Genomic DNA, 495440 nt, shown 5'->3' with positions numbered 1-495440 from the left:
TATGCATCAGGTAGAATATAATAAGAATTATCATATTTTCTCCTATAATTGATTCAACATTAACATCTGTATTTAAGTTGCCAAATAGGTCATTTTAAACAAAAATCAATTCAGAATAATGCCGCATCTCACCTCAGCAAGCTTCTCCAGGTATTTCTCAAAGTTTCTGAGGTTTAAGTGACCATTCTCATTCAGATAACCTACGTTAAAAAAAAGTGATTGAGTTATTTTCATCGTATGAATATGGCACACGTCACAAAACAAGACGTACTGCTTTACTGAAATACTAGACATGAACAAAGCGGTCTAACCAGCTGGATGAGCACAGATTGAAAGACCAACCCAAAACCATGAGAAACTCATGCACATTTCCTAAAACATACATGATGTAACATTAGTTATGTGTGTGTGTGTGGGTGTGTGTGTCTCACCGCCCACGCTGGGTAGTACACTGATGTAAGTCTTGTACAACAAAGGCAAGGCATCATGATTAATGTGAAGATGAGGAAGGTGAGGGATGAAATCATTTCCCACAAGGAAGCCCATTAGAATCCAGTCGTCTATTATTCGCTCCAGGTCATAATCTGAACCCAAGTGGTTCTAAAAAAAAAAAAAAAAATACAGTCATAAACATAACGATAATACAGGTTACTTGCCACATATGCAAGTAAAACAAGAAACGAAAGCTTCACGACTACACGATGGGCATGTTTGCGCGTGCGAGAGTCTCACCTTTAGCCCCGAGAACTCATAGTCAATGTATTCCCTCATCAGAGATAGATGAAGCAGGTGAAATGTTGTCTCCTCTGGAGCTGTTATCCTAGAGGAGAAGACAAGAGGAGGGCTTACAACACAGGCAGAGCAAAGTCTGACAGAATACGGAGGAAGCAAATGGCAAAATACGTCAAGAAAAAGTAAATAAATCAGAGGAACAGACAACCTTTTCTGAGATTTCTTCCCTCCAAAGCGAACCTCCTCTCTGAGCAGGGAAAAATGTGGTTCGTGGCTGGTTAAACCCAACATAATCTGCAACACAGTGTGAAAGAGAGTGGGAATCCAGACAGGGTTCGAGCAGTAACATACATCCTCATCTTTAAAGACTGAGTCGAAACAGTACCAGGTCAGCATCCAGGCCATACAGGCAGTGTCGTGTGTTGGGATTGTGATTGGGCTTGCTGTTCTCAGAGCGAATAAACTCCATGATCTTATGTTCTCCCTCCCCCGGTGTCTATGAGGAAGGGAATCACAAAGTTAAGGCAAGCAACACGGACTTAAGCTCTCACTGAACTCTACAGTTACCAAACAGGAGTAAAAATTCAAAGCGGAGGATGAAGCCCACCTCGTGACCAGACAAGTAGACATTGACATTCTGCCATAGCTTGTCAGTGGACAGCTTGTTGTGGACAAAGTACTTGAGCTGTTCTTGAAGTCTCGCCATGAAATCAGTGCCTGAAAGAGATATGCAAGGGGGGAAAAAAAAGGTGCCGGCTTTTAAGAGGGACATGCTTATCAATGTGTTGTTACATGTCAATGCTGAACACTATTGAATTCTACTGATAAATAATAGTTATAGTAAACAAGTTCACTGCAGTCGCCCCAAAAGGACTGAGAGTATTTTAGTTTTCCATTTAAACTCAGGTGTGTTTGTCTGTCTGATTGAGCTTTTTGGGGGGGTTTTTTTCTGGTGCAAAGTGACGAAGCACAAACCAGAGACACATGTCAAAAAGAAAGAAAACAATGGGTTGGGGGCATCAGGCTTACCAGGAGTGATACAGTTGGAATCGAAGCGAGCTTCTGTGGGAAGCACCTCTCCTTTATCCAGAGCTTTTTTTATTTTGTCCTCTGCTTCTTTGGCGGACCTAGATACAAAAACGCACCCCCCCCACACACACACAAACAGAACAAGAGGAAAGGAGAGAAGGTCAGACTGACTGCCTGGAGTCTGGTTCCTTCTCTTTGCAACCAAAGCATAAAATGTCACATTTCACTTCTGTTTTGTAGATTATTCAGGGAAGGCATCCCGTACTTGGATGTACAACCATAAATATGACACATTTATAGCAGACATGTCGACATCATCGCAAAACAGTTGATATGCTGATCAGATAACGACAAGAGAATGTGACTACATCAACGCTTTGGATTCAATGTCACGGTGCAGAAAAATAAATATATTAACAAGATAATAAAAATCAAACTGGTCTATACCTGAATCTGCGTCCTCTCTGCTGGTTCATCTTCGCTCTTGGAGCCACACCGTCCACAGCCATGAAGAAGACCTTGCGTGGCTTGATGATCCTGAAGAGCACCTCTAAGTAATGGAAGATGTCTGCGAAAATCTTTTCCTCGGAGATTCGAAAGTGGACATCCTCATCATTTGGGTGGGAGCACTGATGGATGATGCCATTCATGTCCAGATAGAGATTGTCAAATTCTGGAATCTGAAACGAGAGAGAAAGAGAATGTTTTCAAACCACTGAAATGTTTCCGTTCGGTGACCAATTTGTCATATCTGGGTTTTTTTGTTTTCTTCTCGTCCGTGTGCATCACATCCCTAATTGATGAAAACCATCTTGTGTTTTCTGTGTGCGTTTGTGCTCAGTTGAAAAATGCGTGTTTGTCAGCCACCAAATGTTTTCCAGTGCAAACTCTTGGCATCTAGGTTTAGTGTTAACGGCCTCAAATGTCATATTTAAGCCCACATCCAGTGTTATCCACAATAAAGCTGCCAACATAAAACACTTTTGTTAGTTCAATCCACAGGGCAAAGCTGACTGATGCAATGAAAGCGGCACTGAACGGAACTTATGAAACTACAACTCGCGCACTGTAATAAAACTTCCGCACAAGGCAGATAGGTGGCTCACACAAATCATGTTATCAAATTCGCCTACATAACCAAGAAATCTGACGCGTAACAATATCGTACACAAATTGCAACTTATGATTCTCATAGGTAACTAGAAACCATAACTATCTATTTACACAACACATCTCCGGTTAGCGCCATAACATAGAGTTAGCTTGAAAGTTGTATATGAGTAGTTTATTATATGTTCGTACCCAACAATGATACAAACAACCCGGTGGTAACATCTTTATTATATTCACTTTGACTTGTTTTGTGTAAAAGAGTGCAAGCATAAGACCAAACTAGCATGCTAGCTAGCGTTGCAATGTATCTACAAACATTACGTATACTCTGCGTTTCCAGAATTTATTAAGAGATATTTGGTCAAACGAAATCAGTCCACTCGCCGGGAAAATATGGATAAGCTACGTGGAATGAAAGTTCCATTGGCCCGCTGATACCGAACAGCTAGCTATGCTAGCGCTGTGGCTATCGGCAGTAGCGGCAAAAATCGACAATCATCGCTGCTTTCCTACCTGATGTTCTTTGACAACTTCACTGAGACATGGGTAACGCTCAGAAATCCATCGGTAAAATTTCGGTACCCCCATCTTCACCACGTAACTTTCAACCTCTGAATCAGAACAGTAAACAGTTTAAACTGAAATGAGAGGTTCAGCTCTCAACGCAACCGAATGCGGCCAAGGTTTGATTGGATAACATACGAACTTGGGGTCCGGTTTTGTTTCGAACGGTCGGTAACTAGCTAGTTGTCCCTTGTCCCTCAGCTAAAACATTCCCCATCTCTGCTTGGAAAACAGTAGTTCCGTTATTTTTGTATTTGTTTCGTTTACTCTCTGCTTTCGCTTCAGTAGTCTCTGTGGGAAACTGTTCCCATCAGAAACACCGTTTCGTTTTTAACAGAAAGCAGGCTTTATTTTTATTTTTTTTTTGCACAACAGGTAAATCATATTCACCCATTGCTTTTGTTTGCTGTGTCATATTCTAAACAAATGCACACGTGTTAACATACTTTTGATTTACAGAAGGTAGCAGTTGAAAGATTTATTTTTAATTAGCAAATTGTCAATTGTTTTTGTTGTCAAAATACAAATTCCCATTTTGTAGTGGCTAAAAAAGTCAGAAGAGACTTCTGTCTTAGATAAATTAATTTTTTCCCCCGAAGTTTAGCTATGTTACAAATTGGTCTCATTTGAGTCCAGATGCCAAACCAACTCTATTTACTTAAGCAATCGTCCAATAAAAAAGAAGAATCATACAAAATATAAATCATACATAAATATATGCAGTTATGAGTCACATGAAATAGAGTGGTGAAAATATTCGACTTTAGGTGTTGTATGATCATTTCTGGCAGACAAGCTGTTTTTTGTGAAATTGCTGCTTTACTAGAATATTTTTAACCAGAGCCATCTCTACGGGCTACTCTGAATGCTGTGAAAAGCAAAAAAAACATCCAGTGAGTGGCATTTCTGCAGATGGAAACTCCTCGTCGATGAGAGGGGTCAGAGTGTTTGGAGAGGAGAGAGAAGCTGCGGTCACTCGGATAATTTCTTATTTCTTTTTAATGCAGTGAGCAGAATAGGAGCTCAGATCACACAGCATGTCCAACATTTACAGCAGCACAGGAAAACATAATGTTCCACTTCTGTCGGCCAACAAGGCTGCAGCGGGTGCAGACTCACCAAAAGTAGACAGCTTAAGACTGGAAAAACATTGTATGGCTGTGATCTGTGGCTATGCATTAAAAACAGACATGAATCTGTGGTGACAGCTACCGTGTGGGGTCAGGGAAACTTCCAGTGCTGCATCCAGTGGCAGGAGTTAGAACTAATTCGATCTTGCCTCTTTTTTATTATTAGCAAGACAATATCAAACCACACGGTTGCATGTTTTACAACACGGCAACACGGCTCTCCAGCAGAAGCATCCTGGGGCTAAGGCGGCCTGTCTGCGGTCCAGGCCTGTTACCCACTGGAACCCTAAATGCATACTGAAGCGGAAAAAAAAGAAAACACCGCACAGCAATCGGTCTTCTCAGATCCCAAAAGCTTACTGAGTGTTGTTAAGTGATGAAATAACCAGAGTAATTAATGTGCTGTTGTTCCAATTTCCTGAAAACAGCATCAAACTGAAACCATAATAAAATAAATTTGAAAAAAAATCTAACATTTCTCAGTTTCTACATCTGATATTTTGTCTTTGAGCAATTTACAGTTAAACATGGCTTTTATATGAACAATAATCAAGAAACCACCAAATTTAATTCACATTTCACATGTCAAAGTGTGAGTGCCATTTAGCTTGGTACACCTGTTAGGTCATGTCAAGTTTGAGCATAACTCATTTGTGGGTGACATTCTTCAAAATATTGGCATGATTAGATTACTTTTGGGAGTGAATTGAAAAGAATTTAGAGAAGTTAGATACAGCATGTGTCAAATGCCAGAGTAACTTCTATCCATAAAGGGGGTGACCCCACAGACATTAATAATTATAGGCCTATATCAATATTTAATAGCACAGCAAAAAATTTGAAAATTTCATCTTTAATCATTTATCTAAATATCTTAATGATCATAACTTATTATCACCGCACCAATCTGGTTTTAGACCAAACCACTCCACCACCACTGCTTTCCTAAAATTTACCAACGATATACAGTCAGCATCTGACAGCAATATTCCTACAGGTGCTATGTTCATTGACCTTCCTAAAGCATTTGACATGGTTCATCACTATCTCCTTTTAGACAAACTACACACTATTGGTCTCTCTACAGACTCTTTGCTATTTTTCTACTCCTTTCTTCATCATTGAAGTCAATGTGTTTTCTTTCAGGGCAGCCAGTCAGACTTTAAAGGGGAACTCCGGGGCATTTGAAGCGTGTTTCCATTGCTAGAGGTTGTCAAATACTGCTAGTAGGACACAGAGAGGTCCAGATCTGTGCTCCCTGTGTGAAGATCGCTCTGTCCGCACACCCTGTCATGCGAGGCTAATACGTGGTGGCTAAGGGGCAAGCGCTAACCCTTCCACGTAAAACAACAACTTGCACACTGCAGAAACGTCACACCACTTTATAACCCATCCGACAATAAAGTCACAAGCCTTACCATCAAAACCATATGCATGGTTCTCACATTACTGGCATGGGGACGTTACAAAACAACTTTATAAACAGCATGTAACTCACCGGCTGGTTGTAGGCTCGCGCATGTGAAAGCCCAAAAGAGTCGATGGACGATAATCCCATATACAAAACAATTATCTTCTCTAGAAAAACTACGTTCAAGTATTTAAAACATTACAACAATATTACTGGGCATGTATTGTTGTAATGTTTTAAATACTTGAACGCAGTTTTTCTAGAGAATATAATTGTTTTGTATATGGGATTATTCTTCATCGACTCTTTTGGGCTTTCACATGCGCGAGCCTACAACCAGCCGGTGAGTGACATGCTGTTTATAAAGTTGTTTTGTAACGTCCCCATGCCAGTAATGTGAGAACCATGCATATGGTTTTGATGGTAAGGCTTGTGACTTTATTGTCGGATGGGTTATAAAGTGGTGTGACGTTTCTGCTGTGTGCAAGTTGTTGTTTTACGTGGAAGGGTTAGCGCTTGCCCCTTAGCCACCACGTATTAGCCTCGCATGACATGCTGTGCGGACAGAGCGATCTTCACACAGGGAGCGCAGATACGCATCTCTCTGTGTCCTACTGGCAGTATTTGACAACCTCTAGCAATGGAAACACGCTTCAAATGCCCCGGAGTTCCCCTTTAAGATTATTGACAAAGGTGTACCGCAAGATTCATCTTTAGGCCCTTTATTATTTTCTATTTTTATCAATGATCTCCCACAAATCTAACCTGACTCACGTCATCTGGCTGCGTTCACCAACTACACGCGGGGGCGTTCCCTTTCCTCACGCAACCCAGAGGGCGGGAGTCAGGTAACCACAAATCTGTTCTGATTGTCAAATTCACTTATATGCAGATGACACTGTAATATACTCCTTCAGTTTAGACATTTCACAAATTCAATATTCAATACAGTCTGATTTTAATCTAGTCCAAAAATGGCTCTCTGGCAATAAGCTGCTTTTGAATAAGAATAAATCATATCCTATGTTGTTTTGCACTAGACAAACAACTGGAATATCAACTACCTGGATGGTAAAGCACTAGAAAAAGTTGATGATTTAAGGTAAACACAAGAAATTGTGCTAAAGAAAAAATAAAAATGGTCCAGACTCAGTGAATAATTCCCTATACTCCCTATATAGATCAGTGAGCAGTGCTGACCAACATGTCATTGGGGTCATCAGGTGGGAACCTCCTTTCATCAGTGTTTCATCTAGTTGGGCCCACGACACCTCCCAGAGGCTAGACAATGATCACTGGCATCCCAGAGTCACCCCCCTAATGCCAGCCAACACTGCTGCTCACACCACAACAACCATCTTTTTTTTCCCACAGCCACAAGCTACCTCAGCCTCTCACCAACTGCACACCAGTCACACCGGGATGGGGATTCAAACCTTGGTTCGGGTAGGAGGTAATGAAAATATAGAGGATGCCAGAAGTAAGGCAAGACAAGACACACTAGCAGATTCAGCAGACAAACTCAGCTAAACAGTCCTACAATCACTTTAATGCCAGCAAAAACAAAGCCATACAACTCACTCAAAGCCAACTCACCCAAAATGGCCGCCTGGTTTCAAAAGGCTCACATGGGCCACACCATAGACATAATATACGTAGACGCCTCATGGCGTGCTGGAACGTAACAGCGTCGCCATCATATTGGCTGGGTCTCCTTACTCCAGGCTAGCACCAGAACCAATTGGATTCGACGGAGAGTGAGCAACTATGTTCGTATTTAGTGCAGTTTATGGTTGCAATAACCGGCGCAGTATTGATACCAGATCGCGCTGGATTACCTTTCACAAATAAGATTGAATAATGACTTTGGTTATTTTACCATTTATAATATTATGTCATCCTAACTAACGTTACTTATGTGTAACGTTATTACAGCGGGGATTGGTACTTTCTCATTGTCTCTTGCTGTTTTTTGTTTCTTCTTCATATTTTGAAGGTTTCCCAGTGATACAGGCTTGAGCAGGCAATGGGAAGTTGCTATAAGACGGGAGGGTTTTTTGTTGCGACTGAGTCGTCAAAGCTCTGTAGTGAGCACTTCAAGCCTGGTGATTTTGACAGGACGGGTGAGATTGTCAGGCTTAAAGATGATGTTTGTGTCATTTGTGGTGTCTGTATTTCACAAAGTAAGGCTGCACCACATCGCAAAATGAACTACCCTGGAGTTACAGAGTGCCAGTGTACGCGAGAAGCTGTGCAAAACAGTTATTTTTCAAGGGTTTTAGCTCCCCAGCCCCAGTTGCAAGCCTAACAGGGTAGTGTAACGCTGGAATGACCTGGAATTATAACGCTTATTTTTCTAGGCCTTTAAAAAAAAAATGTACTGAGCTGGTACAGTATATATGTGCAATATTATATTACATATACTGCGTCAATAAATGAGTAATAAGTCATGTAGATGAATAATGAATAAAGTATTTTCTATTCTATTCTATTCAATGTTTACTTCCACCATTTTTAGAACTGTATATATCTTTTTCTAATATATTTATAACTGTTTTTATTACTCAACACTTTTTTTTTTATTCACAACACTTAATTTTCTTCATTGTTGTTGTTTTGTCTGTTGTTCTTGAGTGCCAACAAAATTTTGCTGTAGGAATACAAATAAAAAAATCCTTGAATCCTATATGAGAGCTTGTATGTATATGTGTTACAGAAGGGTCGTGTGTGTGTGTGTGTGTGTGTGTGTGAGAAAGAAATAAATTCAAATGAACAATCAAACTTGTTTCTTTATTAAAACATAAAATTTATATTTAAATTCATTTATACATTTATCAATATGCCATAGCCTACCATATATCTTTGTTAATTTTCTTCATTGTTGTTGTTTTGTCTGTTGTTCTTGAGTGCCAACAAAATTTTGCTGTAGGAATACAAATAAAAAAAATCCTTGAATCCTATATGGGAGCTTGTATGTATATGTGTTACAGAAGGGTCGTGTGTGTGTGTGTGTGTGAGAAAGAAATAAATTCAAATGAACAATCAAACTTGTTTCTTTATTAAAACATAAAATTTATATTTAAATTCATTTATACATTTATCAATATGCCATAGCCTACCATATATCTTTGTTAAAGAGCATAATATAAAGTCTTTCAGCATGAAAGCACATATTTTTAATGTGTTACAGCGTCCTGTATCATAACTAAATCTCTGTCGTTTGTAACAAAGCAAACCGTGTGAAAATCCGATAAATATTCGGGAAGTTATGATCATTGTAGTTGGGGATATACACCATCCTCATTCGAAATAAATGTAATGTGGGGGCATTGGAGACCCAGCCAAGATGGCGGCTCCGCTGATACGTCAGCTCCAATAGACAGCGTCAGTCTATGAGGCGTCTAGTATATTATGTCTATGGGCCACACCCTCCACTTAAATATCTTGAACTTCTTCTTTGCTTCTTCCAAAAGTCGGTTTACCCTAAGTGCTCCCCCTGCTGGGCCCCCAGCTGCTATTGCTTCTTCTAATCCAAATCCACTGACTGGACTTTACTGCCTCATCTGACACTTCCTTCACCATTTTCCTCACACTCTGTCCACTTACACCCAGCTCCTTCAACAATGATACAACAGACTTTGCAACAAGTCCTCTACATCCTACTTCCACTGGACATATTCTAACTTTCCATCCTCGCTGCTCTGCTTTTGTCCCCAACTCCACATACATATGCTTTTTCCTTTCAAATGCTTCTGCTACTAATTCCTCCCAAGGAACAGTCAGCTCTATGAAATAGACTCTCATTCTACTCCTAGACCACAAGACTATATCAGGCCTAAGATTTGTAGAGGCTATCTCCTGGGGAACAACAAGCTTATTTCCTATATCTACCCGCATCTCCCAATCACAAGCATCCTCCAAGCTGCCGTGGCTCCTTATCATCTTATTAACTTTCTCCTCCTCCTGAACAAACTGAATTGCAACTCTCTTCACCTTACGCTTACTCTCTTCGCCTTTGCACCCCTTAACATTTCCTCCTGTCTACGAACCTGCTCAACAACTAGCTTTCTCTTCCCCTTGGGACTTGCTCTACTCCACACTGGTTTGCCTGGGCCAAGTCCCAAGCCTCCCCGGCCTATTTGCACATTACCCACAATCTCTGCATGTCTAAGACTTGCTTCTGCCTCCTGAGCTGCCGTTCTTGGATTCCACTTCCTCCCCTTGGTTGGGTTTGGAACCACCTTACTGACTACCACATCTTTACTCCCAGCTAACAGGAGCTCTGTCCTAACTTTAGTACATTTAAACTCCTCTACTAGACTAGATACTGGGAGCTGGAGTATGCCTTTCCCATACAGTACCACAGTACTTAAGCATCTAGGAACACCTAGCCACTTCCTAATATAAAAACTAACTAATATTTCCATTTTTTCTGCAACAGATAATGGAATCTCATACACAGACAGTGGCCACATCAACCTAGGAAACAATCCAAACTGCAGACACCACAGTTTCAATTTTCCTGGAAGCTCTGATTTATCTATTCTATCCGGTCCCTCAGCAACATCTTTCCGAAACTGCACTGCCTGCTCTCCATCATTCATGTCTGCCTGGTACCACCGGCCTAAACTCCTTACAGCCTTTTCCCTAATTATTGGAATGTTTTCTTCATCTATTACAAACTTTCTATCACTCAATTTCCCTCTACTTATTGAGATACTTCTAGATTTAGTAGGTTCGATTTTCATACCAGCCCACTTTAGATTTTTATTAAGTCTCTCAAGTATTCTCTTCATACATGGCACTGTTGTAGTCACCAACGTCATATCATCCATGTATGTCCTAATTGGTGTAAGGCGCATGCCATCCTGACGTCTCTCTCCACCTACAACCCACTTGGAAGCTCTAATAATTATCTCCATCGCCATTGTAAATGCTAATGGAGAGATCGTACACCCTGCCATAATGCCTATTTCTAACCTCTGCCAACGTGTTGTGAAACCTGTTGTACTTAGGCACAGTCTAATATCCTGAAAATATGCTCTTACTAAGTTAACAACTATTACGGGCATTCGAAAATACTCAAACGCTTTCCAAATAAGGTTATGTGGCACTGAACCAAATGCATTTGCTAGATCCAGAAATATAACATGCAAGTCTTTTTTCTCAATCTTGGCTGTCTGAATATGATGCCAAATCATGCTAGTGTGCTCTAAACACCCTGCGAAACCTGGTATTCCTGCCTTTTGCACAGTAGTATCTTTTAAGCTATTCTTTTCTAAATAACTAGCTAATCTCTGTGCAACTAAACTAAAGAAAATCTTCCCCTCTACATTTAGGAGAGAGATCATCCGGAACTGACTCAGGTCTGAGGACTCTTTCTCCTTTGGAATAAGAACGCCTCCTGCCCTACGCCATGCTCTAGGAATAACCTGTTTCTCCCAAACTATTCTAAATTGCCTCCACAAACCTTAGGACATCAGGTGCACTTTTATAAACCCGGTAGAGGACTCCACTTGGCCCTGGGGCCGACGAAGCCTTTGCACGCCTGACTACCTCCTCAACCTCTTTCCACCTAGGTGGTCTAACAATCATCTTATGAGCAATCTCTCCTAATGGTGGCATGTCAGGTGGAAGGCCTACTACTCTACACTGCTCAATATCTGAATATGTATTTCTTAGATACTCTTCCACCTCTGCCTTTATTGCCTTAAGCTGCCCTCCCTTTTCGTGAACAATCCTTTAACAAACTTAAACGGGTCCCTGTAAAACGCAGTCCTTACATATTCTTTCTTCTTTCTCTTTTTCCTAAGATATTCAGCCCTTCTGAGTATTTCTAGCCTGCTTCTCAATTCTTCCTGCAAAACATTAATTCCCTCCCTCTTTTCCTCTTCCTTTTCATTTCTTGTTTCCTTAACCAATTTCTCCATCTCTTTTATCCGTCTAGACTCAACTAAATGTACTCTTTCAACTCTCTTTCTATTTTGTACCCCACATCTTTCTACACCATATAAGTAAATAATTTCTCCCATCTTCTCTAGCCCATTGTTCGCATTTCCTCCTAATCTACCTAATATCATCGACAAATCTTTATTGACTGCCTCCCATTCTTTATTGCTATTTGCCCTAGGCCACTTCTGCTCCATATTTCTCTCTATTACTGGCCAATTCACCTCAGTATCAGCTGCATCCCTTCTTAGAACATCCTCCTCCTCCTCCACCTCCATAGCTGTGTTATTAATATCCTTCGGACTGTGGTTTTCTTCCTGCCGCTGGACTTCATCCGACTTACTCGATTGACTTCTTAAAAAGTACTTATTGATACGGCCACACTGCCCTTCTTTTGAACTTAAATAAGTAGGCCTTTGGCTAGACTCTTCATTATCTTTCAAACTTCACATCAACCTAATCACAAAGAAAATCTATGGTCGTCACTCTACCGTTCTGTTGAATGTTTTTCTTTGCAAGTTCGAAGAAGAATTGTGACACAACTGGTACTGCCAATTCTTGATTATGCTGATGTTATTTATAGCAACACCCCAGAAACAAATCTTCGTCATTTAAACACTTTATATAACAGTCTTTGTAGATTTGTTCTGAGGTGCCCATACAGGACCCACCACTGTCTAATGAATGAGTCCTTGAATTGGCTGGCTCCCAAGGCAAGAAGGAAATTTCATTGGTCATTATTTACTTTTAAGTGTATCTATTTTAATTTCCCTCAGTATTTAAAACAATATCTTATACCTTTCTGTTCACAGTACAGCCTAAGGCATACTGATCATTTATTTTTCTATACACCAAGAATCAGGAAAGAAATTGGTCGCCGCACATTAAAGTTTAAAGCTCCATCAGACTGGAATAAACTACCGCAATCACTCAGATCTATCACCTCTTTTCATATCTTTAAATCATCTTTATTTACTCATTGTCAAACATCCTGCTATTGTTTTTTATTTTGTTTTTCTGTTGGACTCGGTCTGTCTGGACTACTCGCCTGTTCCTTGTACCTTATATTTAGATTTTTCTACTGTGCTTTACGTTATGCCTTGATGTTGTGTACACAATGTGTGTATGTACTGTATTGTATGTAAGAATATTTATGTACATGTGTACATAGGTACTGGTTGGTGGATGGCTAGGTGTGGCGGAGCATTAAGTGTGAGTGATTGTGGGTGTGTATGTGTGTGTGTGTGTGTGTGTGTGTGTGTGTGTGTGTGTGTAGTATGGGTATTTTTGTGTTTAAATGTTTTGTATATTGTTTTGGACTTACCTTTAATTATGATCTCATACTACTGATGATTATATCTATGTTTTTGTAAGGATCCCCTCGAAAATGAGATGACATGGTCCTTGAAATAAACAAATATGATTTAAATCCTGTTTTTAATCAAAAAAATTGCATGTCTTTATCAACTATCAGCAATAAGCTATGAGATAATAGCCACAGATGGTTGATTAACAGTATCTTGGGGTCAGGCCATCATAAACACCGTGGCAACAATTCGTCAACCATTTACGTTTGATGTGTTTCTGCAAAAGTTTCCTGTGGTTTGCCTTTGTGAAGCTTCAAAGCGAAATCCCAGTGAGCCGAAATTGAAGACACTTCTCATACATTTGCCTCAAGTTGTGAAATATTAAACCTTTACTTTACCTTTTGCCTAAATGCTACAACGTTTCGGCCACCTACAACTGCGCTGATCATTTTCATAACTGCAGAGGAGTTGTACAAATGTTCATCTGACATGTGAGCCATGGCGCAGCATTTTACTGCGCACAAGCAGGATCTACAACTGTCAACCTCTGAGGCCTGCAAAGTATCCAGATGAACCGAGCCTTGGCTGGATTACCAAACTGTCAAAGCAGACAGCTGCCCAGACTCTCACAGAGCCCCACAAACCTGATATCATTGTAATCTGATTACCTTAGTAAATTTCTACCATATTAAGTTGTGAGATTTTCTATCAAGCATTATTTTTTCCCCGCGTCATGTTGGCCCTCTCCAAACAGCACAATGTCTGGGTCAACATTTGTGATCAAGGTACAAATTTTCAGTTCAGAATTGGGTATAAATAATTTTACTTGGATTATAGGTCCTATTTTATGGACCATTGCCTCACAGCAAGAAGGTTTCCGGTTTGCAGCTGGGGTCTTTGTGTGTGGAGTTTGCATGTTCTCCCTGAGCATGTAGGGGTTCTCTCCGAGTACTACGGCTTCCTCCCCTCAGTCCAAAAACACACGATACACCATATTGCCAAAAGTATTTGCTCATCTGCCTTTACACGCATATGAATTTAAGTGGCATCCCATTCTTAATCCATAGGGTTTAATGTGACGTTGGACCACCCTTTGCTGCTATAACAGCTTCAACTCTTCTGGGCAAGCTTTCCACATTTTTCCAAAGTGGATTTGCGAGGTCAGAAACTGATGTTGGACGAGGAGGCCTGGCTCACAGTTTCCCCCCTAATTCATCCCAAAGGTGTTCTATCGGGTTGAGGTCAGGACTGTGCAGACCAGTCAAGTTCTTCCACACCAAACTCACTCATCCATGTCTTTATGGATCTTTTCTTTGTGCACTGGTGCGTAGTCATGTTGGAATACGAAGGGGCCATCCCCAAACTGTTTCCACAAAGTTGGCAGCACGAAATTGTCCAAAATCTCTTGGTATGCTGAAGCATTCAGAGTTCCTTTCACTGGAACTAAGGGGCCATGCCCAGCTCCTGAAAAACAACCCCACACCATAATTCCCCCTCCACCAAACTTTACAATTGGCACAATACAGTCAGACAAGTACCGTTGTCCTGGCAACCGCCAAACCCAGACTCTTGCATCAGTTTGCCAGATGGAGAAGCGTGATCCGTCGCCCCAGAGAACGCGTCTCCAATGCTCTAGAGTCCTGTGGCGGCGTGCTTTACACCACTGCATCCGACACTTTGCATTGCGCTTGGTGATGGATGGCTTGGATGCAGCTGCTCGGCCATGAAAACCCATTCCATGAAGCTCTCTGCGCACTGCTCTTGAGCTAATCTGAAGACCACGTGAAATTTGGAGGTCTGTAGCGACTGACTCTGCAGAAAGTTAGCGACCTCTGCACACTATGAGCCTCAGCATCCGCTGACCCCGCTGACTGTCATTTTACGTGGCCTGTCACTTAGTGGCTGAGTTGCTGTCGCTCCCAGTCGCTTCCACTTTGTTATAATACCACTGACAGTTGACTGTGGAATATTTAGAAGCGAGGCAATTTTCACGACTGGACTTATTGCCCAGATGGCATCCTCACGGCACCACGATGGAATTCACCGAGCTCCTGAGAGCGACCCATTCTCTTTCACAAATGTTTGTAGAAGCAGTCTGCATGCCGAGAGGCTTCAATTTATACACCTGTGGCCATGGAAGTGATTGGAACACCTGAATTTCATTATTTGGATGGGTGAGTGAATACTTTTGGCAATATAATGTATATACCCACCCTAACTCTTGCCCCATGGCAGCTGGGATAGGCTTCGCTTGACTTGCTCAGCAAGCTGGACGACCTAGCGTCACTCACTCAGATTTGACTGGAAATGTAACCACTCCCTTAATAAGAAATTCAGCTTGCATTCTCCATCGTGAACTTTATTCGATCTCGACTTTATTGACATACTACACAACTGGGTTTGAAAAATGATAAAGAAAACCATTTTAATTCTAAAAAAAGAAATATGGCAAAACTGTTTGGAAATAATTTATTCAGTAATACAAATACAAAACACCTCTCGTTCAGTTATCATAAAATAGACAGGTCTCGGTGGAGTCTTTGATCCCTTCAATGCGTCACGTCAAGGATCGACACTCCACAAAACTGACAGCAGTTCTCTTTTAGTTACAATGCCGCTCAGTTCAGATAGTACGTTTTTAAGCCTACAGTATGTGTAAAGTAATTCTGTTGCTACTTTAAAAGACCTAAAAATGATTTTGTGAGGTTGTCCATCTCTTCAACAAGCAAGAAAACATCCAAAATACGACCAAACGAAAAATGTCCAGTTAAATGTGGCACCGCAGCCTTAAGTTAGATGACAATCGCTGCGATTACAGACAAACATGGAGCCTTGTTTTGTTCTGATAACACAAAGATAAGCAGAGACGTAACTTCACATTCTGTCTTAAGCCAGAGAAGGAACCGACTTACGCTTGGCAGAATGAAATTCAAGTCAAATTTATTAAAACTGCTGTCTCCCACCCTGAAGAAAGGCAAAAAAACTACACAGAGGGGGGGGGGGAAACCAGGAGGCTGACAAACGAGAGGGGGTAATAAAAGCTTCATGTGAAAACACCACTTTTGCATGTAATTTTTTCTTGTGCTTTGGCCTTTAAAAGAGAAAATGCATTAACAGGTAGCATTTGGCTGGATGTACCATCGATATAAACAACTTGATTTAAAAAAAAAAAAAAAGGTATACGCTTTGATTTGACCTAAAACCAGAGAGAGGTGTTCCATTGTATCCAATACAACATAAACAAAAATGCTGACTCTGAGTCTCTTGTTCCATTCCGAGCAGAAGCTGTCCTCGTTTAGTTACGGTAAAACGGCAGCACGTCTCCCCCTGCAGTGCCGATGCACTGGACCAAAGTCTGTTCCGCTGTCCAAAGAGACGTGTTCGATAAAATAAGTCAGGTTCACTTTATTTCAGCTCATCCGGAGCTCTGCAGGCACGCTGGGATCTCCCTGCACCTGACTGATCCTTCCACCACACAGGGGGGCCGATGGTGGCTCCAATGCCCGCTCAAGGCAGGCAGGTCTTCAGACGAGCTCAAGTACCTGAGGGGAGAAAATAAATTTAAAAAAAAAAAAATCACCGTCATCTTCATCTCTGCCATGTTGTTAGAGCCGAGTTACAAACATTACAAATGAGCAAAGTCAGTGGTGGGATGCTGTATGTAACCATGAAATCTGAGTTTCACTATCCTAATGCAACGATGCAAAATATATTCATCCACATGATACATTTTGGTGGGGTGCTGTATGGATTCTCCACTGCGCTTAAAGCTACCATCCTTCCCAAAGGATGTGAAAAAATAAAAAAAGAAAAGAAAACCGTTATCAAGGACACTGTATGAGCCGGTTTTATGGATACGTTTCAAAACACAAACCTTGATTGTTCCTTGACTGTTTGCAGCGATGAGAACGTTTGATTCCTGGAAAAGCAAAAAAAAAAAAAGCACCGATCACAAACAACAAGATAGTTACTGTCGGGATGAATTATGACCTGTAGAGTCAGAGAAGAATTTGACAAAAACGTTCATGGGTATGAAGAGTTTCCAAAAGCACCGACTGAAAGGTGGTCTGACACGATTTGGTAACTAAGAGCACATACCAGTCGATGCACATGAAAAAAAGAAAGAAATAAAGATGCCATCATGTTGACCAACTCACTCCGTCTGGCAGGGCCCTCCAGCAGACGGCACTGACAAACTCATTGGTGTCATCCTCCTTCTTGTCCTTGTCCAGGACACTCTTCACTGTGTCGAACTTGAATGTTAACAGTGTCTTGGAAAGTCCTTTGTAGTACAGATACAGGGAGTTGTTCTCACTGCCTAAAAACACACACACACACACACAAAATATTGCTGTTCATTTACATTATTTTCACGGCGATGCTTGGGTTCTGGCTTTTTGTCTCAGGTGAAATGCAGCAACGTAGATTACTCTCAACATGGTCTTTAAAGTGAAGGCTTACCACAGGCAACATAGTCTCCATTGGAGGCCAACCCAACAAAGTTCTTCTCATTGATGTGGCCCTTGAAGGAGCGCAGACAGTGAGGTTTGTTGACGTTCCACAACTTCAGCTGACTGTCTGTCGAACTGCAGATCACAACACAGCGTGTAAAGACATCACAGCTTAAGAACTGGACGCCGTTTGGCGATTTGACACGTTAACCCTTTAATGTCTGGGCATGTTTTTAAAATTGTACAAAAAGCTTGGATCTCGTTCCACAAAGATTCCCTCTCCATTTTTCTCAGAAAGCTCTCGCCTGTCTGGCACATTTATTACATTTTTACAACTAAAAGACTAGAATGTGTCTTGGAACTTGAAGCATTTTCTGCTGTTATCCCATTTAATTTCTCATTCAAAATCAGGTTTATTCTCAAAGAACATCAGTAAAGAGAAAAAATAAATAGGCTATGAAAATGTGCCACTCAGCTGTACCTCGTTACATAGCCTGCTTAAGAACAATATTATGAGCATATGACGATCTAATACATAGTAAATACTGTTACGAGTTTCTCTTATTCAAAACTAAAGTGAAACCTTTCTGATATAGATTATTGCCAAAGAAAAGGAAACAAACATTTCTAAATACCATTGCTGAAAGAAAAAAAAATAAAAATCGAAATGGACTTACGCGGATACAATTTCCTCTCCATTTACAAACTTGGCGTAGGACACGGCCTTCCTGTGGCCTTTGAACACCATGATTGGCTGCTTAGTGTTGCGTAGATCATAGTAGTGGACACAGTGGTCTGCGAAAAAAAGGGAAAAAACGTCATGCATTCAGACGGCACGAGAGAATGCTCCAGAGGAGGGGCTGTTGTGTGTCTTTCAACGCTGAAAACAACTTACTGTCGGCTCTACTCACAAACCACAGAGGCATGCAGCCAGGGTGAAAAAAAACCCCCAAAAATATGGCGCAATGTCTCCGTTTGTGCTGAAATGAGTGAAAGTGTTTTTTTCCATCAAAGTTGTTTTCAAATTAATGGACCATTATGTCTGCTTGCTTTGACTTCACCGTCCAAGCTTTGCTACAGAAGTGAACCAACAAGTCTGAGGTCAAGGGAGGCTTTTTTCTTGTCCGAGCTTAGCGGACCTCAGAGACGGGAGCTGTGGGGGTGAAATGTGCCGGGGCAATTCACTGCTGGAGTTCCTGCTCTGATTGCTTTGAGCTGTTATTCAATGCTGGATACAGGGAAGCTTTTTCTGAATATTTAGCACAATTCTTCTTCTCCTTCGGGGGCGTAATAAATGGAGTTTTCAAAATTTCTTCTGGACCACCAGAGTCTGTGAGACCGCAGAAGAAATGTAGTGTTCTCAAGCAGTGGTGTGAGGTGAGCACACTAATACATCAAAATGAGAGGAAAACAAGCTTCAGCTTTGCCAAAAGATTCTGAATAGAGACAGCCGGGTGCACTTAAAAGTATCTCTTCCCTTTCCCGAACCTACGGTGGACTTTAAACATGCAACTGAAGTGAAAGCCGAGCACAGACCTCTTTCTTTGCATCAATGTCAGTTTGATTGAGTGAGGACAAAACCAACTCAGATCTTACCTGCGCAGCCGAAGGCCAGATGATATCTGGAGGTTGGGCTGAATTTAACACAGCAGACATTAGCTTTAGCCTCGATGCTAGCCACTGAGTTGTCAAGATTCGTCGACCACAACTTAACTGAAATCAAAATAACACAAAAAAGCGTAAGTGAAAGAAACAGAGGCTGGGAAGCTAGTAGGTGATGAATTGGTGGGATGTTTTCATGCATCCTCTGCCTCTTTTACCTTTAGCATCATCAGAACCAGAAGCTAAGAGCTTGGGGTCCATCAGATTGAAGTCAACACTCCAACACCTTTTTTCATGCTCCTGAAAAGAAGGGGGAGGAAACCTCATCCAGGTGTCATACTTTTCTTTTTAACTTATTAAGAATAAGTCGCTGAAAAAAATAAGAAATCAAATCGCTTCTGCGAATATGGCATCGCTATGGAGCTATTCCGATTTAGGTGGCAGCCGGTGGTGATGATTTGCAGCCGCCACACGGTGGCAGTCATGCGCAGAGCTGTTTGCCAAGAATGTGAAAGCAGAATGCTTAATTCCCAACAGGTTTCGGTACAACCTATCTGGGACTGTTAGCTCAGATGTTAATGGTGCTCCAACAAGATAGATATGCAAAGCTAAAGACCGCAGCACATCAAACACTTCTGTGTGACACTCCCTTCAAACATAATAAGATAGTAATAATGTACTAAAATGAACCACTTAACCACAAAAGCCATGCCCTGGAAATCTCACCTGGTAGACTTTGGAGCGCTGGCCGGTGAATCCATCCCACAAAATGACAGTACCCTCATAATCGCTGCTGGCCAGGAGGTTCTTGTGATAACTGCTCCAGCTGATACAGCTGCAAACAAGAAGAAAGCTGATATTCCTCTTCATTGCTGCTCACATCTTCGACCAGTGTTATCATTTCATTTTCACCTTTTTCATTAAACGATTAAAAATTTTTAAAAAAATCCATGCCACCGAAAGCTCAACTTGTACTGAACTGTATGACAGCTCATGCTCAATTTTAACGGCAATATTTTTCTTTAGAAGGCGCCGGCGGGGCTGTAAAAATCAATGGATTTTACATATCTATTTCTGAACAAATGTGCAGATTTATTCTCGCACATGGATTACAAGAGGAACCACTACCTCACCTGATTTTGGAATTGCAGGTCATTTCGTTGACAGGGTAGTGAATGTCCACTGCATCCTGGATCACGGTGCCATACTCAAACACTTTGATCTTCTTGGTCACACCAGCGATGGCAAAGTAATCACAGTCACGGTCAAACTCGATACTGAAACAAAGGGTGAGAACGCGGTCAGAGATGGTGAGCAACATTATACTGGTGTTTCATATTTCTTTAACGTGGCTCTGGTGAATCAGTCCTCGTTTCTTTTAAAGCATTAAAAACACTTTTTGGCTCTCGTCCAACAATTTGGCTCCGTTCCTTCATCATGCGCGACCAGAGATGCGTTAAAGAGTCACTTCTGGCCAGTTAGACACCTCCCCTGATATGTTAGTTCAAGTTTTTCCTTTTTTCTACCTGGAGACAATACTGGAGCCGCTGTAGAGGTCACTGGCGTAGGAGAGGGTGGCCAGCGGCCGCACAGTGTTGTAGCGCGTGAACTTTGACAAACACTCCATGAAGTCGTCCAGCTGGTTCAGGTTCCTTCCCTCATCTGAAAACAACCCCAACAGAGTCATTACGTGTTGCGAAAAAGACAGCAATACTGAATGTTGTAGATGCTTCATGTTACAATTAAAATGAATGAATTAAAAGCCCAAAACAGAAGAGTTGACCTTGTCTTTTTTCTGGAAACCTCACTGATTTCTTTGCAGCTAAAAACACAAAGATGGAGTTATTCTACTAATGCTATGAGCTAAGGCTTTTAAGAAATAGTAACACAGGTGGGACAAATGATATCCTATTAAGAGCAAAAGATATTTTCCAGTTTCTCTCACGACGTAGAACATCGAAACAGTGCAATGTAAAGCTGATTGGAGATGTTTGAGCTGACAGCAGGAACAACTTGCTATAACCTGTGATGCGCGACATTTTGTTGGAGAAGTAGCACTGCTCCAGATCCTCAAAGTGAGCCGTCAGCCTCTTTCTTCTTGACGCCAGAGTGCTGTTGTACCAGGTCTGCCGTTTTCCCTGGACAAAATAAGTCCAAAGAGAACAGCGTAGTCAGTGGTGAACTCATGATAACGGAGAAAAGAAATCAGAACGCAATAAAGACAGATGTGACTTTTACGCACCTGGGTGGTTCCACCAAATCCTGGAGGCTGATTGTAATCCGGTGGCTCGATGATACTGCTACAGCTATGCGACAAGAGAGAGCAGACGGGGTGACGTACGAACACAAAACAACAACGTGGCCTGTTTCAAATGGACAGTATTACAGGGAAAAAATAGAAAACATTTGGAAGAGAGAGGAGAGCTATGCACCTGCAACCCGTTGCCTTTATTTTTATTTTTTTTAAATTGTAAAGAAACTAAAATGTTACTGGAATCTATGAGAATGCAGAGCTCAACCGTACCTGGGTGCTGGAGAGGGAGCCTCAACATTAGGCACTGTACACTCTGCCTCCATCATAGGAGAGTAAAGCCCACTCATTTCCTGGTAAAATCAGAAGTAGAAAAAGACTTGTTTGTCCATCCAGAGGGGTAATGATAATGATCAGCAGTATCTATCCCTTTGCCGTCAAAACGAGAATGGAGGTCATAAATACGACAGCAGATTTGAAAAAGTTCTGTTTACTTACCTCAACGCGCTTTATATCTTCTTCAAGGAAGTTGACCTCTTTTTGTAGTTGGTCTAGTTGCTACCCAAAAACACAAATAAATCAGTTTTCACAGGATTTCTTTTTTTCTTACAAATATGTCTTTTTTTTACATACTTGAGCTTTTGTTTGCTTTGCTTATATCTGTGTAACGTACAGCTTTTAACCAGAACACAAAGAGCTCTCCATGGCAAACCTTTGAACTGTATCGGTTAAAAACGGACGCACCTCTCTCTTGTTTCTTCTGGCTTCTTTAAGGAACTCCATGAGGATCTGTCTCTGAGCTGCCTGGGATTCCTAACACAGATAACGACATTAAGCATAATCGCGTAAGAGTACGAATGCGGCCAGGGAAAATCTTTTCCAAAAAGAGAAATAATATGACAAATAATAAAAGTAACGCTAAAGATCACAATTTATTATCTGAAGGGCATGTTCTGAAATTCACATTTGCATACATTTGTCTTCAACTGTGCTCCAAAAATCACACCATGATATCAGAAAATGCTCAAACACGCCAAACACAAGAGATCCTGTGAGCCAGAAAACAGATGATGACAGCCGTGGCCAGAAGTGTATCGGACTGATTGCTCTTCATAACTAAATTAACCATGACGGGAAAATGATGAGAAAACAGAAGAATAAGAAGCTAAAAACGCAGGAGTGCGTTCAAACTAAACATGAAAAACCGGCGGGGTGCAAAACTCGGCTCCTACTGGAGGGAGTTATGAGGCCGCAGATAAGATCTGTTGGCAGTCGAGAAAACTTTGATTATCAGATTCTAGACACGCTGCTTAGAGGGAAAAGACCGTTTGGCTGCACAACATTTCTGTCAATGTAAGAAAACTGAAAATCTGATAAGACTGATTTTCTTCACAGGTGTCAGAAACAGAACCGCACACAGTGACAAGGCACTACGTTAGTTATGGAGGATCCCATTCAACAGGCTGGGTGCGTTTTTTTCCCCACTAGAGACACGAGTAAGAGTTGGTCACCTGGTTTCCTTTTCTAAAAATCACTTCTACAGGGTTCAGTGGCAATCGTAGGCCGTTTTCAGACACAAACACCAGAGAATTAAAGGCGCTAGCATGGTTGACGCGTCTGTCACGGCGGTGGCGGACCGTGACGTCAAAATGACGTTTCAGGCCTGGCGCTTCCCTTGAAAAGACGGCGCAGCGCGTTGTCGTGCACCAGTCGATTTTTGTAACTTGGCGGCGCCACCAACGAAAAACCGGATGGACCGTTGTGAGACCAGGCTCAGTCAGGAGGTGCGTTTGTACAGGCAGCTGTACGAAACTGCAGTGAAACAGCACAGGGAGCACGTAAACTCCCAAAACTGGTGCACAGAGATGGGCAGAACTTTGGGGAAAGAGGGAGAGTTCTGTAAGAAGGTGTGGAAGAAGCTACGGGACAGATGCGTGAAGGCAAAGAAGAGGGCAGAGACTCAAAGTGGTGATGCCGGGGGCTTCAGACCATCACCTCTTTTAACTGAATTAAAAAATTAAAATGATCCGAATACCGCAGCAGTATCATTAATGACAGTGTTCCTGCTCTTCATTGTTTTCTTCTCCACTTTCATGGTTGTAGAGTAGCGGTAACCTTCACGTAGCAGCGCCACCTCTGTGACGGAGAAAATTGCAACTACTGGCGCAACGACTTGCGCCACTATATATGGCGGGCACGAACTCGTGACGTCATCAACACCGCTCGCGCGAGCAGTCGCAGCAACCATGCTAGAGCCTTAAGTCTCAGCTGGAAATAAGTGTGCAGGGGACATGATGACGAGGCAAAAACTAAGCAGAAATTGTTATATGTCATATTTGGACACGAAGCAGCTTCTGTTATCGACACACACACACACGTTGGGTGAAAAACGCTCTGGAGGACTCGATGCAGCATTCACACATGGATGCACTTGCAGGAATCTTAGTGGAGGCTGAGAGATCTCTGCAAGAAGTCAGGAGTGAATGCTTCAAACATTTGTGTTCTCGCATGAAGCCCCCAAGGAGCGTGTCTGGAAAATTTGAAGGCCTGCAGTGCGTATGTGAAAATGATTCTCTTTTGTTCATGTCTGTGTCCGAAGAAGTCCTCTCGCAATCAACATCAGACGAGCGGCCAAAACGACACTCTTGTAATCATCTAAATGCAGCAACTTTTTTTTTTTTTTTTTTTTTTCACTGCAAAAGCTGACAGTGACACCATGACTGTGGAAGTCACCACAGCACTGACCAGCACTACTTTCCAAAAAAACTATTTTGATCACTACAACTGACCCAATAGATTCTTTTATAGAGCTGTTAAAAACCTCTCTACTAAGCAGGACATTTCACAGTTGCAATATAAAGTTTTCAATGCTCTCTTGTGAGCGTACAGCGTAAAGCTGGTGGCGGGTTCTAAACCGTCTTTGACATTTCTGTTTTGTAAGTCACTTAAAGTATTTGCAGAAACTGATAAATACCCAATAGTCCAATCTAAGCCGAGTTATTGGTCTGCGTAAAGCAGAGCAGGGAGAAGAGCCAAAGTAGTCGTCCCTGTGTGCGTTTGAAAGGAGAAGGCTCCGTGTGTTGTGTGGCTTTGTCTTAAATTACTTGAGTGTGAAGCAGCTCGGTTTAGAAAGTGGTGAGGATTTCACAAACTCTGAAACTCCAAGACAGTGCTGATGTGACAGAACACAAGTAAACAGGATAGGCTGCGGCTCCCACTTCTCTTTACATGCAACACAGGCCAAGAAAACAAGAAAAGGGGATGTGTCACACTTTAAATAGTGCTGTGAATCAGGTCTGAGTGCTGCTGCTCGGAGTCGACCTCTGACCTTCCGATAAAAGCAGCACGTTGAACATTACTCAGTAGTGCCATTCATATGACTCAACAACACTTGACTTCTGTGTACACAGCCTGAAGGTGCTGAATACACTCTGTGGTCAATTTATGAGGTACAACTTTACAGCAAACTGGTGCAGAAAAATGAAAACATTTAAACATTCAAAATGTCAAAATAAAAACAGATGGTCCACAACGTATCTTGTTCAGCTAATTTGTGTCCTTCATAGGAGGACCCAATTCCCCCGGTCGCCATAGCATAAACAAATAAATACGACCCAAAACCCAAAGTCCCCATAAGAGTAAAGAGGACCTAAATTAAGCAGATAAACCAAAATATATTATACACACCGATATAATTTGTCTACAGGAGGCAACAATAAGAGATTTGCAGGGATTAGCGGCTAACTTTGGAGTGAAATCAGTGTCAGATGTTTTCAACGAGACTACCGGGTGTTAGCGGGACTCCGTTTTTTTTTGTTTTTAAACAGTCTGATCTTCATAACAAGAAAATGTATCATGGCATGGAATGTTCTGAGGACATTAGGTAGAGAGGTGTTTAATCCAATCCACCAAATCTGTCAGAGACACTGTGTAGAAATAAGGGCTTCCTAAAAAGTGGCTGTACATCAAAGATCACTCCATGAGCAACAAAATGTCATGGACCTGAAGGTCGCAAAGGAACTTCCAAGGAACTAAAGGCCTCTCTCACACATAGGCTGATGTTAATCTTCACAAATCCCCTCTCAGGACAATGAACAACAGCATGCATCACAGGGCAGTGATGAGAAAGGCACTGCTCTCATTTCGGAACACCGCTGCTCGTCTACAGTTGACTTAGGATCATGTTTACAACGTAGCAGGCCGCTGCAAACATGTGCTCTCCTGCATATGAACCTTTCACCAGTGGTGACCTTAATCCAATAGGAATGCTGTGGAAGCCTTGTAGTGTGCAGTGCCAGTTCATGTGAGGAAACTCACCAACATCCAGAGGCGAAACTGTTCCCTACAGAGAAATGAAAGATTCTCTCTGAGGAAACCCATCACTACTACGATGGTAATGGCTCCAGATGACTTAAGTAGAAGTTGAGAGGTTGAGCACATGACTGCAGCACCAGAAACTGCCATCACAAAACCCCAGAATCAACTCTGTCTGTATAAACAACAGCTTTATACTCTAGCCTTAAAATAATTCCAGGATCATGTAATTGTGAGAATGCATGAAGCATTCTCACTATTAAGTTCCTGTTTCCCTTTATTATTATTCCGTATTATTCCGCCGTTTTTCGGCATTCAACTACTTCAGCATACTTTGAGCTATTTCAACAAATTTGGTATCAAAATGTTCAGCTCATTCAGCTCTTGATGGGAATGTATTTTTGGTGTTTGTAACTTTTCAACTTTTTAAGATATTAAGCTTTTTGTTCAACTTTTTTCCCATTGAAACTAATGTTAAATTTTCAAATCTCTTCAAATCCTTTAAAATCCTTTCAAATCTTTCAAATCTTAACTAGTTCAGCATACTTTCAGCTAGAGACACCATTCAAATTTTAAAATGTTCATAAGACATTCAGCTATTACCAATTGTTTCATCTTTTAAAAATATTCAGCCAATTTTGAAATATGACAGTTTCAAAAATATGAAAATTAAGTTCTCCAAATCCTTATCTTCAAATGCTTTCAAATCCTTCAAAATCTTCAAATCTATTCAAATCGTAACTGCTTCAGCATACTTTAACCTAGAGACACCATTCAAATTTTAAAATGTTCATAAGACATTCAGCTGTTACCAATTGTTTCATCTTTTAAAAATATTCAGCCAATTTTGAAATATGACAGTTTAAAAAATATGAAAATGAAGCTCCTTCTTGGATTTTAGAGTGAGACATTCAGCAGTGCTGATAAGTTTCAACTTTTCAAACAAATTACTATAACTTTCATACAGTTTAACTGAGAGAAACGAATTATACCTTAAAATGTAGGAAAACTTGTCCTCTTTCAGCCAATGTAACTCTTAAAGAGCTCACATGGACAGATTTTGAACTATGAGCCTTTAAGCTTGAACAACTTCTCAAATTTTGAGGAAATCTGCCATTTTTGAATCAGCTTCAAGTGTTTCAAACTGCTTGGATTTAAATATAGTTGACTCCACAGATGTAAAACTACTTTGCTAGGTTCCTCTAAGCCTTCTGCTTCTAATGGTGTTAAAATTATTTTTCTAGCTGCTCAACTTTTCTCACAAGATGTATTTGAAGTCAGTGTTCGGTGTCATTTCTCTCCCGCGATCGGCGGGCGGCCGTCTCATCTCTCCATATATGTTGTGTGTGTTCAACCTGCTTCGATTTAAATATAGTTGACTCCACAGATGTAAAACTACTTTGCTAAGTTCCTCTAAGCCTTCTGCTTCTAACGGTGTTAAAATTATCTTTCTAGCTATTCAACTTTTCTCACAAAACGTGTTTGAAGACAGTCAGATTTGTCCCGCGGCTGCAGCAGCTAGCTCTGTGTCTGTCTGTGTAGTCTTTAACTAGGTCAGATGCACTTGCAGTGCAGTACAATGGAATGGCTTAATGGTAACACTACCAGCCTTTCGTGCAGGTGGCCCGGGTTCAATCCCCATCATGTCAGACTTTATCTTTACATATTTTTTTTATATAATTATTTATGCATACTTTCAGCCATTTCAACTGTTTCTAGCTTAATTTTATCTTCAAATCCTTCAAATCCTTCAGATCATTTAAATCCTTTCAAATCCTTCAAATTCTTCAGATCATTTCAATCCTTTCAAATCCTTCAAATTCTTCAGATAATTTTAATCCTTTCAAATCCTTCAAATTCTTCAGATAATTTCAATCCTTTCAAATCCTTCAAGTCCTTCAAATCTTAACTACTTTTGCATATTTTCAGCTAGAGACACCATTCAAATTTTAAAATCTTCAAATCTTTTAGCTTTTTAAGATTTTTCTTTATTAAGGTAATTCAGCTCATGCATTCTCACAGCTGTTTCGCAGGAACAGCTCTTTCTAGTTGCCTCATACAATTCTTGGACATTTTTTCCGTCACAAGTCAACGTGTTCGTCTTGCATTTGGATGGCGTTTCTTCTACCGCCTTCCTTCTTTCACAAGGAATAACCAGTTCTGAGTCATCCGCGGCTGAAGTGATCATCATTATACCCATTATTGTGGAATATGCTCATCTCTTAGTGAAACAATGAGCATGGAGTGCTTTGAGCAGTAAAAATAACAACAATATTATTAACTTACTGCCTCGAGCTGCTTCTTCTTCTGAACAAGAAGCTCCAACATCAGATTGACATTTGCAAGATCCAAGTTCTCCTGATCGGGGCTCAGAACATCCTGGAAGACCTGCCACCTTGACCCGTTCTAGGGTTCACAGGGACAGATCGGTTAGAATGACAAAAATAAAAAGTGGGCAAGTTTGGCTGATTTACAGGGTGAGAAAAATAAACTTACAGGAGGATCCAATTTCAGTCTCTTCTCCTCCGACCTTTGTTTGTGTTTTAGGATCAGTTCATTTACTGGTACATGGCAGAATGGGAATTTGGTTGTGGTGGGTGGGTTGAAAAAGAAAGTGCAGCGTAAACATTTGGCAGAAACAAGGCTGCGGTGTGACAAACCTTTAAAGTAATATCACATTGGCTGAGTCCAAATAGTTCTCAAATACATTTCTCAACCAAACTAAACTAAATCTCTGGAGCAGGACAACATATCAAGCTGAACATATTACGGCTTTCATGAAAATGAGTTCCAACACTACAGCAGGCAGCCACAGTCTTTTGTTCAAATTTGAGCGACTACGTCTCGAGTTGCACGGCGACAGCACCAATCACTGTGGATACAACTTTAGTCCAACGAGTCAAAATACCTACCAAGAAAGTTAGGGTACAGCTGATCCACATTATCAACAATATAGTTACACTTGGGACATCTGTTGCTGTCCTCCAAGCTCTGGCGAATACACTTGTAACTGCAGAAGGAGGAGGAGAAGAGGAAAATTAACAGAAACCACACAAATTGTTTTTGAACAAATAGAGCAACAGCTAAGCTTGCCAGAAAGTAAGTGAAATCATACCACCACTGTCCTGAAAGGACAAAACAAGTTTGAGTTTCACTTTATCCACACACTCGATATGCAAAACTTATGTTGTTTAGTACATGTTCATTCTTGTATTCAAATCATTTCAGAGATTTTTTTTTCCAAGAGCTTTCGCGTTTGACAGGTGTTCACCTGTATGAAGAGTCTGTACATAGAGCTCCTGAGTCAGTCCAAAGAAGCTCAAACACTGCATGATCATTTGCTGGCACGAAATAACCATTTTCAATGACTCACAAGAAAAGGGGTTTTTATGTGGATATACAGATTGTTTTAATTTCATAGTGAAGCCCCCCCCCCCCTTTCTGTCAGCAAGATGGGAGACGTGCATGTCCTCCCATCCAGATAAAAGTTACTGTCGAATGTTAACAGCTGTGCAAGAGGTGAGTCACTGTTACTCAATCATTTCAAACCATTAAGACGAACAACAAGCATCCAACACTCACGTGCAGCTGATCACTTACCAAAAACTGTGTCCACACTTTGTCATGTGTGCCGCCTCAATAATTTCAAAACAAATGGGACTGAAAAACAGACAGAGAAGTCGTGTAAAAATCCAGCTCAACATGTTGACCTTGCAATACCTTGCAACTACAGAATTGATTCCCCCTTTCCCCCAAAGCGGTGTTCGCCGCTAGCTCCAGTGGAAACTAACCAGACAAAGTCGTTGGTTTTATCCTCGTATGAATTCAACAGGCCGTTGTATAAGGGTGCTTGATGGAGGGATTTCTTTCTGCTGCCTGAGGACGCAGAGGGTCTGCTCAGGGAAGCAAAACCTCCCCGGGACGACGGCACCGCGGCCAGAGTTGGCACCGACAAGGTCCCTTCGCTGGCTGCTGGGGGAGTCCGGGAGGGAACAATATTTCCAGAATTGTTCCCATTACTGGTAACGGCGTTGGCTCCACCGCCTCCTGTGCTGCTGCTGTTACTGCTACTGGTACTACTACTACTCGTGCTGGGCACTGAACTCGCCCCACCAGCACTTTGCTGCGGCCGGTTGCTGGACATCATGCAAGGCCGACTAATAATTCCACCAAAATCCTCTGCGTTGCCGTTCAAAGCATTCGGACGACGCAGCTGTTTGGCTGCTCAAGCTGGTTCGAAAGCTAGCTGGCTTGGTTGTGTACTAGCATCCTGGAAGAATGCAACAGGAGCCAAACAACAGGCGTATTTATACCTATCCGTTAGTATCTGCCTCGTGCTTGCAACCTAAAATGTATAACAAAGTCGCTGGATTATAGAGGGCAAATATACACTGATACATAGACGGACAATAAAATATCTGCGACTGCGTCGTCCAGGAGATTAGCCAGCTAGCTGCTGTTAGCAGCGGAGAGTGATCTGTTGAATTTCCTTGATTACCCAGAGAGCCGTTGTGCTGCTGACTTTCAGCTATCGCCCCCTAGCGAGAAGGAGCTCCAGGAGGGCGCCAGTTGTTAAAACGGGGCACCTGTCAGTTATCTCAGCGTCTTTTTTAGTCTACGTTAAAAAGTCCGCGCGGCAGTTTACTTTTTATTCTCATTTATTTTTTGATAAGAAAATAGAATTAGTAAGGAGAAAAGCCGAAACCCCCTGTCGAGAGTAACATAAATCGCCGTTGTTTGCAATGCGTTTAAACACGAGCGTGCAGAAACAAGCTTGCTACCTTTCTCGAATAATCCACTTGAAAAGTCCCGTAATTGTAATTCACCAGGCCTTTCGTTTCTCCATTTATTTAAATGCGCTGTAAAACACAATTCTAAGTCTTCCTTTTCTGCTTTGTCGTGTTTTCTATTTTGAGGAACAATGAGAACGTCTCACTTTCAAACCACATGTCGACTCATGGTACTTAAAAAAAAAAAAATTATAAAAAAATCAAGTGGAATTTTGAGTTGATACATTTCACCAAAATCAAACATCAACCTAGCCAAAAAAATAAAATAAATAAGCGAACACACAAACAACAAAACCACCCGGAGAGAGATGTATGCTACACAAAGCCTCTGGGCATTTTGTTAGGCCCTGAAAAATTCAGACTTGAGATAAACAGCAAAATATCTCATCAACTGTCACACAAAGAAAAAAAATCAATCAAAGGTTACCTGGTATAAGGCAAATACAAGCCAATCAGCTTGAAGCCTACAATATACAAAATAATATGCAATTATCATCTAAGATTAATCTTCATTTGTTTAATTAATTCCTTAAAATTACACAGTTGTGTCACAGGGACTAAATTGACCTCATTACCTACATCATAACCGACACATGGGTTTCCTTTTTGAGATTCTGCTAAGATTTGAATCCTCCATACATACAAGATTTCATCTTTCTATGGCCTTTGCATCAAAAACAAGCAGGTAGGTCACATTCAGAAAGTGCGGTCAGCCATCCAGCCAAAACATACAGCAACGTGTCGTCCAGGCATCCACCTGCAGCTCTGCAAATAAAACTTAAGGAGCTCTAACATATTCAGGCCCACAGTTTATCCAGCCGGCTACTTACTTTTCCATCTTTACCTCCACTTGGACAAATAAGGGGGTTCTCCCGTGTCGGCACGCACAACGTGGATTTTCCCCATGTTTTTGTTTGTGGAAGAAGTTTATATGTATCATTATGGAGCTCAGCTAGGATGTGAAATCGGGTTTTGAGCAAGGGGAAAGTTACAGTAAAGTGAAAAGTCACTTGATTTTCAGCGAAAAAGACCACCGTGTGAAATGTCTTTCCTAAAGGCTTAAAGGAGAGGAGTTGGAATCAAGTACATACTCTTCAAATCTTTGCATGTGGAAACTTTTATTTGCGTTTTTTTTAAGCTGCCTTTCAAATCGTTAAAAGTTGAAGTTTAAGAGTGCAGAGTTTGAAGTTAGATAGGGCATTAAAAAAAAGATGAAAAAGATCATAAGAGTGTGCAACTTGCACAGAAAGAAAGGCAAAAAAACGTTGGTTTTAACTCGTGATGTGGGCACCTTAAATGCTCTTCACATTCAGCAACTGCCTCAGAATCCTTTGAGCCAAACACCTGCAGCGCTGTATAAACACCATGTTGCATTTGTCCCCCCTCTCAGCCCATCTCCCTCCACCCTTTTTCTATTTAACACCAGTCGTAGTGAAAAGCTTGCCCTCTTTCTTTCTCCCCATTTCTTCTTTCTTCCTCTCCCCATTTGTCCTGCACATCAGCCTGGATTTCTCCCATTGGGTCCCCTTCTTTTGCACGAGGGCCTAGGTTGTGTGTGTGTGTGTGTGTGTTTGTCTGTGTGTGTGTGTGTGTGTGTGTGTGAGAGAGAGCATTTGTGGGGAATGTGTGTGGTGGTGCCGATGGGGTGGAGCTGGAGGGTCAGCAGCGTTGGTGTGCTGGATGTTACGGAGGGACAGAGAGGTAAAAGAGGAACAGGGAGGGAGGAGTTGGGGGAGGAAGCGGAGAGGGGGAGCGGAGAAACTTGAGCGAGTGGGAAAAGTGTGTGTGTGTGAAAAAAAAGAGAGGGAGACGAAGACAGAGAGCGGGCCTCAGGGTTGTTGAGGTCAAGACGGACAAGCTCAGATGAAGGATAATCTGTGGAGGTCCCTTACAGTGGGGGGTGAGGCCCCGGTGGGGCACGCCCATTCAAACACTGCACACCCTTCTATTGCTCTCCTTCTCTTCACCTCCATCCTCCATTTTTCTTGCCTTGCTGCCCCCATCTTCTTTTTCTTTTTTCTTTTTTTTTCTATTTTACTCCGAACACACTTGCAGCTGGATTTAAAAGGGCTCTTGGCCAGCAGAAAAAACTGAATGTTTTGCAGGCAGATCCCTCAGTCAGGCAGGCTGGGATTGTGGAATTCCTGCCTCCCACTCTTTAGGAACTGTTTTTTGCCCCTTCGGGGGCCCCTGCCATAACTGCCAGCGGCCTCCTCCTCCATCTCCATCTCCAACCTCCAGCCCTGTTTGCAGATTCAGCCTGACAAAAAAAAAATAGCAGGATTTAGGGGGCAAGAAGAGGCAAAATTTCAGAGGGTGTGGAGCAACAGCTGCCTAAAGTAGCCTGTTTTATCTTGTAAATCATTCAAGTGGCACATAGAGGAAGAGTAATGAGTGAACAGATCAACTTGTTTGCATCTCATAATTATAAAAAAAAACAGCAGCTCAAATATGTGGAGGCTTTAGAATAAACATTTGAACACAAACGGTTTGTGGTTACGTAGACTCGTTGCATTTCAAGATCAGTATAGATTTTTCTTTGCTACGTCTGGAAACATCACGCTAAGTCCACCTGTCTTTTGAGTTAGTGGGTCTGAAATAGTTGCCAAAAGCTATTTTTCCCCATTTGCAAAGCATGTGTCATGAGTCAAAATATTCATCCATGTGTGATAAGCTGCAAAAAACACAGAAGTGGCTGGGAGAGGCAAAAATAAATAAATAAATAATAATAATCAGAATGACACAAACATGTATAATTAGGATATTCAGGGAGAATTCTACATGCATGTGATCTAGCTATATGTATATGTTTTAATTCTGCTGATGCTTGTATCCAAAGAGACTCACAAATGGGCAGGGTCCACAAATACTTCGCCACGTGCACAGATGAAGTTACTGAACCTAACTCATTAGAGCTAAACTCTGTCGGGTACTACTGAAGTTAGACTTTCTGACACTGTGGTCTGCACTGTCACATCTCTAGTTGCCTCTCCTTTTTCAGAGGAAAGTTTAATACAGATTAATACCGATACCATGTGACAATGACTGACAAGCTACTGGAGAGAAACATATTAGTTTCCTTGCATGAAAACACACAAAATCATATGCAGACTCTTAAAAAAGACAGTTTGACCAAAAATGTCCCCCTCCTCATCTCCCTCTGGGGATGTCCTAAGACTATTATCACATACGAGTGTAAAAGAGTCAGAAAACTACAATTGCCTGCCGTCAGAAACCCTATCTGTATGCACAGAGGTGTGTAGATATAAAATGGTGTTTTATTTGCTCATGAAAGCATTTTTTGCACTTTTATTGTATGTCAAACAGAACTTCAGTTATAGTTGGGGTTATTCGTGCCATCAATATATAACAGGCCTCTTCTTCCCCTCTCACACACCGCTCCTTCTTCCCGTTCAGCCCCTTTTCAGTCCTGGCTGGGTCCAAGAAACAGCTTACGCACAAAGCATTTAACATCGTTTGGAAGAACCTTCATGGTGTGCAAGACAGATGTTGTGTCTGTCTATCTTGTACCATGGTGGAGAGCCAGAACTGGAGCGAAGGAGATAGATAGATCAAGAGGAAAAAGGTAGGGGCGGCACTCAAAACCTCAGGTTGACAGCAGTCTCACATTATAATTTGCACTTAAATACAGCTTTTAACACATTTCTTATTTCATTTAAATACAGGCTAATTTGTGAACTTGTGAACTGAGATTTTGCACATAAAATATGTTAAAAAAACAAACTAGAAAAGTGGATTTGCAGTTTCACCTTGACCAACAACAGTAGAAGGTTGCTCACATATAAAAACGCATCAGTACGAGCAATGTGGCATGGTGTAGAACTAAATATTTTTTATCTTAAATCAATTAAAAGTAGACTTGTGTCAATAAAATATATATATACACATGCATGTAGCCCTCTGTGTGTGAAATATACTTATAGTTGTTGAACTTAAGTAATAACTAACATGGAAAAGGTGCGACAGCATTTCAATAAGTGCATTTCTGTGGAGCACAGATCTACTATAGGCTGTACAACTTCATGTTTTTATAAGCTGCATCAAATCTGCATGGTCTCACACTGCTAAACGCTTCTTTCAACAGAGAATATGTTTTACTTTCTTCGCGCTGCCACCTTGACTTCAGTATAATATCTTCCCCCGCTGATGATGGATGGATGAGGTCAGGACATAGAACTGCATAAATAAACTTTACAACCCCTTTTCCTGTCTCCACTCTGGATCAGAGGGATGCACAGACAGCTCTGGACTGGGCAGGGGGAAGAGAGGAGAAGAGGATTTCCCTTGTAAAATTCAAGTGTGAGGCAAGGGCAGGACGCCCCCCCCCCTTCCTACGTCCACCTCCACCACCACACTTCCCCTGCCGGTGATGTCAGGGCGGGCAGGGGCTCCCTGATAAAAACCTTTGGACTCGGGGGAAGGAGAGAAAGAGTGAGAGAGGGATAGATGGAGGAGTGAATGGGAGAGGATTTTTAGTAATACTGCTTGGACCAGTGCAGAGCAGCAGCAGCAGCAGCAGCAGCAGCAGCAGCAGCAGCAGCAGGGAGACGCTCTCTGAAACGCACGCAGACGCACAACAAGACTAAAAAGAGGAGCTGACGCGCAGATGCCGAACAGTGATTTATTGGACTAGGATTTTTTTTCTCTGCCGTCTCCGAAATCATTGGACGGCTTTCGTTCAGCAATTAAAGTAGATATTTTAGGGCTGACACTTTTCACTGCGCTTCATTTTACCTTTTGGAGTTTGTTACTCTTGACTCACCTTGCAGACATATTTTGGAACAGGACGCGCTAAACGATGCCACAATGGTCAGGTAAAAAGATAGAAACAGGAGGTTTTGAGTGACACAGGATGCAAATGTTTATCAGCATCACTCCGCATCCAAATTTCTCCTCAGACATAAAATAATTGTGTGTAGCTGGTGATTTTGGGCACTTTAAATCAGCCTGAATAAATCCAGTGACAGTGTGCCTTTGTTTCTTGGGTTAGCTGAAAGGCTGGCAACTGAATAAAAGGTGTTTTTTACCTGTTAACAGAAACAGCGAGTCAGAGGCTTCAGATATTTTGCAGGCAGTGCACATGAATGGGAGGGAGGTAAAGTGCATGAGTGCAGAGACACACTGAGGCTACAACAAGAAATTATTTGGAGTTGACTTAGTTGATTATATCTTCTTAAAATCTGAATGAATAACCTACCGACTATAGGCTCTTCATCTAAAAGTCTCAACATGGAATAACAAGTCCATGTTAGAAATTTTGAATGTGACATCCTTTAAAAAAAAAAATTAAACTCTTTGGAATGCACTGATAGTTTATTGATCGCTCTCCTAATTTGTTTACAAGAGCGGGTTAATATTGGATTGCACCCCTCCACACTCGCCCCGTCTAATAAACGAAGACATTAAAAAGGCAATCTGAAAAATAGTTCCATAGCTGAGGAAATGTGCGCGTGCATTCTAACAAGAGTCTCGTGTGAAACCTCTTGCTGCTGACCTGGAAATAGGTTTCAATGATATTTTTTTTTCTTTATTAAAAAACAAAACACCTTCGTCAACCCGAGAAAATGTTGTTGATCAGACTACTGACTATTTGCCTCGTCCTCATCACAAACACGTGGCTGCTCAAGTCGGTTCGCTCCGACGCACTCAGCCGGTACAAGCACTCCTTGGCCCTGCGGGCAGACCGTGAGCTCTCCAGGCTAGCAGGTGAACCCTGCACCGTCTCCGGCGTGTTCCTGTCTCGACTGCGGCGCCGCTCCGTTTCCGCGGTCCAACAGCGCCCTCCAGCGGCCCACTCGAGAACGGCGACGAGCCGGAGAGCGCCGCACTCTATCAGGAGCGCTCCTGCGGCTTGTACAGGCGAGTGCAGGTTTGACACCGGGGCGCAAAGGGTCGCTCAGTCTGGAAACGATAAGGGAGGGTGGGGGAACTCCGGGGACGTGGCAGTGAGAGCAGGGGGTAGACATGCTACGTTACTCGGACGGTTTTATGAGGAAAACTATAACAATCACGAGAGAGACTCAAATCATGTCGGTATTGACGCCACCAAACAGCCTGGGATGCTCGTCCCTAAAGACATCCGCCACGGTGTTTCGGAGGGACACACACGGTCCTCACGCGACTCTAGCTCTAGATTTGCTCGCAGCCTCGACGTGAAGGACAACACCGGGTGGGAGAAAGTTCCCTCCGATAGTTCTACAGATTCCAGGGAGCTCCAGGCCCCCCACACACTTCAACAGGGTGATGCAGATAACCAATCCTCGACGATGACCCCGAAGAGCCTCGCGGAGGACTACTCCGGCGAGGTGGAGGAGCCGGATGCGCCCGCGAGCTTGCCCGTTGACAGCTGGGGAAGCCCCGTGCCAAGAGTGCCACCCTCCTGGATGACCGCCCTCTACTTCAACGGGCGTCGAGAGCAGCTTAAGGTGAAACTGTCCGACGGAGAAGAGCTGCCGAGGGCTCGGTTCAGCCTGGAGCTGTGGGTGAAGCCAGAAGGCGGGCAGAGCAACCCTGCGGTCATAGCAGGTGGGTGTAAACTGGTCATTACTGAATCTTAAGCACTGCTGGATCATGTATCTCTTTTGCTCCTTTAGGAGTTATGCAGATGAGAAGTAGTATCTTCACGGCAGCACGCTCTCCAGCCTTGTGTTCAATGACTTGCACTGAGATAAAAAAAAGAAGAAAATACATGTTGAATCTGATGCATGAAACTTTGGGGTCTGAACTTCCCAGGTACACAATGGCCTCAGAGGCAAAGATCAAGCAGTGTTTCACGCTGTTTGCTCAAGAAATGGTGATGTATGGCTGAGATAATGAAATGATGCACTATATTTGACCGAGAAGCATTTAATATGTCAGAAGTTGCCAAGCATGTTTTTGCATCTCAGTTTTGTGTTACAGATTCATTTGGACTTTTAGTTTGAAAGTGATGACACATCAAATAGTATATCAAACGTAAGACAGATCCACTTTCAAGAAGAGTTAGACCAATAAATGAATCAACTGGGGCCGATACCCTGGCTTATATTTGCATGATAACAGATTTATTGGTAGTGCTGTGTTATGTAATGGTTGGCCAGTAACTGCATGATGCCAGACTGGGATTGAGGTAATATAGAAGCAGTGTAACCATTTCAAAGTCGGTCGTATCTTTAAAAAAATAAAAAATACTCTGCTAAGATGACAGTTTGAAACTTACACATTGTTACGCTCTGAAAACCCATTTCGATGTGGTTGCACAAGTTAATACCCCCACCCCCGCACATCCCGAAATGATTACTTATTTTCTATAAGAGGAGGAGAAGATTAGCATTGATTTGGCTCTCTGACGGAGCCTTGTGTGCCAAAATGTGTCAGCGCAAGAAAGTAAATAGGAGGCTATGCATACCTTAGGACTGACATTTTGTGTGTGTGTGTTTTCCCCTCACAGTAAGTCTCATTTGTCCAGGTTTATTTCCATTTTCCACTTGTGACTGACAAAATGGCAACGACTGGTGTTTTTCATCTAATAATTACAGTCCCAAAGAGTGGAAGTGCAATAATCTTGACCAGGACTCCCCAGAAGAAGCAATCTTGTACCTCACTGGGACCTTACCATCTGAATAAAGGAGATAAAGTAATCATCAAATCAAATCACCAAACGAAAGACAAAACAACAAAGATTGCACCTTAGAGGGACAGCCCCACCCTACCCCAACTTAACACCTGTTTTTGGGTCTGGTTTCCCCGCTGCTAAGAACAAATGAATAATAATCATATTGACTATAAGTATAACTGAATAAGTGGCTCAATTATATTCCTGCCAATTTTGTTGTGGTGAAAATGAGGATTTAGATGAAAAACACTTATTAAAGTCAATGGCGATGCGCTTTCATTGAACAGAAAAGTGACACTGAAGTGCAGCTCTGTAGCAAACCAGGTACTGAATATAGGTGATTGCAGCTTAGATTAAAAAAAACCCAACAAGATAATATTGTTTTCAAGGGAAAGAAAACAAACTACTTTCATTTAAGAAACAGACTCCACATTGGCAGGCGTGCGGTTACCTAACCGAGAAATCTCCCAGAGTGTGTTTCTTTCAGCCCCTCTCCTCGTAAGTTTGCTTGAGGGATCTCAGTGATTCTGAGCAGCGGCTGCAGATCCAATGAAAGCCTCACATTCGCAGGCTCTTCACATGACGACAAACATCGCTGTTTCTTTCAACATCAAAACTGTTGCATTTGAGCGGCTGCACACTTGACAGAACAACATCAAACAAATTGAAGAGGATAAATGCGCCAGGGCGCAGCACCACAGCTGTCCAGATAGTGAGGCAGACCACAAACTGTTACGTCCGCTCACATTTACTCTGATCAAAGATCCGCCTGCATTACTCAACTTTTTTTCCCCCCTCATTGCTTCCTTATGTGAGGGAGGCATTTTGTGGCATGGGCTCCTCTCTTTGTAGTGTCTTGCAGGAATTTGACAAATACAGTGAAAAACAAAGTCCTATTGTTTCTGCTAGACATGACACTGACATCGGCTTGACTTCTAATGGTCACTGATGGTCCTCTTTATTTCACTACATTGCCATGTTAGTGTATGCGCTGCAGAATGTTGCAAACAGATCAGAGCAGGTAGCCGTACAAACAGTGTAATGGGGACATTTCTATATTTCAGAGTGTAGCATTTAGGGTGTTCTATTGGCAGAAGTTTATTTTGAATGTATATCCAAAAGGTGCAGAGAGTTGCCCTCTTTTCTCCTCCACTTAATTCACTAGCCCAGAAGGGACATACCAAATACTGCAATTTCCGAGGCTAGCTCGATGGTTGGCTGCTATGTGATATTTATGCCACTAGATGTTACTACAGCCAACACAATGGGCCTTTAACCCAGAAGTGTCGCCATATTTACTTTTGGTTTAAGGTCACCTGTGTATTATATGTGATTGCTGCTGCTTGTGCTTTTTTGTTTGTTTGTTTGTGTGTTTGTTCTCTGCTTGTCTGCTTACAGGTGCTCCTGGTGCTTCTAAGGCTGGATTCCCCACAAAAGTCGTGAATTGTCTTCAGTTTTGTTTTTACAGCTGGTTGTCTGATTTTTCATTGTTTTTTATGTCTGTCTCTTCATGTTTCTGTTCCTTTTTTCTCTTCTTCGCTCTCCCTCTCTCTCTGTCCCCCGGTCCGGTTCGGCACTATCACACTATCACATCATGTTAAATATTGTAACAAAAATAAATAAATAAAAATGAGGAGTTGATGGGCATCAAAGGGAGCTTTACATTCATAAAGCTTCCCTTGGCATAGCAAATGTGTTTAGCATAAATGGTATTCAGATTACAATTCTGCTGCCATAATGCTGGACAGGACAAGGGGTAAAAAAAAAAAGAAGTGTCGCCATATATTGACGATAATCGCAATATTAAAGAAGGGCAATATCGATTATGTTTCGAAAAGTATACTTACTGTATAATATGAGTAAGTCTGATAGCAGTATATATGTATTTGAAAGTTTTCGATTGGTTGCATGATAACACCGTTACAGTAAATACTTCTAGCCACGATAGAAGTGAAAATCAGATGTTGTGACAGCTTGCTTAAACATTTTGGATGCTTGACTGTTGTTATTTGACTGCATTTTGCCAAACATTTCTGGCTACACTGTGAGCTGTTATCTGAAGTTTTTCCAATTAAAATTGGTCCAGTGATGGTTGGGAGTCAACACTGGACTACAGCACAGAAAAAACTGGTGCTAAAGCAGCACCAACGTTTCTCTGGTCCAGGCCAAGGAACCACTTAATGTCAGGGGCAAGGGGCAGAGCTCTGGAGCCCAGCCATCAACTAAATTGTTGTAACTGCCATGTTTAAAAAAACCAGGGTTACCAAGATAAATGTCAAATTTACAACAAAGAAGTGAAGTTGAAGCAGCAGAGGGAGAAAATTATCTCAGCGTTCTTCTTATTTTTCTCTTCTGAAATGTTTTAATATCGACAGCTCTGTCCAGTGCATCACAAACATTGCAGATAAAGTTCGGCTCTGCATATTAAAGAGAGAATTCCATTTTTCTTTTTTTTTTTCCAGTTTGGTCTATGTTATGTATTGATGGGTAGCTAGTACCCGCATTAGGTGGGTACTAGCTACCCATCAAGCAACTCAAACCAAAAATTGCATGGTCATATTGTAGATTTTTTTTTGTTGATTTTTCACGATCAAATCAGACCGTTGTTTATTTTGTCACTATTAGCTCAACCGAACAATGTCCGGGTTGCTCCGCTGTGCGTACAGTGGCTGCGTAGTGTATCCTGCCTGCTGATTGGCTGCCCCGCGAAAATTCCTCTCTGCTTCTCTGAGAGGAGAGAGCTCTGACTGCAGGTCAGGTAGATTTTTTTTTTATCGCCGTTCATAAATACCGGTTGGTATTTGGAAACACCAGTCGACGTTGCAGAGAGCAATCGCAAACACCAGCTTGTTTGAAAAAAAAAAGTAGTTTGCACTAAAGATAAGAGAAAAACTGTGATCTGTTGTTTTTGTAAAGAAAAACTGTCTCCTTGCACTGCGTTCCACTACAGACATTCGGAGTACATCATAGATGGGGGTGAGAAACCCGTTGGAAGAGACATTCAATGTGGCACTATAACGCACATGTTAAAATGAATAGTACTAATATTTATATTTACATTTTCCCTTCTTATTTGTCAAGAAATTGTATTCTGACATTTTTCAAGTGTTGTTTCAGAAGGAATTCTTTTCAGCAAAGATCTGGTGCTGAGTGCTAATGGCCCAGCAAACAGCAGACAGACTGTGTTAGGATCAAGCTGGAGAACAGAGCAGAGCATTTAGCAGCTAAAGAACCAAAGATTTCCCTGCAGAGTTGGAGGAGAGTGAATGCTGGATTTGCTATAAACATGATGCCAAGCTGCAAAACGTGTAAATAGTCAATGGTTTGCTAACATGTTCCCCAGTACTGGGTGGCTGGCATCCAACATAAATACAGCTTTAAAACATCAGCATCTAATTTGATTCAGTACAATAATCATGCTAATGTGTGGTAGTGCAAATGTCTCACAAAATTAAGACCACATTTGCCATAAACTTTGTTGTTTTGCATCGCAAACAAAATGCTCTCCTCTGGTGTTGCACGAACCATGAAAAACAACACCCTCTTCCTGTTGTGTTTCATTAAATAATGTATCCACTCCGTAATGTACACTCTACAGCGATTTTGTGGACTTTTTCAAAGAAATGACCTACAAGTCTGGCAATGCAGTGTTATAAGTGACTCTTCCGTGACATTGAATTTGTTTCTCAAACACAGACTAATGATGATCTGTTTGTATGATTACATTTGCTGTACAGTAGCTTCATACAGTATAAACAAATCCTTTCACAAATCTATAGCCCCCCCAACCGCTGGCTTCTTTGACTGAATTTAAGCCATAACCAAGAATCTGGCACACCTCCATGGGCCTATTTTGCTACAATTTCCCACTTCCCATACACACAGACATGTGTGAGGATATACCCATGCACGCAAACATACAGCGCTGGGGAGGGTGAAGGGGTTCCCTGACCCTTTTCTGTCCCAGTGTTTGACATCTGGGGAGCATATGTGGGTCTGTGTGTGTCTGTTGCAAAGGCAGATGGAAACATGAGGGCTTTGCCTTGGCTTAGTGAAATACCTCTGTCCTCCTTCCCCTCTCTCTCTCTGACTCTGTCTGTTCTCCCCGTCTCTGTCTGCATCAGCCTATGTGCATCTCTCCCTCTCTCAGTCCCTAAGCGCAGTAGTACAATCCACAAGGAAAGATTGCTTGTTTTTTTTTTTACATTAATTTATTAATTTTCCTATCTCAAATGATGCCTCTTTTTCAAAATACATTTTACACTTTTACATTTAATTTCCTTTGTGTTCCAGGTGTGTTTGACAGCTGCTCCCATTCACTAAGTGAGAAGGGCTGGTCAGTAGGCATTCGCACTGTGGAGCCAACAGGTACCAAAGAGGCACGGTTTTACTTCATGCTGCGGACAGACCGAGCTGTGAAATCCACCACTGTCTACAGCCACCACCGCTACCGAGCCAATGTCTGGACTCACCTGATGGCCACTTACAATGGCCACAACATGACCCTGTATGTTGATGGAGCTAAGGTGTGTGGTTTGTCTGCATCGTCACACTAAAGCAATGACACTTTTCCAAGAACCACTAAAGGAAAGCTTGGTAGCATTTTTGAGTTTTTTGTTTTCTTATTCCTGATATTTCTAAAATAAACCACAAAAAGTGTACGGATCTCTGACAGTGACACGGTGCACCTTCAAATTCACTAGGGAGATAGAAAAAGTTCCACTTCTTGCTTTTTACAATGCTTCAAGTTAACATTCTATATTGGAGACCATTACAGAGATAAATAAACTTTGCATTTGTGAACAAAGCTGTGACCAAACTGAAGATGTTGTGCAGATTAAAGGTGCCTCTTATCTGCCTTCTGTGGTGGAAGTTAAAGAGAAACTTGATCTTCCTTTAAGGCAACTGATTTTGAACTACAAATTCGATTGATTGCAAAAAATCGATTCATCTCCCAGCACGGAACAGGCGTCTATCAAAGAGTGATCTCTACAACATGGCCGTGGAAGTGTTTCATAGCATGAACAAAGTAGATCTCTGTGTACCTGAAGTTGCCCAAACAGGAAAATGTTACAAAACCATCTCAAAAGAGTTTGGGCCCCGTCTGTCCACAGTCTGACAGATTGTGTAGAAATAAAGGAAATTCCAAACCGCTGTTTCCCTCCCCAGAAGTGGTCGACTAAAAGTGAGCCAAGTGTGTGATAGTCCACGAGGGCACAATAGAGCACAAGGTAAATTCTGAGCATCTAAAGGCCTCTCTTACGTTGGCTATTGTAAGTGTTCGTGAGCCTACTGTCAGTTGAACGCAGTAAATGGCAGGGCTGTAGTAGAAAGCCACTGCTCTCGAAAAAGATCTTTGCTCCCCATTTACGGTTTATTAAATATCCTGTGGATAAGCAATAAGTTTGTTGGAATAATGTTGGAATAAGATCCATCTCCCATCTGTGAAACACAGTGGTGGTAGTATAATGCTAATCAAAATAACTGACCAAGTATGATCATTTTGTCTTTACTTGTGTTCTCTCTATCTGTTTATGACTTTGAGAATGATATGTTTTCAGTCAAGCATTCAAAAACTCATCTGATTCATTAACATTTTTCTGAATAATTGTTGCTTTTTTTGCACTTTCTCCTGCCTGCACAGCATGCAAAGTACAACTTAATTACATATACCCTGATGGAAAGTTTCCAAAAATCTGGCTTTATCCTATCATGTTTTTCCTAATAAAAAGGATCAAACCATTCATCCCCATTCACATTCATAACACACTGCAATGAAGAGAAGTTTATGCACATCTTCAGTTACTGTTTCCAATCTTCTTGTGTCTCAGGTGGCAGAAAGTACTCTCCAGTCTGGGAATCTCTACAGCCCCTTCATGAAGACCTGCAGAACGTTGTTCCTTGGCAGCAAACAGTCAGATCAAGGACAAGGCTTCAGGGGCCACATTGGAGGTGTGGTCTTGTGGGCCTCTGCCCGTTCCCACGAGGACCTATTGCAACAACCGCTTAAAACTGACATGAGCAAGCCAGTCCTGGCGATGTGGGCTGATTTCACCAATGTAAATGGCTTGATTTCATTTCTTTAGCAGTTATCATGCAAGAAAATATATGAATTTGGTAGATTATATTTGAATTGTGAAAACGTAATGTGACACTGGAAGTGGACTGACATTGTCTGAAACACTGCCTCTGTCTTTAAGGTGGAACGGCTATGGACCCCATATAAATTTGGACGCCATCCGACCGTCATCACCACTCCTGTACCCGATCAAGAACTTGTCTCCTCTTTCCTGCCGCCACCCTGTGGCCTGACACCCTGTGATAACACAGACATAATCCTGGGCTACAACAATAATTGGCAGCTCCGTTTCCCCAAGAGAGTTCGCTACCGGATCGTCAACCTCGCCAACGATGATGGTGGAAACCCCACGGTGACGCCGTCCCAGATCCAGCTCCAGCACGAAGTTCTTAATGAGGCCTTCCGGCCTTACAACATCACCCTGGATCTCAGTGTCTACAATGTCAAAAACTCCAGCCTCCGACAGAGGTTCATCCTCAGCAACTGTCGCATTGGCAAGATTGGGAACCGCCAGTGTGACCCAGAGTGCGACCACCCAAGGACGGGCCATGATGGAGGGGACTGCCTCAGGCTGGGGCCCTGCTACAACTGGAAGAGACAGGACGGGGTCTGTAACATGGAGTGTAACAGCATACACTACGACTACGATGATGGAGATTGCTGTGATCCGGAAGTCACAGATGTCCTCAAGACCTGCTTCGATCCTGAATCTCCTGACAGGTGAGGTCGTTGAACACTGGTGAGGATGTTTGGGTTCATCTGCAGCTGCCTAGTGAAAAAACTAAAGAATAAGTAAAGCCAGTAAGGACAACTCATTTTTCCACAGAGAAGAATTCTTGGGTGTATTTGTCCCAATCTGCGTTGTCAGGCTGCATTTCTTCACCACGGCTGCGTAATGAATAGTTAAGCTAAGTTAGGCTACATGTGCAAATTTGTACTCACTTTCTCCAGCGGTTTTAGAGAGCTCTATGAAGTGGGGACGGTGGGTTATGGGGCCAAAGTATACACTTGTTTTAACTAAACAAGTCGAGCGGCAGCCCGCTGCCTTCCTTTTGGCCTAACAGACAGACCCATGCAGAGTTCCAAATGGCTTACATGAAGTCTCGGCATGAGGTCGTCGGCCCAGGTTTTTAAGGACCTTAATTCAAGTCCTCAATGCAAATTGCAACCCCAGGCCTTACACCACACAATTAGGAAACAGGACATGTGAGTCACACATTTTAAAAATGACATAAATTTAACACAAAGGTAAATTAATGCATTCTAAAAGCGTTTTTTCCCATAATATACTCTGATTATATATTGTAAGACTGGATCTAAATGAAAAATTCATCTCAATGTTTCACTGCATATTTCTGTGGTCTTTAGGCTGAAACAAACAAGTTGTTATCCCCTCAACGTATCCTGCCAGATGAATGTTTGTGAAAACAAAGGCCGTTTCTAAAAGTCTTCTGGAACGATCACATTTTTGTTTGGAGTCCAAAAAACTGATAAATTGATTTCCTCTATAATTTATTCCCAATACAAAGATTGAAATATTTTGTCAGCGTCCTCTCTCCACTGACAGCATTAGATTTAGGTGATTATTGTTTTTAGTGTTGACGTGAGTAATTTCTCTTTTTTTCTTTTCACTAATGTAATAGGATATATTGTATTCCCAGCGTGAATACAGGGAGCATGACCTCACTATTCTCAGAGGTAGCTACAGCTCCGGTAGAAGCCGGTTCTTTCAGATAAACAAACCTTTCTGCAAAGTTTTTTCTTCCTTTTTTTTCTTTTTCTGTTCACATCATCACATTTTTCTTCGAACCGTTGTCGTTTGCATTTTCTTTGCACGATGAGAAAAGGTGGACAAAATTGGTGAGACGTTACAAACATGGCAGAAAGGTTTATTTAACATGAGAAATATGAGTCCAGTTAGGCGTTTGTGTCGTTTGTCACACTTTGGAGCTCCAAAATCTGACGCTTTTCCAGCCGTCTGTGACGCTTCCTCTCCTAAAAGATGCCTCGGCCGCTTTTAGCTTTGTGCTCTGTTGATATCAGTCGTCTGGCTTTTGAGTAGGAAGTTATGCCTTGGTTTCACGGAGTCTCTTGACTTTCCCTGCATAAAAAAAAAAAAAAAAAAAAGATTGAAAAAATGCAACGCGCCCTCGAGCGACTCACTTCTTTCTCAACATTTTAAGCGGCCAACGTATGAAGACAAGTTGAGCCGGACAGCTCCCACAGCAGATGAGAAGGGGAGACTGTGGCTGCACTGTCCAGCTCCCAGGTGTAAATTTCTGCAGCTGTGCGAATGTAAAACAGGCTGACGCTGGAAAATAACAAAGTGCTTACTTTACTTCTCCTGGAAGACGTCGCGTAAAGTTAGGCAGAGCTTGCTGGTGTGTGGTCTCGTAGCGTGGCCATATGCAGGAAGTCCTTCAGGTGTGTCCTAAGTAAATGTTGAATTATGTTGTCCTGTCATGAGCTCGGTGGGATAGAAACAGGGGGACAGAGAGGAAAAAATGTGGTTTGTAGTTGGTATTCAGATGTTCCCTGTCTCGGCTTGAGTTCTCTACCCTGCGGAGGAGGTGGACACTGATGAAAAAGGTTGGACCGATGGACAGGTTGGACAGCGCTGTGCTCCGTTGTTATGAAATGTTCTTAGATTTTTTTTTCTAGGTTTAATTTAGCAAAAGACTTTTCCAAAGAAGACATTGAAAAAACATCTACCACACTTTCCTTTTTGGTAATGATGGGAATGTGTTTTCAGTGTGATCAGTGTAAGGTGTCAAGAGGCTTTTTGAAACCACCATTCTGCATATCAGGCGGCTTTGCTCGAGACACTTTCTGAAACAAAGCTTCTGCTGTTCAGACACCGAGAGCAAAACTCAAAAAGTCACAGTATGTGTGCCCTTCACTGGAGCAGCGAAACCCCAGCAGTAAATCTTGCCTGAGTCCCTGTCTATAAGCTCCTGACCCTCCACTAAAAACAACATCAAGGGCTAATACACAGGAAACTGGTGTGTCATAAAAACTGGGCTCTGTGGGCTAACAGTACTGTAGGTCTCTTGAAAGGTTCTGACCCCGAGCTTGTTGTGTGTGTGCGCGCGCATGTCGCATGCACGTGTGCATCTGTGTTCCTGGATCACGAATCAAACTTTCTCAGGCAGAAGGAGAATTAATGTGAAGATGACATTTCGCTGGCATTTGTGGAGCACTGAAGCATTTTTATGTTTTGGATCTGGGTTTTTTGATATCTCCCTTCCACCCTCTCCTGTCCCTCAGCTCCTGGCCGGCTATTCTGAACGTGGGACCCTATGCAGCTGCTGCTGGCCAGTACAAGGCCAGAGGTTTTGAAAGCCAGCTGCTGTCACGACACAAATTTGTTTGTTGCGAGCCAGTTCTACAGCTATGGCCAGGTACACTGGAGTACTCTGGCAAGACAAGACAAAAAAAAGCGGGTAGGGAGAAAATGAAGGTGGAGAGGGAAAGGCATGAGCAGAGAGAGTGACGGAGTTGTTGGGGACATCATGTTCATTACATTTATGCTCATTATACTGTACATCCAGGGTTGTATACCTGGACAGTGTACTTGTGTGCAAAGCCTGAAAGAGCACTTCTGTTCCAGCCTTGTGCAATGCTGGGGGGGGGGGGGGGGGGTGGGGTGGGTTGGTGTTGCTCACGCACTGTGTTTTGTATACCAAGGTGTTAAATTCACAGGGGAAATGTATGTTACGCTCCCTGTTCAGTCAAGGCCCCCTCATCTTATCTCCATCCAGGAACCCCGTGAGGTGATGGTGCTAACCACCACACCACAAGTAAAATGTCAGTATAAAAATGTATTTATTAGTTTGGTGTGCGATAGCCGGTTTCAGCCAGAGGTTGACAGAAGTCGGCTTCTCGGTTTAAGTTGATCACTTCCAGACACCAGGAAATAAACCAAAGTCTTCTGAGCTCAAATTGTAAATGTGGCTTTTGATAGATTATCTATGAGCGAAGCCATCTCTCCCAATGCACCCATCAAAACCAGAGCAAGTGTTTGGATCACCGGGGCTTTTCACTTACTTATTCCCACATGTTTGAGATTCTAGTGAAGTGCACGGTAAAGTGTGTGACGTGTCAGAATATCTGACTGTAGACTGCGGGACATTTTAAGTCTGCCTCCTGATTCCTGAGGTTTCAAATTGAATCAGTCGTCAACAGTAATATTTAGAATGGACGCACATCTATAGCTTTACATAGCGACCGTGCTAGTGCTGACTCTGCTGTTGATTCACACGGTGTTTGACTTGACTGCACATTCTGTTAATTCATAACAAGGGTTTTCACTTCAATCATGTGGTCCCATTTATTTTTGTGCTACTTTGGCTGTATTCTTCCTTTGAGGCATCCTCTCAGTCTCAAAAGTTGAGGAGTCAACTCTTTAGCGGTCGATTTCTGTCATTTGTAATTGTGCTGCATATGGTGATGGATTCTGCACACAGCCTCAGCTGAACTCTGCTTCAGTAATGTAGAGAGAGGAAGGTTTTCCCCTTAAGTATCTTAAATCTAATACCTTATTTATTCGGGCGGAGTGCCTGAGAAAACACAATCTTATTTACTGTACAACACAGGCACCAAGGGAGGGATAGCATTCGGGGGAGGATTGCCCACAGGCAGGACTCCTGGCTGCTGAGAAATGTCTTTGGATCAGTTTGGAGGTAAAGAGCCTAACATAATTGTACACTGACAGAAGTGTACAATCTGCTTTCTTCTTCCATCTACCTATTTTTTAATATTTTAACGAGCAAACCTGTCTATCCCTCAGGCTGTTAGAACAATGTAAGCAGCACTGTGCCAAAGCTGATGAGCATTTTTAATGAACAACATAAACAATATTTCTGGAAAAAAAACCAACAACATGCACCTTTTAAAACCTTTTTAGGTTTTAGCATAATTAGATAATTCTATTAAACTTAGCCCTTCAGCGGAGCATAATCCCTGACATAAACCCCCGACTTTGTTTTTCGAAAACAACAGAAAACTCAGCATCCAAACACACCTGACTGAGTAAAAAATGAAGTTATGGCTTTGTTATTTGAGCAAAGTTATCCCCACATCTGAAAACGATCACATTAACCTCAGAGTTAATGTGAAGAATACCACATGATACAATAATCCATTACGTTATGATAATCAAACAAGACTTTCCAGTCCAATGCTTTGTCCGTGCAAGATAAAAGAAAACAACACCTAACAAAAAGATGATTCATACATTTACCAGAATGCATTTTATGAATGTGAAGCAATCATACCTAGCGGTGCTCTTGGTCCACTCAGCCAAATAGCTTTTTTTTTTCATCAAGTGGTCACGAACCCCCGGAAAGCATGGGAGACTCGGGGGGGTGGGGGGGTGGGGGGGGGCTGAGCCGTCTGTTGCTCAGGGCATTGGGCAGTTGGTGAGACCCGCTGCACTGCTCCCAAACCCAGAGGGGCCTTCTGGTGATAGGTGCAAAAGCTTTCCAGCTATGAAAGCAAAGGAGAAAAATGACATGTGACATCACCCCGTCGAGGAAAAACAAATTCTGCCTCAAACATCAAAGTTCTTCTGGGGTAATTTATCACTGACACAAAGAGAAAGATGTGGGAACGGTGGGCTGTGTGTAGGCGGGGGGGGGGGGAGAGGGGGGGGGGGGGGGTGCAGCAGTGTGAAGTAACCTGACCAACTCAAACAATTATGACTCAAAGTCACATTCAAGGAAAGACATGGATGTTGACGGATTGAAGCAAACTATCGATTTGTCCTGCACTGAGTATACAGCACAAGTCATTAAACCTGTTCTCTGGAGACTGATTTGCTTTGCCTCGAGCAGGAATGATTCCTGCATGCTTCTGAGAACACTCTCACATTTTGTTGAATAAACACGGTTGGCTTTATTGTCACGAGCCTCTGTAAAGATGTTTTTGTCCTGGGTTAACACAAAAACTAAAAACATTTAATTATCTGGGCTAAAAACAGCCTCTCTACGCTGTAATATTTAGATGCAGCCAATCTTAACACTTTCTATCTGAAATGATAAGCTTTAACGGGTTCAAAAAAACAGATGACAAACAGGGCCAATGATATGTAGCGTAAGTGAGCACTTGTGTGGGTTGACCATGAAGGTATAGGGCCATTTTGCTGGTTGCCTCAGACTACTAGAACATGAACGCATGAACAAACGCCAGGACATGTTTTTGAGAGGACAGTCTCATTACTTCAACATTAAGGTTCTATAATGCTGTTAAGTCAACTAAATATGTGCATATCGACCTCAAAATGCCTCTGTTTTCATTTCTGCAGGGCTTACATGAGTGTGAAAGAGCTAAAGGAGGAATTAAACCTAAGCGGCACGGACACACTCAATGTTTTCTTTGCCAGCAACTCAGTGCGTGAAGAACTGGCAGGAGCAGCAACGTGGCCATGGGCAAAGGAGGCTCTGACACACCAAGGTCAGTTACATAAGTATATCATCAAGCTTCATAAGTGTTGTGTATTTGTCTGTGTTTTTCTTTCTTTTTTCTTCTGTGTTGAAATGTCTGAGTACGGTACCATTTCTTTACTCTTCTCTCTGTCTTTTTCCTTCACTCCTTTCTCACTTGGAATTTTCCATTTTCTCTCTTTGCCTCTTTGACGTTCTCATTTTTTTTCTCTTGAGCCATCCCTTCATCGTCTCTCTGTCCTTTGTTGTCTGGTTTGGACATATTTAAATTAGAAGGCAAAGGCAACTGGAGCTGGCAGAGATTTTCCCGGCACATTGCCTCGTTCCTCTTAAAATCATTGGGCCTCTTTCCACTGGAAAAAGACAATCTACCTAACAACAATCCCCCCCAAAAAACACAGAACCATTGTTGCCACCTTGCCAGCTGTTCTTTATTAATTCATGAACTGTTTATTTTCTTTCCTCATGCCAATGCAAAGTGCTTTGGGAGCTCAAATGTAGACACAGAGAATAGAAATATTCCGTATTCTTTAAAGAAAATCCCTCGTTGGGAGAATCTATTTGTTCCAAATCCATGAAATGCAGCTTGTTCTCAGACTTTATTTCTAACAAGAATAAGAATGTGAAACTTCAGATCAAGAAGAATGACGAACAAGTTGGCAAATACTTCATACCAGTCTCTTTCTTTGTACCAACGTACGTCATCAGCAACAGTAACACAACAATAATAGGCTGTCTCCTTTGTTATTTCCTTTTAAGTTTTACCAGGGAAGCAGACTGCATAGTTGATTCGGAAAGTAATTTGTGGATGTAAGGGTGTTTTAAAAACAGATGCTTACTCAAGATTGATGCTTGATACTTGATTGATATTTGATTCTGCTGCTGTTAGTCAGTAACAAGAAAATGAGAACAGCGGGCTTCTGATGAAAATGAAAGAAAAGTGAAGTGATGACTGCTTTCAGTGAATTCAATTTTTGTTGCATTAGACATCGATCGGACTCACGCGTTTTGAGGAACGTGAAAGCGGTTCGTCTTTATTCTCTGCGTTTTTCACTCAGTACAACATCTGTAAAACTAAGTTTTACAAAGCTTAGATGCGTGAAATTTACTCTGCAATTAATTCTTATCATCAAGTTCGAAGCAGGAGTCTTTACTCTTGTTTTGCTGCTTTCTCTCTCCTTTGTGTGTTTGCCTACTGACTGCGGGACTCCACTCTGCTCTGTGCTGCGGGGTTACATTCATTGTGTATTTTCTCCTGTGACACACGAGGAATCATAACGCCTGCAGTCGACACACAGAGCGTCTCCGTGTGTTTTTCCTCATCGGTGTGACTCCGGTCGCAGTCTCAGAGCATCACTGAGCAGTGCAGACACACAGTGCGGCGTGTGGGGGGGGGGGCAGGAATAGGCGCACTTATTTAAACTGATGACGGGGGGTTGCATTACTGTTGCAATAAAGTGTTAGTACACTCAAACAAGACCCTCACAATTATTTGGGACTTTCAGATGAATTTTTATCATATTTTTGATATAAGAACACACACTTCGGTGGACTTGACCGTTGCTGCAAACACGACCTCCGTGGATCAGAGGAAGAATGGGAAGAGGGGCTTCTCTCCAGTTTTTACTGATCTTTTCCCATCTATGTTTTTATGGGGAACTTCTAAGCCAAAGGATTTTTGTTTGAGGTCACGACGTTGGGTACGGTTTTGCTGGTTTTGTTATACATAGTATTTCACCATAATCAGGCATCTTTTGTTGTTTTTCATTCAACAAAAATGATGTAATTTACCATGTTATGGTTCTACAGATCTGTGGAATTGAGGTAGCTGGTCATTTTAAAACTGTGCTGCCGCTCGTTTTATTGCCAGGCAGCGTTATAAAATCACACTGTTGAATTTAGTTCTCTGCGGAAAGTGTCCGACATCAGATTCATTCCAGTTTCGCAACATCTGCCTCCGTTTACAGTAGAAGTTGTTGCATGAAGAGTTGTCTCCGGAGGCCTTGTTATTCTTTCGTGGCAATGTATTTAATGTCTTAATTGCTCAATCTCTTCACCACTGAACACACTACTTAGATGTAGTGTGCTTAGAGGACCAATAACTCTGGCTGGTTTGTAACTCGGTGAATGAAAAAAAGTAAAAGGAAAGACAACAGACCAAATTAGATTTTTTTTTTCATAGAAGAAATAACATTAACAGAAATCTTCAAAAGTGTAATCTGCAGATCCGGTTGAGAAAACATATAAATAACTTCAATGTGTCTGTTTACGCAGCAAACAGCTTTCTTAGATGCTGTATGATCTACAGGACGTACCAACAAACAGGACTTGAAAACATACCTAAGGGGCATCAAGACTTAAGGAATTAATGCACTCATTGTCTATGTAGACAGACTTAAGAGTCCTTAATAGCTCAGCACAACAAGATAAGATGAATATGTAGTCACAAAAACTTAAATACTTCTTGCAAGTAATGTTTTCATTTCTTTAATAATTTAGTAATTCTTGTTTGTTTGTCTCCTCTGAAATAATAAAAGAAGAGCTGATCGGATTGTTCATCATGGTTTTACATGCTTAATCTAGAAGAAGGTTTAATAGTATTAGTAATCTAAAGGAGTAAGGACGCTAAACCAGTTCATATGTCTCAGTCAGGTGTTGCTCTGTTTTAATCTTAATTTCCTTTTCTTTTTTTTCTATATCTTCGTACAACCCCAATTCTAAAAAAATAACATCGGGATGATGTGTAGAATGTATGGAAACAGAATGAAGTTTTATTGCTGACTGCTGAACCCCGGTCCAACTTTACTTCTGAGAGACTCTGCCTCTCCAAGGTGTTCTTTTTATGCCAAATTAACCTTATCATCATCATCATCATCATCATAGTTTATTTATAGAGCACATTTAAAACAACCTCAGTCGACCAAAGTGCTGTACAGAAGCAAAAGCATAATAAAAATAATCAGAAACAGGACAACAAGAAAAACAACACAAGTGATACTAATCATTCAATATAAAACAAATTAAGACACACTGCTGCCATCAAATTCAAGATGAGCTAATATTTGTCACGTAATATTAAAATTGTTTCCCTTTCAGTATTTAGATGTTTTCTGTGTTCTGGTTGATGACATTTGCAGATCACTGCAGTCTGTTTTTATTGACATTTTACTCAGCGACCCGACATTATTGGAACTGTGGTGTTCACACTATCGACTGGGGCTGATTTTATTAATACTGTAATGTTGCTATGAAACTTGGTCTTGTTTAGGTGGGATGGTCCTGAACCCATCCTACTTTGGTACAATGGGCCACCACAACACAATGATCCATGAGATGGGACACATATTTGGATTGTACCATGTCTTCAAGGGGGTTAGTGAGCGGGACTCCTGTGATGACCCATGTCAGGTAGGATTGATATAAGGTGCTCTCTGTGATGATGTTTTGCATGGGTTTATTTCCTCGTGACAATCTTACAAAGAGCTGTATTTGCAAAACAGAAAAAAAATGAATGTATAAATAAAGATTTCTACCTGATATCATCAGTTCCTTCAAAATGGCATGAAGTCAGTTTAAAGAACTATCAGTGGGCTCTGTTAGTCTTACAGATGCCCGTACAGAACATTTTACTTTGCTGTGCTCATTTGGTGTCATCATACATTCACGCGGGTCTGTCATATGCATTCGCAGGAGATCACCCCATCCATGGAGACAGGGGATCTGTGTGCCGACACCGCACCAACTCCCAAATCCAAAGCCTGCCGAGACCCTGGAGCTGTTAATGATACGTGTGGGTTCACCACCTACCAGGACACCCCCTACAGCAATTACATGAGTTACACAGGTAAAATGGATGAGCATTCTGTTCTCGAGTTGTTGTTGAACAGAATAAATGACCCATCAACCTAACCGGTTACATTGCAATTGCTGTTAAATGTGCTGTTATGTGTTATCCCACCTCTTGACTGTAGATATCAGCAATGCATTTAGTGATTTACAAACATGCTGCATGGTAAAACAGCAGTTACGAAAAGGCCTTTGTTTGAACCCGATGTACAAAGATTAACTGGAGCTCTCCCTCAATTTCACCTCATCAGATGACAACTGCACCAACCACTTCACTCCGAATCAAGTTGCCAGGATGCACTGTTATGTTGACCTGGTCTACCAGAAGTGGCTGATGCACCATCAACCTGCTCCTACCCCTCTCGCCCCCATAGTGACTGACCAGAACACAGATTCTGTCTCGATATATTGGCTCCCACCTGTGAGAGGTCCACTTTATCAAAGGTATGACTTTTTGGGTACCTGATTTGACCTCTTTGTTCTGTCTGTTGTCTCCATTTGCCTTTGTCTTGGAAAGGTGCTGTACTTTTACCATAATGCTGGCAATAACAACAGACAAAGAATTTGAAGCTATGATGTTTCTTAATCAGTGTTCATTTAATAAAACGTTTTTGCAAAGTATCTTTGTTATGATGACTAAGAAGGAAGTAAGTGGTACATAAACTATTCTACACTTGTGCTCTGTTGAGATTACATCTGGCAAAGCCAGCAATTTGTTGCCTGTGTTGCTTTCTTTAGTCTAATGTAAAAATAAAAGGGAATTGTTTGCCCCTCAAGGAACACAATAGGGGATACTAGAATTTATGTACGTTAGTCTTTTGAAGAGCTCAGAGCAGACATGTTTACAAGTAATTTTTTCCAAGTCCAAGTCAAGTCTCAAGTCTTTGAGTACCAATAACAAGTCAAGTCTCAAGTCTTTTGACCCAAGTCAAGTCTCAAGTCTTTGAGGACCAATAACAAGTCAAGTCTCAAGCCTTTTGACCCAAGTCCAAGTCAAGTCTCAAGTCTTTGAGGACCAATAATAAGTCAAGTCTCAAGTCTTTTGACCCAAGTCCAAGTCAAGTCTCAAGTCTTTGAGGACCAATAATAAGTCAAGTCTCAAGTCTTTTGACCCAAGTCCAAGTCAAGTCTCAAGTCTTTGAGGACCAATAATAAGTCAAGTCTCAAGTCTTTTGACCCAAGTCCAAGTCAAGTCTCAAGTCTTTGAGGACCAATAATAAGTCAAGTCTCAAGTCTTTTGACCCAAGTCCAAGTCAAGTCTCAAGTCTTTGAGGACCAATAACAAGTCAAGTCTCAAGTCTATTGGCTGAAATGAACGTTCTATCATTAGACACATGCCATTTGGTCTAGATAAGACTGCATCGCTGTACGTTATGCCATGAAAGCATGTAGGCTACTGTATTATCAATATATGTTATATAATTATACACTGCAGGATCAAAATTGATCAGAACATGGTCACTTAAGGGGGCTATTTCTATCCAGTGTGAAGAAACGCCATGAAAGCTTGTTTGAAGTATATAAATGTATTTATAAATATGTGTGCTTGCTTTGCACCACAGGATACATAAACAGACACATTAATAACTGGCTGTGTAGCCTGAACTTCTCATGCATAACATTTTTCAGCGCAATTTCAGTGCATTTTTCAGTTTTTTTGACAGTGTCAACCTGGAATTTTATCGTAAATTTTATTGTAAAAGTAGGCTATTTTAAAACAGCAATTAGATTAATGTTAAATTACATCCACGTAGACTTGGCTTAGCAATTAATTTGGTAACTGTTAACCTCGGCTACTTAACCAAAGTCCATGGTTAGAGTAGTTTTGATATCAGTGGCTGCGCGCATGCATGAGGCTATGTTGCGCTCAGCCTGCCATCAGCCTTGTCATACATCGGAATTAATGAAATAAAGATCAGAAACAATAATTTCACGAAATGAAGATTGTTTACGAGTCCCAAGCCTCGAGTCCAAGTCAAGTCTTTTGAGTCCCCATCTCTGGCTCAGAGCAGTTAGTGGAGTTAATATTTGGTTAAAAAAAAAAGAAAGTGTGTCCATGTGTAAAAGAATGCAAAGTTCTTAACATGATTCATCTTCAAATTTGCTAGATTTCTTAACAGTATCGTGCTTGAAATGGCGTGCAGTCTCCTCCATAAGCAATCAAACCGATGCTCATTTATTGACAGACGACAGTTAAGATTGGTCCATGTTTACTGCTGCTTTGGTCTGGAAATTTTCCATAATCATTAGTTCTATTTTCTTTTGTCCTAGCTCCTCATTTCATGAGTCTGGCATCAATTGTGGAGACTGTGAGAAGGACGGCGTCTTCCACCAGTACGCTTATGAGGCGTCCTCACCTCGCATCTGTGACACATCAGGCTACTGGACACCCGACGAAGCAATCGGTCAGTAAAATTATTGGTGTGTGTGTATGTTTGTCTGCGCAAATCTGCGGCTAATTGAAGGAATCGCTCTCACGTTCTTTTTTTTCTGAAAACAGTGATTGTGTTTGAGAACCATAGCCCCGTATATGTGCAACAACCATTAACAAAATCAGTTGGAGAATGAACACAGACATCCCAAGTTCCAAAAACTCATTTCAGGGAGATGACACAGTCTCCTCTCCTCTCCACTCCTCCACCCCCGCCGCCGCCGACGCCGCCGCCCTCTGACAAGCAATCGCCCTGGACGCTCGTTGACAGGTTTCACAAGCAACCTCTCCCCACACCACTCTCTCTCTCGTGCCTGCGCAGTCGAAAGGCGCTAGGTGCACGAGTTATTTTATTGCCTGCACGCTCTCACTCGCATTGAAAAAAAAAAAAAACTCCCACGAATAGTCTAAAATCCGGGATATTTTATCCGACTCGCGGGCATCCGTGATTAACTATCAATATCAGGGAGACTCCCGGACCTTCCGGGAGACTTGGGATGTCTGCTGAACAGAACTGACAATGAAACACTGCCAGAGTTGAATCAAAATGGTTCATTTTTCCACTGTTGGTATCCAGTCAAATAAATAATGCAATGTTCAATTGAAAATATTTGGTGGTAACGAAGCATGTGGTCGTTTTTATTCATCTTTCCTCCAGAAATCTACAGTTAAGTACTTCCACTGATGCAATTTTCTTCATTAATAAGTATTGACAGTGAGGAATGCGGCGGTTTCAGGTTTAAGTTCTACTTGTCTCTTGTTTTTGTCAAGCAGATCGACTCCCCCTCACCTTCTCACACACAAACACACAAAGTCTCTTCACTGTAAACTTCAGGTGCGTGCAAGGCTAATGGCCCCTGGAAGAGGAAAAGCAGAAAATCATTAAATGATAATAGCCCTCAGTCTTATTTAGCCAAAGCGAGAACAAAGATTATTAGGGTAAGCATCTACTCTGGCTAATGTTTAGGTGCTGTTCAAACAATGAACCCCCGTCATAAAGCAAAAAGTGGATCCTGTAGCACTGTACTTTTGAACACTACCCTTCATGTAACCACATGGTCCTTGTTATTCCAATTATAATTTCTGTGGAGGCATGGTTTCTTTTGACATGACGTATAGGGTGAGAGGAAAGAAACGAGAAAGAGAAAGGCACACGATAAAATAAACAAGGCACAACATGGGAGAGAGGGAAGAAACGAAACAAAAGAGTTATGCAGAAGAAGAAAAAATGATAGTTCAAACACAACAACACTTTCCTTCTCCTCCATGGAAACTCTATCCTAATATGTGGAAATCCTCTGCTGGAATTTATGCTTTGAAAACAAGCGGCAAAGAGGAACTGGGGGGATTATGGCTCCCTCATTCGCTGTGGGATCATAATGATGATAAAGAGTCAATTACAGTCTTACTCTAAACAGCGGTATGCGAATGAGAGGAGACAGCCAGTCTGCTGGCTTCCCTCACTCCCTTTTCACCATGTCCCACTTGTAAAGACATTGATGTGTGGGTCACTTCATCTGCCAGCAGATATGGGCCATATCACCTTCAGCAAGGAGAGGTAGACGGGAATTGGACAGCATCAGCCCCCTCAGAAAGGCACCTGTGCCATCACTGACTGGCTGATTGACGGATTCGAGTCTGTTTTAGGCTCCTTGTTCCTGTTGTAAGGAATTTAATCAGTTAATCAGTGTGGTGCATCGAGTTTTGGAGAGGCTTTCATTTCAAAATGAGAAGGTTTAAATAAGTTAATGATGCATCAAGCTGTCGAATGTGCTGTAGAGAGCAGAGAAGGGGGATGACATGTTTAAAAGTCTGCAGCTGATAAAATCTCAATTGTCATTCTGAAGCTGACGAATAGACAATACTGAAGTGTGTGACAGGAAGTTTTGCACTAATGCTGATTGTGAATAAACTGCGCTGAAAAACATGTTCTACAACAGTGATTAGGCAAAAGTAACTTCCACCTGGACTTCAGCATCAAGAAGAGGATCAATGTTTCATACTTCACCCATCATCCCACTGCTGTTAACGAATAACCCCGGAGAGCTAAAACAACCTTTATGCAACGGCCTGGCACTGAACCGAGGAAAACCTGGAGGGTAAAAACTGGGGGTGATGATAAAACAAACGAGGATCAGGTGTGGCGATCAGAAACTGAAGACCTGGTGTGACAGAACGAATAAATCTGAAATTTCTTCCCATCTCGGTGTCTGAAGATCATGAATTCATGCAGACTCCTGAAAGAAGGTCATAGTAAAATGCGTGCTTTAATGGCTCAGAGTAACAGCAGGTGTGCGGTATCCTGTTTCACTTTGATGTACAGTATATAGCACCAGATCACAACATAAGTCATCTCCGAGCATTTTACACAGTGCGGCCCAGACCGTACGCTGTCGTTGACGGAGACTCAGCAGTTCCCTCTCAGTAAAGATGTGTTGAGAGAAGAGAAGAAGAAAAAAAATCCCTTTAAATAGGAAGAAACTTCAAGCCAGAGTCAGGGAGAAAGGCCATCTGTCTTGAGGTTAAGTCAGGGAAGACAAACTTATCATAGTTGATCCATTCAGTTTAAAAGCCTGGCTTTATGTGCTTTGGTTTGCCATGCACAAATTCCCACAAGTACGAAAACGCAGACGGTGCTTCAGATGTGCTTTAGCTTTTGTATGTGTTGATTTGGAAAGGATATTTTCTATACCGAGGATAATCCTGATAATTCACAGATGCAGTGAAAGGGATTCATACTACTTTTTTTTTTAATTATTATTGCTGCCTTGTTTGCCAGTGAGACAAGAACTCATGTTTTGGCTTCCCTGTCCAACCACAGTGCCTCAGCACTGGGCATAGAGCTGCTGCACTAAAGAAAGCCAATCATGTGTGAGAAATTTTCATTTTAATGCCCTCATGAATGACAGAAAGGTAACTCAAATTTGAGAAATCAGTTGTCCCTACATTGTGTACTTCTCTATTTTCCCAGATTTATGGTTATAGGATGTATAATGTGTGTGTGTGTGTGCTATACAACCCCAGGGCCGCCTGATGTGGAGCAGCCCTGCGAACCCAGTTTGCAGGCATGGAGTCCTGAGCTCAGTCTCTATGACACCAATGTGACGTCACCATGTCCCGACACGGAGGGCTGCGCCCTCACACTGACATTCCTTCACCCCGTCGTTCCACACGCACTTACACTCTGGGTCACCTATATCTCATCGAGTAAGTGTCAGTCCATAAAAAATGTTTCACCGATACATTAGATATGCTCGATAGAGCAAGATCCTACTTGTTGCAGACATAATAACAGTAATGAATTGACTGGAGTGACTGGAACCATAAAACAATGTGTCGTGAGCCAAGTGAGTTAAATTCTCCGCATCAGACAAGCGTGCAATTGCCCAAACTCATGGAATTTAAAGCTGCTCATATGCAGGCAGATGCTTGGAGCTTCACCTGAGTAGTCTGTCAGGTCCAGCCAATCTCATCAGCAAATATTTATGAATCTAGCAGTAAGTCATTTTTCTCAGTCATGAATCTTAACTTTTCATTTTCTTAGCTAACCCGAATGTTTTCATCTACTTACTGTTCGTATTGATATTTAGCCAACACATACTGAGACCTGAACATGCTTTATTGAAACAGTTTCATACTCCCTGTCACTTCATTTAACTCTGCTGCAGTTTACACGCAATGTAATACGGGAAGCATGAAGTTGTAGCAAAGAAAATACAGTGTTAACAGATATCATATTCAAGCAACCTTCTTTTACCCCCTCTCAGACAACCCGGCCATAGCCAGCATCGAGCTGATCACAGAGGCGGGGCAAAGCATTGATCTCGGACCACAGCACGCCTTCTGCGACATGCCCCTCACCGTGCGCCTCGACACCCACAATGTCGCCGTCGCAGCCATAAAACTCTTCACCTTTGATGAGAAGATGGAGATCGATGCTGCCATGTTGTCTTCAGGCCCTGGCAGCCCTCTGTGCTCCAACTGCCAGCCTCTGCTGTACCGGGTTCAACGTCGGCCACCTTTCAGCAGTAAATCCTCCTCGCCTCAGCCTCAGCAAACGTTCACAGACAGGTAAAGGCTAAATGTTGGAAGGTATTCGTAGACGCAAAAGCATTCATTTGATTGCAATGACCGCAGTTATGCTTACAAAATTACAATCTCATAGTGTAGTGGTGTAGAAATAACCATAATTAGGGAATTAATCCTAATCAAGGGATCTAGATCCAGAACAACCACATGGTCTGACTCTAAAATACACCTTTTTATTGATAGTGTAAGGCAAAAAAAAAGGCACAGCAAATATGCGTGCGTGTCCTCGGATCAACTTACACGCAGATATGTCTCTTAAAAGTGCTGGAATCTGGTTCTGCTTGAAAAGCTCAAAACACAAGTGTTTCCAACATGGGGATGCCGAGTGTAGCCGATCCAAATCTGTTTCAACAACCAAATACTAAATCAAAAGCTTGCTAAGTTGAATCAGTTTGTATCCTGTGTCTTATTGCAGGGTGTCCAGATGATTACTGGAATCCAAATGTTAACCCACAAGCCTTTTTTCCTGTCTCAGCAAATAGCAGCCCTACCCCCAAAAAATCCAACTTGTCTCTACTGTTTTTTATTATTAACCCAAAGATGACAAGTACCTGCCAGGATTTGACAGCTGTGTCCAATGACTGCAGATCATTTGCGGCTGATTTCAAAAGTAGCGCCGCTCGGAGAATTTGTCACTGTTTTACAGAGCAGTGTGGATGTTAGGTGGACGCAGCCTCAGAAACAGTTTATTTTTCAGGGAACATGTTACACAAGCTGTGTCTAAGTGCAAAAAGATGTAAGAACCAGTGGGAATTGAGTTATGTGGGACTGAGGAGGGCAGAGAGAGGTTGATGTAAGGAGAAGAGGGTGTTTGAGAGCAATGAGCTTGGAAATGAAGGCGAGAGTGGGATAGTGGAGATTAGAGGACATGAAAAAGATGAGGAGAAGGGAGGAGGACAGGTAGTAATTGGAGTGATAAAGGTATGCAGAGACACAAAAGAGAAGTGTAGGCAGAGTAGTGATTTGAGAAGAAATTAAAGTTAGAGTCAAGGATACTGTTAGTGCGGCAAGGAGAAGTGAGTTATGAGGACAGCAGAGCAAGCGTGAGGTACAGCAAGGAGAGGCAAATACTTGTTATTCTTTACCTTTTCTTTTTTATGAACGACTGAATGCACAAAGGGATAACAATGAGTGCAGAAGACCAGTATAACTGCTAAGTCAATTAAAATACAAGAGAACATAATGTCAATGTGTGAAGTGATACTGGAAACTAAAGTTTTTTTCACCTGTGTACACTGAAATGAATCCTGATCTTTAAACCCAATAAATTAAGTTTATTCTATTTGAACTTAGCCATAAACAACAACACATGACATTACATTGTTTCAATATTTACTAAACAAAAGCTGAGCTGAAACGTAGTGACAATATCTGAAAGACAAGGTTTTGTCAGGTTTTCTGGCCTTGAGCATTCAGGTTTTTGTTAAGACAATGCGGGAAGGCATCAGCGTTGCTTCCCATCAACCTTGGGAGAGGTTATAAGGCCATTTTCCAATTGCTTTACGAGACCAAAATAGAGATGTGTGGCCTTTGAAAACCAAACACAGCATATCAGCAAAAACAGCAAAAATACCACACCACAACAAAAACACCAACTAAAGTCAAGCATGGTGGTGGAGGGCTGATGATTTGGGCTTGTTTTACAGACACAGGACTTTGGTACCTTGAGTTGACCCTGAACTCCTCTGTACACAAAGTATTCTAGAGTCAAATGCGAGGCCATCTGTCTGACAGTTGAAGCTTGTCTGATATTGGGTTATTCGCAACGATCCCAAAGGCAGCAGTAAAACTTACAACTGAATGACTGAAAAAAACCCAAGTGTTGCAATGACCCAGTCAAAGTCTAGACTTCAACTTTACTCAAATATGAACTGAATGAAGGAACATTGGAATGAAAAGTGGGCTAAAGTTCCTCTAGAACCAAGTGAGAGTCATAAAGAAAACTTCAAATGATTGTAGCGTAACTTGATAAAATATAAGCATTTACAAGAAGTTCTCACTATCTAAATAAACCTTATTTAACCTTGTAGGTATGGGCACCACCTTCAAAGAAGGAAAAAGACTGAATCTTACGATTCTGGTATGTTAAAATGAATGTTTCAGTCTCATAGCGCTACTTCGTGAATTCTCGTTTGGTTTGACCGACATTACGTAAAGAAAACGTACAAAAAAACCTGTTAATTATATATATTTTTATATATATATATATATATATATATATATATATATATATATAATATATATTAATAGTAATATATAGTAATATATATTACTCAAATAGTCTAGATTTGTTTACTATTTGCAGTTAAAGGCTATCTTGGAGTCATTTATCATTTTAACAGTAAATTCTCTCGACACCCATCGTATACCGTTTGAAAGGTAAGAAAAGGGCAGACCTTACTTGGGTTGACACCTTAGCCCTGTTAGTCAGCTCTGAACACACCAGGTGATAGCCAGCGGGGTCCAAGTGGGTTTCTCTCGGTTCCGCGTCTCAAGTAAAAGTAGGTAAGTAAGATTTATTTGTATAGCATCTAGTATAGTATAGTGTATGAGCATCTCCATCTCAGTAGGGGAGACCACACCCCCAAAGTTTACTGACATTGCGCAGATGAAAGAAACATGTTTTCGTCAGTGATTTAATATGACAGTGAGATTTGTCAAATGTCACCCCTAGGTTTCTCAGGCTTGGGCGGACAGCGAGTGACAGGGGCCCAAGGTTTAGCTTAATTATAGGTAGGCTATTGTCGGGAGCTATGATTAACACCTCTGTCTTGTCGGTATTTAACTGTAGAAGGTTTTCTGCCATCCAATCATTTATGGTATCAATGCAGTTGAGGAGCCTTGAAAGACTGGCCATCTCATTTTGTTTAAAAGTCTGACCCAGAGGCAGAATAAAGGAATAAAGGATGAATAGTATTGGGGCTAACACTGAACCCTGCGGAACACCACATGACAGAGGTGAGGATGTGGAGAGAAAGTCCCCATATGAAACTGCAAAGCTCCTATCAGTAAGATATGACGTAAACCAGTCCAGGGCAATACCTGAAATGCCCACCCAGTCGTGTAATCTCGAGGCCTTCCTTAGTTGTGGGTGACTTTCGTGGACTTTCAAGTTGCCTGGACAGGTCGCTCTTATACACCGGAGGGGGGGGCTTCTCCCCAGGAGATGAAACTAGCTGGCATCGAGGACTTCACCGCGAAGAATGACAAAATTGTCCAAGTTGGTTTGAGTTGGTTTGGTTGCTGACCAGCTCTGATAAGGTGAACTTAAATTCACAAAATATTAACAAAAAGTTGACAGAATTAAAGCTGGCTTTCTTGGTAAGAAAACTAACTATGTGATAACGTGTGCAGCAGCGGAGGTTAAAGACATGGACGAGATGACGACGGGCGAACAAAAACAAAAAAACGTATATCTTTTAACTACTTCATTCTGTTTCTTTCTTTGCTCGGATCTTCTTTTTCCTCCTCTTCTTTCTATCCTGTCATCTTTCTATCTGTCTTAGTCTTTCCATCTTCTTTCCTCATTCTTCGTTCTCGTTCTGACTTTGGATCACAGGTTCCGGGGATTGATTCGAGGAGGAGGGGCATGACGTAGGCTTACGCTACACTTTCAGCCAATGATAGGCCTGAAACTGTTGTGACGTCTGCCTGAGCGTGTTTTGTAGGATCTAATTCTAGTGTTAGAGATCTTGGATAAAACAAAGAATCTGACTAAAGTCATTTTTAAGTTCCATGAGGTGTCTGTCTCTCGTCTGGCTGGGTCAGAGCAGATGTCACCTTTGATTTACTTTGTCCAGGTAAGGTAGGGAGTGGGTTAGTCTACAATGTTCTCCTAAGACGGTCCTTTGTTTGTTCAGCTTAGTTAGCACTAAGCTGTTAATGCATCCCCGTAAGTTTATGGCACAGGTCTGTGAAAGAGGAACTCCCAAATACTTTCATAGGGCAAAGGTTGTTGTAAATTAGACAATTTCAGTCTCTTCCTTTGTGTAGAAATCCCCATCTGGTCCCTACACAGAAATATCCCCCACAGGAATGTTGGAGTCTTCCAAAGGTTGAAGTTTGTATTAAATTCAACACTTGAGTTCACTACATGATTGTTGCTGGTTCTAAAAGGTGTATTTAGTTATTGCACATTTCTTCGGCATTTTGGCTTAGTTTGGTTAAAAGAAAAAAAAAGGTCATTATGAAATTGTGGAATATGTCATGTGTCGTTCATTTGAGGTCAATTAAACTTAATTTAAGATCTAGTAAGAACCAGATGATTTTTTATTATGCCCAGTGGTGTAGTCTACGTTGAACGCAGGTATACGGCGTATACCCACCTCTTTTTTGGGGGGATTTCCGTATACCCACCTAAAATGCTCCGTATACCCACTTAAAATTCGTTTTTCAATATTTAGAATAGCACAGCCACGTTTCATCAATTACCACTTCTCATGGAAGCCTTGTTATAATTTAACAATACAACAACAACACTTCAGAATAGCATTCATTCGGAAATTGCGGCAGTCAGTCAATCTCCCAGGGATTCACTATCAGTTGTTTGACAATAACGTCCCATAGAAACTCTTCTTCTTTGTATTAGTTGAAAGCGGTGATTCTCTAACGCACAACAGCGCCCCCTATAGGAGTGGAAGGTGGAAAACTAAAATGGATGTATATGTATATATATATATTTTTTTTATGTATATTACATATATAAACTAATGTAATACACATATATATATATTACAATTAATTAATTCTGACAGCCCTTGTGTATATATATATATATATATATATATATATATATATATATATATATCTATAAAACAACCTGTCTCAAGATGTGATGGTGTTCTTCTGCTTTAAAACAATCACTCTGTTAGGTCTCGCTCTATGAGGGATGAGTACAAAGATTAAGTGCCACAGGGAGTCCCATTGCCACTGAGATACACAGCATATAGTCCACACAATCAAAGTGAGTTTATGCTGTCCCTCATGCATGCAAGGGGCAGGTAAGTGCAAAGCTGCGACCCCACAAACATGTTTGTCCCTTAACACGTTAAGACAGCATTATAAATGTGCTGTTACCAGAATGGCAATGACCAAGTCGTAGTGCGTTATTAAAAGCCCTGTGTTATGTCATAGTATTGTAGTACTATGGTACTTAACTTTTCAATGACTATTTACAGCGCGCCACTGGAGGTACGGCGTGCATTAAGGGGCTACTATTGGTCCCGAGGGTCCTGAGTCCCGACCCCTAGTTTGGTACCACGGGCCTATGACTGGCCAACTATACAGTATACCCACCTCAAAAAGGTAGACTACACCACTGGTTATGCCCTGATACAAAACAAACACTTAAGGGGTTTGCTTGGAAGCGCACTAAGACTAATGAGCAAACTAACAAAATACTGTTCACTAAAAGCATTTGGATGACATGGAAAGTAATTATAGCGGACCTTAGTGGGTATACAGTGTCCTCATAAGCTTACTATCACAAGGATGAGCAGAACTTTGACATAAGAGCTGAGTCACCAATGACTGTTGTTCTTATTATGGAGAAGTGGGCTTGCAGAAAGTATAAATGTATGAATGTAAGATGTAGAAATTATGTGAACATGACCCATAATACACTCAAAGACCAAAACGAAGCTACAACTAATGTGTCAGCACAATTATCAAGTGTCATGCTTATCATGTTAAGATTTGTTGAAATGTAATGTAAAGCCTCTGAGAGCAGAGAGCCAAACCAGGACTTGTTGCAGAAGGGTCAAGGTTGTGTTTCAGTATAGACAATACAGAAAACTGGGGATTATCATATTCCTCATTTTCTTGTCTGATTCATAATTAATAAAGGCATTTTTTTTTAGTCTGGAGAAACTGGACGCACTGCCAGATATTGCGATTGTGTGCTTTTCAGATACAGAAGGATGAGGTTTGTGCAGGGAAAACAGAGACAAGGCTCTTTTTATAGGTACAGAACACTAAAAGCAGATCGATAGTTCTGACACTGGAGCCACTGCAGTGTCGCACACACCCTGAAATGGGGCTTTAAGGTCACTGGATACCACAAGGTTATAGATTAAAAAAAGTTCCAGCTTCCACTTTTTTCGCTGCGTGGCCTCTCCAAATCCATCAGATCTGACACAGAGGTCATTTGTGTGGGGCAGCGGAAAAATACAATACCTCCTATGTACAGAGCAAATATTTAGCTGTAATATTTAAAAGAGAATGAAGTCACCGTTCACCAAACTGGCACCTGTATCCGCAGATTGTCATTTTTGTAAGTACCGAATGAATCACTGAGATTGATCAACAAGCCTATAAAGATTATATGACGCGCATGTACGACAGAGCAGTAAAGAATCTCAAGAAAAGGATAAATGTTTCAGTTATAATTTCACTATGCCAAAAAATACATAATTTCATGCTCTCACAAAACTATTTCTCCCCTCTGTTCTCACCCCCCTCAGAGCCGTAAAGCAGGGTGTCAAGTACGAGTATACAATCCAGGTGGAAGCAGAAGGTCTCCTCAGTGATCCCTCCCCACCTCTTCTCTACACACACGGCCAGTCCTACTGCGGGGATGGTCTCATACAGGGGTGTGTGCAGTCTGGTGGCCAGTCACACATTTACAAAGGAGAAAGCATTGATAATGGAGGCAATGACAATGATGATCTTGTCTCTGCAGGACAGAGGAGTGTGATGATGGTAATCTGTTGGACGGGGATGGCTGCTCTAAGAAATGCCACAAGGAAACTGACTTCAATTGTAATGGTGAGCATCGATCACTGTCGAGGGAAACGAGCTGAGAGCACACCAGACTGTGAAGGTTTTTTTTTTTTTTTCTCAAAGCAGTCGCAACACCTTCTTTAATGTCTCACATCAATCCCCCAACTCTGCCCGCTGTCTCACACGTAAAACACGAGAACCATATAAACTCCCAGCGTAACAGAGCAGTCACTAAACAGCCAGAAATCCCTCATTGGTGCACGCAGCAGCGTTAAGGAAAAAAGAAGAAGAAAAAAAATAAATATCACGCCAATCAAATTGAATTTACAAGACATAAAAGCTTCTGGCTTGACTGGATTCCACAGCCCATTAATGTAACATCACAGCAACATAAGAGAAAACAGATGAGCCGAGGGGTAAAAAGCACGTTTTTGCTTTGTTAAGTCAAAAGTCTTTTTTTTTTGGGAAAACACTTTGACACAAGGCTGGCTAAGAAACCCCAGAAAAACACTTCTCAGCTGTAAGCCATACAGCTCAGTCTCGAAACACGTCAGTCATGTTTCTGTTTTAGTAATTTTGGCCTTTTTAAAAAAAAAGCGATTCGAAGCAATCACTGTAGACTTGGGAATATTAATAAATTAGATTTATTGATTTTTATCAAAGATTCTATTGTGGTTTTGGATTGGGCACTCGCAGAAATCAGCTTAGAATAACAGTTGTGTTTTGAACATAGTTTTGGCTTTGATTAAATTTGATATTCTTTATCCAGAGTAAGATTTTTTGCTCTTATTAGCGCTTGCAACAGCTGGCTAGCTCTCTTCAGTAAAAGATCATAGGCCGATGCGAAAGTTTCGTTGTTTAATGACCCCACAATTAAGCGAATGAGGCCATCTTGTCCTTCCGAGTGCCAAAATGTGCAGGGGTGCTGTTGTATTTAATTATTTCTCATCCTTCCTTGCCAATTTATATTTTACACAAAAAAGAAACTTTAAAATTCGATTAGAGGGCCTCTGTGGTTAATGCTGGGGTAGGTTAACTTTTAGTAAGATTTTGACAGAAATGCGAGATCTGTTTTTTTTGGAATAAACTGCCAAAGTTTTGATGGTGAGAGGAGAAAAATTAAGAAACAGTTAATTTGTGGCAGAGCGAATGAACTGTACAACCACCTTTAACTGAAAGGTTTAACATATCAGAACATTGTTAAGAAAATAGTCTGGTTCTTAGTCTAAAAATGAGGTAAGCACAACCTCAGATAGACAACAAACGCATAACGTCAAGCTAAAAAATGCCGAAGCGGTGTGTTGAAAAACATGTACACCCAATAATTCAACAGCTTGTAGAACCACCTTTAGCAGTAATAACTCGAAGTAATCATTTTCTGTATGAGGTTATCAGTCTCACATCATCATGGAGGAATTTTGGCCCACTCTTCTTTACAATGCGGCTTCAATTAATTGGGGTTCGTTGGCATTAGTTTATGCTCAGCTCTCAGCATTTCAATCAGGCTGAGGGCTGTCTGTGACTGGACCACTGCAGCACCTTGATTCTTTCCTTTTTCAGGCATTCTGTTGTAGGCTTGCTGCTGCCTTTTAGGATCGCTGTCAGTGACCTGGTAGCTGTCAGACAGGTGGCCTCACATTTGACTCTAGAATACTTTGGTATGCAGAGGAGTTCATGGTGACTGCAAAACAAGCCCAAACCATCAGCCCTCCACCACTGTGCTTGACAGCTGGTATGAGGTGTTCTTGCTGATATGCTGTGTTTTCACCAAATGTAGTGCTGTGCTTTATGGCCAAACAGCTCCACTTTTGTCTCATCTGTTCCAGAAGTCTTGTTGTTTGCTCAGATGTAACTTTGCAAACCTAAGCTGTGCTGCCATGTACTTTTTAGTGAGAAGAAGTTTGTTTGTTCAGTCTCTCTCTATTTGTACTGTCACAAACTTTAACATTTATATATATATATATTTTTTTGGGGGGGGGCTTTTTACACCTTTAATGGACAGACAGTTGGAGAAAGAGACAGGAAGCAGAGAGATGGGGAAGACATGCAGCAAAGGGCCGCCCGGTGCGGGACTCGAACCGGGGCCAGCTGCAGCGAGGACTGTAGCCTCTGTACATGGGGCAGCTGCTTAACCCACTACACCACCGACTGCCCCGAACTTTAACATTTATGACGCTAACTGAGTTTTAGAGTCTCAGGTAGCTCTTGGGTCTGAGCTTGGTGGGACGTCCTCTCCTGTGAAGAGTGACAATCGTCCTGAACGTTTTTTTTCTTGTAAATATTCTTTCTCACCGTGGATAAATGAACGATGGACTATAAATTGTTCGGAAATGGCCTTATATTCCTCCCCTGGGAAATATTGTTGATGTCTTTCCTCCTTGGCATTTTGTTAACAAACACCTGAATGCTCCAGAGCAGCAAACTTCCAAAACTTCTTCCTAACGATCAGTTAATCAAGCGCTTTTCATTATCAACAACTGGCTGTTACTTACCTTCTGACTTAAATTCCTTCAGAAGCATTTTGGGTGTACTTGGTTTTTCAAACACTGCTTCCTCATTTTCACTTAGTTTGTGTTCAGTATTAAGAACACATTGGAATATATCATGCGTTCTTATTCGTTGAAGATTGTATTTACCTCATTTTCACACTTGGCTTTTTTTTATGATCTGATGTGTAAAACCTTTTGAACAGAAAGAGGGTGCACTTTTCTTTTCACAGGATTAAATGGACTTCATTTAAAGACAATCCCCGTAAACTCTGGGTCAGGTGGTTGAAAAGCAGGAAAAAAAAAAACAAAAACCAAAAACATGCAGCATAACATGACAAGAGACAAACAAAATGCCACAGAAAGTGCCTCCGTCATTTATGATTCCACCACAGCACAACAATGCTTTGTGACTCGACCCTAACAGTGTCTGAAACACGCAGACAGGCCATAACAAAAGCCTCACTTCACGAAACGGAAGGGAGTTTAACCAAAATACTTCTTTGTAAACAGAAAGCTGAACAATGCCTATGCCTATGTATGTTTCTGGAATTTTTTTATGTTGGGTAATATTGATATACATAGTCCCACAATATTCTCTCATGCAGAGAAAACACTGATCAGCCACTACATTAAAACCACAGAGAGGGGAAGTGAATGACACTCGTACTTGCACTCTTTTGTCTCTCTTTATCAATTAAAGACAGTATTCCAGATGAAAGTAGACATTAACCTGAATGACAGAGGTGGTAAGCTTCACTATTTTGGTGTGTTGTTCCACAAGGACCTCCAAATTCATCCTCGGTATCGTGGTGCATGCTCAAACGCTCCTTTTTTTTTGCCAAAAGCTTTATCTCATAAATAATCCCTAATAATGCTAAGAAGGTGTGACAGCTCAGTTGAGATGAAACAGTATGTTGCTTTCTTTTCAGGCCATATATTGTTTCCACTGGCAGCTGGATGGCAGTTATTCTTGTGTGCTGTGAGGGCTTGTGTTACGAGAGCTTGTTACAGGACAAAAACTTCCATCATCCAGTCAGTTTATTTGTAAGTGGGAAACAAGCTGAGGCCAAACCCCCCCCTTCCAACTTCCATTAGGGCTTGCCATGCCGTGACTGAAGCCATTACATCTCCTTTTACAATAAAACACATCATAACTAGGAAGGAAAACAATTTGGCAAAAATAGGTTTTTACAAATTGCAATACTTAAAACCAATTATTCAGTTTCACTTCTTAGTCATAGACCGATTATTTGTTTGGGTTTTCTAGCCACATTTGCTTGACCCAGTTAACTCTTGCTATGCCTGCTCTTGCTCCGTTTTGTTTTCCTCATAGAATTGACTTTGGTTCTGGAAAAAAACACGCCAAATGCTTTCATTGAACACCCACTGGGTGGACAAGATGCATTTGTTAGGGTCGTTAAAAAGTCTTGGTGTCGTGCCCTTAGTCTTTGTTTTTTTTTGTTGGTTCTTTTGCATTTCTGTTTTTATTGCTTTTACCGGATATATTTCAGTTTTTAGCTGCTTGTTTGAATAATGGTTAGATTGCACAATGTGTTTACAGCACGGAGACCTGAAATAAAAACCAGGTGCCTAGGATATTCTATCAGTTCCTTTTAAGCCTAATAGGTACGAGACCTGGAGTGAAAATGTCTTAATCACTTTCACAGTTGCAGTTAAAGTGGGATGTTTGTTGAGTTCATTTGATGTCATCTTGCCAGTTGAACTCAGAAAGACAGAATGGCGTTGAGTTGTCTCGGGCCAAACTCGCTTTTTCAAACATGTTTCCGTTTACTAATTAAAGCCATTTGTGCAGCACTTGACTATCTGTTTGTCTAAACTCTGCGGCTGTCCAGATGTTAACGAGGCCAAGCGTCTGAAGTGTATGTTTACCGCCCTTTTTATGAATAACTGCAGCATCAGAAGCTGTTTTTCTGGTCATGTTTCCCACTGTTTTTTTTGTGATACACTGCTGTGGAAGATCACGCTTCCCTTCAACTCGATGCACATGTTGTCACTAGATGAGGTAGCCTATTTAGAATTTTGCCTGTAGTAAAGTCTAACAGTCCTTTACACTTTGCCTCCAAAAGCCTGCTAGTGAAGGAGCACATTAGTGTAATCTCTGGGGAAGTTACATATAATCCCAGTATGATGATCAGATTACACTATAATGGATTGCCTTTTTTTGAAAACTTTATTTTCTTTTTCCCTTTTATCAATCTCCCACGGCATATTTGGGCTTAGTTGTTGGAACTAAAGAGTCAGATTGAGGAGGATGCGAGACAGCGTACATTAAATGTAATATTATTAAGCCAAAAAGCACGCAGTTCATTCTTGATTTTGGAAGTACATTTAGTTGTTTGAAAAGACAAAAAGGTCTAAACTGATCTCTATAAGAACTTTCAACCTCATGCGTTTTGGCTTACAGGAAATGTTGGAAGGTGGTTGTTACATTCTTAACTGCCTTAGAGTTAGTCATTCTAGCATTTATATTTCATGCACCTAACTATTGTTGTAGACCAATCACAGACACCATGCAAACCACACTCCAAGATGGCAGCATCTTCCCTTAGTCGCGCAGGAGTAGCTCGATGAACACATTCAAGAGCCTGAGGCATTGACCGGGTCTCCAAACTCTGATCACAATCCTGTTGAGCATCCACAGGATATGCAGGAACAATCTCAGTCAACTAAGGCACCAGCCTTAAGGCCACCAGACCCAAAGAATTCCAGTGATCCTGTTGCCAGGCACCACAGAGAGCCCATTCCTTTCCTAGTCAGGACGCGTTTGGCGATAGAAGGCTACACATTCGTCAACAGCAATTATTGCCATCTTAAGCTTAAACTCATACTGAGCCATTATCAGTCACTGTTCACAAACAAAACTCAAACATGATCCTTTCCCTCTGGTATAGTTAGCAAGTGGTTGATCAGCAGTGGCGTTCCAGCGAGGCGAAGACAGCGAAAGCTAAATGCAGCAGTAGTAACTTAGAAAATAAGTTCTTCCGCAGTGGTTGCATTTTAAACCACAAATTAACATGTCCACACTTCTGTGCGCAAGTTAAGGGGAAGAAGCAGGACTCGTTGATTTTGGAGAGTGCCGAGAGGATGAAGCAAAATAAGAAGAAACTGAGATAAGCATCACCACACATTTCTTAAGATCCATAACAGGCGACTGAGTGGAATGAGTCTGTGTTTAAAAATCAGTTGGCTGTCTAATCAAGCCAGAGGCATCTGCAGCTTTCTGTTACTCTCTACTGCTAGCTGTCCAGCACTGGAGCCATAAAGACTGTTTTAACCTTTATGAACAGTTCAAAGTTCTATTTTCTTATTGCTATTGTTTTTTTGTCTTTCTTTTTTTAAAACCGACAATTGTTTCGTTAAGGAAGAACCTAATTTCTAAATTTAGCCGGAGACGAGAATAATAAAAAGCTGTCTGTGTTTTCCTTTTATACGAGACTTGGAACAAGCTTTGATTATTGCTTTGACAGTTCTTTGTAAAACATAATGTTGCTGTTGTTACTTGGGTTTCCACCAGGCACCTATAAGGTTTCAGCTGAATAGTATCAAAATTATTGTAATCTCCAATAATTAATTGAAGTCAGAGTTCATTTCTTACAAAAATTTACAATGTGTTGACAGCACGGGGAGTCAGATTTGGTTGAGCTGATGTGGCTAACATTAGAAGTTGCCAAAGAAAATACAGAATAGATTTGTGAATTTTTGTTCACTGACAAATAGAACTGGACAATGGTCTATCAGTGGGGAAAGAGAGTGTGCTTTGCCAGATTAAGAAACCTGACTTTAAATTATTTCATAAATCCTCTTCTCTGATTCTTTTCCCTGTCTCCCTAAGGTGAACCGAGTCAGTGTTATGTTTTTGATGGGGATGGCGTGTGTGAGGAGTTTGAGCGGGGCTCCAGCGTTCAAGACTGTGGTTACTTCACACCTTTGGGCTATGCAGATCAGTGGGCATCCACTGCCACCGCATCTCACCAGGACTCCAACCTCTGTCCTGCCCAAGGTGCCACAGGAGAACCATCCCTTACCAAGGTATCACACATGATGCATCGCTTTATATAGTTTTTACACTTCAATCTTCTATTTTTATAATTTTCTAATAGACTACAGCTGTGTTTGAATTGGCCATTCATCTGGAAGTAGGGCACCGTTTAACGAATCAGTCATTTTACGAGCACCATTTGAATTTCAACTAAAACATTCACTACATTGTGCATTATAAACTTGTCATGTGCTATACCAGCAGCATACAGACGTCGTACACTACATTGGTCACAATAGACCACCATGCAGCTAGTTAGTTAATGCTAAAGTTAACAGCTCATTACTGTAATTTTCTTACCTGTTAAGAATCCCTAATGAGCAGATAACACTCATATACACATATATAGATATATCTATTTAATATCATATATATCATATATAAATTGATATATCTATATATACATATATAGATGGAGGAAACGTTGATTCTTTGTGCATAGATTTGCGCATAAAGTTTCTTGTTAGTTTTTTTGAAGAGTCGTGTTAATCACCAAATGTTCTCAACAAAAACAGACCCTGTAGTTTCATCATTCCAAGAATCGTCTGTGGCACATTTCGTGGAATATGCATCACAACTGAACAGTCACTGATGTGGAGGCCATTTACACATAACACCAGAAAACCTTTTGGCAGGTCTCTCTACAATAACACAGCAACTTTAAACACAGCAGAGCTCCCTCTGTTCTTTTGACAACTTTTCTACAATAATACATCAATCGTTTTTCACATCTGACAAATGAAATGTTTGCAGCCTCAAGAAGCCTTGTCTTCAGCCCATAATTATTTGAAAGCCAAATTCTGTCACACCGCTTTTACGTATGAACTCACATCAGCAGCGCTCTTCGACATACAAAACACATGCAAAATAGAGCTCAAGCAAAGCAGATGTAGAGTTAATTAAGTTCTGCTCGTCTGTCATCGTGGGAGGATTGTTGGCGGTAGAGCTGGCAAAGCTGGGATTTTTAATCCAGTATGACAAGTTTTTTGTTAATTTTTTCAATTTTATTTCCACTTTTGTAGTTTTTGGGCATTCATCTGTAAAAAAAACTTTGATCGTGAATAACTTGAACATTTTCCCCAAAACTTTACCAGGTTGCACAGCCTTCTCTTTCAAATTCAAAATGATATGTTCAACTATCATAAACAGAAATACCGCATTTCTGCTCCAGATTATAGGTCAAAAACATTTTATAAAGGTTATAAAGGTGCTTGATGGAAGTGCTGCATTGGAAATGAAAAACGTAGGTCTAGTGCAATCACTTCAATGGCAAAGGCGATGACACTTTTTTTCATCGCAAACTAAAGCATCTCTGACATATCACCAGATGGTCTGTTTGTTATTGTCATTCACGCGATATTTACTTTACTTCCCATTCAAATTGCTAGCTTTGGGTCTTCTTTACGCACAGAGGGAAGCATCTAGGAAATAGAAAAAGTACCTAAAAGTACCTGGTGTCATTACTCATTACTATTTTTATTACCTGATGCCGTTTCACAGTGCTATGTTTACGGTGCATTTACTGAACAATGAATAAATAAGTAAATAGTTGAATGAATAAAGTAAATCAATAAATCGTCAAGCTGATTAAGCTCATAATCAGTTTATTCCTACAACTGGCTGACCAATCAGTGCTTCTCTATAGTTGTGATATTTCCTTAATTTGTCATCTTTTGTGCAAAGTTCTGCAGGTATCAGCACCAGGAGGTGAACGACAGAGCGGTCACAGATGCCTGGTTCCCTTGCACAGCCCAGTCTGACACGAACAATGGCCTGGAACATTCAGTTTGGCTAAAGGTACATGTATGTGTGTGTGCATACTGTATCTGTTTTCTCCTCCGCTGAAAGGCCGCGGCTGGCTGCTCTGTCTTTAACAGCTTCCAGTACTTTCCAGTACTCTTTTAAATAGGGTTGAAGGGCCTCCCAAACAGACTGCTGGCTCAAACCTCCCGACACGCACGCATTCCTTACTTTCTAACAATTACATGATTCATACAAAGCAATGGTACCAATAATGACTTATTTTCCAGGTCAATGGTAAAATGTAATTTCTAATGATCTTTATATGATTACAACTCTGACTAACCTCCTACTAATTCTGTATTTACATTTTGTGCCTTTGTTTTTCACCCAGTGGGCACTAATCATCAAAATCCTTCAATAGCAATAATTGCCAGTGTATTTATAGTAAAAGACCAAGTGTTATATAATTGAATCATCCTTCATAATTAAAGACTTGAAAGGTTCATATGTTGTGAAAATACTGGCAACCGAGAGTCACCGAGAGTTGAATAACAAGTTAAATAAAATACTGTTAAAAATAGATCTCTCAATCTTAATTAGTTCATAACAATGATCTTGATATTTAACAAATAATACAAAAATAGCATAAACTATTAGGTAATTGTTATTTTCTTTAGATTTTTATGGCTATTCTTAAAAATGATGACACTGGATTTGTTGATCACACGCTCAACTCCCTCGCTTATCTCTGCAGCTCCACGTGTAGCCAACAGTGCCTCGCGCAGACGGCCTGATTTGTGGACAGAGCTGAATTTGGATCCAGACCTGTGTCTGGTTCTCATATTTTTTATTCATTCTTTATTTTTTCTCTATTATTTAATGTTTCCACTTCCACAGTTCCCACAGTCATTTCTGCGGGTCCAGTGTAGGCCAGCTGTTGAATTCACTGATGGCTTCACATACTTGTCTGTCGTTTCTGGATTATATGGGCCTTTACAGTTATGAGCTTACCTCCTTTTTTGATTTAAAAAATAATAATAATAATTTTCACTATTTCCACTTCTTTGTTGAATGACTCATCTTTCCATCTCGTGCCTACTTTATCAGACGCATCCCTGCAGCCTCTCTGGAAGGCCGTCTTCTCCCTAAAGGCTCTAAGTGTTTGATGGGCCTTCATTATAACACACCCGTGTCTGCCGGCTCTCTATGAAACATCTCCTTTTCTTTTCTGTGCTCTGTCTCTCAGAGGCTTTCTTAAATATCTAGTCTCACTCTGTATGAAAAGCCCTCTTCAGCTATCCACTCATGATCATGTGTGCCAGCTCTGTTAAAGACAGCTGTCTCATTTAACAGTTGTTTGTTTGGAAGCCCGTTCTCCATTCCACAAGGCTTTTAACATCTCTTTTTAAGTGACACTCTAATTTAATCTTTTTGAGGATGAAACACCTACAGTTGACAGGTGGCTGTAACAACTCTGTAGAGAAGCAGACCAAAGTCAGCTTGGATTCAGCAACCACACAGTATTTTCGTAATCTTTTCTATAATTTATTCAGCAGAAGTCACATTTACTATGTTCTATACTTGTAGATTCATGTATGGTGGTGGACGGGAGTGGTTGAGGTATTAGTTCATAGACAGACAGAAAGCAAAAAACTTCAGCCATAGTTCAAAGATTTCTCTTGTTCTCGTTGTAGAACCAAGTTTAAAGTGACACACGTATACTACAAGGTCCATTATAGTAGAATTTTATTATCAATATGTTACATAAAAGCACCAGGGCAGTAATTCACACATTACACCGACACATTCAGTTGCTAACAAACAAATAGAAAGCCATACACGTGTTAAAGGGGCTCTGCTTTCTATGAACATTTTCACAAATCAGTGATTGCTTTTGTTTCATTACTATAATACACATTCCATACCTATCATTGTTTTTCACACTGTTACAATTGAAACAGGTGGGATTTGTCCATCCTGGAGTGGCAGCCTCTGTAATGGTCTATTTGGCCTCGGATGGTTCGTGGTCCGGGGAGGAGTGTCGGAGGACAGTCACCATCCTCCTGTCTGATGCTGATGGAAGGAACCACTCACTAGGTGCTTTTACTTGTTTTGGCTTTGTATGAAACGGCATTCTGTCTGTATGGCATCGTGGTAAATAGCTATTTAAAACCCTTCAATCCATCCAGGCACACACAACCTCTCATGTCATCGGAACCCATTGGTGGTGAACGTGACCCATGACCTCTCTCAGCCCTTCTTTCTCACGTCCTCCGTAATCGTCCTCTTCTCCTCCCCCTCTGTGGCAGTGAGAGGGGTGGCTCTGAGGACCTTCTGCCACTTCAGCACCTTCGCCCTGACCGGGTGCGCATCAGAGGGTGGGCTCTCCCACAACTACTTACTTAACGCACACACACACACACACACACACACTCCTACACCGAACTGTTTCATGCACTGCTTAGAGAAGAAACTGCAGACACAACAAATCATGATAATGTTCTCATTCAACTGGAAGAAAACATGAATCAGAGGTAAACTAGTAAAAGTTTACCTCTGATTCACGCCAAAATCTTTGGCTTTTTAGACTTTTGGTGTCAGTACTTAGTCCTGTTGGACAGTGGACAGTTAATCTTTATTATTTTAAATATGTAGAGCCCTGATCTAACTCACATTAGCAGTGGCAGAAATAGTGATCAGGATAGGTCGATAGCAGTTTTTCCTTTTTTCGTGTCGCTGCTTCTCATTCCTCGACTTGTCTTTTTTCCTCCCTCCACATCTGCAATAGCTGTTTGCGGCGGCCGTGTCAGATGGACAGCTGCAGTCCTCCGCAGATAAAGCACGCCTCTGTCAGGTAGGCTCTTCAGAATGAAACGTTGAGCCATTAGAGAGTTGAAACAACAAACAAAAGAACTATCTATATATCAGTGTGTCTCTGTAGGTGTACAGAAGGAGGGGAGGCCTCTCACTGCTCTGTTCAGTGTCACCGCGGTTTCAGTATCACTGTCCTCAGTGGCAGAGGGATCGCGCCCCAACAGGTAGACTGGATCTTGTATTATGTGTTACACCTTTGAAATAACACCTCGTGTCTTCAGACTGTTAACTTACCTGTTTATTTATTCATGCAGATACCTGTGAGTATCAGACACTGACCGAAGGGACTATTGTGGTGCAGCAGTTATGTTTCTCCATTGTTTCGGAACCCTTTCTGTATTATGTCATAAGCCACTCATCAGCAATTCTTCTGTCAGCAAACAGCTCCCAGCCTCTGCTCCTCTCGATACTTCATCCTTTTCCCTTCTCACGCAAAATCACACCTTTTTTGCTCTCGTACTTTCCTTTCCACATCCAGAGAGACACAGAGTTGGAGTGTTTTCATGGCTCGTGGGATCGTGAGGTTAGCTGTCAGCCCATGGACTGCGGCCCTCCTGATCACTCTCATGTCTATCACGCTATATTCAATTGTCCCTGGGGAACCACCTTCGGCAAACAGTGCTCCTTCACTTGTGGATCACCGGCCATATTGCAAGGTAAATCATGGATTTGTCTAGTCTTCCATGTTGTAGTGAATTCTAAGAAAAGCTAGTCCAATGCAAACATTTCCTATAGCGATCTTTCAGGAGCTCTATACATTCCTTATGCTACATTTTGACACTATATTCAAATTGAAGAACATTATGATATGAGGTTGGCAGGATCGAGGGAGCTGCTATTGTGGAAGAAAAAGCAGGTGACAAAAAAAAAAAATCTAATTTTGGCCAGTCCCTTGAAGCTCATGCGCTTCTTTAGACACCACATGGAATAGCAAACGGCCTCGGGGGTCTTTTCTCTGGTGATTAATTAGAACCCAATAACAATGGCAAGATGAGACAATAAGGGCTGTCATGGTTTTCACATTTCTTCTGCAATTTTAGTGATTTCCTCAAAACAATACACTTTTCAAATGATTCTTGGTATTCTTTAAAGCTACGCTACGACCCACTCTCTAGGGTTCCAACTTGGACATAAAAACTTGAACTTGAATTTATAAATGAGTTTAGGATTGGAGGCCTGTTTTAATCAGGGTGACTCACAGTGTTTATTCAAAAATGCCAAGACAAAGCAAACTGATCCACTGTTGAATTGAAACTACATTGAACAGCCAGGCTCTTTGCTAATGTTGCTTCTCTCTGCAGTTTCATGATGTTGGTACACGGTCTTCTGTTACTGAAATTTGGGATAAATCCTAATAAAAGTATCTGTGTGGAATATTCCTTTACCTTGCTCATGCTCAGACAAACATGCCCCCACTTTTCTTCCACTCAGATGTCTACAATGTTTTCCAAAAATACCACTTGCTTCAAAACCATTCCAAACAAATACCGCCGGTTGCGCACTTAATTTGGAGTATCACAGTACACACATAAGTGAAAAATCTTCTTTTTCGAACACAATGCCATAGATGCCTCATGAAGGGGAACGTGATGCCCGCACACTAGCGTTAGCGGTTGGAAAGCCACAGTGAAACGTCTCAGTGGAGTCAGCAGTAAGAGCCGTGTATTCCAATCTAAAAATACACAGAAATAATTCTATTTGTGGCTTTTGATTCAGAGGAATCCATTTTAAGGCCATCATGCATCACTCAGCAGTCAAAGCACACTGTGCCGTTCACAAATATGTGCTCTGTACACACAAGTGCAGCTGTAACAGATTTTGATAATCACAACACCAGCACAGTTTTTAAATAGCATATAAAATGAATGATGCCATGCTATTCATTACATTACATTTTACAGACCCAATAAAAATTGTAGAAGGTTTAGGGTCTTCTGATTCTCCGCAGAACAGTCATGCTTCATGTGGGGCCATGCAGGCATGAAAAATATTAGCTCAGGGCAAAAGTGAAGCTCGATTCAAAACGAAGCCATAAAACAAACCAGATTGTTTGCTGGGTCAGAAGTCAATCTCAGATTTGGATCTATTTGTTTCCCATGTAGGTGAGGTTTTCAAAATTTTTAAGTGTACGGTCCAGTGCCAATGTTTTTGATAAACTTCAGACACTTTGGCTGTTTCATGGTTTTACTCAGCAATAAAATTTGAATGTATCATTTCGCTTTCTATGGAGCCCCTCTGGTGGCACCAGTGGTGAAAACATTTTGCAGTCACACTTTACTAAGTCATGGTCAGAGGTTAATGTGACGAAATGAGACATTACTGCAGAGCCACGCTTTACTATTCTGTGGGATTGAGACCATAAGATGTGGCCAGATGTTACTATGAAGTGGTTATGATTTATGAAGTTGTTGCCACGTCTTCATTATTGTGTGGCCACATTTAATCTGAGATAAAACTGCATCAGATCGTACGCCTATAAATCCCAACTTTTTATTTTCTCTGGTGAAGCTTTTGATATACTGTTGAAAGGTTGGAAGTGTAGCGGAGAGGCAAGCAAGGTCCCATACAAATTGCCAGGAATGGATGTTGTGTTTGTAACTTGGTAACAACTGAGCTGATGATGTCACAGGCAGCAGCGACATGCTCAGGACTGCACCATCTGTTGTCAAGAAGTAGCGCAATAACTAATCCTTTGCTTTTGCCGATGCTCTTGATGTCTCTGCCTGTCTGGGTCATCTGAAAGCCGAGTAGAGAGGCGTTGGAGTCTGGTACAAACAGCAAAACACACAACACAAACTCAAATTATGATGGTCCGTTTCACACCCTCTGAGTTCAAGATGCCCAATAAACATTTGGGGGAAAGGTATAGATATTAAATATACCAGTGTTCTGTTTTGACCAGATGTCGTTCCAAAGGCCCGTGTGCAGTTATGGTCTTGTGACTCTCCAAAACTATTTGCCTTTACCAATAAAATGTGAGTCACAGTAAATAACATGCCTGAGGTTACTTTTTCTCATTTCCAGACAGTTTTCATCATCATTATTCAAGATGAGTGAGAACCCAACCATATCAATGAAATAAGCATGAAAACAGATTTTAACCACAGGTAGAACACACAGGTGTACACAGGAGTAGTAAGAGGCAGAGATGAAAAAAACAGAACCCAAATTTGTTTGTGAAGTGTTTTTTTTCCTAAATAAAAATGTTTTCCTCCTCTCTCGCTTCCTCTCCCTCAGGTGACATTGACAGGGTGGTGTGTTTGGAGGATGGGCTGTGGTCTTTCCCAGAGGCCTACTGCAAGATTGAGTGTCCAGAAGTTCCAAGCATGCCCAACACCAAACTGCTAACAGCAAACTGTCTGGCTTCAGGACACGACGTTGGCTCCGTCTGCCGTTACAAATGCAACCCAGGTTTCTATGTATTAGGGAGCCTGAAAAAAAAGACACCAAGGTAGGTGCTGTTGGAAGCTTATTACAGTAGACTTAATAATAGACTAACTGTACCTCTGGAGTTTTGGGGAGCTTGCTTGAGTATTATCACCCATAACAGTGCACCTACTTTATTACTGCTTGTCTCATTTTTGAATAGGAAAACTAATTATTTCTGTCTTACAAGCAGCTTGTGCTGTTTCTTTATCTACTATTCTGCGTAGACAACAGACCAAAGTAAACGCAGTGTTTAATTGCACATGCCTCCCTGCGTAATGGAGGAAATTCCTTCTTTTCCTTAATTTTACAAGATTCCCATTACACACTGCTTAATAGAATAAGGATCTTTGATTTAGATATTTTACGCAGCAGTATAACAATGCGTCACATGAACAACCAAACCCCCGAAAGGCAAAGTCTTAAATATCAATGGGTACTGTTTTAAGAGGTATTTCTCGACCCGTCAGCCGCATAACTGTATTCAGTTTCGGAACAAAATCCCATTAGGGTCCAATAAAATATGTACCGCTGCTGACTTGGCCTCGTCATTGCTTTGCCAGTTGTATTCACCGACTAAATGCTCATTACTGAACACAGTTCACATGTTAGTAATGAGATGTGGGTTTCCAAAAAGGAGACACAGCCTCTGGGGTAAGTTTATATTCTCCTTTAAATGAGTAAACGCTCTCACTCTTCACACATTTTAGTCTGTAATGGTAGCAGAGGAGTTGTTCAGATCATGTGCAATATGCGTATATATAGTGATTCTTTCATTTCCTTGACCGTGCAATACAACTCAAAAATGCCTAACTAGCTGATACCATCATAAAAACCCAGTAACAATATACATTTTATAGATTTATATTAAACTTCCATCCAGTCAGGCGAAAGAGTCTTTATTTAAAGATTCATTTGCAGCTGGGTGTCCCTATGAGTTACACCCTCTCAAACATATGTGTAAACATTTTAATAACCCCTGATGCTTTATTAGTCCAATATGTGAAAGTTAACAACATAAGCTATTATAAACCCTTAAACAGGCTATTTACTCTTAACTCTGACACATGTACCCATATAAATATATGTTATGACACATATTTTTGCTTTTACACACTGCATTCACCACACAGGAGATCTTTTTAGTATAAAATGAGCCCTCAGTATTTTTCTTTTTTTTATATATATTAAAAACGCAATCTTTCCAAAAGTTATGATGAACCTCAGTGCATCTCAACATTGTTTTATTATATAAATGGGTCCTTTTGCATTGAAAGAAAGAACGATAGAACACAGGATTGGTTTAGCCAACAAATATCACATTTTCAGTTTTGGTACGCGTGAAGTCATTCAAATTCTGGTACATCCACGGGGGTAAATGCACAGTTGAGTTTTTGATTAAACTATGGAGAACTTTGTGCAAATCAAGATCACATAGAGCTGAATGTATTTGCTCCTTTTATCTCCAGGAAGTACTTTAAGTTGGAATGCCTGGAGGGTGGACAGTGGGAGGAAAGTGGCTGTGAACCGATATCCTGCCGAGCACTGCCTGATGTTTTCCATGGCATGTACACCTGTACCAATGGCCTGTACTATGACACTCTCTGCACCCTTCAGTGCCCGGATACTACAGAAAATGTGAGATTGCAAAACAGTCGTGAGACTGCCAAGTCGGTTTTTAGATCAGTTGAACAGGGTGTGTTAATTTAGTCCTCTGTTCTTATGTAAAAAAGAAGAAAAACTGTTGCCAATTGTAAAGGGAAGTTCATTTTGTGTTATGGCTGGCATTCATCTTAACTATAAGTATGAAATGCACATGTTAAGACCTACAGTAATGTGAAAAAGACAGAACATCCTTTTGGTTTATTGGTTTATTGATACCATCATATATTTAACAAACACTAAGACAAAATGCAGGAGTACTGTGTGTAAAAGTAAGCACACTCCATGATTTAGTAGCTCGTAGATTTACTTTTAGCAGCAATAACTTCCAGTAAGTGTTTTCTGTATTTTTCACAAACTGCTGCTGCATTTTGGCCTTGTTTTTGTTAAATGAATAACAACACAGAGTAATATATCCTGTGTCGTTGTTCATCTGAGGTCGTACTTAGCCATCTTATTATTTTCTATCATGTCCTGATGTGTAAAAGCTTTGAACCAAAAAAGGGGGGGCTTTCATCTATCCATCCATCCATCATCTGCCGCTTCTCCGAGGGTCGGGGGTCGTAGGAGCAGCAGTTTGAGCAGAGAAGCACAGACGTCCCCGGCCCCGGCCACTTCCTCCAGCTCCTCCCCGGGGCCTCCTCCCAGTGGGACGTGCCTGGAACACCTCACCAGGGAGGCGTCCAGGAGGCATCCTAACCAGATGCCTGAGCCACCTCATCTGGCTCCTCTCGATGCGGAGGAGCAGTGGCTGTACTCTGAGCCCCTCCTTGATGTCAAAGTTTTTGAGAAACTTCAGACACTTTAAATGTTTCATGGTTTTACTCAGCAATGAAAGTAAATGTATCATTTCACTTTCTATGAAGCCCCTCCGGTGGCACCAGTGGGAAAACAATTTAGCAGTCACACGTTACTAAGTCATGGTCAGAGGTTCAGATGTCAAAATGAGACATTATAGTAGAGCCATGCTTTGGTATTCTGTGGGATTGAGACGATCAAGATGTGGCCAGATGTTACTTGTGGTTATGATTTATGAAGTTGTTGCCACGTCTTCCTTATTGTGTGGCCACATTTAATCTGAGATAAAACTGCATTTAACTCATTATATGGCTGTTTGTGCTCAGAACAACAGCCATTTAAAAGAATACTATCCTACATTAGTAGCGGTTGGACTGTAGCGGTCAGACATCTGAAACACTGCGTGTACGTTGTAGAGAAATTCCACAGGCCTTCATGCATTGCAAATAAAGTGGTAGGAAACTTTAACAATGGATGAATAGAAATGTGTTTTTCAAGCGAGATTCCCAAGGTTGGACAACATCATGGTGAAATGGTTTTGACAATATAATCATTTCTATAAAGCCTGTAGAGAACAACACTTAGGATTTATGAGTGTCATATTTTTATTGGTGCTACATTTTGTACGTGTTAAGAAATATGAAATCAGTCATTTTTGACATAATCTGCATCCAATCCATAAAGTTTACAATTCATTCACTCCAGGGTTGAGTTGGGCAGAGCACCTCAAGTTTACCCAAGTACGGTGTAAAACTTTAATAGACTTCGGTTTCTCTTGAATTGTGGATAACAGGTCGTCAAAAGTGCAGACTGTGCATGGTGATTTTGTAACTGTGTTTGTTGCCAGATTGAAATTAGCTGCACCAAGGATGGCAAGTGGACAGCGGAGTTCACTATGTGTTCCACACTTCAGGGATCTTGTTCTGCTCCTCAAGATCTCAACTCGGTGGAGTACAACTGTGACCAGGGGATGGAAATGGGTGAGTGCAAACTAAAGGAACAATCCTGATAATATAATTTACCCTTTGTCAAATACAATCAAGCCATAAATAGTTACCTGATTTCCTTTGGTTTATGTAGATGATATATGTATATGCATTCATACGTAGGGGTAATGGGGGGTTTTAATTGACTTGCTCAAGGTCAAACCACAACCCCAACACTTGCTGAGCCCCTTATTCTCTTTTAAATACTGACTGAGATCTGATACATCCGTCAGCTCATGCTATAGAAAAATGTATCTGAAATAAAAAAAAATCTCTTTTGAAGGATTTGGATATGACAAAGTCTGAACTTAATTTTAAACCAGATCTGACAAAATCTGATTTAGATTGAAAAGGTTTAGTGCTTTTCAAGAATCTGGAAGTTGCTGGTGTCTCATTTACCCAGCCAGCAACAACAGACTACAATGAACTCCTAAATGTGAGAGTGTACTTTAAATAGAAGGGTACAGATACCTCACATTGATGGTGGTATAGCAGAGATTTGACAGAGGAGATCACTTGTGCCACTGAGTTACTGTATTTTTTTTGTTTTTGGAATTTGGAAGATTTTTGCAAAAACAATTCTGTAGTTCAGGGAAAGCATGAACTCAAAAGTGACATCAGTAAGAGCCGGCCAGCATTTCTTCTTAACTGATGTAGACAGTTTGTTAGTTATTGCAGAAACAAAGCCCAAACATTATAACCAATCGGCCATTATATGCTGATGGCGAAAGGAGCCATTTGTTATTTTCCCTTTTCTTTGCAGGAGCCGTGTGCTATCCAACATGCATTGTCGCTCTGCACATGGATCTGCATGACCCGGTGGTCCTGCCCAACGACACTACAGCTGACACTTTGAAACACTGGATGCTGCCCACCACAGTCCAGGTGAGACGCCTTGGCAGACCAATCAAATTACGCATGACTTCGATACCGCGATGGCTTGACTGACTTAGATAACCACAACTGAGGAAATAATTGTGGTTTTACTACCATTTGGAAACTCTTGGGGTGGATTGTCAAACAAAGGTTGTTTTGCTCACATGCTGCCATGCGACTAATCCAGGATGCCATGAAAGTCGATCCACTGACAAACAGCGAGAGTTTCACACCAAAGCACCATCAGAAAGAATAATTCATCCAAACATCTGGTGCTCTGAACAGTGAGTAAACTGAGCTGCTGCTCCAGTCTGACTCATCTCTACGAATAAGCACAAAACGGACAAATAGAAATAAATAAAAATCAAGTATCTGACATTGAGCATATTTACCACGGACATTGCATTAATTTACTTTCTTAATCACATCCAATTTTAGTTTTAAATCAGGCAAATGTGCAGCTATGCGTCTCTTACTTTTTTTTGGTCCACACTGTGTGACTATTGATGGCGGCTTTTCACTTACCAACACATTGACATATGAAAATGTCCAGGATGCAGGTGTCAGTTTCATTCATGTGCTGAAGCGATGGGCCACAGCAATCGTTTCAGACAGGTGTCTTTAACTTTGATCTAAAAAGTCAATATAAATGTAATGAAGCTGATAGATTATGCAGTGAATTTAGTAAGCAAACAAAACACACTAGTAACTATTTACAGAACTGATTTTAAATGTTCAAAAGTCTCAGTAAATAGTTGAGATTGCTTAATATGAATCAACTGAGCAAAATGCATGTGACGTTATTTAATGAATCAGAAAAAGTAAAAACGTGAGGTGAATTAGAAGCTGTACAGGCACCCTATGCGGCGACCTCTTGGGTGGAAGGCCCTGGGGCGCAGCTGGTGGATTCCCCTGGAGAAGTTGAAGGAAGATGCTGAAGGTGCAGCGGTCCACTGAAGGAAGTATGGAAATTATGTGTGTAAATGTGTTTCAAAGCAGATATTTGGTTAAATCACTGGCAAGACAGAATTTTTACAAGTTATTTCGAAAAATGATTCTATTCCCTGTTGCAACAGCTTATCACAACAGATCCACGTTGTGAGTGTGTGTTCGTTATCATTCAAGTGTTTTTGTTGCATTACTGGAAATCACCGGGAGATAGCACGCGTAAAGGTTCCAGTTGACGTCAAGCCTTCTAGGATCTGCACACATCTCTCACACACACAGTGTATACAAGTCAGTGAGAGAAAACTTGCAGGAATGTCAGATACTGAGTCTGAATTACGGTACTGTTGTTTTGCTTTAAAGGTGGGTCATGTTACCCAACATCATATCTTAGGGATCGTGAAAATGTTAATGCTGTTGCAAACACTGCTCCACTTTCACCTCACTTTTGGGTGGTCAGTTAGCAAGCCAGCTTGTTAGTCCACCTTTGCCAAGGCTAAATAGTTGGACTGAGGTCTGATTACTTACACCATATCTCTGACACTTTCTTGTGATTTCAATGCATTGTGTTATCTCAAATGCTTCAGAATCGGGTCTCCCAGGCCGGGTCAGGCTGCACAGGAAAGCCCCAGGGTGGATCCACATTCTCTGACTATGCTTGATAGTCAGTCGGCTGTCTAGTAACCACCTTTTAATTGTCAGAGGGAAACTATTTGACAGAAGAAAACATCAAGTTTTCCTGCATAATTAGATAAGTACAAAAAAGACATCAAGTTGTCATAAAGTCCTACATATGTGGACAAAAGAAACGTGTTGCTTTATTAATTTCTCTGTGATATTTTATGACAATCCAGGTAATCCAGGACCTCTATTCTGTCACAATATCACAAAAAACATATAAATGCTTTGCATACAAAGGAACCTGTGTATTTAGTTTTTATGCAACACTATGTATAGGCACAATTCACACGTGATCCTTCCTGTATTCCACAATATGACATTCTTTTCAAGTCACTTTTGCTACAAACTATCAATTTTGCTCATACAAAGATGAACCAAAGCGTGCCTTAAACCTTGTGTTTTTCCCTTTTCTTTTGCCCATTTTTTGCCATTCTGCTCCAATGATGATTTGTTGCCCCATTATAGCATTTTATAAGCCGCTGATCAGCACGGTATCAGCTTTTCATGCTGACCGGGCCGGTGTGCCCAAGAAAAGGGATCAGTACCAGCTGATCGTTGCCAAACTGCAAACAAGGGAAATGTATTTGAGAATGAAATTATAGATGAAGTCCTTCCGGTGTGTCGTAGTCTGCAATTTCGTCCAAAGATGTCATAGATGTTTGTCAACCTGTGAAAGAAAGGGCACGATGGGTTGTGTGATATGAGACCGAATAAATGATCTAGCTAATCAACTCCACAGTGACACTTTTTTGGGGATTTTAGAACAAAGTTGGTAAGTCTGGTCTTGATTTTTAGCATCAAGCTGACCGAAACTCCGGTAAAAAATGTTTTTGTGACTGTTGGTTATCCATCTTCTTTTACTGCGTAGCTTCACCAAAGGGCTTATGTGCTTTGTTTCTCAGAGCATAGTCTGCACCGGGATGATGAAGTGGTATCCTGACCCTCAAAACATCCATTGCATCCAGTCATGTGAGGTAAGACAGAAAGGTAGCCTAGGAGATTTGAAAAATACTATTTTCTTTTCCTTGTCTTGTGTTGTCCATCATAAGAAAAAAGAGAGAAAATATTGTCAGACTATCGTCCAGATATCAGACTCACCCTGTCAGTGAGTATCTATTTAAGTGGTGACTGATGCTGTATTGGAGTCAAGAGAGCCTTTCTCCATGTCATAGATGGGGTATTTTGAAAAGTGTAAAACACATGTTAAAGTCAAAGACTAGATTTAATTGACCTTTCTAATTACATACTGAATCATACAAAAAGTAAATTCCATCACACAATCTGGGCATAATGGTCTATGGGTAAGTCTTTAACCTCGTGTTTTTAAGGCTTTGAGTACACAGAGATCACAATTCGGCTTTCTTATTTAGTTAAAACTGAGATAGGGAGTACTTAACCTTAACAACAATGACAACATTTCTGAGTATAACCACATTAGATTTACTGCCTTAGCCAGAGTTATCCAGTAATATTAAACATGAAGCAAAACGTGTGTATCCCTGTTGTCATTACCACTCAAAATACCAGAGCCAGTGTGCAATATGCTTCATATTTCATGATGACAAATCTCAGGCAGATACTGATAATCTTGCACTTTGCAGGAATCCTTTTCAAATCTGTCCAAGAAGCCCTTTTTCCAGAGATTCTGCCATTGCCAAATGTCATTATGCCTGCCAAGCCAAATGAGTTATCTGATAAAGGAAAATAAATTAGTCAAAGGATTATGTCAGATTTAGATTAATTATCTTTGCTGACACAAGCCTTTTAAATCTTTCTGCTTAGTGTAAAAGAACAGTCCACCTTTTATGTGCTGGACGTCCTTTGCAATGGAAAAAAGAATAGCTTCCTGTTTTGTGACAAGCTTGCAACATCAATTTGTTGGTGAATTGATGTATACTTGTAGGGATTTTCTTTTGTAGGAAATAATAGCTGAAGACATTTGTAGTTGTACTGAGATAGGTTATATGGTAGGAATTCTATATATTACAAATATTGAGTGCCATTGCGGAAAATAACCCTTTTTTTCTGGTGAAACTGAGCAAGGCACAGACAAACAGCGTCAGTTGATACTATCATTGCCATGCCACCATCAATCAATTCAGTTGAATTGGATCATACTTTATTTTTCCTCCAAAGCAAACAACGTTGTTTCAATATGAATTATTAAAAACAACTAAACGAATACATTGAAAATTAAATAGAAATAAAAAAAACTGTTCACAAACTATAGGAGAGTTGAAGGGTAACAAAGAGAGGTTTGGTCAAAATTTCATGATTACATTGGGATGTTGTGTGTGTAACTTAGCAACAACTGAGCAGATGACATCACATGCATTGATGGAAGTTGGATAGAAACAGTTTGAGTTCAATATCCGGAGGGGCATGTTACTGAGGTGATGCTCCAGGATTGCACTGCAGGGCCTCCTCTTTTACTCGCATTGCTATGTCTGCAGTCTCTGTTTGCCAGTATAGTCTGGAAGCCAGATAGAAAGGGGTTGAAGTCTAGAATATGCTGTGGTACCCATTTTCTTATTGCACAGATTAATAAACATCAGGATGAAATTGTGGCTCATTACTGGACTAAATTCCTGATATTTTCAGGAATATTTTCTAGTGATATCACATTCCCACAGTAATGGTAGAAACTTCCTCCTCCTTGCTCTTCATTTTGCTCGAGCCCCATATTCCACATGTTTCCACATACACGTGTATTTGGTCCCTAACTACATCTGACATATACCCCCCATTGTTTACTGTAAGGTAAATACATTTTTTTTGCATGGTTATATTTAATTTCTGCAACAGAGGATGCTAGTGTTAGCAGTGTTCTCATCCAGCTTTATGGAATATGCGCAGAAAATTACCAAGACACAATCACACTAATGATACAAGGGGAGTTCTCACATCTATTGGAGGATACTGGGGTTCTTATGGGAATGACTGGACTTCTGGCTGACTCACATACAAACACACATATGTGGCACAGTGGTGTTACATTTGTCTAGGTTTGTTGACATTTTCCAGGCATTACTAAAAGTCTTCAAAACGAGTCAAAAGCACATATTTTTAAGGTTCACAAACTTCTTGGATGAATCCTTGAAGTAGTACAGCATCCCAACCAGCATGAAAAATGTTTAAAAAATAATGTCCTGACAGAAAAAAGCTCAGTAAAAAAAACTCAAGAAGCTGAAGAAAACAAAAACACATGACAGTCTGTATATGTATGGCTGCCACTGGTGTGATGCCATTGTAGTAGAACCCTGTAGAATATTACGAGACTGCTTTTCCTGCCCACACGTTGCTCTTCCATGCTTAAATTTTTTTTGTAATTTTCCCTTTTTAGTTAGAGAGGGTAGTGAACAGTTTTTTTTTTAAATCCGAAACTTGTACGCAACAATAAGCATATTGTTGCTCCCTGTCTGTGCCGGACCTGAGAGCCAATGTCCATTTAATTAATATTATTATTTACAGTTTGAGTACTATATACTTTATGATTCAAATCATAAAAGGATTTTTACATTTTTCTTCAGGGTTTTATTTATTGTCATCGTGGAAGACAGAAATATGCAGGTGTAACAAGTTTTGCTCTTATTGTGTGTAATCTTATTGTACTCTTATTGTGTCTTATTTTGTGTAAGCAGGATATGCTTTTTACCTCTACAAACCTGTTGGAATGAATAAATAGTATCCATCCATCCCTTTTCTATACCCGCTTTATCGAATTCAGGGTGATTTTTTTTTTCTCATTTTTTTTCTACAAAAGAATCAGATGTATCCCAAAGCTGGTTTGTCACAGTAGTCCTGTCAGACAGTTCTCACGCAAATTGATTATTTTCAACTGTGCTGCTATGACTTTCCCTATAGTGCCACCTTTTAGAAAAACATTATGTCCCCTAGAGGCACCTCAGCACAGCTGAAGGACTGTTGGATGAATTATATCTTGTGTGCAGAATAAGATATGTCATTTGTTCATGAAAGTTAACTTAATCTGCTGTGAGGTGATATTCCAGCAGTGACAATAAATCAGCTGAAATCATAAAGCCAGATAGTTTTGATCTGGCATTTGTCCGCTGAGTTTAGAAAAGGCTGGAACTACCGATGGAACACATAAACTGTTGATGTCTCACGGCTTTAAAATATTCCCCCTACCTGCCAGCACTACATTTTCCCCTTTCACCTTCCCGTGAATGTTGCTAGGCGAGACAGTTGCTCATAACCCGCTCCTCCATTACAACTCTGTAAATTATCCCAGACCACATGTTTTGCGTGCAATCTGTGCCAGATCTCATCCAGATGCCACCGCTCCCTCTTCTTCTCTCACTGTGCGTGGGTTCCCAGGTTATCGGTGTGAGTCGGCTCAGACATCTTCTCGGCCTCAGTACAGATAGAGGCCACTCTGTGATGTTTTTATCTCCTTTCGAGCCTCACAAAAAGAGTTCCATGAGAGGCAAAGCATCTTTTGTGTTTTTCTAGATGTGTCTTCAATGCACGAATAAGATGGCTCGCTGGACGATAAGAGCAATGAGTAGAGTAAGAGTTTGTGACAGCGAGCCCAATTAAATGCATTGACTTATGCATCACTTCAAAAGAGGCATTTTGGCTGCAAGAGTAGAGTAATTCTCGGGTAATTCTGGTGTCTGTTGTGGTTTTCCAGCTGAAATCAAATAGCAACCAGTGAAGTATTAAATGAATAAGTAAGAAAGACTGAAGCTTTGATTTTCAACTTTGCTGTGCACATCTGACACCTTCGGTTCTGGCTCACTGGACTGACTGCCATTTTGTCTGGGAAACATCTGCTGTGAATTGAGGTGCAAAAGATCAAGGTTTGAGCTTAAGAATACATATGTCTTTCTTTTCGAAATAAACAGTTTTGTTTCTTATGATTTGTTCTGAAAAAAAAACACGTTTCTTTGGAAAAACACAAAAAAAGCAAACTAAGACTAATGTGTTTCTCGTACAAAGGCGAGCAGAACAGTAAATTCTGGCAACTTATTTTCAAGAATTTACATAGGTCTTCTTTTGCAGTCGGACGAGACTAAACAGAGGAGGCAAGTGTGCTCTGCCTTGGCAACTTCTTCCAGTTTTGGGGAGCCACGCTGTAATTGGATTGCTTTTGTTATCCAGTGAATATCTCTCTTGCATGCTCTGGGACTTCATCAGGCTCTGTATTTATCCACCACCCTTCACCTCGCCTGTAGTACTTTGCCGGTAGATAACCAGTAAGCAGAAACCTTTGCTTGACCACTTTGAAGGTGCTCACTGGCTGCTGTTAAAGGTTTGAAAGTGCAGAACTATCGGCTCCTCTCTGTTAGACATGTCCTCCTGCCTGAGAGAACTGTTTGGGAGTTTGAAACAGCAACATTTAACATTAAGAGAACCACAAGTAAGTGAGCTTGGCTGTAAAACCTGATTGCTGGACACACAGTAACCAGGATCTTTCACACGTCTGTGCAAGGACATTGTCACTTTACAGCTTTTACCCCGCTTTTCCCTACACACCATTAACATACATTAAACTCTCCTTTGTACAGTGTTTTTTTAAAAGTTTTCACTGTCAACTTGGAATGTTTTTATATCTTGTTTTATGGACTCAAACAAATAAGTTGCATTGATTAAGGAAAATTAAAAGAATACAAATAGCAAAGAATGTTTTGAAAAAAAGAAAAAAAAAACTGCAAAGTAGTAGTGTATTCGACCCTTTGCCATGGAGCCCTTAATTAAGATCTGGTGCTGTTAATTAACCTGCGTCTCAAGGTAACAGCACCATTCATACAGCATGTGCAGTATAAATGTCAAGTGAGCTGAGTATACGTACTGCAAACCTGTTGTGAAATGTTCCAGAGTGTGCAACAGGACTAATAAAGTGGCACCACAAAGAGAACATACCCTAGCACACTGCTAGAGCAACACTTAAGTGGTTTAAGGGGGAACATTCAAATGTCTCAGAATGATCGAATCAAAGCCCAAACTTCTGTCTAGTTACAAATCTTTAGCATGACCCATTCAGTTTGAAGAAGCCAACATGTAATTCTAATAACATCCAGCATAAAAACAAAAAGTTTCAGTCTTATGGAGGTGAGAGAAGGGAAACTTCACAGCCCCAAAACAGTTTTTTAGACAGGTCTTGGTTAAGAAGGGTAAAGCAACTTTGTGTGGGACGACTTGATAAAATTTCTCTGTAAAGACTGATACTTGGTATGAAGAAATAAATCGCTGTTCGAGAGGTCTGTAGGACTCATATCTGTGTTCCGTATTGTTCTGGCAGGTTCTTCTGACAGTTTCATCTTGAAAGAGTCAGCACCTGGTGGTGGAATATTTATGTTTCTAGGTGTGGGGCTGGCTGCTGCTTCGTCTTGCTGTTTTTTTACTCTGATTTGAGGGGAGTTTCTGTGTAAAGATTATGCACAAACCAGCTGACCTTTTAATTACTGATGTGGGACTAAGGTGTGCAGCCAACTCTGGCTGCTTTACTCTTCATGGGTCTGTGCATTTCTCTGTAGCGTAAGGTATATGCTGCCTGGAGGGGAATAAAATTCTAATTAACCTTAACATGCCCTAAAATTAACCCCATGAGAGAAGGGTATGGGGTCGGCTAATTTAAACAGTTCTAAGGAGTGAAAGCTGAGCAAGTGAAATGCAGATAAACAAATGGAATAAAGGTCAGTTAAAGACATTCTTACAGTCAAATTAAATGTGTCTTTAGGCTAAATAAGTTGCCTGACTTTGGCACTCAAGCTAATTCAGAAATTTACATACAAGCAGTAATTTGGATGAAGCTTGTGGTGCAGCTGCTGGTAAAGTATTTACCCCGAAACGGAACGATTAAATAGATTTATTCATGCCGTGGCCATTTAGCTGGAAAGGCAGGAGGTTTCTTCAAATAGGGACTTCTTTGAAGTGAAGAGAAAACTGCAGAAATCTTCTCAGCAGCTGCGCTCTCCCCCTGCACAGGTTAGGCTTTGAAATGTCTCCATCAGCTCATCAGAGGAAGCCAAAAGCATCTTTGGCATTCTGCATTTATTTTCATATTGTTGGCACTTCAAAGAAACCCTTAAGATTTAGAGGAAAACTTTAAAAGGCTTTCATCATGATACATTTGAGATTCTGTGTAATCCAAATTCCACTTATATACGTGCCACTCCAGAGGGTCTCCCACACTGGCCAAGGCATTAGACAAGGGGGTTTTTCGGAAACGCCATTCACCAGTAACGTGAATCATATCGAAACACTCGTCAAATGATATCCATCTATCCCCTCCGTTTAAACTAAAGTCTGTCAAAGTTCAGCTCGATGAGATGTAAAAAGAAACCTCTCTGGCTGAAATATATGGAGAACATCAGCTTGTGACATTGATCATGATGGAATGTCAAAAGTAACCGTCACTCACTCACTTCACAAACCTGCAGTCAGTTTAAACTTGGGCAGCACATCTCATGTCATTCTTAAGCACACTGGATAATAATCCATTTCAGACTATCAACACATGATGTCTCACTGTTTCAAGAACTGCCACGGAAAGCATCAGGATACACAGTCATCATTCTTAAAAGTTGGCTACAGTCACCTCTTACCGACTCCGGGGCCACATTACTGGATTGTTTTGTCTGTGACTTTCGGCCTCAGCTCTAAGGGGTTCTGGAAGTGAGGCCTGCTGTAGGGATCAGACACTCTCTGGATAAGAGGCCACTCTTATCTTCTGACTGAAGCAGGGTCAGCTGGTTCTGATGGTCTTATCACGAACATCAGCCCTTTAAGTCTAGATTAAGTCCAATTCTTCTGAGATGCTTAAACTATACCCTTGAAGAAATAAATGCTTGTCAGTAATCTGCGAATGAGGCAAAGATAAGAGTGTAGTTTATGTAGGCTAACATCTACTCTATATTCCATTTGTTAGCTAAAATTGATCCAGTCTGCTCTAGATATGTAGTTTACTGGGCACATAGAGGTCCAGCAGAGCCTTTTCATATATTTTGGGTTTGACCGTTACTCATTTCAGCCATTCCTTCCTCACTGATAATCTCAGCTAATCTCACAGCTCAGGATGAAAACATTGAAAAAGGTCATTGGGTTTAGAGCAGGAGAGCCTTCAAATACAGGTATCGTACAGACAACAGCACCTTTAAAAGATGTCAGGTCTGCAGCTGTTACCAAGATATACGATAGATATACAATCCCATATTCTAAACTACCCTAATGCCTATGCCTGTTTTTGTGACAGGTCATTAAAAAAAACCAGACAAATCATTCAGACTAAAAAACATGTTGCTTCTTACATTAGCAGTTTTGTTGCATAACCACAGATGAAGCATGGAAATGTAACAGTCTTTCTATGTTATATTATATTGTACAAAAGGAATATTTTTGATCTTCTTTGAGGTCACTGTCTTTCATAACTTCTGTCACAGCTGCCATTGACCACACAACAGATTTTCTGGTATTACTGATTGTACAACGAGGATCAGACTTGGAAAAGTCTGTTTATTTTCATTCGCCGCACGCACATTTGTTCCAAACTTCATTGTGTGACAAAGTGTACAACTTACTGAAAATCTGTTTTCTGGGAAAATGTTGAGTCATATTTCCTTTTTTCTTTTGGCCCTCCCGGCCTCTCATGCCGCGTGAGGTTGAATTAACATTGGAGGGTTATTATTTCAATGTGACACTGTTTCTTGTTTTCAACTCGTGTCTAGCCTTTTGGAGGGGACGGCTGGTGCGACACCATCAACAACAGGGCCTACTGCCAGTATGACGGAGGGGATTGCTGCCCATCCACTCTCTCCACGAAGAAGGTACACAAACGTTTCCTGTGGAGAAACAGAGATTGATATCTGTCCCTTTGGTACCTTGTGCTCTGTTTTTCATCAGATTTTAGAGTCCCGTCTATAAACATACCTTACAATTACACTCCCCTTTGTTCCTAAAAGTGGCAAAATGTACAGTGCATCGTGTGATCAGGAGCGTAGAGGCTGAAGCTCCATTCAGGGTCACATTCTTCCTATTTACAGTTGTAGGAATCTGTCTCTTTTGGCATTAGCACTGTGCTGCAAACACAGAACCCTGCTACTCCCTCCTCTCTCCTGTTAGCGGCCTATTTAGTCTCCCTCGTCTGAGCAACAGAGGAGACTTGTGGCTTCCAGCTTTTCCAGTCAAATTGTAAATAAGCAGGCTTTCATCACCCCCACACTGCTACACCCTTGCTCACCTTTCAAATTCAGCTGCTGCGCCCCAGCAGAAGTTACCACTCAGGGTCATGTTATCAGAACACTCTCGGATACGTCTCTGAGTAAAAATAAAGCAGGATTTGGTGCCGATATTTAAAAAGAGCACAGGTTCGATTTTAGACCCAATCGGTTTGAGGAATATGTTGACTGTCTGTTTATCCATCCTAACGTACTCTTCTTGGCGACAGCTGGTTTGTGCTCGCAACAAGATGCAAATACATCTCTTAACACTTATTGTGCTAAATGATAGCTGCACGTATTGGGTGGCCAGGAGGAATGGTATGAAAAATAATGAGCAAGCCCAGGTCAGGCAGTGGTGGAAACCAGGGCACTCATTCCCCCAACTGCTTCTGGATAAACACATCTATTTTGCTATTTTCCGTGCTTTCATGAGAACGTCTCTCCCATGTGGACCTTTGGGAAGTGCCCCCGTTCTCCGCCTCCAATATACGCTATTTGGCTACAGTACAGCCACATATTCATGACACTTATTCAGGGGGCCCTGCCTATTAATCCCTTTGGCCTACAGCTGGCCAAGCCTCTGCTGTCTCCTCCATGTCCGCAGCACGCCATGACTCACTGGCAGCTCTTTCCTCAGAGGAGAAGGGGTTCAGCGAGTGTGTAGCTGCCGTCATAATAAATGAGCTGCCAGACTGCCACTTACTGCTCTTTTACGGGGGAAGGGGGCGGTGGAGGGTATGAGTGTGGGAGCAGAGAGGTGTCTGACGGCCTGCGGTTTAGTCGGCCACTATAAAACAGCAGCTCAGTGAGTGGGGGTCGTTTCAAGGAAGTGAACTAAACCGGCGTGAGAGTCAGCACCCTGACGGCTGTCACCGCGGCCCCGGCAGGCTGATGGAGCAGGGGCCATGCCGTTTCTATGCGGCTCCACTCATGCAGGTGTAGGAAATGAGAAGGTTTAACAGAGCTTGGCCCACATCAAATGGTCTCCTGTGAATCAAAAAAGCTGGTGGTGCTTTAGTTTCAGTACATACAGACTTTGAGGTGAGCTAGTTAGGACAATTCACACACATTTGACCTGCAGATATTTGAATCGACACTCAAATCCTGCTGTCTTGATGGGTCTAAAGGGCATCAGCAAGGAGAGATACTCAAGAGATGCTTTGGTGAGACAACAGCCAAAAGGGAAAAGCTCCAAAAGAACAGATCTGATTTGCCATACCATCTTTGGAAACACAGTGTCTTTCCTTGAATTGTTAACAGGAGTATTTGTATGAGTCTGCCAAAGGGACTACTTTGTAAAAGCAGCGAAGACAAACAGAAGGAAGTGGACGTGCTTGGTTTTCATTGCATCCAAAGTCGAATGCGTCACCCTGAAATGTTCTCGTCACACGTTCTATTCGTCAGAGTGTTGCAGTAAACAGCAGGAGGCAACTTCCACACATTCAGAAACACCCTAAACACTTGGCTTTTGTTTCTGTGGACGAGGCAAAAAGAACCTCGTCCAAAGGTTGTTGTAAGGCTTCCAAAGTGGAATATTCTTTGGCTTGCTCTGAGCCGGCATCAATGAATCAAAATGAGGCTGTTAGGGAAACATTGAATGGATGCGCCAATTCATCTTAAATGGGGCTGTTGGCGTTTTCAGGGAAGCTAGGTCTTCTGCAGCTCGTTGAGAGCCCTCAGAGAAGCGATTACGCCGCCATCAACCCTCCAAAAGTGGCTGCAATCAGCAGCGCAGGCTGACAAGCTGCCACCTCCCCCTCGCCTGCTCGCCATGCCTGCCGTCATCCTTATTTTCTTTCTCTGCCTCCCACTCTCCTTTCTCCCTTTCTTTCTCTCGGTCTCCCTCTCACTCCTTTTCTCCGGGAGCGAATGTTTACATTTCTTGCAACAGACTGCTTCGCGGGGCACCAGAGTTTATTTTGCAACCTGTGGTGATGGCTCGCTTCCTAGACAAGAGCTGGCAGCCTCTTGTTGTTGATTCTTAACATGTGTTCATCCGTTCACCTCCACGGTGGTGCGTTCCTCCCTCCTCTCTCCCCTGAAGACCCACAAGATTTTCTTGCCGCTCAAAGGCCACGTTGAAGCATTTGACTCGTGCTTTATCGGCCTCCCGGGGGCCATTGGAGCTCTCTTTGAAACTGTGAGGAAAGGCAACGAGTACTAAGGCGTGCTTACCTTTCAGCACAAACACAATGCTAGTTGGTCAGGTCAAGGAAATTTATTTTTTATTGTCTGTTTTTGCCATTCAAAGTCATTCTCTTTCCTACAGTTGAAATGTAACAGCCCAGCTGGGAGGCCTTCTCACTGACTGTGCTTTTACAGCGACTCCTGATGTAATGTTTCCTTTCATCCACTGCTTGTTATAGCTCTTTTTATTGGTTTTAGTCGACTTACTCACAATGGAAGAGGCTTTATTTTCAGTCCAGTTCCAGACCAAAAGGTCTGCAGAAAGGTCTGGGAGGCCAAACACTGAAGGATGCATTTGTTTGCTGGCAGGTCATCCAGTTTGGGGTGGACTGCAGCGAGGACGAGTGCACTTGCCGTGATCCGGATGCCGAGGAGAACAAGAACAAAGTCAAACACTTGGACAAAGGAGGTGGAGCCGGAGGAGGAATGCAATAAGATGGAGGGATAAAAGAAGCTGAACTTGTAATAAACAAGAGTCAAACCACAGACGATACACCACAACAAACAGAAAAAAAAAATCTGATTTTTAACAATTTGTAATGTGACTGAAGACATAATTTTTATTTCATCATAACAAATTTGATTGTAAAATTGCATCAAATATGAGTCATGCTGATTCAAAACTTTAATTCCTGTGTTCAGTCCAACAAAATAATATCCACACATGGATACAAACATTTTTTTTCCCTGTTAACAAGTTCAAAGTTGTGTTCACTGTAAGAGCAGCGAATGTTTTGAAGATTAGAGCCTAACTGACTGCAGCTCCTCTGCTCCAAAAATCAAGTCATCATAATTAGATCAAATCACTGTTGTGAATGCCCTCAAGTGCTTTTCTGGACTTGATTAGTGTTGGAGCAGAGCAATGGTTGTGCCTGAGAACTGTCCAGTGAATGCACAATCCCCACACTGAGGGCTACTGGGGAAAAATATTTACATCAGCCATATTAATCAGACTGATGCCAAGTCAGAGAGTGGTTGATGTTTCGCTCCCTATATGGCTTCTCATAACCAACGAGGACTGATTTAATTAAATCTAAGTGAAGCTGACTGCATCTTCCACGTCATTAACTGAAAAAAAACCCAAAACCTTCACCAGTTTGTCCTCACGGCGGACCAAACAAATCTTCCCAAACACTGGCGTGAGTTCAGATCCTGATGAAGAGGTGTCGGATCCTTTTACAAACAGATAGCTGTTAGGGATGTAAGAGGCATATCTGTACAGACTAGCACGTATAGATAATATATTTGGGTCACTTAACATATCTACCAGGCCAACTATTAGTCACACAGGTCAATATTCTATATATTTATACACAAATGTCAAGTATTATAGGCAACTTCACCTTAAACTTTGATGGAAAGCCTTTAAGTTCAAATACTGACTTTATGACGTGAACACTGTCAATACCACTGAAGCAAATCTGCACATACAGTAAAGAAATGTTGGAGTTTACACACTAAAAACTGAAATCTGAGAAGACAGACAGTTCCATTATTACCCCTGTCACTACGTATACAGTATCTATGAAAGTATAATCATGTTCTTTGTGATATTTTACTGTACTTTATACTCTATGAAATAAATAGCAACTTTATATGGACCCTGAAAATGTGCTTCTTGATTTATGTTCATTCAAAGAGGACGTGTCGGTTTCTTTGCCCGTAAATAACTGATTCTTCGGTGCATACACACACACACACACACACACAGATTCAGTCATGTTTCCATCACCTTAGAGAACATTTATTTAATTTCCAAGCAGTGAAATTCTTGGTGAACCTGCATGAATGATTGGAATGATTGAAAGGAGACGGGAACATTTTTGTCTGTTGCTGTGAGTCCCAGAACCAGAACGTTTATCAGGTATAGCTTCAGGTGTGAAATGGCAACTAATTATTTATCCGTAATAAAAGAAGACAAAGAAAAATGTAAAAACGTCTGGAACAGTGCAAGAGTGGATATAACCCTATTTGTCAAGAATACTTATGTGAAGGATATGATGACAACAAAAAGAATCTCTTTAGAAGGCTCTGAAAAAGGTCCGTACAGCCATGTTTCAATAATATGCTTTTTATTGTTCTCAGAAGTAGCAAAGATCAAAGTGAAAAAAGTTTGTGATGACACATACAGTACATTATGGACAATTTGTCATGCAGGTAGAACTTTGTTTACATATTTCCCAACTTGTTTCCTTCATCCACGTCATCATAAATTTCCCTCCATGACAAAAATGCACAGGCTGCATCTTAGATGCAACTGAGATAATTCATATTAAGACCGGATCATTGCGTTACCTGCAAAGACTACAACACACTGCAGATATAACGGTACGATACTATCTACTATAGCACACATAAATGTAAAATATCACCAGTTGTAGATTTATCTACATAAGTAACACACTGAAATGCGATGCATTTATGTAATACTTTGCCGCCTATACAAAAATCTACAAGCATTCCTTTTAGTATTCATACATGAGACTTGTTTAAAGCAAAAAAAAAAGCCAATATACATTTGCATTTCTGTGACGTCAGCTGCCAACACGTCCACTGCAAACAAAACAACGTGACAAAAAGCAAAAATATATACTTTAATGGACACGGCAAAGGGAAAGTTATCCTATGAAAACAGGTTGCTTTTGTGTTGCAGGTTCAGTGCAGAATTATCATTTCAGAAGCACCAAAAGCTTTCCCCTAAACTTAGAAACAATAAAGGACAATGCTGTCAAATCATTTTTCGACAGGTTTTATTGATCACATGACGAGTTAACCAGTGTGCCTTGGATTGTTGTTGCTTAGTTCAACTCATTTACAACAACTTCATCTCTAAGTACAAACTATCAACACTACATTCAGCAGGTTATACAATTAAAACTTGCTATGTACAAGGTTTCTTGGATTCTCTAAACTACTGACATTGGCAGATCATCAGTATTGGCCAAAAATCAACGCTGGCATGCAGATAAAGGTTAAATTTGGCCTGGATGTGGCAAATTTCAGGTTTCGTCCCCGGGAGAGGATAATTAAGGTTTGTTGAAGTAGTCAGAAGAATAGAGTTTTCATGAAAAGAAAGGTTGCAAAAAGACAAATACGGCATGTTTTCAAAGTGAATTAGTTTCTTGCCCACAAGGACAAAAGCATATATCAACACCGCTACAGAAGAGGCTCGATGATTGTATATCTGCGACGGCATCGCAAAAACCGAATAAAATTGGAAAGTATCGGCATAAATAATGTGGATGAAGTTGCGGTGTTGTGAATCCATACCTCTGCAACTGCCCTTTGCTGTCTACAGAGATGTTTGCTTTTCAGAAATGCTTAATTTGATCCCATATGTTTTTCTTTATAGACACAGTTCATAAAAAATGTTGTTTTTTTTTCAACGTATGTCTTAACATTATTTTGCACCTGTTAACTTTTCAACGAGCTCAATTGACAAAAAAAAACGCCTTTCTTTTTTGCTACTAGTGAGGCAGATTTCATTCAAAACAGAACAGAGCTGACCACTGCATACATTGATGCAACTGATCAGCAAATACGAGAACTGTTCACAGGTACAGCTCTAAAGCCCAAGTGCCCACCTGCCAGCCGTACTTAGTCTTTAATGAATGTGTATCTGTGAACCAGTAAAATATTTATGGACATATATACCTATATAAATCTTGAGATAATGAAGAATCCTCATTTTTCATGTAAACTTTACAAGTAACTGAGGCTGGCTGCTTCCAGCTGCCATCTCTCAACATCACGAGTAGCATTATGTAATATAAAAAAATATAACACTTAGTTTGGATTTCAACAGGCACAAAGTGTTACGAATAAGCTCCCGCATGTCCCAGATCTTCTCCTGTAATATCTGAATATGTCAAAAGCTGAATGAAAGTGGGTTGTCATGTCAGGATTAACCGGCGGATCAATTTATGTGAGATTAGAATCAAATCAGAGAACCCATGTCTTCAGGACTGCTCTTAAAATGCTAATCGTTAAAAAATATTTCACAAAAACAGAAAATACACAGCACAGTAAAGAGATTTTTGTATCCATGTTCGGTAAAATGTTCAGATTTAGAGAGAAATTGTAGTTAATCAGCAGACAATTGACTCCCAACAGATATCCAGTTAATCAGATTTAGATGTGTGACGTTTCTGTATGTATGTTAGAGAAAATATATTTTATGCTGTCTTAAACAACAATAAAGAATGACCAGAACCAAGGACAGCTTTGACAGTATATCTTCACCTGAATGTCACACAGTTTTATTGATTTTAAGTCTTTTAAGGGAGGAATGGACTTCAACAGCTCAAACACAGCACAGTAAAGAGATGTTAATTAACACAATATCAGGGTATAACGTCATATTAAATCTTCAGAGACTACCAGCTGTCACAGTAATTTGTTAATAAATGTAAATGTTAATAATACATTGGTTCTAAAGCCAGTATGATAAACAGGGTAAATGCCATTTCAAATAATGCTTAGCATTTGAGAATGGTACCAGAGCTCCACATGTTATGAAAATGTATATAAAACCTTCATTTTAAGTACTAATTGTTTTGGCGGGTCGATCAAATCTTTGTGCAGATCCAAACTAAAACTCAAACCTTTAGATCTCCTTGGGCTCGCCGTAGTCGTTATACATGACGGCGAGCGTCTGCTCGTCGCAGGCCTTGTGTACGTCCTGGCCCATGTCTGACCAATTGAGCCCAAAGGCCTTGGTATCAGTGTAACGACAGGACAGGAATTTGAGAGACATCCTGCGAAGACCAATCTTCGGCTCTTGAAGGAGACCTTTACACCAAGGGGAGAGTTCATCCAACTGGGAGAGGATGAGTCCAGCTTTTCTGTTGGAAAACACAAGGTGGATGATTTAGGCACAAACAAAAAATTGTTTTTGCAGCTGATTAATGTCCAATGTCTATTTGAGAGGGTAGACTGTGGACATTTACCAGGCCCTTTTTAATCTGTGCTTTATAGGTAGGCTAACTGAATAAATGCCATATTATTTCTGGAGAGCACACAGTGTTCCTAGTGGGAGAACGGAAAGTACGAAAGTGGAGAAAATAAGATTTAAAATGTCTGATGTGTTCAGATGACTGCAATGATGATGTATGGCATTGAAATGTTATAGCCCATGGTCAAAACAGAAAATGGCAAAAAAAAAAAAAAGAACACTCAACAAAAAGATGGTATCAGACAGTTTGCAGGACTAACTAGCCACAGCATGCTAATTAATGCTAATGGCTGGTTAGCTAGCATATTTAGTTTCTGTCTTCACAATTGAACAGGTTACTAAGTAAACCTTAACACAGGTGGTACTAATAATACTAATGAGAGTTCTGTGCAGAGCTGTAATAAATGTGATTAGTACCACCTGTGTTTACCCGCGTTTTCATGTTTAATGGCTGCTGTGAAAGTGGTCTATTGTCTCTTTTCTTGACAAAAACAGAAAAAAACTCTAAAAACAAACACTGAGAAAAAAAAAACATTGCTCAATTTGAAAGAAAAGTTTTACGTCTTCCTCAAGCCATATTGTTTAAAACACATGACATGACTAGATCAACCTAGCTTCTCAGAAATACTTCAAATAGGCACAACGTTACTTTTTAGACTGTATGATGTGATGAAAGCACTAGCCACAGAAAACCATAGGAATCAGCAAGCTTTTCCAACACTCACTACGGTGAGGAATCCTTCCCCAGGTGATGGGGACAATGCCACCGCCAAAAAGTTTGAGATCTTACATGGATTTCAATTATATTACCACACAGCCCAAGAATTACTGCCATTTTACATAGGAAAGTCGAGCTGGAACAAAAGAAAACAAACAAAAAAGGTTACCTGCACGTAATGCTGGCGGTAATTTAAGGCCCCATCCACACGTAGCCGGGTATCTGCTAAAACGAATATATTTTTCTACGTTTGGACATGTCATCCACATGAAAACGCATAAAAATGCATCGTAAACGAATGTTTTTAAAAACTCCGGGCAAAGTGAAGATTTTTGAAAACTCCGTTTATGCAGCTGCGTGTAGACAGAGATAACCGGAGTTTTGCGTTTTCGAACGTCACAATATGCGCCAAAACAACAACAAATCTGCTTTAAAGTCTAAAGTGCGACCTTTGTTTACTGAAGAAGCATGGATGCCTTGAGAACTGTGGCGGTTATTATTGTGCAGGCGCTGTTTACAGCCTTGATTTTACACGCCCAAGTCGTACTCCTCACTCCTGTCGCTGTCGGAATTATTACGTCCTCATATCGAGGGGCAGTCCACTGTAATGTGATCACCTGTCAGTGTGCTCAAAAAAGTTGCGTGCACACTTTATTATTTAGCTCACGAGGGCAGATTGCGCAAAACAGCAAATGCATTTGGGTTGTCAAGACAGGTGAAAACGCAGATGTTCGGTTATGTGTGGAAGGTGTTTTTTTCGAAAACGAGGTAATGTGGATACAAATTATTTTATAAACGGAGGGGGGGAAACATTCGGTTTTAAAAATACCCGGCTACGTGTGTACATAGCCTAAGATGTTTTCTGAAAGACCAGAATGTGTTTTTAACAAGGTGCTATAGTACAATAAATTCTCTTTAAACAGATCTTCAGTTCAGTTTTATTTATATAGCGCCAAATCACAACAAAAGTCATCTCAAGGCAAGGCAAAGCATCTTTATTTATATAGCACATTTCATCTCAATGTGCTTTCAATATTCAATATTCTCAAGGCACTTCAAAGATACGGCCCAATTCAAGCCAATTACAATCCGATTCATTGTAATACAATCATAATCGATCAATTCCAATTACTTAAATTCCAAATCAGTACAATTTATACAAAGCCAATTTAAAAAGAAGGTGCCCAGCTAAGGAAACCAACAGATGGCACCAAAACTTCTCCTCAATCCAATCTCCCGTCCTGATCATTCACGAGGCAATGGTGGAAAGAAAAAACTCCCTTTTAACAGGAAGAAACCTCTGGCAGAACCAGACTCAGGAAGGGCGACCATCTGCCTTGACCGGCTAGGGGCTGAGAACACTGGAAAGATGGGACAACAAGCACCATAACACCAAGCCAGGGACACCTGCTGAGAAAGAGAAATACACTATGTGGCACTATATCGACCACACTAACTTATTACTGAGTAGTTAATATCACAGAGGTTAGAAACCAGGGAATGCAAAGAGTTGGTGCCATACAGCTGAATAAAGGCAGGATCTCTGCGTAAGGCCATGATATATATTGGACTGTCTGCGGTGCATCAATCACACTGCAGCTCTGCTGATGATTCAGAGTGACACCACTGCATGACAGAACCTAAAACCGACTCATCCTCTACTGCCTCTAGTCTGAAGCAGCTTGGGCACTGTTACTGACACATTCCAACTTTCACCCAAAGCACACAGCGGCTGCTGAAGGTCTGAGTGGGATTGATGACAGTTAAAACAGTGGAAAATTAATGAATGAAGACATGAATGGCCATGGCAAGTGAACAGTTGGTCCTGTGAAAGAAAACAGCTCTAAAACCGCAGAGAGGCAGAAAAGAGACTATGAAATACTTGAACTTGTCGTTTGGCCAAACCAAGCCAGCTGAAAAATCCTCTCTACAGGTAACACGATGCACAGAGTCCACATAAAGACATCTCATAGGGACTCTGAAGACAATAAATAACCATTTAGCCTGATGTAGTCTGCTTGGCTCTTGAGGTGAAACTTTGTCAAGTGTTTGTCTAAAGTCAAGAAATGGCAGCAGGAGAAGATTTCATTCATTCCACAAACAGTTTCTCCCATTCTTCTGCCAAGCCAGCACTTCCACAGCACAGTGTCGCCACTCTGCAAAGCCAAGAGGCTGCTGGATGCACATGAGTTACCATTAGTGCAGCACATTATTAGGGCTCCTACGCTAGAGAGTCATAACATATAAGCTGAAGGAAATCAAAGACCATACTAATAAAGAACCACTTAAAATTTTCCATAGTTCCAACTGTCTTTTCATTATTTACAGGTGAATGTAATCAAAATGAACACTCGCCCAGCTTTTTGTGAGTGAACCCCTCCTTTAGAAGACAGCTGTATTTGTAGCATGGGGTTCGATACCACTTAAGGACGATGAGTTTTTATACCGAATCGTTTGGTTCGAATCAGTGGGATTTAATCACGGCAGTCCGCTACAGCTCTTGACATTTGCGTAATGTACCCGACCTCGAATAAGCAGAAGATCACGGATGGAATGATCCCTGATGCATCGTATCGAGCAAGAAATACAAGATTCTTTTGGTCTAAACACACCATTTGGTCGGTATGCAACCGGCATTCCGACATCCCGTCACTCAGACATCCCGCCATACCGACAGTTTGGTAGCACCATTCCGACACTTTGATACCACCATTCCGACACTTTGATACCACCATTCCGACACCCCGGGACCAGCCCCCCCCCCCCCCCCCCCCCCCCCCAGTATTAACTAGAAATGCACTCAGACCTCCGCCAACCGCCAACCTACCTGTGGATAGCGAGCCATGTATGGACATACGTTCCTGATGTGGGCTACTTGTTCTTTGGCGCTGTCAGCAGAAGAGGCATTCCCTTCTCCTTATTCATTATTGAACAGCAGTGTTCGCCGTTATTAATTATTATTATTATCATAATGTTTTGTCGGGAAGCAGTGTTCGCCGTTATTATTACGCTATATGCAGTTATGCACACTGGCTTGCCGTTGCAATCTTTTGTTGTGCTAATTACAGCAAATCCGCGCAATATGCATTCTGTCTGGCTTTGGCTCTGTTTGGCTTTGGCACCTTGAGGTCGCGCCACCTTGTGGCAGGTCGCAAGATTGCAGCACGAACAGACGAACGAACATCCAGACATCCAGACAAACCAACAGACAAACTTGGGCGATCACATAACCTCCTTGGCGGAGGTAATTAGTATCTCCAATCTAATTAAATAAAAATAAAAAACGAGCACAGACCGCTCAGTCAATGGCATGTACCCATAGAAAAAATACACACACATCACACAACCTGACTATCGACTGCTAACAACCATGATCAGTAACCTACACAAACCCAGACACATAATGGCTCGGCGGCCAGCAATCGGATAAACCATTGAAGTGAATCAATCCTGTGAAAGAATGAAAACAAGTGAATGAAACCTGCACTAACCCATTATGAAGTTAACTCTGCCAGCCCCTCCATAACCTGCTCAGCCAACTCCTTGACGTCGGGTATGGTTGGTAACGTTACGGCGGCTAGCATTAGCAACGAGGCTGCTAGGCTTGCTAAATCGGTAAGCATTAGGCTACTGAAGAAAGCTAGTCTTTTTAGCTACGTTATATTATCATCTTTCTTCTCGGCTATAACCTTTGTTTATGGCCACTGGCCCTAACCTGTCAAATCACTGGAAGTTTTCACCAGAAGTACTCGCGCACACACAAAAGCTCTCTCCAGACATATCTTTCTTTCATTCCGCCCAGATGAAATTTAATGCCGCTGTTATAAATTGGCTTTATTCTTAGACTTTATGTATTCATATTCTGTAGTTCTCTAGATAATCTATTTTCCTAGTTTGTACGTTACACTCTGCTCATACAACGCAATGTATGTCCAACACTTTAAGATGACGTAGCGGGATAAAATAACTGGGTCAGATAAAGCGTCTCTTAGGACAGATAGGTCTGGTGCAGTAGATGCATGCCTGAAACAACACTCACACATCGCTTATCACATCCAAAGAACATGACGAAGACGGTGGATGGCCTGCTCACATCATGAGTAAATATTCAATGATGCGTCGTCAAATGTAGGTACAACCTCTGAGATAAGGGTGAACATAAATATGAAATGTTTCCGGATCTCGGGACTTGGTCGGACGGATTTCATGCGAGAACTCTGTCTCTCCAAGTCCAGCGCTGATACTTGACCTGTGACCTCCAATAAATACTTTGTTAAACTTAAGACTGCTCCAACTGGTTCTTGGGCTTCCAATATAAAGAATCGGGCTAACACCGCCCTGATGAAATTTAATGCCACTCTTCAAAAATTGGCGAAATTTAAGACATTTTAAGACCTTAAAAAACGTATTTTTTATTTAAGACTTTTTAATACTTTTTAAGGATCCGCAATGATCCTGTAATGGCGGTATGGACAGATCCACTTGAGGGATGTGGGCAGGGGGCGCAATCGTAACACGCACCTGCTTCTGAACTTGTCCTGAGTGGGTGCGATCAGTCTTGCTTGACTTGGGTGTTAGAATGTCTCTCTCTCGGGCATTTGTAGCTGGTGCAGCCCTATTATTGCATGGCGAGCTGTCCACGCGTGTGGTGCTGAAATCGCGTGTCGGAATGGTGGTATGTTGAAAAGAAAAAATCATACCGCCATTACGACAAAAGAAAAAATGAAATTCGGAATGACGGGACGTTTCATTTCTTAAAAAAATGTCACCATTCCGACAATTGAACGTCAATGTTGGAATGTCGGTATGTTGGATTGGCAGCATGTACCCCATTTGGTCGAGCACATTTTTCATTGACTATACTGTGTCTAATTAGAATTTTGTCGAGGAAAATCTGCTTGGGCTGTCGCTACCACTCATTTAAAGTACGTAATGCTAACAGTGAGTATTTGTTGTATGCCATTACTTTTTTAAACTGTGATATTTCAAAACATAAATTCTTATCAATACTGGCCCAAGTAAATAAAGAAAATGCACATAAGCATGGGCCTCATGCAAGAACATTTTTGTATTTTTATTCTAAATTTCTCTTACTTTTTTCATAAGGTCTCGTACGAACACGCCACATCATATTCAACAAACGCTCTTAACTTCGGAAAAAGTGTGTAAACGACCTGCGTAAATGATGAATGCCACCCGTGCGTATTTAAGTGCACGTGCACGAGGATGGTAGACTTGCATACTCCATGCCCTAAATTATACCATATGAGGCAGTGCTTCCTCTCTCCTGTGCCAGGAAGTGTTGAGTGTTGAGTCATGAGAATGGAATTAAGGCGCAAAAAGAACAACTTTACGGGCTCTGAGATTAAAGTTCTGCTTTAGAGATTTTTAGCAGTGTCAGCAGTGGAATTACGGGACCTGCTAAAGCGAAGAAATGGGAAGCAATTAGGAGTGCTATTTATTCAATGTCACCTGTAGTTCGTAATGTCACCGAAATAAAAAAGAAATGGTTTGATATGAAAAAGGCTAACAAAAAAAAAACGTCTTGCGATGGCCAGGCGCTCGATGACTGCAACTAAAGCCGTGCAATCAGTTGTTGCCTCATCATGATGGCTCTTTGATGGGGTGGTCCATGAAGGGGGTCTTCTGCCACCACACCTTCTGGTCTGCCTGGGCTGGTTCAGGTGGAGACCCTCGTTCATGGCAATATTGTGCAAATCTGGCATGCCTTCTCTGGGCTATAGAGCAGTTTTTTTTAGTAAGGGGTTTTGGCTTTATACATTTTGCCACTGTAGACACAGATGATATCAGGTTGCTGCACTTAAACAGTTGTATATGTTTAAAGGAGGCAATTTACACAATAGAAACGTAATCACAAAAAATGCGTCACTACATAATGTAATAAGTGCCACATGATCCGGTTTAGGCTGATTTGCAGTTTGCTCTGGATCTGAACTTTGGTCCAGGATAAAAGCAGCCATTAGGAGTAAGCAAGGAAAGATGGTTTTTATTTGTAACTGGTGTGTTCCAGTCACTGTGGCAAGCTAATATCCGCTTATCCGAGTCCCACTCAGATTATAACCCACAAGTCTTGTTTTTCCACTATTGACTTTGGTGATAAGCGGCAGCTCTGTGTTGTTCCGAGCGGACTAAAACACTCGAATAATACAGACACTGCCGCCTGTGGATTCTATTTCATTTCATCTCCACTTTAGCTCTGGAAAACTTTGCCACATTGCCATATTTCCAAGTAAATGTTGAGGCTATTCCTGCAAAAGGAGTGCACACTTCATAGCATCATTTCTGCTAAATTGGTAAGACCCCCTTTATTCCAACGAACGTCTGTAATATTGTTGACATATCTCATTTGAAGATCCTTTAAGCTTGAGATTCATTTGAAGCAAAGAGAAAAATGATGTATCCCATTAAATTGTTTTTGTAATATGATCCTATTTTCAGTGTTGAAATACTGTATGTGCAGACTGATACTCAGCAGGACAACATCCCCTTGCTCGTGCCTATAAACAGAGCAACTATGTTAACAGTCTTGATTATATTTTGTAACTGAGGAGACAGAGAGTGCTGTTAATGACGTCAGTCTCGTCAGATGGCTCGTTAGTAGACAAGAACCCCTGTGTTGTATGCGTACGCTGCTGCCATGCTGCCACTCATTTAATTTTTTCATGAAACCCTTTTTATGTTCCCAAAATTTGGCCACAGATTTCAGCGGTCAGAGGAAATTGGGATATGTATTTGCTTTAAATAAAGAATAAAAAAGTGGTTTGTTATGCTTTCATTTTTCAGGGAAAGCTGGGGAATGGTCCAAGTTGCAAAGGTTGTCACCATAAATCACTGTGCATGTATAGGGGTGGAAAATGGTCTTCATGATACAACGCGGGTGCACAGGATAAGGACACAAACCCCAAATATTTGTGTGGTTTTGACTGTGCCCAGGAGAGCAGACATTTAGGGATTAATTGCATAAGCATACACACATATACATGTATATATAATTACCATATCTAATTACCAATTACTCATAGATTCACTTGCAAATTATTTTGTTTTCCAAAGAAAAACACATTTTCATGCAATTCACAAACAATTTAATCAATTTCACGAACAATTAAAATGTATCAGATGATTTCTGAAGTAAGATTTACATTTTTGCATAGAGGCCTATAATCAGCAACTGTCAGTCCTCTGCATAAATCTCTTGGTATCGCTGCTTACCCAAGTTAATCATTTTATAAGGATTGCTGATTATTAGGAAAGCTGAAAACCGTTGTAGAGCATGGCATTCTTTAGGTTAGTTTAGTATCTGGAGCACCAGCTGTGGTTTGTTAGGTTACGGGCTCAAAATGGCCAGAAAGAAGGAACTTTCTTTGGAGACCAGTCATGCTATTGTTGTGCTTTGAAAGGAAGGCTATTCAATGAGAGAAATTGCGAGGAAACTACTCACTTCAGAGAGCAGCACAAACTGGCTCTGACAAGAACAGAAAAAGGAATGGAAGGTCCCCAATGCACAACTGTGCAAGAAGACAAATATATAAGAGTGTGTAGTTTAAGACAAAGATACCTCATAGGCACCGAACTGGCAGCTGCAATAAATAGTACCTGCCAAACACCAGTGTCGGCATCAACAGTGAAGAGGTGACTTGAGAGTGCTGGACTTCATGGCAGAATGGCCAATAAAAAGTGGAGTACAGAGTGGAAGGGGCCTTGGGGAAGGACAGCTATCACAGGATTTTGCGGCGCCATGCCATAGCCCATGGACAGCACTTGATTGAGGCCAATTTCACCCTACAGCAAGAAAATAACCCAAAACACACCTCCAAAATGTGTCGGTAATATTTAAAGAATAAGCAGTCAGCCGTGATTCAGTCTCCAGATCTGAGCCCTATTGAGCTTGACTGTATGGTACAGAGGAAGACTTCATCAATCCAACCCATCTGGTAGGAGATGCTCCAGGAGGCATGGGGTGAAATCTCATCAGATCACCTTGAAAAATGGACATCTAGAATGCCTAAAGTCTGCCAGGCTGTAATTGCTGTAATTCTAATTGTTTTTTTTTTCTTTTACGAAAGCAAAGTTTGAAGAACACTTTCATCATTTCCATTAAAATCATTATTTCTCTCACAATGTCTGCATGTCATGTTCATTTGCTACATTTCCTATTCACACTAATTTCATGTGTGTTTCTATGGAAAACAGGGACATTTCCCAGTTTTGAGCGGTGGTATATATAAATATATATGAACTGAGACGAGAAGAGAGATACATAAAAACCCTTAATTCTATCTCAGACTATTTCAGAATGGAACAAGATACCTTGAGATTTGAGACAGACCTGACCTGAATTGACCTGATGACAATTAAGAGTTGAGCAGGACTTCAAAGGAAAAGCTGTTCTGAACACACACACGCGCTCAGAAAACACACAAACTGACAAAACACCTTTTTTTTCCCGTCAGAATTTTAGATATTCAACTTTGTCTGACATAAAAAACGAAAAAGGGGTTACTACATGATGAATATGATGAGACTGAATTAAACTTAATCTTATCTTGTAAAAATTAAACAAAACAAAAATAGCACTGTTACAGGCCTCCATGCTGCTTCTTATAGTTTGATAATGTTTTTTAGTGTGTTGGTGACATCAAATGTGACAAATCAAAAAAACTAAAGAAAGTGAAAGCAATTCATCCTTCATTGTCAATCAAGGCAGCATTGAAGGAATGATAAAAACATGATAAATATCAATAACGTAACATAAAAACATAGGGCATTATGAAAAATGGTATATCTACGGTCATATATAAAGTGGCTGTGCATAAAGTGTCAGTGCTTTTAAAGCCCAAATAGGGACATGCTTAAAAACCTATGTTAGAGTTAACTAGAGATATTTTTCTTGGAAAAAAAGGTTCCTGTCTAGAGGCTACAGTATCCCATGCCGGATGCTGTACTTATGATGAATGTCATTGATAGCAGGTAGGTGATCACCAATGGTGCGCTCAGCGGCTCTTACTACCCGTTCTAGAGCCATTTGGTCAGCAATAGTGCAGTTACCATACCGCACTATGATGTTATTCAGCACCAGTCTCTCAAAACATTTAATTATATTTTTGAGAACAATAGGGTGGTAGTCAGGTTAACTCATTGGCTGCCAGCCATTTTCAGTTCAGAGACACCCATACTGCCAAGTGTTTTTCAGTATTTTGACTGATTTTCCAAGACCCACAGAAAAGTGTGTCTTATGACTATGTACACACCGAAATTACCAAAAGAAAGAGTAGACTCTCTTCTTTGATCAGGAAAAAAAAGTTTGTTTCTACCATTTTCAGTCTTTTAGTAATAGACAGTAGAACATAGGTTGGTTTCACCAAAATCAGCTGTTTGACCCAAAAAATGGAGAAAACAAGCTCTTTTTTTTGTGTGTGCATAGTGGCACTGCTGCCACCTAGCGGGTAATTTTGCCAGTATATTCTCTGTTTAGTGTTTACAAGCCTAAGATTTAGTGACGAACTCCGCTAGATTGTCCCCCTGCCCGCTCCGTTAAAAAACGCAATTGACGTCTATAGACGTCTTTGGCAGTGAACGATTTTTTTTAAATTGACGTCTATAGACGTCAATGGCACCGAAAGAGTTAAAGATGATGGTGAGCACTTCAGCCAGTTGATAGGCACATGCTCTGATCACCATTCCTGGAATCAGGTCCGGTGGCTTTGTGAGTCCTCACTCTGTGAAGGGTGGACCTGGCCTCAGCGGTGGCCAACTAACTGCCTGTATGCCTTGTCACAGGTGCTGGAGATCCTTGTTTTGTAGAAAGGTGTCCTCTATATATTGTGTTTAGTTTCACTTTGCAGTCTTGATTCCATTTTTCAGATTTGACCTGGCTGTGCTGTTGGTAGAGATGTCGCCAGCTCTGAATGCAGGGTCATGGGCCTTCATCAGCAGACAAACTAAACTGTTCATCCAGGCTTTCTGGTTTGGGTATATGCGCATGGACTTCTGAGATGTGACTAACTGTGGAACAGTTAAATTAGAGTAGTACTGAGGAGGCATACTTCTCTATGTCTGTGCTGGTACCTTGGGTGCCTTCCCGATGGAAAAGGTCACAGTCTGTGCTGGCAAAACAGTCCTGCAGGACAAACTCACCCCCTCTAGTCAGACAGTAACAGTTTTGGCTGTGGGAGTTAATCTCTGAATGAGTGGCCTGTATTTAGGCAGTAGGAACAGTGAGCAGTGATCTGATGTCCAAGATGTGGGTGGGGTATTGCATATAGTGTATACATGTTCCAGGGTTTTTGCCTGTCGTGGTACCGGACACACGTTGATAGATTTTAGGGGGAACAGACTTGAGGTTTGCGTGGTTAAAAATCACCTCCTACAATAAAAATGCATGCAGGATGCTTTGTTTGTTTTGGTTGACATTATCAGGGTAAGCACAAATTCCCAGTGATCAGCACTGAAAGAAAGTGACAGTCCTTCTTTGCTGAAAATAATCAGATTTCTTTTCATTCTTTCATATTCTAAGATTATAGGACAATCAGAATTATTGCCAGATATGCAACTGTTTTAGATAAACTGACTTTCTATTTTTAAGGCAAAGTAACCACAAATCCCAGAAAAATTGGGAAATCTTTTAAATTACACACAAAAAACTTGAATCTGTAATTTATAAATGTGTTTCAACCTTCGCTTAACAGACAAATCCAAAGAAATAATTTTCTTTGCCCTCACTGACCAGAGTCGACCTTTAGTGTATGCTCCTTTTATACCCAATTCCGACACCCTCACCAGTCAACTATAAATCTATTTAGAAAATATATTTTCTAAAAACTTTTCTGTCTTTCTAAGCTACTTTCCCAACTTTTGCTGCCATCAAATTTGAGATTTGTTTTTATTTTCTAAATATGACGAAGTTGGTCATTGAACACAATGACAATCACTTCTTTGGGCTCCTGTCTGTTAAATAAAGGTTAAAAAATAACAAAACAAATGGCAGGTTAAAATTTTAATGTTGTCAAGAAAATTTCCCATTGTTCCTGGAAATGAGGCGTGCACTTTACATCTACATTAAAAGTATATTTCGGTGATACTGAGAATAAAATCTCCTAAACTGCATGGTTACGCACTGCTAAAAAAGACTGTTTAGTCAAAATGGCACCCAGAATCTCCTTGGGTGATACAGATGATGTATTTCTAATGGTTAAGTAAACTCATAACATTGTGTATTGATATGGATAAGGGAATATTTTTAATAGAAGTTTATATCCAGTATATAAATATTTAGATGATGCTGTCCACTTTTCGATATCACAGAAACTAATAAATCACTCTTGAACTAACAGCTAGAAGAACTGTGTGTATTTTTGTCCTCTCAACTATACAAGTCAGAGAGCAAAGTAAACATTCTGCTGTGATTATGATTTCCTGACAGAAATTCCAACCATAACAATACTCTCTCTCTCTCTCTCTCTCTCTCTCTCTCTCTCTCTCTCTCTCTCTCTCTCTCTCTCTCTCTCTCTCTCTCTCTCTCTCTCTCTCTCTCTCTCTCTCTCTCTCTCTCTCTCTCTCTCTCTCTCTCTCTCTCTCTCTCTCTCTCTCTCTCTAATTAGAGAGATTGTCAACTGAAAATAGAAAGAAAATTACATTCATTCATCCATTTTCTATACCTGCTTAATCCAGCTAAGGGGGCTGAAGCCTATCCAGCTGTCATTGGGCGAGACAGGTCGCCAATCCATCACAAGACCACATAGAGACAAACAACAATGTACGCTCACACTCACTTCTAGGGTCAATTTAGAGACACCTTAACCTAACATGCACGTTTTTGGATGGAACATGCAAACTCCACACAGAAAGGCTCCTCTTGCTGTGAGGCAACCGTGCTAACCACCACACCACCATGCAGCCCAAGTAAATTACAAAAATAATAAAATATTTTGTAGTTCATCAAAGGGCACAGAGTCCAACCAAGGACACAGTCCGGGCTGAAACAGCCAGAATCAAGGATTTTCTTTCACTCCAGCCAAAACATCTTGTGTTTCTAAGTCAACAGCCAAGCTACATGTCGAAATGATGGGTACTCCAATGGCGAAGACAAGGTCTGGCCCTCGGGAGGGGACGCGTCAAGCCTTGGAGAGACAGCCTTCCTGTGTGTTTATGGTTTGAGTTAAAGTGCCACGCGATATTGCCTGAAAAAGGCAACACAATCGTCCTGCGCAGGATGCCCAGTCTCGTCAGTGAGTCTCGTCAGTGAGATTCGATATGTTTCCAAAAAACAGCAAATCTGAATATCTGATGCCACAAGAAAGATAAAGCCACATTTGCTCCTCCATTTATTTCCAGATATTGCTTATTTTGCAGATAGGAGTTTACATTGAGCCAGAGCCTGAGCTGAGCTCTTGTTATCTATATTTTGACTTGCTAATGAAAATCAAGTTCATTCTGTCCTCATTGTTTGTGACAGGGAAACTGGGGAATTCTCCCCACAGCAGATGAGCTGAGGATGAAACTGTGAGTGCGTGCGTGTCTGTGTGTGAGGTCGCACTTCTGTTTGCTGTTAGCAGTACCACAGATGTGTTGTTTGGATGGTACATTTTCTCACAGTGGCCAAAACATGTGATTTAAGAACAAACCACAAACAAAAGAGACTTAAAGAAGACTGTTTAGTAAATAACGAAGACATTTCAAAGACATACCCTCCACTAATTTGGTGTCAATTACAGTGACATGCAAAGTTCGGGCACTCCTGGTCTAAATTTCTGTTACTCTGAGTAGCCAAGCGAGCAAAAGATGACTTGGATTTGAAAAGGCAGAGTTTAACACGGCAAAATTTTTCAAATATTTTCTGCAAGACTCCTATTTTAAGTCCATCTTTTGCGGTTAAAAAGAATAAATAAGGTAAAGGACCAAAGCAAAAGTTTAGAAACCCCCATAGTCAGAGTCAGATGCTTTCTGAAGCCAGATAAAAGCTCTTGTTTGGGGGATTTTCAGCCATTCTTCCTGCAAGGAAAAGACTTTGGCTCTGTGAGAGTTATGGCGGAGCTCGCATGCACCACTCTTGATGTCTTTCCAGTGATTAAAAGATTCTAAACTATATTCAGGCCAGGGTAATGGGAGAACTACAGCAAACCCTTCAGTGTGCCTCTTGGATCTTGTCATTATGAATTTTGAGGTACGCTAAAGATCATTATCCTGTTGCAAAAGCCATCCTTATACCGTCAGAAGCTTTTTTTTACAGATGGTATGATTTTTATTGATTTTTTCCCCAGAATTAGCTGGTGCTTTATCAGTTAAATGTTTCCTGTGACAATGGCTACAACGCCGTTCAAAAGCATGCCTAAAGACATGGTAATATCCTGCCTAGATATTGGCTAATCCTGTGAGTTTCTACCCATGGCATGCTAACAACCACTCCTGGCAATAGATGATCCATTGGGTAGCTGGGTTACTGTGTGTTTGAGTTATTGCACAGGTGGAATGAGTTATTGCCTTATTATTTGCCACCCCAAGCCGCTCTGTTACCAGCACCGGCTTATTAATGGTCATATCGGTAAGTGCCTCCAGCAGGTACTGTTTATACCCTCGAAGTACGAATATATATTCTCTATTCACCACTCAATAGTTGTTTTGTTCTTTTAGGTAGGCGACAGATTGGGTTTAATTGCTGAGTAGCCTAACTTATGTGTCCAAAATGGACAATTATGGCCTGTAAAAAAAAAATAATCAAAGGGGATCTGACCAAAAACTGTGACTGTGACAATTTTTGTAATTTGCATCAACAGGAATATGTAAGAGTTGATCAAACCTGTATCTGTAACACCAATAACACTAAAAATGTGGCATGTGCCTCCGAATCAGCCCTTTTGATAAAATGCCTCAATTTAAAAAAATCTTGTCTCAGCTTCCTTAATACATTGCAAACAAATATTCTGGTACTTGAATGATAGTGAGGTGAGTTATAATTCTGATCCATGTTGGCTGCTTCTGTTCTGAGACTGAAAGGAGGAGAAAAAGAACAAGGTGACCTGTTGGTTTCTCAACAAAACATCTATATAAGGCTCCCGATTAACATTTCAAATCAAATTAAAACAGATGAAAAACCAAAAAAAAAAAAAATCAGTCTTTAACCTAATATATTCATAATGAGTCGAGTCTGGATGAGATTTGTACTCTCCCCCACATTTAAAGTCAGCCTTGGTTCAACTGAATGACAATGATCAAGCTGATCTTTGAAGCTTTTGCAGAAGCAGGCCAACATAAACAGTGGATGCTTGAAAAGCCAGAAACTTTGCATGACCATTATTTTCGTTAGCTAAAAATGATATCAGTAGTATTTTTGTTCTGGCTTCGGTGTAGCAATTTTTCTGCTGCATTTGTTTTTCCCAGTGGTCAAATAATGTCAGAGACACGAACTGCTTGACGCCGTGGGGAAGTTGTCGGCACACTGAGAAACACGGCGGTGGAGCTGCAGGGCCATTAACCTCTTTGCTTGCCTTCGTGCTTGTAACAGTAGATCACGTCCGGCTCAAGTTTGGTATTGAGTCTTTTCTCACACCAAACAAGACATGAAGGTAAGTCCAATGTTCATTTGATAACTTGGCAAAACAAACACAGTTATACTTCCTTCCCCTGCTGCCAGGCTTTACCTTGAATGCACTCCTCTGCTTCTTCTCCAGCTCTGAGGTGCCTTTATTGTAGGTAATCATCCCTCCCTTTAACCAAATTGGGGCACTGTTAATGTAAGTGTATTTTAATGGAACACTTCAGAAGCAACTCCATCAATTACACCAACTCTTTCCAGCATGGTCCCTATTAAAAACAACTTTTCATTTAGGGCAGGCGAACCCACAGACGGGGAGAGAAACACACAGAATTCAGGGAGCCTTGGCTAATCAGTTTCACCTGCCAAAGTGAAAGCATGCTCCACAAACTGCTGTTTATTAGTGAATTTTATATCAGACACATGGCTCTGTTTATAAAACATTAGGGTACAGTTTTACGTTCATCTTTTTTTTGGGGGGGGGCTGTTTGCAAGCTGCTAAATAGTGATGTTACAGATGTTTAGATGTTTAACTCACTCAGCTTCCCAGACATTTTAATACAATTTCCCCAGTGACTTCATTTCACACAAACAACAACCAAAGACAGCGCTGGGAGGAGATTCAGCCCACCACGGAGAAACAGAGAGAGAATCAGAATCAGACATTTCCCAGCTCTGAATGAGCTAATATCACGGAGATCCGACCTTTGGAGGGTATGTTTGCAATAATGCTGGAACAGATTACCACTTGCTGTGGTAAACGTGCAAAGGAACGACTTTAGTTAGATAGGATTACCCCTGTTTGGGTTTTGATTTGACTTTTTTCTTTTTTTCAAAGAAAAAAATAGATTTTCTGTGACTTCGACTTAAGATGACACGAGCGATGATGTTTGACTATGTTTCACAGCTTTAAGTCTTGGTGGGTATCCAGGCTGAGAGAACCATGTGCTGCTATGCACACATACATGGAGACAGTTGTTCTTCTCTGTAACATTTACAGAAGTCTGTTAGCATACATGAAACCTAATATTCAAACTAAGGCTGAAGCTTTTTTGAACTGAATTAACTTTAAGCTTTTTTTTTTTTATATCAGTGACAATCACAATCAAATATGTTCCATTTAGTTAATAAAACTTTGGTTAATTGACCCATAAAAAATGAATGTAACTTCCAGTGATCTTTCAACTTGTATACTCTACCTGGTTGATTATAGCCATAATCATCATCATGATTATTTGGGTCAATATTGTGTTCATGATTATGTAACAATTACTCAGTGATATTTAACATTCATTTATTGTTGTTTTTTCAACATCACATGTTTTTGAACTTTAATTAAGCTAAAGTACACAGTAAAGAACTACTAAAAACAAACAAAATTTAAAAAAATAAAGAGTAATGCCAAGGTGCGGTGGTCGGAAATGCACTTGGTCAGGAGTTGTAAAGACAAAACTAGAGTGTTTGTGGTTGTAAAGCCTGTCTTGCAAACCTGTGGAAGGCTGTGGCTGCAGACAGGAGGCTCAGGGCTACTTGTGCACCTTTTGATACCTACACTAAAGCGGCAGGAAGTAACCTACAATCTGGGAACCAAAAATAGATTCATGTGAAAGTTTCCCTGAGCTGATTTTTCTCTAAGCAGTTCATGAACGAGCTCTCTCTGTCCATCATGTTGGCTCGAGCTGAACTAAGCATCCACACAAGCGGGCGAGATCAGTTGGGCTTTAGGGCCAGAAGTGTGCCGCTGTGAAGGGGATGTGCTGCAGTCATCACAGGAAACCAAACGGAAGCATTGTTGTGAGATCAAATACAGCACAGTAATCGCTTTATGCAGATCATCTTATTTTCATTAACGTCGAAGGCCACAACTGCACACTGAATTGAAATTCAATTAATCACAGAGACTTGTGTGTACACAAACTGCTAACAATTTGCAAACAAAGTGGTAGCTCTGACATACTGTCCATTTGCATTTGCAAGCCTATACAGATTTTACTTGAGTTTGTATTAAACACAATTTTTAATCATTGAATGGCGAATCTCAGGCTCTGAAACCAGCTCACTGTAGTAAATGATTACGCTGCGGTCTAGTTGTTTTGAGGTCACTGACCTGATTATTTCTTACTGAAAGCACAAATTGTTGAAAACAAACCTATAAACATATAGTTTAATAAAAAATAAAAAAAACTCTAAAGTTTTGGATCTAACGCTGCATTCTACAGTCCAAAATATATTTAGCTGGGACTATTAGCAATAGCAAACTGCTTTCAGGACCATTTGAAGATACCATTTTTCATATTTCTATATAAGCTTAGCTTTTCCAAATTGACTAACATCAAAAACTATTTTGTGAGGTCTTCAGAAAGTTTTTATTTTTTTTGTGCCATAAAACACTTCACAAACATGTTGTGAAAATATTAAACTGATGTCCTGTTAGTGGGAATCCTGTTTAGGGAATCCCCAAAACAAGTTTGCCACTTACACTTAATTGTCATCCCATTGACTGAAAACACTTTGGGCCAAACATTATACATTTGTCTTATTAGTTTCATCTGGTTCCCTTGATCTACTTCTAGGGCATGTTAAAAAAATTTACTGTTTTAGGTCATATTAAAGCAGAAATATTGACAATCACTTTTTGTCAGATACCACTGTAGCGTCTGAACTCGCCAGCGTAGGTATTCACCTTTTACATATCATCGCACAAAATAGCATTTCTTAGGAGACCCAATTAAGTGCAAACCGAAGTGTTTGAATGGTATTTGTTGACAATGATAAAAAAAAAGAAGACATTTATGATACACATGCTCGATAGAGAGGAATATTAGTCCTCTACAGTTGGCTTGTGAATGAGGTTAGAGAATCACTGTCAGGATGGTTTGGGCAGCCCGGGGTGCAGGAATCACTAATGAAACAAATCTGATCCAAACCAAGTCCAAATCTGCTCTCTGTTCTACAGTTGAATCAATGTCTGGGTTTTTTAGCTTTACGAAATTATTGGTGGCTATTGACATTTTGGAAAGACCCTGTGTTAAAACTAAAAGTGGTATTCACACCAAACTATGATCCAACCCAGACTTTTGTCCAGTTGCCACTTTTCTTCAATCTAGCAGCCAGGCTGCACTGTTATTTTTCGTAGATGTCAGACTTAATTGCACAAGTTCAGTACGACAGATTGCTATTTGTTAGTGGGAGGGCAAATCATGACTGAAGAACACGCACGCATACACACATTTCTGCAATGTCAGAGACTGATTACAGTGAACGCAGTCTACACATTATTAAGACGGCTCACTCTGTTAGTATTCTGTATCGGTCTGACTCGGGACAGACCTACAGGGATTTGTATATTGTTGAGCTCTTCTGATAGATTGGTGATCAAGCTGAACTTGATGATCAATTTGCTTGAAGGAATGCACATGTCAGATCTGAGGTCACTCATAGGAGATCTGGGCATTTCTTTAAATACTCTAAGGCACTGGCAAATCAATTCTAAAGAAGAGAATACGAGAGAATGCAGCCAGAAAAATGAGACAAATGGTTACCGTACCTCGGTCCGAGCTCATCCTCACACCTCCAGGTGAATTCTCCGAAGCTCTCGTAGCGCTGGTTGTAGTGGTACAGCACGCGGTGCAGTGTGGGAGCGCCCAGGTCCATAAGAGTGTTGTAGGCCGTCTGCTGCTCTTTCCCACTCGTGTAACCGTTGAATAGATTATAGATCTTATCTGCTATTTCTGAAAGGAGACACACCATCAGAGGTAAAGTGAAACTCTCATATCTTCCATGCAGTATGACAGCAGAGTGTTTGGAAAAATGGATACCATATCACTCAGCAGCGAGTGATGTCAGTGATCAGCTCCAAGCATACTAATGTAAATCAGGCAGACAGAGTAATGTTACAGTACTTGATATGAAATGACACACAAATGGAAGAAGATCTGATGTTGGTGAAACAACTTCTTTGTTTTGTGAACATTTATTCACATTAAACCAAACCATCCAGTTGAGGATTTGCAGCTTAGTCCCATCACCCGAGCAAATCCCTATTGCATTTAAATACTATATCATAAAAAGTCTTTCTTTCCCCCACTTCTTTGAGTTTAAGCTGACAGATCACGGTGAAACAGAGCTGTAGCTGAACGTTGACTCGCCCCGACAGCAGGAACCCGAGGTGATGGGCAAGGGGTGGACGTGACTGAGAACCAGAGGATACGAAGTGCACTCATCGGGTAGTGATCATGGAACTCTTCAGTCACACAAAGCACACCCACCAGCAATACTACTTAACTGTAAATCGTGCAAAATAACTGATTTGTTTGCTATAGGGCACAGATCGTAAAGCCTGTTTCTACTGTAAAGTTAGTCATTTTAACACGTGGGTCAGTTCGCACAAATTGTTTTTGGAGCAGGCTCCTGGTGGCCGTTTGAGGGACTGTAGTTTTCAGCACTTTGAGTATGTTTCATTTTTCAGTCCTGCAGAACACCACTTGGTCTCAAACCTAGTTTTCTGGCACTTTGTACTCTAAAATTACTTGATTCATATTCTGATTAGATAATTGCTGTGATACGTTCACTGTCCTCAGGCAGCAAAGCAACTCCACAGCATGATAGACCTCCATCGTGTTTTATGGTAGATCAAGTGTATTTTTCCTTAGTAACTATTCCTGAGTCATTTTTCATTTTGCTCAAGAAATGTATTTAACACGTTAATGCAACACCAGAGAGGGTTGTCAATCTTGAAACTATGTCCGACTCGTTTTGAAGTACACTGACTTTTATTATGTGCATTCATTTTTAAATGTTGATGAGTATAAAGTCAAAGGCAATAATTTCCATAGAAAACCAAAGGCTTTAAGCCCTCAAAGGCTACGTTCACACTGCAGGTCTTAATGCTCAATTCCAATTTTTTGCTGATATTAGATTTTTTTGCATGGTTGTTCATGTTATAATTTAAATGCGACCGCCATCAGACTCCAGTGTGAACAGTGTACAGCCCTGAAGTGGCCCACATGTGCAGAAGAAGACGTGACTTCATATGCAGCACGCTGCGTTTAAGAGTGGATGCTAAACACGTCAGCGTGTGTGTATCAATTCTGAAGCTGTTGTGCTATCGGAGCCAACAAAATTACGAAGATTTTAATTAAGTCCAACACCTCACTTTCTTTCCACTGACTAGCTGCATCATGCTTGTTTCATGCTTACATTTGATCTTACCGCGACCCACCTCCTCCGTCGCAGACTTGCGATGTCTCACTTCAGTGACCTAAAAGTCGGATGAAATGCGGCACGACTATTCAGACTGAGGTCGCTTTGAAAATCATCAGATATGTATCTGATTTAGGATCACATAGGAAAGTGGCCTACGTCTTATTTGAAAAAAATTGTATTTGTGCTGTTCAGATATTCGAATTTGGGCTACTTTTGCCTGCAGTGTGAACGTAGCCAAATTGGTGTTATTAGACGTGTCTGACTGGTTCTACTGTCAAGTTTTCCAGATGTGCTTTTACATGCATATCTCCATATGAATACCATTTTAAAATGAAGAAATCATCGCCAAAGAAGAGGTTTGAGATTTTTTTCAACCGTAAAATGTTAATGAGCTTTTTTATGGGTTGTCAGTTCAGGAAGTTATCCCTTCTGGTCGATAATAAAGTCAGTTTAAAAACTGTGCCAGTGCAATGGAAGTATTGCATTTCACACCATTCATGAATTTCCAGGCTTTAAAATCAACAGCGTAAGCCCAGTAACATCACACTTCAGTGAACGCTGCATTTTTGTAATAGCTGATTCCAAACAGCAGCAGGATCCACGATAACATCTTTACTTTGAAGCTCTCATTGGTGCAGAAGGTAACCAAAGATTTCTTTCATTTTTGACATCGAATGGCGTTTTTTTATAGTCAATATCCTCATGGAATTGTAGCATAAAGTGGTCGTAAACAGTCTCGCTCCAGAGAAGAAAACTATCGGCCTGTGACTATATGACGCACTCTATGAACTCATTTGACATCTGGTTTGGGAGGTTTTGAAAGAAAAATTTGCTCCTGACAAAAACAGCAAATGTCTGCCCTGTAAATTAATTCTTGGAACATTTACCAAATGTAATGATATTTTCTTGTCTTGAAAACAGCTATGACAGACTTTATCATCCTTTTTAACAAACATATCTGTCAAGCAAATGGATGCATTTGACACAATGCGTAAATGAAGCTTTGTGGTCTAGGTTTTCCCGTTATATGCATCTGATGTCTGTGACCCACTTGTGTGCAGAGCAGACTTTAGTCCGTGTCTCTTTCCTCACCCTGTGCTTTGACGTCATCCACAGTTGGACATGGGGTTTTGATGGTGACCTCACTAGGACTGGAGCGGCGTCCTGTATTGTCTACTGCCCACAGCCGGAACCTGAGGGGACACACCAACATACGGACACCCAGAAATATTAACAAAATCCATTTTTATGTTTAGCCAAATTCCAAAATCTTTAATATAACCAAAACTCAGTCACACGGATATGCTGTAATGTGTTTTGATGATGCTTTCCCTGAGGCGCTGTCTGCGTTGAAGTGTGAGAGCTGCAGAACCAGAACACAGAACCTTCTCTTGTGCTCCACTGACCATTTGAACTTCTCTGCAGAGCATATGCATTGTAAGTGGATTAATATCCCCACCTAGTGGCCAAAACTCCACCTTCAGCCACCTGCACGAATAAAGGCTAAAGTTGTTATAAAAATCTGCATCTCATTTTAATCATTAAAGAATGCCAGTTGATGAATCAATATAACTTTTGCTTCTGATGCTGCTATGACGTATGCTTTCTAACATGTACATATTTATCTATATACTATGTATTTTCTCCTAACAAGGGACCTTTATATGGTCTGTACAGAACATATAAAGTGTGCATTGCCCTGAAGGAGATATGAGGTCTTGGCTTGCAAAGATGAATGAGCTGTCAGTTAGGGCAGAGAGAGCAGGAGTCCCGCCGACATTGGAATTAAAAGAACATGTGAAACTGCTTATTCAGCCCACATGCATCCAGGCTCGGGATGTTCGGTCTGTTGGCCTCTTTCCCTTTTTACTTTTGCACATACCCTCTTTTCCTCTGATCTTCATGTGTAATCTTTCTTCATTTTTCTGTTTTAACCTAAAAATGTGCACTCTCTGTCTTGTTCTTCCTCTCCAAAATGTGCGTATGGCTTCCTTTCTGGCAAGCTCTCCATGAGATAAGTGTGAGCATGCCTGTAAGAGCATTAGAGCATCCGGTCTTGATCACGACATCAGATTGCTAAGCCTATTTACTCTGCAGGCACACACACACACACACACACACACACACACACACACACACACACACACACACACACACACACACACACACACACACACACACTCAGTCAGTTTAGAAGACAATTTGAATGAAACTTGTGGAGACATACACACATTTTCTGTGGCCTTATAAATTTGATAATTTAGTTTAAAAAAAAAAAGAAAAAAAGGCTCTTTTCAGACTCAACCTCCAACCAAGCTCGTCTGTATTTTATAAGAATTTAGCAGGGATCATTTGAGTACTTATAGTAACTAAAGACCCATGCATTGTTAATAAACCCTTTCTTAAGTGTTTAGGTTATCAAAGTTGAGCTAAGACAGCTTAAGTTGATTAAAAAGAGCTGTTTTCAGCTTTTGTGCTCCATAAGAAAAGAAAGAATGCTGCTTCCGCTACGCTGCAACTAGAGTAACTTAAGAGATATTTTAATCACATAAAACAAAGCAGACACCATTTATGTTTGACTATAGTGGTGGTGAGTTTGATGTTCAAGGAAGAACTATGAGAAAATGCATCATTATGCGATTTTACACAGAGTTAGAGATATACTTCAGTGAGATGTGTAGCCAAGTTTTTTTTTTTCTTTTTTTCCAACAGCCAGTGTAAGGGTAAAAACTAAATAAAAATGATGGGCAACTCAGCTTTTGTAATATTTAACTAATAAAATTATTCATAATTTGAACATTTCAAACCTCTGCAAATATAGTTAAAGATCACGATCCATCGTCTTCATCAAAATGAGCTCATAGATAAAGCAGTGCCACTGGATTTCTATTGTGTATACTCGTTAGGTCATTTTCAAAGTCTAACCAAAGCAAAAAAAAAAAAAAAGGCCCATGAATCAATGTCAGTGAATTGTACGAGATGACAAAGTTTCTGAGCAGCAGAGACTTCAGAAACTCGCACTCTGCAGAGCGCAGGCAGAGAGGAGTCGTTGGAGCGCAGCCACTGACTGGCACAACTCTGATTAAATTAGCTACACAGTTCCGGCGCTCACAGCTCCAACAGCTGGTGTCAGAATAATCCAGCAAGTGTTTACACCGGATTTTTCTTACCCTCTTCCAGATTGCTCTTAAAGGCTCGCTCGTGCTGTGCAGCCCACTCTGTCCTGTCTGTACTCAATGTCATAGTCAAGGCAGTGCAATGTCATGGGTTAACGGTCATCACTTTTCACTACGAGACATTCGATGTGTGGCATGAGAAAAGTAAGATCGGAGTGAGTCTAAAGCACTATCCTTACTACGAGCTTACATTAGCAAGAAACTTACTGTTTTGCAGTTTGTGCACTGGAAATCAAGCGCTTTAGATCTACAGGAAATGGTGAAAGTTGGCAATGAGAACATCAATCCAACTTCCACTTTGAAATGACGTCGCCAATTAAACCGCGCATGGAGAAAACGAAATGTTTTTCCAAAGATGATTTTCAGTTTATTTTCAATGTCCCCACTGGGGTTGCAATTACTGTAAATTTTTTCCAGCTGTGAGAAATTCCTTTGTAGATTGCATTGAGGAACAACAGTGTACAATAACAGCAAACAACACATGTTTTTAGTATTTCACTAAGCCTTCTAAGCACAGTGGCACAGTTAATAATGTACACTATATACCCCTGTTTAAAATCCGTATTAAGGCAAAGCTTCAGGCAAAACGTTGCACGTCTGAACAGATTCCTGGTGTCGGTTTCAACTTCTATATATAATGTAGATAATGTTTTTAAGTCACCCCTAAATTATCTAGGGTGAATAAAAGTATACCATTACAAAACATTGTTTTGACATAGGAAGCAAACACAAATCTTGTACCAATGTGAAATCAAAAATCCCGATGACATAAAATGAGTACATTTTGAGAAACCTTCTAAATAATTGGAGAGGTGTGTTTTTTTTTAACCGTGTGAGTGTATCAGTTTACATACACTGAAAGAATTAACTTAAAAGAGGGAGTAAACTTACATGTATGTTGTGTCAGGCTCCAGGCAGCGAATGATCATGCTGATGGAAGAGGACAGCAGATTGGGGATGTCTCCTAACATCACACAGGGAGACCTGGCCCCAGACAGAATGTCATCCACAAAGCTCAAAAGGGTTTCTGCAGTGGGGAGGAAAAACAGACACACTTCAAGGATAGGACATTGTGAAAAACTGCTTCTCAGGGTTTGAAATGACCATAATAAATACTAATTTTAGGCTTTGCTAGGGCCAATACATACAGCATGGCAATATACATAGTATATATACAAGTTTATTTTCAATAGGGCAGATAATGCAACCTGACATTAGCTTAGTGCTGCATCAAACAAAAAAATCCCAAAATACAAAACAGAATAACTTCCCTGACCACAAAGCACGGTTGATACGTACTGGTAGGGCTTATTCATAATTGGTCAGGTGCCGTTTCACAGAATGGCAGTTCAGATGAAGAAAACTGAACTGAATTTGATTTATTTTCCGAGGGCAGGAGTGTCCAGCATTTGTAACTGTTAGGATCTGGGTTTTTAGTTATGTTTTTTGGACCGAGTTATTGGTGTTATTTTTATTCAGCACTTAGTGTTTTCTGTGTTTAGATCAGTCTTTGTTTCACCTTAGTTCTGTTTATCAGTATTCAGTTCTGTTTTATTTTCTCCTCGTGTATTCTTTGTTAGTGTGCTCTCTCGCCCCCTGTGCCATCTCTCTCTCTCTCCTCAGTCTGTCTCCTGCCCTCTGCTCTCATTCACTCTCACCTGCAACCCGTTACCAATCAGCCACCAGTTCCTACTCCAGTAATCACCTCCCCAGTATATTTGTCTTTCTAGTTCCACCACTCCTGGCCGGATCCTCGTCTTACACTTTGGTCTAGTCTTGTCCCCTGATCTGAAATCCTAGTCTGCATTCCTCGCCTTTATGTTCTCACTCCTGTCCCTGGCTTTTCCTTGTCAGTCCTTCCGCAAGTATTTAAGTCTGTTTTGTTATTTTCTTAGTTTTATGTTCAGTTTAGTTTTTTTTATAACTCCAGCTTTGCTGTGCCTTTTGTTTATATTTTTGGAAAATAAATCCTTTAACTTTAATCTGCCTCCCATCCGTGTGTGCACCTGGGTTCTCCCTTAACGCACCATGACAGCAACACATTCTTCCTTTAATAGATGAAACGTGTGTGACAAGGAGATTTTATTGACTGAATGATCAGATCCAGGCTTGGTCGGATACGTCTGAGGGCGGTTGGTCAGGATTTGGATCGCACCTGCTTAGAGGCGGGCAAGAAGAGCTGCATATCACACTGATACACATGCTGTCCATGAGCAGCCTGCAACTTTACTGTTGGAGACTGTCCAAGGGAACCTCAAATATTGGATCCTGAGGAAGGAGAGCTGCAGGTGTGCATTGCTTTACATTTTGCTAAATAAAGTTGCATCCAGGCATTCTGCATTCCTTACATAGCGTTAACCACGTTTAAGTGCACCCCTCTGAATACACAAAAGCACAATATTCTCCCTAACTCTTCTGCACATCAGGTAGATATATTGCTTTGATATTTTACAAAAAGCTACAGTTACTAATGACTTTGCAGATAGAGACAGACCGAGATGCAGCCCTGTGACCCCCACCCCCACCCCCTGCACCACCTCCTCTGCAAGGCTCCACTGCTGCTGCCAAGGTTGGCGGCGACACACATTCAGCCGGCTGTGTTTTCCCAGCTGGGAGCTCGTACGTCAAAAGGCCAATTTGGCCCCCGGGGTGTGTATTTCGTTTTAACGAGGAAAAACCCTCTGCTTGGAAAAGCCAAGTCTGTGAGTGTGCAAAGTTGTGTGAAATGATGGGGGCTCCGAGGTGGTCATCTGTGACCCACCTCTACACAAGCAGGGCCTGTCTGTGTGTGTTTATACCACGTGTGTGTGTGTGTGTGTGTGTGTGTGTTAAGTGATGGACGCCCTGAGGTATGCACCTGGTGCCTTTTCTTATACAGCAGCGTTCCTTCTGTGTGTGTGAGACTGCCTGAGAGTGTAAATACATGTATATGTGATGAGTGATGGGGGTCTCTGGGTGGTCACCCTTGTCTTTCCGTCAACCCCCACCTCCCTATGTCATTAACTGGTAAACAAGTGCCATGGAATTTCAGAGAGAGAGCACAGAAATGACAAAAAAGGTATTTAACAGCTGTCAGAGAGAGGCGTTTGCTCAGTGCTGAGACTGACACGCGAGTGAAAGACATAAACATTGCCGGAGATGTAAATGAAAAGTGACATTGTGAAGCTTTGCACCACTTAGCATATTAATTGCGAAGCTGGTTGGAATATCTTCCTCGTGTACAAGGTGGTGTATTTGAACCCTCACTGGAAAATGCGGTTTGGAAATATGTTGAGCAATTCTCTTAATATGTGAGCAAGTAGAGCTCTAAATGGCCAATTGTGCCCAGCATCAATCTTCATAACAGCATTACTGCCTATCTGAGCATCAGGACATCTGTAGTATGGCTGAGATTTATTTTCTGTGTTATGCAGCATACTGCTGGTCTGATGGAGCAAAAGGAAATTCACTTGAAACTATTAAACACAGCCTACATATGACTATAATTGTGAACCATTTGTTGTTCAATTCAATCAGTTCCACACACCAAATTCTGTTTGGTGGTTGGAAAATGGGAGAAAGCAGCATGGAGGCTACTATCTACTTCTTTCAGCTGCAGCAGAGTGAAAGAAAAACACAGGATGGGGAGGGTTGAACACCTTCCGGTGATGGGCTCTGACTGTGTAGTTACAGTGCACTGTTAGCACTGGTTTGCAACTTGATTTTCAATGGCGCCGTAGACAGCAGCCCACATAGTGACACAGCGAGTGAGCTGCCAGCCGTCACGCAGACGGTGTCATTGATTCATCAAATCCTTTTTGTCTGAGTTGTTGCTGTTACTTTCTGAGCCTCCATATGAAACGTAACAGTAGGCATTTTTATAGTCCTCACACCTTCGCGCTGTTTTTGGTTGGTGTCTTCCACCTAATTGGGGGTGATAATAATGTAGGCAATAAACAGAGCAAACAGGAATTTCACTGGGAACTTTTGTTTTCATAGTTTGAATAAAGTTAGACAATAAGTACTTGGTTGGTTTATGAAAAGGTCATGGTTTTTTCTCTTTAAATACACAACCTCATGAAAAAGTTGTGAAAGCATCGGCATCTCATCATTTTAATACTGAAATTGTAAACTGTAGCAAATACACACTGTGTGATATTGGTCTTCAAATAGCCTAACGGTGGATACTTGTCTTTTCTGATGGCAGCATTAAGCAGACACAAAATTTCTTCATGGTGTGGGATTTTTTTCAACTTTTCTGGGACATTTGTTAAGATTTATAACCTGCACACAGAGTGATAGATATGCTGTGCAAAAATTTGGCTGTTCTCTTTTTCACGTTTTGTGCCGGTACGGATTGTGCAGAGTGCAGAGCTCACTGAGCCCAATCTGCAAACACAAGGCAGCAAGTTGTGATAAGTCGGAGTTATGCTACTCTGTCTGAAACATCTATTATATTGCCGCCTTGAACCATTTTGCATATTGATTGAGGCCTCACCTCACTGATCTCAGGTGTGTATTTAGCATTTGGCTGTGTCAAATGGACTGTGATTGGAAAATTGTTAGCAAAGTACAGATGGGTGATCCATTCTCACATCCCTGAGTGCTTGAGCTCTCAAACTGCCGTTCTTACATGTAAAACTGCAGAGACAGGGGGAGGGTGGCTGCAAGCCTCTTATTTGTGATTCTCTGCTCAAACAAAAGTCATATGCTCATTAAAACATAGCAATGGTGCAGATATGAAAATACCCAAGAAACTCAGGCTGTGGTGAACTAAGACACATAAGATGATGACTGTGGGTTGAGCTCAAGCATGACCATCTACTTTTTATCTGTCCAATCTTTCCTGTCTAACCAATCTTCCTGCCAGCTTTCGATGTAAATCACCTAAACCAGCAGAACTGTGGTATATATCCCATTAAAACCAGTTTGAAGGGACCCCAAAGTGCATGTCATAATAGACAAATGCTTGATGTGGGTGGTCTGCTGGCCAAAAGAACAGAAAGTGCACCTTATTTGATCCTTACAAATATCTTAGTCAAAGGAGACCTATAATACTGTGAACACTGTGTGCTGCCATGGCATTTATGGATGTGACTCAACCCGATAGGGAAAAAAATTGGACGCAGAAAAAAACATGCTGCATTGATTGCTGACAGACGAAGATGAAATTGATCCTGGAAGTAAATCAGAGATACACTTCACCCCTGATGGCTGCTGACTTGGCCAGGTTTTGCTGGTTAGCACGAAATACTTAAGAAAACATTGTGAAGAACTCTGCACTTTTATCATTTCTTTGCACTGTTATCACCTGATTATTTAATACGTATGCTTGATTTCGGAGCCATTTCATCATCGTGTCTGTCGTCCAAGGCTGCAAACTCGTCCCCAAAAGAGCTATAATGATTCCACATCCTCCGACGGGTTGCATAACCCCCAAGCTTTAAGAGACCAAGGATATCTATGATTTACTATGAGCCACAGTACATAAAGGAAATCCCATTTCCATTGTGCAAGTTTCCAGAGCAATTGTCAGTCAGAAACTGTGCTTTGCAATGCTCAAAGTTTGGTAAGATAGAAATTGGGCGAGAGCGAAATGTGACCTTAATATAGTGAACAGATCACACTTTCTGCCAAGACAGCATCTGAATCACACTATAGAAAGGCAGCATTCATGACCTTTTTAAGATTTCTTTCAAAACACACTGACATGTATTTGAACAGTTGGTGCAGCAGTCTATACTTCCCACCACCTGAGCAACGTGATCCTGCATTTCATTTCTAGGGCGCAGGCCAGCCAGCTTATCCGAGGATGACATTGGTAGACAGTTAAAGGTTCAGTAGAGAAATGTTGTAAATCTGTCTATTTAGCAAAATCGGTAAATCTGTCTGAAGCAGGAAATTCAATCCTGGTAGTTCCTGAGTGAACAGAGAGGATTTCGAGCAGCCACTGTGGGAGACTCTGATGCTGGCGAATATCACACACACAGATTGGCTTTTTCCAGCAATTTTTTTCTTTCTTTTTAGGTGTAGTGGCGGCATGCATCACGTATGAGACTTTCCCCAGGAGTTGCTTTTTTTTATTCCATTATTATCTTTATTCTATGTTTTCATACTAGTTATATTATTATCTAGTTTGTTATCACCTACTGCATTTTCACTTGCATTTTCTTATGTTGTTTGATACAATTCTGCTGCTATTATTTTCTCCTCTTGATTTTCAACGTTTGTTTAGCTTTTAAGATGCTTGTGACCATGTAATTCTCCTCAAGTTGAGTCACATTCATAAAAGCCCTGGCATCACACAGTGTTCACAGTGTTATAGGCCTCTGTTAACTATCGTTGTCTATTTCTGGTTTTCAGGATTTCCCCTCTGCTGCATATTCAAAATGCACATAAAACGGTACACAAAATCAGTAAACCCAATGAGGACTTTATAACTGGGCACATAAAGGCAGGTCTCACATGATGAAGAAGATAATTGTCTAAACAAACACACCGTGAAGGTTCAGTTTTTACAGGGACTCGGGAACAACGAGTCTGAAAAACTTGTCATTCAGCTGGAATTGTTTACCCTCATACATAAAGTATGACTGGTCGGAAAAATCAACGTTTGCCAGGAGACTGATTTGAGTTATGGGATAACTTTTGAAGTCTTGCCCACTGTCGTCAGTTCAGTTGTGCAGGCCTTTTTGAGTGTGTGTGTTTGTGTGGCCAATCCACTGCTGTTTTTCTCTCCTAAATGGAAATGACAGGTGCTTAAGAGATGATAATGCTTTTGCTGTTGGACCTAAATGTGTATCACACATCTAATACTTATACAAAGGGAAGTTTCATTTGTGGTTTTATTATCACTTAGAAGTGTTTGTTATATCATGCGGCCATTTTCTTAAACTGTCACATCACTTCCAAAGTAAAACTTCCTCTTACGGTGGAGCTCGACAAAGGGGGTCTCAATTCAAAGTCCACACCCATGTCAACAATCATAATGTGCTGATTTTTGTTCCGGTAATGTTAAATATTAGAGGAACAACATAGCTTCTCGGAAAGAGTGAAGGACAAAGAATAAATCAATTTATGGTGCCTAACTTATCAAAATACAGCAGAAAGGGGAATCAGTTTATCAAGCTTTGCCTAACGTTCATGAGATGATGTCAAGCCAAAATAAGATTATTCAAAATAAAAGGGGAAATTTAGAAAGACGTCTGTTGCCAGCTGATTGTAAAATTACATGTCTATCTGTGGGAACATCATCTACCCGCCACAAGTTTTTTTTTTTCTTTTACAATGGTACCAAACCAACCTGTTTTCAGTTAAAATGTCTTCCCTTTCCTGGTTTCTTTTACTGGTTTCACTAATCTTTGTAGAGTACATTATGATTAAAAATATGAGTGCAATGCCAGTCTTCTCATTTCTCTTTTAGATAAGAGCAAATAAGTGTATTTTGCCACAATGCTGGCTCCTTATTAAAGATAACAGGGAAAAAAAAACATATTGGTTGAAGTTTCTTTGAAGAATTCCTGACACATGGGTGCTACTTTCATAAGTCAAAAAAGGTTGTGTGATTTATATGGCATTTCAGAATAGAGGCATGGAGGCTATTTGGATCACACCAAACTACATTCAATTCACTGAAAAAGTCCAACCACTCAACTGTTTAGTAGTATACAACATATAACTGATATCGAATGGAGCGGTTGTATTTCAGTGTAATGATTTGACAGCACTGTTTTACAGTGAAAGCAGTCATGCATTTAAAGAGGAAAACATTTCCTGAACCTGATGAACTGAGTGGCTGAGTAGGGGGTGAGTGGGTGGTGTAACAGGACAACGGCAGAGGGAGGGAAAGAGCAAATGAGGAGTTTACAACGCTGTGCACCAAAGCACAAACACACGTATGCACTAACACACAGATTCTGCCTATAAAGGTAAACTCTTCAGCTTAAATGGACTTTTTGTCCGTCTTACTTCATCCTATAACAGGTTTCACTATGGGCTGCCTGGCAATTCCTCCACTTCTGTTAAAGCAGACAGCTTCCTTATAACTAAGCGTAATTGGAGGCTCCCACACGCACAAACTGGCAGAAAAGCGTTAACTAATAACATCTGGAGCCGGTTGTCTACCTTTCGGCTGAATGGAGGAAAAAAGAGACTGGTATCACAGAAAAAGTCATCACAGCTGTTTCTTGGCACTGAAGCACTGGTCACAACCAATGTTCGACCATCATATTTGGCTACATGGACAGGACTGCAGCATCATTTCTGAGGAAGAACATCCCATTTGATATGAAATGATAGATTGAAAGAAAGGCAAGATAAAAGAGAGTGTGAAGGCTTGAAGGTGTCATTAAAGAATGTAAAACTCTTGCATGATAGAACACGAGGATCCTTCCCTGTGATTAGCATCACAGTGGTGTAATTAATTTCCTCAGAGGGGCGATTAATAATTGTTTGATTTGACAGAGGTGCCTCTGACAAAAGATGGCAGTTACCGTGAGATGCTTTGCACGCAAGGTGTAAATCTAGCCAAATACGTCAATCAAGGCATTTAGCACTTGGGCATTGCTGGATGCTATAAGCGCCAAAACAACATCATCGTTTATTAGACATTGTCAGAAACAACACATTTATAACCACAGATTTGCCAATGCAACTCCCTTCCCTTATGGACACTATTCACAAGAATAATATCCCTAAATGCTCCTGGAGAACTCCGGCCAGGTGTTTTTCTCACACTGCGGTTATGCTTCCACGCGTGCTAATTTGTCAGTTCAGCTCATCTTGCTCCAGATGTTTTACTTCCTCGCGTGCCAACTGAAGCCGAATCCTGCGAGCATCTCATTCTAATCACGAAAATTTCTCTTTCTATGAATTTGTGTTGTAATCTGTAAGGGTCACTCAGCAAATTAAAACGCTGCAGAGAAAACAAAGGTTGCTTTTTGCACCAACTGTTTTTGAGGCCAGTTTTTACATTTAGTGTAACATTGTAGAATTAAAATAAAACATTAAAATGGGCATATAAACCCACGTGGTTATTGTTCCATAATGATATTGAAGTCGGCATTTTTTGCCATGATGACACCGAACACACCACGATTGGGCCACTGCCTCGTGTTTCAATGAAACAAGCTACTGTGTTACCACAAGTAGCTGTTTTACTCACGCAAGGAAAATATGTGCTGTGTGTATATCATCTATGCCTCGGTGAAAAAAAGCTTCTTAAAATGCTTCTGTAACTATATGCAAATTTGCCATGTGCTAATTAACTTACACTGAAAGTTGAGGTCGGGGCTGGCGTCACTACAGACATTTGAGGTGTCTGAGGTGTACCCCAATCAAAACATTATCTTAATCGGGACTCGGATCTGATGTATGAAGTTGGACTGGCACATGCTGAGCAAACTGGAAATTCAAATAAGAGTATCATAGAATCCCATCTCTCTTTTCTGGAAAAAAAACATGTGAAGTTCAGACTTCGTGTTCTTCTATTCGGTAAGGATGGTAATCTTTCCATTCCCTGTTTTGTCCAACATGAGAGGCAACGGTTAGTTCGAGGATACTTGATTGTTCTTTCTATGTAATGTAAAAATATTTACCCTGGAGCAATGGTATGTTCAATTATCTTCTGCAATGCCTACTTCAAAGTGAAAAGCACCATCAGTTTAGGTGCTGAAAATGAGTTCAGAGAGTTCAGCCTCTTTGGAATCTCTGGGCGGGGCTCAAGCTGGAATCCACCCAGGAATCCCTGGGTGAGGATCTCCATAAAACTTAAGCTTGAGGATGAACTTTGCAGTAAACGTTAGGCCTCAAACACTCAGGTACAAAGAGATGCAGTGTTGTCAGTTGAAACAGAAACAGGCCCCTTTTCAGACGCCTGATTCATGCATTTGTTACAACTTTTCCAGGGCAGGTTTGGGACTTACAGTAGCTGGGGTCAGCAAATCAAGTTCGAGGCTAAGGGACACTTTGAAACCTTAAGACTGAATTGCCTCTATGAGTACTTCTCTCTAGTCTTTCATTTTTCACCACAAATGAGAATAAGGCATCACCTTCAAGTGAAAGTGTTCTTGATGTATCCAACATGGAGATCTGAGGCCAAACAAGATCATATATGAGGGTTTAAATGTTTTCTAACGCTTGATTTAGAAATATCTTCATATGGAAATTACATGTGTGCAATTGTATAATTTACTTTTGCTACACAGAAATGAGGGGAGTGACTTTTGACAGTCCTTTTGACAGTCCTGTGATCAGCAGAGTACAGAGAAAGCATGTGAAAAAGGCCAAGCAGTGGCAGCTCTTCGGAAGTGTCTGGTGCTAAGAGGAACTCAGTCTGGTTGAGCTTTGGGGTTAGTGACACATCACCCCGGTTGTATGTGCGTATGTATGCGTATCATGTAAATATCTGCGTAATGTGTTGATGAATTAGATTCTGAGTTCCACTGACCTTTGAGCAAACCTTGCCCTTGTTGGGTGATGAAAGCGGTTACATCACTGAATGGCTTCCAGCTCACGGGATGTTTGCTTTCATGGCGAGACTGGTCAAGCCGAGTGGTGGCCTGACTTAAAGCAGACTTCCTAATCGTCAGCTGTCCACACATCTGCTGGGGACCCTGCGTATCCGTGAGTGAATGTCTGTGCTTAAACTATGATCTCACCTTGTGTGCCTGAAGCTTGTTAAGGGAGAGATTACTGCACAAACAAGCTGTTGTCAGCTTCAGATCCAGCCAAATCCTGGATGCTTTAATCATCAGGTGTATCCTCATAGACTCACCTAACATTACATAACCTCATACACGAAAAAAATATACAAATGCAACCGTGCAGCTGTCAACAAGTACGGTATGCACTCTGTGTATCACAGCTCTAAGCATGTTTTGTAAGGAACATCTGTTTCCTATGAGCCTTCAAAGAAAGTAAAGGATAGATATTTGGTATTTTATTTATTTATATTTTGGTTCTTACACAGACGATCAGTAGTGTCGGCTTCAAGCTTTTCCAGTAAATGGACCCTCTGATTTCACTGTCCTTCTGGATCTTATCATGCAGGCTGTTTGTGGATTTGATTTAAGGAGGAAAAATGAGTGCTTGCATTGAAAAGCATCAAACAGTTTCCAAAAACAGTGGCACTCGTGTAAAACAAACAACTCTACTTGCACTACCATGCCAAATCCTGGCGCAAACCACGAGTTAAGCTTTGAAGTTGAGTAAAAACGTGCCTTCGGTGTGTGATAATCCTTTGTCACAAACTTTGGGCTTTGGAACTCCGCAGACTGTTTGCGTTTATGATGAAGTCATGTGATGATGACAGAAAAAAACAATAGCGTGACCACTGTGGCTTTCTTATTTACTTTCTTTGCCACCCAGTACTAGAGTACTGGAATGAGACAGAGAAAAACAATAAAACACAAACAATCTCAGGATGTCTTCTTCCGTGTATTTAAAAACCTCAAGTCTCATTTCATTCACCTGTAGTATAAACTGTAAGCAAGCAAATAATCGTACGAAACAAGTCCATATATTCGCGTTGATGTATTTCCATTCCAACTTATCTTGAATGGGGACGCGTTAAATTACACAGTCACATCAGTGTCTGTTAAAGTATACAATAAGATGGTGCAAAGATACTGTATTGCATCCATCATTGCTCGTACTTTATTATGTTGTAAAACATAATGTCGTAAATATTGCATGCACACACAGAGCTGAGGCTTTTACTGTGCCTTTTTAAAAAGTAGCTTTGATGAAAATAACTACTTTAATAGCCTTTGAGCTCCTAAGCACCATGTAGTATGATTTTTAACTGGATACGGTTGCCTGGAAATGTGTAGGCGGGTTGTATAGCCTATGAATGTTACATTTAGGAAATGCATTAAGACCCTTGTTTTGCTATACTTTGATGGCTTTTGGAGAAAAACTAAATTGTGGAGAACATGATGATAAAGAGCACACACACACAAAAATAAAGTGTTAAGAAAAGATGGGAAGGAGGCCAGAGAGAGGGGGCGAGGGCTCTTTCCTAGAAGGAAGAGGCGATAGGGAGAAAAGGGAAGGATAAGTGAAAAGGAGTTGGTAAAAAACACAGAAAACAAACACAGATAGGAATTTCATGAGGAGAAAAGCACAGAAAGAGGAGGAACGTGGGATGAAAGATGAAAGATGAGGAGGTGGTGAAGGAGGAGTAAGAAGAGAAAAGACAGCCAGCGGGATTACTGATTCTGGAAATAAATGAACACCAGCTCATGTGAGAGTGATTCTCAGAGATGACAGACGACTGACAGCTAAAATCAAAACCACCATGTGCAGTGGGCTCTGTAGAGCTGTGGCTCCCAAACTCTGAGCCGGGGGCACACCAGTGTCGCCAGGCCCGAGTTCAAGAGTGGCCAGGAATTCTGTGACAACCACACGTTACATGACCTCAAACTAGAGACACGCAAAGACTAACGATTTTCAGTTTACAACACTGGAAGTAGCACATACTAAGTTCACAAGAAACAAATGTAAATTCTTCACCCAGAGAAAAAGATGATGTCTGCAGTTGCTGAATTGTTGGAATTTTTAGAGTGTGACTCATTAATGGCTCTGATTGATAAGCAGGAGGAAACAGACACCTGTGAGGGGCAAATAGATTGTTTTCTTACACCGACCTCACCACCGGCTCAGATGACCTATAGATGAGAAAAACTTTATGTAGACATTTTTCAGAAAGTTACCTATGTTAAACTTTTATTACTGGACAGCTGAAGTCAGCAGCTCTCAGTGGGACTACAGCGGAAGCTAGCAAATGCTGACGTGATGCCAATCAAGCTGAAGGACTATATCTACTTGGAAAACACAACTTCAATGCAGAGAAAAAACTTTGGCTTCTTTTCCAGCTCTTTCAAAAGAGATCTTAACCAGCAGCAGTGAGACTGTCTGATGAGGCAATACGGGCAAGTTACAAGCTGAAAGAATTTATTGCTAAGCTGAAGAAACTCACACAAGAGAGGAGACACAGATTCACAATCAAAAGTGCCTTTGTCTGATGATATAATCAAAGGAAGAACCAATGATGTGCCAGATGGCTTTGCAACAGTGCTCCATGGAAATACCTCCACTGCATTAGATGACACACAGGCAGCCACTTTATACATCAAAACAGAGGTCGGAATGCTATTTTCCATGTGAGGCCATCATCGGGGACTATTGCTGAATTGTAGAGGCATCATATCAGGAACGTATTGCAAGAAAGGAGCAAAAAAAAAGAAGCTCTGGATGGATCACAAGAACCCAACTTTCACACCGCTTCTTATCCCCGCTGTGTAAGTTGGCATTCTTTATTCTGGCGTCCATCAACGGCAGAAGGAGCGCATGCCTCCCGGTTGAACAGGACTTGGAGCAGCCCCACTCTTCAGTACAATCATGGACTGAAAAAATTAATGAAAAAAAACGTTTGTCTTTGAATATATGTTTACTCACCCTCCTTATTCCTTATATATTTCCCTCTTGTTTTCGTTTTATTTCACATATAATTTTACCAGTTTAAATGGGGTTTCTTGCTGACTTGCTGGGATGTGAAACATGGCAAAAGGGCTATTTTGCACAGATTTCAAAATAGGTGTGCCTTGGGCATCAGAAATACTCTAGATCTTAGCTTTTTTCAGTTCCGTACTGCTCCAGTCTTCTTCTCTCCGCTGCTGCCCTCTCTGCTCTCCTTGGTGGTCCCGCTCTTTTCCTCTCAACTTGACGAAAAAATCCATACACCTTCTAATCGATCATCCACTATAAGATGCATAAGGGGGAAGTCGGGATAGAACTCTCCTGCTTTATATGAGTGTTTTTCTATCATTTTTCAAAAACAGCTCAGCCCCCACCGAACACTGCGGTGTAGCTTTCATTCAGTGCAATTAGAGCTGCGCTGTGCAATTTCACACATCAGAGAGTCCAAATGGCAGCGAGAGGGAGCTGCTGAAAGTTTTGACAGCCTCAACACCCTGCAGATATGGAATGTTATTTTTGTAAACTGTGTAATTTTCTGACCTATATATTATCCTATTGGTGTCTAGTGGGTGTGAAGGGAATAACTGGATTTAAATGTATCAGGGAGTCTAGCTTTCTCTGGATGGATCTCTTTGCATCTGAGATTGAGTATATCTTTTCCAGAGGCTGCTGGTGTTTGGACAGCCCGCAGTGAACTTTACTTTGTATCAACAGGATATCTATTCATCATCCTCTGTCTGTGTGAGGGAAGATTTCATTCTTTCTCATCAAGCCATACTTGATGTGATCTTGCATGCGCATTAATGCATGCTTGCCAATGAATGAATTTTTTTCTAAGCTGACGGCTAAAATGATCAAAAGACAACAAGGAAACACTAATGTTAATCACTTTTGAGTAAATTATGTAAAGGAGCTCTTCAGTTGACTGTCATAAGTGCACTTGGTGGTGGTTCTTAAAAAGCCAGCCAGTAATGGAGGTGGATGGACAACAGGTGTGCAGACAGGAGCGGGCCAGACTCCGCCTGAACTTCCTAGATGCCTGCTCCGTCCCGCCTAGAACTCCGAACACAAATAAACAATCATAGCACTGTCACGTTTTTAATCATGGTATCATTGCACACTGGTGCAGATCAGAGATAACTGAAAACTTTTGAGTGCTGGTACCTCGTTCTCCTGGAGTCTGACCTTTCACTGTGTATTGTCATAACTGTTGATGATGTAAACGAATATTTTGCAGCCTTAAAATGCTCATTTATATTGTGCCAGCATATTAACACGCAGCTCATACTTCCCATTTAAAAACTAACTGTGTGTTGTAAAAAAACACCTTCATTCCCCTACGTTTTATGAAACATTTTAGCACAATTTGACTCATTGTTTTAGTTTAGTGGCCAAAACCACTTCTTTTAGCAATAAATGTCAAGCAACTTTAGGAGGTAAGGAGACAGATATTTCCTTACTAAGTTCATGGAAACAAAATAAAAGGAGGGTAAATAGAGATTTGACTCTGACACTGATGGGCTAAAATATCACTCTAAATTAATATTAATGTTCCTCAGTGTTTGGAATGTTCTTAATAAACGTCTCCAGCGACAACAAGAGGCCCCCGTGGTGGGTGTCTATACATCACAAGTGTCTGAAGACAGAAAATAAAGTCGTACAAATGACTTCCACCTGCTGGCAAAGACAAAGACTCTGCGCCTCCTCAAGAAGACGTAGCTTGTCAGTGCAGAAGGTGGCAGTAGCAGGCTTTACAATATGTGAGGTCTGAAGACCATGTGGATTAAAAAAACCGAACAAGCAAACAAAATAAACATAACAGCACTGGCTTTCTGCTTTTCATTAGCGTCAAACTGAGCTGGTCTTTCTTGAGTCATACTTATGGCAATTTAACAGCCAGTCAGAGTAAGCCCTTTCACCAACAACCAGGAAAGCGATTCTACACGTTGAAATGACTTAAAAAAAACAACTCCAACAGAGTCAGATGGTGGCGCACACACAGAAAAACATACAAGAGAGACAAGCGTTCACTGACCCTCCAGGCAACTGACTGCTGAATGTTATCTCGGTGTATAAGGCCCCAAACATTCATGTAAACATGCCCTGCTTACCCATATTAATTCAGTTTTGTATCCTGCAATCTTTCAAGCTAAGAGCCTCCAGTCGTCTGCCTTTCTAAACTAATGTCTACTTAAAGCAGCATTAGTAATGATTTACAAGTCTTCCACTCATTCAGCCTGCCACACTACCTTTTGTGCTGATTTTGCCATCTAGACTCCATGTCCATTTAAAACTGCTCCATGCCAAAGGAAATGCTTGAGGGCTACGAGCATCTTTACTTATTTCTTTCTCAATATGCCCATAACATGACACATCGTGTATGACATTCATTAGGAAAGGCTAAGAATTCATTTAGGATCAGTCAAATGTTTAGAGACTGTTACTGATTTATTCATTTTTTTGACTGAACTTTTATCTGTACTATAGACCAATACAAAAAAACACCAAACCTATTAAATCAAGACATATATGTTGTAAAATAGTGCAACAAAGCACATGTTTCAGTTAATCAAATAAGTACTGGTACATTTTTTCAATTCAATACCTGGAGTTTTTCTAGTCTTTTCCAATAAAAAACACATCAGAAACTGTGATTGCAAATCAGCCCATCAAAGCTACTTAGTCGTGGTCGCTTAAAACATTTCCAGACCGCCGCTCTGCTCTAACAAAATGCTGATTTTATAACCGTCATCTGACAAAATCGCCCCTCAGATCATTTAAAGACGACATCTTTAATGTGCAGTGAATTCAGCGATGCTTTAAGTGAGATGATCTCAAACAGAGAACGTTAGGAGCAACGGGGTGTCTTAAATGGCCTGTATTCTGGCAAGACCACAATGGTCCAATTAAATGCCCGTGTTGAGCTGTAACTCTAGCTCAACTGTGCATGGAACATAGTATTTATCATCGCAAATAAGATACAGGATCCCTGAAAAAGAGATTTTCACATAACTGTTGAACGAAAAGTAAAACTTACGCATGATGCTAATCACACATCTATCACACATCCAAAAGGCAGACGGTAAAGTGCCTTTACTGATAGGAAGACACCGACAAAACTGCTTGATTAGCACAAGTAGAGTAGTTGTCAAGTCAGCTGTTTTAAGTGTGCAGTGCGTGTCTTGAGGCAGAGATGGAACAAAATGGGGCTTGATAGGCAAAAAACAAGTAAAGTGTGAAAATATTTTGTCTACAACAGCTTCACTGTGATGGATTATATCTGTCGGGCTAATGGTTTGCTTGTGACTTTGCTCTGAAGAAGATTATAAAGAAATAAGTACCTCATTCAAATGAGAACATCGCACCTCATCTATTTTAGCAACATGAAATGGTGTCTTTCAATAGGAGTGACAATCATAAACTGCTTTCAGTGGCAGTGAATTTTGATAATACACAACAGTGTTATTCTGCTGTCTTTAAGATTAACTGTGTGGCCAAAGAAAGATGTCTTGCTTTTCAACTTTAAGTAAACCTTTTATCAAGGCACCACAGCTCCGGTATATTCTCTCAAACACAAAAAAAATCTGTTTAATACTTGAGCATGCTATGCTTCCATTTTCAGTGTTTATCACCCTGACAGGAAAGATTAAAGGATGGGACGCACGTCTGCGTCGGAAGGTTTTGGAACTCTAGCTCCAATGGTGAGATGACACAGAATATTTGTTCAAACGGCACAGGAAGAAATTCTGTTCCAAAACAAACTAAAGGGCTCATCGGCCTTAAAAATGATTTTTTTTATAGTTACTCATCAAAATGTTCCCCTTATTACCTCCAAAAGTCACTGTCAGTTCAGTCACAGACACTCTTCTGTCTCTACACTTCCCATTTCTTTACATTACTGCCACAGCAAAGGAACGGAAGTAGAACAGGTTTGATTCTGTTTGGTAATGCAGGGTTGTGTAAAACTAATGCAAAGCTGCGTGTAACACAAGCGTTTATATAAACATCTTGTTTTTAGTGCTTTGCATTAATATCATCAAACATATTTGAGAATTAAATCATGTTTAATCTAATTACTTAACAGGTGTTTTTGAGTTTTTTTTATTAATCTGACAATTAACTTGAACAATATATTAACGATTAATAACGATTAAATAATAGTTTTTCTGTAGAACGGAACACCGTTCACTCAACAAAGTGAAGACACCTTCACTTGCCTATGTTTGGTCACCCAAGCAATGACATATAATCGTTTCTAAAGCATGTTATTCGGTGCAGAAAAACCTATTGCAGTAGTCTGAGGTGCTTTCAAATACATAACTAATAACCGTCAGGCTCAAATAATCAAATTTTTATCTTAAGTTGTTACCAAGCACAGAGGGAATGATTCGTCAAGTCATGCGGTTAATACAGTGCATTCTGCTTACTAATATCAAAAACTTTGTTCATTGGCTCTAATGGTATTATAAAGCTCAATGAACATCTGCACAGAGAAGTATGCTGCAAAGATACTGGGAAGGACAGGAAATGCAGTGTGATCATGGTTCATTATGATTCAGCAATCTGTGACATGTACCATATTATGTACTTGCGATGCAAAAAACAAAAAGATAAAAAAGAGAGACACAAGTACCTTCCCCTAACATTTTGAAAAAGACATGAAATGCTAACGTAAAAAAAAAGATAAAGTCAAAGGATAAATGTGAATTCACGACCTCGTGTGGCACATTAATGTTTGCCTGGAGGCATCCATATGTGCTGCTTTCAGGCTCCAAACAGTGAAGGATTTTGTGAAATTTTTACTTCGACAAAGGCAGACAGATTGTAATGACCAGATCAGAAAACCCGATAATTCAACCAGACACAAGCTTAGTGGTAAAAGGTTTATTGGATCACAGGTGCTGGACAGGAGTTGAATGTAGCTGGAGTCCGGATAATCCTCCAATGGAGATGTGGATCCGTGATGGTCAGAGTCCGCTCCAGGGTACGGAGAACAGGTCCAGAGAAGACAGTCAGGGGTAATCCAAGATTGGGTATGATCCTGAGGATCCAGGGAGGTCTTCTGGAGGTAGAGGGTTATAATCCACAAAGGTGATTCAGGCAACGGTCGGAACAGGAAATCAGGAAGACAAAGTAGAGAGGTGAGGCTGGACATCTGCTGGCTGTGAGGCTTGCGATAATCTGGCAGGGAACTCTGGCAGGAAGGAGTTGATATAGGCGGAGTGCAGAGTGGGAGAGAGCAAACGTTAATCAGGCACAGGTGAATATCATGAAGGCAATTAGTGTCAGAGCAAGGAGCAGACCAGGAAATGAACAGCTTCCAGGCTGCAACATTACAGTACCCCCTCCTCAACGTCCGGCACCCGACGGACCACCAGGTTTATCAGGATGGAGGCGATGGAATTCCTTGATGACCGTCTTATCAATAATGTGTCTAGCAGGAACCCAGGTGCGCTCTTCAGGTCCATATCCCTCCCAGTCAACCAAGTACTGGGTGCCACGACCCCAACGTCTTGACCGAAGGATGCGATTGATGGTGTAGACCGGCCCCCCATCAAGGTTTCGGGTGGGAGGAGGGGGCCTGGAGGGGGGCGAGAGGCAGGAGGAAGCATATGGTTTGATGCAGGAGACGTGGAATGTGGGATGAATGCGTAGAGTGCGAGGAAGCTGTAGACGAACTGCCACTGGGTTAACCACCTTAGAGATAGGAAAGGGTCCGATAAAACGAGGAGCCAATTTTCTACTCTCCACCCTTAGAGGTAGATTCTTGGAAGAGAGCCAAACCTTCTGCCCAATAGTGTACTGGGGTGCGGGGATGCGGTGTCGGTCAGCACCTCTGCAGAAGACACTGACCGCTTTAAGAAGGGCTCTTCTGGCTCTTCTCCAGGTCCGCTGGCAGCGGAGAGCAGCGGCGTGGGCAGATGGGACCCTGGCTTCCTTCTCCTGGATGGAAAACACGGGTGGCTGGAATCCATAAACTGTGTAGAAAGGAGACAGACCAGTGGAGCAGGATGGAAGAGAGTTTAGAGCATGTTCAACCAAAGGTAAATTCTGTGACCAACTGGTAGCATCCTTTTCACAAAGCATCCTAAGCTTCACCTCAACCTCCTGGTTAGCACGTTCCGACTGACCGTCAGTTTGGGGATGAAAGCCAGATGAGAGGCTCACCTTGACCCCCAACAGACCACAGAACTCCTTCCAAAACTGAGACACAAATTGAGGGCCCCGGTCAGAAACAATGTCGGAAGGTAGTCCATGCAAACGGAAAACTTCTCGGACCAAGACTCCACCAAGCTCCTTGGCCGAGGGGAGTTTCTTGAGGGGAACCAGGTGAGTCATCTTGGAAAATCGGTCCACAATAGTGAGAATAACGGTATGGCCATTTGATGCAGGCAGTCCAGTTATGAAGTCCATGGCTATGTGAGACCAAGGTCGATGTGGAATGGGTAAAGGCCTGAGATGTCCGGCTGGCGGTCTGCGGGAAGACTTAGACTGAGAGCAGGTATGACAGGCAGCAACAAAGCCCTTAGTGTCAGAATATAACGTTGGCCACCAAAAGCGTCCCCGGATGACAGACAGGGTTTTACTTAGGCCAGGATGACAAAACAGACGAGAGTTATGACAGAAACAGAGTACCTCAGTTCGGAGATGATTAGGGACAAACAGGCGATCTGGTGGGCAAGTGACTGGGACCGGGTGCAGTCGATGAGAGCTCTTGATAGACTCCTCCAACCCCACCCGAGAGACTGCCAGTCGAACGGAATCAGGTAAAATAAATTCTCCACTCTCACTAGCTTGTTCCTTAGCTGATGGCTCCAGTATTCTGGACAGAGCGTCAGGTTTGATGTTCTTCGTTCCAGGTCTGTAAGAAAGAGTGAAATTGAAACGGCTAAAAAATAATGCCCACCTGGCCTGGCGAGGGTTGAGTCGCTTAGCAGAATTGATGTACTCGAGATTCTTGTGATCGGTCCAAACTAAAAATGGTGTCTCAGCTCCCTCCAGCCAATGGCGCCATTCCTCCAAAGCCAGTTTGACCGCCAGCAGTTCTCGATCTCCCACATCATAATTTTGTTCTGATGAAGATAGACTTCTAGAGAAAAAGGCACAAGGGTGAACCTTATCATCATTGCTGCGTTGACTTAGAACAGCCCCTACACCCACACTGGAAGCATCCACTTCAACAATGAATTGCCTAGCGGCATCTGGGCTACGGAGAACAGGCGCAGAGGTGAACAGATCCTTCAACTTGGTGAAGGCAACATCTGCCCGTTCATTCCACAGGAATCTGGTCTTAGACGAGGTTAGGGCATGTAGAGGGGCTGCAACTTGACTGAAATTGCGAATGAAACGCCTGTAAAAGTTGGCGAACCCCAAAAACCTCTGTAGTTGTTTCCGGGTTTGTGGAATGGGCCAGTCCTTAACTGCAGACAGTTTACAGGGATCCATAGTAATTCTATTAGGAGAAATGACAAAACCAAGGAAGGAAGTAGTGGACTGATGAAATTCGCACTTCTCCGCTTTGATGAACAGGTTGTTTTGGAGAAGGCGAAGCATGACAGATCTAACATGTTGTCTATGAGTCTCTAGGTCTTTGGAAAAAATCAATATGTCATCTAGATAGACAAAGACATACTGTCCGACCACATCTCTGAGGACATCATTGACCAAAGCTTGAAAGATCGCTGGAGCATTCGTAAGGCCAAAAGGCATCACCAAATATTCATAGTGACCAGTTGGGGTATTGAAGGCAGTTTTCCATTCATCCCCCTCCCTTATCCTCACTAAGTGGTATGCATTTCTCAGATCTAATTTGGTAAACATCTTAGCTCCTTGAATGAGATCAAAGGCGGTGTTCATGAGTGGGAGAGGGTATCTGTTTTTCACTGTTATGTCATTTAGTCCCCTATAGTCAATGCAGGGGCGCAAGGAACCGTCTTTCTTGCCAACAAAGAAAAAGCTGGCTCCTGCAGGGGAAGACGAGGGGCGAATAATGCCAGCCTTGAGACCATCACTGATGTACTTTTGCATAGCAGTTCTCTCATTAGCTGACAACGGGTATATGCGGTTCTTAGGAGGAGAGGTCCCAGGAAGAAGATCTATGCCACAATCATACGGTCGATGAGGTGGTAAGGAGGTGGCCTTATGTTTGTTGAATACCTCCCTCAGATCATGGTATTCGATGGGGACCTTAGAAATGTCTGGGTATTTCTCTTCGATTTCCGACACACTGGTGGGAATGGGAGCATTGCGCAAACAGGACATCAAGCAATTCTGAGACCAGCCCCTGATTTCTCCTTTGACCCAATCCACATGGGGGTTGTGCTGCTTAAGCCAGGATGCCCCCAAGATAACTGGCAAGTCGGGCGACTTGATCAACATAAACTTGATTATTTCATGGTGATTACCTCCCATAGTCATATGAATGGGTTCAGTCTCATGGGTAACCTGATGAACTACATGACCATCTATGGCTAGTACCTTCTGAGTCTTTTGAGTTGGAGAGTTTTGTATCCCTAAAGACTTGGCGAGGTCTAAGTCAAGAAACTCAGCATCTGCTCCAGAATCAATAAAAACAGGAAAACTATGAACACGGCCATTTATCTTGAATTCGGCAGGAATAGAAAGGAGTGGGAGGGTCTTGGCGAGAGAATGACTCAGTAGGAACCTCCCACCACCTACTGAGTTTGTCCTTTTAAAGAACAGCGGTTAATGGTATGCTTATTGGAACCGCAGTAGAAGCATAACTTCAGTCTCCTGCGACGTTCCATCTCCTGTGGCGAAAGTTTGGTACGCCCAATCTGCATGGGTTCTTCTGTTTCCTGTGTAGGCATGGTAACCAAGTTGTGTACCTCAGGGGGTGCAGAGGACGAAGGAAATAGTTCCCCAGAAGGAAGGCCTCTGAAGGTGCCAGTCTCTCTTCTCCGTTCCTGCAGCCTTAGATCCATCCTAGTAGCCAGGTCCTCCAGGTCTTTCAGCGTCTCCGGAGTACTATGAGTAGTGAGCTGGTCCTTGATCTGCTCAGACAGCCCTCGGTAAAACACATCGATTAGTGCATCTTCATTCCACTTACTTCCTGCTGCCAGAGTGTGAAATTCAATAATATAATCAGTGACTCTTCGTCTGCCCTGTTTAATTGATAGCAGACCTCTGGCAGCTTCTCGGTCAGGTAATACTGGGCTAAAAACTCGTGCCAGTTCTTTAGCAAAGTTCTTATAAGAATAACAAATCCCTGAGTCTCTTTGCCATTCAGCCGTTCCCCATAACTTAGCGTGGTCAGAAAGCAAGGAAATAACATACGCTACCTTGGATCTCTCGGTAGGGAAGGAAGACGGCTGCAGCTCAAAATGGATCTCACACTGTGTTAGGAAGGCTCTGCACTGTGAGGGTTCGCCTTTAAAAACTTCAGGTGGTGTGAGACGAGGTTCATGAAGTGGTGATGATCTATACTGCACAGCTGGTTGAATGGAAGGTGCGGGTGGAGCTGGAGGAGGGTTAGTAGGGAGAGAAGGATTACGCAACAAAACCATCATGTCAGAAACAGTCTTCTCTAATTTGGAAATGGATCGCTCAACTCCAGTGCACCACTCTTGTGCTGGTGACGGGTTCATCATGGCCAGATTATACTGTAATGACCAGATCAGAAAACCCGATAATTCAACCAGACACAAGCTTAGTGGTAAAAGGTTTATTGGATCACAGGTGCTGGACAGGAGTTGAATGTAGCTGGAGTCCGGATAATCCTCCAATGGAGATGTGGATCCGTGATGGTCAGAGTCCGCTCCAGGGTACGGAGAACAGGTCCAGAGAAGACAGTCAGGGGTAATCCAAGATTGGGTATGATCCTGAGGATCCAGGGAGGTCTTCTGGAGGTAGAGGGTTATAATCCACAAAGGTGATTCAGGCAACGGTCGGAACAGGAAATCAGGAAGACAAAGTAGAGAGGTGAGGCTGGACATCTGCTGGCTGTGAGGCTTGCGATAATCTGGCAGGGAACTCTGGCAGGAAGGAGTTGATATAGGCGGAGTGCAGAGTGGGAGAGAGCAAACGTTAATCAGGCACAGGTGAATATCATGAAGGCAATTAGTGTCAGAGCAAGGAGCAGACCAGGAAATGAACAGCTTCCAGGCTGCAACATTACACAGATATACCAAAAACATAATACTGTGCAGGCTTAGGAGATGACACTATGCTTTTGGTAAGATTCCTGAGCCAAAAGGGACTGATATCAGATTTCTTAAGAAAGAGAATGATGGGCCAAAAATAATAAACCACAAAGAGGCACTGGTGAAGAGCATAAACAACAGCTGCGCTGGGCAATTTCTTATTATTTTAACACTTAGTTTTACTTCATCACATAGTAGCTATTTGTTCTCTTTGACTACTGTCTTTTCCACAGCAGAGCAAAGCTAAAGGACCAACAACAGCGTCGCTTAAAGCCTGCAGCTCACATTTTTTAACGTATTTCTGACAGTGCCCCTAAGTGGCAACAAAACGCCATAACGTATAGACGAGAATTTGAAAAGCCCCAATGCAGAAGCATGTTGAAAGTATTACAACTAAGCTAAACCATAAGTGCTGAGGCCATTGCTCATATTCACCATAACACCACTAATCAAGAAAAGCATCTACTTTTCTCTCCCTCCTGAGCCCACTGTATTGATTAATAACCCTCACAGCTCGGACTACTCTCATTAAGCCACAACAAACTTTGGTAGTCACAGGGAACTGTAACAGTCTCCATTATGGATTGGGTCATTACTGCTAAAATAAACTGACCCTGTTTTGCAAGCTCCGACTCATACAGGGCCAGCCAAACAAGCAGTGCTCTCTGTCATGGGTAGTTACACACACTCCTGCTGGTCCTGTGGCTTGTTATATGACTTCCTCCTAATAGTGCAAACAGGAGGGAAAACATACCTCAATGGGTAAATCCATTTGGAATGAGCAGGGAACGTAGAGAAATCCTTTTTGATGAAGCTGCTCCATTTAATAGCCATATTACTTTTACAGAGAAGCTATTAGCATTTTTGTTAGGTTTCTCTTCAAATGTGTTGCCAATTACTGTGAAAGACACATAGGTATACACACCTATCATGCTGTCATCTAGCTACTATGTCATCACCATAATAACAAATGTTAAAAAAAAAAACTAAAAAAACCTGCGGCAGCTGTGTTATAAAACCTGGCACTGGAGAAAGTCCTGTCCAGAGGTTGTACATTTTTATAACTAGTGAACACCATCTCGTGGTGGTCTTTAAAATTACATATGGAATTGGGTCTTGACCAAGCAGATTCATGGTTAAACCTGGACAAACGGCTTCAAAGGATGAACTTCTTTAACATTTTGATTTAGGAATTGTTCTTTATTTAATTAATTTCGTTTTTTTTTTAAGTTGCATGAAATTTGGAGTGGGGCTCTATTTTAAACAAAGCCCATCGGCAACAGTATCAGGAGGTGGATACGTAGCTTTTTTTTTTTGTGTACTTTTAAACCTGTTGACCAGGAATTCCTCTATTTGGTGGAGTACTTCAAACAAAGCAGGCGCACAAATGTGGCTGACACATTGGAAGGCTTATGGTTTGAAAAAAAGGCGAGAGCTGCTAATAGAAACCGATGCTAATAACCAGCTCAAAGTGGTTCCGCACTGAGCACAACCTCCTCCCTCACTGCTTTTTTGCTTTGTTTGCACGTGAAATTCCCCACACAGCCAGGCACAAAATAGTATTTTATGAATAAATATATCATAATATCAACATACTCATCATAATTGATGTCATAAAAGGTCACATTCAGGAAACTTTAACAACGATCTCTCATTTAAACTTGCTATTGAGTTAAATGTTGCTCTTGTAATTGTGTTGTGTTACAAAACACCAACAGACCCCCTTTGCAGCTCAGTGTCTATTCAAAAGAAGGCAGTAAGTTATGTTTGGGAGAGGTGAATTACGCAAAAGAACCTGCAAATCCCAGCAGGTGGAGGGTGTAACTTTGTATCCATAAACTGACACTGACAAAAATATCTGATTCATAAAGATGTTTTAACTATCATTGGATGCCTGGCAATTTTTCAAAGGGTGGGCCTTATTTATGGCTAAACTCTTGATCTGAACAGACATACCTGTCTCAACTTTAGAGTGGTCGGTCCTCTCTGTCACCTTCTCCTGGCTGATGAGATAATCGACAATCCGCACACCGATTGGCGGCTCTGTGTGGTTCCACTCCATTATGACCAATGAGCTGCTGGGCTCGTAGGTGTAAGACAGCTTCAGCCTGGCAACAGAGTGACAAAGACGTATAGCAATGCCACTGTGAAAGATGCTGTCAACAAGATGGCCTCATTACTGTAATTGGCAGCTTACATCATCCTTTTGCAATATCACAAACACATCTGTCACAGGAAAATATGGTAATTTATCCCTTAAAGTCTGACTCACTCTGGAGCGGTTGTCCTCGGCTATAGCCTATGGCAGCAGCAACTTTCTGTACAGAGGTCTTTATGTCATCCAATCAATTTAAAACAACTCATTTAATTGGTTTTGCGCACCCATAAAAGACAGGAGAAACAAACCATTGATCACTGTAATGTTTGGTCTCATCGAGATAGATTTTGTCGGTAAACTGGTGGATAGAATTTATCACAACCCTACCGAGTGGGCTGAAGAAAGACAAGGTAACAACATTTCACTAACATAGGTTGAGGAAGTGGGGCGCAGGTGGGAAGTCCATCTGAGCCAAAAGCGTTGGAATCACATCGACACCAGTCGTCAATAACATCTCCTTTCCCTGAGCACCACAGCATGCTCATCATTGCCTCCTGAAGAGCCTACAAAGAGGGACAGATGAGGACAGGAAAAACTTAGACATGTTAACATTTGTTCAGTTCATTTGCCCCGTTTTTTTTTTGGTCAATCAGATTGGTCAAAGAGCAGATACGAGGATATCTGTAGGATAAAGATTGGGAAATGGCAACTGTCAGGTTAACATCAATAACCATGCGTCCTATTAGGTGGATTTCCATTCACTCGTGAAGCAAATGTGAAGTGATTACATTCATTTTAATAAACTAACTGTAGAGTGTCACCAGAGGATGGAGGTATGGGCTACATTATGCATGGTCTCAAATCAGTAGAAAAAGTAATTCTACAACAGCGGGACAGTCCTAGAGTGGTTCAGGTCCTACTTGGAGGAGCGGAGTTATTTTGTGACTATTGGAAGTAATCAATCTGATCGAGTGGCTATGACATGTGGAGTTCCTCAGGGGTCAGTTCTTGGACCCCTTCTGTTCACTCTATACATGCTGCCTCTGGGTCAAATTCTGAAGAACTCTAAAGTCAACTACCACAGCTATGCAGATGACACACAGATATATCTCGCACTGTCTCCAGATGACTGCAGTCCTATAGAGTCATTGTGCGACTGCTTAGAGCAAGTCAAAAAGTGGATGAACCAAAATTTCCTTCAGTTAAATCAAGAAAAAACTGAGGTCATTGTGTTTGGCAACAAAGAGAAGAGGTTTGCTGTCAGTAAACATCTTGAGTCACTGTCTCTAGAAACTAAAGACCAAGTCCGGAACCTCGGCGTGCTGATAGACTCAGACCTGACCTTCAACAATCATATCAAATCAGTCAACAAATCAGCCTTTTATCAACTTAAGAACATATCCAGAATTAAGGGTTTCATGTCCCAAACAGATCAGGAGAAGCGGATTCATGCTTTCATCTTCAGTAGACTTGACTACTGTAACGGTCTTCTGACTGGACTCCCCCAAAAGAGTGTCAAACAGCTGCAGCTCATTCAGAACGCTGCAGCCCGAGTTTTAACCAGAACAAAGAGATCACATCACATCACCCCAGTTCTCAAGTCTTTACATTGGCTCCCGGTCAGATACAGAATAGATTTTAAAGTTCTGCTACTCGTCTACAAATCACAGAATGGTTTAGGTCCAGAATACATGAATGACATGCTAGTAGAGTATAAACCCAGCAGAGCTCTGAGATCTGCTGACTCAGGTCAGATAGTGGAGCCCAGAGTTCAAACTAGACACGGTGAAGCAGCTTTTAGCTGTTATGCTGCACACAACTGGAACAAACTACCAGCAGAACTGAAATCAGCCCCAACTGTAAGCACTTTTAAATCCAGGTTAAAAACATTTCTCTTTCGGTGTGCGTATGGTTGAGTTTATATCTTTCTTTTTCCTCTCTTCTTTGATTGCTTTTAACTGTGTTTTTAATTTTTATTCTATTTATTTTCTTTAAATTTCTGCTTTATGCTGTTCTTTTAAATGCCTTGTCTTTATGTAAAGCACATTGAGTTGCCTGTGGTATGAAATGCGCTATATAAATAAAGATGCCTTGCCTTACAAACTAGAAACAAAACTTGAGGAGGAAATAAAAATAAACAACAATGGGTCTGGGTAGAATAGTCTTTTTTTTTTAAACACTAGGGAAGTTCCAAACTGAGTGGAATGATCTGGGAGTATCTGAGTAGCAGCCAAGATGAGAGCTGTTCAAGCTCTCTTAATGCTAAGGAAAGGAGGGGTTGGTGCCTCTGTTATGATCTCCTTTAGCATTGGGAACACTGCTGAGTTAATTATGTCCTACAGTTTCTTGCTGCTGCAACCTTCAAAGCAATGCTCGATTATATTTATCCAGTTGTATTAACTGAGGTTTTGAGTTTTATCACCAAACAAGTTTAGTGTGATATATATGAAACAGCCTCTGTGTAACGACATGATAATTGTATTACATGAAGTAATGAAAGCATTTTTTTAAACCTGTTTACCTTATAAACTGTAAAATGTAAACGTGGCTTATAATAACTTCTGTTTTGGAACTTCTGTTCCGTATCACAGATTTTTTAGCTTGTAGCAGCTGATTCAAACCTGACAGAGCGGCGGATGAATAATAACTCGCTACTTTATTTGTCACGTGACACTGTCATGCAGTATGCATTGCCAATTCTAACTAAAAACTAATACAGAGATATGAGCAGTATCTGAACAGAAGAACAGGAGGAAATAGAGTGGATAACATCTGTGACTAAACCAAAGTGTCTGAGCAGTAAAACCTTTTAACTGCAACATGAAAGAAAGAGCACATTACTCCTGTTTTCTCTCCGCTGCACTGGCTGCACTGGCTGCACTGTCCATTTTAGAGTTAGTTTTAAAACTCATCATTTTTTTTATCTTTAAATGGTCGTGCCCTGGGGCTGCACGATGGTGTGGTGGTTAGCACCATCGCCTCACGGGGGGGGGCAGGGCTTTTGCCAGTGCGGCTCCTAAATTGTGGAATTTGTTGCCGTTACACAATAGAAAAGCTCCTCCTTTGGCCATTTTTAAATCTCCTCTCAAGACTTGAGATGTTGATTTTTTTATATTAATTTTATTGTTTTAATTGATTATTTTTTTTACTCATGCCTTTATTTGTGTTTTGTTCTGTTTGGTCAGTGGTTGCTGTTTTTAAAGTGCTCTATAAATAAAGTTGGCTTGGCTAATTAAAGTGATTCCAGTGCCTATGGAAATATGGCGTCTGAAACAAAGGAGCACAAACTTGTGGAGAGATTGTCACATAAGTCACTCCTGGCTGCCGCTGAGGTAAAAGGTGTGGGAGGTGAGGAAGTGTAGGCGAAGGAATGATGGAATGAGTAGCTGGCTTACAATTGATTAAAAATCCTGATGGATCCATCTGTATAAATAGAAACATATACTTCAACCGGGGGTTGAGAGATTCACACCTCATATCATTATACTGTAGGGACAAATGGAGAAACTAATGAGCACAAAGACGAAAAGCTACGATATGCATTTATTCCAAATGTTGCCTCTGATATGTGTCTACACGAGCATCTGCACGGTCAACTACCAGCAAACTCCAAAACAGCCTCTGTCAATACCAGCAGTGGAGTCTGTCTGACTGAGCTCGAGGATAAAAGGGGTGGACAGCTCCGCATCGACCCTTTCTTCTTGCTGGAGGAGTAGAAGCATCATCGACATACAGTATTGATGGAGTCGAGTAAATCACAGCACAGTGCGGCATTTTATGGCACAGCAAGCAGAGAGAGGCGGGACTCACTGAAAGAGAAAGACTTCTCTGTAAAGTTCTTTGTGTCCATGACCTGGTTTATAATTAAGCCACGAGCTTTGGGATCTCCCACATACACACTCTCTCTCTCTCTCTCTCTCTCTCTCTCTCTCTCTCTCTCTCTCTCTCTCTCTCTCTCTCTCTCTCTCTCTCTCTCTCTCTCTCTCTCTCTCTCTCTCTCTCTCTCTCTCTCTCTCTCTCTCTCTCTCTCTCTCTCTCTCTCTCTCTCACACGCATATATTAAGAGCCTCATTGCAGTGTGCCAGCGAGTAATCAGCGTTGTTTAATGATCTCACAGCTATACGTATGGCTGGATTATTAGCTGCTGTTTTCACGCATAAGTTTCCAGCTTTGATATAAATGAAAAAAGGAGGACAAGAGGAGAAACGTGTGCTTATCTTACATTCTGAAAAGGTGACTGGAATGGTGTAATCTGTTGAAGGATGATGGCAGGATGAAGGCATGAATCTAAATGGTGTCACTGTGGATACCGGTGTTTTTAGACTGAAAACAATAGGTCCAGATAGTTAGTCCACATTTGTAGATTAGGATTAAGCACAAAAAAACAATCCACACACCTGGTAGGTCTCATTGTTGGACACCAGCTCGTAGATGGGTGCGGCCTTTGTAATCTTCAGAAGCACAGGCTCAGACTGCTGGCGCCCTTGTGTCGTCCTTGGGCTCATGTGGCAGAGGTGGCAGGAGCGTGGGCACTGACCCTGGCTGCTGCAGTCCATTCGGACGCCAGCTGCCATCCGTTTAGCCCCTGTGTCCAGTAGGCTGGCGATGTATGCCGGGTAGGTCAACGTTCTGGGCTCTTTGTCGCGCTCCTCGGACTCTTCTGAAGGTGAGTTACCTCAAAGAAAGGATGATACAGAGGTGGCGGACATATTAACTACAAAGAAAACAAAGACATTTCGAAGGTCTTGAAGTGAGGCAAAAAGTACTGAAAAAAGGAACACGTGGATATCTTTTGTGATGTAGCAGCTTGGCAAAACAACAAAGCAATAATGTGTGTCACAAATACCAATATTTTCATCAGGAGACATAGTAGGCTTTTTCCATCACAGGAAGAGTCCACGAGAAGCAGTGTAAATGCTTGTTCCACAGCAACAAATGCTCTATATGTACTGAACAATGAAAAGTTGCTGTTGCTTTAAAAAAAAAAAAAAACTTCATTGACTTTGCTGTTTCTTTTCTGCTCGGCTTATAACGTTGACAAGAAAGCTCCAACAGCATCAGAGAAACATGCGGTTAATACCAATGAGAAAACCTGACTCTCCCTTGCCAGTTTTGTAAGCTGCACTTTACTTAATCTTTTGCAGAAATTTAAAGGGAAACACTTCCTTTCCAACAATTAAGAATTAGTATTGAACCAGAAGGTCAAGCTCCTGTGCAAACTCAGTCAGCTCAAAGCTTGTGTGAGACACTGTTTTGCTGGAGGGTTGCATATTTGATGCCTTGCTAAAAGTCATGTGTTTCATTCAAACATAGAGCAAATCATTACCAAATTTAAACTGGCGAAAGATTAAACGTTTCCTCAGTTTCTGATGAGGCTTTGGTGAACAGTAGCTGGATCAACCAAAGACCAGATGCATCTCTCAGTTTCTGTGTCATCACTTTCAGATACTATTTATCTTTCTAATTTTGTTCTCCATTGTTTTAAGAACCCACTACACCCCGTGCTGAAATATGCCAAGTCATATGTAGACTAAGTCTCATATGTAGACACAACACTGGCTCATCCCTTGAGTTAGGTAGCTTTTGTTATGCTTGAATAATTCTTTAATCAACATGACATCGCTGAAAAAACGAAAAAACACATTCTTCTGAAAATGGTGGGGTACAAGGACTGGACTGAAAATGACTGAAAGAGTCGTCAATGTCTAAAGAAAGACTCTCAGAAAGCCTGGAGAACTATTTCTCAAGACCATTTTTTTAAAGATTACAAGAGACTACGGCTCTTTGGAAGCCACATATAAAGAGAAGTGTCAACACTTGTATAAAGTAACACAAAACAATTACAAGAGCAACATTTAAATCAATAGCAAGTTTAAATGAGAGATCCTTGTTAAAGTTTCCTGAATGCAACCTTTTATGACATCAATTATGATGAGTATGTTGATATTATGATATATTTATTCATAAAATACTATTTTGTGCCTGGCTGTGTGGGGAATTTTACTTGCAAACAAAGCAAAAAAGCAATGAGGGAGGAGGCCGTGCTCAGTGCGGAACTCTGACACTTTTTTTTCTATATTAAAAAGGGAGAATTTTCCAGATAAGCATTTTGGGAGCCTGCCTGTTCCTGCACAAACACAGGCAATTTAAAAGCTCAAGCACCAATTAGGGAATAGACTTGTTGTGCAAGCTACCTTTGATGAAATACAACTCATTTTATGAGCTGTGGGACGAGGGGAGAAATATATGCACATAAGCTCAGGGTTGGGCACAAGAATGAGGGCGAGAAAAAAAGAAAAGAAAAAACTAACGCATGATTTCTGAATGTATAATAGGAGCAAGCACAGGGAATTATTGCTTACTTAAGGAGTCAAACACAAAGGCCAGAATCTGATTGTGTTTGAATGTGTGTGCATACATACTGCTATGTGCATATGCTTATCCGAGAGCTAAGTTAATATTCATAACTGAGAATACAAGTGTTCATATTCAAAGTTTGTGTCAGTGTGGGTGTGCTGGCAGCTCTGCCCTTCTTGATAAAGCATTCTGAAAAATATGTACCTTTATTTGTTTTGACACCATTTGACTCATAAGGCTTCAGAGGTTTCCTTGTTCTATCCACATTGACATGTATTAAGCTACATTTGGCTCAGTGTTACGGCCAGTGGCCTTGTGGGTGTGTGTTTCTCTTTACTTTTCCCCTGCAGTCCCCCTAAGTCGCCAGCAGGCTCCATTGTGGGACGCTGGATGTGCTGGATTGACTCTGATCTAAGCTTTATAGCTTGTTGTGTGACTCTGATTTAAGCTGTGTAGCTTTTTGCTAGGCTTGTTAGCCTTTGGGTATCCTGATTTTGTGTCGCACTTAGATTTTCTCAGTATTAGTTTGTTTTGTGTTCCAGAGCCATTTGGCCTCGCTTTAAGTTGAGTCCCAGTTTTGTTTTGTATGGAGATTGTTTTTCATTAGTTTTGATTATTGTTTCTCATGTGTCACACTCCTGTTTGGATGTCATTATCTTTGTTTTCTGCCCAATTTTAAATCCAACAAAATAAACCCCTTTTCATTATCAACATCAAATCTGTCTGGGATTTTTAATGTCACATCTCTCACCCGCTGGCCGAGCCGGGATGTAACACTCAGTTAAAAAGCAAATATTAAGGATTAGGTCAGGAGATTATCTTACAGTGGAATATATGGCTCTAAAAGCTACCATCTGCATTATTTGTTTGCAGTGCCTTTAAAGTTGTTCAAAACACAAGGGTATACAATCAACGACTTAAAAGCTTTAAAGGGAATGCAATCAATACTTTTAACTGCAAGTCAAACAACAATATTAAAAAAAAAAAGTGATAGCATGAAAGGGGACTGGCCTACAATTCTCATAACACTGTTTCCAGAAACAGCCACTTCAGTGAAAAACACAGCGTACCTGCGCTACACAGAATTAGTCAGATAGATTTCCTTTAAAGCACATTCAGGATCTAAAGAGTCCAGTTTAGCTTTGGTTTAGTGCAGCAATCATCACTGTTGGCAGAGACCAATCAGGGTAGAGACAAAAGACTGAGCTGAAATGAAACTGGAATTGGCCTTACACTTGCCAAGTGCCCAGAAAGCCAATATAATCATAAGATTGTTGCAATAATGGTGGATCCATGAGACAGCAGCTGTTTGCTAACAGGAACGCCATATCCACTTGAGAGGTGTGATCAACTATGTGCTCAGAACTTGTTTCTGCTGCCCTTAAAGTTATTAAAAGTTCAATGATCGAAAGCTTAGCAAAGCACACCTGAGAACAAAGCGCACGTTGGTGAAACGGAGCAGTGCACGTGAGACTACCAAATGACAAGCAGGAAACTGAGACCACAGCAGACTGCTGCCGAGGCAGAAATAAGTCACTCAGACCTGACCTGGGAGGGGAGAGGAAGCACACAGACACCCAGAAATATCTATCAAATACCAGCCCAAGACAAATGACATAAAACATGTGGTGGGGAAGTAAAGTCTATTTTGAGATCATTACTGCCTCCAGATAAGAACGTGCTAGGTCCAATAAAATTGTGAAATGAACATTCTTTTACAAGACTACGTCTGTCTAATTCTGCTCGTGTGGGTGTGTTTCTTAGATGGTTTCGAATGTTAACAGGTTTCTCTGAAGCCTGGGCCATCGAGGCAGACTGAAAGGTAAGGCTGTTCCAGAGGAACGTGTAGATAAAGGATGACTAATTGAAGACTGAATCGCAACAACAGAGGAAAAAAAATGCTTAGAAAATCATTCTCCCCATCATCAACCTTAGAACTGAAGAAGCCTTTCCAAAGAGATATCCAAGAGGAAGTTCAATTGCACTTATTCAAGCTCTAAACCATGACCTGGATGGCTGGGAATCTACATCAACATATGTGCTAACATTATGACCACTGATAGGAATTTCTGCCTGGTATAACAGTTCACCTGACTAATCAATGACAGTACAGAGAAAGATAGGCCTAAATAGAAAAAGAAAGAAAACATCAAGTAGTTTGGAGAAGATGAGATCCCTAACCTTTTCTTTTTGTGAGTAACAGGGGTACAAAACATTTGCATTCACAGACTGAATGCTGCCAAGAATGTCCAGGTCCTTGGACTCCCGATCAACCAAACTTTAATCTGCTGCTGTCAAGCTGGCTCACTTCTGACTAATCAGCCTTCATCATTCTATCTTCAATTGCCACCTTTTGGCAGATGGAAATTAAATGTGGCAGTTATATTAGGCCAAGCGGGAGTCTTTTAGGGGAAAGAAAATTGGCAATGATTAGTTCAGTTTAGTTGTGGTTTAGTTCAGCAGTGATCACTGTCTTCTGGGGGCTTCTGGGGGATATCATAATGGATGAGCAGCCTGACCCGAAGACACCTGATGGCCATACACACATTTTCATTTCAAATCGAGCACAGAGTATATTGCAAAGATTTAGCATATGTAGTGTTTCTAATTACAATGCACTAGCCAAGTCTGTTGCTGCAGACGTGTGAATTTAGAAGTAATCTCCTCTTATACAAGCTTTGTTGTTTTGTTGCTAAGTTGACCAGTATGAACAGTCCTTCAAATGTGTATTTGGATTCACTATCATCCTGTAATCATTGCTTTGTGCCCACTGTACAAACTGTTGGTGATTTTCTCTCTTTTTTATCAGGTTTTTTTGCTTTTATTAAGGTAGAGGGAGGCTCCATCATTTATGGATAAAATAGGTGCAGTACATTCCCTAAACTGTATCCAAAAGAACAACATAGAGGCCTCATGACCTCATCCACTGGTGACACCTAAGGGCACTACAGTACTGGTGCCTACATGGTAGCTTGTCAGTCACAAGCAGTCCTTGATCTAAAACATAAATTATAGCTTTACTGTCTACTTTACTCTAAAGTTGCCACGGGCCAGTGTGAGACAAAAAAACAAAAGCTTTAGAATATTTTCTAAATGTCTGAATGAAAACCATACACCGATCAAACACAGTTGACTAGCTGCCTCTGTGCTGAACATGACCTCAGGGATTCCTTCACTTTCTGTTGTTGACAAGCCATAAAAGAACAGCTTGAACTGTAGGCAGAACATATCTGTAGTTTTCACAACCATGACTTTATGATTAAATAAAAAGACATCCTGCTTCACTGAAACACCAGCGACTGATGATTACTGATTTTTTCTGACTTCTAAACAATGAGACTTTTTTCTGGCACTGGAGACGTCGCCCCTTGTTGGCTTTTCAAGGAACTCTTGTTTAATATAGGCTTACTATAGACCAGAGGTCTTCAACAGGGGGTCCGCGGAGGTACTGCAGGGGGGGTCGCAAAATCTTTGGTTGATTAGACGATTTTTAATTAATTTTTTTTTTTTCAAACTGTTTTTTTTCACAATTTGTGTGCAAACATGTTCCATCCACAGATGGTTTGAGGATTCATTGTCCCATCTACATGCATGTTTAAAGTTAAAATCTGTAGATTATTTGAATAGCTCAGTGTTGAATGTACAATAACAGAGTAGCTATGTTTATACACGGCACTAGGCCCCGTTAAATATAAAACACAATTGTATGCCATATAAATAGTAGGGGGGTCCCTGCTCCCACTCTCCATCAGTTTGGGGGTCCCTGGCCTGAAAACCGTTGAAGACCCCTGCTTTAGACCATAGCAAACACCTTTGGTACAGACAACCATTTTCCCAACAGAATAACTATTTGTTCCAAATAGTTTCAATTCAAATCAACCGTTTCTGAATTTAACTGAGGGATGAATGTAAAAATGAGACTGAATGAATTGCCACAGCATTGGGAAAAGACATTCAGGTAAGCCTTTACTAACTGTCAGGCCCTATTCAGGTTTTTAGAATGCCTGAAGGTGGCTTGAACAAAGCTGAAAATGGGTACTTTTTAAAATCACTTTCAAAAGAAAAATACCAATCTCGCCAAGACAATATGGCATCAGCAGGATATCACTATCTCACTGTGACTTGTGAGTACCATCCTCTATTGGTTCCATATTTGTCCAAATTGGACACATCTGCGTATGTCTTTCACATGAACAATTGCTGCTTCCTTTAACACGGAGGCAAAATGTCCCTCCAGATCCTTCTATGAAAAGCTTTGGTTGTAATTTAGGACACATTAGACTCATCCAGGTCGCTCATCTGGCAGGGAAATCATGGAGAATCACACACTTTGAGCTGATAACTGCAATAAGAGCTGTAACAGGCTGCTTCTGTTTTATGAATTTCAATGTGTGCCATAAGGCTTGTCCAGTGTGATGCACTGAACAGATGCAATACAGCAGAAATGGCCATCATTTTATAAGTTGACTTGTTCTCAACAAGTGATACTTATCACTCTGCTACGTGAGCGTTTTCAATAGGAGAAAATTCAATGTTTGACCTTTAAATTCATATTTCCCGAGGACTACACAAAAGTCTACTTGCACATGAATATGAAAGAGTAGTTTTAATATGTTGAGGGGCAGAGATGAATGAATGATGGGGGACCTTTTATTGCCTTTGTTTGAGTATCTCTGTGTAAACTACTTATCCTCCCACAGTGAGCTATGGGCTGTAGATGTGAGGAATGAATGACTTTCCAACAGGTTTTTTTCAGTCACACAAAAGGAAACAAGACAGCAACAGGCTTTTCTTTGAACATTTCCCAACGTCTTTTTCTTTTGTTGCCGGTCTCAACCTTTTCTGTCTCTTTTGCCACATGTCCTCCTTGTGGTTCCCCCGTCACTCTTACCAAACAATATGCCTCAATCAAATCTTTTCTTCCCCACAGCGCCAACAGATGTGTGTGAAGAGGGAAGCTTGAAGTAGTGTACTTGTGTTTCTATCCTAACATCTTTAAGCTTTTGATTTTTTTCTGGCAACATTAAGCTCTCTATAAAACAATATAATGATCTAAGAAACTAAACTAATGTCAACTTCAGCCCTACATAAGCTAAATACACATGCTTTTAAATGATACTATGCTGGATATTGGTTTGAAGAGTCAAATCATGCACATGCAGAGAAATGTAAGTATACACACACAAACAGCAATTAAAAAGTAATGTGTGTTCGACAGAGTCAGAAGCAAGTGATGGCAAGACAAGGAAAAAAAAAAAAGCACTTTCATATCCTCCTCCTTCGCTTCAAAGTTCCCAAAATACAATTTTGGATCCAATTTTTCTGGGACACTGGCTAATTTGATCTGCTCCTGACCACAGGGGTTGAGCACAGTATCCTCTTTAGAGCCTCTGTGTGTTTTATTAGTCTTTGTGTGTGTGAACATGTGAAGATCTTTAGCTTGTGTATTCATATTTTTCAGCGCGTGTAATTTGTGGTTAAATATAAGGTTTAGCATTGAAGTTAACTTAAGGTTTACATGTAGGTCCGGATAAAACACAATGTAAAAATACTGATAAGATTTTGTGGAATCTTTAAGGGTTTTTAAACCCCCCACAATTCAACTACAGATATCAGCAGAACTGGAAGGAATCTATGATGTTGGCCAATATACAATGCAGCTGACATACACAGATCAGATCTCTTGGGGAGGGACAAAACTGATAAATGAAAAATACAACTTGTCAGGGAAATTTCGGCCCCCTTGTGGTGTCATTTTCGAATATCAAAGCAACAAAATCCACCTTTCCTAAATAACAGCTTTGGAGTTTCTCTCTCTCTTTGTGGCTTTTAAAAAAAATCGATCTGGTTATATTAGGTTTTTTTCTCTAAATGGAAATAATGGACTTAAAGTGAAAGCCGTTATAGTGATTTTTTTCTGGTCTCATAAACCAGTTTTAATCTCATGGCCCAACATTAAAGCTGCCGTCGGCAACTTTTTTTTAGTCATATTAGCTTGAACTGCCATGGGATTCTGGAAGTAGAATATTAAATAGGCTGTTTAGGAAAAGTCCCGAATTCTGTAGCTCCCTCTGAAGCCTGTAATCGTGCTTGCAAAAATCGAGCGCTCCCGGCTGTTTTTAACCAATCACGTTAGGGTGGAGGAATCGCTACCTGTCAATCACAGCTTGTGCACACACTACTGAGCGTGAGTCTGCCCCAGCTTGTGTGCGCGCACACTAGTGTGAACTCACGTGCACAACCTCGTCCACAGAGGGGGAGGGGTTTGGGGGGCGATTCGGAGCTTGGTAGAGGTTGGGGGAGGGACCTGAAAGTTGTATCAGTTTGAATTTTCCGACTTTAGACTCGCAATTTTGAAAACCTGCCGACGGCAGCTTTAAAAAGAAGGCAAAAGAAGTTAGCAAGGAGAAAAAACAACCCTCTCCTCCTCTACTCTTTTAATACTGAAACAAAATACAAAGCAGTGATGTTGCAAACTTACTAAAATTCACTAAAGTGCAGACAGGAGAAAAACACACACAATAAGAAAGTATTTGTGTGTTTATCTGTAGGGTTTGTGTCTGTATGGATGAAGTCGGGAATGTGGAGCTGCTTTGACCCGTGCTGTACCGAATGACTCATCATCTCTATGCTACACAACAGATGGAGCTCGGAGCTGTTCAGACTCATATAATACCACTCTATCCAACCCTTCCTCCCACACTCTCCAATGAGATATATCTCCTGTTCATCCACCACCAACTGACTCAAGTCAGTCCTTCTGTTTACAAAAATAGGCTTTCGAGTCTATATGAATGTTTAGAAGAAAGAGGGATAGACGGCAAAAGAGTTATTTTTTTGTGGCGTGAAAGCCTTCATTTCCTGCCTTTTGCAGGCTCGAAGATCATAATTATAAAGCCTTTCATTAGACCTCTTTGTGAAACACTAACTCATTAAATCACCATTCATCTTTGTGATGAAAGCACCGTGGTTTTCCCCACTGACATTATCAGCCTCATTTTTAAACTAAATACCAAACTTGACACCTCCGTGGCTCCGGTGTTTCCTGGCCTGAGCCCATCTCGCCTCTATCCTGTGTGAAATAACATCATTTACCGTACCATCACTCCACTGAGTTCAGTAATGGAGAGTGCCTACTTTTAGCCACTAGATGATGCTAGTGGATCACTCATGAGTCAAGCTTGGGGAAGAAGGAGACACCTATGTACGTACATGTTCTACTGTTCAACAGACAAAAAGAGGGCAAATCATACCTAACCTTTTAAATGTGCGTGGCTGAGATGAACATTACATGGTTATGGAACATGATCACGAGCCGCCGCAGATCTCAGAGTGTCGGAAAATTAAAGCAGGCAGTGGCTTAGTAAATGGGAAAGCAGTGAGATGGAAAACTGCATTAAAAAGGGGAGAGTTTTGGACAGATCTCACCAATTGTAACTATGAAGAGAAACGATAAACAGAATTAGAAGCAGCGCAGAGGAAACTGAATGAGACACAGATAAACAATACTGTGGGTATGCTGTGTGATACATTCTAAACTCCAAGCCTGCGAAATGGAATACATTAGAGCGCTTAAACAAATCCGTGTGACAGGCAAATCTTCTCAGATGTGCGGTGCAGTTTCGCTCTGCATGTGTGCATAAATGCATTCACACACAAAGACACCTTTCCCAGGCGCCCACAAGCAGCTTGTTCCTGATAATTCATGGCAGCAGGGCCACGCTCTGCCGGAACCCAGCTAAAGCAAATTGTAAATAAAACGCATACCTCTCTGACTGGGCTGCAGGGCTACGCTCAGATCCGGCATGATTGTCTGTGCTCATGAGTGAAAAGGAAGGGGTGGTGGGGGGGAGGCAGAGAGATGGCATTTGTCTGTCAATGTATTTGCACAAAGGGGAGGGGGGGCTCAGAGCAGTGTGAGAAACCGGTGACTTCAAATTACTGACGGAGGAAGCATTATCATTTACATGCTCTGAAGTGGAATAACACTTGAACTCCACTGACGGTGCAGTCGGCCACTTCAACACAACAATTGGCAGCAACTCATAAAACCTATATATATATCCTACAAAATCATAGACAAAATCACACATCTACGTACAAATATATGCAACCACCCAGATTTGACCCTGTTATGAGCAGAGGGAGAGCTGTGGGAGAGATAACAACATCGTTTATAGATTAGACAGGTCATCATTAACCTGAAGACCTCGACCTGAAGTTTGGTCTTTATGTGGCCACGACTACAAAACTAATCCTGAGCAAGGCATTAAATCCCCGCTGCCAAGTGCCTGACCTGCACCTCTACACATTCCCTTGTTGCATCAACTCACAAATTTGTAATGTACTGTGCTAACAGCTCATTAACCTGAAATGTATCACTGCTCCCCCATTAAGGACTTGTTAAAGCAAAAAGAGTCAAGCTGAGGGAACAGATTAAAGTAATTTGCTTGATTATTTATTGGTAATTACTAATCTGTATCCCGATGAAGAACGGATACACTGCATCAAGAAGAAGTTATTCTTGTTCAGCAGTCTATAAGTCTGTTTATTATTTCAAACTATGATGACAGCAATGATTTAGATTATTTTCACTCATAAGATGCAAATTAATTAGTTCCCAGACTCATTCCATTAACAGAGATTGTAATACATCAGAAAAGAGAGTAGAAGACAGGCAGTTCTCATGTAAACACGTTAGAGGATTCTTCAGAATTCCATCAGGCTGGCTCACCAGCATGCACTGAACTTGGCAAAGGGTTTATATGTGAATGGTGCTGACTGATGTGTTGCACACCACCAGGAGGTCCGGTGTGTTTGCTGCAGGCCAGATATGCTAAGTGATCTGAGTTCAGTGCTGTGCCACCTGAACTGATGGCTCAGCACTTAAAGTGAGGGATGGTGCCGTTTGGAAGTTCGTATTTATCCTGCACACACAAATAAAATCAGCCGTAAAAGTTGACTGAGATATTTAAAGGCTTTATGTGCAGTTAAGATCCTGCATAGGTAGCTGCAAAAAACAGAACAGGATTAGGTATTCTGCACAAGATATCTGGGCTCTTTGAAGTGAAAAGTAATTCAGCTCAGCTGGAAAAAATATGTTGTGTTTCCAAGCATCTATCAGTCAGATCTGATCACACTAAGGGGTGTCTTGAAAAACAAGTTTTCAAAGTCTTTTTTCACAGGTGCCATAAAGATAAGATGGTGATTTTTTTTTTTTTTTACTGTGTGTTCTGTACTATTTTACAAAGAAAGCATTGTGGAACCATATGACACAGGGAGGTTCAGCAGGCCCCCAATTCACCTCCACATCCCGCAGTAGCTGTATGGATTTGGCTGCTCTGCTCTGTGTCCGGTCCGACTTCATATAGACCCGAGATTCAAGAACCATTACCTGAAAATGAATTTGTGGAAATAGCTTTTCAAACAGTATTGAATTTAAAATTCGCTTCAGATCTTACCATTTCATTCACACACTGCAAGGCCGGGGTGTGCGCGCGTGTGCAGCGATTCTGCTATCACAGGAAATGTGCCATCTTATTTTCCAAGTGACACTGGCTTTTGGTAGAATTTCACTACGTGGAGGAAAAATAGACTGGCCATGACTCTGAATAATAAATAAAAAAGACTGACTATGATACGTGATATGGTTGAATTCATAAAATATTTTACAAATATTTCAATTAATTGAAAAAAAAAAAAAAAAAAAAACAGGTCAAGGAAATGTATCACAAATTCAGAGGGGGTCGGGAAGTTTGCTTTTCAATGAGACAGATGGGAAGGATTTTTTAAATAAGTGTGTGAGATTTTGTGACCTATTTTGGCCCGCCTGAGTGAACGGATTGCAAAAAAGAAAGGATTCCCTACCAGGCACAGATTAATGGATAAAGAAGATGAGAGATATCTGGCATTACATCATAGCCGGGAAACCACTCAAAGCAAAGCTCTCTTAAAGTTCAGCATTACTTTAATGTGACGACACATTTGCAGCATTGCCTCGCGCCTTTCAGGGTCGAGTCGAGCAGGGTAAGGCCCTTCATTCTGCACATTCAACCCATCAATGTAACCACACATTCACATGCACACACGTGAGCCTTGATGGCAGCCTTATGTTTAAGCAGTATGTGGCACGTGAAGCGCTGTTAACAGAAGCTGTTTGTCTCAGTGCTGATTAGGGCTGCCGACCACAGCCTGTCAGGCCCATTAGTGACATCTCCTTCATGGATAGTGAGGGGCCCAGTAACACTGTCTTTCTGTCTGTCTGCATGTTCTCTGTACAAGTTCATCAGCTTCAATTATTCTGTTAGTCTGCTTTCTCCTCCCTCAAACATGGGGAGTTCTCTGCTGCATTTTTTCCTGGATACGTCTACTGTGAGCACGAAACTGTAACCATTGCGTCCGTTGTTTATTTACTACCACTTGTTCCCTTTTTCACCCTTGAATAGCACTTTGTGAGTTCTTCAAGCGCTCGGAAATAAAAAGTTACCACTTAACTGACATGCGTGAGTGTCAAGATACAAGAGCAACACACCGACTGTGACCTTATTTGAGAGGACGGCAAACACTTGGGTTGTGGAGACACGAGTTTGACCCCAGGGTAAGAACACTGGAGTCATCTTTTTGAATTTTTCTTTCATACACTGATGCCGGATCAAAAGCTCTTCATGTTATTGATTAGTGCATAAGAGACTTCTTTATAGAGCTGGCTTATTGGTAAGTAACATAGATGACCTAAGGATGTCAAAGGGGAGCATGGCTGAGTCGACCCTTTTAAAATGTTCTTCGTTCTATTACTGTACTACCTAAAGTTAAAGTTAGGTTAAACAAAAACAAAACAACACATTTCATTGCAGAAAGCTTTAAGGACATGTACGAACCCTGCACGTTCTTAACTGGCCTTTTTTTTAGCCTCTACATTACAAGGCAATGCAGAAGCCTCCCGACCAATGTTAAAAGAAAGAAAAAGGGCTTTTAAAAAAAGTAGCAAAATTACATGCTCGTACACATTAATCAGAAAATGGCTGTTCAGACTGTGAAGAACATCAAAAATTAAAGGAATTTGTTTAGATCTGTCACTTCTCAGAACAAAGAAACTCTTTGTTACCCTCAAATGACAATCTTTTCCAGTGGAATAAAGGATTTTAAGCATTTAACTCTAATACGGTTGGTGGGAATTAAAACTACATTTTAGATGAGCGCATCTTTATTTCACGAGTTGACACTAATTCCTTGGAATTGTGTGAAGTCATAGATATATGCTTGTGGTATTTGCTCCTGTGTGTAATCATTAATATAGATCTCTGATGTCGGATGCATCACCTCGACCTCCACAAACACACTGTCTGTTGCACTGCATAAACTGGGAACAAGTCTTGTATTAGTACAGAACTCTGGCTCCAGATGAGAGTTGTGTACTTGTAGTAGTGTGATATGAATATAATTATCTGAGTTTGTGGGATGCATGGATCGATGGAAATTCGAAATGGCACATGTGCTCACATTTTACAGTAAGTGCTGAAATATAAACCAGCGCCCACTATACTATAGGAGTGTAAATATCACCAGTGAGTCTAAGGTTACATTTCTATCTGTTTCTCTGTTTAACCTCTTCTTCGTCTGGTCTCTCTTTATTTAGAAAATCTCTTATCTCCCCAATCTGCTGTTCAGCTTATGACACTGTGGGTTTGCTGAGGGATGTTAAGAGCCAAGAGCGATTTATTGCTTTTTCTTCCTGCAGTCTTCACCATCAAATACTACACTGCTGGCTCTTTTTTTTTCCCACAGAACCGTGAATAGTTGGGGCTGTAACTCATTGCAGCGTGAGCTCGCCTGCAACTAAAGACTAGTGTAATGTAGTGTGGCAAAATGACTCTTAGCTGATGGTTGCCTCGTGTCTGTTTCTGTTACATCTCTGTGATGATGACAGTATCCAGCGGGCTTAGATGAAACTCAGATCCAGGAAACAGACAACTGAATAAGGTTTAATGAGGTTTAAAACTGCTGGTGGTTGAAAAACAACATGAAGTAGAACTGAAAAAGACCAGGTTGGCATGAGTAAAGCAGCGCTGCCTGAGATTTTACAAGTCTGAATTTCTGTCACAGGCAGCAAAAGAACTCTTCGAGGACTGATGACCTTTTCCTCATCCTTACTTTTACCCACTGGAACATCATACAATATGTCCTAATTTGGCATTTCATTTACGAATATTTCAGGATTTCAATGGAAACAAGCCTTCCGCCCAACATTTGAGGGATGAAACAAAGTGAAAGCACTTTGCCAATGCCAACCGTGGTCAGTTATTCATTCATTCAACAATTTATCAGTCTCGTTGTGGGAAAATCACTGCTAAAATAGTGTCTCAGGTGATGCAAAAAAGGTCAACGCATGTCTTAAGTACAGCTATGTCTATCACAAAAAAGAAGCAAAGTGTTGCAGTCTTTCTTTAGAGCAGCACATCAGTCTCACAGAGTATTGTTGGCCACACTGCTATATAACACCGTTGGCAGAGACACTTTAAAAAGAGAAAATGCAGTACAGAGCATGCCAAAATGTGAAATCTACAGGCTGACAGTAGCCATAACAGCCTAAGACTCACTGAGTGAGATAATTAAACCTTGAAACCAAAGTAGCTCTTGCAAGACAAATAGTAATGTCCATGGATTAAAGCTTAAGGATGAAGACCAAAAACATTTAAGTTGTACAAATGTGTCATTGTGACATTTTCTCGAGGACGACAGGGAAGATTCTGAGTTTCAAAGCGCTTGGCTTCTTCAAGGTTTTAAAGGTGAATTAGGAAATCTGAGGACTTTATAACATTTTCAGCTCTGACTTAAACCGACACCACAGACTGTTCACAATCATGTTTAAAAGAGATGGAGGTAGTCTCCTGACTTAAGAATCAGGCCAAAGCCTCCATTTCTTAAACCTTCATTCAAGCCAATAGCCCGCAGACTGGGAGCTCTGTGGTAAAAGAAGTCTGCTTCTTATGAAGGTGGTGATGGCTAAATTACCAAACACACAACTGAAAAAAAAGTGAGGGACATCATGATAGCTGTTTTAAACAAAGTCAAAGACATATCATGAGCAAAATTATTTGCAAATGCCATCGCACAGGGTTTCTGCTTCAAATCTGCACAGTACCACCCACAGTCTCAGATAGATGAGGCTATTCAGAACCAATCCTGACAACTTGCTGGAAAAAGCTTTTTGCATGTGCTGTGAGAAACCGATGAAACGTGAATCTAGTGGAAGCTTCTGGAGAAGTGAGCACGAGCAAGAAGGAAAAGACAGTACAAGCAAAGCTGCGTTCGGCTGGGTTAAAGCGCGCCAGAAGCCACCCAATTGGCAAGTGGTAACTTTCTAATTTTGCTGAAAGTGACAGAAAGTTAATTCATTACTATTCTAAAAACTGCACTTGCATGGGAACTTATATAATTTAGCTTCCTCTTCTTTCTGGTCCAAACATTTATGGCTGAACTACCACAGTATCAGGATTAAAACCTGCTGGATATGGACTTTTTTTTTTTTTCTAATGATCTTCCATTATAAATGCCAGAAGAGGCAGAAGATTTTGTGAAGAAAAGTACAGATAAAGTGTGCATGGTCACAACTGGGTGCAGAACAAACTCAGCTTGTGAAAAACAGCTCAACTGAGAATGATTTTCGGAATTGTACCTGGCAACGTGACAACCAAATTATTCTGCTAACCCCAAAGTGGCTAAAAGCATTTCATGCAGCTCTAATTCTTATTAGTTACTAAGCGGTGAGAGTTATGACACAGCTGGATTCCACATTTTTCTGAAAAGTGAGTTGCTGAGATGTTTCTGAGAGACCCAATTGCACCTTAATATTTCAGTTTGACTTCTCTCCAGTGACCTTGGCCAGAACCATTACAACTAAGTCTTTAGGGGAAAAAAATAGCAGTTCTACAGATCTTTGAAGAGAGATTTGGAGATTTAAGGTTACGATGAGCGCATTCTTAAAATATGACTTTGTGGAGAATCTGAACACAAAATGTAAGAATTCTGCAAATGACGCGACAATTGTTCTTGCTCTTTGTGTTCAGCTGAGCTTCAACGTCCCCCCCTTCTTTTTATGAAAATGACAGAATATTCTGAGGGCTTGTAGAGGTGATCTGTCAGCAGTGAAGAACTGTACGCTTCAGCTGGTGAATTAAATATCTCTCCCACTCATCACCATTCCACAAAAAATAATTCCCTGCCAGCAGAAGTACATTTCATTCTCATGAGTGACAAAAGCCAGTGGCAGCGACAACTCATAGATGTTTAAAACAAATTTTAGCCTGATGCTGCTGCAGCAGAAGATCATGGCTCTTTTTTGATAAAAAAAAAAAATTGAATAATAATCTCATTCCCTTCCTATAAAAATATAAATTGAGGGCAATCACATTGGATATGCTTACTGCACAGATAATTCCTCTCCATCAGGCTCATTGGTGTGGCTTCTGGAGCTTCCACTTGTATGTGGCACACTAAGTCCCATATACAACAGTCACGGATGAAAAAAAAATCAACAATGAAAGGTGAAGACCATAAAGGCCGACTGGGCTGTGGGGGATTCCTTTTTTTCACACGATAAAGATCAATTTGAGCGTCTGAGGCTGTTGGTAATAAGATATGAGATGGTTGTTGGGGAACTTGTCTGCCAAAAATCTATAGCAGAGGTCATCCATTTTACCCTGCCAGCTGGGAGTCAGCGTAAAGACTGGTAAGCGAGCACTTGTGCACATGGACACACACACAACACACACACACATGCACATGCACACACACATGCACAAACAATATAATAAAATGGTTTAGAGCAGGTTTTTTTCTTACTGTGGGATCTCCTGATGTTGGGATGTGTGCCAGGGTATTTTCACTCCAAACATTTCCTTTTCTTTTTATCATCTACATATTTATTCTCTATTCTTTGTATTCTGCTGTGGGTGGCCAGACAGGTGCAATTGGGGCTGGGGCCTTATCTCTCCAAATGAGACTGGCAGCTGGCATTTTCCTCGCTCAGAGATTATACAAGAAGTGACGGGGGGAAAGTTTTCTTTGCACTACTTTTACCAGACATGGGGCTGACCTTCACAGCGAGGTTTCACACTGCTCAAACCACTAAACTCTCACCTCATCCAAACAAGCTATGGGAGAAATTGAAAATGGAGAATAAAAGTCGTGTGAAAGGCATCTGAAACTTTTGGCATCATCAGTATATGTGCAGCTGTTATTCACACACAGAGCAAATGTCAAGCTGCTGTTACCGTGTAGAGGAAAAAAAAAGTTTAAAAAAAAAAGGTCAGAAAATCCTACAGTTGGAGAAAATTCACCCAGGCACCCCTCATATTCAAGTCACGTTCCGTACCTTAACTCACATCTTCATTGGGAATATTTTTGGCCAAATATGAGGTTTAATATACTTTATCATCTCCATATGTCTACAATTACCATATAAAAGGTACATCAGAAGCAAAATACGCATTTCAATCCAGTATGTCAGGTGCAAAACCTGCGTAGAGAATATAGTAATGCAAAAGACTGGTGGTTTGACATGATGGAATACCAGTGGCAGGGAGCAGCATTGCCTACAGGGTGCCAACAGAGTTCAATAGTCTTACAGCTTCAGGAAAGAGGCTGTTTCTCATTCCGTTGGTTCTGCTCCTGATGCTCTGCAGTCTCCTGTCTGAGGGGAGAGGAACACAGTATGTGTACTGGATGGGCGAGGTCTCTCCTGATACAGTAAGCCTTTTCCCTGCATCTGCTGATGTAGATGTATAAGGAGGCTGCAGAATGGAGTGCCTCCACAGCTGCTCCTTTGATGAACGTGGGTGGAAAGATGTCTTTGCCCCTCTGGAAATCCACGATCATCTCTTTTATTCTTCACATAGATGCAACAGTTGTTTTTCCTGCACCAACTCTCCAGATGCTTCAACTCATCTCTGCAGTCAGGCTTGTTGTTGGTGATGTGCTCTAACACTGCTGTGTGATCTGCAAACTTCTGAATACGACTTCTCTAATGTTTTTATGGTTAAGAAGTCCAGGATGCAAGTGGGAATATTGTATTGAATCCAGCCTCTCAAAGCACTTCATGACTATTTGGATGAGGGCCACCAGCTGATAATCATTCAGCCCTGTCATTATGGACTTTTTGGAGCTGGGATGATGATGATGATGTCAGCCTTTAGACAGATATGTACTGCGGCCTGTGAGAGAGAGGTGTTGAGAATGTTCTTCAGCTCCACCTAGAGGCGGTGTGCACATTCTCACAGTACTCGCCCCATAATATGCCGTCACGCTGGGACGCAGCTAATCTGGTCTAGGACTGAGTATGGTGCAAGAGGAGGTGTTGGAGTTCTCAAAACTTATTGACCTTCTACATACTTCATGGGTCATTGGTGGAGAAATATTCCAGACTTATGTGGGTATATGACTTCCCGATGTTGCAACTTTATCTTGGCTCTCCCAGGTGCTCTAAGTAAATGTGTTACATTCATTAAAGAACAGCTCATCAACTGTTTCTAGAATCCTGTTAAAGAATACTCACAAACATTTAGGAATTATTACAATGTGCCCATTTGAATAAATTCCTAAAGCCCTCTTTCCATTTTTCTCTCATATTTGGCAAGGCAGCAACAAAACCTCAAAAGTTTGTTTCCAGTTAGCAACAACAACTCACAAATACTTGTTACACATGACGACTTAACTTGGCGAGTACATCAAGCAGCCTCATTTAATTACTCTATACCACATAATAAAAATGATCCGGATGAGCATTTTCTATTAAGTGATATTTCAAATGTTTTTTTGAACTTTGCTTGACATCCAAATGGAACCACTGCTAATGTAGGCTCAAATCATTTGTAACAAATCAAAGGATAAATACCTCAGTTTGCATGGTAGCACTTGTTAGAGAGTGCAATTGAAAACAAGATTTATGTCCCATTAGCAACACATCTTTAGCTGTTTGCTAATGCCATCAAAATAAACAGTCAAGATGGTTTATTCACAGTTGAGGGTGGGCAACTGCCACCAGGGCTGCACATTCACAGATCGTATGTGCATTAAAAAGATAGATTGGTAGATGGATAAATATTTTATTGATGCCAAAGGCAAATTTGTGGTGTTACATTTAAGCAATTTTAAGTCATGAAGGGACTTAAAATCCACCTTCATGTGGGCTCACCACCTGTGGTGAGAAAATTCAAGGTTGGATGCAGTGCGAGCTGGGGCAGGGGTGTGTTGATTCTCAATGTTGCAAATTGGCTCTGGGGATGTCACCTTATTGGTGGGAAAAGAACCTGAGCAGGTAAGTGAGCTGGAATGGAACCAACTACACATAGTTGTCCCAGGCTGAGCACTTTGGTGTTGGAGGTCTCCACTGTGAGTGAGAGCGCTGCCTTCCTGAGGCTGTGAGTCGCAGGAGGGTAGGTTCTGACCGTGGTTTGTTGCTATGCACCAAACAGCTACTTAGATTGCCTGGCTCCTGAAATACTCTGGGTGCCACCTGGGGATTCCATTGTTTTCTTGAGGACTTGTGCCCATGTATGCAATGACAGAGTGGTCTGGAGGCGCCTGATGAGGGGAAACTGCCTCCCTAATCTGAACTGAGCGGCGTTTTGTTTTTGGACTTCTGTGTAAGTCATAAATTGTCCATTCTGACCAAAGGTAGATGATTGGTTTTGTAGTTGTATCATCAAATCTGCAACTCAGGTGAAGAGAGGGACAGAGGTGTCAACTGTTTACCAAGTGGCAGTGAGTTGGATCCTTTGGCAGGAAAGACTGCAAAGTGCAGTTCACAGCAGTGACTTGCTTTATCAAGGCTGTTGACAAGCTATAGGGTTTAACATACAATCTCACTGCTGTGAAGGCAAAATCAAAGCAGTGAGAACATACGTCTCCCGGAGGAGCCCACTTCTCCAGCAATTATCCTCCACCAGTTCCTTGCACTTCACACAGTGAACAAACTCAGAATAATGAATACACTTTTTGTCAATGCTAACTGGTGGATATCTGAATTTCAGTGAGTCAAAATCAATAAGCGAAATGTACATTTAATTTAGAGCTTTGACTTTATACACTAGTGTTGCATAATTGCAAAAAAAAAATCAGTTTGTGATGTTTTATGTGAGAATTGCCAAACATTAGTTCAGTCTTATTTTTCTTTGTCATCCTTTTAATTATGAAAAGCAATTCCTAATGATTTTAAATAGTATCTTGGCTATTGATGCAATACATTAGCACAGTGTGAGTTCTCTGGCACAAGGTTATTGCTGGGAAGTCATTAACATAAAGCCTATTAAATATTTTATAGCGGAAAATATTTTGTATGTTTTTCCCCCTTTTGGATCACTCCCAAAACATTTCATGAATCCAAATAAATGACTGGAGAAAAATCACTAATAGAGAGCAGTTTTATCTAAATGAGCTTTATCAAAATGATGTCAATCATATACATGGCATCACTATCAATCAAAATCTCAGTTATATGTTAAATGTGCTGCTGTCATTTATCAGTAGTAATGATGGGGATTACAAAGTGTTATGCTGTGATGCATGCATTATCACATAGTAGCACGAGGCCTGCTTTCATGTCTTTAATAATTGTTATTAATCCATAATACTTTGCTTGGCTTTACTGATCCAACAAGAAAGAGAGAAGATACGCAAAGAAAGCAGGAGAGCAACATGAAGCAAATCATTTGTTGATCAGAATTGAAGCCACATATTGCTGCACAGGGAATCTGCCTATAATTGGAATGTGCTCAGCCATTCATCCATCAGACTGCCCCATTGTGGACTGCTTTCATGCGAGTATATTTGAAGTTGAACATGAATGGATTTAAAAGAAGCGAATAAGAAGCAAAATGAAGGACAAATGAACAGAGCAAAAGAAATCCATAACATACTGTGGCACTCATAGAGAAGGAAAATAAGGATGAAAGGGAAAAAGGTGAGAAACATAGGTATGATGGTGAAATACTAAGTCATAAATATGAGATATTTGATTTTTCTGTTTTCCGCTGCCCTAGTGCGAAGTAGGCTGAGATGCCCGGAACCTCAGTTTATAAGCGCTCTTTACTCTGGAAAGCATTTTTTTAAAATATCCGTTTTTTCTGACTTAGAACACAGTGAGCACATGGATGGCAGGTGCAAAGGTGCAGAAGAAAAAGTTTATTTTGCTACAATTCTGTGTGAAAGTGAACAGATAATAAATCCAAAAAAAAAAGACAGGGAAACGGATGAAAGAATATGCAGAGGGATGAAAGAATGCAGCAAAGGAGGTAATCGAAAATAAAGCAAAATCAGACTGTGTGGCAATGGCTTTACATCATTATCCCTTCAGAGGTGCACCATGATGTGTCAAACATGTCAGTCAAGTGTACGTATACACCTCACTAAAACCTACTTAAGACCCTGGCTGACCTCTTTGATGCCTCACAAGAAAACTTGTCGGTGAGATTAACAAAGTGGTATTCTCAAAGCTTCTATTCTATCTATATTCTACAAACAAGAGTGTCCATGGAGACGTTTGTTCAGATATTAGACGTTTTAAGGAGGTACTATTGAGCGAGCTGATGTTGGCGGGTCGAATAGTTTCACACCTCATAATCTCACACCTCATAATCTCACACATTGTCTCTGCACTGTAGAGTGTTCTCTCAGCTTCTCCTCTATTTCTGCTTCAGTTCTCTCCCTGTCCAACAAATTCTCTTTCTCCCTCCCCTGCTCCAACTCAGCCTCTCTCTCTAGCACTTCCTGGTGATTATAAATAACCAATGGCAGACATTTTGGAGTGCAGCTTTGCCGCAGGAGCTGTCCCAGCAAATGGAAAATAACAACATAGCCCAGGCCTCCCCCACTTCCAAATTCCCTGCATGCCGCAGATCCAATCGGTGCAGCAGGAAATATCAGTAATTAGGCAGAGAGCACAGTCTCCCCACAATTACCGCCGGGTAGCTGAGACATTCGTTAAGTTTGTTAGTGGGGATTGGTGGCTTCATTAGGAGAGGACTGAGTGGATTCAACAGCAATAAAGTTGTTTTATTCCCACAGCGTTGCTGACCTTTGTCACACACCATCCCCTATTTTCTTATTTGCAGACTTCCAGTTTCTACGTCACCAAATGGAATTATAGCACAAAATACTATGTTAAAGACAGTTTCCAACAATATTTTTTTTGGGGGGGAAAAATAAAATGGCCGACAGGAAATGGCCAGCTTTTTTCATGGCTGGCAGCCAGCGGATATATCACAATGTCCACAGACAAGCAAATGTCTGGATAAAACAAGTTTTCTGGAAGTGATTTTTTTCTAATTGATTTAAATGTAAATGTAAATGTACTTTATTTATACAGCCCTTTACAGACAATCCTTATGATGTACCAAAGTGCTTTACAGCAAATAAGAGAAGAATATGTCAAAACAAATGAGAAAATAAATAATTAAATAAATAAATAAAAATAAAATGTTGGTGTTGATGAAAAATGTGGAAATGGTCTACCTGAAAACACAAGCTGTCCATTTGACAAACTGGTTGTGCGAATCTACCTCTGAATATCGAAAAAAAACAGAACGGAAAACTTTTTAAAGATGCCAAAAGCTAACCTTTTATCAACTAACAATGATGTGATTTGCTCAAGAATGTCATACAAATTCCAGTGAGGAACAAAGTAAACAAAATAATCTGCGTCCAAATAAATATTTGGCCTGATCCTCCTCTACCTTTTGTAAATTTGATCAAATGTATCTGTCAGGGAGACTGGTCCGTACCTCTTGAAAAAGCTTGCCACAGTTCATGTTGTTTTAATACCTGCTCTCCTTTCATGTAATCCCCAACTGACTCTGTGATGTTGGAATCGGGGCTCAGGTCTATACCAGGTCTGCGCCAATGATACACAACATCATTTTAGGCTGGAAAGGGCTCAAAGACTAAAGCTTTTTGTCTCAGAGGGGGATTTGGTCTACAGCCAGCAGTAATACACAACGTACAACAACAACACATCCCAACATCCCATTACACTTAAATATTGTCACTTACAAGACTGATACCAGCAGGAAAAAAATACATTTTGACCCGATTCATTTTGCATCTTGGCACAATGCATATACGCCCTGAAAGAAGGAACACAAACTCACCAACTTTCCATGGCCTGACCTTATACAGGTCATTGAGGTGTCATTGTTCCAGCAATTTTGCTGCACACCTTTACAATACTCTGCAAGCAATTTTTCTGTTTAACAGAAAAGGGATCCTTCCAAGCAGACAAAAGAAAAAGTAAGAATGCATTCAATAAAACAAGAAAAAAATAGCATCAGTGTGAGGCTAAAAGCATAATTTGAGCAACATGTGAGCAGTCAGTTCTTGAAGTTGAGCAATCATGGCTCGAGCCATAAGAGCGTCCAAAATGTAATAGCTAGATGACTATGTAAAATCATCTCTGAGACAAGTTTGTGAGTTGTTCCTGGTGGTTAATGCCTATCAAAAGTTACAGTGAAAGGACAGATGACCTTTGGAATGGCACAAGTCTAATGGGCAATAATGTGTACTGAATAAGATGAATTCCAGGACTTGTATGTCTGCAAAGGGAGTTGGTGAAACCCTCTCTATTCAACTCAAGGCTATATTTTAATCTTAATCAATTGATAAGATACATTTTTTATGCTTTGTACAAAAAGTGTTTAAATGAAAGCTCTGCGGACCCTGTCAGAAATTGAGATGATGATGACATGTTTATTTTTGTTGATATTGTTTTAAGAAGCAGACAAATACTTACCGGTAATAGAAGTTCTGCTTTGAGTCATGTTTTTTTATTGCTTCTAAAAGCACTCGAAAAGGTAAAAAACGAATGGATCAAAGTATGCTGGGAAATCAATATTGGAAAAAAAAAGAAAAGCATTTATTTTCCATCATCCGTGCTAATCATCTATAAATCAAGCCCCGAAGTGAGGAAGAGATGTGGCATAATAATGCAGATATGAAATGTTACAGTTTGAAATGTTACTGATACATTATTTTTCAGAAATATAGTTCCAGTTTGGATTTCCTTGAACTGTTTCCAGTACATTAAATGAAATGAAAATTAATGTGTCTAGCTCATGCCGTGCTGCCAACAACAGACTGTCTCTAAGAGACCAATGGGTCCCTGTCTATTTACAGACTGCAATAGAAAACACTCTATCACTAATGGTGGTCATACATCTATTTATTTGTAAAGCTACAGGACGACATGAATCATGTTCTTAATAATCATCTGCGTTTTAACCTCCTGATTTTATGGTGAAATCTTTAATGGTGTTTTAACATATTCCTGTTTGAAGATAATGGGTCTCTTGAATGATGTGCTGGAGAGATGTGATTCTTATTTGTGCTTACTGCTTCAGACTGCGACATGATGGTTATTTATAGAGGAGTGAATCTCGCTCCGCTCTCTGACTCTTGGTCAGTGCAAAATGCCGGATGACTCCTCTGTGTTCAAGCATTTGTCAAACAGTGCGCTCAGTGACTGCAACAAGAGGCAAACACTGTTTCCAAAGCTCAAATGACACATTTCAAATATTTAGCAGGTAAACATTGCTGCCATACTCTGCGTACAAATACACAAGCTAAATACAGCCACCATATACACACCTTTGACCACGAGCCTGTCTCCTGTTTGCTTGTTCTTACTTCTACGACTCATTTGTGATCATAAACATAACAATATGTGGTGCAAAGTTGGTATCTTTTAAGGGAGACTTCACATTCTAGGTCTATATTTTATTCAAGGACCCAACAGCCCTATTATCTTTGCATGATTTACTTTCAAAAAGTAAATCATGAAAGTTTTTCCTCATCAAAACGTTTTAACATTTATGTTTACGTTAAAAGCACATCTGGAATACATCTGTGGGCAGTGTAAGAAAAATCACTGACCATCCTTCCCGACAAAGCTATAAAGCTCAGTCTGAAGCCGAGACTTTTCACTTGGGTGAACATGCAGCGTCATAATATAAGTACTGGAATCTTGGCCATGCACACTACAACAAACTGGGACTTTACATGGACATTTACATCCTAGTTTTGAGTGTTATCCAGGTTTTCGACATGTTTTGGATTTGGTGTTTCCAAGGAACCTAAAGAACCTGGTCATTCATATCCCTGTGTGTATGGTAATTTCAGCATTCAGGTATCTGATCACCTGTGTGGAGCTGCATCTGATTTTTTTTATCATCTCAGCCACGATTATCATTACCAGCAGACACACTGAGAACCCTGGATAAGCTATTTACATGCACCAGTATCCCAGTTTCTATCTAAGAACCCCCCAGGTATTCTAAAAACCAGGATAAGATTTAAGCAATGTTTCTTAAAGCGGGGCATAATGTTCACATGTGATGCCTATAATCTGGGTACAGAAGCGCGTGTTAACCCAGTAACAATGAGCTGGTATCATCTGGGCTCTTCTTGCAGACGAATGAGATAGATGTGGGATTTGAAGTATTTCCATGCACCAATCAGAATGCAGCAGTATTTGAATAATTCTGATGACAGTGCGCTCATGGTGCTGGGCATCATCAGCAAATATCCCCTGGTTTATTCACATCTGAGCACACCTGTATGGTCAAACTAACTTTCCTCATAAATGATAAATGTTGTGAAGAAATTCTATTTAAAGCCTAGTGATTGAGGGCTTTATTGTATTGCTTAAAGGATATGCAAACAGAAACAAAAAGACATTTTTCCTCAGACGCAAAGACAATTTTGAAGGACGTCCATCTGATGTGGCTAACTCCACTTAAATTTGATTTCAAATTGTATTTCAAATCATATTTGAAAATATGACATGCATTCAATAACTAATGTGTTCCGAATTAAACACGTAACCTTAAAAAGCAGGATGGCTCGTAACACCACATCTATGTATAGGGTTAGGAGGTTAACTGAAATTGGTAGAAGATGCTTTCAGTGCGAATAAAAAAAAGAAACAAAACAAATGAATGCACACACAACACGTCACAGTCATGTAAAACTTCAGACCGATGTCAACAGCAATAAGGATTCCGATTCAAACGAGTTCCGCGGCTTGTACACGGGGCCTTTATTTTCAAACTGCTTAACAACCCAATTTCAGCTGAGTACAACCTTGGCCAAGCCGACACATTAAATTGTCAACATCCCTAAGATGAAAAATCAATTAAAGATTACTGTGAGTTTGACATTTTGCACAAGGTAATATATGAAAAACATATTGGCCATAGAATATATAGAAATACAAATTCCATTTGCTTTCCCACTTTGTAAAGCTAAAATATATCTGTTTGGAACTCGGAGCAGGGCTAAATGCTAATTATTCAGCCTGCATCTTTGCAGGCATGTCATTAGCAGCTATCACACACGGGAGGTGTTTTAAATATTAAGGTGTCAAATAATAAGAAAATAAATTATCCTTAATCACACCTTTTCAAACGTTAATCATTCTAATTCTTCACATAAAATACTTTAATTTTTTCGACCTACATTTTCTCCAATTATTTCACAGAAAAGGCAGATTGACAAGATTCACTTGTTTAAAGAAAATGGATTATTATTACATAATTATGTATTATGTTAATAGCATTTCTTTTTTTAAATATGGTGCTTGTACCGCAGATGGCGGCATAGGTTTCCCTTTTGTTTCCTCCCATCTTACTTAACAGGAGGGCTCATGAGTCATTTATGCAACAAAAAGGGCCCGGCCCCTCACCGACTTCCCACACAGAGACATCGTAAGTTGTTTTAACAGCTTTTGCATGTTTTAACAAAGTTCAAGGCTCTGTTCCAAAAATCAAGCCAGTGATGTTGTTATTTTGCCAGAAATTGCAATAGTACTGATGTGCAGTATCTAAAAGAGGCAGAAAATAAACAGCTGTCAAACTCAACATGGCAAACTTTTCACTACATTTTTGCATCATTGTTCTACCCAGAGATGTGGAGGCCAACCCAGCACAATATTGCTGGCTATGCCGATAATCTATATGTAGACGTGTTCTATATTTGAAATCTTGAACTGGCACATTAATCCCGGCACATGTCATTTGTTATCATCATGTTTATCATCACATATCATCAGTTAGCTGCTAGATTAATGTACTGTGGGGTCCCAGGGCAAAAATGGCCCTGCTGATCCCCTATTAAAGCCTTATTCTCTGCTCTAACTTGACATGACATTTCTATAACAGCACGTCACTCAGTGGATCTGGATGAAAACCTATGTGTGCGGATCCGTGAATTCCCTTTCACCGATGGAAACGCACTGTGCTCTGGTGGACGACAGCCACATGTTCAGCTGTAGCTGGGAGTATAAACTTTGATCCCTGTCACAATGCTCTGATATGATGGGAACAGAGAGCATATGATCACAGTAATGTTTCGCTTTAGGACAGCAGACTGCAAAGGATCAGAAGTTTCCATCCCAGATATAGTTAAACGTGTGCCCTTCTTCTTCCAGGGCCTGGCGCATTTCAGACGGTGATGGTGGATATTAAACGTCTGGATGCAGAGGTTTTCATCCAGTGGGAGCTGCCAAACCTTCAGAATCTTCAGAATGCTTGGGTTGGGCAGCAGCAGAGCATGAATTTCAAAATCTTTCAGACCTGAGAGCCTGTACGCTCTGCACATCAGATTTTACCACTGTTCCCCAGGAGTAACTGTATTCATCACTGACTTTTAAACTTCTGCTGGAACTCAAAGTGCATGCTGGTTTTTTTTGAAAATACCATTTTCACCATGGTATGGTGATACCTATCAAGGATTCCATGATCATGTCAGTCAAATAAGTCCCCTTCTGTGGCCTCACCTGACTTAAATTTATCTGAGCAAAGGTGAAACGTGGTTACACAGAGATGGACTTAAAACTATCTAAGTAGAAAGTTCCTAAATAAACATATAGTTGAATCCTTGTGGAAGGAGGTTAAAAGTGCCAGTGCCACAAATCACAAAAGCTGCTCTGCCAGCAAAAGACTCATATTTCATCACATACTGCAATCTGTACTTATTTTCTGCATTCCTCCAAACTAGTTGTCAAACTTTTATCAGATGCCATGTTGTCCCCTCTGCAGGATATCCGTTTTTCAAGGTGTCCACTTTTGTGATGCGTGAAATTTCCTCATTGTCGCTATCAGCTTTAAACCACTGTTGGCTGGGACTGGAGCAATGCAAGCCTCTAGGGTTATCTTGAGTACACACACACACACACGCACGCACACACACACACACACACACACACACACACACACACACACACACACACACACACACACACACACACACACACACACACACACACACACACACACACACACACACACGCACGCACGGATTTACACACTCGTGGTTGGCAGCCAAACCAGGAGTGAGTGACTATAGCTGTTATCTCAGACATATCTCTAGACAGCGGTTATCCAAATCTGTGCACTCGGCTTGGCAGAGCACACCACAAGCCTTTTAGACACACTAGTCTGGACAGATGGATAGGAGAGAGGGAGGCAGGGAGAAAGAGGGAGAGGAAGAGTCAGTTTACCAAAGAGAGATAGATGGAGCGAAGATGAGGGGCGAGAAATTGTAAAGCTTAGGGGTGAGACAGAGGGAGAGTGAGGGGGACTCAAACCATTTAGATGTGCCATGATGAAGAGAGTGAGAGAGGCAAGATGATTGAAAGAAAACTGACTGATGTGGTTGATGGAGGGGCGGACAAACAGCGAGAAGAGGGTACCGCAGAGATGATGACATGTCTGTATTAAGCTCCTCCATGTCTAGAAATTGGCCCCTGACCCAACGTTGCTGACAAGACTTGGGACTCCCTGTCAAAACACTCATCCCAACTGCTTTGGTAAAGCCGCAGATATGTTTCATCTAACATTTTCTCAGCTAAAGCTGTGGGGGACATGCACAAGAGTGCTTTATCGACCAGCAAAATGATTTGCATTTGGAGGTGTGAGAGGTGATAAGCCATAGGATCTGTCTTCGGGGACTTTGTTCTGACTTGAAAATCTAAGTCCCAGCCTCAAGTGAGTCTTTTTCTTTCCCTCGCTCAATGGTTAGCTTTAGTTAACAAATCTGCCTGGTCTGAAGCTTTTTTTTTGTCTCCATGTAGAAGAAAACCGGATTTATACATTTGTGAAATACAAGGATTTGTAATCCATCTTAAGAATATCCAAGAGTAGAAGTAACCCACCATCCTTTAGTCTTTTTTTCATGACAACAATTATAAATTCGAGTTCCATGAGTCCACAATGAAAAGAAACGTTTTTAATAGAAAAAAATAGAAACTAATCTGATTTCATAAATAGGCATTTGGCTTAGTGTCTACTGCAAATACTAATACCATACACACACACTAAATGTAAAACAGCTTGCTACAAACAGATGTCATATTCAACACGCTAGTTAAATATTGGTAGCTTACAATCAAGTTTGCAAGCACAATGTCTAATAGCCATGACAGACAAATATCACATGGTATGTAGAGACACGTTTGCCAAAAGAACGTGACGCATGCTTTGTATGATTGTAATTTGTGTCCCTTAAATGCAAGTAGGTTTTTACTGCAAAGGGGAACAAATGTGATTCATTAGAAATTAATGAACGTCTGGCTTGAGCCCACAGACAGCTGGTGTGGACAAGGTGTGAGACAGAGGAGGATGGATGATGAAAGACGCTGGCTGAGTTCAGCAGTTGGACCTTCAGAAAGTTTTATGTTGATTAGAACACAAATCAGTTCTGTCTTCTGCTCGAGCAATAACTTTACAGAATAACGTTAACTTGCATGAACATGCGTTGCTCCACCCTACGAGTTGGTGCTTACATTAAGGCTCCGATCAATGCGAAACTGGTTAGTTTCTACCTTTAAAGGCTTCCTTGTTCAGCTGAATAGCTGCCACCTGAACTTGCTCTGTTGGTTATGTCTGCATTAGCTGTTACTAAACACTCGCTTGACCGCTTTCTTAGTTTGTTACATACAGCACCGTCTGATTTTTTTCACCCAGTCATCACCATCAATAAACTTTGTGCACTCAAATTCTATGAAACACCGGGACACGTTGCTAACTAGTTGTTTATTTTGGGTCCCTCACATACAGGAGTCAGCAACATCTTAAAAGCACTTCTGAACATATGGTAACAGCGTGTTTAACCACCGACAACAGCTGGATTTCCATCTAAATGCAACTTTAAAAAGAAAAAAAAGAAACTTGATAAAAATGCAAATATATGCATTTTTTCTTCCACTACTGTCTTGTGATTGATCAGTTTCACTGATACAAGCAGCAGGTGGGGTCAGGGCTGCAGCAGAGGACGGTGCAACAAGATTTCAACAAGAGCTTTCAGGATGCAAACCTCAAATTAAAAGATCTCAAGGATGAAAAAACAAAGGAGAGCACTGCGAACGATGGAAACTGATAAGAGTTGAACATCTAATATTACAACTATGTGCTTCGTGAGTATTGCAGCAACAGCTTTGTGTGCGCTCATTCATCACGCGATTTCTACACGTCTACATTCATCTGATAAACTTTGATTTAACCTGTTATGTTTTTGTTTCCTCCAAACTGTTTTCAAGGACCAGCATACGTGGAAAAACAGCTTTGCTGTGCAAATGTCATAAATGCAACTTAAAAAAAAGGTCTCTCGGGCGGCACCATTCTGAACGACACACACTCCATGACAGTCTCAGTCTCTTGAACTCACATTTCATAACTTTATTACTTTAGGTGTACCTAAATCAACCACTGAATCAGAAGGCAGTGAGTAAAAAATCTATTGGAGCATGAGACTTACTGCAACACTTGTGCATTTCCGACATGTGTGTGCCGTTCTCTGTTACAGATCAGTGGTGTTTGGTTAAATACCAAAAGCTCACTTGATTGAATGGCAATAAGTTGACATGTTCTATTCAATTATACAATACAACACCTCTGAATCAATCAAAACTGACACCTGTGATGAGGACTACTCTGTAAATGCTCGTCTGACAGTGTCTTAACGCACAGTGCTCTGATCTTCCCAGTTCCGATGGGACCGTCTGAGCCTATTTCTGTTGTTTTCAAGTGAGCCAAGAACCCAGACTATCCTTTGCAGGGCTCTATCGGCCTGCCTTGTTAGCAGTACAGTCATCCTCTGAATTGTTCCAATCTATTCACAGGCCAACAACCTCATACATCATCCTCCTTCTCTTACATTTTCTTTCCACCTTATTGTTTATGTTGTCGTCTCTCTGTCATTAGTTTGACTGTCTTCCGTTCCTATTTTCTTCTCCTGTTTACTCCTCTGTCACATCTCCTCTTTTCTGTTCGGTGCTTTTTTTAATCCTTCTGTTTCCATCTCACAATCCCCGCATGGCCTCTCTGTCCCCTCTCTCTTCCACATTTCTTTCTCCATAACATACTGAAAAGTTTCTTTGTCTGCGTGTCAATCTTTCACTCTCTCTTCCACACACACACACCTGTTCAGTCACGGAATCCCTGAGAAAAAAGATCTATAATACATCTGATACACCTGGAGGGGTTGGTCAGAAACTTTCCTTCTTGTCAAGCTAAAACAGATGGACATTGGGATGGTAATGACCATACACACACACACACACACACACACACACACACACACACACTACCCATAGTACCCATGATGCATGATGCAAGGAGAAGAGCTTTGCTGGTTGACAGACATGGTACACAGAACTGTTGGACTTTCTGACACCTGAAGCTTGAGGATATGTGTGTGTGTGTGTGTGTGTGTGTCTGAGAGAGAGAGAATGAGAAAGATAAATTGTCAAGAGAAAAAATAGGAACATTTCTTAAAAAGTAAGAGAAATGTACATGTTCCTGAGAATAATAAATGCATCGTTATAAATCAGTGTATTGTCTTTTTTTGCCTCACATATATCACATATAGTATGCCTGCTGGAAGCTTCCCTGCTATTGCCAGCGTATACAGACCAAAGAGTTCTGATCTGCACAGACTCTGACTCACACACAGACATACACACACACACGCACAATGCAGAAACCACAAGGTGGTATACATCCTTGGACTTCTGAAATCTATTTTCAGTTTTCATCTTCTTCTCCTTCCCCTCATCTATCTATCCTGTCTATCCTGTCACCATCACTCCCCGAAAATCCACTCACTGATTCACTCCAGTCCCAGGGGAGCTCAGCATATGAGTGTACCTGTGAGTATATTTGAAGATGAGAAATGGATGTATGTCTGCACACGTGGGGGGCTTTGTACCAGAGAGACAGAAAATAAATTCCTCTACATGCAAATATTTTGTATGGTGATGCCTCTGTATGCGTGCTTGCATTCAACTGTCTGGATGATTATTACTTTTTTTTCATGACATGTTTTTCCATCAATGTGCGTCGTTCAAGGACTTCGGATGAGAGGTGATCGTCACGTGCATGCAGGGCTGCGGATGTCAAGGATCTGACACGGCATTTCTTTCTGCTGGACAGGGAGGGTATGAAGGATAAAATACATTCTGAGGGGTTTAATGGTCGCTCTCTCTTTATGTTCCACATAACACAGTGACAAAGGTGCAGAAGTAAGTGCATGAGGAGGACATCCACACACTCTGTACAATAGATACAATAAATACAACTCAATGCAAAGACAGAATACAGCTTCAGATGTGTAGATGAGTAAAAAAATACATCAGACATGTTTTTACAAATATCTCATTCATCATCAATTCTATTTAAAGGGGAAAAAAACAAACAAAAAAGTACCTGTAGCCATGGAACCACTCATCTAATATAATGGGAAATATAACGTGCATTGTAAATGCTGCGGAAAAAATGTGAGAGATGTTTTAGTTACACTAAGACTAAATCTTGGATGAATTCACTGCGTTCTGTAGTGGTAGAAAAGTTGATGAAAAAAAAAAAAAAAAAAAACAAGCAAAGAAAAAAATTCTCACCTTAGAGAACTCTGCTATGCTGTATATATAAATATATATATATATATTTATATACATACATGTTTATGTGTGTGTTTGTGCTTTTGTGCCTATGTATAGTTTTTAATGACAGCTCAATGGCAGTCTGGAACAGACTGTACCCCTGGGGCTCAGAGATAAGCTTCTGGGTGTATGAGAGATCATCAGCCTCAAAGGTTAACCAGGAGGGTGATAAAAGCTTTGTTATTTGGGTCATGCAGTGCGCTGGGGGAAACCACCAAAGTGCTGTCAGCCAGAGAGCGGCAGCAGGTTCAAGAATAGCACAAACTCTTGAAAGTTGCGCAATAACAAAGTGCTGTGGTAAGCATTCAGACCATTAAATTAGGCAGAATAACTTTGCAATATGTTAACATAAAGTCTGGTTCATCGGTGTCAGCATATTGCTACTGCACATCCATTAATGTAGAAGTGCTATTTTACTGTTGTTTTTTGTGCAGAACTGCAACAAATTATTATCCTGAGGATGGACCATTGCTGATTATTTTCTTCAATAATCGACTGGCTTGTAAAAATGCTGCAAACAGTCAGGAACACTGTCTTGTTTATTCAAGAAGAAAACGTTAAAATTATGTCCCTTTTCCAGCCAACGAACCAAACTTTAATTAAAGTTTTAGCAGAATTAATAAAATAATTGAAAGGAAAAGCAGCATGTGAAAGAATGATTACATGTTTTTTACATAAAGAATAACTTAAACAATGAGCAAAATGGATGACAACTGATTGCTATCTTTCTGCTGTTCTTATATAAACTGTAGGGGATTTGAATATCTAAGTATTACAGTGTTATGCAAGTGTTATATAATTGACAAAGGAAATCATAAAAGATTCATCTTAAGTACAAGCACCTCAGATTTGAACTTATGTGCAGATATTGAGCAAATGGAATAACACAAAAATGAAGGCATACTATATAATCAAGCTGTAAGACATATATTATCATTATATGTGACATATAATAGGCATATATTGACGTATAATAGGCATCGATGTTACTTGGGTAATTGATGTTAAAAAGTCAGTTTGGCTTTAAATCCACATGAAAAAAGGACAAGAAAGGGTACATAAAGCATCCCATTCTGATGCCAAAGGGTTATGGCAAAGCAGTGCTGTTAAATGGCACTGTACGGTATGGTACACTTTTTCTTACTGCTTTTCATCCCGAAGTATCCCCTTAACGTGGGCGCGATCAGCTGTTTATGGCCACAGCATGTGTGACACAGGGACGAGACCAACAGCTTAGCCTTTTGTGTGTGTTTTATACATTACACAGATTCGTAGACGCTTTTATCCAAAGTGACTCGAAAGTGAGGCGTTTCGAGAGGTGAAGAGCAGTTATTGCACTGACTGAGTTTGCAAAAGGCTTTTAGCTCAGGAGGGTTTGAATATCTTGCGTGAGTGATCATAACAACTGAGCCCCAGAGAATTGGACTGTGGTCAGCTCAGAAAAAGGTCTCATCTGTAAATCCGTACTTACAGTTAATAAACATGCTCATTTGTGTGTTAGTCATGAACACAATATGTGAGCTGTGTGCATAAATTACATATCCAAAATCAATATTTATCATAACATAAACATATATCTATATATGTTTTGATCCCTTGTTAGTTTCTTCAGTGACGGTTCTGATTGGTTTGGATGTTGTGCTGCTGAAATGATTTCTGTTGATCTGTTGTCATAGATCTGTTATGATGCAAAATCATGCCAACGGGAAGTTTCTCTGCAAGTGGGAACAGTTGACTGAGCCTTGGAAAGACATGGTTGTGCCAGGAACAAGACCCAAAATCCACAGGAGTTAGGAGGACACGACTTGGATGCAGGACAGGAGCAAAATACAGAGAAGTGAGGAGGAAGTTTAGACCATGTCCTCCTTTGATTTTCATGGGAAATGGGTGTTCCTTGGGAGATAAATTGGACCAACCTGGAGCACTGACAAGGATGCAGCGTTTCTTACCGCTGCTACCTGGTTTTTAGACTATACAAGCAGAAAAGAAATGCAGACAAAGCTTATAGTGAAGCAGGAGGCTCACAGTGCTTGATGAGAATAGACGGTCTAATCTTGAACTTGTCTCTGCACCCCGGATGTTCAACTGTAGGCTGTGAGTTTCTGTGCAGGTTGACTACAAAGAGAGTTCATTCATGTAACCCAGCCAACACTTTATGACATAAACAGCTAAGTTGTTGCCCAATTTATTCAATTAGATTTCTGAAAATTTTAACCACACCTCTCTGTGCTTTACTTCAGCTTTCCATGTTTGTCACCTGACTTGTATTCATTTTTGTTATGTATTCCTAACAAAATACATGTATAACAATGATTTATGTCACAGCAATATCATTTCCCTTTGGGGATTAAAACGGTACTGTCAAATTGGATGTATTCATATCGTAAACTATGTGCTGAACTTTCAAACAGCTTCCCAGAGTGGAGAATATGATGATGTCGATTCTCTGACAAAGCAATAATTCCACATCGCCGTACGGTTTCGGCTTGGTTCGCTTGGAACCCGCACTGACGTGGTACCAAAAATAGCTAACAGTCACGTGGTAATATCTACAACTGAAAAAAAAAAAATTTACCTTGTGGTACCATATCTTACCATGTTATGGAAAAAAACACCATTTGAGCTGCAGTAGCGAGTCAGTGATTTCATTTGCTGGCCAAAGATTATTAGATTTATTAAAAGCAATTCATTTTATTTAAGTTTAAGGCTGATCCAGGATCAATTTCAGGAAGATTGGACAGTATGATAGTTCTTGAGATAATGTCTTCGTGTTTCTTGCTTATTCTGATAGCTCCTAGCTGTATTTTTTTGTGGAAATATCTCAGCAAACAACTTGGCATTTAAAATCACATATTCATAAAATATTTATATGAGTACAACAGGTTCTAATAAAGGCTCCCAACATATTTCATGTAGTCTGATTTTGGGAGTTTAAGGGGATAGTATGATGGTAAATGGCACTCAAGTTTTACAGCAAAGATGAAGTCTTACATGCAGATAGAACAGGAAAAGATGTAAACGCCATGTGTTTTAAAAAAGTAAGCACGGGCCGATAGTAGAATTTCCCCCAGCCCTTTGTGACATGGTTCATTGCACTAAATCTCAATTTTCATCTCTAAACAAGTGTAAAGGCTATTTATTTCCCTCTAAGCACTCATATACACAATCCCTCTCCCTCTGTAATGAGGAAAGGTCAGTTCCATCCAGCTCAACAGCAGCTACACTTACCAAAGGTCACCTATTTGCTGTGTACATAACAACATAATTAAAAGGTCCCTGATTTGAATGTATTAGAATTTACTTTCGGATAGAAGAGACGACTGAAGGTTATCACCACAGCAACCTTGTCATTCAGCATACATGGCTTCTTTGTAAATGCCAGAGCTAACAGTTCTGACAACTTATTCTGGGCATTTCTATCAGTGGGTGTGAGCTGGTCTCCTTTAACCCTGTGGATCACGCTTTTTGTTCCAGACCTTTTGAAGTGTGAAAATTGACTAACGCCTAATGGTGTCAAAAAGAATCCCCATGCCACCCACTCATGTACTAAATGCTGAACAGATGTGTAGAGGACAGGATACTCTGGAAAACTAATCTTACCTCTGCCTGGGGAAGTTTGACTGAGCACCCTTGCTGTTTTCCAGCAGCCTCTATTCACACTCAGTCAAAGGTGGGAGCTTCGAATTACTGCCCCCTATCCCCTCCCACTGGACAGAACTATCAGAGGGTAATTGTCTCGCTCAGAGTTCCATCAGCATAGTTTTTACAGATAAGGTCACTGCATCAGTTCTGCCATTTCCAATTCATTTCATAGTCCTTAACCTCAGTAACAATACCGGAGTAAAAGCTCGTATCCCAAGACCTCAAGGATACAATTTTCCAAAGCATTCTGCCTTTTCAGGTACTTCAATACATCCTGCGCTGACTAATCAAATTAATTATGTCACTCTTAAGTTTTAATCTAACTGAAACAGAATGGAATTCATATCAATCTGGCCCTGGATACAGATGACATGATAAAACCAACCTGGTTGGCAGGAAAAGGCAGAACTTTTAGGTTCCAAACAAACCAAACACATTCCTCATATGTACGTGCTGCTCTGTTTCAGATGAAGGTGTTTATATTCTCCAATGTATACATACAATATGTACCTATTCCAAGTTTCTTTCCTTACTCTGGAGACGCATGCATTAACGACTTTGAGCTCACACAAAAACATCAGCTTTATGTACCAACACACCAGTAGTTTTTAGAGTGCCGGCAGAGTGACATCTGGTACTAAAACAAGTATGTTCACCTGTCAGAACTTTAGTTTAAGTCCTGTGGGATATTACTTTTACATTCTTTTTTTATTTTTTATTTTGTCCTTTTTCTTTCACATATGTATCGAAGCCACTTGGCCTGCTTTACAAAATTAAATACCTGGTTAAGGTTATGGCAAACCTGTTGAGAGTTTGGGAAAAAACAACAACAACAAATATAAAATATATATGCATGACATGGTTCAAAACCTGCACAGTGCAAGCATTTTTGGTTTCTACAAACATTAAATGTCATCTTTTCCTGGAGAGTGGGGTGGGCGAAAGGTAGTAACTCACAGCTGTCCAGATTTGTCATTACCACAGTAGATCTAAAGCCATTTGAAATATTTTTCACAATTGTCACAGTTCGAGAGAGTAACACAATGATTTCAAAAGCCCTATTATGAATTTAGAAGGCAGATAATTATTGTTCCACATTTGTGAGCTGAGTGCGACTAATTACATACAAACATGTTGTACTTTTAAAAAAAGATGAAAAGTCTTTTAGTTGGTACATTAGATAAAGTTAGAGCTCTTCATGTTTCAGGCTTCCATTCTTCCTCCCTCTTGGCAACAAGGTGTATAATTCACCGCTGGGTAAAGAAAGAGATGAAGCCTGCCAACCCAAGGCATTTCATTCCCTTTCTGATGGCAGGGGCGATATTAGGATCTGGTCTTTAGGGGTGCCCAGCCCCCAGTGCTCACAGAGGCACATTATTTCTCACTAATTGAGGCGAACTAGTACATTTATCAATTTTGGAGCCGTATTAGTTTTGCTTTGAGTAGTGTTTTCCCCTACAACATTCAATTTTGACCTCTTCATTTCAAAAGACTGTGGCTTGACAGAGATAACAGAGAGCCTGAGACAAATATTGAAGATGACTCCACATTTATTTTGGGAGTAAAGAGTTAAAACAAAAACAAATGCTAGAAAATAAATAAAATAGTTACTAAAATAATGCATCCTTGAGTAAAAAAAAATGTGTTTTTGCGTAATATAATATTTTAAAAATGTGCTGAGCCAGGGGGTGCCGAGCTATCTCACGGTGGTGCCTTGGCACCACTAAAAATACCCTAGCCTCGCCCCTGCCTGATGGCTATAGTGAGTGACTAAAGATACTTTATATTTCAAATGCTATAAATCAGAGATGCGAGGATGCTGCTTTTCTTTAATGTACGTTTTTCTCTCACGGTGTGAGGGGATGAAGAGTGAGAGGACCGTGTACCATTGTAGAGAATTTATGAGACATAGGAAGGCAAAAATGAGTGTAATAGAGATGTGGCACGTGCACGAGGAAAGGTGAAAAGAGAGTTAGCTGAGGGAGGGTGATCCAGCTCTCCAAAACAAAACAAGAATGAAAAGGAAAGTCAGATGTTAACAGCAAAGGGAGGAGGAAGAGGAGGAGAGTCTCAAAGAGAAAGATGAGCAGAGAGGAAGGGAGGGGAAGTGAGTGTCTCCCAAAAGCAGGCCAGTGTGTAATGGTGGCAGACTTAGTTACCCCCGGGCTTCCTTTACTCTCAAGCCTCCCCAGAGAAGCAATTAACAAAGAAATTATGGTGGAACAATTCACCCGAAGGCTCCCAGTGTCTCTCGTACCGTTTAAGGGTGCTAATCACTTTTTCCCATATAATAAAGAGACGGAAAGTGAGAGGGATGGCTAGACGGGGGCGGTGTGTGACGGGTAATGGACAGAGTCAAAGACAATGATCATGTAGGAAGAAGACAGATAACACGTGCACGCTGTGTACAGTCCCACGGTGGACCCATAGTGCTGCTATGACCTGCGGACCTGACGCATCAGCTGTTTAAGGTGATCTCAGCAATCAACAGCTCCATGTTGGTTGTTCAGGAATAACCAGGAATAATTGTCTTCCCATCTGTCTAGGTATCTGACTTATCGCACTTACTCTAGCACTAGTTTTGCTCTTAGCCGTTTGGTTTTCGGAAGGAAATGCACTGATTTCAAGTGACCTAAAGTTCTTTTGCCTACCGATGTTGAACACACTTATTGTAAGTCGCTTTGGATAAAAGCGTCTGCAAAATAACCGTAATGTAATGTAATGTGATGTAACCAACTGAGCCTCTGGTCAGTCGTAGTAAGGTAACACCTCCATTTCAGGGCTGCACTGGGATTGTGATCATGTGCCAATTGGCCCAAACATTCTGGGAACTAGTGATTTTCACATTTTCATGGGCTGAAGCAGGCATTCAGAAATGGTACTGTGGGTCACTTCCGTACTTAGCTAGCTTTAAGCACAGCGATGACACTAACAGAGAAGTTGAGAGGAAGTTAAAAGCAGCACAAACACAAAGCTATGTAAGTATATAAGAAAGACCAAGGCCGGAATGAATGTTGGGTTCAGTTATGTGTTACACGCACTGAGACTTTCATATTTTCATCCTGTTAATGGCAATGACAGAAAGTACGTAATGTAAGGTGTTCATTTTTCCTTGTAGCCCACTTAGTTGTGCCCCACGATTTTTTATTGCTCTTACTTGTGATTTAGTGAGCCAACAACATTTTTATTGCTCTCTAATTGTGGGTTCATGCTATTTCTATGCTATGGTGTCAGAGGACTGATATACAAACAGTCCACTCGCAGGTTTCAACATTGCAATCATAATTGTATTTTAAGCTATAATTAACAAAATAATGAGCTGCAAACAAAGTAATTTGTCAATTATCAGCAGTCTTATCACAGCTAAACAGAGTTGTTCAGACATTTGTCAGTCTCTGTTTAAATATGTTCATCATATACACTGTTTACAAACTCTGAAGAGAGGTTAAAAGACTGCTCGTATTTTAAATTAAACAAGTAAATTAACAGCTAAAAGAGTCAGTGGAGGTGTCGATTGCTTCCAGCCAAATAGTGTCTCAAATGAATGATAAAACAATTTTGATTTGAATATATACACAGAAACATTAAATTAAAAGATTAAAGAATACTTTGTACATAAAAAAAAGCTTTTCTTTTACACCTCAACAGAATGCAGAATTGATTCGGATGAACAGACCTGCAGGGCTTAATTAGAATACTCAGCTCACGTCTTCATCTTTATTTGGGTACATCTTTGGCGATGCTGTCAGAGTGAAAGGCTGTTCATGCGATCTGGGAATGAACTTTTACCACTCGTGCAGAGCACAACAAAGCAGCACAAATACCTCGCAGCTACGGTCCCAGATTACAACTTCCCTGTGTTACCTGAGGAAGCAGCCCTCCAACCACACTTCTCCAGAACAAATATCTGAATTTTAATTCAGCCCAATCAAACCAAGCACATCTAACATTTACACTAAATGGGGCTCTATAAATAAAATGGATGTCTTCTAATTTGGGTACTGGGGATAAAAGGCTTTGCAGCAGCGCCTGAGCTCTTTTCCAACTTGCTGGGAGAAACAAACATTTTAGCCAGCTTATATTAAAGCCGGCCCGCTGTGCACGACAGGTAGCTATTTTCAGGTTTAATTTTTGTCTCAGATCTGAAGCTGTTGATGGCATCTCTCCATGAAGTCTGACTATTAAAAAGTTGTTGTTCTTTTTTTTGTAACTCACAGAACGCCTTTAAAAATATTCAAGATTTTGGTTTCAAAATCAGAATATTAGTGACAAAGGACCAACCAAGCCGGAACAGATAAGGAACAGAAATGAGGGATAATGCTGTCTTCTGGTGTCTGCAGTGGCATTTATTTTCCTTCTTTAAAACAAAACAACAACACAATAGTTATCTTCCGGGGTGGCTGGCGCACCGTCACAGTGTGTCATGGCATTTGTGATGAAACTTAAGAACTTTGTGTAGTGTGTAAATACAGTATCCATCGTGCATACCTCACTGCAGAAGACTTGTGGAGTGTGAACTCCAGAGAACTTCAACTCAAGAGAGACGCTTGAAGATGGACGCAAAATAGTGTTCAAAAGTTTGTTTGAAGAGAAAGAAGGGTCCGCATTGTTGGGAAAGAGGTGCACTTTTCCTTAAAGTTAGCTGCCTTTGGTGTCATAATTATTAAAAAAACACGGATAAAGCCTTCCTTCTTCAAATGTAATGCATACAAACTGATGTTTTACTCACCCTATTTATATCAGTTGGAGCACATAATGTCTTTTAAACCTCTTAAACTGAGATGATGCAGTACAACTGAGCCTCAATAATGTCCATTCAGTTGAATAATATCTCTCTATGGAAACAAAAACAGTATCGTAATGCTAATGAAGTCAAACTTTACAACATGCTTAGGGGTTTTTTCGTCTAAAGCTGTCTTTTGTAGTTTAGGTAGGAATACAATTAACAGCATACAAAGCCAAATTTGGACTCGGTATCGCAAACTTATACGTTTTCAACACACTAACAGTGACAGAAATGGTCAAAATGAACCTAAATGAAAGCCCACAGATTGAATTATGCTTTCAGAATCAATAAGCACAACTACTTTCCCTTGTGTTATTGGGTAATTTGTTTAAATGGATACAACTATTAAGTATATTTGTCTTGTGCAAAGGTCTATTTGACATTTAGTTCTTTTTTCATCTGTCTTCATCTTAATGCACGTTTAGAAATGAAGGTCTAAGAAGCCTCATACTTCATCTTACTTTGTCTCTGAAAGAAGTCACTGCTTCAGATTTGTTTTGTATTTTATAAGTCCTGAATTGGAAAACGACCCGACTCCCCTCAAGGGCATAACAATCTGGAAACCTTTGAGCACAGTTCCATTGTAAATGTGCCACCCCTTCCAAAGCTTAATTCTAATCTAAGCTAGGGATTGAACAGTTGAATCACAAGTCTGTAAACCGTGGCGTCTTTTGATTGAAGCGGGTTGTTTCCAAATGAGAGCGGAGACCAGTTTTGCCTCCATCGGTCTTGTCCATCCATCCTAGTTACAAAAAAAAAACACCTCTTGCTTCCAAAGCGTCGCACGCCTCAACATTACTCCAGTCCTGAAACCAGCTGGTATTAAGACTGACTGTTCAATCCCAGACGATCGATGCCGTCACTTACCAGCTGAGTCACACCGCTGATTACAGCATTCCTCAATTTTCAATGCTTTTGGAAGAAGTGGAGGAAGAATTATAAGAGGATGAAGGGGAAAGGGTGAACTGCTCCATGAGGTGGACTCCCTGCTGGGCTGGTGCGGGCATCGTAATCTTCAGCTGCCTTCAGGTGCAGATGGTTGCAAGCAAATCATTTTATGGCTTACAGTAAACGCTTTGGATGTTTTTTAAGATATTTTTTTCCTTAGATTAATTGGAAAATAACGCAACTAGAGGGGCTTCACATAAAAGGCAGAAAAAAAAAATCATTCTGCACACTGCCTGACATGCCAACATGAAAGATCTGAAGAAGGCATCCATCCATCCATCCATCCATCCATCCATCCATCCATCCATCCATCCATCCATCCATCCATCCATCCATCCATCCACATCCCCCTCATGCTCTGTTATTGTCTGGGCCCATCTTCATTAGCCATCTTAATGAGTTCCACTGGAGCTCATTTGAGGCTGTGATTAGATTCCTGCTAATAAATTATGTGTTCACAGCAGGTTGCTATCTTGTGCAGACCCACCACTCAGTGTGTGTCTTTTTGTGTGCTTGTGTGCGTGCTGAAATTGGATGGAAAAGAGAAGATTAAAAACATGCTTTAATGTAATTTTCAGTGCCTAGCTTTCCGCTTCATGTGAGCTGAGCATGTTTGTGTGTGTGTGTGTGTGTGTGTGTGTGTGTGTGTGTGTGTGTGATGTGAACACGCCTGAGAGCACATCTGCTGTTTTTGTGGTAAGATGATAGTAACCACTGTCTAAATATCACTTAAAATGAAGCACTTTTGTTGTGGCAGCTGATGATGAGCTTAATGTCCAGATGTCAGATGACTTTGCAGAATGTTATTGCAACAAATTATGTTCATATTGGGGTGATTTTTCACCCCGTGATTTGCATCCGGAGCAGACAGAGGTGTGGCCTTCATGTAGTGAGGTGTAAAGTAAGGATTAGGAAATGAAGTTGGTGGATGGCCGTGTTGAAGCATTTACGAGATAATTCTATGCAGAAAACAGGAGGCTAAGCATGAATCATTTTCTTTTCCTTAGCATATGATTACTCGACCCTTAAAGCAGCAGGGGTCAGCTACGATGTGAATAGATAGCAGTGTAAAGATGTTCTCATCAGCAAACTCATTCACTTTCCTTTTTTTTACTTGAAGCCTGAGACAAACTCTTAATGAAAAAAAAAAAAAGTAAAATACAACAATAGCAGTAATGTCACAGAACATGTGTAAAAAAAGGCACCAACCCACATGAGTTAAACTAATACGATTCACCTTTTCTTTTTCATAATGAGAAGATTTCTCTGGGATTATGCCTTATCCCTCCACCTCGATGGTAAGGAATTAGTTAAGTACAGCCAAATTAAACAAGAATTGGTAAGATCAAACACAGTTGACTTTTTGTTGGTATTAGACAGGATAAGAACTGTTCCAAATCTGAATAGCAACAATCGACCCAGAACACTTGCCTTAGAGATCTCTGTGGTACTGTGACAATTTCACATTCTTCTACATTTACTTTAAAAAGGGGGCAGTTGCATGACTACAAAAAAGCCTGCCAAACATCTAAACCATGGCCGGGTTTTAGGAATGATAGGTGCAAGTCCACTTTCATGGCAAAACTACTTTATAGCTATAACAGAAACAATGAGATTTTAAAAAAGGGTTCATTTAAATTAAAACTCCATTTATCTTCCAAAATCCCCACGTGGTTCGAACAAACATGACAGTATGCACAAACAAACAAACCTGCTTTTCTCATAAAGGCTTCAAGAATGCATGTCACTGTACTGAAAAAGTGCACAGGAATGTGCCTCTGGGACCCGGATGCTCTAGACTGGGACTCAAAGCATCAAAGAGACATTAAAGAAAGAGAGGGAGAGACATACACACTCTCTCTGTATCCTACTGAGATGCTGAATTCAATCACGCATCACTCAACTTGAGAATCCTTACTTAGCGTACAATACTGCAAAAACTCAAAAGACGTGACAGTGATGCCCGGTCTGCGCTTCTGCCTGCCTGAGGTACTGACAAAGAAGAGATTTCAAATGTCTGCTGATCACAGGCAGAGAAAGGAAAGTATTAAACAACTACAGAGTCTCTGTTTATGCCTGGACAATGAGAGGGATAATAAGCACTGCTCCACGAAAATATGCACGAATTGTGGGGATGTCACTGCTGTGACAGGTAAGCAAACAGTCTGATATGTACTCCTTTGAGTCAATATGGGTGAGAGATGGAAACGGAAAAGTGATGCACATTCAATATAGAGCTGGTTGACACTGAATGACACTGCAGCAGCGACACAACTGTGACCAACTATTAAGCTGAACTAACACAAGTTGACAGCGAACGCAACTGCACAAACAGTCTTTGTTTCATGAGCTGCTGGAAGTTCTTCTGAAATTCAGAAGCTTTAGAGACTTTAGAGCACTTTACCTGCACTTGGTTTCTGTTTTGTGTGGTCAACAGCTTTGATCAGCTGAGGCTCAACATAAATATTTCATCATGGTTGAAGCTACAGTTGAACTGTATTGCAAATAATAATCTAAGGCAGTTTGTACTATAGATTAGATAGATAGATAGATAGATAGATAGATAGATAGATAGATAGATAGATAGATAGATAGATAGATAGATCTGAAATGTAAAAATGATACTGATTGGACTACTTAATTCTTAAGGACCTCTCGAGTCATTTGAATTTATAAAGTAATTATTGTATTAAACTTCTATTTTCACAAATGATTTAAAGTGGGATCCTACCTTTCCTGTCAGCAGTCAGATTCTTGATGACACATTTTTGGGGGTCTGCATTGTTCTATAGCAGGGGACTGGCACAGGGGACAGTCGATAATCTGCTGCTCCAAACAACTTGTTTTTTCCTGTTCCGATCTGCTCTGTTAACAGATCATACCAGTCCAACTCGGGAAAAGGGGCTATACCTCTTCTAAACCATTTTCCTGACAGTGGTGACACCGACATCTTTCTGAAAAAGTCAGCCATTTCTCAACTCAAAAGCAATGGAGCGGTGGTGTTAAAAACAGTGGAGCATTCTGAAAAAAGGATGGGTGTACTTCTTATTCTCAAGGCATCTGCAAATGCTCTACTTATTTGCAACAAAGTGAAAAAGCCCCTGGCGCTATAAAAAAGAGATGCAGTAGGAAAAAGAAAAACAACAACCATTGGACACAAGATATTTATTCCTTTTCCATCAGAACACCGGCTCAGCTGTTGAGCAGCCCGCTGGGAGGACTCCGAAGCCCCCGAATGGACATTCTGGCAATCATATCAGAACCAATATCCCTCTGAGGCAGCTTCAACAAAAGCTGAGCATCATACCCTCCGTTATGTTAGAAATAATTGCACTCTATTAGACGACATAGACTTTAACCTAGCATACATAAACTGGTGAATTAGTTCAAATTAAAATGTCTGTATTAATTAAGAGTTCTTATGTACAGTGATACAGTGATGGAAGAACTTGTTGGCATAAACTTCCTTTTCAACATGCGTGGATTGGCTTGGGGAAATTTTGAATTTGATGGTGACGCCATGCCTCATGAAAAGTAGGACAGCAGCAGCATAAGGCTGCAAATGTTAGTGGCACTAAACAGCTGGCATGACCCACGCATCCTCTCTGGGCCAAAGCTCATCTAAAATGGGCTGAGCCAACGTGAGAAAACTGTTCTGTGGTCAGACGAATCGAAAATTGAAACTTCTCAATGGACGATCTTGCTTGCCGTCAGCTCTCCGTTCAGAATCCTGAATCCGGTATGGGGAGGCATTTGTGCCTATGGAACAAATGCCTTTCTGAGATGTGTTGCTGCCATCAAACGTACACTCTCAGCATTTGATATGTTTTCCATGTTCAACTGAGAGGAAAATATTGGTTCATGAGATTTGCAAATCAGTGCATTTGTTTTTTCTTTTGTCCATTTTACACATTGTCCCGACTATTTTTGCAATTAGGCTTGTGCATCTTAGTACTAAAGTGGGAAGGAGCACATAGAAGCTTTCCACCCTCACACCCATCCACCAAATCCTTTAATAGGATCCAGCAGACGCCAGCAGTTGTTAATTCTATTACTTACTGTGTGAGGAGAGAAGACAGTGACCATTAAGCATCGTCTTAGATCCATTATAGAACAACAGCGGTTGGCCAGAGCTGCTGTTATTACTTTGCAGTGGGTTTGTTTTGGAAGCTATCAAATTAATATTAAAAAGAGCTCACACTGGGTATTTGCCCAGACTCATATCTCCCATTTCCCAAATGTCCGGGCAACCCTTGTGGTGATAAGCATACTGTATTCATGTGCACATCGCCATTATCAATATTTAATACCTACAGAGACCGCTGCACAGCTGGTAAGGCAGACCCATATGTGGCTCTGCAGGGTTTGAAACAGCAGGGGCTTTTCAGTGGAGTTCTTATTTATTTATTTCAATATGACTCGAATTTTCTTTTTGTTTCGAACAGCTTGCAATAGTTTGTTCCCAGCGAGTGACTCAAGAAATTAGATAGTGCGCTGTGTGCAATATGAATGTGAGCCATGTTCCTATCAGTGGTGTCACCACAAAATAATGAAGCTTATTCTTTGAAGCCACAGAGAAGCTCCAGATATCATTTTCAAGCTAACAGAAACATAAAGCTCTTGATATGGGCTATGGTAGATAGTGCGTCTTTGCTCAGTATCTAACCTTTTGCAATATGATATGATCTGTGTCGTGCTTCGTTGTAATGAACAAATGTTTCTTTTGTTGTTTACTATCAACCCGTGTCAACGCACAAAAGAGACTTTACAGTAAAGTCATGCTTTGAAATCATTTGTCATTTACATACTACTTTTGTTAGCACCTAAAGAGAGTTTTATGGCAACAAACTCACCCTGAAGTTTAAAAGGCACGACGTGCAGATTTCTGTCATTCGCACGATTGGAGACTGATCTGAAAATGATTTTCAAACGTATGTCTTGGAAACTTGATACAAAGCTTACATAACTATAAACCAGGCTGTCCTCATCATAAACTCCTTGATATAGATACTGTTCTTGGTTTAAAGGGCCGTGTATACTCTCGCAGCAGTGTGTCGCAGTGAGCTTGTCGCAGACATGATGCAGTTATTTTTGATTTATGCCCACTTTTGAAGCGCGGTCTGCGCTATGTTAATTCCACGCCACAACGCAAGAGGGACAATCACGAACAAGCTAGGATTGTGGGTGTGGTGGATGGCGTGTTTCTCTTCCGGTTACGGAGGTCATTCAACAACAATGGCGACTGGACGAATGCGCACTTTGATTGAGATGCAGCTGATCGATCTAGAAATAGAATAAATATTGCTACTACTGGAGCTGGCAGAGAGGCGAAAGAATCGTCACGGTTAGCACGGTTAGCGTCACCATTAGCTGGTTAGCAAACCGGAAATACGCATAGTGTACAGCGGATGTAGAGTTGACCAATCAGAGGCCTCCTTTCTCTCCTCCCTGCGGCGATATCTGCGGCACTGTCTGCGGTGAGTTACAATTTTGGGGAGGTGCACCAGAGTGTCTGCGTAAGGGGGGGGGCATGTCTGCGTTATCTGCGACACACACGCAGACAACCTGGTTTCCGACCATAAACCGCCCTTAAGACTTAACTTCAGGCCTACATGTAAAAGAGACCTTACATTGACATCACATGACCAGCCAGAGAGAAGATGCCTTATTCTGTTCAATGTGTTCGTTCACAGAGGACCCCTGTATGAGTGCTGTCACCAACTTCGAAGATTACACAAATAACTTGGCTTGTTAGGACATTTTTCATGGAATTAGGAGCAGCTGTGGCAGCATATTACCTGGTCGGTCATTCTGATACCGTTTTCAGCTGATGAGAAAGAACTGGGAACTCAACAGCCAGCAACAGTAATTGTTGGCATTTAGATACTTTCCTTTCTCCCGTGCTCATACTTTGACTAGAAGAGTCTACTTCTCTGCTCTTTTTTCTTCTTGAGCCTTCATTGCGCTTGCTTACTTGCTGCTGGGGTCCAAGAATAATTCAACAAGACAAAGTACAGCTCAAATTTGGAGCAATCTAAAGCACTGAATAAGAGACAGTTTTTTTGAAAAACTTTTCATCACTTAATATCGTATGAACTGTGTCCACAGCTTATTTAACCCAAATGAAACAAACACAAATACAATGTTGCACAGCTAGAACATGTTTAAACACACACTATGAATAGTTTAAACACAAATCAAATGATCTATTGACCAAAATAACATGTACATATTATCTCAATGTGCATCATCACTCTATCATGACTATCACATGGCAGACCGCGGCATATATAGCTTAAATAAATGCTTCAAGTAAGTTGTTGCACTGTTTTAATAAATAATTTCATACTGTAGCTTAATTCAAGTTGTGGTAGTAGTGGGTGACAGGCATAATAATGTTTCACGTTTTAAGCTGTGTTCATCTTTGGAACAGGAACATGGCTGTTTGTCCTCTGTGGCTTGGAAGTGGTTTTGTTGGCTACATATATAAGCATCCCTCCAGCTTTTTCCCATCACGTATCAGTATAGTGGTGAAGTTGCATTCATGTAAGGGCTTATTTTACACCCCCGCGGCTCACATTATGTTTGGAGCACAGCAGAATATCCACTATGCCGAGGATTATTAAATGTTTAGAAAAAAACATTATTTGTGTGGCTGCTACAGTAGTACCTAAATAAAGCAAGGAAAAAAAAAAAAGAAGGAAAAGCTCCCCAATTAAAAAAACTTCGAGCAATGCTTCTGCTTAACACTGGAACGATTTATGTAAACGCAACTGCACCTCCATACAAATCTTAATTTGCTGTTCTGTCGACAGCTTTTTACTCGCTAATCACTCACTGCTGTGACCTTTGAGATGTCACAACAGACAACTGATCAAAGTGTGCATCAGAATGTGCAACACTTTCCCACATGCAAACAAGCAGAATTACAGTCTCTCTCTGCTAGTTTTCAAGAAGCTTTCAAAATCATTAATCAAGATGTGCTAATCAGGTCTGTTTGTGTTGGTATGCGTCTCCCTCTGAGAATCACGCTGTTTAATCCCCCCCCAAACGGTGCACACGTTTGTTTGTGTGTGTGTGTGTGAGAGGGAGTGAGTGTAAATAAACTAAATGAAAGTTGCTGCTCGGCATGATTTCTCAACACAAGCCCACATTCTTCTGAATTACTACCGTGGAAACACAAAGAAACAGAGCTCTGTCCATTACTGCTTACTGTGTGTTTCAAGCTTCCTCCCACTTGCACATTCTGTTTGCAGAGGATGAAGAACTGATGCCCTTTTTAATTCCAGCCTGTGTAAAGATGCACCATTGTAATCTGGTGACCACAGCTGACAACACAAGGTAAAAGGAAATGTGTTGTTAAGCCCAGGAGAACTGTTGCAGCTTGGGACTGAACCCGATGTGGAACTATCTAAAGTTCTAAACCACTGAAAGCAGCACGGAACTAGAATCTAAACATAAAAATTACATGATTATTTTCAACGGAGTATTCTTGAGTCAATAGAATAAATCAGATTGTGGTTGTTTGGGAAACAATAAGAATGCAAGGACTTGTAAAATATACTGTACGATTATTTTGTTGTGTGGCTACTGAGTGGCAGCTTCCACGCCTGCTGCTCCTTCTGGTTGCCTCTTAGATCTCTGGAGTTTGGTTTGAAAGGAGAGAGGTTTTTTATCCAGTTTTTTTACTCGGTGCAGTATTTCACTAAGTTTACTGTCTGTATTTGATAGCGGTCAGTTTAGCTCAGTTAGACAATGCACTGTAGTTACAGAAATAATACAATTCTCCTTTGGGATTACTAAAATACTTTTAAAACTTTAAACTTTTATACCTTCATTTCGAGCAGTGATGATGCTGTCATAAAGAGACTGTATCATTGCTCAGTAGCCAAGCAACTACCATCAAAACAGAAAGAAACTATCTTTAGTTTAGTCTAAAGCATAGTGAATATCTGAGAGAGGATGGAGGAAGGAACAAGAAAAAGAGTGAGTTCATTCATTCACTTCGTCTATAAGGAAGACAGAAATTCTTAATATGTCTGGAAAATTCAAACATGGTGACGGTACAGTTAAATCAATGATATAAGTCATCAGATAGAAAACACGCTTTCATGTTTGTCTGCCCAATTGCTGACACACATCCTATGGGCTGTAAATCAAGTTGAATTTTCCAACAAAATGTTATACCTCGTGGCTGGCAAAATGACACACTTAAAGGGAAAATTATCAGGAGCCACTCTTAATGCTGGTGGTGTCAGATGTCTCTAGTCCTCACATTGTCCAAATAACACTTATTTCATATTTTACTATGAAACTGGTTTGATGTATAACGACTTGTAGGAGTCAAATCATCCATGAAAATACACTAATGGGGTTTTTGCTGTTGCCTATGCTTCTCTACTTTCCTGCAGATAATATGCTATGCAGACTTTTGCCTTGAAAATGCTTTCAGATGCAAAATGGCCGTGACTCACTTCTATAAACGTTTCCTATTTTATGTCAGCAAATAAACTACACAAAATGTACATGCACACTATCCAAGATGAGAACTACACCCTTTTATCATCTGCAATCCTGCAAAGCACAAAGAGAAATGACATAAAATCAATCAATAATTTCCATTGGAAAAAATCCTAGCATCACATGTATTATATAACAGCAGGTCTTAAAATTGGCAGTTGCAGTTGTGTTTAAAGGTGGGGTAGGGGTTCATTTTCTGGAGCATTTTTTTACATATTGCTTGAAATACTCTTCACACCCCCATTGCAACCAATTAATTAAAAGTTTTGACACAAAAATTAAAAGTTTTTTTATGGCCTCTAGAACGAACAATCCAGGAAAAACGCTATCCAATCATACTGAACGGACCATTAACAATGATTGGATAACTGATGCGTCTATAAAACTGCAATCTGCTCCTCCCTCCCCTCTTTCCCCCTGTGTGCGTACCCTGCTCTGTGAACGAATTACGCGTCCAGAAGCTTGGCAGGAAGCTAAACTAGAGCCAGCTTGGCTAGCACCTAGCATTATTAAACATATAGTTAGCATATACTAAATATTAAATACTAAATATGGCAACGATCGATGCTTGCTGTCAGAACAGCGCTCGTGCACCTTCGTGCTCGTGAACAAGCATTGCGCGTTCATGTACTCTAGACGTGTGGCTTCGGGGGGAAAGTCTGAAGAAAGAGGTTGGGACTTTTGACCTGTGTATTTTCAAAATGCAGCTTCGTTGGACTCAAGATCCAGGATCTCCTACCCTACCCTAAGTAGAAAATAAGTTTTACAAAGAAAGTTGCTGCATAAATGAGCCATCTCACAGACAACAGACATCTCATCCAACAGCTGAAAGCACATTTCTCTGTACATTGCCCACACCGACCTCCACCTTCAGGTTCCATCCAAGCCACTGCAGACTTATGTAACACAAGGTCAACCTCATCATTCTCTTGATTTATAAAATCCATAAACTTTGGGGCGTATAACCTAAAATCATCTAAGGATCTAACATGAGATCAGGCAAAAATGTTGCACTGAAGTAAATAGCAGAGGTCACAGAGATTTTCTGATTTTAAGCTTGAGATTTGTGCTGTATGTAGAGCCAGACATGGAAGAGAAACTGGGGGATTCTTTTTTTTCTTTGTGTATTCTAACTTTAGTTTCAGTTCTTTCTACTTGTCAACATATTAACAAGTTTAAAGTTGTTCTTGAGCAAATCTCTTGAAGTCTTATTGAAATATCTGTGACGTGCTTTGGTCAAAATACAGTATAACAGCTCCCTCTTTCATCATAAATTTTCCTCTCAATTCACATTGACTTCTTTTAAGGCTCTGAGTGAACCACTGGACTCCACTTCTCCTATCTCTACCACATCTCCCACACCTCACATCATTCTCAAATACATTTCTCTACACATCTCTGCAGTTCAGCCACGAGCAGCTGGTACTGATGGCTCTTTTAGGCACAGTCTTGAACTATCCCAGGGGGTTAAAAACTGCAATGTGAAGGCACAGCATGCTGGTTTTTACTGCAGCTAAAACTCATGGAGAACTTCCTCTGTCGCATATCAGCTTCATAAGACCAGTTGTTGATTTTTTTTCTCTGCGCTGGTCTCCTTCTCTGCGTAGGCTACAGAGAGACACACCAGCACAGAGAACGGGATTTATGTACAATACCTAATACCTTTAATATAATTAAACCGTTTATATTTCTGAGCCATTTCAGATCTTTTTTAAAAGAAATCCCACACTAATGTTTTCATATCTGATGTGTTTGTCTGCAACATTATATCAATTCTCGGGTTAAAGCTACGGATAAAGTTTCATAAGATTTCAACTGAAACTTTCCTTGTTTGTGATCATTTCTACAGTTTATTTATCCTTTTTATAGGCGATGCTGCTAAATTGACGATTGCCGTCAAAATCAACTTCAACGAGTAGAAATAGGCAATGACAATATAGAATCTATTCGTCTACAAAGATCAGAGAACTGAAAAAGTCTCTGCGACCGAGAGATCTTTGTTGCCATGGTTACGATAATAACCGATTGGTTAAGCTGCTACTGTGTGTTTGCAGCACGTTTTTACCATAGTACCTTCTTTTTTTCTTTTGTGCCTGAGTAATCAGGAGCAACGTGGGGCTCGTGGCTGTACTCAAAGACACAAACCTAAAGAGCTCAAATAGGAGCCAGGGATCAAATCTCCAACTACATAATCAGCGGACAAGCGGCTCCACCATCCAAGGCACAGCGAGGAGTTGATGAAAATCAAAGGTATTGGTGGGACAAACAGCAGTAGTCAAAGATTTCTTTCAAAGAGAGCAATCAATTTCATAGCTGACAAAGAGGGTGACATAGATAAAAAGTCACAGGGTCAGCAGTTTCTCTTGGAAATGACTGATATGTCGAGCATAAAGAATTTCAGTTTGGAGCCAAAGAAGTGGCTTGAGTATTGTAATGACTCCTTCAAGAGTCCATATCATGCTTATTTTCAAATATTATAGTCGTCTACAAAGAGAGTTTTATGTTTAGTGTTCAGCGGACACATATTTTTCTCAGAAATGCTCTGATTTAGCTCCTGTTTCTTGAAGACGTCCTCTCGCAAGGCCCAGTTTGCTCTGATCAGTCATCCGATAACCAGTGTAGAAAAGTTTAGTGTAAGACAGCTGCTTGTTCTTTGTAGAGGCATGCCAAAATAGCCACCAGGCGGGCATTATTCAAAATTGTGTCACTAATTGGAGGAAGTAAAAGCTAAAGAAGATGCATTTCACTGAGATCAGGACCAGTCTTCTGTCTTTTTGGGTGTTTTTGGATGTTTTGGGTGTGTGACTCTACAGACCTTTTAACTGCACATAAGAAAGGAGGAAAAAATATGCCCCATTCAATCTTCAAGCTTGTTTATCCATGTTACTGGAGACTAAATGAAGCATTCAGGGTCAGAGCAAAAGCTAATTTTTTACATCTGTTCGTAATATGTGTTGGGAGTTCCAGAAGTCATGGCAATACACTAGATTCTTAATGGTTGAATTCAAAGCCCACCCTTCTGAGGCAGGACGCTGCGAACTGAGATATAATTAGGTGCGAGCGACAGCGTCTTGAGGTAATTAAGCAGTAAAAGCGGATGAATTTCCCCCAGGTGGGCAGAGAGGAAGAAGTGGCAGGAAGGAAGAGCTTTCTCACCTGGGATTATAAATGATTATTGCTGGCTGATGTGTGAGAGCGCAGAGTGAGAGACATGTGACGCAAACAGAGTCAGAGTAGGACATGAGGCCTGCGTGTTCGTCGCTGCCTTATTTGTCATACCAATTTGCTCCCATCCAATGTCAGTATTGCTTATGCAACCTCAGAGGAATGCCACCCTCTTCAACTCAGATACTTTATGATGCTATAATAGTTAGCCTTGACAATATGCATCCAATTAACAGGCTTTATGCGATTAGTAAGCCTATCCATTCATCTAATGTGATTCGCATCATTACCGGGTGACTTCATAGCGAATATGATCTGACTGCAGGAACACATAAGAGGGAGGGGAGTGTGAGAGATGATGAAAGCTCATTTAATCAGAGAGCCAATTCCATATGATGAAAGAACCAATGCTTCCTTCTCCTGATGATAATGATCTGAGAGGATAAAACTGTCTGGACTGATGATGCTGAATGTGAAAAGCCCATTTCCATGTATGGGATATACGATACTGTTAGTTCATGTGAGGGTGGTATGTAAAGGCTGTTAACAGAGAGCCCCTGAGCAGAAAAAGCACATGAATCATGATTTATTTCAGCTTTTAAGTAGCTTTTAAGATTGGCATGCTAAGTGAGACAGTGGCTTCTTAAGTATTACAGAACTGGGATTTTGAATAAAGCAGTGAAGCTTAAAAAAAAAAAGAAAAGTCACACGGTTTGATATAATTTGTCTACAGTACCCAGATGGATGGTTATGAATAGTATGCCTCGCTGCATGCACCCTCTGTCAACCCTACTCAAATAAAATAAACAAATACTTTAAGGTAAAAACATCTTTCAAATGGCTATGAAATCCTGATTGATAACCTAATACGGTGTCAAATCACCAGAAATAAGTTGTAATGTCCACCACTTTGGGCCCGTCTGACATGAGATGTATGGATGCATCCATGTGCCGTGTCCCAAGAGCAGGAATCCTTCCTGGGGAGCTCGCTGATCCCCCAGTGCCACCAGCAAGTTGACACAGGGGAATTAAAACCCATGAATGTTTGACTGTTTTATATATAGGTTATCCTAAGATGTTTACATCAACATCAGAAACAGAAATTGCTAAGTGGTGGAAGAGGTAATTAGATCCCATATTTAAATATGCAGTGTGGAACTACTGTCTCTGCCTTCTGGCAGTGTGAGCAATTAAAGAACACAAACACTGTCACCGTGTAATTTTGATGTATACATAGCGTGGCACGTGAAGTTGCTTTTTTAATCTGGCATAAAAAGCAATAGGAAATGTGGGGAGATTAAGTGGAGCTGATAGGCTTAGTCAGCACTCAATGTGTTGACATGAAAAGAAAATCTGATCAATGTGTTAGACTGAAACTTTTAAAATACGCATAGGTGTGTAAGTGTGATTGAAACTGTACTAAATTGGATTAGTAAAAGTTGAACCAACACTTCGATCATGCAGTTAGGAGAGATGTTTCTCCTGAGTGTGTGTGATCAGTCAGACAGAAGCCTCAGTTCTGTGACCAGCAAGTAACACACGCTGGTGCTAAGTTTATTCCTCAGATTCACAGATATTTGCATGGTAGTTTCGAATCCACATGCTCCATCAGCACATTGGAATACACAAGGAAGACAGGCCAATAGAATGTGAGGACATTGAAGACAGTGACACAGCGTCCATAGGCAGCTTGCACATTCATTACCAAGCAGACAGTTAATATGCTGAAATGAGCTGCAGATGGTAACGATGGCTCAGTAAACCACCATAACACAAAGGAAAATAACAATAAACTGAGGTTAGAAACAAATTTACGAACCTCTTCAAGTACCACATGAAACGACGTTGCAATTAGTGTTTTTAGTGATGCAGATCTGACATTTCTACATCGCAGATGTCTATCCTGCATCCAAACAAAAAGCAGCACACTTGCGTGTCAAAATGGTGTTAGGGTAATGAAAAACATGATGGTAACACTTAGATAAAATTAGTTCTGAACTTTCTATGTGCACTGCTGAATGTGGATTTCATTTTAGTGCTAAAAGGCAAAACTAAACTCCAACAGATCATCAAAGAAAATTTAAATATCTGATGGAGGTTTCTCAGAGTGGATCCATCTAAGACTGAAGTTATCTTTAAAGAGTAAATAAATAAACTTATAAATATATAAAGTCATCAGTACTGGGTGCGACCACACACACTGTCTGTCATGATCCATGTTGTCTTGATGCGTGTTTGTCCGTTCTGTTTCTTGTTTGGGTTCTGTTACTTCCTCACTTGTTTCCTCAGTCTCTCTTTACTATCAGTCATCAGCTCCACTCCCTTCACCTGTGTCCACTTCTCCTCAGCTGCACTCATTCACCAATCAGCCTCCTCTGTATCTAAACTCCCGGTTTCCTTCACTCTTGGCCAGATCCTGCTGTCGCGTGTCGGCGTGGACGGGGGACCCAGGTGCAGACACAGAGCCAAGAGGCAAAAAAACTATTTATTCTTAAACAAAGGCGCAGCAGAGCTGGAAATACAAAAAACTAACCAGGGGAAACGAAACCAAAACGCTGTGAAAACTTGAATTGACTAGACTGACCAAAGTAGAAACAAGGAGGAGCACCATAGAGCGTAACGGTGAGGATCTGGCAAAGAGTGAAGGACACCGGGAGTTTACAACAAACCAAACCATTCCTCTGTGCTCTAGCATCCTTTTTTTTTTAAGCGCATAGATTGCTTCAACAGCATTTTCTTCTGTAGATTTAGAGGGTGTAGTACACAGCAGGACTTCATCTGCCTCTTCTCTTTTTTATGACTGTGGCTGTAGTTGTGATGCAGAACATGGGACCAGCCAGACACCTCCCTGATGGAGCTGCATTATGCATAAGAACCCAAACAAGAGGCTTTGATGCTCACTTAGAAATAGTCTTTGTAATGCAAGTTGATTGCCAACATATAACATGTTTCACCTCTAAGTCAGTTTAGTTACTAAACACGGTGCATTATTACTTTGAAATAAAGACCAATTTAGCAAATGCATATGACAAAGGGGGAGTGATTTATTCAATGGTAATTGCAATGTATCGTAGTTTGAAAATGGTATATCTCTCTTTATTTTATCATGATCAAAGAAAATATTAATTATACCTTTAACAGCTTTGACATCCAAACTGATGTGAGTGCAAATGCAGAGCACATATGTTGGACTAAAAGGCAGGAATAGAAGAATACCGCAGCTTTTATTGTTGCCAAGAAATATGCCTTTCCAAGGTTTTCAAAAGCATCCAAAAAATCTCATGCTCATTGGAAAAATGAATGGTCCTTTTTCGCCAATTGATAAAACTTCACCATTTTACAGCTGGATTTTTATTTTTTTCATACATCGTTTATGAAATGTCTTAAAAATGTATGTACAGAAGACGAACTGGATCTGAAAGTTCCATTGGGAAGGGTGGTTGTCAGGAGGCTATTCTTAAAGAAGGTAAACAGAGAGCTGCATTTTCTTCTGGTTAAACAATAAGCACAACTTTTGGGAAACTGATAATCTCAAACTTCGGGGGCAGCATTGTCTTTTGTTTATCCTAAGTATTAAATGCCAAATATTGAAATGATAAAAAAGTGTTTTAAAATTTCTGAAACAGACGACTCAGATAAATAGAGCAGAGATGGAAAACTGCTTTTTGTTGCCATCTACGCATAAGCAGCTGAATCCTGCTAATTAATGCAAGGCCACATCCCACCGCGGAGGAAAAATACAAGAAAACATCCCTGGGCAAGGAGACAGTAATAAACACACACACATCAACAGTGCTGTGAGACGTTCTATGCGATCAAGTCAGTTACAGCCTCTATCTGTTCACCTAGCGCGGTACAGCCTGTGGACGCGTTAACAGAGCACAGCCCTCGGCTGTACCCTTCACTCTGTGTCAGTCACTCGGCTCCCTTCTCTGTGTCTAACAACTGTCTTTTCCTCTCAGCATCTCCATCCCTCTGTGCTGCTGGAGCTTTGTCCTGCTGTTTTAGCCTCGGTAACTTTTCCATCTGTGCGGGTATCCTTCTATCCCCCCTTCTCACAGGAGCCTTTGGGAGTGTCAATGTGCAAGCTGTTGAAAGACATTTTCTGATAAATATTCATCCATCCCCCCCAAAAAAAAAAACACGCATCGCCAACCCCTACCCCCCTCCACAGTGTACTATGCCTGTTTGAATGCTAATCAATTTCTCTGAAATTTCCACTGGCCTACTTCTGGTTTTAGAGCAACTGCTCCATCCTCTAAACTCTTCTGACTCTTTACCAGCCTTTTCTTGGCTCTCTTCATTTCTCCTTTCCTCTACCTCAGCTCAAACTTCTTCCACTTATCTGTCCCTATCCTACATCCTCTCTCCTTCCCTTTTCTAGACTCGTCCTCTTCGCTGTTTTGCATCATACTCTTTCTTCACTCATGCTACAATCTTCTTGAATTTTCTTCTCTTTGTTTACATTTTTCTCCTTCTGGGCTACACCTTCATTTCTCTTCCCCACCATCCTTCCATTTCTCGTTCACCGTTTCCTCAACCCACTCCCCTCCTCTTATCTTTTCTCATTTCTCCACACTAACACATTTGTCTCCCTCTTGCTGTCTGCTCTGTCCATTCTCTCTATTTCTGTGAGCGTGCATCCATGCAGGTGAAAGAAGAAATAATCCTCTACCTTTCTCACACTCATTTTCTCTCTCAAGCCTTCGGCATACAGATGTAATCACTCAGTGGACAGGAGCAGGGAATATGGAGAGCGTGCGGAGGTTTGAACAACTCTGAGAGCTTCTGTAGGAGTTTAGCTGAAGAAAAGATGGTAGGTGAAGGTACACGTGAGTAATGGTTTGAATCATTATTGTGGGATTCCCCCCACCCCCCGACTGTGAGTGGGATCTGCTAGTCACATCTCATCGTCTTTACCAGGCTCCAAAGGCCCAGAGATATGGCCATTTGGGAAATAGCAACATATGGAGGATGTATACATGAGAAGATGAAGTAAGGGAGAGAGGCAGAAAAGGAATCCTTTTAAAGCAAAGGGGCAACTTGGTAAAGTTTTTTTTTTTTTTAAAAAGAAACTCAAGGCGATGGAAACAAGGAAGGGAAGTCAGATGCTGCATTAATGTCCTCTTGAAACATTAACAGCTGACAGTGTCCCGCTGGGAAAAAAAGAATTCATGTATACTATAGATTTGGAAAAGAGCAGGGCTATCAGATGAGTAAATACACCTGGGATAAGGAGGAAGAAGGTATTAAATGAGAGGGGGAAGCATGCAGTTCGGAGAAAGTATTAATACTGTGGATGGAATCAGCTCGACTGAGGTGTGTGTAGAGAGAAACGGTTGATGTTTTACGTATACACAGATGGCATCTGTTTGGCAACGTAAGTCCTCCAGAAAAGCGCAGATGCACAAGAAAACTGTTCTGAGGTGTGTTTGTTCACATGCTGTAGTATCAATGTCAAAAAATGGTGCAGAAACTAATGAGAAAACATTTTCCCCCTCAAAACCTCATCTCTGTTGTTGTTTACGCATGTTATCTTTCTATCCTCCGAGTCTTTGGTTGAGTCTGCTCAACGATACCGGTTTTGTCCGTCAATGTTAGGCAAATAACCACAAATATATGGTTTGGTGCATTTAATTTGGACTTCACGAAGAAGATTGTTGTCTGTGCCATATAATAAGTATAATACTCACTGTCAAGTACAAACACGTGGGGCACCTTTATATTAAAATATTTAAAGGTTCAAATGTCTATTTGTAACAACTGACCTTGTAAAAATCCTCCCACATAAAGTTACATCCCTTCGTCTCACTTCATGCAACACACGGTGAAAAATGAAGTATTAATGAGGGCTCATTTCCATACCTTATCCTTTAGCTCAATTATTTAACATCCAGTGCCCCTCGACTCTCTATGTACCTCACTGCAGCCTTTTTATAGGTCATTACACAGCGGCTCGGCCCCTGGTTATCTCGCTATTAATGCAAATCACATCACAATGCAAATAGGATCATATTAAAGTGTGACAATTAATAGGAAAGGCAAAACAAAGGTCAATATAGGAGCTGGTGCTACGGTTTTTAAAGAAAAAGAAAGAAAGTTTGTACCTGTGGAACTCATTGAACCAGCAAAACCATCAGACGGATCAGACGGAGAACAAGTTAATACCAAAAATGTGAAAAAGAGAATGTTTTTTTTTCCAATTTGGAGACAAAATAACTCAACTCGAGTCCTGAACGAAGCATGATCTCGTCTCTGTGCACCAAACTGCAAGCAATTTACCAGATATTTACACAGCTGAATGTATATAAAGCTGGGTGATATTGCCTTTATTTGCCCTATTCTCCATTTCCTTTTCATTCCCCACTTAAGTAGGCAGGTAGCAAGGCTGTCTGGTGCGCCTCTCATTAACATTCCAGTCTATCCTCCTCAAGTGTTCGTCCAATCCGTGGCCCTGTAGCTGTGATCTGACTCAGAGGCTGGCACATTGGTGCGAGGAGGTAATTAATCACACTCCTTAATAGATGAGATGTGGTAGATGAGCTCAAGGTGCAAGTTTCCATGTTACACCAACAGATGATTAGATAGTTTAAGAATTTGATGTGCTGCCTTGTGTTGGGCTGAGATTCGCACATGTGAGGCAATGTTGCTGACTTTATTCCCAAAAGAGTATTCTGATTCCATCACAGATATGTTTCATTAGTAATACCAATGTCTTAATGATGTTGATTTTGTTCAGAACTGACTTATTACAGAGAAAAATATGGGGAATTATTCGCTCATGACTTTGTTAAAATAAAAAGATGAGCTCCGCAGAGTTTGCCAGGTGGCATGAGATCTCTGACAAATTCACTTTTGGGTTCACAACTAACTTATTTGTCTGATAATCAGACAATAATCAGAGATCTACATGCATATTCCGCGATCTAGCTGTCGTCATTCACCTCTTCCTTTTTTTTTTTATTGAACTTTAAAACTTCAACAATCTTGAGTAACTGTTACAAAACACTGTCCCTGGCGGGGTTTAGAAAGTTTGATTCTAACGATCAGTGACAACATCGTCTGGGCAACGAGCATCCTGCTAAAGTTTTCAGACATTTTCCCTATAAAACGGAGCGTGGTGTCTCTCAGAGGCCAATTTTGGGTGAAGGGGTTGACAGCAACCACAGCTTCATAATCCGCTGTGCGCCGGCTCGACAGTCATGAGGGGGACAACTGGGGCCTGTGTGCTAAAAGGATATCTGAATGTTTTAACATCCACATATTAAGTATGTTAACACATGCCCCGGTTTTTTTGTTTTTGGTCTAAATTGAGGGATCGTACAGAATTTCATTAATGCTAGCCTCTGTCTTCTAGCTCGTGGTGACCTCTGACTTCGGTACTGTCATGGCAACACAGAGGAAACGATGGACTGCACATTTTGCCGTTACGTGTCACTCAGCCATAGCCTACAGCTTGGAGCTTTTCCCAAATGCTCAAAATGGATTGAAAAAGCTATTATGAGTGGAAATCGAGGTTACCTCAGGTCCAGTACTATACAATATGGCCTGCCGACATCACATGACCACAGGAAGGCGTGCAGAGCTGACATATGCTACGCAGATCTTTCAGCTTTCACAATGAGATCTTGGTAAAAGTGCAGAGGGCCCAGTCAGACGATGAAAGCTGGCAGAGTAAATAAATAAATAAATAACTAACTTTATGAATAAAACATTGATCACAGTGATATCTTGTTCTTAAGCACCAGACAGGGTGAAGCGTACGGCCTTGTACAGCTCATCAGAACTTCCTACTCGGCTGTCACTTCTCATGAAAACTAGAACAAGGAAGAAGGGCTAAAGTCGAAAAAAAAAAACTACGCAAGTGGATTAAGAAGTGAGGAAAGATTTCAGATTCTCAGTGTCAGATCAAAACCTCTACCGCAGGTGCTGCTTCATGACAGGTGAAAAGAACAAGAGGGAGCACGGTAAGGCTGAAAGAGGCAGATATCTAAGCTCTCCATGCAGAGCTATTGCTTGACTTACCGCCATGTTTAGAGCAAACAAAGAAATGCATATCAAAGTGCACCACATTCTTTGTCATTTTGACCAAACTAATACGAACATTGTTGAGAGACTGTGTTAATAAGACGGAACATTTCAATTCAGAGTTAGTGTCTATGCTTGTTTGTTTATAAGGCCATGTTTCCAGTCCATTCAGAAATCCGCCCATACATTTCTGATTTGCTTGCATTTTCAACTCAGGGGACGGCCGCCCAGATCAGATGCGGGCAATTTCAAGAAGTTGAAATCATGGATATTTTCTTCCCAACTTCTTTTTTTCCCCAAGCGCTTTGATGCATGCGCCAGTTTCTTTTAATTACACTTCCATGTTTGGTCAGTCGATCTGACTGCGATTCAGATCAAGGCTTAGGGAACTGCTCGCGGGAGTTGGCATGTTTTCTGTTGTATGACCAACTGGTGAGACGGGCATCTGCTGTGGTGAAAGACTGCAACTATAGCAGTTCCTTTCCGTCTGCTCCTCCTGAGTGTAACACAGTTTCATCCTACAGAACCCTTCTGCTCACAAACACAGAAATGAACCCACAGAACATCATTTGTAGATGACAATGGCAGCTCAGGTCAAATTGAAACGCAAAGTGGAGAGCCTTACCAGGCACTGGGTATCACATAGCACTCCTGCTGTTTTTGTTTATGGAAGAGACGTGTTGAAGGGAGGTTTGAAGATGAATATAAATTGGACTGTTTAATGACTGATACATTTTAGATATTCACTTTTACATCAGAAACAGCAGTGCTCGTCACAGTGGGACACGGTGAACAAATTGTCAAAAAGAAAACATGAAATTTCTTTTTAACCGAAGCTGAACGGTAAGCAGCGACAGCTATTTTAGTATTCTAATTTTCACCTTTTTAATAACGGCAGCAGACTGCAACACTGAGGCGTCGACACATTTTCGAACTAAATCTCCATGAACTCACTTTGCACTGCTTCGTTTGAATCAGCCTCCCACATGTGCTGCTGGGGGCTCTGCACCGGGGAACAAAATATCCCATATGCATAAAGGGAATGTCAAAGTCAGGAAATAACCAAAAGTGTGTTGGTTATTGCACCACCCACAGTCATAATGCGTACAAGTTTACAGACAGTGTGACTTACACTGCCCGATGAAATTTTTATGTCTATCTATTAAAAGTAAAAGTTAATTAAATTACAAAAAGATGCTCCTTATTGTTATTTATTTGAATTTAGCCATGAGTGACCACACTTATGTGAGAGCTGTGAACAGAATTTATTTATTTTATTTACGCTGCCGTTTCCTGTTTTTGCCAGAATTGACCATGTTGCTTTTCGTAATGCTTTCATTCCAGTGAAGTCCAAAAGTTTCCCAGATTGCACACAGGGAGAGGTTTGATCTTTAAAGTGGAACTGAACACTGTGGACCTCCAGCGCTCATCGCAATTCCAGTCATGGGAATGAAATGCATTAAATATGCATGCCGCCGTTGTTGGTGTTGCACAGAAACCTGCTGAAATATCAAACAGTCAGAGTTCTGCTGTCAAACAAATCAGCGTACTGATACGGACTCTGTTCCTGCAGGCAGGTGCACTCCGCGTACGTTTATCTCTTATCGTCTTGGCTGCTGACAATGAATACATATACTGTGACTCTTTTTCTGCTATTAACCCCGGATTCTTCACTCCTATTCATTAAATCTGTTGTTGTGTATTCCACTTTTCTAATGAACTGCCTTATGACTCTCTGTGGCAGTATTGTGCATTCCTTTAGCTGAAGGATTGAAACTTACAGTGCTCTGCGAATGTCTTGAGCCCACCCTCATTTCTTTATGTTTTGCTCTCAAACAAACAGACTCAATTGTGATCATTTAAAGTTCTCCAGGCTATCAGAATGTGTTTCAAAGTTTGTCTTTGGACAGTGGCTGTTTTTTCACTTAATTTGAGTCGTCCTTGTACCTGATCATTTTGAAAATAATGTGTTTTTTTTTGTTGTTCAGCCCGGTAACACTGACCTATGAATCATCCATGCATAACAAAAATCTGAACTAGTGTTCACACAATTCAGAAAACAATTTTAAATAGAAACTTTTGGTACTTTGTTACTAGCAGTCTGTAGCAAAGACATATGCTTTGCTCACATTTAAAAATGCCAATGATGGCACAGTTTGACAGAATAGTACATTTTGCACCAACAAGGTGACTCTTAAAGAGCTATTAGCTGTAAACTTGACATATTCCAGCATGTCGTGCTGTGTGTTCTTAAAAAAAACTGAAGAAATTGGACGAGTGGAAACTAAAATAAAAAAAATAGCATGTCCAATAAAAGCAGATGAACAGCATCTGATAGTTATGTCTTTAAAAGAGGAACAACAATCAGCAAAGACCTGACACAGGACCCGAGAGATGTAACTGGACCCTCAGTTGATCCATCAACTGTTCACCAAAGCCTTATCAGAAATGGACTCCATGGAAGGGTGGCTGTCAAGAAGCCATTCTTAAGAGAGGGAAACAGGGAGAAAAGGCTGAGCTATGTCTGACTGTGGACTGAAAATCAGTGGCAACAGGTCTTATGGAGGGATGAATCCTCCCCAGAGCCGTGGGCAGTGTGGAATCATCTCTGAACAGAAAGCAGCCATTATCCAAAGAGGAGCTTTGAGATGTCCGTCAAGAAGCCTGGAGAACTATTCCTGAAGACTACTAAATTAGTTTCAGACTTGAAAGAATAGTCAAAGAATAGAAAGTTGAAGAATAAAGGTGCTCAGACCACATATTGACTTTGAATCTTAGAATTGTACAAGCTCTGTATTTGTCATATATTCATCACGTTTTAATAAATAGCTACACACATTTCTTCTTTTCTTTATAATATAAAAAATAAATGAAGGGTGGTTGAAGACTTTTGCACATTACTGTACAGGTGGCAGAATATTTCCATTAAGAACATACAATTAAACAGTGGGAACTGTAACTTGATACAATGTGCCTCAGTTGGATTGGCTGCACTGCATAGGTTTTTAAGGAAGCCATAAACTGGCGTTTTGTTGTTTTTTTACTTTTCTTATGTGTGACTGTTGGATGTTGGTCTAAGAAATTGTGTCCTTATTCTTTCTTTTATATTACAGAGAAATGACAAATGACTTACCAAGAAACGTCTTTTGCCAAAGAATACAAAACAAATGGAATATAAAAACTATAAGCCTCTCAGGAACCATCGCCTCAAAGACTAAAATACCACAACAAAGAAGATTTTTTCCTTCACTTATCCTTGTAGGTCATATAACCATCAAACAGATTTAACCAGGGAAGCATACATATTTTACTTCAATGGAAGAAAACGTAGCTTTGCAGTATACATAGAGTATGATGTTTCAGAGACATACAAAACTGTTTGTGTAAAAGCCTTTGATGAATGTACATTTTGTAACAAGGACAAACTCAAATTGACAAGAATAATCTGATATTGTCAATATTGCAACTTCACAAAAAAACAAAACACAGCACTTTATGCCTCACAAGGTTGGCGTGTGTGAAAAGAAAACATGATTCTACACAACATGATTGAGAACTGATTCACTTTTCTTATTTGTTACGTAAAATCTTTCTGTCCACTAGGAGAAAAGGCTTCTTTTGTTAGAGTTTTGAATCTTTAGCTCCAGCTTTTTGTTCAAACAACTGCAGGCAGATGCTTTGTCTAAGCATTTAATTGTGTTGATCGCCGCCACATAATGGAAGCTTGAGACACGTGTCTAAGTCAATGACAAACTTCAGATTTGAGGGGGGAAAAAATGACTTACGCTTACATTCAACAAGCCGCTCCCTTAAGCAGACACATACATACACACACGCATGCATAAACCTACATCTCGGCCGCCATCGCTGAGCTCAGCGTTTGAGTATTCTGTCCAAGGCCAGACAGCTAGTTGGGATTCAGTATGGGGGATTCTTATCTAAAAGAGATTGAAAACATGGCACGGACAGCCTGGCTTTGGAAGAAAACATTTTAGATTGTCATAAGTCATGTGAAAAGACGTATACATGGTGCCAGAAGGTCTTCTTAATGTTTACCACAAATAAAAAAAATACGAGAATGGAAAATATTTCACATACCACTGCTGTAGAATGTAACTGCAGTACATGTCTATAGGCTATGTACTAGAAACTACAAGCTTGTAAATCTTATACATTTCGCTTTCCATGATTAAGAAGCCCGTTCCTTGTACTAAACACCTCCGTCACTGTAGCTTACTTTTAGTAAGAACACATAATGACTGACTGTTTTCACATCTGCTTTAAAATACTCAGGAGGTTTTTTAAAGAAGAAGTGTCTGCCATAGCTTCATGACTTCTATCATGACTGCTCGTCATGCTTGAGTGTACGTTCATGGGTATTCCTCGTAGAAAATCACTGCATCGATTCCTTTTTTGCAGGCAGCTGATTTTAGCCGTACAGCTGTCGGTCCGTTAGCCGTGGATTTATAAAGAGGTGAACTACCATAAGCTCATGGCTGCTCAAATTATCGAATGCAAAAGCTAGCTTTCACAACATGAAAGCTTTGGATTGAGCCCCTGTCATGTGATACATTTGGATAAATCCAATTGTGGCCAAAGGCATTCGAAAATACCAATATCATAGTATTATCTTCAGAAAACTTGAAACTACAACACGTTTGTGTTTTTTTTTTTGGACAATTAAATTACACACAAATAGATGAAAGCAACACAGCAGTATGATCAGGGGTGTTTTCATTTTATCTGTCGAGTTCAAGCTATTATCTTGAGATCATGATATTACACGTATATTATCGACATGACGTTGATATTTGCATTTTTAATGAACCCATTAATTTCTATATGTCAGAACAATCTTTCTGGTCCCCTGATTAATTCTTATCTTCTGTTCTTTTAACCCCAACAAAAGGTCCTTAACATTCTTAATACAATGGAGTTATTGGAATTAATATGAAGAATTGGATCTGGATAAAGCAAGTCTTTGCTTGATATTCAAACGTTATTTGTAATATACATAAAGAAAGAGGGTAAAGTAGCATAAGTAGTGGCTTGGTTGTTTGTAAGAAGATGATGGGAAATAGAAATAAAAAAAGGAGCTCATTTGTGCAGTTGAAAAATCATTTCATATTTTCTTTTATCTTCCCGAATGTCGGTCTCTTATTTTTCACACACCGGGTGCTTATTTATGAACTGGAACTGTACTCGTACAGTCCAGGTAATTGTTTGTCGGACTGGAAAAACTGTTGGGTTTTATGCTCCTACAGTCTCATTGCTTTCATCATTTCCCCAAAGTGCAGCCTGCACTTCCCCTCACTTCTGCTTATTATCTATTGTGATGGCTCGCTGTGAAGCACAGTGGAAAGAACATCATGAAATTTCTGGCAAGGCTCTTTGCTTGTCGCACACAGCAGGGAGGAGACTGCAAAAGAAAAGCCAGTTTGATTGGTAACAAGAGTGCACAAGTCCCAGACCCAGCCAGTGATAAAGTGTGAAAATTATTTCCTTCCAGCCTCAAAAACACCTGAACTGCTCCACCATTTCCCTCAATGACCATGATTTATTATAATAAAGGTTTCCAAACACATTTCAAAATGGTTTTCACACATAAACTTATCAGGGTCATTGTCAGTGGTTAAAAGTAATCTTAAACCTGCCGTTTCTCCCTTTTTCTCTAATTTCTCTAATCTTTCATTTTCAGGCTCATCTACAATACATTATTGCGTTGAATAGTGGCACCATACGTATACCTGTATTTTACAAACAGTCAGTATGAGGATCAAAGCTGCACGGAAATTAAAAAGCCCTGGAAAGTCAAAAGCCCTCTTCTGTAGATGAAAATAATCTAGGAGGGCTGATAAGACTTGCTTAGCAAACAAAAGCAGGAAGGAAGGGAGTGGAGAGGTCTCAGGCTGCTACAGTATTTAATATTTATAAATCCACTGGAATGGATTTGGCCGGCCCCTTCCAGGCTCTGTGGTGGTACATACACTCAAACAGCAGGGACTCCCACTTCCTCTTCACTGAAAGATGCATTAGTTTATTTGGCCTGTAGAGGGCAATTTAGCTGCATGACACCACTTGTGGCACTTAGCTGTGCGCATGTGTGCCACGGTGACAGAGGTGTGGGTGATTTTGGGAGCTTCTGTGTTGAACTAAGAATCAGTTCTGGTAAAGTTGATTTCCTGCAAAATACAGATGCTGAACAGCATTTGGCAAGATGGACTAGATAGAGCCAGCCAAACAAGAACTAATTAAAATTGAATGGTTTTTCATCAACAAATTAATTGCTGCCTCAATTTACATTTGAAAGTGACAGTTAATTTACCAGTGTGTGTGTGTGTGTGTGTGTGTGTGTGTGTGTGTGTGCCTTTTTTTCCCCTCTTCTCAGTGCCTCCATGTGGTTAGGATTAATGGTGGTGGTTTTATTTGGTATTTTAATTGAAAGGCCCGTGGAAATCGAAGTGCTCTATATCCTAATCACACATTTTTAACCCCACAAAATGAAATTCAGGGCTCAGTTGGGAATGTGTTTGCTTTCATGAAAAAGAAATATGGGTGGGAGTTACTGTAAGGCAGCGCAACATCTCAATGGCAATGCTGGCGCAGCTGCAGGAACAAAGACATGATGATGAAATGTAACCAGTTAAAGAGATTTTACCATCAGGCTTGCACGCCTCCCGCTAGAAAGCTCTGGGATTTTTTTCTTGCACGCCTATGTGTGGCAAAGATGAACTAACAGAATTATGTATACACTTTACCTAAAAAATATACCCTCAGCGTGGGACCTTGAGTTTGCTAAGATATGTTAATCAACATGTTTTGCTACCACGTGCAGCATGAATTAGCCGCCCCCGACAGAGTGCTGATAAGTGAAAGTGGGGAGAAATGGTTTTGTGCTGGTTTGAGCAAAGTTATCTCCTTACCATGATCTTCTGCTTGCATCACATTTACCTGAGGCTCATGCAAAGCACTCACCTGATCTCCCACTTGTTCCCACGTACCTCCGTTTGTCAGGAAGATATGAAGCGCCACAAGCTGCGCTTTTCGTATGATGACGAATGATCTGTCACAACTTATCATCAGCAGGCGCAGAGGAAACTGTAACTGTGACTCATTTAAGTGATCAGCTGTTAACACATTCACACTTCATCGCGTTTAGTAAATCTAATGCGCACAGCTATAAAAAGAAAGGAATTAGTAACGCATAACAACAGCTTATAACAAGTAATTCATTATTTTTTGTGACAAACATTCCACAAAATGAACTACTTCTGATCACTTGAACAAAATAATATAGATTAAAAAAAGTGTATAAGAATGTATAAAGTTTACATAATTTTGAGATTGGGATGTTAATGCTGCTTTGACTGATTAATGCAGAGATGAAGTCTGACATCTGTTTAACCGGCACCGTGGAACACTTCAGTTTCTAAACAACAGTATGAGACACAGCTGTCACTTTAAAAAAAAAAAAAAAGAAAAGTTTGAACAAACAAAAAATCATCTCATATTTCAAACAAACACATTTCTTTGCATGTATTTATAGGTCACGGCATCTTAACGACCCTTTGGCATGGAACCTGGTGCAGCTGAATGTGCTGAACAATAGGTAGCGAGATGACGGTAGACCCCCCCCCCCCCCCCACGTTGATGCGCTCATATATGATGCCACAAGGTAGTAGATAAATCTGTAGTTTCAAATTTTCTGCAGGTGTCAGAGCAGGACAGCTGCATGGTTTAAGGTACAGAAACAGTCTTATATTTATCTGAAACAATGCGGTTTACAGTGTGAAATCCAAAATGCTTCAAAACAGTCCTTCCCGCAGGTGCATTCGACAACAGTCAGAGGACCATCAGATGAAAGGAGGAAGCAACAAGCTTTGGAAAACAGTATTTAAAGGGATAGTTCGGGATATTTGACATGGATCTGTATGGCATCACCATAACCAGTGTCGTGCATTCAAACTGACTTACCCCCGACAGTGTCCTGTGAGCCGAGTTTTTGTCCAGTGTTGGTCAAGGCGAAAGTAGTCCGGCTTGTTTGCTGGGGTCAAGAAATTAGCGCGTTTTTCTTCCCAAAACAGTACGTGTGCTAAAGAGTGATTTATTTCATCACAAAAACCGAAGCCGGCAAAAGTCATTCCTCGTTATCACTTGGGCCCTATACTGTCTCATTGTGTATCAGTGCGCACGTCATTCTGACCGCGAGCTGTGCGCACGAGTCTTTCTGTTCTTTGGCAGTGCTCAACACTGTCTTACTCTGCAGACAACTGGCCATCGGGTCCAGCTGGTCTGGGACGCCTCTTCCAGTTGATCTTGGGAACATGGAAAAAAGTTCTCAAGACGCCTGCATTCAGGAGTGCAGGGAAGTCACCGTTATTTGTGATGCAGGCAGCAGCTGTCCCGCTGCCGCCGACATCCTCATCTATTGAAAGGTTTTGTATCTGGGGCATAACTAAATCCCACTCGTGGCAGCAGTAACATTCCACCTCTGTCTGCATTACTTCGCACTTCAAACAAGTGCACCAGGATTTGTCGGCCACCCTGGGTATCGCAGCTCCAGCAGTGGCTCCAGCTTCTGTTTCCATCACTTCTCTGTCCACCCTCTCTCTTTCTGCCCGATCTAAGTCCATTTGGCGAACTTCCTCCTCAGTATAAACGGGTTCATAAAGATACCCCCTTGGCTCTGAACGGAAGTCAATATGTTCCTCGTCGCTCTCGTTGTCAGACATCTTCCCGAGCAGTAAACAAAGTGAACTCGTGCGCACAGCTCGCGGTCAGAATGACGTGCGCACTGATACACAATGAGAGACAGTATAGGGCCCAAGTGATAACGAGGAGTGACTTTTGCCGGCTTCGGTTTTTGTGATGAAATAAATCACTCTTTAGCACACGTACTGTTTTGGGAAGAAAAACGCGCTAATTTCTTGACCCCAGCAAACAAGCCGGACTACTTTCGCCTTGACCAACACTGGACAAAAACTCGGCTCACAGGACACTGTTGGGGGTAAGTCAGTTTGAATGCACGACACTGGTTATGGTGATGCCATACAGATCCATGTCAAATATCCCGAACTATCCCTTTAAGTGTCGCAGTTTCATCCCCAACCATTCTGCATAAGTTAAGTTTTCTCCAATGAGAGTATGGGGATTATTCTAGTTCATTTGATCATAAAACATGATTTGGTCGAGCATGTTTTTTGGTTTACTTTTAGTAAAGATCAAAGAGCTGGAGGTGTGCTGATGCAGCGTTAAACTGTGTTAAAGCTGCAGTCTGCAGGATTTGTTGTTGTCATACGTAAAGTCCTAATTTTTGGCATTTTAAGAGTTTACATGATCTATCAGAACGCTTAAAGTTGAAAACGGTGACCTCCGTAGTCGCAAAATGCAAGAAATGCTTATTTTTTAACCGAAAAATTAAAAGTTATTCAACTTCCTGTCCCACCCCTTCAAAACACATGAGAACTCGTGCACGTCTACGTGCACGCCAGATGCGCGTACACGACTCTTCAATCATCAACTCACCTGTCATTTGCGATCATGGAAGACACAGTAAGTAGACTAGCCCGTAATGAAGTTCAATAGTCTAGATAAATAAGCGTGAGGACGAGCCTACCTTGTATCGCGCGTGCACAATCGGTGATTGACAGGCAGCAGAGCCCAGCTCGTAACCTGATTGGTTACCTTTTACCGGTCCGGTCTGCAATTTTGTAAACAAACCTGCTGGCTTTGGAGGGACCTAGCGGGACATATAGGGGACCTAGAGAACTCATTTTTATTTAATGTACTACTTTCAGAATCCCCGGACAGTTCCAGGCATTATGCTTGAAAAAGAGTTGCAGACTGCAGCTTTAAGGTGAAACTGAGCAGATGGTCTGTCAGAGAGTTGGAGGGTCGATTGTTGGATTAGCATATAAATTCATTTCAAACTTAATGTAACATGGTATGGCAGACAGTCTGTGCAAAATTAGGCTTCCTCCTTAAGTTGGATAGGAAACATATTAGCCTTGATGCAATCAGATCTAAATATCCCTTGATACGCTCACATATTCACTACTCTGTCAGGGCTGTCTGACTGGCCTGCAGTGTGAATCAAAAGATGAAAAGACAGAAGGAGGAGGATCAGATGTAAAACAAATTGAGAGAAATCAAAAAGAAAGGCTGTAAAGAGGGAGTTATAAAGAGACTGATTAATGGAGGAAGACAGATAATTCTGCAAGGTTTTTTCTTATCATCTATGTTTATAGTTCATTTACAGTTTGCCAATTAAAACTAAACAAATTTCTGGCATAATCTAAAAAATCGGTACTATAAGATTGGAGTGAGATATTTGATTGGCTTTATTGGGTTTAACCTGGATGCAAGCTCAAACCATCTTGCTCTATAGGCAATTATGAGTAAACAAAAACAAAACAAAAGTCAGTATTCGTCTTGACTGCTGCTCATTTCCCATTCTTTTGTTTTTAAAAGATGAAACTCCAGCCCACTCTCACAGGAATATGTGTGATAGATATGATTGTCCACATGTCCAAATCACCATATTAGTGTTAGATGTGTGAGATGGATCGAATGGGACTCTTCTACATGACAGCCATAAAGCCTTAAAAAGGTAGTAATTTTACCATTTTCAGGCCATGGTGTGAAACTGCTTTCTTTTGCACTGTGGGCAAATTGTACAATTTAGTACAATTCCGAGGCATAGCTTGAATATTCCCAGTGATTTTCTTAGTGGTATAATCCTGTTCAGTATTGCGTATGGATGTTAGTGAACCATTTTCCTGCACGACATAACAAAATATTTCAGCTATTTTTAAGGATACGTACAGTGACATGACCTGATCGGTGGTGCAGTGACAATAGTATTGTTTTCGGTCATTAAGAAAGTTGGGAATGTAACAACTGTGTGACAATAAATATTGTAAAATGATATCTGCTTGCTGTTAGCTAAAGTCATGGAAGGGCACCCTCACATTTTGCCAAACATATCATCATAGCTTTTCATGGGGATAAGGCTCGCAACGCCAACCGCCGGTTTTAATCTTTCGTCTTTGTCTCACAGGCTTATTCTGGTGCCAAGAGGCAGCTGATTGAAGCAATGGTGCTAATCTGTTATTAAAAAATCACAAACGTGTGATCAATTTTCCAAATTTAGCAATATTTCATGGCTAGCGGCTGTTGTGAGCTTACACGGTCCATCTTTAAATGTAACCAAAAAAGAGGAACAGGTCATCACGCTTGAGAAATAGCCAAAACCAACTTATCATCTAAAATCGTCTGCGTTATCTTCAGCCAAAGTGGTGTTAACATGTACAAATTTAACAAGAGTCTCACTGAAGTGTCAAAGCATGAAGATGTGACACACTTATGAGTCCTGTTACTTTCCGATAGGTGTCAGATCCATTGCTCTTGATGCATGATGGCAAACTTCCCCCCCATCATCCACCACAGGTATGATGGAGAAAATGCCAAGGTGGGTTAAACAAGGATTAATCAAAGCAGGCCCCTGTTCTGCATTCTTCTTGGATTGATGTTTTACACACACACACACACACACACACACACACAGCAGCGGGGAAACGTGTTCATTTTATGAATATATTTGAATACATTTGCTGAATGTGTGCGTTGCATGTGAAGGGCTACCGCCTCACTTCCATCTGGACTATAAGCACACACCTGACACTTTCGTGCTCAGTTTACAACTCAGCATGGAATGGGATAAAACCGGGTGAGCGTACTCGTGCGTATGCTGTGAAACATATAAAATCACCCAGTGGTCACAGTCATGCACGCACATATGCAGTCAGGAATAAATTTTGGCCCGCTCAAGCTACAGCGAATTCGAAGCTCTGGGATTTTCTTCCTGTAACACAGATACACAAACTCAATCAGTCAGTCCCCAGGGCGGAAAGCTAATTCTCCCACTTTATTTAATAATGCAGAAGGAGACAGAGTTGGTTCCTTATTTTATGGAAACAGGAAACTATCGACGAGCAGCAGCAGCGAAAGGGAGAAAAACACAATTAGACTGAGGGCAATTTCAAATAAAGTTTATATTTATTCCATTGCAACAATTCCTCTGCTCAAGCTCAAGTGTGAGCAAAGGAAGAGGAGAGCTCTTTAAGTGAAGAGCAACACTCTTGTGTTCAATATTGTCCCAATGAGGTGGGAATGGCAGCCACACACACACACACTGCGATCGCTCAGCAGATCCTCCTCAGCATCATTGTCATCAGTCTTCATTTACTCGCCACCGCGACCAGCAACACACACACACACACACACACACACACACATACACAAAACTGCAAACACATATCATCATAATCTACTATCTCAACCTATTTCCACGTGACTCATCCATTGTACCGCGCACTATATCTTCAGCAGTTTGTCATCCGTGACCATCTCCATCTTCGGCAACAAAACCGCTGTTGGAGCGTGAAGCTGTGCCCTATGAGCGGTAATTAAAATACTTCAAAGTTCTGGTCCGAAGTCCCACACTTTCTCAAAAAGAGGGCGAAAAGGTTTCACTCCTAGTTTAATTAGACAGGTCTCCTGGAACAAGGTTTAAGTTCTGACAGTTCGAGTAAAGTTTTAAGTTTTAAATCTATTCAGCTGCTGTCAAGAGTCTGTTAAGATCAGCGAGAATTGAAAGACCTGAGGAGTAAAAGAAACGAAAAAAGACATAAATGAGAAGCAAAATATCCGACTTTGTTGCCGTCTGGGCCATTGAGCAACTGATAAATTGGCTTGAAAAGACTGTTGCAAAAAATTAACAAAATATGCACTCTTCCAATTGTTTCTAAAGAGAAATGAAGCTTGGGGGAGTGTTGAGTTTGTCATTGGGCAAAATTTTAATCTTTAACCTCAGCTCCAGTTTTGAAAGTTCTTTTTACACGTGTTCACAATAACATGGAGAGTTTTTTTACTCATAAAGGAAATCATTGTACTTCCAAGTTTGTTCAGCAGCGTGCGGAGGACCTGCGACACAACAGCTTTACAGTAAACAGAGCAGATGGAGTTCCTTGATGTGTGGGTAGTGTGTTTATTAACTAACAGGTGTAAATCAACATCTGCTGCATTCAGGTAACACGACATTTTGAAATCTGCAACACTGATGTAAAAAAAAAAAATTAAATAAGTAAATTTAAAATGTAACACAATCCACAGTAACTCAGACAGAGAGATCTTTGATGCACTTGGCAATGGAAGTTCTGGAAAATGATATCTTTTTCTTTTCTCTTCCCAAACAGCAACTTGAATTCCCTAAATCTGCCAGGGTTAGTGTTGTGAACTTCCTGTACTTTTGTGTACTGTAAACAATTTTGCAGCTTTTTATCTATATTTGAGAGCTGTTTCTTATTTCCGTCAGGCTGGTAAAGGCAGTTTTGACAGGTTCATGTCTTTTATCTGACCCCGGCAGTTAAATCATGACAGATAAATTCTAAATGAGCTCCTCTGCAAATTTTTTTGTTCTCTTTTCAGTCGTCTGCTGCAGCAGTGTAATTACATTCTGTCCAGATAGCAAATCTTTAGGTGTTTTACGTAAAGTGATGTATAGAAATGCAGTAATGAGCATTAAGTTATCACAATTTATCCTAACTCACTGTGTTATTTTATTATGTCTGAACCGAATCTTGTGGCAGTATAGCTTGTGTCTTGCAGTGCCACATGGAGGCAAAATGAGTGTCTGCAGAGAGGATCAACGGCCACTTCATGGACTTCAGTACCCAGGCTCCGCCCTCGCAGTGACGCAACACCTTCGGCTCTGCTACACTTACTCAGGCAAACTGCTCATTCAGGTGGATTCGAGTTCCCGAAAAAATGGGAACTCCACCCACTTTGTCGGGAAGCAATCAACTTTGAGCAGCGCCAAAGGCCCATGGTAGAGGCGTGTTCAAGGTAGTGACGTGGTTGAACTGCCACTCAACCCATGGATTGTACACGGAAGCGCTTCATTCAATATCAACATGGAGCAGCGTCAAGCTTTTGACACTGCTGTAGATGCTGTAATGAAAGTGTTCGACGGGAGATTCTCGTTAAAAATCGAGCAAAGAACAGCCCTTGAATCATTTCTTGACAGGAAAGACGTTTTCACCTTGCTCCCTACTGGCTTTGGTAAGAGTTTAATCTACCAGTTAGCCCCGCTGGTAGCTAAATCATACGTCAGAGGAAAGAGTGGTGTGATTGGCTTAAGCTTAGGCACAGCCTTTTCTGGCCACAACCAGTAGCAACCCGAGGGAGGCGGGTTGACCAGGCCATTTCGAATCGTATTCGTTATGGTCTTGGTCAGACCAGAATCTCGAAGAGATTTGAAAGTCTATGTTAATCAGGCTAGGACTTCAGGGACACGCGACGCATGTTGCAGGGAATTCTCATCATCACTGACTACAAGCCAACACCTCAGGCCTGCAGCAGTGACCCCTCCCGGATGCACCGAACAACTTCTTGCATGTTTCTGCATGTTTTGAGGCACAAAACAAGGAAGCAAGGAAGACCACCTTCTCCCCAAAATGACTTAGTCTTTCCACCGCCGACGCCAGGAAGACTCTGCAGAGTCAATCTGAGCAAGGTGTCGGGCCCCGACAACATACCTGGCTGTGTACTCAGGGAATGTGCCGACCAACTGGCAGATATTTCAGATATCTTCAACACATCCCTGAGCACAACGGTGGTACCTGCATGCCTCAAAACCACCAACAAAGAAATCAATTGTGTCCTGTCTCAATGACTTCCGGCCTATAGCACTCACACCCATCATGATGAAGAGCTTTGGGGGGCTGGTAATGAGGCACATGAAAGCACAGCTCCCCAAGTAAGTGGACCCTCTTCAGTTTGCTTACTGCACAAACCGGACCACAGACGACGCCATCTCCACTACCCTCCACCTGCCGTCAGAATGCTGTTCACCAACTTTGTTTCAGCATTCAACACAGTCACCCCCTTAGAAGTTGGAAAGGAAGCTGAACTTTCTAGCCATGAACACTTCCTCCCATAACTGGATCCTGGACTTCCGGATGGACAGGCCTCATTCTGTCTCCATAGGGCGCAACACCTCCAGGGTTCTCAAACCTAGCATAGGCACCCGCCAGACATGTGTGCTCAGCCCACTGCTGTTCACTATGCTGACTCATGACTGGGCTGCCCGACACAGTTCAAAACACATCTTCAAGTTTGCAGATGATACAACAGTGGTGGGTCACAGCAGTAATAATGATGAGTCGTCACGCTTGGTGGATTGGTGTCAGGACAACAACCCTCCTGCCGACTGCCAGAAGGCTTCATAAGAGCACCCAAACCATCACCTTCAGATACTGCAACAGCTTCTTCCTTCAGGAAGTCAGGCTCCTCAACACCCTGCCGCCCCCCTAAGGACTGAAGTTGAGTAAGATACAAATAACATCAAATGTATTTTACTCTGGATTAAATGGCTGACAACCAACACGATCATAATAACTTCCTTCCATAAAACCCACAGCTGCAGCACGGCTTATAAGAGTATTCATTAAATGAAATCACATTGTGAATTATCAAAGGAAATAACTGATTTATTTGATTTAGTTTTGCAATAGACTAATTTCTTTTTGTTCAACACAATCTGTGTACATGGGTGCCCGCATCCATGTCAGAAGTGTCTGTGAATACAAAACACGGTCTAAGATGCCATGGCTTTAGTCAAAAAGCTATAAAAATCAACACCTGAATTATATTTTTACATTTTGTTTTGCAGTCACTGGAAATGGCAAAAACTCGACCAATGCACTCACCCTCCTAAAGTCTATTATTGCCACTATTTCTAATCCTTTTAAAAACCCTACGGTCCAAGTCTGAAACTTGAAGGGTGCCATTAACTTCACTTTTCAAATGTGATGAAAGAAGCTGACAGATTGGAGTTTAAGCACAGCGCCAGACTGGATGTGCTGGATGGCAAGAATGTATGCTCAGAGCTCTGACTTGGCAATCCATTCTTCTATGAAACAGACCAAGTATGCTGGTTATGAACGAAAGAAAAGGCCAAACAAAAATCACTATTTATAGTATGCAAAATAGATAGAAAATGTGCAATTTATTTTGGGTAAGACAGTCGATGAATTAGCCTAAAAATGCTCTGATACAAATGTTCATGTTTCATGGGGCATAGAATATTTTCCCTGAGGGACGTCCAGGAAGCAGTTCTTCGTCCAGCTCCATTTGTTTAGGACCTTGTTCAAAAACCTTTAGATGGTCATGTTTACACAACTCAGTCCCCAGCTTTCAAACCAGATGGACGAGAGCTCCTACTGGCAACCTATCTGTTAAGCAATGCCTCCAATCAACATACAGGACATGGAACAGAGTAATTAATACCAGCTGCCAAATGGCTTGTATTTCAGTAGAAATGTGAAGTTCTCTGTTTGATCGCATGCCAGCAGCTGTTAACACTGTGCAGGAATGTATTTTGTTTGTTTTTGTTGCTGTTCTGTGCCGATTTCTAATAAATAAATCACATTTTGTGGATTCTGTTGTTGATACAATTCAGTCTCTACAGTGTGAACACATGCAGAGCTGCCTTCTCAACTAATGCTCACATACAAGTAACACACACTCTTTTTCTGCGCTCCCATCCTTTGATGTCCCTACGTATAATATTTAAAGGGATTTCAGCAGCTCAGTGTGATGCATTTACCAATGTAGCAGTGGCTTATTAGTTAATCTCGTTACAGTGCACAGTGTAAGACTTTATTTTTCGATATCTTGAATAAAAGTGTCAGACTCCTCCACACAGTGAAGGTGACAGAGACGCCACACTTTGCTTTCGTGGAATCTTCTCACATCCCATTTTTCTTTGTATTGAATTTGTGGCATTTTTATCACACTTCTGACATGTGAGAAAACTGAATGTTGGGGGTTTTTAAGAATGCATTTTACAAGTTAACACCATTCTTTCAACATTACTGCCCACACATAAATCTGGTCGGCTTGTCTTTGAATAGCATACAATTCCCACTATCTTTTGTTTGAAGTGAAAATTAAAGTTACCTGGAATCACAAAACCGATCTGTCCTATTTGCTTCGGGATATCCAATTGTCCACATGTGATTTGTTACCTGGCCCACTGTTTGCGGGATTAATACTGTCAGACACCTGTGAAATCCCAACTACTCATCAGTTTTTGCTGGCTACGGCCAGAGGGTTGGGTTCAAATCACACTGATGGCGATGGTGATACCCAGTTAATCTGTGTTTGGTTTCTTTGCAAACCATGTGTGATTTTAGGATTTATTTTCCGGCGGTTTTCATTTAAACCTACAACAAATAAAGTGAACAACAGCAATTCTTGAAGTCCTGTGTTCGGTTTATGCTTGCCATTCTCCTCACAAATGGCGGTTTAAGTCACAATAGCTGGTGCGTCGGGGGGGCTTTGGTGTTCTTTCAGTTGTTTTTTCCAGTGTGGCCGCGAGAGGCATGTTTGAGTAATCAGAAGAGTTGCATAGAAAAGCGCAAACAGGGCGTCGCTACAAGTGTTTGTACGAGCCATCAAAACATAAGAAGGTTACTATTGTAAATGTTACAAAAACCGTCTAAAGTGAAAAAGAGAAGTTGATACTGTGTAGTTACATTTGTGTTTGCATCTTCGAGAGCCTTTCCTGCAGTGTTGAGGTGCCAATTTCTAAACATTGACACCTACTGTTAAAACAAAGAAAACTGTAGTGAGTCCAGGGGGCCTGAAGTGTACAGTGAACAATTTGCCCAATACAAGCATAATAGCAGCTTTAAAGCCCCCTCTGCTTGTAATAATAATAAAAGAAATAATCTAGTTTTTACCTTTCAAAGATGTCGGTTTTTATTTGTTACAAGACAAATGAGGGAAATCAGCTATTAGTGCTGAGGCTGAAGATATGTGCTTTGAGTCTGTAGAGCACCACACAAAACTTTAGAGAGGCGAGGTCAGGCAGGTCAGGACAGAATACCGGAGAGACTAATCCTGACTGTTGGGAGGGGCTGTACAGCTATTTTGCATGCAAAGCACAAGCTACAAGGAGAACTTATCTGCGGGTTATCAGGCACTAGCCACAAGCCAATGGGGCTGGGCCCTGGCCCCAGCCCAAGCATAAGGCTGCTAGTGTCTGCCTCTTCAACTTTGGGAGCGGCCCCTGGCGAACTCCTCCTCAAAGCTTGATATCTTCGCATTTCTTGGCGTTTGGTGATGAGAGTGGGGATAGGATAATATATTCGTAGATCCCCGTTCACTGCATGAGAAAAAAAGCAGTCATGTCTAAGCTATTTTAATGTTGAGAGAGGTTTTTGGTCCTTTCCCATGGCCAAACACAAAACAACTTTGAGGAAAATGGATGAGTTTTTAAGGGATTAGTAACTGCTTGACAGCGACTTTAAGGTCAGTAGTGGAGAAATATCTGTCTGAAGTTTGCTTATATTGGTTATCATGAGCCCAGAGGATATTACTGCTTATTGATCGACCTTTCCATTTTAACAAGAAGTGTGTTTTATTACTCTTATGAAAGTGGTCCTTGGCTGTGTAGTTATGTTAGCAGTTGACTTTGATGGTGGATTGTAATGAGTGAAAAAAATAAAGGAAGCAGAGATTCATTTGTTCACCCCCCCCACACACACACACACATACACACACAAATCCCAAACAGAAAGATGAATCCTGCAGACACACAGATCTCTGAAAAGTGCCTTGATTGGAAACAGAAAATGATCTCATGCAGGCAGCAGATTACAAAGCTGGCAAAGCTGCTGCTTTTAGACATTTGTGAAGACACTGGGGGATGGTCGTGGATTTACCACAAAGACGTCCCAGCTGACTTTACAGATATCTCTCCAAATGTCCTTGATATCTTCCTCTCTTTCTCCCACACTCTTTGCTTCTCGCCTCCTGTCTCTCTATAGAAAGGATATTTTTGTCACACGTCCTCATTAAATCATAGACCAGCACGACTTTGTAAGTTGAGAAAATGCCTACAAAGAACACGCGTACACACTATTGTAAATGAACAAGCACAGTACACAGGGAGGGCTTGCTTAATCCCTAGTTAATGAAAAGAAGATGGCTGGGTCCAGCAAACTCTTACAGCTTGCCAGTTGGTACAAATCCCCTGAGAAATTAAAGCTACTTGCAGAAAACGCCATTTTTTTCTCTCATCAATATCCAATAAAAAACACAATTATGGTGATGAAAAAGTAAACTTGATGAACTGTATTTAAAGTTGAAATAATCTGTTTCCAGCTGTCATAGAACCCATGAAATAAAGAAACAACAACATGTGTTTCTTATCCTTTGCACATGAGAAAGAGTCTGAAGTGTCAACTTTAATTACACACAATTAAGCAAAGTCACACAGAGAGAGAGAGAGAGATAATAGATGCGAAAAGAATTCTGAGCGCTAGACCGGCCATGCTGTCAGGACAAATGGCCCACTTTCTTGTCAGTGTCAACAAATGGTGGTCGAGAGAATTGGACTGACTAATAGGAAGAGGTCTATTACTGTATTCTCTTTGCCTGAGACGGCACAGTCTCAGGCAAAGAGTTTAATACGTTTTATATAGATGAGTGCTAAAACTTTAGAAAAGATATGTCATTATCTTTTTTTGTATGGATACATGTGCAGAGTCCTTTGTACATTCTGTTTATACGCTGCATCATTCAGTACTCATTATCTCAGAGCGTGAAGTGCATCCTGAACCTTAATACTTTAGTGGGTGTCAGCACAGAGGCTGAAAGGAAGCTGGAACGATATGCCAGTGGCAAACTCTTAGTCAATGATGCATATATGATTTCAGTGTTTGAGAGCATTTGATGTAAACTGCTCCCTTGACTTTTTTGTAAAGTGAATGGAGTTCCTTGTATTGAAAAAAGCTTTAGAAAATCTATTACACTTTAGTCTATTTGGAAGCCTTTGTTTTGTTTTCATGACACAGCTGCTGTTTGATTCTGTTTCAGTGCTCGTATCAACCTCTTTCAAAGCCATGGAAGACATCTGTGGAACATGTTCACCTAAAAAAACAAACAAAAAAATAAATAAAAAGTCAAACTTATTGGCTATTCTATAATCAATAATTCTGTATTTTTGTTAGTGGCTTCAATGTACTGCTCTGTATTCGGGTACTAACGGTACTCGGGAAATAAACCCTTGGCCTGGGCAAGGCCTGTGATGTGGTTGTGCAGGTGCTACACAGAAGGCTACAAAAACACTGGCTGCTGGCCCCAGGCAAAGTTAGCAGATGACAGTATCCAGATTGGTGGAGATCAACTCAGAGGTGCAAATGATGGGTGGAGTTAAACAGTGTATTCATGAGAATACACTAGCAAAAGCTGCAATAATGTTGCTGGAAATATAAATAGGAAATTATCTTGAACCAAAGTTTAAAATATGGAGAGCATCTTTATTAACTGACTGTTTCTAAACTATGAATTACTGGATTGATAAACATTATATTGAAAGATTTAAGAATAACACAGGTTGACCTGTCCAGGGTGTAGCCTGCCTCTCACACACTGACAGCTGGAATAGGTTCCAGCCCCCGAGACCCTGAATTGGATTAAGCAGCTACAGAAAATGGATGGATGAACGGTAACATGGTTTATGTACTTAGAACCATTGGGAGGAATGTCTAGCATGTAGGAGTGCATTTAATAGATGATTCCCTGAAGAGAGAGAAACTTACAAGGAGCACTCCGTGGGAAAGAAAAACAGTGCGGGCAGGTCAGAATGCTCTTTTTCTGACATGAGCAAAACCAGGAGGAGAAGAGGGAGGGGAAGGGATGAAAAGAAGTAAGAGCGGGGAAGATACCAGACCGACTAACCCTCTGCTCCTCCATCTCCCCCTGCACGTGGGTCCCACCAAGGAGAATAAAATGTTTAAATTTCATCTGCAGGATGACCTTGACTCTCTGAGAGCGGAATTACATTTCTGTGGAGAAGGGCAGGTATTCGAGTGGCAAGACTGAATGAGATCATGTGGGACATGATTAGAAAATACAGAGCAGCACAGGGAGGTCTACAATACATAATGGATTACAACTGGCTTACTTCAGGGGATGTCAGTCTTTGTCCTGGTGGGTAATTCAATGGGAAACTCTAAACGCATATAAAACAACAACAAAATAAACCCAACATATCAAATTAAACCCCGCTGAGGTCTGACAGCTCGGTTTATCATGTCAACGTTACCTGGAAGTCAATTTAAATACCATTTCCTCATGAGTCTTATCTGCAGGCATCGGTTCAACAATAACTGTTGAATAGATAGCATAACACAGAGCCATGCTGATAACTGTTCTGAAACTTTTTTGTTTTTTTCTCATCATGCTGAAATCAGTGATCACCAGTGTTGTGCAAGTGTCGCCCGTCAGGAAAACACTACTGCATGCAGCTCGGCCAAAATCATTTCTATTTCACAATCTCCTCTCACGTCCTAATTCCCTTTGGAGACAGAAAATAGTACACAAAGGCTCATCCTGCTGCAGCGCTTTTAACATACAGTACTTGTTTGTTTTGTTCGTTGCAAATGAGGAAAAAGGCAATTCCATTGACCTTGTCCTTTCTCTCAAAACAGTTGTCAAACACGAAGCTGGCTCACACAGACTGCTCCCAGCCTACGGTAGCCTGTAGGCTTTTACTTTGGGTGAAATAAACCCGTCTACGATGACTGTTTAGCCGAAGAAGGGGAATAACTCACAGCCGCATCCACCTGTTTCGTGTGAATGTGTTTGTTTGAATGTATCAATGTCTCAGTGTAAGCACACAGGCATGTCTATCCACAGTTTCCCTGAGTGAACATCTAAATTATGCTAATTGAGCAATCTGACGGAAACTCGGTTACTAGTGTGACTTTAAAGATTCATTTGATGGGTGTTGAGCTCTCAAAGAAATGGCTGACACGTTTGACTAAAAATAGTAGTTTTTACCTGAATTGACATAAATAAGAGACAAAGGAGCATTTTGGAGATTATCTCGCTTGTCCATTAAGTCACATCAATGGCATTTCAGAAAACTCTTTCATTGGAGAATAAGCACACTGTAATAGATCTGTTTTTTTTGCAATGTACTAAGGAGACTCATTATCCAAAGAAAACATCCAGTTTTTTCTTTACTCCTTGTTTTGCACTCATCTTTCCAATAATTGCTCCGTGCATGTCGATGCTTCTAATATGTATCTTCTCCACTGTTTTGCATTTAATTCACTTTTGTACAAAAAGAAAAGAAAAGAAAAGAAAAGGAACTGTTATCGTTATAAATTGGTTTGTAGACTGAGTGGAATAAAAACCACTCCACAATCCCACGGCTAAACACCAGCTGGATCTCAGATTATGCCACGCATGATTGTCACCAGCAAATTATTTCATGATTTATGTAACATAAAAATGCTCAGACGCAGATATGAACTGCTCACAGTGAGTAATATACATGCCAGGGATACGGGATAGGTTAATGCAGTGGCTGTTTAAATCATTTTGCTGACTGCTGTAGGTAGTCCAAACTTAAGTCTGCTAAATTGGGATGGGTATGATCTTTGTTTCCTGCTTCTAATCTCATGCCCAGATGGGACAAAGTCCTATTTATCTCTAACTGCTTCAACTGCAGATGCAAGGGAAACTTTTCTTTGACGAACGTAAACAAATGATTGTAAATTCTCAAAGTTCCCACTGGCTCTTACAGCATCGTCATTATCCACTGCAGCTGTTAATTAACTGATAGCGTATCCTGCTATGACATGTGTTTGGACTCTCTGTAAAGACTCTGTTAAGGCTGACTGCTCTTTTGACTAGGACTAATCATCTATGGTTGTATTTGAATTGCTTAACATATGCATATCTGGTTTGGGTAGTTAGTATATGGGTGTAACATAGTGTCCCTCATGAGGACCTCTACTTTCTACACCCAACTCCCTTTCCTACTGCTTTGGGTGTGGTAGAAAATCACATTTAGTCGTAGTAATTCTATGGGTGATAATCTTTAAACTGTCATCATGATATTGTTAAGGTATTAGAATGCACACAGTACAGTCTGGGTTTTGCCTTTCCAAAGAGAGGACAGAAGGTGAAGCTTTCTTTTACTCACTGCCTTTTTGAAATGTTCATGCTCCCCTGCTTCTTATCATCTGTAAAAGTATGGGAAATCGGATTTATAGTCTCTTCACACCAGAAGTGTCTCCTTGTCTTTATTTTCACATAATCATGTGCTAATCTGATTTGTGTAATCTTGCGGCCTGGAACCTGATACACCCTTGGCTCTGTCTTTTCTGATGAGGTAAGATGTATGTGATTGTGCTGACAAGGCTCCATATCAACCAGTTTTGTGGCAGAGCAACCGGACAATCTGTTTCTCATCTTCGACTTAAGCTGCTGGAGCAGTTCCTCTTCGTTAGACCTGATAAGTTGGAGGAGACTTTTTTTTATCCCTTTGCTGCAGATTCTCACTCTCTCATACAAACACACGTATACATACGCACACACGAATGGATGCATGCATAAAGAGATGTGCGGGGAAGGATTTTTACGCCTGTGGTAGAAAAGAGATTTCAGCATTCATGAAAACAGGCACCTGCAGAAAAGACATCTTTGAGTTAGGAGACATCTGCTCCACATCTATCTGTAATTGTCTGGTGATGGAACAGGCAGAGTCCATTTATCACCCAGCCTCCACTGCAGAGGAGATGACATATCCTCCAACACCTCCACCCACACCTCCACGGATCTCCTCTGATGCCTCTGTAGCACAGCTTCTCCAGTGTTCACCTCTTCTCCGAAGAACCTTCGCTGTTTGTCCTCCTCCTTGTCATACTCATTCTTTGCTATTTATAATCTGTTCCTCTCACCTCTCCCTGCAGGTCTCACCACTCTTCTATTCCTCCCTTTTTGGAAAGCCTGCACTTCCTTTATCCGGCCCTACTGTCCATATTTTCTCTAATGACTCTCTCATCTGCCACTCTGCCCTTCCTGACCTCCTCTCCTCCTTTAAATCTAACATGCCATTTGTCCAACTGCAAAAAGCTGTCACCCAAACCTCAGTGTTCTAAAATTACAACTATCAATTATTTAATCATCACTATATTTCATCTCAACACTCACGCAGTAGTTGTTTTAACCCAATAATCCCTCATTTACTATTCTATTTACTATTAGTGTCCGCATCTCAACCAATACAGGATTAGTGCTTGGATCTGTGGTGGTAGATTCTCCGAATAGCAAATTACATTTTTTTCATGTGAAGTGCCACACATTTAATCTGACACACAGACCCTGCAAATATGTCAATATGTGAGCAAAAGTGATAAACAGCTAGTTCCTGCCTTCCACTGTTGGTTGGCTATTGTTAAGATAGACAGGCTATCACTTTTCAAACGGCATTTGTTTCCATTCCACTTCAAAGAAAAAGTCAATTGTTACCAAATGGGTAGTTCCTGAAACAGAATGCACTGTTTTTCTCTGGGACTCATTTAAGATGGACTCTAGTAACGAGGAAAAAATCTGAAATTCCTTTTGGACTCATGGACAAGTTGGACCCCCAGCTAAAATAGAGAGGAAACACCTTTATAATCAGTACACAATTCTACAGCATCTGTAAAAGGGTGAGTTAGTGAACATGGCATCGCACATCTGTGAATGCACCATTAATGCTGAATGATAAAAGGGTTTTGGAGCAAAGTGTGCTCCCATACAGTCAGAATCATATTCAGTGAGGGCCTTGCTTACAGTTTATCAGCAAGATAATGGCAAACCACATGCTGCACATATTACAGCGGTTTGCTCTGGAGCAAAAGATTCCTGCTGCTAAGCTAGAATGCAGTCACGGCTTATCACCCACCGAAAACATTTAGCACACAGGTTGTTTTTTAGGTTCATTTCAATTCAGGATTTAAAACATTTGAAAATGATTGCATTTAAATTTTACACAGTACTACCTAGAGTATTCAACACTATAAAATATGAAACCCTAAAAACCAGGCAGAACAGCAGCAGACCAGTAAGTCCTTAGACACCAGGACCTAAACATGAAGAATATTTATAGCAAAGCTTATAGCCTGAGGCTAAAGGTGCACTGGATGACATTTCACTGGAAAGCATTTCACATTTTCTGACTGTTATTTTTGGCTTAACGGGGACAAGGCAGCAGCCAAGGAAGCACACAATACTGCTGATAAATGTGCTGCAAATAAAACAACAAGCTAATCATCAGAAGACTAGCTTGATGAAGTTTCCACACATCTGCGTATGATTCTTATCTTAGCAGGGTAGAAAATAGACTAACTCTTAAACTTCCTATCCTTAAGTTGTTGCAAGCTTAAAAATGATTCATTGTGCGTTGTTAAAAGCAGTTATAAGTCAGAAGTTTCACTCATAAGATTTCTTTCTCCAATCTACCAAATGTCCATCATCTTTTACAAATACTTAAGTGTTACCGTACATCAACCAAAAAGTTGAAATGCCTGTTATCAAAAGTTCATTAAGTTGAAAATCCTCAGTGTGGTTTCAAGATTTTTGGATCTATATCCACCGCTTAAATCGCACTCACTGAGAGCTGTTTCCACTGTTAGACAAAAAAAAAAAAAACCTAATCAGAGTGTAGGTGTGATAACGTATGGGGATGTCAGCTTCCAGTGTCAAAAACATTTCAATCATCTCACTCAATCAATATGACAAACATTCAGTTTATTACTTCCAGCAAATGTTCCTGTGGCTTCTCCTCTGAAAAAAAATGACAGTTTTATGAGTCACTGATTCATTAAAGCAAAGCCCAAAGAAAACAACTGCCATGAACCCAATCATCTTGGCCACATTTAATTACCCTACCCTGCACATACCGTTCAATGTTATACTGTATATTACATTTGTAGGCCAATCATTTGTTACATAACTAACATATTACTTTTCATAAAGAACGCCACCGTTTTGTTTAAATAACACTTATTTTATGTTTTATGGAATGATTATATTTGCCTTCCTGTGATCTTATGTAGCTGTAAAGCACTTCAAATTGCCTTGTGTACGAATTGTGCTCTACAAATAAACTTGCCTGGCCTTGCCTAATGCATTTTCATTTTTTCTTAATTTTTCTTCCTGCTCCTGATTTTAATCTGCAGCTCGTAGCTCATTCATTCTAAAATGACCACTGTTTAAAAAGTACATGTGCACAAAGCCAAAGGAGAGAACGAAGTACAGATAGGTAAGTATGCTGTCAGAAATCGACAGAAAGTGTTGTGTAATTCCCAGCTGGTAACCTGCAGGACAGGTGGTGTTTATCAGAGATGCACGTGTGTTTGTGTGTGGGTGTAGAGCGGTCACATAGGTCAGGGCCGGTTGTGAAGAACTTCTCCCTCGTCTTTCCTACTATTCTTCGCCACTTTTCTCAACCTGCACCTGTGCTCTCTCATTCTTTCCCTGAAGCAAGACTTTGTCGACTGCCTCCATATTAAAATGGCAGGCCCGAATAGGATAAATCAGGCACCTATTTTTACCTGGCTTCAGGCGGGGTGATCACACCTACAATTCATAACAGCACCCAACAAGCTTCCGGAGGCATATTAAGAGCTGACACCTGGCTCGATGGGGGAGGACGCTGAGGCTGAGCAGGGAGGTCATTGGGATTTCATTGAGAAAGAAGCAAGGAAATATAAGAAAGGAAAGAAAAATAGGAAGCACTAATTCTGTTCTTGAATTTGGAGAAGCCAAATTTATATTTGATGATATAAATCAGTCTTTTTTTTTCAGTTGTATGAAAGCCTCCAACCTTGCAAGAGTGATAGACAATTTTGTTGATACAGTTTTATCCAATAAATTCAGCAATGGTTATTTCAGGAAAAAAAGAAAATACTGATAAAAAATGGTAGAAAATTTCATGAAGCCATCTCTCTGAAACAAGTCCATTTATTTATCCATGTATTTGTAGTCTTATCTATAACTTTCAAACTGGACAAATAATTACAACAATTGAATTGAATCTGTGTGTAGATCTAAAACGGTTTATTTTACCAACATCAAGATACATATTTTTATTTATCGGCCATACCAGGGCAGCTACAACTCTAAATACATGACTTATATAAGTTAGCTTGTATTATAGCTAACATGTTTTCTATCTTCATATCCAGCACAGAAAAGGCTATAAGAATTCATTTGAAACTGCCTTCACCACCTGCTGAGACAAAATCAAATATTTGCTCTCATTTTTGCTCTCCTTGTGTATCGAGCCCCTCTTACTTTGCTCTTTAGCTGCTAAGCTTCTGTTGCTAGCTACATGCTAGCTTTGTGTCTAAAATGTGGTGCTCAGCTGTCATCGTTTGGATTTGTTTCCTTTTTAAAAATTTTTCTCATTGTAGTCAACTTTTCGTTCACTTATGGTTTTATTTCAAAGTTTCGTCCCTGCTAATTTCTGTTACTTTTGCTTCCTCTGCTCGTTTCATCAGCTGTTTTGCGTTTAGCCGATTACTTCACTGCTCCCTACCTCCTGCCATCAACACCTGGTTGCAGTCATGACAAACTGTTTATGCGTACTCCCCTGTTTCTGCCATTCTTTGCCAGATTGCCTATGTTCTTTGTGACTCGCATTATAGCCTTGATATTTCATGTTAATTCTAGAAGGGGCACGGCCTAAGATTGTTTCCTGTTGGAAATAAGTTGCTACCATGTTGCATTTGGGTCCTCATTCTGTCACCCTTCACATAAGTAAGTACTTTACTCTGAGTTTGCGTTCTGTAAATAATAAAATAACTTTTTTATTTCTAGCTTGTCACAGTAAATAGTGACACGCACAAGCCCGTGAATTATCAAAAGCCCATTTCGAAAAGGAGAGGTGATATTAACAGCACTTCTAGAGTCACTTCAAAACACAGGTGATGGTTCCTTTTGGGTTTATCAAAACAGCGATTCAACTCGAGGTGATTTAAAAAAAAAAAAAAAGGTGCAGCATGATATCAGAGTATCATTGGTAGTCAGAAGACAGAGTTGAATTTCTATAAGAACTAAGTCTCTGAATGTACCAGTTAAAGCAAATAAGAATAGTCCAAGCACATTCCATTAACTGAACTTCCTCAGAAACTGCTTCGAGCTGAAATAACTTTCATATCAAATGCATTTTACTGATGTAATAAATGGTTGCAACATGACCAGTGCAGCAGCTGCTTTCATGCCGTTCGTGTCTGATCTCTGGTGTGGTAATTGAGGTCATGTGTCTGACAATAGGAAACTCACATCAAAAACTAGTACAGGGAAGAAAGTGCTATTAATCACACAGACAAGCCGTCACCACCAACACACACAGGCACACACGCTGACCATGGTTAATGAGCTTTAGCAGTGTCTCCACAAACATGACTGATAGAGTAACGGAAGGCTGGCTATGTGTACATATATATTTAGAGGGTTGTTTTCAGGACCTTGGGTCGTTAGGAAACAACCGATGTTAGTCTTCAATTAACTATCCAGGCCATGGTGAACCGGGACATTACTTCACCAACACAATGTCCCAGTTTTTGGAGAACTCCGTTTTATTGATTTAGTATTAATGTGAGAATCCACTCTGCCAGGGTTACTGCTTTATGTAAGTTTTGTGTGTATGGGATTTGTCGTGTTTTTTTAAGCTGCATAGGCAGTGTTTGATTATGTGAGAGATTTGGTTTTCCCAAATCTGAAAGATTCAAATGAGATGTCAGGTCATGAGGATGAGGAGCTCACAGCTACACTCACACACTGCTATATTCAACAGGGTGACGCTGTTTTCTTTCGTGATGCAGTCCAAGGTTATTTAAAGAAAAATCTGAAAAAGTAATCCTGTCTTCAATTGTGTTTTACACAAATATTTGAGGCATACACAGCTAAGTCTAAAAACAACTGGTGGCAGCTGTGGCCCAATCAGGAGGGAAGCAGAAATGATCAGCCTGGCTTCTCCCGGAATATGGAGGAAAGCAGCAGTCAGGCAAATGGTGAGGACATGGATCATCAAACTCTCCTGTGAGCTCATTACTCCCTGCAAAAGGGCAGGATGTTTCCATGAGCCCAGGAAGAGATTAAGAAAGATGACTCTGATTTCAAGTTTTTGCCAATGGAATCAATTTCTTTCCCTAAAAACTGATGGTCCTGGGCCAAGCTGAAACAATTACCCGATGCAATTGAATCACTTTAGATCTTCACAGCCCGATGTAATCACTGTGCTCCCATTTGAAAGGGAGAGGGAAAAAAAAGATGGGGGATGGATTTTGAACAAGTTCAGACAATCAGATTTTTAGTCCCACATGGAGCGAATCAGATGTTTTACTGTCGTTTCAACATGTGAACCAACAGAAAAAGCAGCAGTAGCTCTAAAGAAATTACAAATTAAGATAAGAAATTATTATTGATTCACTATAAGAAGTAGTGACAATATGTTATGACTGTAGTTATCTAAATAGTGAGCTCATCATTTATGAGACTTAGAAAAAATACAAACATGAGCAGGATGGCTCTTTCATTTAAGCATATGAAGCAGGGCTTAAAGGAAAAAGTCCTGTATAGACCTGTGTTTCTGCTGGATTTTAGGTAAAACATGTTGAATGACAACCCATTTTACAAACAGCAGCACCCTCTGGTCAAAATTAAAGTTACTTGAAGCTCCACATGTCCAATTGGTCATGGCTCAATAGGTTTCAATTGGTCTGGCCTATTTTTGTGACTCCTTGTGGCACATTGTTAAGCACTGTCTCCCTGGTAAGAATCAATGACTGTATCGTTTCCTGGTAAGAAACATGACTGCAGGGCTCCTGACTCTTTCTATTAGTAGCAATATTGCTCCTATAGGAGCACAGCTTAAATCAACTTTACCACATCAATTCAATTTTTAAGTTCTCCTATGTTGTTGTGAAGTAATCCAATTCACCTGGCATATGGGTGATTGGTCCATCAGTGCACGCACCCCCCCCCCCCCCCCCCCCCAATTCTTCATTATGAAGAATAATGAAAACAAATAAAGAAGAGGTCACTACATGATTACAGAGTTAAGATTTTTTTTTCTTGAATCTAATTTTTGAGTAAAAGGTTGAGTTAGTCTGCAGCCAGGGAAACTTCTCTGTGGCGGCAGAGGTGAATGAAGAGGGTTACATCATTTAATGCATATAATGATGTAATAGAGCAGTAGTTCAGTTTAATTCATGGAGGTGGAGCTCAAGTTTTTTTTATTTAATCGGCTGACTCATTAGTAAACATCACACTTAGTCAAACATTCTGAAAATATTCCTTTAGCTCAAAGACTATGATTATCCTCAAGTTCATACCTGCTATTCAATGTAAAGTACTGAACTCACTATTATAACTACATTTATTGACTGTATATAAATATAAACATCATCCACACTAGTGCTTTTATTTTCCTTTACCAGTTTACACAGAAGTTCCCTAAAGCTCTGCAGAAAAGCTGATGGAAAGTGCAGGTTCCCTGACATCAATCCACAGAAAACTGCCTTCATCTTAAATGAATCCTAAAGAGTTTACCAAGGGAAAGTGAAAAGAAGCAGCATAGCATTTTTCTCAGGGAATGTGCTGAATTGTTTAGCATCTTCTCATTAATTCACACTCCTCTTCACATTAGTATGTCAAATGGGTCTAAAAATGAAGAGTAATGCACTTCTCATGCGAGTGGGAACACTCTGTAATTTTATGTCATCCTGCAGAGGAGAAGCAACCTGGGATGAACAGTTATACGTGGCAGGGGTGTCCTTGGAAAAAGAAAGAGAAAGGAACAAATGGTCGGAACAAACAAAACAAATGGCAGAGGTCATTGTGGAGCCACTGGGGTGAAACGGCCGGGGGAGAGGAACTATTACTTATATTTGATATGAATCTATGAAAAAAAACAAGCACAAGAAAGAAAGAGATGGGTGGCTGACATATAGTGGCACTTTGAGCCAATCAAAAAGCTACAGTCTTGGTTCTTTGATTGTTTGACTGGAAAAACTTCAAGCGCTGTGCAGTTTAGTGACTGCTTCAGATAGAATAATGCTGATATTTATTCAAAGCAGCACTGTGATCAATGAACACTTAGTCACATTATATTGTTTGTCATGTGGGACGCATACTGTATACGGTGTTGCCAACATTCAGCTAAAACAGGCAGACGTGATCAAATGGCTGCAGACGACAGCGTGCGTCAATCTTGTTGAGTTACATTTAACGCAACTGCTAACATGAGAGCCAACAGGAAACTTAAAAAAAAAGGATAATTAAACAAGTGTCATCTCCTCGCCTACAAAGTGTGGGATCAGCAGCCTATTTTGTGTTTAAATGATCTGAGGTAAACAACTATTTACAGCCACTTTGTGCTGCTGCAAGCATTGGTAAAAGAGGACTTCAGATCCCAGGCATTAGCTGACAAAGTCTGACATACAACTGTGTCAAAATGCCGAAAAAAGTACAAATTTCTATTTATATAATTGTTTATGAGCAAAACATAGAGACATATTTGCAAACTGTGCTTCCAATAACAACAGAAAAAGTGCTGCTCTGGAGAAATTATAAATTGAAAGATTTGTAACAATGTGTAAACAGCAACTTCAGCCAGTATGAATGGAGATCACGCAACACTTTTCTTTAGTATCTATGTTTTGATCTTATACAGTACTGTGGATTGGTCATAAGCCACTCTTTATTTCTAGTTAAACTGTCAGGAAACGTGGTTCTGATACCAAAGTCACAATTACAATGATCCCCATGAAAGAAATAGCATATCAACTGTCAAAGTGTTGAATCTGGGCACACATTCAATTCTACTTTTCAATCATTTTTGCATAGTTTCCAATACTTGCTGCTGTACGCTGTTTTCAGTTAATACCGCAAGGAAAGAACAAGTTTATGGAACTCACACAATAACCCAAAGGATAAATATTTATACTTCGAGAGGATGAATCTGGAATATAAATTCACCACCCCAGCACTATTATTTGTCTTTACGTGTTGATATAAAAAGAAATTAAAAGAAAAATGTCCCCTACCTTTACTAATGTCCTGGTACTCTAGCCACAGCTTTCTCTGGACCTGTTTGTTGGGGTACCAGATAGTACAAGTCTCCTGGAAACCGTAAACCGCCTCCTGCACGTAGTGGTTCCCAAACTCCCTGAGAATGGAGACAAAGTCGCTCCGCTGCGTCGCCCCGTCCAGAGAGTGGATGGCCGAGCTGAAAGCTGAAAAGATGGAGGGAAAAGATTTACTTTCTTCACCGGATCCTTTCAGTTCCTCGAAATGGCCGGCGTGCTTTCACTTTTAATTTTGCGGGTACTGAAATAAAAGTCAAGTCCAGTTTTGGCCCGATGCTGGGATTACTGATGAACGATTGGCAGGTTATGAAGATTACTCCAGATGAGGGATAGAAATATCTGCACCAAAGTTTAGAATCCGTTTACTGGCGGTATCTACCCAGTTATCAGTCAAGGCATTTCACTTCAAATGACAAATGTTGAAGTCACAGCAGAGTGCTGGAACAGATGATGTAAATACATTCTCATTTAGTTCTCATTTCCAACTTGTTAAATACTGCCACATGGCAACACAGACTATGTAATGTGGTTGGAGAGGAGGAGTGACTTCTTTTGCTCGACTTCGGTACTTACACAATAAAAATAAATTTCATTGCAAAAAAATGTTGCCAACTTTTTACAAGCTTCTGTGGCAATTTTTTTCCTGTAAATGTCACATTAGCAGTACAGGGTACCCTGCAGAGACAAAAGTGGAGCTTGTTCAAAACTGACACAGCTGGTTCCTGAGCAAGTGTCAATATGCAACGCTCTGGAAGTGCGAGTGGGTTCAGATATCCCACCTCATCAATGTTAGCACTAAATTACGGGGCGATCATTCCAATAGCTTTTGAGATATTTAAGTCTGCTTCAAAGTGACTGAAGCACAGATGCCATCCTTACAGCAAAACACTGGGGTTATAGGGAAGAATACAAAGATAACCTTTATGTAAAATTGCCATTGTAAAGGCTTTGGACACTGAATGAAGTTATCCTTTAACATAACATGATGATGTAAAGCTTAAGTGTGCTGTTCCTTGGCAGAGTATTTCATGTCCTCTGTTACTTTGTATAATTAAGTGGGATCAGAGTCAAAAAGAGTGCACACAATGACTTATTGGGAATATGATTTTTGGCACTTGCAAAGTTGTTCCAAGCTATTAATTCTGCACCGAAGACCTCTTTAGCCCTTTTTAATCTGGTCTGTCTCACTTCAGCAACTGCACAAAGGTATTCATCATCACAGTGGTGTGGTCGAAGCTGATGTCAGGTGTTTGACAACAAATGTCCTAAATGGGCTTATTGGACATCTGATCCAGCTGCTTACTATTCATGAACTCTTTCAACCAAAGAGAGCCGATTATCCACAGTGTCCTCGCATTGAATATGAACAAACCGGGGCTCACAGAAGGAATTAAAAAAACATCACACTGAAACCCTTCTGATGCTGTATGTATTTCAGCAGCACTCTATGTACCGTAGCTGTGTTTTAGAACACATCTATCTGATATAAATCTGATGAAGGATCAAAATCTGAGGATTTAACGACAACAACCCTTTGATGGACTTTGATCATTGTGTAATATTCAATCCTTTTTTTTTTTTAATCAATATTACAATCAAAAAATTGTGAGATTTAATTTTTTTTAGATATTTATGTTTAGTTTTTTTCCTGTCTAGAAAGCTTTAGGGTTTTGAGTTGAGTTTTTATTGTTCTAAAAGAGTATATTTCACAGAAAATCATGGAAAGATTATTTTATTCCAGATCGTGGGGTGGTGTGGATACATGAGAGAGCTAGCTTACACGTCCCAGTCGAGTTAGCTGGACCATTGTGCTTAAGAAAGCCATTTGCTTAACACATAGGTTGCGTTGTTTTTTCTTCACACTGAAAAAGTGGCAGTAAAAAGCTGTGTTAAAGGTTCTTTATTATCTGATTTAGACAGCAGGCTTTGTGCTTTACGAAAAAAAAAATTGCTTTTAACTCTCTCCTCTCTCAAAAAAAGTCCCACAAGTCCCAAGTTATTTCGGTCAATTGAATGAGTGGTCAGAGAACAAGGACAAAAGGGCATATGAAGCTATTTTCGATATGATACATCCATCAGGGTAAAACAAAATGTCCACATGCTCAGTGGGATTCTCATCTGGTAAATACTAGAAAGCCAAACTGCAACAGCAGTTTATCATCATGATTTTTAGGAGAAGTAGTATTAATATCTCAGCATTCATGCTTCGCTCACTCTTACTTCCACAAAATTAAATAAGGAGTTCACTGAAGTGGGAGACAGAGTGCGCATTGATGATGAGCGATGGGGGGCTTTGCTATCAGACGTAAGAATCTGTAGCGTCACCCCTCACCCCCACTCCACCAGTGGCTGCTGAAATATGATGAGCTCAAGTGGGAAATGGGAGTAAAAAAGACGGTGGCTGTTGAGTTGCTTCTTAAGGAAGAGAAAATAGAAAATGTATCCTTAGCAGACGTGGCAGACACTTTGAGCACATAGAGGCACCATTGGAAATGCATTAGAGGTGCCATGGCTGTGTTTACAGAAGGGTGTCTGACTCTTATCAGAAAAGAAGCTATTTATGACGGATTTCTGAATAATGCATGCAAATTATTAAATGATATTCATAGCAGGAAGAATGACTGAATGCAGTACTTACACAACAGCTTTTACTCCCCCTTTTGGCAAACTTGGTAAAATAGTGAGAATGTGAGAAAAAAAAAAGGATTTTTTCTTTCCACTTTTCTTCACAGAATACCTTTAAGGTGAGAAAGCCGACAGAAAACATTAAGTGTGCCTTGATGTGCCAGCAGCAATAAGATCCTCCAGTGGATGTATTGCTTGACTAAAAACCTATCCAGTTGTCTTACTCTGTGAGGTTTCCAAAGCGTGCGCTGACAGGAGGCTTTGGTCTTACTATGAATGCAAAGCTTTGTGATTTATGACACAAAATCAAAAAAAGAGAAAAAGAAGACAAGGGAAATAAGATGAAATGCCTATTTCTGAACAGTATGCTGACCTCCCTCCTAGCTACCCATCAATCAGTCTCTCCACCCATTTCTGTATCAATATCCATCACTGGTTTTGCATGTGGAATCCACTTTAATGGATTTATCCACTTTGGTCCTATATGATCTAACAGAAATTCTGTTTGGGAACATTTGTATTTTACAATGGGATATTCATGTGAAGAAAACAACTTTTTTGCTGTACGCCAGTGAGATTACTGGTGTCAGAATCAGACATAGCTACCTTTTTTAGCTGAGTACGGTAATCCCTGCACATCACGGCTTAGGGGATGTCACTCATCTTTAGGTCTAGTCTAAGTAAAAACAATGTAGAGGTTTGCATAGGAAACACTTGATACATATTCGTAAAAAGCTCACTTAAACATGGTAAAAGATTGAGAAATATATTGTAGAGATTTATGTTGTTAGACAGGTGAAAAGTTTTATTGATTTTCTGTCAGAAATGCTAATTTAAGTCAATCCCATCCCTAACACTGGGAAGCTCTAAGTAGGCCTGCTACAACAAATCAGTTGCAAACTAGCCAATCATTCATTATGACTATTTTCAGCCTTCAACATGAAAAATCATCTTCCCTGAATGCAAACATTTACAGAACTTAGGCTACCTGCTTACATTGCTAAAGAAAAATTGGGAAGCATGAAACTTGATTTGTGAAGAGCTGAGCTGAAACTCGCCGACGCAGAGCTGGATTTATTTGACAAACTTTCATCAGAGACAGTTGGGATCAAGAGATGAGATGCTGCAACTGCTGATCAAAATCAGAGCAGGGCCGACTCTTTCTCTCCCCCGCTAACGTTCTCATGTAGCAAGACGTCAGGCCGACATCTGTTGCTCCATCATCAGCAGGACATGTCTGCCAGTTTCTGTAAGTCGCACATGTTAGGAATAATGGTAAGATGGTCCACAGCTGGAAACTTCACAGGACCATTATATAACATAATGTTCTTCAGAAGAGACGAGGAGACACTTGAGAGACTTTGAATGGAACTTTGAGTCGCATGGTTTCATATATGGTTAAAGTTTATTCCTGACTCGTTTACTTGGCAATTGTGTACTTGTTTGGTTTGGTTAGAACAAAATTAGCTCTGAATCTCTGCCCGTCCAATCAGTGCGATACATTTAAGCCGGTCTGAGTTCTGTCAATCAGCATCTGCAGCTGACGCAATTGGCTATTGTTTCAAACATTCAGGTGAGAATGAATAAATAATAAAGCATTTTTCAGTGATGCGACAAAATGCGAAGACTTTAAATAATAAACCAGCAGTAAAGAATTACAAGGGAATACACATCTTTTGTTTTAGAAAAAAGGAAACCTGGAAGTAAAGTGTGCATGTGAACATGATAAAGTCCTGTAAGCTGTGCTTCCACATGATACAATATCACTTTTTGTGCTATATGTGATATTATTAAGAGTGCAAAATACAGTATAATTGTTCTGAACCTGAACTGGATTCTAAAGGACACGTTATGTCCTTTTTTCACAAGCTGACATACTTTGTCAAAATAACACACAGACACTCCAACTCTTTTTTTCTTTCTATTATTTACGTCTCTATTTATGCGTATCTTTTCAGGATGTGGAATGGCTGACTTGACTCCACTTTGCCCCTCTCCTCCACGGGGTTTGTTTCTTTTGAGATCTGCAGGACTTAATAACTCTCGGAGCAAGTTATTACCACAGAAGATAGCACACAGTAAATAGCCTGTCCTCAAAAACTTACATTTCAGCTGGTAGACCACTGATCCCTCTTTTAAAGAAAGTCTTGTCACAGAACACGTATCAAACAGCCTAAGTTGTTCAATTACACTGATGGAAGGAAAGAAATTCTTGCTCAGAGACACATGGATTCTCCAAACACGTTTCTGTTTACAGCTGAAGGTTTGTGTATGAAAGCTGAGAAGTGGATGAAGAAAACGAACAAAGAAAATTAACTTGAGCAATTTCAAGAGACGTGTTAAGTGTTGTGGAAACTAGATTTCAATGTCGATGATGGCACCGAATTTATTCCACTTTTTATAACATAAAAGGTGTTTTTTGACAAGCTGCATCCCACTTTATTCATCACTAGTTACACTTCCACAGCTCTCCTCCATTATACAGTGAATGAAGAAGTTGAAAGCACCTATTCCCTTAGCTGCAGTCTGTTGTATGTTTTCATTTGCTTTCCCTATGAGGCATTAACTTTTCTGTAGAATTAAGCACCCCGTTACAGAGCCGTGGGTTTCTGTGAGTCATAAAAAAGTCACCTTCATGTGAAAAACCTTTGCTTTCCTCAGCAGCCTTTGTGAGAGGAAAACATGTTTATGCAGTTTAATTTCCATGTTGCTTGGACACATTTGTTTTCTGTCCCTGGACACTGCTGGATATTAAAATGTATGAGTTATTACACAGCTAACCAGAGCTGAGGCTGTAACTAAAAAACTTGCAGTTCCATCTCCATCGTGTTTGGTTCATGAGTCGGTTTGGGTTTACAACTTCTATAGTCAGACTAATTTCTAATTAAAAAGAGCTTGACCCACACCCATAGCAGAGTTCTCTTCAAGCACTGTGCCTGAATGGCAACATCACAGTCAGTCTATAATTGACAGTTTCAACAAGTATGTAAGCAAGATAATCTTCACATACAGCTTCATTTGCTTACATATCTAGTTTAAGTGCCGGGTTGTTGGAGAGGGCGTTAAGGAACGTTTATGGGTGTGTTCACACTTTTTCTTCAGCCTTCTGGTGCGACTGCTTTGACATCTTGGTTCAAACTGACATTTTTATATCAAACAAACAGATGTCTGACCGAGGACACACTGATAAGGTCACCCCCTGAATGGAGTCCTTTTGTGACTAATGTTTTGTTGATGGAACCTACATACTTTCATCTGGTGAAACCTCTTATTCGAGTATATTACACTCAATATGGTGTTTTTTTTTAATTTTTAATTTTTTTTTATTAAACCAGTGGAGAAGTCCCCAAAGACCTTTGGAGTGTTCTGTGTAAAAGAGTCAAAACAACACCAGAAAGTTCAGTTGCAGAAATGTAACTGTAGTTCTGACACTCGCAGGAAAAGGTAATGAGCAATATAGCTCCTAAGCTTAAAGAGCCAGTGTAAGCTTCTAACTATACGCGAGCAGGTCTTTGGTCCATGCTGCGTTTATGTTTCAATCAAACTGCACCAGAAGCGGACCGAGACCCTCCTTTTCAAATATTCTTGTTTGGTGTGCACCAATGTTTGGAAGGAAGCAGTCATACTTCTTCAAATGATCTGCACTAACTGAGCAGAAACAGCAGATTTTGTTTTAGTTCGATTAAGCCTGCCCTGGGTGAACACACCCTGAAGCCTACATGTACTGGAGTGCTTGCCAAGTTTGTTAAAAAAAGATGACATTCAGCCAACTAATCACAGAGCTGATCAAAAATGACAACTGAAGTATCCAAGCTGTTATGGTGAGTGGCTAACCTTGATATGTCATATTACCTGCAATGTAATAAATAATTGATACCTCATGGTACTCCCTACAGCACCGGGCGGAGTTTCCTTCGGGATAAACAGCAACATCATGCTTTATACATTTCATCAAAAAATGCAGAGTGATTTTACCTTGAGACAGCACCCACTGGTTGAGCTTGACATGGTACAGCACAGAGCGAAGACTCCAGTGTTGAACGAGGGGATAGCCAGAGACCTCACTATAGTTCACCATACCTGCGGAATAACACAGAGAAGAAAAGACAAACCAATTTACATGGTTAAAGTCCCCTCCTGGAGCTATCCTGGAGCATGGTTCAGGGTAGTGTGCCACCACACGTGTAAATCCATAAAGAAAAAAACTTAAGCACTGATGTATTATTCACTCCTCGGTAGTGGGAGAGAGATTGCAGACTTTAGAGTCAGATCAAAGGGTGGTGCCACATTTTATTCTTGTTTACTTTACCTGAAGAATCAGGAAGAAAATCTAATAAACATTAATTCTATATTAAATGACAGGAGAGGGGAGCACACAGAGTCTCTGGTGTTAGATCAAAGAGGAGCACCGATCTGCGGCTCGTCCTCCACCAGAAAATATAAACGCAGGAGATGGCAACACTAATGTAAAATCTACTCACAAATGGTGAAAAAGGAGAACCGAGAGCAGGCTGCACAACTGTGGTGTCAGATGAAAGTGGAGGCCAACATCTCGCTAGGATGTACAATGCATTCAAATGATGTGACTATATGCCTATCAATCACAAATAACACATGCACCCAACTTTCCATGTTAGTGTCAACCTTTAGGAATTTTAGTTTGTTTTGCGTAAGTTTAGGATGCTGTAAACTAAGGACAAATTTAGGAAGATTTGACGGGTTTTTAGCCCCATTGTTTTAAACGTCATGAAGATGTATACGACATAAATGACTGATGATAAATGACATAAGATTTATGCACAATCAGTTGGGATTAAACTGTCACATCCTAAACTCACACGAAACAAAAACACTATTCACGCTTAATGATCTATTGATACTGAACGGATAGATCATTTAAAAAAACCTAGTCCCTCTCATTTCTAGCCCGACACTTTAACCAAGATGACCTATTGTCATCAGAAGATTCCATCAGCTGTAGATAATTTCTATCAATGGTTTTCATCATTAGGTGCAATTTAATAAAATAAATGGAGTGGAAACTATTTGTGCCTAATCAAGCTGTTAAACAGACCAGAGGCCGAAGTATTCCAGTAACAAACCATGAACTCCATTTTAACTTATCAGACAGTCTGAGAAAAATATAGTGTGGAAAAAACAGACTTACAAGTGCAGCCACGTAGAAGTACCACTCTTAGTCAAAGGCCAGACAATTTTCAGACAATTTGAGTTATAGAAGGTATGCACCTTTGTCAATTTTCTGTCTAGCCATGCAGAGATTACTTCCATTGATGGGCTGCTGCTGTAACTCGTAGTATTAAGATATCGTCCATGCACATCATCTTAAATTAAAGGCTGTTGGTCTTCTTTAAATTCCATTCAAACAATGCGCAGACCACTGCCATTAGCATTTGTCCAGAAATCAGGTATTCTAAAGTCTAGCAAACTGAAAGCGTATAAAAGGGCAGATGTCTGGTTGTCCTTCAAAGAGGGATTTGTCAACACCATCAAGGTGATGAAATCCCAGATAGACATATATATGGCTGCATACGGACAGGCTCGTACTACATTCAGTTTTATACAAACTTTTGAAATGAAAACTGTAAGCGTGGATGACAGTTTACATGTTTTGGGGACAAATGTTTCATCACTTTATCACGATCTCTAATGCATTTTTTTCTCGTTCCTCCCTGGATTTCTAACGCTGAGAAAACGCTGGACTTGTGAACCAGGAGATCGGGGTTACAAAGGCCTGTGGTGTGATTTAAGCATTCATCAAAACTTCAATAATAAACTTAATTTGAACACATTTGAAACAAAATGTTTGAAATAAACATTAAATCCTAAGTTACGTTTTCCACAAAATTCACTTTCAGAATAGACCTGTTTTTGTTCATGTAAATATAACATGATTAGCCCATTTATTTTCTATTTTCTAACAATATGACATGGGAAAGGCATCTCGTAGCGATCCTCATTCAGATATTTTGGTTTTTTAACTTGCTGCTCTCTTTGGTGATGGATTCACTGTATTTTTTTTTTAAAATACAGGCTATGTGTTTTGTAAGATGGAACAGCACACCACTTAAATACATCACTGCAGCCATATACAATAGCACTATCATATTTCCCATGCTGCTTTTATGCAGTGTTCCTTTACAGCCCAATATATTATTTATATTGATTTTGTCTCATTTAGCGATCCTTTCCCTGCTGAAATCAATAATGCCCATCTCTTCTGCCTGAAATAGTTGCCCATGTTAGAATATTTTTCATCTTGATGCACCGCTCGGTCTATCAAAGTTTATGCTGGCTTTATGCTGCTCCGACCAATAACCTTGCACTTTGTTCAGTAAAATCAAAGTCAGTGGAGAATAAAGCGCAAGATTATATGGAAGGCACAAAGAGGAGGTGACATTCATCACTCTGAGTAGCGGGGGAGACCCAGCTGTTTCTAGAAGTTGTTAAAGCACCAATCAGCTTCCTTTTTTTTAACAGATGAATCATCGGTACAGAAAGTAGTGATGGAATGCAGATTCTTAGTGACATTATGTGCTGTGCATGCATAATCTCAGTGTGTTCTACTTTGAGAATAGGTGTTGACACAAGAGAAAAAAAAAAGTACAACAACATCTTTCCAGGTGAACAAAGACTGTGTCAAATCAGTGGCAGGACCCCCTCATTTTTGCATAAGAGTGCAGGATCAAGCCTTTAACATCACTTATATCAAACCTCAAGCAAGGCTGTAGAATATAAATCATGTAGTCTCCCATGGCAACTGACAGCCGTGTCATATAGCAGCAGTGGGATTACAGCCATATATCACTGTGACTGCCCCCACCGTGTTCACAAGCACATCCAGAAAGTGTGTGGATAACGATGGTGACAGAGACATGTATCTGCAGCCACAGACATGAGAGAGAGGAAGGTGGAAAAGAGATGAAGGCGAAGAAAAGATTAAAAGCAAAACTCCACGTTTGAGAGATTTTACTGGGTTTGTCTGAAAGAGATAAATTGAGACATGAGGAACAACAAAAAGGAGCTAGCTACAAAAGTGCATCCATCGTATGAAAAGGTGAGAGGGAAACAGCGGATGATGAATATAGAAAAAAAAGACGTCTGACGTCTCCAGCGATCGGCGGCGGTCTGTGTTCATGTCACAGAAATGAAGAGGTATTTGTATCCAACACAAACAAAGAAGTTGTGGGGAGCATTTTGAAATTGAGATTTGAGGAACACAAGAAATGAAGTCCAACAAATTACCTGAGAAATACAAAACTAGTATTTTAAGTAGAAGCATGTTTTTTTCTATTGATTTTATTATTTGATGTCGTATAAAACAGCACGATTTTCCTGTACTTTTCAGAACATTTGTGTCCAGATAATTATTTAGGCTGACAAGGGAACTTTTTTAGGGAAAACATCATTCTGGATTTTTAGATAACTCTGCTGTACAATAATGTACAAGATAAATAAGGATGACATATGGATACATGATTATGCGTGATCAAAGATGGCAAAATATTATTGCCTTTAGAATGTGGAAAACAGACTATGTACAAGATTTAAGTGGCAAGGTGAAAGCCTGAAGGGATTAAAGGAAACATGGCAGATTTGGACAAGGAACTTCAAAGTGGCAATTAGTGAAACAATTTATTCAATTGGACAAGCTGATAAATCAAGGACAATTATTGGTCTTGATCTTAGAAAGAGCTTAAAATTAGCTTGAACACTTAAGACGAGGTTTAGATTCCTGGTCTAAATAAAAGGAAGTGAGAACATTCGGTTATAAATAACACTGAATCAGAGGAACAAAGGCAGCAGCGGCTGTCTGTTTAGAGCGTAGACTTTAAGACACAAATTAGATCGGAAGTATAAGTGTTGAGGATGCGTGCAAGGCCAGTAATAGTTTCTTTACAAGGCTGCTGTGAAAATGCAACATTTGGCAGAGGCCTGACACCACCTATGAACTTGATGAATAAGCCTCTAAATGTGATGTTCCTGCATTGTCCTCACCTTCAGCTACATCCATTTATCCCCTCTTATGGGAAATGGCTCCCCGGAACGACAGATATATTCCCCGGCATCGAGAAAGTGAGAGCACACCACTACATCCCCATCTCCCGCCTCCTTTAGTGAAAATGAAGAACAAGCCCAAAACATATACAGTACAGTAGCGCAGTGTATTCTTCTTCTTGCTGAAAGGCCTTGTCTCCCTTTTAGCCCTGGGGTGCTCTGCTCTCATTGTCTGACAGAATGATTAATTTGACTGAACTTCACTTTGCAAACATCCCAAGTTCACATTCTCTCCCCATGCAGCTGGTGCCAGGGCCTCTCAGAGAAGCAGGGCTTGGTCAGGGCTGCTCTGTGTACGACAGCCCGTTCTCTTTGTAAGAATAAAAGGCGTGAAAATGTCTCGTCAAAACCGCACTGCAAAGAAGATAAAAGGAACTACACTGAAGGTCGGAGAGGGTGGAGGGGGGATCTGAAGAGGAAGTAAGTTGAATGTATTCACAACTGAAAAAAACAGTTCTCCAAAGAGTACTTACGTGAGAACTTAGTATTCGTATTTCCCATTCTGTGAGGAGAACCGCAGATGGAAATGCTGCTGCAGTTGCAGCTCCTGGTGTTTAGTTTTTCATATTCTTTGTTAAATTACTTAATTAAGAGCTTCAAGAAACTGCTAAATTGAAATTGACTGATTGGCCGCAATGATACTGCACAAACATCTATCTGTCGATGTGTTGCAATTCATGCAAAACTCCAGTATTTCAATGGAATTTTTTCCTGAAGTGACCTCCATAGTTAATGATTTGATTTATTTCAGTGCTCTTACCATATATCATGGTAATATAATTGTTCACCTCATTATATTTAATGGCCTCCCTAATGTTTCCTCCATAGTGTCTACTAATGTAGGGGCCAAATGTCCTCCTTACAGAACGTGATACAACAAAAATGATCTCAGTTGAACAGGAAACTCTTTGGGAGTGTCAGTTTTGCAGTTCTGTTAATTACTCTATTGTTCACTATTTTCACAATTTAAAGGCATTAATAGGCTGATAATAAGAACTCTATCACACAAACAACTGAATTGTGTAAAAGGCTGGTGTCTGTAAATGAATAACTGAAAATAAAGGCCAGTCTGAATTCTGTAGATTAGATCTTTTTAGTCCTCCTGTGCAAATACAAAGTGTCTATTTATTCAAACTAAAATATCAGCTTTATGTAATCCTGTGTTTTGACTGTTGTCAGGGCAGCATCTAATGCTAAACTCAAGGCCAGAACCCAACGGCGCCAGACAACGTGTGTCAAAACAGACGCTCAAGACATATTGATACCCGCTCCATGCAAGTACGTCCTGGCTGTCGTCCCATAGTAACTCTGCCTGTATACCAGCACTGTCATGAATAAAACTAGTTTGTGAACTAGATGGAGAGAGATTAATGTACGAGGTTGAGAAATAACCGGTGCAATTCGACCCACAATCATGTCGTTAAACGCTCATCAGATAAGTCACCAGGTCTAAGTAGTGTGTATTCACAAAGAGTTTTTAACTCAGTGTGGCTGAACATCTGTCTTAACATCTTATTGTATGACACAAATCACTTTTGTAGTGTAAACGAAATTATGTGCTATATCTCATTTTAAATCCCACTATATTGTAATACTATGTGACCTGCTGACATAAACTGACAGGCTACTGGCATTGTCCCTTTAATAGTAGGGCATAAGTTGTCGGAATAACACAGTTATCTAAGAGCGTATGTAGTCATAAAACAACTGACATATGGTAGTGCACCAACTATGTAGGTTTTCTGCTGCTTTCAAGGCATAATATCCCTGATCAAAAGATTTACATTTCAACTTAAAAACTATGATTAGGCACTTCAGCATAGCTCACGATCTGTGTGGTCAGATGTGGGCTGCATCATCACGACGCTGCCTACGGATGAGAGTGGAGGCACTTGACATGAGTCATCAATACACTGCAGCAATATGCCGCCAGTGAGTTTTCAGGTTTGAAGTTCCCATAAGGCAGCTAATGGAGTGCTATTTGCTTACACATATCTGTGTTTCCTGCAGAAACAGAATATGGGAAGTCTGACCCCCCCCTCTCCCTCCCATAAAAAGCCAAGTGTGACATGTCGCCTCCTGAACCAGCACCAGCCCCCATTCTGCCAAAAAGAGAAAAGAGATTCTGAAGAAATCTTTCCCCGAGTGCCTGATGATTCATTTTAAAAAATCTTTTATAAAATGCAGTGTTTATCTGCTATTTGTGTTGTATATAGAACATTTGTGAGAAATTAATGTACCACACTAGAAAACAGGGTTGCTCACTGACATATCTCGGAATTTCAGATCTAAATTAGAAGAAACTTGCAATGTTGGTTTTAGATTTGTTGGGGGGAGAGAAAAAAAAACAGTTTTGCGAGACTTTCTTTAGCTTTTTAACTTAATAAATAAAGAATGAGCTACATATGTAAAAAAGCTGATTATGCAATTGAATGCAGTATTGAACTTGAAACTCATCAGAAACTCACCGTATGCTAGACATCAGAAGGACATCAATTACAAAGCAGTACCGTTCTCTTCAAATAATTTAAACTATATGGAAATAAAGAGTCAGAGATTTTGCACTCACAATGTAAGATAAAAGAAATGAGACCTGAGGAAAAAAAAGTAGAAGAACAACGCACAGTGACTTTAAGGAGAGCTTTGAAACAGAGCTGTAGTTTCACGCCAAAGATCTCAGAACAGAAATAGAACCAATTAGGACAGCAAAAGTGGCTCATGTGGAAAGTGGCAACGAAAAAACAAAACAAAACAATACACTAGTTGCCAAGTCTTCATCAAGACTTCAAGGTGGACCAGAGAAGAAAAGACATCAGAGCCCTCATTATTGTCAAGTTATGCTTTAACAAAAATAAGTCTTGTGAAGTTCTTTCAATGCCCGAGAAGCTCTTATTAGCAGTAGGTAGACAGGAGCATGTTGGAAGTGCTCTTTGCGTCTTCTGCTGTTACCACGCAGCTGACAAGAGCCTAAAAAAATATATAAAATAATATCAAACAATGCAACCTAGTCCAGGCTGAAAAATACTGGATATAGCACAGTTTCAGTAAAGTCAACACAGTCAGAGGTTATATCCAACTACGGAACCCATATTATCCTTTTTCATGCGATGATCCTGCCGACAGTTAGTTGTCAAAGTGTGAAAAAGAGAGGAAAGACTTATTGTTACAGATTTAAATTGTGGCTGATTGATTACCATTCATTTTTCATTGGTGTTTTTGGACGGGGAGTGGTTGCCACACCAGAGGAAATCAATAATTATCTATTTCCAATAGAGATTTACTAATTGGCAAAAAAATAACTGATGGCAACAAGTACACTGGAGGCTTCCACAATAAAGCAAAAGGTCTATTCCTACTGGGTGTATATCTTAAACTCATATATGGGGCAGCGTTAGGCTCTGGGTGCATAAAGCAGAAACATAAATCAAAACTAAACCTAATCAATATTTCAGCTCTTTGAGAGACTGCATACAGTCTGTTGGGTAGTGAATGCACAAAGAGGAGTTCAGTTCCGACGACTGTAGTTTTTTGCTGGGTGATCCATCTTTGTTTACATGTCAGCTTTTTTCCTTTTTGTGCAAACGGAAAGAATAAAACAAAGAAAAATCTTAGTGGACTTCTTTACGTGCTTCGTGCAGATGGCTCAGACAGCCTTACTTCCACAAATCCTCATCTATTATATATTATTGTCACTGAAAAATGTGCCCTACCAAATGCTAGAGTAGGACTTTTAACAGGTAAATGCTGAACTCATTTGATCAGCCCGAGAGAATGGAGTTATTTCATGTGAAAGGTCTTTTTTCTTTTTTTGCCACAGTCTGGACATATGAAAGACAAACAGATAGCTCTTGTGGTCACGGTCTGTCGTCAGGGTATACTATTTGAGCTTGACATTTAATCATAGATCTTTGAGCGGGGGCTGAAAAGAAAACATCTTACATCAGCAACAAGTCCCTAAGATATCACGGCCATGAAAATGAAAAGGAAAAAGTTTCTGTCCTTACAGTTTTGCTGAATAGACTTTACCTGACCAACTGTTGATTTAACATGAAAGGCCGTCACATTTTCAGTAGATGGATTATTTTATAGATGGATAATATTATTTTACTGCCGCTACACGTTAGATGATTGCTTACTGTTCGGTCTCAGCTCAGGCCGGTGACTCGAACAACAAAATAGACAAAGACAGCTGGATTTTATCGAAGCCGCACATAAGTCAGACTTCACGAGACGCTCGGGTAATGAGCTTCGACAAATCCCAAAAGATATAGAAAGAGAAGCTGTTTGTCAATCGATTACAAAAAGGGATTTTCGCTGAGGTATAATATAGAGAAAAAAAAAAAATCCCAGCCTATTTGTTTCTGCTCAAACTACTTGGAGCGTAAATTGAGTTCAATTGTTGACATTTGTGACTGTGTCCCTTCGGGAAGCAGCGCAGACAAATTCGGAGCTTGCTGATTCTTGGCGTTGAAAGTACAGAGACGACGGAAACCTGTCTGAACAGTCCTCCGTCCGGTAAGTTTGCCGGGAAGTGGTTTGTTATTTCAGTCGCTTCTCTAAAGAAGATTCATAAGAATGAGCTCAGGTAAGAAAGTAATCTTATGGCTCATGGAACCCCATTAACAAGCCCGGCCTGTGCTCCATTTCACTCTCGGATAGGTCTGGGAATTAATGATTTAGAAGGAAATAAGGCAAAAAGAGAGTGAAGAGATAGGAGGAGAAAAAATGACTCACGAGCAACAGAACTTATCCACCAAAATCATTCTCTAATCTAAGAGGAAACTAATTGCTAAATGTAATACACGAGAAAGCGGATTTCTCTCCCCAAACGATTCTGATTTAAAAGACAAAGAAAAGAAAGACGCCGCAGGTAAGGTGAGCAGAAATCATTGGTTTAGGTGCAGGCTAAACTCTTTTCATGAAATGTTATCAAGGAATATTACAATTTTTCATAATACCCGGCCTGACCACTTCTTCTGTCAGGCAGGTTGACTTTACAGAATGCTTAACTGAATCCAAACACGACTGTTTAGTGTTCACTGTGACCTACTGCGGGCGGAGAAAAAAAAAAAGGGATTTCGGCCATGTTTTTTCATTCTTTTTTATTCCTCTCGGCTGTGGGATCTCAGTTTCAGGCTTCTCTTTCTTGAAAATGTTTTCCTGCAAATCTGTCATGTACATGGAACTGAGTCATTTTAATTAGCATTTGTAGTATTTTCAGGTTATCGTGAGGACCTCGCTTACAAGAAATCTGGATCGAAGAAAAGCCATTGTGCCACATCAAAATGTGTAATACCTACACTGAACCACAATGCAAAGCAGATTAGTTCCACAGTAAAGGCTCTGAAAGCGATGGATGTATTTTTTGACCCATTTCTTTTTTGTTGGTGTGTGTCCACATCTCTGGCGTCACATTCACCTGAACTACTCAGTAAGGTCTGGGAAAAGATCATGGCTCAGTTCAGGTAGACATTTTCAACAGCTAATAAACATGCTATATTATTCCTTATTTTCTTCTGTGTCCTGAATCCCACCCCCCAACCCCCAAAGATTGCACCCAGAATGCAGAGGCATCCAACAATCATACAGCCTTTATTCTAAACCATAGACATTTTAAGCTGAGGTCCAGTGCTCCCAGTATGACTATTGAACTCAAAACTGACGTGAATCTTTAAAAACATGTTCTGCAAGTCGGGCAAAAAGCAACATTCGGAAACCCAACTTTGAAGTCACATTAAAGAAATCAAACAGGCCTGTTTTCCTGCAAAGGAATCTAACTTCTAACAAACCATACTGCCAAACACATTATCGATAAGTCTAAAAGACATGGTAATGAGGCTGGCAGATGTGGCTTGTGACATCTCAAGGTGACACGTTTTTCATTTGGGCTGCACTGAAGGATGGCTAAAGGCACCGCCATTGCCAATGATTCAAAACAAGGTGCCAAAGAGGCTAAGCAGATACCTCTGTGCTTGCGTGGTCACAATGCCATATGCTTCGACTTTAATTATGAGGGACTTGGGGAGAGAGGGACTCTGGGCTGAATTATGAATCACTGCCACTCTGCTGCCTCAGAAGCCATGTTCTGCTGGATTTAAAGGGGGAGACCTGCCTACAGAGGTCCCCCCCTTTCTATAAATAAAAGTCATGTGTTAAACAGGACACCAGAGTCCCTTTTCATCTATGGCTTTTTTCTAAGCCTGTATAACTTTTTACAGGCATGATAGATGTAAACAAACGTTTATTGTCCACACAAACCCAAACTTCACAACACGATCGCAACCTGTGAAGCATTTCAGGATTTTAGCCCATCCAAAGCACAGCAATGATTGAAAGGAAACCTCTATTGGGAAGAAAAGTGGCCAAAATATGACAACTTGCTGAAAGAGTCACTATCGAATCACCTAAAAATGAGAAATGAGCATTTCCTCTCTGATCTATTTTTAGGTCAATTTCTCAAGTTTGCCTGGTGCCCTGATTTCACCCAATCCATTTCAGAAAGCTGTGATCATCTTTTTTTTTTATTTTATCGAAGCTTGCATTCAGTGGTCAGATGCCAGCGTGGCTCCCTGTGAGAATTGAAGAAAATTCATCCACCAAAATATAAAGCCTTAGGCATTTAAAGAAAGAATATGAAAAAAGACACACACGTGCTTTAGGCTGAGAACCGTAGCTTTAGTTTTAAGACTGCAGGATGTGTGTGTGCAGAGGGGGCTGTAGTAGTAGTAGTAGTAGTAGATATGATGGAGAATAAAGGCCAAACTACAGTAAGTGATGGGCTCTGAATGCCCTTCAGCTACTTCAAAAGACAAACAACTCAAACTCCACACCCTTTGACAGAGAGGTATGCTCTGCAGTAGATCACAGGGATCGTCATTTATCCGCCCAACACTGTCCCGCTGAAGCACACGAGTGGTCGCCACGGTCTAATTCTTTTTCAAATATTAAAAGCTAAGCCTGAGGAGGAACAGACTCCAACCTTGAGGACTCATTTGATCTGAAACATGCCTCCTGCTCACACTGACTGCAGGTGGCTACCAGGCAGGTAGTTCTCTTTCACCAGGACCACCAGCCGGAGCTTCTCCCTCTGGTAACATGCCGTGACCCCCAGCTGTATTAATTATCCCATCCAATGTTGTCAGCTAATTAACTGACGTTTAACACGGGAAGTGGCTGGAGCAATTCCATGCAATTAATCAGTGTAGAGGAATAAATTAAAACCCTTTCTAAATGTGATTACTGTTGAAGGTCTGCATTCAAAATTTAATTTAATCTGGGCTTTAAATGTTGTGTTTGACTGGGCTGAAAACAGAAGAGCTCCTGTAGTCGCACTGGGAGCTTTTTCTAATAGAAGTTCTGCAAAAGATCGCGGATGAACGAATAAATTCTAAGCTGCCAAGAGAAAATGCAATTAAGTTGTAAAGGGCAAATATCATAAAGGGCATCATGTGCATTTAGAATGAACACGGAAAATTGAAATCAACATTTAGAATTGGAACCTACTGAAATATTAATGGAACAATAAGTCAAAAAGGCATTGAAAAGCAACAGGACTTGATTAACACCTAATTCATTCAGTTTTGCTTCAGGCCAAAGGACAGTAAGAGCCCTTTTAGAAACCAGGATTGAAGTAGTTTCTCATCTCTGGTTCAGACACCAGAAACATACCTGCAGTTCATAAGACAATTAAATCGGTGGAGCTTTCCAAACTCAATGCTGCTTTTTGTCACACACCTGAAGCTTGGGCGTCTACAGCTTCACCAGTGTGCATCTCATCTTTTATCTTCTCTTGGATTTTTTTCCTGTTACACAGTGCGGTACTGTACTATCCAAGCATAGGAGGCAGCAGGCAAGAAGCACCACCAACATAAACAACAGAACAAGGGCAAACTATGAATGGAATGCCATACTTGATTCTCAGTTTGCTTGCAAATATATATATATATATATATATATATATATATATATATACACATACATACATATATACATACATACATACATATATATATATATATATATATATATATATATATATATATATATATATATACACACATACACACACACATCTTTTTAGTTTAGATACTCATTCATTTCAAAGCTCCTATGAGGATTTAAATCAGAAAGGGATTTTTTAAAAACTAAGCTAAAATACATGTGATCCACCACCTACTGCAGTAGTAAATCACATATATCACACACATAATCACACAAATCACACACAGTAAATCACATATGTAAAAATTAATTTAGGCAATTCAGATTTTTTACAAGTCAATATAAAAAAAGCTTTAACTATACCTGTCACATAACATAACATAAAGCTAATTCTGTGAAGAATTAGCTTTATTAGCTCAGAATTCTTCACATCGTCAGAACAGACACAGGGAAATGAATATGCTTCCTTCTCTGTCAACGCCACATCAAAGTTTGCCAAACTGAACGCATTCAACATAATCAAGTCATGATGAACTGGGTTGAATGTCAACATACTGAAATAATATAAATGGGTCTGACAGATGGAGAGGAGGAGGATGACAGAGAGGCACTTAGGAGAAGAGACCCATGGAGACTGACAAAGCTTAAAACTAGTCCAGAACGGAGAGTGAAGTGACAGGAAGAGTCACAAGGTTGCAATCCTCCAAGCAGGAGAAGTGCAGAGAAAGTGCAAGAGCATGACCGGGTCAAAGCACTGCACAGACAAGGTGCGAGTGCAACAGTTTGTTGAAATTTTGCATGTGTCTTCAAGTGTGAAATCTGTAATAAATAAGAGTATATGTGTGTTCACACAACTACACACTATTCCACATGTGAGTGTGGCTGATTGATAACACTGAAGAAAGAGGACAAAAGTTCAGAAGCTACCATGTCAGCATTAACTGTTTATTTTGTCTCCCGGGGGAGGAAGTTGATGGGATGGGAGGAAGGTGATGACAGAGCTGGTAAAATGATGGCCTGAATTTGCCCTTCACCAACCTCTGAGGGATGAACAACTCAGACGAGGAGCTGGTGATAAAGACACTTTGTGCACAAGTTAAAAAAGGTATTTCAGCGAATGTTCTCCATCTGCCCTCAATTAGTACTGCTGCTGCAACCGGAACATTTGGATCCCTCATTTTAACTGCAGAGAGGAACACGAATTTCACGTGAATGTAGAATTGCGGAAGCAACAGAAAATAAAGCATATTTTACAGCACATGTCAGTGAATTGTCCTGACGATGACACTAAGCTTGATTTGGGCTGTAACTAAATGGATGTGGATTGAACTTGATTCCTTTCTCCTTAAAACGTCTTGAGATGAAACATGTTGTGAAGCTAAATGAATAAATTAGTTAAATTGAAATCAAACACGATTCTGTTTCACAGGATCTGAAAGTCGACGCCTCTGTAAGCTGCCCTTTTTAAAGCAATCGTGTTGATCTGTTGTGAACGTTAAAGAACATTAGAGAAGTAAATGTTAGATTGCAGATTCGCTCGTCTCTGAGTTCGCCCTGCGGGAGACTGGTGACCTGTCCAGGGTGCACCCTGCCTCCTGCCTGATGGCAGATGTGCCTCCCTGAATCAGATAAATGAGTACAGAAACTGAATGGGTGGGGGTTCCAGCTGTTTCGTCTTAGTACCGTTCATTTTCCCAGCCTTTTGTTACCCCCATCCCAAGTTATTTGTTGCTGCCATCAAATCTAAGACGTGTAATGAAACAGCAAAATGTGGTTTTCTATGTTCTATTGTGAATGAAATATTGGCTTTCCAAATAGATTTCCAAATAATGGCAATAATTCTGTTTTTATTTGAAAGTGTCCAAACAATTTTTTTTTAAATGGATTTTGTGATCAAAATGTCTGATAAATTTCATAGAATAAAAGTCTTCAAAGTGACTTAGTGTCAAGAATAAAATAAATAAAGAATAAAAGAATATATATTTTTTTAAAAAGGGTCCCTCGATGCAACTTCTATGTAGTAAACTAAAATGATTTTTTCTTTCTGTTTTGAATTATAACATTTTATTACATCTCAAGGCTTTGGCTATGTTATTTCCTAAAATCCATAGAGTCAATAAATCTGATTAAAGCTGCTGTGGACTTTAGGGAGCAAATGGGCGGATGCTGGAATAAGAAAAAAAGAAAAAGAAAAAGTGATTGAAGACAGCAGTTGTGAATGCATGCTGAATGATTGCTGCGGTCCAGCACAATCTGTACTGACAGCCTAATCTGGACCAACGTATCCAATCCACATTCTTGTGGGCTGTTGTTTGAGGATTCCATCTTGGAAACCGTTGTGGAAAAGAAGAAGGCCCCTAAAGGCATGACCTTCCTCCACTGCCACCAATTATATCAAGGCCTTATAAAATATAGATTATGTGCTATCTTGGTGCTGACATATCTAAAGGCTGGTAGCATGGGGAGTGTGCACGGAGGCCACAGGCGGAACCCAGGGGGAGGCCAGGTTGAAAATGACAAGATGAGGAGAATACAGTAATACAATGGGTGACCTTGATGGGAGGAACTCAGCCAGAAAAGAATAAATAGATGAATGAAGGGCCTAACTTCCAAGGGAGTTTGTGATCAATTGAAATCTAATCAAAGCTCAAAATATTAAAATGCACTAATTGTGATGATATTCATTAGCTGAAATTACAATTCGGACCAATAACCATGGATTATTAATGGATAGGAGCTCAGTTTGGAACAATTGGCATTTAACTTTGTGTCTTAACCTTTCAGCATAAATGTCATGTAAAAATTCTAATAGAAAAAGTTTGAAGTTCAACCAACAGTGATTTAATACATTTCAACTCAAGTTTATTTTTTGGCAGCATACACATATATATATATATATATATATATATTTTCAAACCCTGAAATAAAGTGTGAAAGACGAGCTGAGATGAGATTTACAACTATCGGTGGTGAGATTTCACATTTCATGGTGGTGTATGAAAGAAGAGCATGAAGGCTTTGCAAGTCTCGCCTTCATTTTTCCTCACTTACACACACACACACACACACACACGCACACACACACACACACACACACACACACAAACACACACACGCACACACAGATGCACGCATACACGGACATACCAAATACTGTGCATCTCTGGGGGAAAAAAGAGCTGGTGGCAGGAAGCTTGTGTGATGTAATCAGCAGGAATACAAAAAGATTAATGTTGTCAATAAAACCAGCCTTACTAGAAGAAATTGGATTGTGCCTTGCGGTTTTAATCAAATACACGGTGTTGTTATCAACATTTAATCCTGTGTGTATGTGATTTTTTTTTTTTTTGCAAAATTTCTTATCCTGAAGATCTGCTTACCATACCTCAACATACTGTATGTGTATCAAAGCCTAATGATATGAATGACCTTTCTGTTGTATGACAGCAACTCTTCCAGTAGCATCACCATGAACAAACCACGGTTTCTTTCCGTCATGCTTTTTCTCCAAATTAAGATCATTGAGAAATCGAGACACGAGGTCTCTTTCTCAAGAGAGAAAGTTCTGTTCCAGACAGACAGGAGATTGTGATCTCAGCCTGACAAGAACGTGCTTGAGAGAGTGGGTCATTCTGTAGTTTCCAATGTAACCATGTGTGAGGTAAATATGAATACAATTATGAATTTAGACGCATTTCACACTGTGCTGTGTGGTTTATCTAAACAGCAGACATCTAAATTCATCTGTTGGAATCGGATCAGATCTCTGACATGAATGTGTCTGCCTTGGTGCTCGGCTGTTTTTAGTTGTAGAAGCAGTACTTCAATAGGTATGCTTGTTCTGGGGTGCTAATTAATATACACCTCTGGGAATTCCCCTTCGGTTGAAAAACTCAATGTAGAATTCAGTCTGGAGATGGGAATTTACCAAGTCAAAGACATCTTGCCTAATATGACTCCCTATGTAAAAGCACTTTGTCTGAAGTGTAAATGTCTCTTCCCAGAAGTATTCTAAGCGGCACTCTCCACTCCAGTCTCTTTCTTTTGAGCTCCCAAACTCACATGTGACCCATTTCTCTCAAACCATCGGCACAAATCTGTGTCGTTGTCATCAAATGACGGGAAATCGGCTGCAGAGCCAAGACAGCGGGCTGAAGTGACAATTTCACCTGTGGTGCTCTCCATTGCACTCCATCTCTCCGAACACAACGACGCATAGACACCCATTCAAAGACAGATATGTGTTATGTGTGAGTTGCTGATAGTGGAGGCAGTGTCTTTATATGAGGCTGCTAGAAGAGGATGTGAGCAGGTTAAGCCCCCTTTGCTGCCCTTTTAACCTCTACCAATGGATTTCTTTGTCAGGGCTCTGCTCTCTGCCTGCCTGGAGACTTCACAGGAAAATGCTTTTCATTCATTCCTTTGCTGGGTCTCTTTCAGGTTTCTGTGTTGCACCCTCTGTCTTTCATCCTGTAAAGATTTCATGGTCTTTGTTTACATCTCTCTTACTCTATTGCTCTCTTTTCTCTCAGTTTCTTTCATTTTTTTTGTCTGTTATCTCCCTTCTGGTCAGTTATCTCTTGAGCTCAATCTTTAGGGAAATCTGCTCCACAGTCTTGAGGATACTTGCTTTCCAATTAAATCGAGATGTATTTGCCTTTCAAAAGCCTCTCTTTCCTCAGTCTTTCTCCCATCGGAATAATTGATGGAGGTCTCTGGCCTCATGATGAATGGCTTCCAAGTCTGGAGATGAATAGGAAGATGAATGATTTCACCCCTGTGAGGGCTGGAGTGCGGCGGAACAAGGAGTGCTGACATTGTGACAAATACACTGACCATAGCAACCAAACCTGGACGAATCAGCAAGGGACAGAGGAATGGCACGCGGTCATTGCGGCTCAACAGACGGTCCTCTTGCCAACGCTGCCTCAGCACGTCTGTCTACCCCACAGACAATTACCTGAGCCTCGCAATTAACTGCAGGCGCAGTGATAATGCTGACGGCCTGCCAGCAGACGAGTGAAGGTGGAAGCGAGCCAGCTAGATGGTGCTGGAGAGCATTGCGCTGGACGCATTGGGTTTGTGCATTTTGTGGAATAATGGGGGCCAACAGAACAGGTGCGGTAAGGTGAGAAGATGCCCCGGGTGACTTCATGTGGCTGGTGCCACCACTTCTCCAGCCAAGATTTCCAAGATGAAACAAGTTTTTCTGCTGCATCTCACACAACTTACTGTCATACAGCTGTGAGAGTGCAAATGTGCATTATGGGCCATCTGTTTAAAAGGACGGCAATCATGCAGACTCTTAGTGCTCCATAGACAATTACAGCCATCATATACACACAAAATAAGACTGTTTATCAGGAACAATATCTCAATGATTATGTCGCCCTCTACTAAGTTATTGGCTTTCCGTCCTGAACTGTTTTATGATGAAATTATACTAGTTTCCTTTCAACTGCTAAAACTTCTACAGTTACAACCATCCGTATGGAAATGGGAACAATGGCCTCAAAGCCATCATCTCATTTCATCCAGAGTGGATGAAACTCCACAGTTCAGCAATTTTCGAAATATTTTTTGTTGTCATTCATTCAGGCTTTTTTCAGACTAGTGGCGATTCAGCTAATAATAATACTAATTATAATAATAATTTGAGGACAGCATAAGCCAAGTTTCAGGAGCAGGGGACATATTATTGCTGCCCGAGTTACTGGCACATCAGAGACAAGCGGCAAAGTGATGTAAAGTGACCCAAGGTTTATTACTTTGCTTATTTTCTGTGTAAACAGAACTGTGTGGCCAGAATATGAACTGTATTTTGCAACATTTCTATTCTGCCTGTGGCGATTGCTTGTCATCTTTCTTGAGACATTTATGGCTTTTCCATTGAAAAACGACCTAAACGTGGGGACGATCGTGCCCTCTTGCTTTATGGCTACAAATACAGAGGACACACAGCACGGTGCTTTCAAGCTGACGTCACACACCGAGTCATTTTAATCATTTATCGATTTCTTGTAGTAACTGGATCTGTTGGATCTATTTGTCATAAAATAACATTGACAGCCCTTTCATGAAAATCAAAATGAAATCTTTACAATGGCGATTCATTCTTTATGAAACAGTTCTACTTGTTTCGACAAACAGAGTTTACACTCCGCTGCCTTCCTCAGCAAACTGTTTGCACAGAGATAAACAAGTTTAGGACATAATTTAGTGGCACGCAAACTCCCTTGTGAACAGTCAGCAAATTAAATCCTCTCAGAGAGACTGCCAGTTGTGTTTAAAAGCCTTTGTCCACTTTCTTAATGTCACAATAAACAGCTTACAGCTTCAGTACTTTGAAGATTTAAAGACAACTTTGTTTCAAAGGTGCCTTTTAACATGTACTCTTTTTGTACGAGCGGTTTTTCATGTGGACAGATCAATAACAATGCAATATGGCAATATAAAATGCTCAGTTGAAATAGCAGCTCCAAAGAGAAATACGTTTAATTGTTTCTGTCGTCTGTTGTCTCTCGCTTTGGGGTCGCAGAGAGAGATAATTTCAACTTTGTTGAAAAAGTTTTTTCTTTGTTGATATCAAGTATACAGTTTGGTGCAAAATGAAGCTTTGACTAAATTCAATGAGGGAGATCTAATCCATTCAATTTACTCTGTCTTCTGCCATTTGGGCTTTTCCACTGCTTCCTTCTCCCTCCCTTCTCTCCAACGCTGTCAAACCTTCCACTTTAATTATGACATCACTGCTTTAGGCCAGGTCTTTCTGCTTTTTTTTTCTCATCCAGTCTTTTTTCTGTCCTTTTAGATCTCACTTCTGCTGTCATTCTCTTTCTTGACCCTGCATCAGCCATCCTCTCCAGGTCCACCTTCTCCTACTTACAATGTGATTATTTTTGCTTTCCCGTGTTCAAGGGATTTTAGAACCCAGAAAAGTCACTGGGCAGCGCCTTCACTTTTCCGTTGCTATCAGTTTCTCTCAGAAAAAGAGCTGTTTAGACCTTAGTGATAGCAATATGAAGAAATCCTGAGCTATTATTATAATATAATTATCTTATTTTTTCTTTTAAAGATAGAATAGCTGAATGAAAAAGCTTGCCCAGATGTGACATAACGATTTCATCTTTCTATGTGATGGACATCTGTTGTTGTCCCTTTGTTTGGAACACCATTTCATACTTTTCACAGACCTCCCAGCATCAGTTATTAGTTTACGTCTATCATCAGTGCAGAAACCACTGTGTCTCAGAGTGTACTGTGTGCTTCTGTGGTGCACTGCTGGATGCTTTCAAAAGATATCTCATTTCATGATATTACTCGCTGCCACAGCCAAGGCCCAGCAGAGAGGCACTAGAGGAGAAGTGCTGCTGTGCCGGGTTGTGTTCTGGGCAGAGCGCTCAGCAAACCCAGGGGCAATCTGAGGATAAAAGTTTGAGAAGTACAGGCAGAGCAGGGACACAAAGTGGGGGCACGGGCAGAGATGAGAGGGAGCAAAACTCAGGGGCATAACAGCAGAGGATCCATTTAGATTAGATGGTGTAAATATCCTTTAAAGTTTCCTTAGAGGGGCAGTTTTTATCATTGCCTTATCTCCTACATTTGATAGTCCATCATATAACAGGTGACCTCAGATGATGCAGTTTAGAATTGCTGCTCTGACTGGCCTTGTATCCCTGCTTTTATATCAAGAAAAACAATCCTTTCCATAAGACCACTGCTTTCTACGTTGTTTGGTGTAGTAGGCTTTTCCAGCAGCCTGTCTGAATGCAGCGTCCCTCAGAAATATACTGAAGTAGGATTAATTCTAAAGCTTCTGTTGAGAGTAAAATATCAAGACACAGGATGTTGCTTATGCAGGCAGCGTCGGGAAATTCCCCCTGTTTCAGATGTCTGCTATTTAGAGGTTCTGATGTTCTACAGCTTAAACAGCAGCATGGAGAGCATTTAGAGAATAAACTATAAAACTAGGCAAGAAATAAAGCGCATTAAGGTCAAAGTTTGTGGACACCAGATGGATGATAAAAATATTTTGGGCAAATGTGGTACACAGCAAGCCATTTCTTCTGTGTGCAAACAGCAGCTGTATCAACTCTAAAAGGAGGTCTGAAATACCGAAATGGCCACTGATATTAACGCCTACAGAATACAAAGAGCGGTGATCCGATCCAATAACCTCCCTCTGTCTCACACACATCCCAGATGACATCCCTGTCACAAAAGCAAAGGCTGTTTTTGGGTGCAGTTTGCAGATCAAGGGCATTGGCCTACTCTGAGGACTGGACTCTCCAAGCACACATGCTCTCTTTACTCTAGTTGCATTGTGAAAATAATTTGAGCCCCCTCATTAACTTGGGCCTGATCCAAAGGCATTTTAAAAACTGAGCTTTTTTACACTGGTTTCAACAAAAGTCCCATCCACGTAAAATTATTTAAAGAGAAAAAAATAACTAATTCTGTATGTAAACGCAAAACACAACCAGAATAACATTTTTCCCTCAATGACACATTTGCCTCATTCTTCCCGAAAACAGCACAATTTGATAATCCAAAGGCTTTCGCCATTGTGTGAACACAACATTGTGACAGCAGTGACAGGTGATCCCATTACGTTGGCAATGTGCAGGCAATGTGCAGGCGAAGCATGCAAAGACAACAGCTAAAAATCCTCTCGCTACTCTACTGCAACAGCCACTTCAGTCTCAGTCCTTGTGCACAGGAACATTGGTAAATTTGACAAACTGAGTTTTTCCCTACTTTGTTCCCAAAACTGATCACGTCCACACAGCATCATTAAGAAAAAAATCTGTCCACGGAAAAACACCAAACATAACCAGAAGAACACAAGCTGCACAGCGACGGCTAAATTTACGCAAGGTACAAGTGGAACATACTTGAGTCGTTATCATCCAAACCGCTTGTCTTGACAGGCGTTTGCTGTCACACATGACCTCTTGCCTGTTGGAAAAAGTTCCGTGCGCAGCAACTTTTCTAACAGCGCAGGTGATCTCATTACGGCTCTCTTCCTCTTAATGTGCAGGCGAAGCAGTTCACTCAAAACAACAGAGAAAACGCTGTTCTCATTCTGCAGCAGCAACTACTTTATTCTCAAGGTTGTCCCACAATTAGAAGTCCGACTGGGTCTCATCCAAAAGCGGCAATGGCCGCCGCGGCTGGCCCTGCGTCGGATTATGTAGAAGTGAACTCTTTAGCTCTGTCTAATGCCTCTGCTCTCCAGTAAAGACGGGGCGTAATTATACATTTGTGTGCCGACTTGCCAAAAGTCCTCAGAACAAGGTTAGCATTTCCTGTTGGAATACCAAGAAAGAGGAGGTCAGCATTTAGTCTAAACTAAAAAGAAAAAAATAGGAAAACACAATTTGACTTGGCAAGCTGCAACCGTGACGACCGTGTCCACGTGACAACACTGCAACCGGTGGTCTTAAATGTATTCACTCTGGCTGTAGTTTTTCAGAAACATCTGTTTCACAGGTTTTTGGGTTTTTTTGTTGTACGTTTGTGCTGAAGTGATGTCTGTTGCAGTCTGATGCCACAGTTTGTCAATAAGATCGGTGATAAAAATGTACATTCATGTGCAAACATGCATAATGTCCTGTCGACAAGGTTGTAGCTAACTTGTTCTTGTCTGACGTTGCTGTATAAACAAACAGAGGGCCGAAACAGAAAGAGAAAAAACTACATCTATTAAAAGCTTGGATGTTTAAAGGGCAACAAGCTGGTTTCTAAATAGGTTTCTTGATAACAGATATTAGTGTTAAAGCTCACAGTTTTGTGGATCTTCAAAAGTTCAGTGTAAAGCCTGGTTTATAGTCGGTAACGCAAGATGCAACGCAAGACGCAAGCCGCAACGCAAGCCCTTGCGCGGTTGCAAGCCCCCCCTTGCGTGCTTGCGTGTGTCACCTCAATTTTCTAAACTTCACGCAAGACGCAAGCGCAAGCCACTGGCTGTGGTCGAAACCGCCTACTACTTGATCGATCTGACAGTATGCAGAGCGTTTACACACAGTGCACTTCACTCCTGCCCGAGCCGAAATCAGCCGGCCTGAAAAGCTGATTTCCCTTAAGCTATAGGCTGAACTCTGTAAATATATAACTTTAGCAACATTTGAAACATTTTCAGGCGAGAAAGTAGTCGTTTAGACCCCCAAGGTGTTGAAAATCTGACAAAATACCGGCTATTTACAAGAAGAAGAAGAAGCATGAATCTATGGAAGAGAGACTTGCCAAAGAGCTCCTGGCGGTGAATTTCCTTTCATCGTAGTAGGCTTGTCATTGAAAAAACCCGCTACTCCACCTACTGTCCTGGCGGTGAATCGCCACGCAGCACACACAACCGCCGACAAAGCAAAATGAAGTATAAACGTCTCGAGCCATTAACATACGCGCAAGACGCAAGCGCAAGGGCAGTTAAAAGAAGTATAACTCAGCCTTAAGTCAAGAATCCAGAAATGCTTGTTGAAGTGACTTTGAAGTCACTTCAAATCAAGAGAATGAACATTTGACTCTGCTCTCCTGTTTTATTACTCCTTGCTTCAGATTCGACTGACATGACCATATAAAAAAAACATCTATTATTTAGAGGCCAAAAAGGATCGGAAATGTGAAGTCAAGGATCTCTATAGCCTAAGTCCAGTCAAAGGTAGGGTAGGAGATCCTGGATTTTGAGTCCAGCGAAGCTGCATTTTGAAAATATACCGGTAAAAAGTCCCAACCCTTTTCTTCACTTTCCCCCCGAAGGCACGCCTCTAGAGTACACGAAGGTGCACGAGCGTTGTTCTGACAGCAAGCATCGATCGTTGCCGTATTTAGTATATGATAACTATACATTTAATAATGCTAGGTGCTAGCCAAGCTGGCTCTAGTTTGGCTTCCTGCCAAGCTTCTGGACGCGTAATTCGTTCACGGAGCAGGGTACGCGCACAGGGGGAAGGAGGGGGAGGGAGGAGCAGATTGCAGTTTGATAGACGGCATCAGAATCCAATCATTGTTAACGGTCCGTTCAGTATGTGTCAGGATTCCAGTGTGTCTCCCTCTTGTGGAGCTATTTTGTCTGTCTCTAGGGGAGCTGGGAGGAGCTGGAGCCACTCACCTGTAATCCATTAACCATCAGGACTCAGGATAAAGGACTGGCTCACTTCCCACTCGTTGCCAGATCGTTAAGGTCCTTGTGAGCGTAACCCCTATGCCTGTAAAATCACTAACTCTGTTTTACTCTGCTCAGCTCAGCTCAGCTCTCCTGCCTCTGGAAATATCTACACCTCTCCTGAAAACTCCAACGCTGTTCAGCCCTGCTCTGCTCAGTTCCTTGTGGATTCAGCATCATCAATCCTGGAACCTGGAAGGAGGATTACATCTAACTTGGAAGGAGGATATCACTTCAACCTCGGTACTTGGGATCCCCATTTCATCTCCTGCAGACAGCCCCGGTGTTCCTGCTTCCCCCCGTTTTCATTTGGACAATAATAAACTAAACCTTTTCTCCTTTACCCACCTCTTGAGTTTGTTGTCTGCATTGTGGGTCCAATTAGGTGCCTGAACATGACAGTATGATTGGATAGTGTTTTTCCTGGATTGTACGTTCTAGAGGCCACTAAAACTTTTCATATTTGTGTCAAAACTTTTAATTAATTGGTTGCAATGGGGGTGTGAAGAGTATTTCAAGCAATATGTAAAAAAAATGTTCCAGAAAAAGATCCCCTACCCCACCTTTAAATAAGAGTGCTGTTAATATACTTGATTTTTACAAACCAACCTCTATGAAATGTTTGAAAATATCAAATAAATTCAATCAATTAAAGAGCCCTGCCATATTAGAACTGTTCCAAAAGATAGAAATTGAAATGCATTAAAAACAACATGATACAACTGAAATGGGACTAAATGACTAACTTTGCTCCAGGTGTCTGCAGTCGTATGCCATTACTTGAGTTACAACACTTTCTCAGACTTTGAGTCTCTTTCAATCGACCCTCACAGAAACTTTTATCCTGATTAGAATTCAGCTTAATCACCCCTAGAAATTACACAAGGTATGGCTCTGAAGACCAAATTTCATGCCAAACACGCTGCTTCCTGTGATATGCTCTGATTAATATAATGTGCCTAGTTAAAATTTAAGAAATAGTATTTGTTCATATAGGAAATCAGTTTTCATACCAAAATGATTCAAAATCCCAAAAGCTATAAATCTGGTGTGTGGGTTTTACTGATACAATAAATACATTACTGTAGACCAACAGGACTGCAAAATTTATACCGAGCACAAACCAGATCCTTGTTATGAGACTAGGAAGTGAGTGGTCTCATATGGTTGAAGTTTCTGCCTGTGGGTTTCTCCTTTCTCTGATCTCTCTGTGTGCAGCACAGCTCCCAAACATTAGATGACAGCTTTAATGTGAGATTGACTGTAAAAGCACCTTGGACATCCCACACAGCATCAAACATGGATTACGCAGCTCTGAGAAGTTGATTTTCTTTGCTTGAGATATAAGGATTTAGACAAGAAAGTGATGAAATACTGTCGCACACGAGGGAGCCGACAGGGCAAACTATGAAATATGGTTTCATACCTGTGAGGTATTCTGGGTCGGGCACGGGGTCTGACAGCTCCTCATGGCACTGAACCTCCGTTGGCACCGATGCCACCACCATGCCATCTGGGAGCTGCTGTTCGATGCCTCGGGCAAAGTTCTTCTGCCTGGTGAGAAGAGGGATGAAAGAGGGTTCCTGTTCAGAGACGTGAGAGCTCACTTCGTCAGCACGATGAAGACAAAAGGTGGGAGACAGGAGGGAAACAAAGTAATGGCGTGATATAAGAGAGACTCATCAGTTGGAGATGAGAGGGGGGAAAATAAGTGCCAGAAATTAGCATGTAAACATGTCAGATATATATACTTTTACATTGTGTCCTTACTAATAACCACCATAAGTGAAATGTTGGGGAAAAGTTGTAGTAATTGAAGATGTTTTGCCACAAATATGGCTTTATGGACAATTAGACAGATCCAAAAAAACCCGCTCAGTGAGCAAATTAACTCTAATTTCTAAAATAGTTCAAGACCTAAAATGTAATTACCTCTCTGCTTGTCTCTGTCAGGTCAAATGGACTAAAACATACATAACATTTGAATAAAAGCTCAGTGAAGCGCGTACCCTAAGTGTACTTAAAAGACTGTGACAGAATCTAAATAATAAAATATTATTTTAGTCATCTGCCGCTGGTATACAATCCTTAAAAGTCAGCACAGTGATAATGAGTCATTTGAATCTATGAGACTTAACGTATTACGATACCTTTAGTTTGCTCACTTGCATTATTGTAGTCTATTGTATAAATTTGTTGCTGTGATTTCACCATAACTGTATTGTGCATGTGCTTTTCTCTTCACATTTATTGACACTTCATTTAGGACACTGAGCACAATTATCAAATTGCTGATGGCCTCCTTTAAGAGTTAAACATTTGCAGTTGTACATGATGCAAAGCTGCCGCTACCAGTGGAATAAGACCACCACAGCTGTGCATAATGGTGTGTAATGTGAATCTGGAAGACTAACTTTGCTTATTCGGACAGCCTCCGTGATGCATGATGATGTTTTTAGGTTGTTTTTATGATGTTTTAGATGATGTTATTTTCGTTGATGAGTTTTAGAATTATGGGAAAAGCAGAGGTGTATATCAATGTGCAAATACCCCATTAAATCATGGACCAACATCCACAGCAATATGAGGGGACAGAAGTCAGACTTAATCCAGCTCTGTGGAGGGTAAGATTTATACATCGGAATCATGCTAAAACACTTTGATACAAAAAAATAGCGATATTAAATGATTGACAGTCTCTGTGTACACAAAGATAGTCCCGACCACCAAAATCAAAAACATGAGCGAAACAATGGCCGATATGATATAAATTGTGATATATTCATTTGGTAAAACATGCTCTGTATTTATAATCAAACAATTCAACGTGCTAAATAAATTTTACACGCTGTTATAATATACAAAAGTAAAAGCGTTTGAGGAAGATGCAGCAAGAAAAGGTGGAGGCTGAAAGGATGAATCAAATAGAAATAAAGAAAATGGCAGACTGCAACCATTTCTTCTGGCAGATCATTATAGACAAATCAATATGTTCTAATAATTATAGAGAATTGTGTGCACTGAGGTGACCGAGTCAAATTAAGCACATCTATTTTCATTATGTTGATTGTTTTGCAGTAACGTGAGTCATATTCAGTGGGAGGGCTGCCATCTTTTCTTTTTTTATTTTGAGGCAAGTGACTCCTGGTTGAACTCACTCAATTTCACTCTCAATGCCACTTTGGGTCACAACAAGGTTCCAGAGCACAATGACTTTAATAAATCACTATGTTGAGTCATTTAGGTTTCCTAAGACCAAAGCTGATGAGTGAATATCTTCTTTTTACTACTGTAGGAATCCATAGGGACAATTATTTAGGTTCTGGGCTCATAATGTATGAATGCACTTTGTGCCCTTTTACGGACAGTAATATCTCCAGACGGCAGCTTTTTGATCAACGTTTTCTTGACAATCAATTTGAGGTGAAAAAGATTAGAAGAGGCATTGATTTTCTGTTATATCCACAAAAAGAAATGATATGGCTGGCAGATTTTGTAAATAAACCAAAACATGAATCTTCTGCAACTAAACTCCTACGTTTAACAGATAGTGACTAACTTCATCTGACTGTTTGGTGCTGGGGAAGTCAGACCTTGTCAGAGCCTGCTGGAAAATGTGCCTGTTTCCACTGGAAACCATTTTAATGAGATTGGGGAGACCTATTAAATCAAAACCATGGTATACTAGACATTAACTTCCTTGCAACATCAAAGCAAAAGAGCTGCATGATGTTTTCTTGCAGGTTTTCCGTGTCGGTGATCCCTTTCACCTATTTATTTGACCCAGGCTACTTTTGAAAATACCAATTAGTCCAGCTGTAGCGTATACAGTGTTGGAGACACTGTTTAATCAGACATTTTTCTGTTTGACCACATTCTCTAAAGACTTACACTTAATGTGTGTGCACAAAATCTGTCTTCAGTTTCTCCTCCCGGGGCTTGTACTACAAAGCATGTTCAACATTTACAAAGAAGCTTCAGGGTATCCGGTTTAACTATCCCTAACAATGGAGGTGTCACAAAGTGGTACTGCAATGCTGAGTAGAAACACACATAAAAGCAATTTAACCCCGTCAGAAGGCCAATTTCGAATGTCTAAGTTAAATTCCTGCCATCCAGGCTTTAAAACGAAGAACAAAAAGGGTTTTAGTTTTTATAACTTAAATTATCTGTAACATTCATCTGGTTTAGTTCAGGAATGATTTTGATGACTAAAAGCAACTTTCAAATTTCAACTCAGCATGAATGGGCTTTATGCCAGTCTTTAAAGCTTGTTTCGGCCACATAAGCATTCCCTTCAGCCGACACATCTCTTATAAAGATGATATTGAGTGAAAGTCAAACACTGTATTTGTTATCTCAAAATCTTGCTTTGTGGTTCAGGCCCCAGGAAAGTCCAGCTAACCTGAAGGTTTGTTTAAAACAAAAGGTGATCTGTAACTTGCCCTCAGTGTTCAGACATTTCTGGGGGAGCGACTCATTTGCTACTGCTCTAAAACGGCCCCGTTTCTGTTGTGCTGAGGTTATTTCCAGCTAGTAACTGTATCTGACACAAAACATTTAATTAGGCGAGTAATACTGTGAGCAAGTGAATTAGATTAAATTGATGTTTTTCCACAGTCGCAGCCCACTTCACGACAAGTGCATATTTATTGCAAATAAGCAACGATAGTCTTGCGCCTTGTAAGCATGCATCTCAGTGGCCATTAAAGACGCATGAAAGGTCCTCGTGCCTCACACTGGTGACAGTTTTCCTGTTAGCGTTGTGCATAATGCACCGTTTGATTCATGAAGTGTTGGAGGGGGGGGCTGAGCAGTGAAAATGAAACAAAAATACAAATATTTACAAAATCACAAACTGTTGCCTTTGGGAAAGTCACCGCTTTGGAACAACATGAGCCACGGGCTGAAGTAGAGACAGTGCTGGAGTGGTTGTGTCAAATACAGTGTTGAAATTATGTTTGCATGCTCGTGGTGTGGCCAGAAGTGAAACGGTGATTAGAGTACCAAAGCTGTGTGCTGCGGCCGCAGCCACTGGTGCATGAAATGTAGTCGTAGGAGGTAAAGGTATAGTAAAAAAAAAAAGCCTTTCGTAGATGAACCTGCAGAAGGACCATCAATCCCAAGAGGCTCTCCTTTGTTTTCATATTGCTTTGGGTCTCTCTTTTGCAGCTTTAAGGAAAAGTTCTTGATTGGTTATTTACTCACTGTTGTGGATGCCTTTGCCCTCACTTTGGGATTCCATGAATATCTACTGATGCAGACAAATATATTGCCCCTATCTGTGCCTGTCAACTTTCCCCTGGTGGGGACAACAGCAAGCAGGGGGCAGAGGTTGCCCTTGGAAGACAGGCTGTGGAGTCAAAAACAACCCCTTGTCCTACTTGTGCTATGTTTAAAGTTCAAGGTTATTCACCGTTAAAAAGACAAGCTTTTTATGGTCAGGGAATGCATAAGCGTTCATACTGATTGAACAGCCTGACATCAAAAAAGTTTAAAGCACCTCCCATTTTTAGATTCTTACTGACTGGCCCCAAATCAGGGTGTCATAAAGAGCTACAATCAGCTGCAGGAAGATGGAGTCGTACTGAAACCCGCGGTGTAGTCTCTGAAGGCCTTTACTTCAACATCAAGGAGAGAAGTGCCGGAGACACACAGCAACCACACGAGAATTCTGGCAAGTTCTCAGCGATGCTTTGCACAAACTACCTGGAGAAGCTGTGCACACATTTGCTTGGAAGCAACTTCAACTTAGATTTTTCTCTCTCCAGGACTGAATGGATCACCAGTTTGCACCGAAACATAGCTTGTTAGGTGCCGCTACGTTTGTACCCAAAAACAACAACAAACATGGTTGGTTGGGACTTTATTACAGCACAGTCAAAAATCTGTCATCTTCTGCTGAGAGTAATTACGCATGATTTCAGCTGTCAGTTTAACAAAGCACACAAATTGGGAATGTAATGACTGAATCTAAGTTGTTTTGCAGAAGACGGTGATTTTTCTCTTAGAAGCTCACTAAGTGGTACATGAGCCTGGTTCCTTTCATTGCATTCATGTCTGACAATTTTCACAGTTAATTTTGCGAGAGACTGACATGTAACATTTAGCAACCATCTGGCACTGTGAGGATGTCATAATTCATTTTCTCTCTTGAAGTTCAAGCAACTTTTGTGGAACTGCCAAAACTTACTGAAGCTTACTTTGTTTATTTATCTATTTATTTTTATTTTTTTTCAAGAGGGAGCTGCAGCGAAGCAGCGACCGGTTTGATGAATTATTAAAATGGGAAATGTGACAAAACACTTGGACACTTTTGTTTTGCACCAACAACCTTTTCACTTTTGTCTGTTTATCCCCCCACCGACTACCACGTTCAATAAACTCGCAGCTCTCAATAAGAGACAATGACGGCCACCGGCAGCCAGCTCCCACGCCACTGGCTCTATTAGTCTGCAGCAAACACATTTCATATTCTAATTAACTGAGTTTATGAAAGTGTTTCTCTTGAGGGTGTCGTGTTGGAGGTGTGGTACAGCACACTGAAATGTGATAAACATTTAAGGGCAGGGTTGGAAAAGAATAGAAAGGACACCTGCACAAAACTGTTGGGATGGGGGGGGCTGGAGGATTGTCAGGTAGCAGTGTGGTCTTGATCATTGATCCCAAGCAGCAAGCAAAATGAAAACAAAAGGCACTAAAATATTCATTAAAACCCTGCCCTGAGCTTGTCGAGTAAGAGAGGAATAGTAAGCGGAGGAGAGGGAGGACGGTTAGGAGTAATGAGAGGAGGTTAGCTTTTTAACATCTCATTACTGAAGTCTACTGGCTCCCACAGAGACGAAAAGATAGAGACCCTGTCTCTGAGCTCTGTAATTTGAAGCCAGATCATATTGAGCCCAGGGCTCCCCGAGATGTCAGCCTGATAGGACCTCCTTCCTGTGCACGGGCGCAGGGCTCATGTTGCTTTGTAACCAAGAGCATCTTGTGCCCGACCGGCCTCCTGCCAGTGACAGGAAATCAAAGAAATAAACCTTGTGCTTTTTTAAATTGAAAACAACAACCTTCCTGCTCAGGGAGGTTGGGATCTATTTCCCTTAGCAAAAACATGAGAAGTGTTTCAGGGCTGGTGAACTTAAAAGATGGACCATAAGGGAGCCATGCGGGGTACGAGAATCAAACCAGCTCTTTGTATGCGGGTGTGCGCCGATGCTCTTGGGAAATGAAGCCGAAAAGGCCGTGGCTGTGAGTGTGAATGTGTCAGCTCGAGCTTTTATGTGCATACCTGCACACACTGGCCATTCTTTCAGTGTCAGTGAGTGTCATGTCATCGGCCACCTGCTCACACCACTTGGAGCCTCCTCTCTCATCTGAGCTGTCTCTCTGTTGCTGCTCCAGGCATTCGAGAGAGAAAAGTGCATGGGGGCAACAGAGCAGATCCATTTCCCTCCACCCCTCCCACACACACACACACACACACAAAAAGGCAGGCAGGCTTACATCCCAGATAAATAAAACATTAGCAGAAAAAAACATCAACTTTCTGTCTGTTTACATTTTTTTTGTCCTTCTGTGGATAAAAAGGGGATTTTGTTGGAGGAGGAGGAGAGAATAAAAACAAAGAGGTATTTTTGTCTAAAACAAAGAACAACAAAACTGATATTGATGCTTGAGCAAAACTCAAAAAGGTTAACGTGATGAATTCTATTTGGAGTGGAGGAAAAATAACAAAAATAGCGAATCTCCACTGGTGATTAAATTTTGACTTCTTCTTTTGACTGAGGGACGGAGACAGATGCTTCGTGCCACTGCAGCACAGTGGGGATGGGCTTTTGAAGGGGCGCCAGTGAACATCACATGAAGCTTTTCTTTATCTCCCTCCCTCTTTCACTGCTTCTTTTTCTCAAAGGCAAACAGGATGTCTAATCAGGATGTGCGAGGACGTGGGTCATGGTGCTGTTTCACTTGCATATTCTAGTATCTAATGAAACGTCAATAGCTGTTTGCAACTTTGCATTTTTATTTCCTTAAGTGGCTGCTTGAAATAACTGAATGTTTCACAGTTTGAGGGGATTCTTTGACTAGAGGTCATTCGGGGGATGCGTGGTCACTGCACTCTCCTGGTTGTCAGTGTTAGGTCCTGAGGCTGTAGCTATTGGCCAGCTAATGTGCCCTCTGCAAGGTGGAATCTGTATTTCCTAAATGTTGTGAGGGAATTAGTAGCTGCAATTGGTCTGTAATGGTAGACTCTATTAAGAGTCTCAACTGCAGCTGAATCATCTAACTGATAACATCGATCCACGATCAACCTTTATGCTAATCAGACAGACTTTCGGCAGACACTTGACACATTTTATGAATTTCAAATTATAATATGAAAACTTCAACACAACACCCAACTCAAAGGCGATTAAAAGCCTATAGCTACTTGCAGGGCTTTAACAAATTTCATCAAAATAACAAAAATAAAGAAGGCTCATCTTGAGGAGTAGCTGTTATCTCTGGAACTATCTAGAATATTGTACTTTCACTGGGACGATGCTGTTTAATCACATGAGTTTGACATATGCTCAGACTGTAAATAGTGAGTGAGTCATGTCATTTTAATCTTTGCACGGTCAAACGCGATTCATAGTTGGTTCCACTTCACCTGATACATATTGAGTCTACTCTGAAAGAGACAAAACCCTCTCAAGTGAGTGTATAAACCTTTTGGAGCATTATGGAGGCTTTTTAGAGTTTACCATTTCCATTCACCTCTCTTTTATTCATATCTTGTAAAGGCAAGTCAACAGTGACAAGAGAAACTTGGCTGTACTAGTATATGAAAAGAAACCCGGTGGCCTATTTAACACTGTGTGACTAAAAACAGGAAGTAAAAGCCTCTTTATTTTTCTGACATATGACTGAAACTCCCGCAGAGCCACAGGAGATATTTGACTGTCGTCACATATTGAGCAGACTCCTTCGACTGACAAATACACTTTGTACACTAGCTCTTTAACAGCTCGTGCCTGGAAAAGGCAAGATTGTTCGTGATTTAGCAATAACTTTGGGGTGGGGGTCTAATGTGATATATTCTAACAAATTAAGATTTGATGCAAAATGAGTGCACCTGTGCCCATGTTTACAGGGCGTCTCAACATCTTTGCAACATCAATACATTTCTCATGCAGCTCTATGAACAAGACATTCTTGCAGAGTGCCATTACGTTTGACATTTAGTTTCCTTTAGGACAGATTTGCCATCTCTAGCTAGGCATGCAGGCACTTTTCAAATACAACAATATGCTTCTAAGTTCTGTTTGTGCTCTTGGCTTTGAAATACTTACTGATATAAATTGAGTGGTCCACAAATACCAGACCTCAAATGGATCCCTGGTCTTCAGTTGCGATGCTCTCTTCTGGTAACTTTTGCTCATTTTACATTCAAGCATTCACGTGGTCCGCTTAACTTCAATTTCAGACTACTGGCTCCTGGTCAGTTTTAATTCACTGGTTGCTATCTCTTATAATTACGCCTCGAATTAACCATGCCTCCCAGCAGAGTCTTCCTTCCGCTTCTACCACCTCATTGGAACAAGAAGCATTTGGTGTTTGTCAAAGTCTGGCTCAGACCGCACACTCTCCATTCACAGGCGCTTTCAAATGAGATCAGAGCATCTGAGATTTAGATCCTTGATGATATTAGCTTTCCTGCCTCGCCCATCTCTCCTTCCCTCAGACTTTATTGGTGGATCCCTAAGTGGGTGCTTTGCCTCCGGCAGCGGAATCCATGCACAGCCCAAATTAAATTCCTGGGCCACAGATGCCTTCGCTGACCTTTTGGCTTCCTGATTTGAGTGGAGATGATTGAAGCATGCAGACAGGGATAATTAACCACCTTCAAATTACTCTACTATCCACATCTAACCCTGTACAAATTATGAAAGAGGCACAGCTCGACCTATTTGCTTTAATATGTAAGCGTCACACAAGAGCTGTCGTGGCGTTTGCTTTTTTCCCTGAGTATAAACCTGAGATCAGGAGAGATGTCCAGAATTTTATAGATGGCAATCTCCGACAGGGACAAGTTTTATTATCACCATTTTCAGTTTTATAGGGAGAGAACTCAGATAAAAACGGCGACACAATCGTTACCCCATCATGAAGTAACCTTTACAGATACGGATTCAATCTGCTATGCTTTCACAACCTGTGTAGACATTTTGGTAATGTGGGACCTGAACCATATTCCACCCCAGAGAGAATCCAAGAAGCTGATCCAAAGCCTTCAGGAGACCAAAACCACTGTCATCAAAGTAATCTTCAGTAAAAGGTTTGGGCACTATACACTGCAGTTTTACAAATCTGAATGAGGATGAAACTAAACAGGATAAAGGAGCTTGTTGATAGATTTCCACCTAAATATAGCACTTTGTATCTTATGATCTGTCTTTTAAGTGAATACATACTTGTACTTCTTTCCTTATGTGAACCTCTTCACTGACATAGTCATAGCTCACTGGTAAATGCAGAATATAGAAAATGCCAAATCTTTAATTTGTGTTGATCAGCAGGCATCCTGAAAGTGGTTGGAAGTGCAATGAATACCCAAACAGGAAGAAAAATTACATTGTTTTGATAGTTTGATTTGGGTCAAGGAGCAACATGAATCCCTTTAAGGTTTTTATCTTAATTGTATTTGAAAATCATTCTCAAAAAACAGTCTCCGAAAAACAGCGTCAGTGGATTATTATATGTTACAACCTGTTGGATGCACTGTTGCATTGGGTGTCTGTATCTAACTACATGACTCCATGTTCAGAGACAGTTTTCACTCTGCAGGCATGTTTCCCAGAATATATTTTTGTAAGAACTAGCACTAAATACTGTAGAGGGATCCAAAATCTTGGCACGCAGTCCTATCATGAAGCAAATTGCTGTGAGGGGAGGATTAAACTGGCAAATCTTGAAAATTCTTCAAAAGAAACACAGTAAGTGATTTTATTCCTTGTGATGCTATTTGTCAGTCCAGCACCTGTCTTGTGGTCATCAAGGCAAAACAAAAAACTTGAAAATATTGTCTACGTCCCAAGAACCTTACTGTCATAGAGCTCTACTGGAATCACTTCAAGTTATTGCTGCTAAAAGGTGGTTCGACAAGCTATTTATTTATGGGGTTCGCACTCCTTCTGCATTTTGGCTTAGTTTTCATAAAATAACGACACAGTGTGATATGTAATTAGCTGTCACTCATCAGGGGGTCGTATTGACCAAATTCTAAGATCCAACTTTGGACTTGTGTGATGCATTTTAAACATCCACTTCAATCTAATTCATCCAAATCAATTTAAAGTGTGTTGACTGAAACAAATAATAATGCCAACACTGCTGGAGTCAACCCCCCCCCCCAAGCCCTGCCCTGCTGAGATCCAAATGACAGAACAATGTTCCACAAACAGCGTGTGAGTTTACCTGAATGTGGCCTTCAGAATCTGTCCAGAGGTGCTCTCTTTTGTGTGGTTGTTGTATCCATAGAAAAGGTCTCCAAAGACGGTCTGGTTGGCAGGGACGTCTGTTGCTTCACTGCAGTCTACACCTTCAGTGCAGGCCTCAGACAGAGGCAGGCACGACCTCCCGTCAGGACCACGCTTGTAGTCCTCAATGCACCTGTAGGGGCAGGGAATTTCACTCATTGAAGTGGTTATATTGCATCTTTCACTAACTGTAGTTCTTACAGTATAAACATAAACGGTATGCCCAAATCAAACCAAGAGCATGTTCAACTTAATGTCTCAGAATTCTCCTGATGAGCTGTAAATTAAGCCAGATTCTCAATGGTCTACCATAAGACAGCAGGTGAGATTTAATATGCTAATGGAGGATCATAGAGCTGTTACAAGAATCAATAGTAATGATATCTGATCTGCACAGCTAAATCTTATTAAGTCTTGACTCCTGATCAAACCAGTGAGCGACAATTAAAGTATACACACACTGGTGTGAGACCACACAAATTACATCAGGCTCATTTCCTATAACACACGCTCATGTGGATCAGAATCAGAATCAAGTTTATTGTCAAGTAGGTTTGCACTTACAAGGACAAATTACTTGGTGTAGTTGGTGAAGACAATATAGATACATATACAGAATGTCCAGTGGAAGTCCATTAACTTAAGTGTAGCCTATTGGCCTTGCTCATATTCTTTTCCAATTTTCCTTTTTTTCAGCTCTATCTGTTATTTTCTTTCTGTACTTTTTTATGCCCTCTCAAACTTGACTTTTGGGAGACTTTTCTGATTAGTTCTGTTACTCTCATCGAGTCTCAGGATTGCAGTACAACTTCATGCCACTTCCACTGTTTACTTTTGGGATCAGCTGGTTGCCCTGAAGCCGGCTGGCCAGCCAACCGGAACAACAGATATCCCCGTTGAAATCTGTTGAAAAATACACAGAAAATGCAAAGATGGAAAAAGTAAGCTGGGTTGAGACAAAAGAGGCTTATGGAAGAGAGAAAATCTTCTGTACGCGAACCCTGAGGAAGCTTACAACTGCCGAACACTCCCCACACACTATTTTGAATACCTCTATATGTCCATTTGGTGAGAAGACAGCCATCAACCACAAGGACTGTGAGGACATGGTCTGATGAGACTTATGAGTAACTGCAGAGCTACTTTGAGTCCTGGCAGGTATTGGGTTAGCTGCTTTAGGATGACACTGATGGGCTCACAGAACGTATCACCCACGACATAAACATTTGCACCGACTCCATTGTTCCGGCCAGAACTGTAAAATGTGACTGAAATAACAAACCGTGGCTAAAAAATGACATCAAATGCTTCTTGCACAGTATGAAGAGTGCCTTGAGAGCTAGCGACAAGTAGGAGGTGTGAACAATTCAGAGAACACTTAAGACAATGCTAAATCAGGCAAATGACAATTACAGGAGTAGAAGTTCCAGGAGAAAAAGACGAGAGATGTCTGGAGTGGCATGAGGACCATCGCTGCAGGTGAGCCAACAGCAGAGAAGTTGTGGGCAGTCTGAGCAGGGCCAATTAACTGAATCTCTTTTTCTACAGATTATATTCCATGCCTGCTGCTAAATCTCCCACTGTCTGGTCTGATAACAGTCTGCAACCAACAGCTGCTAACCCCCCTCCACTCCCTTTGCAGCCCAATAACATCCTGTAAGAGCTCCTTACATTCCTCTGGCTGTACTTTCTACACTTTCCAACCTAACAGATGAGACTCCTCTCTGATAAGTCTGCGAGCCCGAATGGTGTGAGCGCCAAGGTCCTCAAAGCTTGCACACCCCACCTTTGCAGCTCTGCAGAGGGTCCCTGTGATGAGGACGATATCATGGCTCATTCCTGTGCCAAAGATAAAATATCCCAGTGGCTCAAAGGACTACAAACCTGTGGCACTGATGTCACACATCAAAAAGACCCCGGAGAGACTCATGCCAGATCAGCTCCGTCAGTGGTCAGACCCCTTTTTCAACCTGGACCAGCCAACTGTGAGGGTCACATTTATTTCTTTTTTTTGTCTTTTCCAGCACATTCAGCACCATCAGGTCGACTCTACTGAGTGAGAAGCCGACAACAATGCTAATAATAGCTCCCCTGGAAAAGCCCACGGAAACCGAGCTTGTTTGAAGCCAAGAGAAACAAAGCCACTCGTCTTGGCCATACATGAGGGGATAATGAAAAGAGATCAGGAATTCAGGAACAGTATGTGCTGTTTCGTCTTTTAGGATCGTGGGCATTGGCCACTTTCGCTAAGGAGGACTATTTTCATCCATCCTATTTTATGATCAACACAAAACTTTGATGGAAACTCGACTTTAGAGGCAAGTTCTTCAAATCTGTATGTTAACTTAAGTGATCAACACTGACTATATAAGCATGACTGGAATAAGACTAAAAGGAAGTATTTCTTGGTATAAAGTGGCATGTGGAGGAATGACTTTATAAAATGAGCAGTGATGGTACAGAACAAAAGTCATCACTTAGTGCTCAGTTCACAGCTCGGTCCGTACAGATCAAACTGTCCTCGCTTGAAACTGCTCAGGGAGCAGCAGGTGAAAGTGATGAATTTTAAATTCTCTACTTTATTTTGTTTTATAAACTTTAGATTTACTTTACTCTCTCAACAAATTCCCACATTTCAAAAATGAGTTAGAATGCAAAGACAGAATCCTCCCACTGATGTTATTTTGATATATTTGTGTACAACATACACCAAAGGAAAAGGAACCAAAGGCATGCAAGGTACAGAGACTGAAGTGGGGGATGGGGTGGGGGTAAAGAGAGGATAAACTTTCAGGGACTTCACTAGAAGACCTTCTCCCTCGCATACCAAATATCACAAAACTAATGCCAGCTGGGAAAGGAATTGGAGGATTAGCCACATCTGCAGTATTGGAAGAGACAACAACAAAAGGGTGTTGTTGAAAATTAAACGAAACAGCAGTTTGGATTACCAGCTTATAGAAAATTGACATGAAATACTGCGCCAGCAGTATGATGTATAATGGAAAGATGACAATGGCTTGTTGTGTTCAATTAGAAAAGTGCTGTTAATGGGAAATGCTGGTGTTTCATATGCAGAGATCATCAAAAATTGACCTTGACAGCTTTCCCTATTCAATGAACAGGCTTGTATGTTTGTAACACCAGTGTTTGGATGGCGACTGGCAGACATAGAGAACACCTCGTGCATTTCGCTCAGCTCTGAATAGTCGACAGTTTTTTGAAAAACCTGCATTCAGATTCATACTCTTGTCAGAGTAAAGCCTACTAGAATAGATAGCATGACTACATTACACAGGGGTAAAAGGCAGCAACATTTAGCATCTATGCTTCCACACCCTGCTTATCTCAGATGCATCTTAGAGTTTGCCGTCCGCTGCAAAGTGACAGATTTACTGTCAGTTTTCTTTCATCAAGAAATAAAATCTGATAAAAAAGAGACACAATTTGCCCTTTATAATCGCTCCTCTGCTCTAAAATCCTTTTTCCAAGATATCATCACAACAAATTCATTTCTTAATTTATCAATACATTTCTCCCAGACATTTCCTCAGTTTCACGCCGGAAAATGTTGATATTTATATATTTTTCTAGGGAAAAAATTTGATATTTCCCTGTTTTTTTCCTGGGGAATTTGGTGAGTGAAGAGAAAATCTGCCTCAGAGTATGGAGGTGTATATCAAAACACAACAAGGAGAGGAGAAAAGAGGAGGAGAAAGTGAATTCCTTACACACAAAACATCACATGGAGGGAAAATTTTGTTTTGGATGGATTTATTCTTATCTATTCGACATAAAAGTACCAATAATTGGTTGAAAATTATCTGCAAAAGGAACAACGTATCTAGGCGTGCTTTTCTTAAAAGCTGACAAGATCCAACATCCATAAAATCTGAAGAGTGCCGAAATGCCAGCTTTAAAACGCTTGGTGTCTTTTTTAGTGTCTCTGCTTTTCTTTCAATTATCTTTCTTTTCTTCTTTGGTACTGTCATGGTACATGTGCAACTTATTCAGCAAAGCCCACAGAATCATGAATTGACTATGGTAAACTATATTCCTGTGTAGGTTGAATACTCCTAATCATGTTCTGATCCCTGAATTTATCCAGAATCTTTCAAGTCCGCATCCTGATGCATCGCAGAATTAAGAGAATTTCCAAACCTCTGGCGGATAGCACACTGTCAGAGTCAATGGGCCCCTTTAAAAAAAAAAAAAAAAAGGCTTGAGGAACATTAATGTGTCGATCCCAAATCCGAATCTGATGGCCCATCTATGGGATGCAGCAACAGGATCAAAACAAGGAGGATCCTACAAGTTCCATGGGTTAGGTATTTACATGCCAGAAACCACAAGGCACCCGTAAAGGTCCTGTGTTTCCTGATGTTTTGGCAGCATGAGGGGGTGCCTATTACAATTTTAGGCAGGTAGTTTTAATGTTGAGACCGAGCGTGCCCCAAAGACATCAATTCGGGCTCCAAATAGAAAAGATCTGACTGACTTTGAACAAGAGTTCAAAGAGTGCCAGTATCAGAAGTATCACAGGATGCCAGAACGAACTGAGATCGATGTGAACGAAAAACATGTCAGTCCCTGTGACAAGCGGATCACTTTTGTAGCGAAAAAGAGTGACCGTGTTGTTCGTCACTTTATAGAAATGCATACATTTATGTGTTTGTCTTGTAGTTGAAATTTAACCAAAGTGTTACACAACTTCTAACTTGGGTTTAATCTACTGGTGAAGGGAAAAATACTCTCTTTCAAATGATTTAAGTCAATCTAAAACCAATGTTTTCCATGATTTTATATTAAGCATCCTGAAGGAGAGCAATATTTCATGTTACATCAGCTGAGGGAATGAGACCGGGAAAAACTTCTGTATGTCCAGCAGGTAGGTCCAACTTCCATGTCAATGACTGCAGTTTGGGGAATATTTCCTTGACTCCTAAACATATCTCTTCAAAGGGCTGGTTAATTTGCAAAATCCTGCGGGTAAACTCTTAGTGTTGCTAATGCGATAAAAATAAACTTAATTTACCTTTATCGTGCCTTGTCTGAACGCCTGTCACATTAATGGCGACAGGACTTGATGCGACAGAGCTCTAAAATATAATAATCACACTAATCGTGACCATGAGGTGCTGATGGCGTTCTTTCTTACCCACAGAACATCTGGATGTTGTAGAGCGTTGGGTCATCCTCTAGAGGGGCCAGCTGCTGGAGACACAGCTGCTCACATCCACCATTGAAGCCATCAGAGCAGTCGATGCCAATGTGGTGGTCATAACACCCGGTCCCATCCTTCATTGGACTCAACCCCGGAGGGCACTATGGGAGGAACAAGTGTTTTGAAATGACTGATGCTTGCAATTATAAACTCTCATTTCATTTGGGGACACTTTCTCAGGACTGCCTAAACTGTGAGAAGCTGCCACATTAACACTAATCCCTGATGGGAGAGGTAAACACACCCCATAACATCTGTGCCACAAAAGGCAAACAGTCGGATTTCTGTACCCATTAGTGCAGCCTGTGTGAACACCAAGTGTACTTTGTAAAGTCGCACGAGGCTAAATGTTTCATGGAAACATTGCTATGCTATCTGCATGAAGAACAATAAGAACCTGCAACAGAAGGATTAAACAGTTCTGATAAAGCAAAGCACAAAATTAGTGGAAAACTGATTGTTTGTAAGCCACTTATATGAGAAATTTGCTTCATAAACAGAATATTGGATTGCCAGTGAATAATTGATATATATATATATACCCTTTATAAATGTAAACAATTCTTTATGTGAATCAGTTGGGTTGGAAAACTCAGATTGTGTGAAACAGAATATTTTATTTAATCAATGACGTAAATGAAAGTTTGTGACGTGCCAAATCTAATCAAATTCTCAAGTCTTAATGCCATACAAGGTCATACTCTCTCGCACTTCCTGATCCCCCTAACGACTCATCTGTTTTCATGAAAATTGTATATTTTAAGCTTTGATATGAAAAATAATCAAATGGACTAATATCACATGGGGCATGACTGTTCAAATTCCTACTCAGTCACTGAGTGGGAACCCATGAATGTGCTAATGAGCTCCACCCACATCTCCGCCTCTCAGCACTTTCTCATAGTCTGTTTAGACTTAGCGAAACTCCCTCTGCTACATTCATATTTTAATGAACAAATGGCAGAAAAGTAATGATCTGAACCGTTCTCTGTTCTCACTGAGCGGCACAATGTTGTCATTTTAACATAAGATGCAGCAGCCGCCTGAACGTAATTCATTTTCAGATACCCACTAGTGCAGCTGCGTGGGTCTGTCTGACCAGAGAAGACACGAGTCAAGTCCTGAACTCAATCCTGTAGAAATGTTCTGGAAGAACCAGAATCAATCGGTTCAAAACAGAAAAACCTCCAACCAGAGTTAAAAACTGTGGTGCCCGGATGAATGGGCTGAAATTGTACCAAGCTGATGTGCAGGAGTTATTGCTGCACAAGGGGATCAAACCAGATACTGAATGCAGTTAATGTGTTCTACATTTTAATCACAGATATGCGGTATTGTTATTTTCAGTTTTACTTAGATCTACAGTTTTTTGTCACAATTATTCCGTTGCACATTTAATACTGAAAGCAGCGATGACATTTCAAGGAGCTACAATTATCTGTAATAAAATCTGTGGTTAATCTTCAAGAAATTCATTGAAAAACTCCAAATCCCTTTTCTTGTTACTGAGCCATGGGCACTTAATTAACAAGCCCTCTGCAATGAGGTGAGTTCATTAAGGCGCAGCGGGACCTGACTTCACCTCTGTTTCCTCCTTTCACAGCCTCACTCAGATTTGCCCAAAACTTCATTTCTTTCATCTCTTATACACCTGTCAAGTTAACTTCAAATAATTGTTTCTGTCAGCTCTTACTTCAAAGGCAACTTTGATGGAGTACATTTTAACAAGGCACAACTGCATCCACAACAGTGACTTGGCACTCGGCTGCTTTTAAGCGAGGATGAATCCGTGCCGGCTGATTTGTTATATCAGTCTACGGCTTTCATCAGAGTCCATGTAGCTCATTTAGCTAATGAAGCTCACATGGTTGTGGTCAATTCCGCTCCGGTTTTCAGCAGCAGGTACAATAATTTTGTTTAGTTAACAAATTGAGATCATTCTTTTTTAAGACACAGGAACATTTCTTGAAAAAAATATTCATAACCTCAAGGGGGAAGTCAATAATTAACAGTAGAAGTACAAGTTTTATTTCCCATTCTTAGTTTCTTCAGAGCCTTTCTTTCTTAAAGTCTTTTTTGACTGGTTGAACTATTGATTGAATCTTAAATTTTATTTTAACAGAAAAAAAACTACCATTAATGTCTTATTAATAGATAGGATTTATAATCAACATTAATATTCAATAAGTCTTCGTAAAGCCTAGTTTCTTATCTTAGATCACAGGAATACTCATAATCAGTTTAGGTAGAGCACCAGGTTAGCACATACAACTATATCACTTGGTCATTCATGAGCTAACTAACAGGTTCATGCATCCAATCAGATTCACATTGGTCAACCAGACACAAAAAGAACAGCCCCACCGTACTTCCATCCTGTGAAGAAATCTGAAATGCTTTCCTGGCTCACTGTGATCTCCAGCTGGATAAGTTTGTGGTTTGAACACTGTGCAAATAGATCTGAAATAACATGTAAGTTACCCCATTACTCACCTTGCAATGGAATTACCCACACCTAATAACTAATGTAAAAGTTTTTGGTCCTTCCTTGCAAAGAGTTACTCTCAAAATGTTCTAAATGGCGCTCATAAAAAAAAAAAAGAAAAACTTTCTGGAAGTTTGTGCAGGTGGGGACACGCATCTGTGGTGCTTTTCGTGCTGATTTGTGGCCTTGCTTCGCTCACTCATGTTTCCTGCTCACATCTTAGTCTCTCTCGGTGAGATGTGTGATGTGTGAGAGAGATATAAGGAAGGATTCACTTCTCTCTCGTTCCTCTGAACTACTTCAGAACTTCAGTTGTCTCGTCGCTCCTCATCTTACTTAAAGAGTAACTAATTAGATTTCAGGATTACTGCCATTAAAAAGTAATCTATTATCTTACTATGTTAATTTCTTTGCAAATTAAGAGTACTTTTTGTTTCACCAAGTAAAAACATCCCTTTGCTATTCCATAAAAAAATCTGATACTATTTACCTTTGAATGCACTGGCTGATGTTCCTCTTTAGCCAGTTGGAGGCTAATAAGAGAAACTGCAGAAGCAATTTCCCTTTTAATGCACTTTATCAACGATTAGGTTTACAAATAAACATAAAACCAAGTGTGGGGCTAAATACATACAGCTTAACAAGTTGTAAAGATTTTATTTATGATCTTAAGAGAGAAATGCAACGACAGTTGCCTGGTAGCATCTCCTTAACCACATAACCAGCAACGTTCATTGATTTCCCCTCAGAGTGGCAGCTTTAACTGAGCTGAAAGCAAGCCATTGTTGTTGTGTGGCAGAATCACAGATGCTGTAGATCTGTGCTTAGGCTGAAGGTGCTTCCAAGAATCTGAGGTAAAGTTCTTTTGCTGCGAACACTTCTGATCACCCAGGCAAAATTCATTTTTCAATTTATTTCACCCAGAGATTCTAAATAATATGAGAACTTGTACAATGTGAACGCCATCCTCTGTGCCATCACGTGTGAACTGATGTGTGCAGGACTGGCTTCCTGCTGAGCAGAGCATGTTTTCTTTTCGGTTTGGTTAGTGGCAACGGAACTAAGAATCTGATACAGTGATCTGTCAACAGTAACTTACTGCTTGTTTGAGAAAATACTTAGTAACAGATTACTTCTTTATTATCGGGTTGTACAAAAATTCTCTGAAAAGCCTCCAGCTGATTCCGAAAAGCAGCAGCGAGAGTTCTGAGAAGAACTAGCGGGAGAGATTATACTTCTCCAGTTTTAACTCAGTTTTGTTTGGTCTCCGTCAAATCCAGATCAGAATTCATAGTCTTACATATATAGCTCTTGATGGCTAAGCCTCAACTAATCTCAAAGATTACATCGTCCGGTATTTCCCCAACAGAACACACTACTCTCAGACTGCAGGCTACATGTGGTCCCCAGAGTTTCTAAATGTAGAATGGGAGATGGAGCCTTCAGTTATCAGGCCCCTGTCTTGTGGAACCAGCACTAGTACGGGTTCGGGAAGCAAAGCTCCACTATACTTAAGTTTAAAACTTTCCTATTTTAAAGCTTGAAAGCTTAAAGTATTGACGGCTCAGGTTCTGATAGACGTTTCTTCCTCTCCACTCGTGACTTGTTCATGCTCAGAATGGGAAAAGTTCTGTGCGATCCATTAACTTCTTTACCATGGCAACTTATTATGAAATAGCATTGTACAACTTGAACTAATTTGGCCTTTTATGAATTTCATTTGTCTGTTTTACAATTTGAATTATATTGAATTTGATTATAGTTGGATTGGATTGGATCTTTAAAGCCCCTTGAGATGACTATTGTTGTGAATTGGGGCTATATAAAAGGAAAGGAAACTCCACAATAACAGGCACGGGCTCATTGTCATGTATATTTGCGTTTTATTTATGCCAGTTGAACTTTTTATGACATGTATTCGTAGTAGTGTCTGTTCAAAATGGGGCCAAACGCTGAAGGAGAGGCCTTTGTGGTCCCTGGATAAATTGTTATTGATTTTGTCACTGAGAGAGAACATGGTGGCAAATGATTTATTACTGGTAATGCAAGAAGCACATGAGACACTGAAGCTGAACACATCTGTGGCACACAGTCTTTAAATCACAAACTCACTGAAGTCGGGGGATGTGTGGACACGTTTTGCAGACTGCAGCTTGCACACTAAAGTTATCGGCTGGTCTGGCTTCTGACACGTCAGAATAGTAATAACTCTGGGGTTTTGTCCAGTAATCCTTCAGATAATGATCATTAAGAATATGTGCCAGCTGGAGTCTGTGCACTGCTATCACTGGTAATTTCCACAAGCCTGGTCTAAAATCCTTGGTGAATCATTGATAACCCTCTGTACAAAACCGTGGCCCATTTAAACAGTCCTCAAATCCTCCCAAACTTTATCCGAATAATAATTTCTCTCGGTTGTTTAGATGGAGCCTCTGGCCATAAAAGATAGGGAATAATCCGGATGGAGTATTTTTTATCAAAAGGCCAAAACACAAGGCATGATTTGAAAATGTAGCGTTGAGGGGAATCATTGACATCAAAAATGCAATGTGTGTATTTATCACTTAATCTTGCAGTCTGAAATAACATGTCTCATAGTAATTTTGTCCAGTAGCTAAAGATGAGAACCTCACTATATATATCACAATGATTAAATCCCCTTTGGGTTATTAACAATAACACTTACAATTCTGACTATTTCCTTTTATATTCATATATCCTTCAAAAAGCAGAAGCAACCTGAGTTAAAGCTTCCATATTGTCAGTAGCTGCAGGTCAAGGAAAATTCTAAAGGCTTGTTTTAAGGACTGCTGAAGTGAACTGCTCTCAGACAGCTGCACAACCTCCATCATCAAAGACCTTCATGGGGCTCAATGGCAGCATTTCAACATATAAAAAGTCTTTGGACAGACATACATGTTTTAATGTCTCTGTGCAGCTAAGAGTGATATTTTTTCTTTTTTTTTCCAAATATTTCAGAGAATTAGGATCAAACTAGTTTGGTTACATAACAAACATCATTTACAAGAAATACAGAACATAATGACAGACAGTTTAATGGAAATGAGTGGCTCAATCAAATAGGATGCCAAACAGAGAAAATACCTACGACTTAAGTAACAGCAACATGCTGAGTTGCGACCGTACACTGACGATTACAAAAGGGGTCTTTAAAGGTAAAGATAATCATCATTTATCAGAGATCATTCAATAACCGGACAGTGACTAAGAGTGCTGTCTGCTCTGTTTTAGAAGAAGTACAAAGCCCGCTGTGGAAAACCCCTTGAACCACCATGGCTTTTAATCCTGTTTCTTAATGGAGATAAATTCCTGCAGTGGTTTTGAGGCTTAAGGGAATCAGCACTGTGCTACTGCCAAACACTAACAAATCCCTGTGAGAGGAGTTGGATAAGCTATGCACTTTTCAAATTTGTCTGATGGGCAAATCAGTAAAGATGTAAAATGAGCGAGGACCTAAACAGTGAGATAAGAAATTCCCAATAAAATGACTAATGCATTTTTAAAGGGATCTAATGAAGAACTTATAAAAGGTTTTGATTCACTTAGCTGTCTTCACAGAAAAATAGATTAAAATTATTTAGTCCACTCTGTGTGTGTGTGTATTTTGATGTATCCAGTGTCTATATTGTGGAGGAAATATCTTATTAATTTACTTAGATTCAATATGTACCACTATAACCAATCTGAGGCTGTCCCCAACTCTCTTAAATGAAACAAAAATCTAACAACACTGCTGATACTAAAAACTGTATACTGAAGGAGGAAGCCATACATCAGCTATAAAAGGGCCGGCAGGTTCTCTGGGCACAAGCTCATCTTAGATAAACAGAAAAACGTCCCATTGTCTGAGGTCACATATGACTTCACGTGTCAGCTGTTTTTTAGAAAGGAACTCCAGGCTGTTGTAAGAGAAAAGTACAAAAGCCAGCAGTTGTGATGGTGTGGGAGACTTATGTGTGAGGGGACCTTTCATGCAGAGGTGTGAAAATTCAGTCAGACTTCAGTAGAAATTCCTCAACACCATGAGACCATACTTGCATGTTATCTTCAAATGTTGTGGGACTCTTCTCTTAGGTAAGCAAGAAAATGAGGCAGAAGCTTCTTGCCCAGGCTAGAAGTGCAATCTCTAAGTAATGGTTAACCTTTTAAAGAATAAATCTTAAGTCACATCCTGATGTTTTCTTACTGTGACCAGCAGACACTGAAGACATAATGAAAAACAGTGACAAATTCAAGTCAAGTATAAGCCTATCAAACAGCTCTTAAATGCCTTTATCTCAGATAAAATTGGCCAATGTATTCTGATTGTGGGAGGTTTTTTTTCAACCTAAGATAATCTGGTATGCAACCATCTTGTGACAGCAAAGAGCTGATAAGCAAGTAATATGAGGCAGGTGTGGGGTGGGGCTATATTAACAACAATACAATGTCAAATCTTCACTTTGCAAATATATCTTTGACGTTGTATTTAAGTTAGAAATATTGTTAATTGAAACTTTAATCATAAATATGAACTTAAACTAGCTGTTTATTTTAAAAACAGTATTCTTTTTTGGGTTTAAAACTTGTGTTTTATGCCTCAACTAATGCCAAGGTTCATCCCAGAACCTCATTCCACTCAGCAAAGTAAAGACACTAGAGTATGGAGGAAACATCAGGTCGGAGGGATGCGTGGTACCTGTAGAGAAAAGTAGTGTTCTCTGACTCTGGATGTTTCTGTTAAAGGATTCCTGCAGCTGACTAGTTTCACCATCATACCGATCAACGTATCACTGAGTGTTGAACGCAGACGTTTGTTAGCTGCAAAGCTTTTATAAGCGTGTTGAACTTTATTCTCCTCATTAACTGAGTGATAAAAGTTTAAAGGCAGAATTTCTCAACTCAAGGAAGCCTCGCACACATCACTTGGAAACTGTCTGCTGAAGTCTCACTTTCAGTTTGAATTTTCCTGAACTAATGAGATGGCGGCACTTTCTCTGCTCTTTATGACTCTGTAATCTTAAAAAAATCTCATTGACCAAAGCTGATGTCAAACGCTGGGCACAAATTGCTATTAATCATCTAACAGTACGGGCTTGCACTAAAAAGCACGCAAATGAATCGCAGAATTATGGTCACTGCTTAATTAAAGAAAAAACTGCCATATTGTTGCCAATTCCACAACTTCTTTGTTCACTAAATAATTTATGAAAGATTGTTTTTAGTTCATATTTGATGAGGGAACTTCATGCTCATTAAATTTAGTATTAAAAGACAACATGCTTAACTGAGCAGACCCTCTCCATTGCAGTTCTCCTACCCCTTTGTTACCAATAATCAAAAACACAGTATCTGTGTCGGAAACACTCTGACATTACTGTGGCCTTACGGTACAAATAGGTGGATGGGTAAGAATGGTGTTTTCATCATTTATACTGCACCCCATAAGAATCCAGAACCTATTTTTCCTTATAGAAAAATGATAGTGAACATAAAACAGACCAAATTGACCACATAGATCACATTTACCACCACCAAGTGTCACAGATCTGTAATGTTACAATGTTACATTGCCCATTTTCAGTTCATATATTTTACTTTCAATCATTTGTTACACCTGTGTCACCATATGGGGTATACACAAAATATACCAAACAGTGAAAAATCATGAAATGTAAGATTTCCAATAAGAGTCACCGGTTTATTTGGCTTTAGTGGCAAGGCTGGTGATTCTACAAACACTTCATTCCCAAGTAACATCCCCAAAACAAGTAGTTCTGGCATTCCAGTGGCATTGCTACTAAGGTCCCAGCATGTAATCTAGAAAAAAAAAATTATGCTGCCACCATGAAAAGTGGGGTTACAAAAGGTCGAGCTGTAAGTACTGATTTATACAGAAGCTTCTGTCTAAACACCTGATGAAAAATGCAGTGACCCGGGGAGAGAAAACATCAGTAGTGACAAACTAATGGGCTCCTAGTCCTCTTCAGGGTTGAGTTCTAGTTCTATCTCTGCCAGGTATTGAATCCATTCAACACTGCTTAGTGTTCTAAAATGTGATCCAAGTCAAGATTGTTTTTTGCCGCCTAAGGGGAAGTACAGCAATACAAAGTGAAGAATCAAAGTGCTATAGCCAGCAACAGAGAGTCTGATGCTGTTAGGATTTATTATGAAAAAGAACCAGGAGATGGGTGAGAGGTGTGTATTCTGTTGTTATCATGCTGTGTTGTCTATAACACAGACTTTAGATCTGTGTTTGGAGTTGGACTCGTATTGTGCCGTGGCACTGTGTGAGCGTTGATCTTGTTTAAATTGAGATAGAGGATTAGTGCAAAAGTTAACTATCTAACAAAGGTTACAAACAGCTTACAAACTCTGTCTATCTCCAAAGTACAGGGCTGAAAAAAAACAAACACACAGCATGGAAAGAAAAGCTCTAAAACACAGCGAAACAGCAGTACTGACCAACATTACAAGAGCTGCTCGGACGGTGATCATTTATCGTCCTCGTTCCATCTTGCTGGAAATCTGTTCTGTCAACAGCATCTTTGTTTTCCGCAGTTTTGCAGTGGGAGACAAGTGACAAGACTAAACTAATTAATCTCACAATAATCCTGTGATTATTACGCTCTCACTTCTACAGGCGTCACATGCTGCCTCTTCCCAGGAGTGCAATACATCAGCGAGACAGAGCGGGTCGGTCAGTCGGCGCCGACCGCCAGCCTCAGCCGGATCACACAAGAGGAGATATTAAACGCAGACAGAACAGCTACCGGCAGCTCCAAATCAGACAAGGTGTTAATTGATTAAAGTGGAATCACATCGCTGGGGCCAAGCCAGTTTACCACCCTGATTAGACGGATGAGAGGCTCATTTATAAGCTCGACAGTCGAGAGATAATTACTAAAACCCACAGTAATATACGCAATGCTAAGTGAAAGCAGTTCTGCACAGTGATGGGCAGCAGTGGGATGTGTGTCCGTGTGGCTGAAGAACAGTGGCTTTCCTAACGCGTCTCATCCAAAGAGAACACTATTCAATCTGGAAACAGCATCACGCACCGATGTAGTTTAAACTTTTTCTCATCAAAAAGAAAACAAATGGAATGGCAGATAAAAGCTATGCATGCGTCTGTTAAAACAAAGAGAATGATAAACTTTGGGAGAGCAGCATGGCCAGGAGCTCAGAGATATGTTGACTGATCTCACTAAATGCAGGGAATATCTCCCCAACATAATTGCTATGAGCCTGTTTGCAGGTGATACCACGGAGCCTCCTCTGTTTGTTGTGAGAAACAACAAAGTATCGTTATGATTCACATCCTAATGGAAATTTGCTTTTAGTTGATCTATTTGAACTTTCATTTTTTAGTATTCAAAGTATTGCTTTGTAGGTTGAAGGTCCCAAGATGCAGAGTTTGTGCAAAAGAGAATCAAATTCACTACAAGTTATCATTGACAACAACTTTCCTCATAAATACATGAATTACACATGCTCTAATCTCAGACAGAATTTCCATGTTAAGCAGATAAATATCAAGCTGAATTTACAAACTAGACTCATCGAGTCTTCTCTCATTATTTACGAGCCTTTTCGAGCGTCCGGAAGATTCGTTTTTCATTTAAAACTAATTTCATATCCGGACTCACACATCTGTTCAGTTAAAGTGTGCGTAGGACTGGAATCAAACTTAACGTCTCGAGTCAATCTAGACTTCTCATGGACATTTGTGTGTGAAAAAAAAAGAAGCACACCTCTCTCAGTTAAAAGGTTTAATATGTCATTAGATTCAAAAAGAAAAAATGTGGCGTATCAGCCTGTGGCATTTGTTCCTCAACAAAAACTGAGCCAAAATGAAGCGGTGTGTGAAATAACAAGTACACGCCCATGATTCGGTCGCTTGTGGAGCCATCTTTAGCACTGATTTCTTTAAGTAATCGCATTCTCTATTAACTTATCAGTCACATAAATGGTTGTGGAGGAATTTCGTCCCACTAGGTCTTGTTGCTTGTTCAGATGCAACTTGTCAAACCTGAGCTTTGTTGTCATGTTCCTTTAAGAAAGAAGAAGCTTTCTCCTGGCAAACCTTTAGAAAACAAAATAGTTATTCAGTCTTTTCTAATTCTTTTCTAATCCCAGTTTAGTTGTTGTTTAATATGTAATATCACACATGCACATATGCTGATCCTAGATTAATAATGCTTTGGGGAATTGTTAAGTGAAAACTGTTTGTTGTATTTGGTCAAATCAAATCAAATTTATTTGTATGGCACATTTCATGTACAAAACAATTTAAAGTGCTTTACGTAAAATAAAAGCATTGCAGCAGGGAGTGTAAGAATAATTAAAAAGACATAAAAGAATATAAAGAGAAACAAATAAAATAATTTAAATGAATTTAAAAACAAGCAACAGTCCAGATAAATTAAAAGATAGCGTGCAGATTTCATGCATAGACACATGAGAAAAGAAATGTTTTTAACCTGGATTTAAAAATGTCTACATTTGGTGAAAGTTTAATCTCCACTGGCAGTTTGTTCCACTTGTTTGCAGCATAACAGCTAAATGCTGCTTCTCCATGTTTAGTCTGGACTCTGGACTGGACCAGCTGACCTGAGTCCTTGGATCTAAGAGCTCTGCTGGGTTTATATTCTCTGAACATATCACAGATGTATTTTGGGCCTAAACCGTTCTGGGATTTGTAAACCATCAGCAGGCTTTTAAAATCTATTCTGTGACTGACTGGAAGCCAGTGTAAAGATTTTAAAACTGGTGTGATGTGTTCAGATCTCTTAGTCCGGGTTAAAACTCTAGCAGCAACGTTCTGGATGAGCTGCAGATGTTTAATGCTCTTTTTGGGAAGTCAAGTTAAAAGAGCATTACAGTAATTGAGTCTACTGGGGATGAATGCATGGATGAGTTCGGTATATAACATAGACTATTAATGCATATCTCATGAATTCTATGGTGGATTTTTAGTGTTAAAAAATGCACTTAATAGTGGCTGAATCATAAATAAACGTTTCTCTGTTCTCCCTCTGAAAATGTGTCATGGCGCTCTCATAACTACTATTTCCATATGATCGGACATGTTGTCCAGCTCCTTTTTAACAGACTTCTACTTGAGTGCAAAGTCACACATTAATTCTTAAGATTACTTTGTGGCTGTGGCGGAGCAAAATGATCATGGAGAAATGATTGGAAGGGAAAAATATCAGGAAGAAACAACTGTCAGCACGTACACACATTCACTTTGCTCTTCTTTTCACAAAAATATTACAGTATCACATGCTCAAGGAATGAAAATAAGCTAAGAAATAATTCACTTATTTATTGAATACAGAAGAAAAGCCTCATGAGACCTCAAAGCATTAAAAAGAAATCTTTTCTCAGCTTTTTTTTTAATCTTTGGGACACTAATTTCATCTGTTGTTTAATTTGACACTTTCGGCAAAGATTTGGCACATGCTGCAACACAAAGAAGCAGGATTCTACCTATAGATTACAAAAGAAGCTGTTGTTTAAAATCACAACATAACCATGAAGTAAGGAAGGATGTCACAAGAAAATGTCAGCAGGTTTCTGGTGCTTCTCTACAGGAGGGAATAGCATTAAAAAGAAAAGTCTCAACTAAGCAAAACAGATTTAGATGCCCCTTAGACCGGGCTAAGAATATCCATGGTGTAGGATGAAAATTGGACGGATATGTCACTCCCAATATTTCTGTGCAAAGTTGCAATGTCGCAACTTAAAGGTTTCCTTTCAGAGAATTCTCCAGACGCATTAAGACCTGGGGCGTGCATGCAGATTCACTGATATGTCACATCAAATTATATTAGGACAAAGCAGTATCAGGATGAACCTTAGGTAACACAGGTTCCAGCTTCTATCTATTACAACAAATGCTAACAAAAGAAAGGTGCTCCATCGACTGATAACTGAACTACAGTCACTTGAGCAACACTGGAATATCACAGAAAGGCAGTGCTAGTGCAGCAGTCGTACATTTTAGATAAAATGCACTCGTTTGGCCCGGACATTGTCTCTTCCTGACCAACAGTTTGATGTTTTAAAAAGTTACAGGAAACAACAGAGATTTTCTTGACCTTTTTTCCTTCTAAACTGCAACACTAAGCTTTGAAAAAGCTCAGAAGATTGAAGCGTTCTCTTTGGTTTACTTTAAGTTTTTCTTTAATTATCTAAAGCAGGGTTGTCTGAAGCACTTGTGAGTAGCCGATGCCTTATCTGAACCAGAACTAGGCAGAAAACTCTGTTTGGAGAATTAGGGGAGAAATTCTAACGGGGCAACACAGTTTGGAGTTTCTTAGAATGGGTCCACAGTAGAGTGAATTTAGGACATGTGTCAAAATAACTCCAACCTCGAAAATTCCATAGCGATTCAAGTAAATGCTGATTCGGTAAATTGGACACTGCATTACTTTTGCATCAGTTATTGACTTTGTCACTGTTTTCTCAACTGAAGACTGTCTGGGTTGCTCTGCTTCGGTGCATGCGCGGCGGCTGAGCAAAGGATCAGTCAGGAGCCGTGTCGGACATGTTGCCGCTGGATATTTCTTTTAAAGACTTAAAACATAATACGTAGTTGTGCTTTTCCAGGGCTTTCAGTTATACTAACTGTCTCACAAAAGGTTGATAAACTACCATGCATTCAAGGACGCAAAGCAACATGGATCACAACTGAGAAAATAGTAAATATCTGTCTGAGGTCAAAGTCACAATAAAGACATTTACTGAAGTCGCTGTGAAAGTTTTGAGGTTTAAGTCGTTTCACACGCTGAAAAAGTGCTCTTCTGTGGCCCTGTTGTGTGTCGTTTTAGCTGAGTTCTCACATCAGAGTTCCACTCTCCTTTTTAAAACTCATTTGTTTGCTGGCTAATGCAGGTAAGACAATTGCAAAACAATACTTACACAATCCACTTGAGAATAAATGAAGTATTACTTAAAAGTTGTTATTAGAGTTTATTTAAATAACTGAAGTAGCTGCTGAATGGCAAGAAGCCAAAAAGGCTTTCAGTTCTGAAATCTCTGAAACTAAAATCTCTTAAAGTTCTACTCCGGCAATTAAAAATCCTCCAAAAACTGTGTTTCTGCCAGGAAAAACAAGTCTGTCGTGCCTTTAAATTGACCCAGGATATGACTTCCCTTACCTCCTTCTTGTTCCATGCATGGGAAAACAGAAATATGCTAATTTGTTCCTTCCCACATCTCCAGCAGGTGTCTCTGCTAATGACCAGTTTTATATCATTCATCTTTTAATTTATGTAACCAAAGTTTAATGACTTTGTGTTCAAGAAAAAAGAAAACTAAATAGAATAAAAAAAAAAAGCCATATATGAAACAGAGAGGGATTCTTACAAAAGCTGAGAGCAGCCCTGCCTGAAGTGATTTATTTTGAAGGCGTTATCTCAAGATCACAGGTTGATGACTCTGTTATCTCAAGATAAGCTTGTTTTTGTGAGAGAGTGAATTTATCCAGTTTACTTGGGAAATGTGCCAAATGTTTTCTCAAGATCACGACAATAGCAACCTGTTACCATTAACACAAGCTTTGGTTTCTTGACATCACCAGGTTATTGTGGTGAGCTCAAACATTTGCGATTTCTGTGTTAATGTCTAATATCTGGGGGGGGGGGTCTATAACACATATAAGTGTAATTATCTTTGTAAGTTTGTTAGTAATGCAGACGGCGGCATCTGTGGGCATGGATAAGAGTCTAACAACCCCCCCACAGTTCGCTGAGTGCTCTGGCCCCTCTCTTGGCCTTGCCTGTGCTGTGTTCTGCATCTAGCCTGTAATCTCTGTATACTCAACACAAAAAAAAAAAACAATGCACTGAATGCAGATTCTGCTCAATATAGCACAGGGGGACGTCGAAAAAAGTAACAATGATGAGACAGCGCTGACTGCCCTGTTACTACCCCGTAAGACTACCGTGACAGTAAGTGAAGTCATGACGGGTGGTGCAGCTCGTGTTTCTTATGAGTGAGCGGCAGGCTGAACTACTCATAATTGATATTTACTCATCATGGCTAATATATCATCACCTCATTGAACTCAAAAACATGAATACTGATGAAGATCACATTCATTCAGTGCACGTTGTGTTATGATGGGAAGAACATTGTCTGCTGCAGAATAGTTCTGGTGATTCCATTCTAACAAAGGCAACCTGAACTATTACATGGTGTGATTCTCAGAACCATTAGGAACGCTGTCGCATGGAAAGAGTTTGAAATCTACTTTAGAAAGTCTTGTAAAAGCTTAGACTTTCACTGCTCCTTTTCACCTTTTAATTTCGAGAATAAAAAAAATTTGCATGTCAGCTAAAAGGTAACAGCTTTAGTGGGATGACATATCTGAAAAGGGCAGGAAATGAATATCCTCATTTTATATTACATCTTGCGTTTCATGGCTGGGAAGAATTAGTCTGAAATCCAGCTCCTACCTTCAATTAAGCAGTCTTTGAGCCTTTGTAATTAAAGTCAGAAGACCAAGAGAGACATCAATAAATGTACTTTAACATGGTACATTTATTGATTCCAGTGCTGCCAAAAGAAGAATTTACTTATCTGTGCAAATGTTACTGCCAACATAAACAGTTGTTTTGGAATCCTGTCTTCGCACTAACCAATAAATGACGTATTGTGCCATTAAAAATCACCTCATAAGGTGTTCCTCTCCACTTGAGATGCATTACATGCGATAAGTATACTGCAATGCATAAAAAGCATCTTCCCAGACCACCTGAAAGGCTCTGCTCAAGTGTATCAAAGCACTTGAAAAGAAATTAAATTGTAGGGTAGAGAAGCAAAACACTGGCAAAAGGTACTAAGACTCTCAAAATAACAAGAATGTTATCGTTGGACTCCCCAGCAGATGGAGAAGAAAATAAACCGGGCTGGTATATTTCCTGGTTGCTAAGCACCACCTGGAGGTAATGAATGTGTCGGTCTGAGAGGGATGTGAGAGTCACGCTTCTGTCTGCTCAGAAACATGAGAGAGCAGGTTTGCTGCGTGTCCTTGATGGGGGTGACTGTGGCCTGCAGCAGATATATGACCATGAATATTCATACATGTACACAACTTCAACACTGATGACCACAACAGAATATTCATAAAGCCCTTTTTTTAGTTTTATAACTTTAAGTAAAGTAGTCGTGCATTTGGGCGTGATTTCAAGAGTCCACAAGAGTTTTCCTCTGCTGGAGGTAAAGGTGATCCTGTGCTCTTGTATTCTGCATATCATAAGGTTTTTTTATTTATTTTTTTTAATCATACTGTAATACTTTGGATTGGATTTTTTTTAAGTTTGGTAAAGGTCATTTTTCTGCTACCGACCTATATACAGCAGTTTTTTAGTTACAGTTTTATGAGAGAAAGGTGACTCACCACACATCCGGTGGAATCAAGCTTTCGATCAGATATGCAGCGGAAGTTGCGGCTGCAGCCTCCGTTGTCCTTGGTGCAGTCTCTGACAGGTCCAAAAGAGTCCAGGAGAACCTCCAAGGAGTCAAAGGATGAACTGATCATTAGCTCCTCTCTGCAAAGATAATGAGAAGTGAAAGCAAAAGGGCGTTGGTGTTAAGTGCACAGAATGGCTGAGTGGCATTGGAATCATTATCTGTAACACCTAAAGCTACACAATCAAAAAATGCACTATGAATGTTCGATAGCCCCTGAGTTCCACTTAACTCCATCATGCTTTTACTTCAGGAGCAAAATTGCTGTGTTTGAAATCGAGTAAAAAAAAATGTAACAGATCTCATGAAGACCTCCATTTTGACAAACGTACTCATCCAAACTTACATCACTAAGTAATACTGCTGATGCAGAAATCAATTGCCTGTATCATAAGTAAGGAATAAAAACCACAACAAAGAAGAAAAGAGCTTAAGAAAAGCTTTTTCAAAATTGTGGGTCTGAAATGACTTCCGTTCAGATTTGCAGAACATTTCTGTGTCACAAGGCCAGCGCAGAGGAGAATCATCCAGCATGACCATCTTTACCTGCGCCCAACTCCAAATTTGAATCACATGTTTGCTGTATCTTGGAATGAAGAAGATGAACCTCTTGTTCTCACATTTTGCTTTGCAATTAACTTACATTCTAATCTGTAATTTCATAGTTGACTTCCACTGAAAAAAAAAGACCATTTTTTTTTCTGCTTTTCCGGTACTTCGTTTAATATTCTACATCCTGGTTAGGAAATAAGACTTCTTTAATCTTGTTTTGCCATTTCTATTTGTACTTCTATCAGTTTGTCACTGAATGCAACAGAATGCTCTGCCATTAGAAACATAAACCTAGGTTATAAGTAGTCCATATCGGCAATACTTCTTAACATTGTCTGCTAAAAATCAAAGAAACTGATCAACAGCAGAGCCCAGGGATGATCGTGCAGATCTGAGAGAGGAACTGCAATTGTGAATTTCGACACGTCTCCTATATGGTCTCCCAAATGTGTCAAAATTTACATGGGAATGGCAGCTCAAAGCAGTAGGACAGATCCTAATGTTAAAAGGTTTTTTTTCTTTATCCATGACTAGTCATTGTCTTACCTGCAGTAGACAGCAGTCATAGTGCTCTCTGTTTGGATCATCAGAAGCTTTGCTGATGGGTGAGCAAAAGCTAAAAGCTTCTCAGAACAGGGCCACTAGAAAAAACTGAAAACAACTCACACCTGAAATATTTCATGGCGGTTTAAGCGAACGCTATATTGTGGGCATTTACATGTCATTGATTACTCATCGGAATTGAGTAAGGAACTTCTTTTAGGAAAAAAATCCCTTAGAGACACACCATGGTGAAGAGAGGAGTAAAGCGGAGCTGAGTTGCTCACGCAACGCCCTCATTTCAGTTGCTAAGAGAAAAAAAATGTAAACTTATGGTTTAAAAGGAAAGTGTTGTAGTGTAGCTCTGTGAGATTTTGACCTGCTAAAGGTTCATTAGGGTCAGAAAATCATCTTGAACTTATGAAAAAGGGTATAATGTGTTTCTTTGAATTAAAATTCACATAATAATAGATGTAAGAGTTTTAAGTTGTAAGATGTAAAATGTATTTTCTTGTTCAGCCTATAGATGTCTCTTCAGTCTGCATAGTATGAATGTATGCAGGTGAAAATGTTTTCTGTGCAACACTGTTAATTCATCCAGTTTCCTTCCCTCTCAGTAAAGTTAGAATTCTAAAAACAATGGAGATAATGGAGATGATTTAGCAGCCGATTAGCATTGCCTTGCTGTCAGGAATATGCAATTTGCTCCCATTAGTACTGCTAAGTTATTATTCCTTCGATATCATATTCCATTCGAACATTTGAAAGAGCCACTCTGAAAGTGTGCTCCTGGGTTTCAGCATTCTGCTTTGGAAGATATTTTGTGGCACAAAAGATATTTTTCTGGAATTACTACCACCTGCATGTTTTAAGCATTCTGTCTAATCGCCATGAGAAAGGCTACGACTTTTCAAAGCCCAATTACTATGCAAAGTAGTAGAATTTAGAGATAAAACATGCAATGGATTCATCGCTCTAACCTAGCTGTGAGCTGTTGCTTACTGTACATTTTTGTTCAAGGTCAACAAGGGATCATCAGACAGAGGGACAACACTTAAAAGTACTTGAGATTGGTGGTAATAAACAAAAGCGAGCGGACCCCAGTTTATCCATCTACATTATTGTAGACTCTTTAAGAGGAGGAATAGAGCCACTCATTATAAATAAAAACTTAGAACTAATAGTGCTGCTTTGAACCTTGCTTTGTTGGAGAAAATGATGAGCTCTCTCACAATATAAAAAAAAAAGAGGAAAAAGAAAAGAAAATCTGTTAATTTTCAGCTAGAAAAGACAGCAGATTCTCTTCCCTCCCAAAGTAAACTTGATGTTATCTTGCAAACCAATTTCTCTATTATAATTGCCCACTGCTTTGTTGTCATGTATTCTGAGGGGGCCTACTGAACAAAGCCTCAGAAGATGATGAAACTTACAGAAAATGTGAATGCTAAATTACTGTGGCACTCTTGTTGCAGTCAGTACACATCCACATCCTGTGTGCAAGACAATTTGCCATTGAATATCCTACCAGAGGGGGAAAAGGGGGTTAGAGTTTGGATGTTGATTCTGAGGCTACAGCAGCATTCGTTCAAATAAAATATGATCACATTAGAAAAACAGATCCTCACACTGGCCATTTTGCTATTCCAAGATCAACACATTTCATGCTCATCTGGAGAGTGCGACAAAAGAATATCAAAAAAAACAAATGAAGAAAACCAATTAACGGTTTATTACCATGGGAACATAATTGCATCTGGCACATTCCATGACGGTCTCACAACCTTTTTAATTTAGTTTATGGAAATATTCTGGCCTGACACACAAATATTGCATTTACATTTGGTTTTAGCATGTGACCGTATCTTGATATATGATGCATATAATTGAATCTCCAGGTTTTGCTTCTTACAAAAAAACAAAAAAAAACATGTATTTGGATTAGTAAAACAACACATCAATTAAGCTGATTTAGGACTTTACTGTATGTTATATTGTCTCTCTCTCTTTCTTCTTTTTTTGTTCCTTCGCTGACAAAAGGGATCGTTTCAAAGGGCTTGCTTGAAATACCAGAAGAAGTGGAATTTCTTCCAACTTGGGGGCATATTTCAAGACAGTGTTGCAGCATGAGCCAAATCAGCTTCTGATGAAATGTAACCCTCTGACAGAAATGTGCATATTCTATGCTCTGCAGAGGCTGTCTCCAAAAATTTACATTAATATTCTTCCAATTTTTAAACTTCTCCAACCTTCTGATTCTGACATGCATTTCGATGCGCTAATGCATCTCACCACAGCGTATTCCCTAGGGCCTCAAACATTAGTATGTCTGGCACACCATAGTACTGAAATTATGTGTATTAATAAATTCCATAAATGTAAATGACATGCCACCAGGTTGGGTTAAAAGTAAACATCAAAAGCAAGTAATATAAGAAACTATTGGACTATTGGAAAGCTTAAATGCCAAGTTATGCCCTGCAATGATGTGTAATTGTTATTCTTAAAGATAATTGCTACATATGTTTGATGTTCAAATGGAAGATGTCCAGAAAAGGACTCACTGCAATCACATCAGCTCGCCTTTCATAGAATATAAGGAAAAATACATGGGTTCAAAATCACTATAATCATGCTCTGAATATCATCTCAATGTAATGCCAAAATAAGGCAAAATGCAAACCTGAAGGAGATAATTCTTCCAATCACTTCAACCTCAATGACACCTATTTATCTGTGTACCAAGGAGCAAGGTTGTTACAAATGATGATCAAACACGGAGGAATGCGGATCAAAAGGAGTGTAAATCAGCATGCTTCAATAAGGAAGAAACAATGTTTCCTCGTGGCCCCTGGGGAAAGCTGAGGAAAGCGCTCATCAGATCATAGATCAGAAGAAAATGAGATATTTACACAGCAGCTTGAAGAAAGCTGCCAAATGAAAATAAACTGTTGGAATAACAGCTAAAACTGAAGTGTTTAGACTTATAGTCGGGGGAACAATCACTGCAAAGGTGTGCCTAAAACGAGAACATTTCCAGTTAATTTGATATGTCAAATTACAGCAGTTCGTAAAAAAAGAAATAGGTGCTTACAGAAATAAATTTAACCTGCAAAAACAAAAAGTTTGTCTGTAGTATCCTCAGAACTTTGAGCTTAGGAATATTGACTTTAGAATTATTTAGACACCTCAAAGTAAAATATGATACAAATACACATTGAATCACTTTCTATACATTCTTCTCATTTAAAACTTAGTGAAAATAATTGCCTTTGTTTGATGTGTAATCTTGACAAGCATTACTTATTATTATTATTTAAAAAAAATAGAAACTGGTCCACACTTATATAGCACCTTACAATCTTATCTAGGTTCCACAAACCACATTCTAATGTATTTCACCCATTTGCTCACACACTCACACCCATACAGTACTTTGAATTTATCTTTGCACTCCATAAATGTAGCCCTTTTCTCCACAAGTCTTCCGATCGATCACACGGGCCGTTTGTCCATAACCTTAAATAAGACCCATAATACTGTCCAGTACGGCTTCTACCAGCAGCAGAAGGGAAATACAACTCATATGAGTGTTTCCACATCAGAGCAGATGTCATTCTCGAGTCATTCGTTTGAAAAGCTGCATTTCATTTATAAGTAGGAGGGGATACATAAAGGGTTCGCTTCTCACACAACATGAGAGAACATGGCTGCTGGAGCAAAGTTAGCGGATCTCTGTCTACTCTGTGTTGTTGCAAATGCCCTTTCTTTGACAGGCAACTATCAATTTACTATGCAGGCGTTTTGCATCAGTTTATTACCAATGGCTTCTGTCAGTCACAGGCTGAAAATATGAAGCTGTCTCTGCCCATTCCTGTTCTGAGAACATTAGTGATTATAACCAGCTGCGTCTCAGGCAGTAGTTTTAATTAGTAACACACGCAGCTGGAGCCTCCGATGCACACATATGTCCCTGCAACTCCTCTGCTCACAAGTCATTTGCATCACATTTGCGTTGTATGCCCACCAACAAGCACTCATATAGTACGAGTACGAGTACACATATACTTTATCTTGATAATGAAGCCTCTTCTGGTCTATTTTTCAATGTGATTGGTGTTTAGAGAGCAAGTTGATGGACAACCACAACGGGAGACTTAGTTCAGCATAATGACACCAGTCAAATGGCTCTAACATTGCTTAAAAAGAAATCACTTGTCTGAAAATGAATCACCGTCAGTGAGTGACAAGTTAATCAAATAAAGTTATGCCCCCATCCTATAGTGACTCGAGCTCTCAGTCAAGTGTTTTAACTGAGTGGTTCACGATGCGAATCACCAAGTTCAAAACAGTTCATGTTTTTCCCTTTTATTTAACTTTTTCTCGTTTAGTTCCAGTGTAAGTCCTGAAGATAAAGAAAGCATTAAGCGCTATCCATGACCTCTGACTGCACAATTCACAAACTGTCAATCATATTCTGTGCTGAGCTTCACCTACTAAAGTCAGAGGGTGAGCTTATGAGACATACATATGTTCTTCGTTACGGCTCAGGGAACATCACTTTACCCGCACTCACCTTGTACGCCTCTGTAAATTGAGCATATACGGTATTGACGCTTTAAAAAAAAAAAAAAAATAGATACAGAAAACCACCTTACTCTGCTTATTTTCTTTATGTCACAAAGATCAATATGCTGAATTGATCGGAACATTCAATTTGTGCACACAGATGAATCAGCCCCGAAGTTACAAACAAACAACTGTTTGGAAAAAAGGTGTGAAAGCCATTTACAATGCACACTGCATATACATCACTCTTTCCATCGCCTGTGCTTTTGTCACAATATATTTCATGCTTGACCCCTTATACTGAAATCTATTTAGCTTAGATTACTGATATTGATATCAACCCCTCTGCCACCACTATCAGCCTAATAACCTCAGCATCTGTGGTCTCAACAACGTTGATGTGACGTCCATGTGCAGACATTCCTAGATTAGTTTATAAATACAGAAAATATGCCAAAAATATTTGAAAAGACTAAATATTGTAGTTTAGTTGCAGTGTTAAACTGTTAAAACTGTTCAGAGTCTCCAGGCTGCCAGGAGATTTATGCATTAGATCCTGATTTGAAGCTGAACTTATGCTGAGATGCAGAAGAAGTGGATCGCAGGTGCTGCTGGGTTGACGACACAGTTTGCTTGGTTACACCTTTCCACACCTGAACTGTGGGGACAGGGATTGGTATCATTACTTGTGTTGTAAACTGGTATTATCTAAATAGCAGAGACTTCTACTGAAATACTGCCGTGCATTCAAGACGGAGAGAAGAATGACCGCAGAATCTCTTAGTTTGTTTGTGGATCACAGGGGCCGTGACAGGCTAAACCTAAATTGTAGGTGTCGTCCAATATTTTACTTTAAACAGCCATGAAATGATGTGAAGTCAGCATCGGTTGTTCGTGTTTGTTGGTCATTCTTGAACAACAGTATATTTTGCGGTAAAACTGACACGGTCTGATCTTTTTCTTGTAACAGTATCAGATTAACTTCCATTTTTTCCCAAACAGAAACACATGCGGGCCGTGGTGGATTTCCTTTGTGCTTCATTGTTGAATACTGAAGTTGGATTTCTTGTTTAACTTAATTCTCCTAACTCAACACAGTATTTGCACATTCTGTACTGATACTCTCCACAGTTAACTATTCAGGCATTACCAAGGCATTTTTACTCAGTTTCAACATTACTTCAGCAGGCACAGTGTGACCTCTGTGCCCATTTATTGGATTTGTGCTGTTCTCTGATCCTGACACTCAATAAGTTTCGCCTTCACATTAGATTTTTTTTTCTACTTTTTTTGTCTGCCTTTTGTCCATTTGGCGCACCCCGTGACTGCAGGTGTTAGATCTCAGAATTATTTTTGAAATTGTGGATTTCTGACTTTTCTGTGCTCCTGCTGCCCAGCATTTGGCTCCTCTCCTTTTTGATTGTTCTGTTGCTTTATTCAGAAGAGTTCCGGTCTCTTTCAAAGAGAAAAGCCTCCACTCACGCTGCATAATCTGAACACAGAATTTCAATGCGAAACACTGAATGAAATAAGAAATAAAAAAAAGGAGAGACTCTGGTAATTCACAGTGACGCTAACAAGCCACGAAAAAGAAAAAAATCTAATGTTGTCCACTTTCAACATATCATTCAAGGGAACTGCTGCAGTCAGACAAATTGTTCTTCCTTCTCCAACATGGCTGTGTCGACCACACGAGACACGCAAGCATATAATCCTGATTGTTTATTAAAAAAGCCAAAAGGGTTATAGAGTCTCTTACACGTCCCTTTTTATCATCAGCAAGAGAAAAAATGTGCACTCATTTGTGCATATTTCAAGGTATCAAGCACTGACAGGCACATTAATCCACGCATGAATTCTTGTTATCAGTTTTATGTTATAGTACTCTCGGGATTGTTTTAGATTTCAGTCATACAAGGTATTGCGATTAAAGCACTCGTTAAAAAAAAAGAAGAAGAAAAATACCCTCTTTCACTGCCTACAGTATGTACTAATGAGGAAAAATGATGAGGATGTTCATGCGAGACTCATGAGAGACTAATTTTACCTAACATCATTTTCACAGAGCAAACAACCATTGGAAAATAGGAGCAGGACCCGACACCGTGGTGCACACTAACATGTCCGGAGGGCATGTTCCAGTAAACACTAAAAGACAATTCCCACTACTAAGCACCATGATCTACCTCTTGTCCCTAAGCTAATCCTGTGTCCAACAACATTAAGCTGTCAAACATGGAGTTTACCAAGTCAGCTGTTTATAATGTTCTGCTCGACGAGTAAGTAGTTTTTTCATTTCACAGCATCACAGTAACAGTCCTCTTGTTTAAAGAAAATAAAGTTCAAATTAAGATTACACTGTCGAATAAGGTGGTGTTATGAAAGTATGAGGGGTCACCGGAACTGCAGTGTCATCTAAAAAAAATTATAATTTGACTAAAGTAAAGTCTGTTCAGTGATGTTGGCTACAGTTAAATGTACAACCATCACCCACAGAGAGATACGAGCTAGCAGCAGCAGGATGTCTTGAATGTTTTCTCATACAGCCTCCAGCATTGGGAAGTTAGATATACATCAGTCAGAACTTGATTCGAGTGAAGTCCTATTAACGGGCCAAAATGAGCTGTCACTGCAGCTCAATTAACTGCATGTAAATGTACTGATTGCCACACGTGCTCGTGTTTCCCCACACAGCTGCATTAAACTAAATCTAATGCTGTGCCTGAATTCCGTCCTGAATCATCACCAGTCCCCAACCTAATCTGCATCTTTGCTTCTGCTACAGCAAAACAGCCAACGTGCCCTTTGTCATACAGCATCATTGGCAGTCTTATTGGGGGCAATTGCTATTTCTAGGTTGTTGATTGAGATCCAGTGAGGTGAGGAACTCGAGAGATGCTCTCTGTCTCCCACTATACATATATATTTGGCCTTTGACCACTTGACAGCTTCTGATAAGTAGTTGCCCACCAGCTGATGAGCTGTCCTCAATAGATCTCAAAGTGGTTATGCACGATCTTCAACTTACAGGCAGCCAGTGGAGTTAGGTGTAGCAGAGCAGATCTTCTACTAAAAAAAAAAGGAACACTGCTGTTTTGGGTATTTATTGTGAACGAAATGACAGCTCGTGTATGCACTTGAATTGCATTTTTATATTGCTTCTGTAGTCTTGATGGACAGTCTATACTTTACAGCACAATTCACTTTCATTCTTTCACACATACATTCATTAACTGATTCCTGGTGTAAATTGCACATGCAGCAATTCTCTGTCTTTGGTTTCAGGCATCTTTGCTCATGAAATTTCTCATTTCATGTCAATGTTTTTCAATCTAATCTTATGTTTCATGAGTCCTTTAACATTTTGTGATGATTATAAAGTTTTTATTTGTTTTGGGGAGAGAATTTTATATTGAATGCCTTTCTTAATAATGTCTTATGCTCGTCACTTAGATTTGAACATATGAAGTCATGAAAAGATTATATACGTCTGCTGAAACCAAAATGATTTCAGAATACTCTTATGCTAATACGCTAATCAAGCATGAAACTGCAGTTTGTGTGTTCCTGAAGCTGCTTCTTCACATCTCATAATTACTTACCATCTTTGAACAAGTCTGTCGTTTCCTTTGTACACCAGCGCACACCGACAACACTCAAATCTATTGTTTTTAGAACGGATACTGGCAGATTTAAACAGACCTTTCTCTGAAACACACAACATACTCCATACTAATCCACTGAGCTGGGTTTGTTACCTCCTCCCTGACACATTTCTGCCACATCAGTTGTTATGTGATGTAATTTTGAGGGGGTGGGTCAAGAGGACATGGCCATTATGTTAACTTGTTTATCTTGAGTCTAAATTGTATTGTGAACATTAATGGACTCTGCCACTGTCTGTTTCATATGTGTTGCATTCAAGTCAAAATTATTGTGGCACATAAAATCACTGTCGTGTTATGAAGAAGTTTTGTTTTTGAAGGAAATGGTGCCAAGTTATGCACCCAGAGCTAGCAAAGCAAAATGGCTAAATGATCATGTTGCATCAGTGATGTCTGCTGGGCCCAGTTTAACACTGCAGCTTTGTGTTGGCTCAGCTGCAGCTCTCTCTGCAGTCCAGACACAAACACAGTCTTTGCTAACAGAGCAGATTGTCTTTGGAGTTATGAACCGTTTAACAATCGAAATACTGCTTGTGGCTCAGAATCAACAACTATTGCTCTTTTTATTATTATTTTTTCTAAACTCTTTTACCTCTGCTTCTATGTAATTGATTTTGTGTTACAGCTCAGAATTTTATTACCCTGTTAATCATGACCACTAAGACCTCTGCATCAAGCTCACAGGGATGATTAAGCTTCACCGCAACAATAGTAAATAAAAACCAAATGCTGATGGTGTTGGAATACTGAACAGTCAGAATTGACAGCTAAATTCTGATGGATAACAAAGAGAAAATATATATACACATATATGTGATATGTTCAAATATGTAAACTACTTTCAGAATCTTCATCGAAAACAGTAAAACAGGGTTGACAGAAAATCCCGGCGATACTGGGGTGCAGCAACGAGAAGATGTTTCCTGCTCAGGTGGAGCAGCCAGCAGGATCCTAATACATAATTAAAGCCTTTTTATTTCTTTAGTTGCAGCTTCATTTGTCATGTCTCCAAGAGTTACATTCAAGGAAAGCGGTACAATTAAATGTCTCCCACCTTACGTCGACCGCGTCCTCCATTACTGTCATGTCCGTTTTGCATTTAGCTGATGGGTTGATGGCGAGCTCGGCAGGGGGGATGACGAAGCTTTTACTCAGTGGAAGCCACATCCCTTCTCCTAAAGTGTATGTGAATCTGCATCAGGGCATGGAAAAGGAAAAGGTGAGGGCTTTGAAGTGAAAAACGAATAACAGACACTAAAAGGTGCAATGCAGTGGAACATATGTTGGGACATCAAGGAGAACACATTAAACACGACATTGGAATTATTTCACATGTACAGTATACACCCTTGATTGAATTCAACTAAATCTATCAAAGGTGTATAATATAAACATTTTACATGTCTGTGATAGCAGGTGATGCTGGTGATCATTATGTAAGATGTTTTTGGGTTGTCAACTTCATTTTTTGTATTTTTGAAAATGCACATTTTCTTTGATTTGGGGTTGATGTTAGTAAGTGTTGACGGGAGTTGGCCAACTGACTCCAAAGACGAGTCAGAAAGCGAAGGACCAATGTAGCTCAATTTTGTGATTGGCTAATTCAGGAGGACAGTCAGAGGGACCAACCGTGTCCAAACCAATGTTTACCATACAGTTTTTTTTATTTATTATTACATAGCTCAACTTTGGAAACCAGGGTTTCTTGAAAATCCTGTGAGAGATTGCTTTGTTTATTTAGTTTATACAGAACTTCTCATTTGCTTTCTGCTTCAGGTAATGAAAAGATGATGTCTGTGTTTAATGCTGCCTTTCACAACCCTGCTTAACCTGACAAAGCATCTGTAAGTGAAGACTGATACCTGCGGTTTCTACAAACCTCAAGAAAGGTTTAACTTACGTTTGGGATGTCAAAGGATTTAGTTTTGCACTGCCTTTAAGTTGAGGAACTTAAGAGACGTTGACAAAAGAATGATCCAGGAGCAATTCTCTTTTTTTGTTTGTTTGTTTTCAGTCATCCTTTTTGTACGTTAGTTTGACATTCCAGATCTTAAAACCTTGGTTCTGCATTGGCATCATTTTTGGACGGTAAGATGCGATATCTAATATAAAATTTAGAGAATGAAGTATGAAATCACTCAAAGAATGAAGAGTATGAATACTAATCAGGATTAGGGCTGTAATATTTAGCTCATAGAATTCCTTCCTGGAAGTCTGAGCAACCTGATTCTAAACTTTTCTATAAAAACAACTAGTGCAAAGGGGTATGGCAACTTTAATGCAAACCGAGAGGAGTTTGAGATTCTTAAATCTATGTGCTTCTAACTTTTCTTAAGTACACCAACTTAGATTAAGCACATTCCTGGGCCTGAAACTGCTCTGGAGTGCACTTCAGAACTTAGGCTTCCTACCCAGGACAACACAGTTTTGCTTTAAGGTACTATGTCACACATTCCCATATTTGTTGCCATTACAAATAAATATGGAGAAAAAAATACATTGTTGTCATGAAAAATAAAGTTAAAAAAAAACCCTCAGAGGCAGATGCAGTAAAGAGACCCTAGATAATGCTTTGGGAGGAAGTGAGGAAGAAAAGACAAAGTGTATGAACAGGTCAGAGGACAGGAATAAACACCAGATTAGATTTTACTGCTGCAGAGGAAAAACAGGACATGACAGACGGATGCAGTTAGTTTCATTGTTGCTACTGGTAAGAAATAACTTAATAACTATCTGTCTTGTTCTGTCATGTTTGCTTTGCTTAGCTTTGTCAATAAAGTTGCAGATATGCGGGTTTAAATTCATGAGTGATTAAGAGTTAATAAGATTGTGATCATTTCTTGGTGGTGACAGCTGTAAATCAGAGGAGATTGAAGCTGTGATGGATTTCTGTGATGAAACCAATGAAACCTGTTTCTATACTCCACACATTTACTTTAGTGATGACATTACAACAGCAGCGTGTTTGTTCAAGTAATGTTATTTATCAGAGGTTCACACACAAGTTATAACATTATCGTTACCATCTCTGTCTCACAGATGATGCCTCAGTCAGCCACCTTACTGTTTGGTCAGTTTTTGCATATTTCACACCAAAATCTTGGAATTTTGCAGCCTTTCAAAATGTTCTCTGCTATCTTGCAAAATGTATAAGAATAATGAGCATTACATTACGGATGTATTGATTTCACACATATGTCACATTGGAATCTTCCAAAAATGTAAATCAGGAAAACTGTATTACAGAAAAACTCTTTTTTTTTTGTGAGCATATAAAGATATGCAGTCTTATTTTTGTTAGGTTCCTGTAACATTAGACCACTTTTTCTCTTGACATGTCTGGCGGCTTCTGCGGGTGTTTTCTAAAGCATGGTAACACATTCATGTGTGTAGCTGCGCCTGTGCACGGCTCAGACTGCGGTTTGTTTTTAATGACAGTGGCGTTACATCCAGGGGTGCAGATCCGATGTCAGGATTGGGGGGGACATAAAAGAGATTTTTTTTTTTGCCCGTATACAACTTATTTGTTCCACCATTTCAATCATTTCTTCATAGATGTCAATCTAAAATGGGAAGAATGTGAGGTCTGAAAATACATTTGTTCAATTTTGAATAATTTAGGGTATGTTTTATTGGGGGGGGAGAATGCATGTTTTTCAGAAATTGGCATGACATGTCCCCTCTGTTCCCCCCGGGATCTGCACCCATGGTTACATCTTACAGTTGTAGCAGCAGAAGCTGCCACACGCTTTTTTTTAACGCGTGGTTACACGTACTTTAATAATGTGACTCATATCTGATTAACGCGATTACACTTGCCTATCACCTGAAACATCGCGCATGCCTACTTAAGTGTTTACCAAACTCTACTGCTGAGGCAAATGGACGACGTTGACATAGGTGTGATGCTAGTGTTGCGGTACATGAGAAGTTCGCCCAACATTGGCAGGATTTTAAGGCAGAGAAGGAGGAAAAGGGCCATTATTGCATCCTGTGCACACGCTGCAATTAATGCCTCCTCAGCTGTTCAGAGGAGTGTCTGGATCCCAGATCGTCGCATATTTAATGACGTGTGGAACGCAATGTGTAAGAATATCCGATCTGCCTGTTCACACGGCGGTCGCATTGTCACATATCCGATTCGTATCTGATAAATTTCCACATATGAAGGAGGCCTGTATCCGATCTCAAAATATCCGAATGCATGCGTCCTTGTCCTATTTACATGGTCAAAAAACATATCCGATCTGTGTCACATGAGAGCAAAAAAAATCAGAATTGGGTAACATTTAACTGACAGTGTAAATGTAGCCTTAGTGTGACACCAGTGTCTTGTCTTCCTGCAACCAAAAGCTTTTACCACGTTGCATCAAAAGGACTATTTTTCATGAGGATGAATATCTTCACTGCATCACTTATTCAGAATTATTGCCTCAGGTTGGTTAGAGATTATTTATTTTAACTTTCAGCTAAGATAACCTCTTTGCATAATTTTGTCTTGAGCAGAGGGATTCTGTGTGTTTATAGACGCGGTGCATTCCAAATGAGGAACGCAGGCAAAAAGGACTAATAAGAGTTTCCCTGAGGACCAAACATGGTGATGAATTTGTAAACAACAGATGTCTGGAACAAAGGCTTTTAAACATTTTTGGTTTGCGATACAATGAATATCATCAATCTTTAAATAATCAAAGTCTAAGTCAACAGTGCACGTTGATTAGCATCAAATGCATTATTAGCCTTGATGAATAATGCATGCTAACTGGTAATACAAAAGAGGGGAACGTGTTGATTAAATGGTTAACAATTATTTTTATGCGGGCTAAACATATTTCCCCATTTTCAACTGTTCAATTTGCATTTAATAAAATGCTAACTTAGCATATGAAAAGGGCTGCATGCACAACCAGTCACTTTAAGGCCGGACTGATTAAAACCATTACAGAAACGGAACATTCAATTATATAATCACTCTTTTTGTTTCAGAGTCAAAATTTAAAGTTGATCAAAGTGCTTCTGTTTTTCTTTTTTAATGTAAAATGCTTAGTTCTAGCAAGTTATGATGAGATGGGAGCCTATTAAAACTTCTAAAAATGCTATTTCCATATTACTTCTCAGGAAGCCGTTGCCACGTCTCATTTCACCAGCTCTTGTGGGAGTGTGTACATCAGCAGGACTCATATTCCCTGTGATGCAGTATGACGTATGAGGGTGACCACAGGACAAATTAGCAGCCACTTAACGAGCACTGTTTCGTAATGGACAACTAGGGACTTGTGTGCTGCTATAACACTTATTTGGTTCGCCCTGAGAGAAACTGGAGATGGAAAATTCTAAGAGTCCCCAGGAGAAAAGAGTTGTTGAGAGGAAAACATGTTTGCAGTCCTAAGAGAAACTCCCTGCAGTTTATGCCATGCAGATGGCAAGCGGTGTGTGTTTGAATGCTCAAAGCATTTATCTCTTTTAGCACCCGAGAATTTCCATGCATCCTTTTGTTTGCTTTGCTTTAGTTTGCTTCCTATGATGATGTGAATCTTTAATGGTGATAACTGTATCAACAAGAAAATGATAGCTGCATGTCTCAGAAAGCTCACTGAAATGTAAGGTCGTTTTCCAATATGTGAAGCGCGTGATGCAGTTAGCCAGAGACTGAAATGGTTAGATTAGGATGGATGACCAGGCGGGAGCAAGTCTGAAGACAACATTTTTACACTCTCAGCTGAAGAGAGGAAAAAGAGCCTATTTTAGAGGGTACGTCGACAGGGAAAGCAATGTTTCAAGGTATTTACAGGAGATCAAGTGTGATGCCAGCCTCCCCTGTCTGTTCCCAACAGACTGTGCTAACAAACTGCAGAACAGTCTACATGAACTCTGTGGCTTTCTTTGGATTGCAAGCAGCAGCACAAACAATCTCTGGTTGTTTTGTTTTTTTTGCCGCTGCACCGTCATGTAAGCACTAAGTGTGCTATTTAGTCAGTATCCTTTAAAAGACTGGCAGGTACAAAGCAAATGGTTAATCATAGCCTTTTGTCATGTCACCATATGGCAAGTGAAAAACGCTGTTTATTAAGAAAACGCAACTGGGCTTAAACTTTCCTCAGCTCTAAGCGGTGTTCTAGCATCTTTCAGGTCATTGTTCAAGTGTTAAGGCCTGTAAATGAATCCTTTCACTGCCCCTCATCAGCCTAGTTGTGTACAAACGCAGGCTACTAAGTAACCGACCAGTTGATTAATCTAAATTCTTCTAATTGAAAAACCTTATTTATTTTTTAAAATTTTTTTGCAACCTTAGGAAGCAAAAAAGACGATTCAAAATCAAACACAGCACTGATGTATAATTCATTATGGTAATATGGCAGTTCTGTTGGCAAGCAATTGTTAACCTACACACAAAGCAGTAAAATAAATTCAATAAACTGGTCACGTGATCACATATTCGTAATCCATGAGCACATAAATCCTGACAGACGTCTGTTGCTATGTCAGTGACTTGTAACAGGAAAAATAAGTCATGCCTTAGTTTAGTTCTTAGCTTTTCCATGTTTTAGTTTCCCTGTAATTAGTTTCATTCACATCACCTGTGTTTTCCCCTTCAGCTGCACTCCATCCTTAATCACCCTCCACAGTATTTAGTTTCCAGGTTTCCTTTCATTTCTTATGAGATCCTTTCCCGTCACCCGCCACGCCACGCCACGCCACGCCACGCCACGCCTAAGTTAAGTCTTTTTCCCATGATATGCCAAGTGTTTTATTTTGTTATACCTTTTTCCACAGTTCAGGTTTTTCTATCCGGCTCAGCCGCGCTTTCTTTTTGATACTTTGTTTTTGTTAATAAATCTACCTTGTTTTTTGAATAGCTGCATCCGTGTCCTCCCTAAAACCCACAAACTGACAGCATGCAATGCGTAAAATCACTGCAATTAAAAAACAGAAACGATTAGCCCGAAATAATTTGGCTGCAACACCAAAAAAAAATGTATTGTAGCTTGATAAACAAAGTTCTGTGAAGTTCTCCTTACCTGAAAATGCGATCAGAGGGTTGCTCCCCCATTACTAGATCAAAACCCCGCTGGAAGATGGTGTAAGGCCAGGGACTTGCATGAAGAAAGAACAGATCAGAGGAGGAAAAATAAGAGGGAGAATGAAAGAAATTGTGTTAAAATCAAAGCCAGAGAAGTGTTCAATTTTTCAGAATACCCATCCTTCTAATCCAAACCATCCAAAATCCCAAGCCATGTGTCAGCGTCTTCCCTCCTTCATCCCTGTCTTCCAGAGCTCAACAAATCACAAACAACACCGCAGTGTAGCAAAGTGTAAACAAGCTGAATGAAAGATGCTTTTTGCCGAAGTTGACATGGAATGTGACTTTGGCTCATATCTATTTACCAGGGGACAGGATGACAGGAGGAGACAGAATGGGGAAAGAGACACACAGAGAAAGAGAGACAGACAGAAGGTGATGGAAAGAGCAAATACTGAGCATGAGCAAGAAGAACGCTGTGGGACTGAGACAAGTGCCAAGAGGCAAATGTGAGTGAGGGAGGATGATAGAGATTAATGGGGAGTGGCAGCAACGCGACTAAACAGTCTGCAAAGAGTGCAAAGAGGGGAAGTGACAGGGGCCTGATGTCATTCTGAGCAAACTCCTTCGCTACTGTAAGCAAAAAGAACATCAGAAAGAGAAGAGCGGCTCCCATGCCACGGGCTGTGGTCATTAAAGATTCAAGTCACCCAAGGGTGCCCACTCTTATACACAGTGACAGAGACACAGAGCTGGGAACAGGGAAATGTGAAAGAGTTGCACGGTTTGGTAAGCTTCAGGCAATATGCAAATGTGTCATAAAATATAGACCAACATCCGCATTTTAAACACGGCACAGTGACAGTCAAAATACAGGCCAAACGGCATGCTCTGCCTGTTGGAGGCTGGCCATGTTAAAGGTTAAGAATCTAGCACAAGCTATTCTTGCTGTTCCCATATTCATTCTAATTGCGGGGTTTTAAGTGGTAGTAGAACCCAGCGGCAATCCACAACACACAATAAAAGTCAGAGCAGGGAATTTAGTTCAACTTAATACTTTTAAAAGGAATCCTGTGGAGTTTTAGGCCTCAAGCAATTCTATAAAGCAACATTTTTACAAGTTCTTCTCTCTGTGATGAATTGCACATTCATGTGGTCTTTGCATTTGTGAAGAAAGGAAATTCACTTCCGTCACATCTGAAGGACACACACAGTATGATCTGGCAGAGAGCCCTCCCTCCGGATTATGGTAGCCCACATGGAAACGCTCCACCAATACGACCTTTGAAAGCATTTTTAGTGTGTAGGGTCATAGAGGGGACTTTCTTGTTGAACAAAAGTGTCCTTTCTGAATTGACTTAAACTTTTTGGGACACATGGACAGCATAAATGGTCAGCCTGTTGCAGACTCTGTGGCAGCAGACATGGCTGAATGTCTAGGACTTTTAAGGCAAGCAGATTTGAACCCAATTAAATGTTTATTTGACTTTCTATTAGGTACTCGGCCACAGCTTTTTTCAAGGACCAAATACATCAAGCAAGCACTTAGAATCATTACTGAGGACGTGAACTTGAGTCCAATGTCAAAATATGAACAAACCTAAAAGCATGATAAAAGGCCTGCAAATGTACTTTTTCAGCACTGGCCTTGAAACAATTTACCGATAGTTCTTCTTGGACCCTGTGTTCTTTTTTTGGTTTCAGGAGAGCCATCAACTTCATGCACCGGGGTCAAATTACTCTACATGAGAGGTACCTTTAAGCCTATCAAAATACGTTGTGGCCACAAACTCTAAATAAATGATGGATGGAACATTAAGTTTGGCATTTCAAAGACTGGAGTTCGACATTTGGTTTATGCCATGTTGGCGTTTTTGGAACCAGAAGTGACCATATTTGGAAAAGGGGCTTCAGCTGGTGAATGATTGAAAGCCGACGAGCACTTGACTTTAAGGACTTGACTTGTACATAACCTGTAGGCTATCATTTTGTTTACAGTAAACTTAAAAATAGTCTGTAGCTGAAAACTGTAGTAAAGAAAAATCAAAACAAACAAATTCAAAGCCTTTTGCAGTGAGGTGACATTGCTAACCACCGTGCAGCCCCCAGGGATTATAATTAAAGAAAATATCTTTTGGAGACTGGTCAGACAGGCCTGGCACATAAAATGATTCATTTACATGGTGTTTATTGATTGTCTTGTAAATTCTTGGTACATTTAAAAATGCTGAGCAGAAACAGGAGCTATACATTTTAGTAGACGGATACTTATCCCATAGAATACACTCCCATTTGAAATGCCATTTCTTATTTGATTAAACTACTGCTTAACTCTTTCGGTGCCAATGACGTCTATAGACGTCAATTTAAAAAAAAACGTTCACTGCCATAGACGTCAATTGCGTTTTTTAACGGAGCGGGCTGGGGGACAATCTAGCGGAGTTTGTCACTAAATCTTAGGCTTGTAAACACTAAACAGAGAATATACTGGCAAAATTACCCGCTAGGTGGCAGCAGTGCCACTATGCACAAAAAAAAAGAGCTCGTTTTCTCCATTTTTTTTTTTTTTTTTTTGGGTCAAACAGCTGTTTTTGGTGAAACCAACCTATGTTCTACTGTCTATTACTAAAAGACTGAAAATGGTAGAAACAAACTTTTTTTTCCTGATCAAAGAAGAGAGTCTACTCTTTCTTTTGGTAATTTCGGTGTGTACATAGTCATAAGACACACTTTTCTGTGGGTCTTGGAAAATCAGTCAAAATACTGAAAAACACTTGGCAGTATGGGTGGCTCTGAACTGAAAATGGCTGGCAGCCAATGAGTTAAAACTATCTACAGCAGATATTTATGTGTATACATTGGCATGTATATAAATAATGTACCTGTACTTAATACACACATCAAAGAAATCATAAATGGTTAAGAAACACATCTGTGAACTTAAGTTGATCTTAAGTTTTCATCTGCTTCCAAACATTAGCTTCTTTCACATATTCATCACTGTCTTACAGACACACAAAGAAAAAAATGTTAACCCGTTGCTATTTTTCTTGTAATTCACACATGGCAAACAGAAGTGGCTCAGCCCCGCATCACTGTGTCCTTACACCGTTCCGTCTGTACTTTCACACATGACACGATGCCCAACGAAGGCTTGAAAAGGTAGATATGAAACAAACTATTAAAAGACACTGGTGACATCATAATTCATTTGGATTCATGTAAGCAAAGTAATAACTTTGGGTTTGATGAGGAGGATGCATCCTTTGTTGTCCCACTGTTTCACTTCGGCATGATAATGAGCAATCACAAACCATCATAAAGCGATTACCATAACTTACCCTTGATTGGGCCCCCACTCACTGCGGATGCAGAGATGCTTGTGGACTGGGTCCTTCATGTAGCCATCGAGGCAGAGGCATTCTCCTGCAAACACAAAGGCAGTGATTCAATCATGTGTTCATTATAGTCAAGCCTTTTTTAATTCACTGGAAGATTCCCTCTGCTCCTCTCTCATTTTTTCTCCATGAGAGCTATTCCAAAGATGAACCTCTTGAGGTAGTTAGAGCACTCATAATCATCTTTTATTTCCAAAAAGGAAGTCAAATTTGCCCCAAAAAAGCTCATGGAGTTTTCAGGCAGGAACATGCGTAATCAGCATTTTTAGTATAATGTAGCTGCTCTAAAAATGTTATGGTTATGGTCAATGGCAGCTGATAAATATGCTGGTCCTCTCCACTGCACACCTTGCCGGCAGATGGCTTTAAGGACTGAAACACTCGCTCACTACAGCACAAAGTTGTCATCACTTTGAAACCTTACTGTGTGGCAGCTTTTTAATTATTTATCTTGTTATTGAAAATAAACTGCTCTCACCTTGCATGACACTAACCGTTGTGCATAATCAGTCTGAAAATGATTCCTCTTTTTATTGGTGACTGCAATTTCCTCCTCAGGGTTCCTGCTTTCTATGCCTTTGTACGCACCTGGCTATAATTTGAGATATTGTGGTGACCTGAATAGAGTTTTAAATATATAAGGACTGAAACTGCTATAATCCTAAGTAAATTAAAAAAAAAGGTATAAAATCATTTATGAATTATTTAAAAAATAATTCATGCAATAATTCTTATATGTGAAATAAATAAATAATTCAACTTCATTTTCTAACTGCATTCATGTACCTTTGTTAACTATTTTTTCACTTTGCCGTTTAATTTTCAAAATCCTTTAATGTATTTATAATTAATCGAATTATACATGAATCATCATTTTAAAAACCACCAGATTTTATTATTTATTTCCTTAATTCCATTGTTGTATCTTATTACAATTTTTATCAATCAAGTAATTGTGCTTTTAAAATACTTTTATTTTATTCATTAATTTCTCTACTTATTCCCTTTACATATTCTATCCCTATCTATTTTCCCTGTTCTGTCTATTTCCATTTCCCCCCATTTGTTCATTTCTGCATGCATTTCTACTTGAAAATACAAATGACAGACCCACCTTCAGAGGTGAGTCATGGGAGGCCTATTCCACGACACAACTACAGAGAAGTGGGGAGGGCCATCCACACTGGAGGCCAGCTACATTTGCAACCTAAACAATGGCCTGAACACAGCCAAAACGCATTCAGGACTAGAATGACACTGCTAGCCATGTTACTTTGTCAGCTTTAACAGATTTTTTGGTATATGTTCGTTCGTCCCGAGGCACTGATTATACAGTTTTCCCAGGGCTACACACAGGTTATGACCATCGCTGCTTGCATCCATCACCATCCTTCGGATTCACAATAATTCCACTAACCCCCTGTTCTAACATGTGGTTACTCATATAGTAGAGTTTTCTTTCAACTGTAAAAAAAACACCATAAATTTGTGTTTTTTAAAAATGAGCTTCACTCACTAACAGTTTACACTGAAGGCATCTTTCATTATTTCAAATAGCTGGACTTAATAGAGTCGAGTTTTCATTCGTGTTTTCCCCACTAATCTGACTAGTTCCACTGTGTAAAGACTATAACATGTCTAAATGAGAAGTGATGAGATCAGTAATAACTCTAATTAGCACTAGCATTACTTATATTAATCATGTGAAACAGTTGCTCAATCCCACAGTCAGAACCCCATGTGGGACTGTTGGATTGGACAAGCAGATCAAGCAATTTTGGATACAAAAGAATACAAAATCTGTGGAAAGAATGTCCGATACCCCACCAGTGGGATATAAACAACGTCGATGCTCTGTGTTGGCATCGTGCCCGAAAAGTGAAGCCTGTTAACGAAGAACAGCGCAGCATCATCTTATTGTTCTGCTGTCAGCTCCCCCGGGAAATGTCGGCATTGACTTTGCACACTAAGATTGATGGGGCCTCACCTTTGGTTTAGAGGGTTACTCAGGGGTAACGTGTATAACATGCTCTCTTCATGCTCAATGGGAGGCAAGAGAGGAGCACAGGCTATGGGCTTTTATACACCCTTGTTAATGGAAAAGGTCAGCTGTCAGTACCTGCCAGGCTAAAGGAAACCACATTCAGCGGTGCTAAGTGAATAAAAAAGGGACCGACTAAGGCAGCTTTTGCTTCATGATTTGATCCCTTGGTTGCAGTCAAGATAATCACTGTCTGCTTTTGAGTTAAGTCCAAGTCAATTCAATGGCCAGGTCCAACACTCCTTCGGATCAAAAAAGGGTTTTGAGTCAGGCAAAAAAAAGGTGAAATTTTACTTTCACTTTCCCCTTGATAATCTGAATTAGAAGCACTTTAGGGGTGTTCCTTGTTCTATTCTCATTTCTGCTCACTGTAAATTCTTTTTACTGAAATGTGGAAACGGCACGATCATAGCTACCAAAGAAAGTGTGAAAATCTACTGATATAAATCATAAAAATGGAAATCTTTTTCTTTTTCAATCATGCATAAAGTTTGCCGTTTACGAGTCACAGAATTGTCTGTCCTACGACTGTTGCTGAGAATCAAGGATTTAGAGTTACAGTAAGGAAAACAAACAGTTTTTTAAAGAGTCATGATCTGGGAAAATTGCAGATTCAACAATTAATATTTTTTATTGTTTATGACTATCATAAATACTGTAGTTTGTATGTATTCTTTAAACAAAACCATGCTTTCAAACCTGGCAATTCACCCAACAAAAGAAGCTCCATAAACAATTCATATGAAGGCAAATAAAGTCACAGCACTGGTGTGTGGGACTTATTAGGAGCTCAGCTCCTTAGAAACAAGAACATCTGAAACCTCTACTCCAACTACAACTAAAAGAAGAAAAAAACCCAAAATCTTTTTTTTTTTTTAAAAAAAGCAGTTTAGTAACAATTATATAATCATCAAGATCTTCTTAATATTGACACTGAATCGAAAGTGTACAGTTGCTCACTAGAGTTACATTATTCGAGAATGTGCTTTGCTCAAACAGCCTTATGAACGTAGTCTTCTCTAAAACATCACATGAATAAATCAAGCCTTTTCATGTATTCCTCATAATCATAGACTGCTTTAACGACATTTTCCCCTGGCAGCACTCTCAGCATGCACATGATGGAGCTCCGAACAGAACTGTTACTTTGCTGTATTGTTAAAAGGGAAATGAAAAGGTTGAAAAGTTTGACGTAAGAAAGATAATTTCACATGCTAAGACATAAACTGTGCCCAAAATAGAAGAAAAAAAAAAAAGCCAGAGCTGCCATTAGGATTCATCATGCAGCTGTGGAACAATGCTAAACACCTCATCTCGCTTTAATTGCTCTCTCACTCCGCTCTCAGGTCGTGGCCCTCAGCTCAAACTTGTTTTACACTTCATGGTGTTACCTTCCCTAATTGCTCAATTTAAAGGCATCGAGTCAGATTCTAAGCCCCACACTTGATTTTCACGGCATATCTCACAGCTATTCACCTTATAAAACATATGGTAGAAAAGAAGTGTATTTAGGTCAACCAGGCTGAACAAATGCACCTTTAAAAAAGGCTGGAAGTCTTGATCCTTCACATGGGCAGCAAAGAATACGCCCAACGACGCTTTTCCATCATGCACTGTTGTTTCAGTTGTGCAGAGAATAATTCAACTCATCAAGCAGATATCCACACACCGATTTATTATGCAGTCACATTAATCAAGCCAGCGTGTTATGATGTGAACATGCGTCTCCAGAGGCACAACGTGTCCCCTCCGTATTTTATAAAAACGTCCCACACAACCTCCGGAGCAGACACAGAGAGGAAAAGAAGGTGGTGAGAGCAGCCTGTTAACGTTAGCGCTCAGGTTTCGAGCTGAGCGGGAAGGGAAGCACCGCGCATTAAAGCATCTGCTGCCTCTTTTAATGTCTTGCACGAGCAGCACAGATGCTGTCACAACCCATCTTACTTTTCATCAGTATCTCCTGCAATGGAAAAGAGGATTGGATTTAAGCTATCTATAGCACCTCTGCATTTTCCTTCCAGCTCCCCCCCACACACACTCACTTACTTCTAAGTGCACGCCGCCCTGCTGACAAACCCACACATAATCACCTATATGAGATGTGGCTTTTAAAGTAATACTATGTAACATTTCTACCTTAAAATAACAGCTTGAAAAAATTTGTGCGGCTAGAATGAGTTTTAATATTACGATTGGCCTGTCTCCTATGCCCTTCGGGGGTCTGAGTTGGAAAAACTGCGCTATGTAACTTTGCTGGAGCGGCCCGGGAGCTGAGCGGAAGTACTTCGACTTGCTTTCTGGCACACCTACCGCAAAAACAAATAGACTCCTCTCACGCTCCCAGGTACATTTGATTACTCTTAACTTCTCGGTCGACATAGCTTGCACCTTCTGACTCCTCGCCGGTTCGTCAACAAACGTGATACGTGAAAGCAAAAGGGTGTTGTATTTACGACAGTGTAACCGTACATTACCTCCAAGCCTGTAGGGGGAGCTCCAGAGTGGGCTTTTTGAGAAGTTACATTGTATCGCTTTAAATAACATGACTGATGCTTTCACTCGGTTTAAATGAGGAAAACTTCAAGTTCCATTTCCTTTAGTGTTACGAACAGGTGGTAGGAACATTGTGAAGTGGTAATAGAAGAAATAGGTTCCAACTATGGGAATATATTTTCATCCTGCCTCATGAAAACTTATTGATCAACCTGTTTTTTTTACTCATCTAACAGCATGCAATTTCATTCATTTAAATGTATTAAATTGAAGTCTGCATTTAAGGGAATTCTCTGTTCTAGACGTTAGGAAAACAATGTTAGCATCTATTCTCATAGGACAATTGAAGAAGAACACAGAGTACATGGGCAAGCTAGAGTGCAGCAGTGAGACGTTTCAGAAAGGGAATATATTGAAGGATGAAGAAGCAGAGGTAAGCCACAATTTTAAAAAACAGGTGCCTAGTATTATAGTATGACTTAGGTCTTTAATGACACCCAAAAAGCTCTACTCCTACTTGATTAGAGTTTTAAGACTTCATTAGTGCTAAATTACAGCATTAGAGAAAATGCTAAGTCCTTATTGTTGGTTGATCCATCACTTGAAGGAGTGGGCGGAGTGTCGGTGTGGGTGTGTGGGTGAGACTCAGAAATGATTCCACAATGAGCAGGCAGGAGACACACTAGCCCAGTTTTTTCATTCATTCGGAGGTCTCAGAACTTACTCTGCATTGCCCAGGGGAGAGTCGAGCTGCTAAATAATGGATGAAAACAAGAAAGACATTTCCACAGCTTTAAATGTGAGATTTCTGCCTGCACTCATTATCTGGGTGCTGCATCAGTTGAGGCTTTCCAAGAAATAAGGTAAAATTACAATGCGCCATTATGTCCACTTTTTTTTTTCCCCCTCATCCTAAAGAGTGTTGTACACAAACATATTATTTTATATGTACTGTGTAACTTTGAACAAGCAGCATCAGAAAGTATCAAGCCTTCCACATTTCACTACTTTGCACAGCCAACTCAAATCAAAATGCACATACATCTTACACAATCAGCTACAATCAGCAAGCAGTGGCAGGGCTTGTGATGACATATCACATGACAACTGCTTTGACAGTCAACAGTCTAATAGTCAAAGGTTCATCCTCAGTAACTTTTCAGCTGTTTGACTGATAAGGTCTCATTTTTAGGTCCCCTTGATAATATCGAACCTCGATCGCAACATATAGGCTATTTTCTTTATTATGTTCCAGCTGCAGCTTGCATTTTGACCCACTAAAGAACGTTTGTATTTTCTTGCAGAAAGCTTCAAACAAAAAGCCCGATTTTGCAGTTTCCTTTAGGTATGTGATTAGAATACAATGTTTAGTTTGTGTCTGAGCAGCCAAATGTACACTGTTAAATTATTCAGACCAAAGCAAACCCTTGATTTATGGTTTATCTTTATTTGATCAATGGGTTTCCTCTGGTAAAATAACACAAGTGACAAATAAGGGAGAGATTTTATTGATAAATCTGAGGTATTTCTATATTTTAACATAAAGCATTCAATATCCTCAATTACTAATATGTGTTCTCTTTTTTTTAAATACCATTCCACATATTTGAGAGTCTCTGCTTTCTTGTCAACTGCTCGGGTCTTAAACTCGCTCCACTGCTTCTGATGTTCCTTTCTGTTAACCATTTATTGGCCACTGGCTATTTGTTCCAGATCACTGACGTTTTGATGAAACCTCAGGCAGTCTGCAAAAAAAAAAAAAGCCTTGGCACTGAGCTGCGCTGTATATTCCAAAAAGATAATGAACTGAAACATACAATCAAAGTGGCTAAGAAATGGTGAACAGAAAACAACACCTAAATCGAAGTCCAATTAGGAATGTGGACGCGTGCTGAAAGCTTGTTAGCAATTATAAGAAGTGTTGGATTGCCGCGTTGGTACGTGAAGACTTCGCTATTAATTACTAATAAATGGGTATGATGAATTGTAGAGATGTTTGAGGTTACGTGCTTGTATTCTTACTGTTTAGAACAGTCGTCCACCCATAAAATTTAGAAGTCAGTACTGCTTTGTCACATGCTCACCGTCAGAACTTAAGGCTTAAAATGGTGCTGCATGATTAGAATAGGCAGCTTGTGTGGTAAAGCATTTTGTGCAGCCAGCAGGAAAAAGTTCCTGATAAATGCAGTCCTTTGGTCGAATAAAAAGTAAAAACAGCAGCATCCTAACACACAAATAAAGCAACTTTCTGTCTAAATCTAAATGAGGAATACATTCACTATGGGTACTGAGGCTGATTTGTTTTTTGGGAGCACAACATAATTCCTAACAGTTAATTAATGTGAACCTGAAAGTTGAAACATTTCTCATAAAGGAAATCTTCTTCTGTTGTTCCTCAGCCTTTAATGTGGAGTGTGCGGTACAGCTTTTTCAACTCCTAGCCAGAACTATTTTTGGAAGTGAGAGCGTTCTTTATTTATTTATTAATTATTTCTTTTTAACGTCAAGGCAAAAGTTTACTCCCGACACCTTCGCAGGAAGACAGAACGTGTCACAGTTAACGCTTTGCTTTGAAACAGTTTGGTGATCAAAATAGCAAAAGGAGAGGAGTCAGGAACTCATCTGTGATAGGCGGGTATTTAAGAGAGCAACCTGAATACGTTAGAGAATAAGACTTACTCATAAGCAATAATAAAAGAAAAATGTGAAAATTATCTCGCCGCGGTGGCACCTACGTAGTGAGATTTTGTCGACAACAAAAAGGACTTTCTTTTACTGACTAAATTGTTATAACAACAAGCGGTATTATAATATTCTGTTTAACAGGCTCCCACTTTCCTCTGAGTGCATCTGGAGGCTGGAAAGATCAAAATGAATTTCTATGAAGAGGAGTGATAAAGAGCTTGTTAAACAACAAAATATTTTACTATTCTGTTTTATCAGCACAATGTTCTCATCATGTGGAATGTGAATGTGGTCTGTGTCTTTAATAAAACATTGAGTACAGTTGCTGTATATGGCCCTCATTCCAAGTGTGGGAGAGGACATAGAGGACTGCAACCGCTTGTGGTCCATGAACTAAAGGACAGTATGCATATAAACATTTTGAAAAGTGGTAACACAGCAGGGAAACTCCTACTGTTACAGCAGATTGTAACCAATGAATTTGTTGGAGAATCTAAAAAAAATCCTACTTCTTTGATATAACACTTACTTCACAGTGCTTCAGTCACAAAACTGTAATAACAATTCACTTCTTCCATTAAAGTGGGTGCTATTCTAGTATCTTTTTAGATATTTATCGAGCTTTTATGCAACAGAAGAATTTGGTCATCTTTGACAGGTTGGTCTTCAGGTTATTTCACTATTCCAATCTGTGTGTTGGTGTTTTAACTGTCTGAGCCACATCAGCAACATAGGCATAGTCTTATGCCTATACTGCAGACGAAGGAAATATCAGTACTTGAAAATAAAATTTTGCCTGTCAAGTCCCCCCCGCCCTTTCATTCTGGTGTGTGACGGTGTTAGCTTTGTTTTTTATGAGAGCTCTCACGCTACATGCTTCAAATGTCAATGAGTGTCATTTGTGTCCAGACTCACATTTGCATTGCTAAATCTTATATAAGGCTCGCTTCATCCAGTAACACCAGCTGCTGTGAAGAAAGCTGTACTAACTGCAGGAAATTGTTTGAACTGGCAGAAAAATAGGGCATAATTTGTTTTCTTTGAAGATACCACATTTATGGCTGTCTTAGTGGTCAAGTGGTAAAAACAGTTATTCAAACTCGTAGAACCTATTGCATTACTCAATATTTGCTTTTTGGCCTTCAGCCTGACCTACTACGTGTCTTATTCACCTGGAGGTCAACTCAAGAATATGAAGACACTGTGTTTGACATATTTTGGATTGCACCCTAACCTGTTTCAGGGTCACACTGGTGCTCGCAGGGGTCAAGGAGGCGTCGTCCGCACAGCTCGTTCACCCAGGGTCCGCTGGCATTCTGCTGGTGGTACAACAAGATCTGGGCCGGGTTGAGCCAGTCTGAAGCATCCAACTGGCTCCCCTGCAGCAAAATGAACCTTGACCCTGACACGGACAGGAGGGGGGAACAAGGTTGGGTAAGGACAAGACGTGTGGAGGGGAAATGAGATGGTGACAAGTGGAGGGAAAGGGAGAACAGCAGGGCAGAGAGAGAGGGGAAAAAATGAATCTTAATGAATGCAGCCAACATACTTGATCTCAAATACCTTTTCAAATTGTCTTGATATTTCCATGGTTCATTAAAATGATATTAAAAGGGAAAATAAGACAAGGGCACAGAACACATCCGACCTTTTCACAAAAATATGAAAAGAGCATCTTCCAAACTCAATTGCTCTAAGTTGACATCAACAACTACCGTAGCTTTTTTTGGGGGGAGGTGAAAATAAACTTCAGAAAAGATTCGAAAGAAAGTAGAAGTTTAAGAGTAATTAAATATATGTCTTAGAATTTATATAATTTCAAGATTAAGGAATAAAGAAAACACACTACGCCAGTGACAACTACTAATCCATGATGTTTATATTTAACACATTTTGTTAGAACTTGTATCTCATTAAAGCAAGAGCATAAGTTCAGTCGATTTGACCTAGTAAACACTGGCAGCTGCCAGTCAAAGACAAAAATGTGTTCAGCATAAGAAATAGTTAAATGAACAGTAATAACACTGTTAATGTGTCTGTTAAGTGACCAGAAGTATCTTGCTGAGCCAAACAGAGGTTTCATATTTCATGCTGTTTGAATAAATATCCTTAAGGAATAAAATTCAGAAAAGTAATGGAAGTTAATACCACACATTAATGTATTTATTAACATTGGAGGATTCAGGTTATTCTTCTTCGGTCAAAGGTTGACTACAAAACCTTGCCTTCTATCTCTTTCCCTCTAAAGCGCTGCATTGCATACAGAATCCATTTAATTAAGTCCCTTTTAAGTTGAGGCCACATACAAATTAAATTGGCAATGAGTGTGTTGTAACTGCGACTACATAATGAATCAGTTACGATTGAAGTCGATCTTGTAGAAAATATCTTCTACAAAGTGTTCACACCATTCCAGCCATGTTACAAATGGCTTTTGTAGCCTATTAACTGTGATTTGCCCCAATAGCGTCAAGCACTTTCTTATTTGGAACCCTTTTCTTCTGGACTATTTAAAAATCTGTACACTAACCACAATTCTACGCCTTGATCTTCACATAAATTTCATTTGAAAACATAATGAGGACTGAATGGAATTTCAACATCAGATCCACATTTAGTTTGGCATGGCTAATAGATGCAAGTAAATCACTGTGGCCGTGCACTTGCTAGCAGTTCTATAATCATAGAACACATGCTTCAGAAAAGTGATATTAAAAAAGAAAATGACCATAACAGAGTTAGGAAACATTGATCTGAGCCGATGTGATCCTGTTTTTTTTTTTTTCCATGTCATTTTCAAATGCGTGTGATCAGTAGGGGAAACCTACTGAGAAGCAGGGGGACATGTTAGTTAAATGGAGGATAATAATGCAGAAAACATATGTGTTAGTTTTTGTGTTTCATTAATTTAGTCCAACTTTTTTTTAACCAGGAATAAAAATTCCACACCTACCCCCTCTAAATGTATTTTTGTTAAATAGTGCAGCACAGAGTATTTTCCTAAAATGCGTCATGCAGAAAATGTTCTCGAGACTCGAGGGTTTACAGCTCAAATGCTTTTAACTGAAGACAGCAAGTTAAAGTCAGTTTGATTTGTGTTTGAAGTGTTTCCTCCTCAGTTTGTGAATTCCTGAAAAAATAAGTATGAGAAGATAAATGCAAACAACAAAAAGACAGTAGAACATACCAGCAGTATGGAGTCAGAGGTCCCTGGACATCAGGCACAAGAGGTCTCAGTCGCACACGATACTGAGAGTGTGACCTCCGTAGCAACACTCAATGGCCAAACTTGCAAACTTGGAATGCACCAGTTATTTGCTAATGACTTCTCAGCAGGCTCTGCACCCCCATAGTTTGTGCTACAGCATGGAACTACGGCACACGCTGCTTGGCCGGACATGTTTTGCTTCCAATGCCATTAGCATATTTCTGATGTTTTGACATATGTTATATTGTCTTTGATTTGCCTGCTCGCCTCTGGTTTTGAATATGTATTTAGTTGCATTATGAAATAGGTTTTAATATTGAAAATGAATCACTTATATATGACATAGCATACAATATAGAAGAAAGAATAAAAAAATACGATTCTGGAACAAATTTGATTTAGACCCTTCTCATCATTTATAGTGTGACTCTCATAATTGACAATGTATTACAGATAGGACTTTCAGGGCAGAATCGACCCCTGTGCAGCACTCCTGTCAAGGATAAATAAACACCGTCGGACACAGCTTTGTGTTCAGTGCTAGCTAATAGATGTTATCATAGTAATAGGGATAAACAAAAATTGTACACATGCAGATGGAAAACAGCTATACTTTTAAAGCTAAACATCTCAAAGGCAGAAACCGAATTTGCATACAGCTACTCTGGATGGCATTACTTTGGCCTCCAGTGTTACAAAAATTAAAGTTAAGAGGAATTTTTGACCAGGACATGTCCTGTAACTCACACAAACCCAATTCTTTAGGACCATTAATGATCACTCCTGCACAGGAGGCAGTAGTAATTCCTTATTGTTACTATGTCCAAACAACGCACTGAAAAGCCTTCCACTGATCTGCTTAGTTATACTGCTATTGCTCCAGGGCGGGGGGGAGACCTCCCATGCCGCTTTTCTCCTCTCCATTCAGTATATTTGCGTGTCAATTGTGCATATTATTAAAGTGCATTGTAAAGAATGTCACTGCAAAAAAAAAACAGTACAATTTGGGAAACAAAAAAGCAAATAATTTATCTCACACTGAACTGATTGTAATCTATTTTATAGTACAGTCCTAGTATATTGTGGCATTAATGGCAGCCTCGTGCAGTAGCTCCGGACATATTCTTGAGACCTTTCAAATTAATGTGTTTTTAAAACATTTTTGTTTTTTCTAGACCTGATTGGATGCTGTGCTACTGGCTTACATTTTGCGCATGATTCTGGCACCATCAGCCACATATGGCACTCATCGTAAGATTGATGAGTTTTTTTTACACGTGGGAACTGTCTGGAATAAGACCCTAAATCCAGACGAGTAAAAGAGAAGACGTCTAGAACATAGGTCAGGAGCAAAACAGAGAGCAAGAAGGAGGACATTTAAAACATTTCATCATGGGGAACATGGGATGCCTGGTTAATAAAAGGAATGAGCTCGTAGCTCTAAAGAGGATTCAACAATAATGTAGGGAATTCAGGATTATGGGTTCCGAGACGACACTGCAGAAAAATATCCCCATCTCCAATGCCACGATAAAAGGCTTTGTTGACTGATTTTTTTTATTTGTCTTTTCATTTGTTTTAATTATTCAGTTATATTTCCTCAATAACTTATGCTGCAGCAATATCATTTTCCCTTTGTGGATTATTAGCATATCATTCAATTCCATTCAATTACTTTATCATGTTACAGTATTATATTAGAGTACAGAGGGTTTTATGAATTTACAACATCTGCCAACATTTATATTGCTATTGCAAAACATTGTGCTTATTTTTTTTGTCTTTCTTTTTTTCCTTAAAAACTACACTAATAACTAAAATTTCAATGAAAAACAGATACTATAAAGTAATGAGGAGCCTAAAGCATAGGACTTCCTATTCAATATCATTATTATTTTAAGATTAACTAAACATTAATCTGTCACTTTATGGCTTGAGGCCAGTGTGGGGGCAGGGAAGTCTCCCAAGAATCGAGTTTGTTTAGGAAGTTTTTAATATTTGATTCTTTCTTGAGAACAGAGGGTCAATTATAATCATTGCAAATTCTTATGAAATACAGTAATATACTGTTGAAAGTTTGCGCTACATGTACAGCAATTCTTTACAATTTATCTCAGTCTTGTAGTTTTCTGTTTTCTCTCTCTCTGTCTATTATGCAGGTGTATCATGGCTTCACAGCTACATGCTTCATGATGGTTGGCATGACCTCCCCCAAATTTATTTGTTCGCCATCTCTTTCTGTCTCTCTCTCTCTCTCCCTCTCATGCTGCTCTCTTGCTTCTTTCTTCCGCTGTCCCCAAAGCCCTTCTAGTTGAGGCAGATGGCCGCAATCCTGGAGCCCGGTTCTGATAGAAATCTGTTTCTTTTAATTTTTTCTCCTCTCCTCTATCGCAAATTGCTTGCTCAAAATGAAACATTGAGTTTCTCTGTGTCGAGTGGCCTGAGATGGTTTTAGATGGGAAATGGTGCATAATTAATATAAATGAACTGAAGTGTAACTCTAAGCATGTCGATTTTGGAAATGAGCTTGCATATACAGCTTCTCTGAGTCACCTCTGCAACAGACTTCTTTGTCACTGATGATCCCTGGCAGTCCCTAATTGTGTGAGCATGTGTGCTCATCTTAAAATCTGAAAAATAAACCTTGACCATCTTTCTACGTGAGACTATCTCCAACTTTTTCTTAAATAAACTTTTGTCCTGTTCTCTGTCACGCACTTTGAAAAGCAGTAGATGCTGTTGTTCTGGATAACAACACAAGCGTCTCAGGCAAGATTACTTTCCCTGATGTGCAAGGCGTTGAGAAAGGTGTGACTCTGCATGTCTGAGCCTTTCTTCACAGGATTTGAAGGCAGACACATGCGCAGCTGTTGGCATTAATAGTTTCTCTCCCCAGTGGTCAAATCCAAATTTTCATCTGATTTACCATGACATCAAATCAACTCTGATGAGATAGTGGAGACATTTATGGAAACATTCTAAATCGATCCCAGTTTTGTAATTCAACAGGCAAAATCGCCATCTTTCATCTCTCCTTTCAAAGTTCCCTCCCTGGATGCCTCCCCAGAATTTTAATATCTCCCTGGCAGGCCTGCATATACCATCGGAAAGCTGCAGCACTCTGAATCGAATCAGACCTCCAGATGATAGATGAGTGAGCCACAGTCACAGTCTATAATATATCTGGACTGCCAGCTCACTCCTGTGACAGCTGAAAAATGCCAATGAAGCAGCGGGAGCCAGAACTTGCCCCCCCCCCCCCCCGGTGCTTTTTCTTTTCCCCCTTTGTAGGTGCAAACTTGCTTCAGCATATCAGGGAGTACAGCCATAAGAGTGATGGAGCATTTCCTACAGGTGGCCACTGCACCCTAGCCTCAATGTGCGGTGATGCTTTCATGACACATCTGTTGTGTGGCAGGGGAAACCTTGGGAGAGGATGGTTGACCTGGCATTTACCTTTGTCTCTGAGCACAAAGCAAATCAGAAGCTCAGCTGCAAAGCACAGACACTTGGTTTGAGAGATATAGTGAGCTGAACTCTCCAGAGAGCTGTAGAAAAATACCAGCTCAGCCCCCCTGGGGATTTGAGCTTCCAAGGCTCCATATACAGTCTGAGGCTGGTGTAAAGCCTTACCGTCAGCGATTAGGTGCTCCGGCACATGTAAGATTACCCGGACAGAGAGGCTGCAGGAGAGGTGAGATGAGTAAACCAGGCCGATCGCGCAGCTGATGACACTGATCAGAGTCAGGGTGGTCTTATTGATGGGGCTCCGCGGGGAACCTGCTGCTGTGAACAAACACACAGGGTTGGGAGGGGGCGGGGGTGGGAACAACAAATGGTAGAAATATGTGAAGCAGCGGCCATGCTTTTTTCCCCCACAGCCCCTTCCTGCCATAAACATACATAGACCACCAGACATCAACACACGCTGCCTACACAGGGAGTTTTTCTTTATAAAATGTCTTTTGTTTTTTTAACGGGCCAAAAAAATGGGCTTAGCACCCATGAAAAAGACCTTTGGATCAGAAATATCAAGCCTTTGGGAGGTTTTGCCCAGGCATAGCTCAGTGGCACAGACATAAGGTTTACCTTTGAAGGGTTTTAACATCCACGCTGGGATGTGTGAGGAAAAAAGAGACACAGGCATAAATAAGAAAAAACAGCTCTGAGGTTTTTTGCAGCCTCCCCTCTTTCCGAAGCTCTTCTTCTCAGTCGGAGTGAAAACTCTTGCCTTATCTCTTTTACTCCAGAGTGCAACACAGAAAGCGGTAAATGTGACCTCGTACCCACAGGGGCACACGCGTATATGCACACACACAGAAATCTCACAGCGACCTTGAATATAGGCACTTTCCTTTGTCTTAAACAGCAACTTTTACACCAGCAGAACGATTCTATATCATACTGTCACTTTTAAATTACTCTGGCACAGCTTTCCCTTTCAAACACTGCCTGAGGCGAACCTTTAAACAAAATTTAAATAGAAAGCTGACCTTTCGTATTGTTTATCAAGCTCGTTTATTTAATCAGGTAACTTACCAGAAACTGGATCTGGGCATCATTTCACCTTGTTGACCTTTCTGGCTTACCTCCTGAAGTTTATATTTCACATTTTTTTGTCATGTCACAAAAGTAATCTCAGTATAACTTTGTGTATTTCACAAAACTGTAAAATATTTCACCATATCTTGTCCTCTGATTTTTCCTTAAACATGAAATGACAAGAAATCATTTTGTCATGCCTCATGAATCATCTTTTCCTTTGGATCGAAATGGCATAGTTGGGACCCTGTTGCAACCACCTCATTCTATTCTTAAACCAGGCTCTAATTAAAGGTGTTGGCTACACTTCTGAAGGCTTTGCCGCATTTGTGACACCTGTGCACATGACGGGGGGATAATTGGCTTGGAGGCTTTGTAAAGGCTTGTAACGCCTTCTGACAGCAGCTTTTATTTTGAGGGCATTGTTTTTTTTTATCATCACCACCGACCATCTCCCTTCCACAGCCCATTACTATACATCAAAGTTGCAAAGACATGGCATGCTGACAGATAAAGCGTGCTCCACCACTTCACTTTGACAGCATTTGCACAGGGTCCTCCTTAATAATATTTGTCCGTAATAGTATTTCAAAATATGGTGTTCTTCATAACGCAAGATGCAACGAATATCATGTTTTTTCCACCAGAAACTTCTGATCTCATCATCTTGTTTGGTTTCACTCAACAAGATAGTATGCAAATGCACTGAGATCAGTTTCACATGCTCACAAACACTTTACACACACCTCTTTATATGTACTATACACAGTGTATATATAGATATATATATCTATATATATAGATATATATACACATATACATTGAGCTCATACAGTCTATTTGCTCCCTTTTGGAGAAAAATTCATAAACAGACACAACTCTAGAACCATCCATCTGCCATATGCACTAAAGTTACTTGACATGCGTCGTGACAATGGTTATACCATCGGCGAGATAAACTGTCTGTAGGTGTACGAGTCCTCCTTACCCCCAGAGCCCCACGCGCTGTTGGCGTTACCATTTCTCATACCTCGAGTCCGGCGCCGACTGCGGTTAGGGTCGGTGTAAAAGGCCAGCTGAGGCTCGCTGTCGGCCTCCGTCCCAGAGTCCCCGTCCGGGTTCAAGAAAGTTGAACCCGCTGTTGGATTCACACAAAAAATACACTTCCAATGAAAAATGATAAAAAAATGAAGAAAAAAATCTGGACCGATTGGTGGTAGATAGCAGGGAGAAGGCCAGAGCCGCGGCTGAACCCACTGCTTCATTCAGTCTGCGATCAGTTTAAAAGCTTAAACGAGTTTAAAAGTTTTTTCTCATTCAATCACTGAAATATAAGGATTGTAAGCCAGGATGAAACTTAGAGTCAAAGATGCTGTTTTTTCAGTCAGTGGTACCTTCCATTGAACCGTTAAGACCACATCTGAAATTCTAAATAGCGTTTTGATTTATAATAGAAAATTAAATCAAATTAAATCAAATCAAATAAAAGGGGTGGCTGACAATATGGAAAATGTATTACGATAAGGTTAGGAAAGCTAATTCCAGGATTGTGGTATGGACTTGATGGGTAAATGTAATGGAACCAAACTATCCTTAATGTCACCACTATGAAGTAACCCTGTGCTCATCCATAAAGTATCCATCGCAGAATGCATTAAACCATGCTCCCATCAGAGGAGCAGCTCAGATTGTACATGTTCTGCTGTACTTTGGATGGGTGCACTAATACTACACTTTATATAACGCTAACCTCACAAGCTAAACCTGCTGCACAGAGATCACTTAATTGGATAATGGATATAAAGCGAATTTGAGCTGCTTTAAACCGTACAAATCAACTTAACAAATGCAGATTAAGGCCACCGATCACTTCGAAAGAGTCTTCAATAGAAACAAACCTATTTTTTTTTCAAAAAATGCCACAATTACTTTACTGGCCGTTATACCGGTTTGTTAGAAACACTGGTAGGAATCCTGCACTAACTACATTAAGATCGAAATAATCAGCTTTTTTTTTTGTGGACATCTGTCAATCCAGTTGTGCGTTTATAAAAGAAAATTTAAAACATTCCATTTGCAGGGCTGTTGAACTGTGCTGCGCTCTGCTGACACATCTTTCTGTTATTTTGACAACCCCTTTTAAACCAGTGAGACGAGGCTTAATACAAGAAACACCTTTCTGTTTAGATCAGTCGAGTTTAACAGTCGCAAAACAGCCTCCTCCTGAACATTCCAGCAACAATGAAAAGAGATTTCTGAAGAACTGTTACCGTTCACTATTCCAGCATCCAATAAAGCGGCAGCTGAGCACACCCCGAATCAGTAACAGTTTCCAATATTCCCTTATTGATATAAAACCATACAAATGATTGGGAGTAAATTAGCTTTGTAAACCTACTTTTTGGTCCTAAACTTCATTCACCTAATCTGTATTTCTTGAGAAGGAATTGGTCTAATGAATTTAATATACATAATATTCATACTTTCAAGTTTTAATAGCCAAAGCAGAGCTACATAGTGTATATGAGAGATGAAATGAAAATGAATAGATGAAAACACAACATGTTTTGCCGGACAATACCAACATGACTTGTGTTTTTCTTAATTCTTTTAATTTCTTAAGTCTTATTTCTTATTCTTTATGTGGAAAAATAACAAAACACAAGCTTTACTATTTCAGAGAAAAGGATGAACCCAAGACAATTAGTAATATGATTTTAAAAAAAGGGAGATTGAACCGCTGCGTTTGGGAAGATAATCTCATTCACACAATTCATTTGTAAAAATCGTCAATGAATCTGTCACAAAAAGATGCCGTATTATCCTTAAGGATAATACAATACAGATATAGAAGCTAATGTTTGTGGGAGGTACTTTGGTACCTATGGTACAGTATACTCTTTGATAAACAAACTGCCCTGACAATGTCAATAACGCATTTCCGCTGTGTGTTATAGCAGGGGCATTAGCTATATTTAGAGGGCATGTATTGAAGCTTGTCTTACAAGTGTTAGCGGATTGCACATCACAAAGTGAGGGGGAAAATCCATCAAAGCCGCCAAGATTTGCTGCCTCAGCGGGATATATGTGAATCGAAATAAAATTCATGCTACTATGTTCTGTGACAAGAGCTTTAAAAATCCCCAACCAAGTGGCAGTGTTTGATTAAATTGGAGACGGTCCCTCAGAAACAATGCGTGGAGGAAAGTCAGTTGGCAGCAAAGTCGATGTGGCGAAGTGAGAGGGACTTTTTCATGACAGCAGCTTCATCAGCTTTTCATGTTGTTGGTTTTAGGACAACATGCACTGAAGATATGAGTGCGTCGCAGAAGCATTGCTGGCAGCCATGACTATCAGCCACCACAGATGTTAGCGCGGCTTTGCTGCGCAAGTGGAAAGCCTTTTCTGATGACATTGTTTCAGCAGCAGTGTCCACCACTGATTTAATAAATGTGCAATAATCACTTCACACTTCCCCATTCAGATATGTTTACAGGCTGGGAACACAGTCCTCTGGAACGCTATTCAGTCTGCTATTAAAATGTTGCAGTGAGGAGGACACAAAAGCTCCTCTCACTTAAGAGGCGAAGAATGAGATACTCCTGCTCACTCCTGCCTCCTCAATAACATTAACATTTGGGCAAATAATTAGATAACAGAGGAGGGAAAATCTATCCTTTCTCTATTGTATAAACATGTGAACATGAAACACTCTCAATACATAAAAAGAACAAGCCAATTGAGGCTCAGCAGCCATCCCAAAATCACAGTCTACTGTTTTTAATTTGTTATTTTCTGGCTTTTATGAAACAATAAAGCTGCACAGCTACTGACAAGTCATTGCACGATGTTCCGCAACAGTAAATGCAACGGCACTACCGTGATATGTGGCAGAGGAAGGCAGCCATCACCAGCGAGAAAAAGAACCAATGAGATGCAACAAAGGCACCATGCTCGTCGCTTTGACTCTGACATAATCTCTAAAACCCTGAGGAGCACAACCAGGCCAACTAATAATCAGCCAAGCACTGAGTTCTGTCCGCTTTGCTCTCAAATGATGGGAGGAGAAAGAGACTTATCAATTATATGGCAGAATTCTTTGCTTCAGAACATTTCGCTGCTAATCTCCAGTCACAAAGTTGTTTAATAGAAAAAGGCAATACGTGCACTGTACAGCAAAACTAGCGAATAAATCTTTTAGAGTAAATGTTTTATGTGGTTTGTGGACTTCTGTGACAACTATATTATTGTTACTGTTATGGTTGTGATGTCTTCCGCAGTCAGTAAAGTGCTCTGTCTCAGAACTGTTGTGTTGTTTTGTCGATACACACACTTGTAATGCATTGCATCAACCTTTTTTATCTTTATTTACCCTAGTGGGTCACTTCAACACTGATTGTGAAATGAGGCAGCTTTTTATAAAAAAAAAAGGCATTGCCTGATTTTTGAAAACTCTGAGAAAAAAAGGACTGTAGACTAATTTCTGACTAATAGAATCTATATATGGGAAAGAAGCTGCAATATGTGTAGCAATATAGAAATTTTGAGAATGTGACATATTCAGATGGTATCATATGCATCAAAGTGTTAATGGGTGAATGACAGCTGAATCAAACTGAGAGGCCTGTGCTCATTTACAGCTCTAACAGACTGCAGTAGAAGAAATATTCATACGTGCATACTTTATGTACAGTAACAGTGATACTTAACATTCTAATAAAAATACATACATTTTCAGAATGTAAACTTTAAAAAAATAAAAATCCCATATCGTATCACATTGTTTATTTCTCCTTAAATAAATTTGATGGTTGTTTTCTCCAGTTTGATTTTTGAAAGCTACATTTCCAGCTCTTAAGATGGTTAATATCACTCACCACTGCAAACCCAACATGAATTACTTTAAAACCAGAACTAGTTTATCTACAGCTATACTTGGATTTGTAAATGTGTCTTCTGTGACTATAACAAAATTGTACTTAAGCACATAAGTTACCTCACAGGCTTCCTAGCTGATGCTCACCTCATCAAAAATGAAACTACACTTCAGTGGCTTTGGCAGAAATACCAAGTGTGACTTGTAGATACCGTTATTGGCAAGCTTCGGCTGTTTCATGCCTATATTATTTATGAAAAATGTATAAATGATTAAGAAAACATTGAAAAGATGGAGGGTGTAAATTCCTGGAAAGAAGAGGCCGCATAATCAAATCACATTCAAGTGGATCTTCTTCTCACTGCAGCTCTCACACTGAATCTGAGAAAGTAGATGTGGTTCATTTTTAGACATTAAAAAGGGAGAAATCCCCTGAATGTGATTCCTGTCCCATAAGTTCATATCTATCCTTCCAACACTCTATTACAAAGAGGAGGAAGACTAGTTAGTGGACTAAGGGATTTTTGAAGAAGTAGTAATTTATTTTCAGATTAAATTAAATTTTGCTACCTATTCTATGTGAACAGCAGCTATATATTAATAGAAATATTAGTATATAGTATATATAACTTAAGTGGTTTTATAGATGGAGACTATAGTACTCTGCTCAAAGAACTGAATACATGCATTTATACATGGTCTGCAATCTTTCTGAGCCAGAAAGGGAAACATGTAAAAAGCACTTCATTTGTAGCCATGCCTTATGACAAAAACAAAGTATCAATGCTGTATGAAAGAATCGTCCATTTGACGGTGCCTTTAAAAGCCTGTGAAGATGCACCCAGGGACATGCAGCTTGTCTGTTGTGGTTACTGTTCTTTAGCAAATGGCAAACTTTCCCTTTGAAGGGAACAAATACTGTGGCGCACTTATCAACTAGGAAGGATGACAGGTTCCAAGGGACTTCCCACAAACATTATTAATCCAGAGCAGTGAGTTCAGTCAAGGTTCACAGCACTGAAATTAACAACACAGTGAATAATAAAAGAAGTCGTAATAAAAGAGGATTTGTTCCCATACAGAAAGTGTGTCACGGAACGTCAAAAGGGACGGGCGGCATATTTTGAATCGCTTCCAAAAAGTAAAGTAATAACAAGAGCAGACAGATGCTTGAATATGAGTTCAGTAAAGGACAGTCTATGTGTGATAACCTCTGTGATGAAATGTGGACTTAGAAGAGTGAATCTTAGACTGATTGTTTGTACTTCACTGAACCCGAAGGACTAAGATGAACCGAACTGAGGACACTGAGGCAAAAATGTCTCAGCAACAAATATTGATATTAATAATAACACCGTATTGGGAAACTGTGACATCTTGGCAGGACCTGTGACGGGAGCTCATGGATTTAATTGTAAAAGAAAGAAAGGATGCTGGGGGAGTGGAGGGTCCGCTGTTATATTTGAGAGCACTTGTGATTACGTTTAATGATCAAACAGCAGCTTTAAAGTAAAACTTTAGCATCAGGACTTAGCAATAATTCAATTTTTTTTTTCCCTTTGGCTGCTTTTTGGGGGAGCTGTAGTTCAGGTGGAAGAACAGTAGTCTGCCAAATGGAGGGTCGGTGGCTCCATCCCAGGCTTCCCCAGACCACATGTCAGAACCTCTTTGGGAAAAACACTGAACGTTGCATCAGATGCATTCATCCATGTGTGATGAATGTGTGTGATATTAAAAGCACTGCATAGCCGGTAATACAGTGCATTAACTAAGAAGTGCTGTATGAGTGTGTGTGTGTGTGTGTGTGTGTGTGTGTGTAAATGAGGGAATGTGGCTTGGTGTATAAAAGCATTTTAAGTGGTCAACTAGACTCAAAAACAATCTATAAATACAGTCCATTTACCATTTTCATATTATATGCATTCAGTTAGTCTTTATGAAGGCTGAAATCTACAATTACTTTAATAACTGATTATGTTTACGTATATTATTGTGTTTTACCAGTTACGTGTTCACACTGCACATTCTGCCAAGCCAATACATCACAATAAAGAAATACTACATTTACATCAAATCTATGGACAAAAAAAATCCTAACAAGCATACTTATACTTAGCAGTATGAGTGTGCCTGACTCAGGGTGGCATGTTTGTCTGTCCGACTGTACTGTCATATTATTATTTTCACTTCACATAAATGGTTACCAATGTTCTGAATAATGTACATCATCTTGTATATATGTATATTGTAAATCCACTTTTCATTTGAAGCGCTTTTGTAATCAGGTCTTAATTACTCTTTACTCACTTAGCTTGACTCACAAGCAGTCCCCAGACTTTCGCATGGAGGTGTATTTTTCAAGTTTGTGCAAAAGAGATGCCAAACGTGCTGTTGTCCTACCTGCCACAAAGCAAAGTCTGGTCCCCTCAAACATTCATTGCAGGATGCTCATCCACAAACAGCACAACACAATCAAGCGCCACTTATAAACCAAGTTATCATTTCCAGCATTTGGCTTGACAGGACCAGGATAACAAACCACTGACACTGGAAAGGAGCAGATGAACCGATAAACCACGAGAACCGTTCTCAGGAGCAGCAGCTCTGGTACCATCAACTTGTGATGGAAATTAAGCCATACCAGCAGCTTTGGGGATCGAAAACATCTAAACTGATAAAAAGAGCGAGTAGGTTTCAATTCTTGCTTCTGAATCTTAACTGTGTCAAAAAAAAGGGTTTATAACAAGGAGGACCAATGTACAGTTTCTCTTTAACCTGAAACAACAAATAAATAGGTTTCCTCTTTGCTTGGGTATAACAGAGAATGACTTTGGCTAGAAATAATAGTGAAAGGCATTGACTTTTGCATGTTTCCAGTTTTAAGACACTGGTCAACATTTCTGAAGTGAAAAAAAATCAAAGCTACATCCCAAAAGAAAAAAAAAACCTAATGCAAGGTATCGAGGTATCACTTTAATGAGTGTTCATGGATATTCTGCACATAAACTTGCTATTTCATGTGCTAAAGCTGATGTATAATATGGGTGATGGTGTTATAACAGTAGGGGGCAGAATGTCACACGGATCTCCAACTCAATGGTCACCGGCTTAAGTTTAGTGACAACTAACTAATTCTTAGCCAACAGGAGTGTAATACTTCATCGGTGATGCTCATGTGGCTGATTTCTATCAGGCATTCAGCTTAGGTTTGGTATTGTTTGTTGCCCCGCACATTAAATTGACATCTGTACTGTAATATTACATGTGTGGTCAGAAGCTCGGCAAGATGTAAATGGCTCGTTGCTGCATTGATGCTAAAGGACACCTAAACAAAACAGATCTATTACTGATGTTATTAATACTACCTGTGATAACTAAAGGATTGGTCCATACAAAACACTCTGAAAATATACAGTGCTGTGGTCTATAATTACCCCAGCATTATTCTTAATTTCTTCTTCGATGGCATTGATGATGACCCAACAATCTAGTTATAAACTTAATTATCTTGTGTGGTTAACAGCTAATTAGGACCTAATTACCCCCTTTTCAACAACAGTAATCATTAAATTCTGATAGGGACCCACAGGTCTAGGCCCACTCCTCTCATCCATTTTTCATTTTCTCCCACTTGGCAATTCTGGTACTTTCAGCGCCTTTAGAAATGACTCTCGAGTCCATCAAATATGCTAACATATGACGTGAAGAGGCAATAGCACATTTTTATCAAAAAGAGAGTCCTTAGAGAGCGCCTTACCTGTTTTGCACACCAATGTATTATTTCCACTGAGAACCACCATACTTCTATGTGCATATTTTATGACAAAGAGGAAAACTGTCCACTGGAAACCCCCAAACAACAGCAACGCAAAACCGCATGAAGCAGACCTAATTGCCTACTTAGGCAAACTGATTCCTATGTGGCTGGCTTTGGAGAATACTAATTTGTTGCTGGAAGCACTCTAAATTTCAAAAGGGGTGACTGTGTGTGTGAGAGTATATCTGTGTCTCTGTGCATGCATTGAGTGCCTTAAGAAAAGCAAAACGCTGTATTTTTGAACACCTAGTTGATACTGTACCACTGACACAAGATTTTAATGAACACATAGGAGGGTTATTTTCCTCTCCGTTACTTCTGGCCTGCATTTTTCATGTGCATGTTCATGCAGTCAAAATAAAGTACCGTATAAGACAATCAATTTGGAGGACATTTTTTCTGTCCAGCTCTGAGACAAGGCCAACCAAAGGCTTTGGTCCAACCTTTCTCACAGAGAAAGTGACATGAATGAGAGGAAATGTGTAGATCAGTTTGCCATCGCAGACATGGTGAATCCAGACACTGGATTCTTTAGCATCATTTGATGGAAGTGCTTTACACAAAAGTTCTTACAAAGATCTAACAATTTCTAAACTCAGGAAAAGTATGTTTTTATTCAGTTAAATATTTTTCTATTGTCTTTGTGGAGCAAAAGGAAACCGCTCACTTGCCTTGAAGACATACTGCATCACTCTCTGCGCTGGCTTCCTGTCGCTCAGAGAATAGACTTTTAAACAGCTCTGCTTGTTTACAAGTCTCTTCATGGTCTATTGCCAAAGTACATCTCTGACATGTTGGAGCCATATGAACCTACTTGGGCTCTGAGAACCTCAGGGAGGGTCTCCTGCTGGTGCCCAGAGTCAGGACTAAACCAGGTGAGGCTGCTTTTCAGTTTTATGCTCCTAAAATCTGGAACAGTCTTCCAGGAGATGTGAGACATGCCTCAACTCTGACCATGTTTAAATCCAGGCTGAAAACAGTTCTATTTAGCTGTGCATATGACGACTGAAAGTATTTTATCTGCACTCTTTACTTTTAATTTAACCCGTTGACGCCGGATGTTGCTTAGCGCAACATTGCCCCTCGCGCCGGTTGTTGCGTAGCGCAACATTGTCCCTAACGCCGGTTGTTGCGTAGCGCAACATTGTTCATTTATCATTATTTTCAAGACGCATGCAGCATGTAATGCACAATAATTGGTTCAAATACACATGAGGTGGGTGTTTTCGATTAGCCTGTTCTGCAATAGTGCGTTTGTAGCTAATTTGACAGCTCGGCTACAATGGCTGCGGTTAACGAGACATACTGTGACAGCGATGGAAGTGATGTGGAGTTGGCGCGGCCACACACCATCCAACTCGAAGTGGAGCCCCGTGTCAAAGCAGGAGATGAAATCTTTCATCGGTCTCTGCCTAACTTTTGGAATAATCAAACTACCAACTCGCCGGGATTACTGGAGGCAGAGCAAGTGGTTGTATCAGACAAATGTAGCCCGAGTGATGGCACGAGATCGTTTCGACACGATGTAATTATTTATTCTTGCGCTGCATTCTGACGACTTCTCATTCTTATTTGAGTGGCGTTGCCCTTATGTCAAAAAAAGAGAGCCCGGTGCGAATTACTGCAGTATGACAACTATGATGTTTTAGAAGTCGTGTCACTGAAGTATACAGTATAACTGCACAATGCAAGATATATTGCAGGGTTTTTTTATCATTCATTATTATTGCTGATATTATGATTATGATTTAGTTATAGTATAGTAACAGTATAGTAATAGTAGTATAATAAATAGCAGCATTGGGTATTATCCTGAATCATAAAGCAAAACTACATGAACCAAATGTCCAACATTGATTAAAAAAAAAAAGTAATACAATCCAGCCAGCGAAATTTTTTTTAATTTTTCTTAGGTGTTTTCAATGAATTGTTTTTAGTTCAAAAAACCCTCAGGCATTGGGGACCTTTTCTAAAAACTGGCTTAGGCATTGAGCAGCCTTTTTTGCAGGTGCTTTAGGCGCCAATGGGTTGATTAAATGATTATTTTTTATGTTTTTTGGAATGATTTTATTTGCCTTCTTGTGATTTTATGTAGCTGTAAAACACTTTGAATTGCCTTGTGTACGAATTGTGCTCTACAAATAAACTTGCCTTGCCTGCATCAGCCCTTTTCCATTCGCAAATTCATATTTATGACTTTTCAAATAAAATCTGCATATTTGGTTACACTTGGCTGCATCCAACTGATTAAAAAATTGTCTGTTATGAAATTTGAGGTTCAATATGAGGTTTGACTTTAGGACTCTGATGATCAATTGTCTCTTCCAGTGTAAACAGATGATGCACATTTTCTTGCCACGCAAGAGGCATCAAACAAACATTTAAAACTGAAGACTTCAGACTGAATACATGTATCGTTACACCTCACAAAGCTTTGCATCCATGAGTAGTTTTTCATGAATGGTGACGAGGTAAATACTTGGCAAACTACCACAGCTGGGCAGTCTCATGTGTAAATCGTAAGAGCTCTTCCAGCAACCTTGCTTGTTTCCTTGGTTGTTCTCTCAGTTTGAGGGTTCTCTACCGTGTTTTGAATTTAGAGTTCAAAAGGATCCGGTCAGATTTTCATAATAATTTTCATGTAAGACTTTTTTTTAATCATCATGAAAGAAGTACTTTTGTTTTCCCGCAAGCAAATCCAGTGAACCGACCTTCCAAAAATTGTACGTGATTTTGCTTCAAAATGAAACAACTTTTTCTTTTAACAACACGGCAGTGCCTTAAAGTGTTATACCACTGATGGATACTTGGTTCTGGCTCTGATATTCATTCAAAACACCTGAACTTACTCAACAAGTAATCGAACTAGTCATTGCAGCGTCTTTAATAGGGTTCACGTATGGTGGGCATTTTGTAACTTTGTACCTGGACTTGATAGATAGTAGGCCTGGAAAACATATTTTTCTCGATTAGGTTTCAAGTAACATTTACATGCTAATCTATGTAGTCAAAGTATGATCATATCAAGAACTCAACGCTTTGAAACGGAAAATTACAGTATTTGTTACTGGTGTCAAGAGCTGAACGACCCTATAATGTTCCCTATGAACTCTGTTCATATTCCGATATAAGCTTTAAGCATGTGCACTTGCAGGTATTTTAACAGCCAAAATACAAAACTTAAAGTTTGCTTTATATTTGTTTTTTTCATTTTTAATTCCCATAAGTGATTTTTGTAAAGACCCATGCTCTAATGAATGAATGGACTTAAGTAAATGGGAGGCCTTGATGACTTAACACTTGAACACTGCCTTAGAACCTTTGACTTTCAACATTTTGGAATGAAACCTCACAGGCTGGCAAAGTAAACATCAATGTAATATGCGGCTCACAGCAACGGCTTCGTAGGACATGTGAGCGTTGGAGCTTTAATTATTCTAACACCATTATTTGGAGCAGCTAACACTGGATAGTACTGAGCTCAGTTGGATGTTATAAAGGCATTTATTCTTTGTTCTGATTGTTTATCATAGATAAAAGGCTTTGCTTGAATTGTGGTTTTCTCAGTTCTGTCCCCCTGATTAAAGCTGTAGACACTACTCAGAAAAGCCACTGAGGATTGAGATCAGCACTGCAATCAAGGTTTCTTTTACAATTGCAAGCCAATATGTCCCAGAGTCATGTTGGCTTTCCAGTCATTGTGAATGAAATATAATTAAAATGGCCTGTATGACAAATATACTGCGGCTAGCAGGGATAGCACGCATGCCCGTATTGAAATACAGTATAATTACAATTCTCCCCTATAGTCTGGAATCAAGCTGCGAATTATTCTGTGATGTGTACTGTGTCTTTTTGCTAGAAAATAAGTTAATTTCTAAACTTTCTCTCTCTTCCTTCTTTATTTCTGGACACTGCAGAATCGGTTTTAATTGGGTTGAAAATAAGAAATCCGTGTGGCCCAGTGTGGAGGAAAGTGAATTATGTTCTGAGGTCAACTGAAAATTTCCAAAATGACATTTTGAAAATGTCGCTGCCTTCTATTTTTTTCTGTTTGTCATTATGGGCTAATGGCTCTCCAATTCATTGACTGTAACCTCGCTCTTTCTTCATTTCCTGCGTTCCTCGGTCCCTGGTTATGCAGCACCATAACCACTGGTTATGCAGCACCATCAGTGGAAAGAAGGAAAGGCAAACTGTTACAGTCTGTGAAGGTTAGTAAAAAGATCACAAGAAACCAAAAGATGTAAAACATGAGGTTTCACATTCAGAATTGTTTTAATGACATTAATTTCTCATGATGATATGGATGCATAGTGTACGACTATGTTTATCTCAGGCAAAGGCCTCGTGTTTTTTGTTAAACTTTTATCACTTGCCCGACCTTGTATTGTTTTAATTTTATTGATAAATTTCTCAAGGTAGTAGGAAGTTTTGTGACAGACATAATACTTCCAAATTTAGCTCACAGTATTTCAAAGAAATATATCAAAACAATATTTTGAGGTGCGATGAGCTTTGAATCAACTCTAAGGACCTGTGCACCTATGTCCATTAAGACCAAGTACAGACTGCCAAATCATGACCCTGGATTTAATTGGAAATAAGATGAGGAGAATATTTTCAAATGATGATGATAATTACAAATATGTTTAAAGGGACAAGGCTGAAGAGCAATGCTGATCCACAGAATTTAAAGCAGGCATGATACTGTGGTGAGATCACTGCAGAGGCTCTGATGCGTTTCTGAAAACCACTGTGAGTGAATATGTTTGGTTGTCTGATCCATCCATCCGAGTTAAAACTCTACCATGATCAGAAAAGAATCATATATAAACAATGTCCAAAACTACTGCCAACTGCCTGAGCTAATTCAAGATTTAAGATGGACTGAGATGAGCGGAACGCGTTCATGGGGGCAAGGGGGTACATAGTGCACACTGCATGTGTAAAAACTGTGAAGGAACCGTTGATGCTAAGCGATACATACAGACCATGGAGCAACATATGCTGCTAGCCCCATGATGTCTTTTTAAGATAAGGACTTTCTGCAAGATGATGTCAAACCACCTTCTGCACTTAATAAAACCACATGGCTCAGTGAAAAAAAGAGTCTGGCGCTAAATTAGACTTCCTGCAGGCCAGACCTGCCACGTACTGACAATGAGATGAGATGGAAAATACAACCAAGCAGGTCTTGTATCTCTCAGCTGAAATCTTACATATAGAACCGTTAATTTGAATAAAATACTACAATATATATTTTTCAAAAAGCAAAACTGCTAACATTATTTGATATGTCTTTATTATAATCAACATTAAATACAAATTTTAAATGATTTGCAAATCATTGCCTTTAGATTTGACTATCTTTATCTACTTTAAACTGCATCTCAAGTGTTTTTTCTTTTTCTTTTTCTCAAACTATTGGAAATCCATGTTGTGAAATAGAATCGGTATACTAACATGCAACTCTTTGGTGCTCTGATTTTATGAGGTTATTGTTTTCAACAAAAATACTTGTATGCCCAGGATTAAACTTTTTTATACAATTCATCATTAAACATTAAAATAAAGTCTTTATCTTGGTCTCCTTTTTATTGTTGACCTCCATCAGCTGATGTTTGGACAATTGGGCGTGATTTAAAACGCCATCTCAGGACCCTTTATGTTGAAAGCACCCAAATGCTAGATGTTATGAAGATGCTAGATGAAGATGTTGATGCTATGAAGGGGAAACACAGCTAACGCCGCAGTTAATGGTTAACATAATGTGAAATCACTGAAAAGAGGCTCCACATCATGACATTATGCGCACTGTGGACATTTATGGCGTCTCTCCTAGCAACACCAGCTCTCAGTTCTCTGATGGCAGTTAACATGTGCCCACTTAGAGGCTCAAGACAGCCTCACTTTCTTTGGATTTATCCATATTTTATGTTCTTTTAAATGCACAATAACCTTGTAGTTTATATTCAGTATTATGCACAAAAAACTGAGGAGAATTTAAATTTTAAGACAATCCTTAGGCATTTCTGCATATATATTTCAGAGTCGTCATGAGAAAGTATTTTCAAATGATACTGAATGGAAAATACAACGGCTATAAAAGTGAAAGTGTGGAGACCTGAATGTGAAGTCGTCAACACTCATGCCCGTTGATTTTTTAACTATCTGCACATGCGATGATCCAACAACGTATCTGCATTGAGCTGGGGCATTAAATGTGATTTGTTTTCTTGTATTTTACATAAGAATCCATGAGAGTGACTCACCACGGGTGTTGCTGGAAAGGCGCTTGCGTTGGCTTGTGGAGGTGTTGTGTGGAAGCAGGGTGTTCTGCTGGTGGTTGCTGTCGATGGGGCTGGTGGCGATGATGTTGTCCTTGTATTTGTTCATCAGGGCCAACTTGGTGTTGTCGCTCACTGCCAAAATGCAGGACATAATTACAAACATGGGGGATGGAAGCCAGGAGACAAACCAAAAAGCTTTTTCTCTAAAATGAGAAAGCACCCACTTGAAAAAGAGGATTGTTTCAGCTGAATGTGACTTGTTAAAAACCACTGAGCAGAAATAAACTGTAGTGGCTCTTAGAACCCTCTCAGATCATTGTTTACTGGAGGAGAAGTCAAACAGCCACAATTAAAGAGTGACAAAAGCTGGCATGAAATATAAACTAATTTAGGAAATAGACGGAAATAGACGAAGGACATGTGAGACACATGTGTGGGCGAAATGATTATTTCTGTAAATATTCAGACCGCAAGAAAAAAATAAAACTGATAAACTACTGCGGTAATAATTCATCTTGAAAATTATTTCTTTTTAAGTCAATTAGTCACAAAATAAACATTTTAGCCTGAATAGCAGAATTGTTTCAGTCTGGAGGCGATGTCAGACTGTCCCCCAGACCTGAGTAAAGCCTGAAATAAAACACAGTGAAAATACCTCATGAAGTCTGATGAAATCTTATTAAAGATGCCTTGAGGATGAATTCTGCTCCCTTTGGTGAGAAGGAGCAGTAATTGTTTGTGTGTGCACAACAAAACTTGTGTGAACTTGATGAGCATCCTGCCTTCTGAGCACAAAGAGCCCGTTGGGCTTCGCTCACGGCAACGTTCCCGCAGTGCATTCGTTTTCAGTTTGTGTAGACACAACTTCAGGAGATCAACTGGATTTTAGTTATGGATATTTTAACATAACAGTTTCAATAATAACAAAAACCTAACTATTTGGATGACAATCAGAAACAGCGACAGCTTTGATAAAAGGAAAGAAGCGATGAGAGTAATGACGCTGTTATATAACTGTATATGTCACTTTAAAAATAAAATAGAAAAAAAAATGGTGTATTTCTTTAGTAAATGACTGTGGTGGATATTGACAAATAAATGTTACCTAAAGGGACCAGAAATCAGATTTCATACTTTATGAAATCTGTATTTGTTTTGTGTTACAAAAGACTAAAAGAAACATGCTAAAATATATACAAATCATCCTTTTTTCCCTTTGGTTTTGTATCACTCTTAAAAGATAAGGCTCAGAGCCAACTAAATATTTCCTGAAATCTATGTTAATCCAACAGATATAAGAATGCCATTTTCTGAACGACCTCTCCAACAGTTCTACCCATCAGCATTCCAGCCGGCACTTTGTCTTTTTCTCCCGTACATCACCCATTCTAAATATATGATACGCGGGGTTACTCTGTTTCCATTAGCTCTGGGGTTGGACTGTTTGAGTTTTATGGGAACACTGTGCGAGAGCGCCGTCACCGTAACTGATGTCTTGATTAATCTGAGCAGTGAATCTACTGTTTATAGAAATCCAAAGGGTACACCTTTGCACGGCGGCTCTGCTTTGTACAAAAAAAATAAAACTCATGGGGGTGGAGCGCCACGCCAGCTTCCATTGATTATGAAAAATAAATTCCTCTTAAAAAATTTTTTTTTCCAAGTGTAAAGAGTAAACCTTTTGAAATTCTACATGCAGTTGTGACATGCAAAGCCAATGAGCTGACTGCAGCAGCCACAGAACTGATGTTCTCACACTGATGAAAACAGCTGAAATGTCGGCACTTTAATATTTCCTCTCTTTGTTCAAGACTCCTCGTTTTATACAGGCAAAGCATTTAAAGACTCCATATTAGAGAAATCTTATTTCATATGCCCTACACTCATTTTGACCTATAAGAGAAATAATAAAACCTATTACATGAAGAAAAATCCAATTAGCTTTATTTACTTTAGAACTGCAGTTATTGCAAATGTGCTTTGTAATGAAGGTCTGACCTAGTAGCTGTTTCATTACATTTTCTTCAAATTGTTAGCTGAAAAGAAGGAAAATTATTAATAGCCCCTTTCACACTGAGGAATAACCCGCGTTTAATCCGCGAATTTAGCGTGTCCGCTGTTGTGTTCACACTGCCGACCCGGGCTGCCGCGTCAACTCGACTCGCCTTTCGACCCGCGTCGGACCCTAGTCTTTTTGCCGAGCCGAGTTTGATGTGAACGCAATCGACGCGGGTCGGACGTGGGCGTGACGTGAGGAGTTTAAAAGACAGAATGGACAGCTGATTCAGAACAACAGCGACAGGTGAGGACAAGTTTTACTCTGTTTTAGCCTATATCAAGTTCGAGACATTTTTTAATGTGGCCAACTGGGGAGACAAGGAGGTCCGCGAGCTCCTCAGCCTCCGAGCAGAGGACGTTATTTACCGCCACATTTCGGGGACTATAGTGCTCTTGTATTCTCCGCATATGTTCTTCGGCGGCATCCCACGTTGTAACCATCCACACCCCGTAAAATAACATCTCCATGAACTGCATATACAATTGCAAAAACGAGTCCTCAAGATGTATTTAACCCTACCTCCGACGCATGGCTTGTGCCTACGTCATTGTACACGCCCAGCATTTTATGTGTTTCGTGTGACGCTCTGCCACTAGGCAACGTTCCCTGAACTCGGCTTCAGGCGACACGGGTCACCAACATGCCAAGCGTTCACATTGCTCAACGCGGGTCGAAGGTGCAATTTGGACCCGCTAAGGTAGCGGGTCGCAGTGTGAAAGGGGCGAATGATGCATGTAAGAGTTTCTGCCACATAACATAGCTAAATTATGATTCAAGGTCATGTAAAGCATCATCTATGCCAAAGTGGAAAACATATATGCTGTAGGCTAAAAATCACATAAGCGTTAATGCTTATAAGGATGAATTATGTTTAAAAAAAAACATGACAGATCAACTGTGGCAGACGATACATGGAAATAGGGTTAAAACAATTGAAAATAGATTTTCCTTTTATTCAAAGAGCAGAGACAAAAAAAAAAAAAGAAAAAAGCCGAACGATGTCAACAGAGCAATGTTTCCACAGAGACTTTAAACTGCTGGAGTAAAACGGTTTGTTTCCATCACTGGGGAAAGAGCCTCGACCAAGTTCCCTGCATGTCATTTTACCCCCCATAAAGTCCACGCTGGCGTGCTGCAATTGAACTAGTGGAGTGGGGTTTGCAGCACTAAATGTTTCAGTCTTATTGTTGGAAGCCATGCCGGAAGACAGGGAAACGATGACCAATGTTTCAGCAGGTCTTTAAATCACAATCAATGATCCAAAATTGCCGTTTTATTCTTAAAGTGAAAACGTCCTTTTCTTGCTAGAAATAATGTCGACGAAAGCAGTGTGCCAACACCGAAGCTGCAAAAAAAATAGAACCAACAAAACTACACCGCTGGTCAGAACTGAGTAGTACTGCAGGCAGGTTGTGATTTACTGAAGGTTTGTTACAAATGTCTATGACACCGTAACACATCATAAACTGAAACCTTGATCAGTGCAGCTTTAAAGATGTAAAACCTGAGAGTTTTAGTATCATTTTGCTCTATCAACAAATGGCTACATGGGCTGGAAAACAAACGCACTCCAAATAAAACTGCAATAAAAAGTTTAGAGCAGCATATTGGGTAACTTTTTGCCACTTGAGGGCAGGAAGTCTATCCAAGAAACTAACGATACTGCCAAAAAAGAATGTGAAGGCTCTGCCAGCTCGTAGCGTACGGTGAATAAATCTGTGCCTTATTCCGCTGAATATCATTAAGTGTGGAGAAAGAATGGTTATCCGTGACTGATTGTTGAAAAAGGGTAAAAGGCTAAAAACACTACATGTGCTTCACGAAGCAATAGCAGCACACTTTGATTATAATTTGATAACATGGGACCCTTGCCTCGTGACATCCAGCCTTTCGGATTCTTGTTAACCTGAAAAACAATAGTGGGTACAGTTTTTTTCATCTCCATTATCTGTTCTGTGTTTTCCAAGCTTACCAGGTGTGAGGTCCATGTTATTCTTGTCATTACAGCCCTGAAGGGAGTCCAGAGTACGGGTGACTTGGCTGGCAAACTCCTCCCCCCCATTCATGCACTCTCGCTGCAGATGGTGACGAAGGTCGGTAATGTCATACTCATACCTGGGGATGAGGTCGTAATCAATTTGCATTGTATTATCTTGACTTTTGGAAATAAGAATAAATCTCACAGGTGGCTTATGTGTTTGATGAAGCAGCAGAGACTTCTAACGGTGACAGAATGTACCGATAAGGTAAGCTTAAGCTTTAAAACTACTTTTCAGCAGCCCCCTCAAATCTAAACAATTCTGAGCTATTGTTGCATAAAATGTGAAATAACAAACCCTAAATGCTCTTCGTTGATCTCAATTACAAAGTGAATGTAATCATTTTCAGCTTTTAATTGTTTCAGATCACAGTACAATTCCCCCTAATCCACCCAGCCATGTTTGTACCCATCCAAAATCGGTGTCTCCCGGATGCTGAGGGTACCGCTGGAGTTTGGCCCCTGACCCCGGGAGTTTCTTAAGCTCTCCCTGGCTTGGCCTCCCATCAGCACTGACGGGATGTAGTGGATCTCATTAGCCGCCTCTGCGCTGGCGCTCTTCTGGGGCTGAGGGATGCGGCGGCGTTTACACCAGCGCCTACGAGTGTACAGGATCAGGACGAGGCACAGGACGGACAGCAGAAGGGCGATCATCCCACCCTGAGGGGAGGACGGTGGCATTTGGAGCAGAGACAGAAAACATGGAGAGAGAAACAGGGAGAGAGAGCAGATATTCAAAGCCAGGAACAGAGTCAAATAATCCTGCCAAGTAGGATATGGATCAAACTCAAAGTCGTTATGCCTAAGGCATGATTTGAAAATGGTTGCAGCTCGAGTTTGGCAAATAACGCCTACAGAGTTTTAAGTTCACCATTTCACCTTGAAACTCAGAGTAGGAAAGTTCAGAACACGACTCTAAACTGATTCCTATTATTGTAGCGATAAGTGAAATGTGTCAGCAGTTATGAATAGTATGACCACTAACAGTATGAATGCAGTGCCCCAACTAGAGGAGGCGCCAAAACTTTTTGACAGTTTGAAAAATACACTCGCTTTGGTGCTGACAGACAAGATGATTAATACCAGCCATCCTGGCGCAGTGTGAGGATCTAGCTCAGAAAAATTCACTAATCAACCTTTTCGTCTGGAGACCTCTGAGTTGTGTCTCACTACACTGGTTATAAAAATGCACCGATGTCAAAATATGACACCATTTTCTGATAGGTCGCCCATTTACCGAAGACAGCCTGGTACTACTATGACTAAAAGTGATGAAGCTTTAGCTTTGTCTATGTTGGAAGTGATTTGTCAGACGAGCAGTTATCAATTTATAAAACTAATTCAATGACTCTGTTATGAGGTTGTTCATTTCTTTCAAATCTATAGTCTTGATTAAACAGGAGTTCCAAATTTCAAACTGGCCTAGTAACAAGAATAAGGGGACCTAACTGTAAGTCAGAGGGCTCCTCGGTTGGGCTTTACAGGTGTAGAGAGGTTACAGGTTACAGGTGGTGGTTTCCAAAAAAAGCTTAATGTTATTTGGTTAGTCCACACAAAAGAAATTATTGTTATTACAGGGCGCACGATACGCCAGGACCGCCACTGCAAATAAAAGTGCTCTTTGTTAAGAATTGGATGTGCTCAACTGTTGGTCAGGTGTGAGTCCTTCCTGGCAACCTCACATTGGTCATTTTCCATCAAAACCCTGTAATCTGACAGAAATATAAAAATGGAAACCAGCTGTGCTCAGAGCCTAAAATACAGAGAATATGAGTCCATTTTAACTCTGAATATCAGCTCATTTTGTGCATGTACACCAGGAGGCACTGCTAACAGAGGACCGGGTCAGGTCATGGGAGCATTTCCATTCTGCTCTTTTTCGCTCTGATTTTAATAACTTATGAGACCCCTTCGTGGGGTAAAGGGATACGGCCACATCTACACCCACAGAGGGCTGGGAGATCACGCAAGATCGACAGATGAAGGGCGATGAGCCTGCCCTGAGGACAGGTTAGCAGGGAGGACAGAAACAGAATCTGAAAGAAACTGAGGAGAGTGTGTGCCAACGAGAGAATAAGAGTCAACAGTGAGCAAAAAAGGCGAGAGCAGAGTCAGAGATTCCTGCCAAGAAGTAGGATATGGATCAAAGTCGATGCAAGTCAAAAGCACGCAGCTTGTGGAAACAGGAAGGTGTGAGAGTGATTCTCTGTTTGATACCTCCCTCGAGACTCACGGCAACAATAGATTTGGGATCTTTTATTTGCCTTATACTCTACTTAATACCATTTTTTACACTGTTAAGGTCACTGAAAATTAGATTTAGAGTTGTTGCATGAGACACATTTCACGTTTCATGTTCTATTTGCTGTTTGCCTGTTATCCATAACTTAACTGATACTTAGTGTACTCCAATTAAATGAATGAAAATCAGATACATGTTGCAATCTGGAAAATGTCAAAAAGAGTTACAAAAATGACAAGGTGACAGACAGCAGCAATTTGCTACTTTGGATGGATCTATTTAAAAAGAGGGGATGAATGCTTCACAGTAAGAAAATGTTGAAATTAGAACAAACACACTTGACAAGTTCTCCCTCTAGCTAAGTGGTAGCAGATGTTTTTGTACCATCATACTTCTGCAAACAAGTGAAAACTTTTACAACTTTGATTTTTCTCCCTTCCAATAAGACCACTGCAAAAAAAAAACCTTTCACCAAACGATTACATGTTCAAACAGGTTTAAATTATGGAAAGACCAACAAAAAAAAGAAAAAAATGGGGTTTAATAACTAATTTACATAAAATATCCCTTTTCAAACATGTAAGGGTCTAAAGCTAAATAAAAATAGGTTTCAGCCGCTCATATTAATTCAAATTGGCAAAAGCAGAGCCCTATTTGCATATGTTGTTTGCTTAATCTGCACAGTCAAGGACATTAACAAATGACACCATGATATGGGCCACTTATGCAGTAAATCTGCATGCACAGTGGTCAGAACGAAGACCTGAGTCATTTGGTTTGCAGTGATTACATTTTCGGCAGTCTGAGGCTACGGCTACACGAAAACGAAACAAGGTTTTTTTTGAAAACGGGTACGAAAATTCTTGCGACCACACGGAAACGCGCTGCTGTCCAGACGAAAACGATGAAACGATGCAGTACACACGCCACTGTGTCACGTCACGCTGTGAGACAATAGAGAAGTGTTAAAATTGGCTCACAGCATCAACGTGTGACTGACGCAAAAACGTTTTAGCTGTAACAATGGAAACGAAACGAGGCCGTTTTCAAACTTTCCCACTCTGGAACCCGTTTTCAAAAACTATCGTTTTGGGGTAGTGGGAACGCCGGCTCCGTGTGGCCGCGACAGCGAAACGATAAGAAAAAGTATCGTTTACAGTGAAAAACGTTTCCGTGTAGCCGCAGCCTCAAAGTCACCGATGATGATCCTCATTCGCTCTCCTGGAAGACAGTGACTAAACTATAAATACAAAGATTCTCAGTACACTGAGAAACTGCCATAATTAGACTTTGTTTTGGGAGCACGACTCTAGTTATGCATTAAAAAGCAATATTAGACTATTTGCAATGGACAAACACACTTTTCACACTCGAGTTGTGTCTGCCAGTTCTCGATTATTAAAGGATCTGTTAATGTACAAACCTGTTCAGTGTCAATTATGCCCAGAGGAACAATTGCAAACATACCCTTTAGGTAGTTAAGTTTAAGTTTAAGTAACTTTGCACTAAATACACTGTCGAACAAGTTAATGAGTTTAAGTGTTTAAGACATTTGGAATCTGCTATAGTGGACACATCTAGTGTGTCCCAAATTAATTCTGCTGAATGACAATAACACCAAAAATGCACCAAGAATTATAAAGAGCTGTATTCAGTTACAGGAACAAGGAGGAGGCTTGCAACAGATGGTACGACCCCCAAAGAGCCCTGATCCTAACTTCATGGAGTCACACAGGGATTGTGTGAATAAAGACACAAACTATGCCAAACTTGATTGATTTTTTTAAATTGTCTTTTATCTCACTTTAAACATGCTTTCTGAAGCACATGCCTGTGGTGAAATGTCCGCACTAACAGTGTGAAAAACTTGTCTGCGAAGCATCCGTTTCAGGCAGTCAGGAGGAGAGACGGAAAGACTGGAGCAATACGATGTCACAGCTGTGGGGGTGTCGGTGTTCATGGTGCAGCTGTGTGGTAAAACATGGAGGTTTGCCGGATTTGAAAAGCATTTTTAATTTAAAGGGGACATGTTTAAGCTAAACAGGTGCTTGGATGCTCTTTTATATTTCTCTACCACACAATAGCTTTTGATTACTGTATATTCTCTCCTACACTGAATTTTTAAGGAATTAACTGCATTGATGGAAAATACTTTTGTATCTTAGTAACAGGTGATAAACAATAGAGTTCAGGAATTTCCATTTTGAAAAGTGTGCATATTACTGCTTGAATGTTCAGCTCAAATTGAATAATGTTACACTCATTCCAGAGTAAACTAGAATAAGATGTCAAATGTCAAGTACTTTAAAAGGTTCTCAATCAAATCAACCTCTGTGACAAATGTAATTCAAACCCATCAACCCGTATTAGCGCCCATGCATAGAGAGGGGTTAATACAGGCAATATGGGAAAAAAATAAGTTTAATGCTGGCATTACATGGAATCAGAGCAGGGACTAAGTGGACTGTGTTCTCTTATATTGCCAATAAAACCAAACCACACATCAAAGCATGCCAGCGCTCCAGCCCCATAATCCACTTACTAACGGATGGGGATGATGTTATAATGGGACCAGTGCTCCTCATGACATACACTCCCGTCACGTAAGTCCTGAATGGAACAGGGGAGGCATGGTCTCTCTCAGGCTGACAGAGCGGGACGTGGTATTAAAGCTGAGCTATCAATCTGTCACTTAGTCTCTGGATACAAGGCATTACGAATCAGGAAGGCGGAAAGATCCGGACTATCTGACAGCTACAAGATAGCGAAAGGAAGTTTCTTGCTTAGATTATAATAAACTTTGTCTTTGCAGAAGGGTCGGTGATTGAATTTGACATCAGGTCACTGTGATATGATGAAAAGCGACAGTGTTCAAATATTAAATCCATTCTTTTGTGCATTTGCTATTACTAACTTCTCGATTCAAGATTGAAGACGAAGATTTAATATATATATATTGAAACTGTACGGATTGTTAGCACAAGGCTTTAGCCTATGATCTGGTGCTAGTTTTTGTCATTGAACAAATGTGAAAGTCAAAAGTCCATTTCACACATGTCACACAAGGGTTCCTTCACTGGAAATGAGAATTAATGAGAGAACAGGCTTATATAATTTGATTCAATTTGGTGAATTTCATAAAAGCTAATATAGCATAAAGCCCCGATAGTTGGACTCGGCGTGGCGATGGGACATTAATGTAATTGCATTAGGGTTGTGCATGTCACTGTAATTAAAAAAAAAAAAAAAAAAAAAAAAAAAGAACTGGACCCAAATGTTTGCAGTGCATACAAACAGGACAGAGGTTGTCTGACCCACCCCCACCAAAAAAAAAGCTGTGCAACAGGAGCCTGAGCGTATCATTTGAGAAGGATGAGTGGAAAAGTTCAGGTTTAATACTGCTGAGAGTAATCAGGAAAGTGGAAGCAGGTGTGTGAATCAGGAACAGAGAGCAGGTGGTGACAAAAAAATTAATAAATAAATAAATGAACAGTGGCGACATCCGTGGTTTAATGAATTTGTGGGCCACACTCCCTCCCAGTTGGGGGCCGTAATGCACAAAGATGTCGCCTGCCAGCAGCCATCACAAAGACCTTGGTGGATGTGGAACAAAAAAGAAAGAAAAACACTTGTCTTCAGCCACAATATGTCAAAGCTTGGTCAAGTTTCTGTTTATCACTGTAAGTCTGTTCAGTCCCTTTGTCAACGGTTCCAACATGTTAAGTTATTGCCTAAAACACATGTGGTCTCAAGTGAGATGTCTCTACACTGAATGCTATTTGATATATTTGTGGCTCGATTCAAAGTGATTGGTTAAAATTGAAAACATTTCAAAAGTATAAGTGACTTAGTTTAGTTTATGTAAAATTCATTCAAAAAGACAAGTAAAACGCTAATTAGCAAGTGCGAGCATTCTTTGATGCGAAACAAAGATGGTGCTTCAGAGGCATTACTCGCTGCACATCTGCCTGTTTTGATTGTGGGATGGTTTATGTGCTTTACCACCTGTTAAGCCTGGCCTCCTGGAAGTTTCTTAAAAATGACAATAAAATATGGCAATGAAGCCTGAGTTTTAAGAATGGCACCAACCTGACTCCAGGCCAACAGGAATGGGTTCTGAAGGAAAGACTGGTTTTATCTGGTGGGCGGGGCATCTGAGACTACATAATGAACTACACAATGACATTAGATCGGTGTGATTTAGCTCAGCACTTATTTGCAATTAGTGCAGATCATTTTGTTAGGGAAACCCAACTTATTAGCCAGAGTGTAATATGTGTGCATTGTGGTTGGATCTGTGATGAGTGGAGAGGGAATTATGTGTCTTTTCCAATACAATCGTCACATTTACCAAAGCTTGAAATTGGGTTTAAATATCATTGTCTGCTCAAAGTCCACTAAAGAATTGTTTAGCTTAAGTCTCCCTTTGTGTGCTTATCTAATCAATCTTAATTTAACACATTAAAGTACAACACTAATATTGCGTGCAATAAAGATATACTGACATTTATCCATGTAGTTTAACTGGTAGCAGTATGACTGCCAGTCCCTGTTTTATGTATTCAAAAGGGAAAATGAGGCAGTATCTCTGACAGCATTTATATTCACAGAGTGACCTTGTTTTTGGCTGTACTGCCACTAAGGTCATGGGTCGGTTAAACTCCCAACGTGCCCGTCTGATACAATGAGATTGAGTACCCATGCTATAATGAATAAACCAGCTACAGAGTGCTCCTGTTCAACTAGGATGTTTTGTTGTCAGACACAACTTTTTGGCAGGGAAACTGCAAGACGAAGGAGCTTTATTTACCCAGCATGACAAGCTTTCACTTCTGTAGAGAAATAATTATCCGTGCCATCATTGTGGGACTCGTGATTCCTGCACTGGCTTTGCCGACATCAAAATTTACCGTGACGCTAACCACAACAGGATTGACAAATATGAAGAATTATAAGTACATGAACATTGAGTTTACTTGATATTTTTCTTTTTATACATTGAATGTATGAGATCATACTGTGATAGCAACATGTGATGATGTATGGGTTTGGTTTGAATCATTCCTTAGTTATGCTGCCATAGGACCAGACCACTGAGGGACCTAATGATGCAACAAGGACCTTTCCTCACTCTCTTCTCTTTACTCTCCATCTTCTTAGAACTTTTTTCTTTTTTTATTCAGTTGTGTTGGGGTTTTTTTCTCAGCAGGTATCTCCGGCCTGGTGTTATGGTACGTTTTGGCCCATCTTTCCTCTCTTCTCACTAGAACTAGTCGAGGAAGATGGTCAACCTTTCTGTGTCTGTCTCCACTGGAGGTTTCTTCCTATTTAAAAATAAATTTTCCTGTCACCTGTCACCTTGTGCGTGCTCAAAACAGGGGGGGGGTTCAATCAAAGGGAAGATATGATGTAATTCATTAGCTTTGTGAGTAATAGAAATTTTTTTTTTTAATTGGCATTTTATGAATCTGACTTATTTGGATTGTATCAACCTGATGCAATTGGGTTATGTTGAAATTTGATCATAAATGGAATGAATCGGACTGCTGGTTTAAAGGGCCTTGAGATGACTTTTGTTGTGAATTAGCTCCGTACAAATAAAACAGAATTAAACTGAATTAATGGTGGTGAAAGATCCTATAATTATATGATTATATATGTACAATACATCCAAAAAAACATTTTTAATCAGAGTAAAATTGTGCTCTATGATATGATCATACTTAAAAACTATGATTCACAGATGTCCCTCTTATTCCACATAAACATCAAGTAAAAACATGTTTGTCTGCAGTTGTACTTTTTCTTTATACTTTCATATACTTCCGTATATCATTTTTCTCTAGATGCTATATTCAAGGGGAAGTGGGTTTCTGCAAATGTGTGGCTGCACATTATGTTCTGGATCTCTCGGCTCAAAATTAGCTCAAAGTTTCATCGGCAAAAATCCAAAAGTCTTTTTTACACGCTCGTGAGTGATTAATTCATTTGGTAGCGGCGACCGACAGATAGCGGTTCACAGTGTTTCTGGTAAAACTCTGAAAATTAGAGTTTTATGGGAGAATGCCAGAAAAATAAAAGTGTAGGTGTTGTGCATAAAACCCGATGATATTGTGTTACAGCTGGTGCAGGGAACCATGATTGTGATGGCCAAACCCATGGCCACACTCTAAAGTCAGCAACTCTCTTATGCAGTATTCTTTTACACATCACTCACATCACTTTAGTTCCAATAAAATGTTTATCGTTTGGGTTAAATACATTTGTTCTATTTGTAAGCGCGCACATTTAGTTATTTATGTATTCTTTCTCAACCTGTGGTTTCTGTTTGTTTAATTCTGTTTCTTTTACCGGTATTTACCTGTTGTTCTGTGGGAGTTGCCTGACAAGAGCTGAGCATGCAAACACTGATTGGACTGTACCACCAGTTCCTGCTAGAGGGGGGAGGAGATTTTGAGATATTTAGTTAAATAAGTTTTCCTATTTAAGTGATTTTTGTATTTAAATTGTAAGACTTTTGCTCTTATTTTTGGGTGGTTAGTTTATTTACAAATGTGTCTGTAATGTGGTATTTGTTGTAGTTAGTGATTGTATTTTGTTTAGTTACCCCTAATGTGTGTGTTACTGGTCTGATCAGCCAGCATTTACCCTTGTGTGTCATTTCTTTGTTAGGTCAGTTATGTTTTGTTTGTACAGCTACTTTGTTCACATTTTTGCCTGAGTTCAGTTTTGTTTCTTTGACCTCTTTTATGAGCTCAGTATTTTGTAGTTGATTTTTGGGTTAAATAAAAAAAAACTATTTCCTAATAATTTTCCTGTCTCTTCTCTTGGTTTGACGTGGTCCCCCACAATGATGATTGCTGAGTTCAGATAAGATAGAATGTCTTGTTCAATGCAAAGGACATCCAAATGCTGTTGAGGATGAAATTGTGTTTGTAATTAAAACATGAACAAAGTTTCTGCTTTTGATCCCTAATTCTTATATGTGGAATGGTTTAAAGGAAGTGTGGTGTCCATTTGCAAACAAAAACCCCACAATGAAACAACAAAGCATGTAACATTTCAGCTCCTCTGTTAGTCTTATTAATTACAAGCATTCTTCCTGCTTTATGAGATGCTGGCCTTGAAATCTCCACTGAGAGCGGAAATTATTTGATGCTCACTTCATATCCACTCAAGTTTACATTTCCTGTTTGCTCACTGAGATGCAGGAAGAAATGTGTATTAGTAAATCTATTTTGTACATCAAAGACTCTGTGGTTAGACAGTTTGGTCTTGTCTGGCTTGTGCTGTGTAACTGTAAATAGTGCATTTTATAGTATAATATACAGTAATAGTATAGAATTTTTTTTTAAAAAAAGCTCAGGATACAAACGTTGACAGTTATCTTTTAAGTTAAAAGCTACATTAGCATTGTAAAGAGGAGTTAGCAGCAGACGCTGCACGAGCAACTTTCACATAACACATGCTCATTAGTTCAAAGCTGAAAACTTTATCAGATAGTGCAGCTGTGAAGATAGCAAGGCTGCGATTTTATCAAACAGATATTCTATTTTACATTTTTGTTTGCAGACAGAGCCGGGAAGCCATGGATTGGTCTGTCTTGCTCAGCAGGCTTTTCAAAAACACGCCATGCTGTGATGCTCTGAAAGCATCTCTGGAGGCTGAGATTCAGCAGAGGACACGGCTTCACAAGTGGCCAGGGCCGCATAAATTTAGGAATTATTCAATCTATGTCGTCAACGCGGGTTTTAGGACGGGCACCGTGTCGATATCCTATGAGCTGAGCAGTGTCACAGTGACCATTCACTCCCACAAACTGATGGGAGATAAGACAAGCTTCAAAATGTCTATCGAGAGGTTATGGATACAGCTTCTCAAAGTGTGGCTGTGGTCCTGGATAATGGTCTGATGTATTTGTACACACCTACAAGAGGATTTACTGTCAAAATAATAATATTTGAGCATCAGAGCATCTCAGATTCACCTTTTAAAAGTACAAATGAAATTAACAGAATTGAGAGGCCGTGAGGATGCATATTGGATGTTTCCTGTTATGTCTTATTTTCCTTTTCCCAAATAGCCTATCTGACTTTGATTTCCTCCTCCATCTGTCATCAAAGCTTTAACATGATTCACATCCAATTCTCCTGTTGGGCAAGCAATAGAGTTTTTAATCATCTCCTATTTCAATATATCCTCAATGAGGAAAATCTGCAGTAAAAAGTGTAAAAATATCTGTTTTTTATATGCCTGTCCAGTACAGAACACTCCAGACATGACACATGATTCCTTAGTCGTGACTGACACCAGAGACTAGAGCTGAGGATCTCCGCAGGGTGTTCAGCTTCCACATGTTTTCCGGTTACGTTGATAAAGATCTTTGGCTGGAATGGGTGTCTTACATGTCTTTCAAAGTGCAATTCTCAGTAATAAACACATTTAGGACACAAGGTTGATCAGAATAATAATGCTGGTACCATCAAACCTACCATGTTTGTGTTCTGGAGTTTGTAATTTGAGCCCACACAAAACGCACTAAAAACAAAAGTGAAGCCCGGCAGTATCTGTCCTTCTTAACATCTGAACCTTGAATCTTGACAGCTTCAGCACAGCTGAGAGCTTATCTGTCCACATTGTCCAAACATGACACCATACAGCAAAGGGCACAGTATCAGCTGTTGTGAGGACTACAACTTGATTCTATCACCAATGATTTTACTTTCCTTTCTCTACTTTCTTCAATTGGATTTCTATTCTTTGTTTTGCCTTTCACTTTAAAGTTTGAATAAACTTAATACTTGTTTTATCCACTCTGAGGAAAAACAATAGAGCTAAAATAGACTCGCAGGGGAAAAACATCAAATCTAACCCAGAGCTTGAAAATATTAGGCAATCATATCATGTAATTGACTCTGTATGGTTTGGATGCCTCCGTACTTCGTGTGCTGATTGGATTGATCCATTGAGGCCCTGTGGCAAAACAGCAACTGATTAAATTTTGGAAATTAAAATGGGAGAAATGTGCACAGCAACAAGATGCTGGAGCTTAGGAGTCTCTATAGATAAACTAATAATGTTACACTTGTAATATGATGCTGTTTGGATAGTTTTTATATGCTTTATAAAATATTTATTTATACTCATTCCGTTTTGGGATTTACATTGCAACTCGGTACGCTTCAAGCTGAATATCAATTTATTTTTCAACAGCATGTCTCTCTCATGGTGTGGATACAGACATACACAAGGTTAGTCATCTATTATGGATGACCAGCTACAGCCAGCGGAGGACACTGTGGTCACCTTGATGATGTCAATACAAGGGTAGAAGCTCTGAACTCTGTATGAGAAACGCTCCAACTTTCAAAAAGACACCAATTGAACCACTGAATATTAGACTACTGTCAATTCATGTATTAATTCAAATCTGTAATTTACGAAGTAAACTATACACCAAGTAATATGACAGTCTGGTTCAAGGAACAGATAAAAATGTGTTAATTTTTGCCTCAGATCCCGACTGTGGTAAAGTCCACTGAATCTAATTCCCCTTTTAGGATCAGGTCCAGTGTTTCCCACAGATGTGAAGGCAATGTGTGGTGGTGGTGGGCCGGGGGGGGGGGGGGGGGGGGGGGGGGGATTGTTTGGTTGGGTGTAAATGAAAATTAAGGGGGTTATTACACAGACTAAATAGACCACCCCCCACTGTCAGAGATCTGTAATGTGACATATATGTCACATTGGAAGTTAAGAACCTGGATCATTTCTCCATCAAGGAAAATTATGGGGGACGTAAGGATGTGTGACACCGGCTTATCTGCAGATATTCACATCTTCATTGTAAACAAATGAATAACATAGCTAATTACACTGGTCGGACTGTTCAGCTGTTTCAGACTGATACCTCCGGTTCAGGCTGGTCCTCATCCTCAACACGCACTTCTCTTTTTCAATCACGGAAAATACTTTTTCAATACTCATCTGGATTGAAGCAGCAAACATTCAGTGTAAGAGTTTAAAAAAACTACTTTATTTGATTCACAGCTGCTCGTGTTTAGACCTCGACAACCCAACTACATTTTTTTTTTTTACGGCAAACTTTTGACTAGTTAACTTTATAAAGAAGGCGTAATCGCTTGCTATGGGTCGGGACGGGACGGGACAACATTGTATTCAAAATATAAAATATTTTTATAGGACTTTTTAATGTGTGATTTTATAAAGGTGCACGTGATACCAACCTTTCGTGAATTCTTTCGGTTGAGCTAATCTAACGCGACGCTGAGACTAGCAAGCTTCCACGCTTCCAGGGAAGCACGGAGGGGAGGGGCTGTGTGTGTCAGTAGGCTATGCGAGAGAGACGCGAGGGAGAGCAGCAAGGAAATGCAGCTGAACGAATACGAGTATTTTTTAAATAGCGTTAAAAAAAAATAATAATAACGAAACGCAATATGTGGCGGCCGGTGTTTAATCTGTGGCGCACCGCCACGAATTAGTCTATGTGTGGGAAACACTGAGGTCAATGATAAGTCTCGCCTGTCCTTTATCATTCATTTGGTGTCAGTTGTCTTGTGGTGGCCATGATGGCCAGGCAATCAACTGTGGCAGGTTACACGCTCCTGGCTGAGCTGACCTGGCTGGGTTCTGCAGACCAGGGTCCGGTACAAGTCCATGTTCTTGTCATGTGCTTGATTAAAATAAAGAAAGAAAGGAGAAATCCTCATAGAGACACACAACCCTGGAGACATGTTAAGGATGGAAGTTAGGGAATGAAAAGATTTCCTTTCAAGATTTAAAACTCGTGACATTTAGCATACTCTTAGGTCTTTTTCTCTTTTTCTTTTTGTGAGCCACAGCTTGTTATGCACAGTAGGCCGACACAAGAGAGAACAGTAATGTGTCCCCACTAGCCACTGAATGACTAACGGTCAGTAATGGATTGAATTAGGTAAGAATATATACTGCTGCTTAAGGCCTTTTGTCAGATTCGGGAGACAAATTTTTCAGTACCCACTGGGTTCAGTTAGACCTTTAAGGACCAGAAGGGGCCACATTTCAGTCTTGGGAACCTGCAGATATAGCTATGTCACAGAAGTCAGATGGAGCGACTTCTTGGTTCCATACTTGCCAGAGGTCCATTTTCAGGCTGTCTGAGCTCAAAGACATGTAAAGTCAGTTTAGAATGCTTAGCAGTAGCTCACACTGTGACTTATGTCTCAGGAATTATGAATAAAGGATAAGAAAGAAAAAAAAAACATTTTAGAAAAATGTATGCCATGTGGATGGATAATACTATATATCTGTCAGCTCCAAAATGGATTTTTCTATTTGTTTAATTAAGAGGCAGTTTATTGCACATCAGTCCCACATGCTCTGTACAGGGTGGCCCAGGTTTGTGCCTGTGATTTTATCAGATTTTAGTGAATGTTTTGCAAATTGAAATATTACCATGGAAAACCACAATGACCACAGTCTGTAGAACTGATGCAGGCTGGCTTTTCCCAGTTGCGCCCCCCCCCCCCCAAATCACGTTTTCCATTTCTGATCTTTGCTCACCGATGCTATCCCGTAGTCTCCCCTGACACAGGATGGAAAGGTCCTGTGATACTTGTGTGCTTGAGCTACGGTAAAGAGCCCATAAAGCAGAATTCACAGGACCTTTTCTGTGTCCACAAGGAGCCGAACAAGTGACACGGCTTTGGATTTATAGGTCGGGGCCTCCAGCCGGGTGGCAAGCTGCAGTGGGGCCTGAGCAGCCCAGTGGCAACACTGCTTCCATCTGTCGTTATGGTCTGCTCATATTTGAATGCTAATCCTTCTCAACCCACACCTTCCCTGAAAGCACCTCTGAGGCAGCGCTATTGCTTCAGCGCTTTCAAGATGAAGAATTAGCAGATCAGGCATCACAGACACAGACCTAAGGCTGATGGGATGTGAAATACAAACAGGGCAGCGGCTGAAAATGTAAGATTAATGTAGAAAATAAAAAGAAACCGAATCTCTCAAGCTACTGCACTTGGAGGATCAACTTGATGTTTGCTAATGCATGCAAAACATGCAGAGGACAGAGCAAGGCCACTTATTTGTCATTATATCAAGGTCTGAAGGTGTGGAAGTGAGTCTCTCTGCTTCTGTTCAGCACATGTAGCTGCTGGCAAAAGTGTTCTCCAGCTGACTAATCATTTGTGTATGCAGCTATAATATGATTTCAATGACTGAAACTACATATCATCCATCAAAGCATGATTGTTATGTCTTTGGGCTGGAAAAGGGCACTGGGAGTAGGTGTGGCATATCTAAGATCTAATAAATATACATTTCCTTGGGTAAGAGGAGGACGCTGAGAGTTCTGAGGGGATTCATTTCCTACTCGGCCGACGTTGCAGATAAGGTTTGATACAGTGCACGCAAGCAAAAATCTACATTTTGCAACTGGTATGTGAAAATTCATAAACGCATGCCCTCCTGCTGTAATAGAATGCTTCTCTGATAAAAAAATTTTTTTTTAAAAACACTGTTGAGGAGTTGACCTCCAATTGATTTTATATGTGATTTTGACTTTATATTTAGAGCCCGACTTATTCTGTGTCTAACATGTCCTGTTAGCACACAGCAGACAGCAGGCGACAGAGGATGCCACACACCAGATATGTGTTCAGTACAAGTCTGGCAGCTGAAAGATGGAAAAATAATGAAATAAATCAGACTAAGATATCATGTACGCTGGGTCAAACACGAATTGTTCAAACACACAGTGAAGAGTAATACATAAACATGTTTTGCAAATGAAACATTTTTGTATGGTCCAAAGAAGCCATTGTATCCTGACAGACATCTTCAGGATCTATCTAATCCCTAAACCCTGTAGTAAGGAAAAAGATAATAAAGTGTGCAGTCAGCTGTTTTCTTCGGAAAAGACTCAGAATCAAAAGCAAGAATCTTATCTCAAATATGAAATCTCTGAGGATGGTAGCCACCTCAGGCGAAATAACTCAACCACACGAAAACAGCCTCATGATTTTCAACCTTTATATGTCTTTATGAAATGAACATTTTGACCAATTAAAAAGTTTAGTTTTTTTCAACTATGTGCAAAAAAAGGACTAAACTTGAACATCACGTCTTCTGTGTGAACACCTGCTCCCAGAACAATAGGTTTTTACCATCACAGAGATGTGCAGGATGCGGAGCTCTTCCTTCGTGGAATCGCTGGCCGGGTCTTTGGTCGGTTCTGGGAGGTTCAGGCCGCCGTCCTGATGGTGGATGTGGAAGAGCAGAGTGCCATTCTCCAGCCACTGCTGCCGCCAACGCACCAGAGGGATGTCCTCTGAGTTCCCAGAGATCTCTGCCAAACGCAAAAGACAAAGAACACCAGATGAGAATCTTGCCGACGTTACCAGCAGTGGAAGAGCCTCGGTTAACCGCCGTTATAGTACAGATCCACTGGAATATAAGCAATTTACCAGAAAAGAGAGGCACAACATGCTGTACGCTGAGGTTCTGTAATTAGGATTTTACAGATGGCACACTGTTAAGAGCTCAGCAATAAAATGACATGCAAGAATTTCTATTTTTTCTGTTCACTTGTTTGGTTGGTTTTGTTCTCTACGTATCACCCCTCTAATGCAGGAAATTGTAAATTAATAATGAAGTATTGAATTTAGCAAATTACTGGGCCCTTATAAATAGTGGGGGCAAACTAGCTGTACTGGCTGGTAAAACCACCGCAAGAACAGAAAGGAAAGAGATGTAACGCTTAAAACATCCTGGGCACCCATAACCTGTTGGAGTCAAAATAAAATGAAAACACCTGTGACAACGATCAATTCACACGTGCTAAAGGCATTGACCGGAAAATATTATCATGAAAAGCTAAATGAACATCACCTCTCTCTCTCTCTCTGTGCTACGCTGTTTTCTTGCCTAAAGAAGAAACCACTCTCTAGCTGCCATCCTTTATATCCACAATGGGAGGGAAAAAAAAAAAAAAAAAAAAAAAAAAAAAAAAATCACAACAAAATGGTTAAACCCCAGAGATAACGATGAGTAAACAGTGATTTTATGGAAGCGGCGAAGTGTGAGAAACAGTGTGCTCCGTGTCATACCTCAGCTCCCCAGACAATACATTCCCACTCTGAGCCTGCTTCAAATATTAGTGATGTACACCAAAACACACACAGAGTACAGGAGTGGAAAACGTTATGAATGCATGACCGGGCTTAATGGCTTGGTTTCTGTTATGTAAATATGAGGTGCAGCAAAGACGCATCAAACTCATGATCCATGAGCGGCACGGGGAGACATGAATCGAAAACCAGGGTGACTAAAAATCTCCAACTCTGCTACTTCACCACTGTTATCGGCTCCTGCTGGAGATGAATGCACTTTGTGTGCTTTACAAGATTGCGTGGCTTTCTCTGACTTTTACGATGCCCAGTAAATAGTGTATGTGGTGATTTACATGTTAGAAATATATCTTGATTAAATATTCTACAACTTTGCTTCACAACTGAAAAAGTATTTCATTCACAGGTTTTGTACAGTTGTTTTACAGCACATCTAGAGGCAATATTTCTTCTTAACTTCCCCAAGAGTATTTTGCGGAATACATGCAGCTATATTAATCCTGTGAAAGCTTATTTAAAACAGCTAGGCCATGTGTTATTTTGCTTTATGTCCAGGTCTCCTGTCCAGGCTCATTCCAAAGCATCGGGGCCAGAGATGCTCAGCTGCGAACATGGGATTTGAATTCATTTAGAAAAAGGGACGCAAATACAGGTTTCGCAATTCTGCCGTATTATAGGCAAAACAGGTTAGAAATAACGAATGAGTTTCGTTTTCAGACCAATTTAAAATCACTGCTTTTGAAAAAGTGAGGTATCATAAAACACATAAAAATCAGCAGTATTTGTAGTTTGTACAAACATTCTTACAGTTTTTATCATTGCTTTCTAGAGTCTTTATTTCTATTGACACTGTCCAATTAGAAATTTGCATATCAAGTCATCTTTAAGGCCACCATTTAAGGTGTAGCACACACTGTGCATCCTTATCCTGCTGATGGATTACTTTGGAAACCACTGCCACTGACACAGACAATTACACTAATTGGTAGCATGACCCAGTACGCTGCACTAATCTATTACCCAAATATATCATGGGAGCTCCAGTGGTGGACAGTGCAGACTATCAAATAATAAAGCTCATTTTACACTCAGATATCTGAGGGTGCTGTAGTAGTGTAGTAGCTGTAGTGCTGCAGCAAGGACAATCGCGACGCACAGTGGAGATTAATGCTGGGGGTGAACTGAGGGTACATACTCCATTAGAGAATACTCCATAACCGATCAAAGTCCAGACCATGTAGTGTTTTAAGCTTACAGCACTGCGGTGATGGCTGCAAGGAAGAAAAAAAATCGGTCCGTAAATAATAACGAGGATGAGGCCTGATCAAAGGAAAGTGAAATAAATGACTGTGAGTTGCAGCACATACACTTTGCCTGGGAGATGAGACGAACACCGTGAAACCACGGCAAAGCTGCCGAGGAGCGCAAACGTCACGCATGCAAATGGAAGAGCTCTTGCGCCACAAAACCCTCTTGTCAGTGTAAAGCTTTGTGTCGAGATCTATATATAAACACAGGCTAGGCCCATGCCACACAAGACCATTACACTGATTACTGCCTGAGATGTATGGCTGTAAGCAAGATTTAACTGCTGATCGCAGGCTTTTCCACTCGCTGTGCAAAACTTTAGAAACACAGATCAGGTTGCAAAAGATTTCCAGCTGCACTTTGTGGGTCTCAGATGATTCAGGGCTTTAAATTATTGTCATCTGTTTAGTCAGCTTGCACAAACTTGAATGGAATGGCACAAATCACTAAACACAAACTTTGTGTCCTAGATTTATGCTTAGCTGAGGAAAACGAATTGATTTTACAGATTAAGGTTGGTTAACTATAATTGAGAGTGCTATCAGGCTGCGAAAACAGACGCAGAATGTATTCTGGGGTTCTGAAGCAGCTCTTTTTGAAGTGAAACAAAAAATTCCCTGACGATGTCACCAGGATTATCCCAGCTTGACCTTTGAGACAAAGTAATTGTAGCAACAAATTGGGGGCATGTTGTTAATAAGATATGGGTGTTAACTAGGCCGGTAATGCACAATGGGGAATCAATGAAGGAGTCAGTGTATTGATTTTGACCATATTTTCTTAATCTCCGTCTGGCTACTTCCCAAACTATAATGTACAGTACGCCTGTAGTTATTGAATATATCACTTGTTCTGCTCCCGAGCAAGGACTCGAACTTCAGTTGCTCTTTTGTTCAAATTTCGATGGTGCTTGGTGCCTCGGGCCTATTACAACTAAGTTCCAAATGCTCCCACACAAAAAGATCAAAACAAGCTAGTGGACATGATAAACACTTGTTAGCTAATGTTGATGGAAGCTAATTTAGAACCTCTGTTTGAACATGGGAAATCTCAAACCTCAGAAACCAGTTTGAACTCAAACACGACAGTCTGTAAGGGCTTCAGGCCAGAGGCTGTGGAAACAGATGCATCGGATCGTTAGAGGCAGCTCACCTTGGGATCCAGCAGAAGGGCTTTACTATCAGCTCGACTGAGAGCGTAACCTGAAGCACAACCTTGGACAACTCTTCAATACATCAAAAATATATACAAAGAGGTTTATTTCGTATGCCTTTAAAAAAAAACTGCTGTGATAGCTGCACAAAGCTGCACTTTAGATATGCTAAGCTTTGTTTCTTGACCAAGATATTCCTTTGCGAAGTAGCTAACGAGCTCAAATTATTCATATGTTCATATGACGGCTGATTCTCTTTGCGCCCTCTATTTAAGCACTTACCAAGTTTAAACTATTCATGTTAAGAGAGACACCATTAATATTTTGTGCAAATGCTCAAGCACATGCAAAAGACTACAATACAGCACTTCACCTCTCCCAGCGTGAGAGTCCGCCCTCTTTGTTAGACAGCCCATTACACTGATTACTGGCAAAAGAAGCACTTGCATGCTGGATAATAGCCATAACCCTAATAGAGATTATAACTTGTTTACAAATCAAAACACTTAATGCTTTTACTGTGATACAGCAGTGTGTGTGTGTGTGTGTGTGTGTGTGTGTGTTTATGATTGTAAGAGGATAACAAGGTTTAGCTTGACAATAACTGATGCTGCAGTGAACAGGGAGTTCCCTCTACCCATAAATAAGATTTAAGACTCCGGACTGGTTTTTAACCTAAATGCAAATCACGTGCCACAGTGTGACAGGGCACTTTTTAAAGTGTTCTCGCTCTCCCAGGGGACTAGTTTGGCAAGAGAGCTTGAGTAATGAGACCACCGCTGCACGGGACCATTTACAGTGCCACCCATCAGACTGCCCGAGCGAGGGGGAAAAAAAAGGAGAAGGAAGGGACAGGGGAAGGCTGAGACAGAAGATTGAAGAAGAGATGAAGCGAGCGGTGGAAAGGGAGGCCAACTACTAGCATTAAAATGTTTCAAAGTAATCTGATTACGTTGCATTATTAGTTTACCTCCCATGCATGCAGATTCGCTGAACCATTACCTTTAAAGGAGTTCCAATGCTCGTGGAATTCAAAAGCAGTCGAATCTTGCTTTGGGGTTTTGAAAGCCTTCCCATTAATTTAAGCACATGCAAATGGACGGTGCCATCTCAGAGGATCCCAACACGAGACCGACGGAACGTCTGGACCTCCGGAATGTGATTAACAGGAATTTCAAGAGAGTTCTGTGGCTCATGAAGATTTATTACACGTGCACCATGGGCAAAATCTTGAGGCAGACAAAGAGGAACATTACACATTTGACATGTGCAACAAATCAAACCAGTTGAAAATCATGCAAAAATTCAACGCAGCCCGATAATTGAAATCCTTAAAAGAGCCTGCTCCCACAGAGTTGCATTAGGGGACGTGGCTGCCTAGTTATATCTGAGAAGTAATGGAGTGAACAAATTGCTGTATGGTTAAAATTTCAAATGCGTTTTATTCCACTGAGAGGCATGTCAGTCTGACACATCCTCTGATTTATGTTAACTTTTGCAAAGTAGCTTCTCATTGGAGCTCTGCCACCACAGATACACGATAAAGTGACAGCTGGAGTTTGGGATGGTAGACCATGAGGCAACCAAAGAATTAGTTTAGTGCTCTTCAGAAAATATCATACAATTTGAAACGGCTTCTTTTTTTTTTTTTTTTTTTTTTTTTTAATAGTGATGGATTTAAGTTACTAATCTCTTTTCTCAGGAGGAGGGTCGGAAACCCTGTTCCTTCACTAATTTCCACCCATATCATTAGCAGGTGTATTGTGCTCCATGAAATGAAACCAGTCTGAGAGGACTTTACTGAAGCAGAAGTGATATAAGGAATTAAGGAATCACAAATAGATTCTGATGATTGCTGTGGTAGGATTGGTGCAACATGAAAGAATCAAACAAATTACAGGGAAGTAGTGAAGGTTATCTGGTGTAGCTTCCAGGACGTGCAGAGGAGCATCTTTTTTTTGATGAATTCTACAAAATAAAGGTGTCAAATTTAAGCACTCAGTAGGGAGGCTTTGCTCTGCTCCAGGCAATAACATCACAGTAAAATGTCAATAGTGGAATAAAATCATTCGTCTCATTGGAGGATGCTTCTGAATGTGATGAGGGATTGAGTGTAAAAAAGTAGCAGCAAAACATTCATACAGGCCCTGTGGAGCCCTGCAGGCTCTTTCTACTGCAAACAATATCAAACATTTGCCTTTTTTTGGCTGCTGTTGCAAAAATATTGTATCGACTTTTCAGCGCATTCATATGGAAAAAAATATTCTATTTAATTAACCTCCAACCGCATCGATCAGTGATCATAGTTTAGTCATAGCTTTCTGTGCAGTCCAATATAATCTGTTGTCAATAAAAATCTGTTCCCACTGTAAGGATTCATAAAAAAAAAGGGGACCCAACAGTAGACAGGAGCCAGGCAGAAATGGAACTTTAAGAATTGAATGCCTTCCAAAAAACAGCCCCAATGTAACAGAAAATCCAATAAGTCTAAAACAGAACTCCAAAAGACTGGTGAAAAAGTGCGTCCGAAATCAGTCACGGGGGAGAAGAAACACACAATGATGTGGCAAGGAGAAAACCAAAGGCAGGAGGGTATATACAGGGGGAGTATATGATGGCACTGAAAACAGGCGAGAGTAATCAGGATCAGAAGCCAGGTGGAGCAAAGGAAAGGAAGCAAACTACAAGACAAAGAAACAGGATTTAGCTAAATAAAACAGGAAGTAACTACATCACAGAACACAAAACCCCATGGAGCAAGACGCCCACATTAATATCTCTTTCTATTCTTGGCTACATACAGGGATCGAGTTGGGCAGAGGTTTTGTCCGGGGCTCAACCCCGGCACATATGCTTGGTCATCGTTTGCCCACTGTCAACATGAACACCTCACATTTCAACAAAAACCTATTTAACACTTTTTTCTCAGACTTAAAGGCATGCACAGCCACAATTTTTCACGACTGCTTGCAAAACACAATACTGCCCCCACCCCCCCACCCCCAACTCTGACTCTGCCATTATGAACACTGTGCTTGCAGGGCTTATAGCATGAGCTGCAGCAGAGAGCTGTAAATCAGAGAAATAAGACCTTATTTCCCTGTTGACAGCAGTTACATTCTAAACCACATAAAGACATATCAAAACCTCTGCACCTCTTTCTTCCAAAGAATTTTCTATGAAAAGGCTGGCGACCTCAGTAACTTCTCATCCGGCCGTTATTAAGGAAGTCGTTAAATTAGGACGATGATTTTGTTATGCCTGCAGTACATCACTACCTTTATAACACTGTTATTATAGCTATAAATACTGTGCACACAATTCAGACATGGTTATGGTATTGTTTATTATTGGGTAAAATCTTTCTCTCCATAAAAAGGTTGACATGCTGTAACTAGTTTAATTTTTCTTAGCTTTGTGAACACTTATGAAAATAAATCATTTGTAACAGATTTTTACAACCCTCTCCACATAATGAGTGATAGAGTGTTATCCGCTGTAAAAGAATAATAATAATAACGTAAGGTAATACACTGCAACTGAGCATACAGTCATATAACATTAAAACTCTTTAAACTAGATGCACTTTAAAAAAAAAAAAAAAACTTACAATGTATGAGACCCGAGATCAATTCCAGGTCCATCACCTTGTCATATGCTTCTTAGCAACTTCATTATGAGATTGTAATGGTACAGAAATAGCCTAATAGTTACTTTTCCAAGAGGTGGGAGGGACACCGTTCTGAAGACATGATGATACTTGTTTTGTGGAGAGAATACAGAGATACAGCATTCTGAGGTAGGGATGCAAATTATCGATTAATTCATTAATCATTAGTTGACTGATCTTATCGATCGACTTACGATTAATTGATAAGCGGCATTTTTCACCTGAATTTCAGTGTTTCAATAGGGCCTTTAAAAATATTAGCTAGTTAAAACACTGAATTCAAAAAGTATTTATTATATTATGATAATTATAAGTAATTATGCATTAGGAAAAGAAAGCAGACATGTTTTTTTATGGTATAACAAAATACATTCTTTAATAAAAAAGGTTTTTAAAAAAAGAAATAAATTAAGGACTGGCTCAGTTCGTAGCGAGCCTCGAGGCGGGAGGTTATTGATGGCCTCGAAGGGATATTCTAGCCTGGCTCTAGGATCGCAATGAGATCCTGAAATCCTGCACCGTCAACTGTGTTGATTGGCATCAAATCTCTCTCGATCATGCTGCATATGCTCTCTGTAATGCCCTCCTCTCATCACACGCTCGCCTTTCCAGTGTAGCTTTGATTGTAGGTTGACCAGGTGCACGGGTGCCATGCAGGACAGCTCCATGCACGGTGTTCAAATAATAACTGAGTGAGCAAGTTGAACTGTTGTATTTCAATACCGCATGACACAGCGAACATTAGACTTCTTTGCCTGCATTAATGTTGAAATGGTCCCACACAGTACTTCTTTTGGCCCGCTTCATTTTGTCTTCAACCCTGGTCCCTCGCGAGATGTGTTCAGTGAACACATCTCGCGAGGGATCACTGTTCACCTCTCGTTCTCACGCTCTGTTCAAGTTACTACAGACAGTAGCGCCCTCTAGCGATTAATCGTGATTAATAAATTTTGTTCGAGCAACCTCTTGATCGACAATTAATCTAAAATCGATTAATCATTTGCATCCCTATTCTGAGGTATTACTGGTGATAGTTATAGATGGGAGACAGCCGGTGTGCATAGAGTATTACAGCACATCTGGAGGATGTATCTAAAACCTCCCAAAGCATTTTGACAGCATCTGTACACAGAATTCAAGGCGGGCAGGTTGAAGTGGCTCAATCCCTAATGAAAATATTTTGAAGCAAAAGCCTTTCAGAAGAATAGATGGTGTGGGTTCACCACTCTGTAAAACTGTGTGAGTAACTAGGTGAACCACACAAGTTTTAGAATGATGTTACTCAACCTAAAGCTGCAAAGACCTCAGAGGTAGTATAGTCCAAAGAGCATGATAATGATTTCAGAAAGAATCTGAAACGATGAACTATTACCTGACAATGCCAGGCTATGTCTGCACAGTATTCAGTTATTTTTAGGACATGTATTATTCTAATTTTCAGAGTGTGAGGGTGCTGCATTGAAATCAGTTCATCCTCGAATCACCTGAGGAACACAATTTTGACCAGGGGTGTCCAAACATTTGCATGTAGAGTACATGCATCCAGATCTTGATCTAGGTGCACACCAGTGATAATTCATATTGAAAAAAAATTAAATAAAGTAAAAAATTCTTTCCCAAGGACAAATAGCAGCCACCTCCACATTATTAGGAGGAAAACGCACTGAAAGACAAGACACAGCTTGTGTCTAAACTGATTCTCCCTGAGGTTATGCCACAATTATGCCCTTTCTGTTAGTGGTGCAACGGATCATCATTGATCCGTGATCCGTTCGGATCAATTATTTCGGTTCGGCACACACATGATCCGCGGATTGATTTATGAAAAAAAAAAAAATTGTGCGCATGTTCAGTCCTCACACAGCCGTTACAATTCCTGCTAGTTCCAGGGACAGGGCTACTTTCCACGCTCTGGGTAAAAGTCTGCAACAGTTTCCTCTTCAATAAGCAAACAGTCCTATGGCTCGTTTGTGATTTATTGCCCTCAGCGTACAACACGTAGAACAGTGGGCATGGAAAATAAAAGTAGGCTAGACTTCGGTGACTAGGCCTACTGTAACGATAACTGCTGCCTCTAGTGCTACGTCTGTTTCCATATACTCGCGCTGCCACACAAACCTGTCGCCTGGGTTACCACCACACAGACATAACACGTAGCTGACATAGCGATAGCTAACATAAAGAAAACCCCTAACCTGCAACACAGCGTGGTCATGGCGAGCAGAGGAACGCCCCACGTCATTTAAATCCCCTGTTTGGGAGCATTTTGGCTTCCCTGTCAAATTTAATGAAGAAGGAAAGAGGTTGGTGGATAAAACCGTGACGGTGTGTAGGCACTGTGGCACAAGAAAGCCACACAACAGTGGAAACACATCGAGCATGGCCACGCATTTGCAGCGACATCACCCCAGTGTTTCACTGACAGGAGTGAAACTGAAAGCGGCTCAACAACTGCTCATCACCGCGGCATTTAAGCAGCCCCTTCCTTCACAATCCGACCGGGCTAAAGCGATCACAAACGCTATCGGTGTATTTTTATGTTGCACTTTAAGTTGTTTTTCTTTGATTATGTTGAAAAGAAGATGTTAATTGTGCACTTTAAGTTGATTTTATATATTTCAATTTAATAATTTAAAAGTGTTAATAAACAAAAAGACAAAACATGTTTATTTGTCTTGTCTATTTTTTTTTTTTTTTTTTTTTTTTTTTTTGCTGATCCGAAAAATGATCCGATCCGTGACTCTGATCCAAGGAACGATCCGAACCGTGAGATTTTTGATCCGTTGCACCCCTACTTTCTGTCTTTACAATGTGCTCCGGGGAGGTTACGATAACAATCGTCACACTGCGCTGTCACCGGAGGGGATGGTGATAAGCAGAAATTACTTTGGAGCTGTTGATTCTGAATTCCCCAAACTTAGCAGTAATAAACGACCATAAAAGAGAACTTGACATTTCTCAGGCTGAAAGCCCGGCGGCTGTGAGAGGAAGAATATGAAGGAGAGACTCAGCACTCATTTCCAGATCATTTTCAAGTGTCAACACATCCAGGTTGTCCTTTAGGCCTGTCCTACGACTACATCAACTACACCACGGCTCATTTCTGAAGGGGAGTATCAACTTTTCACAATATATCTGTTGGGCCTTCACAGAGGGTCAGAGTTCCACTTTGACATATTGAAACCGTTAAATTTTATGCCTGTAACCTTGCTTCTTTGTGAATCCTGTGTTCCTTTGCTGCACATGTCTGTTTGGATGTGTGGCACTGATTGGATGATCCTGGAAACCATGGACACAAAGCTTCAATTGATCATGAAAACCATCACTCAAAATGGAAGGCCATAATGTGTGCATACACTGCATCTCTGCGCATCTCCGATTTAATATCTGAGACTTTTCTGAACAGGATATAAGGTTATTCGGATTATGATAATGTAGGGACTCATAAAGTGAAAACTGGAAAATATTGAATATATAGTGACACTTCTGAATAGGTAAACTGCAGCTTTGCCTTCTCTCCACACCACAGACATCACGTAATATACAGCGTACTGTAAACTGATACACATACATTTCTAGTTAAGTACACAAGAAAGCGATACCATTTAAAAAGTTTTGTGCTAATTGGGAAATTATGAATCAGTCTGCAGGGTAATGTTCGGCATCCAAGATGGAACGCCGTTTTAATTCATTTCAAGTCAATAAATAAATAATATACACAAATTTATTAAATCAATACATATGGCTTTGAAGTTAATGCAAAAATAAACACTTGTGGTAAAGCAAATAATCAAATCACCGCCTGTACTTCTAGAAGAACATTTCTAAAGGAAGATTGAATTCTCCAACAGGGTTCTTTATTTCCTATCTATTTTTAATCCCATCCTTTACATTCGTATTAGAGGCGAGTCAGTCAAGCAAAGCTAATCTACTTGCTTTACGTTTGCAACTTTAATAGGATAAATCCTGCAGATGTCATACAGCTGCATCAAACTAGAGTCTGGTGTGAAATTGGGGCAGTGACATGGGAAATAAAGTGCTGCGTTTTTCACTGCAGTCCGCATTAGTTATTTCTTAACAATTTGATTGCACCTCGCAGCACCTACTGTATATTCACGTGCTGATTCGCAGCAAACTCAGAGAGACGATGCATGCAGTGATTTATATGCCACGAGATGTTTTATCTCATGCTGTGTCATTACTCAGACCAGTTTTCCCCAGTCTGAGCACATGCTGGTGAGGACCTTAATGCAAAGTGCTGTGAATTTTAATTTGGCTCCATCTGTAATCAACATGCAGCCAGCACTGCTGCTTTCAAAAAGATAAATAAAGACAAACAAACTCCTGAAAGCAATTTTCTAAAGGCATTTCAAGAGAAAACACGTTGAGAAACTACTAAGGCTATGACGCTGATTTTTACAGCCAACTTCACAATACAGAACTAAACATAGAAATGAAATCTAAGAGCATCTGGGGATGAGAGAATAAGCACAGAGACCAAGCATCGTCCATCGGTTCCTCTTCCTTTTCTTTTTTCAAGCGCTCCTCTTTTACATCACATGTTTCTAAAGAATGCTGGTATGTGTATGCACTGCACACTGCTGAGAGCATTTTGGACAAAGCGCTCCACGATAATAATAAACTGATTTCAGTCTGGATTTACTTTGGGGCACCTGTTTAATTTGTACAGTTATTTCATGACGCAAACAGTCAGCAAACATATTGCTTAAGCTTTCTTATCATTACAAAACAAATTGATTGGATTTTTCTTCCTTTTGATTCAATTTTGAGTGATAAAGTAGTTCTACTTAGTGTAGAAATAAGCTCTAATGAGTGTGACTGCTCATCACAAGGCCTCAGACTCATAACACATTGTTGGGTCCATTTTGGCTTTTGAATATTTCTGTATTTCTTCTAAAAACAGAAACTTGGAAGTCTAATGACCTCCAGAAAATACTCATTTCAATAAGCCCAGTCTCATGATTTATGTCACAATTTAATGTTTCCAGAGTATTTAGCCAACAGTGTGTTTACTGCCACCAAATCACATAGTGACAGTTTGTGAGGCAGCTGCAAGTTATGGAAATGCTGTATTTGACTTAAAATACCACCATTATTAAAGGGATAATCCGGAGTAAAATGCACTTTCGATCAATTTACGGGATGTTGGGAGTACATACGTTGAGTTGACATCAAAATCATGTCATTCGGATGTGTTTTGAGAATTTCGATTTGACCGTTTTTAGCCAAAAGTCGTTAGCCTGGAGGTTACGGGGGCATATCATGTCACCGCTACAAAACGCTATTTTTATACCTCTTCTACAGCTCCAAACAACATAACACTTACGTGGTAGTGAGTAGAGAGTCCCTAAAGCCAAACCGAAGTGTCCCGAGGTCTTCATGTGGTCGGATATAGAGTCCAGAATGAATTTAATCAAGCCAGTACCTGCTCTCAATCAGAGCCTCTTCCGTCAACAGGAGGCTATCTCACGCGAGACATCACGTCACGTGAGTCCGTAGTTGATTGCCGAGTGTGGAGTAACTCGCTCTGGAAAGTCACAATTTCATTGCCGTTTTTTTTACAAACATAGTCCACTATTTCTTTCGAAAGTGAAATGAAGTTGTATGCAACAGCAAAGCCTAGCTTACTAACAGGTTGGAATTTTGAAATGTCACGTGACGTGATGTCTTGCGTGAGATAGCCCCGTAAATTGATCTAAAGTGCATTTTACTCCGGATTATCTCTTTAATGATGGCCAACACAAGCAAATGTTATATTGTTATATAGCCCCCAAGAGCCAGACAACTTGTTTTTTTCTCTTTTTGCCTTAATCATTTGTATATGCTAAACTATAAAATACCATAAAGAGTAAGTACATTCTTGGCTTTGGAAAGGGGGGTTTCTTTTTCCAAGTTTTAAAATATTCAAGACAGGTCACATGAAAATGCTTGATTGATGCTGCAAAACATACTTTTAATGCTCCCAACAGCAGCACCATATTCATCTGTCTGTCACTACTTCCATTTCTGATGCTCAACATGATGTTTGTGCAGTCTTAAAAGGTCAAAAAGGATTTGTTCGGGACCATGTTTGGCAGTAGATTGACCATTTTCAGTGTATTACAGACTATCTATAGCAGCAAGTTGGAGCGTATATTGGATCTGATTAGGCTGAGAAAGATCAAACACATCACAACTTTAAGATAGTCAGGTAAAAGGCTTGCTGATGTCAAATGCAGCTTTCTGGGATGCTCACTCACTGCTTTCTCACTCTTATAATTCAGCTGTAATTTGTTGGAACTGGATGAATTACTACAGTGTTACCCACAGATGTGAAGGCAATGTGTGGTGGTGGTGGGGGGGGGTGACACAGGTGCGGCTTATCTGCAGATTTTCACATCTTCATTGTAAACAAATTAATAACATAGCTGAACAGTCCGAGCAGTGTAATTAGCTGTTTCAGACTGATACCTCCGGTTCAGGCTGCTCCTCATCCTCAACACGTCTCTTTTTCAATCGCGGGAAATATTTTTCAATACTCATCTGGATTGAAGCAGCAAACATTCAGTGTAAGAGTGTTAAAAAACTACTTTATTTGATTCACAGCTGCTAGTGTTTAGACCTCGACAAACCCAACTACATTTTTTTTTTTTTTTTTTTTTTTTTTTTTTTTACGGCAAACTTGCGACTAGTTAACTTTATAAAGAAGGCGTAATCGCTTGTTTGCTATGGGTCGGGACGGGACGGGACAACATTGTATTAAAAATATAAAATATTTTTATAGGACTTTTTAATGTGTGATTTTATAAAGGTGCACGTGATACCAACCTTTCGTGAACTTCGCCTGCAGTCTTCATTCGGTTGAGCCAGAGCTCTAGAGCTAATCTAAGCTAGCAAGCTTCCACTCTTCCAGGGAAGCACGGAGGGGAGGGGCTGTGTGTGTGAGTAGGCTATGCGAGAGAGACGCGAGGGACAGAGAGACGGAGGTAGAGCAACTTAACGAATACGAGTATTTTTTAAATAGCGTTAAAAAAAATAATAATAACGAAACGCAATATGTGGCGGCCGATGTTTAATCTGTGGCGCACCGCCACGAATTAGTCTATGTGTGGGAAACACTGTACTACTAGAAGGCAATTCAAGCTTGTAAATTGAAATCTATGAGACATCTGAGTTGGACTTAATGGATGCTTTACATTTCGACTCAAAATCTTGTTTTCTGTAAAATGCATGCAGGCTTTGGGTCTTATTAAAAGCAGAACACAACATATGGTGACAGCAAACACAAAACAAAAAGACTAAAAGGCCCCTCTTTATTTTAAATTTGAGCATGCCCAAATAGCTGAGAGTTTAAAGTGAAGACATCGACCAAGCCACTCAGAACTGATGAGACAGACGAAAAGATTTGTTTTGGGGAGATCAGGAGTTAACAACAATCTGAGAGAAGTGCTGTTTTCTGTGGCCTGTTTACCCAGTGGGATAGTGGAGGAGTGGGGAGGAAACCATATGGCCGCAAAGATGTGTGCTTGTGATGGGATTTAACGGCACCGGAATGGTGTGTGTGTGTGTGTGTGTGTGTGTGTGTGTGTGTGTGTGTGTAATATTAAGATGTGGTGATAGCTGAAGCTATTCTGCTCACATCCTCATGCGGTGTCAGGGGAAGCTGCCCTTTCTTACTTCTCCTCTTGCCGTCATAGTGGGAGGGGAGGTTACCGAGAAGGGGCGGGGGACTTAAAATCGAAACCGAGCAGGGCATGAGTGGTGGAGTTGAGGTTGAAATCAGGAGGTATGGAGAAAGAAATAATAGAGATAAAGGGTTGGGTTTTTGATAGGTCTTCTCAAAACCCAGACCTCAGAGTATGGACTCACCCCTGCTGCCATCATCCCCTACACACACAAACACATGCAAATGTGTACAGGCATGTATAAGCAGACACCTGAACATATCTCAAAGGCTTATCAATCAGTTTCTTACCACCACCCACGACACAGTCACAAAGAACCAAGGCTGCCATGAAAAAGTTTAAGATTCCTGGGTTTGTAAGGAAAACACGTTTGGTGCTTGTCATCGTATTCGTCGCGTGCCAACATGGCCGGATAAGTCATTTCTTGTTTAAGTATCTAAGAAGCCATGAAGTAGGAAAAGGCAAAAGCATCTGGCCTCATTTTAAAGTATTCTTTATTCCAGCTGATAAAAAAAAAAAAAGAAACGGAGCAATCAGTCAAAGTCGGCCCATTTCCTGACGAGCAGCCCAACAAGGGACTCACATATTAACAAATGGGAGCTTGCGGAAGCTTGCAATGTTCTTCTTCTAAAATGTCACGATTACGTATGGGACGCAACGCGTCGAGGACAGGGGGAATGGTCCACTCCAAGGTGAGCCGAGATCACAGGCGATTCTGCCAGCAGCTGCTGTAAAATACATGGAGCACTGTTTGATGAGACAACAAGACTGACCCCACTTGACTGTGATTAGAAATTCCAGTCGAGGAACGTCACACACACTACAGGGTTTCTGCAACTGTGATCACTCAGATGAAGCCCAATAAAAGCGAGGCGGAGCAGATGGAGCATATTGCTGCCAAGATTTGAGACTTCAAAACAGTTTGGACAGGTTGCTAAGCTGTTTAAATGAAAGTCATTGAGGTGTAAAGCGTCACTGTATGAGGAGGCAAACCAAATAAAGCCGGGACAACAGGCTCCGCAGCTACAGAGCCCACAGAGTGGAATAAGAAGCAACTTAACCCTGAGAAGATCCCAAGTCAACTCGTGTGTTGATAACAGCTGGAGTTAGAGGCACTTGCTTTGAGAAGGCTGCCTGATATAACCCATCTGTTCTCGACTGTCAGACATTTCAAACAACTGATGCTTTTGGGATGAACACGGTTGATTGTTAAAACAGCAGTAGCTTTGTTTAATAAAGATGAAATAAGTCTCTTCCACAGCAGACGTACTGACTCGCCACAGACGAGGATGCACAAGCATTACAGATAACATTAACGGCCTTCCTGCTCTCCATGCAAAGTGAAGCAGCATCGATTTCACAACGGAAACAATGTTCTGAACTTAATAATCATCATTAATTGCATGATTCATTTAGAGCTTTTTGTTTTTCTTCTTGTGACCTGCGAACATGTTCATTTCCACAACCGTTGTGATTTAAAAAAAAAAAAACAACAAACATTTCCTCTTAAAAGGTGTGTTGCCATGGTTTTTGGTTTTGAGGTTGAGTTCTTGTTGTAAGAGCTTTATTTCCTGTGCTCTCCACTTGGTTCATTCTTCTTGGGTCTTGGGTCGAGCTGAATTATTTTTTTTTGTCTTTGCTAGGAAAATTCTTAAGTGAATTAAATGACTCAGAATCTGAGTAACCACAAGTAGCCATGAAAAGATCTGTTAAAATTCTCCATATCACATGGAAACGACCTTCGGTGCTTATTATTATCTTACTTTATGCAAGGAAAGAGATGATTCTGTACCACAGTTCAATGCCGCCTTAACTTCCATAGTGATTCTCCATTTGATTTCTACATTCGTACTGACTGTGATTTGTATGAATAAATGTATGGACACGAGGGTAGAAGTGAGCAGTGTGATTTTACTTTTGTGCCTTCATCTTTCCTTTTTTAAATGACCGACTTTGATGATATTTTTTTTATATATGTCAGTAAACTAACATGAAATATTCTGCACATATGTTTGGTGCCTCTGTGTAATAACATGATACAGTTTTACAGTAAATAACTCAAGCCTTTTGTTGTAGAATACTTATCAAACATGTAGTTTCAGTGCTGCTAACACACCACAGTTTAGTGTAACTGTGGTCGAATTCTCATTGTGGTCACGTTTCCCTTAGTACTTAAGAATTTCTATTCCCATCTTTGCTTTGACACGACATTTTCTAAGAAGGTCAAGGAAAAGACCATAGGAGTTTTTGTTTGCTTTTATTGCTTTTATGTAACCCAAGTAACCGTTTGATTGTTTTTTTTCTCTGTTGCCCCTTATTGCCCTTGGTGATGTCCTCAGTTAACCCTCTCTTGTTTCTCGATCACCATGCCAACACCTATTCCCTATTCCCTCATCCCTCACCTGCATCCCCTCACCTTATCACCCATGCCATTATATATGCCCCTCGTTATTTACTGTACATTGCCACATCCTTGTCGTCGCTACTAGTTAGTTTGGAGTTTAGCTCTTAGATTTCCCTGTTTCAGCAGCCTCTTTGACTTTACTTGAATAAAGTCTTAGTTTTTATCAACTGCCTGCTCGCTTGTCTCGCTTTTGGCAAGATTTATATGTGTAAAAGGAAAAAAAAGAAAAAGCGGAGCAAAATCACAGCAAGAACCTTATGTTTGGATTTCAGCAGACAATAAAGAATGTGGTTTAATATGTTTCTCTTTGTTCACTTTGTTCAGACACATGAATCCTCTTTCTTCTTACACTTTAATCTTTCCCCTGCAGCGTCTTAACGCCGTGACACTGTAAAGCTCAGTATTGCATCACTAAACCACGCCCACTTTGAGTGGGATTGGTTTTAAATCCCTCTGAAAACTGAACTCAGTCCTTCTGTTTTGTTTCACATATGAATATAGCACAGTACTGGTGTTCTTTTAAAGTGCTGCTTGCAGCAGATTTAATAAACACCTTTCTTACATCCACAGTAAGATGTCATTATGTACGGTCTCTTCGATACAAACAACAGAATTCCTCTTCCCTCTTGTTAAACTGGATTGGAGGCACAAATCCCTGAGACAGAGAAAACGGACGAGCCAGCCTTTCAAAATGCCACCACAAAGCCAAAACACACACTCTCAAGCACACAATCTGCTATTAAGACAATTGTGCAACATTTTCTAGCCAAAAATGATAACATGCACACATCCTGTGACTGGAAGGTAGGTCCACAGTGCAAATTTAATCGTTGCTTCCATGTACGATGAGATTGATAGGATTGCCACTTTCCTATAATGCAACCTCTCGGTGATCTCGGTGTTGACTAAATTCAACACGCACGTCAGCCCTCGCAAAGAAGGGACTTGCTGCGCAGTGAACCGAACAAACACCAGAGTCATTTACTATCCTGAGACGAATAGCAATTACCATTTCTGTTATGTCTCATTGGCTAAACCATTTGTTCTTCTGCAGAGCAACAAAATGGGAAAACAACTTAATCTCCATGTGCAAGAGATATGTTGATCGTGGAAAATATCTTAATCCCCATTTCACTTGCATACAGGCACGACCAGCTTTTGTGTGCTGTTTCATGCATTGCATGGTCCTGGATTCTTCCCCTGGTTGCAGGTTGTCGGACATATGTTGAAAATCAAGACCGTTCTTATTCTGCAAACAAATGTGTGGAAATTATTTTCCTTGGCCGAGTCCTAAACATTCTTCTTGTTAAAGGACTTCATTAATCTTTTCCAGAGGCTTACTCTGCCAGTTTACCGGTCCAGTTCTCATCGGGTCTTACTTGAGAACAAAAAAAAGTTTAACGGCAGAGAGAAAAACGGTTTAATGACCCCGCTTCCAAAGTCACCTTGAATACTGAAACATAATGTGGGGATTGCTTGGCTCTCCCCATGGGCAATTTAGCATGCCTGCCAAGTAGCACAGGTAGCCCAGCACTGCATGAATAACAAGTCGTTCCTCTTTAAATAGGAAGCTCATGACTCACTGACGTGGGCACTTTTTGCTAACGAACAAATAGAAAAAAGAGATGTATTTAACATAAGAAACAAACACAATCCAGGCTTTGTTCTCCAGTTGTTAGGACTACTGTGAATAGGTCATTTGGCATCTTTCCAATCATTTTTCAGCATGACTTTACACAGGGCAATACAATATCAATACATCTCCACAACAGAGTTATTCCTCCTTCATGGAGGCTGATGGCAGTCGTTGAAAGGAAGCAGCGTTCCTTTCTGCGAGCCAGTCTCTGACCTTTTATGCACAGTTTTTACCACATTACAACAACAGCAGACAAACAATTTAGTGGCGTGAAATGGGGTCTCATTTATGTCAAAGGTTCTTAGGATTTTACTTGATCTTCAAATTATTCCTGATGGGGTGCGTATGTTTGAGGTGCGGCAGAAAGACGAGAGCTGTGACAGAAGGTAGACAGAAATATTCCAACCTTAAACTCTCACATAACACCTGGAATCTGGTAATTAATTCCCCACACCTTTAACTGATAATTGGTGTTGCATTATTCTAACAGCCCGGCTTGGGCACAAACCCTCTGCTGAAAGAAAAACCTTTAACAGAATAGCAGAACAAAAAGTAAATAACAGCATGGGATAACATAATCATTCTCACCTCGACACAGTTACTTGCAAAATGTTACTGAAAGCATTGACTTCTGACTCTCACGTGTTGATGCTGAAACTTATATTGTCACCCACATCATAAATGTAGCTCTTGCGGTTTGGATCTAAAGCAGCTTTTGGTATCACTGTTATACATCCCTGTGTATACTGAATTTTGATTATTACAGTGGGTAAACATAGCAACGGTTGATTGCTCAAGCGGAAAGGAGACAGTGTACGCTTGCTTGGTCAGTCTGAGAGACGTGTTACTTGCAAAGCTATGCAAAGCTATGCCGTTTCTTTTTCTTCAATTCCTGCAAGATGCTTTGATAAGTGAGACTTTCTCCTGACACAAACTGTAAACTTTGCATTCAAGTATTCACATGAAGGTGGGAGATGGAGACAGGAACACAGACGGGGGGAAATGCAGAATGTACAGCTGAAGTAAAAAGATGAAAGACGGTGCTGATGAAAAGTTAGCCATTCTGGTCACTTCCAACCAAGGTGTTGATTTTTATTGCTAGTGCAGGTAGATGATTAATGGGGGGGGATTGAAAGTAACAGATAAGGTGGCAGACGTTTGCCTCTGTGCAATAATCTAATTCATAAGAATTTACATAATTCTTTGATGTAGCACATTTCTATAAAATATCTACCTTTAGCCTGGAGCCTGACTGGCAGCCTTTCTTGCTCTACTTATGTAGTTTTTCCAAACTTGTAGAGAAAAGAAGTTTTCTTTTTTTTCTGACACTACACTGATGTGATGAGTGGCAACTGACAATGCGAGTGGCCCCTACTTTACAGAAAGACAGATGATAACACATCTCACTTGATGATCCATACTCATTGAACGAGTGTTTTAGAGAGTGAGCGCTGCTTTTCAATGCAAAATTCAAAATGCACTAACTAGGGGTGACATTTTGGGGCTAAACTCAAAAACAATAGATCCTAGTATCCGTTAGCAAAACAATACTGGAGCAAGTTACAGTTAAAATGTTAAATATTTGATCAATAACTATCTTGGTAGACGAATCAGTCACCTCACAAAAGAGTGACCAATTGAAAACTAAAAGTTAGAGCAAAACCATAACAATAAGACTTCTACATCGACTTCTCTGTTACACCTTGTGCTGCTTAGCACTATTTTTGTTCTGCTTTAACAAACCAAACTTACTGCAACTCAAGCCGTGTGTCCTTATATCGATCCACAACCTGGCCCACAAAGCAGTAGATATTGTTCTAAGTGAAAGAATGAAAATAAGATGCGCTTTGATGCTAGCTCAAACCAGAGCAATTTGAGTTAACTGCAACAACTGGAACGATGAAGAAAAAGGTAATAACGGTCTGACTTTCAACAGAGGGCAAAGAGGGAAAAAGACCTTATGAGGTTTGAATATGTGAAACGGTCCTGAAACGTTTGGTGAAACTGAACAGATATGTAACTTTTTACCCTACAGATGTGCAACATGACTGTTTTAAGTGTTGCAAAATTCTGTTGGAATCACACTATTGTAAATCAATAGTCACTACAAGTAAGTCTCTTAAAATGTCCTGGAACACAGACTTATAGTTGCCACTAATGATCATCCATAGGGATTTATCACACAATCTGGCTCTATACCAACAATTTGCTGAACTTTTCCCCAGAAAGCTTTCCCTTAAGACATACAAAAATGCATGATGTGCTGATGTATTATCTTTTCGGGTGAAGTGGGAGATGGGTATCTGACCATCAAAAAGATAACACGATGTTCTATCCCGGAGGATAAAGGAAGCTCCAAGCCTTGTACAAACACATTGCTTTATCCATTGACTTGCACTCTCTTCTCTCTGTTATCCGTCTTCAGTAAAGAGCAAAGACATTGGGAAAGCATTGCGATTTGTTTAATCCATGATTCTGGAGTCGGTTGAGCCCCCACAAAGCAGTTAGGCATAGCCATCCAATGGAAGGGTGACTTTAGACAAAACATTGATGAGGTATGGATCGAATGACAACTTGCTGACTGTTGCAGACTACATACTCAAAAGATACTTTCCCAACATCCCTAACACGGCTCAAAAAGAAATGCAGGCCTTAACATACACCTACTGCAATACTCTGCGTACAAGACAATAAAGACAAATGCATCTACAGTCAAAAATGGCTTTTATCTAATCATTTCCTCACACAAAGTTGCACTGGGCAACCTCACATGCACCGACTATCTCGTCTGAGAACAGCACGGATCTTTAGAAGTGCATACAAATCAAACTGGTCAAAATCCACAAAGAAGTGACCGAAATATTCTGACCTACAGATCCAATGAGCCAATTACATGCAATTACATGCATGTGTTTGCAAATATATCCCGATGCGCGGCAGTAATGTGTGTATTTCTTAACCTTGTTCTTAGCATTATCAACATCTTTACACAAGTGAGAACTCAAAGCTGCATCAATTTGTGGATTAATTACTTACTGATTGGCAAAAAAGGAAAAAATACGACTAGTTTGAGTTCCAATATTGAAAAAAAAATCTTCCTGAAATGAATTAAAACATGAGCCCGATTTGTTTACTCACAGCATTTATTCATCTTAAAAGATGACTGAACAAGGTATGCAGAGTACTGGTCATACACGGCCCCGATCCGATCTCAAGTATCAAACCGAGGTCCTGATTAAGACATTTTGTGAGTGACTGGTTTTAGGGTCGAGAGTACACCAAAACACCCGATCTCTGTTGTCAAATATCTGATAAATATATACTTAATGTGCAGCTTGCAACTCTTTTGCTGTAGTAAAATGCAAGTATGGGATTGAGACTGAATACAAGATGTTGTAAAAGTTGTTAATAAAATGGATTGGGAACTGGGAAGTTCTTGAGTGGGACGTTCCTAACCTCATGTAAACACCTTAATTAGATCAGATCGATCCTTTCGGGCTCCATCAAAATCAAAATCTTTAATCGGATCTAGAGGAGTGTCATTAACCTTTCGATAATCTGATCAACATGAAAATATTACCAGTACAGTATAGAGTGCATTTAATCCGCCTGTTTTGTTCTGGATAGATGAGGTATGTTCAAACTGCATATGCCTGAAACACAAGGGGTGACAAGATGAGTTTCCAAGGGGAAGAGAAATTGAGGCAGCAAAACAAAACTGTGTGCACGGCACTGGTGGATTGTCGAGCATCCAGATATAATCTTTTGAGAGTACTTCATTTCTGATTGGTAATTTCAGGGAAGATAATTCTCTTCCACCAGTCTATGCCTCAGCCTGTCATCCCTGGGATCCTGGTCCACTCCTAGAAGAGGCACAGAGTGAACTGAGATGTAAACGAGCTGCCATATTCATGGTTTCCACATGCACAAACTGATCAGGACTCTGCAGATTCTTGCCGAAGCGTCTCATGCTAGGGCATGTAATTGGTCAGTGTATTGTAGGGCTGTGAATAATGGCAACTCTCCTTGTAAAGTCTTTTGTTAAAATACGCCTCGATGTTGTTCTTCTGCTCTTTGTCTTCTCTGCAGGGCTTCAGATGAAATGTTTCAACCAGTAGCACCGGGACCTCTGAGCACCAGCAGAAACTTATAGAGCACCACTTAAATCCTCTTTATTAAAGCAACACCTTTAATAACACATTTTTCATCTCAACCATATAACTGAAGAAGCCGTAGTAATAAAAGATACCATAAATTGACCTTTAATTTGAAAGTAGAAACTTCACAGATTGAAACCTGCTTTGTTTCCCTTTTTAAAAAAGGGAAACAAAGCAGGTTTCAATAAGGCACATTTAGTGTTGTTGTAAACTGTCAGTTTAGTCCAAAGCGTTTATCCAGTAATGTTCAGATTAAAAACAATGAAAGGCAGTGATGAAGTTACATGTTTATTTGTGTTCAGATATATTAATATATATATTAATAGAAGATAAGCACTGTATGTATTTATTAATATGTATGAAAAAAATGTTAAAGTTGTGAAAACAAAATTACAAGAAAACACAAAACTGTGTTTTCCCAGGTTTTTGTGTTTTTACCAGTCATCCCAGTAAAGCTTTTTAAAAGATGGGGTGAGGAGTATGCAGTTACTTGCAGTCTGCAACTTTGCAGCTAGATGTCACTGAATCCTGCAGACTGATCCTTTCACGCTGTATTACTGATCGTGTTATAATTGTCACTCCTCCAAAGCCACAGAAGCCATTGTAAAGCAGGATGAATAATCTTGACAAAAACAGCTGGTAGCTTTCCCTTAAGAGAGGCTGGATTTCTTTCCAGTTCACTGATTGTCACATTCATTTGGGGCTTCTAACTGCCAGATTTATGGATGTATAGAGTTGTTTCTAGGCTGCGTAAACAACTTTTGGAACTTTTGTATAGATGTATAAATACAATGTGCTCTCAGCGTCTGTTGAGAATCCAAGCAGCGTGTGTTGAATGCGGCAAACTTATTTGTGTGTGTAATCAGACTGGTAAATTAGCATTAAACACACAAAGAGCTGAAAATGACAAACCGTCAGAACGGCGCCATCTGACCAGCTGCGTCTTGCTTACGCTGTGGTGAACTCGCGACATGCTGGGGCTTATCTGGGGAACGCAGGAGGGCACTACAATGAACTTATCACCATCCAGATACTTGGCGGGATGTGGCTGCCACCCCACCACGTTGCTCTGACTGCGGACCCGCTCCGGTTCACTGATCATACACACCAGCAGAACCTAATCAAGGGACCGTGGGTCTCTAAAACCACAGGCTCCAGCTTTAGACTCCGAGGGGGCGGGAAATAAGAAATGTTTTGCCAGGTAATATAAAAAGCTGCTGTTTGAAAAGAAAGAGAGAAACCTAGAGAAAGAAGTTCAATAACTTTGCAGGGACCTCCACAGCCTGTATGTCAACTAGCCTTCAGGATTTTGATTGAACCTCTGGACAGGCTCGCAGCAGGGCTTTTCTATTCCTTTTTTCTATCTTTTTTCCTTATTCTTTGTTGCTGAATCAGTTACACTGGTAAAGGGACACATAAAAGTTTCACAGGCAGTGCTATTGAGGGGTCAGGGAAAAAAAAAATCTCTGATCCAAACAAAGATGACTCTCGGTCTATTTGGTGGTTGCAAAGCCGTGAAAGCAACAACAAAGATGAGGTGTCAGGGTGAAAATGAAGAAGCGCCATCCTATACAGGCAATTTCTAAAGCATGCAATGTAATTCTGCTCACAGAATAACAAAACTAGAGGGTTACCTTAATACCCAGACAGACGCATTACGCTCTGACTCAGTTATTGTGGCTGATATTAGATATGTCACGGCCAATGCAGAGAGTACAGATAAATCATTGAGGCTGTATATGTAACACAACAGTCTCTTAAAGTCTTTTGAGACTCAAATTGTCTTCATTCTTTTTATCTTTGTTCCTACAATCAATTAAGCTATGGGAGCACCCCCACTGTGACGTGTCCTTGCATACATACAACCCTATTCATGCTCCATTTTCAAAGATAGCCCTATTACCCAACCCTTTTGTAGTTTCTGGTTGACTGATTCCAAATCCAACACGCTCTACTCTCTCCATCCTGTCCAGGGGAACGATCGCAGTAATCATCGCATCAAACGGAGCACGGTGACTTGCCCCTCACAATCTCCATATCTGGAGTAAATTGAAGGTGATTTTCAATAACTGTCTTGACGAGCAGCGATAGGCGGATCAGAGTACTTCTCTCCATCTGGCCGGCAGTAATAAAAGATCGGATGCCCCTCATGTTTCAATATGTTCACAGTTTGGTTTACTGACTGAAGAGCATATTTACCTGCCTCGACAAGATGAGTATGATGGTGAAAGTGTAATGACTATTGTTAAACATTTTTGGGAATGAAGACTTTCCCTTCCATTGCATTGTCAATGGATGCATGTATATCATTCAAAGTGCAACTGAAAAATTGTGGGTGGTAAAAGAAACAAAAAAAAAAGATATATATATATGCCCAAGATTAGGAAGTGACGCAGAAATAACATAATACTTGCGGGCTTTCGAACTTCAGCATTCTAGTTGACACGCAGAAATGGAGACACAAAAGGGTCTCTTAAATGGGAAGTTTAGCTTTAAAGTCCTGCCAGATGGTTCACTTGACAAGTCTAAAGTAATTTGTATTTACTGTGGATGTGAACTGAGTTACCACCGCAGTACGTCGGGTCTCAAATACCACCTGCTGGCCAAGCACACAGCTGATTCAGAGAGCCCTCCTCCTTGTTAAAGGCAGACCATGCTGGATAGCTTTCATCGGAGACGCCTAGACAGTTCTACAAGCAACAAACTTTTAACAAGTATAGATTAACGGGTAGCTGCAGCTTGCAGGCCGATTAACATTTTTGAGGACGAAGGTCTACTTGAAATAATTTGCATGGCATCAAACGACTACACGTATGAATTGCCTACAAGAGCCACCACTTTTACCAAGATACATACTTGTACACACTTGTATGAAGACGAGGAAGCTAAAGTGGAGGAGGCCTTGTTTTTGGACTGTTGCAATACTTATAAACAAACATTTGCATAAAAATGAAAAATAGCCTAGTAAGGTACATTTATAACAGATAAATCTGCATTCAATTTACAATTGATTGTGAGTTAACTAAGGACAGTTGTACGATTAATCGCTAATGAATTTTTTGAATGATTGACAGCCCAAATATATAGACATATATATGTATATATGAGTGACCAGTAGAATTTAAAATCTACTGGCACAAAAGTGGAGAGAAGTAACCCTAAATCTATCAAACAAATCAGGGGTAAAGAATTTGCCACTGAACCAAAATTTGGGCGAGGGGAGACTATTATGTTCTCATACATGTTTCAACAACATCATTTGAATGTACTAATCTAACCACATCTCATCACCCATGCCGCACACCCCATAAGCACCCACCATGTCTAAACATATTAAGCAAAGAAAATTAATAATATGCAAAGCTGTATCCCACGACAACAAGGCAGTGAGCTTGTTTTTGATGTTTGCCTTCTGCTATGCTCAAATGGTGTTGGCCAGAGGCATGACAGTAAAAAAAGGCTGCGTGGTGGGACACTGCTACAGTAATGGCTTACACAGAAAGACCACCTACTGTGTCAAAGTCACACACTCAATGCTTGATTAGAATGCAAAAAGAAAAACCATGATATTTTCTCACCTTAAAATACACCATCTTTGCTCACCAAAATGAATTGGATGACATGGATATATATTAATTCTAATTTGCTTGTGTTACAATTCATCATAATAGCTCCATGTGTAAACAAGTGTTGTTTTTTTTTCTTTTATATTATGCACCTTAAAATTGAGATTGATTATGCCTTAAATGCTTTCATAAGGTGACTCAGAGGATTTTACACGTCAAGACACATTTGTAAAGAAATTAGGACATTTCAAATACGCCAGCAGTAGAGACAGAAACCCTGCTTTTATCAAGTATTTACATGTTATCTCCTCATAGATATGTTATCTGAATGCCATCTAATCACTTTTGCACTCATAACTGGAGTTGTTATCCTTTAAGTTCCAGAGAGTAGCATAAAGGGATCTATAGAAAGAAAGGCAATGTATTATTCATTCATATCTATGTTTTAGTTAGATTAGGGTAGAAATAACAGACAATAACTTTCACATTAACAACAGCTTTGAGCCAGTGATTTATTCAATCCCCTTTCTAACATTCTGCCATTTTGCACTGCCATATTTCAACAGTAGCATAGAGCAGACAACCACACACTGGCTTTACCGTCTAAGCAATAAAAGGTCAATAGTGGTTTGTCCTCTCCGTTGCTTGGTTTCAGCTACCTGAGACATTCACTTAGCAGTTCATCATTGGTACTGATATATCCCTGGATCTTGGCAGTTTCAGCCTGGATAGTGACTCTGATGCTTACTGGCCCCAAGCCATCGCTTAGTGTACAGTGTTAGGGTGCTGGATTTGGGGATTGTGAGGAGCTTTTTTGTCTTGATATCACTGGTTTCCATTTCTTCCTTTGTCCAGGTTATTATACCTGCGGGGTATCCGACAGCTGGCAGGGCGTGTTGGTGGCTTGGACATTGTTTATCCCATTCAGCTGACTCTTCAGGACCTGCGTTGCTCTTTGTGGATACTTGGTTGTGGGAGACTTCCTTACAGTGTCTTCATGGCAGCCATTTGCCTGTGGGGCCCCAAAGTATTTATAACTGTCCTAAGAATCTGCTCTGCTGCCTTCAAACAGTTCAACCTCTTCAGTCGTAATCAGCTTGCCTCTCTTTAATACTTTTTGTACCCATTGATCAAGTCTGTATGGCATTCTAATGTTTTTGCTGTATATTCTGGTGAGTTGGATCAGGGAGTCTTGCTCAGTTCTGGCATATGGCTCGATATCTATATTGCAATCCAGCGGAAGATCTTGTAAATTTCGGGAGCTGTCTGGTTAATCAGATAATATCTAGTTGACCAGATTTAATATCCAACTGTCAAAGGGATGAAAATCTCCCCATAACTCTTGGTCCAATGTCTGTTGACCTTTCGTGAGATATATACTCTATTCATCTCAAGAGAAATGAAGCAGTCTGGTAGCTGACACATACATAACAACAAAAAGGCACAGGGTGACAGCGGAACTTCCAGAGCCATTTCAGAGCAATGGTAATAGCTGACCCAAAATAAGTCACCATCTGACGCTCACTGTAAAAAAAAAAATGTAATTTTACAGTAAATATTCTGTAATTTTTCACAGATTTTTCCTGTTTTCCAATAAAACAATGGAATTCGAGTAGATTTACAGATATTTTTTAGTAATTTTAGGTTTTATGTTTAAAATTACAGTTAATTATCCGTAATGTAAGATTACATTAATATTATGTTTTTTAATGACAATTTATTGTATTTTTACATCTTTAACTTTAATTTTACATACAATTTTCTGTATGTTTTTACGGGTTTATCACCATTTTCCTTAAAACAATGTAATAACTGTAAATTAACGGATACTAGTAGTAATTTCAATATTTACCTTTAGAATTACATGTAATGACCAATAATATAATTTACATTATTACTATGTTTTTTACAGGTAATTTAACATGTTTCTTTCATATTCAAATGTAATTTTACATCAAATGTGATGTAATTTTACAGATCTTTCCTAATACTTTTAATCAAGAAATGTATATAAAATTACAGAAATCTATAGTTATTTCCACAAAATTTCAGGTTATTTAGCATTTATTTGAAGTGATTTCATGTTTTTTAACTGTACATTACTGAAGAAATACAATTGAAAATATTATTTTACGGAACGTGTACTTTAAATAATGCAGTTTTACAGAAAGTATTCCGTATTATTACAGGTTTTAACCTGTAATAATAGTGCTGACCAATGTGCTGACCAACATATCATTGGGGTCATCAGGTGGGAACCTCCTTTCATTAGTGTTTCGTCTAGTTGCCTTCATTTTTCTTCAATACCTGCAGCTAAGCTTCTTAATACTTGGTTATGTCGCCACGTATACCAGCCTTGTGACAGACTAACCTTACAACCTGACAAAATATGCCCTAGAGTTGCAGTATCTGAACATAACTGGTCTCCATTTACCCAGAGTTCTAGGTTCTGGGGAGTTGGCAAAACATCATATTTTGCCCCTATCAAAAATTGAATACTCCTTTCCTCCATACTCCACAGCTCTTTCCAACTAAGCTTTTTCTTCTCTACACCTTCCCAATTCAACCACCGTCCCTGCTTAGCCTGAGCCACTGCCTTTGTGCCCCATAACATTTCCTCCTGTCTACGAACCTGCTCAACAACTAGCTTTCTCTTCTCCTTGGGACCTGCTCTACTCCCTGGGCCAAGCCCCAAGCCTCCCCGGCCTATTTGCACATTACCCACAATCTCTGCATGTCTAAGAGTTGCTTTTGCCTTCTGAGCTCCCATTCTTGGATTCCATTTACTCCCCTTGGTTGGGTTTGGAACCACCTTACTAACTACCACATCTTTACTCCCAGCTAACAGGAGCTCTAATCTTTCCATTTTTTCTGCAACAGATAATGGAATCTCATACACAGACCAAATCAACCTAGGAAGCAATCCAAACTGCAGACACCACAGTTTCAACTTTCCTGTAAGCCCTGATTTATCTATTCTACCCAGTCCCTCAGCAACATCTTTCCGAAACTGCACTGCCTGCTCTCCATCATTCATGTCTGCCTGGTACCTCTTAACTGCCTTATCGCTAATTATTGGAATTTTTTCTTCATCTACAAACTTTCTATCACTTAATTTCCCTTACTTATTGAGATACTTCTAGACTTAATAGGTTTGATTTTCATACTAGCCCACTTTAGATTTTTATTAAGTCTCTCAAGTATTCTCTTCATACATGGCACTGTTGTAGTCACCAACGTCATATCATCCATGTAGGCCCTAATTTGTGTAAGGCGCATGCCATCCTGACGTCTCTCTCCAGCTACAACCCACATGGAAGCTCTCTAGGCATTGTAAATGCTAATGGAGAAATCGTACATGTTGCCATAGTGCCTATTTCTAGCCTCTACCAACCTGTTGTGAAACCTGCTGTACTTAGGCACAGTCTAATATCCTGAAAATATGCTCTTACTATGTTAACAACCACTACAGGCACTGTAGTAGACATTTGCTAGATCCAGAAATATAACATGCAAGTCTTTCTTCTCAATCTTGGCTGTCTGAATCTGATGCCAAATCATGCTAGTGTGCTCTAAACACCCTGCGAAACCTGGTATGCCTGCCTTCTGCACAGTAGTATTTATTAAGCTGAAAACCCTAGTTCACAGCTACAGAAGTTGTTTTTTTTCCCTTTTATTTTATTTTACTATATTCGCTACACTGTAACTTGGTAAAACTCTGTCAGTTTAACTGGTCAAAATGCATGGTAGAATGTAAATAACTACTATGTCCTGGACATAATTTTATTTGTGTATATAAATAGGTATGGTTGTCCTTTATTTTGATTCAAAGTAAAAGACTGAGGAAGAGTGTCATGTTTAAGATACTGCATTTGAAAAAAAAAAAAAAAAAACTCAAGTCATTGTGTACCAGTTGTATGCAGAATGTATGTTATAATGTTAAAATAATAATGAATATATATATATATATATATATATATATATATATTTTGTGTGTGTTAGGGAGAAGGAGTTGCAATATTTCCTTTTTTTAAATAATAATAATGTGTGTGTGTATATAATATATAATAAAAATAAAATATTTTCATTTAAGTATTTATTTTCATTAGAAACGCACTTCATTCACTTCATGCAATCAATCTATGCAGATTTTTCTGTTCAAATTTCAAAGTTGGCGCCTATTTCCAGTTTGCTTAGTCCCGCCCAAAACGACCAACCGGCCAACGCTCTGTCCTTCAATCAGGCATGTCATGAGTCAATCACATGAAAGACATGCCCTCATAGGAATTGGGCGCATGATCTCCAGGGAGGACGTATGAGACACCCACAACGGACATTGTCAACCAAACACCTTTATAGGTAAGTGTCCCATAACGCATGTGAACGATATTTTAATTAATTTTCATACCTTGAGTGGACAGCATTGAAGCTAACGTTAGCATCCCTCGAGTGAACAGCATTGAAGCTAACGTTAGCATCCCTCTGATAAATTGTTACCATTATATAAGCTGTTAGCAGATAACTATCGTTTTGTATAGTTTTGAGACTAAGTGACTGATGGCAACCAGGTCATTTTATTTGACAGCTGAAGTATTAATTGTTAACATGCGCTTTCGGTCAAAGCCTTTTCTAACATGGCCAGATGTTAGTCGTAATTGTGTTGCTCTTTGCTGATATATGTTCATAAAAGTTGTTATCCGTGATATGAATGCAGTCAAACTGCTGTATGCTGCTCTGTGTAATGTCCTACTCATCCTGCATGAGATCTAAGTTGTTGTTTTTTTTGTTTAATTAGTTTTGTTCGAGCATTAGCATGCTAAGGTTAGCCTGTTCACTGCTGTCTTCCCTCGCAAGAGTCTGCTCTGTTTTTTCACCATAAAAGTTTATTTCTTTCTATCGCCCCAGGTGTGGAGATGTTTGTTCGTTTGTGTTTAAATAATGTTGTTAATCTCTGGGTCTGCCCTGTACAAGTTTGTTGATGCTAAATTATACAGATGCCTGCTGAATGTGATATTAGTCTATTTGGATTTAAACGTTAAACTGAGATAGTGAAATGTGGGTTTTTAGGTTACCATATTAAGTTGTGGTAACCTAATTGCCTAATTGTTGAATCTATTTTTTTTTAAAGCAGAACTTTAAATACTGAAGCATTGAAAGCAGAAACTTAACCTGTTTAAAGGACCAATGTATGGGATTTCTTGTAATTTAATTTTACTGTACTAAATTGATTATTTTATTGTAAGATTTAAGTTAAAAAGCCTTTTCTAGCTCACACACAGCTCACGATTTCTGTGTTTCTGTTTGTCACCGCAGTTGCCAAGTAAAGATTTAGAGATCCAGTCCTGACTCCTACGTCTCCTTTCCAACTCGGGACACAACAGAGACATACAATGGAGATGGGTTACATATATTTAATATATGATAGAGGATGACTCCCAGTGATAATGACTACTCAACCCAATGAGACACAACAAAGACTGTGCTTCTCTTGAGTGGAATTACTGTCCTATTTCCTTGGAGATGGTAAGGACAAATAACATTTTTCCAATCTATAAAACTAGATTCGAGCTTGCAATTAAAGCCTGTGCAGATGGACATACTTGCTACCTGTCTCAGGGGAGATGCACTGGCTGTCATTACCACCAGAGGTGCAGCAAGACTACGATGACTATAGATAAATTACATTTTTGGTACATGTTAATTTGTGAGCTTTTATTAGCTTTGGACAGAGCCAGACTGACCTTTTTTCTCCTGTTTCTCCATATGTGTGTGCGAGCTGCTTGTATTGATGTCATGCCTGTAAAAAAGCAGACTTCACCTGGAGAAGGTAAGACCATATTTATTTCTCTGTAAAACTCAGTATATAACTGCATGAATCTATTTCGGAAAGAGAAGTGTTATCAGGATCTGTGATTGACATGTTTAAAGTTTTAATTTGAGCAAATCTTACTTTTAAGAATATAATGTTGATAGGAGTAATGTGCTGATTGTAATCTCTAAAGAGAATATTTATAACTCTTTATTTCTGCTCTTCTGTGTCTCTTAGTTTGGAAATAAAGTGGCACATTGTTGGCTTTGCTAGAAATGCTCAGTGGCTTGTGGATCACAAGGCAGACCCCAGCAGCCGAGCAAGTGAACAGACAGTTTGAAATGATCTGACAAGTTTCTCACGCACAGTATGTATTGCCCAAATTGAATGTATTCTAAAATTATTTTTACATTTGTTTGATTTGTAAGAAATGGTTACAAAGTTTAATGGCCATGACCTCAGTCCAAATATTGCTGATTGTCTTCATAAGCTCCTCCTGTGCTTCACAATTGTGGAACAGAGTCCAGCTCCCAATCCACATTCATTGCATTGAGAAAAAGGCCCCAAAATTACTAGGGATGCACCGATGCATCGGCTCCTCCGTAACTCAGTGGGGTTAAGCACTTTGGATCGCCTTGTTGCTGAAAAGTGCTATATAAATAAATTTCACTTCACTTCACATCAATTCACTATATGGCACTGAAAGGATCAGATATTTGGCTAAATTACAATAAGACTGAGTTATTAAGTACATATAGACACCTTAATCTGACAAGAAATTGGATTGATACTGTTACTCGGATCGGATTAAGACCCCGAGATAACTCGGTTGAAAGTCAAACTAAACCTGCTTGTAGACGCCTAAGCACGTGGTGAATTAGACTTTGCGTTCTGCGCATTCTCGAGATTTTTTTCCCGGGGTCGGGAACCGGAAGTCGCCATCGGTTCCCTGTTGTAGTCGCCATCGGAAAGAAAAACACCGCGATTGAGAATGCGCCGTTGTGCATCGCATTTGTGCAATAAGCAGCTCATCACAAATTAAATATACGAAATATAGAGGGACGTAGCTTCATCTTGCTCTTCATTCACCATTTTCTCAAATGCCTGAGTTTGGTGTTGAAGGGGTCAACCGGAAATGGCTCTATCGATTTTGGAAGTAAAACACTATATTGAACAATTATATAAAGTAACTGCTGAATACCTTACATTTATAGAGATTGCCTTGTGTTTTTCTTTCAACTTAAATTGTAAACAGTTTTTGTTCAGTTTACTAAAATGATTGTTTAACACCATAAATTTACAGATATTATCTTTAAATACACATAATGTATTTTGATGTACAGTGTTTAAGTTTCCATTGTCCAATTCACTGAAATAACTAATACTGTAAATGTGCAGAAATTCCTATTTGATTAAAGATGCATATTTTGTTTATACATGTGTCATTGTTGTTTTACTTGAGGAAACCACATTTATGCAGCAAATCAGTGTAGATGGACAAGACGCTTTCATGAAATGACTACTAAATACCCTTAATTTACAGGGATTGGCCTTAAATACAGCTATTTTTGATGTATTTTTAATGTACTCTGCTTTTTTACCCACTGTCCAATGAACATTTTTAAATCTTGTAATTCTTTAAAATTACAGAATACTACTGTAAATGGGCAAACGTTTATCGTTGGTTTAATGCATTTATAGCATTTTTATACATTATTTCTCAGTCATTGTACATGAAAGAACAATATTTAAACAGGAAATTACTCTAGATAGATGAGGCCATTCCATGAAAAAAATACTAAAAAAATACTAAAATACCCACTAAAATAATCATTAAAATGATTATTTTAATGGGTTTTAAATTTCTTTCTTTTTTAATTTCTTTCTTTTATTTTATTTATTCCTTTTTAATGGTTTTATTGCCTTCTTGTGATTTTATGTAGCTGTAAAGCACTTTGAATTGCCCTGAGTATGAATTGTGCTCTATAAATAAAATTGCCTTGCCTTGCCTTAATTTACAGGGACTGACCTTAAATGTAGCTATTTTTTATGTATTTGTAATGTATTTAGCTTGTTTTTCCACTGCCTAATGGTTGTTTTTTTAATATACTAATTCTCTAAAATGACAGATTAATACTGTAAATGGGCAGACATTTACCTTTACTTTTATGAACTTAGTTCATTTTTATATGTTAAAACTTTGTTATTGTACATGGAAAACATAGTATTTTAACATGAAATTACTGTAGATGAACTGGGCTTTTTCCTAAAATAAATAATGTATACTGCGAAATTACAGATATTAATCTGAAAGTTATCTTATTTTAATGTTTTTTTACATAAAATGTATGTTATTTTACAGTATGATGGCATTCATCAACTATAATATACTGTATTTTAAGTCATTTTGACTGTAAAATTTATTCTGTATTTTTACAGTTATTGTATGTAATTCTGTGATGCAGTTATTTACTGTAAATTTACGGTATCCGTTTGGAATCTTTGCTGCCAGTGCTTTTACCGTTTTTTTACCGTTTTTTTTTTTACAGTGTAGAGTAACAGGAAAATGCAACAACAATAGACTGAAAATAGTCAAAAAGAGGATGGTCTTGGGATATAAAAAACTACAAATATAAATAAAATGACTGATATGAAATCAGAGATTTGGAATAGTCCTGTCTGATAAACCTATTTTATCTCCATACATATATCGCTGTGGCACAAATTTTAATGTATTTGTGGAGCATATGCCTTACGTAGCATGTTTTGCTATTATCAGTGCAACTGATCAACAAATCCTTGTCATCCTTGGACATCCAGATCCTGACCAATTAATATCTTTTCTCCCCTAATTAAGAAGTGTTGAATGTTTTCATATACTTACAACCTCTAATGTTTTCTTTGAAATAATAGAATAGTATCAATCAGAGTATTGAACAGAGTATTGAAAAGTTTCAGTATCAATAAGCAGTTTGGATAAAATACTATCCATCTTTAGTCATATGTAAAATCTCTTCAAAGTCAAATACTGAAATATAAAAGTATTATGTCCCCGTCCCCATGAAAATCTCCTCTTTACATGAGCAGTTGATGGGGTGGATATATAGAGCTGATAGGGAGGAAAAAGACACCAGTATTATACATGCAGATTTTGCTCTTGGCATGGTTTGATGAGGCAAGATTTCTTATGCAAATGCTCTTCCTCTCGTCTGAACAGGTAAACGTGTAACCAATGATTACCTTAATCCATCCACAGAACAAGCAGCTGATGAATTATGCAAATACTACATCTGTTTTCACACAAATGAATCTGAGCAAAATGGCGCCGCCACTTCGACATCAGATACATCTTCAGACAGCAGTGATGGTCAGATAATAAACAAAAAACTGTGAGGCATTTAATGAGCTTTTGTGCAGATCAACTTGGCAGATGGCCAACAACTCATGCCCCTCTGAAGCCCACTATACTGTTTTAAATTAATGACCCCATACCTAAACCCCAATTTTTGCAGTGTATGAAAGCTGCGTGTATAAAGAGCTATTATTCATCAAAATGACTGATAGTGAAAAACAAAGACATCAGTCATCCACAGTTTTATCTTGAGGCGAGAAGGGCAAAATTTCCCAGTGCATTCCGGACCCCCATAAAAAAAAAAAAACATTGATCTGGCCATACACTATTGTTTGTTATTTACTTTATTTTATCTATTTGTCGATTGTTATTTCTATCTTGCCACTTCAATTTGAACAACACTGAGCTAAGAATAAGCCTTGTGGGTACAGAAAATACACTTTGCGATTTCTCATCCTCTTTTTTATGCACTTAAAAAGAGGCAAAATTAAGCTAACCATCGACTGAGACCACCATTTAATTCCTCTGACGGTAATTGCTGATTTGCCTTTTTTTATCTAATGAGTCTGGGATTTTGTCACTCTTGTATCACAATGAACTGAGCTTGATGTACAGTGCCTTGCAGAAGATGTCACCCTGATAGTTTCACAGCCTTTTTTACAAGGGACAGGGGGCAAGGGTTTGTCTCGGTGATAAAGAGAAATCAATGTTTCCCTTTTAACCCCTAGACTGTTGCTTTTGGAGCACAATTGGGATGATAGTCATGCTAAAAAGGTCCAGATCCACACCTACAAAAAGTAAGGCCCACTGCATGATGCTGAAAAGAAAGGGGGTGATTATCCTGGAATTAGAAGAGGTGGAACGTTTGCACTAAGGGCAACATTTTCCTCATATAGCCAAAAAGTGAGGTGTTAGTCGTGTCTAACCACAGGCATATATTTTTACTTCTGTTTTTCTAAATATCTATTTGTATGTGGATCAAATCAACCACATTTCTACAGAAATGAAAGGCTGTTTTAGAAAGGGGTTTTTATCTTGTCAGTTTGATTTATAATGGAGACAATAAATGCAAACGATTTCTTTTGAAGAAAAATGGTTGAATGAGTCAAATAAATGTCCGGTGTGTCACGTCAGCTGACTTGTTTTTAAGATACAGTCCAGTTTCTCCAAACAAGTAGCACATTCACAATGTACCCAAGGCCTGAAGTGGCAAAATTGTGCTCATTCAGTTTCAACTTTTGATCTTGACCAAATCCTTACAAGTTCTTGTGGCATGTGTGCAGAGTGTTTTTAAAGAGATTCTATCGTGAGCTCTTCTTGAAATCTTCTGCTGCTTATGTATTAGAACTTTTTGGGCCATTGTGATCATTTCATTTCACCACACTTGAATGAATGTCAAACAAGAATAATCAATTCATGATGTGACATGCAGTAGATACCACAAGTTATTTCTTAAGTACCCAACATAACTTTTCCAAAAGTAAGAACTACAGTGAAGGTTACTTCCAAAGCTAACTTTCCATGACTCTGAAATGTCTACGTGTAATCACAAAGCAAAAGACCTTTTGAAAAGCAGCCAACAGAAAATAGGGGTTCAGCTTTAATCCTTTGAATCTTTGAATACGTGAATCTAATTTGCCACCTTAACATCAGTAGTCATGTTTCTGAGCAGCGACACGCACACTGACATCTATTTGCTGGGCTGACCCTCTGCTCTATACATCCCTGACATTAATAGTCCTTTGAACTGAATGTCAGGTTCATCTGAGCTGGGCCCCAACCCTCCCAGAGGGGCCAAGGTGAATGTTAATTATAGCAGAAGTGAATTGACTTTCAAGCTCAGAGGTTGTATGAATTAAAGGAAAACAAGTTAATGTAGCATAAGCACAAACCGCCTGAAGAATCCCCATTTGGCTGCTGGCACTTTCTCACTCTTGAAACCACAAGTCTTGACAGCAACACCTACATAGCTGATACATGTATGCACTGGGATAATAAAGTGAAATCAATATTTTGGGATAGTATGACATAAACAAACATAGCATCTAGTTAAAGCACATTCTTTAGGCAGAGCCCCCACTTTCTGAGCGTATACTGTCAAAGGCAAAAGCTTCTTAAAAACTAATTTATTTTTTATCATGCTGCAGTAGCAGCCTGGTTGTAGCTGTGCCAACATCTGTCTCTTGCTCCCACCACATTTGTCAAAGCTTAAAAATGTCATAAACTATTGGATAGACAAACCTCAAGCACCATTAACACTACTGACACCTACCCGATCAGCTGAAGCTGAAAGCTGAAAGGAATTTCAGAATGCTTATCTTAACAACATGGCCAACATGTAGCATCTAGCATCTTAGCACATCATTGAGAAGATATATTGAAGTTATAGCATTAGGATGTCGGTCAAGCAACCCCTCATTGAGACCATTCTGAGATCATTATTTAAAAAGATTTTTTTTTAAGGTGTGGTTTAAAGATGTGGTAAGCCTGGCATGGAGTTACTACAAGCAGATCTTTACCTTTTACCCAGCAGTAAATTAACACTTTAGTGTAGGGGGCATCGCAGAGGAAAGAGAAACACTGAAATACTCTGCTGCACCAGCACTGATGTAGACTGAGACGGACTTCCCTAAGGCGACACCCAAAATAAGACGTATGCACCAATGACTGTACGAGATCTCTAACGATCCCCTGTGGTTTCTGGCACCAAGACATAAGCACCAGATCCTTCAGGTGTTGCAAATTGGAATTAGCCCAAAAAAGATATGTTTCAGCATGTTCAGTGTTGGTAGGTATTCTCCAATGCTACCAGGAAACACCATGCGAATCTCAGTGTTTAAGAATGGAAGTACTCCAGCTTAGTTGCCCGGTCTTTCAAATATCGATGAACACCAATCACATCCAAAGCAATTACTGAAGCATTAATGTATAACATACTGCAAACATGCTAATATGAACTTCACTGTGTCTTTTACCCTAATTCTTCTGAAAACTATGTTTTTTAGCCAACAACACACATTTGACTTGTTCTGAATGAACTCAAATACTTTAGATGAGTACAGTTAACTGCATGTTTACAGTTGATTCAGTGTGTTTATGTATCTTAACTCAAGACCATGTTTGAGGAAATTGGAGAGTGAAGACGTGATAGACTATGCATGCTTGTCTGTTTATGTTCACAGTCATTCAGTCACGCTGATGATTTGGTACCCTAAGTCCTAGAAGGTATATGGACTTCTTCCACACATGCCTTTCATTAAATGATGCTCTAAAATTGTGCGTCTCCAACAAAAGATCCATTACACATTATACTGAATGTCTGAAAGTAATGTCATGGCTGCGCGTGCTTAATTATGGAACACCTGCAAATGCTAATTGTAGATTGGCACCAATCAGCAGTCATTATAGGAAACAAAGTGAGATGGTTAATTTTTCAGAGACAGAGTTTCAGGATAAAATTGACGAATTTCAGTTTTACCACACAATTCACTTTTAAAAAACAATTCACAAAATTAAAAGAAGATAGAACAACACTGGTGCTCAAGCAATACTTGTTGCAGGTCTAAAGATGACGTGTGTTTTTTTTTTGTTTTTTTTTAATAAAAATATATTGTCAGTACACAAGGATACTGACAGAATAACAAGCAAGCCCCTCCGACAGCCGATAGTTAATCGTTTGAATGTAGTTTCCTTAACTGTTAGGGAAACTTAATGACCACAGCAGACAACCCGGACAGCTCAGATCAGAACATTGCTTTTCATCAAATTTGCGTAAAATTATGAGAAAGTCACACTCCGCCTAATGTAACAGCCAAGACCCATAGTTCGATTTCTAACAGCTGGAGAAAGAGAAAATAATAAACCTCAGAGACGTCAGGAGCAATTCTGCTTTCAACAAAGGAACCATGAGTCATCAACTTGTGACAATGTGTATGAAAAGATGAATTGTAATTTACAGGTTTGGCTACACTGACAGAACAGAATATTATGATTTTATTTATAAGTACAATACAATACTCACTATATCCCTTGAATAACTTGAATTACTTTCATTCACAAGGGATATGCTGACAAAAGGGAAACCTCTCAGTTAAAATTGCTAATCTTGTTTGCTAAGACAATGTTACAAATTTAGGAAACAAAGTAAAGCCATCCTAAAACTACAAATAATCTGAGAGACAGTATTTGGAAGCATTTTGGATGTTACACAGTATATGTTATAGCAACAAAAACATACTGAAGTCAGCAAAATGCCTAACAAATGATAAATCTGAAACAAAACTCTTTGGACCTGGGTGCTAGCTTGCCACCCAAGGGAGGCTGGAGAGGCGCCACATATAAGCAAGACAGTGTCGGATCTTTAATGTTGTCTGCCTGCTGTTCAGCAGTGTCAGCTACAGTAGCTTTGGGAGTAGGTTTTGGGAACTACAGTATAACGAGACAGTTTCGTCCTGTGCATTAAGACCGGACTTTGATTTAAAAATGTTCAACCTGCAGGTGAATGATTGGGTGAATGTCATTAATTTAACAGAATGAGAAAATAACTTTTTTAAACATTTTCTTTTACTGTTGTCTGTTATTTTGAAAATCTACCTGCTTTGCCAATCTGTAAGTAATTTTCATGATCTTTTTATTCTTTATTTACAGTATACTATACCTCTAAAATAAATGTCTATGTCTTGAAAATAAGATGACAAAACCCCAAGACAATATTTTCATGTTTATACAATACAAAAAAATCTTTACCTCCTTTTTTTTCATTTGATAAGAGACAAAGAAATTGAAGATACTGTGTATAAAATAGATATATTAGAAAATAAACCAGACTAGACAAGTCCCAAAACATTATTGTGGACAAGTCACGAATAAAACACACCAGAATGATCTGAAACATACTATAGCGCCAGATATTTTATAAAATATGCGCTTTCACGGCACTACTTCTTCTTTTTAAGTGAAAGAGATGTTCACTTTATTAATGACACCACAATATGTCTTTAATAATGAAATCATCTTCACAAACACCCATGGACCTCTTTTTTTGCTCTCACTGGTTTAGTCTTTCTGCCTCTGCTGAGTGACAGCAAGCCAAGCTTGAATCCTCTCAGCAATGTATCCCAGTCCTACCCTCCTCTCGCTGCATAAAGGGAGAGCTATTCTTAATTGATGCTAATGCAAGTCAATGACGGCCGTGAGGAACAAGTGCAAATGTGCTTCAGCAATTAACCTAATATTTACTGGCTGTGACTCTCAGGAGGTGCTAGCTTATATCCGTCTAGTTACTTCCTCCGCTCTGACATGATGTGCAACTTTCAGTCAGAAAGTTGTCAGTGAACAATTACAATCAGGGTGCTACAAGTGAAAAGTGAATCAAGGAGAAAGGTGATATTAGACGGAGCAATTAGACTCATTAACTCCGTTCAGCCAAATGAGGATAACAGCTTTGCAAACAAATTGTGTTCAACATCTGCATAGAAAAGTAAGATATTAAAACTTTGCCCAGACTTCTCTCAAGAACATTCTCATCTCCACCTACACCGTATCAAAAACCACATAACAGAAGATGGAGGTCCCCCTTTGCTCTAAAAACAGCTGGTTTGGACTCCATGAAATATGAGATTATCCATCATGTTGACATTATTCATCGCAGATTTGCAATTCTGGATGGTGCGGGCCCCAGGGGGTTGGAAGGCTTGCGCTGACCATCTACGTGTGATTCTACAGCCCCTCTTCAACCTCAGCCTTAGGCCTAGTCCAAAGCAGTTTTTCCCTCTTTCGTTCTTAAAAAAGATTACATCTGTACAGCATAATCTACAGAAGATCTCCCTCTATGTCAATATGCAAAACTCTACCAGACCAACAAGAGTTCCACAGTGCCAGGAAACTGTCAGCCTGTGTATGCAGCGTACCAGTGGGACACGCTTGTCTCATCATCTTTTCCCTACCCGCCTAAAAGTTCTGTGTGCAACTTTTCTGACAGCACTTAACACAATATCTTAGTCGTCAATGTTCGGACCACATAGCTCACTGAAAGTGAAATCAGGTATAGTTACATGTACGACGATCCCCCACAGAAAAAGTTATACGCAGGAGAATGTCTTCAACATGTTTTTAGAGTCTACAGCATTGCAGCCTCAGACATGCACAGGTTAATGACTTGATTCTCGTCCCGCGCATGCATACTGGAACAGGGATGGTGGTCCAATCAGGTGGCGAAGTCGAGCTGTAACTGCAGCTCGCCCTAACAGCAGATAATTCTGCTGAGTAATTCAAAGAAACCGATCAAACTCAGGGCTGGCTCTGTGCTTGGGACCCATCTAGGGAAGAATCACTACACAACATACTGATGAAACAAGAAAACTTGACAAACTACTGCAGCTATGGAGGTTATTGCTGCTCACTGACATAGCGTTAAACAATGAATGCCAGAAGAGGGGTTGCAATATATAATATAGCAGCTACCTTCATTTTACTTATCTATCTATTCATTCATCATTTTCGTAAATAGATTTTTTTTTACAGCAATACTTAATTCCACTGCAACACTCAAAATGTCTTACATTGGTTTCTGATCAATAAACTGTTAAGATCACTGAGGTCAACTAAACATATTCATGAAACCAATTTGGTGGCTTTTGGTTGGTGGTTTGATGAATTGTTTTGTTGGTGGTGCCACTATATGTAGACAAAGGGGTGCATATGGTCAGCATAGACAGTGATTCAGGGTTCTGCACCCTTTTCCATGTCTGACCATTCTCTCATTTCAGCAAGAAGTTTTCTGTGGCAAAACTACAGGTCAGTTGTTTGTTTTTTTGTTCTTTTCTTTCTTTTTCTTTTTTTCAAATTGATGGAAGTGCGCCACTTCTGAGAAAAAACTCAGGAGAAAAGCCAGAGAATAGTCAGGGGTTTTCAAAAAAGCCCAAGTGCTACCAATTAAAAAGCTAGTACCAAAGTCACTGAAATGACATTTCTCCAAGTTAAGGTTTTGAGCATTTCCTGGTCTGCACTTGCATGATTTTATCCACAATACTACTGTCACATACTTGAATGATTGGATAATTACAAGAATAAGCCGACCCTTCAAAGCACAATGTGAAATAGTTGCGGGCAAAAAAAAAAAGACATTTTTATTAAGAATAATATTTCTTTTTTTCGTTTTAAACTTTAACCAAGCAGTTAAAAAGCCTTGCCTGAAGTAAGCTTTTTTCTAACGGATTAACTTTCTTTGGTATGAAGAAACAAAAAAAGAAAAGATGATAAATCCTTAACTCGAGACATAAATCAGTGGATAAAGTTTAGTGAGACTATTCTGTTATAAGCAGCTCCTATTCCTATTAAACTGACCTGAGTCTGTATTTGAAAAAAAAAAAAAAAAGACATTTAAGCAGTTGTTATTTGTGTGTAATTGATCTGAAAAATCTTATAGCTCCTCACTGGAAAGGTGCCATGACTGTTCACTGATTAATGAGGACACAGTGTGGCTATTCAGTGAACATCAAATTTTCATGGGAGAAATTTAAGCAACCTCTGTTTTCATGTCTGACGAAACCAACTGACAACAGCCTCTACGGCTCAATGAACGAGAGAAACACTGCCAGGCCCGAAGCACAAAGTCTACAGAAGCAGCGCAACTGTTCATTCTTAATACAGAAAGAGTGAAAGCTGCAAGATCAAAAAGTTTTAGCTTCCTTTAACCTCAGTCATGAACATCTGGGATAAGACGAATGCTGATGCAAAATATGCTGACACGGGGTGAGAAAACTCAGCTAGCACCTCTGTAATGAAAAATTAAAAAGATTGTGTGAAAGAACACAGAAACAGGCAAACAATAAGAAGTAGAACAAGCTAATAACATTTGGAGCACCATTGCAGAACTTTAACGGCGTCTTTACTTCGTACCAAATGTATGCAAAGTGCAAAGTTTTTCTTATATGTAAATGTAAATGTACTTTACTTAAGAGCCATTTTTTGGTCTGTTTTGCAAATGCTTTTAGGCCAGTGCATGTTATGTCTGTTGGTAACGAGTTCCACTGGTCATACGGTCAGTTATTTCATGCAGCTTTTAAAAGTGAGGCTTCATGCAGTATAAAAGTAATACTGTGCATTACAACAGGCCTGCTGTCAACCTTTTTTTGTCATGCTGTGTAAATCCTTAAAGCTACAGAACATGAAAGAAAATGCAGCATAGAGAGGTCACACCCCTGTCTATCTCCACTCGCCTTGCAGTTGCAGTGTGAGTGTTCGGAAGGCTGGAGCAAAAGTCTTAATTTGCTGCCCCTGTGAGGTCTGCTCCTGGTTCTTTTTTTTTTTTTTTTTTTTTTTCCCCACACGGTGGAACAAAGTGACAGGCTAATACAATGTTTCTGTAAAACTTGAAGCATACAAACTCTCACTGTTTACCTCCGGAGCTGTTAGGAGTACAGGTACTATCAAGTACCCCCATCAAATACTGGATTTGCTAATTTAGTTAATCATTTCATTACAAAACTTCTATCTATATTGTCAATGATGTAGCACACTGTCAAATGTAATGGGCTACTTGAGAATTTGCAGTCTGTCTGGATTTCAAAACAGGTTTTTAGTTGTTTTTTTTTCTTAGTCAGGTAATTGTTCGTGTCCTCACTGATGCAGTCTCACAGCACCTGTACTGAGGTTTTTAAAGCCTTTCTTTAATTTCTGTTTTGTTGAATAGCAAAGTAGGAGCAGCTGCAATCAATTAGCAGATGCTGACTAAAACAGGGGAACCATGCAATACTTGCCAAATAATCAGCACAGCTTTACAAATGTTTGAGGAACATGTTCTGCTCACAGTTAAAAATACATTTTATTCTTCCAGATAATTGCGTGTAATGTACAAAAAAAAGTTTCTCAACTAAGAGTTTTACAGTTTTCCTAAGCAGGTCCAAACCAAAATGGCATCAAGTTTGTGCGTTTTGACACGGTTTAGTGGTAGAATACCAAATGCTCCAATGTCTACGCTATTTTCTAATACTATAAAACACATTAATATACAGTAATCTTTAAATTGACAAGGTACTCGGTCTAATTTCTATTCAACTTAAGCGCCAGTGAGATCATCCTTCAAGTCCATGACCACATAGCTATGTTTGTTCCACTTTCTCCCTTTGAGCCAGTTTATGTTCCTGGTTAAGACACTGGGCCTAATTTATAATAATAATGTTTCCTACAAATATTTCTATCTGTAACTGAGAAAAACAACTCACCATACACTATATTATATGCACCAAAACACCAAAAAGAGTTTTTCCTGAGACTTATGAGGATTTTTTATTTTATTTTGAGGCAATAGTGGTAATAGTTGCAGCGTAAGCAACATTTAGCTTCAGAGTAATAATCAACCACAGTCCGTGCATTTTGAATATTCTAAATTTCCTGGTAAGCATACAAACCAATGCTAATTTATGCTGTGTCATGGAACTCCTTATTTAATTTGATTTGCTGAGATTTATTTAGCTTCATGACTATATAGTTAAATGCCTATATTACTCATATGAATACTAGTTATCAATTAACAAAAGTAAATCGTGCAAATAACATATTGCCTTTTTTTTTCCCATCAGGTTGAAATCAGGTAATGAAATCCAACACATCCTGACATAGAATAAGGTTACAGCCTCCGTCTTTCTCTAAAGCAGCCATTAGTGTTAAGTATTTCAAAACAGGAAGGCTGTACAGCAACTGCCACCATGCAAAAATATTACCTTTTACAGAAGTCTACATGGTAATGTAGTGCTGGAAGTATATCCACTGCAACCCAACATCATTAAAATGTTCCGTGCATGTTAGTTAACCAATGTAATTCCACTTTAAAATTACCTTTTGGTAAAGTTTGTACTTTTAAGTTTGAATGGAACCTTTGACCTTTTGGAACCATCGCAGCTTCCATTGGTTAAGAGGCAGGATACACCCCAGCTGGGTCACCAGTTCATCAGAGGGGTAACATAAAGCCTGCTCATACCTTACTGGCGCAAAATATAGACAAAAAAAAATTCTTCATTAAGCAGCCACTGTTCTTCTTTGGTAATTCACACAGAACAAACAGAGGAAGCTCAGCCCTGCATCAACATGAGCTTGCACACAATAAGCCGCCGAAGCAGAATCAGCTGAGCGACCACACCGCCACTTATAAGAGCATTGTTACAAAATCCTGTCCCATCTTAACACGCGAACAAATGCCAATTGGGTTCTCTGACTACCTCCATTGAAGGCTCAGTGGCGCATCCACTCCATCTTCATTTTCTGCTTCTGTACACCGTGGATACTGATGTACAATGAATCAGTACCAATTTGAAACAGACTGTGTTAAAAGTGCTACAACAAATGAGACAGATGAGCGTGCACACTTACACTCACACCTACTTTTTTTTTTTTTGCCAGAGTAAAATATTTATCTTCCACCACAATAGATGATAAATCATTTCTAAATTGGCCAGGCCAATATACAATCACACTTTGATTGCACTGGTTTTCCCCCAATAACTCCCTGTCACTCTCAATGGTATTACATACACTAGCATTGATTGAAAACAGAAGCAGTCCAGTATGACTGGTAATAGGTTGGTAAATAATTTCGATTCAGACATTCTGCTGGCATTTGTCACTATTTTACAATAGTAAAATAGAATAGTCATTACATCATACTAACTAGCATATCATCATCTACATTACATACATTCATTTCTCATCCTAGTTGTACATTAGGTGAACTCATCCATCCATCAATCCATTTTTTATACCCGCTGAATCTGTCGCGAGGGGCTGGAGCCTATCCCAGCGGTCATCGGGCGAGAGGCAGGGTACACCTTGGACAGGCCACCAGTCCATCACAGTCAGTGAACTCTAGTTAGTTGCTAATTAATCTAAATCCAACAACTCTACATTTTATTTTAATTAATACAATTCATCATAGAAAATCACAGAATGTCACTAAAAGATAGGATTGTTTCACATTAATGGCAAAAGAGTAGACAAAACTAATCCCCAACCCTGTTAAACACATAATGTTCAGTCACTTAATTCAGATCTTTTATTCCTGACATCTTTGTTAAGCACCGTAGGAAATGTAACAAATCCAAATACTTTGTTTGTGGTACAACGGCTAAGCCTCAAAGTCATTACTGAGCTACACATTCACTTATAATGACTCACAGTGAGTTTTTGGCAGAGCTGAGCGACAACTGTGGCAAAGCGCCTTCAGCAATCAGCCTTGTTTTAATTTGTCTTGGTGGTTTCTAACAAGCTCCACTCACTGCATGTGTAGACTATGTCAAAAACCATATCATTTCGACATTCTTGTTTGGCTTTTTTTCCGTTTTCTTTCGCACAGTTGCAAAACCTAAAGGTTAAGGTTGCTCCTTAATCTTTTGGTTCAATTAATTGGCCAATATATGTCCTAAATATTTAGATTGGTGGCTACTAAATAGCCCTAGAACTGGAGTTAAGCAACCTATTCATTCTGGGTTATTAAGGCTTCAAATCCAGGTCAGATCACACACACATACATACATACACACACACACACACACACACACGTATGTAATATAAAGCTAATGGCACTACAAGCAGCAGGCAGATGTCAACAGTAAAAATAGTAATAAACAAACAGCTTTTTTTTTTTCTCGTATTAACAGAATAACAGAGTCACCAGTATCAGTGAAAGAAAGCATCATCAAGGATTCCAGCAGGGGTCAGAAACCTTCAGGGGGGAAAATTGTTGTTATTTTTGTTTTATGTTCATTCATTTTTGTTCTGCAGCAGTTAATCTTTCAATAGGGAACACTTGAATTGCTTTGGAAATAAAAAAAAATGACTAAAAAAGTAAACATTTGTTCCACTATTGTATTCGTCATAGGCTCTTTTCCCTGCCAGTGGCTAATTTAAACGGGTGAAATGATGCACATGCTGCCTTGTGATCAATCAGCTGTTTTCAAATCCTGATACCTTCTCATCTCTGAATTTAATTTTTACTTCAGAGTGTTGTTAAAAATAATGTGTAAGAAAATAATATCCCATGACAGATCAGAGCATTTAATAACAACTTGTGATCGATGATCTACATAACCATTCACATTGATCCCTGCTCGGCCTCAAAATTCCAGAGATGCATTTATATATCTCTTGTTTGAAGCTTTCTTTGACAAATTGACCTAATTAATGGAGAAAAGAAAAACTTTCGGTGCCCGTTCAGGGCATCCTGGCAAGCTTTAATCAAATGTCAATTTCAGAGCACTCGGCCTTGTTGTTCCCTCAGTTTTTGTTTCACAGATGATTTCTAATTTTACTCCAGTCCTGTAGGATTACCTTCATCTACTTAATGGCTTCCTGATTGCGTGTCGAGTTCTTCTGTTAGCTTTATTAAAATTTAATTTCTTCAGTAATTAGGCAAAGCGGCACTTCTTTTCTTGAGGGGTGCTCGGGCTGTTGAAATGTAGGCACATTAATTAAATGCGATGGTGTTGTAAATAAAGCAAGCTGTGGTTTAATTGCAATGTTGGCATAGTGTCCAGAAAGAATGCTGGGAGATTGCGGCATATTAATAAATCTAAGTAGGAAGCCGGAGAAGTGCTTTCTTATGCTTGTTAATAATTTCATCTATAGAAATACTTCTGTTATAACTGCCTCTGGCAGCATTCGTAGTGACAATGTGCGGTGGGCTTCTCTTCTCGTGTACTCCAGAAATGAAGGAATCTGTCTTAAGTGAAGAAGGGCCAACAATTGCTGTACCTGAAAAATCTAAAAAGCTTGTTTTCTCCCTTAAATCAAGCTTCCTGACAGTGAGGAAGAGTAAGTTGCTCCTGTGGTGAAGGCAGCTGAGTTGAAAATTGTGATGCAAAATGCAAATTGTTTAAGCATCTAAGAAAAAAACAACAACAACAACAAAAAAAAGCATAAAAACAAAACACAATTTCTCAGCTTCAGTTATGAAGACAGGTCATCTGTCTTCTTCTTCCGGGCCAAGATGATAACATCTGTTCGAGCATATGGAACATGAGAAGAAGAGTAGGTTTGTAAATCTAACAGAAACAATGACAAGGATGGTGAACTGAGGACAAAAATCACATGCCGATTAGAAGCGGGACTATACATCTTATCTACTGACATTGTGCATGTGGGTGTGAATGTAAACGCACGGAAATCTACCTTACTGGAACGCTGCCGTCTTCTGAACATGTCAGTAACATCTTTAAAAGCTTCCTTTTTAGATATCAGATAAGTCCTACTGAATAAAAGATGCCTGTCCCCTCTGTTTGATACGAACTACACTTGAAGAATTGATGCACATGAATTTCTGAAATTTAAGTAAGATTACAATCAGAAGGGAGACACACAGGGACTGTAAAACCAATCTATATGGAAACAGCTATGTTTTGTCTGTCTCAGTGTAGATCCGAATCAGGATCACTGGCTGTACATCTGTTTTCCTAAAATCCTGGAGATTGTGAGGTCCTTTCAGATAAATAGAAATGGTCTCTACCTGCCACCATGTACTAGCACTGTCACAGCCAAATGGCCATATGTTCCGAGACCAACAGATGCTCACTTAACCTTCTACCAGAGCACCACAGATTCATACCAAAGTCCACCATGATGTATAGACAAACAGTGTCTCATCAAAGGGCAGAGGCACAAAATGAGAATCAGAAATATTCAGTATGTGTTTACTTGAACTCTGCAGACTTAGATAGCAGAAGTAAGACATTATAAAAGCGGTGGATTTGACTCTCAAAAGACTCCTTCAGTTTGTTTCCACTTTGCCAAAAATTAAAAAGAAAAAATGGAAACATGTCAAAAGTTTCAGTGATTATATCCTTATCATCTGAGAAATTAGCATGTGTGATTAATTATGTACATTTTGTAATGTGTTCCAAGAGGCTTACAGGTACACATTCACACAAAAAAAAGGCTCACTGAGCAGTGCCCTTAAAAATACGCTTTTTCACATTTTTGTGTGATTATTGTGTTATGATAAATTACATTAAACAAGCAGACCAAAAAGTCTACGATTCAGACAATTAGTCTTCTTGCTAGTTTTACTGAGCATCTTACCATTTTTCATGAGATGTATTTGTGCAGGTCCAGTCTTCCAGGACAATGGTCATTGATCCGTCATTGATTGAGCTTGATGAATATGCACCGTGCATTGAAAGCCTTCTTTTTAACAATGTTTACCAAGTTTTAAATTAGCAAGCGTTTTTTCCCCACCACTCTCCCCCAATGTGGCCCTGTAAGACAATATTAAAAAATGTTGAACAGTGCCTGTTATGGCAGATACCATCCATTAGAATATTAGTTTCACTGAGGGTAAAAGTGCAGTATCAAATTAACAGTACTGACTGTGAACACAAGCTATGATACCACAAGAAATGATCTATCTGTCATGAACCAAAACATCTGAGCAGTTGTCCTTTGGGCCTCCTCACAACCCAAATTAAGTCCTCACTAATGGCTGTCATTTCTCCTGATGCTTGTCAGTCTCCTTCTGGTCTGAAAGGCACCGTGCCCCTGCAGAGCCACTGTGCATGAACAAACACTCTGTTCCCTACTAAACTTTTTAACATTAGCAGTAGTATCTTTAACTGTGTTTTTTAGAAATACTATCCTGTAATAAAGATCCAGGATACCTGTATGGGTACTGTTCAAAGCACTACTTACTTAGTCATCATCGTTTCTGTTTTTTGTAAACTAGTGGTCTTCATCCAACAACAGTCGGTAGACAGGAAAGAGGGCAGACAGAGTGGGGGAAGACATGCAGCAAAGGGCTCCAGGGTCAGAATCTAACCATAGGACGCCTGCTTAACCAGCTGGACTATGCGGTGCCTCATCGTGATCTCTTTTTAAAAGCTGTTGGTGTCAACAAAAGCAATGGAGTCTGTCACTGTGGTCGTTGTGGATTCAAATTCCATGAGCTTTACTGTTGATGGAAAGATAAATAGCAATAGTATTATCCCGTTGGCTCAGTCTGGATTAAAGGATATCAAACCTGCTTTGTCGATGATTCTTCCAGCAACTGTCAAACCAAAATAAGACACATAAATGCACAAAAAGTGGTGCGAGTGTGCAAGTGCGGGAAAATAAGAAGAGGGAAGCTTCCGTAACTTGTCCTTCAGGAATGACTTCACAGATGTGACATTCAATTTAATCTATGATGTACCTGAGAATGTTCACACTCCTGTAATCTATGCCTTACCTTATGAACTGTTATTTTTTCAACCTGACTCATGTTCATCACGTTTTTTTGCACTTTTTATTCATGACAGTATTCAACTGTTCATCTATCACAAGTATTTTTAATTTATTTATTTTATTTAGCATAGGATTTGCTTTCATATAAAGAAAGAAAAAACAGAGGTCTTGAGCGATAGCCAAACCTCAGATTAAGAAGGAATAATGTGGATTTGGATAATGCTCATGCCTATAACCCTCTAGGAGTCTTGCGGAGGGTACAGTGGGAGTACGATGTATTGGAGCCAATGGTATAAGCCATCATATAATTGAAGGATGAACTGTGTCTTTATCCTTGGCAAGTCAAATATATTCCCAGTTGGTGCTAGCCCACACTCTCTTGGGGTTGTCTCTTGTCACCAGTTGTGTTTGTGGTTTTCATGGACAGGGTTGGGAACATGATTATGAACTTGAGCATGCACTGGGGTGTTTTACGCCAACCGGGAACCATGGCACTCTGACAGAAAACAGCTCTCTAGCTTCTAAGCTGTTGGCTTACGTGAATGAGTTTGGGCACCTTTGTGTCTTGGTCACAGGTGAGGTTACAATAGAGCACTCGTAAATTCTACATTCATCCATAGCATTGTGGTTAAAAGAAATGGATCAATTGGGCGACAAAGTGTTTAATGTCAGCAGAGTAGATTGCCTCCTCTTCCAGTTGTCATTGGCACAGCTTTGACCCAACCCTGCAGTGACAAACGGCTTGCATAATCTCTCCAGTCTCACTCACACAAACACACCAATTCTCTCCATCTTCGAGGGAAATAAAATGAGAATGGCAAACGGGGCGAATTCTAAAGTCACACTGATACCCCTGGTTTAAAAATGTAGCCACCCTATCCCGCAAAATGGTCACAAAACACGACTAAATGGTCCAAGTCTGGTACTTACAGGAGCAGCAGCACAATAATCTGACAGCATGACAGTTAACTGCACATGTGAACTGACTTACTTATTCTCTGAGTCTCTGTGAATGTTAAAGGGAAATACAGCCCAAATCAAGACACAATTCTACATAGTGATTCTGTGTGACAGCATTCTGGTTATAAAATCAGTGACTGTTGATCAAACTGTGTCTTAAATTGCAGGGTAACAGAATGAGAAAAAAGAGACTTTTTATCTGGAATTGAGCTACATAAAAAAAACGTGAGCGTGGAGAAGAAGAGAAGCAAACAGAAGTTCTGTTCTGGCACCAGCAAACCAAAAATGATCAAAATGCTAAATATAAAGATATACAGTGTATATTGTCACTAGGGTGTCTAAAAATACTACAAAATAAGATGTGAATTTTGCTCCTCATAACTCAACCTTACCCACATTTAACTTCCAGTGACAGTGACAGTGGCCGCAGGGTAAACGTAGAAGAAGCAGGAGACAATGTCTTTTCCTCTCATCTGACTCAGAAACACCCAAAACATGACCAAACCTGCAGTACCCAAACTAAAGGTTGATAACACTTCTTCCCAACCACACAACACTTTTCTTGAAGCAGGTGTTTTTCCAAATCACTGACACAAAAAAAACTGTGCTGTCCATTAGAATGGCTTTCAGCTTCAGGTTAAAAAAAAAAACAGAGCATGATGCCAACATCTGTGACATTCATACCAATAAGGATAACTTAAATTATCTTCACAGTTATAAAGGTGCCACTCGTTGCCATGCACCCAGTTGCTGCTAACCTGACAGACAATAAATGAGGAGGGCGGAGGTTTGACACGGTAGCTGAATTATTATTAGTAGCTGATATTAAGAAAATATAGGCTATAAAGACAACCCACATTTTCTCATTGCCTGTGAGTAATTATTCTTCTGTCAGTCAATATATATTATTGATATTTATAATAATATATTCAGAAGCTGGTTCGTGTTTGTAATTTTTTTTTTCCATTAGAGAGGTTACTGTTAGTTTTCTTGCCATCAGCTGTGTCCATATTTAAGAAAATACTGTTTCTGTAACCTGTGACAAAAACATCGACACTACAAATAAATGGTCTTATCCTGAACTGTCATGTCTTAGAATGTTGCAAAGTGTAGATGATGTCAACATACAATTGTACATGGGTTTTTATGCCACGATCATAGGCCACATTAGCTGCCACACTTGGTGGTATAAGCACTGTAATTAACACAAAGCAGCATTTGGACTGAATAGTCAATTAATCTTGCTTAGTTAAAAAAGCGGCATGTCTTGGAGTATTAGATTTAGGTCGTGGCTGGTTTAAAATAAATATGAATTATTATTCGATTTGTGTGTACAGTATAATACACTGGTAGAGATTATTAAGTCTTTGATATATCCTGAAATGATATGCATGAAATGGACTTGCTCCTGTAAGATAATCCTTTTCAATGAAAGATTGTGCAATGGTAATAATAAGAATACAAAAAAAAAGAAATACTGCTTGTCAAATAAAACTGAATAAATCTCCTAAATCTAGACAGTTCAAAAGCTCAATGATGAATTTAGTTATATCCAAACTAAAGACACAATGTTTTATTGTTTGAACCATCGTACAAAAAGATATATTTAAGTTTAGCATGTACATTTATATCTTAAATATCTTTTTTGGATCATTTCCTACGTATGACGTACTGTAAAAGGCTGGAAAAACTTTAAAATAACTCAAATTAAAGTTATGTGGGACTGAACAAAGTTTAGCTGCACAGGATGAATTTGTATTCAAGTGGACTAAAGGTTTTTGTAGTTTAATTCAAACAAAAAATACTTTTTTTTAATATGATTTGAATCTCTATATTGTCATTGGTAGGGTATCCATAATGAATAACTTTCTTATGTAGACTCATTATAACAAATATTCCATCAAGTCAGGTTGATAAATGTGACTCCGTGACTGTCAAAATATGTTTAACTTTTAAGAGCAAATATATGCATGGTAGAAATAGTTTATGGTGAAACACTGTGCTGTCAGCTTACTTGGGCAGCGTAATCTGCTATTTTACACGGAGGAACATTAGAGAGCTCATTCAGTTGTAAGGCAAGTGTGTGAAGGTCACATACAGACTTTATTAGGTCTGCTGCAAAGAGTTTGTTAATGCAGAACTGTTGTGAGTGGGATTTAAACCTGCATATCTGATTCTGTGTAAGCTGTGTAAGTGGTAAAATACCTGTTTTGCTTAAGGATGTGTGACACTGACAGTTCAAGCAGGGGAACACATTTTGACTTGGTTTTGTGTTTTCTTATATTTTGCTCCAGACTCATAAAGAATTAAACAGGCACTTCTCTTTTCAGGAACAGTCTGGCATCAGCATGAGTTTGTTCCTCACTCTGTGTTTGTACATGAGGGAGATGATCAACCCTCAGCTCTTGAGTCATAAAAGGTAATTGAGCCATTGCAGAAGTGTATCAGCACTTGGCTGCAGCACATTTAACATCTCAAAGGGAAAGATGCTTATCGTAGTCTGGGTCAGCAAGGGAAAGCCTGTCATGAACAAATGAAAAGGACAAAGAAGCTCAGGAGATGGGTGGAAATCATGGGAGGAGGAGGCTGCCTCAATATGAGGGAAACAGAAAAGTACACAGATCGACCACGAAGTCACTGAGAGGTAGAAAAATATATTACACCTCAAGTTCCCAGTACACATTTTAATAATGTATCCAGTAGCTTTCTGAGGCCTTTCAAATACAGCATGACTTAAACGTGATACTTCTATTGTATGTTTAAGGTTGCAGTGGCTTAATTATCTAAGGTTAGCACAATCTTGTGGTGTGAAATGGTCTCTGCAGTGCAGTAAATCAGCTTGGAAGCTTTACCAAAATATTTGATTACAGGTCTCAACGTACACATTTCAACACAAGACAGCGACTTAATGCTTTGGTTCGGTGTTTCTTCTTATTGACACAGTGGTAGTAAATAAGCAACACTTCAGCATTTGGATATTGAGAATTACTCCATCTTAAAGCTAATTCCATTACCACACACCAAACAAAGCCAAGCTTCATCAGCAGCAGCGCTCAGACTTACTGACAATTACAGCCCTTAATCTAATCTATCGACTGGCTCATCTCTTGCTCTGTTTGTCTTTCCATCTCCTCGCAATGCAAATCTTCCCTTCTTCAATATCTTGCTATCCTTGCTCTCACTGACCTCACTTCTCTTTCACAGCTTTGTCATCTGTCTCCTCTTTTCCCGTCTCTGTCTCCTTTATTCCTCTCCCTCTTGTCAGCTGTCTTTCACTACCTCACAACATTGTCTTCCGTTTCCGTCACCTGTCACCCACAAAGGGTTTAATCATCAGCTTAATGTCACACCCTATTTAAGGAATGCCCAAAAATGGGCACGTACAGCCACACCACATCCTGTCTGGTTAGTGGTCTCACACGAGCCTGCCACTTTTTTTTTCTGTTAGTGGTAGGAAACATGAGAGGAATGCTCAACAAGAAGGAGCCCAAGTGCAGACCGCTCAGCGCCGTTTCATATGTTTGTTTACAAAATGTTTTATCCTTCATGCATTACGTGTTCACAGTGCTGCCACAATCACTTGGGTGAGCATGACTGACAGACAAATGCAAAGCTGATGCTTAACTTGTGTTTTTAGACGGCAAAACATAGCAGCTCTGGGACTAGTTAGAATGGCGATAACACTGGAGCTAAGAGACAAAGAGAAAGCATGAGGTCATACATTGATTTCTCAAGGCTTGAGGTGCTCTGAAAGATGAAAAGAAGTTGGCAAAGCACAGCATGGACTTCTTTTTTGAAGTCGCTACAAATCATCAAGTGTGGTATTTAGATGACAGGTGTACACAACCATGACAGTGAAGGTAGCGTAACGAAAGCAGTCACCCTGAACAAGTGGACAGGATTATCTTGCTGTGGCCATTGTGGTCACATTGCTACAGATACACTCTCTAATTCTGTCTCTGTGTCTGAGGCCTCATCCCTGTCACAGATGTAGATAAGAGCTTATTTTAACAACAGCCATGAAGGACAAAGTTCAGCCGTGACAACTACACAGTTGGTAAAATCCCTCCAGGGGACTGAAAATTGGATCTTGTTTTTTTTGGGACAGCTTATGAAGAAAACACAACTGTATGGTCTACCGTCACATTTCTACAGCACAGAAATCATCCAGCAGCCAACTTTCCTGATAATCCAGTAGATATAATTTGTGGACTCTGCATGCTGCGAGGACCAAATCCACACGTCATTGAAATGTATGACATGTTAAAGACTGTATAGCAGTAACACAGGAAGAGAGTAATTACAAAGTCAGCCAATTGATTCAACAGCGTTAGCACTGGCAATTAATCTCCATGAATTATTGATCCTTCCAGACAAAGATAGGCTATAGTAGCAAAATTCCTACATGTCTTGAAATGAGCGAGTTGTATTGCCTAATGAGCTCAAGAGAAAAACACGTGCATGTTTCAGTGCCTCTAAACTTCTGACCGAGACGCAGAAAAAAATTAGATGAATTTTACTTTGACAGGCCAGATAACCTAATATTTGATATCACATGTCAACGGTAATCTGTGGAAAATATTCCATCTTTTGACAGGCATTTGTTATGAAAGCAGAATGGTGATGCAATGCATCCACCAGGAATGAAGAGGAAGACTACAGTAAACAGAGATATTCTAAAAGAATCTGACTAAGAAAGACAAACATTTGGCACAATAACATATCAAAGATATAAAGTGCTGAGTGTAAACAAGAAATCTAAACTCCAAAAGGCAAATTTTTTATAACTGGGAAAAATACCACTAATATTTCATCTTAGATCAAATAAAATGGAAGACATCTATGTGCACCACCACTTTCCTGTTAAGCCGTTAAGTTTCCTAAAACTATCCGTTGCTTTTCAGATGAGTTCTTCAGTTAAAAGACTTGGCCACAGTGAGATGTGATGGCTCACCTTTTTGGCTAAGCAAAATTATACAGTATTCCCATAAAAGGTAAAGTGGATAAAAGCTGAGCCTGTAGCACTGCAGAATCTGTGCTCCATAGCAGTCTTATTAAACTTTAGACCTCCTTATCCCAAACCCTCCGTGTCATGTCTAATTTCTAACAAATAGACTCTATTTTTACCAGCCATATGGTTTATAGGTGGTAATCCCCCCCAAAGGAAGCAAACCCTGACAAATGGAAGATTCATGACCATGTACATATTTCACCAGCTTAGCACATGTGGCATGCGTACCACATTTACAACCGTCTGCAGCAGTTCTAGTGCCAGCCTCTGGCCAGGCTCGACGTCGAGTGAAAAGAAAAATACATTTCCCATTAATCGACCGGGCTTATGTTTCTCCGATGCCGTATCCACCTTTGACACGCTCGTCCAGGTGATTTTACGAGACATCTCACTGAAATGTTGCAATGCCAGCTCAGTATAATGTGAAAAAAAAGGTAGGGAAAAAATATGAGACATCCATTTCTTTTGTTAGCTCCCGGCAGAAGCTTCAGTGAATGGAACAGAAAGAGAGAAGGTTCCTGTGGAAAGTAATACATCTCTTCCTGTCTGATATCCGGTGCAGTAGCAATATGAGGTCATGGACAGAATCGAGTCTTTGAGATTTTACTCCTCTCACATTAGGGCCGAGCCCTGCGAGAATATTTCCAAACTTTCTTCCACTGTGTAGCCAATTTTAATTTTAATCAAATTTACTCCCTAACTTTAAGGACAAATCATGGCAACTATTTCATGACTGCAAGCCAGTTTGAAATGGCAAATTCTAATTATTGCCCTGGGTCTACTATTGCTTTTTCAAAAAAACAACCTAAGCACACTTTATTATTTGACCAATCCGTTTTGGTCTTTGATCAGCAGCAACTCTTTAATCTAATTATCATGGTGCAGAATAGAGACAGCTCTTTATCAGGACATTTCTTATGCATGGCTGATAATGTGGTTATTCAGTTACACTCTTTGTGTATGATAACTCGGTGCCTATCATAATCTGTGTCATTTAGTTGACAATTAGGCAGCAGTCCCAATCACTGCTGCATAACCGGAATAATAATTCACATTGTGCCACTGCAGTCATTTTATCAAAGGAGCTATTGGCAGTGTCAGAGCCATTTCAGTACGTCCACATTCCCGCATGTGTCATGCTGGCCCTTCGATGTCAATTCTCGCATTCAGAGACAGCAGTTTTTTGCGGCTGCTTTCCTTCCTCAACAATAGCAGCTATAAAATAATCTAGGTTCGTGGGTAGCTGCGTCAGAAAAGAAAATAGAACTTGAAATTAGGGGGGGGAAAGTTACCTGTGCAAATATAAAACCGACATCCTAAAGAACTGAATAAACAAACAACTTGACATGTGACCTAACCTCGGAGGTGAATTCAAAGGTTATGCCATATTGGCATATCAAGGCCACAGTGGAAACGACAAGGTATTTTTCTTTTCTTTTTACCTGGACCCCTACAAACACATGTTCACTTTGAGAAAACTGCTGAGAAACTAGAGGAGAATGTCTGTGTCCCATTTTGAGTTCTGACTGATTGATCTTCAGTAACCATATTTCCCTTGGTTCAGACTAAGAGACTGACATAACAAGGTCAGCAAAATGCCAAAGGAGATGTGCCATAAAGTAGCTGCAAATATCTACACACTAATAAACTAGCCAACAACCCAAAAAAGTCAAGACAACCTGCTGAGGTTTAAGTGGTAGATTCGAACTGACATTGTTATTTTTATTGTGTCCCTCTATGGGTAAAATGTATCCGTAGTTTATTTCTACTTGGGTGACTGATGAAGACAGACGTGCATTTGTAGATTTATATAATCTATGACACCTTACTGTCAGCTGCATGACCTGAACAGCTAAATTGCTTTAGGTATTTTTAAAGCAATATTTACTTAATGGAGGTTTTAACGTTGCACAGATTAATTCAGAAAGTTAGCTTTACAAGCTTAAAACGTCCAGCCTTTTTAACCACTTGTGTCACAACCTTGGACCAATCACTTCATTGACGATGCAGGGACATGCACAATTAATTAGGAAATACGCATAGGACTAACTGAAAATTGTAAATAGATGTCAGGTTAAACAAGAAACGTAACTAGAAATGCACTCAGAGAGTGCAGACCTCCGCCAACCGCCAACCTACCTGTGGATAGCGAGCCATGTATGGACATACGTTCCTGATGTGGGCTACTTGTTCTTTGGCGCTGTCAGCAGAAGAGGCATTCCCTTCTCCCTATTCATTATTGAACAGCAGTGTTCGCCGTTATTAATTATTATTAATATTATTATTATTATAATGTTTTGTCGGGAAGCAGTGTTCACCGTTCTCATTACGCTATATGCAGTTATGCACACTGGCTTGCCGTGCAAGTAAATCCGCGCACTATGCATTCTGTCTGGCTTTGGGCACGCTATATGCAGTTATGCACACTGGCTTGCCGTTGCAATCTTTTGTTGTGCTAATTACAGCAAATCCGCGCAATATGCATTCAATCCGCGCACTATGCATTCTGTCTGGCTTTGGCTCTGTTTGGCTTTGGCACCTTGAGGTCGCGCCACCTTGTGGCAGGTCGCAAGATTGCAGCACGAACAGACGAACATCCAGACAAACATCCAGACAAAGCAACAGACAAACTCGGGCGATCACATAACCTCCTTGGCGGAGGTAATTAAGGTTTGATGTTAGCGAGGTCCAAGAAATTGTGGTTTTCAGTATAGCAGACGTACTGCGTTACTTGAATTTCCACATTTGTCACATGATGTCATGATTCTATTAGAGCAGTGATATTGGCAGCCACATTGGCAGAGCAAAATCAAGAGAAGAGCCACTTTTACGACAACATACTAGGTCCCCTTATGTAAATATGCATTTCTATATATAAAACATCCCACCAAAAAAGAAACAACACAGCCAATACATTTTCAATTAAGACCATATTTACCTTAATACTGGGATGAGCGGAAGCTGGCGTGCATGTCCTTGACTTTCTTCATGTTGTATTTGTAGTTTGTTGTTGTAATCATAGTGAGACATTCAAATTGGGCATGGTTTTTGCCCTTTTTTTAATTAAAAACTGATCCATTGTGCCTGAATCTCACGGTATACTCGACGTTTGCCTGCTCGTCCCCTCTCTGGCGTCTTCATGCTGATTTTAGTTTGGTTTTTGTGCTGGTTTTTGCCCTTTTTTAATTAAAAACCGATCCATTGTGCCATCATCTCGCGCTGGCTAAAGGAGCTAGCATGCACTGCGGTCAAGTGTGATGGTGGTTTAAGCGGGCTGCGTTGCCAGGTTTATCAGTTATCATCCCTTTTGGAAACACCATTAAGCCTTAATTAATACTTAATAAAAAATACTTAAAACTTCAAAAACGCAAACTTAAAGGGGAACTGCGGTATTTTCAACATTAAGCCTCTTTTCTGAGTCGTCTGCAATGTTTTAGAACCCCCCTCTAGGGGTGGAACGGTACAAAAAAACTCACGGTTCGGTACGTACCTCGGTTTGGACCCTACGGTTCGGTACATTTTCGGTACAGTGCCAAAGGAGGCGTGTAGCGAGGTTCGAGCACATGTAATAGATATCTGAATCCTGCCTCTTCTACAGTGGAATATGGGCACATAGCAGATGCGATGCAAATTCCAATTGCTTCGGTAATTTTTTTTGCTCTGCATGTATTCGTATCCAGGGGTTGTTGTAATACATTTGGTAGACGTAATTGGTCGGGTCTTTTCATGGTTCTATAGAACGCATCTGACGTAGGTGTGTGGTGGTCGGTAGCTACGCCCCTTGTCATGCTATCACGGCTGAAATGTTTCATCATACCACACAGACAGAACCGGCGCGTGTTTAATAAGTTAAACTTACACTGGTCTCCTTTGTCTGCGGCGCTCTGCTCTCCTTTCTTCCTTCATGAAACGAAGAAGTATCGCCTGCGCATGATCCTGACTCTCTGTGAGCTTTTCCAGCCTCGATATTAGACGCCTGATGTGATCGTCCATGATCAATATCACCATCATGCAGACCATGAACACGGTGGCCTCCCCGCTCTCCATATTAGCTTCTTTGTGGTGTTTTTTCTTCTCTCCTTACTTTTACCGGGTTTTGTTTTGTTGTTGAATGTGGCGCTAAACGGCTAACGTAACACGTCACTGATGCAGACGGCTGCGCGCGGCGCATCAGTCCCGACCTGGTCCCGACTCATGTGCGAATGCAGACTGAAACAGCTCCGCTGGGGAAGGACAGTTATCAGAACGAAATTCGAGTAGGACAGTTCTGATAACTGCATTCTTATAACTACTCTGTCCGAAAGCGTATATCTCTACGGACCAATCAGAGCTTGCATGTGGCAGTGTTAAAATGGGTCCTGAAGGAAACTCTTGCAAAATAACAGTTCCGCGTTCAGATCAATATTAAACTTCCGTACCGTGTGTATTCTGCGTGGCAATGCGCGTACCGAACCGTGACCCCCGTACCGTGACGGTTCGGTACGAATACATATACCGTGGCGGCCCTACCCCCCTCACCGCTTTTTTGATGTTTACTGCTGTCTCCGGTATTTGCCTAATTTTGATTCTTCTCAACCTGCTTCAGAATTGCAAGTCATGCGCATGTCTAGAAAGGTCCGTAAAAGCACAATAAACATCCGTTTTCAAAATCATCAACTCACCGGAGTGGTTACTAGTGTGCACTGGTAATCCATATCAAATTTCGTGGCGAAAAGTTGCTTCTGTCGTGTTTTATTTGGCAGCTCGTTCATGCTCGCACTATTTTCTTAGCGGTGGCGGAGTAATATCAACGAATATCCAGGACAAAATGTCAAAAGAGGCTTGAAAATACCGCAGTTCCCCTTTAATAAAAATACTTAATACTGTTCAGTATTCGCTGTGTGTTATTTTAAAAAATTTATTGTTATTGTTACCATATTGTTATAAGCTACTATGCGAGTGTGAGCCACCAATTAAAGCTTGAGGAGCCGCACAATGAGTTTTTTCTGCTCCAAACATAGTTTTAAATCAGTTGCTCAGAATGTTTTTGGACTGACAATCAATAATGAATACTAAGATGTAATAACGTCTTATTTTTTGTCAATGGAATAAATTGGATTTCATTTTCCATTTTTACTTTGCGGGTGAAACTGAAGATAAAAGTCAGCTTAGTGGGTTACATCGATGCATTTCTAACATCAAAGACCAGTTTGGCCAAACAGGAACTGTTTCACCCAAAACCTTCCAACATATCAGGAGATTCTGAAGAGACTCTACAGAGCTCAATCAAACCTTAAAGTTAAACAGCCCTCTAAAGAAACCACTGCTAGAGTGTCGTATTGCCTTTGAACCGATGTCCTTGTGTGTAACACCTCTCCCGGTGGTTGAAAAACTGACAGATCGAGGCCAGCCTGTGGTGACAGTAGCAAATTAAGATGTATTGCTTTTACCGGGATGATGAAATCAGGACATCATAGGGGGAAACCAAGAAACTAGTCTGCTGCTCTAAACACATGAACATACATGCTTCCTCTGATAGAACCTGAAAACCTCTGAGGAGCCTCTTGGTTTTTCTTATGTTTATAATTTCATTTGTGATTGTGCGCACACATAGTAACAACGTTCCTCAATCTTTTCATGTGTTTGCTGTGAAAATCTCAAAGACAGCGTGTTCATGGGTTGTCATAAATTACGACAACCTAATCTTAAAACAACGGTGGAAAATATTCCATGGTGGTGCCCAACTGTTTGTTCACCTCCTGAACCTCTCCCACTGGCCTCTGTGAGCCTGCATACAGATTAAAGTTTCTTTCCACCTTGATGTCTCCTGTCCTGACTACCTAATAAAACACGTTGGCAGCAGCACAATATTTGAGAACTGTATCCATAAGCTGTAAGAGAACCGGCAAAGATTGCTAGATATTTGAGAGGGCCTCGTTGATGTTACTGTTTTCTCAATAACTTCTACCCTTCCCTAAAATTGACTTTATTTTCTCAGTGTCATTATAAAGTTAATCAATCAGCATAACAAGTCTTTACAAGGGGTCTGAATACTTATGTATATATGTACATTGGCCATTTCAGACGTGCAATTTTAAAAAAGCAACAAAACACTTAGGAGAACTGTGTTTACAAGCAGTGTTTCCCACACATAGACTAATTCGTGGCGGTACGCCACAGATTAAACACCGGCCGCCACATATTGCGTTTCGTTATTATTATTTTTTTTAACGCTATTCAAAAAATACTCGTATTCGTTAAGCTGCATTTCCTTTCCCTGCTCTCCCTCCGTCTCTCTCGCATAGCCTACTCTCACACACACACACACACACACACACACACACACACGTTGTCCCGTCCCGACCCATAGCAAACAAGCGATTACGCCTTCTTTATAAAGTTAACTAGTCGCAAGTTTGCTGTAAAAAAAAAAAAAAAAAAAAAAAATGTAGTTGGGTTGTCGAGGTCTAAACACTAGCAGCTGTGAATCAAATAAAGTAGGTTTTTTAAACTCTTACACTGAATGTTTGCTGCTTCAATCCAGATGAGTATTGAAAAATATTTTCCGCGATTGAAAAAGAGAAGTGCATGTTGAGGATGAGGAGCAGCCTGAACCGGAGGTATCAGTCTGAAACAGCTAATTACACTGCTCGGACTGTTCAGCTATGTTATTAATTTGTTTACAATGAAGATGTGAAAATCTGCAGATAAGCCGTGTCACACATCCTTACGTCCCCCATAATTTTCCTTGATGGAGAAATGATCCAGGTTCTTAACTCCCAATGTGACATATATGTCACATTACAGATCTCTGACAGTGGGGGGTGGTATTTTGGAAAAAAATTCTGAAATGGGTTCTATGTGGTCTATTTAGTCTGTGTTATGACCCCCTTAATTTTCATTTAAGTAGAAATGGGTCTGGGTTCTTACAATAAAGTTTTGTGTGACCAATTATTAACGAAGGAATTATTTTAATTTTTATTTTTTACCCCCGGCCCACCACCACACATTGCCTTCACATCTGTGGGAAACACTGACATGGATGCATAAACTATATATTCAATCCAGTTGGACGAGTCTACAATGTTCCATAGACAGTGCATGCAAACAATGTCAGATTTTAAATACTTTAGAATGGTTTAAGTAGAAGAGAATCCCGATGTTTGTTAAAGCTCAAGGACATGCATGTGCCTTTCGTTGAGCAAGGCTGCATGTAAACAAAACTTCCTGTATGTTTACAAGAAACCTTCAGAGGCAGCATTCAATACTTGATATTGTTTTCTGTTTTCTAGCTGTAAGCTACATTCTGGGTCCCATTTATCAAGTATCTTTTATTCATACGTAAAAACTAAAGCAAACATGTTCTAACAGTAGCTCTTGGATGGAAATATTAAAGACAATCAAAACGGATGCAAATGCACTCGTTTTGTTCTCCGTTACCTAGATTCTGACATCACAGGAAGGAACAGCAGAGCGGGAGAGAAGGTGAAAAGCTGTAACTGAGACTAAATTGCCCCTGAGCTGAGCATTATTTGAAGATTTGATGTTTGATACCTTAATGCTCTTTTATTATCATCATTATTCAGATAGCAGTGTGTGGAGATAAAGGTGCCACCTCAAACATATCTTATTCCTTCCTTCCTGTCTTCCCCTGCTGTGGTGATAAAAACGCCACCTTTCTTTAGAACTCCTGTCTAAGCACCCGATCATGTCACCATGGTAACCATTCACTTGCAGTTATTTGCCTTCTGATCTCTTTCTGTCTCCTTCTCTCGCTCAATCTTTATCTCCTTGCTCTCCTCCTGTCTAATTCCTCCTCGTACGCTCCCCTGCACAGTTCTCAGAGCTCTCCTTGTGCAAACACCAAAACAATCCTTGATCTCTGCTTGATGTTAAAAAATTTATCCTCAGAAAGGATGGCATGAGCGGGGCACAAACCAATGGAAGATTTTGCTGTGCGAAATCACTGTGCGGATGAAGATTTAGCTCAAGCATTTTGGGCATGAAGTAAGTTTTGGACAGGATGAACTTCAAAGGATGGATACTTCGAAAAGGAAGGAGGGTAGGGGGAATATAAGGGGTCCTATAATTGTGACCAATCAAATTAGGTCCCTTCAACATGAATTCCAAGATGTGGTCTTGAACAGATTATATTTGAAAAGTTTTATGAAGCCACAAAAAAAACATGAACCAAGTATGCTTGCCCGAGTATTTTCACTGGAATAGATGCCCTCTGTGGGCTAAAACAGCCACCCTCAACCGTACATCAGGGTGTAAAATGTCTAAACAATAGATATCCAAGTGTACAGTACAAGGCAACAAATCAGATGAGTTTACATTAAACTGACTCTCAAATCTAAATTTCATGAATGTGAATACTGAATTTAGAGTTATATGATCAACTTAAAGGAACTGTCAATTCAGTTCTACATATTATACAACTTATAGCAGCATAAAATATTCAGACTACTTGTAACCGTAATACCTGCTGTTTTTTCTGGATAAGAGTGGAATGCATGGTCTTGTGAGTTGCAAATAACCAGCCTATCCTCAGCATCATACCACCCTTATCTTTGTGTGGTGTGTGCTGTTCCTTTGCAAACTTGGAAATGGTTAGGAGGACCTTTTCAGTAAAAACTTATAATTAACCTCTAAAGTACCAAGAAGCTCTAGGACCATATTTACTACAGTATTTACAAGCTCTTAGCACACCTTGCTTTGACGCTGAAAAACTGCTGTTACGATGTACTTAAATTAATGGCTGAATGGCATGGACAAAGACATATTTTGTCTTACTTTGGGTAACATGTGCTTACCACTCCTTTTCATAGCACAAAATTTGGGAATTTGCGTAAAAATGCATTTTTTTTTATCTCCACCTGAAATTACTACTTCTCCTGCGAGCAGGAAGCTGCAGGGAGTGGAGAGAGTGTATTGTGGAGAGGAGAGAATGTCTTCTCAATTATGGTAATGTATTTGAAATGCCAGAGGAAGATATTATCAGAACATGGAGATTGCCGAGAAACATTACTTACTGCAGGACATCTAAGACAACCAAGGATAATTACAGTGATAAAAATAATAACAGATTCCTCTTTAATCATCTGGCCCTTTTCTGAACATAGTTACTTTACAAAAATAAATAAGAGCAGACAAAAGAGATACTCTAAGAATAAAAATCAGTAAATAAACTTCTTTTTTTAATCGTAGTCCTCCCTATTTTTCTTTTATTTCTAATTAAGCTGAAATTTCATCATCAGTATTTTGACCTGTGCTCTCTCTCTCCTGCCTGATGTCTCGAAGCCAATAGTGCAGAGGTCTATAACTTGCCTGACTGGTCAGGAGGCTCACCGAGATGTAACGTTTATGTTCACATGCCTTCATTAACCAGAATAGCAGTCTTTCACAGAACTAAGGGAGTCTACAACAGACAAGGATTTAATGATTTGATATTTACGGCACCCTGATGAGCTGTCCGTGGTGCTGAACTTTGACACAATGAAAGTGGAATAGAAAGTAGTTAAACCGACTTAATTATTCACTTAAGTGAAAGAAAGGTAATTTAAAGTTAATTTAGTTAATTTAAATGAAGTGGGCAAATTAACAGTCCGTTTGATCAGAGGCAAGCAGCCCAAGTCAAATATGATCAACTTTACAAGTGTTTTTGTCCAAGAAACACTTGTCTGTGCTGTTCATATACCACTCACTCCTGATTATCAGAGAGTTAGCTCATTTACAGCTCTACGCCACACTTCAGTCATCATTGCAATGAGCTAGCTGTGTCTGTGTTTATTGATCAGTACAACATTAGTTGTGGTATTGGAACACAGCTCTTTTCACATGATGCAATATGCTGCTAAGAATGTGAGAGTAGTTTTACATCATAGCCTAGATCACATGCAAGTACTGAAACGTTTCTCTTACATGAAAAAAAAGGGAATAACAAAATTAACATAACGGAAGGTACATTAAGATGAGCTACAAACATGGCCCGAAAAAAAAACATTATCTCACATGAAACATACAAACCACCTGCAGTTAACGATGTTAGAACAAGTTCAAAGCAGCTTAACACAAAACCAGGGTACTTTAGTTCTGTTATACTGGCCAGAAAGAACGAGATTTAAGGCAGGAAAGACGTTCATCAACAGCTCAACCGTGTGTCAATTAGTTTGCAGTTTTTGGTAGTAACTCACAGCAAGCCGTACAGCCCTGTGAATGGAATGTATGTTATGAACTTTCTTTCTCTACACTCATGTAAAGCACTTGGAACAACGTAGCATATTTGATTTTTGAAGCGAGAATACTAAGAGATTGGAAGCCTCTGGTTCTATAGATGGGCATAAGTTGGCCACAATTACGTAACTCACCTATGCTTAGGAACAGCACTAAATTCAGCACATCCAATTAACAAATGAGTTTTTTGCTCACTAAGCTCAGCTAAGTGTCTCTGACACCCTACATGCACAGTAATTAGATGTCTCTGTAACATATTCATTATGGCAAGAGTATATGAGGGCGGTTTTAATTGCTCTGGGGGACACAGTGGTAGACCATTGTTTCATGCCAGGATCTCATCTCATGTTAAAATTTCTTTTCAATAATGGAACCACAATTACTGAGCAAAGATGTGAAGTTCCTCTCAACAATTATTGATGATTATGATGATTTTTCAACCAATTCTCTCTTTGACAACAGTATTGCAATTCATCTGTCTTGAATACTTTGACCCTGGTGATGTGAGCATGAAGATGGAGATGTGAAGTTCTTTTTGAATGCCACTGCTCTGCAGCCAGGCTGAATCTGTCAGTAAAGCAGGAACCACTTGTCTTTTTTTTTTTTTTAAGGCTGCACAGCATGGCACATTCATTGCAGAGGCTCCCAGTAATTACCTAATTATAATGGATATAGAACAGGTTGAATAACACCAGTATTTAAAGTTGAACAATTCTCTGTCTAACTTGATTAGGACAAAGTAATTATATGGATATTTGCTCAGGTTGGTCAGATCTCACTCAGGCCCATGGGAAGAAACACAAATATTTTTCTTCAACATACTCTTAAGTCTTAAGTCTTAAGTCTCGTAAGTCTTGGATTTCTTTAGATGTAAAAAGGCCAGTATTTATTCAAATTAACAGAATTGGAAAAAATATTTTTAAAAAAAAATGTAAAAAGAGAGGTCCACCCAGCATAATAGATGCAAAATAATATTGTCTGACAGCTTTCACTTCAGCCAAAGGCCAGAGATCAGCTGGTATTCATGTAAATAGGACGTTGAAAGCAATGGTCTTTCAAGATGTTTTTTGTTTGTTTCTGTATATTGTAAATCTGTATTCTTGAGTGGTTCAACATTTTCTTTGTTTGATATGCTGATCATATTCTGTTATCAGTGCAAATGGTCAAATTCAGAGCAAATGTTATTAGCCTACAAACTTTGTGAAAAAAAAGAGAAAAATATGAACTCATGCTCTCTGTGATCTGCTTTGCAAAATCACAAAATCTCCACTTGATGTAAATGGCAGAGTTATGCGTTTTTAAATATTGTTGAGTGGGGGGTTCTAAAATGAAATTATTTTATTTGCATATTACTGTTCAATATAGGCCTGGGTGAAGATGCTTTCCAAAGATAAAGTAAAAAAAGATGTCATGTCAGTTTTACTTTGCTGTTTTAAAGGATGAAGACTGCACAGTCTTTCCTGTATTGAGTTCAAAACTGGCCAAAAGTTCTATAGATAAGCAACACCTATAAGGACTGCAGGTAGTTTCTATCAAAGCAGTTGCTCTGACCGATGGACAAACCCTAGATATCAGGGAAATAATATGTTTTCATTCATATCAATGGTTGGGTGAGTGGACTTTTTTTTATTGCATGTCAAATGTAACAAGTTAAAACAGCCTCCAGGTGTCCTGTTCAGCATGATGAGCAGGATGATGCTCTCAGGACTCAAAAGGTGACTTGACACATACTCGCACCTCTACAGTTTACTGCATATTTCACTGCCACAAATATATACTTTCTGTGGCATACACTTGAATTGTACAGCTAAATTGTTTCTCCACAAAGAGGCTTTGAATGGCAGGCTGTTTAGAGCAGCCTCCCTCCAAGCATCCCAGCGTAGATGAACAAATCACTGACGGGGAAAATACAGTTCGAGTCTTTCCCAGAGGGCAACTTTATTTCCTCACCTCCCACACAATTTATGACACAACACTAAAAGGGTAAATTTCTAATAACGCAGCCCGGCTTCTCTGACACTAACGAGTGGCTGCAGTCCTGCAGCAAGAATTTACTGTCAGTCACAGAATCCCCTCTTTTCAAATTGCTTCTTAGGTGCTTCACAGAGAGGCAATTGGGTGAGAGCAATATGAGCCGCTGTAAAAAGTGGAAAACGTGTTGAATTTAAATCTCACCCAGCACCCCATCGCCAAACACATTTAAAAACCTGATACACCTTTTAAACTATGTTACTTGGGGCAATGAAAATATAAAAATATCAGCATGCTTTAAAACAAGGTGACTTTTTTCTCTTCTCAAAATGAGGGACACTGCTTGAGGGTTTCACTTTTAACTATAACACTGAGAGCATCGCTTAAAATTGTTGAGATCTCTGAGTCTCTAAGGTTTTCAATGCTCAAATAATTACCAGGGATTATCCAAATTTAAAGTGTCTTAACGAGAAATGGAAGATGATGAAGGACTGCGTTTGCCAGCAGGACTCGCAGCTGCTGCCTGATAAGCTCCAACTGACTGAAGTGGCCAAGGCCTTGTATTTCAAGTGATACTCAGATATTCTACTAAGAACAACTTTTCACCGTTGGGCTTGAAAGAAAGCTTAATTTATGTAAGTTACAACCATAATCGACTTTACCACTTATGATTATAGTCACCACGCTGTATCTTTCAAATACAAATTATTTTTGCCTGAATATATGGCTAAATACATGGCCCATTTTAAAGGAAAGTGGTAAATTGTACACTTACGCAGTACATATTTAGGAAAGCATGTGTTGAAAACCATTTTACTGCAGCAGGGGTTTGAAAACTGTGTTTTAGAATTAAAGTCAAGAAAAAAAGGGGTAGTATATGACTTCTGCTCCAACATAGCATCCATCTCCACCTGAGACATCAGTAAGATCCAAGATATTCTGTTGCACACTCAGATATCCGATTTCTATTTTTCTTTCTCTACCCAGTAAGAACACTTTAACCAGCAGCTACCACTGACACACAACTTAAGAGTTTCAGTATTTCATTTCATGCAAACAAAGCAGCATAAAGCTGCTCTAAAATGACAAGACTGCACATAGAGCATACCAGCAATCTGAGGGATCTACATTAAAAAGTTCCGAATGAATACACTGTCCAATACAGTGATGCTTGAGAAGGCCAGTCAAATATGGTGAGCATATACTAACAGATGCCAAAATGTATTTGACAACTCATCCAGATGATGATTCTCTACTGCTTTATTATTTCAAAATGGGCAAAACATTTTAACACCAAAATATTGAACAGAGTGCATTTTTATAGCCTTTTTCCATCACAAACAAGCTTACCATCTTTGAACCCCTCCTATCAATAAATACACTGAGGAAAAATTGTTGTTGGCTTACATACAGTCGTCAATTTAGTGACTGTGTTGCTATGTTTTGTGAATGTTCAGAGCTCTTCTAGAAACTTGCTTTTCATAAACACATCAAGCAACCCAATCTAAGTACTTCCTGTAAAGCTTGTCTACTTTCAGTGAAAGAGTCACCAGTCCTGGTTAGCATGCAGAAGGTCATGCTTCCCCACTTCAGGCATACTAAAGCGAGACCTCGTGCAGCTGCATCCTCCACAAAGCTGCACTAAATAAGGGTGCACTCAAGATTTCAGGAGACTAGTTTGACCACACAGATGCAAAAATGGCTGCTGATTTAACCATAGTTTGCTGAGTTAGTGGCAAACAGGACAAGCAGCAGCACTCTGAAAGGTGATTTTACATGTATCTCTTACTCAAACAAACATGTGCCTCTGCATTGTGTTTCTAAATTTTTCGAGTTAGCCTTCTGTTACTACCTTGAGTCTTGGCAAGATGCATGAGAAACCTTTGTGTGCCGGTGAGGAAATGTAAATATAGGCTCAGAGGAACAAGTACTACATCAATCAGAAGGAGACGATGGTAAGTTCAATAACAACATAATAAGGGCCAGTGTGAGACAATGATACGCAGATCACCAACAGCAGCTACAAAGACTTTAATGCTTCTACTCAAACAGCATTCAGCAGGCATCCTATCACACAGTTTTCAGTGTAATTACTGCTTTTTATCAATGCAGACACACCCTATCAGCTCAAATTGCTTTTGTTTCCTGAGAAGACATAGATGGAACGGATTAAAAACTCAGGTTTACAATCCAACGTGGACATTGGATTCACAAAGAAGGTTTTTATTTCAACAGCAAAGGAAATTAAGCAACAAACAAAGGGGGGGTACACAAATAAGAAAATTAAAGACTGCAGCTGCTCCACTGTTTATATTCATTTGGCAGGGATGCTACTTGAACCCCAAAAGCAGAACTGTTCGAGGCTCCCTGGTGTGAATTTTCATTAAAAGTTTTCTGTCCTGGAGCAGAATGGGACACATGGAAATGTCAGACACAAACTGAGATTCAATAATATGCGGCACCAGCCCAGAGACATTCCTTTACCCCATATTGAACTGACTATTGTCTAAATTACAACTTTAAATAACCAATTCACACAATTCAAATCTAGTGGTCTCATGGTGTAAACACTCAATAATACTGCAAACATCTTCTTGCCGTAGCACTATTCCCCACATCCATATGTCTGTTAAGTGAATCAGGCACACAAATGTGCAAACATTTGGAGCAACTTGATTTTTTCGAAGCTCTGCATTTCTTCTTCTGGGTGAAAAGGAAAAAGAAGAATTTCATATACATGCAAAGTAGCCACAATTTGTATTGCTATATTGTATAGCTTTGCATATTATTACCTCCGCCAAGGAGGTTATGTGATCGCCCGAGTTTGTCTGTTTGTCTGGATGTTCGTTCGTCTGTTCGTGCTGCAATCTTGCGACCTGCCACAAGGAGGCGCGACCTCAAGGTGCCAAAGCCAAACAGAGCCAAAGCCAGACAGAATGCATATTGCGCGGATTTGCTGTAATTAGCACAACAAAAGATTGCAACGGCAAGCCAGTGTGCATAACTGCATATAGCGTAATAATAACGGCGAACACTGCTTCCCGACAAAACATTATAATAATAATAATAATATTAATAATAATAATAATTAATAACGGCGAACACTGCTGTTCAATAATGAATAGGGAGAAGGGAATGCCTCTTCTGCTGACAGCGCCAAAGAACAAGTAGCCCACATCAGGAACGTATGTCCATACATGGCTCGCTATCCACAGGTAGGTTGGCGGTTGGCGGAGGTCTGCACTCTCTGAGTGCATTTCTAGTTAGCAATATTTTAACCAGCTTCATGAGGATGTCCCCCGAAATGTGGTTTAGGTAACTAGGTGAGCCCTGTCTGAAAGTAACTAATGGAATTTGCCTGCCATCTTAACACAGAGAATTACTTGTGTTATATTGAGGTAGTGTTGATAACACAGAAAATAGCCCTCTTTTACTACTGCAGATGTCCATATAATATTACTAAATCAAACAAGCAAAAAGAAGAGAAACAATCGTCTATTATTTCTTTAATAAATGAAGGTCAGTCTGTCTGAAAAATCTTTGAAAGTTTCTTCAAGTTCAGTCAAAAAAGCTTTTCAAAAGCTGATGAAATGTAATTCTCTTGAGAACTGTGCAAGGAAAAGAAGACCAAGACTTACAGAGACATGCTAATGTATGTGCACCCCTGGCCAAAACTTCTAGCTCGGTGAAAAGTCTAGTAAGAAGAGGATGAAGCGATTCCCAAAAGGCATAGAATAAGGATTAAATATTCTTTTCAAAATTTCAAGCAACGTCGGTGTGTTATTTGTGCTTTATTTAGGTGAAAAAAAGAAATAAACACCATGCAAATGTTTGGGCATCCCCAGGAGACAGTTGCAGACAGTGTCATAATAAACGTTTAACTGGTACATGCAAGACTGGATTAAATAAATGACCAGCTAATTCCGGAGGCAAACATCACACCTTATGTAAAAGGCTGAAAAGGAAAACAGGGTGGCTTCTACAACATCCTAGTTATCATAAAGACACCTCGAAATCCACCATAGACTATCTCAATAGGTGCAAGCTGGAGGTAGTGTTGTGTCCTTCAACGTCTTCCAACCTACATAGAATGTTCAAAAAAAGAAGAATATGGAGACAAACCTGTAAAGAGCAGTGCATGAAAGTCAACCCACTGAAGTCTTACAAAGTGCTGACCACGCAGGGAGCCGAGACTTGAGCTTCAACAACTTTTCCTGTCTTATCAATTTAATCTTTAAAAGTTGAAAATACAAAAGGCGTTTTGCTTAACATGTTTATACTTGAAAAGCTAATGGCTATTGGAAATCTTGTAACTTTTTTATTTGTTGACATTTTCACATGAACAGAAATTTTGGCCTGAGGTTTTGATTAAAGCAGTAGAAAACTTAATCAAAGTAAAAATAATTTCACCTAACATGTCGCTCTGTGGCTCCACTGACCTTTAAGTGCTGCTTCATGATAGTATTCAGGTTAATGTGCATGTTGTTTCCCAAGGCCTGTAACTCTATCAACCACAACCAGCTGCTTTAACAGCTAATAATCAATTCTAAACGCTGAGATGTAGATGCCCTGTATGTTATATACACAGCAGTTACACTACTGTTTGCATCACTGTAGTGTGTGTTGTTGTAACTAGTGGCAGTGCATAAAACCCTAAATGCTTCTGTTTTTAAACTAAATAACACTGAACACTATTATAACTCTAATTGTAATCATGAATTCTGGTAAAAGAAAGGCCAAATTCTATGGTAAAGTATGTAGGTACATTTAATCTGTAGCAGCTCTCAACTGTGTGCTAGCTGACAGTTTAAATGTAAGAGTATCCTAACGTAACCCTGACCCTGATTTGCAGGGGCGACAAAGCAAAAGGTGTGAATATACATATCAGAATGCTAAATCAATACCATCACGCAACTGTGACACAGCCTTTTTAATGCAGCTTGCTTTCAGTTTAACTTGTAATTTTTGAAGCCGATCATTTTCAGTCTCGCCATGAAGACGGTGCAAAATGTGTTTCACGTGGGAAACTGCTCTGAACACTGAAACAAATGACATAAGCATAAGAAAGGGCTCATTTAACCGCACATTTCTTTACTGCTTTTCTGTTTGATTGCAGGCTTGTGTTAATACAACTCAGAAACAATGCTGCGTGTACACTACCCCCCGCCCCCAAAAAAATAATAAAAAATAAAAAAAACAAAGCTCAAAACAACTTGATGTACATGTGTGACACTCAAAATGCTGAGTTAGTCTCGTAGCTGTTAGATTGATGCGGCGCCCCTATTAGCAGAGAGATTAAGCACCATGGACAGCGGCTGGTAAACTTCCTGCCAAACACGCTGTTACTCACATATACAACTCAACGTCGGGTTCAAATTCATTTCGCCCAAAGTAAAGTGGAAACCTCTCATTTATCAGAGGGCTTAAAGTGTTGCTTTTTAACAAGTAAAGTAACAATATACAACACGGGCCGCACAAAGTCACCACTTCTGGGCAGAAATATGGGCAAAAAAAGTTGGACTAAGGCGAGGAAAGTTTGGCTGCATGCTTGCTAACCAGTTAATTAGCAAGTTATTCTCCACACCTGTTAGCAAACCAAACCGTCGTGTGTGCAAGCAGCAAAGTGCTCAATAAAGGGCATTATAGTGACACTCCTATAACTCATTTATTTGTTATTTGCTTTATTCTAGTTAAAACATACATGTTTCCCAGCGCTGAGGCTATGGGGCCTATTAGCGCATCATCCAGTTCTAAGTGTTTCTCTACATAATGACATATTCCGCTAATTATTACCCAAGGAAACCTCCCGCAACACTCCCAAGCACTTCTGTTAGCTGTTGATTTTTGCCGGTGTATTTCACATAGCGTGCACCAAAACAGTGCAGCCGTGGTGTGTAGCTCGGCCTAAGCTAATAGACAGATGTTCTGTGTAAAAAATGAGGACTTAGCGGGCTTAAATCCGCTTAATTGGCGGCTAATGAACTCACCTAAGACAAAAAAGGGGAGCTCGGTGTTTTCCAGGTCGTCCACCACCACGACGTCTCCGGGGAAATCGTTTCTAACGGAGAACAGCAGCTTGGGCTCAGAGGCCGACGGACTGTGCATGATGCTCAGGTCGTTCTCCCTCAGAAACGGCAGCGCCGACACGGTGACACTCTTCATTTTGCACTCGGTGTCCTGGCTCTGGTCCTCGTCCCCGTTAAGACACCGGACGTTCGCCGCGTGAAAGACCAGAAGGAGCCAGGCGAACCCCAGCAGCCGAAGCAGCGGTCTCAGCTCCATGTTGCTGCTCGCCATCTCCGACGCTCCTTTTCCTCTCCCCTCCTCGCTGTTCCTCTTACAGGCTGCTTAAGTCTCCCACCCCGGCGGATGAGAGAGAAGCTGAGTGGATGAGAGGGAGTGTGGTACACCGGCGGGCTCTCTCAGTGTCGGAAACAAACGCCTCTTGTTTCTCTTCTACGATCAGTCACATGTTTTGTTTTTTTTTTCTTTTTTTTCTTTTTTTGTAGATACAGGACTGGGCATTGACTGTGGGGTTGTTTCAACGCTGCTGACCCCTTTACTGTAATTGATCGATAAACTCTCTTAATAGCTCTGTAATGGCTGAGCATAGATTACTAACAGCAAATGCACCCAAAGTGGCCCCAGGGTCCCATCAACAAAACCATCATAGTTTTTAATTTAATTGTATATTTGCTCCTTTATTCAAATTTGCATGTTATCTCCCAGGGACAGAACTGAGCCTCTTTAGTAGCTCGCCTGACCTCTTGATAGGGTGGACACTAAACTGGGTGCAGGGATAATTGCCTAATTGATGGTGCAGATGCACAAGCTGACTGCTAATACTCACTGTGCATTGTCAGTGTTTGTCATGTCTCATATATATCCAGGGCAAAGGATACTGTGTTGCCAGTTACCCCCCCTCTCCACCACAAAATGCAGAATGCTTTTTCAATAGCAGACTGATCTGGACACCAAGTAGGCCACGCAGGCACACATACTCTGTGTGTATAAGCCAAACTGCTCTAAGTCACACACAAGGATGTCTCTCAATGTCCTGTTGAAATAAACACTTGCTCCAAGTGGAAGTTTGTCACCTTCGCCGTATCTATCCAAAATTAAAATATACGCTTCTGATTCAATGGTACTTCCACATATATGTAAGTCATCCATGACACAGTGATGGAACCCATATGACCACACATTCTGGCTTTTTCACCTCTCACTGTTGCAGCCTGGATGGTTTATCTCTCCTTTGGCACCAGCAGCTACAGCATAGACTTATCTGAGTATACAACAAATGTCAACTGGTTTTCTGTCCATTAGAGATGAGCTCGCATCCCATTTTGCAACATTTCCGCACAGAGTTGGCATATGTCTTTATCCCCGTGTGATAATGTTTCTGGTTACAGTTTTGGATGCAATGGATGACTATGTTGAGTCCACTGTTGCCTAAAAATGAAAAAATGTGCAGCTAGGGTGATATTAGCGCCATGGCTATTTGTCATGCAGTGCTATCTGAGGGCTTCAAGGTTACGTGCATTCAACAATGGTTTACCTTTAAGCAGTGAGAATTCCTCAGACTCCCTGAAATTTTAACAATATTGAGCCCTGTAAATGTTGAAATGCCAAAGTTCTTAGAAATCTTACAACAAGATTTTTTTTTAAACTTTTTTTCTAATTTATTGATGATTCTCTGACTGAGTTTGGCACAATATGGTTAACCATAACCTCCTTTTGTGCAACGTTTCTCAGTTCGATCCTCGAGGGCCACTACCCAGCATGTTTTAGATGTTTCCCACACCCCATTCATGCAACATTTCAGAGGAAACCGCTCTGTCTGTGGGTCAAGTCTGTTAATGGCCTAATAATTTGAGCCAAATGTATTGAAGCAGGAAAACATATAAAGCGGGTAAGGCAGAGCCCCTCCAGGAATGGAGTTGAGGAACACTGCTTTAACGGATGCTCCTTTCATACCCAAACCTGACACCCTTTCCTGTCACAAATTAAGCTGCTTATTTTACGTTCTTCCAGAACAGTGGTACTTGTATATTCTATAAACTTTTCTGTCTTTCCGTATTTCCCCAACTTTTTTATTTTACACTTGAAAAGTATCTACATTATGTTTTATAAATTCAATTAAGTTTGCCATGTGGGGCACTGAAAATTGTTCCTTTGGACTTCGGACAGAGGTTGTAAGAATGAACAATTGCATATTTAAGTTTTTATTGGATATTGCAATTTTCTAGAGATGCGGTTAAGTTTACATTTTCAGCATAATGCTGAACTATTACTTTAGTTTGAAATAAGATCCACCATAGGGTACACATTTAAAGTTTAAAGCAGATCAGATAGGTTGTTTCAAATAACAGCTTTAGTCTGGCGGCAGGGCAGTAAGGATGGCATGGCAACATCAGCTATTTTCAACAAGTCAAATCTTCATATTTCAGAATAAGATTATGCAGTTGAACAGAGACTAAATACAGATATAAACATCACTGCTCTCAAATGTACTGTTAACTTCCAGTGTTGAGGGATTACCCAGAGTGCACTGTTTCATACTAGTTGCTCACATTGTTAAAAAGTGTTATTTGAGACAACAGTTAAGTCTCATAGTTCAACACCAGCATTGTTTTTTTAAAATATGCATTCATCTACTCACTGTGTATTAAAATGGACTGAATGATGTTGCTTTTGAAGAAGTTAAAATATTGCTGTATTGCCAGATAGAAAGATGATTTTATGAGATTCCTTAAATTATACTCACATGTGAATCTTGGTTGCGTGTTTGTGATGTGGGACACCTTCCATACACACACACAGACACTAGCCATGTCTTCATTTGCTAACATAAAACATCTTGAGCAGAACCTTTGTTCAAGTGCAATCTCAGGGTAGCGATTGCATTAGTTTTTAAAGTGTGTTTCCACATCAAAAAGACTTTCACAACAATGACACTGACAGCAAACACAGAGACAAACTCCATTCAAATTGTACTGAGACTAACATTTGTGGAGGGCTTTCTGGATCTAAATCCCTTGACTGCTTTGTTGACCACACGATTGCAATTTGGATTTGGATACAAAGCCGTAAGAAAAGAAGATTGCGTTTTCTGTGTCACCACCGTCCATTTAACCCATTTAATATTCAAGCAGCTCTGTGGTCTCCTATTAACTGACATTTCTCCAAGTCTCTTTCTGTCCTCTACAGAAACCATTTGAAAGTCCAAAATAGGGCAGCGCCTGAGATCAAAGCTTCAAGAAAAATGCATGGAAGTTGACTGGTCTCAGCCTCACGCATTGAAATATTTAAAACTAAATAGTGATTCTGGAGAATATGCAGACTAATTTGTCTGTGCATTCATTATTTATGGATGGCTGAATGTTCCTCATCAGTATTCACATAATATCCAGTGTTTGTATAAAGGCTTTGAGTCTGGATGCCTTTTTTTAAGAGTCTGGCCTGACTTCTTTGGACACTCACTCGACAGTTAACGTTAAGAGCAGAGTTAAACTTTTCTGGTGCATTGTGAGCTTTTAGAAAAGGAAAACGTTTACACACTGTGGTGTGTCAGCATCAAATACAAGATTATTTTTTTGTTAAATGTGAGGCAAGCAATATTCAGCATTTTTTTTTAAGTCAATAAATCTCAGGAGAAAACCAAACATTAAAAACAAATCACAAAACCACGGAGTTCCATTCTCTAACATGTTACTTTACTGTCATGAACGCCCAGAACGCTTCCCCTCCCCTACCCCTGTAAGTGCTTTATAGATCACCAAATGGATGTCATGAAGCTGGCAAATGTCCTCTACAAGCAAATTATTTCCACCCATAAAAAGTCATTTTGAGGGCTATTTGAATTATGTTGCATTTGCATGACATGCATTTTCATCCAGAGTTCTACAAGATATCCAGTTGACCAACATTGAGCATTAGGAAGGCAAATAGGAAACTGAAAAGTCTGGTTTACTCCATTGCACCCTGGAATTTTCTGGACTTAGACTAAACTGTGTCTCCCATTAAAATTCAACCCCCACACCACTGATAGGAAGGCAGTGACAAAAAGCTGCCTTAAATTCATGTTGCATCAAATATTGTTAAGCTGCAGTGGAGATTTGTTTATATCAGTGGCTTCTGACTTCTTTGTTGTAAAGTTGTTCTGTTGAACTCAATTTAATAATGAAGTTTTAATTAGCCAAAGAGAGAAAATGTTTTTTTCTATGAGTATATTTCTCGCCTCACAAGGTCTGGCGATGGGGACAAAAAGTATTTCAAAATTCTCCCCAGTGTCTCTTTACCTTAAGTAAGCTCAAGTTCCTTTTGGACTAACTAAATGTGGGAACGTTTTTTCTGGTGGAAATGCCCAAAGCCTATAAAAGTGTCTTTGCTGTCTTGACTTCACAGGGGAGTTCATTCTGCCAACAGCACTGGCCAAGATGAGCTAAGTGGGGTCCAGAGAGTAATGGAGGAGCTGTCGTCCAGAAATAGAGGCGTGCAATGATCACACCAGAGCACAAGGGTTCAGAAAGGAGGATTGAAATGTGGATCTATCATTATTTAAACTTATGATCATCATTTTGAATTTTACATTCAATGTCAAATGCTGAAGTTCTTTAAATTAGCATGCAGAAAATATTGAGATCTGCAAACTGTGAGATGGAGAAGATATTTCGAATACTGTGGGCATTCATGTAATACATCTGACTTTCATGCATTAAACTGGAGGCCACTTTGTTCAAAATATGGCCCGAGTTCAGATTTGATTCTAGAAAAAAAAAAGAAGAAACTTCTAATTCAACATGTTGCACACAACAACATGTTTAGCTTCAGCATAGAGTCTGTGGTTATAAAAACTGACTGTGCCTTTGTGCATATTTCATGTTTTTGTCATCCTTTGATCCAAATTTATCCACTTTTTCTTTGTTTCTTTTTTGTTTACACTAATGATCAGCAGGTGCCACTAAATTAAACCATTCCAGGATGTAGGATGGCTGACACTAACTCAGCTAGTCTTGTTTGTCTAATTTGCATCAAACCAATCTGAGAGCAACAGAAGTGTTGGCTAACATGAGTGCGGTGAGATCAACTCTGAAGCTCAAATCCTGTCGAAGGACATGCACTCATTTACATAACGCGATCTTTCATTCGTCTCAAAAGCCTCTATATTTATTGTTTTTTTGTCTAAACTTGTTTTTTATATAAACCATGTTGTAGTTGTCACAGAGCGATGGAAAGAGTTTTAAATGACCTTTGCACTTCATGGGCTCAGAATGAAGCCTCCAATGCTGTCCTTTTGAGTTAAGTCTTTTCACGGAAGCCAGGACAGACTGATTCCTACTCACTGCATCCCTTTAGTTGTCCATGAATAATAGTAAGATGGTTCTGTTTTTGGACAAGCTGTCCTTCAACCAGAGGGCCCAGGTTCAAGTGTAGTACACCCAAGCATCTGTCCATCTGCAGTGTCCTTGATTCTTAACCTGCACTGTTATGCATCAACGGGACCTCTGATCTCTGTCTTTCCTTTTAGGAATTCATAAAATACCTTTCTTTTAAGCTCCACTTACCTTAGAGGCACTTGGCATACATTTGGTTTTCTGATTGCTTTTAGCAATTTACCTGAAACGACCTTGATTTGGTAACAACAATTCTACCACCTCCTATCGCTGTAGATTCTGAAAGGTGTCTTACTTATTCATCACAGATGATTAACAAAGAGAATGAGAAAGCTTGAGACTAGTTGGGATTCCATAACAGCATAGGTTCCTGTGAATGTGAGCATTTGTGTCACAGTTGAGTGAGAGATGGACACCAGAAAACGAATGTAAGTGCAAAGAGATTGTCAGAGTGTGCACATGTGAAAGTGATTGCAAGCCCGGCAGAGATAAAATTGTGATGGGTTTGCTTGCACAAGTTCTGAGTCGCTGCCGATAATCAAAAGCAGTGAAAGGGGTTGGGGAGAGGAGATGAGGAGGGGGCAGAAGAAAGATAGTGACAGTTGAAATGTAGAGAGAGTAAGGGGTGGAGAGAAGAGAGCACATACATCAGGGGCTGTGACGAGCAGGTGCAGAGATGGCGGGGAGGGCAGACCGAGAGCCTGATCAAGAGAAAGATCTCACTGTTTAATCTCAAGACTCTTCCTGTTGTCAAACTAGCAAGGGTTGGGCTTGCTGTATGGCTTGTTCTGTGATCAGGAGCAAACAGATTCCTCTCCTCAGCTCCCTCGCCCCTCACCCTCTGCGTGGGCTGCAAAGTTGATTACAGCCGAGCAAAAGGCCTTTGTTGTCGGGCTGCTGCAACTGGTTCGAGTCATGCTGCTGCAGATACAGTTTTATCCTCTTCAAATGCTCAGCATATGATGTAAACGTGCCACTTCAGACGAACATGGCCAGATTATGCCGAGCCTTTTAACCCACAGCCGGAAGATAGTAAAGCTCTGAAATTGCTTGTTGTCTGATTCTTTCCACACATGTTGCTTATTCTCCGCCCTATCCTCTGCATTAATCCATGTTTTTAAACCTCAGGAAACAAAATCTTTCTCTCAAACTTGTCTTTATCATTAAAACCCTCCCTTTTTCTTGTCTGTTTAGGGCATGAAAAAAAATGCGTTCCTCTTTGCTGCACCAACACTGGGTGCTTCCAGGCAGTCATACTCTTATGGTTTGTGTAGGTGGAGCAGCGAAAACATCAGAAGGGTTGGCAGAAGTTTAATATAAATCAGAGGGTGTGGTGATTAATAAATCCAAATGTAACCAGTTACATCACTGGTCTCATCGCTCTGCAACAGCTGTGCCAATCATAGCAATGCATAAGGAGAGCAGATTAACAGATGGAAAGGGACTGCATTGTGCAGAGCAGTATGACCTGAGCATAACACTGCAAATCTGCAGCCGGAGGCAGATGTTTTGAGTTTTATTTGACTGATACAGCAACGATAGAAATAAATGCTCAGAAACTTCTGGCTTTTATATGAAAAAACACCAATATAATTCCAGGTTTAGTTATTTTCAATAAATCAGTAAATCATTTTACAACTGTTATTCCTAAAAAGGTTGGGACACCATATAAACTGTATGCAATGATCTGCAAATCTCATAAACCAACATTCTTTTTCACAGTAGAACATTTAAACGATGGCAAAAGTTGAAAGCAAGACATTTTACTGTCTCGTGAAAAATATTTGCTTATCTTGATGGGCGCGATGCATGAAAATGGGACAGGGCATTGCTTACTGCTGTGAAGCGTCCTGTTCTTTAAGCAATGATTGTAAACACATGGGATCTTTGAGAAAGGAATTTTCTTGACTAATAGAATATTGTAGTTGCTTGGGACTCCTCCATCCTCGTTGACATATTTTGCCTTTCATGATGCACTTGCATTGTAGGTTGAACAGTCCAGCACTCAAATTCCTCTACTACGAAGCCACACTGATATAATGTATCCAGTATGCACTTTAGCTTTGTTTTGCTTAAATATGCAAGGCTTTCTGTAAAAGAAGACATCTGGATGGAAGTATTTGTTGCTCAAAAAACCCAGGTATACCTTTCAGCACCAATATGTACTTTCCAGATGTGGAAGTGTCCAGTTCCACAGGCAGTCTTTTGAACTGAGTGCTTATCACAAGCCAGATGGTCCTTCTCCTCTTTACTCCAGAGGATGCAGCGTCCACGAACACATCACCTTTGTGCTTGCCTCCATGCACTGGTTCCCCGTTAGATTTCATACTAATTTTGAAATCTTATTGCCCCAAATACATCTCAACCTTACTGACCTGGTATGTGTCCTCCCTACCGGTGTGATCTGCAGATACTGACCTGCCAAGTATTCCTGGATTACAGATTATGACAAAGGGAGATTGGGCCTTTGTCATTAGAGCCATGCCTCTTGAGCACAGAGACGTCCACAGATTCTCTGAAACTTTTGATGATATTATGTACTGTAAATGATGGAATAGTCAAAGTCTTCACGCTTTACTTTGAGGAACATTATACTGAAATTTGGGCTTTTTTTGCAGATTACTGAAGCTCCGCATATTTTTATTTCTGAGAGGCTCTTTCTTTCTAAGGTGCTCTTTTTATACCCAGTCATATCAATGACCCATTTCTTTCTAGTACCACTTACTTTTCCAGCCTTTTGTTGCTCCCTTACAAACTTTTTTTTTTTCATCCTACTTTTATTTACAGTCCTCATCATTTTAGAAATGGGGTTATATATTTAGTGCCAAACCCAATTATTCTCTTTGAGTAAGCATCTAATCCAGTCTTCATCCTTTTTATAGATCACTCTTGGCTCCCTGTTTGCAAATCCCAAACCAGAAGCCAGAAATCACTCTGTATTTTAGGGACAGCGAGCTTTTGGCAAACAAGACACCATGAGCTGGTCATGTTTTCTCCAGTTGACGAGCATCTCCAAGATCAGATGCTTTCACTGACCCTAAAACAGCCAGTGATAAATGTAACTTACCCACTGCAACTAAACATGGTTGAGCAACAAATTTCACACATATAGTTTGTTTAAATGAAAAAGTAACCCAAAAGGCACTGATTGGTTTCTGCATAGATTTTGAGGTGTTCCTGAGGTCGCTTAGCTAGAGCTAGCTAGCTAGCTGAGCTAGAGCAGAGCTCCAAAAGCTTAGCGAGGACTCTTCTGGCTGTTTCAAAAGTCTTTCGAAGGCTCTAAACTGAAGTCATTTTTTCCTCTGCTCAGACTAACCAGATTCCTCAAAACTTGTATTGTTTCCCCTTGTCTCATGAAATGTCTCATTTCTTTTCTTCAACCACTTTATTTAATTTTTTCTTGTATTTTATTTGTACTTGTCGTCGTTGTCTTGTTTGTCATTCTTTTAGATGGATCCCCGTCTTCTCGATGATGGTGGCAGTACGTTGTAGATCCTCCAGATCCTCCGTAGAGCTTCCGGGCTGCTGGGATTGGATCGGGCTTTCTATACTCTTACAGTGCCCTGATTATTATTGATACTTATAAGAATCAATAATTAAGAAATGTGGATAACCTACTGATATCATTGCATGAATAGTTTGATTTATATTGTGAATGATCTCATCCTGCATTAAAATGTGACCCAACAACAATTAGGGCCTCATACAACAAGAAATCTGCCATTTTTTGAATGGAGGTGAAAATCAGATGCGATTATGACGTCACCATGTTTCTCGATTATATCTACAACTTTTCCACTGCTTCATTTGAATGAATAAAACAGTTTGCACCTCCCTCCTCCCTATTCCCACCTGCACATCTTACATTTGGCAGCTTTCAAATGTGATATGTTCTAATCTTAGCTGAAACTTTCCATAAATGTTCTAAACCACAAAAACCTTTCTTTGTTAAGCATTATTTTTTTTTTTTCCAGTGTGTATGTGTGTGGTTGCACTTGAATTACAATGCAGCTCCAGGAGAGTGGATCAACTCTGGGTCACTGAATTTAATGAATAATGAATAATGTTTCTGTGCAGAAGAATTATTTTGTCATCATTAGAGAAAATGTAAATGTATGATGTAAAACTCAACATTCTGCGTAGGATAGAGTGATTAGCTGCGAAGGCCAAAAGAGACTGGAGTGGAAAGCTTTACATCACTAGTCTTGATCTGTATGACGGATTTCAACTTGTTAGAATTTGAACGGTCAAATATTACAAAATACCCGTGTTAAACAAACACAGTCTCACATTAGAAATGTTAAAATCATTGCTGGTCTAATCCCAAAACAACAACTATGAGACAGTAAAAATAAGTTATGATGAAATGTATGTATTGACCAGGATGTCACTTTATTGGGACCATCTTGTAAACCTTTATAATAATGCCCAGGTAGAAGATATCTAGTGTCAGGTGATCAGCGACAGGATACTTTTCGATTGAGCAAAATAGTGATAAAGTGAACAATGGCCCGATGCAAAAGTGATGAACAAATCTTCAATGTAGCACTTATTGAACCATTGTGAAATTTTAAAGGTTTGAGTTATTTCACATGGTAAAAATTCCCTCTTCTTTTGTCCATGCTCTAAATAGCTGCTTGCTTGGATCCTTCATGAGAATTCCTCCATACGTCTCCAAATTCAGAGTTCTCTGACTGCGTCTTACTTGAGGTAAGTACGACACACAATCCTACTTAAAAACAAACCTAAACTATGTTCTGCAACAAATTGGTTCTAGACGAAACGCTGATGAAAGGAGGTTCCCACCTGATTAGCCCAATGCCATGTGGGTCAGCACTGCTCACTGATCTAAATAGGAAGTATAGGGATATTCACTGAGTCTGGTCCATTTTTTTCTTTAGCACAAGTTTCTTGTGTTTACCTTAAATCCAACTTTAAATTTTGGCAAGTAACCATTGGAAGCATGATTCTTTTTTCCCCTTTCTTCATCTTCTTGGAAAGAGATTGGATTGGAGAGACACTTTTGATCAATGTTTTTTTCCAGTTTGTTTTTCTTCCTAACTTTGCTTCCCACCAGGCTTGAGTTACTGACTGTCAGACATGTTTACATTCAGCTGTTACATGCATACCAAAGACGCACATCAGAGAGAAGCTGAGCAGGTTTAGTGGTTCAAACCAGAGTTTGCTGCTCTGTAAAAACATCCTGCACACACTGACAATGAGAACAGAATCTGTCAGCCTTTTTTTTTTTTTTTTTTTTTCTTCTTGACAGGGAGCCTTTGGAAATAAGCTTTAGTCGGCAGATCTTTTAAAATTAGGTTTCAACATGACACTGCAGATGAGAAAGTTATTGCTGCACACAGCAGTTTTGTAAAACTACTGAATCAGTGGAACTGTTTACACAGACTTGTATAACTGATCAACAGTACTAACGAGGACAAAAAAAATCATTTGCACACTTCCTGTTTTTCTTCCTACGCTAACTAATCTGCTGCTAGTGATTTAGAATCGGAGAAAGGAGATTCGTTGTTTTTTGTGCTGTTGTTTTATTACATCGTCTTTTGACTTGTCTAACTTTCCTTCGCTTCCTCCACATGGACTATCAATCATACACCACAAATCACTTTTGACCCAACAAATCTCTGCAGAGTGAACAATTGCTGCAGTTACAAGGTTGACTTCAAAGGTTATCAAAACAGGCAGAGACAGTGTAAACTCCTGGCTAATGAATGAGATGAGACAAAGTATTTGAGCAGAGAAGCACTTTCAACCTTCAACAACACTACTGCTGTCGATCCTGCTCTTGTGTCACAGTGAAGCCGCCTCTATTATGAGTTCTTTATTACAACGGCATCGCTTCGCAATGAATGAGTCCGTAGTGAAAAGGAGCTTGAAAGGGGAACCAGTGTTATGTGACTGCAGTGCTCAGAAGTACATTTTAGCCAGCCATGACAACACTGGACCTCTGCGTTATAGGATTAAGCTAAGATTACCTTAAACTGACTGCACTCTGACTTACTTTTTTTCAGCTGGAAGTGTCAGACCAACATGTCAGTCCAGTCAGTCGGAAGTTTTCACACTTCTGTACATGTCAAATTGACAAATAATCTACTGAGTTTGCTTCTTTTTTTTTCAGAATCAGATCAAGCTTTGAACATCAAATATATTTCCTCAAATAAAAGAAAAAAAGAGGGCTGAATAAATAGCTGGGCACATTTTGATTATGCCAAAAAGTGATTATCCACCAGAGACTGATCTCCCTCTGCGGGAGGGTGCACAGGCTGTTAGAGCTGTATCTCTCTGTGTCTCCATGAATTTTGCTTTCGTCTGGTGGATCAATCAGTATTATGGTTCAAATACACATAGTTTAAATATTTCAAAACATTTAGAAGGACAAGTCATACACATCCATAAAACTTTAGGACTAACAATGAACTCCAAACTTCCATCTGAGGCTATGTTTTACAAAGATGCAACTTTTCCTTTAACCGTGGCCGCTGAGATATTTTGCCTATTTGAGAGGAGGGGGAGAGATGGGACGAGGTGGACAAATTTAAACAAGTCTGACTTACTTCCCAAACAAAATCAGATATTGTGCTAATACATACTAGATCAAGCCTTTGTCTAAGTGAAATAATGATCCTACAGTTGTGCCAATTAATTATTTAATTCTAAACCACTTTCTATCAATCCATTCGGTTGTTGCATCTGATAGTCAATCAAATCCAGTTCAGCTGGGTTTTTCCATTTATTGCAGTCCAAAAAGTTATAGCTGCAGCTTGTCAAACCAGTTGTCCGTTAGCCTGTTCACTAGTTTGTCTATCGACTTTGTATGGTCCCTGTCCAAAATCCACAGCAAAAGTAAGGATTGTTCAATATACTCATGGCAAATTCCAGAGGAAGAGAAAGTCGAAAATTTGGAAGGTCAAGTTTTGCACATCTGTCAGAGATTTTTTCCAACTGACTCATACATTAACAAGGGACAGTGGAAACTAAGTGCTTGGCCAGAAATATATTTACTTTTCAAGACTGTTTACATTCTTGCTTATGTTCTATGCCCGTTACCAGAGGATTCCACTTGGAGGCACACCAGCAAACTCAGACTGTGCAGAACATCCTGATCCACAGGAAGTAAACAAACATGGAGACAATGGAAGGTCGTATAATTTGATTGATGTTAAGATCATGGTAACCTAAGTGACAGCTGTATCTACATTGTAAACGGTATTAAAAACTATTACATCAACATCATGTTGTAATTCTCTGTTGAGAATTCTCAGCTGGGCGTAGATTTCAGAGGATGTGCTTAAAACAACGCTCCATGGTTGCAAGGAGAACAGATGTGATATAGGACATTAAAACAAAGCAGAACAGCTGGCAGGAACTGCGTTGTTGTTTGTACGATGCAATTCTTTCTCTCTCTTTTTTGTATTTAGCAATTCTGTAGACTTTGTACTTTTTTTCTGTCACATTGGTGACATTTAGAAACAACTGTCAAGTAAATCCTTTCTGGTTACTGAAGTGAAGTCAACAAACATTACATAAAGTAAAAACAGTTGGATGTCCTTTTTGGCAGTTTTGGAAAGTCTCTTCTCATTTACTCAGAATTATTCCCTCGTACTTCGTCATAGTTTTTCATTTCTTTTATACTTCTGCTCAACTACATTTCAGTGGTCAATATTGTATTTTTTCCATTCCATCATACAAAAAGCAGTCAGGGTCACATTTCAAATGTGTGGATTTTAAACCACCTAAAAAAATACAGGACTTACGAGAGGTGGAGGCAGTTGAGGAAAGTGAAAGACTGAAAAATTAACGAGCAGCAAAACAGGAGGAGACACTGGACAGACAGGCTGACAGTGGGAACTAAGTTGACATATAACAGACAGAATAACGCTGAGAAAATGACAACGGTCTGGCAATGAACACTGAAAACCCAAGAGCATGTCTGCTGGGATGGGTGATTAGGGGAGTGGGTGCAGGTGAGAACCACGAACATGGAACAGATGGTAACCTGGTGATCAAGTGACAAGATCAAGAGGCAGCTGAGGACATCTGGGGATTGTGACAGGTGATAGAGTAAACCAAACTGAGACAAAAAGCTTAACAGAATTCACAAGAACTTAACACTAACTACATTTACAAGGGGAGCTGGACTATGGCAAAGAACATCTACAAACCAAGGATGAGCGAACAAAACCAGAACATAGGAAAACCAAGAAACCAATTTGACAAAGTCAAAACCAAAATAATAAAACTTAAAGACCATAAAAATACTGTTTCACATGTGATTTTAACAGTTTAATAAAAAGAGGGGACGGAAGCTTAAAACGCATTTTGATAAAGCGTCACCCAGTGGCGTTGAAATGAGATAATGTTCACCTAATATGTTCCACTATTATTAATCTAAGGGCGTCATATCTAATACATCAGCAAAGGGGGGAAAAAAAATATTTCAGCTTTTAAAGTTCTTCTTTAAACTTCCTCAAGTAAATTTTGAACTTGCAAAACTTTTACTTGTAATAGCATTTTTCCACTGCTGTATCAAAATAAACAGTTGTTTTGATGAACTAGTTCAAAACCAATTGATGATGAAATCCTCAATGAGGAATGGGATTCTTTGATGCTGTCAAGTTTCTATACGTCGTAAATTTTTGTCTTGTTGCTTGAAGGTGATGTTTTCTGCAGTATCTCTGCAGCCCTGCTCCTTGAGTGAAAGCATTAATCCTCTATTTGGAAAGGCTCTCTCACAAAGAAAAGATAGCAGTACACTAAGCTGATATCAGCATTACCGAGGACCGTCTGTGCCGCAGCTCAGTATCACTGAACGATCGTATTTATATCATAAAAGAACAAGAAAGCGCTCTTCACAGTTTTAGCAGCAAACAAATGCCTCTTTTGGAATAAAAACACCTGGATTATAAACGCAAAGGTCAGTTGGGGAAAGGTTATCATACTCCTTTAAAGGGTATCATTAAAGAACGAATGCTGTACAATAAGAATGAGAAACATACCTCTAAGAAAGATTACTGGAGATGACAAGAGCTTATGGCCAAAATGGAAAAAAGATTCAAAGCACTGTGGCTACTGAAAAGAGTGTATGTGTGTGTGTGTGTGTGTGTGTGTGTGTGCCAGGGCCTAAAAACTTGTTTTCAAGTGTTCTGGTTCCTTCTCATGGCTAAGATTAGACCCTAAGCTCCTCTGTCAAGCAGTGTGAATCGTCTCTAGAGGCCGCTTGTCATCCTAACTTCTGCATCCATGCTCCAGGGGAAAGTTACAGTGACGCTATCGGCCCAAATGTCCGAGTTTATCTCCGCAGAACCAGACTTTGATTGACATGACAATGGAGGAGTAACATTAAATGTTTGTGTGATTGGTGACAGACCCAAAAAATGCAGTCTCGTAATGTAATTGAATAAGACAAAGCTAATAGCAGTAAAAACCAATTAATTGCATCTGATTTTATTCTGCACCCAAATTTACCAGCAGATTATGCTGAAATTAGTGGCTGCATACAATAAATGCACTACAAATGTACAGACTGTGTATGATAATACAATATTACCCTTTCTTGGTCGTATGAAATGCATTTATATTTCCTTATTGTTCAACGAAATGTAATTCTTCATCTTGCTGTTAAGTATAAAGTGCCTCTGTACAAATAATTATCCTTGATGTAGTTTACACAGAAGGACAAGGAAGACAGCAGGTCTCACTCTCTGCATCTATGATAAACTTTAAAACCTGCCTTCAGTGAGTCGTTACATGTGCAGTAAACCTAACAAAACCGTGACTCAAGGCTGAAGTTAAAAGCCACTGAAAATGGAAATGAAGTTTCCAATCAGAGCTAGATTCTTGACTCTAAATGAACAAATTTTCCGTCCTCTTGTAGAACCAATGATGTAGTCACTCACACCCGGCGTGAGACTCACCCTCTGGCGCTCAAACAGGCTTGTTTAACCTACACTTCATTTTAACACGTGCTTACCTCCCTTATGTAATGCGGTGTTGAAAAGTTGTGTTCGTGTTTGTCTGTGAAACATGAGCCTGTCCTCTGAGCATGACCTTTTGTATTTGTCTGTTGAAACGATCCCCAGCAGGATTATCTTGACTGCAGCTTTTTGAGCGGAGGCTCGTGATCAGGCATAGAATACACCAAGAACCCTAAGAGAATGCCTCGGAATATGTCAGGATATTCTATAGAAGACATGTCCCAATGCAGTCTCACTTGACAATAGGAAATAGTTTTGTGGCAACCTTAGCTCCAAAATGGTTGCGTGTTTGTTTTTCTGCCTTATAAAATCATTGCATGCCCTGATTTTGTATTATGTCAAACTGATGACATTATGTGGTGGACTTTCATCAGAGTTGCAGTCTCCGTTCTTTTTTCTTTCGCGAACCAATTCAGTGTCATTAGTTGATGACTAACACACACAATCATACAGATACTACAAAGCTTCCAAGCTATTTCTCAACCACTGTCGCTATACCTGTAATTAAATGCTGTAACATTTAAGTACTGTTTGATAATGCACGCACAGTATTTTCCTCATTTCGAATAAAACACCTGCATGTGACCAGTGTCACAGTGCCAGTGTGAGCTTGTTTCTCCACAACTGTGGTCTTAAGGAAGGAGCTCCTTGCATGTTCCAGTGAAGTGATGGTGCATTCAGTTTCATCATGGTACAAAATGCAGCGTTCAGTGTCATCACAGAGAAATTAGGATTTACCGCGACATGCTTACTTTATAGGAAAAGGGCATGTAACATCACATTTCAGCGTATTTGTTCATATGCATCAAATTGAAGGCTGCTTGTTTTGTAAAACCCACTCTACTTTTGTGGTAGAGGTCAGGTTCATGTGGCTGATCAGCCCAAAGTTCTGTTATTGTTCGAATTTTGATTTATTTAAATACCTAATTATGGTGAGACATTAGTGTGTGACAAAGAGAAAAGGAAAAAAAAAAACCATGGAAATAGGATAACATTTCTTTATTGTTTCACAGCTGTGTTCACCTCAGAATCCAGGTGGAGAGAGTGATTTAATTGCCTTTGTATTTATTTTTTTTTAGCATAAAGTTGAAAATACTTTTGCCGCTGCATTGATAACTTACACATTCATACAAAATTATAGCAATAGCTTCCAGAAGGAGCTTCTTTCTTTGTAGCTGCTCTCTATCAATCACTATTGCTTTATCTAAATTATATAAATAACCTCCGTCCACATTACTTTATGTAGCCTAGCTGAGCCAGACTTTGAAAACAGATGCTGGATATTTTGTAAAACAGATGCAAGACTGACTGCCTGACAGATTTAACTCAACATAAATTTGTGTGAATGACTTCACAGTTTATTAGCATAAAGATTGAACTCATCCACAACTTTTTCCATGTTATTTACAACTTAGAACCCTTTTCTTTTAAATTTACAATCACAGTGAAAAGGCACTTTTGCGTTATCCCTAAAAAATAAAATAAAAAATCCTTTCCACTCTGTCCAAAAGAAAAACTGAAGACTTCCAAAAAGTACTCTCAAGACAAAGACTGGTCTCAAGTACTAGAACACTAAAAGCCACATGTTTTACTTGAATAGTTCGGTAACTTCTCACTTGCACCCTCTCCATCTTGAATACGTCTGCCATTTGCTGGCTTTCATGTTGTTGTAATGTCTCTCTGTCAAACCAACAAGGCTTTTGTGTTTGAAAGCTTTTTCCAATTGTCAAGGACAGCTTAGACTTGAAATGTGATATCAAGAAAACATTCTAAGAAAACCAACTGACAGATGAAAAAGGACCTCATATTGAACTTGGACACAGTGCGCTCTCCATGTTGTACAAATTTGACTTTCAGCCCCAAAAGCCTCTGACTGTTGTGCAAACATAACAAATTGTAATCCTACTCTGTGGTACGTAGTGTTTGTTCGAAAGCTTTGATCTGCCAAGCCAATTAGATTGTCTTTTTTTTTTCTTAAGATATGTCCCCAGTAGGTAACTTTTCCTTTTTGTTCAGCCATTTACAAAAATCTCCTTGCAGAGAATCATGTCGCTGAATCCGAGCTTTGCTATTCAGGAGGACGGTCTAATGAGCACATGATTCACAGCGTGCTGCATGATATAGTAGTAGATGAATTTTTAAACAAAATTCTGGTGGATCATTTTTAAAACCATTACTGATTCATCACCACATGAAAACTCAGTCTTCCTCTTCCAGAAGAACATATCTCCACGATCTGTGTGTGTCAACTTGGCACGAGGGCAGACGGTCAATGTGAACGCCTAAAGGCAACACAGTCTCTGCATCTCCCCCTCATCCCCCGATGAAATGCTGCAGTGCTTAAGATGTACACAAGCTCCTGTACAAGCTTTTTTTTTTAGCAGGAAGTTGAAAATACAAAGCCAAACATGGGGACAGGATATGAGGCACCTGGAGGCTCCCATGAGTTTGATAATCGCTGGAGAGACGTGATTATAATTAGCTTCTTGACAGATCTATTTCATCAAGATTCGAAATCCAATTTATTTATCATAACTCAACACACCATTATATCATGAAATTTTCAATCTATTCTACCCTGAAAAATGTCACAAGTCAATGAACAATCAAGTCACAGCGACAAAATATTTGAAGGTAACAACAGGATTCTTTTCAATAGCTCATAGTAATATGGAGAGAGTACTAAGGTTTGTTTGAGCAAAATGAAGATGCGGGAGGAACATGGCTGATTTCCCAAAATAAAAAAATTCAACATCTGGCAAACACTGTTCATCCACACTGATTCCATGCATCCCACAGGAGTCTCTTGTCAGTGTGGAACAAGGTTCACCCATCAATTTGTGATGGAGCTAACTGTCTATAAACATGTGAACATAAGAGCGTTTAATGTCCTGTTGCTGTAGCCCGAGTCATTTCTCATCCACTCAACTGTCCTTCAACTGGATATTTGTCATAAGTAGGCTGGGGAAAAAATAGCCTTAGGTTCAAGCTGACTTAGCATGACTCTTAATCAGGCTATTTTTTTCTATCCTCCTGGGCCAATCACTCCTTTTGTGGAGATGTTTGCTCTCTGGTTGCCTGGCCAGGGGACACCAAGGGCAGACACTGTGTAAAGGTCTCTTTCACTTAATCAAACCCCTGCACTAATTCTAACATAAAAGTCCATTTCTCTCCCACGTTTTCACTCTGCTGGATGTGAAACCTAAGTCTACTCCTCATCTCAACAATTTGCAGGATTCAAACACCAGGTCTAATACATGCGGTGGGATTCTCTCTTGATCCAGAGGAGATTTAACTGACAGGTTTATCTTTGATCATCACCTAAAACCATTGCATTATATTGTACAGTTGGAGAGGTTCAAAGCCTGCTGTCGCCATAGTCTTGTCACCAAAGACAACCAGACACAAAATTCTTACAGTGTAGGAAGTTAAGAATGATCATCCTGCAGTGTGACTGCTGCTACGACCCATGCCTCTGGAACAGTCAATAGTGAAGTAGTGTGGAGTGACGTGTTAGTAGTTGCAAAGCTGGCGAAATTGCATGAAAACCAACTTGTAGAATTCAAACCAAGAAGCTGCTGACGCTTTGTCTGTATGATGTGTCCTCCAGCTCAGACCAAAGAAAGAAGCAGCATGGATAAGCGGTTGTGTTGTCCTGTTTTCGAAAGACTAGAGTTCAATACCATTTCTCATCCACTTCCTCACATCAAAGGCTAATATTCCCTTTATTTTAAATCCAATTATCAAGATAAGATTGATTTAAAACTAACAAATAGGTTACAAGACTAACCTTATGCTGAAGATTTTTTTATTTTTCTGCCAGCTAAGATTTGCCACCTCTTTTTGGGCGACAGCAGAAAACGGCTGCTTTCATTTTCCTTCCCAACCTCATAGAGGCAAAAAATATTACTTTCCACACTGATCGTATCTGAGTTTCAAGACACAAAGTGCCGGCAGACCAAGAGCATGATATTGAAATTCCTGCAGCCGAAGAACTGACTGCTTTAAGATGCTCTACTTCTTAAAGATTTCCAGCAGATCTCAACCCAGCAGCTATATGAGTGATGCGCAGCATGAGGAAACAGTTTGTAACAAAAGGGTGAGAACTCTACCTTTCAAGTCAGACCTTTATTACGCGTACAGTGCTTTGTCGATCCCTTATTGAAGTAGCACATTAAACAAAACTTATTTTGGATGTACAAATATAATTTTTCTCTCCTCTATCAAACCGATGTGACATATATTTGTATATATTTGAAACTGTGTATATTATATTTCCCAGACATTTATTTCCTGTTATCTTATCTTTTAACTTTTACTTAATTTCTTTCACTCGGGGCTTGTTAAATCTGAGGGAAGTCTCCTACGCAGCTTTGTCCTTTGGCAAAAACTTGCTTACTCCCCAAAGAAACATTTTCCCATCTAACAGAAGCCAGAGGAACAAATAGCTTTGTTGAACTAATTACTATAGGAAACCAGCCAAAACACCTCACTCTGTCTGTACTCTTGCTCTCTTTCTCTGGATCTCACACATATTCTCTTTTCTCTTCAGAACTCTCCTCTCTTCTCGATGACTCCGTCTCCTGAGATGCGCCCGCAGAGAGTGTTTCTGTGTGTCAGCTTTTACAAGACGGATGGTCGTCATCTGCCACAGAGCCTCACCGGACATATTACCTGAGACACCAAACAATAACCTCTACGCACACATGAAAAACACACTGAAGCAGAGCCTTGCCTGGCCTTAAATGGCCTGCCAAGACCTGACCTTCTAGTTACAACCATGATCACCCCCATGGGTACAGGTGACATCTGGCGAGGTGATGTCTGTGTGTGTGTTTGCACTGTGTGTGTTCTGCATCACGCTTGCTTGTATGCCTGCTTCCCTGCATGATAGTGCTGGCTAGCCAGGGTCCATGTGTTTATCTCTTTGCCTGTGTGTGTGTGTGTATTGCTGGCATGAAGTGTAATGCCGCAAGGAGCCCAGGCAGCATCAGAAGGGCCGGCGTGCCCCCAGAGTTTGACCATCTGTGCGTTATTGGTTGTCATTAAGGTTTCTAATTCGGAGGTGTCTTGGGGATTAGCCAAACGAGGGCAGAAAATGTCATTACGCTGTTCCTCCCGCTGAGCTGCCATGACCATATTTACATATTTATACACCTTAATTGTCTTTGCCTCGCTGCCGTGACATTGAGGCAGCCAGAGTTTAGTGTGAGGGGAAAAAGAGAAAGTAAGGAGGACAAACTGAAAGAAAGCATGAAACACAGTCAAATCAAATTTAGCTCTGAATTGGACCTTGAATTTAAAAACGTCAGTTAGCAGATGAGGAATATTAACACAACGGAAAGATGTTAACATCTACAGGAATAAGGGTAGATGATATTTTCACATGCTTTATAATGAAAATGTTTTTGCTACCTGCGTTGAATACATTGCACTGATTTAAATTTGTGAAATTTCTTCCCAGTAAATTACGCATCCATTGCTCACAGAGCAGGAGACAATTTAATACTTGATATGTTTTGACATAATGAGAGCTCCTCCTGTGGCTTACTGTAAGTACATTTCCCACAAGTGTTTATTTATTTATTTTTAAATTATGTCAAGAGCAGTTTGATCATAGTACCATTAAATGACCTGTTCTGGAAACACACATACACAAACACACACACATACACACACACACACACACAAAAACGACTGAAGTAATAAATAAAACCAGAAACAAATGGGTGAATTTATATCTTATGTTTATTAAGCGAAGTGACAAATTAACTCAGTTGTTGTTAGCCCAATTGAGTGATCCAGATACAATTATTTTAACACAAAAAGGTTCGCAAGTACCACAAACTGGAAGTATAATTCGGCCTGCAGGGTGTTCAAACTAAGTTTCAATTACTGTTACTTATTTACAGTAATTATGGAAGGTGACCAGCATGTTTTCAAAGGCCTTGAAAACAGAATGCAGGAAAGCAGAGCGTAAATGGCGAAAAACTAAACTTCAAATTCACCATGACCTCTACAAACAAAGTCTTTGTAATTTTAACCACGGGTTACTCCGGGCTAGACAGCAACACTTATCTGAAATGATTAATAAGAACATCAACAACACTCGTGCTCTGTTTGCTATGGTTAATAAGCTGACAACCCCCCCAAAACAGATAGTTTCAGAACTCTGTTCCACAGAAAAATGCAATGAATTTGCTTGTTTTTTCAATGAAAAAAATCAAATCTATAAGGCTAAATATCAACATAAATCAGCAAAATAATAAAATGACGCAATCCTTAAAACCACCTAGGAATCAATCAACTATGATGTCAGAACCAAAAAACCATAGAAGAAACAATCCAGCATCTTAAACCATCAACATCCTGTCTTGACACAATGCCATCTGACTTCTTTAAAACTATTGTAAGCTCTGTCCAAACAGATTTGCAGCAAATAATAAACTGCTCACTTCAATCAGGCACGTTTCCTAAACCCTTAAAAGTAGCTACCATCAAGCCACTCCTAAAAAAGAGAACATTGGATGCTTCCATTTTAACCAACTACAGACCCATCTCAAATCTTCCTTTTATAGCCAAGATTGTTGAGAAAGTGGTTTTTAATCAACTCAGTAACTTCTTGAACTCCAGTGGACTCCTTGACAAATTTCAGTCAGGCTTCCGACCTCACTACAGTACAGAAACGGCTCTTATTAGAGTTTTAAATGACATAAGGTTGAACACTGACTCAGGCAAGGTGTCAGTTCTGGTATTGTTGGATCTCAGTGCTGCATTTGACACTGTGGATCACAGTATACTGCTGAACAGGTTGGAAACCTGGGCAGGACTCAGCGGGACAGTCCTAGAATGGTTCAGGTCCTACTTAGAGGAGCGGAGTTATTTTGTGATTATTGGAAGTAATCAATCTGATCTAGTGGCTATGACATGTGGAGTTCCTCAGGGGTCAGTTCTTGGACCCCTTCTGTTCACTCTATACATGCTGCCTCTAGGTCAAATTCTGAAGAACTCTAAAGTCAACTACCACAGCTATGCAGATGACACACAGATATATCTCGCACTGTCTCCAGATGACTGCAGTCCTATAGAGTCATTGTGCGACTGCTTAGAGCAAGTCAAAAAGTGGATGAACCAAAATTTCCTTCAGTTAAATCAAGAAAAAATTGAGGTCATTGTGTTTGGCAACAAAGAGAAGAGGTTTGCTGTCAGTAAACATCTTGAGTCACTGTCTCTAGAAACTAAAGACCAAGTCCGGAACCTCGGCGTGCTGATAGACTCAGACCTGACCTTCAACAATCATATCAAATCAGTCACCAAATCAGCCTTTTATCAACTTAAGAACATATCCAGAATTAAGGGTTTCATGTCCCAAACAGATCAGGAGAAGCTGATTCATGCTTTCATCTCCAGCAGACTTGACTACTGTAACGGTCTTCTGACTGGACTCCCCGAAAAGAGTGTCAAACAGCTGCAGCTCATTCAGAACGCTGCAGCCCGAGTTTTAACCAGAACAAAGAGATCAGATCACATCACCCCAGTTCTCAAGTCTTTACATTGGCTCCCGGTCAGATACAGAATAGATTTTAAAGTTCTGCTACTCGTCTACAAATCACAGAATGGTTTAGGTCCAGAATACATGAATGACATGCTAGCTGAGTATAAACCCAGTAGAGCTCTGAGATCTGCTGACTCAGGTCAGATAGTGGAGCCCAGAGTTCAAACTAGACACGGTGAAGCAGCTTTTAGCTGTTATGCTGCACACAACTGGAACAAACTACCAGCAGAACTGAAATCAGCCACAACTTTAAGCACTTTTAAATCCAGGTTAAAAACATTTCTCTTTTGGTGTGCGTATGGTTGAGTTTATATCTTTCTTTTTCCCCTCTTCTTTGATTGCTTTTAACTGTGTTTTTAATTTTTATTCTATTTTTCTCTTTAAATTGCTGCTTTATGCTGTTCTTTTAAATGCCTTGTCTTTATGTAAAGCACATTGAGTTGCCTGTGGTATGAAATGTGCTATATAAATAAAGATGCCTTGCCTTGCCTTCCATTGGCTGGAGCAGTGGTATAGACCCCATCGCTTCTGAGAAAAAGCCAAAGACTCATTGATTCAGCAGAACTGGAGTCGAGCTTTCTTTCTAGCTAACATTAGGCTGCTCAAGAATTTTTTGAGTGTGTCAAAACCTAACCACTGACAGACTGACAGCCAAAGTAAAAAGAGTCGGTCTGGACCTAACAAATTAGCGACTGAAAAACAAAATAACAGTCACCTAAAAAACACTCAAGAGTGAAGAAACTGGACATTTACACTCAGGTTAGTGAGGCACTGGTCTACTGTGCAGTCACACCTGCAACAATGCAACCTTCCTGAGGGAGAGTCCTCAGACAAAAACATTTCCTGCTCAGCAAAATGAAGCGCCAGAAGTTTGCAAATAAATAACTGAACGAGCATATGCAAACAAGTACCGTGTACTGCTTAATTTTGAACAGAAATGTGTTTGGAAAGAAAAGGATGCACAGTTACATTCTGTTAAGCATGAGGGTGAATGAATAAATCATTCTTCTTTTGAGCTTGGCTTGTAACAAGTTTACAAGTTTTAGCTGTTGGCTAAAAAAGAGGAAGGCTTTGAAAGAGGAAGGCTTTGAAAGAAGACAGTATTCATAAACACACCCTGTACCTTAACGAGTGGAAGCTAAAGGTCTTTCCATGGCTCTCAATGTATCTTAGTGTAAATCTTATAAAAACATTTGTAGATAAATGTCAAAGACAAATAAAATCAGTTGATGCAATGCAGCCAAAGGATCCCAAACGGTGTCATGTTAAATTAGCAACGAAGACGATACAAAAATCATTAATTATAGATTTCTTTCTTCACACACACTTCCAAAATGGTGGGAAGTGTTTTTCGCTGCCTGAATCAAATTTTTGTATTTTGCATGTTACTTGAGACTAGAAAAAGGAGATATCTAACAGGTAGTATAGATACATGTATATATAGATTATACATAGGGTGGTATTTTTCTACCAATTAGCAGGTAGAAAAGTTTTTAAAGTTAAACCTTACCAACTAGTTCTACAGCTGAAGTGAAGTTTGAGATTGAGGTCACAGTGTATGAGGTGCCACCAGGGACATAAATCAGAATTAACTTCCATATACACATATGAAATTAAACTCTTCCACATACTATACTCAAAACCTTGCACAAACACTAGTGAAAAGCTCTCACATAAACTAGTGAACACATTTACCTCTTATATAACCTACTCAAAAGCTCTCATACACACTACTGAAAAGCTTTCATATATACTAGTGAAAAGCTTTACCTTTCATATATACTAGTAAAAACCTCTCATTTACATATGTCAAACCTCTCATACACATATGTCAAACCTCTCATACACATATGTCAAACCTCTCATACACATATGTCAAACCTCTCATACACATATGTCAAACCTCTCATACACATATGTCAAACCTCTCATATACATATGTCAAACCTCTCATACACATATGTCAAACCTCTCATACACATATGTCAAACCTCTCATACACATATGTCAAACCGCTCATACACTTATGTCAAACCTCTCATACACATATGTCAAACCTCTCATACACATATGTCAAACCTCTCATATACATATGTCAAACCTCTCATACACATATGTCAAACCTCTCATATACATATGTCAAACCTCTCATACACATATGTCAAACCTCTCATACACATATGTCAAACCTCTCATATACATAGGTCAAACCTCTCATACACATATGTCAAATCTCTCATATACATATGTCAAACCTCTCATATACATATGTCAAACCTCTCATACACATATGTCAAACCTCTCATGCACATATGTCAAACCTCTCATATACATATGTCAAACCTCTCATACACATATGTCAAACCTCTCATGCACATATGTCAAACCTCTCATACACATATTTCAAACCTCTCATATACATATGTCAAACCTCTCATATACATATGTCAAATATTTGTGGATTTCAGTTGAAACGGAAAGCATTTCAGTGAAACAGGAAGGTGTTTTGAAGGAGTTATAGTTTTAAACAGAAGTCATTCTGGTTAGTTTCATGCATTTTGTGCAATCTCCTGCCGGTATTTTATGAAATAAAATAAACGACAATTGCTTAGCCACCCGTTTACGGAGCCCGGTGGAGATCAAACAATATCTTTTTCAGGGGGTTTCAAGAAAGCGTTCTCTCACTTTTCAAAGTGTGCCCTCGCTTTATTAAATCGTGCGCTCGTCTAAATAAAGCGTGCGCGCGTATACATAAACCGTGCGCTCGTCTTACTAAAACCGTGCGCTCACTGCCCCTCAGTCGTGCCCACATTATATACCTTGTGAGCACAATAAACAAAAGTGTGCCCACGATCTGTAAGACGTGCCCACGACATTCTGTATGGCAACAATAAATCCAAATTGCTTGAAACGTTCGCACGTTGTATTAATTGTGGCCACGAAATCTGTTACCATTACAGTGTGAGCATCTCACCTTTTTAATCTATTTGGAAGTTGCTTGGAATGGAACAGTAAGTGCATTGTGCTATGGCGAATGTATGCCTAAGCAAGTATTATGGGACGAACAGTGTCCCTTAATGTAATGTATAATTCAAGTGCTTGGTCTGGACTGTTTGTCAACTGTAACCCTCGTTCTTGCATTATGCCTGTGCAAAAATCAAATACATCGATGTCGCATGGTATGGAGTCGAGGAAGGTGCATTTCCTCTTGCAGACGGTCAGATTGGCTTCATCTAGAGGAAAGAGATGATCTTCAGCCCCCCACAGATGCGGAGCCAGGTGCATTATATCCGGTATTCCAGCCGGAACACCTGGGTTTCTGGACGGACGGATGCGATGTGCATTCCATGTGTCTTGGATGCTGTTCAATTCATCCTGGGAAAAAAATTAACGAATGCAAATAAATATTTTAGGATTTTCATTTGGCTACAGCCCTGACTTGGGCGCCTTACAAGGCAGCCTTGAGAACAGGTGAGGGTGTGTGAAGTACTTTGAGTCAACTAGGCTCATGATGATGCCATGACTGGACGCCAAGGTTGAAAGAATATTCTTGTATTCCATACCTAGCCCATGGTAAACCCTGATTAAGTCCATTTCAAAATGGTGAAGAATCATATCCTGCTGGTAAATTTGGCTCATGATGTTATGAGAGTGTGGAATCGTGGCCACGCTTTGCTTACTTGTGCCAATTTTAATTAGGCTATACATTTCTTAAATAACGTTAACACGTTTTGTGAATCATGACCACGCTTTAGTAAATTGTGGTCACGAGGTATATAACTTTGTTACTACAACGAGAGCAAGAAACTACTAAATCGAGCGCACGATTTAGGTAAACGTGCGCACGTTGTATTTCAACGAGAGCACGTTTTGGTTAAATGAGCGCGCACTTTACAAAGTGAAGACACGTTTCAGTAAATTGTGCTCACGAGGGATATAACGTGAGTACGACTGTATTACAGCGAGTACACGACATTAGTAATTCGAGCGCACGATTTAGGTAAACGTGCGCTTGCTATATTTTAAGGAGAGCACGGTTTGGTTAAATGAGAGCGCGCTTTTTAAAACGGGTGCACGCTTTCTCGACACCCCAATATATTTCACCTTAAGACTCACGGGGCTCCGTACCACACAAACAGCGGCATTACTCAGCTTTATTTTGGCTTCAACGGAGACCCTGCAGCTGGCAAAGACATGCTGCGCTGGCAGGACGGAAAAAGAGATGCTAAGCGGATATCCACCGAGTCCGGAGCTGGAGTTGAAGTGATCGGTTGCTGCCCAAGCCTTGTAGCATTTGACAGGGTCCTGATCGTCTCCGTTGAAGCTAAAATATTGTTGAGTAATGCCACTGCTTGTGTGAGGTGTTCAGTGGACTGCTGTCACGCCATCTGCGCTTCGGAAAGGCATGGTCGCGCTATCTACACTTGAAAATCGAGCGCGCGTCTACAGTATTTTAGCTTCAACGGAGACAATCAGGACCCTGTCAAATGCTACAAGGCTTGGGCAGCAACCGATCACTTCAACTCCAGCTCCGGACTCGGTGGATAGCCGTTTAGCATCTCTTTTTCCGTCCTGCCAGCGCAGCATGTCTTTGCCAGCTGCAGGGTCTCCGTTGAAGCCAAAATAAAGCTGAGTAATGCCGCTGTTTGTGTGAGGTATTCAGCGGGTGGCTGAGCAATTGTCGTTTATTTTATTTCATAAAATACCGGCAGGAGATTGCACAAAACGCACGAAGCTAACCAGAATGACTTCTGTTTAAAACTACAACTCCCGGTTTAATAAAACACCTTCCTGTTTCACTGAAATGCCTTCCGTTTCAACTGAAATCCACAAATATTTGACATGTGTGTATGAGAGGTTTGACATATGTGTATGAGAGGTTTGACATATGTGTATGAGAGGTTTGACATATGAGAGGTTTGACATATGTGTATGAGAGGTTTGACATATGTATATGAGAGGTTTGACATATGAGAGGTTTGACATGTATATGAGAGGTTTGACATATGTGTATGAGAGGTTTGACATATGTGTATGAGAGGTTTGACATATGTGTATGAGAGGTTTGACATATGTGTATGAGCGGTTTGACATATGTATATGAGAGGTTTGACATATGTGTATGAGAGGTTTGACATATGTGTATGAGAGGTTTGACATATGTGTATGAGAGGTTTGACATATGTGTATGAAAGGTTTTTACTAGTATATATGAAAGGTAAAGCTTTTCAGTAGTGTGTATGAGAGCTTTTGAGTAGGTTATATAAGAGGTAAATGTGTTTACTAGTTTATGTGAGTGCTTTTCACTAGTGTTTGTGCAAGGTTTTGTGTATAGTATGTGGAAGAGTTTAATTTCATATGTGTATATGGAAGTTAATTCTGATTTATGTCCCTGGTGGCACCTCATACACAGTGAGTTTCACATTTATTTTCCAATCGGGTTCTGCCCAGTTAATGTAAGTGGAGAAAAAGAGAGAGAAAAACCATACAACAGAAAAGCTCTTTGAAGTAGAGAATGGATGAAATCCTCTGAAACTAGAAGTGAAAGATTTAGCCTGCAAAAAGTCCTAAAATCTGTTATTTAATGTCAAGCGGATGTGTGTTTTTTTAAAAACGTATTTTATTTTCAATTCTGCAACCATAAAAGACTTGGAATACAGTAATTCGATAATGCTCGAAACATAAAAAAAACGTCATCTTTAGCTTGATATTTTTGTCATTTACGTGCTTAGTTAGTGACAGTAACAAAACATTTGACCACAGACGCACAAACCTTTGCTTGTCAGTGCAATTCTAAATTTCTCTGGCTATGTCAGATAATAATTCATTTCCCCGTTGCCATGAGCCGTGTTTCCGTTTAAGTTTATCTCTGAAATATCATACATGTTACCATGATAGTTTGAAGCGAATACATTCAGCTGTGTGGTATTTTCTGAGGCTAGAAGTCTTTGCAACATTAATCATGGCTGTAAAAATCAGGGTAGGGGAAACTGAAAACAAAACTTTGAAGAAGGAAACAAACAAAATAAGTCACCTCGAGCATATATAAGAGAAAGATTAACCGGGCATGTTCTTTATATTCTCTCTTCCCGGTGAGCTGATTGTTTATGTAATCAATCATATAAGTTACATATTTCCTACTTCTAAAGTGACACATACTAGTGTGCTCTCTCCACATTGATTTTTCTTGAGAAAACCATCCTCAAGGGCTAAATACCAAAAAACAAGTTTTTGTTCCCCTATAATTTGCATTTTCCATCAACCTTTCTTACATGCAACTTTGAAATGCACATAATAAAACTTTGATAGAAACAGGCCTCTTGCTGCTGCTAGGCACATAATAAATTTTGGAACAGTCAGATGTCTCCAAGAAAGCATTGCATGACGGACAGGAAATCAAACATGTAAAGTACCAAGTACCTTTTGAAAGGTTCTTGTGCACTTGGTGAAATATTGATCTGAAATGTTGCCCATGTGACAGAGCCCCAGATGAGGCCGGATAATGTCTTGGTTGCATATTCTTATGACCTGTTTTTCCTTAATTTTATATTCTATTGATTGTTGCATGTGCAGGTGATACACCCTTATGTACCTTTGGAGTACTTAAGACATTTATTCAATGCCTTTACAAACGAGAATCACGCTTTTATGTACACAAAGGAGTCCACAGAGACAGCAGTGAACACGAAGCCCTTACAGCTGCTTGGCAGTTAAACAAATTCATCACACCAAGCAAGCGAATATGTTTACACACTGTTTCATGAGGCAGAAGCAAATAGATAATTTTTGATGGAAAGCGATAACATAAAGGAAATAGATGTAACCTCTGCTGTACATCTGGCACTGGATCCAGTTTCTGCCTTTTCTGTGTTTAAACTGCTGCTGAATCTCTCTGTCGGAGGAATTTATAATGCAAAAGGCAGAAGTTGACTTAATGGAAGTCTATTTTGTGCTTCTGCCCACAAATAAGAATTAATAACACATTAGCCCGTAGACAGTTCAAACAATGACAGGAAACACAGTGGGAGTCTTAAGTTAGTGCCAGCAATTAGAATTAATGGAGGACCAGCATGCAGTTGACACTTTCAATCAGAATGAACAAAACACTGCATTTGAGGATAGTTAAAGCAACCATTGCAACTTATGGTAGTTTCTTTCTGGAAAAAAAAAATTCAACCGTCTTTAAGCATTTCGATGTTATATTTCACTAGAATGGACTAGTAGGCAGTTTGGACCAAGTGGTTTTTTTAAATTATGTATCTCTGTACAGTTTAACTCCATGGAGACAGGACGAGCTGCAAGGAAGAGTGTGTGAGCACTTCTGTCTCTAGAAAGAAAACTGCAGTAAGTCCAGCGCGCCTGAAGCACCAGTATAAACAGTTATGGCGCTGCGTTGATGTCATAACGTGGGGAGCATCACAGCTGAAGTGTTTTGCAATGCAAAGACGGATCTGCACCAAGCTGGGTGCAGAACAAGAGCGTGCTAAAACAAGTTCAACTTGTGCACAGCTCTCTGTGTTGACACCTCAATGAATCCAAACCTAGGAGACCTGTTGATGCCTGAGGTTGTCTCTCATTTTTGTGAGTCTCAGTGGGACTGTCACCAACAACCTGTCAAATTGCTCCCTATTCATCTTAAAGTAGACCTGGAAGTGCTGAATGTACAGGTACAGCACCTGAACTTGCCTTAACTCTCCATGCTGCTATATGACCCTGAGAATATTACAAATCCCACATCCTATTAGCTGCTGTTAGTCTCCTCCTTCCCCTCTTTCTCATCATCAGTGAAAGTAATGCCAAGGCTTTCCTGTGACAACTTGGCAGACACAGCCTGCATCCAAGTTTGCAGCTGGAGAAACTACCTACTTCCTGGATATCTTTTCATTTGCATTGCAGTTGCCAGAAAGATTTGGACAAAGTGTGCATGTGTGTGCGCCCTTCTCCTCTACGCCGCACCCTACCGCAGGGCAAGTGCAGCTCATACGGCATCCTGTGTGTTAGAGTTAGAATTGATAAACATTGTTAGGGCTTACTAAATTTAATATTCATACATTGCTGTGATGAGAATGTCACATGAACAGCCTCCCAAAACAACAGGCTACACAAACCTTATCTCACCGTCTTTAAGCCCAGATTGTGACATGGCTACGTTTTGGGCATGCCAACAAATGTAGCCATTATACATGTTCTTGTGAGACTGGTCTGGAACGTCTCTGCTGACTGATGTGTTGATTGTACCAAAGCACTCCTGCTTTAACAGAATCCAAGTGAATGGTCACTGATGGCATTTGCGTGGATATGTGAAGGTGTGCGGAGAGAACTCCAGTGCAGACATGTGGAAGTTGGGATGAAATAGACGAAGACTTTAAAAAGCAAATTACTTAACATGGGGCGCTGCTGGTACTGGCAGGAAATCCGAAAGTGCACACATAAATCCAGATATGCCGGCACACAGGATTGGAACATAAATCAGGAAGAGCCTGCGAGGTCTAAGAAGGATCTGCCAGAGAACAGAGAAAATCGGGCAGCATATTTTCTGATGGAAGTCATAATAAGTTATATTATATATATATGTATATGAACAACAGATCTGGTAATCAGCAAATGAGACCTGGTGTTAAACTAGAGCAGGCTGAAAAACAAGCCAACAAAGAGCACCACCAAAACCCATAGACCTGGTCAGGATATTTGGCTTTATGACGGTGATCATTTACAGCAAGAATGCAGGTTAAATAGTTTAAATAATAGTCAGAAATATCTACTTCTGAGTAATTGACAATGGAGGTGAATTGCTGGCTACAATAAAAAGACTTCAGTCGAGTAGAAATGACTTTTTTTGTTTATTGTGGAAAAACTGCATCCTTGGGTATCTCCTCTTCAAGCTCTGTTGCCATCACTGTAAACTGGCTAAACCCAAAAGCACAAACACAAACATGCAAACGAGCGGACGGGGATCTACACACAATCAACAGCTGTGTTTTCTGTTGCCTTGAGATGAGTATTCACTGCAGTGACTGGGACATGGTCCAGTGGAGACTGTTTTCGTGCAAGAGAGAGACCATTCTTCATTTACCATTTAGACTTATTCAGCTACAAGCAAGAGTGGAGCACCATTACAAGTTTGGTAAGTAAGTAGTTCGATATTTTGCATCGAAAGTTGATTATCATTTTATTATTAGATGTGTTTGCCTGCTTGACCCACTCGGTTTTCACAATTGAGATGGAAAAAAATACTCAACAGCCTGCAGGCCCAGACTGCAGAGGTGACTTCATGCAGCTTTCTGATCACAGCCTCAGGGTGAAACCATGCTTCGCCTGAGGCTCAAAGATTCACAGACTCGTTGCACTTTTTAAATTATCAGAAGAGCTGATTTTCTGAGAGTGAGTAATGGTCACTCGTGTCCTCTTTGTCCTTAACATTTTCTTCAATTCTTTTAATCACTGTAATATGTATTTTTGGCTAGTATCTGGCAGCAAATGTTTATGAAAGCCCAAATGCGTGAGCATGACCTTTTAAACACTGAATTACATGCGGGATGCTCATAATGTGGTGAAATTAGGTGCTGGAGCTGTGAAAACAATGACAATGAAAAATCACTCAGAGCTTTGTGGTGATGACAACTCAAACGGGTTTGCTTAGGGCTGAGGTTTAGGCTTCGGAACCATGAATTTACAAGGTGGTACAAGTGTAGTATTTTCAAACTGTTGTTAGCCCGATTCTTTCATTGGAAGCTCAAGAACAAGCCGGAGGAATCTCAAGTTAAATAAAGTGTTTATTGGTAGTCACACGTCAAGCATATCAGCGCTGGGCTCAGTGGAATAGAGCTCCCGCAGGAAATCCGTCAGACTGAGCCTCGATTTCCGGGTATCATTTGTATTTATAGCCTCATTATTTTACATAGGTTGGACTCACACTCAACCGAGTAGGATTGGACATGAGTAGGTTCAACATGCTTCGTCATATTCTCTGGATCAGCCAAACAATGTGTGTGTGTGAATCTTGCACCTGCTTTCCCAGGCTAAGTGTTTTGTCTCACTATGCCTGGATCACTTTAGGTCATCGTGGAAACGTACAGAGACTATTTCATTCATAATGTCTAAGAACAAAGCCAATTTTAACACTGTAGACACTGATTATTTTCCTGAGTGGAACGGTGGTTCCATTTTTGTAATTATCATACAGTATTACTTTAAGGTTCTTGTTTCTTCCTTTTGATTTGATTAAGTTTAGGCAACACTGTCTTAAATGAATTTAAGGAAATGTGCAGCCCAACATTGAATCTGAAAAGCAACAAAATAACTGGATTTTTGCTCTAGGTGAATTAACAGTCAATTTAAATATATGATGTGCCTCCATCACTTACTACAGTCTTATGCAGTCTCATTCAATTATATCTTGTTTTTTTTCTTGTATTTCTGTGAGCAGAGTAAAATGCCAGCATACCTTTTCACATAGGCTACCAAGACGCTGCCTGCAGGAAAACATCAGCATGCCATCCCACTTGTTATACTCCTGGAGTGGTTCCTGTAATATTTATTCACAGGATCCCATGAACACAACTGGGACTCTTATGCTGTTCTCTAAGGGTAACACATGCTAATCCCCGTCAATTCAAGATGAAGAGAAATATTGATATTTTAGGAAAAATGCCAATACTTCTCATTACATATACATCTCTGATCATGGATCTGAAAGATCCATCCCAGATCTCACACCATCATCAAAGGTAACCATTAACCATCTATGCGTCAACATTTAGATGTAAAATGGATCCTCTGGCTCAGCATTGGAGGCAGAATCAGACACAGAGTCAAGTGGAAATAAGGAGGCCAAAATAAACATATTTCAGAAATACTGGTTTGCCAAGTTTCTGTAGTTTAGGTAAAATAAAATAGCCAATGTGATGCACTACATACAGTATATAGAAAAGTAATCCCACAAACATTGCTCTTGTTATTAAATGTATTATTGTGGTGCTAGTAACACCATAGAAAACCTAAATTTTGTTCCGTTGCACAAAAAAGAAAAAAATAGTTGCACCGATGCAACCAACACAAAAAGTTAGTCTGGAGCTGTGCTTGATGGGAAGCATAAAAGTATTTGCCAGCTTGAGGTTGGCATATTTCTTTTTGAGAAATTCCTCTGGTACAAATGTTCTTGAAACTATTAGATTTGATAGAGTCCTTAAAAAGCTTTGGATTGGTACATAAAAGTAATTTATGTACCAAAAGTAAACAAAATGTTTAGCCTGAACTTTACCTCAGTTGGTGATTTTATTACTTCTGCATCATAATCAGTCCCCGCAGTGAAAAATCATCCAAATTTCACCATAAAAATTGTAAATCTCTCTGTCTCCTTTCTTAAATACTGCATTTTAATTGATGTGTTGAGTTGAATAGCAACGGCATCTGAGATAATACCCATCATAGATTCTTGTGTGGCTACATCTGTGCTTGAATAAAAGATCCATGAACATTCCTCTGCTGTGATCATTATTTGAAGCCTTAAAAATAGTCCCTGCTGTCCAGTATTCAGTGTTACAGCAGCACAAAGAAAATAATGAAAAAGAGAGATCAAGCCATACCACTGAGTGGGTGTAGTACTTTCTAAACCCGTAGACAAAAGAAATGCATATTCTGTGGATTGCAGGGAGCAGCTGTCAGCATCTCTTTTCTCTTCTCCTATCATGGTCTTCAGTTCCAGACGACTCGGTTTTAATCCCTCATTTGTTTCGAAATGGGGTGGCAGTGGTGGTGTGACAGGAGCAGGAACGCATGATCCTACACGGAAAATACTGATGAAAAGACACATGTAAGCATACCTGGCTTTCAGCGTGACACCAAATGCAACGCCTTCACACCAACTATGTTCATCCTACTAATAGAATGTTCTCCTGTATGTGTCAGCGAGCAGTGAGGGCTCTGCTCTCGTTTGTGCATTACCTGAGGTGATGTGTCTGAAAATTCTACTTCTGTTTGGCGGAGCACTTTATTACATCTCCGGTGTAATATCAGTGGTTTTCATCTTCACCATTTACTGCTTTATTCACTGCCCACGTCGGTTTCTTACGTTACTTGAACTTTTCTTGTCAGGTGTGAATTTCGTAAACTGTTGAAAGCAAGAGTTGAGAATAAGTTCATTTTAGTAAATTCAGGATGTTCAGTTCAGCTACTGTCCATTTTGCTTTAATAAGGCCTTTTCACACTCATGGTTTTGACACCCCCCCTCCCGTAGGAGAGGCACAAGTGTAATTAATCACATCAACAGAGATGGGCTTCAATTTAGCTGTCCCAGTTCCAGGATCCTGGTATTATTCAAGTCGATTTACTGACATGCTTTTCTGGGTCACATGACGGGGGACAAGACAAAAATGTGCGCACTGATAATGGAAAAAAACTAAACTTTTTCAGATATAACGTTGTAAATGTCATCTTTTGTAAGTCTATTAATTTGTCCAGCATATATAACTTTTACCCACCTATAAATCTCAAGATGGTGGACAATGCAGCTGGAAATGAGTTAAAATAGCCTGTTACAACTTTAACATATTCTGCCGCTTATTCAGAGAACCAGGCACCACAAACCAATGCGGAAGGTAGTGCCTTCCATATCATTATCTGACGTGTTGAAAGATTGTGATAAAGCACTGTATTTGAACCCTGACAACCAAATTTTCCATAACCAACCTATCGAATAGATTTTTTTTTGCCCGAACCTTACCAGGGATTTGACAGAACATGAATAATTGACACCTTGGGAATGAGAGGAGTTCATAGCCATGTGCCGCTTGGTGCAGTGTCAGACTTTTAAAGCGAAATTTTTAGATGTGAAAATTTTTTTACCTGAAGCCTTTCAAAATAAAAAAATATTCCTTTTAAAGATACTTTTGTGTCACTACTTGGAAAGTCCCCTGGTCCTTTAGGGGACTTACTACAAAAAAGAATGACTTTTTTACATTGACTCAAGCGGTCATTGGGCGACAGGCGGATTACACCCTGGACAGGTCGCCAGTCCATTACAGGGCCACACAGAGACAAACGAGACAAACAACCAGACACACGCTCACACACGCTCACACATGCTAAATAATCCTGTAGTATTCAGATGCAGCATGTGAAATCTTGCATGCAGAAACAAAGATTATGGATGTTGTCTGAAAGGTTGGAGCTTTGGCACCACCAC

The 495440-nt window shown here is 40.1% G+C and overlaps 4 protein-coding genes across 11 annotated transcripts in view; 1 reads left to right on the top strand and 3 right to left on the bottom strand.

Moving 5' to 3' along the window:
• The window catches only part of xrn1 (5'-3' exoribonuclease 1), an 11785-nt gene extending 8163 nt beyond the window's left edge, over nt 1-3622 (bottom strand). The window contains 9 exon segments of the mRNA XM_075484254.1: nt 133-200; nt 432-600; nt 733-820; nt 941-1026; nt 1118-1228; nt 1340-1449; nt 1762-1859; nt 2209-2441; nt 3388-3622. Coding sequence (XP_075340369.1) covers nt 133-200; nt 432-600; nt 733-820; nt 941-1026; nt 1118-1228; nt 1340-1449; nt 1762-1859; nt 2209-2441; nt 3388-3462 — 1038 coding nt within the window. The 5' untranslated portion in view covers nt 3463-3622.
• A 12068-nt stretch (nt 3623-15690) lies between these two features.
• Nucleotides 15691-30338, bottom strand: cop1 (COP1 E3 ubiquitin ligase). Of its 2 annotated transcripts, XM_075483754.1 has the most exons (21): nt 29645-30338; nt 29454-29513; nt 28766-28863; nt 28350-28414; nt 28140-28259; nt 22284-22352; nt 22038-22097; nt 21813-21892; nt 21531-21594; nt 21312-21426; nt 21072-21110; nt 20815-20950; nt 20422-20565; nt 20015-20123; nt 19507-19588; nt 19283-19399; nt 18364-18481; nt 17697-17821; nt 17393-17553; nt 17110-17154; nt 15691-16777 (listed from the first exon to the last, which is right to left on the bottom strand). In XM_075483754.1, exons 1-21 carry the CDS (start codon nt 29998-30000, stop codon nt 16760-16762), a joined length of 2181 nt encoding a protein of 726 aa, XP_075339869.1. In that variant the 5' UTR covers nt 30001-30338; the 3' UTR covers nt 15691-16759. The 2 variants fall into 2 exon arrangements, with proteins under 2 accessions (XP_075339869.1, XP_075339870.1); XM_075483755.1 differs by lacking the exon at nt 21072-21110.
• A 5288-nt stretch (nt 30339-35626) lies between these two features.
• Nucleotides 35627-101371, top strand: pappa2 (pappalysin 2). The gene is made up of 27 exons (XM_075483753.1): nt 35627-37189; nt 42552-42784; nt 44090-44317; nt 44459-45057; nt 50642-50790; nt 54049-54188; nt 54471-54624; nt 54878-55070; nt 56898-57031; nt 60082-60264; nt 60825-61128; nt 67608-67736; nt 67826-67911; nt 74209-74405; nt 76099-76212; nt 78120-78255; nt 78348-78522; nt 78947-79012; nt 79100-79196; nt 79511-79688; nt 82270-82483; nt 83928-84096; nt 85766-85898; nt 86668-86789; nt 89309-89380; nt 97097-97195; nt 100085-101371. Exons 1-27 carry the CDS (start codon nt 36229-36231, stop codon nt 100208-100210), a joined length of 5391 nt encoding a protein of 1796 aa, XP_075339868.1. The 5' UTR covers nt 35627-36228; the 3' UTR covers nt 100211-101371.
• A 459-nt stretch (nt 101372-101830) lies between these two features.
• astn1 (astrotactin 1) lies at nt 101831-459678 on the bottom strand. Of its 7 annotated transcripts, none has more exons than XM_075483746.1 (24): nt 459302-459678; nt 384251-384432; nt 369252-369502; nt 368777-368919; nt 364728-364877; nt 350748-350897; nt 348851-349003; nt 343244-343411; nt 334734-334818; nt 331391-331465; nt 325426-325563; nt 314978-315128; nt 299016-299182; nt 293796-293990; nt 283765-283892; nt 259133-259237; nt 252491-252679; nt 158496-158773; nt 154528-154661; nt 153957-154108; nt 129271-129406; nt 126296-126396; nt 123546-123729; nt 101831-104619 (listed from the first exon to the last, which is right to left on the bottom strand). In XM_075483746.1, exons 1-24 carry the CDS (start codon nt 459609-459611, stop codon nt 104382-104384), a joined length of 3963 nt encoding a protein of 1320 aa, XP_075339861.1. In that variant the 5' UTR covers nt 459612-459678; the 3' UTR covers nt 101831-104381. The 7 variants fall into 7 exon arrangements, with proteins under 7 accessions (XP_075339861.1, XP_075339863.1, XP_075339862.1 ...); XM_075483748.1 differs by having other exon boundaries at nt 158496-158758; XM_075483747.1 differs by having other exon boundaries at nt 348851-349000.
• Between the last annotated feature and the right edge of the window lie 35762 nt (nt 459679-495440).

This window comes from Odontesthes bonariensis, chromosome 14 (genome assembly GCF_027942865.1).
Source record: "Odontesthes bonariensis isolate fOdoBon6 chromosome 14, fOdoBon6.hap1, whole genome shotgun sequence".
Lineage (NCBI taxonomy): Eukaryota > Metazoa > Chordata > Actinopteri > Atheriniformes > Atherinopsidae > Odontesthes > Odontesthes bonariensis.
Note: the sequence above shows the minus strand (reverse complement) of the source record. Positions and strands in the feature narration are given on the sequence as shown.

Coding starts and splice junctions, on each gene's coding strand:
- astn1 (XM_075483746.1), bottom strand. CDS start 459,611: ATGGCGAGCAGCAACATGGAGCTGAGACCGCTGCTTCGGCTGCTGGGG. Junction 384,433..459,301: donor GCTCCCCTTTTTTGTCTTAG/GTGAGTTCATTA, acceptor TGCGTTTGGCAG/AGATCTCTGGGAACTCAGAG. Junction 252,680..259,132: donor CCAGTGGGTGCTGTCTCAAG/GTAAAATCACTC, acceptor CCATCTTTTCAG/CTTTCAGCTCGGCCATCCAC.
- cop1 (XM_075483754.1), bottom strand. CDS start 30,000: ATGATGTCCAGCAACCGGCCGCAGCAAAGTGCTGGTGGGGCGAGTTCA. Junction 29,514..29,644: donor AAAACCAACGACTTTGTCTG/GTTAGTTTCCAC, acceptor TCTGTTTTTCAG/TCCCATTTGTTTTGAAATTA. Junction 28,864..29,453: donor AAGTGTGGACACAGTTTTTG/GTAAGTGATCAG, acceptor CTCCTTCTGCAG/TTACAAGTGTATTCGCCAGA.
- pappa2 (XM_075483753.1), top strand. CDS start 36,229: ATGTTGTTGATCAGACTACTGACTATTTGCCTCGTCCTCATCACAAAC. Junction 57,032..60,081: donor GACACCCGACGAAGCAATCG/GTCAGTAAAATT, acceptor ATACAACCCCAG/GGCCGCCTGATGTGGAGCAG. Junction 76,213..78,119: donor AACATTCAGTTTGGCTAAAG/GTACATGTATGT, acceptor CAATTGAAACAG/GTGGGATTTGTCCATCCTGG.